The following is a 476,930-nucleotide window of genomic DNA, read 5'->3' on the forward strand; positions in this document are numbered from 1 at the left end:
CTCGTGTCTTATTCCTCCTGCAATTGTCAGTGGGTGGCAGGGACTGTGAGGGGAAGTGTTGGTGGGATATTATTTTCATATGTCCCTTTGTTCATTTCACCTCTCAGTGGCCTAGAAAACGGATTTATAGCCTGTCCACAGAGTCCTTCCAATTCCTCCTGTATAGGAACATGGGAACAGGAGGAGGCCATTTAGCCCCTCGAGCCTGTTCTACCATTCAATGCGATCCCAGCTGATCTGTACCTCAACTTCATTTAGCCGCCTTTGCTCCGTATCTCTCAACACCTTTACCCAACAAAATCTATCCATTTCAGTCTTCCACTTGCAATAATATTTTATGATTTAGTGTCATCCAGTCATCTGTTTAACACATCGCAGGACTCAGTAACACCCAAGCCTGACAGATTGTATTGATGTTAGCAGTTTTATAACTTTTGAGTTCTTTCAAAAAAGTATGAAAACATTTATTTTCTCTTTTGTTAATTTCCAATACTAGAAAACAGAACTTATTCTCTCTGCTGGCTCAAAATGTCAGTTATGGCTCAGTGGGTAGCACACTCGCCTCGGAGTCAGAAGGTTGTGGGTTCAAGTCCCACTCCAGGGCCTTGAGCACATAAATCTAGGCTGTCGGAGAGGCAGTGCTGAGGGAGTGCTGCACTGTTGGAGGGGCAGTATTGAGGGAGTGCTGCACTGTCGGAGGGGCAGTATTGAGGGAGCGCTGCACTGTCGGAGGGGCAGTACTGAAGGAGTGCTGCACTGTCAGAGGGGCAGTATTGAGGGAGTGCTGCATTGTCGGAAGGGCAGTACTGAGGGAGTGCCGCACTGTCAGAGGGGCAGTACTGAGGGAGAGCTGCACTGTCGGAGGTGCTGTCTTTCGGATGAGATATTAAACCAAGGCCCCATCTGCTCTCTCAGGTGGATGTAAAAGATCCTATGGCACTATTTCAAAGAAGAGCAGGAAAGTTATCCCTAGTGTCCTGGGGCCAATATCTATCCCTCAATCAACATAACAAAAACAGATTACCTGGTTATTATCACATTGCTGTTTGTGGGAGCTTGCTGTGCGCAAATTGGCTGCTGAGTTTCCTACATTACAACAGTGACTACACTCCAAAAGTACTTCATTGGCTATAAAGCACTTTGGGACGTCCTCAGGTCATGACAGGCGCTATATAAATACAAGTCTTTCTTTTTTTCTCAATGGGTGAATGCACAGCCTGTAGTGACACTAAGCCATACAGAGCTGGAAGATCCAGGTTTGATCCCATGTCTGTGTCTGATCTGGTGATAGCTGATCTCAGTCCAGATGGTGCTGGGATCATCGGAGCCCCTGAGTGAAGCAAAAAAAACCTAACTCGGGCTCCTGTTCCTGATCACATCAACTGAAAGTGCGTGCGTGTGTGTGCGCACGTGTGTGCATGCGTGCGCCTGTGTGTGTGAGGGTGTGTGTGTGCGTGTGCATGGATATTGCATGGGGATCAGATAATGCTCAGTTCTGATGCCCCTTTGCAGGAGAATAGCCTGCCGGTATTCTTCTGAAAAAGTAAAGGCTGAGGGGTGACGTGATGGGGTCTGTAAGATGATGAAAGGCTTCAATAGGGTCGACGTAGAGACGATGTTGCCACTCGTGGGCGAAATCAGAAATAGGGGCCATCAATATAAGACAGTCACTAATAAACCCAATGGGGAATTCAGAAGAAACTGAGAATGTGGAACTCGCTGCCACAGGGAGGCGTTGAGGCGAATATTATCGATGCATTTAAGGGGAAGCTGGATAAACACATGAAGGAGAAAGGAATAGAAGGATATGGTGATGGGGTGAGATGAAGAGGGGTGGAAGGGGACTGGTATGGAGCATAAACACCGGCACGGAGCGTGGGGCCGAATGGCCTGTTTCTGTGTTGTACATTCGATGTAGTAGTTTCTTGTAATAATCGCTGTCTAGGCTCAGATGCATAGAACGGGCATGTGAGAGAACATCAGAACATCAGAAATAGGAGCAGGAGTCAGCCATTCGGCCCCTCGAGCCTGCTCTGCCATTCAATAAGATCATGGCTGATCTGATCATGGACTCAGCTCTACTTCCCTGCTCCCCATAACCCTTTACTCCCTTATCGTTCAAAAATCTGTCTATCTCCGCCTTAAATATAATACCATTGAAATCTATAAAATTCTTACAGGGCTTGACAGGGTAGATGCAGGGAGGATGTTTCCCCCGGGCTGGGGAGTCTAGAACCAGGGGTCACAGTCTCAGAATAAGAGGTCGGCCATTTAGGACTGCGATGAGGAGAAATTTCTTCACTCAGAGGGTGGTGAATCTTTGGAATTCTCTTCCCCAGAGGGCTGTGGAGGCTCAGTCGTTGAGTATATTCAAGACAGAGATCGATAGATTTTTGGATACTAAGGGAATCAACAACAACACCAACAACTTGCATTTATATAGCGCCTTTAACGTAGTGAAATGTCCCAAGGCGCTTCACAGGAGTATTATGAGAGAAAGAATTTGACACCGAGCCGCATAAGTAGAAATTAGCGCAGGCTACCAAAAGCTTGAAAAAGAGGTATGTTTTAAGGAGCATCTTAAAGGAGGAAAGAGAGGTAGAGAGGTGGAGAGGTTTAGGGAGGGAGTTCCAGAGCTTGGGGCCCAGGCAACAGGAGGCACGGCCAGCAGTGGTGGAGCGATTATAATCAGGGATGCTCAAAAGGGCAGAATTAGAGGAGTTGCGATTAAAGATCAGCCATGATCTTATTGAATGGCGGAGCAGGCTCGAAGGACTGAATGGCCTACTCCTGCTCCTATTTCTTATGTTCATAAACCAAAGGGCGATAGTGTCCCAAGACTCGCCCCCAAGAGGAGCTCATTTTGTTTCCTGTGCTGTGGAGTTCGGAGGCGAGCCGTTTGTTCCTAGCATTCTGCTCTGGTTCCAAAGATGAAAGAACGACAATGCCACCTGGTGCGATGGCGTGTTGTGTGGAGGTATGGGATGCCCATTATAGGGCGGCATCGCTGTAAAGACATCACCGCACAGGAAATTCACTCGCTGGGAATCTCTGGAGTAATGTCTGTTCCAGAAGATAGGAAGTCAGATTATTTAATAGGCTCGGCGGGATCATCAAACTAACAGAAAGCCACCGAACAGACCACCAGATGTCTCAAAGCGCTTTACAGCCAATGAAGTACTTTTGGAGTGTAGTCACTGTTGTAATGTGGTAAATTTGCGCACAGCAAGCTCCCAAAAATAGCAATGTGATAATGACCAGATCATCTGTTTTTGCTATATTGATTGAGGGATAAATATTGGCCCCCGGACGCCGGGGATAACTTCCCTGCTCTTCTTCAAAACAGTGCCATGGGATCTTTTACATCCACCTGATAAACTGAGGTTCCGTCTGCTCTAACATCTCATCCGAAAGACGACACCTCCGACAGTGCGGCGCTCCCTCAGCACTGCACTGGGAGTGTCAGCCCAGATTTTTGTGCTCAGGTCCCTGGAGTGGGACTTGAACCCACAACCTTCTGACTCAGAGGCGGGCGAGGGTGCTAACCACTGAGCCACTGGCCAAGGGAAGAAAAGGTAAGTACAGATCCCAGCAACCTATCAGTTCAGCCAGTGGATCACTGCTTGATGTAGGCACGGAGGCTGTAACATAGAGAACAGGAAGATCCCAGGTTTGACGCCCATTCTGTGGTGAGTGAGCCAATCACGACGAAAGGGGCGTAGAACATGGCTCAGGGCTGGTTCCCCGGTGCAACCCTCACTCTGCACCAAGTTAGCTGCTCTCACCTGCGACAACGATAGGGTCACTGGATCACGGCGCAGGGCTATGAGTGATGGCCCGATGCTTCTCCACTCTATAGGAAGTCTCAGGTGGATGTAAAAATTCCCGCGGCACTATTTCAAAGAAGAACTGGGGAGTTCTTCCCCAATGTCCTGGCTAGTATTTAACCCTCTACCAACATCACTAATAAAACAGTTTATCTGATTGCTGTTTGTGGGAGCTTGCTGTGTGCAAATTGGCTGCCGTGTTTCCTACATTGCAACAGTGTGTTGAGATTAACTCATCTCGGGTCTTTCAAATAATCAAGATCGAGCAAACCAATATGGAGGGTATATTGTGTTTAATCGGAGCTTAGGACAGAATATAACGCACTAGTTATACAGCAAAACATACAACCATGACAAATAGCTGCTACCGGTCCCAATCGGACAGACGACTGGCGGCGTGAACATCTCTTCTTAGTCGTTCTCCTTCTTGTCTCACGTGTCGCTCTCTCTCTTCTTGAACTACACAAGAGTGTTAGACTAGGGTCAGCATGGGCCCACCCTCGGAAGAGTGTTAGACCAGCTGATCCACTCTTGGGAGCTCTCCACTCCATTGTCCGTTGAAGGGCTCTTTCGGTCTTCCATTTATTCTCTTTTTAGGGGTGGACCTGAGGTAGATTATGGACAGGACAATTTAACCTATAGAGGTTCCCCTTAAAACAAGGTGTCCAATGGTATGTCGAGTTCTTTGTCTAAACTTACCCTCCCTCAAGGAGTAGTCTTCACAACCATTGCACATGCTTTCTTGTTTATATGTTTTGAAGGCCAATCCACCTGGATCCCTCTTAGCTCGTCCATCCAGTCCTCCAAAGGTTAGAGTCTCTCATACTCATTATCCAGGGAAATTAAACTTATGCAGTTCCAGTAAAACATAACTTATACATAAACCCCTTACTTGTCTCGAGCTCAAATACAATCATTTAAACACAGTATTATTCGCGTCACAGTTTCATTCACATAACCATATTATTTTTAGATATCCCTCATTTCTAACAGCGACTACACTTCAAAAAGTACTTCATTGTCTGTACAGTGCTTTGGGACGTCCCGAGGTCATGTATAAAAGTGCAAAATAAATTCAGGTCTATTCCTTGCCTTTATTCCATGTCCTTTATTTCTGCAATGCAGAAAGTGGAAATTACGATGCAATTTCAAAACCTACCAGCATTTCCAGGGCTTGTGACCACAGCGGTCAGACAGACACGCGCGCTCACCCATCCCCACGCATCGGCACCAGCAACTCAGAGCAGCTGTGCGGACAGGGCATGCCCTGTACTGGTTGCCAATTCTGTGCCTTCTGCCGTGGTCTGTGCTGCACATGAACAGACAGATGCTTGATGCACCTTCCACGTCTTCCCAGTCCCGAATATTTTACAGTAATTCACAATCCAAATACAAAATTCAAAAAACAAAAAACAAAATTCTCATCCTTGTTTACAAACCCCTCCATGGCCCTCGCCCCTCCCTATCTCTGTAATCTCCTCCAGCCCCACAACACCCCGAGATGTCTGCACTCCTCTAATTCTGCCCTCTTGAGCATCCCCGATTTTAATCGCTCCACCATTGGTGGCCGTGCCTTCTGTTGCCTGGGCCCCAAGCTCTGGAACTCCCTTCCTAAACCTCTCTGCCTCTCTACCTCTCTTTCCTCCTTTAAGACACTCTTTAAAACCTACCTCTTTGACCAAGCCTGCCCTAATTTCTCCTTATATGGCTCGGTTTCAAATATATTTGTTTTGTCTTATAACACTCCTATGAAGGGCCTTGGGACATTTTACTACGTTAAAGGCGCTAGATAAATACAAGTTGTTGTTGTTGTTGGTAAAACTTACTTCTTTCTAAACTCGGAGAGGAGTGCTGTGAGCTGGCCTCCATCAGTCGTAGCATTTGCCTAAAGAATAACTGTTGCTAATGGGAAATGATTACTGAGCACTTTACATTGCAAGTGTAAAAGTAGATCCACTTCTTTCTGACTCGCTACTGCCGCCGTCTGTCAGGTTCTGATATCCGCCAACAGTCGTTCATCGTAGAATCATACGGCACAGAAGGAGGCCATTCGGCTCTTTGAAAGAGCAATCCAATTAGTCCCACTCCCCTTCCCTGCTCTTTCCCCATAGCTCTGCAATTTTTTCCTTTTCAAGTATATATCTATTTAGTTACTATTGAATCTGATTCCCCCATACTTTCAAGCAATGTATTCCAAAAATTCTCCTCATCTGCCCCCGGCTTTCTTTTTAACAAATATCTTCAATCTGTGTCCTCTGGTTACCCTCCCACCAGAGCAAACAGCTTCTCTCTATCTATTCTATCAAAAGCCCTCATAACTTTGAATGCCTCCATTAAACCTCCTCTTAACCTTCCCTGCTCTAAGGAGAACAACCCCAGCTTCTCCAGTCTCTCCACGTAACTGAGTTCCCTCATCCCTGGTACCATTCTAGTAACCCCCCTCCGCACCCTCTCCAAGGCCTTGACATCCTTCCGAAAGTGTGGTGCCCAGAATTGGACACAATATTCCAGCTGGCCTCTTGCTCATCCCCAATTGTCATCGCTCCACCATTAGTGGCCATGCCTTCAGCTGCCTGTGCCAAAATCTCTGGAATTCCCTGCCTAAACCTCTCCGCCTCTCTCTCCTCCTTTAAGACGCTCCTTAAAACCTACCTCTTTGACCAAGCTTTTGGTCACCAGCCCTAATATCTCCTTATGTGGCTTGGTGTCAAATTTTGTTAACACTCCTGTGAAGCGCCGTGGGATGTTTTACTACGTTAAAGGCGCTATATTAATGCAAGTTTCTTATTGCAATATATAATATAAATTTTTTTTTAAGTGATCATAAAGATGATGCAGGTTATAAAGCATAATGGATAGAATCATCTTGTGCTGCAGACTGCTCCTACCAAGCTCAAAGCTCGCTATCACCCGGTGTACCCAATTGAAAAGATGAATGAACAGAACTGACAATGACATTTGTAGATGTAGAGAAGATGATTCCACTTGTGGGGGATACCAGAACTAGAGGCTGTCATTACAGGTACAACGTCTCAAATCCAGCAACCTCGGGACCGAGCCCGTGCCGGTTTTCGGAATTTTCCGGATTTCGGAATGATGGCGTGAGTCGGGCCGAGTCGGGTCAAGGGTCAAGGGTCATTCAGCAAGGCTCGGACCAATCACACGCCAGTTAAAACATCGCGGCGAAGCCGATAACTAGTCCGGCCCGCCGGCGTTTGGACAATAAGTCCAGAATTTATTTTACTGATTATCAAATGGGATTTTCTCAAAAATGTCCGGTTTTTGGACAATTCCGATTTTCGGACAGCTGGATTTGAGTCGTTGTATAAGATGGTCACTAATAAATCCGATCGGGAATTCAGGATAAATTTCTTTGCCCAGAGAGTGGTGAGAATGTGGAACTCGCTGCCACAGGGAGGGGTTGAGGCGAATAGTATCGATGCATTTAAGGGGAAGCTGGATAAACACATGAGGGAGAAGGGAATAGAAGGATATGGGGATGGGAGGAGATGAGGTAGGGTGGGAGGGGGCTCATGGGGAGTGGAATAGAACAGCAACCATCCATTCGGTGGCATTTTGATGCACCAACTGGATAAATGAGAAATGAATGTGACTGTGAATGTCCGAATCTCAATGGTGTTTTGTGTACAATTTGACCTGTTTTAGTTGCCCTGAGCGAGAAGAGTGGATAAGACAGGGGGACTGAACAGCTGCTTCCTGGGGATGTGCAACTTGGTATGTAAATAAACCATATTCACCAGCAGTGTGCTCATCTTGCACAGGGCGCTGGGCTGCAGTGATCACGTTGCAGAAAACCACACAAAATAAATCAGTTCCATTTCCCCAACTGCTAAACACAAATGTTGAGAGTTAATTTGTATTTTAACTAAACTGAGGTGGGGAGGAATTTAATAAATTCCGCACTGTCGGAGGGGCAGTACTGAGGGAACGCTGCACTGTCGGAGAGGCAGTACTGAGAGAGTGCTGCATTGGCGGAGTTGCTGTCTTTCGGATGAGCCGTTAAACCAAGGCCCGATCTGCTCTCTCAGGTAGATGGAAAAGATCCCATGGCACTATTTCAAAGAAGAGCAGGGGAGTTATTCCCGGTGTCCCGGGGCCAATATTTATCCCTTAATCAACATCACTAAAACAGATTATCTGGTCATTATAGCATTGCTGTTTGTGGGAGCTTGCTGTGCACAATGTGACGTGAATACACTTTAAAGAGTACCTCATCACCTGTGAAACACTTTGAGACATCCTGAGGTCATGAAAGGCGCTTTAAAAATGCAAGTTCTTTTTTTGGTCTTTGAAGATACAATTTTTTGACAGAAAATTTAAAAAATGGAAATGTAGGTATTAAAGGAGAAAACGAATTCATGAAACAACAGACAATAACAACCAGTTGCATTTATATAGCGCCTTTATGTAGTAAAACATCCTAAGGCGCTTCACAGAAGCGTTATCAAACAAAATTTATCAGCGAGCCACATAAGGAGGTATTAGGACAGATGACCAGAAGCTTGGTCTAAGAGGTAGATTTTAAGGAGCGGCTTAAAGTAGGAGAGAGGTAGAGAGGCGGAGAGGTTTTGGGAGGGAGTTCCAGAGCTTGGGGCCCAGGCAGCAGAAGGCACGGCCACCAATGGTGGAGCGATGGAAATCCGGGATGCTCAAGAGGGCAGAATTGGAGGAACTCAGAGATATCGGGGTCAGGGTGAAGAGGGAGTGGGGGGTGCTATGAGGCTGGAGGAGGTTAGAGAGATGGGGGGGATCTAAACACAAGGATGAGAATTTTAATATCGAGGTGTTGCTGGACCAGGAGCTAAGGTAGATCAGCGAGCACAGGGGGGTGATGGGTGAGCGGGACTCGTTCAGTGTAAGGACACGGGTTCTGAAATGTGCTGAAATAAAGATGAACCTTGTTGCTTCCTGAGACATCCCTCTGAAGCAGGGAACCTGGACGGAGAGCCCAAGGAACAGACCACCAGCTGTATGGAAAAGCAGCGCAACCTCAGGCCAGAGAGCAGTGAGTCTATTCTCGGGAAACAAAGGCACAAAAGACAGTCCTGCCAGACACCAGGGGTCATCTGGGGTCACCCAAAGAAAATGTTTTTTTAATTGCCTTTGGCCTGGTGTGGCTGGGTTCCTGACCCAGTTCCCTGCTGCTCCAGAAACAACTGAGGGAGCTTGTTGATTGTATTGCCACCGGATCGCCTTTAGTTTCATCTGAGGGTTTAATTTTTATGGGTATGAATTCGCCCAGTTCTCTACTTTGAAGCCTTCCGATACTTATTGATTGAGATATGTGACCCGTCACTTGTGTGTTGGGTCGGGGCAAATATAGTTTTGTTCTGGCTCCCCACCCGCTCCATCATCATCTTATACTACACTCTCTGGAGTTTAGAAGAATGAGAGGTGATCTCATTGAAACAAATAAATGATTAGAGAGCTTGACAGTGTGTAGATACTGAGAGGCTGTTTCCCCCGGGCTGGAAGGTCCACAACTAGGGGGTCACAGTCTCAGGATAAGGGGTCAGCCATTTAGGACTGAGATGAGGAGGAATTTCTTCACTCGGAGGGTGGTGAATCTTTGGAATTCTCTGCCCCAGAGGGCTGTGGATGCTGAGTGTATTTGAGGCTGTGGTCGATAGATTTTTGGATTCTAGGGGAATCAAGGGATGCAGGGATTGTACAAAGATCGGAACTCACCAAGAGAGCAACCTCAAATCCTTGAAAGGGTTAAAATTTGGCAGGTTTTGTGGAAAGAGCGGGGGCCTGAGACTGTTGGATAATTCTATGGCCTCCTTCCGTGCTGTAAGATTCTATAAAATGCTCATAAAATACTCTACGAAAGCTGAAATGAAGGAGTTATTGGCTCAGAAAGCACTCCCGAGTCTTTCCTTCTCTTTCTTCTCTCTCCCCAAATGTAACTCTGAACCTATTGCAACAAGCCTTCGTACTTTAGTAATGGATTACAAGAACATTTTATTCTCTCTCCATTCGAACAGTTTCAAGCATTTCACCCAATTCTTGAGAAAACAGTTGCACCTCATCTCTGTTCATTATGGACGTTAATTTAGGCTTAAATTGGCTGGATATTCATTCTTAATGGTCTCAAAAATCCATTAGGAAAGAGGGTTCTTCATCCAGTGGCAGTGATAAGAGTGCAATTATATTGCAAGTATTGTGAAACTTGCATTATACATGTATCCTGTACCAAGCTAAAATAGAGAGAAAGTAATGAAAATTACACGTAATGGTTCAAATGATGATGAAATGTCTGACACTCAGCCTCTGATTATACATTGTTTAAAATGTAGGGATGGTAGCTTCGTGTTGTTATGTTCCACAGTTATGTTATGGGACCAGTAATCCAGAGCCCTGGACTAATGATCCGGAAACCCGGAGTTCAAATCCCACCACGGCAGTTGAGGAATTTGAATACAGTTAATTAAATAACTCTGGAATAAAAAGCCAGTGTCAGTAATGGTGACCATGAAACTACCGGATTGTCGTAAAAACCCATCTGGTTCACGAATGTCCTTTAGGGAAGGAAATCTGCCATCCTTACCCGGTCTGGCCGATATGTGACTCCAGACCCACAGCTCTTGACTCTTAACTACTCTCTGAAATGGCCCAGTAAAACACTCACCATCTCCTTCTTGAGGGCAATTAGGGATGGGCAATAAATGCTGGCATTACCCGCGATGCCCACATCCCATGAACGAATAATACAGCAACCTCAGTTTTTCCCAGCAGTCAGAATGGCAGCTGATAAACCAGAGTAGGACATTCCCCCAGTCTATCCCTGAATTGCGATGGAGCCTCTTTAAAAAACAGCTGGGCTAGAAATTCGTTATAGCCCACTTTGAAGCGGTGACACCGCCTGGTCACTAACTTTAGCGCCGGGCGATGTTTACCGCCTCCAACCGGGATATTGTTTTTTAGCGCCCCAGGAGGGAATTGGAACACTAAGGGAAGAGTTCCACACCCCTCTCCGGGTGCTAACCCTGATTCCTGGGGCGCTATCGCGGGAATGATGATGAAGTTCTGGCGCTTGGAAACCGGCATCCCAGCGCCTAAAGGGGAGGTCGGCTGGACCACCGGAAAAGTTACAGAAAATGCAAGGGAGATTAGCAACAGTGCTGAACACCTAAGAGAAACACGTTAGTGCAAATAAATTCCATTTGAACCGCACACCTGGTCACCCGCGGAAAATAGCGTCCCAGCAGCTTCTTCAGGACGTCTGCTCCCCCGTCAGGATTAACGCCCCCGTAGCGCCGCACTTGTGAAATCGAATGCTTTCGCCTGCTGTAGCAAGCGCTACGGGGGCGTTGCACATTCCCTGACGTCACCCAGTGGGTGGCGCTAGAGTGCACGGTGTTAACTCTTAGCGCCCACGGTAAACCTCCACCAAAGGTCACGGGAGGCGCTGAGCAAAGAAATCATTAGCTCTGGGGACCTTGTTCTTTTTTCTGATGTTCTCTTCTCCTGTCTCATGCTGGAGTACAGTCCCACGATGTCCTGCACAAGCGACCATTTCTAATACCGAAGAAGCGCATCTTTCAGAGGGAAGAATGCTGTGTGGAGAACGCAAAGAATCTGCAAAGGGATACAGACAGGCTAAGTCGTGGGCAAAAATTTGGCAGATGGAGTATAATGTGGGACAATGCAAGGTTATCCACTTTATTATTTAAATGGGGAGAGATTGCAAAATGCTGCGATACAGAGGGATCTGGGGGTCCTTCTACAGATGGAGTATAATGTTGGAAAGTGTGAGATTATGCACTTTGGCTGAAAAAAATCAAAGAGCAAGTTAGTATTTAAATGGAGAAAGATTGCATAGTGCTGCAGTACAGAGGGACCTGGGGGTACTTGTGCATGAAACGCAAAAGGTTAGTATGCAGGTACAGCAAGTGATCAGGAAGGCCAATGGAATCTTGACCTTTATTGCAAAGGGGATGGAGTATAAAAGCAGGATCGTCTTGCTGCAGTTATACAGGGTATTGGTGAGGCCACACCTGGAATACTGCGTGCAATTTTGGTTTCCATATTTACGAAAGGATATACTTGCTTTGGAGGCAGTTCAGAGAAGGTTCACAAGGTTGATTCTGGAGATGAGGGGATTGACATGAGGAAAGGTTGAGTAGGTTGGGCGTCTACTCATTTGAATTCAGAAGAATGAGAGGTGATCTTATCGAAATGTATAAGATTATGAGGGGGCTTGACAAGTTGGATGCTGAGAGATGTTTCCACTGATGGGGGAGACTAGAACTAGGGGGCATGATCTTAGAATAAGGGGCCGCCCATTTAAAACTGAGATGAGGAGAAATTTTTTCTCTCAGAGGGTGGAATTCGTTGCCTCAGAGAGCTGGGACATTTAATAAATTTAAGACATAAATAGACAGTTTCTTAAACGATAAAGGGATAAGGGATTATGGAGAGCGGGCAGGGAAATGGACCTGAGTCCATGATCGGATCAGCCATGATCGTATTAAATGGCGGAGCAGGCTCGAGGGGCCATATGGCCTACTCCTGTTCTTATTTCTTATGTTCTTATAGGAGTAGTGTAACTTAATTGTGTCCTTTATAGCAACTCCCAAAATGGCGTCCCAAAACCAGCAGGGTGCTAATGCCTGTCTAGTGATGGTTCATGTAACAAACAAATAAGGTATGAACACAACAGGAGGCAGTTCAGAGAAGGTTCACTAGGTTGATTCCTGAGATGAAGGGGTTGTCTTATGAAGAAAGGTTGAGCAGGTTGGGATTATACTCATTGCAGTTTAGAAGAATGAGAGGTGATCTTATTGAAATGTATAAGATTTTGACGGGGCTCGACACTGGAAAGTCCTGTCCTCTCAGTACAGATTCACACAAGGCATGTAGTGAAGTCAAGGTCACTCTGGACCTGCACCTTTATTTCACAGTGACCTGGAGGCATAAGCTATGGGTTGTAATTTGCCCGCACTATTGACATGTTGCAAAACGCACCCGACCCCATACGCTGACGCATCGCATGTGAGCTCTAGCTTTTTACCTGGGTCAAAGAAAGTCAAAACACTGTTGGAACACAAAAGGTTGCGTGCCTTATTGAAGGCGCGTTCCTGGGCGTCCCCCCAAAACCAATCGCACCCCTTCCTGAGTAGCACGTGGAGAGGCTCCAAAAGCTGCTTAAGTTCTGCATTAAGTTCCCAAAGTAATTGAGTAGCCCGAGAAAGGCGCGCAGTTCTGAGACATTCCGGGGCCTGGGTGCCAGGCGAATTGCTTCTGTTTTGGACTCTGTTGGGCGGATTCCATCAGCGGCAATCCTTCTGCCCAAAAATTCAACATCGGGTGCGAGAAACAGGCACTTGGATTTCTTGACTCGTAGGCCTACCCGATCCAACCGCTTTAGTACTTCCTCCAAATTACGGAGATGGGAGTCAGTGTCCCTGCCCGTGATAAGTATGTCGTCTTGAAATACAACCGTCCCCGGGATGGACTTGAGCAGACTCTCCATGTTGCGCTGGAATATGGCAGCTGCCGACCTGATGCTGAATGGGCATCGATTGTACATGAAAAGGCCTCGATGTGTGTTGATGGTGGTGAGTAGCTTGGATTCCTCAATCAATTCTTGCATCATATACGCAGATGTGAGGTCTAATTTTGAGAAAAGTTTACCTCCAGCCAATGTGGCAAATAAGTCCTCCGCTCTGGGCAGCGGGTACTGGTCCTGTAGGGAGACTCTGTTTATGGTAGATTTGTAGTCCCCACAGATTCGTACGGATCCATCAGGCTTCATGACTGGGACGATGGGACTTGCCCAGTCGCTAAATTCCACAGGTGATATAATGCCTTCCCGCAGAAGCCTGTCTAGTTGGTGTTCAATCTTTTCCCTCATCACATAGGGTACAGCTCTGGCCTTGTGATGGACTGGTCTAGCATCCTGTGTGATGTAGATTTTGACTTTGGCCCCTTTGAAAGTGCCCACACCTGGCTGAAAGAGATATTCAAATCGCTTTATAACTGTTGAGCAGGAGGTCCGTTCCTCTGATGACATGGCATGGACATCATCCCATTTCCAGTTTAGTTTTGCCAGCCAGCTTCTCCCCAGCAGTGCTGTGGGTCTCCGGGGACAATCCACAGGGGAAGTCGGTTCACTGTCCCTTTGTGTGTGACAGATAGCATGGCGCTGCCGAGGACTGGTACGATTTCTTTGGTATAGGTCCTTAGTGTGGTGTCGACCCTTGTGAGTTTTGGTCTGTCTCTTTTATGCGGCCACAGTTGTTCAAATTGTTGAGCGCCCATGAGAGATTGACTCGCTCCCGTATCCAGCTCCATGTTGACAGATATCCCGTTGAGTAGGACCCTCATCATTATAGGAGGCGTCCTGTTGTAGGAGCAGCGGCCATTGATCGTGTTGACCCGCTGTACATTGGTGTCCCGGGTACTGTCCCCACCATCTTCTGGTCCGCTTTCCGAACCATCCGATTCGTATACCAGCCGAGCTGCCGTTTTTTGCACATGCGGGCCAAATGCCCTGTATATTCACAATTTCTGCAAACAGCCTGCTGAAATCGACATCCCCTTGACGAGTGTCCACCCCCACACCTCCAGCACAGACCTGTTCCATTGTTCAAAGAGTTCCCAAAGAATGAGCTGCGTCTGGCTGATCTCTCTTGAGCTTCTCTCAGTTTGTAGTTGATTGCTCGCATTGTGGATTGATGAGGTGTGAACGGCCGTTCCTGTGGCCCTTGATGGCTTCTGCCTGCAGTCGAGAGCCTGTTCTCCCGGTTTTGTCTGTGTATGGGGGTAGCAGCTTGTTTAGTGCTGTGAACTTCTTCTTCCAATATTTCGTTAGTTGTCGTAACTGCATTGTAAATCAATCTCGTTTCTTCTTCCCCTACCAAGAATGTCTGTGCAACCAGTGCTGCTGCCTCGAAGGTCAGGTTCTTGGTCTCTATGAGCTTTCGGAATATGCCTGCGTGGCCTATTCCTTCAATGAAAAAGTCTCTCAGCATTTCTCTCCTCAGTTCATCGGAGAACTCACATAAACTAGCCAACCTCCGCAGTTCCGCCACGAAGTTGGGTATGCTCTGGCCCACACAGCGTCTGTAGTTGTAGAACCTGTGTCTGGCCATGTGTAGGCTGCTCGCTGGCTTCAGGTGGTCTCTTACCAGTGTGCTCAATTCTTCAAACGACTTGCTTGCTGGTTTCTCGGGTGCCAACAGATCCTTCATTAAAGCGTATGTTTTCGAGCCACAGCTGGTCAATAGATGGGCTCTTCTCTTGTCTGCCTTATCGTCGCCTAACCAGTCTTTGGTTACAAAGCTTTGCTGGAGCCTTTCTATAAAGTCCTCCCAATTGTCTCCCGCATTGTACTTTTCATCTGATCCATTGTTTGCCATTCTGTGGAGTCTGTAATCCCGTAAGCCGTCACCAATGTAAAGTCCTGAGTCTTCAGTACAGATTCACACGAGGCATGTCGTGAAGTCAAGGTCACTCTGGACCTGCACCTTTATTTCACAGCTCTGGGATGCTGCACTTGCCTGAGACCTGTCCTTATATACCTGTCTCTTGCAAGTGCACCCCTGGTGGTAAGGTATGCTGGTGGTTACAGGTCATATCTTAATACAGTCATGTATAGCATGTTAGGATACAGTTATATATAATAATGTAAGATACATGACAGACAGGGTAGATGCAGAGAGGATTTTTCCCCTCGTGGGGGAATTGAGAACTAGAGGGCATAGTCTCAGAATGAGGAGGAATTTCTTCTCTCAGCAGGTTGTGAATCTTTGGAATTCTCTGCCCCAGAGAGCTGTGCAGGCTGGGACATTGAATATATTTAAGGTGGAGAAAGGCAGATTTTTAAATGATAAGGGAGTCAAGAGTTATGGGGAGCGGGCGGGGAAGTGAAGCTGAGGCCAAGATCAGATCAGATCAGCCATGATCGTATTGAATGGCGGAGCAGGCTCGAGGGGCCAAATGGCCGAATCCTGCTCCTATTTCTTATGTTCTGATGTTCTTATTGTAAGAATGCTCAGAAGTTCCTTGAAATGGTTTCAAAATGAACTCTTGTACTAAAAGCAAAATACTGCAGGTGCTGGAAATAAGTCACGTATTGTGTGGTCAGCTCTCCATTTGAAAACTTTGTCTCTTGAAGACAAATGTAGGTCCCTTGCAGTCGGACTCAGGTGAATTTATAATGGGGAACAAAGAAATGGCAGACCAGTTGAACAAATACTTTGGTTCTGTCTTCACGATGGAAGACACAAATAACCTTCCAGATGTACTAGGGGGCCGAGGGTCTAGTGAGAAGGAGGAACTGAAGGATATCCTTATTAGGCGGGAAATTGTGTTGGGAAAATTGATGGGATTGAAGGCCGATAAATCCCCGGGGACTGATTGTCCGCACCCCAGAGTACTTAAGGAAGTGGCCCTAGAAATAGTAGATGCATTGGTGATCATTTTCCAACAGTCTATCGACTCTGGATCAGTTCCTATGGATTGGAGGGTAGCTAATGTAACACCACTTTTTAAAAAAGGAGGGAGAGAGAAAACGGGTAATTATAGACCGGTTAACCTGACATCAGTAGTGGGGAAAATGTTGGAATCAATTATTAAGGATAAAATAGCAGCACATTTGGAAAGCAGTGACAGGATCGGTCCAAGTCAGCATGGATTTATGAAAGGAAAATCATGCTTGACAAATCTTCTGGAATTTTTTGAGGATGTAACTAGTAGAGTGGACAAGGGAGAACCAGTGGATGTGGTATATTTGGACTTTCAAAAGGCCTTTGACAAGGCCCCACATAAGAGATTGGTGTGCAAAATCAAAGCACATGATATTGGGGTTAATGTACTGGCGTGGTTAAAGAATTGGTTGGCAGACAGGAAGCAGAGAATCGGGATAAACGGGTCCTTTTCGGAATGGGAGGCAGTGACTAGTGGAGTGCTGCAGGGCTCAGTGCTGGGACCCCAGCTCTTTACTGTCATGTATTCAACCAGCATTGTAACCCATGTATAAACTGACCTAAGTTGTACACCGTGAGAACACTGACCACTAGGTGGGAGACACTCCTAACCTGGACCTTCAGGTATAAAAGGGGAAGCTCCACCCACCTTCATCACTTGAGTGCTAAGGAATAAAGGACAGGTCACAGACTGACCTTCTCTCAAGCATGGGCCTCGTGTGCATTTATACTGTGTAGTAAGGACGTATCAATGGCGACAAGAAACTGGAATTTAAACCACGCGAGCATGGCCACTAGCAGAACAGACGAGAGGTACTGTGTTAAGGAATGGTTGGGACAGAGATTCAACATTGTTACAGCAGCACACAGTTCTCCAGGCAGACAAGGGCAGTCAGGCATGCCCCAACATGTAGTCGAACCCAGAGGGGGAGTTCGACAGAGACAATGGCAAGCTGAACAGCGATTCATGCCATTGCAAGGGACAATGCGGCCAGTAATGGGGCCATCAACACCTGTTAATGGTGCACTCAAGGACAATAACAGGGGCAGTCAGGGACGATCGACTGATAAGGGACCTTTTGTTTCAAACCGCAACTCATGCTGGAGGCGTGGAGGCATACATTCAGCCGGAGTTTGCAGAGATGAGCAAAATACCTGCAGAAATTGCAGAAATGGACACTGGGGGAAATCGCTGGAAGCTGAAGTTCAGCGAGTTCATGTGGAGCACGTATACAGTTCATACATCAGGACGCCACCGATAATGATGAAAGTGCTCCTCAATGGCATCCCAGTATCAATGGAGTTAGACACGGATGCCAGCCAGTCCCTGATGGGTATCAAACAGTTCGAAAAGTTGTGGGCATCCAAGGCCAGGAGGCCAAAATTATCGCCGATTGACGCACAGCTACGGACTTACACAAAGCAGATCATTCCGGTGCTAGGCAGCGCCACGGTAGTCGTGACCCAAAAAGGTTGCCACTCTGGATTGTCCCAGGGGACGGTCCCGCACTACTGGGGAGGAGTTGGCTTGCTGTCATGAACTGGAAATGGGGCGATGTCAATGCAATTTCCTCCTTAGAGCGAGTATCATGCTCACAGGTCCTGGACAAATTTGACTCATTATTTCAACCCGGCATTGGCACTTTCATGGGGGCCAAGGTAGTGATTCACATAAACCTGGACGCCAGACCAGTACACCATAAGGCCAGAGCGGTGCCGTACGTGATGCGGGAAAAGATAGAAGGCGAATTGGACCGCCTGTTGAGGGAAGGCATCATCTCGCCAGTCGAATTCAGTGACTGGGCGAGCCCGATTGTGCCGGTGCTCAAGGCGAATGGGTCGGTCAGGATATGTGGCGATTACAAGGCCACCATCAATCGGGTGTCACTCCAAGATCAGTACCCACTACCTAGAGCGGAGGACCTCTTTGCGACGCTATCCGGTGGCAAACTTTTTTCAAAATTGGACCTGACCTCAGCTTACATGACCCAAGAGCTGCGAGTGAGTCGAAGAAGCTGACCACCATCACGACACACAAGGGGTTGTTTGAGTACAACAGATGTCCGTTCGGGATTCGCTCAGCCGCCGCGATCTTCCAACGAAATATGGAGAGCCTCCTCAAGTCGATTCCAGGGACGGTGGTTTTTCAGGATGACATCCTCATTACGGGTTATGATACTGAAGAACACCTCCACAACCTGGAGGAGGTGCTACGCAGACTGGACCGGGTAGGTCTGCGACTGAAAAAGGCGAAGTGCGTCTTCCTAGCTCCAGAGGTAGAATTCCTGGGGATGAGGGTAGCAGCAGACGGGATCAGCCCTACTGCATCCAAGACGGAAGCGATCCAGAGAGCACCCAGACCCCGTAACACGACGGAGCTGCGTTCGTTCCTGGGGCTCCTGAACTATTTTGGTAACTTTCTTCCCAAATTGAGCACGCTGCTAGAGCCGCTACACGTGCTCCTATGCAAAGGTCGCGAATGGGTCTGGGGGACAGCCAGAAAAGGGCTTTTAATAAAGCACGCAATTTGTTATGTTCCAACAATCTGTTAACGCTATATGACCCATGTAAGAAACTTGTGTTAACGTGCGATGCGTCGTCCTATGGTGTCGGGTGTGTGTTGCAGCATGTCAATGCCAAGGGTCAGTTACAGCCGGTAGCTTATGCCTCCAGGAGTCTGTCCCAGGCAGAAAGGGGCTACGGGATGGTAGAAAAGGAGGCGCTCGCATGTGTATATGCGGTAAAGAAAATGCACCAGTACCTGTTTGGCAGGAAATTGAGCTGGAGACAAATCACAAACCCCTAACGTCCCTTTTGGCCGACAACAAGGCCATAAATGCAAACGCATCGGCCCGCATACAAAGGTGGGCACTCACGTTAGCTGCCTATAACTACACAATTCGGCACAGACCAGGCACCGAAAACTGCGCTGATGCACTCAGCAGGCTCCCACTAGCCACCACTGAGGGGGCTACCGAGCATGGTGCTGAGATGCTGTTGAAGCTTTCGGAAGCGAAGGCTCACCCGTGACAGCCCGTCAGATTAAAGTCTGGACAAATAGAGACCCGCTATTGTCTCTAGTCAAGAAATGTGTCCTGAATGGGAACTGGGCAACCATGTACAGGGCATGCCCTGAGAAATTTAAACCATTTCACAGGCGCAAGGATGAACTCTTGATTCAGGCCGATTGCCTACTGTGGGGAAACCGCGTAGTCATGCCCCAGATGGGCAGAGAGGTGTTCATCAGAGAACTCCACAATGGGCACCCGGGCATTGTCACGATGAAGGCAATTGCCAGGTCACACGTTTGGTGGCCAGGGATAGATGCAGATCTGGAACTTTGTGTTCGCAGGTGCAACACATGTGCCCAGCTGGGCCATGCGCCCAGGGAAGCCCCCCTTAGCCCCTGGCCATGGCCCGCCAAGCCTTGGTCACGCATCCATGTGGACTACGCAGGTCCTTTCATGGGGAAAATGTTTTTGGTTATAGTAGACGCCTACTCCAAATGGATCGTGTGTGACATTTTAAATTCAAGCACATCCTCTGCCACGGTAGAAAGTCTACGGGCAATGTTCGCCGCGCACGGTCTACCGGACATCTTGGTCAGCGACAATGGCCTGTGCTTCACAAGCACTGCATTCCAGGACTTCATGGCAGGCAATGGAATTAACCATGTTAGAACGGCACCGTTCAAGCCGGCCTCAAACAGCCAGGCAGAACGAGCAGTGCAGATAATCAAACAGGGGATGCTCAGATTCCAAGGGGGTTCCCTACAAACCCGCTTATCACGCCTCCTGTTGGCCTATAGATCCCGACCACACTCGCTCACAGGGGTTCCACCCGCAGAGCTACTAATGAAAAGGACGCTCAAAACCCGATTATCCCTTATACACCCCACCATGAAAGAAATTGTCGAGAGCAGGCGCCAGTCACAATATCACTACCATGACAGGAATGCGAGGGCGCGATGTATTGATGTAAATGATCCTGTTTTTGTCCTCAACTACGCTGCAGGGCCCAAATGGCTCACAGGCACTGTGTTTGCCAAAGAGGGAAATAGGATTCTGGTAGTTAAACTTACCAATGGACAAATCTGCCGCAAACATGTGGATCAAACAAAAAGGAGGTTCAGCAGCCCCATAGAAGAAGCAGAGGAAGAACACGATATAGAGTTCACTCCACCACAGGTGACCGAACACCGGAACCAAAGGGAGGAGAGCCCAGTCACTGTGGGCAGTCCGGACAGGCCTGAGGCACTGCAAATAGCAGACACTCAGGCCAGCGCCCAACAACCGGAGCCCCAACTCAGGCGCTCTACAAGAGAGCGTAAACCACCAGAGAGACTCAACCTGTGATCCCAATAAGACTTTGGGGGGGGAGGTGATGTCATGTATTCAACCAGCATTGTAACCCATGTATAAACTGACTTAAGTTGTGCACCGTGAGAACACTGACCACTAGGTGGGAGACACTCCTAACCTGGACCTTCAGGTATAAAAGGGGAAGCTCCACCCACCTTCATCACTTGAGTGCTAAGGAATAAAGGACAGGTCACAGACTAACCTTCTCTCAAGCATCGGCCTCGTGTGCATTTATACTGTGTAGTAAGGACGTATCATTTACAATATACATTAATGACTTGGATGAAGGAATTGAGTGTAATATCTCCAAGGTTGCAGATGACACTAAACTGGGTGGCTGTGTGAGCTGTGAGGAGGATGCTAAGCGGCTGCAGGGTGATTTGGACAGGTTAAGTGACTGGGCAAATGCATGGCAGATGCAGTATAATATGGATAAATGTGAGGTTATCCACTTTGGGGGCAAAAACACGAAGGCAGAATATTATCTGAATGGCGGCAGATTAGGAAAAGGGGAGGTGCAACGAGACCTGGGTGTCATGGTTCATCAGTCATTGAAAGTTGGCATGCAGGTACAGCAGGCAGTGAAGAAGGCAAATGACATGTTGGCCTTCATAGCTATGGGATTTGAGTATAGGAGCAGTGAGGTCCTACTGCAATTGTACAGGGCCTTGGTGAGGCCTCACCTGGAATATTGTGTTCAGTTTTGGTCTCCTAATCTGAGGAAGGACGTTCTTGCTATTGAGGGAGTGCAGCAAAGGTTCACCAGACTGATTCCAGGGATGGCTGGACTGACATATGAGGAGAGACTGGATCAACTGGGCCTTTATACACTGGTGTTTAGAAGGATGAGCGGGGATCTCATAGAAACGTATAAAATTCTGGCGGGACGGGACAGGTTAGATGCGGGAAGAATGTTCCCGATGTTAGGTAAGTCCAGAACCAGGGGACACAGTCTTAGGATAAGGGGCAGGCTATTTAGGACTGAGATAAGGAGAAACTTCTTCACTCAGAGAGTTGTTAACCTGTGGAATTCCCTGCTGCAGAGAGTTGTTGATGCCAGTTCATTGAATATATTCAAGAGGGAGTTAGATATGGCCCTTATGGCTAAAGGGATCAAGGGGTATGGAGAGAAAGCAGGAAAGGGGTACTGAGGTGAATGATCAGCCATGATCTTATTGAATGGTGGTGCAGGCTCGAAGGGCCGAATGGCCTACTCCCGCACCTATTTTCTATATTTCTATGTTTAATTCTTGAGAGGAGCACATGTCAGTTTTGTAATGAGTACTAAGTTAGGTTTAAATTAGCTGGATATTCATAATGGTCTCAACCATCCATGATGAAAGATGGCTCTTCATCATGAGGAAATGATAAGAGTATAATTATATTCATTGTAAGCATTGTGGAACCTGCATTATATTAAGTACTCTGTACCACAGAGGAGGATGGGCGGGGGGAGTGGGACTAATTGGGTAGCTCTACCAAGGAGCCGGCACAGAAATGAATGGCCTAGAATGAACGGTGACAATATGGAAGGAGGCCATTCGGCCCATCGAGCCCGTGCCGGCTCTCTGCAAGAGCACCTCAGCCAGTTCCACTCCACCGCCCTTTCCCCGTAGCCCTGCAATTTTGTTTCCTTCAGGTACTTATCCAGCTCCCTTATGAAAGCTACGATTGAGTCTGCCTCCACCAGCCTTTCCGGCAGCGCATTCCAGGTCCTAACCACTCGCTGCATAAAAAGGTTTTTTTCTTATGTCGCCCCGGAAGATCCCAAGTTTGATCCTCAGCCTGTGTCATCTGCTGAGCCCAACAGGGACAAGGATGGGGGTGCTACAATGAACCTCAGCATCACTGGGTTGGTGTGGGGTGGGGGGGGCAGGGGAAGTGAGGGTTCAATCAGTCCTGGTCACACCACTGTCGCTATCCAGTGACTTCTGCAGGAAAATGTACAAAAGTGGATGATGAGCAAAGACCACGTGTTATGAACCTCCTTCCATGCTCAAAGAAAGCAAGGCTTGCATTTATATAGCGCCTTTCACGACCATCGGACGGCTCAAAAGCGGTTTACAGCCAATGAAGTACTTTTGGAGTGTAGTCACTGTTGTAATGTGGGAAACGCGGTAGCCAATCTGCGCACAGCAAGCTCCCACAAACAGCAATGTGATAATGACCAGAATAATCTGTTTTTGTTATCTTGATTGAGGGATAAATATTGGCCCCAGGACACCAAGGATAACTCCTCTGCGAAATAGTGTCATGGGATCTTTTACATCCACTTGGGACAGCAAACAGGACCTTGGTTTAATGTCTCATCTGAAAGACGGCACCTCTGACAGTGCAGCACTCCCTCAGCACTGCATTGGGAGTGTCAGTTAGATTTATGTGCTTCAAGTCCCTGGAGTGGGACTTGAACCTACGACCGTCTGACTTCAAGGAAAGCGTGCTACTCACTGAGCCACGGCTGACACTATGATTCTAAAGAAACCCTAAATCAATTTCAAAATAAGAATGTTTCCTGTGCCTGTTTTACTCTGTCTCTCTCCCTCGACCAGCACCCTTCCCCGGACTGGACAGGAGATCTGTCCATAAGTGATCTTTGCTGCTGATGCAGGTTCTGAGCTAGGCTTGCATGTAGGTAAATGATATTGCAATACTTACTCTAATTTTCTAAACACCTTCCACTTGGTCCATTCCACATTAAAGGTCAAGAACAGAGCTTAGAGGGAAGAGAAAGAAAAAGAAAGAACTTGCATTTCTATCGCGCCTTTCACAACCTCAGGACATCTCAAAGCGCTTTACAGCCAATGAAGTACTTTTTGAAGTGCAGTCACTGGTGCAATATAGGAAATGCAGCAGCCAATTTGCGCACAGCAAGCTCCCGCAAATGGCAATGACCAGATATTCTGTTTTAGTGGTTAAGGGATAAATATTGGCCAAGACACTCTGCTGTTCTTCTTTGAAATAGAGCCGTGGAATATTTTACGTCCATCTGAGAGAGCAGATGGGGCCTCGGTTTAACGTCCTATTCAAAAGATGGCACCTCCGACAGTGCAGCGCTCCCTCAGTACTGCCCCACAGACAGTGCAGCACTCCCTCAGTACTGCCCCACCGACAGTGCAGCACTCCCTCAGTACTGCCCCTCCGACAGTGCAGCGTTCCCTCAGTACTGCCCCTCCGACAGTGCAGCACTCCCTCAGTACTGCCCCTCCGACAGTGCAGCACTCCCTCAGTACTGCCCCTCCGACAGTGCAGTACTCCCTCAGTACTGCCCCTCCGACAGTGCAGCGCTCCCTCAGTACTGCCCCCCCCCCCAACAGTGCGGCGCTCCCACAGCACTGCCCCTCCGACAGTGCAGCGAACCCTCAACACTGCACTGGGACTGTCAGCCTAGATTTATGTGCTGAAGTGCGTGGAGTGGGACTTGAACCCACAACCTATTACTGTTTTGTATAGACTGCACACTGCCATCGTGTGCCTGGCTGACTATAGGAAATACATTTTGCACAATATTTCATCTTTTGTTACTGTGAGAAATCATTATTTTCCACAGCATCAGCTTACCGTGCACCTCCGCTGCTAACTGCGCTCCGTGTTAACATATATTGTATGTTATCCTTATTCGAGCTTAATGGCTTTATGTTTTTCCCTGAGGGATGTTCAGTTGATCATTTGTCTGTCCCACAGAGACCCAAGACTGTGACAATCTAACCCCGTCTGTCACTGAAATTCATCAATCGCGGTTCAACCAAAGCCAATGAATTATCCAACTCACTAAAGTGTGTCACTAAACAGAGACGATTGTAGCCTCGAGGCACTGTCTGTCACAAGGGAGACACCTGATCCGTCACCGGATAATTGACAGTTTCATTGGTCAGATGATTGACACGAGGTACGTGTGTAACGTTGTTCGAGCAGGTCAGTGCAAATTATAGAGTCAGTCGCACTCATGTTTAATGTAGGTGGCCTCTGGTATTTGTCACCTCCCAACCTTTGCTGCTGTCAGCTCTCCCAATGACCTTGTGGTTGAAGGCACTGCCTTGTGCAATGCTGAGCCACCCTAGAAGCTCGACACCACCCAGAACACAGCAGCCCGCGTAATCGGCACCCCATCCACCACCTTCAACATTCACTCCCTCCACCACCGGCGCACCGTGGCTGCAGTGTGTACCATCTACAAGATGCACTGCAGCAACTCGCCAAGGCTTCTTCGGCAGCACCTCCCAAACCCGCGACCTCTACCACCTAGAAGGACAAGGGTAGCAGGCGCATGGGAACACCATCACCTCCACGTTCCCCTCCAAGTCACACAGCATCCTGACTTGGAAATATATCGGCCGTTCCTTCATCGTCGCTGGGTCAAAATCCTGGAACACCCTCCCTAACAGCACTGTGGGAGCACCTTCACCACACGGACTGCAGCGGTTCAAGAAGGCAGCTCACCACCACCTTCTCAAGGGGCAATTAGGGATGGGCAATAAGTGCCGGCCTTGCCAATGACGCCCATATCCCAGGAACCAATAAAAAAAAGCAGTTGGTACTCGACAGTTGACCTTAGTGCCCACTGGGCTCAGGAAGGTCAACATCCGCCCTCTCTTGCTCACTATGTGAGCACCATCCACTGTAACGTGGGTGCAACAAATACACAAATCACTAACAGTTGCAACGCAGGTTAGCAAGGCCATAAAAAAAGAAAACCAAGCACTAGGGTTTATGTCTAGAGGGATAGAATTGAAAAGTAGGGAAGTTACGCTAAACTTGTATTGAACCTTGGTTAGACCACACTTGGAGTATAGTTCTGGTCGCCATATTATAAAAAGGATATAGAGGCACTGGAGAGGGTGCAGAGAAGATTTACAAGGATGATACCAGAAATGCGAGGGTATACATATCGGGAAAGGATGAACAGGCTGGGTCTCTTTTCTCTTGAAAAGAGAAGGCTGAGGGGTGACCTAATAGAGGTTTGTAAAATAATGAAAGGTTTTGATCGAGTGGATACAGAGAGAGTGTTTCCATTTGTGGGGAAGAGCATAACTAGAGGCTATCAATATAAGATCGTCACCAAGAAATCCAATCGGGAATTCAGAAGAAACTTCTTTACCCAGAGAGTGGTGAGAATGTGGAACTCGCTGCCACAGGGAGTGGTTGAAGCGAATAGTATTGATGCATTTGAGGGGAGGCTGGACAAGCATATGGGGAAGAAGGGAATAGAGGGTTATGCTGATAGAGTTAGATGAGGAAAAACGGGAATAGGCTCGAGTGGAGCATAAACGCCGGCATGGACTGGTTGGGCCGAATGGCCTGTTTCTGTGCCGTATATCCGATGTAATCCGATGTAATTGTATGTAATTTGCTCTGATGTCTTCTTATGTGGCTCGGTGTCAAATTTTGTTTGATTACGCTCCTGTGTTAAAGGCGCTATACAAATGCAAGTTGTTATTGAATAAACTGGGCGAAAAAGTACCCAAAAAGCTGGATTAAAGTCATTCATACCCTGTCAGAGGCTATGGCGTAGTGGTGGCGAAGAGAAGGTGTTATGAATATTTTAGGCAATAAGCTCCAAACTGCACATCAAAGCTGGTGGACCATTGCAGTGATACAGCTCCAGATACTTACTGTAGCACATCATCATGTAGAGAATGCTCTGTGATCTGGCTCTACATACATAAAGCCTTTGTAAGCAAAGCTCCAAACGCCTCCAAACATGTCGTTGCTTCAGTAATCTCCTAAACAGCTGCTTCTGCCACATCATCCATTGACAAATTCCCCGGTCTTAAAGGGTTTCTCCCCGCCCTCTCTTTCCCTCCTAGGGTTTGCAGTGACCGATGAGACTCCAATGCAGAGCAGATGTGGAGATACCCACTCAGGGAAACAGCTGGAAAAATAGCTGGAGCGTAAGTAATGGGAAGTGAATAGTTGCATGAAAAATAATCGTTCCTTCACACGGCCCAACAGTAATAGAGCTTGGAGCCTCCTGTAGTCTCACAGTGTGAACAGTAACTTCTGCTTAGGAGCGACCTTCACTATGTACAAACTTTTTTTATTATTCGTTCATGAGATTTGAGTATTGCTGGCAAGGCCAGCATTTATTGCCCGTCCCTAATTGCCCTTGAGAAGGTGGTGATGAGCCGCCTTCTTGAACCGCTGCAGTCCATGTGGTGAAGGTGCTCCCACAGTGCTGTTAGGGAGGGAGTTCCAAGATTTTGACCCAGCAACGATGAAGGAATGGCCAATATATTTCCAAGTCAGGATGGTGTGTGATTTGGAGAGGAACGTGGAGGTGGTGGTGTTCCCGTGCGCCTGCTGCCCTTGTCCTTCTAGGTGGTAGAGGTCGCGGGTTTGGGAGGTGCTGCCGAAGAAGCCTTGGCGAGTTGCTGCAGTGCATCTTGTAGATGGTGCACACTGCAGCCACGGTGCGCCAGTGGTGGAGGGAGTGAGTGTTGAAGGTGGTGGATGGGGTGCCAATCAAGTGGGCTGCTTTGATTCTGGATGGTGTCGAGCTTCTTGAGTGTTGTTGGAGCTGCACTCATCCAGGCAAGTGGAGAGTATTCCATCACACTCCTGAATAATGAATATGAAGAGTCATTATAAGGCTGTAATTAAATTGAAGCGTTTGTGCGCACTTTACATAAAAATAATAGAACAGATGATCTTAATTCATCTAGCCTGCAAAGAGCCGGAAGGGCGGGCCTGGGACATCGTGGCCCCCCAACCTGCGAGAGAACGTTTTGGAGCGTGGGCAGGAACATCGGCAGGACTCAGGTACAGAGGAGTGGGAAGGTCAGGGCGGAGGAGCGGCGAGTGTTCGTAGCGAGATGCAGTGAATGCTTGCGGCGGAGGAGCAGTGAGGGATCGTGGCGGAGGTGCGGTGAATGAGGGTACAGGGCCCAGAAGAGGCGAGGGCCCAGGGGCAGCACGGGCCAGCCCACACTGCGATATGTGTGTGCGCCAGGTCCGTGCAGCAGAGCAGGTCTCCAGTCGAACTGGTTAACCCTTGCCACTGGATAAAGGCCTAGCTCTGTCAAACCCGTGTAGTAGCTGGTGTGCAATGGTCACCACACGTTAAAAAAATCCATGCACAGGCATCTTCCACCCCCTCAATTGGAGTTCAGGACTGGAACATTGGGTCCTTCATCAAAACATCTGTGAACTCGTAGAAGCTAGACATCCTCGTTGAAGGGACCGCCTATGATGATGATGAGACTGCAAATCCACTTTTGTATCTCACTCTCCAATGTTTCTCACACTGGGGGCAATTTTAACCCAACTGACTCAGCAAAAACTTGGTGGGTGGTCAGTTATCTGTCTGAAAGACGCCATAATCGCAACATCTGCAATTTGAACCTGCTCTCCTGAGCGGGCAGCAAGGGCACGTGCCCGGAGACAAAGGGTCCTTCATTGCATCGGCAAGTCACGGCCCGACGACATCATTGAGACCCGACTGTAATTTTAAGTCAGGCCTGAGTGGGGAATCCACCTGGAGTTAAAGTCAGGGCCCTAACTGTCTCTCTTAAAACACACTCTCCATCTCTCTTACTGATATACTCTTCAATACATCAATTACTTTGACATAGAATGAATGTTCTTATGTAGCTAAAAGCAAGATCCAATTTGCACACAGCAAAATCCCACATGCAGCAATCAGATAAATGATCAGTCAATACTAAAGCAAGATACTGCGGATGCTGAAAATCTGAAATAAAAACAGAAAATGCTGGAAGTACTCAGCGGGTCAGGCAGCATCTGTGGAGCGGGAAACAGAGTTAACGTTTCAGGTCAATGACCCTTCGTCAGAACTGTTCTATCGAAAGGTCATTGACCTGAAATATTAACTCGGTTGTTCTCTCCACAGATGATCAGTTAATGTGTCTTTACTGGTGAAGGAGAATGCTTCTCCTTGGAGCAGAGAAGGTTGAGAGGAGATTTGATCGAGGTGTTCAAAATCATGAGGGGTCTGGACAGAGAAGATAGAGAGAAACTGTTCCCATTGGCGGAAGGGTCGAGAACCAGAGGACACAGATTTAAGGTGATTGGCAGAAGAACCAAAGGCGACATATGACAGTTTTGGTCTCCTAATCTGAGGGAGTGCAGCGAAGGTTCACCAGACTGATTCCCAGGATAGCAGGACTGACATATGAAGAAAGACTGGATCGACTAGGCTTATATTCACTGGAATTTAGAAGAATAAGAGGGACCTCATAGAAACATATAAAATTCTGACGGGATTGGACAGGTTAGATGCAGGAAGAATGTTCCTGATGTTGGGGAAGTCCAGAACCAGGGGTCACAATCTAAGGATAAGGGGTAAGCCATTTAGGACCGAATGAGGAGAAACTTCTGCACTCAGATAATTGTGAACCTGTGGAATTCTCTACCACAGAGAGTTGTTGAGGCCAGTTCATTAGATGTATTCAAAAGGGAGTTAGATGTGGCCCTTATGGCTAAAGGGATCAAGGGGTATGGAGAGAAAGCAGGAATGAGGTACTGAAGTTGCATGATCAGCCATGATCATATTGAATGGTGGTGCAGGCTCGAAGGGCTGAATGGCCTGCTCCTGCACCTACTTTCTATGTTTCTATGTAAGATAAAAACTTTTTACGCAGCGAGTGGTTAGGATCTGGAATGCGTTGCCTGAGAGGGGATGCAGGTAGATTCAATTTTATCTTTCAAAAGGGAGTCGGATATGTATCTGGATGGTTCTCCGCCATGCTTTCTTACATTGAGCAAGTAGTTCCCATTTATGGATGACTATTTAGCACTGTTTCAAGTAGCTTTTAAGCAATCTTTATATCTCTTTAGCTGACCACTGTGAAAACCATTAAATTGAAGGGGGTATTAATCTGCGGCCTGGGTTACTTACTATGAGTAAATATTACTTGGTAGTTTGACCCCTTCCTGTTCTAAACACGAGCCTTCATCAACGTTAGAAGATCTTGCTTAAAAAGTCATGTCCTTCCTGTTTGTCATTCCTTTGTTTCGAGGGAGGAATTGCATGGGCGATTTTTGATGAAGCATTTTGAAGACACTGATGGCATTGTACTTTAAAACAAATGAAAAAGGACAAACATGCCTTCGAGAAGATGCAACAAAGGTTCACTCGATTCATCCCTGGGACGAGAGGGTTGTCCTATGAGGAGAAATTAAGTAGATTGGTACTTGTGCATGAAACGCAAAAGAATAGTATGCAGGTACAGCAAGTGATCAGGAAGGCCAATGGAATCTTGGCCTTTATTGCAAAGGGGATGGAGTATAAAAGCAGGGAAGTCTTACTATAGCTATATAAGGTATTGGCGAGGCCACACCTGGAATACTGCATACAGTTTTGGTTTCCATATTTATGAAAGGATATACTTGCTTTGGAGGCAGTTCAGAGAAGGTTCACGAGGTTGATTCCGGAGATGAAGGGGTTGACTTATGAGGAAAGGTTGAGTAGGTTGGGCCTCTACTCATTGGAATTCAGGTGATCTTATCGAAATGTATAAGATTATGAGGGGGCTTGACAAGTGGATGCAGAGAGAATGTTTCCACTGATGGGGGAGACTAGAACTAGGGGGCATAATCTTAGAATAAGGGGCCATCCATTTAAAACTGAGATGAGGAGAAATTTCTTCTCTTAGATGGTTGTAAATCTGTGGAATTCGCTGCCTCAGAGAGTTGTGGAAGCTGGTACATTGAATAAATTTAAGACAGAGATAGACAGTTTCTTAACCGATAAGGGAATAGGGGGCTACGGGGAGTGGGTAGGGGAAGTGGAGCTGAGTCCATGATCGGATCAACCAAGATCGTATTAAATGCGGAGCAGGCTCGAGGGACCGTATGGCCGACTCCTGCTCCTAATTCTTATGTTCTTATGTTCTTACTCTCTGGAGTTTAGAAGCAAAAAAAAGACTTGGATTTCGATAGCGCCTTTAACGATCACCTGACATCTCAAAGTGCTTTACAGCCAATGAAGTACTTTTGAAGTGTAGTCACTGTTGTAATGTGGGAAACGCGGCAGCCAATTTGCACACAGCAAGCTCCCACACACAGCAATGTGATAATGACCAGATAATCTGTTTTTGTTGTGTTGGTTGAGGGATAAATATTGGCCCCAGGACACCAGGGATAACTCCCCTGCTCTTCTTCGAAATAGTGCTGTGGGATCTTTTACATCCACCTGAGAGAGCAGACGGGACCTCAGTTTAACATCTCATCCGAAAAACCGCACCTCCAACCATGCAGGGCTCCCTCAGTACTGCACTGGAGTGTCAGCCTACATTCATGTGCTTAAGTCCCTGGAGTGGAACTTGAACCCACAACCTTCTGACTCAGAGAAGAGTGTGCTACCCACTGAGCACAGACTGACACTAGAGTGAGAGGTGATTTCATTGAGATGTATAATATTCTAAGGGGGATGCTGAGGGGTTATTTTCCATGGCTGGAGTGTCTAGAACCAGGGGTCACAGTCTCAGGATAAGAGGACTGAGATGAGGAGAAACGTCTTCACTCAGAGGGTGGTGAATTTTTGGAATTCTTTACCCCAGAGGGCTGTGGAGGCTCAGTCGTTGAGTATATTCAAGGCTGAGATCGATAGATTTTTGAACTCAAGGGGAATCAAGGGATATGGGGATCGGGCGGGAAAGTGGAGTTGAGGTCGATGATCAGCCATGATCTTATTTAATGGCGGAGCAGGTTCAACGGCCGAATGGTCTAATCTTGCTCCTAATTCTTGCGTAATTACAGTCTAAAAAAGGTTCGTCAAGCACTTGTTCCCTCTTTACGCAGCAGAGCTTTTGCGATGAGGATGGTGGATCATGTAGGGCATGCTCATCATTACATTAAATCCTCATCTTCTTAGTTATGTTTCAAACAGATACTGAAACTTGCTGTTTTGCTGAACACTTTATGCTTCCATGTTCCAAGGAGTAAATCGATCTGGTGTGCCGGAAACTATTGCAGCACAACTGCAGCTCTATCTGCAGTCTGCACTTCTCGTCTCCAACACTATTGCTCCATCCATCATTACACTGGGTAAACGGATGTACTGTCACGCGAAACTTCAGTCTGGCTGATGCTTTGTTGAAACGTCTGCTGAAGCCATGTGCTTTTCATTGAATAATGGAGTGGAGCAGGAGGTAGACACGTTGAGGTTAATAAGAAAACAGACAAAGGTTAGGGGAGAGGTTACAGAGAGACACTCGTACAGTGCTACACACAAACATTAAGGTCTCTCCCTGCTGGTCACAGCAATCTCCCAACTCCAGCAAGTCCCCCGACGCTTGGTTTGATTAACGAGCTGAGATTATGCATCGTTGACCTAAAGTAATCCGTAGGGACAAGACAAACAACCAGAGTGTTTATACTGTATAAATATCAGGTTTAAAGTTGCGCTATCAGGTCCCACTGACTTCCTTGCTATTTTAAGGTCAGTCAGTTTCAAAATAGCTTCAGTAATTCATCACCACAGCAACCTCGTGCATCGGTGATAGTAAAAACCTCGAGAACACAAAGAGCAAGATGCAGAGAAACATTACATTAGCAAATAAAGAATCAAGGCACCTCACTCCAGGACTACAAGGTTGCCGGACATTGTGATTCCCAACAGCCAGGGAATAAGCTCCCGGTTTTGCAAGGGGTATGAAGCCTCCCTGAAAATTGAGTCCCCCTTCCCCATTCCTTGATGTTGAATTTTGCAGGGCGCGATTTTGAGGTGAGCAATGCGACTGTGTTGCAGGAATGCACAAGCCTCCTTTAAATCTAAAGTTTATGGATAGACAAGTTCCCTGCTGAATTTCAGGGTCTTTGAATGAGGCTACATTCGTCGCCAAGGCTCAGTGATCAATAATGGTCTGTCACCTGTGGAACTGTAACCTAGCAAGTAATCATCAGCCTCAGACTAAGAGGGCAGAACATTGGTGAGATAACAGGAAGGAAAATAGAATATAGAACTGTACAGCAAATTTGTATCTGACAGTCAAGCTCCTGTGGCAATGCACACAGGTAGTCAAGACCTAATGTAGTCTTCAGGTGAAGTGAAGTTAGAGGAGGGGGATAATTGGATGCTCAGACATAATTCAGTCCCCTTTTAAAGTCATAAATGTTGTCCTTATTGTTATATATTTAATTTTAAATTATTATTTATAGTGGAATACAATGTTATTTAAGGAAGGATATACTTGCATTGGAGGCTGTTCAGAGAAGGTTCACTAGAATGATTCCGGAGATGAAGGGGTTGAATTATGAAGGTAGGTTGGGCCTATACACATTGGAGTTCAGAACAATGAGAGGTGATCTTATCGAAACATATAAGATAATGAGGGGATTCGACAAGGTAGATGCAGAGAGGATATTTCCACTCATAGGAGAAACTAAAACTAGGGGACATAGTCTTAGAATAAGGGGCCGCCCATTTAAAACTGAGATGAGGGAAATTTCTTCTCTCAGTAGGTTGTAAATCTATGGAATTCGCTGCCTCAGAGAGCTGTGGAGGCTGGGTCATTGAATATATTTAAGGCGGAGATAGACAGATTTTTGAGTGATAATGGAATAAAGGGTTATGGGGAGCGGGCAGGGAAGTGGAGTTAAGTCCATGATCAGATCAGCCGCAATCTTATTGAATGGCGGAGCAGGCTCGAAGGGCCAAATGGCCTACTCCTGCTCCTATTTCTTATGTTCTTATATTATAGTACAAAGGAAGTCAAGTTTAACAGCACAGTATCCCTGAGCATGTATCTTTGGCAGTGGGATATGTTTTACATTGCTGAAGCATAGAGGTGGCAGACACATGATGGGCCAAATGGTCTCAGTCTTGTGCGTTTCCCACATTACAACAGGGACTACACTCCAAAAGTAAAAACAGAAAATGCTGGAAATCTCAGCAGGTCAAGCAGCATCTGTGGAGAGAAACAGAGTTAACATTTCAGGTCTGTGACCCAAAAGTACTTATTTGGCTGTAAAGCACTTTGAGACGTCCGGTGGTCGTGAAAGGCGCTATAGAATTGCAAGTCTTTTTTTAAACTTCCATGATTCTATTGTAACTTCTTGATTGCAAATTGGAATTGGATGAGTCCTGAGAAAGATTGTCTGGCATTCAGCCCCTCGAGCCTGCTCCGCCATTCAATGAGATCACAGCTGATCTGTACCTTAACTCCATCCACACGCCTTGGTTTCATATCCTTTTATACCCTTGGCTAGTAAAAATCTATCGTTCTCAGATTTAAAATGATGAACTGAGCGAGCATCTATTCTTTGCTCATTGTGGGAGAGAGTTCCACATTTCTACCACCCTTTACACAAATAAATGTTTCGTAACTTCTCTACTGAATGGCCTGGCTCTGATTTTAAGGTCATCTCCCCTTGTCTTAGACTTCCCCCCCACCCTCTTGTCCTATACTTCCCCCCCCCCGAGCAGAATAAGTTTCTCCCGATCTACTCCATCAATTCCTTTCAAAATCCTAAAACAAACCTCAATCAAATCACCCCTTAACCTTCTATATTCCTGGGACTACAAGCCCAGTTTATGTAATTGCCCCTTGCCTGGGAGGAGGAAAGGCTGATTCAAATAAATAATACTGGTTGGATTGGTGCAATTAAAGAAGTTCAAAGTGAGTCTAATGCACTTCTCTGGGACTATATAGCTATAAAACGTTCAGGAAAGACAATCCCGCAAGTTTCAGCGAGACAATATTCATCATGGGTTGGGAACGTTCAATGGCCTTGACATCCATTACAACCAAAGGGAGGTCACCACACATTAAACAATTTATTAGTCCAGTGGCAGTTCAGTAAATCAATGACCAGCACCTGAGTCAACAGATGTCTGTCTAACTGATTCACTGTCCACCTATTCTGTACATAGCCTGTAGCTCCACAGGAGAAAGACTTGGATTTATATAGCACCTTTCGCATTTCAAAGAGCTTTACAGCCAATGAAGTTCTTTTGAAGTGCAGTCACTGTTGTAATGTGGGAAACGCAGCAGCCAATTTGTGCACAGCAAGCTCCCACAAACAGCAATGTGATAATGACCAGATAATCTGTTTTTGTTATGTTGATTGAGTGATAAATATCGGCCAAAACACCAGGGATAACTCCCCTACTCCTCTTCGAAATAGTGCCATGGGATCTTTTACGTCCACCTGAGAGAGCAGACAGGACCATGGTTTAACCTCAGCACTGCAGTGCACTGGAGTGACAGCCTAGATTATTTTGTGCTCAAGTCCCTGGGGTGGGACTTGAACTCACGACCTTCTGACTCAGAGGCGAGAGAACTACCCCCTGAGCCACAGCTGACACCACAGATAGACCTCACACTTTTAGTACTGTGTCCAGTAGCACAATATATGGTGCATTTATCTATTTACTCAAGCATTCGGTGAAATCCAAGTAAAAATGTCTTTTACAGGCAACTCTCGATTATCCGAGTCCCTCGGGGATTGGGCTCTGCCGGGTAAACGATTTTTCCGTTAGAGCGATTGACATTATAAAGTTAAAACCCGATGCCTTCCCGTGCCAAAATTTTAAATCCTGTTACAATGGTTTCCCGTTGGATCCATGTGCGGATAATCGAGAGTTGCCTGTAATACTTTAATACAAGACTTTAGAAGAATGAGAGGTGATCTCATTGAAACATACAAAATTCTTACAGGGTTTGACGGGGTAGATGCAGGGAGGATGTTTCCCCCCGGGCTGGGGAGTCTAGAATCAGGGGTCACAGTCTCAGGATAAGGGGTCGGCCATTTAAGACTGAGATGAGGAGAAATTTCTTCACTCGGAGGGTGGTGAATCTTTGGAATTCTCTACCCCAGAGGGTTGTGGAGGCTCAGGCAGTGAGTATATTCAAGACAGAGATTTTTGGATATAAAGGGAATCATAGGATAGCACAGGAAAGTGGAGTTGAGGTCGAAGATCAGCCATGATCTTATTGAATGGCGGAGCAGGCTCGAGCGGCCGAATGTCCTACTCCTGCTCTTATTTCTTATGTTCATGTTTACTTCGCGCAGTGACGCTGTCCCTTTAATTAAAGTTATATTCAATCCAATCTTTCTAGGGGGAAAAATAATGTCCTCTGTGGAATTCTATGACCAAGGAGTATATACCAATAAGACTGATTCAATGAGAGATCACATCCAATCTCCAGTCTTTGTTTTCTCAAAGTTGCTCTTGATGGCACCCTTATTAAAATGCAGCTGCAGTATGACAATACTGAATGTCTGGGTGCAGTTAGCAGAATCCATTGGCTTGTGTGTTGATAACTGTCACGGTACACCTCCCCCCCCCCCTCACCTGTGTAAACCCCTAGATGACAGCCACAGGTGGTGGTGGGGCGGGGGGGAGGGGGACACTAGGAGCCCGCATCTCTCGGCAGACAGCGACCACATTAGTGGTCTAGGAAAATGGAGCTGAATAAATAAGCTTGAAGGGTGAAAGTAGCCTCCGAAATATTGTCCAGCTGTCTGCAGGATAAACAGAGAGGTTATCCAGCATGGCACGCTGATCGTTGTAGAGCAGGATACATCCCGGATAATTATGCAGTGTCTTGGGGCATCTGGAATAAATAATGCCCATCTTACTCTATGTTATTTAAAATAATGCAGTGCAGTGTTGGAAAGATGAGGCTCAGTTTCAGGGTCTAGAAACCCAGAGATATGATTTACAGCAGCAACTTGTATTTATATAGCGCCTTTAACATAGTAAAACATCCCAAGGCGCTTCACAGGAGTGTAATCAGACAAAAGATTGACACCGGGGCCAAGGGTTATATTAGAAGAGGTGACCAAGAGGTAGGTTTTGAGGAGCGCCTTAAGGAGAGAGAAGCGGAGAGGTTTAGGGGAAGAATTCCAGAGTTTAAGGCCGAGACAGTTGAAGGCCCGGCCGCCAATGGTGGAGTGAAGGAAGTCGGGAATGCTCAGGAGGCCAGAATTAGAGGACGCCGAGATCTCGGAGGGTTGTAGTGCTGGAGGAGGTCACTCTGCAGTTTATTTGTGCAAATTACTGACCCAAAATGTGTATTCTCTATCAATTCTAATACGCAATAGCTAATCGTGAGATTTTGAAACGTTTTGTAAAGATGCAAAGATACGCTTTGAATTCAATGTTTTGATATATATGTTTTTTTTAATCAAATTTAGCAAGATCATGTATACAACTGTTCTGATGAAAGGTCATTAACCTGAAACTCCTTAACTCCATTTTTCTCTCTCCACAGATGCTGCCTGACCTGCTGAGTATTTCCAGCACCCGCAGAATTTTGCATTTATTTCACTGTCTACAACAGCACTGACACAACCCTGCACTCACTCAGCGCAGGGGCCAAAGGGTTTGGTTATGTGTCTGAAAAATGTTACAAAAAGCAGACGAATTGGACAGGGGATTTTTGTTATCAGTCAGATTTGCTCAGAAATGCTCATTGCCTTCAGGACTGTTCAGGTTACATTGCAGCCCTTGACCAGCCAATCGCACTGCCTGCGATAAGTGTAGAAATGTTCAGGATCTGTTGTTGAGTTGTCATGCGGTGCCAGCTTAAACTATTCACCCAAAGACAATCCTTGGAAAGGTTGTGACCCTGGGGACTTTGTACAATGGCATTGAAATCATGGTAACCCCTCCACCCCCAGTATAAAGCACCTTTAATCTCAAAACAATGGTACCATCTGAGAACATAACCAAGATTCTGCACCAGATTACATTATATTTCCCATATTACTTCATTGGCTGTAAAGCACTTTGAGACATCCGGTGGTCGTGAAAGGCGCGATATAAATGCAAGTTATTCATTCTTTCAGACGTGGCTTCAATCCCCAAAGAATCTACTGAACAGTAACGAAAGATAGAGCAAGAGTTTTCTGAGGAGGAATTTTCAAGGTGGGATGGGAGGAAGCTCCGTTATGCCAAAGGAGCTGCTTGAGGTGATCAAGGTGCCATTACTGCATATACACAAACTACCACAGGTTGGCCTAATAGGGGAGGACCTTTGTGAGTTTGAGTTCAAAACGTCCAGGCGTAACAGCGCCTCATGACTCACTCACTAGGCGACAGTCTTAAAAACTGGGAGGTCCCAGGGCTATGCTGTTTTGAGTGGTCTCACTGCCAGGGTACCGATCGGGGAGAGCCATTGGTATCAGAATCCCTGGACTGGGTCAGTCAGGGTACAATCCACCTCGGTTCCTGCTCTTGATTGCCGCCCTGCTGGAAAGCACAGGTGTGTGCGAGTTGGGCGAGGACAGAATCTGGCTTGGCGGCGATGCCACTCATGGTCGAATAGCCTGCTAACACTCATTGCTTAGGCTTACCCCAAAGGACAACAACCAGCGCTGGGGAGTGAAGGGTCTGCCAGTACCTGGTATCAGTGTCCAGCAACAGCCAACACCTGCAGGAGAGCTCGAAGGACGTCGGGGAAGAGAATCTGGACAGTTGACACTTTGATTTTATCTGGATAATTTATATTTCAAATCAGATTTTTAAACAACTATGGTGTGTTGCTCTGCTACAGCAGCCAGGGCACCATAAAACTTATTTAAGTTAGTCCAAAGCAGTTTGTTGAAAGTCTTTACCGGTGAGAATGTGGAACTCGCTGCCACAGAGAGTGTTTGAGGTGAATAGTATCGATGCATTTAAGGGGAAGCTGGATAAACACATGAGGGAGAAAGCAATAAAAGGTTATGCAGATAACGTGAGATGAAGAGGGGTGGGAGGGGGCTCGTGTGGAGCATAAACCCCGGCACGGACCTGTTGGGCGGAATGGCCTGTTTCTGGGCTGTGGGACTTAAAATGATGCTTGTCCTCCAACAGGTGCTGATAGCATCACTTGGCATTGACCTATACACTTTGCTCACAGTTACTCTATATTAACGTCGCTGTCTACATTAATGATCCAGTTTGCGGACTGTGAAATTAAACATTCCTTTTCATTGTTGTGGCATTTTCCCCAGCACCTCGGAGCCCCTGTCGAGTTCAGAGGCTGCTTTCTCCAGGAATGCCTAAAGCTGGAACAAGGGAGACTGGCTGAAAAGGCAGGTGGGTGGGTGACAAGCAACAATTGCCCCAACCCCCCAAAAAATACCCTGGGAACTTTTCAAACTAAGTTGCCTGAAAAATGCTTTAAAATAACACCCTCTCTCAAATTCCCTTCCATTATTCATATATAATAGGACAGAAAAATACACAGTTTCTTTCAACAACTATGTAGACACGTAGCCGCCTCTTGGGTTGATGCTTATGGATTAAGCTCTAGAGTGGACCGACAGGTCTACAAAGGTAAACAAAAAGTAACAGAGATCACATCACGGGACCACAGTAACTAAGTGTCAGCCGTGGCTCTGGGTAGCACTCTCGCCTCTGCGTCAGAAGGTCGTGGGTTCAGGTCCCACTCCAGGGACTTGAGCTCATAAATCTAGACTGATACTCCCAGTGTAGTGCTGAGGATGTGCCGCACTGTCGGAGGGGCAGTGCTGAGGGAGTGCCGCACTGTCGGAGGGGCAGCGCTGAGGGAGCGACGCACTGTGCCGTCTTTCGGATGAGACATTAAACCGAGGCCCTGTCTGCGCTCTCAGGTGCACGTAAAAGATCCCATGGCACTATTTTGAAGAAGAGCAGGGGAGTTCTCCCCGGTGTCCTGGGGCCAATATTTATCCCTCATTCAACATCACAAAGAAAACCTGAGTGTTTGCTCATTATCACATTGCTGTTTGTGGGAGCTTGCTGTGCGCAAATTGGCTGCCGTGTTTGACGACAAGTCCCTTGAACCCACAACCTTCTGACTCAGAGGAGAGTGTGCTGCTCACTCACCCACCCACAGCTGACACTATCAGGATCAGTGGCTGCAACCCTTCTTAATATTGTTCTTTAAAATTCTGCTTAATACTTGAACAGTAATGGAGCATTAAAGTCTCTTTATCTGGAGTAATATTCTGAAGAGCCCACTTCCAGTTATTTTGCTTGCTTTCAAGCTTCGTCAAGCTATTTCTGAGAAGCCTCTTGTTCCGAGCGATGTTCTCAATGTAAAACTGGATAATTACCACGGAAATCTCTTGCACAATTAATATGAATGTAAAAAAAGGTGTTTTTAAAAAAATGATTGCCAGCACATTAAAGTTCAAAGCATATAGAGAGAGAGGCCGATTGCTGGCCATCCTTGTATTGCCAGGCCTTGCAAACAGCAAGGTGTGAGCAAGAGTCCTTTTTCCTGCATGGCAGGCCAGTGTTCAGTCATCGGGCTCGAGAACACACTGCTCCACGATCTCCCGTAAATTGGGATTCTCCATCGCTGCCGCCACTCGCTCCTTATCATTGATCTGCTTGTTAACTAAAAAAAAAATCAAAGGGATTAAAAGGGAGAGTTATCAATGCATAATGCAACATCGGGCGAGAACGCTATGTAGCAAAATTATTTGTTTGCTTGGGGAAATATTTTGGCCCGTCGGATGAGAGATGACAGTGCTGGGGAATCGAATCCCCCCCCCCGCCCCCCTCAGACATTGGTTGTACTCATTATCAACATTTCCCACATTACAACAGTGACTACACTTCAAAAGTACTTCATTGGCTGTAAAGTGCTTTGAGACGTCCGGTGGTCATGAAAGGCGCTATATGAATGCAACTCTTTCTTTCTTTGTTCTCATTATCAACATTGAAGCACTGCCCGATCAGATGGAGAACAAAATGTGCTTAAAGCTTCCCTTTAATCTGCAATACCAATCTGCCTGGTAGGCCTAGTGCTGCTTTGCCTCACGAGTACACCTCCAGAGATTGTCTGGTTTCTCAAACCACTTACTCTTGTAGCCTAAATAGATAAGAAGTTTAGACACAGGCAAAAAAGTCAAAACTGAGCTGGAATACAACAACAACTTGTATTTATATAGCGCCTTTAATGTAGTAAAACGTCCCAAGGCGCATCCCAGGAGTGTTATGAGACAAAACAAATACATTTGACACCGAGCCACATAAGGAGAAATTAGGGCAGATGACCAAAGGCTTGGTCAAAGAGGAAGGTTTTAAAAAGCGTCTTAAAAGGAGGATAGAGAGGTGGAGAGGAGGGAGTTCCAGAGCTTGGGGCCCAGGCAGCTGAAGGCACGGCCATCAATGGTTGAGCGATTATAATCAGGGATGCTCAGGAGGGAGAATTTGAGAACAAAAGTGAGGAAGTGATGCTTCAGTTGTACTGAGCCTTGGTCAGACCCCATCTGGACTAACTGTGTTCAGTTATGGGCACCTCACCTCAGGAAAGATATATCGGCTTTGGAGAGGGAGCAACGCAGATTCACCCAGAATGGTACCGGGGCTTAAAATGGTTAAATTGCAAGGACAGGTTGCATAAAGGTAGCTTGTTTTCCCTCGAGTATAGAAGATTGAGGGGATGATCTGATCAAGATATTTAACATGTTAAAAAGATTTGATAGGATAGCTAGAGAGAAACTATTTTCTCTGGTGGGGGGAGTCTGGATTAAGGGGACATAATCTTAAAATTAGAGCTAGGCCATTTAGGAGGGAATTCAGGAAGCACTTTTTCCACAAAAAAAGGCATGAGAAATCTGGGACTCCCTCCCCCAAAAGTTGCTGGTTGCTGGGGGTACAACTGAAGACTGAGATCGTCGATTTTTGGTGGACAAGGCTATTAAAGGGATACGGAACCAAGGCGGGTAAATAGAGTTGAGGTACAGATCAGCCATGATCGAATTGGATGGCTGAACAGGCTCGGGGGCGGGGGGAGGGGGGGGGCTAAGCAGACCACTCCTGTTCCCAACGTTCTTAAAATGCAAAATCTAATTATGGTGCATATTCGTTTAAAAATATAGAGGAGGATAGCAGAGCTGTGCCGTGACTGTCGGATGTGTAGCACGATCACACCTTCCCCAGATACAATATTCTGAGCTGAATTTTGATACCGCAAGCTAGTTTGTTGTCTCGATGAATCCACCAACGGTTACATATAGTTCAGTGTGTCTTTAGGCTAAACACTTGGGTGAAAAGGGGGTGGAAATATGAGTGAGGAAGGCACACATATAGCAAGAGAAAAATAATTTTATACTGGTATTGGGGACACAGAATTTAATTAAATCATACTTACTATCTTCTTCAGTAGAATGGGACCCTTCGGAGATGTAGATCTCCAACTGTAAAGTCACATAAATGTCAAATTTTAATTATTTATCAGTTTCTTTATATGGTGCATTTTTTTTTTAAAGACAGGGGCAATGTCTTACAGGGATAAGTATTTGAGAAACTAAAGTCACATGGTCTAACAATGTCAATGAAGGTCAGAGACCATCATCATCATCATTATGGCCAGTCGCTCGAAATCGAGGAAGACTTGCTTCCATTCTAAACGCGAGTTCTCCGGTGGCTGAACAGTCCAATACGGGAATTACAGTCTCGGTCACAGGTGGGACAGACAGTGGTTGAGGGAAAGGGTGGGTGGGACTGGTTTGCCTCATGCTCCTTCCGCTGCCTGCGCTTGATTTCTGCGTGCTCTCGGCGATGAGACTCGAGGCGCTCAGCACCCTTCCGGACGCTCTTCCTCCACTTAGAGCGGTCTTTGGCCAGGGACTCCCAGGTGTCGGTGTCATAGAGACTATCACTATGCTACCGTACAACGATTATGTTACTGGGCTAGTAATCCAAAGGCCTGGACTAACAATCCAGAGACCTAAGTTCAAATCCTACCACGGCAGCCGGGGAATTTAAATCCAAATAATTAAATAAATCTGGAATAAAAAGCTAGTATCAGTAACGGTGACCATGAAACTACCGGATTGTCAAAAAACCCAACTGGTTCACTCATGTCCTTTAGAGAAGGAAATCTGCCGCCCTTACCCGATCTTGCCTACATGTGACTCCAGACCCACAGCAATGTGGTTGACTCTTAACTGCCCTCTGAAATGGCCCAACGAGGCACTCAGCTGCCCACAACAAAAAACTGCAGCGGGTGAAGGGGGTGGCTCACCACCACCTTCTCAAGGCCAATTAGGGACGGGCAATAAATGCCGGCTTTGCCAGCGACGCCCACATCCTGTGAATGAATAATAGAAAAACATTGCAGCTCTGGCCAGAGACTATCACAATGCAGCCTTTGGCACTTTGCCGGTAGCAATGAAGGATCCACCTGCCAAAGATTTCACTGCACAAAGATCTGCCCAGGAAGGCAAAAAAAAAATCAAAATGGGAAGTTTATTTTTCAGTTTCTTTTGCAGCAACTGAAAGTACCGCATTGGAGTGTAGGAAAAAAAACTACAAAGCAAAATTAGCTGCTGTGTTTCCCCATTTTACAACAGTAACTATACTTCGAAACTTTTTCATTGGCTTTGGAATGTCCTGAGGTCATGAAAGGTGTTATATAAATGCATGCCCTCTTATATGGTGTCAGCTGTGGCTCAGTGGCAGCACCCTCGCCTCGGAGTCAGAAGGTTATGGGTTCAAGTCCCACTCCAGGGACTTGAGCACATAAATCTAGGCTGACACTGGAGCACTGCACTGTTGCAGGTGCCGTCTTTCAGATGAGATGTTAAACTGAGGCCCTGTCTGCTCTCTCAACTGAACGTAAAAGATTCCATGGTAGTATTTAGAAGAGGAGCAGGGGCGTTATCCCCAGTGTCCTGGTCAATATTAATCCCCTCAATCAACATAACAAAAAAAACAGATTATCTGGTCATTATCACATTACTATTTGTGGGAGCTTGCTGTGCACAAATTGGCTGTTGTTACAACAGTGACTACACTTCAAAAAAGTACTTCATTGTTTGCAAAGTGCTTTGAGACGCCCGGTGGTCGTGAAAGGCGTTACAGAAATCCAAGTCTTTATTTTCACTGGAGCAGAGAAGGCCAAGAGAAGACTTAAAATGATGAATGGTTTTGCAGGAGCTATCCTGTTGAGAGGGTGAATAGTTTTTCCTCTGGTTGAGAAGTCAGTGGCAAAGTCAGTGGCAATATAGTGATTGTCACTAAACGAGAGCGAGAAACTGATGGCTGAACTAAAGCAACAGAAAGGTGGCATGAAGGTCAAGCCACTGTTCAGATGTTCACCATTTTTCCCTCACAAGAGATGTCCTCCAGGTTAGAATGGGGTGAATGCAGGTTGATCAGTTTGAAAATATACAATTCCCAATTAGCTCAGTCATTTACCAAGGCGGGTGGATGGAGGTAGGATCAAGATCAGCCCTGATTTCATTGAATGGCGGAACAGGCTAGAGGGGCTGAACAGCCTCCTCCTGTTCCTGTGTAAATCCAAAACAGGACAGAGGAGAATACCCTCAAGCATCCTGTTGAACTCATCATGCTCTATAACTCAATGGGCCTGAAATTCCAGCCTCTCCAGGGTCCGTACGGAGTGTGTACGGACCCGGAAGGCATCACAAAAGCCAGTTTTCGGCACGCAATACGCATGCGCCAAAAATGGGCTTTTCCGATTTGGCAAGTTCTGGCTTGACAGATCCAATGCATCTCGGCAGTCAGGACATTCGCATGGGCGAGATTGCAGTATTTGTCCAGCAAATGTCCTTAAAACTCTTGAACCTGGTAAAAGCAAGCGCATAGCCTACTTTTATCAGCGGAAGAGTTTTAAAACATATAAAAAACATAAAAATAAAATTAAAAAACACATTTTTATGTTAAAAACCCTGCCCACGAAGGTAAGTTTATTTTAAACCATAATTACAAAACTTTTTTAAAAATCAGAAAAATAAATATTTTTGTAACACATTTATTAACTTTAATTTAAATATGTGGGTTTTGAAATGTTTTTATTTGTCTTTGGGGGGGGAGGGGGTTCTCATTCATAATAATGAGAATGCCTACTTATGGTGTTCCCATTATTACGAGTGAGAATACTTTACCTTGATTGGGTGTCCAGGACCATGTGACACCAGCTCTATGTCCGTTCAGATGTGCACGCGCTCCGACGCGGGCATGCCTTTTAAGCCTGAAACCACAATCGCTGGTGGGTGTCCGAGCTAATCTTTTCAGGCGACCGCCCGCGGGAAGCCCAGAACCGGGATTTCAGGGCCATTCATTACTGGGACTTCAAAACTTACCTCGGCTCTTTCCTTATTCTTACAATCTTTGGGTTTTTAATACAACATTTGGCATCACCTGGTCTTCTCAATTACTCTGATTGTGGACCTTGGTCTATCACTTGGGTTAATCAATAACAAGAAGTTGTAACAGTGCTCCCCCAATCACACTTGTACTGTTAAAGCCAGTGCCGGTATTATTTTCCAAAGCTACAGGAGAATGCACTAAGCAGCACCCTATTACCAAACTAAATTGTCCATCTCCATAAAAAGTAGAAGGATGAAGACCACTTTCCCTTACCTTATGTTTGAATGGTAAGCATCTTTGCAACTTGATTCGTAGACAGAGGCCTAAAAAAAAAAGAAAGGACTTGTAAGCATATTTTGTGCAAAAGTTATCAAGCAATACCTTTCACAGACATTTACTTTTCTGTTTCCTACCAACTGTAATGTATTTGCTTCATGGGTTCTTTGCTTAAGAATTCACAGCAACACATTGCTATTAAGAACTAGTTGGTTTATTAACAAAGGTTTAACAATCACACTACACATTACCAGTTCAACTATTTTAGTTGCGATCAGTAATCAAGTGCCCCCTGATTAAAGGGGGCACACTCCAAAATCTTTTCAAGTGCCCCCTTGTTTTTTGGGGTTTTTTTTTGAGGGTACTGAAACATAAATTATACAAGTGCCCCCTGGCCAAAAGAGGGGGGGGGGGCGGGGGGGAGGCACGAAAACCGGCAAATTAAACAAATTAACATTTAGACATAAAATCAAATTAAAATTTGGTTGCCGGGGGTGATGGTGCACTCCAACACATTACCAGTTCATCCACCAGGCTCACAGCCACCTGCCTTGTTGTGGATCCCCCGAACCCAACTGGTTGGGGTTTTATTGAGTCTTGTGAACATCATGTGACTGGCTAAGCCACTCACAGTGCAACAGCTCAACCAACCTAAGCGCATACTCACAGGTGCATACATTACACCAACTTACTCCCATCCTCTTTTGACTGACTCCTTGCTGCGGTACCGTTCCAAGGGCACTGGTTGTCCTCTGCCCTCTGTGGGCAGGCTCTGTGATCGCAGAGGACGTCAGGCAAAGCCTGATCCTACTCTCACCTGAAGATCACACATGCACTTCCAGCAGAGGCTACTGGTGGCGACCAACAGTGGGAACCCGGACTGGTTTCCGCCCTCCCTAGCTCAGCCTGACTGTGATGCCCAGCTCAGCACAGAGCAAGGATGGAACCTGCAATCTTCCCGCTGTGTTTGGCTCAGCTACCCCCTGGATAAGTTCACTGAGCCCGGAGGGAGTTGCCATCATTGACTTCGGTAATTTTTCAACTTACAATCCCATGCAATGAGGATTCCCTCATCCAGAGACTTGAGCACAAAATCCAGGCTGACACTCCCAGTGCAGTGCTGAGGGAGTGTCATATTGTGGGAGGCGCCATCTTTCAGATGAGACGTTAAACCGAGGCCCCGTCTGCCCTCTCAAGTGGACGTAAAAGATCCCACAGCATTGTTCGAAGAAGAGCAGGGGACTTCTCTCCAATGCCCTGGCCAATATTTATCCCTCAATCAACATAACAAAACAGATTATCTGATTATCTAAGCATATGAGGGTGAAGGGAATAGAGGGTTATGCTGATAGGTTTAGATGAGGAAAGATGTGAGGAGGCTCGAGTGGAATATAAACGCCGGCTTGGACTGGTTGGACCGAATGGCCTGTTTCTGTGCCGTATATCCGATGTAATCCTATGTCATCATCATCATCATAGGCAGTCCCTCGGAATCGAGGAAGACTTGCTTCCATTCTTAGAATGAGTCCTTAGGTGGCTGAACAGTCCAATACGAGAGCCACAGTCCCTGTCACAGGTGGGACAGATAGTCATTGAGGGAAAGGGTGGGTGGGGAGTCTGGTTTGCCGCATGCTCCTTCTGCTGCCTGCGCTTGGTTTTTGCATGCTCTCGGCGATAAGACTCGAGGCGCTCAGCGCCCTCCCGGATGCACTTCCTCCACTTAGGGCGATCTTTGGCCAGGGACTCCCAGGTGTCAGTGGGGATCCTATGTAAAACAGTACTGTTTGTGGGAGCTTGTTGTGTGCAAAATTGGCTGTCGCATTGCTTACATTACAACAGTGACTACACATCAAAAGTACTTCATTGACTGTAAAGCGCTTTGGGATGTCCCGAGGTTGTAAAAGGCGCTATATAAATGCAAGTTCTTCCCTCATTACTGCAAACGGGGAATAGGGATCATTGTACTGGGCCCTGCATGTGAAGCATAAACTGGAGATACATCATTCTGTGTGCAAACAGTTTTATATAAGGTAACCCTTCTCATTTTGGTTTTGGCAATCCTGTAAATCGAACCGATGGAAAAGTACCACAAAACACCTTTGCTGCTAACTTCACGATCTGTATTCAGTTGAGCGATGTGATGTTTTCCCTCCTGACAGGCCGGAGCTCAGTAACTCTACATGACTGCGTCAGTGTGCAGAGGCTGAAGTTGCCCTGTCATCTGTTCTCACATCCCTCGTCATACAAGGCCAGCAGAACCGTGCAGCGGATCACAAGCACCTCACCAGACCTTTGCCGTCAGATTTTAAACCATGAAAATTCATCAGCAGCCAGACCTAGTTTGGAAGCAGGTGAATGGGGTACCCAACCTGGAATCGTCTCCCATATCCTGAAGCTGCATTCACTGGGCGCTATACACGTGAAATCATTTGTGTCGTAACAATATTCTAATTAAACGTCTTTCGGATGAGACGTTAAACCGAGGTCCCGTCTGCTCTCTCAGGTGGATGTTAAAGATCCCATGGCACTATTGCGAAGAAGAGCAGGGGATTATCCCCGGTGTCCTGGGGCCAATATTTATCCCTCAATCAACATCACAAACAGATTTTCTGGTTATTATCTCATTGCTGTGTGTGGGAGCTTGCTGTGCGCAAATTGGCTGCTGCGTTTCCTACATTACAACAGTGACTACACTCCAAAAGTACTTCATTGGCTGTGAAGCGCTTTGGGATGAGCCGAGGTTGTGAAAGGCGCTATATAAATGCAAGTTCTTCCCTCATTATTTCAAACAGGGAATAGGGATCGCTGTACTGGGCCCTGCATGTGAAGCATAAACTGGAGACACATCATTCCGTGTGCAAACAGTTTTATATACAAGAAAACAAAACCTTTCATAAAAATAAACATCTCTCTTCAAGGCGAGGGGTATCAGTGCTTGGAAATGAAGTGCTTTTTAAATTTTCGGCACCAATTTTACTTTCAAGCACTTCCAAGGCAGGTAAAAGACAGACTCAATATAGGAGATAGTTCTGAACTCCCACACTCCCAATGGGGAAGTTGTACTTAAAGGGAGCATGTGATGGAGTTAGGGTTTAAAAAAAAAACTGTAGCCCCAATCCTCCATCCTGTGCTCCAAGCGGAGAGTACAGTTCCTCCTACTGTGTCACAGAAACATGCCCTAACCCCACGCCATGGAAGAGCACCTGTGAATACAAAGCTATAACATCCCATTTCCCACACTTTGGTGAAACTGACGTTTTGGGAACAGTATCATGCTGCTGACTAGAGTGTCAGCTGTGGCTCAGTGGGCAGCACACTTGCCTCTGAGTCAGAAGGTTGTGGGTTCAAGTCCCTCTCCAGGGACTTCAGCACGTAAAATCTAGGCTGACACTGCAGTGCTGAGGGAATGCCGCACTGTCGGAGGTGCTGTCTTTTAGATGAGACGTTAAACCGAGGCCCCGTCTGCTCTCTCAGGTGGATGTAAAAGATCCCACGGCACTATTTCGAAGAAGAGCAGGGGAGTTATCCCTGATGTCCTGGGGGCAATATTTATCCCTCAATCAAAATCACTAAAACAGATTATCTGGTCATTATCACATTGCTGTTTGTGGGAGCTTGCTGTGTGCAAATTGACTGCCGCATTTCCTACATTACAACAGTGACTACAATCCAAAAGTACTTCATTGGCTGTAAAGCGCTTTGAGACTTCCGGTGGTTGTGAAAGGTGCTATATAAATGCAAGTCTTTCTTTCTAATAGAAAGTAAGCTAAGTCTCTGCAAACTCATTTCACCTCAGGACCCTTGCATACTGGCAACGTGGAGATTGTCATCCTTTCAATCTGCACTGGATCCAAGCCAAGCTCTAGAGGTCAAAGGGCAGCTTAGTACCCCACTGTGTCAAACAATCTCCCTTCACCCACATCCCTTTGTAAAAAGAAAAGTTTCACTAAATAAGATTAGACGAGGACAGTGCCCACTTGGTTCCCATGCCTAGTGCAACAATAATTAGTTTTGTCAATAGATTATTTAGAGACAAAAGGGCTCCAATGGTCAACTGTGTGAAAATGCTCCCGACAAGAAACTTGATTCAATGCCCTTCGACCTTCAACCTCTTAACCCAATACAATTACTTTAAAAAGTTTAGCATAGGTCATAACCTGCTGCAAGGACGAAACAGGAAGCACAATGCCCGGGAACCAGACTCCCATTTTGTTTATGGAAGAGTGACAGCTCTGAGCACCGAGTCATAGCGAGGTTAATTCTATTTGAAGGAGGAGGTCAGAACCTTGTTTAAAAAAAAACAACAGCTGTGGCCGGCTACCTTCTCCCGCTCGAAACTCAGCAACAATGACATGGTGTTAATGCCGCAAAGCGTTCAAATAACGTGCGTGTTGTCCTCATTGTGGGCCGAGGAGAACATCCGCTGTGAAGGCAAGCTTTGTAGGGATTGCAGTATGGGTTAGCACGTCACCCTGGCAACTGCAGGGTTTGGGGGCGGTAGTAGAAAAAAAATAGAAGCCACTTGCATGAGGAAGCCTCAAAACACTGTTATCGTGAGCAGACAAGTCACATTTGTGTACAGTTCTGCTCGCCATATTATACAAAGGATATAGAGGCACTGGAGAGGGTGCAGAGAAGATTTACAAGGATGATACCAGAAATGCGAGGGTATACCCATCAGGAAAGGATGGACTGGCTGGGTCACTTTTCTCTTGAAAAGAGAAGGCTGAGGGGGTGTTTGAGATTAATCCACCAACTTTTCTGTAATATCCTTTCCACAACTGTTCTCTCCCCAACTCTTCCCTCCCTTTTATTTCCTGCCAATTTGCTCCCCTGAAGGCGCTGACTCTTGGGTGAGGTACAGATTCATTGGCACCAGTCACCCTCTGGTCACCTTGCTCAAACAGAATTCTTCACGTGTTGAGTGTTGACCTATTCGGGACGTCGGCACTGAGCCATTTCCTTCCTTCCCCCAGTCACTCTCATCATCATAGACGTCCCTTGTATTGAGGATGACTTTCTTCCACACCAAAAAGGGATGAGTTCACAGGTGTTTCAATGAAGGACCTAATAATCCAGATCCAGAACTAAATCCTGAAGAGTGGAAGATGCCTGTGCGTGGATTTTTTTAACGTGGGGTGACCGCTGCACACCAGCCACCACACGGGCTTGACAGAGCTAGGCCTTGGTCCAGTGGCAAGGATTAAACAAGACGACTGGAGACCAGCTCTGCTGCACAGACCTAGTGCGCACACGTATCGCAGTGTGGGCTGGCCTGGGTTTCCCCTGGGCCCTCGCCTCTTCTAGGCCCCGAACTTGCGCCTCTCCTGGGTCCCCGATCACGTCGCTCCACGATCACTCGCCGCTCCTGCTCCCCAACCTCACAGCTCCTACTGTACCTGCCCACGCTCCAATCAGGGACCTGGACCAAGGTGACGTCCAATCCAATCGGCCACTCCACAGCCATCGCTCTCCAGCACGCACTATACCTTGAAGTGGTATGCTTCTTTATAGGTTGGGGCCCAGAAGGGTCCCTTAACAGAGGCTTCTGGACAGCGGTCAGAAGCAGATCGCTTGGCTGATTTCCCCCCCTCTCTGGCCAATATTCCCCTCTCTTACACAGCGAGAACCTAAAGCTGTTCATGTGAGATGCCAGTAGGGGTCTGGGAGTGTAGTGGTTATGTTACTGGACTAGTCACACCACGCATGGACTAATAATCCAGAGAGAGAGTTCAAAACTCACGGTAGTTTGAGAATTTGAATTTAAGAACACAGGAAATAGGAGCAGGAGTCGGCCATTCGGCCCCTCGAGCCTGCTCCGCCATTCAATAAGATCATGGCTGATCTGATCTTAGCCTGAACTCCACTTCCCCACCAGCTCCCCATAAACCTCGACTCCCCTGCAGTTCAAAAATCTGTCTATCTCCACCTTAAATATATTCAATGGCCGAGCCTCCATGGGTCTCTGGGTAGAGAATTCCAAAGATTCACGACCCTCAGAGAAGAAATTCCTCCTCATTTCCGTTTTAAATGGGCGACCCCTTATTCTGAAACTATGCCCCCTAGTGCTAGATACCCCAACGAGGGGAAACATTTTCTCAGCAGCTACCCTGTCAAGCCCCCTCAGAATCTTACTGTTGTATATGCATACTATAGATATACTCTCTGTGTAGTCACTGTATAGTTTCATAGGATGGAGACTTATTTACCGGAGGTACCATCAACAAGGTTCACACTGTATACACTATGCTGGCACCACCAGAGGGCGCAACTGGTGGAGGCCCAGGGGTCACTTGTACACCGCAGGTACCCAGGTATAAAAGGGAATCCACCATTTGGTATGCTCACTCTGGAGTTACATTAAACGGACTAAGGTCACGACAGTTCAAGTGCAATACTTTGCCTCGTGGAGTCATTATCAGAGCATCTAAAGTCATGACACTTGTACGTTTCAATAAGATCACCTCTCATTCTTCTAAACTCCAATGAGTATAGGCCCAACCTGCTCAACCTTTCTTCATAAGACAACCTCTTACTCAGGACTCAACCTAGTGAACCTTCTCTGAACAGCCTCCAATACAAGTATATCCCTCCTTAAATACGGAGATCAAAACTGTACGCAGTACTCCAGGTGTGGTCTCACCAATACCCTGTACAGTTGTAGCAGGACTTCTCTACTTTTATACTCCATCCTCCTTGCAATTTAGTTTACAAAAAAAAATATGGTTTCAGTAAAAGTGACCATGAAGCTGTTTGATTGTTACAACAACCCAAAACGTTCACTAATGTCCCACATCTAGGTCTGGGCTATGTGACTCCAGACCCACAGCAATGTGGTTGACTCTTAACTGCCCTCTGAAATGGCCCAGCGAACCACCCAGTTAGTTATATCTAACCGCTACAAGATTGTCAGACTGCAGTGGTTCTAGAAGGCGGTTCGCCATCACCATCTCAGGACAACTAGGGACGGGCAATAAATGCAAGCTGGCGAGTGGTGCCCACATCCAGAAAATAATTTTTTTTTTTAAATCAGAATATATAATGACTGCAAATATATATTTTTTTAACTGAACTTTGCCTAGCAAGATTAGATTTAAGCATTATCATTAAATGTGATGTTTTTGACCAACCCCATATATTCATTAGAATTTTAGCAGTACAGACCAAAACACAGTGTTTATCTGCAATTGGACAAGATTCTCCATTCTTTCAGGTTTTCACTGGACAACTCTGTCTTATGCAGCCCGGTCATCTGCATAATTGGTAGAATGTCTTCCTGTACACGTGGAATCAGAGAATGCCGTTCAGCCCATCACGCCTGCACCGATACTTTGAGAAAGCGATCCAATCAATCCCACTCCTCCAGCCTTTCCCACAGCCCTGCAAATGTTGTTTTCCTTAACAAGTATTTATCCAATTCCCTTTCGAAAATTACTATTGAACCTGCTCTCACCATCATTTCAGGCAGCGCATTTATGGGTATAATGTTGTTAGATTTAAATAGGGATTCATAACATTATAGTGACTTAGTCATCCCACGATACCTGTGATTCTGAAGTTACCTTTTCATGGACTGGGTGCAGTGTAAGGAGCAGGGGGAGGGGGGGGGGGAGGCGGAGAGGACTGTGAGGGGGGGGAAACTGTGAGGGGGGGGAAACTGTGAGGGGGAGGAGGGACCTGTGAGGGGGGGGGAGGGACCTGTGAGGGGGGGAGGGACCTGTGAGGGGGGGAGGGACCTGTGAGGGGGAGGGGAGGGACCTGTGAGGGGGAGGGGAGGGACCTGTGAGGGGGAGGGGAGGGACCTGTGAGGGGGAGGGGAGGGACCTGTGAGGGGGAGGGGAGGGACCTGTGAGGGGGAGGGGAGGGACCTGTGAGGGGGAGGGGAGGGACCTGTGAGGGGGAGGGGAGGGACCTGTGAGGGGGAGGGGAGGGACCTGTGAGGGGGGGGAAGGGACCTGTGAGGGGGGGAGGGACCTGTGAGGGGGGGGGAGGGACCTGTGAGGGGGAGGGGAGGGACCTGTGAGGGGGAGGGGAGGGACCTGTGAGGGGGAGGGGAGGGACCTGTGAGGGGGAGGGGAGGGACCTGTGAGGGGGAGGGGAGGGACCTGTGAGGGGGAGGGGAGGGACCTGTGAGGGGGAGGGGAGGGACCTGTGAGGGGGAGGGGAGGGACCTGTGAGGGGGAGGGGAGGGACCTGTGAGGGGGGGGAAGGGACCTGTGAGGGGGGGAGGGACCTGTGAGGGGGGGGGAGGGACCTGTGAGGGGGAGGGGAGGGACCTGTGAGGGGGGGAGGGACCTGTGAGGGGGGGGAGGGACCTGTGAGGGGGGGGAGGGACCTGTGAGGGGGGAGAGGGACCTGTGAGAGGGGGGAGGGACCTGTTAGGGGGGGGAGGGACCTGTGAGGGGGGGGGAGGGACCTGTGAGGGGGGGGGGAGGGACCTGTGAGGGGGGGGAGGGACCTGTGAGGGGGGGGGAGGGACCTGTGAGGGGGGGGGAGGGACCTGTGAGGGGGGGGGAGGGACCTGTGAGGGGGGGGGAGGGACCTGTGAGGGGGGGGGAGGGACCTGTGAGGGGGGGGGAGGGACCTGTGAGGGGGGTGGAGGGACCTGTGAGGGGGGGGGGAGGGACCTGTGGGGGGGGGGAGGGACCTGTGGGGGGGGGGAGGGACCTGTGAGGGGGGGGGAGGGACCTGTGAGGGGGGGGGAGGGACCTGTGAGGGGGGGGGGAGGGACCTGTGAGGGGGGGGGAGGGACCTGTGAGGGGGGGGGAGGGACCTGTGAGGGGGGGGGAGGGACCTGTGAGGGCGGGCACAGAGTGTCGGAGGGGCGGGCACAGAGTTTGCTGTATTAGGGAGTGTGCCGGACTGGTAACATTGCACGCCAGGACAGATAAATGACAAATGCAACCTTGCTATCAGGAAACATACAAAAAGCAGACATGTGGAAACTGTGTTGAGATCTGATAAGAGTGGGGTGGCAGAATAAAGGGTGCTTTTAACCTTTATTGTGTAGCCTCTCCTGTCAGAGCCTTAATCTGCACTGTTCCAGGAATGGACAGGCACAGCAGATAGATGCATTTGTAAAACAACAGCCTGTGATGAGCATGGTATTGTTATTGAGAGACTCTGTATTCCCTTGCCCTTTTCTTGTCTCCTCGTGTCAGTCATCTATCCTGGATGAGAGAGGGGCGGGATGGACAGCCTGTTGACAGGACAAGGTTAATGTTGCTCTAATGTTAGGACGACTGGAAAAAGCGGACAGCAGCATATTGGAGCCCCTCTCCCTCCCACCTCCCACCTCCACCATTACCGAGGTCAGGAACTCATTTTAATGCCCACTGCCTCATTATACACGTTTGGTGCCTAAACACATCAGCCGTGGCTCAGTGGGTAGCACTCTCGCCTCTGAGTCAAAAGGTTCAGGGTTCAAGTTCCTTCTCCAGAGATGTGAGCACACAATTTAGGCTGACACTCCCAGTGCAGTGCTGAGGGAGCGCTGCACTGTCGGAGGTGCCGTCTTTCAGTTGAGATGTTAAGCTGAGGCCCTGTCTGCCCTCTCGGGGGATGTAAAAGATCCCATGGCACTATTTCAAAGAAAAGCAGGGGAGTTATCCCTGGTGTCCTGGGTCAATATTTATACATCAGCAAAACAGATTATCTGGGTCATTATCACGTTGCTGTTTGTGGGAGCGTGCTGTGCGCAAATGGATTGCCCGTTTCCCATATTACAACAGTGACTACACTTCAAAAAGTACGTCATTGGCTGTAACGCGCTTTGGGACGTCCAGAGGCCGTGAAAGGCGCTATAGAAATACAAGATCTTTAATTCTTTACTCACCAATCAGCGTGGCTAGAGAGCAGTGAGGTACAGTTGGTGTGAAACGAATAATGATGAGATATTCATCGTCATCCAGTGATTTCACCTCTACACATTCTTCAGCCACCACCTCCAACTCCTCCAGAGTGTTGGGCTTCTCTGGGTCACGAATTGTACGAATAATATCTAACAAAGGAAGTTAACAGTTTCGAAGCATAGTTATCTCTGATGTCTGCTACAAAACCCATTACGAGCTCAACAGAATCCCAATTCACATCTTTCCAATCCTCCACTACTCTGTTCCGCATCATGTGCTTCTAATTCCTGTCTCATCCCTCCAGTGGTTTCCGAATGAGATCCATTTAACGGTACACCGGTTTGATTTACAGGCAATACTCCTGCCAACTAAAGCTGCCCAAACACATACCTTGGCAAGAGAGGAAAATTTCATCCATTTCATCTACACTCTATTTCAGCCTACGTCGCGAAAGTGAAAGAATAGCAGGCATCTCGAAGAAGCTCCTGGGGCGATATTTCAATGGATGAGCATACCTACTACCCCATGGTTTATGCGTTTATTCCTTGTGAAGCATTTTGTTATGTTACAGATGCTATATCGATGCAAGCTGCTGATGTTACTGGAACACTATAAAATTCAGTTGTGGGGGGAGGTGGGGTTCAGAACAGGGACACCATTGCGGGTCTCTCAGCACTTGAACCCCGTCATTTTCTTTTATTCATTCCTCGGATGTGGGCGTCGCTGGCAAGGCCGGCATTTATTGCCCATCCCTAATTGCCCCTTGAGAAGGTGGTGGTGAGCCGCCTTCTTGAACCGCTGCAGTCCGTGTGGTGAAGGTGCTCCCACAGTGCTGTTAGGGAGGGAGTTCCAGGATTGTGACCCAGCGACGATGAAGGAACGGCCGATATATTTCCAAGTCAGGATGGTGTGAGACTCGGAGGGGAAACGTGGAGGTGGTGGTGCTCCCGTGCGCCTGCTGCCCTTGTCCTTCTAGCTGGTCGAGGTCGCGGGTTTGGGAGGTGCTGCCGAAGAAGACTTGGCGAGTTGCTGCAGTGCATCTTGTAGACAGTACACACTGCAGCCACGGCGCGCCGGTGGTGGAGGGAGTGAATGTAATTACAGTTTAAGCTCAAAAGGATAGTAATACTCAGTAATGTGGTGATGGCAACTCACCACCGATGATGCATTCCCTTGTTCTCTCCCAGTACTTAAAAAAATAGCTTTCAAAATATTTTATTTTCTTCTTTTTTAAAAAATCTGCTTAAGCCAACACCACACCCAATCTGACAGATCAGAGAGATAATCCACGAAAGTTCCTCAGCAATGATGTTCTAAGAAAAACCACAAAGTACCAGAGCAGCTTCATAGTGGTCATGGCTCTGGGTTTACAATGCAAAGAATGTGAATTCAAATCCCACCGTAGCAAATTGCAAATTTAAATTCAAATAAATGTGGTGAATTATAAAATTAAATTAACTATGGTTCGCTAATGCCTTCAGGGAAGGGAATGTTTCACCCCTAGCTGCTTTATCTGGCTGATGACTCTTGTCCCAGTAAGTAATCAGGAAGGCAAATGGAATGTTGGCCTTTATTGCAAGGGGGATGGAGTATAAAAGCAAAGAAGTCCTGCTACAACTGTATTGGTATTGGTAAGGCCATAGCTGGAGTACTGCGTACAGTTTTGGGCTCCGTATTTAAGGAAGGATATACATGTTGAACCTCTCTTATCCAGAACCTTCAGGATCTGGCCTGTTTTGGATAAGGGATTTTTCCGGATGAGATGTGGTCACGTTAAACTGGATGGTACAGATACTGAGCAAGGGGATATCGGGGCTGGCTGGCCTGGGACTGGGAGTGCAGCCTACTACAGCACTTCTGTACCACCATGGAAGTGCTATTTTAAATTTAATAGATATCACATTTGTCAGGCATCTTCAATATTTGATATATTGAGTGTGCACGGAATGGATTACAACCCAAGGAGCGACCAGCAGAACGTTGTTTCCAACATATTTGCCCCATATATAGAAACATAGAAAATAGGTGCAGGAGTAGGCCATTCGGCCCTTCGAGCCTGCACCACCATTCAATGAGTTTGTGGCTGAACATGCAACTTCAGTACCCCATTCCTGCTTTCTCGCCATACCCCTTGATCCCCCTAGTAGTAAGGACTACATCTAACTCCTTTTTGAATATAATTTAGTGAATTGGCCTCAACAACTTTCTGTGGTAGAGAATTCCACAGGTTCACCACTCTCTGGGTGAAGAAGTTTCTCCTCATCTCGGTCCTAAATGGCTTACTCCTTATCCATAGACTGTGACCCCTGGTTCTGGACTTCCCCAACATTGGGAACATTCTTCCTGCATCTAACCTGTCTAAACCTGTCAGAATTTTAAACGTTTCTATGAGATCCCCTCTCATTCTTCTGAACTCCAGTGAATACAAGCCCAGTTGATCCAGTCTTTCTTGCTATGTCAGTCCCGCCATCCCGGGAATCGCTATGTCAGTCCCGCCATCCCGGGAATCAGTCTGGTGAACCTTCGCTGCACTCCCTCAATAGCAAGAATGTCCTTCCTCAAGTTAGGAGACCAAAACTGTACACAATACTCCAGGTGTGGCCTCACCAAGGCCCTGTACAACTGTAGTAACACCTCCCTGCCCATGTACTCAAATCCCCTCGCTATGAATGCCAACATGCCATTTGCTTTCTTAACCGCCTGCTGTACCTGCATGCCAACCTTCAATGACTGATGTACCATGACACCCAGGTCTCGTTGCACCTCCCCTTGTCCTAATCTGTCACCATTTAGATAATAGTCTGTCTCTCTGGTTTTACCACCAAAGTGGATAACCTCACATTTATCCACATTATACTTCATCTGCCATGCATTTGCCCACTCACCTAACCTATCCAAGTCACTCTGCAGCCTCATAGCATCCTCCTCGCAGCTCAGGCTGCCACCCAACTTAGTGTCATCCGCAAATTTGGAGATACTACATGTAATCCCCTCATCTAAATCATTAATGTACAATGTAAACAGCTGGGGCCCCAGCACAGAACCTTGCGGTACCCCACTAGTCACTGCCTGTCATTCTGAAAAGTACCCATTTACTCCTACTCTTTGCTTCCTGTCTGCCAACCAGTTCTCAATCCACGTCAGCACACTACCCCCAATCCCATGTGCTTTAATTTTGCACATTAATCTCTTGTGTGGGACCTTGTCGAAAGCCTTCTGAAAGTCCAAATACACCACATCAACTGGTTCTCCCTTGTCCACTCTACTGGAAACATCCTCAAAAAATTCCAGAAGATTTGTCAGAAGAAATTGAACCACTCATTTTAGGACTGACTTAAGTCACTCATAAGTCTGACTGTACTCTTTCACCTCTCCTGTCCCCGAATGCACTTTTCACTGACTCCGAAGCTCTACAAAGTTGGGGATTGATGATTTACATAGCTTTTTGGAATGTTCTATGGTTGTTTACTCCCGCTCCCCTACTTTGCAGAGTTTCAGGGACTCTGCAGAAAAAAACCACATCGCGTGAAAATGTGCAGCCCAACGCAGCCAAGGGTACTCAATGATTTATTTTCTGTAGCAGTCCCTGGTGTGGATGGTGTCTGCAGTGGTGGCAGTGAGGGCTTGAGACCATCCGTCATTTGTACAGCCACTGTTCATCAATCTGGAGAGGACAATTGTCAATAAATCCTACAGGGCAATTAAAGCACAAAGTCTGCATCAACACAAATTAGCTTTGTGTCACTGCAAACTATTGTGCACTTCAGGTGGGATAGCACTCAAGTTCCATTCATGTAATCAGCATGAGCCATCTCCAACAGGGAGACACACAGCCCTTCATACCTTCCAACCTGTGTCAAGCAAAATCATCGAATCATAGAAATTTACAGCACAGAGGGAGGCTATTTGGCCCATCGTGTCTGTGCCGGCCGACAAAGAGCCATCCAGCCTAATCCCACTTTCCAGCTCTCGGCCCATAGCCCTGTAGGTTATGGCACTTCAGGTGCACATCCAAGTACTTTTTAAATGTGGTTGAGGATTTCTGCCTCTACCACCCTTTCAGGCAACGAGTTCCAGACTCCCACCACCCTCTGGGTGAAAACATTTTTCCTCAACTCGCCTCTAATCCTTAATTTCTTCTCAACTCCCCATTGAATCCAAAAATGTGGAAGGCCTGGGAATGTTGCAACTCGCTTTTTAAATCGTTTTAATATTAGAAACGTTGACAGGACAGTGTGCTCTCTGATGTTAGAATCTGGCCAGCATTCGGTGGCAGAGAGAGCTGCTCCACACATGTGTCCTTGCATGCACGAAAGGAACTCTGGTTTTCCCTGCCTGTGGGACAGTGCGGAGCCAGCAGGATGACTCAGGTCGGTCAGGCTCAAAACCAGTACAACGCCACTCGTAGCATTTTATAAACCATACCGAGTTTGAGGCAGTTTTTCAAATCCTGAAAAGACCGAATTCAAGACAGATGGGTTTGTTCATTTGTAACTTTTGGAGCTGATAGCAGGTTGTCAGTAACATCATATGATTGTGGGGAACTGTTACTGCACAATTAAGACCTGGTATGGCCATAAATACAACATTCTGATTGGAAAGTACATATTTTACTATATGTGCAGTAACTATAAAGTTTAAAATCAGTATCTTCCTCTTGGACCAACTTTTGCATTGGGGTGACAGACATAAACACTAAGTCTGGCTACTGAAGCTGGATGTAAACGTTGCAACACTTTTATAAGGGTGAGCTAAAGTTTCCTTCACCAGTTTGATCGCCTTACTGAACTACAACAATCTCTTTATTTCTTTTTGGCTGGGAGCATGTAGCCTTACCATAGACTTCTAATGCTTTCTCTTCCATTTTTTTGATTTTCCCTGCATCTTCTTTAATCGATAGCCGAGAGAGGAAGAGGAACTTTTCCAGGGCGTAGGACACAAGCCCGGAGACTATTTCCATCCTTCAGCCATTGTGCTACAGCTGCTCCAAAACTGACACAATCTGGACTTCCGGGTCTGTCGGCCCAGAGACATCGAGCACAGAGAGAATGAGAGCGAGAGAAAGTTACAATTTTTATTACAGTGCTAACCTACTTTTAATAAATAAAAATAACGCTGCATGTATATAGATATATAGTTCATTTCTAATGTTTGTCTGCTGTAGGTAAGGGTTTAAACAGTAATTAAATGATCACAGATAAAATGAATTAAAAAATAAAACATTTTTATATATGAATATTTTAATTACTGTCATGTCTGTATTATATTAAACATTAAAAGTCTGCACACACGTCCTGTCAACTTGTTCTATTGTAAACCCTCACACCTGTCATAAAATCATAGAAATTTACAGCACGGAAGGAGGTCATTTCGGTCCATCGTGTCCGTGCTGGCCGACAAAGAACTATCCAGCCTAATCCCACTTTCCAGCTCTTGGTCCGTAGCCCTGCAGGTTATGGCACTTCAAGTGCACATCCCAAGTACTTTCTAAATGTAGTGAGGGTTTCTGCCTCTACCACCCTTTCAGGCACTGAGTTCCAGACCCCCACCACCCTCTGGGTAAATAAATTCTCCTCAAATCCCCTCTAAACCTACCACATACTTTAAATCTATGCCCCTTAGTTATTAATCCCTCTGCTAAGGGAAATAGGTCCGTCCTATCCACTCTATCAAGGCCCCTCATAATTTTATACACCCCAGTTAAATCTCCCCTCAACCTCCTCTGTTCCAAAGAAAACAACATTAAAATGGGGACTGAATTACATCTGTACGCTCTCTAACTCTGCTTCATCTGAAGTCAGCACTTGATCTCAACTCCCTATGTTCAATGCCATGAGAGAGCGACTATATACTTTATTAAAAACATCTACAATGCAAGCTATTAAAGTGCAACATGCGACGAAGTATTAAAAATAAATCACTAACATTTATTCAGAGATTTGAAAACTATATTAGAAGAGTCAGAAGATGCTCGTCACCCTCAAGATATCATGCAAAAATTTTGAAATTACATTTTTACACCACAATCCAGTCAATGTAAATTACATGATTTTGTCAAGTCCTTGGCAAACAAGCAAAAAGATATTTGCCAAATACTTTTTTATGGTCTACAATGGCCCCTTGAATTACATTTTTAATTTAAGTATTAATCGGGAATTGCATAAATACTTGAAGGGGCAACATTTGCAGGGCTGTGGGGAAAGAGCAAGGGGAGTGGGACTGATTGAATTGCTCTGTTACAGAGCGGGCACAGACTCGATGGGCCAAACGGCCTCCTTCTGTGCTGTATCATTCTATGATTCTCATTGAAAACTGAAAGCTGTACAGTTTTTTATTACATGAATTAATTGAAGGGCGGCGAATTCCTCGGCAAATAGTTCATCATCCAAAGAAACCAATATTTTGGGAAGATAAAAGGAGGAACTGTTTCATAGAAACATAGAAAATAGGTGCAGGAGTAGGCCATTCGGCCCTTCGAGCCTGCACCACCATTCAATAAGATCATGGCTGATCATTCCCTCAGTACCCCTTTCCTGCTTTCTCTATATACCCCTTGATCCCTTTAGCTGTAAGGGCCACATCTAACTCCCCCTTGAATATATCCAACGAACTGGCATCAACAACTCTCTGCGGTAGAGAATTCCACAGGTTAACAACTCTCTGAGTGAAGAAGTTTCCTAATGTTTCCGTACATAAATTAATATGAAAATTAGCAACAAACAAACATGGGCAAAGAAAGAGCCACATAGCTGAATTGGTTTGCATTGAACAAAAGAAAATTGAGGGGCAACATAATCCCAATGATTAAAATGCTAAAGGTACTGTTCATGGATATGTAAGCAGATTACAAGCAATTTGAACTGTGACCATGGAACACAGGTTTCAGATTATTAAGCCCCGAGCACGACGGAAGATTAGAAGAATCCCCAGCCAGAATCATGGTTTTGTGAAACAAATTCCCAGCAAACGCAGTTTGATGTTGAGAGAATTAATACCTTTTAAAATGAGTGGTATAAGTACATTGTTTGGTTGGGAAGTGGGTTGCTAGCTGGAGGGATGGTTTTAGAGTAAAATTATCAAATAGTTCACAGCACAAAGCAGTGCAGGGTCTGTGAAACGACAGAGAAGTGTTGCCTAGAAGGTATTCGATCTATGTGTTGGAATTGTGAGTGAGGTGGATGGATATTCAACGATAACCTTTGGGGATCAGGGAGAAACTACACAGAATATTCCTCGAAAGGAATAAAAAAAACTTGTATTTATGGAGCACTTTTCACAACCAATTAAGTACTTTTTGAAGCTTAATTACTGTTGTAATGTAGGAAACATGTCAGCCAATTTCTGCACAGCAAGGTCCCACAAACAACCCTGGGATAATGACCAGATCATCTATTATTTATGTGAAGTTGGTCAACTTTTCTCCGATGACACTCCTGTGAAGCACCTTGGGACATTCTACTATGTTAAACGTCCTATATAAATGCTGTTGTTGGATAAATAATGGTTGAACAAGATTAAATATACATGTTCTGTGGAAGGAGTGAACTTAATAATTGGCTAAATGGCTAGTTACATGCAAAGACGAAAGACTTTAGTTATGTGGAGAGACTAACGAAACTGGGGTTGTTCTCCTTAAAGCAGAAAATGTTCAGAGGAGATTTGATAAGAGATGTGCAAAATCACGAAGGGTTTTGAGTAAATTAAAAGGAAAAAAAAACGAGCATTTCTATAGCGCCTTTCACATCCTCGGGAAGTCCCAAAGTGCCTCACAGCCAATGAAGTACTTTTGAAGTGTAGTCACAGTTGTAATATGGGAAATGCAGCAGCCAATTTGCGCACAGCAAGCTTCTACGAACAACACTGTGATAATGACCAAATAAACAGTTTTAGTGATGTTGGGTGAGGGATAAATATTGGCCCCAGGACACCTGGGGAGAACTCCTCTGCTCTTCTTCAAAGTAAGGAGAAAAGGTTCCAGGCGGCAGAAGGGTCGGTAACCAGAGGACACAGATTTAAGGTGATTGGCAGAGGGGAGAATTGGATAAATAGAACATAAGAAATAGGAGCCCTCGAGCCTGCTCCGCCATTTAATAAGATCATGGCTGATCTGATCATGGACTTAGCTCCACTTCCCTGCCCGCTCCCCATAACCCTTTATTCCCTTATCACTCAAAAATCTGTCTATCTCTGCCTTAAATATATTCAATGACCCAGCCTCCAGTTCTCTGGAGCAGAGAATTCCACAGATTTACAACCCTCTGAAAGAAGAAATTCCTCCTCATCTCAGTTTTAAATGGGCGGCCCCTTATTCTGAGACGATGCCCCCTAGTTTTAGTTTTCCCTATGTGGAAATATCCTCTCTGCATTCACCTTGTTGAGCCCCTTCATTATCACATCATAGAATGGTTCCAGCAAAGAAGGAGGCCATTTGGCTAGTCGAGCCCATGCCAGCTCTCTGCAAGAGCACCTCAGCCAGTCCCTCTACCCCGTCCTATCCCTGTTGCCCTACTTGAAGGCGAAAAATTTGCAGGGCTAAACACCAGGGGAGTGGGACTAATTGGATAGCTCTTTCAAAGAGCCGGCACAGACACTATAGGCCGAATGGCCTCCTTGAGTTCTCCCTGGTGTCCTGGAGCCAATATTTCTCCCTCAACCAACATAACAAAAACAGATGATCTGGTCATTATCACATTGCTGTTTGTAAGAGTTAGCTGTGCACATATTGGCTGCCGCGTTTCCCACATTACAACAGTGGCTACACGCCAAAAAAAAGTACTTCATTGGCTGTAAAGTGCTTTGAGACGTCCAATGGTTATGAAAGGCGCGATATAAATGCAAGTCTTGCTTGAGTGCGGTATCAATCGATGATTCCCACCGTGCCGGGATCGGTTTCTTTTGTCTGGGACTCAGACTAGCCCCGCCCCTGCCCGATGATTGGTCAGCGGTTGTACCGCCCCTCTGGAGTCCTTGCGCTTGATAGGCTGAGGCGGCTGTCAGCCACGCTGACCCCGCCCAGGGCCTGCAGCTTCGGGCTATCAGGGCGGCTCCGGCTGGTGGTGCATTCAGAGCCGGCCGGTGACCATGGAGACGGGGCCCAAGGTTCTGCAGGTGTTGCTAGACGCGGCGGCCGAGTGGCGGGGCCCGGCCGGTTTGAGGCAGCCCCGGGCCGTGCGCGGTCACCGGGCGCTGTGCGGGCTGTGGGCGGCCGGCGATGGAGCTGATGCTGCTGATGATGATAATGGAGGAGGAGGAGACGGCGAAGGCCTGCGCTTCACCGCCCGCTGCCACGACTCGGGCCGCTGCTGCCGGCGGACCGTGAGCGCTCAAGCCGGTGGCTTCACCGAGTGAGTGTGTGTGAGTGGAGGCGGGCGGACGGCCGGGGCTCGCGCTCACCACCCCGCGGGGCATTCTGGGAGTTGTATTCCGGAACTAGGAGGGACAACAACAACTTTATAGCATTGGCTCAGTGGGTAACACACTCGCCAGGACCCTCATTAGAAACATAGAAAATAGGAGTAGGCCAGTCGGCCCTTCGCGCCTGCACCACCATTCAATATGATTATGGCTGATCATGCAACCTCAGTACCCCACTCCTGCCTTCTCTCCATACCCCTTTAGACATAAGGGCCACATCTAACTTCCTTTTGAATATATCTAACGAACTGGACTCAACAACTTTCTTTGGTAGAGAATGCCACAAGTTCACAATTTTGAGTGAGAACGTTTCTCCTCATCTCAGTCCTAGATGCCTTACCCTTTATCCTTGGACTGTGACCTCTGGTTCTGAACTTACCTGACATCGGGGACATTCTTCCTGCATCTAACCTGTCCAATCCCATCAGAATTTTATATGCTTCTATGAGATCCCCTCTCATTCTTCTAAATTCCAGTTAATAATATAAGCCTAGTCGTTAACCTGTGGAATTCCCTGCCGCAGAGAGTTGTTGATGCCACTTCATTGGATATATTCAAGAGGGTGTTAGATATGGCCCTTATGGCTAAGGTGATCAAGGGGTTTGGAGAGAAAGTAGGAAAGAGGTACTGAGGGAATGATATTGAATGGCCTACTCCAGCACCTATTTTCTATGTTTAGTCGATCCAGTCTTTCTTCATTAGGGGACATAGTCTCAGACTAAGGAGCTGCCCATTTAAAATTGAGATGAGGAGGAATTTCTTTGAGGGTTGTAAATCTATGGAATTCTCTGTCCCAGAGTGCTGTGGAGGTTGGGTCATTGAATATATTTAACGTGGAGATTGACAGATTTTTGAGCCATAAGGGAATAAAAGGTTATGGGAAACTGGAGGGAAAGTGGCGTTGAGTCCATGATCAGATCAGCCATGATATTGAATGGTGGAGCAGGCTCGAGGAGCCAAATGGCCGACTCCTGCTCCCATTTCTTATGTTAATATGGACAACAGCGGAAGGAACGCATGACAACCCAAGCACCCCACCCACCCGACCCTTCAACCACTGTCTGCCCCACCTGTGACAGAGACTATAGATCTGGTATTGGTCTCATCAGTCACCTGAGAACTCATTAGTGTGGAAGCAAGTCATCCTCCACTCCAAGGGACTGCCTGAGAGAGTGAGAGAAATTTTCTGGTCAGAAGGTTGTGGTTCTGGCTGAACCAGACTGTTAGTAACCTTGGTGTCATTTTTGACCCCGAAATGAGCTTCCGACCACATATCTGTAGCTTAACTAAGACCGCCTATTTCCACCTCCCTAACATTGCCTGTCTCCGCCCTGCCCTCAGCTCACCCGCTGCTGAAGCCATCATCGATGCCTTTATTTCCTCTAGACTTGAATATTCCAACGCGCACCTGGTCGGCCTCCCACATTCTACCCTTCGTAAACGACTGAGAAAACGTAGAAATTTACAGCGCAGAAGGAGGCCATTGCGCTCCATCGTGTCTGGGCCGGCCGACAAAGAGCCGCATGGCCCTTCGTCAGCAGCCCTAAAGGTTACATACAAACCCATGAACAATGACGGAAAGGCAAAGAGCACCCAGCCCAACCAGTCCACCCCATCCACTGCAACAGTCCTTATACTAAAAACATCTACACTTCACCCCAACTGGAGCCATGTGATCTCCTGGTAGAGGCAAAAAACAGATTAAAACCCAGGCCAATTTAGGGAGAAGAAATCTGGGAAAATTCCTCTCCAACCTGTCCAGTTGATCGAAACTAGTCCAGGAGATCACCCTGGCCGTATTCTATTCCCTGCAGTACTTGCCATTATATCTGTGCCGTCCAACAAAAGATCATCTAGTCTAATCCCAATTACCAGCTCTATGTCCGTAACCTTGCAGGTTACGGCACTTTAAGTGCTCATCCAACCATCTCTTAAAAGTGGTGAGGGTTTCTGCATCCACCACTCTTCCAGGCAGTGAGTTCCAGATCCCCACAACCCTCTGCGTAAAGAAGCCCCCCCTCAAATCCCCTCTAAACCTTCCACCAACCACCTTAAAACTATGCTCCCTTGTAATAGCCCCCTCCACCAATGGAAGTAGACCTTTACTATCCACTATGTCCAGGCCCCTCAATATTTTGTACACCTCAATGAGGTCTCCTCTCAACCTCCTCGGTTCCAATGAGAACAAACCCAGCATATCCAATCTGTCCTCATAACTAAGATTCTCCATTCCAGGCAGCATCCTAGTAAATCTCTTCTGCATCTTCTCTAGTGCAATCATGTCCTTCCTATAATACTGCACTGTCGGAGGTGCAGTTTTTCGGATGAGATGTTAAACCGAGGCCCCGTCTGCTCTCTCAGGTGGACGTAAAAGATCCCACGGCACTATTTCGAAGAAGAGCAGGGGAGTTCCCCCTAGGTATCCTGGCCAATATTTATCCCTCAATCAACATAACAAAAAAGCAGATTATCTGGTCATTATCACATAGCTGTTTGTGGGAGCTTGCTGTGTGCAAATTGGCTGCCGCATTTCCTACATTACAACAGTGACTACACTTGAAAAGTACTTCATTGGCTGTAAAGTGCTTTGAGACATCTGGTGGTCGTGAAAGGCGCTGTATAAGTCCAAGTCTTTCTTTAAACCTCTCTGCCTCTTAACTTTCTTTCCTCCTTTTGATTCCTGAGATGACGGTGTTGTCATATGAAGAAAGGTTGGGCCTATACTCATTGGAGTTTAGAATACTGAGAGGTGATCTTATTTAAACATATAAGATTCTGAGGGGGCTTGACAGGGTAGATGCAGAGAGGATGCCAAGTTTGCTGATACAAAGATGGGTGAGAAAGCACATTGTGAGGAGGACACAAAAAATCTGCAAAGTGATATAGACAGGCTAAGTGGGCAAAAGTTTGGCAGATGGAGTATAATGTGGGAAAATGTGAGGTTATCCACTTTGGCAGAAATAATAGAAAAGCAAATTATAATTTAAATGGAAAAAAAATTGCAAAGTGCTGCAGTACAGAGGAACCTGGGGGTCCTTGTGCATAAAACAAAAAGTTAGTATGCAGGTACAGCAAGTGATGAGGAAGGCAAATGGAATGTTGGCTTTTATTGCAGGGGGAGAGGGGAGAGGGGAGAGGGGAGAGGGGAGAGGGGAGAGGGGAGAGGGGAGAGGGGAGATAGGAGATAGAGTATAAAAGCAGAGAACTCCTGCTACAACTGTACAGGGTATTGGTGAGGCCACACCTGGAGTAATGCTTACTGATTTCTTTCATCTTCATCTTGCACCTTCATCTTGGTTTCACAATTTATTTTTAAAACAGCGAATATTCCATTACTCACTAATTTCCATGCATTTATTTTATTCTGTATTCCATTTCAATCAGATCTCCCTCGTATGAAATTTTGGTTTCATCACATTCCAAGAATTGTATGTGATTTTTTTTTTGTTCTGAGAATCAAAGCCAGACTTAATCCTGCAGAGGAGAGAATTATTTGACAACATTACAGAGCACCCTTTAACCGTACATGATTTTTCTGTGTGTATAATGCGATGGAGAACCACCTTTTTCCTCTCCAGCATTCTCTTGAAAGCACTTGTATAAATTGAGGGTTACAGTCGATTAGCGGGGCAGCGTAGAGCAACTAGAGGCCCATGCTATTTAAACTTGGCAAACCTGTGTGTGTGAGACCCAGATTGCCAGATGCTTCACTCTCGAGCACTCTTTCCCCAACTGATGATGAGCAATAATTTGAATCCTTGAATTCCGAGGCTGTAAATTACCATCCTTTAAATTTGTTAATTTGACCTTGTGGACAAATCATTACTACTCAATAAAAGGACATTGTATTTCACTCAATTATTTCAGCCCACACTGTAATATGTGTGCGCACTAGGTCCGTGCAGCAGAGCAGGTCTCCAGTCGTCTTGGTTAATCCTTGCCACTGGACCAACACCTCGCTCTGTCAAGCCAGTGTGGTGGTTGGTGTGCAACGGCCACCACACTTAAAAAAAAAAAAAAAAATCCACGCCCAGGCATCTTCCACCCTTCAACATGTAGTTCGTCACCTGGAATATCAGGTCCTTCATCGAAACACCTGCTAACTCATCCTTTTTGGTGTGGAAGCAAGTCATCCTCGATACGAGGGACACCCTAAGAAACTGCGTACAGTTTTGGTCTCTGTATTTAAGGAAGGATATACTTGCATTGGAGGCTGTTCAGAGAAGGTTCACTAGGTTGATTCTGGAGATGAGGGGGTTGACCAACAGGTTGAGTAGGTTGGGCCTGTACTCATTGGAGTTCCGAAGAATGAGAGGTTATCTTATCGAAACATATACGATAATGAGGGGGGCTCGACGAGGTGGACAGAGAGAGGATATTTCCACTTGGGAAACTAAAACTAGGGGACATAGTATCAGAATAAGAGGCCGCCCATTTAAAACTGAGATGAGGAGGAATTTTTCTGAGGGTTGTAAATCTATGGAATTCTCTGCCCCAGAGAGCTGTGGAGGCTGGGTCATTGAATATATTTAAGGTGGAGATAGACAGATTTTTGAGCCATAAGAGAATAAAGGGTTAATGGGAGCGGGCAGAGAAATGGAACTGAGTCCATGATCAGATCAGCCACGATATTAAATGGCGGAGCAGGCCCAAGGGGTCAAATGGCCTACTCCTGCTTCTATTTCTTATGTTCCTATGTGTTGTGTATGGAGAAAGAGTCAGACTGAATGCTGTGAGCTCAAAGTAATGTATGACCGTAGTCTTTTATTGCAGGTCTCCAGAGTGCCTCTCCAACCTGTGAAGCCTCCTTAAATACCTGTGCTCCCAAGGGATTATGGGATCCCTTGGGATTCCAGGGGCTGAGCCCTCTGGTAGCTGTACAGAGTAAATATAAGTCCACATATATAACACCTATGAATCTTTGGAATTCTCTACCACAGATAACTATGATAGCTGGGTCATTGAATATATATATTTCAGGTGGAGATAGACAGATTTTTAAAGAATAAATGAGTCAAGGGTTATGGGGAGAGGGCAGCGAAGTGGAGTTGAGGCCAAGATCAGATTTTATTGAATGGCGGAGCAGTCTCGAGGGGCCAGATGGCCTCCTCCTGTTCCTATTTCTTATGTTTTTTAAGACGCTCCATAAAACCGACCTCTGACCAAGCTTTTGGTCACCTGCCCTAATTTCCTCTTGTGTGGCTCGGTGTCAAATTTCTGTCTTTATAATACTCCTGTGAAGCGCCTTGGGACATTTTACTACGTTAAAGGCACTATATAAATACAAATTGTTTTCTTCTTGCCGTTTTACCAGCAAAAGTCCGACAGGCATACAATGTGCAAGTGTTAACGAGCTCACATGCTCAGCTACTGCCTCTGTTCATTGTAATTTACTAATCAGAAATGCAATTAGACAAAGCTGGATTCCCAGTTAAAACCACTTCCTCTTGTTGCCTCTCTGCCTTCAAAATCTTCATCATTGATACTTACCACTTTGCTCATGCATTCGGTCACAATCCCTAATCCTTTCTCCCATTACTGCTCTGCACCTGGTTGTTTTTGCTCCTCTTTTGAAGTGCTTTGGGAGGTTTAATTACCTATTATTTAAGGGCCAGTTGTTGTGATCAGGCAATGCGAAGCTTGGGTTTTACAAGTATTCACACCGTGGGAACGCCGAGGGAGGTGAAGAGCTCCACGGTTTGAGGTTTGGGTAAAATCGAGTCAGAGTAGGAGTTTGTATGGCAAATTCTTTCAAGATTTGACAGGGTAGATGTTTCCCCCTGGCTGGGGAGTCTAGAACCAGTGGTTACAGTCTCGGAATAAGGGGTCGGCCATTTAGGACTGAGATGAGGAGAAGTTTTTACACTCACCAAGGGTGGTGAATCTTTGGAATTGTCTACCCCAGATGGCTGTGGAGGCTCAGTCGTTGAGTGTATTCAAGACCGAGATCGATAGACTTTTGGATATTAAGGGAATTGAGGGATATAGGGATAGTGCAGGAAAGTGGAGTTGAGGCTGAAGATCAGCCATGATCTTGTCGAATGGCAGAGCAGGCTCGAGGGGCTGAACGGCCTACTGCTCCTAATTCTTATGTTATGTTCTTATAAATCTTGATTTCAATCCAGTAACGACTTGGGGAAGAGGAAAGGTAGGATATTCTATTAAGAGCTTGGCAGAAACAGGATAGGAAAACTGAGTGGATTAACTCTTGTAGCATCAGAGACACAGGGTGAGAAGTGAGAGAGGTAGCTTATTGTGACAAACTTTTATTCTCATTTTTTTAAAAAAAGTACCCCAAACAGTGATGAAATAATACTTCTAAATATTTACCATAATACAGTTATCATCGAAGCAGTAAATTGCACCAATATTTTGGCATGCGCTCGTTTAGATGTGTCTTTTTTTTTGTGAAATTCGTAGCCAATCGTTCCAATTCTTTGTCAAATCACAAACGCCAGAGGTCACCTTGGGCCCATTCAAGGATTACTCTGCGCCAATGCTCTTAGCCAAAAGGCCTAAAGCCACTGCACCGTTCCTGGAAGTACTGCAATACCAGGTTCGTGCCATGGAGGTGGATGGGTCAGGTCCCCCACACACCTCCGTGGCTTGAGTTTTCCCTTTGCAGGTGTTTTTTCATCTCTCCAGACCTGGTTTGGAGGAATGGCAACCACGAAAGTAGCAAGAATTACAAGTGACTCTTAATCCAGGTCTCCAGATTTATACCATGAATGCGAAAGAAAGAAAAACTTGCATTTATGTAGCGCCTTTCATGGACGTCCCAAAGCGTTTTGCAGCCAATGAAGCACTGTTTTGGAGTGTAGTCACTGTTGTAATGTAGGAAATGCAGCAGCCAAGTTGCGCACAGCAAGCTCCCACTGGCAGCAATGAGATAATGACCAGATAATGCATCTGTTGCACTCCCAACAGTCTGTACCGATTCAAAATTGCTGTACGGACCAATCTCAAGAAAGCTTCATTTACTTCCATGCAACTTTGTTCCAGATAGGGTTATTGGTTGGAAGTCTGTCCTTTGTATACAACGGTTTAGATGAAGGATTATCCAAAGGCCTCTTGTGCATCCCCAACCTCCTTCGCCCACCATTGGCGGCTTTGCCTTAAGCCACCTGGGCCCTTAGTTCTGGGCTTCCCATCCCAAAGCTCTTCACCTCTCCACTTCTCTCTCCTTTAAGGTGCTGCTTCAAACCTACCACCTGTCCTCATGTCTCCTTCTTTGGCTCAGTGTCAATTTTCTGGGTCTGCTTATGCTCCTGTGACATTTTACAACGTTAAAAGGGGTTATCTAAATGCAAGTTGTTGATTGAGTAACTAACCACCATTCCCTGAAGAGTTAGTCGGCTTGAAATGTTGGTGTATCCTCGTCCTAGTTCCAGGATTACTGTGCATGCAGCAACTGTTGGGTCAGAATCGGGAGGCCATGTCCTTGTTACAGTTGATTTCGGCTGCTGAGATTATTTAAAACTGCTTACGGGCCGGTCGCTAAGCAATTCGACTTGCGCATCATGCTGCAATGAAAGGAAATGCCATGGGGGTATTCAGTGTTCAAACTGCAGCCTGAGGGCTACGTGCCCCTCCACCCCCCCCCTCCCCTCCTCCGGGTAATCTGGCCCTCGAAGCCCAGACAACTGCGTCCTATCTGTGTTTATTTTTTGATTTGCCCGGTTTGAATCTTGTGGACCTGAAGGCTCGGGGAAGGGCTGTGCTTTGTGCTGCTGCCTCATTTGGTGCATAATTCTAAATCAGAACACCAAAGATCTGTTAATATTAGCAATTTGAGGTATATGCAAATGAATGGATTCAAGCTTTGAGTGTGGCCTCATGTGGTACACACCTATGCCGCTCACCTAGACAAAATGCTAACTGCCCCACATGATGACCTTGGAGAGGGTGCGGAGGAGATTGACCAGAATGGTACCAGTGGAAGAGGGATTTCAGTTATGTGGAGAGACTGCTGGGGTGGTTCTCCACAGAGCAGAGAAGGCTAAAAGGAGATTTAATAGAGGAACTCAAAATTCTGAGGGGTTTTGATTAGGTAGATCAGGAAAAATGGTTTCCACTGGCAGGATGGTCAGTAACCAAAGGACACAGATTTAAGATAATTGGCAAAAGAACCATCATCATAGTCCCTCGGAGTCGAGGAAGACTTGCTTCCACTCCTGAAGTGAGTTCTTTGGTGACTGAACAGTCCAATACGAGAGCCACAGGCTCTGTCACAAGTGGGACAGACAGTTGTTGAGGGTAAGGGAAGGTGGGACTGGTTTGCCGCACGCTCCTTCCGCTGCCTGCGCCTGACCTCTCCACGCTCTTGGCATTGAGACTCGAAGAGCTCAACGCCCTCCCGGATGCACTTTCTTCACTTAGGGCGGTCTTTGGCTAGTGACTCCCAGGTGTCAGTGGTGATGTCGCTTTATCAGGGAGGCTTTGAGGGTGTCCTTGTAACGTTTCCTCTGCCCACCTTTGGCTCGTTTGCCGTGAAGGAGCTCCGCATAGAGCACTTGTTTTGGAAGTCTTGTGTCTGGCATGTGAACTATGTGGCCTGCCCAGTGAAGCTGATCGTGTGTGGTCAGTGCTTCAATGCTGGGGAAGTTAGCCTGGACGAGGACACTGATGTTGGTACGCCTGTCCTCCCAGGGGATTTGCAGGATCTTGCGGAGACATCGTTGGTGGTGTATCTCCAGCGACTTGAGGTGCCTTCTATACATGGTCCATGCCTCTGATCCCTACAGGAGGGCAGGTATTACTACAGCCCTGTCGACCATGAGCTTGGTGGTAGATTAGAGTGCTTGGTCTTCGAACACTCTTTTCCTCATGCGGCCGAAGGCTCCACTGGTGCACTGGAGGCGGTGTTGAATCTCCGCATCAATGTCTGCTCTTGTTCAGAGGCTCCCGTGGTATGGGAAATGGTCCACGTTGTCTGGCAAAAGAACCAGAGGGGAGATGAGAGTGTTTTATATGCCGCGAGTTGTGGAATGCCCTGCTGAAAGGAAATTGGATATATACTTGAAATGGAAACATTTACAGGGCTATGGGGAAAGAGCAGGCGAGTGGGACTTCTCTTTAAAAGAGCTGGCGCGGGCACGACGGGCTGAGTTACTGTAAACGCGAGCTGAAGTTGGGTGACAGAAGACACAACCTACGTTAACCATGCTCTGGTAAAGCAGGACGGAGTGACAACTGTGTTGGATAATTTTTTTTATCGGCAATGTGCACTGAACATCTGCAATAATCGTTGAGAAAAGCTGGTACATGTCTATCACCCGCACTTCTAAAAATGTGAGCTGCATATGTATTACAAGCACACACACCAGCAGTAAATTAGGCTGGCTTTAATCTTCTGTGAAGTCGATTAGCGAGAGGTCACTCTGCAGAGCCTCCTGGGGAAAGAGATGAGGCAGATTGCAGCATATATTTTTCAATCTAAGACGATAAGGTGTTTCCAGTCTCAGCATCCAGATTTAATCTCTAACTACGTTTATCTAATAGCCCCCGTGGCATCATGTGAGATAAGTAAATGCAGGCCTATTGTTCTCTCTTTTTATATACTTTATTTTTATAATCCCATCCCAGTGACTCTTGGAAAGACTTACTACACTTGCTATTTGTGAAGTAACTTGACAATGTGAATATAAAAGCATTTGCAAACTAAGGAAACTTTCCTTCTTGATCTGTTTTCGAAGCACATTTAATTTTCGGATTGCAGGCATCCTTGGCAAGACTGGCATTTATTGCCCGACCCTAATTGCCGCTTGAGAAGGTGGTGGTGAGCTGCCGCCTTGAACCGCTGCAGTCCGTGTGGTGAAGGTGCTCCCACAGTGCTGTTGGGGAGGGAGTTCCGGGATTGTGACCCAGCGACGATAAAGCAACTGCGACAGATGTCCAAGTCAGGCTGTTGTGTGAGACTTGGGAGAGGAACGTGGAGGTGATGGTGTTCCCATGCATCTGCTGCCCTTGTCCTTCCAGGTGGTGGAGGTCGCGGGTTTAGGAGGTGCTGCCGAAGAAGCGAGTTGCTGCAGTACATCCTGTAGACCGTGCACACTGCAGCCACGGTGCGCCGGTGGTGGAGGGAGTGGCTGTTTATCCTGATTATTAATACATCACATTCTTGAAGGGACTTGGTGCTAAAAGAATTAATCAAATATAACCAAAATCTAGATCTACAGAACCTGATCATGCCGAGCTTTAGCGTTCCTTCCTTCCACTTTAGTTCTCTTCACACAGTGCTTCAAATCGTATTGTATTTGGAGAGGTTGACTATGCATGGCTGTAGTTGTAAGGTAATCGTGCGCAAATTGGCTGCCGCGCTTCCCATATTATAACAGTGACTACACTCCAAAAAGTACTTCATTGACTGTAAAACACTTTGAGACATCCGGTGGACGTGAAAGGCGCTATATAAATAGCAAGTCTTTCTTTCATTCTAGTTACATAGAACGTACAGCACAGATTCTGTCCATTCAACCCAACTGGTCCATGCCGGTGTTTACACGCCACATGAGCCTCCTCCCACCCCTACTTCATCTCTCACCCTGTCATCAGTTGCCCGGTATAAACGGCTGGCTCCAGTAACCACAGGCGGGATAAGTGTTGGGAACTCTTATACCTTTCTTTATCTTTCCTACCCCACTCAAGCTAAATGTATTTTCTGTCTTTGACCTTTTTTTTTTTGGCAGCTTTGTTTGGGAAACAACGGAGACTTTGCAGACTTCGCCTGCGAGGGAGAGGCTTCTCGCTCTCAATAGCCGCAATGATCTGGGAATCTACGAGCTCCGTGTCCAGGATGGTATCTGTGACATCACCAACACTCACAGTTGTAATGAAGAGGCACTGAAGAAGCTGGCTGAACACAAAAACCTGAGTGAGTGTTGGCACTGCACTTGTTAAAGAACTCCATGCTGATCAAAATGGCATGTTGGTCCACAGCAGCATAATGTAATACCGAGGGAAAACTGTTAAATGAATAATGTTTCCCGAGGCAGAAGGGTCGGGAACCAGAGGACACAGATGTAAGATTGTTGGCAAAAGAATCGGAGGGAAATGAGGGAAAACATTTCTTACGCAGCGAGTTGTGATCTGGAATAGACTGCTTGAAAGGTTCATAGAATAGAATCATAGAAAGATTATGACACAGAAGGAATCCATTCGGCCCATTGTGTCTGCCGGTCGAGAAAGAGCTACCCAGTCTAATCCCACCTTTCAGCTCTCGGTCCGTAGCCCTGCAGGTTACGGCACTTCAAGTACACATCCAAGTACTTTTAAAATGTGGTGAGAGTTTCTGTCTCTGCCACCCTTTCAGACAGTGAGTTCCAGACCCCCACCACTCTCTGGGTGAAATTTTGTTTCCTCATCTCCCCTCTAACCCTTCTACCAACTACTTTAAATCTATGCCCCCTGGTTAATGACCCCTCTGCTAAGGGCAATAGGTCCTTCCTATCCACTCTATCTAGGCCCCTCATTATTCTATACACCTCAGTTAAATCTCCCCTCGGCCTCCTCTGGTTCAAAGAAAACAACCCCAGCCTATCCAATCTTTCCTCATAGCTAAAATTCTCCAGTCCTGGCAACATCCTCGTAAATCTCCTCTGTACCCTCTCTAGTGAAATCACATCTTTTCTGTAATGTGGTGACCAGAACTACACGCAGTACTCTAGCTGTGGCCTAACTAGTGTTGTATACAGTTCTAGCATAACTTCCCTACTATTATATTCTATACCTCGGCTAATAAAGGAAAGCATTCAGTATGCCTTTTTAACTACCTTATCGACTTGTCCTACTACCTTTTAAGGATCTGTGGACATACACTCCAAGGTCGCTCTGTTCCTCCACACCTCTCCGTATCCTCCCTTGCCTTGTTGCACCTCCCCAAATGCATTACCTTGCACATCTCTGGATTGAGTTCCATTTGCCACTTTTCTGCCCAACTGACCAGTCCATTGATATCTTCCTGCAGTCTGGAGCGTTCCTCCTCGCTGTCACCCACACAGCCAATTGGTGGAAGCAGGTTCAATAGTTACTTTCAAAACGAAATTGGATAAATACTTTGAAGGGGGAAAAAATTTGCAGGGTTATGAGGAAACGAGCAGGGGGTAGTGGGACTAATTGGATAGCTGTTTCAAAAAGCCGACACAGGCACGATGGGTCGAATGGTCTCTTTTTGTTCTGTATCATTCCATGATTGTACTTTACCAATTAATGTTATTCACTTAACAGATCATTAACAGTTCTACTCTTTTATCCATTTTAACTGTTGTATCAGATGCAAGTAGCAGGAAGCCAACAGTGCAATGCAAACTGCAATGCTGTGACAGTATTGTAAAAATGGTCTCAGATGTAATAGATAAGTGTATTTATGGTATTTGCTTCATTACAATATACAGATTGCAGTGCAGCACAGCAAATCATTTAAACGTTTTATTGATTTAACAGGACCACTCATCATTGGAGAAAATAGCAAAGGGTTTTGTGCATTGAGATTTTATTCTCTTAAATGTTTTATTGTCATCGGTTATTCATTTCATTGGGCTTGATTGCAGGAAATCAAAATCACAGACATGTCTTCTCTTATAAATCTGTGGGAACAGTTTTACAAATATACCTGGCTAACAAAAGGAGTGTAAAAATAATGTAGCCTTTTCTGGGTTAATGGTCCATTTTATAATCAGTTTTGTTCCTGTGTACAGTCACAGTGACTGTGTCAAAACACACACGCATGTAGATTCAGCACTGAAATGTGTAGGAAAACTCTTGATTCTTTTGCATTTAGATAGCTCAAAAGCAAATTGTTTTTGGTTTCCAGGTCTGCCGTCGCATTTTACCGTGAAGATTCTGTCATTTGGAAGCAGCAGATCTTGCATACTGCTGGATAATTGCATGCTGCTTCACCTGTCTTGGTTGGAGGGCACTTCAGAGGCAGATGTTTTAGGTGGCTTTAAACTTTGCCTGCCTCCCGACGCTCCGGAGAGAATAACAGATGGCCAGATTTGCCAAGAAATGCTTTTCTTATTGGACAGAGCAGGCTGGATATGTATCCTTTTATTTAAAAAAAAAATCAAATGTTGGTATTGAACAATTTAACACAAAGCACTGCATCGTTACCATGACCATACTTTGCTTTCACCTTCATTATATGAGACACAAGTACTCATTCATAGCAGAGAAGGAGCAACCTTGCAGCAATAAACGGATTGCTGGCCAGGGAGCTATCATTGTTTACCATGCCATATGGTATAATACACTGATTGTCGTCGCAAGCACAGTTAGGGTTCGATGGTGAAGCTTGTCAAAATATAATAGGGCAATCTTTAAAGAAACAGAGAAACATAGAAAATAGGTGCAGGAGTAGGCCATTCAGCCCTTCGAGCCTGCACCACCATTCAATAAGATCATGGCTGATCATTCCCTCAGTACCCCTTTCCTGCTTTCTCTCCATACCCCTTGATCCCCTTAGCTGTGAGGGCCATATCTAACTCCCTCTTGAATATATCCAATGAACTGGCATCAACAACTCTGCGGCAGGGAATTCTATAGGTTAACAACTCTCCAAGTGAAGAAGTTTCTCCTCATCTCCGTCCTAAATGGCCTACCCCTTATCCTAAGACTATGTCCCCTGGTTCTGGATTTCCACAACATTGGGAACATTCTTACTGCATCTAACCTGTCCAGTCCTGTCAAAATCTTATATGTTTCTATGAGATCTCCCCCTCATCCTTCTAAACTCCAGTGAGTAAAGGCCCAGTTGATCCAGTCTCTCCTCATATGACAGTCCAGCCATCCCTGGAATCAGTCTGGTGAACCTTTGCTGCACTCCCTCAATAGCAAGAACGTCCTTCAGATAAGGAGACCAAAACTAAGGCTTTGTACAACTGCAGTAAGACCTCCCTGCTCCTACACTCAAATCCCCTAGCTATGAAGGCCAACATACCATTTGCCGCCTTCATTGCCTGTTGTACCTGCATGCCCACTTTCAGTGACTGATGCACCATGACACCCAGGTCTTGTTGCACCTCCCCTTTTCCAAATCTGCCGCCATCCAGATAATATTCTGCCTTTGTGTTTTTGCCCCCAAAATGGATAACCTCACATTTATCCACATTATACTGCATCTGCCATGCATTTGCTCACTCACCTAACCTGTCCAAGTCACCCTGCAGCCTCTTAGCGTCCTCCTCACAGCTCACACCGCCACCCAGTTTAGTGTCATCCGCAAACTTACACTCAATTCCTTCATCTAAATCGTTAATGTATATTGTAAAGAGCTGAGGTCCCAGCACTGAGCCCTGCGGCACTCCACTAGTCACTGCCTGCCATTCTGAAAAGGACCCGTTTATCCCGACTCTCTGCATCCCTGTCTGCCAACCAGTTCTCTATCCACATCAAAGGTACAAAGCACTATAATTAACATCCTTTTTTTTCCAATTATTTTTTCGCTCCCACTGTAACATTTTGTTTGATCTCATTAACACTCATTCATTAAGGAAAATAGTTTCAACGGGTTACCGATCCTGACAGTACTCGGGAGCTGAATTAAAATGCACGCAGCTATAATTATACTTTTTTTCATTCATTCACGGGATGTGGACATTGCTGGCAAGGCCAGCATTTACTGGCCATCAGAAGATGATGGGTCTGAACCTTCTTGAACTGCTGCAGTCTGTGTGGTGTGTTGTCGCGGTTTGAAGGATGTGATCTGACCAGCAACCCCCCCCCCCCCTCCCCTTCTCTAATTAATCGCCGGGCCCTCGAACATCGTGGGCTGCCCTGACTTGTGTGAGAACACCACTGCAGGTCAGGGCTATAAATAGAGCTGGAATGCCGGGCCCTAGAACATCGTGGGCGAAGGTGCGGCGAATGAGGGTATGGTGGCCCAGAAGAGGCGAGGGCTCAGGCAACACGAGGCCAGCCCTTACTGCGATATGTGTCCGTGCAACAGAGCTGGTCTCCAGTCGTCGTGGTTAACCCTTGCCACTGGATAAAGGCCTAGCTCTGTCAGGCCCGTGTGGTGGCTGATGTGCAACGGTCACCACACGTTTTTTTTTTTTAAATCCACGCACAGGCATCTTCCACCCCTTCAATTGGAGTTCAGGACTAGAACATCGGATCCTTCATCGAAACATCTGCGGACTATTGTGGAAGCAAGTCATCCTCGTTCGAGGGACTGCTTGTGATGGTGAGCGGTTTGATACAACTGAGTGGCTTGTAGGCTATTTCAGAGGACAGTTAAGAGTCAACCACATTGCTGTGGGTCTGGAGTCACATATAGGTCAGACTGGTGGGTACAGATGGCAGAAGATGGGCTTTTACACAAAAAAACCCAGTAGTTTGATGGTCACCATTACTAGCCAGATTTATTAAATTAACTGAATTTAAATTCTCCAGCTGTCCATGTTTCTGGATCATTAGTCCAGGCTTCTGGATTATGGATTACTAGCCCAGTAACATAACCACTATACTACCGTTCCCGATGATGTGATTAGTGAAACATTCCTGACTTTCCGCTGATGATTCAGATTCCTCATACAGTGGGTCTCGGCAATTCTTTTGTCCGCCCCACAGATGAATACGTTTTCAAATAAAATCTATATTTTAAAATTAAAGCTGTAATTGGTCTTACTAAAATGAATCTGGATGGCAGTGCAGTAGGATCGGCACGGGTTATCTGACACTTTCCTCCACCACATTATGGTCTGTAATGCTCCATATATTTTTACATGTGCTAATCTTTGCAAACACGTGCCTTGATTGCTGTTGAAAATCAATAGCCATTTTCCAAAGTTAATTTCTGACTCTCTTGTAGGTTTTATTTTTCTTAACTGCTGTAGGGCAGTACTCAAACATATTTTTGAAGTTACTCACCTTTGGCCAGCAGAGTCTTGCTTCATCTCCTCCCTCCACCCACCCCCTCCACTCCATTTCGGCAACTTTTTACTTGCCAAAACACCTCATTGAATTTTTGTTAGTTAAGAACACAAACAATAGGAGTAGGCCATACGGTCACTCAAGCCTGCTCCGCCATTCAATAAGATCATGGCTGATCTTCGACCTCAACTCCACTTCCCCGGTCGATCTCCAGATCCCTTGATTCCCCTAGACTCAAAAAAAAAAAATCAATCGATCTCAGCCTTGAATATATTCAGAGACTTGGCATAATTGAGGAAATGCACTAGAAAAGTACATTTTAAAATGCACCTTTGTGGTACAGATGTGCTAATTAGATTCTGATGAAGGGTCATCGATCTGAAACATTAACTCTGTTTCTCTCTCCACAGACGTTGCCTGACCTGCTGAGTATTTCCACTATTTTCTGTTTTTATTTCAGATTCCAGCATCCGCAGTATTTTGCTTTTGCGCTAGTTAGGTAGTCGGGTGAAATGCAAGGCATCACCAAGAGTAGATATAGTGGTAAAGTAGAGAGAGAAACAGTAAAGGGATAAATACAAAGCTACTTTGTTTTGCTTTAATTCCTTTTGCTAATCAGAAACCATAATAATGTGATCAACTAACAGAAAAAGTAATCCTCTGGTGGACGTAAAAGGTCCCATGGCACTATTTCGAAGAAGAGCAGGGGAGTTATCCCAGTATCCTGGGCCAATATTTATCCCTCAGTCAACATAACAAAAACAGATTAACTGGTCATTATCACATTGCTGTTTGTGGGAGCTTGCTGTGTGCAAATTGGCTGCCACGTTTCCCACATTACAACAGTGACTGCACTACACATTGTTTGTAAAGCGCTTTGAGACGTCAGGTGGTCGTGAAAGGTGCTTATATAAATGCAAGTCTTTCTAATGCAGCAAGGCAGCGCCTGTGTTTTTAATCTGTTCTTGGGATGTGGGTGACACTGGGTGGAACATTGTTCCGATAACCGAGTGGCTTGCTCAGCCCATTGAGCTGTGAAGTTGTTCACTTAGTGTGCGAGCAGAGCTGTGACTCGGCCAAACTAGGAGCGGGTTCCTTTTGTGAACCAGCTGGATTTTGTGGTAATCTTTCTGGTGCTAGCCTACAAGCTACCAGATTTATTGTAATCAGCTTCACAACTTGCTGTGGTGTGATTTGAACTCGCAACCTCTAGTACCGTAACCACGACTGGACCGTACGTCAATAAATCTTTGTAATGACATTCCTTAATATAATACTCTTTAAGATGTCCTTAATACTGTGGATGGCAAGCAGTTTGGTAGTGTTGATCTTGCCCTTTGCCAGGCTGCGATTATTGAAGAGGCCAAAGATGTCTATAACCTGTCCTGTCTGAACAGACTCTGGGTATCACACGACTTGGATCTTGCTGTGGTTGTCAACTGCTTTAACTGCGCTGTTTGTGTCAACTTGAATAATTTTTTCAGGTAACCCTTTTTATGTTTTTACAAAAATGGTAGCACTGTATCAGATTTTCCAATTACTGTTAAATTATGAGGGGCTTAGATAGAGTGGATAGGAAGGACCTGTTTCCCTTAGCAAGACGGGTCAATAACCAGGGGGCATAGATTTAAAGTAACTGGTAGAAATATTAGAGGGGAGTTGAGGATAATTTTTTTCACTGAGGGTGATGAGGGTCTGGAACTAATTGCCTGAATGGGTGGTAGAGGCAGACACCCTCACTGCATTTAAAAAGTACTTGGATATGCACCTGAAGTGCCGTAACCTACAGGGCTACAGACCAAGAGCTGGAAACATAAGAACATAAGAATTAGGAACAGGAGTAGGCCATCTAGCCCCTCGAGCCTGCTCCGCCATTCAATAAGATCATGGCTGATCTGGCCGTGGACTCAGCTCCACTTACCCACCCGCTCCCCGTAACCCTTAATTCCCTTATTGGTTAAAAATCTATCTATCTGTGACTTGAATACATTCAATGAGCTAGCCTCAACTGCTTCCTTGGGCAGAGAATTCCACAGATTCACAACCCTCTGGGAGAAGAAATTCCTTCTCAACTCGGTTTTAAATTGGCTCCCCCGTATTTTGAGGCTGTGCACCCTAGTTCTAGTCTCCCCGACCAGTGGAAACAACCTCTCCGCCTCTATCTTGTCTATCCCTTTCATTATTTTAAATGTTTCTATAAGGTCACCCCTCATCCTTCTGAACTCCAACGAGTAAAGACCCAGTCTACTCAATCTATCATCATAAGGTAACCCCCTCATCTCCGGAATCAGCCTAGTTTATCGTCTCTGTACCCCCTCCAAAGCCAGTATATCCTTCCTTAAGTAAGGTGACCAAAACTGCACGCAGTACTCCAGGTGCGGCCTTACCAATACCCTATACAGTTGCAGCAGGACCTCCCTGCTTTTGTGCTCCATCCCTCTCGCAATGAAGGCCAACATTCCATTCGCCTACCTGATTACCTGCTGCACCTGCAAACTAACTTTTTGGGATTCATGCACATTTCATGCACAAGGACCCCCAGGTCCCTCTGCACCTCAGCATGTTGTAATTTCTCCCCATTCAAATAATATTCCCTTTTACTGTTTTTTTTTTTTCCCCCCAAGGTGGATGACCTCACACTTTCCGACATTGTATTCCATCTGCCAAACCTTAGCCCATTCACTTAACCTATCCAAATCTCTTTGCAGCCTCTCTGTGTGCTCTACACAACCCGCTTTCCCATTAATCTGTGTCATCTGCAAATTTTGTTGCACTACACTCTGTCCCCTCTTCCAGGTCATCTATGTATATTGTAAACAGTTGTGGTCCCAGCACCGATCCCTGTGGCACACCACTAACCACCGATTTCCAACCCGAAAAGGACCCATTTATCCCGACTCTCTGCTTTCTGTTCACCAGCCAATTCTCTATCCATGCTAATACATTTCCTCTGACTCCACGTACCTCTATCTTCTGCAGTAACCTTTTGTGTGGCACTTTATCGAATGCCTTTTGGAAATCTAAATACACCACATCCATCGGTACACCTCTATCCACCATGCTCGTATATCCTCAAAGAATTCTAGTAAATTAGTTAAACATGATTTCCCCTTCATGAATCCATGCTGCGTCTGCTTGATTGCACTATTCCTATCTAGATGTCCTGCTATTTCTTCCTTAATGATAGTTTCAAGCATTTTCCCCACTACAGATGTTAAACTAACCAGCCTATAGTTACCTGCCTTTTGTCTGCCCCCTTTTTTAAACAGAGGCGTTACATTAGCTGCTTTCCAATCCGCTGGTACCTCCCCAGAGTCCAGAGAATTTTGGTAGATTATAACGAATGCATCTGCTATAACTTCCGCCATCTCTTTTAATACCCTGGGATGCATTTCATCAGGACCAGACGACTTGTCTACCTTGAGTCCCATTAGCCTGTCCAGCACTACCCCCCTTAGTGATAGTGATTGTCTCAAGGTCCTCCCTTCCCACATTCCTGTGACCAGCAATTTTTGGCATGGTTTTTGTGTCTTCCACTGTGAAGATCAAAGCAAAATAATTGTTTAAAGTCTCAAGTGGGATTTGGCTGGATTAAAAACAGAAAATGCTGGAAATCAGGCAGCATCTGTGGAGAGAAAGCAGAATTAACGTTTCGGGTCGATGACCCTGCGTCAGAACTGGAGTGTTTGGAAACAACACAGTCTTAAGAAGCACTGGAAGGGGGAGGGGAGGAAAGAACAAAAGGGAAGGTCTGTGATCGGGTGGAAGACAGGAGAGATTAGAGACAAAAGGGATAACTGGCCAAATTGAAATGGTAATGGCAGGCTGGATTGTTTTTCAGTTGCTGCAGACACTGGCCAAATGGCGGCCTTCTGTGTCATAAATTTCTATGATTCGATGATTAAATTGGTTGCTTTACTAAAGTGCGGGACTTGGGAAGTATACCACAAGAGGAGGCACTTAATTCCCCCACCACCCTCGCAAATGCTGGTCGTGATGGATTTAACGCAAGTCTCTCTTGACTCTTGTCTGATAGTGCCCCATAGCCACCACTATCTGCTGCTTTCTTCTCCTGAAATAATATTTTTAGAAGTATTAAGTGTTGGCTTTGCTGGAGTTCTGCAGATGACACTTTTGATAACTGCAATAGACTTGGAAAGAAGTGTCACAGCCAATGATATATATACTAAATCGGTATGCAAAGTGTCTCATCCACCGATTATGGCTATTCCTGAGATGGTGGCACGTGGGAATGGGTTATCCCAAACTTTTGATTTCTTATCTTTCATGGACGAGTATGGCATCTACTTGGAACTTTCCAGCCAACCTGCCTGAGATCCAAAACTAGACATGTGCATAGTTGTGTGCACGAGCCTTTTTTCTACGATTTAGTGCTGCAATTTAATTTTTTTTAAATATACTAAAAATTGTGTGCCAAACAGTCGTCACATTTTGTCACAGATACAAAACGAGCTTCTGAGCTGCAGCCGAAACTGACGAACACATTCCAATCTCCACAACTTCCTCACCAAACAGTAATTATAATCGAGTTTGTTTTACTTAACAATAATTAGTCTGGTGGCCTTTGTAGGGACAGAGTTTCACCGTAGCAGAATAATACACGATAAAACTCGGTGTCATCTGACTATGGGCAGCATCAAAGAGGATCTTCTAGTCAGTGATTAAAAGGACAGTTTCAGTAGAAATTCAGGATTGATCTATACTGTTGTTCTTGCAGAAAGCACCCTGAGCACTTGCAGCGTGCGAGTAGAGTTTCTGATGTTGCACCTTTGAAAGCGCCTGTAGGCATTGACGAGGATGACCTTGCCAGTTCTGTGTACAATGATAAAGTGCTCAACCTACCGTTTCAAACAGACAGGTAAGACTAGACGCCTGAAAAGTTGGTTTTCAAATATGATGGCATTTGATTTTGGCTTGCATGAATGCTTTAAATTTTTATAAATGCATATTTTAAGATAATTGGCAAAAAAATCCGAGAGAAATGAGGCGGGGCAGGGAAATCTCCTTGTCCCCGAGAGGGCAGTGGAAGCAGATTCAATAGTAACTTTCAAAATGGAATTGAATAAATATTTGAAGAGGCAACATTTGTAGGGCTATGAGGAAAGAGCTGGAGAGTGTCATTGATTGGAACGCTCTTTCAGAGAGCCGGCACAGACACGATGGGCCGAATGACGGCCTCCTGTGTTCTGATTCTATACTGTATAATTGCTAATATTCTATCCAAATGTTTAGTTGCTGCATTTTGTACAGTACTGTTTTTTTTTTAATGATCCTTGCACTACATTATTTTCCAATCTTGACACCAATGTAAGCATTGAGCATTGTTAGATAAGCGTGTGCAAGAGGTAAAGTTCTCTCTGCTCTGCCTCAGCAGCATTCTCGCAGCAACCTCAGAAATGTATCCTAATTAACACCATCTTTCAGTTTCCCATATTTGACCCTCCTGCGTGAGATTGCCAAATATTGTCAACGTTATTGAGTGTGTTATGCAATGCATCCATGTTCATTGGAAATTATAGAAGTTTACGGCACAGAAGGATGAGATGAGGAGGAATTTCTTCTGAGCGTTGTCAATCTGTGGAATTCGCTGCCTCAGAGCTGTGGAAGCTGGGTCATTGAATAACTTTAAGACAGCGATAGACAGTTTCTTAACGATAAGGGGTTATGGGGAGCGGGCAGGGATGTGGTCCTGAGTCCATGATCGGATCAGCCATGATCGTATTAAATGGCGGAGCAGGCTCGAGGGACTGTATGGCCTACTCCTGCTCCTATTTCTTATGTTCTTGTGTTTTAAGGAGGCCATTCGGCCCATTGCATCTGTGCCAGCTGAAAAAGAGCTATCCAGCCTAATCCCACTTTCCAGCTCTTGGTTCTGTAGCCTTGTAGGTTACGGCACTTTAAGTGCACATCCAAGTACTTTTTAAATGCGGTGAGGGTTTCTGCCTCTGCCACCCTTTCAGGCAGTGAGTTCCAGACCCCTACTACTCTCTGGGTGAGAGGATCGTTCCTCAACTCCCTTCTAATCCTTTTACCAATTACTCTTAGATTGAGGCTGACTGGAAATTGGATTGAGGCTGACTGTACTTTTTGACACTGAACCTATTGGAGGATGGGGGAAAACTGAGGTTCTGCATTGATTGGAGCCCTACATCCTGAGGCTAGGGTGCGACACAAAGTTGTACATGTGTGCTTTTACCAAATCGTGAAAAGATCACGGGGCCAAAATTCAGATGCACCACAAAGCTGGCGCACCTATGAGTTTTGGAGTGGTTCTTACCGCTGGAACTCCTGATACGGTAAGTAGATCCATTTTCAGGACTTTGAAAGTCCTACAGGAAATGGATCATAATGGGGGCGGGCCTTAGATTAAAAGCCAGGCTGACTGCCTGAAAATGGATCGGTCGAGGCCTCCGCAGCTGTCAATCAGCGTTGGAGTCGTGGTGACGTCACATCGCATGTGCGTCACCACGCTCTCTCCCCTCAGAATCTCTCCCCGTGAACGATCATTTTTTAACTTTGGTCACTGGGCCACCAGGGAGGGTTTTGGTCGGGTCAGTGGCCTGGCACCCGAGAGTGCTGCCTGTTGGCGGCCCGGCCAAACCTGGGGGCAGTATTTTGCTGGGCGATCGGCAAATCGGCCGGCAAAATTTTTTGCATTGCGGCAGTGGGCCCTCCCCTTTAAGGGCCACCGCACTCAGTGCGGAGATGGTGCACCAACAGAAAAGCCTGTTGGGCACCGCGCGGCGGGGGATCGACAGATTCAGGTGAAAATCGACGGGTAAGTATTTTTATTGTTTTCATTGGTGGTGCAACCACTCGGGTGGGATGGGGTCCAGGCCGAAAAATCCCCGACCTGAATTTAGGTCGGGTCGGCCTGTTGACCCCAAAGCAGAGGCCATTCGATTTTTAGGAATGGCCGCCATAAAATGGGCATTAACGGGTCTCTTTGAGACCCTGAATTTCGGCCTTCAAAAAGCTGTCTCCATCTACACATCACTTGATCTGTCATAAATAGTGTTAAATATATAACTTTCATACAAAGTAAAGAATTTGCTTGAAAGCTCGTTAAAATGGACAAAGAACAGAATAGCTCTGCCACTGTTTTGGGGTGGGTTTTAGCAGTTTCTAATGGGTTTAAATTCTGTGAAAGATAGCGATACAGCAGCAGCCGAAACAGCAGGGACTGTTTGATTAGCAGCTGTAACTTGAGTCACTTTACATGGGTTGGGGATACTGTGTCACTCGATAATATTGAATGGCTGCCGTGATAATGGCTACAGAAATATTCATTGCCTCCGAGATATTGTTGAAATTTGAGTGCGGACTTTGCTCCGCATATGTGCATTGATCCTGATTCAATGTTTCACGACTAGTTAATAGTGATCGTTGTACCAGCAGAATGCTGGTTGATGCAATCATGCAAGGAACACAATTAAAATTCTAACTTCAAAATTGCAGTTTGGAGGAGTATTAGAATGTTGAGATTGCAGTTAATGTAATCTTTTAGCTCCTCCTTTGACGGGAGCATATATTGGGACGAGAATCTTCTGGGCTGAGGGAAAGTGAATGTTTGAGCTATGGATCGATAGGGTGAAACTAATTGGAGGCAAGAGCACATGGACCTGGTGCTAAGGGACATGAGTTTACAAGTGCCAGCCGTGGCTCAGTGGGCAGCACTCTCACCTCTGATTCAGAAGGTTGTGGGTTCAAGTCTCATTCCAGGGACTTGAGCACATAAATCTAGGCTGACACTCCCAGTGCAGTGCTGAGGAGCGCCGCACTTTTGAGGTGCCGTATTTCGGATAAGGCATTAAACAGAGGCCCCGTCTGCCCCCTCAGGTGGATGTAAAAGATCCCATGGCAGGGGAGTTTTCCCCCAGTGTCCTGGCTAATATTTATCCCTCAACCAACATCCCTTAAAAAAAAAAAAAAAATTAATGCAAAGGCAAAATACTGCAGATGCTGGAAATTTGAAATAAAAACAGAAAATGCTGAAAATTCTCTCCTGAATGACCTGGTTCTGACTTTAGGTCAAAGACTTGTATTTATATAATGTCTTTCACAGACTTAGGATGTCCCAATGTCAAAGGGGCAACATCTGAGTGAGGGGCTGTACGGTTTTACTATTTTTCTAATTTAAGGTTCAAGCCAGATTCTGGGTGAATACAAAAGGCTAATATGACTAATTCATAGAGGGACAAGTAATCTTGGGCTGGAAATTCCCCAGCCTTGTGCCGGGTTTTTCGGCGATATTTCGCTGTTTTGGCAGAAAACGGTGCGGTGGGAAATTCCCTGAAGTTTAGCGCTGGCGGTTTTTAAATACCACTGGGGAGCAGACCGCCGATGTGCAAGACTGGAAAAAGCGCTTTCGCCCGATATTTGGCTCGCAGCACACATAGAAACATAGAAAATAGGTGCAGGAATAGGCCATTCGGCCCTTTGAGCCTGCACCGCCATTCAATGACTTCATGACTGAACATCCAACTTCAGTACCCCTTTCCTGCTTTCTTGCCATACCCCTTGATCCCCCTAGTAGTAAGGACTACATCTAACTCCTTTTTGAATATATTTAGTGAATTGGCCTCAACAACTTTCTGTGGTAGAGAATTCCACAGGTTCACCACTCTCTGGGTGAAGAAGTTTCTCCTTATCTCGGTCCTAAATGGCTTACCCCTTATCCTTAGACTGTGACCCCTGGTTCTGGACTTCCCCAACATTGGGAACATTCTTCCTGCATCGAACCTGTCTAAACCCGTCAGAATTTTAAACATTTCTTTGCGATCCCCTCTCATTCTTCTGAACTCCAGTGAATACAAGCCCAGTTGATCCAGTCTTTCTTGATATGTCAGTCCCGCCATCCCAGGAATCAGTCTGGTGAACCTTTGCTGCACTCTCTCAATAGCAAGAATGTCCTTCCTCAAGTTAGGAGACCAAAACTGTACCCAATACTCCGGGTGTGGCCTCACCAAGGCCCTGTACAACTGTAGTAACACCTCCCTGCCCATGTACTCAAATCCCCTCGCTATGAAGGCCAACATGCCTTTCTTAACCGCCTGCTATACCTGCATGCCAACCTTCAATGACAGATGTACCATGACGCCCAGGTCTCGTTGCACCTCCCCTTTTCCTAATCTGTTACCATTCAGATAATAGTCTGTCTCTCTGTTTTTACCACCAAAGTGGATAACCTCACATTTATCCACATTATACTTCATCTGCCATGCATTTGCCCACTCACCTAACCTATCCAAGTCACTCTGCAGCCTCATAGCATCCTCCTCACAGCTCACACTGCCACCCAACCTAGTGTCAGCCGCAAATTTGGAGATACTAGATGTAATCGCCTCGTCTAAATCATTAATGTACAATGTAAACAGCTGGGGCCCCAGCACAGAACCTTGCGGTACCCCACTAGTCACTGCCTGCCATTCTGAAAAGTACCCATTTACTCCTACTCTTTGCTTCCTGTCTGCCAACCAGTTCTCAATCCATGTCAGCACACTACCCCCAATCCCATGTGCTTTAACTTTGCACATTAATCTCTTGTGTGGGACCTTGTGGAAAGCCTTCTGAAAGGCCAAATACACCACATCAACTGGTTCTCCCTTGTCCACTCTACTGGAAACATCCTCAAAAAATTCCAGAAGATTTGTCAAGCATGATTTCCCTTTCACAAATCCATGCTGACATGGACCTATCATGTCACCTCTTTCCAAATGCGCTTCTATGACATCCTTAATAATTGATTCCATCATTTTACCCACTACTGAGGTCAGGCTGACCGGTCTATAATTCCCTGTTTTCTCTCTCCCTCCTTTTTTAAAAAGTGAGGTTACATTGGCTACTCTCCACTCCATAGGAACTGATCCAGCGTCTATGGAATGTTGGAAAATGACTGTCAATGCATCCGCTATTTCCAAGGCCACCTCCTTAAGTACTCTGGGATGCAGACCATCAGGCCCTGGGGATTTATCGGCCTTCAATCCCATCAATTTCCCAAACACAATTTCCCGACTAATAAGGATTTCCCTCAGTTCCTCCTTCTTACTAGACCCTCTGACCCCTTTTATATCCGGAAGGTTGTTTGTGTCCTCCTTAGTGAATACCGAACTAAAGTACTTGTTCAATTGGTCTGTCATTTCTTTGTTCCCAGTTATGACCTCCCCGATACTGACTGCAGGGGACCTACGTTTGTCTTTACTAACCTTTTTCTCTTTGCATATCTATAGCAGCTTTTGCAGTCTGTCTCAATGTTCCCTGCAAACTTCCTCTCGTACTCTATTTTCCCTGCCCTAATCAAACCCTTTGTCCTCCTCTGCTGAGTTCTAAATTTCTCCCAATCCCTGGGTTCGCTGCTATTTCTGACCAATTTGTATGCCACTTCCTTGGCTTTAATACTATCCCTGATTTCCCTAGATAGTCACGGTTGAGCCACCTTCCCTTTTTTATTTTTACGGCAGACAGGGATGTACAATTGTTGTAGTTCATCCATGCGGTCTCTAAGTGTCTGCCATTGCCCATCCACTGTCAACCCCTTAAGTATCATTCGCCAATCTATCCTAGCCAAGTCACGCCTCATACCTTCAAAGTACTCTGGACCATGGTCTCTGAATTAACTGTTTCATTCTCCATCCTACAGTAGAATTCCGCCATATTATGGTCACTCTTCCCCAAGGGGCCTCGCACAATGAGATTGCTAATTAATCCCCTCTCATTACACAACACCCAGTCTAAGATGGCCTCCCCCAGGTTGGTTCCTCGACATATTGGTCTAGAAAACCATCCCTTATGCACTCCAGGAAATCCTCCTCCACCGTATTGCTTCCAGTTTGGTTAGCCCAATCGATATGCATATTAAAGTCACCCATGATAACTGCTGCACCTTTATTGCATGCACCCCTAATTTCCTGTTTGATGCCCTCCCCAACATCACTACTACTGTTTGGAGGTCTGTACACAACTCCCACTAACGGCTTTTGCCCTTTGGTGTTCTGCAGCTCTACCCATATAGATTCCACATCATCCAAGCTAATGTCCTTCCTAACTATTGCATTAATCTCCTCTTTAACCAGCAATGCTACCCCACCTCCTTTTCCTTTTTATTCTATCCTTCCTGAATGTTGAATACCCTTGGATGTTGAGTTCCCAGCCCTGATCATCCTGGAGCCACGTCTCTGTAATCCCAATCACATCATATCTGTTAACATCTATTTGCACAGTTAATTCATCCACCTTATTACGGATACTCCTTGCATTAAGACACAGAGCCTTCAGGCTTGTCTTTTTAACACACCTTGTCCCTTTAGAATTTTGCTGTAATGTAGCCCTTTTTGTTTTTTGCCTTGGGATTCTGTGCCCTCCACTTTTACTATTCTCATTTTTATCTTTTGCCTCTGTCTCCCTTTTATTTCCCTCTGCCTCCCTGCATAGGTTCCCATCCCCCTGCCATATTAGCTTAACTCTTCCCCTACAGCACTAGCAAACACTCCCCCGAGGACATTGGTTCCTGTCCTGCCCAGGTGTAGACCGTCCGGTTTGTACTGGTCCCACCTCCCCCAGAACCGGTTCCAATGCCCCAGGAATTTGAATCGCTCCCTTCTGCACCACTCCTCAAGCCACATATTCATCTGAGCTATCCTGCGATTCCTATTCTGACTAGCATGTGACACTGGTAGCAATCCTGAGATTACTACTTTTGAGGTCCTACTTTTTAATTTAGCTCCTAGCTCCCTAAATTCGTCTCGTAGGACCTCATCCTGTTTTTTTACCTATATCATTGGTACCTATGTGTACAACGACAACTGGCTGTTCACCCTCCCTTTTCAGAATGTCCTGCAGCCTCTCCGAGACATCCTTGACCCTTGCACCAGGGAAACAACATACCATCCTGGAGTCTCGGTTGCGGTCGCAGAAACGCCTATCTATTCCCCTTACAATCTAATCCCCTATCACTATAGCTCTCCCACTCTTTTCCTGCCCTCCTGTGCAGCAGAGCTCCCCATGGTGCCATGAGCTTGGCTGCTGCTGCCCTCCCCTGATGAGTCATCCCCCTCAACAGTACCCAAAGCGGTGTATCTGTTTTGCAGGGGTATGACCGCAGGGGACTCCTGCCCTACCTTCCTTACACTGCTCTTCCTGCTGGTCACCCATTTACTATCTGGCTGAGTACCCTTTACCTGCGGTGTGACCAACTTGCTAAACATGCTATTCACGTCATTCTCAGCATCATGGATGCTCCAGAGTGAATCCATCCGCAGCTCCAGTGCCGCAATGCGGTCCGTCAGGAGCTGCAGGTGGATGCACTTCCCGCATATGTAGTCGTCAGGGACACCGGAAGCGTCCCTGACTTCCCACATAGTACAGGAGGAGCATAACATGTGTCCGAGCTCTCCTGCCATGACTTAACCCTTAGATTAACCTAATTGGGCAACAACAATGATAAAGGTTACTTAATAATAAAGAAAGAAAAGAAAAGCTACTTACCAATCACTTACCCCCTTGGCTGTGACGTCACTTTTCGATTTCGTTCTACTACTTTGTGTTGTAGCCCTTGGGACGGTGGTAGGTATGAAGACCTGTTTTTAAAAAAAAGTTAAGTTATATTTTTTTATTCTTTTGCAGTGATTCGCTAGAAAAGTGTCTTGTGAATGTTTTGTAATTTTTTGTTTTTTGGAAATGAAAATTTGGTGTTTTTCCTCCCTGCCTAGGCCCAACTCGCAGTGGTATTGGCCTTGGAGAAAAATTGCAGAAAATTTGCGGTTTGCACCGCGAATCCTCATGCAACGCTGATTTTTACCGCTGGATGCATTTTTTCCCAAATGTTGGGCCTCGAAGTCATAGCGGAGTCATAGCGATATTTTCGATATTTTTGGTTGAAAAATATCGCTATGACCAAAAAACGAATTTCTTGCCCTTTGTGTTTATTGTCTTAAATGTGCATTTATTTTATTGCTTTATTATATAATATAAAAATGTTATGTTTGTTAAAGGTCCTGGAATGCCCGCTTGGGAACTTTCTACAAGAAGACTAAAGTATCGTCGGCAGAAGGATTCCTGAAAAGCTCTTCCATTCCCTGGTATCACCCTCTGTCCTGTCGGAATTCTAATGATGCACCCAGCCATGTTAATTTTCATAAATCTCCCGTAGTGTCCCGCGATAATGTTGCCAAAAGCTTTGGACAGAAGGAGGATCTGAACAGCGGAGCAAGTATATTGCAAGGGGTGGTGCAGCTTCAGGGGCTCAAAGAATCCATGAGTATTGAGACAGTGTCTGTCTCTGGATTCAGTGTTTTATTTACTCTCGTTGCACCTGACTCTGGAGCATTGACTGTCGCCTTCTGGGACTTGGAAACACAAGCAGTGAAATATCATCACATCGATGGCCGTGCCTTACCGGTGGAAGGAGATGGGAAGGATGAATTATGTCTATTTCTCACAGGTATGCTTTCAATGAATAAATATTTGTATAGTGTCTTTATCTCATCTGTAAGAAATGTCTCCAAGCACTTCACACACTGAATTACTGTTTCAGGTTTCTTCTTTGTTCGCAAAGCACAGCAGCCGTTCTGTGCCAGCGATGTTCCATGGACAGCTACTTGATGAATGAGGTTTAAGCTGGGTTTTTTTTCCCAGTGTTGCCTGAGAGGGAGAGGACTATTGGTTGAGACACCGAGATAACGCCCTGCTCCTCTCCGGATAGTTTTATGGGATGTTCTGCTACGATGTGGGCAGGCAGCCGGAATCTGTGTTAACCTCTTAACTGAAGGATATTCAATCTTAACCCCTTCACTGCCACAAAAAGTTAGTATGCAGGTACAGCAAGTAATCAGGAAGGCAAATGGAATGTTTGCCTTTATTGCAAGGGGGATGAAGTATAAAAGCAGAGAAGTCCTGCTGCAACTGTACAGGGTATTGATGAGGCCACACCTGGGGTATTGCGTACAGTTTTGGTTTCCGTATTTAAGGAAGGATATACTTGCATTGGAGGCTGTTCAGAGAAGGTTCACTCGGTTGATTCCGGAGATGAAGGAGTTGACTTATGAAGATAGGTTGGACCTATACACATTGGTGTTCAGAAGAATGAGGGGTGACCTTATTGAAACTTATAAAATAATGAGGGGGCTCGACAAGGTGAATGCAGAGAGGATATTTCCACTCGGGGAAATTAAAACTAGGGGACATAGTCTCAGAATAAGGGGCCGCCCATTTAAAACTGAGATGTGGAGAAATTTCTTCTGAGGCTTGTAAATCTATGGAATTGTCTGTCCAAGAGAGCTGTGGAGGCTGGGTTACTGAATATATTTAAGGCAGAGGTAGACAGATTTTTGAGTGATAGGTGGATAAAGGGTTATGGGAAGCGGGCAGGAAAGTGGAGCTGAGTCCATGATCAGATCAGCCATGATCTTATTGAATGGCGGAGCAGGCTCGAGGGGTCAAATGTCCTACTCCTGCTCCTATTTCTTATGTTCTTATGTAAACCTCTGCATAAAGGATCACCGTTGACTCGAATGGAATAATTGGCATTTCAGCATTCACCGCAGGTCCTAATCTTTGGATGCGTATGCAGTGAATGGTGTAATTCATAACAAGAACCAGCTTAATTATTTGTACACGAATGCAGTAAGTTTGTTGTGAAGTGCGTACAGCACCAGACAGGACCCGAACTGTGCTCTGTGGATTGAGCTTAAATTGTGCAGGGAAAGATATTTGGGACCAGTACATGTCCATTTATCATAGAATCATAGAATGGTACAGCATAGAAAGAGGCCATTAGACCCTTCGTGTCTGTGCCGGCTGTTTGAAAGAGCTATCCTGTTGTCTAGATTGTGCACTCAAAGTACCAGCTCTCTTTTATTCTCGCAGCATGAGTGTGTAGAGTGCATCACAAATGTCACTTTCTCTAGGTTCATCGAAGAATCAGACTCGATTTTGTACTCTAGTCTCTGGAGTGGGACTTGAACCCACAACTTCCTGGTTCATAAGCGAGAGTGTTACCGACTGAGCCATGGCTGACATTAAATTGGACGGCTGCTGTTTTCTATAACTTATGAAAGGTTTCTGTTCATAGAGTTTTTCAGTGTGCCAGAAATATATTCTGCCAGGAATATTTTCTAAACCGAGGGATCTGCTTTCTCCACGTGTTTAGTGTCGACCTTGTGAAGCACTTTGAGATGTCTTTCGGCAGATGAAGTGTGCTGCATAAATGCAAAGTGGTGTTGCTGTTGTCTATCATGATGCTGCCATTGACGTGCTGACATCTCCTTGTTAGGCCAAGACTGGGTGTTTTTTTTTCAGCCTCTGTTTGGGAAGTAAGTTTCAACTGGACAAAGTCGATCAAGATATGGGTCTCCATTTCCAGCAACTTACCTTTACAATTGAAGCGGAAGATCTTTCCTGAAGCTCACATTTTTGAAGATTTGGTTTACTTTAATTAAAATGAATGATAGAATGAGCACTGTGATGCACTACAGCTTGTCCTTTGACTAAACACAAAGTTCCAATTGTTTATAAGGCTAATGTAGTGCTGCTATAATCCTATAATGAATAGGAACTGCATGTTGTGGCTAATCAAATGTATCGTTTCAAAAAAGAAAAGTTCCATTCATAATTGGAATTAAGGGGGGTGGGAGTATTCAGGAAAGAATACATTTAAAAGCAGTAAGAGAAATGTCAAGGTTCTAGAGTACAGTTTTAGATAAAAAATATGCGGAGTGTGTCAGGAAGGGAGAGGGAGGGTAACAAAGGTAATGCATCAGTGACTGAGGGGAAAATAGAAACAAGTCTAAGCTAAAAGCACTATATCTGAGTGCACGAAGCATTCGCAACAAACTAGAGGAATTAATAGCACAGAGAGAAATTGATAGGTTTGATCTAATAGTCATTACGGAGACATGGTTGCAAAGTTGTGTCAAGGTTAGGAACTAAATATTCCAGGATACTTAACTTTTAGAAGAGATAGGCAAATTGGAAAAGGCGGAGGGGTAGCCCTGATAATAAAAGATGGGATAAAGACAGTAGAGAAAGAATCTTGGCTCGGAAAATCAAGAGGTAGAATCAGTTTGGGTGGAGCTACGAAACAGCCAGGGGCAGAAAACATTGGTGGGACTTGTTTCTAGGCCCCAAAACAGTAGTTGTAATGTAGGACCAAGTATAAATCAGGAAATTAGAGACGCATGTAACAACGGTACCAGTAGTCAAGGAGGTCTTTACATATAGACTGGGCAAACCAAATTTGCAGTAATAGTGTGGAGGATGACTCGTGGAATGTATACAAGATAGTTTTCTAGATCAGTATGTTGAGGAACCAACTAGGGAACAGGCTATTTTAGATCTAGTATTGTGCAATGAGAAAAGGGCCTTTAGGGAAGAGTGACCATAACATGATAGCATTTTATATTGAGTTTGAAAGTGATTTAGTTAAATCTGAAACTAGGATCTTGAATCTAAACAAAGCAAACTATGTAGGTATGAGGGGGCGAGTTGGCTAAGGTAGATTGGGAAACTACATTAAAAGGGAAACTAAATAAAAATGGCTAGCATTTAAAGAATTAATACATAATTTGCAACAAATATACATTCCTTTAGGGCACAAAAACCCCACAGGAAAAGTGGTCCAACTGGCTAACAAGAGAAGTTAAAGATAGTACTAGATCAAAGGAAGAGGCTTTATAATGTTGCCTAAATGAGTAGTAAGCCTGAAGATTGGGAGGATTTTATAATTCAGCAAAGGAGAACCAAAAAATTAATAAAGGGAAAATAGAATATGAGAGTAAATTAGCAAGAGACCTAAAAACAGACTGTAACAGCTTCTATAGGTATATAAAAAGGAAAAGATTAGCGAAAGTAAATCCTTTGCTGAGACAGGAGAAATTATAATGGCGAACAAGGAAATAGCAGAGAAATTAAACAAATACTTGTCTGTTTTCACGGAAGAAGCAGCAAAAAAAACTCCCTGGAAATAGTGGAGAACCAAGGAATGAGGAACTGAAAGAAATTAGTATTAGTAAAAAAAAAATATAGCACTGGAGAAATTAATGGGACTGAAAGCTGATAAATCCCCTGGACCTGATGACCTACATTCTAGGATTTAAAAAGAGGTGGCTGCTTCTTAGGCAGTCCCCCGGAGTCGAGGATGACTTACTTCCACATTAACACGAGTTCTCAGGAGAATGATGAGTCCAATGTGGGACCTACCGTCTCGGTCACAGGTGGGGCAGACGGTGGTTGGAGGGACGGGTGGGTGGGGTGCTTGGGTTGTCGTGCTCTCCTTCCGCTGTTTACGCTTGGCTTCAGCTTGCTCTTGGCGAAGAGACTCGAGGTGTCCGGCGCCTTCCCGGATGCTCCTCCTTCACATTGAGTGGTCTTGGGCCAGGGATTCCCAGGTGGGGAATGTTGCATTTTTTCAAGGAGACTTTGAGGGTGTCCTTGAAGCATTTCCTCTGCCCACCTGGGGTCCGCTTGCCGTGTCTGAGCTCGGAGTAGAGCGCCTGTTTTAGGAGTCTTGTATTGGGCATGCGGGCGATGTGGCCTGCCCAGTGGAGCTGATCGAGCGGGGTCAATGCTTCGAAGCTGGGGATGTTGGCCTGAGAGAGAGCACTGATGTTTGTGCGCCTATTCTGCCAATGGATTTGCAGAATCTTGTGGAGGCAGCGTTGGTGGTGCTTCTCCAGTGCTTTGAGTTGCATGCTGGACATAGTCCATGTCTCTGAAAATCACCCCTGGGACTTTCCTGATCTCTCTGGTTCAGTACTATGCATTTGCCAACTGAATCTTTTGGGATGTTTTCCATTTGACAAATTAATCTTAATTAGCACATATGACTGAAAAGATCTTTGAAGCCCTTTTGTAATAAATATCCCAAAATGCTCCGTAAACACAATTTGGTACAGACATTCACTTGCTGTTGTGTTTCCAATTTATTTTGTTCAGATGCTGGCCTTTCCATGGTGGTCTTTGGTTTCTCACAGGAAGACCTGTTGAATCGTCTAATGATTTATGGGAAAGCAGGCATTGTCGACTCATTGTGCCATCTCAATAATTGGAATCGATGTTCAATTCCAATCCACGCATTAGAGGTAAGGGGCCTGGGGAGATTGCGACAAAATTAAGAAAAATGAAAAACTTGCATTATTAATACACTTTTTGCTAAATTCCAACATATAAAGCTGTTTGTTGGGCACTGTTCAGAAAGGCGTGCATGCTGATCAAACAACAACTTGCATTTATATAGTGCCTTTAACCCATTAAATGTCCCAAGGTGTTTCACAAGAGTGTTGCCAAACAAAATTTGACACCGTGCCACGAGATATTTGTACAAAAGGCAGGTTTTAAGGAATGTCTTAAAGGAGGTCAGAGAAAGGTTGAGTGGTTTAGGGAGGGAATTCCAGAGTTCAGGGCCCAAACAGCTGAAGGCACAGCCACCGATGGTGGAGCAAAGGAAATTGGGGATGTGCAAGAGGCCAGAATTGGAGGAATGCAGAGATCTCTCCAGGTTGTGGGGCTGGAGGAGGTTGCAGTGATTGGGAGGAGTGAGGCCATTGAGGGATTTGAAAACCGGGATGAGAATTATAAAATCGAGGTGTTGCCAGACCGGAGTCAATGTAAGTCAGTGAGCACAGGGGGTGATGGGATTTGGTGCGCGTCAGCAGGGTTCTGGGATGAGCACAAGCTTACGGGAGGGTGTTGTGTTCGTAGCGAGTTGTGAACCTGTGGAATTCTCTGCCACAGAAAGTTGTTGAGTCCAGTTCGTTGGACATATTCAAGAGAGAGTTAGATGTGGCCCTTACAGCTAAAGGGATCGGGGTTATGGCAGGGGTGGGGTACTGAGGCTACATGATCAGTCATGATATTGAATGGCGGTGCAGGCTCGAAGGGCAGAATGGCCTGCTCCTGCACCTATTTTCTATGTTTCTATCTATAGCAGTTGATGCATGAAGGAAAACTTGCATTTCCTTTAGCCGATCTCACTGGAACTCCCTACTCTGCTTCCCTGCCTTCGGAAGCCTTTCTGATTATGGTTTTGTGTACCCCCACCCCCCTCACTGAGTAAAGAAAAACACAACGCCTCTGACTGCAAGGTGAAGGAGCCACCAACAGCCAAGTGACGATTCCTCTGGCTGCCAATTACAGCAGAATCCTCATTGTTTTTCTTTTTGACTGCACTCACGATGTTGCTACACAGAGCAGGGCCTCCCCCATGATGTTGCTTGAAGTCTCTCCTGTTGAAATGATTCATCAAATTCTCATCAGATTATGAATGAAAATTGAGCATTTTGTTAACCAGTCACATCTGCAAACACTGCTTAATAACTTTTTAATTAAAAAAAGTTTTTTTTAAACTGGATTTTCATGAAACCTGTTGAGTGACGTGATGACATCGCACTGGATTTCCGCATTACATAGCTTCCTCTCGTGCCGTTTTCCCTTTTGATCAAAACTGGGGATTGACCAGTGTGGCACCTTGATTATTACTTGTTTTTTTTCTCTTGGGTCTATATACTGAGATCAAGTTGTTTGGGAACAGTAGACTACATTGTAACTGAGCCAAGAAAGTGAAGTCATGAACCCTGTGAGAAACATTTATCAAACATGCCTGGTGACATTAATGTGTTTGGTTTGGTAAAGTTCTCTGATATTTAGAGGAACCCATTTGATTTACAGTGGTGGCGTTTGACATTTTAGAAAGCTGGTTTTTGTGACCTTTAGCCTGTTTATGCTCTCTTTAGAGGAATCAAAACTGCTTGAAAGGGTTGTGACATCTCCTTACTCGTGACTTCCTGCAACCATGGTTTTTGGTTCCTGTCTGTACTGTTGTGTTTCTGCACTGTCCCAAAAAATAAAATCAGAATATTGTATGAGTATTTCATATCCCCATGTCAGCCGTGGCTCAGTGGGCAGCACTCTGGCCTCTGAGTCGGAAGGTTGTGCATTCAAGTCCCACTCCAGGGACTTGAGCACATAAATCCAGGCTGACACTCCGGTGCAGTGCTGAGAGAGTGCTGCACTGTTGGAGGTGCCGTCTTTCGGCTGAGATGTTAAACCAAGGACCTGTCTGCTCCCTCAGGTTGGCATAAAAGATCCCATGGCACTATTTTGAAGAGCAGGGGATTTATCCCCGGTGTCCTGGCCAATATTTATCCCTCGATCAACATACAGATTAACTAGTCATTATCATGTTGCTATTTATGTGAGCTTGCTGTGCGCAAATTGGCTGCTCGTTTCCCACATTACAACTGTGACTGCACTTCAAAAATGCTTCATTGGCTGTAAAGCGCTTTGTGACGCCTGGTAGTCGTGAAAGGCACTATATAAATGCAAGTCTTTCTTTCTAACATTGTAAATGCTTAAAAAAAAAAATCTCCTTTTTCCTGGTTACAGCCAAGTCCTTAAAGGAAGATAGAGATCTTCTGACATTTCCAGGCTCCTGGCTTTGCTATTGCTAGTATGTCCCCATACTGCGCCTACCAGGCTGAAAAGGTAGTGTGTTTGGGTGGGAGGAAGACTTGTATAGGTGGGGAGACGGTGAGAAATATATTGTAAACCTTTTTATATAAACAGACTGGAGTACAAATATGTGCTGCAAACTCTCAGCCCTGCTGAATTTCCAATTTATTTTTTTGAATGTACACAGTGCAAATAACACGACGCTGAAGTATCTGAAACTCATGATTGTATCTGGACTGACGAGCTAAGCTTGCAATCCCCTGCCTATGAATTGTATGCTTTGAAAAGCCAATGTCGAGTATGGGGACACCAGTTCTCGCTACTCTGCCAGTAATGCCATATCTGCCCTCTTGAGCATCCCTGATTATAATCGTTCAACCATTGGCAGCCGTGCCTTCTGCTGCCTGGGCCCCAAGCTCTGGAACTCCCTCCCTAAACTTCTCCACCTCTCAACCTCTCTTTTACTCCTCAAGACACTCCTTAAAACCTACCTCTTTAACCAAACTGTTGGTCATCTGCCCTAATTTCTCCTTATGTGGCTTGTGTGAAATTGTTTATCTCCTAATACTCCTGTGAAGCGCTTTGGGACGTTTTACTACATTAAAGGCGCTATATAAATGTGTTATTGTTGCTGTTGGGTTGATTGAATTCTGCCCATCTATTGTCTTGCCTTTTATATTCCCTGCGACTAGAAGGTGTAAGTCGACTGCTGTGTTTGTCATTGTATTGGAGTTGGGAGGGAGGGGAGAAAAAGGGGTGAAGAATTGGTCAGGGATTTCCACTCATTGGCCTTTTCATCCCTGCTGGAAAGTGTGGATGTGTGGTGATGTCTGGCTTGGGCATGATGGTGCTGCCCTTCATGGTAGAATGATGCTTTGCTGTCAGGGTTTGCAAGTGAAGAGGTTTTTTTTGTTCGTTCCTGGGATGTGGGCATCACTGGCATGGCCAGCATTTATTGCCTATCCCCAATTGCCCTTGAGAAGGTGGTCGTGAGCCGCTTTTGTGAATTGCTGCAGTCTGCTGAAGGTATGCCCATCGTGCTGTTCGGGAGGGAGCGCCAGGATTTTGAGCCAACGGCGATGAAGGAACGAAAGAAAGACTTGCATTTATATAGTGCCTTTCATGACCACCGGACATCTTAAAGCGCTTTACAGCCAATGAAATACTTTTGAAGTGCAGGAAACAGAGCAGCCAATTTTCACACAGCAAGCTCTCACAAACAGCACTGTGATGATAACTAGATAATCTGTGTTTTTAAAAAAAAATGTTGATTGAGGAATAAGTATTGACCAAGACACCGGGCATAACTTATTGCTCTTGTTCAAAATAATGCCATGGGATCTTTTACGTCAACCTGAGCGAGCAGGCGGGGCCTCGGTTTAACGTCTCCTCCGAAAGACGACGCCTCCGACTGTGCGGAACTCCCTCAGTACTGCACTGGGAGTGTCGGCATGGATTTTTGTGCACCCAAGACCCTGGAGTGGGACTGGAACCCACAACCTTCTGGCTCAGAGGTGGGAGTGCTGCCCACTGAGCCACAGGCGATTTATATTTCCAAGTTACTTGGAGGCGATGGCGTTCCCATGCCCCCTTCTTCTGGGTGGTAGAGACAATATAGAAGGTATACCTACAGTCAGACCGTGGAGCGTTTGTTGATGTGTCTGCTAAATGTTCCTTTTTCCTCAGCACTGATGCACCTCATTTCATCAATGAAAAAACCCAAATGAACAACCTTTCAATTGACTATATTTGTGGTTCAGGTCGTAGAGAATACATTTGGCAATAAAAAAACTTAGCATGTTGACTGTTCTATACTGCAGAGATTGCAGAGAGGCGTGAGTTCGCGGCCCAGAAGAGGCGAGGGCCCAGGGGCAGCATGGACCAGCCCACACTGCGATATGTGTGCGCACTAGGTCCGTGCAGCAGAGCAGGTCTCCAGTTGTCTTGGTTAACCCTTGTCACTAAAGGATAAAGGCTGAGCTCTGTCCAGCCTGTGTGGTGGCTGGTATGCAACGGTCACCACATGTTTTTTTTTTTTTAAATCCACGCACAGGCATCTTCCACCCCCTCAACTTGCAGCTCGTGACCTGGAATATCAGGTCCTTCATTGAAACACCTGTGAACTCATCCCTTTTTGGCATGGAAGTGGGTCATCCTCGATACGAAGGGCCGCCTAAGAGCGAAGGGTAGAGTTCAGGGGTTTGGGAGTGGCTGGTCAGGTTCCGATATTGGAAAGCTGCCAAAGATGTTCACCGGAACCAAACCCTGGCACAGGAGCGGAAAGAACAAGGAATGCACTGGCCAACTTTGTAGGTGGGTTTAGTGATTCCCTCCCTGCTGGTCCATGATGTAATTCTGTTGCTACAAAAACATCTGCAAAGCCTCCGTGCTGGCCTGATGCCATTGTGTTAGTCAAACGCTGAAAACTTCACTCCTTGTTTTATCGGGAAGAACTTGCACACATCATTAAATCGCATGCAACACTAGGTTTTTCATTTTGCTATAAAGAAACAGCCTCTCGGAATCTGATCTCCTCGCTCTATTTACGAGCGAATAGCCCCACAATGTGTGAAGGGTACATTACTTGCAGAATGGAAAGAGTAATGAGGTCATGTGGATCAAGGGTGCAACTGCCGTTACTAGTCATTAAAGGAGCTATCTGTGTTTAAGCTCCATTACCTTGATGTATCCTGCCCCTTCCATGACCCCTGTGGAACACTGCAATGGAAAACATCTCGTGTTCAAGTTCTTAACTGATCGAGTAGTTTTAAAACGTTTGAATGTATTTGGGTCTCTTTGCTTTCTTGCAAGTGTAATAAAATTTGCGGTACATCTTGTAACTGTGGCTCCGTTAGTATGGTCCCCACGGCAAAGCCTGGCTGGCTGGGCTCAGAAAGCATAGCGACTGTTGCAATCTATTGTATTTACAGTACAGAAACATTCGGACCAACGCTCGTGCTCCCCACAAGTCTCCTCGCACCTTTCCTTCTCTAACCCCATTTGGCGCTGGTGCCAGCTGCCTTGGGGCAACCCAGTCTGGCAGTGGGGGCCCCAAACAGGTGTTATGTCCCTTATTTGCATATTCAAAGTACCTGTTTCAAGTATGGGCACTGGACAGTGTGTGTTTTTTTTTAATCCTTTCCTAATATTACATAGAATTTATAACACAACAATAACTTGTATTTATATAGCGTCTTTAATGTAGTAAAACATCCCAAGGTGCTTCACAGGAGTGTTAGAAGACAAAATCAATAAATCAGACAAGCCAAATGCTGCAGGGGAGACTCTTCCCTGTCTCTTTTAATCATGATTTTGCAGCACTATGCAAGTTAACCCCGATTTATTTGGTTGCTGTTTAACAAAATGGTTTTACGGTACACTTCTGATACTGTAATACACTGTTATTTGGAAATATAAAAGCACTCTTCACGGAGTTAAGAATGTATGAAGCCGTAACAGTTTATATAATCCGTATCTCCCTAATTTTAATTAGCCCTTTAAGTCCAGAATGATACCTGGACTTCGAGGGTTAAGTTATGAGGAGAGATTACACAAATTAGGGTTGTATCCCTAGAATTTAGGTTAAGAGGTTACCCGATCGAAATTCTCAGGATATTAAGCGGAACTGATCGGGTTGATAGAGAAACTATTTCCGCTGGTTGGGGAGTCTAGGACTTGGCTAAAACTTAGAACCAGACCTTTCAGGAGTGAAATTAGGAAACACTTCTACACTCAAAGGGTGATTGAAGTTTAGAATTCTCTTCTGCAAACGTCAATTGATGCTAGATCAATTGTTCATTTTTAAATCTGAGATTAATAGATTTTTGTTAACCAAATGTATTTAGGGATAAGTTCATATGTTCCTAACTTTATGAAAAAGTCGGTAATAAAATTAAATATTATTCTTCTGTTTCACTTGGATGTGCAGCTATGGGTATGTTCGAACATAGGAACAGAAGACGACCATTCAGCTCCTCGAACCTGTTCTGCCATTCTTTTAGATCATGGCTGATCTGTACCTAAACACCATTTACCTGCCTTTGCTCCATATCCCTTGATAGCCTTGCCCAACAAAAATCTATCTATCACCGTATTGGAAATTTTAATTGGCTCCCAGCAGCCATGTGCTTTGGAGGAGAGTGTTTCTGATTTTCATTACCATCTGTGTGAAAAGATGCTTTCTGATTTCACCCCTAAAATGGTTTGGCTCTAATTTTGCATATGTCCCCTTGTTCTGGTTTCCCCCATCATCTGCGCTGCACACCCTCCAAGGCCAATATATCTTTCCTGGGGTGGTTAATGAACAGATATGCATTTTACATTCTGCCTTCGACATACAAAAATATTTCGAGGGACTTCACAGAAGAAAAAATAAAGGGATACAGATGCTGAAACATCGAGCAAGTGTTAGGAGAGGCTGTCGGAAGCATTGTTGAAAAGATTTGTTTTAAGATGGCTTATCGAAGTGCAAAATGGAGAGGTTTAGGGAAGGAGTTCCAGACTGCAGCTGAAGATTCTGCCACAGACCACAGGACCTAAAAGGCCACAGTCCGAGCACCAAAGTGTTTAGGAGGAGATGTTCGGCTAAAGGAAGTTGGGAAGATGGACAATCAATCCCAGTCTTCACTCTAGCCATGGAGGGGGCCAGGGATGTGCTCATGGGGACAGGCATTACATTTTGGGGAGAGAAGTGAACAAGATTAAAAGCTGTAACCTTGCATGAATTTTCTCTCCCTCCTCCCCCAGAGGTTTTAACTAGAGTGCCATCTCTGTGCTGAGTCGATATCTGTGCTATTGTTGCTTAAAGCACTTAGTTCCTTTTTATACTGTCATCACAGACCAATTGTCAGCAATTGCAGTATAGGTGCTCAATAACTAAAACCCTGGGAAAGCTTTCTATAGAAACCTGCCCTGAGGAAGGTCCTATAGCTAGCTGCATTCTCAGCCATGACCAGGGAGAGGACTTTAAATTAACTCTGCGCTTTTATTATCTCAGTAAAAAATGACACGGTGTCCAGATCACAGTAGGGAACATGCCTCTATAGCTTTTCACAAGGAAATGGGGGGTTGGCGAGAGAGCGAGGGAAAGTCTTGGTTCTATAGGATGGGCTGAGGAATAGGGAGAGGTGGCAGGAGGGAATATCAAATTAGCTGCACAGGGGGTGCTGTCGAGAACAGCATATGGCAGGAAGTATATACTAGACTGAAATATACTGTATGGAGAACCAGGTTGAGGAACAGAGGGCAATTGATGGAGGTGAGGACCCCCTTAGCTTAGAAGTCCTGGGAAAGAGAGAATTGTAGTAGGAAACAGTGCCATAAGTCTTGATTTCAACACTAGGAGGGAGAAAGAGTGTAGGATGGCAAATCTGGAGCTCTGAAGGAACCCGAGTGGAAATTTAAGAACAACAATATCAATAAAATGGAACGCCATAATTAATGGGAAGGGAAAGAGGTGTGAGGGCTTGGAGGTGGGAGAGGAGGTCATCAATCAGATGACGACAAGCTCGATGACCCTGTTTCATGCTGGCCTATGATTGATGGGTGGCGATTACCTGACCGCTTTTAAAAATAATAATTTGTTGCACTTTAATACCCTAGGCAGGAATTGAGAACAGACAGCTGGACATGGTCGACTTTTTCCTAAAAAGCAAAGAAAACCTGTTTTGCGCCCCAGCAGGATTTTTGGCACAAGAACTTTCTGGAGCTCTGCTGACCTCTTCGGTGCAGCTAACAAGTAAGCAAATTGGATATTAGCGGCAAAATACAACCTGTTCAGTGAGTGCACAAACACCGTACAGTACATAAAATATGTCGCAGGTTATTGTTTTAATTCCGTTTGTTACCTAACATACCTTGCTTTCTGTTGGCTGGCACACAAAATACTTCGGGGCTGAATTTGTGGTCGGAGGCTACCTCCGGGCGGGTGCCCCCGACCAGCAAAAAATCTCCGAACTTAACCTTCTGCCTCGGGATCCACGGAGACGCGAGCTCCGGGGCCTCTACGTGTAGGCCAGCGAGGAGGCTTGCCTATCCCAGGGGCGCGGGTGGTTCGCAAGCGCCCCTGGGATCACATGGGCAGCCCAACCAATCAAAGAAGGGGATCCCCATTCACGCTTATGGGGATTCTGTATGTATAGAAACCCCATGGTCATGAATGGCGATCACACAAAAAATACATTTAACGATACAAATAAATTTAAAAAAAAATTACATTTAAAATTAATTAAAATACAATATAAACATTTAAAAGAAAAATATTAATTTTTTGAAAAATAAATTAAAATGTTTTAAAGTGACTAAAAATAACCTTGCCTTATTGCACATGTGTTTTAAGGTTTCAATGAAATTTTTGTTTTTTTAAAACTCTTACACTGGTAAAAGCAGGCCGTTTGCTTTTACCAGGTGTAAGAATTTCACGGGTATTTGCTGGGCAAATAGTCCAACTCACTGCCCGCGGATGCTATTTTCCTGGTGATTATTGACGGATCACAAGTTGAGTTTTCGCGCGTGCACAGCGCATGTCTAAATCCGGAACTTGTGTGGCCCCAGCGGGCGCGTGCATACCTCGTAGGTACCCATAGGGGCTGCAAGTTACAGCCCTTTGTTTCTCAGCAGTCAGATAGTTATTACTTGGTAAATTTGTCAAATCATTACTTCTTCAGTAAGGCTAATGTGTGATATTTACCTGCAGTCATTTTTTTTTCTTCATTCACGAGATGTGGGCGTTGCTGGCAAGGCCGGCATTTATTGTCCATCCCTAATTACCCTTCAGAAGGTGGTGGTGAGCTGCCTTCTTGAACCGCTGCAGTCCGTGTGGTGAAGGTGCTCCCACAGTGCTGTTGGGGAAGAAGTTCCAGGATTTTGATCCAGCGACGATGAAGGAACGGCCGATATATTTCCAAATCAGGATGGTGTTTGACTCTGAGGGGAACGTGGAGGTGGTGGTGTTCCCATGCGCCTGCTGCCTTTGTCCTTCTAGGTGGCAGAGGTCGCGGGTTTGGGAGGTGCTGTCGAAGAAGCCTTGGCGAGTTGCTGCAGTGCATCTTGTAGATGATACACACTGCAGTCACGGTGCGCCGGTGGTGGAGGAAGTGAATGTTGAAGGTGGTGGATGGGGAGCCGATCAAGCGGGGCTGCTTTGTCCTGGATGGTGTCGAGCTTCTTGAGTGTTGTTGGAGCTGCACTCGTCCAGGCAAGTGGAGAGTATTCCATCACACTCCCGACTTGGTGCCATGAATGTTTTGTCTAGCAGCAAAAAAAAGAGACCAAAAACAATGCAGTAAAAATAATATATTTTGTGATTCTGCAGGAAGGGGTTTACTCATCTCTTTATAACCTGTGCAATCTCCAGCCTCTTAGTGTGATGATGATGGGACTCCCCCAATTATACTAATGCCTTGTCATTCACTCACTCCTGCATATCTGCCGCTCTTTGGAAATCTGGAGAAAAAACCTGAACGGGTAATCAGTTGTGAAAGTTGCCACGTATCACTTTTTTTTTACTCCGATGCTGAGGAATTGTTGAATTCCTCACCACATCCCCATTATTTATAACGATTATTATTGTTCTAAGATTGATGCACATCCTTGGCCTCAAGACCATATGAATAACTGCTTCTGTCTGGGAATTAATAAAAAAATAAATGCAAAATACAAAAAATAAGATTCTAAATTTGTAAACAACAATGTGTATTTATATAAGAACGTAAGAAATAGGAGCAGGAGTCGGCCATTTGGCCCCTCGAGCCTGCTCCGCCATTCAATAAGATCATGGCTGGTCTGATCATGGACTCAGCTCCACTTACCTGCCAGCTCCCCATAACCCTTTACTTTCTTATCGCTCAAAAATCTGTCTATCTCCGCCTTAAAGATATTCAATGACCCAGCCTCCACAGCTCTTTGGGGCAGAGAATTCCATAGATTTGCAACCCTGTGAGAAGAAATTTCTCCATTTCAGTTTTAAATGGGCGGACCCTTATTCTAAGACTATGTCCCCTAGTTTTAGTTTCCCCTATGAGTGGAAATATCCTCTCTGCATCCACCTTGTCGAGCCCCCCCATTATCTTGTGTGTTTCGATAAGATCACCTCTCATTCTTCTGACCTCCAATGAGTAGAGGCCCAACCTACTCAACCTGTCTTCATAAGTCAACCCCCTCATTTCCGGAATCAACCTCCTGAACCTTCTCTGAACAGTCTCCAATGCAAGTATATCCTTCTTTAAATACGGAGACCAAAACTGCATGCAGTATTCCAGGTGTGGCCTCACCAATACCCTGTACAGTTGTAGCAGGACTTTTCTGCTTTTATACTTTATCCCCCTTGCAATAAAGGCCAACATTCCATTTGCCTTCCTGATTACTTGCTGTACCTGCATGCTAACTTTTTGTGTTTCATGCACAAGAACCCCCAGATCCGTCTGTACTGCAGCACTTTGCAATTTTTCTCTATTTAAATTATAATTTGCTTTTTCTATTATTTCTGCCTAAGTGGATAACCTCACATTTTCCCACATTATACGCCATCTGTCAAATTTTGTCCACTCCCTTAGCCTGTCTACATCCCTTTTTTTGAGATTTTTTATGTCCTCCTCACAATTTGCTTTCCCATAGCCTCTTTAACGTAGTGAAATGTCCCAAGGTGCTTCATAGGAGTATTATGAGATAAGAATTTGACATCAAGTTCCATAAGTAGAAATTAGCACAGGTTGCCAAAAGCTTGGTCAAAGAGGTATGTTTTAAGAATATAAGAAATAGGAACAGGAGTAGGCCATACGGCCCCTCGAGCCTGCTCCGCCATTCAGTAAGATCATGGCTGATTTGATCATGGACTCGGCTCCACTTCCCTGCCTGTGCCCCGTAACCCCTTATTCCCTTATCGTTTAAGCGTCTTGAAGGAGGAAAGAGGTAGAGAGGCGGAGAGGTTTAGGCAGGGAGTTCCAGAGCTTGGGGCCTAGGTAACAGAAGGCACGGCCGCCAATGGTTGAGCGGTTATAATCAGGGATGCTCAGGAGGGCAGAATTGGAGGAGCGCAGAGTTTATGAAATTTAAGTAGGTGTTACGATACAGATCAGCCATGATCTGATTGAATTGCAGAACAGGCTCGAGGGGCTGAATGGCCTCCTGCTCCTAGGTTCCTAATTTGGCCTCTGGAGTCTTCATTTGTAAACAATGATTTAGTTTGTTTGCATTCTACTGTTTCACAGCACAGAATATGCAGCATTGGGTTTCATATCCTTGTACAAAAGTAGTAAAATACACTGTGTCATAAGCTACAGTTCTAGACAATTTTTTCTTCTCGCCTCTCTCTCTCTCTCTCTCTCTCTCTCTCGTATCTTTGGCTTTATCACTCAACTGTGGTATCCCTGCTCGTCCAATAGCCAAGTGTAAAACATGAAGCCCTAGAGATCAGGAAATAGGAGCAGGAGTAGGCCATTCGGCCCCTCGAGCCTGCTCCGCCATTCAATGAGGTCATGGCTGATCTTCTACCTCAACTCCACTTTCCTGCACTCTCCCCATATCCCTTAATTCCCTTAATATCCAAAAATCTCTCTCGAATATACTCTAAAGACTGCACATCCACGGCCCTCTGGGGTAGAGAAGCCCCTTCCCCAGTTTTATTTAGGGGGATTGTGCTGTGCTAGCCAATCCCCGCTGGGGCATTGGGTGATACAATTGGCCTCAATGTTCCTCTGATATGTGGGAGGAGAAATCAGCCAGAGTTTCTGCTCCTGATTGCTGTCTAGCAACCTCTCTGCACTTGTGTAGCCATCAGATGCGAACAGGCTGAACCTCAACTGTGTTGCGTCTATGGTCAAAAGACTATGACACTCACTGTCTAGACTTGCACGCGAAGAATGCTAACTTAGATATGGTATTAGGGAGGGCTTGTGAAACTGCACCCCAGCAAGTCCCATCCCGTCCCTCAGGGCAGCATGGAGTGAGAACAAAATTCTGCAGCCTTCAATTTTCTTAAAGATTTATGGGCTAGAAATTCGATTGGTTAGTACCACCTGCTAGTGCCCCAGAGTGGCGCTAACAGGGCGCTAAGCACGTCCCGCCCGAGCGCCACGCTGTCAGCGCCTGCCTCGAACTTCAGTGAAGATTTAGCAGCGGCGCTGACTGTTTGCGCTGTGCTCGCTAGCCCCGCCCACTGGGTGATGCCGCCGAGTGTGCAACGCCCCCGTAGCCCCGCGATTGCAAAATTCAGTTTGTTGCCTGCGGTAGCGCCCGCGCCGAGGCCCCGTAGGGGAAAGTAGTCAGTCTCGCAACAATCCCGTCATGATATCATCCGGAGTGCAAGGCAAGTGCTGAAATATCACACTTCCAAGTTTAATTTATTTGTTGCAGTAGTGGGGAAGGGTGGGTGAGGCCTATTGAATGTTTCAACAGGATTTATTTTTCTTCATCTTTAGGTGCTGGGATGCCAGCATCCTAGCCCCAAAATTGAGTCGGCCTCCTGCGCTATCGCTCCGTTAGCACCCGAAGAGGATTGTGTAACGCTTCCCATAGTACTCCACTCTTCCCCTTGGGGCGATACAACTGAATATCCCCACTTTGAGGCGGTAAACATTGCCCGGCGCTAAAGGTAGCGTCACCGCCTCACAGCGGGCCGTACCGAATTCTAGCCCTATGTGATTTCCTACAAAGAGAATATATAATTGAACCGATTCAGGATTGTATTCAAGCTGATAAAAGATCTTGGGACTCCAATTTTGACGGTGCATCAGCACAGCTTGAGCAGTTATTGATTCATCTAATTTTCCCCTCTCCCTTTCATTAGAAAATGCTGCTAGTTATTTTTGCAATTAATCACAATGTGGAAATACACAGGTAGCAATGTTTATTACGTGTTTCTCAGTAACGGTTAAGGTGCAGATCCAGTGACAATTTGCTTTCTTTGTCGATTTCCCTCTTCATGCAGATGTTGAAGAAATTAAGCCAGCTTTAGATTTGCTGTGTTTGGCCATCAGGGAAAATGATTCTGAAACTCAGAGCAGGCAGTTCTCCGAGCAGCTTCTGAACCTGACGTTGACCTTTCTCAACAAACAACTGCAAGAGCTCCTCGTGCAGTCAGACGGTGAGACATGCTTTAATGAGGCTATGGATTATACTGAATATATTGCCGTTTGAAGTCATTCATGCCTATTACTCATTCAAATGGGGAAATAAAAACTGTGTGCATTTTGTGATGAGGTTTTATTTTTCTGCTAATAGTGGCGTTAAAAGTTGTTTGCCACTGTTCTTTAGGATGAGACGTTAAACCGAGGCCCCATCTGTGTTCTCAAGTGGACGTAAAAGATCCCATGGCACTATTTTGAAAAAGAGCAGGGGAGTTCTCCCCGGTGTCCTGGGGCCAATATTTATCCCTCAATCAACATCACTAAAACAGATTATCTGGTCATTATCAGATTGCTGAAGGCCGAGGTCCAACAAAAAACTCGCAACCTAAAGAACAGATGGTGGGAGGAGAAAACACACGAGATCCAGCAACTAGCCAACCACCACGACGTGCGAGGATTCTTGAGCACAGTCAAGACCACCTACAGCCCAAGCACCCAAAGTCCTACCCCACTGCAGTCCAAAGACTGAAGTTCTCATCAAGAACAGAGAGGCAGTCAGTGCCCGCTGGAAGGAGCACGTCAAGGATCTCCTTAACCGAGACCCTGTCTTCGATGTGAATGTCCTCGATTCCATCCCATAGCATGCTATCCGCCACCACCTTAATACAACACCAGCCCGGCATGAGGCTGAAGAGGCCATCTGACCACTGAAGAATAACAAGGCCTCGGGAGCAGATGGAATCCCTGCCGAAGCACTAAAACATGGCGGAGAAGCACTAGTGGCATGAATACATGAACTCATTTCTCTTATTTGGAAGGAGGAGAGCGTGCCAGGGGATCTCAGACGCTGCCTTCAAAAAAGGGGATAAGTCCAATTGTGTTTACTACAGAGGAGTCTTCCCTGCTGTCTACCACAGGGAAAATTATCGCAAGAATCCTCCTCAACCGCCTTCTCCCTGTGGCAGACGAGCTCCTCGCAGAGTCGCAACGCGATGATCTTCACTGTGCGACAAATTCAAGAGAAACGCAGGGAGCAGCACTAACCTCTGTAGATGGCCGCCTTTGACCTGACAAAGGCCTTTGACACTGTCAACCGTAAGGGATTATGGAGCATTCTTTTCCAATTTGGCTGTCCTCAAAAGTTTATCACCATCCTCCACTTCATGATGACATCACAAGCCGTGATCCTGACCAACAGATCCACCACGGATTCCAATTCATGTAAGAACCGGGGTGAAGCAAGGCTGTGTCATTGCACCAACTCTCTTCTCGATCTTCCTTGCCGCAATGCTACATCTCACCGTCAGTAAGCTTCCCGCTGGAGTGGAGATAATCTATAGAACAAACTGGAAACTGTTCAACCTCCTTTGCCTTCAGACCAGATCCAAGTTTGTGCCATGCCCTGTCATCAAATTACACTATACAGATGACTCTTGCGTCCGCGCTCACTCTGAGGACGAACTCCAAACCATCGTCAACACGTTCACCGTAACGTACGAGAGCATAGGCCTTGCACTAAACATCCATAAAACAAAGGTCCTCTATCAACCTGCCCCCGTCACACAGCACTGCACCCCACCCCCCGCCCGATTATCAAAACCCACAATGAGGCATTGGATAACGTGGACCATTTTCCATACCTCGGAGCCAACTGTCAACAAGAGCAGACGTTGATGACGAAGTCCAATACTGCCTTCAATGTGCCAGCGCAGCCTTTGGTCGCCTGAGGAAGAGTGTGTTTAAAGACCAGAACCTTAAAACCGGCACCAAGCTTATGGTCTTCGGAGCAGTAGTGATACCCGCCCTCATATATGCTTCTGAGACGTGGACTATATACAGCAGGCACATCGAAGCACTGGAGAAGCACCACCAACGCTGCCTCCTCAAGATCCTGCAAATTCATTGGCAGGATAGGCGCACCAACGTCAGTATTCTCACTCATGCCAACATCCTCAGCATCGAAGCACTGACCACGCTCGATCAGCTCCAGTGCACGGGGCCACATTGTCCGCATGCCCAACACGAGACTCCTAAAACACGCGCTCTACTCTAGCTCCGACACGGCAAGAGAGCCCCAAATGGGCAGAGGAAATGCCTCAAGGCCACCCTCAAAGCCTCCTTGAGAAAATGCAACATCCCCACCGACACCTGGGAATCCCTGGCGCAAGATTGCTCAAAGTGGAAGAGAATAATCTGGGAAGGTGCCGAACATCTCGAGTCTCTTCGCCGGGAGCAAGCGGAGACCAAACCCAAACGGCGGAAGGAGCGCATGGCAACCCTAGCACTTCAACAAACCGGCACTTCAACCAACGTCCTTTCAACCACCATCTGTCCAACCTGTAACAGAGTCTGTAGTGCCTGCATCGGCTCATCAGTCACCTGAGAACTCATATTTTTAGTGTGGAAGCAAGTCATCTTTGACTCCGAGGGACTGCCTAAGAAGAGAAGCTGTTTGTGGGAGCTTGCTGTGCATTACAACAATGATTACACTCAAAAGTACTTAAAACATTTTACAGCCAATTAAGATATCTGGTGCTCATGAAAGGCGCTTTCTTGTTCTCCCAGCTCATGTTCCACCGCATATCATACCATCCCACATCAGAGAGTTGATGCAGTCTCGAGCCACAGCCCTGAGCTGTTAGAGAGTGGCCATGGGTTTAGAAACTCATTGTATATGGGATTGTGGATTTTAACCTGCTCACAATCAATCTGTTTTACAGCGTGTCAGATACTAACTGAGCCAAACACTGATTCATCAGCGAGCCTAGTTTTTAACAACTGATCTGGCACCATAGCTTTCTTGGTTGATTCTTTACTGAATTAGGATATAAATTTGCATTTTCCAACAAATAATTTCTTTGCCACACTGTTCACAACCTTGGTGTCATATTTGACCCTGAAGCTTTTGACCACATATCCACAGCATAACTAAGACCGCCTATTTCCACCTCTGTAACATCGCCCATCTTCACCCCTGCCTCAGCTCATCCTCTGCTGAAGCCCTCATCCATGCCTTTGTTACCTCTAGATTTGACTATTCCAACACACTTCTGGCTGGCCTCCCACATTCTACCCTACGTAAACTAGAGGTGATCCTAAACTCGGCTGCTCATGTCCTAACTCACGCCAAGTCCCGCTCACCCATCACCCCCTGTGCTCGCTGACCTACATTGGCTTACAGTTGAGCAACGCCTCGATTTCAAAATTCTCATCCTTGTTTTCAACTCCCTCCATGGCCCTCGCCCCCTCCCTATCTCTGTAATCTTCTCCAGCCCCACAACCCCTCCGAGATGTCTGCGCTCCTCTAATTCTGCCCTCTTGAGCATCCCTGATTATAATCACTCCACCATTGGTGGCCGTGCCTTCTGTTGCCTGGGCCCCAAGCTCTGGAACTCTTTCCAGAAACCTTTCCACCTCTCGAACTCTCTTTCCTCCTTCAAGACGCTCCTTAAAACCTACCTCTCTGACCAAGCTTTTGGTCACCCGTGCTAATTTCTACTTGTGTGGCTTGGTGTCAATTTTTTAATCTCATAATGCTCCTGTGAAGCGCCTTGGGACGTTTTATTACATTAAAGGCGCTATATAAATACAGGTTGTTTCAAACACAACTCCTGTTCGAGCTTTAAAATAGTTCTGAAATTTGATAACTTGCTTTTAAATAATTCCCTTTGATGGCCCAAGGCATTTCACAGTAGCAATATCAACCAACATTTGACTAATAACGATCGACCACTTATTAAATTCCATTTGTGGAAAATATTGCATTATTACAGTGAATAGCGTGACTCATTTTGGTGTTTTGTGCCTCAATATTTGGCAAATGTAGGGAAGTTTGTCAAATGTTTTATATTAATACAGATTGTGTTTTAATTATTCGCTTTTTTATATCAACTCTTCTGCTGGATGATCAACTGAATTGAACATGTAATGCAAGCAGCATAGCTGAGGTCTAGCTCATTCTGATTAGGTGTTAGAAAGAACAGCATAAATATCAGCACAAGGCTGTAGGGCTCCTCTCGTCATAAAGATAAGTTTGAGATTTATTGCACGTTCAAATGTAGCTTTATAGTATGTTTGGAGGTAGCCTTTTTTCATATTTTAGTTGCTTATTAAAACTGTAAATCGTCGAAGTACAGACGGAGGCTTTTATGTCAAGTTATGTCTTCTCTTCTCTCATCTCATTTTTCTGTATTTTTAAATACCTAATTTCCTTTTAAGTGACTTTTGTTTCTGCTTCAATATTCACTTGTGCTAAAGAATTTCAAGTTGTAATAACCCTCTGTGGGGGGGGGGAAAAAATGTTGTAACTTCTTCCCCCTCCTTTTTGTTATCCTGGAGACGATCCTAAATATATACCTGCTTATTACTGATTGCCAGCCAATGGAAACCATCTTTCACCATGTACCCTCTTATTTAAAAAAAAATGTCATCGTTTTAAAAACCTCTAATAGATTCTCTCCTTAACCTTCTATTTTCTAGTGGGAAAAGTCCCAATTTTTTTAGCCCTTTTTTTTAACTAGTCTTTCTTTCCCGCTGCAGTGTATTTGCTTCATGGGTTCTTGCTTAAGAATTCATTGCAATACATTGCTATTAAGAACTAGTTGGTTTATTAACAAAGGTTTAACAATCACACTTTGTATTACCAGTTCATCCACTAGGCTCATAACTGCATACCTCATCGTGGATGACCTAGACCCAACTGACTGGGGTTTTATTGAGTCTTGCGAACATCATGTGACTGGCTAAGCCACTCACAATGCAACAGCTCTACAAACCTGTGAGCATACTCACTGGGGCATACATTGCACCCAGATCATTTTGGTGAATTTTCACTGATTCCCATGGCTCTGATATCCTTCCTGTAAGGTGTACAGTTCTGGACACCCAAATACTCCAAACAATGGCCTAGCCAATATCCTGGACAAAATTAACATAATTTTCTTGTCGAGCCTGCTCCGCCATTCAATAAGATTATGGCTGATCTGATCATGGACTCAGCTCCACTTCCCTGCCCGCTCCCCTTATCCCCTTATCTTTTAAGAAATTGTCTATTTCTGTCTTAAATTTATTCAATGTCCCAGCTTCCACAGCTCTCTGAGCCAGCGAATTCCACAGATTTACAACCCTCTGAGAGAAGAAATTCCTCCTCATCTCTGTTTTAAGTGGTCGGTCCCCTTATTCTAAGATCATGTCCTCTAGTTCTAGTCTCTCCCATCAGTGGAAACATCCTCTCTGCATCCACCTTATCAAGCCCCCTCATAATCTTATACGTTTCGATAAGATCGCCCCTCATTCTTCTGAATTCCAGTGAGTAGAAGCCCAACCTGCCTCATCAGTCAACCCGCTCATCCCCAGAATCAACCTAGTGAACCTTCTCTGAACTGCCTCCAAAGCAAGTATATCCTTTCATAAATATGGAAACCAAAACTGCACGCAGTATTCCAGGTGTGGCCTCACCAATACCTTATATAGCTGTAGCAAGACTTCCCTGCTTTTATACTCCATCCCCTTTGCAATAAAGGCCAAGATACCATTGGCCTTCCTGATCACTTGCTGTACCTGCATATTATCCTATTGTGTTTCATGCACAAGTACTCCCAGGCCCTGCTGTACTGCAGCACTTTGCAATCTTTCTCCATTTAAATAATAACTTGCTCTTTGATTTTTTTTTTCTGCCAAAGTGCATGACCTCACACTTTCCGACATTATACTCCATCTGCCAAATTTTTGCCCACTCACTTAGCCTGTCTGTCCTTTTGCAGATTGTGTGTGCCCTCCTCACACATTCCTTTTCTTCCCATCTTTGTATTGTCAGCAAACTTGGCTACATTACACTCAGTCTCTTCTTCCAAGTTGTTAACATAGATTGTAAATAGTTGGTTGTGAACCAGAGAATGAACTATTTATCCTGACTCTCTGTTTTCTGTTAGCATGGATAGAGGATTGGCTAACTAATATATTATCCCCAACCCCGTGAACTTTTTTCTTGTGCAGTTACCTTTTACGTGGCACCTTGTCAAATGCCTTCTGGAAGTCCAAATACACCACATCCACTGGTTCCCCTTTATCCACCCTGTTCGTTACATCCTCAAAGAACTCCAGCAAATTTGTCAAACATGACTTCCCCTTCATAAATCCAAGCTGACTCTGCCTGACCGAATTTTGCTTTTCCAAATGTCCTGCTAATGCTTCTTTAATAATGGACTCCAACATTTTCCCAACCACAGATGTTGGGCTAACTGGTCTATAGTTTCCTGCTTTTTGTCTGCCTCCTTTTTTAAATAGGGGCGTTACATTTGCAGTTTTCCAATCTGCTGGGACCTCCTCAGAATCCAGGGAATTTTGGTAAATTGCAACCAATGCATCCACAATCCCTGCTGCTACTTCTTTTAAGACCCTAGGATGCAAGCCATCAGATCCAGGGGATTTATCTGCCTTTAGTCCCATTATCTTGCAGAGTACCACCTCCTTATTGAGGCAGTCCCTCGTAACAAGGATGGCTCTCTTCACAGCAAAAAAAGATGGGCTCACAGGTGTTACAATGAGTTACATCTTAAAAGGTGGAAGATGCCTGTGCGAAGATTTTTTTTTAACGTGTGGTGACCATTGTACATCAGCCATCACACGGGCTTGATGGAGTTAGGTCTTGGTCCAGTGATGAGGATGACCAAGACGATTGGAGACCAAAGCTCTGTTGTGCCTCCCTGGGCCCCGACCCTGCTGCTGTTCAATGCTGCACTGCTTCTGGGTCACGACCCCTCCCTTCTTTATCCCATCATTGGCAGCCATGTTTTCAGTCTCGGGGGCCCCATGCCCTGGTATTCACACCCTCAGCCTCTCCACCACCTTTAAGACCCTCCTTTAAACCCAAGCTTTTGGTCACTCCCGCTAATGTCTCCTTTGGTTCGGCATCCAGTTTTTCCTTACAGCTGTCTGGTGCCTTGGGGTGTTTGTCTGCATTAAAGATGTTTTCTAAATGCATGTTTTGCTGCTCCTCCTCCTTCATCATTCTGTTAAGAATCTAATTTTTCACTGTAAACTTTGTTTCACTGTTCTTCCAAACATTTCACATTTCTCTGCAGTGAACTTCCATTTAACTGACCTTTCTATAGCCTCCTGCAGTTTCCAATAGTGTCTCTGATAATTTGTCATGCCCTCTAATTCAATATCGGCAAACGTCGATATCATTCCTTTTTTGTCTACATGCAAATAATTTATATAAACGGAAAGCAAGAGGCCTGAATCAACGACCTCTGGGGAACACCACAACCCACATAATGTGAATCAAAAATCATCTGTCTGCCTTGCTCTTTGTTTTCTGTCCCCTAGTCATTGCTCTCTCGCTGCAGCTACAATATCTTGAATATCCTGCCTTAATCTTTTCCACAAGTCTCCAGTATGGCACCTTATCAAACTAATTATGAAAATCCATATATAATCAGCATCTATTGCATTCCTTTCTCTGTACTCAGTGATTTCTTGCAAAGTTCACTGAAATGAGTTAAGTAGAACCTACTATTTATAAATACAGGCCCCTGTAATGTTCACTAATTTAATCACATATTATGGATTTAAAGACTAGCACAAACAAGCCAAGATTAATGAGGTATAAGTTTTCCAGCTCATCTCTTGAACAGCCCAGTGTTGGTCCACAACTCCTTCACTACACTGAGCAGTTTAGGTGTTCAACCCTTCCCTCGCCACTGAGTAACGTCTTGGTTCCACTCGACACCAACCCTCACGGTGAGCTCAGTTTAACCCCCCACTGGCAGTATTTCTGATCCAACTCACCCACTGGGTCCCAATCCCTTGCATTTCTGCCCCCACAGCCCATTTGCTTCATTTCCTCTGTTACTGAACCCCACTGACTGCATTTTTCATCTACCTTCTCCTTCTGGCTGGATTTCCCTTGTCTTTGATGGCTGGTTAATGTGTGCCCCGATTTCCCTACGTCAGAATCCCCCTTCGTTAGCATACCTTCCTCTACCACCTGCAATCTTCTTCCTTCTCTCCCCACAGCCCCATATTGGTTCCATTAACCCATAAAAGGTTCAACTATGTCTTGACAACCTATTTCTCATAGTTTTCTTTTAATATCCCACTATAATTATCAATTGCCTTTTTAAACCTATTATTTGTTCTAGCGTCTCCATTTATCCAAGGAACCCCAGCCTTTGATGCACCTCCTTTATTCCTAGTTGGAATGCATTTAATTGTCACCATATCCATCTAGTATGTAAATAATTCCCACATCTAGTCTGGTGTTTGCTCTACCGTTTTCCCCCATAAGTTAATCTTGAGCTAGACCCCCTTTCATCCCACTGAAATTAGCTAATATCCAGTCCATCTTTATCTTTAACTCTCTTTTTCAATGTAAATTTAATTAGGTTTGCACAACTATTTCCAAACGTGCTACATAGTATGTAGAAAAACAATCTTCAAAACACTTCACTATATACATTGGTGGTTAATATTCAGGTCACATTTATTATCTGACACTGAATATTAATCACCGATGTATATAGTGAAGCGTTTTGAAGATATTTTTTCTACATACTATGTCGTACATGGGTCTTTTTTAATTTAAAATATATATCGTACCATTTCTATTAAATATATATATTTTGCAATCAATCTTTCCTTCTACTGGAAAGTGTCTTTTTTAAAAAAGAATTGTTCTCTGGTTGTGGATGTTGCCGGCAAGTTGGCCATTTATTGCCCTTGAGAAGTTGGCAGTGTGCGGTGTGCTTGAACCGCTGCAGTTCTTGTGGTGATCGTTCCCCCTCGATGATGTTAGGTAGGGAATTCAAGGATTTGGACCCAGCAACATTGAAGAAACAGCATTATGTGTCCCAAGTTATAATGGTGTGAGATTTAGTTGTTCCTTCCCCTGATATTTTATAATTATTAAATAATATCCTCTCTTTTTGTTGTTGCCACAACCATCTTTAGAGTTGGACGAGGACAAGCAAAAATGTGTGGATTATCTCACGGGTTATATTATCAAGCTCCGTAAATTTATGAAGAAATATCCTCGAACACCACCAAACGAGGTTGTAACCAGTGACTGTCTGGATGAAGAAAACGCATTACCTGATGGTTATCAGACTTATGGGAAGTGGAAGAATCTAAATACTAATGTGAGTACTTGGATCTGTAACCAGTTAACTTGTGATGTATTTTGAAACTAATTGCATCGAGTATACAACACAGAAACAGGCCATTTGGCCCAGCTGGTCTATACAAGCCTCCTCCCACCCCTCTTCATCTCGCCCCATCACCATATCCTTCTATTCCTTCCTCCTTCATGTGTTTATCCAGCTTCCCCTTAAATGCATGTAAACTATTTGTCTCAACCACTCCGTGGTAGTGAGTTCCACATTCTCACCACTCTGGGTAAGGACATTTCTTCTGAATTCCCTATTGGATTTATTAGTGACTACCTTATATTAATGACCCCTAGTTCTGGTCTCCCCCACAAGTGGAAACATCTTCTCTATGTCCCCCTATCGAACTCTTTCATAGTCTTAAAGACCTCTACCAGGTCACCCCTCAACCTTCTCTTTTCTTTCTAGGAAAAAGAGCCCCATCCTGTTGAGCCTTTCCTGATGAGCATATCCTCTCGGTTTTGGTATCTTTTTGCACCTTCTCCAGTGCCTCTATCCTTTTTTATAATATGGAGACCAGAACTGTTCACAGTACTTAAGTGTGATCTGACCACAGTTGGATAGAAGTTTAACATAACTTCTGCTTTTCAATTCTGTCCCTGTAGAAATGAACCCTAATACGTGATTTGCTTTTTTTTAATGGCCTTATTGGCCTGAGTTGCTACTTTTAGTGATTTGAGTATCTGTACCCCTAGATCCCTTTGCTCCTCTGCCCCATTTACACACTTATTTTCCAAGCAGTATGTGGAATCCTTATTCTCCCTACCAAAATGCACTATCTCACACTTGTCTCTACTGAAATTAATTTGCTAATTGCATATCTAATGCTGCTTTGTTTGAGAAATAATTAGTGTCATACTGTAATAAATGGGTATGGCAATGTTATTTTGCTGAACTATTAATTCAGAGAGCGAGAGTTCAAATCCCACCATGACAATTTTAAGAATATGAGTTCAGTTCAAAAAAAGTAATCTGGAAATAAAAAGCTGGTATCAGTACGTGGCCCATTGAAGGGTTTACGTAAAAACTCAACTGGTTCACTAATGTCCTTTTAGGGAAGGAAAGCTGACGTCTTCACCCGCTCTGGTCTATCTCTGACTCCCATGGTTGATTCTTTACTCTCCTTCTAAAGTGGCCTAGCAAGCCACTCCGTTCCATCAAACAGTTATGGGTAACTCGAGATGGGCAATAAATGCCAGTCTTGCCATTTTTTTTTTATTTAAAAAGTGATCTTTTGTAACGCAACCAAACTACTCCGGGCGCTGATTTCTTGGCTGGGGGATTGTCCTATGAGGAGAGATTGAGTAGACTAGGCCGATATTCTCTAGAGTTTAGAAGAATGAGCGATAATCTCATTGAAACATACAAAATTTTTACAGGGATTGACAGGGTAGCTGCAGGGAGGATATTTTCTCTGGCTGGGGAGTCTCGAACTAGGGGGTCACAACCTCAGAATAAGGGGTTGGCCATTTAGGACTGGGATGAGGAGAAACTTCTTCACTCAGAGGGTGGTGAATCTTTGAAATTCTCTACCCCAGAGGGCTGTGGCGGCTCAGTCGTTGAGTATATTCAAGACGGAGATTGATGGGTATTAAGGGAATCAAGGGATTATGGAGACAGTGCAGGAAAATGCAGTTGAGTTAGAAGATCAACCATGATCTTATTGAATGACAGAGTAGGCTCGAGGGGCCGAATGGCCTACTCCTGCTTCTAATTCTTCTGTTCTTATGACACCCTCTGGAGAAGTGGCTTGAATGTTGAGGAATTATCCTGGCATGGATGGGCTAGTACAATATTCCTATTAACATTTATTGAGTAATTACCGCAGGAGTAAATATGCATCGGATCTAGATGACATTAAAGATAGGTTTATAAGAACAGAATTCTACCCCCCCTGCCCCCCTTTGTTTCTGTTTGTGGAAAATGGGATGTAAAGCCTGGGAGTATTTGGAAATAATGTCAGGTGAAAGCCATAAAAATGAAGTATATTTTATATAAACTATAAAGTCATCATATTGGCGGCAGGCAGAGCTGGGTAATGACTTTTGCTGATGGTAACTTACTTTCCAGCTGAGCAGAGAAATAAATCGGTCGTTGGTCTGTGTGATATATTCACAGAGCACAAGCACACACAGCTTCCTACATGGCAGGCAGCTCTCTCTGAAGCCTCTGGAATCTGCCTGGTTCTGTTTATTACTAACTCTGCAGTTGCAGTACACAATACAACCACATCCACAGTGTGGAGTTACAAACATTACAAGCTTACATACATTACAGTCTGCAGGTATCAGCACTTTGCTGCGGTCTTTATCACCTGGCCTTTATTGATTCCTTCTGCACTGCCCTGTTATAACCCTGCCACCCGCACCTTACTAACTCCCATTCCTTAACCTATATCCCAAAGATGGAATTTATACTTTTGTTGCAAAAGAGTGAGGATTAAATCAAGTACTTTGTGAAATTAAGTCCTCTGTGAATGACTGCAGTGCAAATTGAATCTGGATAACGATTCTTAAGCTTATAACTTTCTTCTCGCACTAACCCATTTATTTTAAGCGGGTTAACACGTGTGTTAAAGTAACAATGGGAAAATCTAGCATTGAGTGTTCAAATTTTATATTGTCGAAATACATTTTTGTTTACATTTGTGATTCTCTTGCTTTGACCTTTTGCAGGAAGTCATTCGCGATGCAATACTGAATAATCAGCTTCCTCGAGCTCAGGGCTACTTCAGAGCCCAACAGAAACCTACCAAGAACCTGAACAAACTCGTGCAAGCTGGTTTAAACCTGACCCACGATTGTCTTTTAAGAAAAGACCTGCAGGAGGCTAGGGAACTTCTAAAGAACATGGTAAGTTCTGAAGTCTTGCAAAAAAAAAAAAAGAAAATATGATGGGACTGTTCACCCAGTTCTGCTGTAAAATTAACAGTGAGAGCTGCTGCAAATATTTACAGCACACATTGACAGAAAATGGAGGTGAATAAAAATTTCAGAACTCATCGTACGATTTAATGATCCTGATCTGACTTTTGAAATCAAGGAACTTGTCGTGTCAGTTAATTTTCATTTTATCGATTACAATAACCTTGATTACACAGGATATACAACACAGAAACAGGCCATTCAGCCCAACCAGTCCATGCCAGCATTTCTGCTCCACTCGAGCCTCCTCCCGTCTTTCCTCATCTAACTCTATCAGCATAACCCTCTATTCCCTTCTCCCCCATATGCTTGTCCAGCCTCCCTTTAAATGCATCGATACTATTCGCTTCAACCACTCTCTGTTTAAAGAAGTTTCTTTCTGAATTCCCTTTTGGATTTGTCTGTCTCTCTCTGTCTCTCTCTCTCTGTCTCAACTTTTCATGAAAGAAAGACCTCTATTATGTAACCCTCAGCCCTCTATTTTCAAGAGAAGAGAGACCCAGCCTGTTCATCCTTTCCTGATATGTATACCCTCGCATTTTTGGTATCGTCGTCCTTGTAAATCTTCTCTGCACCCTTTCCAGTCAGTTAAAAATTACAATTTAAAAAAAAACATTATTTTTTTTTTACATATGTTTGTTCATGATAAGGTAATACCTTATCCCCAATTGAGAACCCCAATCTTTATTTTGCTCTCTAACATTTTTAAACAGTCCGAATAAAAGCAGCTTCTCATTTGTGAGAATTCTGCAATGTGATTGGCTGCTTAGACAGCTTGTTGATGTTACAGCAGCCCGTGTTGGGGAATTCCCACTACACTGCGCTGTAATCAATTGCGCATCGAAAAAGGCAAACTTCTCGCCTCGGAGATCTCTCTGGGCAACTTTCTTCGGGGCCAGCGGTGAACGCCTTTGCCTCGCCGCTGGCCGCAAATTCTGGCCCAATATTGATGTTGAGAAGAGAAGCAAAGCAGCCACTTCATTCTGTTTAGTTGTGCTTGTATGTTTGTCTCTAAAGGCTAAAAAAAGAAAGAGAGTGCATTTGTATAGTGCCTCTCATGTCCTCGCAATGACCCGGAGTGCTTCAGAGACAATAAAATGGAGTCACCATTGTTGTGCAGATAAACATGCCAGCCAATTTGCATACTGCAAGGCTCCGTAAATAGCAGCTGAGATAAGTGCTGTCATGAAGAGGGAGAAATCTAGCTGCTGCGCATAGGAGTGCACAGATTTATACCGAGTTCCCATTCTCCATGTGTTGCTGCAGAGAGTTGCTGAGGGAGCACTAGGCATCCCCTCACAGGCATAGGGGACATCCGAGGGTCAGTTGTCACAAGGCTGCTTGTGATCATTCCCCAGCAGGTACGATTTGAGAGCAGCAGAGATAGGAGCCTCGGAGAAGGTTAGTTGTAGGAAGGGTGAAAGGGGTAAAAATAATGCTTTAAATGGGGTCGAATTGGAGGGGGATCTGCTTCCAGAAACAGTACTAATGTTCCTCTTTGATTTTAGGGGTTTGATGTGAAGAAACAGCTGCGCCGTATCTGCTGCTACACAGCTGATCGAGATCTTCGTGATTTCCTGGTAAGAAATCTATTATTATGAATGAGCTGTGTCAGAACATCTCATTTGACCAAACAGCCTGAAGAAATTTGTTTCAATAAGGTGTGTTTTCGGCAGTGAAGTGGAAATACGTATCGGGGCATCACTGTGCAACTTCAGTGGTAGAACACGGGGTACTGTCGTAACTTCTCTTTCCCCTCCCTTCCTTTCCTGAAGGTTGCTGATTCGTGCAAAGATGCAGTTTGACAGACGGCAGCAATGTTCCCTGTAATTGTTTTTTGGGCCGTGCGGCCCATTCAAAAGTCTGCACATGCACGTTTTTTCCCCCAATGTAAAAGCCGGCTCACCGGCTGCACGGGACCCCTGGAGTGCTGCATGGCTGCACAGGTTAAAGGGAACATTGGTTGGTCGCCCTCCAATATTTCACCCTGTTTATTTATTCCTGTTTGAGCCTAAACCAGAGTGTGAGTCGTCCTCACCTCACCTCACCTCACCTCACCTCACCTCACCTCACCTAACCTAACCTAACCTGATCCTGTACACACGCACGCATCTTCATTGAACATTTCCCACATTACAACAATGACTACACTCCAAAAGTACTTCATTGGCTGTAAAGCGCTTTGAGACGTCTGGTGGTCGTGAAAGGCGCTATATAAATGCAAGTCTTTAATATAAAAAGATGGGAATAAGGAAGGACAAATGATTTGTCTCATTGTTTAAGCAAACATACAGGACAGGCTCAGACTTCTTTCATCTCTCCCTGCATGAATTAACTGGATGATAATTAGATACACAGCAACATTTTATAATGTATACTAAAATGTCTGGAATTTAGTATAATAAATAGTATTTTTCTTTCCTGTCTCTTCCCCACACCCTCTCGTTCCCCACCCCCCAAAAAAAATTACATTAAACACTTCAAGCTAGATATTTTTCTTGTAAATCCCTGATCAAGGCAAATGTTAGCATGTGGAAAGTGAACGCTGTTTCAGACTGAAAAGGAAAGTTGTAGCAAATCTTATCTGATTACCGTATTTGGCATTTTTTCAATGTAAACTGCTTACTTAATGCTGAGATGATTGACCCCAGATTCCAGTTAGCAAAAGGACAAATGAAATATATGGGTTGTATGCCCAGACAAATTAGCGTATTGGGACTGTTTTTTTTTTGCCTGTTGCTATGTACGTTACTCACCTCATTTGCTAATTGGAGCCGTGGTGTTTTAGTTTAACTTGTTCGGAATTTCATGCAAAATGTTTCTCCCTGTTGGAGAGGAAAGGGTAGGGAAATGGTATTAGGGTAGCTCCTGTTTAAGAGCTATAACTCGATGAGCAACCTCTGTGTTACAGTTTCTGATAAGGTCCCTGGTTGCTCTGGGTGCACCCCAGTTAGCAGTCAGAAACATGACCATGTCATGGTAATTGCATGTTGTTCCTGAACTGTCGGTGCAGCCAGGTTTTTCTGAGTCAGTCTCCATTCTTGTGTCTTTTTATTTTGTTTTTATTCCTTTCCATTTTTCCTTCCCTCACTATTTTTGTGGTGGTTCTTGGCTAATGACTGACTAAATTGGCAACGGCCTGTTGGTTTCCAGCTGTTGGAAACTCTGAGATTCCTAATATATTGCAGTTGATTTCTCTGTCTTTTTAAAAAAGACAAAACTGAACCACTCAGAGTATCAAGTTTGGTGATTGTGGGTGTGGGCATAAAGTAGGGGCTTTACCTTCATTGCTCTCGGGTTACATGTTTAGTTTCATCAGCTTATCCACATACATTTTGTAGGAAAATCAGGCAAGGTACCTAGAAAGAAGAAAGAATGAAAGAAAGATCAGCGCTTTTTACAAAACCAGGACGCCCCAAAGCGCTTTACAGCCAATAAAGAACTTTTGGAGTGTAGTCACTGTTGTAATGCAGGAAACACGGCAGCAAATTTGCAAGCTCCCACAAACAGCAATGAGACAGTGAAGAGATGAGTTGTTTTAGTGATGTTGGTTGAGGGCTAAGTATCGACCAGGACACCGGGGATAACTCCCCTGCTCTTCTTCAAAATAGTATCATGGATCTTTTACGTTCACCTGAGAGGGTAGATGGGACCTCTGTTTAACGTCTCATCTGAAAGACGGCACCTCCGACAGTATAGCACTCCCTCAGTACTGCACTAGGATGTCTCTGCAAGATCCTATAAATCCCCTGGGAGGACAGACGCACCAACATTAGCATCCTCGACCAGGCCAACATCCCCAGTATCGAAGCACTGACCACACTTGATCAGCTCCGCTGGGCGGGCCACATTGTCCGCATGCCAGACACGAGGCTTCCAAAGCAAGCGCTCTACTCGGAACTCCTTCACGGCAAACGAGCCAAAGGTGGGCAGAGGAAACGTTACAAGGACACCCACCAAAGCCTCCCTGATAAATGCAACATCCCCACTGACACCTGGGAATCCCTGGCCAAAGACCGCCCTAAGTGGAGGAAGTGCATCTGGAAAGACGCTGAGTACCTCGAGTCTCATCGCCAAGAGCATGCAGAAATCAAGTGCAGGCAGCAGAAGGAGCGTGCGGCAAACTTGTCCCACCCACCCCTTCCCTCAACTACTGTCTGTCCCACCTGTGACAGGGACTGTGGCTCTCGTATTGGACTGTTCAGCCACCTAAGGACTCATTTTTTAGAGTGGAGGCAAGTCTTCCTCGATTCTGAGGGAATGCCTATGATGTTGATGACTGCACTGGACTGTCAGCTTAGATTATGTGCTCAAGTTTAAACATGCTGCATGAAAGCAGACTAATGTTTGTTCGATTTAGAATTGATTTGTCCTCCAGAATGGTTGAGAGACTTGTGCTTTTTTTATTGAGTTTTGCCACCTTTCTTTAAAAAAAAATTACGAAGATTGAAAAAAAATTGATTTCTCTTTTTCCTTTGATTTTCTGAAATGCTAGAGCTGTTGGCCGTCATAAGAGACGGGAGAAGCCTGAAAATGACTGCGTACCTTGTATTGTACGAATGCTGAAGAAGTTTGCATAAAACTTCCCTCCTCTTTAATGGAGCATTAACTCTTCAATTTAAGAGGATTAACACCTATGTTAAATTAGCGAGTGGGAAACTTGATACAAGTGCATTAAGCGTTCGTACAATAACATTGCTCTCACTAATCTGCAGGCTCTAGTCGTCAAAGATGTGGTTCATTGGTGTTGTTAACACTGTTCCCTTGTGTTGTCAGGAATGCATTCCCTGAAACCTGTGTCTTCAAAAATGTATTATTGAAAACTCCGAGCAAAGAATGTAATCATAATTCCTTGCAATATTGCTATCTATTTTTGTGAGGCTGTGATTGTTTTTTAGACCCTGCCCCCATCCCCAGTCTCCTGGGACCGCACAGTTCCCGCACTTCCATTGATGTTGCCCAAAACTGGCTTCTGAGATGCAAGTAACAGCGGCCTGCGTCTGACTTTTGCTCTAGTTGTTCCCTTCCCAAGTGCAGCACAGCTTCTTGGAATGAGGTAGTCTCCCCATCAGCACCATATGTTTTAAAACAAAAAGCCTAACATTGTGTGCGTGGTGTAATGTCCTGATGAGGAATTGGCCTCTTTCAAGTCCCTGTCAAGAATCTTCCCAGTTCAACAATATTCTGCATGTTTACTGAAATCTGCTTTATAATGCTTGCCAATTTATAGAATTAGTTTGCAGCTGCATTCGGAAAGACTCGACTAGATATTTTGGAAGTACTGCAAAAGGACATAGAAACATAGAACATAGAAAAATAGGTGCAGGAGTAGGCCATTTGGCCCTTCGAGCCTGCACCGCCATTCAATAAGATCATGGCTGATCATTCCTTCAGTACCCCATTCCTGCTTTCCCTCCATACCCCTTGATCCCCTTAATCATAAGAGCCATATCTAACTCCCTCTTGAATATATCCAGTGAACTGGTATCAACAACTCTCTGCGGTAGGGAATTCCACAGGTTAACAACTCTGAGTGAAGATGTTTCTCCTCATCTCAGTCCTAAATGGTTTACCCCTTATCCTAACACTATGTCCCCTGGTTCTGGACTTTCCCAACATCGGGAACATTCTTCCCGCATCTAACCTGTCCAGTTCCGTCAGAATCTTATGTTTCTATGAGATCCCCTCTCATCCTTCTAAACTCCAGTGAATAAAGGCCCAGTTGATCCAGTCACTCCTCATATGACAGCCCAGCCATCCCTGGAATCAGTCTGGTGAACCTTCGCTGCACTCCCTCAATAGCAAGAACGCCCTTCCTCAGACTAGGAGACCAAAACTGAACACAATATTCCAAGTGAGGCCTCACTAAGGCCCTGTACAACTGCAGTAAGACCTCCCTGCTTCTATATTCAAATCCCCTAGCTATGAAGGCCAACATATCATTTGCCTTCTTTACCGCCTGCTGTACCTGCATGCTCGCGTTCAGTGACAACAGGATAAGCCACAGTCTATACTGATCCGTGTGGTTTATTTTAGAAAATGGTAGATAATCAAAAATGGCCGCATGTTTTTTAATAAAAATTACCATTTTTAATTATCTACACATTTTCTAAACTTTCCCCACCCTTGTTGTTGTTGTCCCAATTGAATTGGGGAGGAGGCTGAAAGTAATTGTTTCTTCAGCTTGCATTTTGTACTGCAAGTTTAGCTTCAGAAACTGCCGCGCACTGATAAGCTTGTAGTACAAGTCTGGGGATGGAACCCGAGCTGACTCCACACACAAGTGAGGTGAGGTTCTCTAGAAAGGGGCGACTTGCACTGCTTCTGTCCTACGCAGCACAGAGTGTAATTGCGGTGCCGTATCAAACCAGGTTTACAAAGTGCTCGGGGGATCTGTTGAAACCACAAGGCACTTTTTAAACACGTTTGACATGATTTAAATGTCGGGAGTGACGACTCTCTCCCCTACACAGTCTCTAAACATTTAAGGATAGAACTTTCCAATCGGTAAGATCGTTCACACTAGGGTGGGATCCGTTAATGTAGGAACCAGGAAATTGGGCATTCAGCAATCTCGTCTGGTCCTGAGAGAAGTGTGTAAGATATTAAGTTGAGTAGAATAGGTTAGTCAGGAGTGCTGTTGAGTTAAACCAAGCCCAGGATAAATATCAGGAAGCACTTCCTTATGGAAAAAGTGGTCACTACCAGGAATGGCCTTCTGGATAGGGTGGGAATATAGGGTATGATTGGATAGCATAGGGCAAAAATTCTGGAATTATTCAAGAAGCACTTAAGTAACGTAATGGAGAGAACTGTCGGGTTCAGTGGACGGAATGAACAAGATGGAGTGAATGGTCTCCCTCCATCTGTTCTCGTCTTGTGTTTTTTCCTGATGAATTTCTCTCCTTTTCAGGTGGAAAGCCTCCAGGACTATTTATCTGGCGAAGAGAAGGAGATGGTGAAATTTGTTCACTTTGTAGAGAATCTGTATTCGTCCTCCGCACACCCCATGGAATGTCCTTTACATACCGGGTAAAGTTCAAAAATTTATGATGCACAATGGCTCACAGTGAATTACGAGGTGAAATGTTCCCTGCGTTGTCTTGAATGGAACAGCAGTTTCTGAGTGATGGCAGAAACCAGAGACTGGATTACTGCCTTAAGCTCCCTTTTAGATAATGTGTTTTACATATATATATATATATACATATCTCCTCACTATGTGGGTGGCAGTAAAGCAAAGGTGAAGGGCTAATAAAGGTGTTGATAGTTGACACCTTGCCAAAGCTGCTCTGCTAGGGCTGGTGGTGCACACTAAACTGATTCTCTACATTGCAGATTCAGCGTGCTGCTCCACAACGCCTGAGCAGTTTTGTAGTATAGGATGGAATCCTGCGATTTGCTTGCCCCTCTTAAACCTCGTGGTTTGAAATGTAGGAGAACTTTTCAATCTATTTCAATGAATGAGAAATTAATTGTACTCTCTAATGTGTTTTACCTTTGTGCGCTAAATGTTTTGATTGGTTGCATTTTCAGTGTTCTTCCTGGATGCTGAACAGCCAAATACTTTAGCATCGGTGCAATAATTTTCTTTGCAGCGACATATCCATCATCAACAATGAGCATATGTGTCATGAAAAATATTAATTCTGTGGGTCTTTCCAGCTTATTACAGGTTGAAAATATTGATCCCAGGTATGCTGCTATTCTGGAGCAAGTCGTGAGCTGTGAAGTTGGAACTGCTGAGCATTCACAAAGAGATCCAAACTCGTGTGTGGTCATATTGGATTGGGCCAGATGGTGGGATAAGGTTGCAAAGGAGCGAATTCAGTTATCTAAAGAATCGAATATAGGTAAGTTTAGTTTATACTGCATTTAGGCTGAACATAATTAACAGTGGCTTTGTGACAGCGTTTTGAATGCTTGTGTCAATCAGAGAAGTCGTTTTTTGGAACAGTTTTGTAACTCTGGTGTTTCCTACCATTCTAAAGGGCTAGAAGGGGTTTACATGGGATATACGGCACAGAAGCAGGCCATTCAGCCCAACCAGTCCATGCGGTGTTTATGCTGCACTCGAGCCTCCTCCCGTCTTTCCTCATCTAAATCTATCAGCATAACCCTCTATTCCCTTCTCCTCCATATACTTGTCCAGCCTCCCCTTAAATGCATCGATACTATTCGCTTCAACCACTCCCTGTGGCAGCGAGTTCCACATTCTCACCACTCTTTGGGTAAAGAAGTTTCTTCTGAATTCCCGATTGGATTTCTTGGTGACTAACGTATATTGATGGCCTCTAGTTATGCTCTTTCCACAAGTGGAAACATTCTCTCTCTATCCACTCTATCAAAGCCTTTCATCATTTTGAAGATCTCTATTAGGTCAACCCTCAGCCTTTTTTCAAGAGAAAAGGGACCCCAGCCTGTTCATCCTTTCCTGATAAGTATATACTTGTAAATCTTCTCTGCACCCTCTCCAGTGCCTCTATATCCTTTTTATGCTATGGCGACCAGAACTGTACGCTGTACTCTTAATTGTGGTCAAACCAAGGTTCGATACAGGTTTAGCATAACTTCCCTACTTTTCAATGTTGTTGGAGTCCTGAGCATAAATATTAAGGTGAGGGAATTTAACACCCACACTCAAGTTATTTTAAAACCTTATTGAAGACTGGGTTTAATTTAACTAAAGAGCTCTCTGAAGCAATTACAAAGTCCCAGCAAGTTATTCCAGCCATTTAGATTGTAATTCTTTGGCGGAGAGCTGTGAAAAGAAAACAGCATGCTTTTATACAGTGCCTTTCGTGACCTCAGGATGTCCCGAAGTACTTTTCAAACATAGTCACTGCTGTTATGTAATTAAACACAGCAGCCAATTTGCACACAGCAAGCTCCCACAAACAGTATTGAGATCAATGATCAATTAAACTGTTCTGGTGATGGTTGAGGGATAAATATTGGCCAGAATACTGAGAGAACTCCCCAGCTCTTCTAGTGTCATGGGATGCTTTATGCCTACCTGAGAGGCCTCGGTTTAACATATATCTGAAAGATGGCACCTCCGACAGTGCAGCACTCCCTCAGTACTGCACTGGGAGTGTCAGGTTGGATTTTGTGCTCAAATCTCTGGAGTGGGGCTCGAACCTTTGACCTTCTAACGCGGAGGCGAGAGTGTTACCCACGGAGCCAGGCCAACGCATATCGCGTGGTTTGCCACTAAAATTAACATTGGTAGCAAAGTCCAAACTAGGTAGCCAGAGGACTCTGCAAGCTTGTTGGTAAATCAAGTTCACCATCTGCTTCCCATTTGGAATATTCCTTTAAGGTTTTGCAGTCTTGCATCAAATCTGTTTTGAGGATCCCATCTCTCCCAAAGTCTTTGCTCACCCTCAAGTTAAAAATCCCTGATATAAAGTTGCTTTTGGTTTTAGAGCTGTCACAGCAACAAATGAACTAACCAGTGCTGTCCAGCTTCATACTTTGATTAATTTTGAGACTGAATCGAAATACAAGTGGTGATTTGAAGCTGTATCCTTCAGAAATGCATTTGTGCCTTATCTAAAGTGGTAGCATTTGTTTTATATAAGAACCATATGCGACACAGTTCCGATTCAGTGCTGGTATTTTTACTGAATGTTCCTACTATACCTTTGGTTACGGTAAAATAATGTAAATGCAGCACTGCCATAATTTTCTTTGAACATTATAGCCATTCTTAACCTTTTGATAATGTGAGACGTAATATACCCTTCTTAAACTTGAGTATCCAAAACAGATACTAATGTTGCTTTAACCAACATTTAACCTGTTGATACCAGAAATGCGAGGGTATACATATCAGGAAAGGATGAACAGGCTGGGTGTCTTTTCATTTGGAAAAAAGAAGGCTGAGGGGTGACCTAATAGAGATCTTTAAAATGATGAAAGGTTTTGATACAGTGGATACAGAGAGAGTGTTTCCACTTGTGGAGAAGAGCATAACTAGAGGCCATCAATATAAGATAGTCACCAAGAAATCCAATCAGGAATTCAGAAGAAACTTCTTTACCCAGAGAATGGTGAGAATGTGGAACTCGCTGCCACAAGGAGGGGTTGAGGCGAATAGTGTCGATGCATTTAAGGGGAGGCTAGACAAGCATATGGGGGAGAAGGGAATAGAGGGTTATGCTGATAGATTTAGATGAGGAAAGACCAGGGAAAGCTCGATTGGAGCATAAACGCCGGGTTGGGCTGAATGGCCTGTTTCTGTGCTGTATATCCTAATGTAATTTCAAAATGACACAAGATAAAAGCAGATATTAATGCCACTCGGCCCATCCTAACTTCTCCGTCCTGAAGAAAACCTACAGGCTACTCGCTAACCCTCTGCCCCGTGCAGCACAACCACAGCATCAAACTGTGTGTGTTTGGCTCCTACTCGGGAAATCCAATCCAGTGTTTTAATTGATCTTTGCGTGGAGAGCTTTGACAAGTGATAAGTTCGCTGTTCATCATTTCCACCCCATTGTTCCCTTCTCCTGTCGTCTTGTAATGTTTCAGATTTGTATCTCAATGGGGTCCCCTGTTGAGCAAGTGGAGCCTTATTTGTACAAGGTTTCCAAAACACTTCAATTCTCTGACACCAAACATCAGCCATATGGCTCTTCTCTGCTCTCTCTGGTGCTTCGGTCTCTCCTTTGTGCCTTGTCGGCCAAAATAAGGCACTGTAAATTTTTCATTCTGTTGCTTCGAGGTTAACTTTTTGATGTGATTGTGCTGTTCCAGGAACCATTCTCCTGTGTTGTTTTTAGGATGACCTTTTCTCACATGCGTTGCTGATTGGTGATACTGTTGCACACATCTCTTCACAGCAGTTCAGTCTTGTAGTCCCGAGGTACTGTGGACCTACCTCACTTCCAGGCATTGTTGGGACAGAATTTCTGACTGGATTGAAACCTTCCAGAGCGGTGAGAATTCTGCAACTTGGGTACCACTGACACCCGATACCGTGAATCAGAACACATGTTGCAGTAGCTACATGAGAAATGAGATACTGGACAAACTAGCACGGTAAATATATCTGTTTTCACTAATACTTGAGCCAACTTTAGCAACAAAGACATAGCAGGATGTTATTATTCAAACTGTCTGGAAGCTGCTCAAAAAACCCAGCTGATAATGGAGCGATTGAGTGAGCTGCAGCGTACCTTTATCAGTGACGCAGAGAATAGGTCCTTCTGCGTACTATAACTGTTCACATTGCCCATGTGATGAGTTCCTGATCTCAGCGTAGATTAATTAGAGAATTAATTATCCATGATTGTTGCAATCCTGTCCGTGAAAAATAGACATTGGCAGGTCGTTTAAACCATGCACTCGAGTACAGGTAGCGCGTTGGAGTTTAAAAAAAAAACAATTGTTAATGTATTTCCTCTTCTCTTTTTTAAAAAAAAAACAATTACGATTGTCAAATTTCGAGGATTGAGCTTCAGACAGTAATTCAATAGCTAAGTCAAAAGTTCTGCTGGTACAAAAGCAAAATCCTGCGGCTGCTAGAAATCTGAAATAAAAACAGAACATGCGGGAAACACTCAGCGGGTCAGGCAGCGTCTGTGGAGAGAGAAACAGAGTTAATGTTTCAGGTCGATGACCCTTCATCAGAACTACCAGTTCGGCTGGTGTTTAATTTATGTTACTTTGTCAGCCTTCTATTATGCTATATTCACTTTACAAGACTAATTATTTCAATATCAAATTGAAAAATGTGTGTGCTATGCCAGTATGAATTGCATGCCACTTCAGTTATGATTCCAAAACACTGACGGCCAACTTTCCTGCTGCCTGGGTCCTAAGCTCTGGAACTCTCCCCATAAACCTCTCCACCTCTCCACCTCTCCAGCTCTCTCTCCTTTAAGACGCTCCTTAAAGCCTACATCTTTCCTGTCCTAATATCTCCTTATGTGAATCGGTCTCAAATTTTGTCTGATAATCGCTCCTGTGAAGCAGTTTGGGATGTTTTGCTATGTTAAAGGTGCTACATAAATGTAAGTTGTTGCTCTGACTTTAATCAACTCCTCTTCCTTACAGTTGTTGCTCATCAGTAAATTGTTACTTGATTGGATACGTTCTAACGGAAGAATTAGGAGCATGAGTCGGCCTTGTGGTTTCTTGTGTCTGCTCTGTCATTCAGCTAGATCACGGCTGATCTTTGACCTCAACTCCTGCTTTCCCGCCTGATCCCTGTATCCCTTAATTCCCTTAGCTGTATATGTGTGTAATGTAATTAAGAAATTCAGGTAGTGTTTGTGAACCAGTGAGCCATCTCCAGAACCCAGTTTGGAGACGAAGAGCAAAAACCAGCACACTCACTTTCAACTATTCGCTCAAGAGAGTTTTTTTTAATATACCTGTATAATTTGGAAAGTAAAACTTTTATATACACAACTGCTGACTACTATTTTCTGGTAATTGGTTGCAAATGATTGGCCGGTTAAAATGACGAGAATTATTTACCAGTTTTAATCCTTTAAAGAGGGGCATCAAATACGCAAGCACTCTGGCAGTCATCAATTGCCGTGACATTTGCCACCAAGTAAAAGTGGCAAACTGTACAACACTGAGCCATTAACTCCTGACTATAATTATAAACAGGATATGTGAGTTGTCTCTCTGCCATTATCTTGGGGTTTCAATTACTGTTTGTTTATAAATGGCTTGTGTTTCAGTATCCTGCTGTAAGTTATCCCTGAACCCCTCGACGAGATTACTTTGTCATAATCACTTCCATTTGTTAACCATTACTCTCTATATTTTAAACCAAAATAGCTGTAAGATGTTGCAGTGTGTTTATTCACTTCTTTTTCACTCTTGGGACCCGAGTTTCAATTCACTTCGGATTGATTGGAATGTAATTCCTCACTGTTGGTTAGGTCTACAGATTCCATGCGAGTTTGGGCAGGCTCATTCCAGTTACTGGTGGACATGGGCTCACAATGATAAACACCCCTAATTAGGCAAGGAATATCTTCAATTCATTGACACAGCAGCACTTCACTCTTGTATATCTCATAGAATAAAAGGCTAATCTGACTGCCAATGCCACTAATTTCACATTGGTGGGAAGCAATTTTGGGTGGGCATTGGTTTGATGATGGCAGCATGAATGCGGGCATAGACCAGTTGGGTTGAATGGCCTGTTTCTGTGCTGTCGGCTCGATGTAATGTAAAGGCAGGCATTGTGAGAGCCCCTCTGGGAGGCTATCTTGGATCTGCCATGTGTGCCATACTAGTTTAATGCTGTGTGAAGCATGCTCTGTTGAACCTTCTGGGCACTTTACAAACTTATTGCAGTTTTTTTTTAAGTTATAAGAAAGCAGACTCTTCCACCTGTGCTTTCTCAATAATAAACATCCTCAAAGGAGCTGAGGCTCTACCCTGGTGGGCAGAATGGGATTCACTGCCATGGAACTCGCTAGCTGCTGTTAGCACCCGACAGCAAGCGGTCTCTGGACAGTACAGCCATGGTGTCTCATTTTATTTTTTTGCAGTTGTGGACTAGAAATCGGATAAGTTCTGGATTTGTTATAGCAAGCTGTTTGCAATGTTTTATTTTTACGTTTGTCTTCATAGAAAAGGAGTATTCATCCCCTCAGAGCTAGCGGACTTCAGGCAGCTCCTCGTAAGGCTTAGTTGCACAGGGGGAGTGATGCAAGAACCTCACCCAGTTCCAGTGTACCAGTCCGCTGAAGGGCTTGACTTCCACAGCTGTTTCATCCTGTATTGCCTGGAGCATGAGCTGCGCTACCTCTTGTATGCGTATCTGGATTATTATGGGTAAGTGCAGTTTTATTGAGATCAGGATTGGCATGATGATCTAACAATTGATTTCCAATTTTAGTCTGCATTTTTTTTTTAAAAAGCATAGTACAATGAAATGGATTGATTGTTGCATTTCTGTATTCCATCTCTCAAACCTTGTCTCACAATGAATTACATTGGCGTGCAAAAACTGCTGTTTAGGAAGACCTTGAAGTATTCTGAAAGTACTTTCTTAAGAATAAAATAAAAACAGAAACACTCCCAGCAGATCAGGCAGCGTCTGCGGAGAGAGGGACAGGGTTAAAGTTTCAGTTTGATGATCTCTCTCCATTCACTTCTCCTCTTCTTGGGCAGTCCCGCATAGTGAGGATGACTTGCTTCTACACCAAAAAAGGGGATGAGTTCACAGGTGTTACAATGAGGGACCTAACATTCCGGATCCTGAACTACATGTTGAAGGGTGGAAGATGCCTGTGCGTGGATTTTTTGAACGTGTAGCGGCTGTTGCACACCAGCCACCACATGAGCTTGACATCCACTTCTGATGAAACATTAACTCCGTTTCTCTCTCAAATATGCATGAAGGCCAATAGGTCCATGTTCGATTCCTGGGCTGTGCTGATCTCTGCCGGGACAGCATTTTGGGGCCTATCTGGGTTATAGAGGGATAAAAGTGGCTATTATTTCCAATTGTGATCGCTATCCAGGAGTTGTAGAGAGGATTATAGAGTTTCCCATTCATCCTCTCAGTGCCTCAGTGGGTAGCACTCTCGCCTCTGAGTCAGAAGGTTGTGGGTTCAAGGCCTCATCCAGGCTGAACATAAAAGATCCCATGGAACCATTGTGAAGATCCCATGGAACCATTGTGAAGAAGAGCAGGGGAATTCAGTGACCTCAAGATAAGTACTTCCCATTTCCCAAGGTCATGAAAGGCGTGTTATAAATGCAAGTCTTTCTTTATTGGCTCATTCTTTCCCAGTGACCTCCAAGTCGTGAACGTCTTTACCTCCTTACCCTTCCAAAATCTGCACTTTTGTAAACCATGAGCTTGGCAGTCCCCAGCTTCACCAGTCACCTGATCTTTTCTCCTATACTGTACTTTCATTCTTGATGGTGTCCTGCGCTATGGACTCGGGCTGTGGCCTCATCCTGTAACTAGAAGCAGCTACACCTGGATGGATGTCCCATAGAACCGACCCTGGAGGTTGCTGGGATCATAGATCATCGCTGAGTCCCCCACCATTAACATCCTGGAGGGTCACCATTGACCAGAAACTTAACTGGACCAGCCACATAAATACTGTGGTTACAAGAGCAGGTCAGAGGCTGGGTATTCTGTGGAGAGTGTCTCATCTCCTAACTCCCCAAAACCTTTCCACCAGCTACAAGCCACAAGTCAGGAGTGTGATGGAATACTCTCCACTTGCCTGGATAAGTGCAGCTCCAACAACACTCAAGAAGCTCGACACCATCCAGGACAAAGCAGCCCGCTTGATCGGCACCCCATGTACCATCTACATGATGCACTGCAGCAACTCGCCAAGGCTTCTTTGGCAGCACCTCCCAAACCCACGACCTCTAGCACCTAGAAGGACAAGGGCAGTAGGTGCATGGGAACACCACCACCTCCACGTTCCTCTCCAAGTCACACACCATCCTGACTTGGAAATATATCGGCCATTCCTTCATCGTCGCTGGGTCAAAATCCTGGAACTACCTCCTTTAACAGCACTGTGGGAGCACCTTCACCACATGGACTGCAGCGGTTCAAGAAGGCGGCTCACCACCACCTTATCGAGGGCAATTGGGGATTGGCAATAAAAGCTGGCCTTGCCAGCGACGCCCACATCCCATGAACTAATTTTTTTTAAAGTCCAAAGAATTTGTGCTGGAGTTACCACAGGGTTAAGAATGAGTGCGATAGGCACACACCAGGACAAAGAATCAACTACAAATATAGAGCATGGGATAAATTGAGAGAGGATGTTTTTGATGATCTAGAAAAGATGGACATGTCCCAAATGTGAGCTGCATGTAAAGGCAGGCTTACAAAATGCTAAAGTGTCACTTCAAATTGATGGTCACTATTCTTCTTCACTTCTCAACGCCTGATTAAAACGCTGAGTACAAAACATTCTTTATGTAATTGATAACCAATGCTAGGGGGCATAGTCTCAGAATAAGAGGCCACCCATTTTAAAACTGAGATGAGGGGAAATTTTTCCTGAGGGTTGTAAATCTGTGGAACCCTTGGCCATAGAGCACAGTGGAGGCTGGGTCATTGAATATATTTAAGGCGGAGATGGACAGATTTTTGAGCAATAAGGGTTATGGGGAGAGGGCGGGGAAGTGGAGCTGAGTCCCTGATCAGATCAGCCATGATCTTATTAAATGGCGGAGCAGGCTCGAGGGGCCAAATGGTCAACTCCTGCTCCTATTATGCTGCTTGTATAAAAGACATGTCCACAGATGGCTTCCAAGTCCCAGAACTGCATAAACAGGTGCCAAGACAATTAATATTAGATTTGAAAAAGCTTTTTTTTTTAATGTTCTTCCAATTGGCTGAGAGCAGAAGTTCATTATACAGCACATATTAACAGATTATTCACTGTGAATGCTTCATCTGCCTGGAAACAGTTCGGTAAATTGATTTAGCCCGATTATTATCTGCTTAATAAATTGTGATAGTTATTCGTTTCCATATGGAAACTCGTGATTAAAGCTGCCTCAATATTGTGCAAGATCTGATTAGTGGCTCTAGCTCCCAGTGCATGGATCCTGCACAGCTAGCTGCAACCCAGAAGTAAACTTGCCAGGATTCACTAAGATTGGTAGTCGTGAAGACCTGGGTAAAACCTGCTGAATATCGGACAGAACAGTGAAGTCCTCGGGGTGGAAATTCAGTCGCTCCTCAGGTGGGGCGGTGTCCCGGGCGGGGCGGTAAATTTTGCGCCGGCAAAGGGTTTGAGTCTGCTGCTGCAAAATTCATCAGCTGGGCCCGGAGTTTGGAGCAGGGGGCTAAGGGAGGCGTTGCACACCTCTCTCGGGGCGTTAGGCCGGCTGAGCAAGGGAAAGTCCCGAGCAAAAGAGCCGGTCTTGGAGCGGCATAACACAGGCCCGGGGGGGGAAAAAAACCTGTGAAAAACGTCCACCAAAAACATTCCCAAAACATAGCTCGCGCCACCACATTATTTAGAAAAAACGATCGCACTTGCCTCAGGTCGGCATTACTTACCTGACTGTGGCCGCTATAGCTCGGACCACACGCTTTCACCGGCGTTCCCACCAGGGCGTGCTGCAAAGCACTATGGGTCAGGCGCGATCCAAAAAGTGAGCCGGTGTTGCAATCAGGGACATCGCACACCGGCTCGTGTCTCCCGGGCGGTAATGCTCTCTCTTTTCTCTTTCCCCCCCCCCCCCCCGGTCAATACCGGCAACAGATGTCCCGGTGGGGCTTGGAAGCTGCCAGCAACTGCTTTCCGCAGCGGTTGCTGCCTCTCCAGGGCGCTCAGGGACAGCAGAAGACCGAATTTCCACCCCCTCCTCTTTATGTCCCATGGTGGCAGGATGCGTGTAAACCTGCTTGTTAACAAAATCTGCTGAAGTTGGCTGTCGCCCCAGGGAGGCCCAATTGTTTATAAGCCTGCTAGAATTCCTAACATTTGCCGAGTTGGTCCAGTTTGCAAGCATCTGCACACTTGGAACAAGGAGCGGTTTGGGTTTTTTTGTTCTTCAATGCAGATCCACAGCTGCCAGGCATTCTCTGACCCATCTCGGTTTCTTTGGGAATCTCGCAAATGGTTCCAATTCGACCTGCTTTCCACAGGTGCCGCAAACTAGCTATACGCAAATTAGCTGCCACAGTTTCCTGTGTTACAACAGTGACAACAAATCAAACTACTTTATTGGCTGCACAGTGCTGCGGTAAATCCGGGGGGGCGTGAAAGCTGTTATATAAATGTAACTTTCTTCTTTTACTTCAGATTCCGGGAAATCTCTGTCCATGAGCTGGCTATCAGCATTTACACTGCAAAACCTGGCTGCTTATCCCTAGACTCATAGACCCACGAATAATTGTGTCTGCTGCAAGAATCGGGAGCTGAATTTGCTAATGTAAATGCTGACAGCTGGCTCATAGATGCTGGTCTTGCCGGATCCAAATTAAAACAGCACCAGTTTAAAGGCAGCCCCTGAAGGTTCCTCATTGGATAGACCTTTTTAAGGTAGCACTGAAAGTGAAAGAAAGATTCTCGTACTCTCCCTTATTCTCTCACTAGGGCTGCATTTGAGCTGAACGTTTCTCAAATCCTCAAGCCAGCTTAGGATTTGATTAAATGAATCCTTGTTAAGTACCAGACGTACAAGAGTTGTATGCTGTTACAATTGACGGGTGTTTCAGTGTGGCTTTTGACTGGGAGAGAGAGAGTTAAGCCACATCATGAATGGGGGTGGGGTGGGTGGGAGGGGGGGGCGCGGGGGCGGGGCTTTACTCATGAGTTGAATTAATAACACAACGATTCTCTTGCAGTTGTTGCTTTTGCGTTCTCTTCCCCGCACCCCCTCCCCTTCCGAGGGTGGGGTGGGAGAAGAAGTTGAAATATTGTGCACGGACTGTTGAGGTGCAGACTCCCAGTCTCGGTCTTTTGCTTTCTTGCAAGGAGATGGGGGTAAAGAGATGGGTGAATAAATAGTGGAGGGAGGGTTATTGGGTTGAGCTTGTTTTTTTTTAAAAAACGGCAGTTTGTTTTCAACTTAAGTTGCTTAACTCATCTTGTGATCTGTACCCATCAGTGGGTCTGGTGGTGTTTTCCTTCACAATACCGTGACTAGCCTCTGTGTTACACAAGTTACCTTGGGCCTGAAATTCACCAAAAAAATACAAGTTTCGTCAAAAACCAGGTATGTACTGCCCGGTGGAAAATTCAGGAGTGACAGAATGCCGGGCGCTCTGCACACCCACCCGCCCATGTAGAACCGCCCACATACCGCCCAAAAGTGCAAGTTTCATGACATACAGCCGGAACTGCATACCGTCCTGGAGAAGGTGCTTTTTAGTGGATAGAACCATAGAATAGTACAGCACAGAAGGAGGACATTCAGCCCATCGAGTCTGCGCCGGATTTTTTGAAGAGCGATCCAGTTAGTCCCACTCCCCCACTTTTTCCTCCGGTTCCTGCAATTTTTTTCTCCAAGTATTTATCCAATTCCCTTTTGAAGGCTACTATTGAATCCGTATCCACCACCCTATCAGGCAGTGCATTGCAAATCCTAACCACTCTTTGCATAAAGATGTTGTTCTTCCTGCCGCCTGTGGTTATTTTGCCATCTTAAGTGGGCGGTATGTACACAGAGCTGACAGGTTTGTTTGACATTGTACAGATCTTTATAGTGTTAGCCAATAATGCAGCTTGAATAGCAATATAACCAGAGTCTGGAAATTGTGTGTGTGTGTTCACTAGAGTGATCTTATTTTATAAATGGTCTAATAAAGCCCTATTTACTCCTTTATTAATGAACTATAATAAAAATGTTATTAGCCCCTCTCAGCCCCCAGTCTCTTGCCCTGCCCTGCCTCCCCCCCCCCCCCCCCCCACCCCCCAACCGGTCTTGGGTCACTAGTCTCTGGCCTCTCGGTGCTGCTCGGGGGGGCGGAGCTTGACGGCCGCGCGTTCGCAAAACTCTAGAGCTGATGATTCCTGAGTTGGAAGGCCTCCTCTGCCCACTACCACCCGTTGCTCTCCGCTCCCGCTACCACGGAGAAAAGCGGGATGAATCTCCCGCCCACTCAGCCCCAGCGAAACCGGGCGGTAAAAAAAATCGCGCACTGCCCGGGGACCACCGAAAAACGGGTGGAACTTGGGTTTGACCAAATTTGGGCCACTAAAGTTCTGGATGCAGTTGAGATTTTACTAACTTTTCTGACCAGTGTCGACCCAATTTTTTGGATAACTGCCTCTGTCATCTGCACTGCATTGTGCGCACAGACCTGTCGAGTCTGGAGTTTGGAAATGTGATCTCTGATGGCCCTTAAAATAATAAACGCATCAAGCTGTGATTTTAAAATGGGTCTCTAACTTCTGATGGTTAGTTAAGACATGCACACATACTGTATTAAGCTCCTCTTTCGTTTCCTCCATGTAAGCAGAATGAGAGTTATAAAACGCTGTTAGCTGGCAGCAGCGTAAATGTAACTCCCAAGCACTTATTAAAAAGAACAATTTGCTTCAGTGGAGCTATGTGCAGTTAAGTACCGGCAACAATTATCCCCAAATATAGGATCTGGACAATCCAAAAGAAGCTGTTTACCTTAACATGATGTATCCAATTCACATGTTGAGGGTTTACATAGAAACATAGAAAATAGGTGCAGGAGTAGGCCATTCGGCCCATCGAGCCTGCACCACCATTCAATATGATCATGGCTGTTCATTCACCTCGGTGCCCCTTTCCTGCTTTCTCTCCATGCCCCTTGATCCCTTTAGCCGTAAGGGCCACATCTAACTCCCTTTTGAATATATCTAACGAACTGGCCTCAACAACTTTCTGTGGAAGAGAATTCCACAGGTTAACAACTCAGTGAAGAAATTTCTCCTCATCTCGGCTAAATGGCTTACCCCTTATCCTTAGACTGTGACCCCTGGCTCTGGACTTCCCCAACATCGGGAATATTCTTCCTGCATCTAACCTGTCTAATCCTGTCAGAATTTTATGTTTCTTTTAGATCCCCCCTCATTCATCTAAATTCCAGTGAATATAAGCCTAGTCGATCCAGTCTTCATATGTCAGTCCTGCCATCCCGGGAATCAGTCTGGTGAACCTTTGCTGCACACCCTCAATCGCAAGAATGTCCTTCCTCAGATTAGAAGACCAAAACTGTACACAATATTTAAGGTGTGGCCTCACCAAGACCTGGTACAACTGCAATTAGACCTCCCTGCTCCTATACTCAAATCCTCTCTCTCAAGGCCAACATGCCATTTGCCGTCTTCACCGCCTGCTATACCTGCATTCCAACTTTCAATGACTGATGTACCATGACACCCAGGTCTCGTTGCATCTCCCCTTTTCCTAACCTGTCACCGTTCAGATAATCTGCCTTCCTGCTTTGGCCACCAAAGTGGATAACCTCACATTTATCTACATTATACTGCATCTGCCATGCATTTGCCCACTCACCTAACCTATCCAAGTCACCCTGCAGCCTTTTAGCATCCTCCTCTCAGCTCATACTGCCACCCAGCTTAGTGTCATCTGCAAACTTGGAGATATTATATTCAACTCCTTTGTCTAAATCATTAATGTATATTTTAAATAGCTGGGGTCCCAGCACTGAACCTTGCGGTACCCCACTAGTCACTGCCTGCCATTCTGAAAAGGACCCGTTTATTTCTACTCTTTGCTTCCTGTCTGCCAACCAGTTCTCTATCCACGTCAATACATTACCCCCAATACTATGTGCTTTAATTTTTCACATTAATCTCTTGTGTGGGATCTTGTCAAAAGCCTTTTGAAAGTCCAAATACACCACATCCACTGGTTCTCCCTTGTCCCACTGTACTAGTTACATCCTCAAAAAAAAATTCCAGAAGATTTGTCAAGCATGATTTCCCTTTCATAAATCCATGCTGACTTGGACTGATCTTGTCACTGCTTTCCAAATGCGCTGCTATTACATCTTTAATAATTGATTCCAACATTTTCCCCACTACCAATGTCCGGCTAACTGGTCTAATGCCCTGTTTTCTCTCTCCCTCTTTTTTAAAAAGTGGGGTTACATTAGCTATCCTCCAATCCATAGGAACTGATCCAGAGTCCATGGAATGTTGGAAAGTGACCACCAATGCATCCACTATTTCTAGGGCCACTTCCTTAAGTACTCTGGGATGCAGACCATCAGGCCCTGGGGATTTATTGGCCTTCAATCCCATCAATTTCCCTAACAATTTCCGGACTAATAAGGATTTCCTTCAGTTCCTCCTTCTCGCTAGACCCTCGGTCCCCGAGTATTTCCGGAAGGTTATTTGTGCCGCCTTTAGTGAAGACAGAACCAAAATATTCGTTGAATTGGTCTGCCATTTCTTTGTTCCCCATTATAAATTCACCTGATTCTGACTGCAAGGGACCTACATTTGTCTTCACTAATTTTTTTCTCCACATATTTATAGAAGCTTTTGCAGTCAGTTTTTATGTTCACTGCAAGCTTTCTCTCATACTCTATTTTCCCCCTCCTAATTAAACCCTTTGTCCTCCTCTGCTGAATTCTAAATTTCTCACAGTCCTCAGGTTTGCTGCTTTTTCTGGGTAATTTATGTGCCTCTTCCTTGGATTTAATACTATCCCTAATTTCCCTTGTTAGCCACGGTTGAGCCACCTTCCCCGTTTTATTTTTACGCCAAACAGGGATGTACAATTGTTGAAGTTCATCCATGTGATCTTTAGCTGTCTGCCATTGTCTATCCACTGTCAACCCTTTAAGTATCATTTGCCGGCCTATCCTAGCCAATTCACATTTCATACCATCGAAATTGCCTTTCTAAGTTCAGGATCCTAGTCTCTGAATTAACTGTGCCACTCTCTGTCTTAATGAAGAATTCTACCATATTATGGTCACTCTTCCCCAAGGGGCCTCGCACAACAAGGTTGCTAATTAATCCTCTCTCATTACACAACACCCAGTCTAGGATGGCCAGCTCTCTAGTTGGTTTCTCGACATATTGGTTTGAAAACCATCCGTTATACACTCCAGGAAATCCTCCTCCGTCATATTGTTACCAGTTTGATTAACCCCATCTATATGTAGCTTAAAGTCGCCCATGATAATTGCTGTACCTTTATTGCACGCATCCCTAATTTCCTGTTTGATGCCATCCCCAACCTCACTACCACTGTCTGTACATAACACCCACTCGCGTTTTCTGCCCTTTGGTGTTCCGCAGCTCTACCCATACAGATTCCACATCATCCAGGCTGATGTCCTTCCTTACTATTGCGTTAATCTCCTCTTTAACCAGCAACACTACCCCACCTCCTTTTCCTTTCTGTCTATCCTTCCTGAATGTTGAATACCCCTGGATGTTGAGTTCCCAGCCTTGGTCACCCTGGAGTCATGTCTCCGTAATCCCAATGACATCTTATCCGTTAACAGCTATTTGCGCAGTTAATTCATCCACCTTATTACGAATGCTCCTCTCATTGAGACACAGAGCCTTCAGGCTTGTTTTTTTTTAAACACTTTGTCCTTTTAGAATTATGATGTAATGTGGCCCTTTTTGATTTTTGCCTTTGATTTCTCTGCCCTCTACTTTTGCTTATCTCCTTTTTACCTTTTGCTTCTGCCCCCATTTTACTTCCCTCTGTCTCTACATAGATTCCCATCCCCCTGCCATATTAGTTTAAACGCTCCCCAACAGCACTAGCAAGCACTCCCCTAGGACATCGGTTCCGGTCCTGCCCAGGTGCAGACTGTCCAGTTTGCACTGGTCCCACCTCCCGCAGTTTGCCATTCTCGATTTCCCTTCCCATCCATCTTGCCCCATGAGCCACTATAGTGAGTGTGGTAGTGTTGTGGTTATGGTGCTGGACCAGGAATCCAGATGGCGGGGGTTCAAATCCCAATATGGCACATTGTGAAATTAATTCAGTAAATCTGGTAAAATGACCACGCAAACTACTGGATTGTCGTAAAAGCCCAACTGGTCCACTAACGTCCTTCAAGGAAGGCTAATTGCCTCCCCCCCCACTTACGAATTGTTAGACAGGAAAAGACCAGATGGTCCATCAAGGCTGCCCCTACCTGGTTTAACCCACATGTTACTCCAGCCCCATACTATGTGGTTGACTTTTTAATGCCCTCTGAGGTGACCTAGCAAGACATTCACTTGTCAGAGCAGCTAAGGATTGGGATCAAAATGTGGCTTTTCCAGCTAAGTCCACATCCCAAGAATAAAACGTGAGCCATTCCAGGCAAAGAATAAAGGCAGATTGCTGGGACCTCACTAATAACGCTCTCTCCTGGTCTGGCCAGTTGGCGTTGAACAAGACTAGCCTGAGTTGTCTACCTCTGGCTCTCCACTTCGATGCTCCTCCTAAACACCTTGATGCAGTTGGAGACTTCCAGTGGAGGATCATGCCTCTCTGGCACAGCCTGTTAATGTATACCAGTAGGGTACCTCACAGTGGTAGTGCTGATAATGGACTGACTCCTGTTCTATTTCACTTCAGAACCATAATAGATAATGACAATGTTGAAAAGCTAGCTAGTTTGGAAGATTTAATTTCTTTTTTAATGTATTGTATCTGTAATCTATTATGTGGCAGCTTGGCTACCATTTACATGAGCCCAGAGAGGCTTATTTTTAGCATTTTAATCAATTCTCAAAACCCTCAAACCGCAAACCTTGGCTGCTTTAGAGGTTAGATGAGAGATGTATTTTCTGAATAGGAGTTTGCTTTCAGTAAGTTAATGGGCTTTGAGAGAATGTTCCTTTCTCTGTAGCTGATAATGAGGATGCCCATTATTCTACACATTATTCCAGAAACCTGGTTTCCAAGACCATAATTAATTATATTTAATTAATAGGAGGAAGGAATTGTTTGGGGTTTTCAGTTTGGTCACAACAGCAGAGCCATGACATTTTAGTGATCCTCATCTGAATAGTGCAGACTATTTTTTACAAGCAGTAAATTTTTATTCTAGCAGATTTAGAGGACACGGGCAATGTATTTTTAATTATTAATTGAATTTGATAATTGAAGGAATAAATATTACAGGGCGATGGGGAAAGAGCGGGGGAGTGGAACTAAAACAAAGAAAGGCTTGGATTTATATAGCACCTTTCTCCATCACCGGACGTCTCAAAGCGCTTTATAGCCAATGAAGTAGTTTGAAGTGTAGTCTGTTGTAATGTGGAAACGCGGCAGCTAATTTGCACACAAGCAAACTCGCTCAAACAGAAATGTGATAATGACCAGATCATCTGTTGAATAGCTCTACCAAAGAGCCATGATGGGCCGAAAGGCTCCCCTTCTGTGCTGTGTCATTCTATGATTTTAATCTTCCTGGGCAAAATAATAAAAGTGTGAAATTCCCCACTCGCCCACTCCCTTCAAAATAATCCCGGAATACCATGCTGGAAATGCACAGTAGGTTTGTCGGCATCTGAAAGAAGAAAAAATGGGTTAAAACTTTGGGTGTAAAGTCTTTGTAAGAACCTGACACAGATAGTTCTGACAAAGGGTCTGGAGACTGCCATGTTCAGATATTGATTGATCTGCTGTGTGTTTAACTTTTTTTTGACTTTTGTATTTAAAGCATTTACAGTTTTACCTTTTTTAACTATATGTTTGGTTGAATCAGTAGTTGAGACCTTTTTTTAAGGGCATTACTGCTTAAATCACCCCCCCCTCCCCACACTTTCCATGGCACTGTGAACTATTGCTTTGAAGATATGATTTATTGTAACATATCTCCCCCATGTGGGTGATTTTGTGCAATGCATTTCAAATTGTACCATGTTAATTAGATGAAGGACCTGGCAACTTACACTTTCTTCCTCTTCTTTCCTGGCCTCCCTCCCCACCCCAAAGCTGTTTTCAGATTGAGACTCTAGACGTGTGGGACTGAGTAGGAATTTCTTACTGCTCTTTACATCTTTTGTTGCTTTGCATGTGGGACATAACCATGTGGTGAAAAAGGCGGAATTAAGTGGTCACTTATCTCATGACATAATGTTGCACACAGTCTGCCGGAGAATCTGATCTCGTTCATCATAAATTGCTGACAGGATTACTGCACTGCCAGCTATTTGGGAGAGATTATTAGACCACAGACCACAGAAAAGGAATATCTTTACAGTTGACAACAAAGATTTGCTTAAGTTCTTTGTGTTTCAATCAATTAAACAAACTAACAAATAATGCAAGGACGTTATGGTAAACCTTTTATAAATCACTGGTTAAACCTCAGCTGGAATATTGTCCGATTATGGGCAACACATCAGGACTTCTAGGCTTTGGAGAGGGTGCAGAGGAGATTTACCAGGGATGAGGGACTTCAGTTATGTAGAGAAGCTGGGAATGTTCTCAAAGCAGAGAAGGTTAAGGGGAGATTTAAGAGGCGTTCAAAATCATGGAAGTGCCGAGTAGATGGGGAGAAACTGTTCCCACTGGCAGGAGGTACGGTGACCAGAGGACTCAAATTTCAGAGGGCACACGAGGATTTTTTTGTGTAGTGAGTTGTTGTGATCTGGAAGGCGCTGCCTGAAAGGCTGGAGCAAGTAGATTCAGTAGTAACATTCAAAAGGGAATTGGATAAATACTTGGAAAGGAGAAGTTTGCAGTGCTGTGGGGAAAGAGCAGGGCAATGGGACTCATCGGATAGCTCTTTTAAAGTGGTGCAGATACGATGGGCTGAATGGCCTATATATAATTAAACCCACTGCTGCTAACCACAACCTGTATTTTTAAATCTCTGAAAGTCGGAGCTTAATCAGTTGATGCTTTTGCCTTTTCCATTGAAAAGGTTCCAGGTGCTAGTTTGTGAGCGCTTGCACCAGGAGCAGATTCCAGCTCTGAAACGGTAATCCCAAATCCTGCAGAAAGTTCTACCTCGTGTTGATATCGGAGATCTTTGAAAACTTTGCTTATGGTACTGGCCCTTCTCATCTGCAAGGAACCTGCCTCCCTTTTGTTGGCTTTTCTAGATGGCAAATTGAAAATCCTCATATTCAATATCTTCTGTTTCAATTGCCGTGCAAAAACGGTGGGATTCTGAATGCCGAGATGTGAAATAGATGGCGTGGGACACATGCACGACGGGCCGAATGGCCGGCTTCTGTGCTGTAAGATTGTATGAAACTCCTTATACGGCCTCTTGTATGTTGGAAAGCAGGGTAGATGTTTAGAGTACAAATGAATAGCTTAGAATCAGAATCATAACAGCGCAGAAGGAGACCATTCGACCCATCGTGCCTGTGCCGGCTCTGTGAAAGAGCGATCCGATTAGTCCCACTCTCCAGCTTTTCCCCTTAACCCTGCAAATTAATTCTCTCCCAGTTCATATCCAATTGCCTTTTGTATGTTACTATGCACCAAACTTTCAGGTAGTGTGTTCCAGATCTTAACAACCCTCTGTGAAGACACTTCTCCTCATTTCCCCTCTAATTAAATCTTTGACCTCTGGTTACCTTTTTTGGTTATTATGTGGGGATTCTGTGAGTTACTTTTCAAGATAACTACAGCTGAATGCTTGTGTCTGAAGTGCAGTGCTGGTAATGTTTCGGTCTTTAAGTGGTGACAAACTAACATAGAAAGTTCCTCTCATCTGAACAGTGGGACAACAGACATAACCTTGTTCAGCTATAGTTAGCTTGATAATTGAATCACAAAATTCCCACATCCTGACCAGAAAAATTGATTTGAACCGCTACACAAAGATATGGAGGATAGTTATTAAAATAGACCCATTAAGTGGAAAAGGAATTGAATCTAATTTATTCGGACTTTCAAAAAGAAAGACAGACTTGCATTTATATAGCGCCTTTCACGACCACCGGATGTCCCAAAGTACTTTACAGTCAATGAAGTACTTTTGAAGTGTAGTCACTGTTGTAATGTAGGAAACGCGGCAGCCAATTTGCGCACAGCAAGCTCCCACAATGTAGTAATGACCAGATAATCTGTTTTTTGTAAAAAGAAATCCTTACTACATACCATAAATCTAGGGGCGAAATCAATTGGTATTCTTAAAGCGGAGTGTTTCACCTCTTATCCCATTCTTTAATGAAGCGATCATTAAGAATTGTAATTTAATTTAATGTTTAGCTGTGCAATACTGGTATTTTATTTTAAAAAAACACACACACATCCCAACAGGCGGAAGCTGACTTTGAGTCGATGACCAATTGCGTGTCAGGGAGTAAAGTTGGTATCAGTGCAGATAATCTGTCACTTGCCAAGATATCTAATCGGCCGTGTCATTTCAAGTGTGTGCGTGCATGTTCATCTCCTGCATTCTCGGGCTTTCCTAAACTGCCCCTCGCCCCCCCCCCCGGCTTTCCTGTGCCTACCACTAGAAAATAGAAAGCAACAAAAAAGTTAACTGTACTGCTGGTAAAAAGACATTGCAAGCTGTGCTGGGTGAATTGATATAAAAGTTGCCTCCCCATATTTAAAGGGGCTTAAAATTAGGATTCAACTCGATAATTTTTCTGAACTAGGTGAATGTCTCTTGTTGTGAAGCAATAATGGCTGTTTAAGATACTAAATTGCCTTTTTTTTATCCAATTATAGAGAAAATTGTCATACACATGAAATGTTAGAAGTTGACCTGCTTGCAGATGTATCTCTTATATTTCAAGTTCCCTGAAAATGTTGTTCTTGGCTTATTGACAGGTTGAGGCCCTCCGACTGCCCCCTCCTGGATGCTGGAGCGCTTCATGTGGCCCATCCCTGGTTTGAATTTCTGATGAGGATAAGAGAGGTTGCAGACAATCTAGGAGGTATTTTTTGCAACTGCAATTTAATGCTTATTAATTAAGCAATGCTTGCATAATTTGGCAGCGATGGAGCTGCTGTTGGAGGCACCAATACCCAACTTAAAGCTGTGAATTCCACTGGCAGCAGTTTAGTTTTTGGTATTCCTCATTGACCAAACTTGAATAGTGAGCCCGCACCTGGAGTATCGTGCACAGTTTTGGTCTCCTTACCTAAGAAAGGATATACTTGCCATAGAGGGAGTGCAACGAAGGTTCCCCAGACTGATTCCTGGGATGGGGGGATTATCCTATGAGGAGAGATTGAACAGACTAGGCCTATATTCCTGAGAGTTTAGAAGAATGAGAGGTGATTTCATTGAAACATACAAAATTCTAACAGGGCTTGACCGGGTAGATGCAGGGAGGATGTTTCCCCGGGCTGGGGAATCTAGAACCAGGGGTCACAGTCTCAGAATAAGGGGTTGGCCATTTAGGACTGCGATGAGGAGAAATTTCTTCACTCGGAGGGTGGTGAATCTTTGGAATTGTCTACATCAGAGGGCTGTGGAGACTTGGACGTTGAGATAATCAAGACAGAGATCGATAGATTTTTGGAATCCAGGGATATGGGGATAGTGCAAGAAAGTGGAGTTGAGGTAGAAGATCAGCCAATGATCTCTTGAATGGCGGAGCAGGCTCGAAGGGCCGAATATCCTACTCCTGCTCCTAATTCTTATGTTCTTATGAAGTTAATTATTGAGCATTTGTTAGCAGTGGTACAGGTGGATCAGAATGCTGGTGAATTATAACATCACTAACTGACCCGTAGTGCTTGCTTTGTAACTGAACCTTTTGTGTTGTGATGTTGGGTCTCCTTTCCGAAGCTGGTTGGTTTGATTTTACATGTCGCGTGATATTTCGTGCTTCAGCCGCTCTCGTGGGGATGGTTCATTTTTCACTTGCGGCTACACTGATTGTCATTCTGCCCTTCTAGATCCATCTGTGACATTTCAGGCCAGCCTGGCCAATGCCCAAATGCTGATACCCAGTAACCAAGCCAGTGTCAGCAGCATGCTGCTGGAGGGGCACACGCTGATGGCATTAGCCACCATTATGTTTGCTCCTGGAGGAATTGATCAGGTGAGTTGAAACTCTGGAGGACTCTGAGGATATGGGGCTCAGGCGGGAAAGTGGAGATGAGGTTGAAGATCAGCCATGATCTTATTGAATGGCGGAGCAGGCTCGAGGGGCCGCATGGCCGACCCCTGCTCCTAATTCTTGTCTTCTTAGAAGCTGTACCTTTTTTAAATCCAGAGTCCTGTTTTCTTTTTGATCCCCGTGATTGAGATTGGAATGGAAATTCCCGAGTTTCTTGGTTATGGATCTTTCAGTTCTTTTATTATTGAAATTACAGTTTAATTCGGAACTTCTGCTTTCCTGGGACATTGCGAATCACAGAGGATCTGAAATTCTATTCATAAATATTTGGAATACTCTGCCTTGTACCACTTAGCAGTACTTTTCAATCAAACAACATGGGGAAACCTCTCGTATCATAGAATTTTATGGCACGGCACAGACTGAGGCCATTCAGCTGTGCTCTCTGAGAGCTACCCACTTGCTCCCATCCCTCCGCCCTATCCCCAATTCCTTTGTAAATGTTCTTTTTGAAATACGTACCTACGTTCCTTTTAAAGTCTAGCATGGATTCTTTGAACTCTGTTTCTGATGGGGCTTTCAATCTGACAACCGTCTGCAAAAAATATTTTTTTTTTTTGAATTCTCCTAACTTTTCCCTTCGCTCTTTGGTTATTTTAAATTTTTGCTCAAGTTACTGACTCACTGGAAATCGTTTTTCCTGATCTACCTTATCAAAACCCTCTCATTTTGAATACCTCTACCACAACTTCTCTATTCTCCTTCTTCGTTTTAATGAAATTAAGCCGAGTTTCTCTAGTCTCTGCTCATAACTCGATCAAAGTAATGAACCGTCACAATTGCATTTTTCTTTCTTCTCCCTTTTGGTCATTCTACCGTTGCTAGGTGGGCAACCTGCCTCGGCTTCTGAATGCCACCTTAGATCAGTTGTGCTTTGAATAACGGAGCTACAATTGTGCACCCAGCCCTTGGGGCACCATTTGTGCACTCATGATTTTTTTTCCTCCTCCTCAGCACAGCCAAAAAATATAACTGCAAGGGACACTCACTATCTCAATCTGTTATAAATAAGATAACCAAATTCAATCAGAATTGTGAGGCTTTTGATTTCATTAAAAACTGACAATAGTGCGAAGGGCAAGTGAAGATCCATCAAGCTTGCCCCATCCAGTCAACAGTGCAAACGGTTCTGTGGAAACCACCTGAAAGGAGAACCAGCGTGTTGATCCAAGTCTTCCGATTTAAATGATAAGACCGTCTTGGCCATTCACCGATTCCCACTTTCACAGTGTGTGTGTGTTTAATGTGTTGTACTGATGCTGGCTGTCTTGAAACTCGTCCTGCGAGTGCCAAGTATAGAAACATAGAAATCTACAGAGCAGAAGGAGGCCATTTCGGCCCATCGTGTCCGTGCCGGCCGTCAAAGAGCCACACGGCCCTCGGTCAGCAGCCCTGAAGGTTACATATAAACCTATGAACGATGGAAAGGTAAAGAGCACCCAGCCCAACCAGTCCGCCTCACACGACTGCGACACCCCTTACACTGGAACATTCTACACTCCACCCCAACCGGAGCCATGTGATCACCTGGGAGAGGCAAAAACCCAGGCCAACTGGGGGGAGGGGGGAAAAAATCTGGGAAAATTCCTCTCCGACCCATCCAGGCGATCAAAACTAGTCCAGGAGATCACCCTGGCCATATTCGATTCCCTACAGCACTTGCCATCGTATCGTATCTGTAAACTATTCACCCATTTCTAACTGGTCCAACCTCTCTCTTTTTTTCATTCATGGGATGTGGGTGTCACTGGCAAGGCCGGCATTTATTGCCCATCCCTAGTTGCCCCTTGAGAAGATGGTGGTGAGCTGCTGCCTTGAACCGCTGCAGTCCATGTGTTGAAGGTGCTCCCACAGTGCTGTTAGGAAGGGAGTTCTAGGATTTTGACCCAGCGGCGATGAAGGAACGGCTGATATATTTCCATTAGGATGGTGTGACTTAGATGGGAACGTGGAGGTGGTGGTGTTCCCATGAGCCTGCTGCCCTTGTCCTTCAAGATGATGGAGGCCGTGGGTTTGGGAGGTGCTGTTGACGCCTTGGTGAGTTGCTGCAGTGCATCTTATAGATGGTACACACTGCAGCCACGGTGCGCCGGTGGTGGAGGGAGTGAATGTTGAAGGTGTTTAATTCACTTTTATCTGTAGTGCGAGTATATTTTAAAAGCTTAATGATGTGCATTACTTAATGGCTTCACCTCACGTTGTAAAAGACGCTGTATAAATATAAATCTTTCTATCTGCGATTTCTTTAGGTGATGCAGAAAAGGGAAGAGGCCGGCGACTCTCTCTGGAAAGTAGATCCGCAGCTGTTGAAAATGGCACTGGCTCCTTATCCCAAGCTACGGGCTGCTCTGTTTCCACAGCTCACTCCTCACGGCATTCCACCACCAGACATCTCTCTCTATCATCTTTTGCAGGTATTTATGGTGCATCTTATTGATGGATTGGATTTCCTTTGCTTTCCATAAACATTTTGAAACCGTTTTCTATGTGTGTTTGTGTTGGGGGTGGGGTGGTGGGACTTGTGTTTTTTAATTCGTTCACGGGATGTGGGTGTTGCTGGCAAGGCTGGCATTTATTGCCCATCCCCAATTGCCCTTGAGAAGGTGGTGGTGAGCTGCTGCCTTGAACCGCTGCAGTCCGTGTGGTGAAGGTGCTCCCACAGTCATCAATCATAGGCAGTCTCTCGAGGTTGAGGATGACTTGCTTCCACAATCAAAATGAGTACTCGGGTGACTGATGAACTAATTTTAAACGAGGATGCCTGTGCGTGAATTCTTTTAACGTGGGGTGGTCGTTGCACACCAGCTACCACACGGGCTTGACAGAGCTAGGTCTTGGTCCAGTGGCAAGGGGATCCAAGATGACTGGAGACCAGGCTCCGCCGCATGAGAGGAGCTCCGACAGTGCTGACATTATTGTAGCGGTTTAGTACAACTGAGTGTCTCGCTGGGCCATTTCAGAGGGCAGTTAAGAATCAACCACATTGCTGTGGGTCTGAAGTCACATATCGGCCAGACCGGGTAAGGACGGCAGATTTCCTTCCCTAAAAGGACATTAGTGAACCAGATGGGTTTTTATGACAATCCGGTAGTTTCATGGTCACCGTTACTGATACTAGTTTTTTAATTCCAGATTTATTTAATTAACGGAATTTAAATTCCCCAGCTGTGTAACCACAATGAAGGTCTTGTGTGTTCCTTGTCTCTTGTCTTGAACTATTTTTCTCCTCTTTCTCATGCATGCATGCATGCATGCCTCTTCAGTATGCCATTATATTCTTACAATGAATGAACCTGTACCAGGTAGTGTACTCCCCAGGGATGACATGACATGACAGACTGATTCGAACCATGTCTGCGTTTACCCTAACCTGAAATTAAAAATACCGTGAAATTTAATCTATGAACTGCATTTAACATGAGCGATTGATCTATGTGTGCTTGCAGTTTGATTGAACGAGTTCGCAATTTATATTTTTTGGAACAAATTTGCACAGTTTAATTAGTGGATTCTGTTGAAATTCAAATGAAAGAACATTGTAATCTATTGTATTTTGTGTAATGAGCAGATATATATGGAGTCTCTGTGGCTGTAATTCATTCATTTCCCTTATTCAAATTCAAGACAACTGATCTCATTTTGTAATTCTAAATAATTGTCTAGCCTCTAACACAAGTGCTCTGCAAATTTAATAAATCTAATTAGTTAATACTTAAAATGTAATTAAGTTAGAAATCAATAGTCTCAAACAAATGTTCTGTAAATTTAATACATCTAATTTGTTAATACTTTTTAAAAAGAAGTAAATTAGAAATCAGGACTCCTAGAAACATAGAAAATAGGTGCAGGAGTAGGCCATTCGGCCCTTCGAGCCTCCACCACCATTCAATATGATCATGGCTGATCATTTACCTCAGTACCCCTTTCCCTCTTTCTCTCCATACCCCATAGAAGAAAAATAAATGTGTAAATACAGTCTCAGTAGTTCAGTTGCAAGCATTTGCTGAGGGAGCAGCAGTAAGACAGCATGCTGCAATGGAAGACAATTTCTGGGCTTGCCTCTTTCCGAGGAAGAAATCGTGTAGCTGGGCTGCATTTGGGCACTGCAGTTAGCTTCAGTACTCCTCACATAGAGAGGGGAAAACTCCAGGGTCCTTGCTCTTAATATCTGTCCAGTGACACTGGCTGGAAAGTACACCTGGGTGGAGGGTAACTGGTGCATGGGAGCACCGTCTCCTCCAAGTTCCGCTCCAAGTCACACATCATCCTGACTTGGAAATATATCAGCCGTTCCTTCATCGTCGCTGGGTCAAAATCCTGGAACTCCCTCCCTAACAGCACTGTAGGAGCACCTTCACCACACGGACTGCAGCGATTCAAGAAGGCGGCTCACCAGAACCTTCTCGAGGGCAATTAGGGATGGGCAATAAATGCCGGCCTTGCCAGCAACACTCGCTTCCCATGACTGAATACATTTTAAAAATGTTTAGTAAGGGCAAGATTGATACCAGCTGTGTTGCCCTCCTCTTGCCACCCCCCCCCACAATAATCTGGCAACACCCATTGTTCATTTGCCCACGTGAAGAATGGGCACTTGAGTGACATAATGGAAGACTTCTAGTTCTTGTGAAACCATGTGCATCTTTTCTATAAAACAACAATAGCAACAACAATGTTGCTGCACTTCTCTTCTCCTAAACATTGATCTGAGGTTCGTTACATTTCATTTTTTATTCAAATCCAATGTGGTGTCCTGTATAACATTAAAAGATGTCGGGAGGAAGCAGCTGAAGGTAGTTGGGCCTAGGACGCTGCTCTGAGGAACTCCTGCAGCAATGTCTTGGGGCTGAGATGATTGGCTTCGCAACAACCACAACCATTACTTCAAAATACCAAACAAAAACCTATCTTTGAACTGTGGAAAAATTCTGTTTAGCTTTTCATATTGCTATGTAATTCATTTGCACTTAATGTGTGTATTAGATATAATTTAGAATATCGTTTTGCAGGCAGTTAGGTGTCCGTCATGGCACAGTGGGCAGCACTCTTACCTCTGAGACCGAAGGTTGTGGGTTCAAGCCCCACTCCAGAGACTTGAGCTCACAATCCAGGTTGACTTCCAGTGCAGTGCTGAGGGAGTGCGACCGTGTCAAGGCACCGTCTTTTGGCTGAGATGTTAAACTGAGGCCCTGTTTACTTCGCAGGTGGGCATAAAGGATTCCACGGCACTATATAGAGAAAAGGAGTGGGAGTTCTCCCACTGTCCTGGCCAATATTTATCCCTCAGTCAACGCCACCAAAAACAGATGATCTGGTTATTTGTTATTTATCTCATTCGCTTGTTATGGGACCTTGTCATGAGCAAATTGGCTGCCACATTTCCCTAAATTACAACAGTGACTACGCTTCAAAGGCAGTGAAGCACTTTGGGATGTCCTGAGGTCATGTAAGGTGTTTTATAAATGCACGTTTATTCTTTTATCCTCAATAGAAATGCATAGTTACTGTATGACTAGATGAGAGCTAGAAAATATTTTAAAATATTCAGTTAATTTTAATGGGCATTTTCAACGTTTTTCTTTTCAGACACGAAATTGTACAGTAATTGTGCATCCAGTGTTTCTTAGCAAGCAGATTTTTTTTTTAAAAGATTGAATCAGCGAAGGTATAAAACTGTTGAGAGTTTAAATTGACAGGCTCGAGGTTAACTGGATGATTGATGTTGCCTTTATCATATTCCACAATGTGTGCAGGGCATGATAATGGGCAGGATGATTTTCCATGGTTCCTGATATAGTCTGGAGGTGGAAGTGTATTTGAAATGTTGTTCCCAAACAGCGGATACAACTGTGGGGAAAAAAAAAGTACAGACTTAAAATAAACTAATATTAACAATGTGCAATAAAGAAACATTTATGCATACAATATAGAATGCAGAACCATGAAATAGCTAATTGTCATTCTACATCCCACACATGGTCCATTTACTGATGGGTGTATGAACATAATGGCCCAGATTTCACCGTAAAAATATTTAAAAAGCTGAGTCATTTTCAAAGTTTTACTTTTCAGAAATGAAATTGTACGGTAATCGTCACATCCAGTGCATCTTAGCCAGCAGTTATTTAGGGCCCAAGTATCGGGCCGCGCCTAGAACGGTGCAGCCCCGACCTGGACGCCTGTTTTTCGCGCCACAAAGTGCGCCTAAAAAAAACTTACCTATTCTCCGGCTCCCTGCAGGTCCTCTTGAGCTGGGTGTGGCGCAGCACTAGCTGTGGGGGGAGCGGAGCCAGGTCCCTGCGCTGAAAGCAGTGCCGGGACCTCTGCACCTGTGTGCTACAGTGGGCATGCATGTGCAGTAGCTCCAGGTGCCCAAAACTGTGTGAGAGGGGCCCGAAGCACGCAGCCCCTAGCCCTGGCCAAATGGCCTCACTGGGGCTGTGTGGATAAGGCTGCCTCCCACACCCAGCTCCTGCTTCCTCCCGACCTGACTCGAATCCCCCCCCCCCCCCCCCCACCAGCCTCCGACCTCCTCTCTGACTCAATCTCCGCTCCCCCCTCCCCTCCGACCTCTGCTCCCCACACCCCGAACTCCGCTCCCTCCCCCCGCGCCCCCTGACCTGTCCCCCCACCCCCCCAGACCCGACGCCACATACCTGTAAATCCGGTGCTAAAAACGGGCCCAGCCCGAAGTCTTGGGCCCATGCGGGCCCGGCCCGTTCAGTCTCCCTCCCTCTCCCCTTCTCTCCCTCTTCTCCCCCCCACCTTCTTCCCCTCCTCTCCTCCTCCCCCACCCCCCCCGCCCCACCTTCTTCCTCTCCTCTCCTCCTCCCCCCCCCCCCGCCCCACCTTCTTCCTCTCCTCTCCTCCCCCCCCCGCCCCACCTTCTTCCTCTCCCCCCTTCTTTCTCTGCCCCCCCTTCTCTTTCTCTCCCCCCTTCTCTTTCTCTCCCCCCTTCTCTTTCTCTCCCCCCTTCTCTTTCTCTCCCCCCCCTTCTCTTTCTCTCCCCCCCCCTTCTTCTCTTTCTCTCCCCCCCTGCTTCTCTTTCTCTCCCCCCTTCTCTTTCTCTCCCCCCCTTCTTCTCTTTCTCTCCCCCCCTTCTCTTTCTCTCCCCCCCTTCTTCTCTTTCTCTCCCCCCCTTCTTCTCTTTCTCTCCCCCCCTTCTTCTCTTTCTCTCCCCCTTCTTCTCTTTCTCTCCCCCCCCCTCTTCTCTTCCTCCCCCCCCTCTTCTCTTTCTCTCCCCCCTTCTTCTTCTTTCTCTCCCCCCTTCTTCTCTTTCTCTCCCCCCCTTCTCTTTCTCTCCCCCCCCCTTCTCTTTCTCTCCCCCTTCTCTCCCCCCTTCTTCTCATTCTCTCCCCCCTTCTTCTCTCTCTCCCCCCCCCGTCCTCTCATTTTCCCCCTTCTCTTTCTCTCCCCCCTTCTCGTTCTCTCCCCCCCCCTTCTCTTTCTCTCCCCCCCCCTTCTCTTTCTCTCCCCCCTTCTCTTTCTCTCCCCCCTCTCTTTCTCTCCCCCTTCTCTTTCTCTCCCCCCTTCTCTTTCTCTCCCTCCCTTCTCTTCTCTCCCCCCCTCTCTTTCTCTCCACCCCTTCACTTTCTCTCCCCCCTTCTCTTTCTCTCCCCCCCCTTCTCTTTCTCTCCCCCCTTCTCTTTCTCTCCCCCCCTTCTCTTTTCTCCCACCCTTCCTTCTCTTTCCCCCCCTTCTCTTTCTCTTCCCCCTTCTCTTTCTCTTCCCCCCCTTCTCTTTCTCTTCCCCCCCTTCTCTTTCTCTTCCCCCCTTCTCTTTCTCTTCCCCCTTCTCTTTCTCTTCCCCCTTCTCTTTCTCTTCCCCCTTCTCTTTCTTTCCCCCCCTTCTCTTTCTCTTCCCCCCTTCTCTTTCTCTTCCCCCCTTCTCTTTCTCTCCCCCTCTCTCTCTCTTCCCCCCTTCTTCTCTCCCCCCTTCTCTTTCTCTTCCCCCCTTCTCTTCTCTCCCCCCTTCTCTTTCTTCCCCCCTTCTCTTTCTCTTCCCCCCTTCTCTTTCTCTTCCCCCTTCTCTTTCTCTTCCCCCCTTCTCTTTCTCTTCCCCCCCCTTCTCTTTCTTCTCCCCCCCCTTCTCTTTCTCTTCCCCCCCTTCTCTTTCTCTCCCCCCTTCTCTTTCTCTCCCCCCTTCTCTTTCTCTCCCCTCCCCCCTTCTCTTTCTCTCCCCCTTCTCTTTCTCTCCCCCTTCTCTTTCTCTCCCCCCTTCTCTTTCTCTCCCCCCTTCTCTTTCTCTCCCCCCTTTCTCTTTCTCTCCCCCTTCTCTTTCTCTCCCCCCTTCTCTTTCTCTCCCCCCTTCTCTTTCTATCCCCCTTCTCTTTCTCTCCCCCTTCTCTTTCTCTCCCCCCTTCTCTTTCTCTCCCCCCTTCTCTTTCTCTCCCCCTCTTCTTCTCTCCCCCCTCTCTTTCTCTCCCTCCCTTCTCTTTCTCTCCCCCCCTTCTCTTTCTCTCCCCCCCCTCTCTTTCTCTCTCCCCCCACTTCTCTTTCTTTCCCCCCCCTTCTCTTCTTTCCCCCCCCCTTCTCTTTCTTTCCCCCCCCCTTCTCTTTCTCTTCCCCCCCCCTTCTCTTTCTCTCCCCCCCTTCTCTTTCTCTCCCCCCCTTCTCTTTCTCTTTCCCCCCTTCTCTTTCTCTTCCCCCCTTCTCTTTCTCTCCCTCCCCTTCTCTTTCTCTCCCTCCCCTTCTCTTTCTCTCCCCCCTTCTCTTTCTCCCCCCCCTTCTCTTTCTCTCCCCCACTTCTCTTTCTCTCCCCCCCCTTCTCTTTCTCTTCCCCCCACTTCTCTTTCTCTTCCCCCCACTTCTCTTTCTCTTCCCCCCACTTCTCTTTCTCTTCCCCCCACTTCTCTTTCTCTTCCCCCCCCTTCTCTTTCTCTCCCCCCCCTTCTCTTTCTCTCCCCCCTCTTCTCTTTCTCTCTTCCCCCCCCCCCCACCTCCCTTCTCTTTCTCTTCCCCCCCCCCCCACCTCCCTTCTCTTTCTCTTCCCCCACCCCCCCCAACCTCCCTTCTCTTTCTCCTCCTCCTCCCCCCAACCTCCCTTCTCTTTCTCCTCCTCCTCCCCCCCACCTCCCTTCTCTTTCTTCCCCCCCCCCGCCAACCTCCCTTCTCTTTCTTCCCCCCCGCCCCCCCCAACCTCCCTTCTCTTTCTTCCCCCCCGCCCCCCCCAACCTCCCTTCTCTTTATCTCCCCCCCCCACCTCCCTTCTCTTCCCCCTCCCTTCTCCCCCCACCCCCCCCCCCTCCTCTCCTCTCCCCTCCCCTCGCTGTCAGAAACACAGACACTGACAGACAGAGAGTGTGAGACACACACAGACAGACCGAGAGATAGTGACACTGACAGAGACACGGTGGGGGTGGGGGGGCTGTCCCAACACGCTGTTGGAGGATTCCCGGTGCTGCAGTCGGTAAGTAGAAAATGTTTTATTTATTGATTTTTTAAAATTTTATTTATTTTTTATTCTTTTTTGATTGATTTATTGATGTATATATCATTTATTTTTGATGATGGCTCTTTATTTGTAAAACTGAAGTGTTTAATGTTCGTAAACTTCCCTTTAAACCTCCCCCATTCCCTAAGCCTGATTTGTAACCTACGCCTGATTTTCTAAGTGTAGATGAGGTTTTTCTGAGCGTACAAAAATCTACACTTACTCCATTCTAAGATAGTTTGGAGTATGTTTTCACTGCCTAAACTTTCAAAACGGGCGTAACATCTGTTCCAAACTGAAACTGTTCTAACTGACTAGAACTGGAGCAAACTAAATGCCGAGAATTGCAATTTCTAAGATGCTCCTTTCTAAACCAGTTGCTCCAAAAAAACAGGAGCAACTCAGGCCGAAACTTGGCCCCTTAATATGTAAATCGGACAGCAACTTCTGACGACCACACGTGCGCAGTTAAACTATGGTGTCCGAGTTGCCTTGCTCCTCCAGAAACTTTTCTGTGCCGGTATCTTGCCGAGAGACTCGGCATTGAAGTGCATGGAAAGCTGTTGTTGCGGTACTTGCCTGATAGATACGTACTAAACTCACCAGAAAAAGTTGGGGCTTGTCCATTCCAGTGTAAATACATTTTTAATGGCATAATGAACCTTAATTACTGCCAAACAACACCTCTGGCACTGAAAATCAATTTTTACAAGTGTAGAGTTTAATTCCTTCAGATTTTAATTATTGTTGGAGATTTTTTTAAATAAATTATTTTCTCTCTCTCTCTCTCTCTCTCTCTCTCTCTCTCTCTCTCAATCCCATCTTTTCTTATTTTGCTTTCTGTGCATGTTTTGCCATTGAATTAAATATTGTGACTTACACTTCCTGTTTCAGACTCTGAGTGCCTCAGTAAGGATTCTTCATTCCGATTGGTTAAAGTGATGCACATTTGTTTGCCCTGTTCACATGGGCACCCGATCCCCTGTGGAGAGCGCTGAGCCAAAATGGCTTTCCAATCACCACAAGTTCCAGGGCAAAAGCCCAGAGAGCCTATGGGCAAGTGCAAGTGTAATCAACTGCTGAAGCTGTTGGTTCATCGCTGACCACAAAATCCGGGCCAATAAGACTTGTGTAAAAGTGCAGCCTGCGCATATCGCTGGTCTGAAATGAACAATTTTCAATGCCAGCACTGAGCAAAGATTGCCACCTGTGTTGTCTTTTGTAAAAAAACAAAATCAAACTATTTGTTTGATTAATGCTTAGATTTTATGTTACAAGGCTTTCAGTATTTTTGTTTGGACAAGTGCTGTTAACACCATTCAGGAGTGTGGGGAGCATTGATAGTCGGGCCCAGTTTCAGATCTCGACCTTGTAGAGATATAGCTGACATACTCACCTCCAGCACCTTGACATCATTATTTCAGCTCTTCCTCCTCTCACGGTGTTTCCCAACGCTACATAACCTTCACAATTTAAGTAATTGAACAAAAATGCAATTTAAATCTGTTTCATTTTTGAATCCTTAAAATAAAAGGTTCAGATTGGACAATTTCTTGGAAACCTTATTAACATTCCAATTATTCATAGCCGAGTAGAAAGATAATCCAATCAAAAATCATAAGTTTAAAATTGGCTAACTTATGACATATTCCCTAGCCAGTGCTGCATTTTAAAAGTACTGTCAGTAGATACTGAGAGATTGTTTCCCCGGGCTGGGGAGTCTAGAGTCTCAGGTTAAGAGGCTGGCCAATTGAGACTGAGATGAGGAGGAATTTCTTCACTCAAAAGGGTTGTGAATGTTTGGAATTCTCTACCTCAAAAGGGCTGTGGATGCTGAGATCGAAAGATTTTTGGACTTTAGGAGAATCAAGGGATATGGGGATTGGGTGGGAAAGTGGAGTTAAGGTTGAAGATCAGCCGTGGTCTTATTGAATGGTGGAGCAGGCTTGAGAGGCTGTATGGCCCATTCCTGCTCCTACTTCTTATGTTCTTGTGTTCAAATCACCATCCTGGACCAAGAGAAGTGCCGATCCTGCTGCTTCAATGGGGCCACGGGTGGTTTCAGTATGAGGACCCACTGGCGTGATGTGAAATGCTGAGCCCACAAAAGCCTAAGAGGGAGTTATAATGAAGAAGTAAAAATCTTGTCCAGGGAGACGTGAAGAAGCAATGCATCAAAAAAAAAGGTTGTTTTGTCAATGCATAGAAGGGATTTAATTGTAAAAATCCAGTAATGGGCAGAGGTCTGTGATATACAAAATGTTTTGGTTGATGAAAAGTGATTTAGCTTTTTCTATTTTTGTGATTCTGCATCTCCGGGGGGATTGCTCCTTGTTATCCATTCTCTCACCCTTTCACTCCTTTCCCAACTCCACCTTTCTGAACCACTGCCATTATGACTGATTAATTTAAGGTGTGACATAATGTTGACTGCAGCATCTTACTTAATCATTTGAAGAAATACAGGTTTAACTGATGGAGAGTGTTTGTGTTGGCTTGAGGACCCAGTTGACTGCTTAATAACAATTGAGTCCAGGATGAGAAGTATTGGATAATGTAAACAGTTCAGTTCAGTTTTTCATTTTCAGTGGAACAGAATGAATAACTTCTAAATTGTTTATATACAGTGTGTGTGTGTGTGTGTGTACAATATATCCCACATGCTTTTCCATTGGAATTACCGTGCACGTCCAGAAATTTAAAGAAACCGAACATTGAAATAAATTGGTCGCACAACAACAACTTGCATTCATATAGCATCTTTAACATAGTAAAACGTCCCAAGGCGCATCACAGAAGTGTTGTAAGACAAAACAAATAAATTTGACACCGAGCCACATAAGGAGAAATTAGGACAGGTGACAAAAAGCTTGGTCAAAGAGGTAGGTTTTAAGGAGCGTATTAAAGGAAGAAAGAGAGGTATCGGGGGTGGGGGGGAACTCCAGAGCTTGGGGCCCAAGCAGCTGAAGGTACAGCTGCCATTGGTTGAGCGATTTATAATCAGGGGTGCTCAAGAGGGCAGAATTAGAGGAGCGTAGACATCTTGGTGGGGGGGTGGGGGGGAGGGGAGAGAAAGTTGTGGGGCTGGAGGAGATTGGAGATTGGGAGGAGCGAGGCCATGAAGAGATTTGAAATCGAGACGTTGCACATAAGAAGTCATATGTATGTGTGTGTTAACTGAGAGTAATAAAGCTTATCCTTGTACCAGTACATTAGCAGTCGTCTTCTCGCATCAAGATATCTGCACTCGTGCGCTGACTTTGCTCATGTTTTTTTATTATCTCTGCAGTCATTGCACCCCTTTGATCCATCACGTCTCTTTGGCTGGCAGTCTGCCAACTTGCTCTCCACTTGTGGTAAGTGCCTTTCAGATTAAATGAATATAACCAGAGCAATGGACAGAACTAGGAGGGAAGGAGGTGTGGGAGCTTGGCAAAGAGTGCCTTTATATTAATTTCTCCTACTTGGTGAGAACTCCTGAGATCATTAATTTCCACTGTTATCAATTTGGCTCTGTCCTCTCCAACTAATGTTCTTTGACATACCCAGATAGCAAGCTCTGCCGGTCTGACCCTAAACCAGGAGTTGCACCATTACTATAGATGTAGTTTCAACAAAAAGTGCATAAGTTTATTACAGTGCAAATCACAAATATAATGTATGAAGACAAATAGCAAGGGCTCCCAGGCAAAGGCAACATTTGGCTGAGCTGTACAGAACCAGAAAGCCCAAAGCTCGAATCCGAGTTTGTGCAGAGTTCACTACTGACGGCCTCATTTGCGACGCTGAAATTGGACTCGCCTACCTGAACTGGGGAAAGCAAAATCGGCCAGGGTTCCCACTCCTAATCGCTCCCCAGCGGCAGCTCCTGGGAAGCATGCATGTGTGTCACCATTAGTCAAGGACAGAATCAGGCTTGGCCGTGATCTCTTACAAATGAATACTCTGGCTACACTCACTGCCTAAGTACATATGAAGATTGGCAACTCGGGCAAAGTAACAGAGGGTGGCCAGTACCCATGGAGAAAAATTGCAAAGTGCTGCAGTTTAGCGGGACCTGGGGGTCCTTGTGCATGAAACACAAAAAGTTAGTATGCAGGTACAGCAAGTAATCAGGAAGGCAAATGGAATGTTGGCCTTTATTGCAAGGGGGATAGAGTATAAAAGCAGAGAAGTCCTGCTATAACTATACAGGGTAGTGGTGAGGTCACACCTAGAGTATTGCGTACAGTTTTGGTCTCCGTATTTAAGGAAGGATATACTTGCATTGGAGGCTGTTCAGAGAAGGTTAACTAGGCTGATTCCAGAGATGAGGGGGTTGACTTATGCAGGTAGGTTGGGCCTATACTCATTGGTGTTCAGAAGAATGGGAGGTGATCTTATCGAAACATATAAGATAATGAGGGGGCTCGACAAGGTGGATGCTGAGAGGATATTTCCATTCATAGGTGAAACTAAAACTATGGGACATAGTCTCAGAATAAGGGGCTGCCCATTTAAAACTGAAATGAGGAGAAATTTCTTCAGAGGGTTGTAAATCTATGGAATTCTGTGCCCTAGAGAGCTATGGAGGCTGGGTCATTGAATATATTTAAGGTGACGATAGACAGGTTTTTGAGCGATTAAGGGAGTAAAGGGTTATGGGGAGCGGGCAGGAAAGTGGAGCTGAGTCCATGATCAGATCAGCCATGATCTTATTGAATGGCGGAGCAGACTCGAGGGGCCTAATGGCCGACTCCTGCTCCTATTTCTTATGTTCTTATGAATATCCCAGGATAAATCAATGACTTCAGGAAAGGAGAACAGGGAGATAACTAATTTTTAAAAAAATGCATTCGGAATGAATCTAATCTAAAACATTTCTTCTGTTCTAGTGTTTTAAAAAAAAAACACTGCAACATAGCTTATCTTTTTTTAAGAATATATAACATACATATTTTTATTTAATTATTGAATTCTGGCTTTGTAATCTGACAATCTGGAGTTGCAGAATCAAGTTATCACAATCTTGTTGGCACACACACAACTTCTATCAGTGACTTCCTTGTCTCAGTTGGTAAATTCACTTGGTTGTGTGGTAATGAGTTGTACAGACCAGAAAGTACCCAAGTTAACCACAGATCTGCACCGAGTTAGTTGATTTCAGCTAGTAGAAGGGGCTGGGTGGACCAGAGTCAGAGAAATCAGCCAAGTTCCTGTCCCTGATCGCTATTCAGTGACACCTATTAGAAATACACATTCGGATGATGACATCCTCATTCTGATGACCTCTTGAACAGCCAGCAAACCGTTTGCACGTGAGGGATAAGCATTTTCATTAAGTGCCAGGGGCCACTGGTGCTGTATAACCGCACCTCTCACAGAACACTGTATTCTGAAAAGGAAGGGTAGGGAGTGTACTAGAGGGGGAGCGCGGTGTGAACTGTCAATAAATAACAGTTGAAACCAAGTATACTTCCAACATTGCATTTCGCGACTGTGTAATAATTCAAGTTCCTTTAGTAACTTCTCTCTGCCAATTTCCCTCCGTTGTATCCGGGGCCAAAATACAGGCAAAGTAGTGAAATTAGTTTATTTTTAAAAAGGTTGTAGTGATCGTGAGATCTGAGGTGGATGCTTTATAGCTTTTGATAAGAACGGGAGCCGCCTCAGATGATTTGATGTAGAGAAATGTGGCAAAAGCTGTGGACTGGAGTATTCATCTTCCACCAACTCCCAGAAGATTACAGAAGTACTTGGGAAATGTAAAAAGAGAGGTGACAAAAAGGAAGCCGAATTGTTTTTTTTAAGGCTATAATGCTCTTAAGAAAAGTGGTTGGCCGTGAGAGAGCATTTCTGGCCTATTATGTGCTCTTGGATGCTGTACACAAGCCAAACCTGCTCATGCATTTAGAAAACTGAACAAAATTACTGGTTTCCGGCCCCAGCAGTCCCTGCCCCCTCACTCAGTACAACTTTCATAAATCTTAGCTCTGTTATTTAACGGAGAACATATTTGAACTATAGCTCCTTCCTTCCACAGTCATCCCGCTTGCTTCGGGACTGAGCTGAATAGAGATTAGCTGCACAAATGTAGGTGGAATAATTTTTATTCTGTATTAAAGCAAAGGAAAATTTATGCAGCCATAGATTAATCAGAAAATTAAATCACAAGCGTCATCTTATTAATTTCTTCTTCTGACTTGGGTGTTTTTTTTCCTTTTAATTTAAAATAAAAGGATTAATGCAAAATGATCTTGCTGTTGCGAAAATCAGTACGAAAATCACAGAATTTAGTAAGGGATTTGGGGATAGTGCAGGAAAGTGGAGTTAGAAACATATAAATCAACAGCACAGGAGGCCCCCATTTCGGCCCATCGTGTCTGCGCCGGCCGACAAAGAGCCACACGGCCCTCGGTCAGCATCCCTGAAGGTTGCATATAAACCAATGAACAATGGCAGAAAGGTAAAGAGCACCCAGCCCAACCAGTCCGCCCCACACAACTGCGACACCCCTTACAATGAAACATTCTACACTCCACCCCAACCGGAGCCATGTGATCTCCTGGGAGAGGCAAAAACCAGATTAAAAAAACTCGGGCCAATTGGGGGGGGAAAAAATCTGGGAAAATCCCTCTGCGACCCGTCCAGGAGATCACACTGGCCGTATTTGATTCCATGATGTACTTACCGTCATATCTGCGCCAGCCAACAAGAGGTTATCCAGTCTAATCCCACTTATCAGCTCTAGGTCCGTAACCCTGCAGGTTACGGCACTTCAGGTGTCCATCCAAGCACCTTTTAAATGTGGTGAGGGTTTCTGCCTCTACCACCGTTCCAGGCAGTGAGTTCCAGATCCCCACCACCCTCTGCGTGAAGAAGCCTCCCTTCAAATCCCCTCTGAACCTTCCACCAACCACCTTAAAACTATGCCCCCTTGTAATTGACCATTCCACCAAAGGAAATAGGCCCTTGCTATCCACTATAACCAGGCCTCAAAATTTTGTACACCTCAATGTGGTCTCATCTCAGCCTCCTCTGTTCCAAAGAGAACAAACCCAGCCTATCCAATCTGTTCTCATAACTAAGATTCTCCATTCCAGGCAGCATTCTCGTAAATCTCCTCTGCACCCTCTCCAGTGCAATCACGTCCCTCCTATAATGCGGCCACCAGAACTGCACACAGTATTCCAGCTGTGGCCTAACCAGAGTATTACACAATTTAAGCATAACCTCCCTGCTCTTGTATTCTATGACTCAGCCAATAAAGGCAAGCATTCCGTATGCCTTGTTAACCACCTTATCCACCTGGCCTGCTACTTTCAGGGATAGTGTAAATGAACTGGTACTCTCCACTCTCCTGTCCTGCGACAGTTGGAACTGGTGCTCTCCATTCTCCCGTCCTTATATATATCAGTAATTAACGTTTAGCATTGTTGCCAATTTAAGTGTATCTAAGGGTTAAGTCATGGCAGGAGAGCTCCCCCTGTACTATGTGGGAAGTCAGGAACACTTCCGGTGTCCCTGACGAGTACGTGTGCGGGAAGTGTGTCCGCCTCCAGCTCCTGACGGACCGCATTGCGGAGCTGGAGCTGCGGGTGGATTCACTCTGGAGCATACACGATGCTGAGAATGACGTGAATAGCACATTTAGTGAGTTGGTCTTACCACAAGTAAAGGGTCCACAGCCAGATAGGGAATGGATAACCAACAGGAAGAGCAGTGCGGAGAAGGTAGTGCAGGGGTCCCCTGCGGTCATCCCCCTGCAAAACAGATACACCGCCTTGGGTACTGTTGAGGGGGATGACTCATCAGGGGAGAACAACAGCAGCCAAGTTCATGGCACCATGGCTGGCTCTGCTGCACAGGAGGGCAGGAAAAAGAGTAGTGATAGGGGATTCAATTGTAAGGGGAATAGATAGGCGTTTCTGCGACTGCAACTGAGACTGCAGGATGGTATGTTGCTTCCCTGGTGCAAGGGTCAAGGATGTCTTGGAGCGGGTGCAAGACATTCTGAAAAGGGAGGGTGAACAGCCAGTTGTCGTGATGCATATAGGTACCAACGATATAGGTAAAAAACGGGATGAGTTCTTACGAGACGAATTTAGGGAGCTAAGAGTTAAATTTAAAAAGTAGGACCTCAAAAATAGTAGTCTCAGGATTGCTACCAGTGCCATGTGCTAGTCAGAGTAGGAATAGCAGGATAGCTCAGATGAATACGTGGCTTGAGAAATGGTGCAGAAGGGAGGGATTCAAATTCCTGGGACATTGGAACCAGTTCTGGGGGAGGTAGGACCAGTACAAACTGGACAGTCTGCACCTGGGCAGGACCGGAACCAATGTAGGGGGAGTGTTTGCTGGTGCTGTTGGGGAGGAGTTAAACTAATATGGCAGGGGGATGGGAACCTATGCAGGGAAACAGAGGGAAATAGAAGGGGGGCAGAAGCAAAAGATAGAAAGGAGAATAGTAAAAGTGGAGGGCAGAGAAACCCAAAGCAAAAAGGGCCACATACAGCAAGATTCAAAAGGGGCAAAAAAAAAACAAGCCTGAAGGCTCTGCTTCAATGCGAGGAGTATTCGGAATAAGGTGGATGAATTAACTGCGCAGATAGCAGTTAATGGATACGATGTGATTGGCATCACGGAGACATGGCTCCAGGGTGACCAAGGCTGGGAACTCGACATCCAAGGGTATTCAGCATTTAGGAAGGATAGACAGAAAGGAAAAGGAGGCGGGGTGACATTGCTGGTTAAAGAGGAAATCAATGCAATTGTAAGGGAGGACATTAGCTTGGATGATGTGCAATCGGTATGGTTGGAGCTGCGGAATTCCAAAGGGCAGAAAACGCTAGTGGGAGTTGTGTATAGACCACCAAACAGTAGTACTGAAGTTGGGGACAGCATCAAACAAGAAATAAGGGATGTGTGCAATAAAGGTACAGCAGTAATCATGGGCGACTTTAATCTACATATTGATTGGGCTAACCTAACTAGTAGCAATCCGGTGGAGGAGGATTTCCTGGAGTGTATTAGGGATGGTTTTCTAGACCAATATGTCGAGGAACCAACCAGGGAGCTGGCCATCCTAGACTGGGTGATGTGAAATGAGAAGGGACTAATTAGCAATCTTGTTGTGCGAGGCCCTTTGGGGGAAAGTGACCCCATAATATGGTAGAATTCCTTATTAAGATGGAGAGTGACAAAGTTAATTTGGAAACTAGGGTCCTGAACTTAAAGAAAGGTAACTTTGACGGTATGATGTGTGAATTGGCTAGAATAGACTGGCAGAGGATACTTAAAGGGTTGACTGTGGATAAGCAATGGCAAACATTTAAAGATCACATGGATAAACTTCAGCAATTGTACATCCCTGTCTGGAGTAAAAATAAAACTGGGAAGGTGGCTCAACCATGGCTAACCAGGGGAATTAAGGATAGTGTTAAAACCAAGGAAGAGGCATATAAATTGGCTAGAAAAAGCAACAAACCTGAGGACTGGGAGAAATTTAGAATTAAACAGAGGAGGACTAAGGGTTTAATTAAGAAGGGGAAAATAGAGTACGAGAGGAAGCTTGCAGGGAACATAAAAACTGACTGCAAAAGCTTCTATAAATATGTGAAGAGAAAAAGATTAGTAAAGATAAACGTAGGTCCCTTGCAGTCGGATTCAGGTGAATTTATAATGGGGAATGAAGAAATGGCAGACCAATTGAACCAATACTTTGGTTCTGTCTTCACAAAGGAAGATAAAAATAACCTTCCGAATGTACTAGGGGACAGTGGATCTAGTGAGAATGAGGAACTGAAAGATATCCTTATTAGGCGGGAAATTGTGTTAGGAAAATTGATGGGATTAAAGGCCGATAAATCCCCGGGTCCTGATAGTCTGCATCCCAGAGTACTTAAGGAAGTGGCCCTAGAAATAGCGGATGCATTGGTGATCATTTTCCAACAATCTATCGACTCTGGATCAGTTCCTATGGACTGGAGGGTAGCTAATGTAACACCACTTTTTAAAAAAGGAAGGCGAGAGAAAATTGGTAATTATAGACCAGTTAGCCTGACCTCCATAGTGGGGAAAATGTTGTTGGAATCAATCATTAAGGATGAAATAGCAGCCCATTTGGAAAGCAGTGACAGGATCGGATCGAGTCAGCATGGATTTATGAAGGGGAAATCATGCTTGACAAATCTTCTCGAATTTTTTGAGGATGTAACTAGTAGAGTGGACAAGGGAGAACCAGTGGATGTGGTGTATTTGGACTTTCAAAAGGCTTTTGACAAGGTCCCGCACAACAGATTGGTGTACAAAATCAAAGCGCATGGTATTAGGAGTAATGTACTGACATGGATAGAGAACTGGTTGGCAGACAGGAAGCAGAGAGTCGGGATAAACGGGTCCTTTTTCAGAATGGCAGGCAGTTACTAGTGGGGTGCTGCAGGGCTCAGTGCTGGGACCCCAGCTCTTTACAATATACATTAACAATTTGGATGAAGGAATAGAGTGTAATATCTCCAAGTTTGCGGATGACACTAAACTGGGTGGCGGTGTGAGCTGTGAAGAGGCTGCAGGGTGACTTGGACAGATTAGGTGAGTGGGCAAATACATGGCAGATGCAGTATAATTTGGATAAATGTGAGGTTATCCATTTTGGGGACAAAAACACGAAGGCAGAATATTATCTGAATGGCAGCAGACTAGAAAAAGGGGAGGTGCAGCGAGACCTGGGTGTCATGGTTCATCAGTCACTGAAAGTGGGCACGCAGGTACAGCAGGCGGTAAAGAAGGCAAATAGTATGTTGGCCTTCATAGCAAGGGGATTTGACTATAGGAGCAGGAAGGTCTTACTGCAGTTGTACAGGGCCTTAGTGAGGCCTCACCTGGAATATTGTGTTCAGTTTTGGTCTCCTAGTCTGAGGAAGGACGTTTTTGCTATTGAGGGAGTGTAGCGAAGGTTCACCAGACTGATTCCAGGGATATGAGGAGAGACTAGATCAACTGGGCCTTTATTCACTGGTGTTTAGAAGGATGAGAGGGGATATCATAGAAACATATAAGATTCTGACGGCACTGGACAGGTTAGATGCGGGAAGAATGTTCTCGATGAAGTCCAGAACCAGGGGACATAGTCTTAGGATAAGGGGTAGGCCATTTAGGACTGAGATGAGGAGAAACTTCTTCACTCAGAGAATTGTTGATCTGTGGAATTCCCTGCCGCAGAGAGTTGTTGATGCCAGTTCATTGGACATATTCAAGAGGGAGTTAAATATGGCCCTTACGGTTAAGGGGATCAAGGGGTATGGAGAGAAAGCAGGAAAGAGGTACTGAAGGAATGATCAGCCATAATCTGATTGAATGGCGGTGCAGGCTCGAAGGGCTGAATGGCCTACTCTTGCACCTATTTTCTATGTATACCCTTTCCTTATTAGCCCTCCCAAAGTGCAATACCTCACTCTTCTCCGGATTTAATTCCATTTGTCACAGTTCTGCCCACCTGACCAGTAGATTGATATCCTCCTGAGTCTATGATTTTCCTCTTCATTATCAACCACATCTGCAAACTTCTTAATCATACCCCCTATATTCAAATCTAGGTCATTGACATATACCACAAAAAGCAAGGGTTCCAGTACTGAGCCCTGCGGAACCCCACTAGAAACATCCTTCCCGTCACAAAAACATCCATCAATCATTACCCTTTGCTTCCTACCTCTAAGCCAATTTTGGATCCAACTTGCCACTTTGTCCTGGATCCCATGGGCTTTTACCTTCATGACCAGTCTGCCATGTGGGACCTTATCAAAAGCTTTGCTAAAGTCCATATACACTACATCATACGCACTACCCTCATCGACCCTCCTGGTTACCTCCTCAAAAAATTCAATCAGGTTAGTCAAACACGAGCTTCCCTTAACAAATCTGTGCTGACTGTCCCTAATTAATCCCTACCTTTCTAAATGAAGATTTATCCTGTCCTTTAGGATTTTTTCCAATAATTATCTTACCACTGAGGTTAGGCTGACAGGCCTGTAATTACTCAGCCTATCCCTTTTTCCCTTCTTAAACAATTTCACATTAGCAGTCCTCCAATCCTCCGGCACCATGCCCAAATCCAAAGAGGACTGAAAAATGATGGTCAAAGCCTCTGCTGTTTCCTCTTTTACTTTGCTCAACAGCCTGGGATGCATTTTATCTGGGCCTGGGGACTTATCCACTTTCAAAGCTGCTAAACCCCTTTCTCTCACTATATTTATTTCATCCAGAATATCACACTCTTCCTTGATAGCAGTATCTGCATTGCCCCTTTCCTTTGTGAAAACAGACGCAAAGTATTCATTAAGAACCCTACCAACATCTTCCGCCTCCACACAAAGATTATTCTCATGGTTTCTCATAGGCTCTACCCTTTCTTTAGTTATCCTCTTTCTCTTAATATATTTATAGAACATCTTTTGGGTTTTCCTTAATTTTACTTGCCAAGAATTTTTCATGCTTAGCATTCCTAATATCCTTTTTAATTTTACCTCTAAAACTTTCTATATTCCTCCAGAGGTTCTACAGTATTTAGCCGTCAGTTTATGACGTATGCTTCCCTATTCTTTATCTTCCCATGTAAGTTCAGGGAATTCTAGAATTGTTAGTCCACCCTTTTTCTTTAAGGGCACATGTTTGGCCTGAGCCCCCGGATCTCCTCCTTGAATGCCTCCCACTGTTCCGACACTGATTTACCTACAAGTAACTGTTTCCAGGCCACTGTGGCCAAATCACTCCTCAACTTAGCAAACTTAGCTTTTCCCCAATTCAGGACTTTTATTCCTGGTCTATCCTTGTCCTTCTTCATAAGTACCTTGAATTTGACTGAATTATGGTCACTGGCACCCAAGTGCTCTCCCACTGGTACCCCCACCACCTGCCCAGCTTCATTCCCCAAAACTAAATCCAAAACCGTCTCCTCCTGTGTTGGGCTTGTTACATACTGACTAAAAAGCTTATGTTCTTAAGCTTTGGAATTGACCAATCATAGCTTGTGAAAATTTTTGGGAACATAAGAAATAGGAGCATCCAGCTCCTCGATCCTGCTCCGCCATTCAATAAGATCACGGCTGATCTTCTACCTCGACTCCACTTTTCTGCCCGATCCCCATATTGCACTAGTGCCCACAAATCTTGAATATACTCAATGACTCAGTATCCAACGCCTTCTGGGGTAGAGAATGCCAAAGATTTGCAACCCTCTGAATGAAGACATTTCTCCTCATCCTAGGCCTAAATGGCCAACCCCTTATCCTGAGACTGTGACCCCTGGTTCCAGACTTCACATTTACACATCCAGCCAGGGGAAACAGCCTCACAGCCTCTACCTTGCCGAGCCCTCTAAGAATTTCAATTAAAACCGCTTCTCATTCTTCTAAACTCCAGAAAATATGGGACCATTCTACTCGATCTCCCCATAAGGCAGCCCTCTAATCTCATGAATCAATCTACTGAATCTTCGTTGCTCCCCACTCTGAGGCAACATCCTATTCTTGGCTCCGAGAAAGAAATGCTGGCACTTGTTGCGAATTATTTCTTATTGGAGCATTTTACACAGTTTTTATTTAAAGTGGTGAAATGTGTATTCAAACATCTTTGGGTCTTTTTGTGGTGAGTGGCTTCTGCAGTGAATTCCACGAATTCCTGGAAGAAAGGAGAGGAGAGGGGTACCGGGGTGGGGAAATAAGAACATAACATAAGAAATAGGAGCAGGAGTCGGCCACCTGGCCCCTGGAGCCTGCTCCGCCATTTAATATGATCATGGCTGATCTGATCATGGACTCAGCTCCACTTCCCCGCCTGCTCCCCATTACCCTTTATCCCCTTATTGCTCAAAAACCTGTCTATCGCCACCTTAAATATATTCAATGACCCAGCCTCCATAGCTCTCTAGGGCAGAGAATTCCATAGATTTACAACCCTCAGAGAAGAAATTTCTCCTCATCTCAGTTTTAAATTGGCAGCCCCTTATTCTGAGACTATGACCCCTAGTTTTAGTCTTCCCCCATCAGTGGATCCACCTTGTCGAGCCCCCTCATTATCTTATATGTTTTGATAAGATCACCTCTCATTCTTCTGAACTCCAATGTGTATAGACCTAACCTATTCATCCTATCTTCCTAAGTCAACCCCCTCATCTCTGGAATCAGCCTAGTGCACTGACCCTTTTACCTCCAGTAATATGAAATGGACAATTTTCTGTTCTGCGAGTGGTCAGATGCAAGAGATTGGAAAAATGCAGGTCTTTCTAACAATAGTTTGTGCATTCTGCCCACAGACTTATCCAATGATTTGCCTCATTTTTCTTGCCCTGATTTGGTGAACAAATATGCCATAACTGAACGGCTAGATTTTTCCTACTACCTACGTCACGGGCGACCATCGTATGCATTCGCAACTTTTCTGGTCCAGCAGCTGGCAAAGAGCAGTTCGCCCAAGCAGTTGTAAGTACGACGGGGGGAAAAAAGAAAGACTTACATTTATATAGCGCCTTTCACGACCAACGGACATCTCAAAGCGCTTTGCAGCGAATGAAGTACTTTTGGAGTGTGGTCACTGTTGTAATGTGGGAAACGCGGCAGCCAACTTGCGCACAGCAAGCTCCCACACACAGCAATGTGCTAATGACCAGAAACTTTTGTTATGTTGATTGAGGGATAAATATTGGCCAGGACACTGACCCTGCTGCTCTTCGAAATAGCGCCATGGGGTACTTTATGTCCACTTGTGAGGACAGACGGGGCCTCAGTTTAATGTCTCATCCGAAAGATGGCACCTCCGACAGTGCAGCGCTCCCTCAGTACTGCACTGGGAGTGTCAGCCTAGATTTATGTGCTCAAGCCCCTGGAGTGGGACTTGAACCCACAACCTTCTGACTCAGAGGCGAGTGTGCTGCCCACTGAGCCACAGCTGACGCATTTAATACAATTATGGAAATATTTCTATAGCTGAAAAGGGTCTACAGAATTGGGGGTTTTTTGTACTTCAAGCTAGGTGGATGTGTTTGATATTCTGTGTAAGTGCCATTTCTCTGATGGTTGGAAATCTCACTTGTTCCTCTTTCCTGTTTTTAGGATTCAGCAAGCAAGCGTTGAGGCATACACCCTTGGGGTAGCCCACTTCACTGTCCCCCCTGTTGTAGCAGCATGTGTTGCCTTTCTTGAGTTACTTGGTGTTTCCAGCTTTAAACTCAGAATTGATCTTAAAGTTGCTGATGCCATTTTGAAACATTGGTGCAAGAACGCGGAAGAGTCTCAACACAGTTCGTTACAAGACACCTTGGGTAATTATGGTGTTTTCCTATTGATGTACAATCTTCCACCTTGAACCGTACATTACCAGTTAATGCACGTATTGTGTTGAAGGACGTGTAAGAATGTAGTACATCCCTTTTCTTTGTGAGGCTTGCATAAATGAAATTTTAAGAGTTAAAAACCAAATGAATTAACATCTGGGTCTTGGGAGCAGAGTAACCGTCTACCTGGCATTGAATTTAATCCTTTCAGCCTTTCATTTTTTGATGTAATGTCCTTGAGGCAATGGTCTTCCAGCTGGAAGTGATGCATTGTTCTTTCATGGACTGTTGGGATTAAGATTTATGGTATATTACTTGTGCTTCTGATGCTGACGTGCAAGGTTTAAACTACAATTCTTTAAGGTGCCGCAGAATCTAGAAAAGGTGCATGGTGTATGATCTGGACACCGTTTGTACACTACCTTTTTTAGATTTGGGGTTTGAATAAAAAAGGAAAAAAAGTCATGGGTAGCATCACCTAGTTATTGCTCATAGTTTGTGTTTATTTTAACAAACTATCTGTCTTAATCGGTGGAACACATCTTGATTTCAAGCAACAACAACAACCTGCATTTATAACAGCAAGCAGACTGGCACATGATGCAGTGGTGGCTTGTTGCTCTGTGTTTGTCATATGGGAGATGTCTGCTGTTGCACTGTCCAATGGCACGTGGGCCAGACACTTGTACCTGGGGAAGGTGTTCAGCGTTAAAGGGTAAATGTATCCAGCTACTCTTGTGCGCTTCTTAACCATTGCTACCCACGTGACACTGGAAGGTGTATGAAAGCAGATTTTTTAAAAAAAGACTTTCATTTCTACAGCGTCTTTCATGACCACCCAGACGTCCTAAAGCGTTTTACAGTCAATGAAGTACAGGGTTGAACCTCCCTTATCCAGAACTCCCTTATCCGGAACCACCCCTCGTCTAGAACCATTCCTGGCCACCGGGTGGCGCATGCGCAGAACTCCGACATGAACAAATTGAAGTTCTTCCTCACTGCCGAATCCCGCAGTTGCTGGCCTGACTCCGCGATCCACTGCCCCCCCACCCACCCCCATGATCTCTGCCGCACTCCCAGCCCCAAGCCAGCCAGCCCCGATATCCCCTTGCTCAGTACCTGTGCAATCCAATTTAACATGACCACCCCTTGACTGGAAAAATCCCTTATCCAGGGTTCCGGATAAGGGAGGTTCAACTGTAATTTTGAAGTGTAGTCACAATTGTAATGTGGGAAAAACGGCAGCCAATTTGCGCACAGCAAGCTCCCACAAACAGTTTTACGCCCACCTGAGAGCGCAAACGGGGCCTCGGTTTAAGAAGGTAGCAGAGACATGCACAGGTTGTTTAAAAAAAGAATAAAAATGGGGTGTTGGGATTGATTTCGGGCGGGCCGTGCAATTGCAACCCCCACCTGGTGTCCTCGGCAACAGGCTCAAATCGTTCTGATGGCCGGACCCCTCCTGCCTAACGTCAGCGAGCAGTGAACACTGAAATCACACTCCAGGGCATCCTGCCAATTTTGGGGGGGGGGGGGGAGAAATTGGGAAATCTAGTGACTGCCACAGAGCGAGGCCGAAAGTTCAGACTTGGGGCGCGGGGGAAGAAATGAGATTTCTGTGGAGCCAGGAGGAGCATTTAGTGCCACACGTGTTTTGTTGTGATTTTTGAGCAGCCTGCAGCACTCCCATTAGGAGTTAGGCTGCTCGACACCGAGTAACAATGGGCACAGCATCCTACATATGGCGTAGAACTCTTGAGTAGGCTCCCTCCTGAAACAGTAGAGCGCTCTGGCTGCCCTCTTCCATGGCGTTGGGAGGACCAGGGGCAGTAAGTTAAACGCTGTAATAATTGGAGAGCAACTGTCCTACAGAGGCCATGGAAATTGGCCCCAAAGTCAAGAACTGCAACAGTAAAATATTGGCAGTGATTAGAATACCAACAATGGAAAGTCTCCGAACGTGTAACTAGTTCACTGGCATTATTCTCTGGGCTTTTATTTTTACATTTAATTGAAGATTTTTTTTTAGCAGTGTGATCTAACATCTGTGCTCATTAACATAGCACTTACGGAATAACCTGCCCGTTAGAAATTTTTCTTTTTCACTTTGGGATATATTTGTTTTACAAATTCACCGTCAGTCACTGAAGCAATTTCCATGTTCATTAGTCACTACAATGATTGCACAGTTAAAGATGTTTAAAATATGATCTCTGATGCCCCATTGTGTCTTTTGTCAGCTGAACAACTTCAGAGTTTGGTTGAATTGAACGGATCCCCAGCAGAGGAATTGCTAACACATTTAGAAACTGCCACGTGGGAGAACTTGCAAACCAGAAGTATAAATAGGTAACCAAGAAGTCCAATATTTACCAGGCTTTTTTCTCTTTTTTTTGTTTCAAAATGGTGTAGTGTCACCAGATTAGTAATAATGTTGAACTTCTTTAACCGCAGGACATCTTTTGAAGCTGGTCAGGAGTGGGCACTGATGGCCCAGTTCTGTAGGCTTCATGGCATCACCCTTAGCATGGCCTACCTTCAGGAATGTGCCCGAGAGGATGACTGGCTGCAGTTTGTGGTTTTCGCGCAGATTCACAACTACCAACCAGATGAGGTAATAAGTTCTTAGCGATTGATCACTACTTGCTATATACTTGACCATTTCCTCCTTCATCTCTTCTCCCCCGCCCCCCCGCTATCGCAAGTCACTCTACATCATAACTGGATAGTGTTATATATGTAAACCTGTCAATACCTTGTTTAACCACCAGAGGGCTCATCCCCTGGAATCCCAAGGGATCCCACAATCCCTTGGGAGCACCTGTACATAAGGAGGCCTCACAGGCTGGAGAGACACTCTGGAGACCTGTAATAAAGGACTACGGTCACATGTTTGAGCTTACAGTATCTGGTCAGATTCTTTATTCAAGACATAATAGATAGCATGCTACTATGTCTTTGCTAAAGCCATTTTAGAGCCAGATGCTGAAATATGGAAGGAAGTTGATTTGAATGTCTTTGCCTCTTTTTTTTTTTGTACCTCCCCTTCCCCCTCTTCCTTGCTGGAAAAATTGGCCACCAGTCTGCTTTCTCTTAACAATCAGCCAGCCTGACTCACTAATGGAACCTGGAGAGGTAGGACGGACAGTGGGACCAAGGATTCCTTGCCCCCCCCCCCCCCCCTCCCCACCTCCATCGCTCCAGATAACCTTGGAAGCCAGAACCATACCAGGTTGGACTGTGCTAGATGGATAAGCAGTGTTAGAAAATTTAACAGTGCTCTGCACTGGTAAGGCCATACAGTTGCAGCTGATTAAAGTTCATCAGTACAGGGTGCCTCTGTTGACACTTGGAGGTTTATTAGCAACAAAAAGTCTCATCCAAAAGACGGCACCTCCGACTGTGCAGCACTCCCTCAGCACTGCACTGGAGTGCCAGCCTAGATTTATGTGCTCAAGTTCCTGGAGTGGACTTGAACCCACAACCTTCTGACTCAGAGACACGAGTGCTGCCCACTGAGCCACAACTGACACATTGCCACCCAATTCCTTGCTAATGAGATTTTCCGGAACCTTGGAGAGTAACTATAAGAACATAAGAAATAGGAACAGGAGTAGGCCATATGGCCCCTCGAGCCTGCTCAGTCATTCAATAAGATTATGGCTGATCGGATCATGGACTCGACTCCACTTCCCCGCCCGCTCCCCATAACCCCTTATCCCCTTATCGTTTAAGAAACTGTCTCTTTCTGTCTTAAATGTATTCAATGTCCCAGCTTCCACAGCTCTCTGAGGCAGCGAATTCCATAGATTTACAAGCCTCAGAAGAAATTTCTCCTCATCTCTGTTTTAAATGGGTAGTCCCTTATTTATAAGATCATGCCCTCTAGTTCTAGTCTCCCCATCGGTGGAAACATCCTCTCTGCATCCACCTTGTCAAGCCCCCTCATAATCTTATACGTTTCAATATCACCTCTCATTCTTCTGAATTCCAATGAGTAGAGGCCCAACTTACTCAATCTTTCCTCATAAGTCAACCCCCTCATCCCCGAATCAACCTAGTGAACCTTCTCTGAACTGCCTCCAAAGCAAGTATATCCTTTTGTAAATATGGAAACCAAAACTGCATGCAGTATTCCAGGTGTGGCCTCACCAATACCTTAGATAGCTGTGGTAAGACTTCCCTGCTTTTATACTCCATGTCATTTGCAATAAAGGCCAAGATACCATTGACCTTCTTGATCACTTGCTGTACCTGCATACTATCCTTTCATGCACAAGTACCCCAGGTCCCGCTGTACTGCGGCACTTTGCAATCTTTCTCCATTTAAATAATAACTTGCTCTTTGATTTTTTTCTGTCAAAGTGCATGACCTCACACTTTGCAACATTATACTCCATCTGCCAAATTTTTGCCCACACTTAGCCTGTCTATGCCCTTTTGCAGATTTTTTTGTGTCCTCACACATTGCTTTTCCTCCCATCTTTGTATCGTCAGAGAACTTGGCTACGTTACACTCAGCCCTTCTTTCAAGTCGTTAATATAGATTGTAAATAGTTGGGGTCCCATCACTGATCCCTGTGGCACCCCACTAGTTACTGATTGCCAACCAGAGAATGAACCATTTATCCCGACTCTCTTTTCTGTTAATTAGCCAATCCTCTATCCATGCTAATATATTACCCCCAACCCCGTGAACTTTTATCTTGTGCAGTAATCTTTTGTGGCACCTTGTCAAATGCCTTCTGGTAGTCCAAATACACCACATCCACTGGTTCCTCTTTATCCAACCTGTTCGTTACATCCTCAAAGAACTCCAGCAAATTTGTCAAACATGACTTCCACTTCATAAGTCCATGCTGACTCTGCCTGACCGAATTTTGCTTTTTCAAATGTCCTGCTACTGCTTCTTTAATAATGGACTCCAACATTTTCCCAACCACAGATGTTAGGCTAACTGGTCTATAGTTTCCTGCTTTTTGTCTGCCTCCTTTTTTAAATAGGGGCGTTACATTTGCAGTTTTCCAATCTGCTGGAACCTCCCCAGAATCCAGGAAATTTTGGTAAATTACAACCAATGCATCCACAATCCCTGCCGCTACTTCTCTTAAGACCCTAGGATGCAAGCCATCAGGTCCAGGGGATTTATCTGCCTTTAGTCCCATTATCGTACTGAGTACCACCTCCTTAGCGATTGTGATTGTGTTAAGTTCCTCCCCCCTATAGCCCCTGGACTATCCAATGTCGGAATATTGTTAGTGTCCTCTAACGTAAAGACTGATACAAAATATTTGTTCAGTGTTTCTGCCATCTCCATGTTCCCCATTACTAATTTCCTGGTCTCGTCCTCTAAGGGACCAACATTTACTTTAGCCACTCTTTTCCTTTTTATATACCTATAAAAACTCTTGGTATCTGTTTTTATATTTTGTGCTAGTTTACTTTCATAGTCTATCTTCCCTTTCTTAATCATTTTTTTAGTCGTTCTTTGCTGGCTTAAATGCTTCCCAGTCTTCTGTCCTCCCACTAGTTTTGACCCCTTTGTATGCTCTTGTTTTTAATTGGATACCGTCCTTAATTTCCTTAGTTAGCCACAGCTATCTTATCTCTTACACCCTTTCCTCTTCACTGGAATATATTTTTCTTGAGAGTTGTGAAATATCTCCTTAAATGTACACCACTGTTCATCAACCGTCCTACACTTTAATCTATTTTCCCAGTCCACTTTACCCAACTTTGCCCTCATACCTTCATAGTTTCCTTTATTTAAGCTTCGTGCACTGGTTTTAGATCCAACTTTCTCACCCTCCATCTGAATCTGAAATTCAATCATGCTATGATCACTCATTCCGAGAGGATCCTTTACTAGGAGATTGTTTATTAATCCTGTCTCATTACACAGGACCAGATCTAAGATAGCCTGTCCCCTGGTTGGTTCCGTTACATACTGCTCAAGGAATCCGTCCCTTACGCACTCTATGAACTCTTCCTCAAGGCTACCCTGACCAATTTAATTTGTCCAATCAATATGGAGGAGTTGCTAATAAGTAGCGAAATGAACACACACACAGTTGAAATGACAATTTCTGACGCACGCCCTGATAATTCACCCCCCGTGCACTACCTGCCTCAGATATCTCCACACACAAGTTCCCTGCTGATATCAGCACTAAGATTAAAAGTTTAAAAAAAAACTATTCCATCATAGGGTTGCCAATCCTCTTGGATTAGCTTGGAGTCTCCAGGAATTAAAGATTAATATCCAGGACACTGTTGAGAACAACCTAGGAGAAAAATTATAGGGGTGTTTATCAACACAAAATGTGGTGTTTTTTTCATTCTCTTTGAACACTTTATTTATAAAAATATTGGAGATGGCGAAAGAGGATGGTAGACTGACTGACAGCTAAGAATCATCCAATCATGTAATAAAGAGCGTTGGCCTTCCAATCGGCTTGCGGAAGCAGTGTGTCGTGTGGATGGACGTATTGGGCGACCGATGGCGAGAGCGTGAGGACGGGTTGGTTGGCGGCAGGAGGTCATGTGACTAAACCTCCCACAATACATCCAATCAGAATTGGCAAGCCTAATCCGGATTTAAAATAAGCTGATAACTATTAAGACTCCTTTGTAAAGTGCTGGTCAGAGCATTTGTTGTCCCAATTAAAGGACTCAATTTTCTCCAAAGCATTTTTTTGGGTGTATTTGAAGAGTTGCACCCGTTTTTTTGGGGGCCCGAGTATGCCAAAAAAAAATGTCTACGTTTCCCCGTTTGATTTCTTCATTTTGGCGCAGCCTAACCTGTCCTTTAGTTTTGGGGGTGGAGCCTTGATCTGCACACACAAGATCGGGTTGCCACGGTAACCAGGGACACAACTCGAGCTGAGGCTGCAAAGTGAAACATACAGCCAACTCCCAACACATTAAAATACATTGCAGCAACTTAAAAACACATTAACATACATTGCAGCAATTTATCTTCAATTATTAAAGTGTTTAAGTGTTCCCACCCCCCCCGATGCTGGTGCCAATCCCCACCCCTATCTCAGGCCAAAGGGCCTCCCGGTTCACTCCCCCACCCACCCCTAACCCCGAGTGGCTTGCCGGTCCGCTCCCCTAGCCCTGGCCGTGTGGCCTCCCAGTCTGCTCCCCTAGCCCTGGCCGTGTGGCCTCCCAGTCTGCTCCCCTAGCCCTGGCCGTGTGGCCTCCCAGTCCGCTCGCCCTGAGTGCCTTGCCGGTCTGCTTCCCTAGCCCTGGCCGAGTGGTCTCATAGTCTACTCCCCCATCCGCCCCTAGCCCCGAGTGGCCTCCCGGTCTGTTCCCCTACACCTGTCCCAGGCCGAATGGCCTCCCGGTCCCCGCATCTAACTATACCCGAAAGGCTTCCCCCATCCCCCTCTCCACCTCTTTCTTACCTCTCCTGCTGCTGCTGTCCGGGCATCTGCTGCACCTACCTGCGCCGATTTCCTTACCTCTACAGAAGGTTCCTCTACATACGCTGGCCAAAGAAGAACTGGAGTAATACTCAGCTGGCCAAACTTTCCTAAATGACCAGAATTGGCGTGGAAGCAGGTTACGCCCCTTTTTGGGTGAAATAAAAACTTATCTAAAAAAAAATTGTAACGAATGGAGTTATGCCGCCGGTGCAAATTGATTGGGGAAACTGTTTTTTTTAACTTAGGCCAAAAAACGCAGACTGCTCAAAAAAACGGCGCAAATCACTGGGGAAAATTGAGCCCAAAGTATTGTATCATTAATTATTTTTGTGCTCGAGGTGACAAATATTAACTTGATGAGCCATAATCTCTGCCCATATATTTTTTCCCTTTTTTTTTTTACACCCCTTGTTTTTTCTCTTTCCCGTAGCAGCTGGTGGTGATTCCGCCATTCACACCCTGTCTAGACTCCTTTTCTTAACTTGTCCCATTACCTTCTCATTTTTTGCCCATCATCCCTTTTGTTTCTCAATCTCTTCTGCCTTCCACCCTATCACAGACCTTCCCTTTTGTTCTTTCCTCCCCCTCCCCCACCCCTTTCCCTGCCCCCCTGCACTTCCTTAAGAACCTGTTACGTCTCTGACTTTTCCAGTTCTGATGCAGGGTCGCAGAGCTGAAACGTTAACTCTGTTTCTCTCTCTCCACAGATGCTGCCTGACCCGCTGAGATTTCCAGCATTTTTTGTTTTTATGAGCAATGTTAATGGTAGGGAATGGACCTCCTTTCCCTATCACACACTCGTTGCCAGTATCAAGCCCCAGGTCAGGCGCAGCTCAGCTAGCTGCAAATGAAAGCTCCTTCAACTCTGCCCCAACAAGGCGCTTAAGCCCCAAACACGCAAGTTCATCCTGTGCTTCCCCAGTGTGGTATTTTTCTTCCATTTCCCACACCAACAATCCCTAACCCTGTTTGAATGTTGTTGCCATTGTGCCAGAGAACCATGTCCACCAGGAATTGGACTTTTGATGGGACAGACCCACACGCAGCCAACAGACCGGGAAGCTTTTTATCAGTCTTGGCAGAGAATTTGAACCCATGTCACAAAAGTGAAAGGCCAGTGTCTAATCCACTGCGCCACTCTGTTTCCCCACAAGTTTTTTGGCCTATTTTTATTAATTTTTATTTTATTTTGCAATATTGAAGACTAACCAGCGGTCTGTCAATGGACCTTGTTACCTGAAATCCTTTAGTATTTTCTTGACACACAACTTGACATCCTGACGGCAAGCTGTGGTGGTTTAGTTTTGAAGATGATTCCGCTGGGAATTGTCTGTCCATCAATCTTGGCACTTATATGCGCCAGTTTCTCACCTCAGTGAGAAGTTGATTACATTCACTGCAGGATTTCATTTCACCTTCAGAAAATATTGCCTTATGTTCCCAATGTTCCTGTGAATTGTTGCATGATTCTAGATGTACAAAAGGAAATGCACTTGCCCTTCCTGTTACATCTCACCTCTCTGTTGTGCTTGATATTAAAACTGCTAAAAGAGCTCCTCCAGTGCGTCAGTCAGTGAAGGCAGAGTGTGTAATTTGGCCACACAGACCAGAAGGCCTGTGTTGAATGAACTGATCTTGCCGAGGCTGCAGTGAGATACTTCAGCTGGCCTTGGCGCCTTTCACTGAGGGAGGGGAGAATTGGCTAAAGTTCGAAGAACACAAGAAATAGGAGCAGGAGTGGGCCATTTGGCCCCTTGAGCCTGCTCCGCCATTCAATGAGGTCCTGGCTGATCTGATCTTGGCCTCCACTTTCCTGCCTGCTCCCCATAATCTCATTCACAATCACTATTCGATGCTCCATGCTGGAAAGTGGAATGTGTGACTGTCAGGCGATGATCAGATGAGGTGTAATGCATCCCAGTCACTATCTAGGCTCGAGTGTGAAGATTGGGCACCTGGGTGAGATCTTGGAGGTCACCTGGTGCCTGTGGAGCGGTACTGCAATAAACGTTGATGTTTGCAACGGGAATTTATTTTCCAAACGCCCAAACGGCTGGGTAGAAATAGTAGTGGACCCATGTGTTTTGTGCAGAATTCCTTAGTACAGTGACATTTCCTGCAGCTCACTTTGTTTAAAAAAAAATGGATCAATTTTGGCCTGGAATTGCTCAGAGTACCTATTCTGCTGCATTATTATCCTCGATAGCTTTTTGTCACAATTACCTTATTTTTTTTTTAAATTGGGGTCTGTTTGGGACCAGTTATCCATTGGCCCTGCCTGACCAGTTTTGCAGCAGACGGTAAATTGCTTTAAGTGCCTTGAATTATTGGAAAGAAACAAAGTAAGCACGCCAGCTATCCCTGCTTTATTGTGTGTTTTAATAGCAACCACGTCTTTATGTTTGCCATCTGGTTCTTTTCAATAGGTGAAGGCACTGCTGAAAGACTTCAGTCCCATTCTCCAGGACCACCTGACACTAGCCTTTCAGAACTTGCAGTTTGTCTCGCAAGAGAAGCCAGCGAGTGGTACTGTGACCATGAAGGAACCCAGCAGGAAGAGCGAGTCTCCAGTGGATCTTTTTCAAGTTCTCTATTGGTGCCAGGAGAAGCCAAAGCCTTGGCGTTACCTTTTGAGTGAAGCAGTACGACAGAATGCGCCTGTGCTGAGCATCCTGGCTGCATGTTTTCAGGTGGGGCCCTCTGTAGGCTGAATGTCAGTAATACGATTGGTGCAAGAAACCAAATTCTGAACACGTGAATCGAGGTCCTAATTATGCAACCGTCACTATTAAATCCAATAGGCAATTCAGTCGAATCTTCCTTACCCAGAGAGTGGTTAGAACATTGAACCTGCTACCACATGGAGATTTACTGGAACGATACCAGAACTGAGAGGTTATATCTATCAGGAAAGATTGAACAGGCCGGGGCTCTTTTCTCTAGAAAGGAGAAGACTGAGGGGTGACCTGATAGAGGCCTTCAGTATTATGAACGGGTTTGATAGAGCAGATGTTTGCACATGCGGGCAAGACCAGAAATAGGGACCATAAATATAAGCTGGTCAATAATAAATCCAATATGGAATTCAGGAGAAACTTCTTTACCCAGAGAGTGGTTAAAATGTTGAGCTCACCACCACATGGAATGTTTGAGGCGAATAGCATCGATGCATTTAAAGGGAAGATAGGTAAGTACATGAGGGGAAAAAGGAATAGAAAGATATGAAATGAAGAGGGGTGGGAGGAGGCTCGTGTGGAGCATAAACACCGGCACGGAGCAGTTGGGCTGAATGGCCTGTTTCTGTGCTGTACATTCTATGTAACATTGATAATAGCAAAGCATTTGAATATAATGTTTTCAGTAGGTCCAATGCAGGTAATGTATAGCCTTAATGCCGGTGTAGACTTCGTGGCAAACTGTTACAGGTATAACCGGATTTGATTGTACTCTAAACCTGTTTCTAATTGCTAAGGGGTTTAGTCAAACACCTTGAACAGGGATGACATGAACATAATTGAAACGCTTTAACTAGAATCATAAAAAATACAGCGCAGAAGGGAGACCATTCATCCAGTTGTGTTAGTGCTATCCCTGCAATTGGAGCTATCTGATCAATTCAATAATCCGATTTTTAGGAGAATGATACTCTGGTAAATTCAATAATCTTGATTTTTAGGTGAACGATACTTGCATTCTATCAGATGTGGAATTGATTGGTAGTGCTGCTGGGCTTTGTTTGGCTAAGTGTTTGTATATCTGAATACCTGTACTTGCTTACTGGTTGCAATTATTTTGCTGCTTCTAAAAACACTGGCTTTTCATTTAAAAGATAGTATTGGTGTGGGTAGATCTAACAAATTTACAACAGGATCAACAAAGCACATCTTGCTCACTGACCTGAGCTTTGTAATTGGAGGGATGAGCTAACTTGGTGGACTTCTCTCATCTTCCCGTGGACCATGGGCCTCGCACCTTCATCTCGGTTTCGCTAATTTATTTTTAAAACAGCGAATATTCCATTGCTCAATAATTTCCATGCATTTATTTTATTCTGTATTCCATTTCAATCAGATCTCCCTCGTATGAAATTTTGGTTTCATCACATCCCAAGGATTGTATGTGATCATAATTTTGTTATTCTGAGAATCAAAGCCAGACTTAATACTGCAGAGGAGAGAATTATTTGGCAACATTGCACCATGCGTGGTTTTTCTGTGTGTATAATGTGATGGAGAACCACTTTTTTCCTCTCCAGCGTTCTCTTGAAAGCGCTTGTATAAATTGAGGGTTACAGTCGATTAGTGGGACAGCGAGAAGCCCATGCTATTTAAACTTGGTAAACCTGTGTGTGTGAGACCCAGATTGCCAGACGCTTCACTCTCTAGCGCTCTTTCCCCAGCTGACGATGAGCAATAATTTGAATCCTTGAACTCCAAGGCTGTAAATTACCATCCTTTAAATTTGTTAATTTGACCTTGTGGACAAATCATTAGTACCCTGTACTCACAATAAAAGGATGTTGTATTTCACTCATTGTTATTTCTGAAACTTTTTAAAAGAAAAAAAATCTATTACCCTGTATTAACAAAATACTCAGTTAATGTATCAACAAAAATTTTGCATTGTATACTGAAGTAATTTCTAAATGTGCTTTCTATAATTCCTCCTACATGGTGTGACTAAAAGGGTTCTTTCAGTCTCCTAGATGCAGATTGCAATAAACGACCCATTTTACTAGTTACAGGCATTTCTGCTGTATGTTACAACCAGTTACATGTCCTCGGGTTGGAGATTCGATTCTAATCTATTTAATGACATGATTGACAAAAGCTCAGTTGTTTTGTTTTATTTTTTTTAATACACTATTAGAAAGACAGACTTGCATTTATATAGCGCCTTTCACGACGTCCCAGAGTGCTTCATAGCCAATGAAGTACTTTTTGAAATGTTGTAATGTAGAAATGACTGTGAACAAAATGCAAAATCCCTTTTGTTTTATATATTTAATGTCAGAAACTTTACCGTTACTCATCTGCAGCTTGATAATTCACTCATGGGGTGGAGGTAGAAGAGAAAGGCACAGCTTCATTTTGCCAAGAACTCTGGGGGAGGAAGCACCCTCCCAGACGAAGCCCAGAAATATATATTTTTTACTTTTTCTTTTTTGCCTGTTTTATTTTTGTTTTCCAAATGGTCGGTTAGGGGAGAGACAGAAATGAATGAATGTTATAGTTTCTGTATAGACCACTTATCCCTTATGATCAGAAGTTAGCCCTGTTTCCCAATATATAGTCATACAATAGCATGAGCCAGGTGTTGTAACAACGAAACCCCTTATTGTGTGAGTGGGATACTGTAATCTCGCACCTGTCTGTCTCCTCTTCCCCCCACCCCCACCTCCCCCGAACCCTCTTCAAGAAGGTAGACTGATGAACTATTGATATGAGGCCAATTATAAACCCATAAACTAAGCTATTATTTACACCCAATATAAGAATGAACAGAATCAAGTTTGCAGTGAATTTCTTGCTCCTCGTAACATAGAAAGTAACAAAGTACACCACACTATCCCTGTTAGCAGGTCATTCTCTCTTGGCAAATCTTTGATCCTCGCTGGTGCTAAACTTTGACTTCCGTTCCAAATTACTGTTGACTCTGCCTTCCAACCAAAAGCTTGACCCCAGCTCTCTGTGTCCAGGAAATGGCCAGTTGCACTGTAAATAAATCGAGCGGTGCAGAGGGACCTGGGGGTCCTTGTGCGTGAATCCCAAAAAGTTAGATTGCAGGTGCAGCAGGTAATCAGGAAGGGGAATGGAATGTTGGCCTTCATTGCGAGAGGGATGGAGTACAAAAGCAGGGAGGTCCTGCTGCAACTGTACAGGGTATAGGTGAGGCCGCACCTGGAGTACTGTGTGCAGTTTTGGTCACCTTACTTAAGGAAGGATATACTAGCTTTGGAGGGGGTACAGAGACGATTCACTAGGCTGATACCAGAGATGAGGGGGTTACCTTATGATGATAGATTGAGTAGACTGGGGTCTTTACTCGTTTGAGTTCAGAAGGATGTGGGGTGATCTTATAGAAACATTTAAAATAATGAAAGGGATAGACAAGATAGACGCAGAGAGGTTGTTTCCACTGGTCGGGGAGACTAGGACTAGGGGGCACAGCCTCAAAATATGGGGGAGCCAATTTAAAACCGAGTTGAGAAGGAATTTCTTCTCCCAGAGGATTGTGAATCTGTGGAATTCTCTGCCCAAGGAAGCAGTTGAGGCTAGCTCATTGAATGTATTCAAATCACAAATAGATAGATTTTTAACCAATAAGGGAATTAAGGGTTATGGGGAGCGGGCGGGTAAGTGGAGCTGAGTCCACGGCCAGATCAGCCATGATCTTGTTGAATGGCGGAGCAGGCTCGAGGGGCTAGATGGCCGACTCCTGTTCCTAATTCTTATGTACCGCTCTCTTGCTGTGATCTTCCCTGGTAGCTTTGTCTTGCCGGGCTCATACAAATGAAGTTATTCCAACATCACACCCATTTTCCCCTCTCTAATGTGTTAACGAATGTCATTGACTCAAAACTGAACTGGTATGAGAGAAAACCATCCTGGCAGAAGCTTCGACTTTGCATTCCCAGAATGTGTATTCTTGGATTTAAGCACTTGAGAGCTAAATTTAACTTAATAGCAACATCTTAATATCAATAACCTGAAATTCCTCCTGGGTGACAGGATATCTTATTCGAACATTTTAATATAAACTTAGAATGCTTCTTAAGAACATAGGTACAGGAGGAGGCCATTTGGCCACTCGAGCCTGTTCTGCCATTCAATGAGATCACCTAACTCCATATACCTGTCTTGCTCCATATCCTTTAGATTTTTTTTATCAACCAAAGGTATTATTCATCTCAGATTTAAAATTGACAATTGATTTAGTCTCAATTGCCGTTTGTGGAAGAGCATTCCAAACTTCTACCACCCTTTTAACTGTAGATTTATTTATTGTCGCTATGGGGAAGGAACTGAACTACATATAGTATGCAGGTAATTCAGTGACCTTGCTCTCAAGTCAAATCTATGCACTAAACTATTTAAAATGGTAACAATTGCTCTGATCTAATCTTAACCAGAACATTCATCATTCAAAGGAAGAAGTGCTTGTGTCTATAAATCCTAATTGTATGAAGCCAACTTTTCATTGGGACGGTCATGATCAATCAGTTAATGGATAAAATGCAGATGTGGTTTTATTATTGACTATATTTTCTAATCTTTGAGTTTTTTTTCATCTAAAGAATATATTGAATATTCTTGAAATCAAAAAAAGTAATAAGCTTTAAATCTCCCTCTATCAGCATGTTAACATATATTTTCTGAGGATTGTTTAAAAAACTTTAAGTTGAGAAATTAAGGTGAAAGGCCAAGTTGCAGACCAGCACCAAGGTGAGAAGAGGTGAGTCAGGAAGTGGAGATTAGGTGACATCCCATGGATTTGTCAAGCAGGGGGAAGAAAAGACTGATGGAGGCAAGGACTTCAGATATGATGGCTTTAATCTTCACCCCCGTCTGTGAGATTACTCCAGTGTTGCTGTGGGTAATTGCTTCCCTTTTCATTCACAGGAAGCTGATGTTCTTCAGTGTCTTTGTGTTTGGGTTATTATGTCATCGGATGATGCGACCATCTCTGAAGCAACAAAGCATATTAATGATTCGGTAGAGTACCACGAATGGAATCTGCACGATCTGTCGCTCATGTGCAAGGTGCTGTTGGGAAGAAGAAAAAGTAAACATCTGGTCAGAGGATTTCAGCTTTTTCAGAAGGTAGTGTGTGATGTATTTTATTTCCTTTTGGAATTTTTAGCCAGTGTTATAGAACAAGTTGGTACAGACGAAAAAACCATTACAACGAGCAGATACTAGGCTCCCGGGTGGGTCAAGGCATTACTTGATCCAGCACAAAGACACAAGGTCCAAAGTTTAAGTTCTGGGAAACTCACTGAAGCTGGCTAATTTCAGCCCGGGCCACAGGCCTCACTGTCCCAGAGGTAGAGGGGGTAAAACGCAACCAGGGTTTCCAATGCTGACTGTTATATAGTGATCCCAGCAGGAAAGTGAATTACGAGCGAGAGCAGGATTTTGGACTCTGCTGTAATGCCCCTCCATGTTCCAATAACCTGATGATGCCCCGCTGACTACAACTGTTTGCACTTGGAAAGATGTCTCGGAGCACTTTATAGGAAAGAAAATGAAATTATGATGCCATGTTTCCTGCCGGGCGACTCGGGTTAAAATTACCCCCGAGGTCTTGTGCTGGCTTGGCTCAGTTGGTAGCGCTCTCGCGTCTGGGTCAGAAAGTTGTGGGTTCGGACCCCACTAGAAAACCTGGGCTTAGAATTAAGGCTCGCATTTGCAGTGTGATACCAAGTTGTTGGAGGTGGTGGTCTCACTAAACTAAAATTCTGTCTGCCCGTTCGAGTGAATGTTAAAGGTCCCAGGGCAGTTGTTGACGAGCAGAAAGTACTTTGGCCAACGTTCCTCCCTCAGTTAATACAACCAAAAAAATAAAGGATTAACTGGTCATTTCATCATCATAAGCAGTCCCTTGAAACGAGGATGACTTGCCTCCATGCCAAAAAAGGATGCGTTCACAGGTGTTTCGAATGAAGGACCCGAACTACATCCTGAAGGGTGGAAGATACCTGTGCGTGGATTTTTTTTTTTGCGTGTGGGTGGCAGTTGCACACCAGCCACCACACGGGCTTGACCGAGCTAGGTCTTGGTCCAGTGGCAAGGATTACCCAAGACGACTGGAGACCAGTTCTGCTGCACGGACCTAGTGTGCACATGTATCGCAGTGTGGGCTGGCCCGTGCTGCCCCTGGGCCCCTGGTCCCGAACTTGCCGCTCCCCTGGGCCCCAATCACGTCCCTCCACAGTCTCTCGCCACTCCTTCGCCCCGACCTCACCGCTCCTGCTGTATCTGCCCACGCTCCAATCACCGACCTGGACCTTGATGACGTCACTCTTTGCTGCCGTCGCCTGCTCGTGCTGCTTCCTGATGTGGCCTCCACACTGCTCCCAGGCCACTCACCTCCGCTCCTTTTATGGCCCCGAACTGGTCATTTACCTCTGTGCTGACTGCGGCTCTGCAGACTGTCTCCTACATTATCTGCAGAACAGTCACTCCAGAAAAATTACAGTGCTGATCTTAAAGGAGTGCATCACTTCTGTGGAAGAATAAGATTCTGTAATTGTAGCTGAACCCAACACCCACTGCTATGAATCACTAATGGTAATAAATGAGCTGCTCTTCCCCCTCATCACTTTATCTTGATTTTGTTTTTGGAAGGATTGTCCCTGGGTCTACATGTTGGAGATGTACGAACTGTGCACAGAACACAAAAATTATCAAGAATCAAAGTTGAAACTTCAGGAATTCCAGAAATGCCTACTGCCCGTGAGTCTCTGCAATTTATCATCTTTCTGAGTGAGTCAATTTGCATCGGGCTGGAACAGTGCAGCGCACGTGATCTAAAATCAGACAAATCATGCAGCAATGCTATCTTGTGCAGAGAGTAAAGAATCAGAACGCAGGCAGAAGTGAATAGAATCACGAAAAAGTGCAGCGCTATATTTATCACTTGTGACTAAATCTCCTGCCTCTGCAAAAGTGGAAATGCTGGGAGCAAAACCGTTTTTACTGTCTCTGGGTATGATCCCTTCAGTTTATAAAGAGTAACTAGTACCCATCAATTTATAAACACTCGGGGGGGGGGGGGGGGGGAAACTTGGGAATTTTGTGCTCTTGTAAACTTCAGCATGCACAACCCAACTTTAAATAAACTATTAGGGGTCTGAACTCCCTCAGCTGTTCTGCCAGAATCCTACCATTAATCTGGTGGAATGACTCGGAAAAAGGCCAGAACTGAGAAACGTTGGATCCTGACCTCAATTGGGAATTCCCACCTGTCTTGTAGAAGGCAAAGCCTCTTACCACTCCTTACTAGGCCACTTGCACACAAGGGTACTCGAATTCCTGCCCAAGCCCCTAACGGGCTCGGCACAATACTAGAGGTCGGTACGTCTCCTATCAAGCCTCGCTCACCCATCACCCCCTGTGCTTGCTGGGGCTTCCGGTTAAGCAACACCTCGATTTCAAAACATTCTTATTTTCAAATCCTTCCATAGCATCGCCCCTCCCTATCTCTGTAATCTCCTCCAGTCCCCACTTCCCCAGTCCCCCCCGAGGAGTCTGCGCTCCCCTAATTCTGCCCTCTTGAGCATCCCTGCCTATAATCGTCCCACCATTGGTGGCCGTGCCTTCTGTTGCCTGGGCCCTAAGCTCTGGAACTCCCTCCCTAAACCTCTCTGCCTCTCTTACTTTTCTTTCCTCCTTCAAGACGCTCCTTAAAACCTAGCTCTTTGACCAAGCTTTTGGTCGCCTGCGCTAACTTCTACTTGTGCAGTTTGGTGTCAAATTTTTTAAATCTCACAATACTCCTGTGAAGCGCCTTGGGACGTTTCACTACGTTAAAGGCGCTATATAAATACCAGTTGTTGTCTTGAAGCGAGACCTACCAACCTCGGGATGGTCTGAAGTGGACCACACCAAGGGCTTTAGGCCCGGCCAGAGTTTCCAGCATCATGGATTCGGTGAGGCGGGGGTTGGGGCAAGATGCACCCATCATGGCGCACGTGCCTTCCCACTGAGCCTGCAACCAGCAGCCTCAAGGCTGGAGGGCACTAGTGAGCAGTATGCTGGGGTAACTGCTGGGATCATGGTCCCCTGCTTTTTGGGGAGCAACGATGCACACAACTTGAGTGTGTGGGGGTATGTATATGTAGATAAAGCATAGCTGACTGACATCTGATATGTTAGCGTGCAGGTACAGCAAGTAATCAGGAAGACAAAATGGAATGTTGGCCTTTATTGCATGGGGGATAGAGTATAAGAACATAAGAAATAGAACAGGAGTATGCCATACAGCCCCTCGAGCCTGCTCCGCTATTCAATAAGATCATGGCTGATCCGATCATGGACTCTGGTTCACTTCCCCGTCCGCTCCCCTTATCGTTTAAGAAACTGTCTATTTCTGTCTTAAATTTATTCACTGACCCAGCTGCCACAGCTCTGAGGCAGCAAATTCCACAGATTTACAACCCTCAGAAGAAATTTCTCCTCCCCTCTGTTTTAAAAGAGCGGCCCCTTATTCTAAGATTGTGCCCTCTAGTTCTAGTCTTCCCCCACCAGCGGAAACATCCTCTCTGCATCCACTTTGTCAAGACCCCTCATAATCTTTTATGTTTCGATAAAATCACCCCTCATTCTTCTGAATTCCAATGAGTAGAGGCCCAACCTACTCAACCTTTCCTCATAAGTCAACTCCCTCATCCCTGGAATCAACCTCGTGAACCTTCTCTGAACTGTCTCCAAAGCAAGTATATCCTTTCGTAAATATGGAAACTAAAAGCAGGGAAGTCCTGCTACAACTGTACAGAGCATTGGTGAGACCACACCTGGAGTACTGCATGCAGTTTTGGTCTCTATTTAAGGAGGGATATACTTGCTTTGGAGGATGTTAGAAGGTTCACTAGGTTGATTCCGGAGATGAAGGGGTTGACTTATGAAGATAGATTGGGCCTATACACATTTGAGTTCAGAAGAATGAGAGGTGATCTTATCGAAACATACAAGATAATGAGGGGGCTCGACAAGGTAGATGCAGAGAGGATATTTCCACTGATGGGGGAAACTAAAACTAGAGGACATAGTCTTAGAATAAGGGGCCGCCCATTTAAAACTGAGATGAGGAGGAATTTCTTCTGAGGGTTGTAAATCTGTGGAATTCTCTGCTCCAGAGAGCTGTGGAGGCTGGGTCATTGAATATATTTAAGGCGGAGATAGACAGATTTTTGAGTGATAAGGGAGTCCAGGATTATGGGGAGCGAGCGGGGAAGTGGAGCTGATTCCGCAATCTGATCAGCCATGATCTTATTGAATGTCAGAGCAGGCTCCTATTCCTGCTCCTATTTATTTTGTTCTTATGATCAAATCTGGTGCTTTGGAGGAGTGGCTTATGCATCACTAACTAGTTGATACTGTACACATATAACATTGTTTGAGTGAGGAATATTTTATTAAGGTGGATCAGTGTACGTGCCATTGTACCACCTTAATTTTCAAGATTCAGATTGTGAAGGGTTATGTTTTTCTCCCAAATGTAAGCTCACAGATGCAGTACTTGTCTTGTGGATTATCTTAAATATGCTTTGTCTAAATATGTAAGGTCACCTGGAAAGCTGAACATGTGATGGAAAAGCTCCACGGAATAGAATGAGCAGCAAGATCACAGAGGATCGACTTAAGCACAAAGCTATTATAAATCAGTACATTTTCATGGCCAAATAATTTTTTGTTTAGTCATGACTCATGGGGAGAGAATTTGCCGGGCTGCGGGGAAAGAGCAGGGGAGTGGGACTAATTGGATAGCTCTAGCAAAGAGCCGGCACAGGCTCGATGGGCAGAATGGCCTCCTTCTGTGCTGTAAGATTCTATGATTTTAAACTTAATGGGCCCGAAATTCATCATCATATTACCGCCACTTAACGCCCAGAAATACAAGTTTCGTCAAAAAAATTAAATCACTGCCCCAAAAACGCAAATTTGATCACCAAGATCCATTTACTGCCCGCCCTAAATGCCGTCCTGAAAAGTAAGGTTTTACCCGATCTTAGCCAATCTTAAGCGGAAGGTAGTAGTGTTCCATGGCAACCCCCCCTTCCCCCCAGCTCCAGCTTTGCCTGCCCACTGTATGGAACCCTCATGACTGTTGCCCTTCATTTTTTTTTAAGTTAGACACCGTACAAGAGTGGTTAAATTCAATAATAAGATTTATACAAAATTTTAGAACATCAAAATTTGGAAAACTTTGATAACTCAAAAATGTGAAAAATTTAAAACTTAAAGTATTTTGAACCATTTATAATTTACAATCAACAGTAATAAAAGTTTTAATCAAACAACATATAAAACAACATCAACAACATTAACAAAACAACCAACACCCATCCCTCGAGCCCTGACCACTCCCACCGCCTCTCTTTTCCCCCCCACCTTGCCCTCGCACCCCCCCCCCCGCCCCCCGCCTCTCTTCTTCCCATTTCCCCTACCCCTAGGCCTGGCCCTCCCCACATTAATATTACATAAGAACATAAGAATTAGGAACAGGAGTAGGCCATCTAGCCGTGGACTCAGCTCCACTTACCCGCCCGCTCCCCGTAACCCTTAATTCCCTTATTGGTTAAAAATCTATCTATCTGTGATTTGAATACATTCAATGAGCTAGCCTCAACTGCTTCCTTGGGCAGAGAATTCCACAGATTCACAGCCCTCTGGGAGAAGAAATTCCTTCTCAACTCGGTTTTAAATTGGCTCCCCCGTATTTTGAGGCTGTGCCCCCTAGTTCTAGTCTCCCCGACCAGTGGAAACAACCTCTCTGCCTCTATCTTGTCTATCCTTTTCATTATTTTAAATGTTTCTATAAGATCACCCCTCATCCTTCTGAACTCCAGCGAGTAAAGACCCAGTCTACTCAATCTATCATCATAAGGTAACCCCCTCATCTCCAGAATCAGCCTGGTGAATCGTCTCTGTACCCCCTCCAAAGCTAGTATATCCTTCCTTAAGTAAGGTGACCAAAACTGGCACCAAGACATTGTGCATCGACAGACTGGGTGGTTCACTCCACCGCGGCAATCAGCCGCGACATGTTCTTATCATGTCGCGTTGAAAGTGCCACAATGTTCCCAACTATCGCAGCCGTGGCCTGGAGGAGCTCGCGACTGATATCCATGCTCGTCCTCGATAGTCTGACCATGTCCTGGTGTGCGCCTGCCTGTCTTGCAGCATTCCCTCTTTGCTGCAGCAACCTCCATGGATGCGGCCCTGCGGCTTGAGAAGGTGCATTGCTGGACATAGTTTGGTCCCGATAGTTCGCAAGAGTCGGGGAACACCACAAATACCGATGCCGACGAGGGAGTGCCCACAATGCAGACCCAGAGGTTACTTGAATGACCTATTGCTCCCCCCCCCCCCCCCCCTCACCTCAACTGGCTCAACCAGTTCCCCTTCACCGCTCTCTCTTCCTCTTCGTCTTGCTCATTCACCCAGATCTCAATGAAGGGGGCGGAGGTTCTGGCGGTGGTCAAGGTGGAGGCTCGATGGATGCCAGGGGTCAAGGCAGTGGGGTTTTGGATGCTGGGGGTCGAGGCAGTGGCTACCTCTGTCATCTGAATCAGCATCTGCAAGTACAAAACATTTCAGTGGTTAGCAGCAGAAGAGAGGTCAGGATGACATGAGTACCATCACGTAGCACCACTGCTGCATTACTACATTATATATGGCTGACAGACAATATATTAAAATGCATGACATTACACTACATGACCCCAACATCACAGTACATTATATTAATTTGAGATGACATTACATGCCCGCAACTTATCATGCTGTGGCAAGGGTTCAGCACCACTGTGGGTGGTTGCACAGTTGTGCCCACCCACCAAGGCTAAGGCACGCTGCTCCAAATCACTTATGTCCAGCACCTTTGGTGGGCCTCCTCCCATGCTCCACTGCTCGGAGGCGTTGGTTGACAATTTCTTCTGCAGAAATTAAAGTAGCAATCTTTAACCGATTTGTACATGTGACACATACAAATAGCCATCAAGACATCCTATTTAGATTTACATTGTGAGTAGTAAGGGAGTGCATCAATAAAATCATTACTCACTCTGGCTGCGGCTACAATGTCATTCCACCTTTTGCGACATTGCCTCACGATTGTCCCACTGCGGACATGGCCTCCCCAATTTCCCTCCAGATGCGCAGGTACTGGACCGAGGCTGGCTTCCCACGACCATCCCTGGTGAGGTCCCGAGACCTTGCCCCTGCCGCAGAGACTGGTGCCTCCAGCTCCTCGTCCGTAAACCATGGTGCCCTCTGCCTCTGCCCATCTTTGACTTTTGTCGGGGTCTTATTTCCGATTAGCCATGATCTTACTGAATGGCGGAGCAGACTTGAGGGGCCAAATGGCCTATTCCTGCTCCTATTTCTTATGTTTTTCTTCTCACTCATGATTTTCTTTAAGATCGTTAATAAATCTTGCACAATTATTAATTTTTTTTTTTTCCCTGCTTTGTCCGTTGTCTTCAGTTACTTTGTTTTCTCTGTCCCTGTCTCTATCTTTCTCACTGTCTTCTCTGTTTTTCGAAGTCGCTGTTCCGTGCGGGCGACTCCCAATTGCGGCCAAAACGACGGATGTCAAAAAAAAGTCAGCGTGCATGCACATTTTTTTTTTTTAAAAACAATCGCACATGTGGCCATCCCCCACCCTCGCTTTCCACCTCCCTCCCACCCGGCCCAGCCTCTCGCTCCGGGTCCCTTCGGCCAGCCAGCCTGGCCCAGTGGCGACCACGTGCAGCATCAGCCAGACTAGCAAACGACGGCAACAGAAAAAAAAATAATCACGCATGCACAGACTTCGGCCTCCGATCTTTGCCGAATTTAAATTTAACTCGGTTGCTGCCAACATGTCTCCGCAGGACTCGAGTGCTGGCAGCCTGGGGTTGTATAAATTATCCTTTGTGCTGCTATTTCCTGAGTTGCTATATCCTGCCCTCGTGCTGACACACCCTGGTCCTAATACACGAGAGTCAGTATTGTGAGCGTGGGACCTTGCCCACTGGGAGTGCGGATTGGAGAATTCTGCACCAGGTCAGCACGACCATTTCAGGGCATTCTCTGGTGTTCCCTGCTTGATTTTAGTGGCTGGAAGATTGGGAGAGGTGCAAATTGGGCAGAGTGACCTTGGAGCTCCTTCAGTCGAGGTTCTACACTGGGGCAGAGCCTCACAAATGGAACCAATTATACGTCTCTACATACAAGGCCAGCCATGAGTTAAGTTTTTTTTTTAGGTAAGTAGAATAATGCAATGCATCTGGACAAGTAAAAATATTTCAGGATAAGGCCATTTACCATTGAGTATCTATTTAAGTTGATCTCTATTCCCTTAAGTAATGCTGTTTTCCATCTCCATATTCAGCACAAAAAGCTTCTTCACGTCCACTTTACTCATTTTCTCCCTGATTTCAAAATCTTCAATAATGGGCCAAAAATTGTGGCGGACACTTCCAACCGAATTTTTTCTCTTACGACAGTACCTGGTGGTCCCAGAGGAACGCACCCCTCTTGTCTGAGGCCGAGATGCGCAGCCCAGTGCAGAGGCCCACATATCCCAGGAGCGTACGGCATCCTGGGATCACGTGGGCCTGGCCCACCAATGAACATGGAGCATTCTCATTGATATGGGAGTTCCATTTATACAAGCTCCCATTACTATCAATTAGAATACCCCCAAAAACACAGAAACACAACAAATATATTTTAAAAACCGCACATATTTAAAATTAATTGAAATGTTTTTTAAAAATTTGAATTTAAATAAAACATTTTTTTAAATAGTTAAAAATAAACTTAACTTAATGGACATGATTTTAAATATTAAAATTAGTGATAAAATTAAATTTTTATATCTTTTAACACTCTTGCACTGGTAAAAGCAGGCCTTGCGTCTGCTTTTACTAGGCGTAAGAGTTTTAAGGACATTAGCTGGGTAAGAGCTGGGCATATAGCCCAAATCTCTGCCCGCAAAGGCCCTTCTCCCGGGCATGCGTGCGATCTGTCAAAATAAATGTTGACCGTTCGCAAGTGCCGAGTTTAGGCGCATGCGCACATCGAACGCAGCCGGAGAGGCCATAATTTACCGCTATCCTTTTTCTCTCTTCTTCCCTCCCCACCCCCAGCTCTCTCCCACCGCCATTCTGCACCAACAGTTTGTACTTGCGTGACGATATACATGCAACATAGCCTTGAAACTTGAGACGGGTCTTCAATAGGAAACAGATGCACGCTGTAGTTAAGATCAAGTTGCAAGTAGCCATGTATAGGGAAACTGGAACCTGGATTTATTGGACATATGTGGTTTATTTGTGGAGTCTTATGACCCATGTGTTGACATTGGTTGCCTTTGACATAAAATTGTACTGCAATTGAGTAAACTATATTACCAAAATGTGTGACTTCCAGGTGGGGCACAATTAAAGTCTCCAAAAAAAAATGCAACAAATTTTCAATAATGGAAAATTGTGAAATTATTGTCGCAAGTTAAAAATCTCTGCAGCAGAGTTGGCAGTGTTGCAATTCAGCCCGTCTCCCAGCAATTAGCTCATGTCCACAGCAAAAAGATAGTTTCCATAATTGGCTTGGAGGTAGGCAGCAAAGGGTAATGGTTGATGGATGTTTTTGTGACTGGAAGGATGTTTCCAGTGGGGTTCCGCAGGGCTCAGTACTGGGTCCTTTGCTTTTTGTGGTATATATCAATGATTTAGATTTGAATATAGGGAGTATCATTAAGAAGTTTGCAGACGACACTAAAATTGGCTGTGTGGTTGATAATGAAGAGGAAAGTCATCGACTGCAGAAGGATATCAATCTACTGGTCAGGTGGGCAGAGCAGTGGCAAATGAAATTTAATTCCGAGAAGTGTGAGGTGATGCACTTTGGGATGGCTAATAAGGAAAGGGTATACACATTAAGCGGTAGGCCACTTAATAATAGTGTAGATGAACAAAAAGACCTTGGAAGTGCTTGTCCACAGATCCCTGAAAGTAGCAGGCCAGGTGGATAAGGTGGTTAAGAAGGCATACGGAATGCTTGCCTTTATTGGCCGATGCATAGCAAATAAGAGCAAGGAGGTTATGCTTAAATTGCATAATACTTGGTTAGCCCACAGCATGCAGTTCTGGTCACCGTATTATAGGAAGGATGTGATTGCACTAGAGAAGGTGCAGAGGAGATTTACTAGGATGCTGCCTGGAATGGAGAATCTTAGTTATGAGGACAGATTGGTTAGGCTGGGTTTGTTCTCATTGGAACAGAGGAGGTTGAGAGGAGACCTCATTGAGGTGTACAATATATTGAGGGGCCTGGACATATTGGATAGTAAGGACCTATTTCCATTGGTGGAGGGGGCATAGTTTTAAGGTGGTTGGTGGAAGGTTTAGAGGGGTTTGAGGGGGTGGTCTTTACGCAGAGGGTTGTGGGGATCTGGAACTCACTGCCTGGAAGAGTAGTGGATGCAGAAATCCTTATCACTTTTAAGAGATGGTTGGATTGGCACTTAAAGTGTCGTAACCTGCAGGGCTATGGACCTAGAGCTGGTAATTGGGATTAGACTGAATGACCTTGTGTTGGCCAGCGCGGATATAATGGTTAGTTCTGCAGGGAATCGAGTACGGCCAGGGCGATGATCTGGATTAGTTTTGATCGCCTGAATGAGTCGGAGAGGAATTTTCCCAGATTTTTTTTCCCCCCAATTGGCCTGGGTTTTTATCTGGTTTTTGCCTCTCCCAGGAGATCACATGGCTCCGGTTGGAGTGGTGTGTAGAATGCTTCAGTATAAGGGGTGTCGCAGTTGTGGGAGGTGGACTGGTTGGGCTGGGTGCTTTTTGCCCTTCTGTCATTGTTCATGTAACCTTCAGGGCTGTTGACCGAGGGCCGTGCGGCTCTTTGTCGGCCGGTGTGGACACGATGGGCCGAAATGGCCTCCTTCTGCACTGTAAATTTCTATGTTTCTATAAGCAAGCTTGTAAACTGAAGCTTGCTATATGTGTTGTGAATGAGACCACATACCACAGAACAAACAGTTATCCTTTGGCCGTGATGATTTGCACCAGGGATTAAATGGGTTACCCAACACATACTCATGTCCCGAGTTGAAGTGCTGGCATCTGCCAAGATTAGACTGACCATGATTGGCGGTGCAGGTCGTCTTCCTTATGCAAAGCAAATTTTAGCGTTGCTACCTCCTTGGAATCCGACATTCGAGTCATCTTTACAATTGCTCAACTTAGTTTTGCAGTTCCAATCTTCAGTCACACAAGGTAATTGCAAGGCTGAGGGAATAGTAGGAGACTGGCACTGCAGCATTTCAGGTTAGTGCATAGGTTGAGTCGCAGGGGCCGAAATTGCCCCTGAAAGCAGCGGCCACGGGTTGGTGCGGAAAGGCAGCTGTGTCTCCGCGGAGGGGCCGCCATTTTAAAAATTGCCCTTCCTTGGGTTTGGAGCGGTGTAGGGGACTGATGACTTTGAGCGTCGGCTACTCTGCCCCTCACCTACTTCAGCCCCGATGATGAGGCCACTTCCGCCCCGCTCCAAAAAATGCACAAAGTGCTGAATTTCTCCGGTTTGGTCGCCTGATGCCTTGGGGCGACCAGAACACTTCAAAAACAGTAGGTGTGACTCGTTTCAGGCGGTGGACAATTTCGGCCCCTCAACGCCCCCCCGAAATGCAAGATCTGGGCCACACCATGTTACTTTCCACTTCAGAAAACTTGCTGCTTACAGATTAGGCCCCCTCGGCATGTGAGCATCCTTGTATCTGCAACCTTCCCTGCGTGCATTTATTTAATTCTGTCACGATATTTGACGATTGTATTTAGTTGGAGCCGAAAAATCACTTTTCCTGGGGATTGTAATTACTGAAATAATGGAGCCTGTCTGGTAATTTATAACTTTTTTCCAATGACTTATATTGTACTAAATTCAGTGGTGCTGCAATTGTCATGGAATGAGCCTAAATCTCGCTCCCTGGTTGTTTTGCCCTTGGATTTGCTGTCCCCTTAACATAGAAAGGAGAGTTCTTGTCATTTATAGAGCCTGGGGTGGAGAAAGTTCTGGAGCATGTGCACTTGGTGCCCTATTTCAGTTATAATTCTGACATGCAGCTAAAAAAAAGGCACAGTTAATACCACAAAGGGCAACTTACCGATCCATTTTAATGCAAAAAATGCAATGGGAATTGTGGGCACATTGCTGTATCCTACCATTGAGTTTTACATTGTATTCATACACCAATGCAGTGTCATTTAATGTATTCATTTAAACAGATGAACATAAGGGCCAAATGCCACCAACTCCTTCTAGTACACAGTTTATATAAGTAGTGCATTGCGTGACAAAAAGCAATTGTTCATTATGAACACTTTGCCTCTAAATCCGTGTCCGAGAGCTTCCTCGGAGATCCATAAGCGAATGATCTTTCCTATTTCTTCACTTTGAAGCCCACTTCAATAAAACTGATGGGCCTGAACTGATGGATACAACACAGTAACCGTTCGAGCTGGGAAAGGTCTTAAAAATAACTCCGCCCCTCTCGGGGGAGGAGGACCATCAACTTTTAAAAATTTGCTTTTCAGCAAAAATTCTATTAACACATTCGCTGCTTTTGTAATTTTTCTTTCTTTAGAACATTTAACGTTTTGTTTAAGGAGGGATCATATCATCATCATCATCATCATAGGCAGTCCCTCAGATTCGAGGAAGACTTGCTTCGAGTCTAAAAATGAGTCCTTAGGTGGCTGAACAGTCCAATACGGGAACCACAGTCTCTCACATGTGGGACAGATAGTCGTTGAGGGAAGGGGTGGGTGGGACTGGTTTGCCGCACGCTCCTTCCGCTGCCTGTGCTTGGTATCTGCATGCTCTCGGCGACAAGACGCAAGGTGCTCAGCGCCCTCCCGGATGCACTTCCTCCACTTAGGGCGGTCTTTGGCCAGGGACTGCCAGGTGTCGTTGGGGATGTTGCACTTTATCAGGGAGGCTTTGAGGGTGTCCTTGTAACGTTTCCTCTGCCCACCTTTGTCTCGTTTGCTGTGATGGAGTTCCGAGTAGAGCGCTTGCTTTGGGAGTCTCGTGACTGGCATGCGAACAATATGACCTGCCCAGCGGAGCTGATCAAGTGTGGTCAGTGCTTCAATGCTGGGGATGTTGGCCTGGTCGAGGATGCAAACCTGTGGAATTCTCTGCTCCCGAGAGCTGTGGAGGCCGAGTCATTGAATATATTTAAGGTGGAGATAGACAGATTTTTAAACAATGAGGGAGTGAAGGATTATGGGGAGCAGGCAGGGAAGTGGAGCTGAGTCCATCATCAGGTCAGCCATGATATTGAATGGTGGAGCAGGCTCACAGGGCCAAATAGCCTACTCCTGCTCCTATTTCTTACGTTATATTTACGTTGCCTGACGGGAAACATTAATTACGGAAGCTATGAAAGAATCTAGGGTGATGGTTGTTGCCGGCATATATATTTTTCAAAGATGGGAAGGCGAACAAATCGGTGCAGTGAGCTGAAACTCTGCCTGACGCCCCTGTGGGGTTACAATACAGCCCAGACAGGCAAAATTATTCCCAGATTTCAATGTCATAGGTGGCATTGTGTCCGTTTCCCAGGGAACACAAGCCCATGCAAAGAATTCCCATGGTATAATTGCATGTAATCCACTGGTTGACAATTGGTTTGAAGTAGATTCTTGTGTTGCACCCACACAACTATGAAGTTTTTACTGTGTCCTACAAGCTGTGTGAAGGATTATTGAAAGTGTTTTTGCCAAGAAAAAAAAAAGTCTCGGTCGTGCAAGAGAAAGGCACTTGTACGGTTAAATTCGGCATGCTTTATTTAGCCCATGAAAACTTATTTGCCAGCCAAGAATTCTCTGGCAAGTTTTATATTGAGCAAATCATTTATACAGTGACCTCACTTGGAATATGTTGCAAGTAGGCGGTCAATGATGCAGTGGACTCCGCGTGACTGTGAACCATGCACCCTGCTACAAGTTGGATACTTCCGCTTCCCAGTGACATAGGTCAGAATACTTGCTGATGGATTCTGAAGCTGGGTAATGAAATAAGATGGAGTTACCTTTTAAGATCAGCGTGGTATTTTTTTCTTTAAACTGGGGGACTCCAGAAAAGGATTCTGAAACTTTTTTAAAAACCTGACCAGATGCTTTGTCTGGCTGAGCTCCAGATCTGCCTTATGCCGATTTATAATAACCCCAGCTGAATGCCATCTGTGATGGCATGGTCCTCCATTCTGGCTGGATTCCAGAATAAACTTTTGTAAACGGTGTATGCGTAGAGATGGCTGGAGGAGCTAGCTTTAATTTCTATATCCAGTGAAGCCCCATTACAAGAGCAATATCCCTGTCAGCACTGCATTTTCATTTCCCAGCTTCAGCCTATTCAATGGGTGGTTGCCGTTTTAAATGCACATCGGCAGTATACTGCCCTGCAGCTCAGTGAAATGTCTGCCCGTGAACTCTCCCCACCGCAAATTTCAGATACTGCTCTCAAACCTTACAAGGGCTACCTCACTAGTGGTCTTGGGAGCAAAGTAAAGACTACCACCAACTCGTAATGACCCAAACACCTCTCTCAACTTCCATCTGCAAAACCATCACCGAGTCCCCCACCATGAGCAACCTGGGGGTCGCCATCGACCAAGAACTTGAGCATAGCTAAATCAACGCCATAGCTACAAGAGCAAAGCAGAGACTGGGTAATCGTAGAAGTTTACAGCACATAAGGAGGTCATTTCGGCCCATCGTGTCTGTGCCAGCCAACAAGCGGCTATCCAGCATAATCCCACTTTCCAGCTCTAGGGGCTCAGTTTTTCTCAATCCCGTTCTCTGGCGAATAGCCAGAGTTGCGGCGCTTACTAGGTCCAGAAATGCGCCAGAAAAACATGTCCGAACTTTCCCCGATGTTTGTGCTGTTATCTGGAGCCGAGCAGTGTGGCCAGTCGCCATGGGGGGTGGAGCCTGAGGTCTGCGCCGGAAAAAGCAGTCTGGCCTACTGCGCATGCGCGGGGGAAAAAAACTGACGTTCTTGACGTCGCTGAAATGGCAGCGCGTGCACAGTAGAGCTCCGAGTTGGCAATCGACCATTTTTAAAGAGCAAGTTGTGTGTGTGTATGTGCCAGAAGGAGTGCCAGTCCCGGTCTGCTGTGGCCGCGGGTGAGTGCCGGTCAATTTGCTGCCTCTCCGGTCCCCAGTGAGTGCCGGTCCAGGTCCACTCTGCTTCCCGCCCCTAGCCCAGGCCAAATGGCCTCCGATTTACTTACCTGCGCCGATTTCTTTAACTCTCCGCAAGGGTTTTCTCGAGAGGCCACGTACGCTGGCCTAAACAGAAATGGAGTAACTATCAGCTGGCCAAAGTTCACTACAGGGCCAGAATTGGTGTAGCCAGCTGGTTATGCCTCCTTTTTGAGGAAAAAAAAATAACTAAATGAGTTACCCTGGTGCAAATTGATTGGAGAAACTGGGGATTTTGAAGATAGGCCAGAAAAAGCAGCCTGCTCCAAAAAGAATGGCGCAAATCACTGGGGAAAATTGAACCCTGCAAGTTACGACACTTCAAGCGTACATCCAAGTACTTTTTAAATGTGGTGAGGGTTTCTGCCTCTACCACCCTTTCAGGCAGTGAGTTCCAGACCTCCACCACCCTCTGGGTAAATAAATTGCCCCTCAAATCTCTTCTAAACCTTCTACCAATTACTTTAAATTTATGCGCCCTGGTTGTTGACCCCTCTGCTAAGGGAAATAGGCCCTTTCTTTCCACTATATCTCGGCCCCTCATAATTTTATACCATCATCATCATAGGCAGTCCCTCAGAATCGAGGAAGACTTGCTTCCAGTCTAAAAATGAGTTCTTAGGTGACTGAACAGTCCAATACGAGAACCACAGTCCCGGTCACAGGTGGCACAGACAGTCGTTGAGGGAAAGGGAGGGTGGGGCAGGTTTGCCGCTCGCTCTTTCCGCTGCCTGCGCTTGTTCTTTACATGCTCTCGGCAGTGAGACTTGAGGTGCTCATCGCCCTCCCGGATGCACTTCCTCCACTTGGGGCGGTCTTTGACCAGGGACTCCCAGGTGTCATTAGGGATGTTGCACTTTATCAGGGAGGCTTTGAGGGTGTCCCTGTAACGTTTCCTCTTTCCACCTTTGGCTCGTTTGCCGTTAAGGAGTTCCGAGTAGAACGCTTGCTTTGGGAGTCTTGTGTCAGGCATGCGAACAATGTGGCCTGCCCAGTGGAGCTGATCGAATGTGGTCAGTGCTTCAATGCTGGGGATGTTGGCCTGGTTGAGGATGCTTTTTATACACCTCAATGAGGTCTCCCTTCAGCCTCCTCTGTTCCAATGAAAACAAATCCAGCCTATCTAATCTGTCCTCCTAGCTTAGATTCTCCACTCCCGGCAACATCCTCGTAAATCTCCTCTGTACCCTCTCCAGTGCAATCATGTCCTTCCTGTAATGCGGTGACCAGAACTGCACGCAGTACTCCAGCTGTGGCCTAACCAGTGTTTTATACATTTCAAGCATAACCCCACTGCTCTTGTATTCTACGCCTCGGCTAATAAAGGCAAGCATTCCGTATGCCGCCTTAACCACCTTATCTACCTGGCCTACAGATCTGTGGACCTGCACTCCAAGGTCCCTTTGATCCTCTACACTTCTCAGTATCCTACCATTTAATGTGTGTTCCCTTGCCTTGTTAGCCCTCCCAAAATGCATTACCATACACTTCTCTGAATTAAATTCCATTTGCCACTGTTCTGTCCACCTGACCAGTTGATATTTTCCTGCAGTCCATGACTGACTTCTTCATTATCAACCACACACCTGATTTTAGTATCACATGCAAACTTCTTAATCATACCCCCCACATTCAAGTCTAGATCATTGATGTATATCACAAAAAGTAAGGGACCCAGTACTGAGCTCTGCGGAACCCCACTGGAAACATCCTTCCAGTCACAAAACATACCCATCAACCATTACTCTTTGCTTCCTGCCTCCGAGCCAATTTTGGATCCAACTTGCCACTTTGCCCTGGATCTCATGGGCTTTTACTTTTGTGACCAGTCTGCCATGTGGGACCTTATCACAAGCTTTGCTAAAAATCCATATACACTACATCATATGCTTTGCCTTCATCGACCCTCCTCTCAAAATTCAATCAAGTTAGTCGGACACAGCCTTCCCTTAACAAATCTGTGCTGGCTGCCCTTGATTAATCCGTGTCTTTCTAAGTGAAGATTTATCCTGTCCTTCAGGATTTTTTCCAATAATTTTCCCACCACTGAGGTACTCTGACTCGTTGCTCAACTTCTGATTCCTCAAAGCCACTTCATCATTTATAAGGCTTAAGTCAGGAATATGCTGGAATACTCGGCTCACCCGATGGATGCTGCAACAACCCCTCCAGGCACTCGACAACATCAAGGGTGCATTAGTCCGCTTGCTCGGCGCCCTTGCCATCGGTATCCAATTCTTGAGGCCAATAAAGTAGACTTTACTGAAGGGCTTGCCATGTATCTGGGTTTGAGTTCTTCTGGCTATATAATGGTGCGTCCGCTGGGACTAACCAAAGTGAAGAATAGCAAAGTTGCACTGATTTCATTGCCCGTCTTCTGTTTGCATAATCAGTACCTCCCGTGGGGTACTACTTTCACTTTGTACCTAAGATCCCTTGTGATGTAGGCTAATCGACACAGAGCACGTGAATAGGCAGGAGGTTGACTTCCTTTCAAAATGGGTTGCTCAGCAAGATATTTTCCGAAGTGATTTTATTTATTTTCAAATACCAAAAGCCCTCACTTGCTTGGCTACCAGAATCAAAATGGGAATAAGATGTACACAATCGCTGTCTCCTATTGTTGCCTAATAGCCCTTCTTAAAACCTCCCCCGTGTTAATATCATGACTCTGTTTCAATCTGAGGTAACATTAAAGAGCATCATGTTGCCAATTATTAGTCTGCATTAGATAAAAATATATCTCCTTCTTGGCAATTACGCAATTCTATTTTTTTTTCCCTCCCCTTAACGGCTGGTCTTTCCGAGGTTTAAAGGGAGTTAAATCTCGGAAAGACAATCAGCAGATGTTTCTCTGTGACAACATGTGTTCCTTTGTTTATAGTTCTGGCTCTTGCTAAAAGAAACCTGATGGGTGAGCACACACTGCCCTTTTAATGAAAGGGTCACAAAATTAGTTGTGCCGTTAATACACATTTGCAGAGAAATGCTGATTGTCTTTCCGAGGTTTAACTCCCTCATTTTACCTGTTGCATAGACATCACAAAAATGGTTCACTTTAAAAAGAAAAATAGTCCGCGAGTAGCCGATGTTTATGCTCTCTGTGTACGAGCAATAAATTAAGTGGCAGAAGTAATGAGAGTTTGGAAAAATAGTGTAATTAACCCGAGGACCAGCCGTTAAGGGACATAAAATGCAGTCTGCTGTAATAACAGTTATATCATTTGCCTGCACAAGCTTAATGGCGCTGAATGCTTAATATTCCTAGCCTCTGACCCTGTTTTTATGTTCATTGTTTTTACTCAAGTGAGTGGGCAAAAATTTGGTAGATGGACTATAATGTTGGAAAGTGTGAGGTTATGCACTTTGGCAGCAAAAATCAAAGAGCAAGTTATTATTTAAATGGAGAAAAATTGCATAGTGCTGCAGTACAGTGGGACCTGGGGGTCCTGGTGCATGCAACACAAGTTTAGTATGCAGGTACAGCAAGTGATCAGGAGGGCCAATGGAATCTTGGCCTTTATTGCAAAGGGGATGGAGTATAAAAGCAGGGAAGCCTTCAGTTATACAGGGTATTGGTGAGGCCACACCTGGAATACTGCGTACAGTTTTGGTTTCCATATTTAAGAAAGGATATACTTGCTTTGGAGGCAGTTCAGAGAAGGTGTTCACTAGGTTGATTCCGGAGATGAAAGGGTTGACTTATGAGGAAAGGTTGAGTAGGTTGGGCCTCTATTCATTGGAATTCAGAAGAATGAGAGGTGATCTTATCGAAATGTATAAGATTATAAGGGAGCTTGACAAGGTGGATGGAGAGAGGATGTTTCCACTGATGGGGGAGACTGAAACTAAGGGGCATAATCTTAGAATAAGAGGCCGCCCATTTAAAACTGAGATGAGGAGAAATTTCTTCTGAGGGTTGTAAATCCTTGGATTTCACTGCCTCAGAGAGCTGTGGAAGCTGGGACATTGAATAAATTTAAGACGGAGATAGACAGTTTCTTAACCGATAAGAGAATAGGGGTTATGGGGAGCGGAGCAGGCAGGGAAGTGGACCTGAGTCCATGATTGGATCAGCCGTGATCGTATTGAATGGCGGAGCAGGCTCGAGGGGCCGCATGGCCTACTCCTCCTATTTCTTATGTTCTTATGTACAAACCATAGGTTGTTGAGATATATTCACTGATTTTAGGGTTTTGGCGGAGTTTTGCAGCAGATGTTCCAATCTTCCCCACCCCCATAACCAACATACACATGCGATTGTTCTGTGCTTTATAATTTTAACACTTGTTTGAACCATTTTAAAATGCTGCTCTGTGTCTCGTTTATAAATCTAACCCGTGAAAACTCTGAGCTCCGCGAACGCTTGCAATGTGGTGATGTCTCGCGCCATAATGACCATTCTTTGTGCGTGAGCCGAGTCAGTGGGCATTGGGTTGCACCACAACTGGACCCACTCCTGTCTTCACCTGATGCCATCACAGAAGCTCTTTCATTGGGTCATTGGACAGCAATCTGAGGGGAACACCCTGATTATTTCTTTCCTGTTCTCTAGACAAGAGGCCAGTTGTAACCATCCTTGCTCGGGCAGAGATCTGCCAACACGGAGACTCTATATTGCACAATAACGAACAATGAATTGCATTTACCCACCACGCCGGGAAGTGAATCTTTTGTAAACATGCTTTTGCTACAAAATAATCCCCCCTTTTATCAGAAATGTCCCATAAAGCGACATCTTGGCTGTGTATATTTCCAGGGTTCTAATTTTAACCTTCATGCCCCTGGGTTGGGAAGGGAGGACAGAGGGCGGCTTTAACCAGACTGTTAAAGTTCCAATTGTAGGAATTGCCATCAAGAGGAAAAATTAACATTCTGCAGAAGGCAAGTGGACCATTTTGTGATTGCTGAGGGAGACTTGGCTGCCTGAGCCCTAATCAAAGAGACGTAAAGTTGGAGTTTCTGCGATTACTAAAACAAAACTGAAAAGTTCAGTTTATAAAAAAAAAAGAAAATGAGGCTGAAAAATGGCCGTAACATCGCCCGTCTCCATCCCGCCGCTGCTCAAGCCCCCATCCATGCCTTTGTTACCTCTAGACTTGACTTCCAACGCACTCCTGGCCACCCTCCACATTTTACCTTGCGTAAACTAGAACTCATCCAAAACTCGGCTGCCCCGTGTCCTAACTCGCACCAAGTCCCGCTCACCCATGACCCCCTGTGCTCACTGACCTACATTGGCTCCCGGTTAAGCAACGCCTTGATTTTTCAAAATTCTCATCCTTGTTTTCAAATCCCTCCATGCCCTCACCCCTCCCTATCTCTCTAATCTCCTCCAGCCCCACAACCCCCCCAAGATGTCTGCGCTCCTCTAATTCTGCCCTCCTGAGCATCCCTGATTATAATTGCTCAACCATCGGTGGCTGTGCCTTCTGTTGCCTGGGCCCCAAGCTCTGGAACTCCCTACCTAACCTTCTCCGCCTCTCCCTCTCTTTCCTCCTTCAAGACGCTCCTTAAAACCTACCTCTTTGACCAAGCTTTTGGTCACCAGCACTAATTTCTCCTTATGCGGCTCGGTGTCAATTTTTTTATCTCATAATGCTCCTGTGAAGCGCCTTGGGACGTTTTACTACGTTAAAGGTGCTATATAAATACAAGTTGTTGTTGCACCCTCAAGTCCGGAATGGCCAAAGTTGTTCCCTAATCAGAAATTGTAAGAAAATAAGTTGAGTGTCGAGATTGCTGTCTCTGATAATTTACAAATGCATTTGTATGATCTTCTATCTGCTGGTATAATGGAAATGTTAACCTGTTCAGTTTAAGTGGGTTAATACCTGTTAAAGTAGCTAAGGAATGCCTTTTGCGTTCCTGAACTTAAATGTCGCAAACTCCCAATTTCTAGGATTAAATCATTTTAGCACCAATAGGGCAACCAGGGAGTGAAATGGTCAGGTTAAATTGCAAGGGGAAACTAGATGTGGCAGCATAAAGTAATCTTGCCTTAATTACCATTGCAGATACTGTGCTTGATATTAACTGGCCCATTTAATTGCAACCGGTTAAATATTTTTTTTTACTAGTGTATATACAGTTTGATGATTCACTGGAAACCATTTGCTTTAGTTACAGCGAGATGGCTTCAGGGACCCGGTAGTCTGCAGTTAAAAGCAGTTTTTGTCTAAAGAAAAATAAATAGCAGACTGAAAGCAGATGTCCCTATTGTTATAGCACACACCAGATAAAAGTGCTGCAGCAAGCTTTCTGCAATAAGAAACCGAGCTCGCTGATTGCAAGCACAAGTGCTGGGGGAATCTCTAGCTTCAACTTTGTGGCAGTCTTTCATATATGGTATCAAATTTGAAAAGTTTTAACTTGGGGGGGAAAATTGTTCAAGTGCATTTAAAACTGGTACACCCACATGCTCAAGCTGTAGTGTAACTATCAATATCTATCGATCAATATAAGATAGTCATCAAGAAATCCAATGGGGATTTCAGAAGAAACCTCTACTCGGGGAGTGGTGAGAATGTGTAACTCGCTGCCACAGGGAGTGGTTGAGACGAATAGTATGGATGCATTTAAGGGGAGGCTAGACAAGCATATGAGGGAGAAGGGAATAGAAGCTTACGCTGATCGAGTAAGATAAGGATAGACAGGAGGAGGCTCGAGTGGAGCATGAATACTAGCATGGACTGGTTGGGCCGAATGACCTGTTTCTGTGTTGTATATTCTATGTAATCCTATGTAGTGCAAGCCAGGGCCCTTTAAAGGGCCACAGTCTTGCCCCTTCCTATCTCTGTAATCTCCTCCAGCCCCACAAACCCCCCGCCCCCCCCCCCCACCCCCACCCCAAGATGTCTGCGCTTCTCAAATTCTGCCCTCCTGAGCATCCCTGATTATAATCGCTCAACCACTGGTGGCTGTGCCTTCTGTTGCCTGGGCCCCAAGGTCTGGAACTCCCTCCCTAAACCTCTCCGCCTCTCTACCTCTCTTTCCTCCTTCAAGATGCTCCTTAAAACATATCTCTTGCGCTAATTTCTCCTTATGTGGCTTGGTGTCAATTTTTTATCGCATAACGCTCCTGTGAAGCACCTTGGGATGTTTTACTACATTAAAGGCGCTATATAAATACAAGTTGTTAATATGGGTAGCTAGTGCTGCATGACCCATTCTGCTAGGCTCCCTTGGTTTGCAGAAGACAGTTCTGCATTTGGTGCGTGTTCAGTTCTGATTGCACCAGTGTTTACATTTCCAAAACCGTCTTTCTTCTCCCAGCAACAAAGAACTTTGGTTTTGCATCTTCGTAACATGGAGGTTGCAATCTTGGACTCCAAACTAAATGTGAAAGTAGCGAAAGTCTCAATCCGCACTGGCCTAATTATCATGATGGTGCTCTTTTTAAAAAAAAAACATGAAATGAAGAGAGATGGGTCCAAGTTCAATCAATCAAGTCCACTCCTTCCACAGACAGTACACCTCATCAGCAGGGAGGTATGTTTTTCACAGAATTCATTTTTATTTATAGAGTCCCTGAAGCACTACAAATTTTGAGAGGGATTTGAAGCCGGTGTATTCCATAACTTTGTTCTATTGTCAAGAGATTTCTGTGAAATATAGTTGGGTTCCCCTGACTGTACTGAGATTCATGGTCTCCTCAGGAAAGAAACACGCTCTATTACAAACCGTAAAACCTGTGGTGGATTTCGTCCCATCCCATTACCTCTCCTGAGGGAAAGATCCATATTAAAAACTCCCTGATAGCCATAAATAATGGAGCAAAGCTGCAAAACATTAATCCATTCTCCTAGTCCCCGAGTTGCTGCCCCACCTGTGCAACATTCTTCTTTCATTTCCTGCCCGTTAGCAGACCGTGGCTTAATGGGGAAATTAGTGCGGTCCAACAGTCTCCTTTAGGCGGTCTTGGCGAAGTCAAAATGATTCTGCATGTCTTAAACATGCTTAGTCTGTGAAACTGTACGATTCTTACTACATCTTTTATTTTCCTTGCCACAGTTGAAGGCTGCAGATTCAGCAGACCCCCAAATCCCAGTGCAGTGGATGGAGGCACAAGCTGGCATGCTTCTGAAGCTGATGATGCAACAGTGTCCGACTCAGTATGAACTTGGAAAGCTGCTGCAGTTACTGGCTGATGTGGACTGTCCGGTCAAATCAAATGGTAAAGATTTTGGTAAAGTTAATAAAGAAAGATCTTGCATTTATATAGCGTTTTTCACAACCTCAGGACGCCCTTAAGCACTTCACAACCAATGAAGTACTTTTTTGAAGTGTAGTCACTATTGTAATGTAGGAAACGCAGCAGTCAATTTGCACACAGCAAGCTCCCACAAACAGCAATGTGATAATGACCAGATAATCTGTTTTTGTGTTGGTTGAATGATAAATATTGGCCAGGACACTGGGGAGAACTTCCCCGCTCTTTGAAATAGTGCCGTGGGATGTTTTCCATCCACCTGAAAGGGCAGGTGGGGTTTCAGTTTAATGCCTCATCTGCAAGGCGGCACCTCTGACAATGCAGCGCTCCTTTAGTACTGCACGGCAGTTTCAGCCAAGGTTATATGCTCCAGTCTCTGGCATCTGAGACGGCCATGGTCAATACACAACTTTTAGACTTAATCCTGAAAAACAACACCAGCTGAAATAAGCAAGGGGATAGAAAGAGGTTATAATCTGAAGGAATGCTGATTACTTAAGCATGCACCTGAGAACTCACTTTTAACGTGGAAGCAAGTCTTCCTCGATTTTGAGGGACTGCCAATGATGATGATGATGTTGCAGTGCTCGAGAACAAGGCAGTGAACAGGATATCCTTTGAAACTAAGCAGGACAACCATGCAGTTCTAACGACTCCTCCCCAAGACTGATCTTCTCAGTAAATGTAATAAGATTATCCAGTCCTGGGCGGTGGGGGTGTGTGTTTGTGGGGGGAGAGAGTTAGACAAATTATGCAGCAGTACTTCAAGAAAGAGAACCATTTTTGTTATCCTTTATTGGTTTATAAATGAAAAGCTAATTTGTTTTTTTATTTTATGTTAAGAAATAAAGTTTATGTAGAATTAGGGCACAAAGGTTCTGTGATATGAACAAAATAGACTGACTAGCAGTATATTATGAAATTGAACCACTTATTGTTCAGGCTAACACAATTCACTTGTGCCAGACATTTAGGAACAATGTGACCCATGGCACTGAATTTCTCTGTAATGCTCAACTTCCTGACATGTGTCCTCCATTATATACAGCTCATATACTAGTTGCCTGTAAAAGGAGGTGTGTTTTCTCCATAAAATCCCTTTATTCTACCTTAGATTCCTTCAAAAGAACAAAGATCAGATGCTTCCTCTTGTGAAGTGGGGGAAGAGCAGAGCAAATCGAGAACCGTGCATGGTCCCTAACTGTGCGCAGGCGGCAAACGGTTTTGGCGTGGTTTTGACAGGTTGGGAGCAAGTCATGACCATGTGTGGGGAAGACTTTGGGGGAACGACAAGTGAGAAGTTGTATTTAGTCAGCTGTGGCTCGGTGGGTAGCACACTCGCCTCTGAGTTGGAAGGTTGTGAGTTCAAGTCCCTGGACTTGAGCACTAGAAAATCTAGGCTGACACTCCCAGCGCAGTGCTGAGGGAGTGCAGCACTGTCGGATGTGTCGTGTTTCGGATGAGACGTTAAACCAAGGCCCCGTCTGCTCTCAAGTGGATGTAAAAGATCCCATGGCACTATTTTGAAGAAGAGCAGGAGATTTATCCCCAATGTCCTGGGACCAATATTTATCCCTCAATCAACATAACAAAAAAATCCAGATGATCTGGTCATTATCACATTGCTATTTGTGGGCGCTTGCTGTGCACAAATTGGTTGTTGCATTTCCTACATTACAACAGTGACTACACTCAAAGTACTTCATTGGCTGTAAACCGCTTTGTGGTGTCCAGTGGTCATGAAAGGCGCTATATAAATGCATGGCTTTTTTTTCTTATTATAAAGTCGCCACCTTTCCTTTCACATGAGACTCTTCAACTGAGTGGGAATTGGCTGATTCAATGCACTCGGGTACATTACACATTGCGAATAACAACACGACATATCTGTTCTATAAAGCAAAGGCCTCAAGTATTTTCCATCCGTGCTTTAACCAACTCTTAGGATGTCACAGAGCTTCTACACTGCTTGAGTTTCGCTCTCTCGACTTGCGATGCCAATCAACGCCCTGCAAGTGAGGTAGAGCCTTTTACTGTGTCATCTTTTGTTTTTGTTTTATTCCTACTAATGGACAGGATCAATTTTTATTTATTTCCCTGGGATCTGCAGCTCATCTGCTGGCTGCCACTTTCCGAGACCCTTTCTCTTGACCCTTATGCCACGCTACTAAGCAAATGCCAAAGCGGTTAATTTGTAGATGACTTCATTGTTGCTGGTGAGTAGAAGAGGGTGTCAGTTGAAAAATGCAGGCTCATGAAATCAGCCCAGTGCTCCGAGATCAATTTATTTCCAAGAGGGAGGGATGGCATATGGCTTGCATTAATTGTAAAAGCTTTTATATTTGAGTAGGGAAATTAATTTCACACAGGATAAGCCTGAAACCTAATCGTATGGAAACAATTTTCTATTTGTCATGAATCATACAGGAAGGTGATAGCTTACTGTAACCCCTCTCTCTTTGGAAATTAGGATGACATTAAATTGGTTTGGGAAATATATAATAAATTGCCTATTTATAGAGGATCATAACCTGCAAACTAAGTTTATGTTGAATGGTAAACATGTCAGCTAGACCAGTCTTTCAAATAGTGGGTTTATGGGGGAAACCAGTTATAATTTGGAACTCTCTGCAGATCTCAAGTGCTCTACTCTTTGAATAGCTGACTAGTAGTAGAAAACAACATTTTACAGAATGTTTTCCTAAGATCCCGGCAGTGAGTGTATGTAACTCGAGTGTTCTGCTTAAACACCTCCTGCATGTTCGAATCTGGCAATCCTGGTAAGGGGCTAATTAGATTCTGCTTGTTGGAAACCCAGTATTAATTGGGCATTTTCACCATTGGGAGATCCTTATTAAATTACCTGTAATATGTTTCTGCTTAAACAGGAGAGACTGTTCATCTTGTCACTGGCCTCGAAATTCGTTTGCGCCCGTTTTCGGGCACGAGCTGAGCATTGGCTGCGACCTTCTTGGGCGGTCCCTCGTATCGAGGATGACTTGCTTCTACACCAAAAAGGGATGAGTTCACGGGTGTTTCAGTGGGCTGGCCCGTGATGCCCAGGACCCTCTCCTCAGCTGGGCCCCTGAACTCACGCGGGGCGGCAACGCCCAGCACGTTTAAAGACTGATGTACGCGAGGACTGTGCGAAATTGGTCTCTTTGCATCATCGGAAGCCAATCGGCATACCGCGGGCATTAGTCGTGCCCCAAGCGACAATTCACCGGTCGCGGGGAAGACCAATATCAGCCAGCTGGGACGCAGGCTGAGGCAGGTCCGGGGAGTTGGGGGAGAGGAGGGAGAGGGGGAGGAGGATGGGGATCGGAAGGGGATGGCGAGTGGTGGCGACAGCAGCCCGCAGTTTTAATGTGGAGCCAGGAAATGCACTCTCAGCTGGACATTGTTAGGTTTTTAAAAATGTACGGTTCGTGTTTCTTTCGTGGCCACCAGTGGTCCTTTTTTTTTTTAAGCACCACTGGTTAGGCCACTGCGGAAACAAAAACCACAGTCTGAGCTTGCGTAGTGGAAGCTCCGACGGCTTTTTGCTCAACGTGGCAGAAGGGATCTGCAGCAGTGGCAGGAGTTCACTTTGCATATTTAAATTGGGAGGCTGCTCGGTCCAATATGGCGGAGGCTATGCTACTGCGTGTGTCGGGCACAGGACCTCGTGCCCTGAAATTGGTATACGCTGTGCCTGACAAAGGGGCGGAACACAAGCCAATTTCTACCCCACTGACTGTCTGTGGCTGTACAAATGTCAGATTAGCCTTCCCACAACTAATTAGTATGAAAGGGTAATAAAACAATCTTCCTTGACGTTTTGATCTCCATGGGTTGTCTCTCTTGCTCTCCTAGCCCAGACCTCAGCTGAGATTTCAGGAAAGTGACCTGTAGTCCTGTTGCTCTTTAACTGTCTGCTAGCAAGTGCCCAGTAGCAAACACACATGACTTTTTCTCCTGTTCCGTTCTCTTTTTTTTTTTTCTTCTGGCTTTCACTTCCTATCGAGAAACCTTCCCACAGCTGTTGTGTGGTCACTTTCTTGGTTAGTACAAGTGTTGGTCCCAGGCACTGTGTGTTGGAGCTCCAGCCAGCATTACATTGCACTTGAGTCACATCGTCAATCCCAGCAACAGCTTTCCCAGTAACGCCACCTTGCAGTGCCACAACAAGACATTTTATTGTTAGACAAATGAATGTAAAGTTAATTGTAATTGTTTGTGTCTAAAATATTAAGGAAGATGAGTGATTTTGAAATTATTATTAAAGTCCTGGATAATATATTTTGTTGGAAACCACTTAATCCCTGGTTCTGGGAGCTATTTGGTTGCCCACTGGGTAATAGCAAATGGTGCAGAGTGCTTGGTTAGGGTAGGTTGTATCGGTAAAACTCCTAGATTCTCCAAAATGAAGACTTTTATTCCACATTATTTTCTTTCATTTTTTTTTTTGTTTCCAGGATAACTGAAGCATTGCCACATGCGAGTATATATTCTAATGTAGTTTTAAAATATTCTTTCTTGGATTGTATTCCAGTACATAAATAAAAATTTGTGTCCCATAACTAGGACCAGATTTCCAGAAGCTGAGCAGGCTCGCTCGACTCCTGCAGGACACCTCCGTCTCCATTGAGCGCTCCCTCCTCGCTGACTACAGCATAGGCACCTTGCAGAAAGTGTGTGGGCAAATTCTGAACCAACTACAAAAAAAGGGACTATTTGCTCTAGCAAGACAGGTGGCTGACCTAGCCGAGCTTCCGGTGGACAACTTGGTGGTCCATGAGGTAATATTTTTGTTTGTTTGTAAATATTTGACCGTGGGTCAAAACTATAGATTAAATAAAATTTGAAAGAATGAAAGACTTCCATTTATATAGCGCCTTTCACGACCACTGGACATCCCAAAGTGCTTTACAATCAGTGAAGTACTTTGAGTAATGTGGGAAACTGACAGCCAATTTGTACTCAGCAAGCTCCCACAAATAGCAATGTGGTAATGACCAGATAATCAGTTTTTTTTGAGGGATAAATACTGGCCAGGACACTGGAGATAACTCATCTGCTCTTCGAAATAGTGCCATGGGATCTTTTACATCCATTTGAGACAGCAGAAGGGGTCTTAGTTTAATGTCTCATCTGAAGACGGCACCTCCGACAGTGCAGCACTCCCTCAGCACTGCACTGGAGTGTCGGCCTGGATTTATGTGTTCAAGTCGCTGGAGTGGGACTTGAACCCCACAACCTCCTGACTCAGAGGCGAGGGTGCTGCCCACTGAGCCACAGCTGACTAAATACAAGTGGGAGGACGAAACTGAAAAGCAGGATTTATACCCTAACACACAGCAGTAATTTCAATATATTACGCACGTTTCCAATATTCCATTTCTTTTTCTCTTGCAGGTAACCGAGGAATTACAAAATTTGAAGCAACGTGGTCAATGGCAAAGGAAAGAGACGAGGATAAATTTTTGGAAGAAGTGCCACGCTTGTTTCAAAAATAATTTGATCTCCAATTTAGTCGCCTCTGGATTCTTTCTGGCCCAGGCCAATGATAAGCCATCCATTAAGTCAAAACCGGCTTCAGCTTTCAAAGAGCAGTTCCTGAACATCCAGGAAAGATGTTTGCTGCTGACCATGGCGGCCCACTGGTTGTCACTGAATAATCCTCCATTCCTGGATCAGTTGGAAGAGATGGAGAAAAGGATTTGGTTGTGCCGCATCAGTCAGCAGACTTTACTGATGTCCACAGCTTCGCGATTCGCGTGGCAGGTTTCCGTCTGCGGCGAAGTAACCTTTGACGCTGCCACCAAAGAGTTCTTATTCTCAAAACTGCCTGCTCTGAACTCCCCAAGGTACCTGAAGCTTGAAGGGTTTCCAAACAAGGACATGGCTTCCAACTGTAGACTGGACGCAGCAGGGAAGGAGGCCCTTAATATTTTGGTCGGCGAGTTGTTGGATGGAGGCTGCATTCACGAAGCCAGCCGAGTGTCTCGGTATTTCGAATTTTACAACCAAGACACCTCTCTGGTTCTCCACTGCAGAGCCTTGGCGTCGGGAGAAGTACAAACAACAGATTTTCACCCCTGTATGAAGATCGTCTTGACTACAGGAGCTGCTTTTAATGGAGAGATAGGACTCCATGGAAAAAGGGTTCCCAGTCGTGAGTTGGTTTATTTGTACATGTCCCAAATAGAACCCTAGAAACTTGCAGCGCTGAAGGAGGTCGTTCGTGCCCATCGTGCCTCGCTCTTTGAAAGAGCGATCCAATTAGTCCCACATCCCTGTTTCTGTCAGTTCCTCATCCTCCAGTACCTGCCCTTTTACAATTATTTATGGAATCTGCTTCCACCACCTTTTCACTGAGTGTTCCAGATCGCGACAACTCTGAGTGAAAATAATTCTCCTCCTCTCAACAGTGCAGAATGAAAGGGAAAGAAAGCGTGTGTAGAGGGAGCCCGATGCCACAACAAGTTCCCGTGCTTGGAGACTGCCACAAAGTGATGGCACTCTGGTTTGTTTACTCTGTATGGCATTCAGTCTGGGTGGGCAGTGAGGTAAAAGACATGGAAAAGGAAATGAAGTTGATCCCATTCACATGGGTGTGAGATATTGTGTGTGTTAGAAAGACAGACAGACCGACCTATATCATGTAACCTCCACTGGCCAAGAGCTTAAGTCTTTGACTTAATTACATTTGTTTATTTTCTTCAGTGCATGTAGATAGAGCGTGTGTTTATTTGTCACCCTAAGAGGCCTCTTAAAATGTAAAGTTTTACGGAGATTGCAAAGTAAAGAAAGACTTGCATCTCTAAGCACCTTTCACAACCACCGGATGTCCCAAAGCACTCTACAGTCAATGACAATGAAGTACTTTTGGAGTGTAGTCACTGTTGTAATGTGGGAAATGCGGCAGCCAATTTGCGCACAGCAAGCTCCCACAAACAGTAATGTGATAATGGCCAGATAATCTGTTTGTGATGTTTATTGAGGGATAAATATTGATCAGGACACCGGAGAGAACTCCCCTGCTCTTCAAAATAGTGCCATGGGATATTTTACTTCCATCTGATAGCCGGGACCTCTGACAGTGCAGCACTCCCTCAGTACTGCACTGGGAGTGTCAGCCTAGATTTTTGTGCTCAAGTTTCTGGAGTGGGGTGAGGGTGCTACTAGCTGAGCCATGGCTGATGCAGTAAAAGGAATAACGACTTGGGTTCGGAGATGCAATAAATCCAAATACCGAGGGCATATTAATCTTCAACAACCTCCTCAATGGCACCATGGCCATTATTGTTTATCATTGTGACAAGTAACACTCTGCTCACAGCATAATGTTCCTGCAGTGTGCCAGCTAGCCACTAATGATGATCACCGAGTGCATGATTTCACAGATAGTCAAAAGCAGAGTTTGGAACCATAGCCTTGAAGAGTTTCGGTTGTATTCTGGAAGAAAGCTGCAAAGTCCAAGGGCAGAGCTCCATTTTGAGGGGTCGGAGATGCAGAGAACGATGGAGTAGTTTTGGTTGCAAACTCTCTTTATATTGGTTTTCAGCAAATCCTGCCAGAGAAGCAAGTTTTGCCACCTAGGTACATGGCTGGTTTGGGGCACCGTCATAAAGGGTATGAGAGACGCCCGTTCAAGGCTTGGGTTCAAACATATTGTAGGCACAATAGTAGGAGCTTTCCTTCCAACAATATCCCTCTTGAGAAGATTATGGTTTGTTAATCTGTTGGGGCGGTTTTGTATGTGCGCATATTGCTTTCTGTACCTCCTGAATTTTCTGCTTTTAGTTTGATTGCCAAATGAGTATGTCTGATGATGAACAGTTAAGAGACCGAGTGAGACTGTGAGCTAGCTTTGGGCTGTACAAATTCATGCTGCTTGTTGTACACTGGATAAGCAATCCTTTCTTTTCCCTTATTTTTTCCGTCCCCCAGTGAGCAGCATAGCTTCGTCGTTTGCTCAGTATCCAGAAGAAGACATTGTTAAAGACCAGGTTGTTCAGGATCTGCAAATCCTCACGAATGAATGCCGCCACGGAAAGAGTTACTGCCGTCAGGTTCTTAGCTTATACGAGCTCTCAAAGGTACCAGCATTAAACTCTTCTCAAAACAGGAATCTGTTCGCTATTATTCGCATTGCACTTTGCACTCAATCTCCATTGGAATAAGTCCACAGCAAAGAAATTGACTGCTACAATATTGAGAAAAATATTTCTCGATTGCCTATTATTGTAAATAAGATGGCTGGAAACGGGGAAAGTGATTTGGGGTAGAATTACACTCCGTAACTAATCTCTCAAATTTCAACCCTTACCAGCTTCACAGTTTTGCAGAGTGTGCTGATGTTCGAGTGCTAACAAATCACTTGCTGCAGCAAATCACTTGCTCCACCGATAAGTGAGCTACAAGATAATTTAGTATCTGGGTTCAAATGAACCATGAGCTTCACTCTGGCTGCAATGCTGGTGCTGTGTATAATTTTACCCTATTTTTTAGTGTGTACAGTTCCAATCTTAAGATTTTTTTTCAGGTACAGCAGGAGTGCATTTTGCAATAAAGTGGTTATTTATAATAAATGGACGTCACATTGGCTGCATTATGTCCAATAAGAACATAAATAGGAGCAGGAGTAGGCCACCTGGCCCCTCGAGCCTGCTCCGCTATTTAATAAGATCATGGCTGATCTGATCATGGATTCAGCTCCACTTCCCTGCCCGCTCCCCATAACCCTTTATTCCCTTATTGTTCAAAAATCTGTCCATCTCGGCCTTAAATATATTCAATGACCCAGCCTGCACAGCTCTCTGGGGCAGAGAATTCCATAGATTTACAACCCTCAGAAGAAATTTCTCCTCATCTCGGTTTTAAATGGACGCCCCCTTATTCTGAGAATATGTCCCCTAGTTTTAGTTTCCCCTATGGGTGGAAATATCCTTTCTGCATCCACCTTGTTGAGCCCCCTCATTATCTTATGTTTCAATAAGATCACCTCTCATTCTTCTGCACTCCAATGAGTATAAGACCAACCTACTCAACCTATCTTCATAAGTCAACCCCCTCATCGCCGGAATCAGCCTAGTGAACCTTCTCTGAACAGCCTCCAATGCAAATATATCCTTCCTTAAATACAAAGACCAAAACTGTATGCATAACTCTAGGTGTGGCCTCACCAATACCCTGCACAGTTGTAGCAGGACTTCTCTGCTTTTATACTCTATCCCCCTTGCAATAAAGGCCAACATTCCATATATATTCCAGATATAAACGTCAAGTGGTCTATTTTCTGCATTCCACTGCTATCCTGATATGTATTCTGTTTGTAAAGGCCTTTCATTTCTGGTGGTCATTTTTTTTTTTTTTAAACTACTGATGTTTGTACTGGGCTGAGTGCAGTAGGTCAGGGCTTAGGTGACGCATTCGTACCATGGCTGCTCTAGTCTGACTCTCTGAGCAATTACTTGATGCATCATTCACGTTTGAGCCCATTGACATGGGAATAGTGAACAGCGGGGAGGAAAGACAGCCAAGAGCGATACATTTTAATTTTTTTTTAAAGTGAGAATGTGATGGGAGTGGAGAGGGACAAACCAGGAAGCAAGTTAGTAATCATCGCACAGCAAGAGAGTTTTGGATCATGATGAATGATGTTTGGTGGGAGAAGAGAAGGGAACGTGCAAGACTTGTTAAACTCCACGGGGTCGAAATTCGTCTCTGGCGGTGGTGCAATGGAATTAAATATCAAACAGTGTGTATAACGGGCATCCGATCCAATCCCGCCCGTTCTCTGCTACCGCCTGAGACAATTAAGAAACACAGAATCTTGGTCCTAGAAATTCGGCTCATTTGCGCCTCCTGTTAGTGCCCCCAAGGGGCTCTAACGGGGCACAAACGACTTTGCTTCCAGGCGAGGCACCGCGAATGATTCCTAAATTCGGTGGGAGTTTAGCGGTGATGGTGGTAACCCATAGTGCCCCGCTCCAGTGCGCTGGCGATGCTGATGTCATCACTGTGCGCAGAGCCCCATTAGTGCCTCCGGACCCTAACTTGGCTGTCGGCCCCTCAAGCTGCGCCAGGTGATGACAGCAATAGCTTCAGGGGGCGCGTACCAAGCGGCTGGCCGCTCACGGTGCGAAACTTAAAGGGGAGGTGGGCTGCTGTTTTTTTTAAAATCCCTGATTTGTTTTTGTGCGCCCCTTTGGCGCTTTGAACGTGGGGTCCATGCCACGATTGGTCAGCCCGGCACCCCCGCTCCCCCCGTGGTCCGTGCCACGATCGGTCAGCCCGGCTCCCCCCGTGGTCCGTGCCATGATTGGTCAGCCCGGCACCCCCGCTCCCCCTGTGGTCCGTGCCACGATCGGTCAGCCCGGCTACCCCCGTGGTCCGTGCCACGATCGGTCAGCCCGGCTCCCACCGGTGGTCCGTGCCACGCTTGGTCAGCCCGGCACCCCCGCTCCCCCCGGTGGTCCGTGCCACGATGGGTCAGCCCGGCACCCCCGGTGGTCCGTGCCACGATGGGTCAGCCCGGCTCCCCCGGTGGTCCGTGCCACGATGGGTCAGCCCGGCTCCCCCCGTGGTCCGTGCCACGATGGGTCAGCCCGGCTCCCCCCGTGGTCCGTGCCACGATGGGTCAGCCCGGCTCCCCCCCGTGGTCCGTGCCACGATTGGTCAGCCCGGCACTCTGCTTGGTGCATAGATTTGACTTGAGAGCAAGGTCACTGAATTACCTGCACCATTTGTAGTTCAGTTTCTTTACCATAGCGACAATCAGTAAATCTACAGTTGAGAAGGGTGGTAGAAGTTTGGAACTCTCTTCTGCAAACGGAAATTGATGCTAGATCAATTGTTAAGTTTAAATCTGAGATTGGTAGATTTTTGTCAACCAAATGTGTTAAAGGATATTGGCCAAAAGGCGGGTATATAGAGTTAGGTCGCAGATCAGCCATGATTTCATTGAATGGTTGGCGCAGGCTCGAGGGGCTGAATGGCCTCCTCCTGTTCCTATGTTCCTAATAAAAAGCATGAGTCACACACACATTTAATCTTGTTATCCAATAGGAGCTTGGCTGTTCTTTCAATGATATATCAACCCAAGATTCTGATACTGTTCTGCGGGAAGTCTTATCATCTCAACAACCTGACCGTTATAAAAAGGCCCAGGCGTTTATCACAACCCAAGGGCTGAAGCCAGAGGCAGTGGCTGCGCTTGTAGCTGACGAAGTGGTTCAGGCGCTGCTCTCGTCAACAGAAGCCAAAGGTAAACATCATGTCTCGGTTTTGGGAACCCGATGGGAGATCTGGTGAAGACCCTAAATGGCACCAGGAATGTTTTATAGTTTTATTGAACTCTTGCTCAGTAAACACATTCTACTATTGGGTGGTGGTCGGGAGGCGGGGGGGCGGCGGAGCGGATTTTAACCCCAACCCCTTCCCCGTATATGGGGAGAAGGGGGCGGGCGGCGAGAGTCGGGATGGTGGTAAATTGGTAAAAATGTGAAACCTGGCTGACCCCAATCCGCTGCAAACGCACCCAATTCTGGTTTAACCGCGGGCGTGTTTGTGGACGGTCATCTGCGATTGGGCCGGCTGTCGGGAGGGAAACTGACATCTTAAAATAATGTTTAGAAATTCTACCGAGATCCTGCCGTTAAATTCAGCAGGACTTTCACCTTGCCCGGTATTTCCGCCCTTGAGGCCTCAGTCCGGCCAGCTGCCCTGGGATACCCGTTTGGCGCCCTGCAGCTTGCCTGTCCGATTTAAATGGGGCCCGGGCCTCAACATGGCGGGGGAGGGGCCTCTTCACCAGCAGCCGGCACGCGCAGTCAGCCGATCGGTCACCCAGAGGTCAATATACTCGCGTGGAGTATAAACACCAGCGCAAACTAGTTGGGCCGAATGGCCTGTTTCTGTGCTGTATATTCGATATAAAATAGTACCTTAGCCAGAGGAGATAGAAACATAGAAATCTACAGGGCAGAAGGAGGCCATTTCGGTCCATTGTGTCCATGTCGGCCGACAAAGCGCTGCACGGCCCTCGGTCAGCAGCCCTGAAGGTTACATATAAACCTATGAACAATGGCGGAAAGGCAAAGAGCACCCGGCCCAACCAGTTGGCCCCACACGATTGCGACACCCCTTGCACTGAAACATTCTACACTCCACCCCAACCGGAGCCGTGTGAAATGGTGAGGAACTTATTAGTGCATTAGTTGAGCTGCCTCAAAACAATATACACACTGAGGATATATTCTACCTTCAACCCCCCCTCTGATCCCATCACCATCCCCACCATGTGGAGCCCACAAAGCAGGCCTTGTTCTGCTCCTTTGGCTAACCCCCAAAGGGTGCTTGGCACTTCAACAGAAAATACATTTTGATCATTTGTTTGACTGATTCTTGTCTTCAAAGATAAGGTTTTATCCGAAATGCTCGTGGTGCAATTACATCAATTCAAAGGTCAGCTGGATTTCAAAACCCTTTCCAAATAAATGGATGTACGAAGTTTGATGAATGGAAATCTGCCAGAAGTTGTTTTTTTTTTATTTAAAAAATCTGACTCATGACTTCAAAAGCAGTTGATTTAAGTGCTTGCCTTTAATGCTGAAGGAACTCCAGAGGTAACATGAGCCTAGCTAGGAACAATAAGATACTTATACATTAGGGTATGAGGTCCCTGAAATATTGAGACCTGCCTGTTCCACACGCAGTTGCATCTGCTTATTATTATATTCTAAAATGTCCAGCTATTTCCTATTTATATATCATTAATCATATAATAATGCTGAAGATAAAAAGAAAAATTGCATATGTCAGAAACTGAAATCAAAACCGAAAGTGCTGGCAGTACTCTGGAGGAATGATCGCATCTGAAAGAAAGAAGTAAACTTAGGATTTCATAAGAATTAGGAGCAGGAGTAGGTCATACGGCCCCTCGAGTCTGCTCTGCCATTCAATTTCATGGCTGATCTTCTACCTCAACTCCACTTTCCCGCCTGATCCCCATATGCCTTCATTCCTCGAGTCCAAAAATCTAGCGATCTCAACCTTGCGTATATTCAACGACTCAGTATTCATAGCCCTCTGGGGTTGCGAATTCCAAAGATTCACCACCCTCTGGTAAAGGCCCTTCATCAATTCTGAATGCCCCCTCCTTCTGAAACAGCTCTACTGATAAAGGATGGAATCACTGCAATAGTAAGAAACAATATTGGCTCAAATTATAAGGGTGTTGAAACAGTTTGGGTGGAGATGAGGAACACTTGTGGGCATAGTCTATAGGCCCCCTAACAGTAGCAACTCTGGTCGGACCATAATCCAGGAAATAGTGGGGGCTTGTAAAAAGGGAACAGCAATAATCATGGATGATTTTAACCTCCATATTGATTGGACAAATCAAATTGGCCAGGGTAGCCTTGAGGAGGAGTTCATAGAGTAAGGGACGGATTCCTTGAGCAGTATGTAACGGAACCAATTAGGGGGCAGGCTATTTTAGATCTGGTCCTTGTGTAATGAGACAGGATTAATAAATAAACCTCCTAATAAAGGATCCCCTCGGAATGAATGATCATAGCATGGTTGAATTTCAAATCCAAATGGAGGGTGAGAAAGTTGGATTTCTAACCAGCGTTCTAAGCTTAAATAAAGGAGACTATGAAGGTATGAGGGCAGAGTTGGGTAAAGTGGACTGGGAAAATAGATTAAAGTGTAGGACGGTTGATGAACAGTGGTGTACATTTAAGGAGATCATTCACAACTCAAAAATATATTCCAGTGAGGAGGAAAGGGTGTAAGAGTAAAGAAAATACACGATTGTGGACATACGGCTGTAATAGAGCTCACCCTAGTGGACTACTGATGCACTGCAACTACTGCTGTAAATAATAAAGGATCATGTGGCAAAGTCACATGACCGTTTCTGTGTAAGAGCCATCTCGTGTGTAGTATGTTTTTTAGTGATGTCGTAAAAAAATATCACAACGGCGAGGTCAGAATCAGGCTCGGATGTGTTCTAGCCTGCCAATGGTCAAGTCACCGAGTAGGGCCACATGAAGAACGCACGAATGAGGCACTGGAGGGCTGCCAGCAAGAGTGGGGGGGGGGGGGTGGGGGGGAAATCGAGCAAGCCAAAGTTAAACTGAGGAAGAACTGGAGGCCCCAGACATCAGAACACCTGATATTAAGGGAATCAAGGAATATGGGGAGTCAGTGCAACAGAGTGTTGAGATAGAAGATCAGTCATGATCTCATTGAATGGCGGAGCAGGCTCGAGGGGCCAAGTGGCCGACTCCTGTTCCTAATTCTTATGTTCTTGTATTCATGGGGCCCATGAACATAAGCTTTCAGAAATGCGATGCATTTTTGGCTGATGTTCTTGCTGCCTGACTGCGATCCATCCCCACTGCCAGTGTTTATAACTCTTCATTGTATGTCCGAGGGACCTCCCTTTTGCAACCACGTTCTGTAGCGTCGCTGCACAGACACATCTGTGCCTGAGCCAACTGACCTAGTGAGGTCTCATTGTTGTATCAAGTTTCAAGTACAGTGTTTTTTTTGTTTTAAACCAGTAAAAATATTGATGGATATACTCTCATAAAGACTCTTGGGCTTTTTATACAAGCAGCACAAAAATCTCTCCTAACTGCAGGTGTCCCAAACACGTGTGTGATTTCTGAACTTCCACTTTCCCCACCAGACGTCGCTTGAGTCACATTAAGTTTTGTATCAAATTGTGGACAGTTTTGTGGTGGCGACTTGCGCCACTTGGGAACTGCATCGAGACTGTCCAAACTCTCTCTACTTTGGCCTTTGCAGCCAGCGAAGGCGGTATGGATTCAGGTCTGAGCAATGAAGGGGCAGTGGTCTAACACGCCCTGTTCCTGAAGAGGGATACTGTTTAAAAGTGTAACCACAGTTAAGGCGAGCTGGAGAGCAAGCCTTTGTCAGAGAGATGCCATTCACGTTAGTAACGGTTGTGGTTCTATTCCTTGTCTTTGCACACAGGGCTGGGAGTGAGGCAGATCTATAACCTTCTCGATGGGAAAGAGGCTTTCCTACAGCTGGCTAAACTGTGCCAAGAACCAATCCTCGTTGGCACCAAACTGCTGGATAAAATTTCATCCATTCCAAGTGGGGAATTGGAGTGCAGTAAGTATTCTACATGATGACCGTTATCTTGGAACTTTGCTATAAAATGACTTGACGTGTGCGGTGACCATGTTGTGTTCAAAGAGAAATGCCAGCCTTTTCTGTAACTCCAAACTTTTATTATCCAAAGATAATCAATTCTCAGCTCTCACGATTGCTCAAAAACAGACTCATTTTGGAAGGTGGTTTCCGAAACCTTTCTGTCTAAGGGAAAATGTGTGCTGTTCTGAATCAAGACACAAGCCCTAAATTAGCTGCTGTTTTGGTTGCCCATACCCTTTAAGTCGGGAATGGGCCTTTGGTCGAGTGGTAGCATTCCTGCCTCTGAGTCGGACACTCTGAACCCGCTTCAGACAGCCCCGATGAGTGGAAGCTAGAATACTGTGCTGACCTCGAACAGGGAGACTCTTGTCTGGACAGAGTGACCACTGGCTCACGCGTAGCATTCCTGCCTGAGTCGGGCCTCACTCCAAACAGCCCCGGCCAGCGAAAACCAGAGTGTGGCTCTGAATATTGTAGAATGATATTCTACGGTGTATATATACAGAAGGGGGCCATTCGACCCATCGTACCTGTTTTTTAAAATTCGTTCATGAGATGTGGGCGAGGCCGGCATTTATTGACCATCCCTAATTGCCCCGTGAGAAGGTGGTGTTGAGCCGTGGTGAAGGTGCTCCTAGAGCTGTTAGGGAGGGAGTTCCAGAATTGTGACCCAGAGATGATGAAGGAATGGCCGATATATTTCCAAGTCAGGATGGTGTGTGACTTGGAGGGGAACGTGGAGGTGATGGTGTTCCCACGCGCCTGCTGCCCTTGTCCTTCTAGGCGGTAGAGGTTGTGGGTTTGGGAGGTGCTGCCGAAGAAGCCTTGGCGAGTTGCTGCAGTGCATCTTGTAGATGGTGCACACTGCAGCCACGGTGGTGGAGGGAGTGAGTGTTGAAAGTGGTGAATGGGGTGCCGATCAAGCGGGCTGCTTTGTTCTGCTTGGTGTCGAGCTTCTTGAATGTTGTGGGAGCTGCACTCATTCAGGCAAGTGGAGAGTATTCCGTCACACTCCTAACTTGGTGGAAAGGCTTTGGGGAGTCAGGAGGTGAGACACTCGCCGCAGAATAACCAGCCTCTGACCTGCTCTTGTTGCCACAGTATTTATGTGGCTGGTCCGGTTAAGTTTCTGGTCAATGGTGACCCCCAGGATGTTGATGCCAGCTCGTGGAACGAGCTGTCAATTAGTCCCACTCTCCCTGCTCTTTCCCCATAGTCCTGCAAATTTTTCACCATTTATTTTCCAATTCCCTTTTGAAAGCCATTATTGGATATGGTGTTAACATCCGGGGGGTGGGGTGGTACCTTTGTCTGGCTGCAGTTGCCCCTCCCGTCCCCATTGTAAATAATAGTCTTTCGCCTTGGTTGCAGCCTGCCTCGGAGAATGTACTCAGCCCTGGCTCAGTGGGCAGCACTCTCACCTCGGAGTTAGAAGGTCGTGGGTTCAAGTCCCAATCCAGAGATTTGAGCTCATGATCTAGGCTGACACCTAGTGCGGAGTGCTGCACTGTCAGAGGTGCCGTCTTTCGGCTGAAATGCTAAATCAAGGCCCATCTCCGGTGGATGTTAAAGGGCTAGCTGTACACTAATTGGCTGCCGCCTTTGCTACATTACAACAGTGACTACACTTCAAAAGTACCTTATCGGCTGTAAAGCGCTTTGCGACATCCTGAGGTCGTGAAAGGCGCTATATAAATGTAAGTTCTTTGATTCTTTCTAATCGTGTAAATAATTGATCGTTTCTGTTTGTCTTCCCCTCTCTCCTCCCGTGGATCCTAAAGCTGTAGAGCTGCTGATTCTGGCACATGACTGCTTCAGCCTGACCTGCCACATGGAGGGGATTAGTAGAGTGTTGCAAGCTGCACGCCATCTCAGTCACAAACATCTGGCTCCCAATGAAGAGTACAGTCTCCTGGTACGGACACAGTAAAACACTGCTGTATATCGGGCAACTCTCATTCCCTGGCAAATGTTTCCTTTTTTAAGTAGAAATATATGATTAGGAATTGTTAACTATGAACTGAGGATTGTTCCCTGGTGCTGGGCGGGAACTGACGACTGGAGTACGGAGCTGTAGCAGTGGTAGAGCAATCGAAGGGTGTCTCATTTTATCGGAAACACTGACGTGTGCTTCTGAATTCTTGCAGCCCGTACACATTCTCTATCCCTGGGTTATCTGTGTCCCAAGTTTTATTTTAAAGTTCGAAAAGTAGGGAAACTTTATATTTTAGTCATTATTGTAGAATAATTCAAAATACTGGAATCTGAAATTTTTTTTTAAAACTGCTGGAAATCTCAGCGTGTCAGGCAGCATCTGTGGAGAGAAACAGAGTTAACTGGTCACAGACCCGAAACGTTAACACTCTCTCTCTCTCTCTCTCTCTCTCTCTCTCTCTCTCTCTCTCTCTCTCTCTCTCTCTCCACAGATGCTGCCCGACCTGCTGAGATTTCCAGTATTTTCTGTTTTTATTGTAGAATAATTGCTGCTTTGTGGTCGAGGAAAATGTATTTCATTAACTGACCCGGGCCATTCCGTCACTTGGACTTTGTACATTCAGTTTGCTGGTGCCTGGATACTTTACTGGGTACAATGTCATCTCTCGTCTTGTTCCTGCATCCTGTTTATCCAAAATCTAACATCACTACAGCCCGTTGCTGAGACAACAGGAAACACTTGTTTTCCCTTGAAAGCAGTGATCAGCTTTCTTTACTTCCTCCCGGTCAAGCAACGCCTCGATTTCAAAATTCTCATCCTTGTTTTCAAATCTCTCCATGGCCTCGCCCCTCCCTATCTCTAATCGCCTCCAGCCCCACAACCCCCCGAGATCGCTGCGCTCCTCTAATTCTGCCCTCCTGAACATCCCTGATTATAATCGCTCAACCATTGGTGGCCATGCCTGCTGCTGCCTGGGCCCCAAGCTCTGGAACTCCCTGCCTAAACCTCTCCGCCTCTCTAGCTCTCTCTCCTCCTTCAAGATGCTCCTTAAAACCTACCTCTTTGACCAAGCTTTTTGGTCACCTGCGCTAATTTGTACTTCTGCAGCTCGGTGTCAAATTGTTTCTCATAATACTCCTGTGAAGAGCCTTGGGATGTTTCACTGCGCTAAAGACGATCTATAAATACACGTTGTTGTTCCTATATCTCTCTTCACCTTGGCTCAGTTGGCAGCTGTCCTGCCTCTGAAGGTTTTTGTTTATCCATCCACTGGATGTGGGTGTCGCTGGCAAAGTGGACATTTATTGTCCATCCCCAATTGCCCTTGAGAAGGTGGTGGTGATCTAACCGAGTGTCTCGCTAGGACACTTCAGAGGGCAGTTAAGAGTTGGCCACATTTCTAGGGATCTGGAGTCACACTCAGGCCAGACCAGGTAAGCACATGACTGAGGCTAGCTTTTCATTACAGATTTATTTAATGAATTGAATCCCTGTGGGATTTGAACTTGTGCCCAGTAACATAACCACTTTGCTACCATACCCTTACTTGTGAGTTGGAGTCCCACCCCAGGGCGTGAGCACCTACTCCATACTGTGAGAGCCCAGTGCAGCACTGAGGGAAATGTTCAAACTAAATCTCAAATTGTTACGAGGACTTTCTCCCGATACTTTTAATTTGTGCTCGCAGAGGAAGGTGGGTCCCGTAAGTAGACAAAGTCTCCTCTAAACTGAAATATGGGCATTGTTGTATGCTGCAGTGCGAATATTTACCCTCTAGTATGGTACATTGTGCCTTGCATTATGTGTGATGCCCACCACGTCCTCCTGGGTTCCTTTGATAGGTCGTAAAGAACGCACAGCTTGATTTATTTCCAAGTAAGGTAACGCATTGAAGCAGCAACATTTAGAAAACAACAACAACTTGTATTTATATAGCACCTTTTAACGTAGTAAAACGTCCCAAGGCGCTTCACAGGAGTATTATAAGACCAAACAAATAATCTTGACACTGAGCCACATAAGAAGTTGGCGCAAGTGATCAAAAGCTTGGTCAAAGAGGTAGGTTTTAAGGAGCGTCTTAAAGGAGGAAAGAGAAGTGGAGAGGTATAGGGAGGGAGTTCCAGAGCTTGGGGCCCAGGCAACTGAAGGCACGGCCACCAATGGTGGAGCGATTATAATCAGGGATGCACACTAAGGATAGAATCGATTCACAAATAAAGAATAAACTTCCCTCATAAACTTATATTTTTTTACGCCTTCGGTAACCTCTAATGCTTGTGTGTGAATGAAGAGAGAATCCTGCCCATCGCATGGGAACCCGGTACTAAAATTGATCAATTAGAGCAGTGTCTTTATGCTTAGAGGAGCCTTTTATGTGACGGGCGTTAATATTGAGCTATTACTCATCTTCCTGCTGAGCGTATCCCAATAAAGCAACCATTCTAGATAATGAATATGTCTCATTAACCAGTCTGGGCATTTGAGCACACATTAGCTTTTCAAAGAGTATCTGCTCAACCACCAAGTGATCTTTGATTGAATTAGTTTTCGAGTGCAGGCCACTAACAAAGCTGACCAACTTTTATTGGAAAATGTACATGTGGATCTGTTCATCGTCTATTCCCCTGACACAGTTTTTTTTTTTAATTTGCAGCTCACCAATTTAGTAAATCCCATTATCCTTGTCAATCTAAATTTATAATTTAAAACGTATTCCTGGTTGGGTATGAGATTGTCACACTTCCATCAGCCTCTTCAGGTAAACGTGCCTTCGACCTATTCAAAAGTCAGCAGCTTATCTAACATCCCTCCCTCAATCAGTAGCAGCGAAAACACATTAACCGGTTAAGTTAGTGAGGCCTTGCTGGCTTCAAATGATCGTCGCAGCACCCAGTTCACTGTGTGCTGCACTTTGAAATGTTCTGATGTGGTTAGATGCTACATGAATTCCCACAGATAAGGAAGTATCCCATTGATGAGGGAATATTGTCCTTCCCATGAACTTGCATGTTATCATACCATGCTGGGTCTATTGTTTTCCCAAGCCTTACTTGGTAACATTGTGTGTTAATTAAGAGTGAGTATCAAAGATATGTCATAGAGAGGATGAACCGGAGTGTGAATATCCTTTTTCTCCCTAAAGGTCCGTCTGGTTACTGGCATTGGCCGATACAATGACATGACGTACATATTTGACCTGCTGCACGAGAATCATAGGTTTGAGATGCTGCTGAGGAAAAACGTTGAATCGGTAAGTGAGGGTTGTCTGGGGAAATAGATTGGGAAAGTAGTTAGACCCGTTTCATCTGTGACTTCTCCCACAGAGAAAGAAATAAAGAAAGACTTGCATTTATATAGCGCCTTTCACGACCATCAGATGTCTAAAAGCACTTTACAGCCAATGAAGTACTTTTGGAGTGTAGTCACTGTTGTAATGTGGGAAACACTGCAGCCAATTTGCGCACAGCAAGCTCCCACGAACAATGTGATAATGACCGGATAATCTGGTTTTTTTTGTTACGTTGATTGAGGGATAAATATTGGCCAGGACACCGGGGAGAACTCCCCTGCTCTTCTTCGAAATAGTGCCATGGGATCTTTTGCATCCACCTGAGAGAGCAGACGGGGCCTCGGTTTAATGTCTCACCCAAAAGACGGAGAGGAATGGAAGAATGAAATTATTGCAGCAATGATTCAAGAATCTTCCTTTTCCTCTTCTCTAAATTGCGATCTGCTTGTGAGATAATTTCATCCGAATCTCCCTCGTTTACTACACGGCAAAAAGGTTCTGGGTTTAAACGCCACACCAGCAGTGGAACACATTTCTTAGGTTGATAATGTAACACAGGGCTGAGGGAGTACTGTAACGTCAGAGGTGTCAACCTTCAGATGAGATATTAAGCCCGAATTCTGTTTGCCTGTTTAGTTGCAATAGGAAGATGAATAGGAAGGTTGGTATTCAGGAATAAATCCAAACATTCTCCTTAAAATAAAATTTGTTCTGGGGCTGTGGGCAACAGCAGGGCTACATTTATTGCCCCTCCCTAGTTGCCCTCAGGGCATTGAGTCACCCGTATAGTGCGGGACTGGAGTCACATGTCGGCCACACTGGGCAGCGTGGAGGCCCCGACCTGCGTGAGAACACCAGCGGCGTGGAGGTCTTGGGGAGCAGCGTGGAGGTATACCACCGCAGGGAGCAGCGCGAGCTGGTGCAGAAGGGCGACGGCAGCGAAGAGTGATGTCATCAAGGTCCAGGTCGGTGATTGGAGTGTGGGCAGATGCAGCAGGAGCGGCGAGAGACTGGAGGGATGTGATCGGGGCCCAGGGGAGGCGTGAGTTCGGGGCCAGGGGCCCAGAAGCCGCACCGGCCAGCCCATACTGCGATATGTGTGCGCACTAGGCCCGTGCAGCAAAGCAGGTCTCCAGTCGTCTTGGGTAATCCCCTTGCCACTGGACGAAGACCTAGCTCTGTCAAGCCCGTGTGGTGGCTGATGTGCAACATCCATGCACAGGAATCTTCCACTCTTCAGGATGTAGTTTGGGTCCTTCGTTGAAACACCTGTGAACTCATCCTTTTTTGGCGTGGAAGCCAGTCATCCCATCCTGGTTTCGAGAGACTGCCTATGACTGACTGACTGACACTGGGGAGGAGTGGCAGGCTCCTCTGAAGGACATTAGAGAAGTTGTCGGGTTTGTAAGACAATCCAGCAGCTTTCATGATCATTTTATCTGGTGCCGCCCCCAAATGACTCTGTTTACTGAATTCAATTCCCCAGTTTGCTGTGGTGGGATTTCAACTCCTCCTCTGGACAGTGAGTCCAGTGCCCTAACCACGGGACAACTGTACTGTATAATGGTGACAGTGTAGGCCAGGAGCTCAGTGTGTAGGGGGGGGGGGGTTCCCTGTTGTTAATCCCAGTCCTGTCACCTGGGACATTCTGCCTTCATTTCTCAACCTTGCTCATGTTGCAAATAATTTCCTCCGAGTAATGTTTGGGAGATTCTTTTGCTGAAATATAGAATGGCAACCTGAAGACAGCTCTGCTGGACTACATCAAGCGGTGTCTCCCCGGGGATAGCGAGAAGCACAATATGGTAGCCTTTTGCTTCAGTATGTGCCGGGAGATTGGGGAAAACCACGAAGGTGCAGCCCGCGTGCAGCTTAAAATCATCGAGTCGCAGCCCTGGGGTGAGTGTCCAACGGAGGAAGTGCTTGGCTTCGTGTTCTGTTTCTAAAATTACAATAATCCATAAAACATCAATTTTCTGCTCTGGACGCAATCGGGAAATTGCGCTCACAAACACTGCCCTAGGAATTGTGCTGGCTGGTTTACAGTTCACGTATCCGCTCAAATTCGTTTGCATCATCACAAACGTAAAATCTTTCATGAAGCAACGCAGCCAGGCAGTGTAATACAGGCAGGAGCTCCCTTATCGGGGACTCCCTTATCCGGCACCACCCCTCATGCGGCATGATTCTGGTGGCCAGGGGCGCATGTCCAGAATGCGGCCAACCTCCACCCCGACTTTGGGGCCACGCCGACACTCGTCCTACTGGGGGCACCGACCACCTCCTTCCCCCCCCCCCCCCATCTCCACTCCCCGACCTCGGGCCACCACCCCCTCGGTGTGACCTCCCTTTATCTGGCAAAAACCCTTATTCAGCACAGGACAGGACAGGTCCTGAGGGTGTCAGATAAGGGAGGTTCAAAACCTGTAGAACATAATCGTTCCTTTTTTTTTCTTTCCATTTAAAGAGTATTACTTGATGTATTAAAGAGCGGTGACCCAGTGCGGTTTTATTAGGACAGCTGAAAATGGGCTTATCACCAAAAACACCAATTTTCAATCAGGGTGTCCAGTTCTCCGCCTTTTTTATTCGTTCATGAGATGAGATGTGGCCGTCACTGGCAAGGCCGGCATTTATTGCCCGTCCCTAATTGCCCTCGAGAAGGAGGTGGTGAGCCGCCATTTCAGAGGGCAGTTAAGAATCAACCACATTGCTGCGGGTCTGGCGTCACATATCGGCCAGACCGGGTAAGGGCGGCAGATTTCCTTCCCTAAAGGACATTAGTGAACCAGATGGGTTTTTAACGACGATCCGGTAGTTCCATGGCCACCATTACTGATGCTGGCTTTTTAAAATTCCAGATTTATTTAATTAATTGTATTTAAATTCCCCAGCTGCCGGGGTGGGATTTGAACCCGTGTCTCCGGATCATTAGTCCAGGCCTCTGGATTACTGGTCCAGTAACATGACCACTGTGCTACTGTACCCCCTAAACCGTAACCTGATTTAAAATCACTGAAAATGACTTTTGAAAAAATCTGTTCTGAACCATATAATAGGTTCATTGGTGTACACTACTCACATTCTTAGTAAATTAAATATTTTTTGAAAAGTTTAACCTGTGCCTGTGCGCCTCAGTACATGAGGGCGATTTGAAGATCCTTCCTGACCCAGTGCAATGGGTGGAATCTCGCAATGACGAGCTGTGGGCAGGGCTGATCGGGCGAATTGAATCTCAAACCAGCTGAAAGATCGCGGGGAACACACGAACATAGGTGGCTCTGAGCGTGACTCGGGTTTAACACTCTGCGATATTTGCACTGGGTCAAACGATTCTGCCCAGACTGTGCTGATCTAACTTGCGGCAACTCCACCCACAAGTGTTGAGGCTTTGGTGCTCTTCCTCCATCCAGTCGTCAGTTTTATTCCAAAATACATAAATCTCCTTTTTTGGGGGAATTGGCTGTTAAATTTGAAGTGGTTTCTTTGTTGCTGTTGAGAGCGGAAGGAAATGAATGTCCTAAAACTAGAAAACTGCATGAATAAATCCTGCTTCCCATTGCAATTTAAAATATATTATCAGTGGAGCAATTGAAGGGCCTATTGAGGTGTATTTTCTGTAGCAATTTGATTTAATTAGCCAATCTTAGCTCTACTATTGCGAATAAACTTTCTAATTAAGTTTCAGAATCCATCCACCATTATATAATGCAAAGCAAATTTTAAAAAGAAATTAGCCCGGTATCCAAATTTTGATGCAGCTTTTTTGAGATTATCCAAGGTGTGTGACCCTTTCTGTGTTTCAGAAGTGACTCCCGAGTTGAAGAAATCTCTGATGAAGGTCTTGACTTTTCTCAAAGATGCGGCTGAGAGCTACTCAAAGGTACCGTGATACTTGGAGCTGAAATTGTGAATTGTACTAAATGCCTATCCAATGCTTCCATAAAGTAAGATCAATATTTTCACTTGTATAACGCCTGACCATGTTGATAAAATCACAGTGGGTCACACTATGAATGACTTTTGGAGTGCAGAAACTCTAAGCCATTTAGGACTGAGATGAGGAGAAACTTCTTCACTCAGAGTTGTGAACCTATGGAATTCTCTATCACAGAACGTTATTGATGCCAGTACGTTACATGTATTCAAGAGGGAGTTAGATATGGCCCTTACGGCTAAAGGGTATGGAGAGAAAGCAGGAAAGGGGTACTGAGGTGAATAATCAGCCATGATCTTATTGAATGGTGGTGCAGGCTCGAAGGGCCGAATGGCCTACTCCTGCACCTATTTTCTAAGTTTCTATGTTTCGACAATCGTTCCAGCAATCAGCAGTGAGATGAATGACCGGTGGTATTGGTTGAGGGAGGGATGTTGGCCTGAAGACCAGGAGAATACCCTCCTCTTCAGATATTGCCGCAGGTTCCTTGATGTCCATCCGAGCAGGTGGCCGGGGTCTCGGTTTAATGTCTCATCCAAATAACAAGATATTAAGCACGGGAAACTACATCCACACTCAATTGTGTAGTTAGCCACATCGCGGGATGGATTCCATGTGTAAGGATGTAAGGAGACGGCAAGAGATTGTGCACAGTGCTTGCCACATAGAGTCACGGGGCGAAATAGCATGACAGCCGTGAGCCGGACGCAGAAGTCCCGCCCCGGCAGCTAAACTGAGCTTACCGCCCCGAGGAATTGGAGCGTAAAGTCGCGCGCTCCACTTCCTCTCGGGGGGGCGGTACAGGGACACTAACCTTCGGGAGTTTTCCAGCGCTACGTGGAGGGGCGGATAGCGCGAGAACACAGGGCCCTCCATTAAAGGGAGGGCACACTACCGACTCTACAATAGGGGGAAGGGGCCCATCGCTGGGGAGCGGGGGACCGTGGAGTGCCTGGCTGCAACATCGCGACACTGACCTCGCCATGTGGAGAAGGCAAGGCCGCGACCGGTAAATCGGCCTTTTTAAAAAAAAAAACATTTCAGTGCCGCACCTCCCCGTTACATTTAAACCTGCGTGCGGCCGAAAGCCTCACAGATGCTACTGAATTTTCACACCAGGGCGAAAACTGGTCACCCCACACGTTGATGAAGTCGTCGCCACTGGCACAGCTGCTCGGGGCGATACCGCTTAGTGTCGCCACTAAACTCCCGTGGAGTTTCGCGCTGCGTCCTGGCCCGGCCAAGAAGTCGTTTGCGCCCCGGAGACACAAACGGGAAGCGCAATCGACCCGAATTTCTCCCCCACAGTATCTGTCATCGGGTAATCTTGGCTGTTCAGAACTGGAAACGGTGAGTAACAGCACAGTCCAAATTGGGCCCATGGAGATCAGGGCTATTTGGGAAACTTTTAAATCACTTTAAAGTTCCTGTTGGTACTGGGGAGAATTATTGTTTTTCTGTAAATGAAGGCATCCAATGCAACCTGGTTCTAAAATGTGTTGGGAATATTTCAGCCTGGTTTCCTGGTTGGTCACTGTATCTCAAGAGTTGATTTATATACAAAGTGTATTGCATTTCCCAGCAAGAGTGCTTGGATTTTGCTGCAAATCCTGCCTCATCCCCAGGCCATTTTCGTTTCCGTAGAATTCATTATAATGGGGTTTTGTTGCAAATCCATAAGGTTCACCTTTTGTCACACCAATAACTTGCATTTCATCCCAAGGCACTTCACAGGAGCGATTATCACACAAAATCAACACTGAGCCACATAAGGAGCTATTAGGACAAGTGACCAAACGTTTGGTCAAAGAGGTCGGTTTTAAGGAGCGGGGAATTTTATGCCCCTTCCATTGGTACTCGGCTCAGCCATGGGGGCTCCCGGTCTCATTCGCTGCAGAGGGATGGACCTGACCAAGGCCTTCCCCAATGCCGCTTGGGCCCAAACCCCAAGAAGCCGCCCACAAGTGAGTGAATGGATGGAAGGGTACATTAACGTGATCCTGAGCAATAGACCCAATCCACATCTGGACCGGGGTCAAGCAGGGCTGTGTCATCGTGCCCAACCCTCTTCTCGATTTCCCTCGCTGCAATGCTCCATCTCACGCTCAACAAGCTCCCCACTGGTTCGGTATTCACTAAGGAGGGCACAAACAACCTTCCGGATATAAAAGGGGTCAGCGGGCCTAGTAAGAAGGAGGAACTGAGGGAAATCCTTATTAGTCGGGAAATTGTACTGGGGGAAATTGATGGGATTGAAGACTGATTAAATCCCCAGGGCCTGATGGACTGCACCCCAGAGTACTTAAGGAGGTGGCCTTGGAAATGTTGGATGCATTGACAGTCATTTTCCAACATTTCATAGACCCTGGCTACCCTCCACTCCATAGGAAACTGATCCAAATGTAACCCCATTTTTTAAAAGAGGAGGGAGAGAAAACAGGGAATTTATAGACCGGTCAGCCTGACATCGGTAGTGGGTAAAATGATGGAATGAATTATTAAGGATGTCATAGCAGCACATTTGGAAAGAGGTGACATGATAGGTCCAAGTCAGCATGGATTTGTGAAAGGGAAATCATGCTTGACAAATCTTCTGGAATTTTTTGAGGAGTTTCCAGTAGAGTGGACAAGGGCGAACAAATTGTTGTGGTGTATTTGGACTTTCAGAAGGCTTTCGACAAGGTCCCACACAGGAGATTAATGTGCAAAGTTAAAGCACATGGGATTGGGGGTAGTGTGCTGACGTGGATTGAGAACTGGTTGGCAGACAGGAAGCAAAGAGTAGGAGTAAATGGGGACTTTTCAGAATGGCAGGCAGTGACTAGTGGGGTACCACAAGGTTCTGTGCTGGGGCCCCAGCTGTTTACATTGTACATTAATGATTTAGATGAGGGGATTACATGTAGTATCTCCAAATTTGCGGATGACACTAAGTTGGGTGGCAGTGTGAGCTGCGAAGAGGATGCTATGAGGCTGCAGAGTGACTTGGATAGGTTAGGTGAGTGGGCAAATGCATGGCAGATGAAGTATAATGTGGATAAATGTGAGGTTATTCACTTTGGTGGTAAAAACAGACACAGATTATTATCTGAATAGTGACAGATTAGGAAAAGGGGAGGTGCAACGAGACTTGGGTGTCATGGTACATCAGTCATTGAAGGTTGGCATGCAGGTACAGCAGGCGGTTAAGAAAGCAAATGGCATGTTGGCCTTCATAGCGAGGGGATTTGAGTACACGGGCAGGGAGGTGTTACTACAGTTGTACAGGGCCTTGGTGAAGCCACACCTGGAGTATTGTGTACAGTTTTGGTCTCCTAACTTGAGGAAGGACATTCTTGCTATTGAAAGAGTGCAGCAAAGGTTAACCAGACTGATTCCTGGGATGGCGGGACTGACATATCAAGAAAGACTGGATCAACTGGGCTTGTATTCACTGGAGCTCAGAAGAATGAGGGGGCATCTCGCAGAAACGTTTAAAATTCTGACGGGTTTAGACAGGTTAGATGCAGGAAGAATGATCCCAATGTTGGGGAAGTCCAGAACCAGGGGTCACCGTCTAAGGATAAGGGGTAAGCCATTTAGGACCGAGATGAGAAACTTCTTCACCCAGAGAGTGGTGAACCTGTGGAATCCTCTACCACAGAAAGTTGTTGAGGCCAATTCACTAACTCCTTTTTGAATATATTTAGATGTAGTCCTTACTACTAGGGGGATCAAGGGGTATGGCGAGAAAGCAGGAATGGGGTACTGAAGTTGCATGTTCAGCCATGAACTCATTGAATGGCGGTGCAGGCTCGAAGGGCCGAATGACCTACTCCTGCGCCTATTATCTATGTTTCTATGTTTCTATGGAACTAAACTATAGAACCAATGGGAACCTGTCCAACCTTCGTTGTCTCCAGGCTAGATCCCAGGTCGTCCCATTCTCTGTCATCGAACTACAGTACGCAGATGATGCTTGTGTCTGCGCGCACATTCAGAGGCTGAACTCCAAGCCATCGTCGACATCTTCACCGAGGCGTATGAAAGCATGGGCCTTACATTAAACTTCCGTAAGACAAAGGTCCTCCACCAACCTGACCCCACCACACAGCACTCCCCCCCCCCCCCCCCCCACCCCCGGTCATCATGGCGCAGCCTTGGACAACGTGGACCATTTTCCATACCTCGGGAGCCTACTATCAGCGAGGGCAGACATCGACAACGAGGTTCAACACCTCCTCCAGTGCGCCAGCGCAGCCTTCGGCCACCTGAGGAAGAGAGTAATCGAAGATCAGGCCCTCAAATCTGGCACCAAGCTTATGGTCTACAGGGCTGTCGTGATACCCGCCCTCCTGTATGGCTCAGAGACGTGGACCATGTACAGTAGACACCTTAAATCGCTGGAGAAATACCACCAACGCTGACTCCGCAAGATCCTGCAAATCCACTGGGAGGATAGATGCACCAACGTCTGTGTTCCCGAACTGGCCAGCATCGAAGCACTGACCACACTCGACCAGCTCCGTTGGGCAGGCCACATCATCCGCATGCCCGACACAATACTCCCAAAGCAAGTGCTCTACTTGGAACTCCTACACGGCAAGCGAGCCCCAGGTGGGCAGAGGAAATGTTTTAAAGACATCCTCAAAGCCTCCTTGATAAAATGCAACATCCCCACTGACTCCTGGGAATCCCTGGCCCAGGACCGTCCTAAGTGGAGGAAGAGCATCCGGGAGGGCGCTGAGCACCTCGAGTCTCATCGTCGAGAGCATGCAGAAAACGAGCGCAGGCAGCGGAAGGAGCATGCGGCAAACCAGACTCCCCACCCACCCTTTCCTTCAACCACTGTCTGTCCCACCTGTGACAGAGACTGTAATTCCCGTATTGGACTGTTCAGTCACCTGAGAACTCACTTTTAGAGTGGAAGCAAGTCTTCCTCGATTTCGAGGGACTGCCTGCGATGATATTAACTTGCCAAACACTGAAGGCAGTCAGAACAACGAGCAGGGTGGATGGAACTTGAGTCACGTAACACGCCACTTGCACACAGCATTTTCATGTGCGTGTAGATTTATTTAGAAAAATTCTTAAATGGCCAGAAAAGGGGAGCATTTTAGGCTGCGATTAGACCATTGAGGAGATCCAGCTGATGGAAGTCATGGATTTCTGCCTCCCTTCAGCCCATTCCAGTTGGTGACGGTACCCCACAGTAGATGGGGTTGAGCACTGGGGCACCAACCCACAGCAGACAAATGCAGATGTTACAGCACCAACAACACCTTTTGGCTGTGAAGCTCTGAGACATTCTGTAGTCATGAAAGACGATGTAGAAATGCAAGTTCTTTTTCTTTATATGGATACACAAACCCAAAAAGAAGTGCAGAGATCCATGTGTCAAAGAAAAGTATTGATTCTTAACGATTTGTTAGTTTCAAACTTGCTAATTCCACCTCCATATCCGAACGTCTCGACCCTGCATCTCCGGAAATTGTCACTTAACATAAGTGCAAGTCTGCAGCTGTCGTGGGAAGTTATATATGACATTTAATTTAGAGATTTCCAAGGCGAGTGATTCGTGTAATTGTATTTTCTTGATAATCTGCAAACCTGTTTGTGCCTGAGCTCTGATGCGAGCGACATTAAGCCTGACATTTGGAGCGGTTGTGTAGAATGAGTTTCCAGTCTTGCATCGGATATACTCCTCGATTCATTTATCACTGGAATACAGACTTATCTTTCTGATCAGTGTGTCTGAATTTATAAACAAACCTCTTTGCTCCATTACAGCCAACAGCTCTCTGTGAGTCTGGGATACTGGAAAGGAATAAAAGAAAGACATGCATTTATATCTAATTTTTTATTTGTTCCTGGGATGTGGGTGTCACTGGCAAGGCCGGCATTTATTGCCCGTCCCTAATTGCCCTTAAGTAGGTGGTGGTGAGCTGCCTTCTTGAACCGCTGCAGTCCGTGTGGTGAAGGCGCTCCCACAGTGCTGTTAGGGAGGGAGTTCCAGGATTGTGACCCAGCAATGATGAAGGAACGGCCGATATATTTCCAAGTCAGGATGGTGTGTGACTTGGAAGGGAACGTGGAGGTGTGGTGTTCCCATGCGCCTGCTGCCCTTATCCTTCTAGGTGGTAGAGGTCGCGGGTTTTGGGAGGTGCTGTTGAAGAAGCCTCGGCGAGTTGCTGCAGTGCATCTTGTAGACGGTACACACTGCAGCCACGGTGCGCCGGTGGTGGAGGGAGTGAATGTTGAAGGTGGTGGATGGGGTGCTGATCAAGCGGGCTGCTTTGTCCTGGATGGTGTCGAGCTTCTTGAGTGTTGTTGGAGCTGCACTCATCCAGGCAAGTGGAGAGTATTCCATCACACTCCTGACTTGTGCCTAGTAGATGGGGGAAAGGCTTTAGGGAGTCAGGAGGTGAGACACTGGCTGCAGAATACCCAGCCTCTGACCCGCTCTTGTATTTATGTGGCTGGTCCAGTTTAGTTTCTGGTCAATGGTGACCCCCAGGATGTTGATGGTGGGGGATTTGGCGATGGTAATGCCGTTGCATATCAAGGGGCGGTGGTTAGACTCTCGCTTGTTGGAGCTGGTCATTACCTGGCACTTGAGTGGCGCGAATGTTACTTGCCACTTATCAGCCCAAGCTGGTACCGTTCACAACCTCAGAACGTTCCAAAGTGCTTTACAGCCAACTAAGTATTTAAGTACTGTTGTAATGTAGGTGTTGATTGAGGAATACATATTGGCCCCAGGACACCAGGGAGAACTCCCCTGCTCTTCTTCGAAATAGTGACACGGGATCTTTTACATCCACCTGAGAGGGCAGACGGGGCCTCAATTTAACATCTCATCTGAAAGATATCACCTCCGACAGTGCAGCACTCTCTCAGCACTGCACTGGGAGTGTCAGGCTGGATTTCTGTGCTCAATGTCCCTGGAGTGGGACTTGAACCCACAACCTTCTGACTCAGAGGCGAGAGTGCTGCCCACTGAGCCACAGTAAACAGCGACCATCAAATTTACTCGTGTACGTTAAGTCTCCCGTTATAAAGCTGCGACACATCCGAGGTCTCTTTCATTGCTGACAATAATGGCACGAGATTGGGAGATCCCTGTGGAAATTCTACCCCATAGTTTTAAATGTTCTCCATGGAAGCTTGTCACTGTGGCCACTTTAATTTTATTGCTGGCTGGTAACAGCTTGCCTGTGTGCATAAAAAACACATCTTGTACATTGTCATTTGAGAAGCAGATAGCTCACTGCTGATTAGAAGACAAATTAATCAGTGTTGGACTCAAAGTTCACCCAGTTAGAAATAATTTATACTGATCATTGGCTCCGATCTTCCAGTTTCCCAGTTTATCTTGTGTACTGTTGCACCAAGCCTTAAAGGGACGACCAGCTGTGGATGCTGTCTCAACAGTTTTGACCTATTTAACCAGATAGCTCTGCCTTGCCTGGCAGCCCTGACCTGAGAGGACCATCGGCAGCAGGTCGGGGCCTTAAAAGGCGAGCAGCGTGGAGCATACCACTCCAGGGAACAGCACGTGCTAGTGCAGGAGAGCGACGGCTGTGAAGAGGGCGACTGGATTGGATATCGCCAAAATCCAGGTCGGTGATTGGAGTGTGGGCAGCTACATCAGGAGCGGCAAGAGATCGTGGAGCGACGTGATTGGTACCTGGAAGAGGCGTAGGCCCAGGGGCAGCACAGGCCTACCCACACTGCTATTTGTGTGCGCACTAGGACCGTGCAACAGAGCTGGTTTCCAATTGTCTTGGTTAATCCTTGCCACTGGACCAAGGCCTAGCTATGTGGAGCCCGTGTGGTGGCTGGTGTGCAATGGTCACCACACATTAAAAAAATCCACGCACAGGTGTCTTCCACCCTTCAATCTGTAGTTCAGGATCTGGAATATTAGGTTCTTCATTGAAACACCTGTGAACTCATCTCTTTTTGGTGTGGAAGCAAGTCATCCTCGATACGAGGGACCGCCTATGATGATGATGATGTCCTGAAGGGGACGAATAGCCTGAAACTATTGCCTGATTTGTTTCCTTGGTCCCTACGACACTTGAGTTGTGAGTCTTGTCATCGCAAAGAGTTTTACAGTGGGCTTTCCCCGTTCTCAACCCCTCCTCCTTTCAGTCGCTCTGTAAAAACCTACCTCCTCTGACCAAGCTATTTAGTCGCCTGTCCTAACGTCTCTTTCTTTGGCTTGGTATCAATTTTAGTCTCATTTACACTCCTGTGAAGCGCCTTGGGACATTTCACTACTTTAAAGCTGCTATATAAATGCAAGTTGTTGCTGTGTCTTGCTTTGATTAGTTACGAGTGACATTTGTCAGGTTTTGACTAATTGTGAATTGTATGTGTCTGATATTCCCATGGGCTTCAAAGCCCAGGAGTGGGTACAAGTGTCGCCCAATAACCAATGTCCTGTTCACCTCTACTCGCCAGGCAATTGCAGCATCAGAGACTGGTGGAAAATCCTACCCCAGCGTCTGGGTTCAGACTAGCTTTTCTTCATTTTGTTTAAAGTTAGGAGAATTTTTGAAATGTGGGGATGTTTTATTATTTTTTAAATGAATCTTAAAATGCTGCTGAGAAATCAAGTATGTGAATATTGTGAAACCTGTAGTGTATCTTACTGGTGGTGGTTAATTGTACTTTTTAAATAAACCTAATTAAGTTTAGGGGCGATGAGAATGTTTTTACGCAGCGAGTTGTGATTGGGAACACGCTGCCTGAGAGGGCGGTGGGCGCAGATTCAATAATAATTTTCAAAGGGGAATTGGATAAATACTTTAAGGGGAAACATTTTCAGGGCTTTGGGGAAAGGGCAGGGGAGTGGGACTAATGGCCAGCAGAGGCAGGATGGGCTGAATGGCCTCCTTCCCTGCTGTAATTCTTAGGCCGGAAATCATCATTCTACTAAAGTTGGGAGTAAGCCAGCTGGTGCTCTCGATATTAAGTGAACTTATCAGCAGTGGAATGGGTTTATTCAGCATCCTGCCACCCACAGCCCACAGGTTACCTTGTCCATGAGGTCGGTCGCCTTGCGGTTTGTGGGAAGTGTGGGCCTAGCTACTGAAGTGATCGTTTGCACTGGGCACATGAAAACTCACCGCATAATCCGTGATAGCTGTTGCCTGCTGTTGTAAACGGTGATGCTTAAAATCCAGTAACTTCGCCTCGAACAAGTTATGGTGATGGTGTCGAACCAGAGAGAGGTTTTCCCAAGTAACGTGACTTAGTTTATGGGTTTAAAGTTTACCGAGGAGGGACTGGGTTTGTTGAGGTTTGAAATATTTGCCAACCCTCCTCTTTCCAGGACTCGTGTATCCGACGTGCCTCTCAGTGTGTGAAGCTGGCCAAACTGGTGACTCTCCAGCTCCACTTCCTGAACATCAATCAGGATGTGCAGCTAATCAACCTGCAAAGAAACAAACTGATGCCCTGTATCCTCTTGTTGCCGAGGTTCTATCAGGTATGGAGAGAGAATTGTTCGGTTACCTGCAGTCGTCTCATTCACTCGAGCTGCCTCACTTCATTTACAAACCCGAGTATGGCTGGACTCCATTGTTGTTCACTAATGGGTTTGAACAATTGATTTTTCAACCCCTTCCCTTCAAATTATCACTCCAATTTCATTAAAATGCCCAGTAGATCTCTGGTGATTGAATCTTCAGAAGTTTTGAAGTTTGCGTCCAAGGTTCCAGTTGGCATTCTGAGTTTGGCTGGGATCCTAGTGAAGCAATGGGTTAACTTAGTCTACTGACTTCACCTTCAAACCCACTGCAGGCTCATAAACTCGAGTCCCATTTCTCTGGTTGGCCCACAGCGCAAAACTGTGCACCAAATTGTGTCTTGCTCCGAGCCACAAGCATGCGAGTGATGTGGGAAGTCGAAATGCTGCACAGATACAATGGGATTTTCTCCTCAGGTTGGAGCTAAAGCCCTAGTGGGTCCATCCCGACTGGCTCACTGAGTATCGGATACACTGAGAGAAAATATCTCACTTAGCCAGTGCTGACATTTCTCCACATAAGTACAAAATTCCCAAACTTTTAAAAGCAAAAATATTGGAAACATTGGGCCAGATTTGGCAGAGCTGTCAGACCCTACTTTAGTGGTCCTGGGTGAGAACAAGCAGAGCCTCTCCGATTTCCTGCGCACTAACAGAAGCACAGCTAGTGTTCTGCAACCAAACTGTGACACTGACAGCAGCTATGGGGCAGGGCAGGTACTGATGGAAGGCAGAAGTGAGAGTCTAAAGGAAAATAAACAGAATTGGAGGAACCTAACTGGTTATCTGTGAATTGTTGCTTGGTACCAGTGTGTACCTGTATCGGGCTTATGGTTTCAATCACTGTTGTAGCTCACCAGCCATGCAGTAAGAATGAAATAGTTGTAGTTTTAAAGGCCCTGTTGCCAGTTTTATTTTTATGTATCGATCAGTAGAGAGAATAACCATTCCACTTACTACCTTTTTTTCTGTTAAAAATTTATGTATTATTTCCCTGGGGAACAGTACCATCGTTATGTTACTGGACCAGTAATTCAGAGGCCTGGACTAATAATCCGGAGACACAAGTTCAAATCCCACGGCAGCTGGGGAATGTAAATTCAGTTAATTAAATAAATCTGGAATTAAAAAGGTGGCATCAGTAACAGTGACTATCAAACTACCAGATTGTTGTAAAAACCCATCTGGTTCACTGATGTCCTTTTTAGGGAAGGAAATCTGCCGTCCTTACCTGGTCTGGCTAATATGTGACTCCAGACCACAGTAATGTGGTTGACTGTTAACTGAAATGGCCCAGCGATAGTCTATGGCAATTTGTGGGCCAGCGACCACACAGCCCTTGAATTAACTTTAGCATTTTGATTATAATTAAGGTTTATGTAAGTTCTTGTCCCCAATGCAAAAATCTACATCCATAGTCCAGCACATAATGAACCAAAATGCAGCCTAATGTGTGAAGTAGTCTAGGATAGCATGTCCAGAGCAAACAATTACCCCATTTCCTGGTTTCCAGGAAGCCTGCAGGAATCCCATATCATTTGAAAAGACAGAGCTACTTTTCATAACTGGCTAAACCATTAAACCAGTTTATTCACAAATATATATTTACAGTAGGAGCATTAAAGACAAGATAGTCAATGGTCCAGTCCAGAAGTCTGAAGCCAGTTCTAGTGTGTTGATTGGATAAACCAGTCAGATTTATTATTGAATTCTGCCAGTGGAATTGATTTCAGTCTCTCTCCCCTCCTCTCCTTCCAGGCTGCCATAGTTGCAGAGGCATATGACTTTGCACCCGATTGGGCAGAGGTGCTGTACCAACACGTGATTGTCTGCGGTGAATTTGCTTACTTAGAGGAGTTTAAACAACAGCACCAGCTGCAGCAGAGTCTGTTTGAAGAGATTTCTAATAAGTGAGTACACAGCTCCTGGTCAGACTTCACCCTGCAGCATGCCTCCACAGCCTGGGCATTTAGGCATTGCGTACTGTCGCTGATATTCAAGGCTGAGATTTCACAACTGTAACTGTCAAAGTAAAATTGATGGATGAATCTCCCACAGCTGATTTTTATGCAGCTTGAGAGAAGAAACTTGCTCACCTCAGCTAGAATTGGAGAAATAATACAGAAATGGGTTTGGCATGGGGTAAGAAAACTCGAAGATCCTTAGAATTAGATGGCAGTGAAACAAAAGGTGGGCAGTATGTTAAAGATGGAACTAGTACTGAACCAGGACACTTTAAATATTGTCATTAACAGAGTACACTGGAAATGAAGACATTGAAACAAATTAGTATTTTATTTGTTGGACGTAATACAGAGATGCTGCCGAAACCCTCCGAACAAGTTAACTTGCTTCATGTCTAACTTTGGTGCTTGTGAAGCTGTCTGGTGTCACTCTGTCCAGTCATGTCACAGGCTGCAAGATACAATACAGATTCCCCTGACTGATGAGCAAGTGGCCTTTGGGGCCAGGGTTGTGTTCTTGGAGATTTGAAACACTCCCCAATGGTTGTTCAATGTCAAGAACCCTCATGTGGATCATAACCAAGGTAATTTGTGTCAGGCAAAGCTGAAAAAACCATGTAGACTGCAGTGAGTTCCTGTCTGGAGGTCATGGGAATGAATGAGTTAAAAGCAGGAGTCAGTGGCAATCCTTTTGTGGGCAGGATTGAAATTGTGATGCTTAATGTTTTTTTTAAACATTTCTAGGTTTAAACAACACAAGGGTGACGCTGCTGCGAGTCAGAACCTGAAGAAGTTGCTCCAGTGCTGTGAGGACATCTACCTGTTTTACAAACTGGCTTACGAGCACAACTTCACCGACATAGCAAACAAGCTCCTGAAAGAGCCACAGACCAGCTGCTATCTGAATGACAGGATTGCCAGCTAGCTCTTCGTGCTCCCAGCAGTTACACTTTAATGCAAATCAGAACAAATGTTATATATTGTAAAAAAAATGAAGTGTAAATAGTTTGGCCTGTGTTTAATCTACTAATGTCTCAAAACAATTAATACTTTCTTCTGTAGACTAAAACTAACCCAATGTCTCCTGATTAGGTGCAGTACCCAGTGTATTAAAGGTACACAGCAGTTGAGCTGATCTTTTGATAGGACAGTGTACAAGTGTTTTTTATAATGGGTCTATTTTGTCAACTAGGCCCATGCAGTATCTGACCAAACAATCTTGGACACTACAGGTTAAATCCATGGTGCAGTTTGAGTGCTATAAATGCCCATCTGTAAAAATGCATGGTTTTAGACTGTATAGGCTGGAGAACTGTGCACTGAATGGCATGGGATGAATAAGATTTGGTTACATTCTGTACACTGTAGCCACTGAATAAGCTTAATTACCAGGCTCCAGTACTTGTTGCCAGCATTCTGCATTAGATTTTTTTTTTAAAAACACATTTCAGATAATAAATAAAACCATCCTTGAAGCTATTTGTATTGTACATAATTTCCAAGGCTGATTAGCACATGGCTGCTTATTGATAAGTCCTTTTAGCCAGCAGGAAATTCTCATCTATTCTCCAGCACAGCTAGTGGTCTGGGTTCACAAAAAGGCACAGGTATGATGGGAGATTGAACAGAAGATGAAGAATGCTTGCAACATAGGAGTATGTCAAGACTTGAATTAACAATTGTCAGCTACTAAGCCCATTGTCTACGTGATGCAAGGCTTGTAAAATGCAGAGATGACAATCCACTGGGTCCTATGAGAGTTGAGCCATTGTACAATTAACCCCTCTACCATTCACACATCTGCTGGGGAATTAAATGGTTCTGTCATCAAATTACTTGCAAAGAGTGAAATGGAAATGTCAGGCAGGGCCTGGGGTAGCACTAGCTGCCTGTGTTCATTCTGCTCCACTGAACAGAGCCAAAAGTCAGTCATAACAGCTGGGGGAAAAAGCCAATATATCTGCACCCTGTACAACAACCACATATTACATACAGGAGGAAACACTGCAGAAAATGATTACATTATATATTCATTTATTGTCTTAAAACATGGCAAGTGTCCAATTATGTTTACATGGAATGAGCTGTCCTGACCAATAATCAGCAATAGATGAGATTAATGTAAAAATAAGTTACTCATCCATTGCATAAATTGTGTCCTTTTTGCAGACAAGTCTTTTGTATAATAAATATGAATTTATGTGGAATGGGGAGATATATTCAATAGAAGAGCTACTCCCATTACCTGTCTGCCTTCAGAATTCACCACGCTGTATAATTAACACAAGGCAAGAGGTACTTCAAAAATGATGCGTAAGTGCCCTTACCAAGAAATGACACTGGGTTGCAACAGTGCCTCATGATCAATGTCAAATCCACAAAGTGCAGTTGGATGAACGACCTGCAGCATTTACTGTACCAATGTCAATTTATATGCACCTGTAAACCATTCACACAGAACTGCCCTGAAGTTACATGGAGTAAAAAGCAGGAGTGCCTGTAACAGTGAGCAAGAGATTTTACACTCCACCATCCTCAGCGAGCAAGAGATTTTTTTTTTATCTATAGCAGCTTCTGGTCATGGACCCCTGAAGCCCAAACTGCAATCCAAACAATCACAGGATAACTACTATAGGTCATCTCTCCTTCCCCCACCAGGTTCAAACCACAGCCCTTTCAATGTACTTGTGATTAAACTGGTCATCTGCACCAGAGAGAGAGAATATACAGGAAAAGGAGCTTATTTTGTTTTAAAACCTTCAGGCACCCACAGACATGGCCATAAAAACGAGCACTGTCACAGCGAAGTCCCGTGGCTCTTGTCCCAAGTCCGAGACCATATAATATTGAGGGCGTGTTCTCTTAAGGCAGACTGACCCAGCAACCAAAGCATAACTTCAGCAGAAAATCAGGATCTCTAATTAGTTCATTTGAGTTTCCAAAAGGAAAAAAAAAGCAGGCAAAATTCAAAACATTTTAAAAATAGTAATCTTACTTTGCAATTCTACTGTATCACAATAAATGTGATATTACATCAGCTCGGGTCACAATATAGATGCTGAGGCATGGACACTGCAAGGCTCCATATTTTGTCAAATATATATCGCTCTCTTCCCCAACCCATTCCCTCCGCCCCTCCCCCCCCCTCCCCCAAATCCATGCAGGTACTTTGTCCACACGGGGCTACGCGAGCATCGTCACTGACAGGAACAGTGCACAATTACAGGACCAGTAACAAGACTTGCTGATATTCTTCGGCACCAGGAGTCCTGTTTCCATAACAACGCAAGGGTTCTGTGCAGCTTTCGAGAAGAAACCAGCAGCAGGAGGTTGTCTACAAAGAACATGCTGGATGAAGCCTGGGACACGATCACATGAAGTCGTCGTACTCCTGCGTGTAATCATAGTCATCAAGATCATCCTTCAGATTTGCCTTGAATCCACCCGCCAGCACTGGGGTCTTTTTCTTCTTCTTGCCCTTGCTTTGCTAAACAGGTCACAAAACAAAATTAAAAAGTAAACTTTCTGTCTTACGTTATTCGGGAAGAGTCCACGAGCAGAACTTCTAAAACAACTTTATTTATAAAACACCTTTAACATAGTAAAATGTCCCAAGGCGTTTCACAGGGGCATAATCCAACAAAAACTGACACCGAGCTAAAGCGGACAAAAGCTTGGTCAAAGAGGCAGGTTTTAAGGAGCACCTTAAAAAAAAAGGAGGGGGGCACGGAGAGGTTTATGGAGGGAATTCCAGAGCTTAAGGCCCAGGCGGCTGAAGGCACGGCCGCCAGTGGTGAGGCTATGAAAAGTGGGGATACACAAGAGGCTAGAATTGTAGGAAGAGAGTTCTGAGAGGGTTGTAGGGATGGAGGAGGTTACGGAGACAGGGAGAGGCGAGGCCATGAAGGAATTTGAACACAAGGATGAGAATTTTAAATTTGAGGTGTTGCTGGACCGGAAGCCAATGTAGGTCAGCGAGCACATCGATGCTGGGTGAGCGGGTCTTGGTGTTAAAGATCCAACAGAATAATTTGCATTAGCATCTTTGCTGCTGTCTCGAGTGACAATTTCAACAACAACCTGTATTTATATAGTGCCTTTAACATCGTGAAACGTCCCAGGGCACTGCACAGGAGTACAAGGAGATAAAAAATTTGACACTCAGTGGCATCTGAAGAGTGCGTGCAACACGGTTGAAGGAACTGACCTGGAAAAGTAATGCTCAAACGCATTACCTGCAGAGCCTTAACCATTGGAGCGTTGAGACCACTTCTCTCATGGACACAGGTTTACAGGCCAGCTATATTTGAGAAACACAGCTGCAGCACACAGAAGCAACAGACTTGCGCACTCCGAGCTAAAAACAGATTTCAAGTCAAAACATATAAACATAGAAAATAGGTGCAGGAGTAGGCCATTCGGCCCTTCGAGCCTGCATCACTATTCAATAAGATCACCTCAGTACCCCTTTTCTGCTTTCTCTCCAATATATTTATCACCACATGCCCTTCGAAAACCGTTTGAGATTGGAATGGGACAAAGCAAAGCACTGTAGCTTCCCGTATGCGAACTCGCACCAAGTCTCGCTCAACTCGAGCTGCCTGCAGAACCAAGGACAGAATGACAACGGCCTCATGTGGGTTACAGAAGCGGAGGAGCCCATGCACAAGGGACAAGGTGGTAGCACTCAGTCTCAGCACAGCACAGACTTAAAGCTGTGGAATACAAGTATCTCAATTAAAATGAGCTTTTTCAGAAACCCAAAATATTATTCAGATATTTGATCAGTTTAATTCAACAGCTGGTCCAAAGAACAGTAACATCGCCTAGACGCCTCTCAAACAGCAGTCTTGGGTTTAACAGTCAGCAAATGTTCATAAAGTACAACGTATTAAAACTGCACACAGTCACCCATACAAGTGCTAGATCTGCAAGCAGCATTTGCATTTACTGGTGGAACTGGAGATAAGCACCAACTAAAATGAACAAGAATGCTAATCCTATACGGGACCACCAAATCTCTAACTTGTGCCCAATGGCCGTTCAAAGTTTAGACTGACTAGCAACCGCTAACTAACGCAAGTTCCGGGCTTACACTGCCCCTCCAATTTGTTAACGGTGGGGGGGGGGGGGGGGGAGGAGGGGGAGGTTGGATATTTAATCAGTGCCTTGCACTAATTCCGTGGGCTTACTGTAGTAACTCATTCACTCTTAGATATAGAATAAACATCTCGAGAATATCAACACTCCATTTCTGAACAAGCTTTTAGTTTACATACTATGCTGCATGAAGTGTAAGTATTTGATTCAGTGCAGCATGCTCACTGGCATTTCATCCCCTTTAACTCCATACATATCACTTCCATCCTCTTTAGCCCCAAGTACAAGCTCAGATTCTCGTGGCCCTGCGAGTGTCACTGCGATCTGTTTCCGCTTTAGCCCCCAAATGCTAAACCCGTGAACTTTTATCTTGTGCAGTAACTTTTTATGTGGCACCTTATCAAATGCCTTCTGGAAATCCAAATACACCACATCCACTGGTTCCCCCTTATCCACCCTGCTCATCCAGCAAATTTGTCAAACGAGATTTCCCTTTCTTAAAACCATGTTGGCTCTGCTTGATTGAGAGGGGAGAGCCCAGACTCCTTCCCACAGACCGACTCAGCAGGTTTGGCCTCCAACAGCCTCACATATCACAAACAAGAGACAATGCACTGTTTGACTGGTGAAGGTAGTGTATGAAATACAGAACAGGCCTCAGCATAACTAATGTGTGGGGGGTGTGGGGGGGGGGGAAGGAGATACTGAATGAATTTTGGCAGGAGTGCAGCTAAGTCATTGCTGAGAGTTGGCCTCCTCGGGTACTGTGAACTGCTACACGATGTTATCTGAATACATATCGTGCAAGCCTGACTATACAGAAGAAATAAAAAATAAAACATCTATTTCACCGCCAAGAATTCAGAATTGTATCAATTCTACGTATTTCCACCCTTTTTGTTTCCTTGTCAGCCGTGGCTCAGTAGGTAGCACTCTCGTCCGAGTCAGAAGATTGCAGGATCAAGTCGCACTCCAGAGACTTGGGCACAAAAATCCAGGCCGACACTCCCAAAGGAATGCTGAGGGAGTGCCACACTGTCGGATGAGACGTTAAACCGTTAAAACTTTAAAAGAATGTAGAAGCCGAAGATTTACAAGGATGATTGCAGAAGTGCGAGGGTATACATATCAGGGAAAGGATGAACAGGCTGGGTCCCTTTTCTCTTGAAAAAAGGCTGAGGGGTGACCTAATAGAGGTCTTTAAAATTATGAAAAATTAAGTGAAGAGAATGTTTCCACTTGTGGGGAAGAGCATAACTAGAGGCCATCGATATAAGATCGTCACCAAGAAATCCAATTGGGAATTTAGGAGAAACTTCTTTACCCAGAGAGTGGTGAGAATGTGGAACTCACTGCCACAGGGAGTGGTTGAGGCGAATAGTATCGATGCATTTAAGGGGAGGCTAGACAAGAATATGATGGAGAAGGGAAGAGGGTTATGCTGATAGATTTAGATGAGGAAAGACGGGAGGAGGCTAGAGTGGAGCATAAACGCCAGCATGGACTGGTTGGGCCGAATGGCCTGTTTGTGTCGTATATCCGATGTAAACCAAGGTCCTGTCTGCTCTCAGGTGGATGTAAAAGATCCCATTACACTATTTGTAAGAAGAGCAGGGGAGTTATCCCCAGTGTCCTGTCCTCAATCAATGCCACTAAAAAACAATTACCTGGTCATTATCACATTGCAGTCTGTGGGAGCTTGCTGTGCGCAAAATTGGCTAGCGCTTTGCCAATAACAAAATGTGCTTCATTGGCTGTAAAGCGCTTTGGGACGTCCGGTGGTCACAGAAGGTGCTATTTAAATGCAAGCCTTTCTTTAGGCGTGCCCATGGTTGTACGATATTCTCTGTCCTGGAGGAAGGGCAGGCTACCTATACCCAAGGGTCGGTAACACCAGTGTGACGGCAGTTATGACTGGAGATCCTTCGATTTACCCTCTCTGGGGGAGGAAGAAGAGCATCAAGTCACATTCCAGCAATAGTGCCACTGAAAGTGCAAAATGGGTGTTGGGAGAAATCACCAAACCAGTCAGACCCCCTGTACCCACAGGCCACCAGGCAGTCCGCTCCCCCAACATCTCTCTCAACCAGTTGGTGGCCGGCATTTATCCTGAAGTTTATTCAGTAAGGTCGGGAGAACAGGCTTAGGGTTCATGGCGATGTTACAGACTGAATCTTTTCCAGGCCTTTCCGTATAAAGTGCACATTTAACAAGACTGCACAGACTTCAACAAGAAAATAAAAAGGGATGAGACAAAGAAAAGGAATTCCGCCAGATGTAGCTGAATACCTCAGGCTAGAACAGAATACAGCAGGCTCTGTGAGACACACAATGCTCCTTGTAATGGGAGTTCATCATGGGGCCTTTCATGATGGCTAGTAAACACCCTTCAGATATCCGACCGATTTGTACACGAGATAATAAAGTGCCTCAGGAATATCTCTGACTGCGTTGAAGGGGAGTGTTGCCGTCTGGCTATGTATCATCACAGATAATTCGTTACACATTAAAAACCGTCCCGGATCACAATGATAAAGGAATTTCATCTTTCTACAGAAGCCTACAGCCACTTCCCCCATAACTGCCGCTTAAACCATTCCAGAGTTTTACCTGCATTTGCCCCACTGCTAGAAGGGCCTCCCAGAAGTGCTTCCTGACATCAGTCTTGAACCCTCCTGCAATGTCCTCGCTAAGCTGCTGTCTGGCAGTCCTGTGCAGGCCACTCACCGGCTTTTCCACGCAAGAAATTGCACGTGCTCAAAAAATTTGAATCGGCCACGCAGCCCATTAAAGGGACCGCGTGCCAAATTATATATATAGATTTTTTTTTTACAGGGAACTTTGGCTCCTGGTGCTACACCTCCTTCTCTTGCAGTCATGATTTAACTCAAAATAATGCTCTGGGATTTACTTTTGCTATTAATATTTTGTATAACTCTCCCCAGGCTGGTATCCCTATTGCTCTAGTCGTTCTGACACTTCACAGCCCCACTTCCAAGGGAATATTTTCACCGAGCCTCACTGACTCTTCAGATTTATACTTCCAAGGATTCCTCAACCCCCACGTTTCATGGTTTCCTGAAAAGCTAAGTGGAGCAGAAATGCTGGAGGGACCCAACCCTAGTCCGACAAATTCCAAGGGGATGCAAATGGTTAATGATTTCTTTCCCCAGAGATTGATCAGGAGTTGGATGCTTTTATTTCAGTCTCACAAGTCTTCATTAGTTTCTTATTTCAGGTCCCTGTCTGGGATTTCCTTCGGATATTAGGTGGACGATTAGGTGAAAAAGTTCAATGCAGATCAGGGACCTTCAACACATTTTACCCGCCATCAAAACGATTATTCAGAGAGAAAGAAGAGCGATTTCCAACCGTAGCACGAGGCCAGTGTGTCTACGGCAGTTCGTTGCTAGACCAATCCAAAACTGTGCTGCTTTCCATAGCCCTATTTCATCACCTATCTATCTACACTTTCATTAAAGGATGTAATGGTGAACCCACAACCTTCTGATTCAATCACTCCTCGTGGCAAGCCATTCATTGCTCCAACAACTCTCGGTATAAAGATATTTCTCCAAACCTTTCTCGTCATTCAGTGGTAAAGTTGACACCCCCTCGTGACCAACTCCCCAACCAGAGGAAATGAGTCTTTCCCTATTCATCAATACCCACAGACTTTAAAAACTCCCATCGTCTCCTCTTGGCCTTCTCTGCTGCAATGGAAATAGTCCCAGTATTGCATCTCTCCTCATAATTCGTTTCCCATCCCTGGCATCATCCCGGAGAATCTACACTGTACTTGGGTCTTAATATCCTACAATAGGAAGCCCAGAAATGCACACAGAAAAAAAGGAACCTGCATTTATATAGCGATTTTCAGACCTCAGTACGTCTCAAAGCACTTCACAGCCAATGAAGTACTTTTTGGAGTGTAGTCACTGCTGTAATGTGACTACAGCAGCCAATTTGCACACAGCAAGCTCCCACAAACAGCAATATGATAATGACCAGATAATCTATTTAGTGATGTTGATTGAGGAATAAAATATTGGTCAGGACACCGTGGAGAACTCCCCTGCTCTTCTTTGAAAGTGTCATGGGATCTTTTATGTCAGCATGAGCAAAGACAGGGGAGAGAGAGAGGTGGGGAGGGACCTGGGACAGACGGACAGACCCCCAGGGGGAGGGAAAGGGAGAGGGAGAGGGAGGAGGGAGGAGGGAGGAGGGAGGAGGGAGAGACCCAGAGGATCGCCTTACCTTTTCTTGTTTCAGCTTCTCACTACACAGAGACGTCAGGGAGTTGTTCAGCTTTTTCAAGTCGTCAACCTCCACTGAAAGAGATGATCAGAGGTGAACTCCTGCAGCTGCCCCAGACATACACAGACAAATGGCTACACAACTTTAGTGATAAAAAGCAGGTCAACATCCAAATATAACACAGGATAATGGAACCCATGTGGCCCAGACTGAAAACCAACCCCTCAACGATGAACGTGCACACGCTCCCTGATGGGAGGGGGGGGGGGGGAAATCATGATTGGGCTTGGGCATCGAATCGAGCTCCAGGCAGGATGAAATTCTCCAGTTTGAGCCTGTTGGGGTTCTGCATGGAGTTAGAGTAGCATCAAGCTCCACGTGAGAAATACTCCAACTGAGCACCAATAACCTCAACTCAAAATCTCAGCAGGTAATTTTTCCTAAGTCCTGCCTGGTTAGGTTTCTCGAGCCCATTGGTGCCCTGGATACACAGTTCTACCTTTTGATACCCAGAGCGCTCATTATTAGGGTTTAAATACTCTCGCATGCAATCACAAAACCAAAGAAAGTTATGAGACTTCAACAAATCGAAAACAGTTGTTAAATACACTGGTTCACTAATGGGACGTGGAAGGATGGGACAGGTGTGTCACTGAGGGTGGGAAGCCGGGATTCCCACTAGGCTCCAGATAATCCTGCAAACCAATCCCTTAACACACGGAACAAGCAGCAGAAAGCTTACCAGCACAGTGTTGGTAAATTGGTGCCGTTTTAGCTGCTTAACCTCCCGCCGTTCCACTGTGCACCCACAGAAGAGATGACCAAGGGGTGACCTGATGGAGATCTTCAAAATTATCAAGAGGCTTGATAGGGTGGACGTAGAAAAGATGTTGGGGAAGGGGGAGAGGAAGGGAGAGAGAGACTAAAACGAGGGGTCATAAACATAAGATCGTCACCATTAAATCCAATGGGCAATTCAAGGGCTACTTCTTTACCCAGAGAGCGGTGAGAATATGGAACACGCTGCCACAGAGAGTAGTTGAGGCGAACAGATGTATTTTAAGGGGAAGCTGGATAAATTTCTGTGCTGTAAATACTTTGTTTCTAAGCTGCAGCTCTTGCTCAGTTACACCCAAGCTTTGTGGACTTGGGTCACCATTGGGAGACTGGGCAAAGCAAACTCCATCCCTGTGGGTTATCAGCAGCTTGGTGAGGAGGCTCGTCAAGCACAGTGACTTGTCGAATGCAGAAACCAGACACACAAGCCAAGCAAAATAAATCTCATTTGTAAAGGGCCGACTTACATGAAATGCTGACATCTTGGAGCAAGGTTTCTAGGAAGTCCACATAATGTTCTGACTTTTCATACTGCGTAATCTTTTCCTTCAGGAGCTTTCCAAATTCTATGAAGTCTTCTTTAGTGGATGGGCACATGGAGTCAATCCCAAACTGCTTTACACTGTTCATGCCTGGACGAGGAAAAGAGCGTGCAACAAAAGTTCTATTACTTCAGACAAGCCTCAAAATTCTAGCACCTCCTCCCCCGCACGCCGAGCATGTGTCTCGTATCGGCTGCTCGCAATTCTGCACATCATCCCACACCCCCAAATCAGGAAAGATAAAGAGTCAGGATGCTCCCACTGTCCCCAGTGCAAAGGTTGACAGCAGAGAGCAAGACCTCAGCTGTTAGTCAAAAAGCCCCCTTGCCTCTCTCCCCCCCCCCCCCCCCCCCAACTCAATCTCTGGCTCCTACCCTTACCACCTGCCTGGGCAAAGCCGCCCCAAAATCACTGAGTGACACCCAGCAACGTCTGAAATCTCAAGTCCCAGAGATTCTGGCTCTAGAAGATCTCAAATCCGTGCTTGCAACCAACACTGGGGCAATGCGCTGGGCCCCTGAAGGCAAGTTATCTCAATGTTCACAGCTCGAGCATCCTGTACTCCCAAAGGTGAGTGAGAGACAAGGAGAACGATAGCGCGAAGGGAGAGAGAATCTTATTTACAGCCAGTTACCTTTGAAGTGGAGTCAATTTTTATATAGGCAACACAGTAACCAACAGGCAAGGTCCCACAAACGTCAATGAGATACTGATCAGTTAATTTTGGTGTTGGCTGAAGGATACAGGAACTCCTTCCTCTGCACTTACTCAAATGAGAGGATGCAACGTTCAGCTCCCTCCAATGGGCGAGATTTACTCTGCGCTCTGTGTAAACAGGGTTATGGTTTGGTGATAGCACAGAGGAATCATGGCACAAGTATGAAAATCTCACCACTACACTGTTTCAACGGAGTTTACATTATTTCCACCAATAATTAACCAGAGAGGCAAACAGTTATAGGTAAAAAGAGGGATGAGGTCCTACAAAACGAATTTAAGGAGCTAGGAGCTAAATTAAAAAGTAGGACCTCAAAAGTAGTAATCTCGGGATTGCTACCAGTGCCACGTGATAGAGTAGGAATCGCAGGATAGCGCAGATGAATACGTGGCTTGAGCAGTGGTGCAACAGGGAGGGATTCAAATTCCTGGGGCATTGGAACCGGTTCTGGGGGAGGTGGGACCAGTACAAACCGGACGGTCTGCACCTGGGCAGGACCGGAACCAATGTCCTAGGGGGAGTGTTTGCTAGTGCTGTTGGGGAGGATTTAAACTGATATGGCAGGGGGATGGGAACCAATGCAGGGAGACAGAGGGAAACAAAAAGGAGGCAAAAGCAAAAGACAGAAAGGAGATGAGGAAAAGTGGAGGGCAGAGAAACCCAAGGCAAAGAACAAAAAGGGCCACTGTACAGCAAAATTCTAAAAGGACAAAGGGTGTTAAAAGAACAAGCCTGAAGGCTTTGTGTCTTAATGCAAGGAGTATCCACAATAAAGTGGATGAATTAACTGTGCAAATAGATGTTAACAAATATGATGTGATTGGGATTACGGAGACGTGGCTCCAGGATGATCAGGGCTGGGAACTCAACATCCAGGGGTATTCAACATTCAGGAAAGATAGAATAAAAGGAAAAGGAGGTGGGGTAGCATTGCTGGTTAAGGAGCAAATTAAGGCAATAGTTCGGAAGGACATTAGCTTGGATGATGTGGAATCTATATGGGTAGAGCTGCAGAATACCAAAGGACAAAAAACGTTAGTGGGAGTTGTGTACAGACCTCCAAACAGTAGTAGTGATGTTGGGGAGGGCATCAAACATGAAATTAGGGGTGCGTGCAATAAAGGTGCAGCAGTTATAATGGGTGACTTTAATATGCACATAGATTGGGTTAACCAAACTGGAAGCAATACGGTAGAGGAGGATTTCCTGGAGTGCATAAGGGATGGTTTTTTAGACCAATATGTCGAGGAACCAACTAGGGGGGAGGCCATCTTAGACTGGGTGTTGTGTAATGAGAGAGGATTAATTAGCAATCTCGTTGTGCGAGGCCCCTTGGGGAAGAGTGACCATAATATGGTGGAATTCTGCATTAGGATGGAGAATGAAACAGTTAATTCAGAGACCATGGTCCAGAACTTAAAGAAGGGTAACTTTGAAGGTATGAGGAGTGAATTGGCTAGGATAGATTGGCGAATGATACTGAAGGGGTTGACTGTGGATGGGCAATGGCAGACATTTAGAGACCGCATGGATGAACTACAACAATTGTACATTCCTGTCTGGCGTAAAAATAAAAAAGGGAAGGTGGCTCAACCGTGGCTATCAAGGGAAATCAGGGATAGCATTAAAGCCAAGGAAGTGGCATACAAATTGGCCAGAAATAGCAGAGAACCCAGGGACTGGGAGAAATTTAGAACTCAGCAGAGGAGGACAAAGGGTTTGATTAGGGCAGGGAAAATGGAGTTCGAGAAGAAGCTTGCAGGGAACATTAAGACGGATTGCAAAAGTTTCTATAGATATGTAAAGAGAAAAAGGTTAGTAAAGACAAACGTAGGTCCCCTGCAGTCAGAATCAGGGGAAGTCATAACGGGGAACAAAGAAATGGCGGACCAATTGAACAAGTACTTTGGTTCGGTCTTCACTGAGGAGGACACAAACAACCGTCCGGATATAAAAGGGGTCGGAGGGTCTAGTAAGGAGGAGGAACTGAGGGAAATCCTTATTAGTCGGGAAATTGTGTTGGGGAAATTGATGGGATTGAAGGCCGATAAATCCCCAGGGCCTGATGGACTGCATCCCAGAGTACTTAAGGAGGTGGCCTTGGAAATAGTGGATGCATCGACAGTCATTTTCCAACATTCCATTGCCTCTGGATCAGTTCCTATCGAGTGGAGGGTAGCCAATGTAACCCCACTTTTTAAAAAAGGAGGGAGAGAGAAAACAGGGAATTACAGACCGGTCAGCCTGACATCGGTAGTGGGTAAAATGATGGAATCAATTATTAAGGATGTCATCGCAGTGCATTTGGAAAGAGGTAATATGATAGGTCCAAGTCAGCATGGATTTGTGAAAGGGAAATCATGCTTGACAAATCTTCTGGAATTTTTTGAGGATGTTTCCAGTAGAGTGGACAAGGGAGAACCAGTTGATGTGGTATATTTGGACTTTCAGAAGGCTTTCGACAAGGTCCCACACAAGAGATTAATGTGCAAAGTTAAAGCACATGGGATTGGGGGTAGTGTGCTGACATGGATTGAGAACTGGTTGTCAGACAGGAAGCAAAGAGTAGGAGTAAATGGGGACTTTTCAGAATGGCAGCCAGTGACTAGTGGGGTACCACAAGGTTCTGTGCTGGGGCCCCAGCTGTTTACACTGTACATTAATGATTTAGACGAGGGGATTAAATGTAGTATCTCCAAATTTGCAGATGACACTAAGTTGGGTGGCAGTGTGAGCTGCAAGGAGGATTCTATGAGGCTGCAGAGCGACTTGGATAGGTTAGGTGAGTGGGCAAATGCATGGCAGATGAAGTATAATGTGGATAAATGTGAGGTTAGCCACTTTGGTGGTAAAAACAGAGAGACAGACTATTATCTGAATGGTGACAGATTAGGAAAAGGGCAGGTGCAAAGAGACCTGGGTGTCATGGTACATCAGTCATTGAAGGTTGGCATGCAGGTACAGCAGGCGGTTAAGAAAGCAAATGGCATGTTGGCCTTCATAGCGAGGGGATTTGAGTACAAGGGCAGGGAGGTGTTGCTACAATTGTACAGGGCCTTGGTGAGGCCACACCTGGAGTATTGTGTACAGTTTTGGTCTCCTAGCCTGAGGAAGGACATTCTTGCTATTGAGGGAGTGCAGCGAAGGTTCACCAGACTGATTCCCGGGATGGCGGGACTGACCTATCAAGAAAGACTGGATCAACTGGGCTTGTATTCACTGGAGTTCAGAAGAATGAGAGGGGACCTCATAGAAACGTTTAAAATTCTGACAGGGTTAGACAGGTTAGATGCAGGAAGAATGTTCCCAATGTTGGGGAAGTCCAGAACCAGGGGACACAGTCTAAGGATAAGGGGGAAGCCATTTAGGACCGAGATGAGGAGGAATTTCTTCACCCAGAGAGTGGTGAACCTGTGGAATTCTCTACCACAGAAAGTTGTTGAGGCCAATTCACTAAATATATTCAAAAAGGAGTTAGATGAAGTCCTTACTACTAGGGGAATCAAGGGGTATGGTGAGAAAGCAGGAATGGGGTACTGAAGTTGCATGTTCAGCCATGAACTCATTGAATGGCGGTGCAGGCTAGAAGGGCCGAATGGCCTACTCCTGCACCTATTTTCTATGTTTCTATGTTTCTATGTTATCCTTTCCTTCAAACACGCTCCAACTGCTCGCCATTTCCTCAATTCCTTTCCTCCCCTCCCTCCATCTAGCGTCATTCCAACATCCGGATTCAAAGCCGTGAATGCCAATATGCAATTCCGTTGGATTTATACCATATTGCCTTAAATGGCCAGTGTAAATGTTGTAAAACAACCCATCATTGCACTAGTAAAGCTTTTTTTGTTGATCCATTGCAATCCAGCATCATGGTCACACTTACGAGTACAGAGTACAGTTCTGGTCGCCATATTATAAAAAGGATATGGAGGCACTGGAGAGGGTGCAGAGAAGATTTACAAGCATGATACCAGCAAATGCAAGGTATAAATATCAGGAAAGGATGAACAGGCTTGAAAAAAGACTGAGGAGTGACCTAATCGAGATCTTTAAAATGATGAAAGGTTTTGATCGAGTGGATACAGAGAGAGTGTTTCCACTTGTGGGGAAGAGCATAACTAGAGGCCATCAATATAAGATAGTCACCAAAAAATCTAATCAGGAATTCAGAAGAAACCTCTTTACCCAGAGAGTGGTGAGAATGTGGAACTCGCTGCCACAGGGAGTGGTTGAGGCGAATAGTATCGATGCATTTAAGGGGAAACTGGACACGCATATGGGGGAGAAGGGAATAGAGGGTTATGCTGATAGATTTAGATGAGGAAAGACGGGAGGAGGCTCGAGTGGAGCATAAATGCCGGCATGGACTGGTTGGACCGAATGGCCTGTTTCTGTGCTGTATATCCTGTGTAAACACAAGTCCACCTGGTTAGGGTCAGGGCAGTCAACTGAGTTCACATAGTAGGCAGACTATTACCACCACAAACATGCTGGGTCATTTTTTTTTTGTTCTGCAAAATGCTCACACATTGGCATTCTTCCCCATGTCCACCTTTGATCCTAATCTACCGCAATTACCTTCAATTCAAAACTTAATGTTTTCTGCCACTTAAAAGGAATACATAATTTTAAAATGGCTTCACTTTGGACATTCACAATCCACCCACTCTCCAATTAATTACAAATTGCATTTTTTTTTTTTTTTTAAATGTGATTATGTAGTAAGTAAAACTCCTTATAATTAGCATACTGCTGTGTTCAAGACCAAAGTATTATACTGGGGAATGGGAGCGACACTCTCCTAGAGTGTCTACAAGGATGTTTGAATGGCTGAGGAGTCTGTCAGACCCCTATATACTCATTCTTCTCCACCCTTCACATCATTCTCTCTACACTCTAAATTTGTCCTCTATCATCTTCCTCCATCACTTCTCAAACCAGCACCCCCCTCCCTCTCCCCACCAACCCCCCCCCCGCGGGAGAGCCGAGCGCGACAGACGTTTCAAGAATGGAACCGGAGTGACCCTTGCTTTCACCGACACGACACTGGTGTTAATAACTCTGGACAGGCTGGGAATCTGGTCTGGCACAACCACCCCCCCCAGCGAGTTGCAGCAAGGTGTTGGATAACTGCATGCCCTTTGTTTCACACCAGCTGCAGTGCAAGCGCCGCGAAGCTACGTTTAGCACGTTCCCAAGCCAATATTAATCCCTCAACCGACTGCCCAGGTGGTCTACGCCTGGCAACCTCAAGATTTGAATCGGATTACCATTTGGAGCCACGCCAGTATCGCGAGTACAAACCGGCCCTACGTTAATTGGTGCAACAATCAAAAGCTCAATATACTTTAAGCTGTTTGCACACCGGCAATCTAATCCAATTCAGTTCACGCTCCTTCTGAATTAACCAATTTTCAAAACATTGCAATGCAAGTATTTGTGAAAATAATATTTTCAGAAGGGCTCGGTTGAATTACAAAGCAGAGAATATATTTCAAGAACTAATCTGTTTTCCATTATTCCTTTCACTGTTTTTAACAGGCGTCCCTTGTTATTGCAATCAGGAGACTGTATTAGGGATCAGGGCCTGTGAACCGTTTCTTGGCTTCATGCAACGCACTTTTTTTCCTTCTACAATTCCTCCAAAATATTGCCAAATTACTAAATGGCCGTGGGCCATAATATTCCTACTTCTGCACTGACCTGCCCTCAACTCCAGATCTGTAAACCACAAAGCTTAGTTTTTCTATTTGTCAGGAGACTGGGGCTTCTGATCTTGAAGCACAAACATTAGATAAGCTCTCAATTGTTTTCAAAGGAGTAAACCAGACTGAGCTTTTCTATTGTTGCATGGTATTATTTAGGAGCACAAAGTTAACACAAGAACGTAAGAATTAGGAGGAGTAGGCCACACACAGCGCATCGCGTTTGCTCCACCACTGAATATCATGGCTGATCTTTGACCTCAACACCTTCCTGCCCGATCCCCATATCCCTCGATTCCAAAAATCCAGCGATCTCAGCCTTGAATATACTGAGAATCAGCATCCACAGCCCTCTGGGACAAAGAATTCCAAAGAGTTACCACCCTCGGAGTGAAGAAATTCCTCATCTCAGTTTGAGCCCCTGCTGATTTTCAGCCGCCCGGAAGGCTCCAGATCAGGAGCACAGTCCTACAGGCCCCTGCGACCCTCCAACACCTCACCCAAACCACCATTGTCCAGGTGCGAGTCACGACCATGCACCTTAGCACCACTGTTAGTTGGCAACAGTAGTCCCTAATCCCCCACCCAGAGACAAAATGCTGTACGCTCGCTTCTCCCCCCCACCCCACCTCACCTCACGTCAGCGCAAAGCAGCAAAGGTCTGAACCCGACTGGTCGATGTGGCTATGCTGTCTACTGGACTAACTCAACTGGTCAAAAGGCAAAAAGCCAGACAATTTTTTTTTTTTAATTAAAAAAAACTATATAGTTGAAAGGAACTTTGAAAAGGCAGTTGGACATGTAGAGCACGGAGTGCAGCAGCAAAGAGTGGCATTCGTGAGTTTGGTAAGTAACTGAGATTTAAGGGTTATTCTCTTTAAACCATTTGGAGGCTGGAGTAAATTGTTAGTGGCAATTGCCAGTAACTTCTAAGTAGCAGTTTAATTTAAAGGGGAAAGTTAAATAGTTGGGAATCTTTCAGGTTTAGGCAAAGAAAAACAAGGTAACTCTCCAGTAGGAAGCAATTAGCAGCTAGTTAAAACCAGTTCTGTAAACAACTGACCAGTAGTGAGTCATCTGACCTAGATACAGTTTAAAAAGAGGCAGCTCGTGCAGAGCACGGAGTGCAGCAGCAATGAGTGGCATTAGTGAGTTTGGGCAAGTGGGGGTGGCAGGTGCTGTTTTGTCTTGTTTTTCCTACTAGTGCTGACACTAGAGCAGCTGATAAGGAGTGCGAGAGTAGAAGACGGAGGCCCAGAGACCAGCCCAACCAGCTGCAGACAAAGATAGAGGGGTGCGAAATCGAGAGGTGACGTCACAGCCAAGCTGGTAAGTGGTTGGCTGTTCAACTGGTAAATATAACTCTCTTTTCGACTGACTTTTAGATTGGTTTAATTGGCAGCGAACTACTAAGTAGCTGTTTGGCGTTGAAGTAAATTTTAGTAAGTAAATTAATTTAAGGGTTAAGTCATGGCAGGAGAGCTCGGACCCATGTCATGCTCCTCCTGTGCTATGTGGGAAGTCAGGAGGGACTCACTCTGGAGCATGCGCGATGCTGAGAATGTTGTGGATAGCACATTTAGTGAGTTGGTCACACCGCAGGTAAGGGTTAGGACAGATAGTGAATGGGTGACCAAGAGACAAGGCAAGAGCAGGAAGGTAGTGTAGGAGTCCCCTGCGGTCACCTTCATCCAAAACAGATATACCGTTTTGGATACTGTTGGGGGAGATAACTTACCAGGGGAAGGCACCAGCAGCCAGGTTCATGGCACCATGGGTGGCTCTGCTGCTCAGAAGGGCAGGAAAGAGAGTGGGAGAGCTATGGTGATAGGGGACTCAATTGTAAGGGGAATAGATAGGAGTTTCTGCGGCCGCAACCGAGACGCCAGGATGGTATGTTGCCTCCCTGGTGCAAGAGTCAAGGATGTCTCGGAGTGGCTGCAGAGCAATCTGGAGAGGGAGGGTGAACAGCCAGTTGTTGTGGTACATGTAGGTACCAACGATATAGGTAAGAAGTGGGAAGAGGTCCTACAAGCTGAATTTAGGGAGCTAGGAGTTAAATTAAAAAGTAGGACCTCAAAAAGGTAGAAATCTCTGGATTGCTACCAGTGCCACGTGCTAATCAGAGTAGAGGGAGCAGGATAGTTAGAATAAATACATGGCTTGAGCAGTGGTGCAAGAGGGAGGGAATCAAATTCCTGGGACATTGGAACCAGTTCTGGGGGAGTGGGACCTGTACAAAAGGGACGTTTTGCACTTGGGCAGGACTGGAACTGATGTCCTGGGGGTTACATTTGCTAATGCAGTTCGGGAGTGTTTAAACTAATATGGCAGGGGGATGGGAACCTATGCAGCGAGACAGGGCGAAGTAATATGGAGTCAGAAACAGATGGTAGAAAGGTAAAAAGCAATAGTGGAAGGCCGAGTAAACAAAGGCAAGAAACAAAAAGGGCCACACTAAATCACAATTCTAAAAGGACAAAGGGTGTTAAAAAAACAAGCCTGAAGACTGTGTGTCTTAATGCAAAGAGTATCCATAATAAGGTGGATGAATTCACTGTGCAAATAGATGTTAACAGATATGATGTGATTGGGATTACAGAGACGTGGCGCCAGGATGATCAGGGCTGGGAACTCAACATCCAAGGGTATTCAACGTTCAGGAAGGATAGAATAAAAAAGGAAAAGGAGATGGGGTAGCATTGCTGGTTAAAGAGGAGATTAATGCAATAGTTAGGAAGGACATTATAGCTTGGATGATGTGGAATCTATAACGGCGCAGTCCCGACTTGGACGCCCGTTTTTCGCGCCACAAAGTGCGCTTAAAAAAACTTCCAGATTCTCCGGCTCCCTGCAGGTCCTCTGGCCCTCGGCGCAGCGCAGCACGAGCTGTAGGGGGCGGAGCTAGGTCCCTACGCTGAAAACAGTGCCGGGACCTCTGCACATGTGCGCTACAATGGGCGCGCATGCGCCCAAAACTGTGTGTGAGGGGCCCGAAGCACGCAGCCCCTGGCTGAATAGCCTCACTGGAGCAGCGTGCATAAGGCTGCCTCCCACGCCCAGCTCCCGCTTCCGACCCCCCCCCCCCACGACCTCCCTCTACACACACACACACACACACACGAGACAGAGACACACTGGGCGGGGGGGGGGCATCCCAGCACGCTGTTGGAGGGCTCCCAGTGCTGCAGTCGGTAAGTAGAAAATGTTTTATTTATTGATTTAAAAAAAAAATTATTTCTTATTAATTTTTTTTGATTGATTTATTGGTTGATTTATTGATGTTTTATCATTTATTATTGATGATGGCTCTTTATTTGTAAAACTGAAGTGTTTAATGTTTGTAAACTTCCCTTTAAACACCCCCCCCAGCCCCCTACGCCTGATTTTCTAAAGTGTAGACAAGGTTTTTTCGAGCGTACAAAAATCTTCACTTACTCCATTCTAAGTTAGTTTGGAGTAAGTTTTCACTGGCGAAACTTTGAAAACAGGCGTAAGTGGTCGGACACACCCCCTTTTGAAAAATAAATTCTGTTCCAAAGTGAAACTGTTCTAACTGACTAGAACTGGAGCAAACTAAATGCCGAGAATTTGAATTTCTAAGATACTCTGTTCTACACCAGTTGCTCCAAAAAATCAGGAGCAACTGAGGCCGAAACTTGGGCCCTATATGGGTAGAGCTGCAGAACACCAAAAGGAAAAAAACATTAGTGGGAGTTGTGTACAGACCTCCAAACAATAGTAGTGATGTTGGGGAGGGCATCAAACAGGAAATTAGGGGTGCATGCAATAAAGCTGCAGTTATCATGGGTGACTTTAATATACATATAGATTGGGCTAAACCAAACTGGAAGCAATATGGTGGAGGAGGATTTCCTGGAGTGCATAAGGTTTTCTAGACCAATATGTCAAAGAACCAACTAGGGGGTAGGCCATCTTAGACTGGGTGTTGTGTAATGAGAGGATTAATTAGCAATCTCGTTGTGTGAGGCCCCTTAGGGAAGAGTGACCATAATATGGTGGAATTCTACATTAGGATGGAGAATGAAACAGTTAATTCAGAGACCATGGTCCAGAACTTTGAAGGTATGAGGCGTGAATTGGCTAGGATAGATTGGCGAATGATATTTAAGGGGTTGACAGTGAATGGGCAATGGCAGACATTTAGAGACCGCATGGATGAACTACAATAATTGTGGCGTAAAAATAAAAAAGGGAAGGTGGCTCAACCGTGGCTATCAAGGGAAATCAGGGATAGTATTAAAGCCAAGGAAGTGGCATACAAATTGGCCAGAAATAGCAACGAACCCAGGGACTGGGAGAAATTTAGAACTCAGCAGAGGAGGACAAAGGGTTTGATTAGGGCAGGGAAAATAGAGTACGAGAGGAAGTTTGCAGGGAACATTAAAATGGACTGCAAAAGCTTCTATAGATATGTAAAGAGAAAAAGGTTAGTAAAGACAAACATAGGTCCCCTGCAGTCAGAATCAGGGGAAGTCATAACTGGGAACAAAGAAATGGCAGACCAACTGAACACGTACTTTGGTTCGGTATTCACTAAGGAGGACACAAACAACCTTCTGGATATAAAAGGGGTCAGAGGGTCTAGTAAGAAGGAGGAACTGAGGGAAATCCTTATTAGTCGGGAAATTGTGTTGAGGAAATTGATGGGATTGAAGGCCGATAAACCTCCAGGGCCTGATGGACTGCATCAGAGAGTACTTAAGTTGGTGGCCTTGGAAATAGCGGATGCATTGACAGTCATTTTCCAACATTCCATAGACTCTGGATCAGTTGCTATGGAGTAGAGGGTAGCCAATGTAACTTCACTTTTTAAAAAAGGAGAGAGAAAACAGGGAATTATAGACCGGTCAGCCAGACATCAGTAGTGGGTAAAATGATGGAATCAATTATTAAGGATGTCATAGCAGCGAATTTGGAAAGAGGTGACATGATAGGTCCAAGTCAGAATGGATTTGTGAAGAGGAAATCATGCTCAACAAATCTTCTGGAATTTTTTGAGGATGTTTCCAGTAGAGTGGACAAGGGAGAACCAGTTGATGTAATGTATTTGGACTTTCAGAAGGCTTTCGACAAGGTCCCACACAAGAGATTAATGTGCAAAGTTAAAGCACATGGGATTGAGGGTAGTGTGCTGACGTGGATTGAGAACTGGTTGACAGACAGGAAGCAAAGAGTAGGAGTAAATGGGGACTTTTCAGAATGGCAGGCAATGACTAGTGGGGTACTGCAAGGTTCTGTGCTGGGGCCCCAGCTGTTTACATTGTACATTAATGATTTAGACGAGGGGATTACATATAGTATCTCCAAATTTGCGGAAGACACTAAGTTGGGTGGCAGTGAGCTGCGAGGAGGATGCTATGAGGCTGCAGAGTGACTTGGTTAGGTGAGTGGGCAAATGCATGGCAGATGAAGTATAATGTGGATAAATGAGAGGTTATCCACTTTGGTGGTAAAAACCAGAGAGACAGACTATTATCTGAATGATGACAGATTAGGAAAAGGGGAGGTGCAACGAGACCTGGGTGTCATGGTACATCAGTCATTGAAGGCTGGCATGCAGGTACAGCAGGCGGTTAAGAAAGCAAATGGCATGTTGGCCTTCATAGCGAGGAGATTAGAGTACAGGGGCAGGGAGGTGTTACTACAGTTGTACAGGGCCTTGGTGAGGCCACACCTGGAGTATTGTGTACAGTTTTGGTCTCCTAACTTGAGGAAGGACATTCTTGCTATTGAGGGAGTGCAGCGAAGATTCACCAGACCAATTCCCGGGATGGCGGGACTGACATATCAAGGAAGACTGGATCAACTGGGCTTGTATTCATTAGAGTTCAGAAGAATGAGGGGATCTCATCGAAACGTTTAAAATTCTGACGGTTTAGACAGGTTAGATGCAGGAAGAATGTTCCCAATGTTAGGGAAGTCCAGAACCAGGGGTCACAGTCTAAGGATAAGGGGTAAGCCATTTAGGACCAAGATGAGGAGAAACTTCTTCACCCAGAGAGTGGTGAACCTGTGGAATTCTCTACCACAGAAAATTATTGAGGCCAATTCACTAAATATATTCGAAAGTGAGTTAGATGTAGTCCTTACTACTAGGGGGATTAAGGGATATGGCGAGAAAGCAGGAATGGGGTACTGAAGTTGCATGTTCAGCCATGAACTCACTGAATGGCAGTGCAGGCTCGAAGGGCCGAATGGCCTACTCCTGCACCTATTTTCTATGTTTGTATGTACTCGAAGAGAACTAATTTACACGGCTGTGGGGAAAAGAATCGAGGTGAGACTAAATCGGGCAGCACTTTCAAAGATTCACAATGGGCTGAATAGTCTCCTCCTGTGCTGCAAGACTCGGATTCTATTTTGGACATCAGAATTTTTATCTTTGGCTCTTTTAATTGTCTGACAAAGGTTCTGTCAGGCTCCTGAGGAACGGACCACACCCATCAGGAACGGAGAGCTGTACGTGTTACGCTGAGAAGGTCAAAGCCAACAATGACTCTGTTTGGCAGTCACACTGTGCACTGGAACGTGTGCAGAATTTTCACTGCGAGTCCTGGCAAAAAGGATGGAAATATCACGCCCAAGCCCTGCTCAACACAGGCCGGGACAGTTCCAAAACCTCTCCAGCGCCCCAGTATTAACTCACTGGGAGATTTCATCCATTCTAAAGTCCGACAACACTGATTCTGAAACTCAGCTGACCACTCTGGGCACAGGGAATGCAGTTAGCGTTTAAGCGGATGCTGCACGCTCAGTAACATGAAGCAGCACTGTAGCCCTAGGGCTTTCTTTAATAAAGAGGAGCATTTAAATCTTCAAATGTATGGTAGCTGCACAGCTCTGCACCAGGACAATCTAAGTGAGTTGCCAGATGCTGTACAGTTCATTAAACAGGATCATTTATATACATAGACCAAAAGCAATGGGGGGGGGGGGGGGGAAAGAAATAAAGTTTTCTGCATTCTGAACTTTTCTTAAAATTCTACGGTGCAGTTACATGTACTAGATGTAGATCACGCTTCCAGTGTGCCAGCGCAGCCTTCGGTCGCCTGAGGAAGGGAGTGTTTGAAGACCAGGACCTCAAATCTGGCACCAAGCTTATGGTCTACAGGGCAGTAGTGACACCTGCCCTCCCTATACGGCTCAGAGACTGTAGACACCTCAAAGCGCTGGAGAAGTACCATCAGCGCTGCCTCCGCAAGAACCTGCAAATCCCCCGGAAGAACAGGCGCACCATCAGGGTCCTCGATCAGGCCAACATCCCCAGCATCGAAGCATTGACCACGCTCAACCAGCTCCGTTGGGAGGACCACATCGTCCGCAAGCCCGACACGAGACTCCCAAAGCAAGTGCTCTACTCGGAACTCCTACACGGCAAGCATGCCCCAGGTGGGCAGAGGAAACGTTACAGGGACACCCTCAAAGCCTCCCTGATAAAGTGCAACATCCCACCACCAAAGGCCACCTTAAGTGAAGAGCATCTGGGAGGGCGCTGAGCACCTCGAGTCTTGTCGCCGAGAGCATGCAGAAATCAAGCGCAGGCAGTGGAAGGAGCGTGCAGCAAACCAGACTCCCCACCCACCTACCCCTTCCCTCAATCACTGTCTGCCCCACCTGCGACAGAGACTGTAATTCCCGTATTGGACTGTACAGTCACCTGAGAACTCACTTTTAGAGTGGAAGCCAGTCTTCCTCGATTTCGAGGGACTGCCTATGATGATGAGATGCAGATGCAGTGGGACAATACAATTTGGGGCATCAAGGGGTACAGCGATCAGGTGGGAAAGGAGTTGAGGGCGAAGATCAGCCATGATCTTATTGAATGGCGGAGCAGGATCGAGGGGCCGTATGGCTGACTCCTGCTCCTAATTCTCATGTTCAAACAGCATTCTGACTTCAAGTATCAATACTGCAGTGTCCATGGTGTTTTAGCCCCATCTACAGCAAGGAAGCAGAACTGCAACACTTTTTATTGTAATTATTACTCCAAATAGATTATGCAGCACAGGAGGCGGCCATTTGTTCCATCGTGCCTGTGCCGGCTCTTTGAAAGATCTATCCAATTAGACCCAGACCCCATAGCCCCGCAAATTTCTCTCATTACAGTTCAATTATTTTAAGTACCATCCTCTAAAATAATCAGCATTACAGCCTTACGCTGGGGAGAGCTGAGGGAGTTCAGCCATTCAGTGTATGGTGTTTTCCCCACAGTGACCGTTGTCTGCTCTGGGATCAGCCGAGACAGTCTGTTGCCAGCCAGGATATGTAGCGCAATCAGGTACTCTTCCCAACCCCAATCAAGAGATGGAGGGTTTATTACTGAACCTTTCCCACCAACCCCCAGAAAGTGTGATGCACAAGTCAGCTTCAAACTAGTTTTCAGAAATTGTAAAGCAACGCTGAATAACTTGCGATTAACCTTGGTTGCTCCTTTACCCACTGACCTCTCCCTATCCCCTCCAGCTGCTTGCTGGGGTTTGGCGCCAAGAGGCAGTGTTCAATATATGAACCCTGACACCAAGTGAGGGCAGGTTATTCAACTACAGTGTCAGCTGTGGCTCAGGGGGCAGCACCCTCACCTGAGCCAGGAGGTTGTGGGTTCAAGTCCCACTCCAGAAATCTAGGCCGACACTCCCAGTGCAATGCTGAGGGAGTGCTGCACTGTCGGAGATACCGTCTTTTGGATGAGACATTAAACCGAGGCCCGTCTGCTCTCAGGTGGACGTTAAAGATCCCACGGCACTATTTCAAAGATCAGGGGAGAGTTATCCCCGGTGTCCAGGCCGATATTTATCCCTCAATCAACATTAAAAAAAAAAATTATCTGGTCATCACATTGGTGTTTGTGGGAGCTTACTGTGCATAAATTGGCTGCCACGTTTCCTACATTACAACAGTGACTACACTCCAAAAGTACTTCGTTGGCTGTAAAGCGCTTTGAGACATCCGGGTGGTCATGAAAGGCGCTATATAAATGCAAGTCCTTCTTTACAAGAGTCATCAGAGCCCAGTCATATCATGAATTCAATGGACATCCACATGAACACAGCTCTAGCAGTGGTCACTTTTCCCCTCTCTAACTCCGGCATGGACTATTTTAATGCCCCTCCACTGCCTGGTTATGATCAACCAATTCAACACAGCCCTGGGACTGAAGTTGGGACTCTGGGTCAGTGTAGCTCAGTGACGTCAATCACAGGGCCACCAGCTGAGCGCTATCGCAGTCTGTTCATACTCTGCCACGTGGCAGGAAAGTCAAGGTGATTTCTGCCCAGGTTCCTGCAGCAGCTTTTTGACTGAAGGTCAGTTTAAAACATTGCCTGATAAAGTCAGATAACATTAGAATGCCAGATAGTGCACGAACTACTCGGTCACCAAGAAGCTATCCAAATAACATCATATCGATGTCTTATTTAAAATCCTTTTAAACTTGGCATTATAGCTTCTGCCAACACGGCATTTCACAAGTATCACTCGCACTTGATGTTTCTGCAACTTAGTCAGTACAGCACAGGAGGCCATTCGGCCCATCGAATCCATGCCGGCTCTCTATAGAGCAATCCAGTCAGTCCCACTCCCGCGCTCTATTCCCGCAGCCCTGCAAGTTTATTACCCCCCACCCAAGTGCCTCTCCAATTTCCTTTTGAAATCATTGATCGTCTCAGCTTCCGCCAGCGTGTTCCAGCTCATTACCACTTTCTGCGTAAAGTAAGTTCTTCCTCACAGCCCCCCCCCCCCCCCTATATTTCTTGCCCAAAACCTTAAATCTGTGCCCTGTAGTCCTTGTACTATCAGCTAATGGGAACAGCCTTTCTCTGTCTACCTTATCCAAACACGACTCGAGCAACTTAAACAAAATATTGATTCCCAACTTACCAAATGTGTCCTTCGCAACTTCCAGGTCTGCCTGCTCCTGCAGCTTCGCTAGTCGGAGTTTTTCCGCGAGCTGTTCCTCTGTCGAAAGCTCCACAGGTTCCTCTGCCTGAAAGCAATATACATGTTAGACAGGCAGATTACAAAGTGACAGCAGTACTTCCCCAGTAACACCATCAACACAGCAACCCGGGCATCTTTACTTTTCCAATTCTTCAGTGTCTGCGTACCCTTCCCACACAAATGTTTTGGGTTTAATTCATTCTCGGGATGTGGCCATCGCTGGCAAGGCCGACATTTATTGCCCATCCCTGGTTGTTCCGAGATGGTGGGCCTTCTTGAACCACTGCTTCAAAGCCAAAACAATGTCTCGCTAGGCCACTTCAAAGGGCAGTTAAGAGCCAACCACATCGCTTAGAGTCTGGAGTCACATATAGGCCAGATCGGGTAAGGGCGGCAGATTTCCTTCCCTAAAAGGAAAATTAGTGAACCAGTTTGGTTTTTACGACAATCCGACAGCTTTGTGGTCACTTCTATTGATAGCACCTTTATATTTACAGATATTTTTACTTAAAACTATTTTAAATTCTCAAATTGCCACGGTGGGATTTGAACTCGGGTTTACCAGTCCAGTAATATAACCGCAACAATACCATAACCCGGTAGTTGAATACAGCAGGAAGGCAGCCTGTGTCCAATGCCCCAAGAGTTGTGCGGCTGTGTCCCTGGGGTAAATCACCTGCTGATTTCCCCTCCCTACTGCTGGGGAGGGACCTGGGATGCACCCTCCCCTAGGAGCACACAAAACTTCCAGAACCCGCAGGTCAAACCGAGCCGGCCCCTGAACTATTTCACTGGCATCCCTGCTTCTACAGGCCTGAGGAAAACAGGGAAGAGAAGATTGTAATCGCCTAGAGATACACTCAAGGATGGGGAATATAGTATTTTTATTTTATGCAAATGTTATGCATTCAACGTTTGAATTTAACCAATTTGTTGTGCAGACAATGCTTTTGGCACGCCCAGCTCATCTGCTGCGCGGAGAACCTTTCTCTGTAGGTTACTCAGCTCCACATCATAATCAACATGTATTTATATAGAGTCTTTAACATAGGGAAACGTCCCAAGTCATTTCACAGGAGTATTATAAGATAAAAAATTTGACACCAAGCCGCACAAATAGAAATTAGCGCAGGTGACCAAAGCTTGGTCAAAGAAGTAGGTTTTAAGGAGCGTCTTGAAAGAGGAGAGAGAGGTAGAGAGGCAGAGAGGTTTAGGGAGGGAGTTCCAGAGCTTGGGGCCTAGGCAACAGAAGGCACGGCCACCAATGGTTGAGCGATTATAATCAGGGATGCACAAGAGGCCAGAATTAGAGGAGCGCAGACATCTCGGGGGGAGGGGGGGGTTGTGAGGCTGGAGGAGATTAGAGATAGGGAGGGGCGAGGGCCATGGAGGGATTTGTAAACAAGGATGAGAATTTTGAAATCAAGGTGTGGTTTAACCGTGAGCCAATGTAGGTCAGCAAGCTCAGGGGGTGATGGGTGAGCGGGACTCGGTGCGAGTTAGGACACGGGGCAGCCGAGTTTTGGTTCACCTCTAGTTTACATAGGGTAGAATGTGGGAGGCCAGCCAGGAGTGCGTTGGAATAGTAAAGTCTAGAAGTAACAAAGGCGCGGGTGAGGGTTTTAGCAGCGGTTGAGATGAGACAGGGGCGGAGACGGGCGATGTTACGGAGGTGGAAGTAGGCGGTCTTAGTTATGCTGCGGATAATCAAGTAGTTCCAATCAATCAATGCCTGTGGCAGCCAAATGCTGTGATGCAGGGCAGCCTGGCCCTCCCATGATGGGAAATTCATCATAATGAACCATGCCTAAACCACCATGTGTTACCATGCAATGGGAGAACTACCCAATCGCCCTCTCGGCTGTTAAGTTGCGCGGTTATGCAGCGGTCTGGAGGTCCCAATGGAAGAAACTGCGCACGAGCGGAAATTTTAATGGGCCGCGCAGCCAGTTAAAGGGACTGCTCGAAGAAAAAAAAATAAAAGGAAACATTGCCTCTCGGCTGTGCAAACAGCGATCAGATCAATCAAAAAGCAAAGCAATTCTTCGAAGAAACTTAAAAAAAAATGAACAAATGCAGCACACACAAAAACTCAAGATACGCCCATCTATCTAGACAGCATGTTAAAACCGCATACATCTCTTGCTAGCTTGGCCCATTACAAATTCCCAGCTTCATTTCTGCTAGAGAGATTAGCGCGACAAATTTAGAGACACTTGCTCTTCAAAATGTCAACATTAGATTTTTTTTAAAACAAGTATAAAATTTAAGGACAATGCATGACTTAAAACGGGGACTGAACTACGACTGTGCATCCTGGTTCAAACACCCTCGAGTTTCTGGGAATAATGTCACAAGTAATCGGCTAGTTTCTATAATCCACATAAAACGCAGACACAAACAGAGAGAACAGAAGGACAAACACAAACGTGAAACAATCTGTTCTCCACAAAATGCCGCATATTTTATTTCTGGATCAGAATTCTGCTGAACTAAACTACAGGTTCACTAAAGATCGACTGTACATTTCTGAACTTGCAGGTGAAGGAATTAAAAGTTTCCAGTGGTACGGTGCACCCGCAAACAGCTTGCTGTTCGCTCCTCAACTTCAGGCGCTGGTGCTGAATGCATTCTTCAGCATTGCATTTTAGGACATATACTCTTTATAGGCTTGATTGTCCCAGACACTGCCCTCTACAGACAGAAGAGAGATGCTGCAATGTTTCTACCTGAACCATTGTAAACGTTCAGACTCCTCGGACCTGTGGAGTGTTTCAGCCTGAAAGACAGAGCTTTGGAGGGGGTACAGAGACGATTCACTAGGCTGATTCCGGAGATGAGGGGGTTACCTTATGATGATAGAGTTCAGAAGGATATGGGGTGATCTTATAGAAACATTTAAAATAATGAAAGGGATAGACAAGATAGAGGCAGAGAGATTGTTTCCACTGGTCGGGGAGACTAGAACTAGGGGGGCACAGCCTCAAAATACAGGGGAGCCAATTTAAAACCGAGTGGAGAAGGATTTTTTTTCTCCCAGAGGGTTGTGAATCTGTGGAATTCTCTGCAAAAGGAAGCAGATGAGGCTAGCGCATTGAATGTATTCAAATCACAGATAGATAGATTTTTAACCAATAAGGGAATTAAGGGTTATGGGGAGCGGGCAGGTAAGTGGAGCTGAGTCCACGGCCAGATCAGCCATAATCTTGTTGAATGGCGGAGCTGGCTCGAGGGGCTAGATGGCCTACTCCTGTTCCTAATTCTTATGTTCTTATGTAACTCAAGTTCTTTAGTGCCTCTTGTACCTTCTTCAGCTGCTTTTCTTTCTCCTCCCGTTTTTCTTTCTCCTCCCTCTCTTTAATCCGGTCACTTAATTTCTTCTTTGTTGAAACCTTGGATTCTGCAATAACAAGTTGAGAAAAGGTCAAACCCCTCCCAGTCGGTGACGTGACGAGACTGTGCACCGTTTTATCAGTGAGAAGCAAACACATTAGAATTATCTTTGCACGTTGCCATTCCACCCTCCCCCATAACATCCAACAGGATGCCTGCCTGTCTTTTATTATAAATGAGAGATTTATGCCCAACAATCTCCCAAAGGTTACAGCAATGAGTGCATCAGCACTACACAGGAGATACGACAAGGATCACACACATCGCAAATTCCTCCACTTCCACGGACCCATTGCAAATTCTGGAAGGTTACTACACAATAGCCTGAAAGCAGGTTGCCGCCTCCCCTGTATTACAGCAGAGAACAGAATGTTCTTTGGAGGAGCAATAATTATCTTCTACTAACAGAGTGCTACATAATTCTAACCCACTGCTCCCCAATCCAATTCTCTCCTGAAGGGGCTAGCTGACATGGAAATACATTGATCCTACAGCACTCTAACACTGCACACAGGTGACTATTTTTCATGCGTGACCCTGAATAGTGAGGCTCACCAGACTATTAAACCATGAGAAAGTATAAACCTCATAAGCACACACCTTTACACTCAATCGGGGAAAGCTGGGGGATGTGGAAAAGCAGAGGGATTTAGGGGTTCAAGTTCATAAACCAGCATCTGAAGAGGATAAGGCTATTAAAAAAAAACTTAATTCTGGGTTTCAGAGGAATAGAATATAAAAGTAGAGATATAATGGTGAATCTATCGAACACCTGTCCAGGACACCAGATAATTCCTCTACTCTTCTAATAGTGCCGCAGGATCTTATACGTCCATCTGAGAGCGCAGACGGAGCCTCCGACAGCGCGGCGCTCCCTCAGCACCGCCCCTCCGACAGCGCGGCGCTCCCTCAGCACCGCCCCTCCGACAGCGCGGCGCTCCCTCAGCACCGCCCCTCCGACAGCGCGGCGCTCCCTCAGCACCGCCCCTCCGACAGCGCGGCGCTCCCTCAGCACTGCACTGGGAGTGTCAGCCTCGATTTTGTGCTCAATGCTCTGAAGGGGGGCTTGAATCCACAACCTTCTGACTCAGGTGGGACAGCTACCCACTGAGCCAAGGAAAAGACCAGGATCCATCTACCATCCCAGCAGTCCCATGATCCAACAATAATGGGGATGTTGACCAATCACAGTGATCAGTGTCCAGTGAGTCTACAACAGACCCAGACACAAGGTGAGGAAAACCCCCAGTGGGGGAGAGCTTTGGGAACCAGCGGTCCAAAGTCCCCTGTTTCCCCACCCGCCCCCCCCCCCCCCCTGCAGACAGTGGAGAGCTGCGCTTGGTGGAGACTTTGTTCCAGACCCTGACGAGTTCCTGGTAAAAGACAGGCAGCTGCGAGTCGTAATTGAGGCTGTACTGCTAACATCTCCCCAGAGAGTCTGTTCCATAGATTCACCACTCGCTCACTGAAATATTGTTTCGGCAGATTAGTCTAGAATATCCCCCCTCAACCACAGGCTGTGACCTCTGGTTCTATTGTTCTGGAAATGGTCGACATTATCTCGCCCCATCAGAATCGGTAAAGCAGCAATCACACCCCTTGCAACCCGAGCACAACGATCTCCGCAGGTTTACCTGATTTCTCCGGAGGTTTCTTTTCCTCCTCATCATCATCCCAGTTGTCCTAGGCAAAGACAAAATCATTTCAATTACTGATCTTCATTCCTTACATTTAACCAGATTGCTTTCCTACCGAAAGTGCACACGAAGGCTGCCATTAAACAGCCCCCAAAGCCACAAATTTAATTTTGCTTTCTGTGCCACAGAGAGCGCAAAGTCAGCAGGAAACACGTGCTGTGCATGGTAAACTGCCAGAGGGAGCAGTATCATTTAAACCCGAGTGAAACTGGTTTATGGAGTATAACATAGTGCGCCATGAAGCAATTCAGATCGAAAGATCCCAGCTCAACCCCCAGTCGGCACGGTGCTGATCTCGGGGCAGCCACCGAGGGCGATTAGCTTCCGCGTTCCTAGGATAGGGAGGAGACAAATTGCCCCGGACTTCTGCTGATGGCTGCTGTGACCTCTGTTGCATGTGTGAACAGCGACGACAGGATCTAAAGACGCCACTGTGGTGCCCTCCTGACACTCTGTGCCGAGGCTCACGCAAGGATTCCTACAGTGGTACCGTACTAAAGGGCTTTCCCCCCCAGTCAGTGAAACTGCACCATGGGGAGAGTGTGCACCATCAGGAGAGGTGAGAATTGGAGAGAGGTGAACATTAAATGCATATGGAACAAAAATAACTGGTTGATGAAGACTGAGGTGACCTGATCGAGGTTTTAAAGATTAGGAAAGGGTTTGATGGATAGACGTAGAGATGTTTCCACTTGAGAGAAAATAGAACCAGGGGCCATAAACAATGTTCCCTGTAATTCCCTTTAACTGGCTACGCAGCCCATTCAAATTCCACGCATGCATGGCCCCCACCCCCCCTCCCCCAGTTAAAAGCCAGCTCACTGGCTGCACTCGAGCTCAGGAGCGACCCTGCCACGTATAGATAAATATGAGGGGGGAATAGAAGAGTATGTTGCTCGGGTGAGATGAAGAGGGGTGGGAGGAGGCTGGTGTGGAGCATAAACCCCGGCACGGAGCGTGGGGCCGAATGGTCTGTCTGAGCTGTAAATATTATAGGTCGCTCACTGGGATGTTCAAAATGCTGGTCTCCCAAACAAGGTGCACAAGAAAGACAAGAGTCTATCTGGGGAGTAATTCTGAGATAGGACTGATGCTTCTTTCCCTCACCTAATTTTATGAAGTCATTTTTACCCCTTGTTAAATCTCCTCGTGACTGCTTCCGGATCCCTGCTGCGGTCACTGAACAGCCACGAGAAAGGAGGCCAGTTTCACACTTCCATCTGCGTTTGCACAATCTCCTCCTCTAAACAAGCTGATAAACTTTCATAAGAACATAAGTAGGAGCAGGAGCCTGCCATTTGGTCCCTCCAGCCTGCGCTGCCATTTAATATCATGGCAGATCTGATCTTGGCCTCAATTCCACTTCCCCACCCGCTCCCCATAACCCTCAACTCCCTTTCATCCTAACAATTCTGTAAAAACAGGAAATTCGATGACACAAATTTTTACCCTTCGAATGACAATGCGGGGTTGAAATGCCAGCTGGTGTCAACATCGCCAAATTACAAAGTGGGCAGATCACTGGATGCGCAGGCACGATTCACCTTCCAGTTCAAAAAGTCATACATTCTGCCCTTATTTTAATAAATGGTTAATGTTATATTATTTACAGTTAAATAGCAAAACACACGGCAATTTGAAAGCAGAGTTCTTTGGAGTTTCTCTCCAGCGCAGACTGAGGGGTTGGGAGATGGGTGTAATTGCAGCGTGACGTTTACATTAGAATCTGACGGCCACATTTACAATGGGGAACAGTCAATACAATATGGAAACAGGAAGTAAGCTTTTGCAGGCAGAAATTATGTGAAGTAAGATTTTTAAATATATTCTACAGATTGAATGCTGCATTTCTAGTTTGTTACAGCAGGAGCGTCCAAACTTTCGCCTTTGTGGGCCACATAAGTTCACTACATAGAACCTTGAACGATAAGGGGATAAGGGTTATGGGGAGCGGGCGGGGAAGTGGAGCCGAGTCCATGATCAGATCAGTCATGATTTTATTGAATGGCGGAGCAGGCTCGAGGAGCCGTATGGCCGACTCCTGCTCCTATTTCTTATGTTATGTTCTCAAGGCATAATCGACAAATTTAAATTCGATTAAATTGCACATATAAATGATTACAAACACTCATTATTCTACTGCAACACATAATGAGCTGACAAACTGATAAGATGTGGAAAAAAAAAATTCATAGGAAACAGGGGTAGAGTGGTTATGTTACTGGACCAGTAATCCAGAGGCCTGGACTGACCGGAGACACAAGTTCAAATCCCACCTCAGCAGCTGGGGAATTTAAATTCAGTTAATTAAATAAAATAAAGTTGGAATTAAAAAAAGCTAGTAATTGTGACCATATAACTACTGGATTGCCGGAAAAACCTATCTGGTTCACTAATGTCCTTTAGGGAAGGAAATCTGCCATCCTTACTCACTCTGGCCTATACGTGACTCCAGACCCACTGCAATATGTTTGACTTAACTGCCCTCTGAAATGGCCCAGCGGGACACTCAGCTCTACCAAACCACTACGACAGCACTGTGGGAGCATCCCGACCACACGGACTGCAGCGGCTCACCACCACCTTGAGGGTAATTCGGGATGGGCAATAAATTCCGGTGATGCCAGCGATGCCCACATCCCATAAACGAATAATTTTTTTTTAATCCTATAGATTAAAAGTGGCTTACGTGGAAGGAAACACTGACTCAATGGCACTATCAGGTTGCCGACATAAACAGATCTTGAGTGCTGCGATTTGAGATTTTGCCAACAATGAGGCAATAATGCTTAATCGAGCGCTGTCCAAACTCCAGGCGCACAAAACTCAGGACAAACCAGTGAAGGAGAAATACAAGTGCAAACAACACTGGGGTTTTGAGACACGATGCCCGAGGAAAGCAGACTGAACACATCGGTGCTACACAACATTTTAAATGGATTTCAGAAATACACTGGCTGGCTCAAAGGTAGTCGCACTTTTAAATCACACACTGGCATCGACCCAGATCGCGCATTTAGCGAACAGTGCCTGGGACTGCAGTCAAGGTGCCCTGAATATTCAGAGCACCCATCAGCCATGGATCAACCAAATCAAACTATAGATTGCCCGAGATCCACGAGCAAAGAGAAAAATCAATATTTGGAGCCAGTTTGCAGCCTACGAAAGACCAATTAGAGGTACGGATCCTGGCTCTAGACTCAACAATTAATATATTAAAAAGTTAATACAAGTTCGAGATAGTGCAAGACTAAAATTTAAAAAACAGAAAAAGGAGACACAAAAAGCCGAGCAAAAATAAAAAGGCATTTGTACGAACATGTGATAATAACGAACAGAAAAAAGATCAGCTGGTCCATTGGGTCTGTCCCCCCCCCACCCCACCAGCAGCCAAATTAACCGATACACAAAAATACAGCAAGAACCTCACCCGATACCCCACCTATCTTTTATACACTGCGGTGTCAGCCTCCGGTAGGAACTTGCCCAGCTCCCTTGGAAAGCCCGCAGCAAATCTGTACTCACTGCATGAGCCGGCAACTGGTTCTAAAGGTCCAGGGCCCTCCTGGCAACTAACCAAGTTCTGTGCTTACACAACTTATGTACACGTCCCCTCGCCCTCCCGAACCCCTCACACCCAAGCAGCCTATCCACATGGGCCAAATCTAATCCTTTCATTATTTTAAAGAAATCCCCACGATGTCTGCATGTTTCTAAAGTAAAAAGACCCAGCTCTCAGCCTACTGTGGTAATTAATGACCCTTAAACTAGTTCTCAACCTAGTGGCCTTTTGCTAGCACCTCGATCATCCACCTTGTGAGGGGAGCAAAACGGACAATATTCTATACGAGGCCTAACCAGTTTCATATAAAGGACGGGGTAGTTTTTATTGTTTTGTATTAGACTGGCCTAGCAATACACCTTAATCTTATTTGGGTTTTGCCTCATGGTACTCTCCACAAACCTGCGATTAATTTACTGTAATACATGGGACTTTCGCTCAATAGTCTTAGTTTAATAACCCTCCATGACAAACACAAGTCTTTGTTTCATCCACAAACTCGAGGACGGGTCCTCCAACGCCTTTATCCAGGTCATTAAAGACTGAAGAGCAACTGGCCCAGTACTGATCTCGGTGGGACTCCACTAGTAACCAGTCCCCAGAACCACCATTAACAACCTTCTGCTTAAGAAAATGCAACCAGTTCCTTACCAACCCAAGATCTGCCCATCTTATTAAATAGCCTATTGTGTAACTATTGTAACCAGTGTTTTATAAATACAGGTATATGATGTCAAGAGATACCTTCATCTACCAACCCAGAAACCTGCTCAAAACATTCAACCAGGTTGGTATTGAGGCCTTTTTCAGATGCTACGTGGAGTCTCCAATAACCCGGGAGTGTATTAGGGATGGTTTTCTAGACCAATATGTTGAGGAAGCAACTAGAGGGCTGGCCATCCTAGACTGGGTGATGTGTAATGAGAAAGGGCTAATTAGCAATCTTGTTGTGCAAGGCCCCTTGGGGAAGTGACCATAATATGGTAGAATTCTTTATTAAGATGGAGAGTGACAGTTAATTCAGAGACTAGGGTCCTGAACTTAAGGAAAGGTAACTTCGATGGTATGAGACGTGAATTGGCTAGAATAGACTGGCGAGTGACACTTAAAGGTTTGACGGTGGACAGGAAATGGCAAACATTTAAAGATCACATGGATGAACTTCAACAATTGTACATCCCTGTCTGGAGTAAAAATAAAAACAAGGAAGGTAACTCAACTGAGGCTAACAAGGGAAATTAAGGATAGTGTTAAATCCAAGAGGCATATAAATTGGCCAGAAAAAGCAGCAAACCTGAGGACTGGGAGAAATTTAGAATTCAGCAGAGGAGGACAAAGGATTTAATTAGGAGGGGGAAAATAGAGTATGAGTGTAAGCTTGCCGGGAACATAAAAACTGACTGCAAAAGCTTCTATAGATATGTGAAGAGAAAAAGATTAGTGAAGACAAACGCAGGTCCCTTGCAGTCAGATTCAGGTGAATTTATAACAGGGAACAAAGAAATGGCAGACCAGTTGAACAAATACTTTGGTTCTGTCTTCACGAAGGAAGACACAAATAACCTTCCGGAAATTCTAGGGAACCGAGGGTCTAGTGAGAAGGAGGAACTGAAGGAAATCCTTATTAGTCAGGAAATTGTGTTCGGGAAATTGATGGGATTGAAGGCCGATAAATCCCCAGGGCCTGATTGTCTGCATCCCAGAGTACTTGAGGAAGTGGCCCTAGAAGTAGTGGATGCATTGGTGATCATTTTCCAACAGTCTATCAATTCTGGATCAGTTCCTATGGACTGGAGGGTAGCTAATGTAACACCACTTTTTTTTTTAAAAAGAGGGCAAAAAACAAAAAGGGCCACTGAATGTAAAGGGGCTGCAGGAGGGGTCAAAACTAAAAATCATGGATTAAAAACTATTAAAACACTCTACCTAAACGCACGCAGCATTCGAAATAAAGTAAATGACGGCACAAATCATTACAAATGGGTATGATTTGGTGGCCATTACAGAAACGTGGTTGCACGGTGGCCAAGACTGGGAATTAAACATACAGGGGTATCTGACGATTCGGAAAGATAGACAAGAAGGGAAAGGAGGTGGGGTAGCTCTGTTAATAAAGGATGATATCAGGGCAGTTGTAAGAGACTATATTGGCTCTAATGAACAAAATGTTGAATCATTGTGGGTGGAGATTAGAGTTAGTAAGGGGAAAAAGTCACTGTTGGGCATAGTTTATAGGCCCCAAAATAATAACTTCACGGTGGGGCGGGCAATAATCAAGGAAATAATGGAGGCATGTGAAAAAGGAACGGCAGTAATCATGGGGGATTTTAACCTACATATCGATTGGTCAAATCAAATTGCACAGAGTAGCCTGGAGGAGGAATTCATAGAATGCATACGGGATTGTTTCTTAGAACAGTATGTTACAGAACCTACAAGAGAGCAAGCTATCTTAGATCTGGTCCTGTGTAATGAGACAGGAATAATAAATGATTTCCGAATAAAAGATCCTCTCGGAATGTGTGATTACAGTATGGTTGAATTTGTAATACAGATTGAGGGTGAGGAAGTAGTGTCTCAAACGAGCGTATTATGCTTAAACAAAGGGACTACAGTGGGATGAGGGCAGAGTTGGCTAAAGTAGACTGGAAACACAGACTAAACGGTGGCACAATTGAGGAACAGTGGAGGACTTTTAAGGAGCTCTTTCATAGTGCTCAACAAAAATATATTCCAATGAAAAAGAAGAGCGGTAAGAGAAGGGATAACCAGCCGTGGATAACCAGGGAAATAAAGGAGAATATCAAATTAAAAACCAATGCGTATAAGGTGGCCAAGGTTAGTGGGAAAATAGAAGATTGGGAAAATTTTAAACAACAGCAAAGAATGACTAAGAAAGCAATAAAGAAAGGAAAAATAGATTACGAAGGTAAACTTGCGCAAAACAAAAACGGATAGTAAAAGCTTTTACAGATATATAAAACGGAAAAGAGTGACTAAAGTAAATGTTGATCCCTTAGAAGATGAGAAGGGGGATTTAATAATGGGAAATGTGGAAATGGCTGAGACCTTAAACAATTCTTTTGCTTCAGTCTTCACAGTGGAAGACATAGAAACCATGCCAGAAATTGCTGGTCACAGGAATGTGGGAAGGGAGGACCTGGAGACAATCACTATCACTAGGGGGGTAGTGCTGGACAGGCTAATGGGACTCAAGGTAGACAAGTCACCTGGTCCTGATGAAATGCATCCCACGGTATTAAGAGATGGCGGAAGTTATAGCAGATGCATTCATTATAATCTACCAAAATTCTCTAGACTCTGGGGGAGGTACCAGCTGATTGGAAAGCAGCTAATGCAACGCCTCTGTTTAAAAAAGGGGGCAGACAAAAGGCAGGTAACTATAGGCCGGTTAGTTTAACATCTGTAGTGGGGAAAATGCTTGAAACTATTGAGGAAGAAATAGCGGGACATCTAGATAGGAATAGTGCAATCAAGCAGACGCAACATGGATTCATGAAGGGGAAATCATGTTTAACTAATTTACTGGAATTCTTTGAGGATATAACGAGCATGGTGGATAGAGGTATACCGATGGATGTGGTGTATTTAGATTTTCAAAAGGCATTCGATAAGGTGCCACACAAAAGGTTACTGCAGAAGATAAAGGTACGCGGGGTCAGTGGAAATGCATTAGCATGGATAGAGAATTGGCTGGCTAACAGAAAGCAGAGCGTCGGGATAAATGGCTCCTTTTCAGGTTGGAAATCGGTGGTTAGTGGTGTGCCACAGGGACCGGTGCTGGGACCACAACTGTTTACAATATACATAGATGACCTGGAAGAGGGGACAGAGTGTAGTGTAACAAAATTTGCAGATGACACAAAGATTAATGGGAAAGCGGGTTGTGCAGAGGACACAGAGAGGCTGCAAAGAGATTTAGATAGGTTAAGCGAATGGGCTAAGGTTTGGCAGATGGAATACAATGTCGGAAAGTGTGAGGTCATCCACCTTAGGAAAAAAAAACAAAAAAAGGGAATACTATTTGAATGGGGAGAAATTACAACATGCTGCAGTGCAGAGGGACCTGGGGGTCTTTGTGCATGAATCCCAAAAAGTTAGTTTGCAGGTAATCAGGAAGGCGAATGGAATGTTGGCCTTCATTGCGAGAGGGATGGAGTACAAAAGCAGGGAGGTCCTTCTGCAACTGTATAGGGTATTGGTGAGGCCGCACCTGGAGTACTGCGTGCAGTTTTGGTCGCCTTACTTAAGGAAGGATATACTGGCTTTGGAGGGGGTAGAGACGATTCACTAGGTTGATTCCGGAGATGAGGGGGTTACCTTATGATGATAGATTGAGTAGACTGGGTCTTTACTCGTTGGAGTTCAGAAGGATGAGGGGTGATCTTATAAAAACATTTAAAATCATGAAAGGGATAGACAAGATAGAGGCAGAGAGGTTGTTTCCACTGGTCGGGGAGACTAGAACTAGGGGGCACAGCCTCAAAATACGGGGGAGCCAATTTAAAACCAAGTTGAGAAGGAATTTCTTCTCCCAGAGGGTTGTGAATCTGTGGAATTCTCTGCCCAAGGAAGCAGTTGAGGCTAGCTCATTGAATGTATTCAAGTCACAGATAGACAGATTTTTAACTAATAAGGGAATTAAGGGTTATGGGGAGCGGGCGGGTAAGTGGAGTTGAGTCCACGGCCAGATCAGCCATGATCTTGTTGAATGGCGGAGCAGGCTCGAGGGGCTAGATGGCCTACTCCTGTTCCTAATTCTTATGTTCTTATGAGAGAAAACAGGGAATTATAGACCGGTTAGTCAGGCATCAGTATTGGGGAAAATATTGGAATCAATTATTAAAGATGAAATAGCAGCACATTTAGAAAGCAGTGACAGGATCGGTCCGAGTCAGCATGGATTTATGGAAGGGAAATCATGCTTGACAAATCTAGAATTTTTTGAGGATGTAACTAGTAGAGTGGACAAGGGAGAATCAGTGGATGTGGTGTATTTGGACTTTCAAAAGGCTTTTGACAAGGTCTCACACAAGAGATTGGTGTGCAAAATTAAAGCACATGGTATTGGGGGTAATGTATTGACATGGATAGAGAACTCGAAGCAGAGAGTCGGGATAAACGGGTCCTTTGCAGAATAGCAGACAGTGACTAGTGGGGGGTGCAGCAGGGCTCAATGCTGGGACCTCAGCTATTTACAATATACATCAAAGATTTACAAGGAATTGAGTGTAATATCTCCAAGTTTGCAGATGACACTAAGCTGGGTGGCGGTGTGAGCTGTGAGGGGGATGCTAAGAGGCTGCAGGGTGACTGGGACAGGTTAGGCGAGTGGGCAAAGGCATGGCAGATGCAGTATAATGTAGATAAATGTGAGGTTATCCACTTTGGTGGCAAAAACATGAAGGCAAAATATTATCTGAATGGCGTCAGATCAGGAAAGGGGGAGGTGCAACGAGGCCTGGATGTCATGGTACATCAGTCATTGAAAGTTAGCATGCAGGTACAGCAGGCGGTGAAGGCAGCAAATGGCATGCTGGCCTTCATAGCGAGGGGATTTGAGTATAGGAGCAGGAAGGTCTTACTGCAGTTCTACAGGGCGTTGGAGAGACCTCACCTGGAATAGTGTATTCAGTTTTGGTCTCCTAATCTGAGGAAGGACATTCTTGCTATTGAGGGAGTGCAGCGAAGGTTCACCAGACTGATTCCCGGGATGGCAGGACTGACATGAGGAGAGACTGCATCGACAGCCTGTATTCACTGGAGTTTAGAAGGATGAGAGGGGATCTCAGAAACATAAAATTCTAACGGGACTGGACAGGTTAGATGCAGGAAGAATGTTCCCGATGTTGGGGAACCAGGTGACACAGTCTAAGGATAAGGGGTAAGCCATTTAGGACTGAGATGAGAAAATTCTTCACTCAGAGTTATTAACCTGTGGAATTTTCTGCCGCAGAGAGTTGTTGATGCCAGTTCGTTAGATATATTCAAGAGAGAGTTAGATATGGCCCTTAGGCCAAAGGGATCAAGGGGTATGGAGAGAAAGCAGGAAACGGGTAGTGAGGTGAATGATCAGCCATGAACTTTTTGAATGGTGGTGCAGGCTCGAACGGCCGAATGACCTACTCCTGCATCTATTTTCTATGTTTCTATGTAACCCTTTCTCTATCAAGGTGGTCATACAGTTTCCATACTAATGATTTTTTCTAACAACTTGCCTATAACCGAAGTTAAACTAATGGACCTGTAATTTCACAATTCTGACTTGATGCCCCTTTTGAACACTGGCACCACATGGCTCTCCACCCAGCTCCTGAGAACAATGTCAGACCTTAGAGAGCAGAGCACAGCTCCAACTTTGAGCACCCGTAGGTGAATGTCCTCTGTACAGCAGCCCCATCTGTTTTGGACCACTTATTCTATCCAGGACTACACAGTCATCTGCAGTGACAACTCTAGTCAACTCGACACTGCATTATGGGTGACTGAACATCGAGGCTGATGCAAAATAGCCATTTAAAAGCACTTGCCATATCCTGAGTCCACTTCATTCTGCCCTGAGGAATTCTTTAATTGACCCATATAGTCCTTAATGGCCTTCTGACACCTCACGTAGCTGAACAGGGATTTGCTATTGCAGTGATTCACTATCTTCTGCTCCAATGACTTTCTGGCTGCTCTAACAGCATCTTCCGGTGCCTTTCGCGGAGCTAGACAACTTCCCATTCTCCGGAACTATTGCCGCTCCAGTCCGATTTGTCCACACACTTGCTCCGGTAACCAATGGCTTTCACCACGCACCCATCTGTTGTCGATAGTGACACGTGCAGCTGCCTCTGGCAACTGGATGGTTTTGAAGGATTTCCATTCTTCGATGCTGACAACATCCCTGCCTAGTCGAGTTGCCCAATCCAAGTCCATCTTTACCAGTTTGACTCGCTTGAATTCTGGAACCAGCAAAAAGTGTTCAGTAACTTCGGGCTGGCTGATCAAATTGAATCCAATAATATTGTGCTCACTGTTGCCCAGGTCTTCCCAGGATGGCCTGATACCACATCAGGGTCATTACTCGAAACTAGCCCAAGTACCCAATTACCCCTAGTCACCGCACTAGTGTGTTAGGAAACAATCATTTATCCCATCAACAAATCATTCAGATGTCCTGCCCTGACAGGTCATCCCCTCTGGGTCCCACCTGAGGAAATGCAATCTTGTGCAGGACATTTGCTCACCTAGAGGGGAGAGGTGACAAGTCACAGAGGGCTAGAACCCTTCACACTCTGCTCCAGATACCCTGCAAACTACTGGCCAAACTCCTCACCAGAGGAACAGAACAGTTACCAATGCTCGATGTTAGTAGTTACACATTTTGAAGTTGCACAAACATTGAGGCCTCCAATAACCCCTGGTCCTTCCTAATCTGAGTGTAAATTCTCCGGGGTTAGTTAGATGGGGAGTCTCTGTGCAGCGACTCCAGATCAGGCCAACAGAAACTCTCTCTCTGTGGCTTTCTCAACACTTCAGTTTGGAGACTCAAGGACACAGATGGGTTTCGGTGCACGACATCCGGCTGGCCAACGAAGTTAAACTTCAACCAATAATGACAGATCAGTTAATTCAGAAAGTTTTAACAGTTAAGTAAAGCCACGCTATCAACGATACAATTCTAAAATGTTTGCCAGCACTGATCTGCAACCATCTAACTCGAAGTCTATCCAGGGCAGTAACTTCAGAGCCCATTTATTACAAAGATATCTCATATCTGAATAAAACCAACAATTTGGCATGACGAAGCAATGGATAGCTACACTTCTGCAGAGAGGGAATTTGAAGTGATTTTGTATCAAACTCCTATCTTTCAGCTCAATCACCTTAAACCACCTACATCGGTGTTGCCATAATACTGAGCATAGCACCACCACTATCCTAAAACAATGACCTTCAAACTCTTAACGTGGACAATATTTACAAACACCGACACACTCCCATCCCAACTTCCAAGAGTGCTTCAGCTATCCAAAGAAAAGGTGTTATTGTAGAAAATGACATGGAATTTACTGCACAGAAACAGGACAATCGGCCCAACTGGACTATGCCGAGGTTTAAGCTCCGCACGAGCCTCATCCCACCCTATCTGCATTTCCCTCTGTTCCTTTCTCTCTCTCGTGTTTATCTGGCTTCCCCTTAAATGCATCTGTGCTGTTCGTCTCAACCACTCCCTGTGGCAGCGAGTTCCACATTCTCACCACTCTGAGTAAAGATTCCCCTGAACTCCTTATTGGATTTATTCAAAAATTAATTCATTTAAAATGTGTCTCATTGGCACACAACAGAAATAGCATGGCAGCAAATCAACAAGGAGTACAATTCAGAAATCTGACGACTTCAGGGATTCTTTAAAACGTTGTAGGGCATACTCCTGTGATGCTCCTCTTCATCTTGAACTGCTCAAGCCACCAGCGACAGAATTAACTCACCAATCCAAATTTAACCGCACTACTGCATGTTCTTCACAGTGGCCTGCTGAGCGTTTCCAGCATCTTGTTTTTATTTGAGATTTTCAGGATCTGCAGTAATTTGCTTTTTGTTTTCTGGTCAAGGTTCATGCACCAATCACTGCATTTACTAAAATCCAAGGCGGATTTCATGCTAACTTTTGTTACATGGGTCCACGTTCAAAAGATTTAATCTATATGATTGAATAAATATTCAGTCTTGAGCCCTGTTTCAATCTGATGATGACACAAAGCGAGTCGTTTACAATAGTCAGCAAAACCACAAGACCAAGGGTGTCATTCAACCTCCTGATTTTGCTGACATTTTTAAAACTTTTCAACCTTGTTCTTGCATTACAGGTCACCAGGACAGCTTTACTGACTGCCTGCCAACATATTGTCCGATACATCCAGTGCTGTCACTGAGATTACGGTAAAGTGAGTTTGCATTTCGAGGGCCGTTGAATTGCAGGAGTCTTTTGTCAGCATGGTTTTAATAATGACGAGCACGTGACATTTCCATGCCATACCTCCAGTTTGAACAGCAATACAAGTATAGCTGTCAGAGTGCTTAGAGCAGGGGCGTCAAACATCCAACCAGAGGAGCCGTTCCTGGGCACTGCTCTTTACAGTGCGGGAGACCTGCACGGGTAAATATTGCCACTGTAGTGCTCACCCTCCCGTGGCGTCAGTGCCCCCTCCCGCAGGCAGAGAGAACTGACCCTGCTTAGGAACTCATCATCATCATCATCATAGGCAGTCCCTCGGACTCTCGGAAGACTTGCTTCCACTCCTGGAGTGAGTTCTTTGGTGGCTGAACAGTCCAATAAGAGAGCCACAGGCTCTGTCACAGGTGGGGCAGATAGTCGTTGAGAGTAAGGGGTGGGTGGGACTGGTTTGCCGCACGCTCTTTCCGCTGTCTGCGCTTGTTTCCTGCATGCTCTTGGCGATGAGACTCGAGGTGCTCAGCGGCCTCTCAGATGCACTTCCTCCACTTAGAGCAGTCTTGGGCCAGGGACTCCCAGGTGTCAGTGGGGATGTTGCACTTTATCAGGGAGGCTTTGAGGGTGTCCTTGTAGCGTTTCCGCTGCCCACCTTTGGCTTGTGAAGGAGTTCGGAGTAGAGCACTTGCTTTGGGAGTCTTGTGTCTGGCGTGCGGACTATGTGGCCTGACCAGCGATGATGAGTGAGAAATATCACCAACGATGTCGCCGCAAGATCCTACAAATCCCCTGGGAGGATAGGCACACCAACATCAGCGCCCTCATTCAGGCCAACATTCCCAGCATTGAAGCTTAGGAAATAGGGAGATCAGGTCAGGCAGGAGAATACTTGGGAGAGGTGGGTCAGTCGGCGAGATCGGTATTCCGGGGCTTAGGAATAGGGGACTGGGACAGAGGCTCAGGAAGACTAGCGAATGATAGTCGGTAGATTGGGTCTCTGGCAGAGGGCGATGGAAACTGGTGACTGGGTGTCAGGGCAATTGGGGCTTGGGAATGAGGTGGGTTGGGCGTGGGGCCCAGCATTTCCTGCAGAGCTGGGAGCAGCACCTCAACACCTTCCATATAAATAGTGACAGTTGTTTCCACTGGTGGGCAAATGGGGAACAAGAGGCAGGAGACTGAGGATTCTCCCTGCACGTCCTGATTTTACATCACAAGCTCCAACAGATGAAGGAGTGAGGCAGAGCAGGGGTGAGTACAGGCTAGCAGCAGCCCGCAGTAGTGCTATGGAGCCGCACTGGGCACTCCTACTCCTCCATGCTCCACAGAAGGGGAAGTAAAAAACCTTACCTGGCCATTTCTACAGCCCCACCTTTAAGGACCACTGTTGAGGTTGCCATAGAAATGGAATCACTAGTTGCCGCTTGCACAGCACATGCGCACCTAGCTTTTCGCGCATGTTACAGAAGGTTCCTGGAACAGGCACAGAGGGTCCTCCTTTGCATATGTAAATCGACCCACTGCTGATTTCAGGCAGTTGTCAAGTACACCTAAAAACAGCGAGGACCAGTATCGTTTTGTACCAATGGGATTTGAGCTGTCACCACGCTGTTTAGGTGCAGGACCTCATGCTCAGAAATTGGTATAAAATGCACCCATAACACCCAAAAAACAGACAAAATGCAGTGACTTCCACCCCAATGTGTCCAAATAACTTCTGCTAAATGTGGGCCACACTAAGTGCCAGGATGCCTGATCAGGACCAACCTGTAAACTGAGTTTGATGCCGCTGACTTAAGAGCTTTGCAACAGCCCCAGGGTGAAATGCAGTCGTGACAGCAGCAATCTGAAGCCAGTGATTTTTTTCCTTCTCTATAGCATACACTAAGTAAACGTCGTACAACACAAACAGCCATCTCAACAAACCTAAATATTCAATCTTTCAAATAAAGGTTTAAAGGAAATACAAGAAATTCCTTTAATTGCATCGCTGCATTCAATTACTTGGGCATTTTCTCAGCTGTAATTTTTCTGGTATGTGGCCCCTTAGACGAGCTAGGTCACCACACAATCTATTCCCCTAGGGGCCGAGCAAAGTTCCGGGTTAAGGTATGCACTGCACATGCGCCTAAACCCAGAACTTGCGATCCGTCAAGAAATCTATCTGAAGGAGGTGGGCTATTTGCCCAGCTAATGTCCTTGAAATTCTTACGCTGGTAAAAGCAGGCGTACGGTCTGCTTTTACCAATTTAAGAGTTTTTAAAAAAAATAAAAAAATAAATTATCCCTCATTTGCATATATTAAACACCCTGTCCATTAAGGCAAGTTTATTTTTAGCCCCGTTAAAACATATTTTTTAAAATTATAAAGCCCTTCCGATCCTAGGATACACAGGCCCCTACAGTGGCCTATCCGTAGGGCCCAGGACCGCATGGCGCCGAACCTCTGACAATTTCTGGACCAATCAGTAAAGTGATGTAATTAAGGTCCGCAGGTTCCTAGGTAGAGTCTCTCCGCTGCTCCATTAATTGGAGGGTGGGGACCAGTTTAATTATTAGTATCTGTGCTGATGAAATACCTACACAGAACCACAAATATCCAACAGAACACAAGGTCCAAAAGCAAAATACTGCAGGCGCTGGAAATCTGAACAGAAAATGCTGAAAATACATCAGATGAAGGGTCATTGACCTGAACCGTTAACTGTTTCTCTCTTCACAGATACTGCCTGTGCTGATTATTTGCAGCATTTTCTGTCTTCAGAACACAAGATTCACCAGGATTAAAACTTGTCACGGGGAGGGGAGGGTTGGGGGGGGGGGAGGGGAGGGTTGGGGGGGGGGGGGGGGGAGGGGAGGGTTGGGGGGGGGGGGGGAGGAGGAGGGAAGAGCTAATGAAGTGTAGCAAACTAACCCCAAAAACATTTTCCAAAAGAGGGTCAATATACAATTGTGCATTTATATAGCATCTTTAATGTAGTAAACCAGCCCCAGACACAAAACAGACAAAATTTGACACCGAGCCACATAAGGAGAAACTAGGACGGGTGACCAAAAGCTTGGTTTTAAGGAGCCTTGTGCGACTGTGGAGCGCCTAATCAGATCCTGGAGAACTGTCCTCAGAGGAGACTCGCAGGCAGCCTACAAAATATCCACATTGTGACACCAGAACCTTTGATATTGACATTTGATTCGCTTTTGCAACGGCCATAGGAAAGATGAAGGAGCATCTTAAAGGAGGATGGAGCAGTTTAGGGAGGGAGTTCCAGAGCTTGGGGCCCAGGCAGAAGGTACTGCCACCGATGGTGGAGCGATTATAATCAGGGATGCTCAAGAAGGCAGAATTGGTTGAGCGCCGAGATCTCGGGGAGTTGTGGGGCTGGAGATTACAGAGATCAGAATTAGGAGCATGAGTCGGCCACTTGGCCCCTCGAGCCTGCTCTGCCATTCAATGAGATCATGGCTGATCTACCTCCACTCCACTTTCCTGCTCCATCCCCATATCCCTCGATTCTCTTAATATCCAAAAATCTATTGCTCTCTGTCTTGAATATACTCAACGACTGAGCCTCCACAGCCCTCTGGAGTAGAGAATTCCAAAGATTCACCACCCTCAGAAGAAATTTCTCCTCATCGCAGTGCTAAATGACCGACCCCTTATCCTGACTGAGTCCCGGGTTCCAAACTCCCCAGCCCGGGAGAAACAGCCTCCCCGAGAGCCCGGAAGGGGCGAGGCCCCGGGGGATTTGAAAGCAGGGATGAGAGCTGTGTATATTGGCGGGTTGTTGGGCGAAGCCCGGCCGCCACACCCCTGGGCCGGCACCATGTGGCGGCGATGCCGAGGTCCAGACTCTCCCGTAGCCCCGGGGCACAGCCCGAGACCAGGCGCAATGTGTGGGGGCGGTGGGGGCAGCAGCCCCGGGCCTTTTACCTTCACATCATCATCCTCGTCCTCGCCTTCCCATTTCTCCACGGTCAGCGGCTTGGCCGCCGTCTCCGGGGGCTCGAACACCTCGGCGTCTGTAAAAGGGAAAGCAAGCCGGGGGTTAGCGGGACCGGGGACCGGGCACCGGGGGAAGCCGCTCACACTCACCGCGCCGTCAAAAACCCAGATCCCGCCCACCGGGCCCCGCTTACCCCAGCCGTCCGATTCCGCCATCGCCGCCCGCCCAGTCACACCACGGATTGTGGGATACTGGGAGGACCAGAGGGGATTGTGGGATACTGGAGGAGCGGCCTGGGAAGACTTGGGGATTGTGGGATATTGGAGGACCGTGGGGAATTGTGGGATCTTGGAGGATTGAGCTGGGAGGACCAGGGCGATTGTGGGATCTTGGAGAACCGCGCTGGGAGTACCGGGGATTGTGGGATACTGGAGGACTAGCTGGTAGGGCAAAACTCCCAATGGCACCAAATCACAACAAATCCTCCTCTTTGAAATAACTTTTTAGTTTTAAATATTTTTTTAAAAACACTCTCATTTCCTCCTAAGTTTTTTTTAATAAATTGCACTCAGCAGTGTTCGTGTATATAAACCCATTAATTAAAATAAATAACTTGCATTTATATAGCGCCTTTCACAACCTTTACAGCCAATGAGGTACCTTTTATTTAAACTGTAGTCACTGTTGTAATGTGGGAAACGCAGCAGCCAATTTCCACACAGTAAGATCCCACACACAGCAATGTGATAATGACCAGCGAGGGCCCAGGGGCAGCACGGGCCAGCCCACACTGCGATACGTGCGCGCACTCGGTCCGTGCAGCAGAGCTGGTCTCCAGTCGTCCTGGTTAATCCTTGCCACTGAACCAAGACCTAGCTCTGTTGAGCCCGTGTGGTGGCTGGTGTGCAACGGCCACCCCACGTTAAAAAAATCCACCCACAGGCATCTTCCACCCTTCAACATGTAGTTCGGGATCTGGAATTTCAGGTCCTTCATTGAAACACCTGTGAACTCATCCCTTTTTGGTGTAGAAGCAAGTCATCCTCAATTCAAGGGACTGCTGAAGAAGAGTGACCAGATAATCTGTTTTTGTTACGGTGATTGAGGGATAAATATTGACCCCAGGATAACGCCCCTGCTCTTCAAAATAGTGCCATGGGATCTTTTACATCCACCTGAGAGAGCAGACGGGGCCTCAGTTTAATGTCTCGTCCGAAAGACGGCATCTCCGACAGTGCAACACTCCCTCAGCACTGCACTGGGAGTGTTAGTCTAAATTTTTGCGCTCAAGTCTCTGGAGTGGGACTTGAACCCACAATCTTCTGATTGAGAGGCAAGGATGCTGCCCACTGAACCACGGTTTATTTTTGTCATTATAAATTTCACATTTCCAATCAGAATTTCTAATGGAACTATGAAAATAACTAATTATCTGCATGTAGTGTGCAATTATTAGCCACCTTCCAAGCCTGCTTCACCTGAAGGGTATTCTTGGCCTTGAATCCCCTTGTGCAGCAAAACAAATTACATTTAATAGAACTGGAGCTCGACTAATAGGTTATTAAAAATCTTGCTCAGGATGACACAGGAGATACAAAACCTTACTTCTAGTTGTCATGATTCTTGGTTTATCACTGCAAGTCAAGTTTTTAAAATTCATTCATGGGATGTGGGCGTCACTTGCAAGGCCAGTATTTATTGTGGATCTGGAGTCACATATAGGCCAGACCAGGTGAGGACATTAGTGAACCAACTGGGTTTTTGTGACAATTTGCTAGTTTCATGGTCACCATTACTGATACTAGCTTTTTATTTAATTGAATTTAACTTCCCCAGCTGCCATGGTGGGATTTGAATTTGTGTCTCTGGATCATTAGTCTAGGTCCTTGGATTACTGGTCAGTAACATAACCACTATGCTACCGTACCCTGTAGTATAGCTACAAGTTCTAGTCACTCGGTGGAGTGAGTTTATGAAGTGCCTATCCCAACTCCATTCGAGGAACACAGGAATTGCTAGACGATAATAGACTAAGCTAGAGGCGAGGAAACCCCAATGAGGAAAACCATGGGTCCAAAGTTGCTCCCGACCAAGCCATACTTACCACGGCATTCTATTACTCATATATTGGATCCCAAAATGTTATTTTGTGGGAGACCTATCTAATTTGCTTTTGAATGAATTAATGCTAACTGCTTTCACTGTCTCCCCAGAGAGCCTGTTCCATAGTTTTGACTCGCTCACAGAAATAATGTTTCTGCAGATTCGCTTTGAATTGAACCGCCCTCAAGCGCAGGCTGTGGTCCTCTGGTTCCGCTGTTCTGGACACGGTGAAACAGCTTTTCATGGTCGACATTATCTAGTGCCTTTAAAATCCTAAAAACAGCAATCATATCCCCTCTCAATCTTTTCTTTTCTGGTGAGAACCTGCCCAAGTTACATCATCATCATACAATAAAAAATAACTATGTTCATCAACTGCCTGTGAGCAACGCCGTGGGTAATTTACTAGTTAACAGATAGATGCTTAATGTGTCCACATTGTCCGCATGCCAGACACGAGACTCCCAAAGCAAGCACTCTATTCGGAACTCCTTCACGGCAAACAAGCCAAAGTTGGGCAGAGGAAACATTACCAGGACACCCTCAAAGCCTCCCTGATAAAGTGCAACATCCCCACCTACACCTGGGAGTCCCTGGCCAAAGACCGCTCTAAGTGGAGGAAGTGCATCCGGGAGGGCGCTAAGCTCCTCGAGTCTCGTCGCCGAAAGCATGCAGAAATCAAGTGGAGGCAGCGGAAAGTGTGTGCGGCAAATCAGTCCAACCCTCCCCTTCCCTCAACGACTATCTGTCCCACATGTGACAGGGGCTGTGGCTCTCGTATTGGACTGTTCAGCCACCTAAGGACTCATGCTAAGAGTGGAAGCAAGTCTTTGTCAATTCCGAGAGACTGCCTATGATGATGAATGTGTTTGTATCAAGTCCCTTTGTCCACTATTTGATTGATTGTTTTAAATGGGTGAACGTTAAAATAACGAACAGAGAAATTTGGTATGAACACATTTGACAATAAACTTTGCGAGGTCCTTTGTTCCCAAATGGTGCCTCACATGCTGCCATTTTCCAATCTGCACTGCCTGTCACGTGGGACCTCACAAACTTTGCCTTAAGTGTTGGTCTGTTGATGCTGCACAGCACTTACTTCCAGGTTTATACATCATTAAATGTTTCTGTGGACAATAAGTCATCCATTGTTTAATATAATTTTCATACACTCAAGAAGCTGAAAGCCATCCCAGGGCAAAGCAGTCTGCTTTGATCGGTGCCGTGCCATTTAGCGAATAGCCATCCCTTCACTTCTGGCATACTGTGGCTGCGTTATGTACAATCACCTGTGACAGAGTCTGTTGGTTCTCGTATTGGACTGTTCAGCCACCTAAGGACTCATTCTAAGAGTGGAAGCAAGTCTTCCTCGATTCCGAGCGACTGCCTATGATATGTACTATCTACAGGATACATTGCAGCAATTCCACCATTCTTGCTTTGATGGGACCTTGCAGTCCCTTAACCCAGGGGTGCTCAAATCAGGGGTTGCCCATTCCTAATTGCCCCTTGAGAAGTTGGTGGTGAGCCGCCTTCTTGAACCGCTGCAGTCCGTGTGGTGAAGGTGCTCCCACAGTGCTGTTCGGGAGGGAGTTCCAGGATTTGGACCCATTGAGGATTCAAAGTACTCAATATATCAAACTCTGCCCATATTTTATTCCCTTCCCTCCTGTTTTTTTTAAAACAAATCCCCCTTTTTTTTTCTTTCCTGTGACAACCGATGATGATTCCACCATTCACACCCCGTCTAGACTCATCTTTTGTTTCCTAACTTGTCCCATTACCGTCTCATTTTTGCCCAGCATCCCTTTTGTTTCTCAAATCTCTCCCGCCTTCCACCCTATCACAGACCTTCCCTTTTGTTCTTTCCTCCCCTCCCCCTTTCACTGCCCCTCCCACTTCCTTGAGAATTGGTTCCATCTCAAACTTTCCCAGTTTCGACAAAGGGTCACAGACCTGAAACTTTAACTCTGTTTCTCTCCACAGATGCTGCCTGACCCGCTGAGATTTCCAGCATTTTCTGTCTTTATTTCAGATTCCAGAATCCGCAGTATTTTGCTAAGCACTCAGTTGTTTCAGATGGAGAAATTAATCCAAAACAGAAAACAATTCTTTATTAAGCCACACAATTTAAGTTAAACAAAGGTTGAACAGGACCAGCAAACAAGAATGGGAAAGTTTGCATCACACGAGTACAAATACTTGAGCAATATGGAATGTGTGAAGTCAGTTCAACACTGAAACCATAACTCATGTATGCAATGTTAGGCAAATACACATAAGAGCAACACACGCATAAAGGGTATTGTAATAGCTACAGAGCTTCTTCTCTTGAATGTAATAGATTACAAACGACACACAGCAATACGCCAATAAAGCCCCCAGAAATAACGCCTCCAGCCGATCTTCCTACAAACAAGAGAACATTTCATTAACCAGCCACATTTGATCTGTGCCACAGCTCGAATTAATTCATTTATTGATCAATTTATACCACCACGCAAAAAACAAAAATGGACACCGAGCCAAAGGAATAACTTGGGAGGGATAACTAGAAGCTAACTAGTTAACTGGAAGCGAACTAGGTTAACTAGAAGCTAACTAATTAACTGGAAGCAAACTAAATGCTAACTAGTTAATTAGAAGCTAACTAGATGGCAACTAGTTAACTAGAACTAACTAGATGGCAACTAGAAGTTAACTAGTTAACTGGAGGCTAGCTAGATGGTAACTAATTAGATAACTAGAAACTAACTCGATGGTAACTAGTTTAAGCTAACTAGATAGTAACTAGTTAATTAGAAGCTAACTAGATAACTAGAAACTAACTAGATGGTAACGAGTTAACTAGAAGCTCAGTCAAAGGGGTGGGCTTCAAGGAGGAGATTGAGGGAGGGAATTCCGCTAGTGTGGCCGCTCAGTGCTCCAAGAACCCGGTGCAGCCGGCTGTTCAATGTAAGGGGCTGCACAACGCCAAACAAAACTACAGGGAGCGTTGGTGTGGAGCCTAAACTGCACTTTGGAACAAATTGTCAGCTTTACCTAGCAAAGCCACAGGATAGTTGGGTGTTGAAATGAAACATCGTGCAGGCGCATTCGGGAAGGACAGACGGACAGACTTGCATTACAGGCTGCGCGGGGTCCGTGGAGCGAGCGCTGCGCGGCCCCCGCAGATTACCGGGATCATTTGATGCAACCTGCCGGCAATGGGTCCAGTGCTTTACCTCTTACGTCAATCGCCGTTTTGTGCCATGATGTAAGGACCATGTCCAGAGCTTTCTTCTGCAGGTCACCGAGTTCTTTCAACTGAGCCGGAGTCACAGCCACCGCCTGCTGATAATTAAACAGGCGAATCTGCGTGGGACTGAATACAACCTGCCACACAAAGGAAAGAGGGAATTAGTAACATTTTTAAAAACCCACAAATTTAATAAGGAAGTAATGATCCCAGAACATTTTTTGACGAAGTTGGCTGGAAGCAACTTTAATGACGTCTTATAAAATTGATCGTGGAGGTTAATGACCAGGATGATCCAGGTTCGATCCTAGACTGATGCTCAGTAATTTGACCTTAGATGGATCAGCAGTAGGGGGCACAGCCATTGACCTCCATGCCATTGGGTTAAGGAGGGCTTGGCTCAGGGTTCCCGTTCCTTAATTGTTATCCCTGTTGGAACTTGTGTACTTGGCTGCAACCAACACTCCGGGCCATTCAATAGTCTGCTAACACTCGCCTTCCAGGCTCACCAATGACCAAGATACCACAGGGTGACTGGCATCCATGGAATGTACATCATATCATCATAGGCAGTCCCTCGGAATCGAGGAAGACTTGCTTCCACTCTTAGAATGAGTCCTTAGGTGGCTGAACAGTCCAATATGAGAGTCACAGTCCCTGCCACAGGTGGGACAGACAGTGGTTGAAGGAAAGGGAGGGTGGGACAGGTTTGCCGCACGCTCCTTCCGCTGCCTGCGCTTGTTTTCTGCATGCTCTCGGTGATGAAACTCGAGGTGCTCAGAGCCTTCCCAGATGCACTTCCTCCACTTAGGGTCGTCTTTCGCCAGGGACTTCCAGGTGTCGGTGGGGATGCCGCACTTTATCAGAGAGGCTTTGAGAGTGTCCTTGTAACGTTTCCTCTGTCCAACCTTGGCTCGTTTGCCATGAAGGAGTTCCGAGTAGAGCGCTTGCTTTGGGAATCTAGTGTCTGGCATGCGGACAACGTGGCCTGCCCAGCGGAGCTGATCAAGTGTGGTCAGTGCTTCAATGCTGGGGATGTTGGCCTGGTCGATGACGCTAATGTTGGTGTGTCTGTCCTCCCAGGGGATTTGTAGGATCTTACGGGGGCATTGTTGATTGTATTCCTCCAGCGACTTGAAGTTCTACTGTACATGGTCCATGCCTCTGAGCCATACAGGAGGGCGGGTATTACTACCGCCCTGTAGACCATGAGCTTGGTGGTAGCTTTGAGGGCCTGGTCTTCAAACACTCTTTTCCTCAGGCAGCCAAAGGCTGCACTGGCGCACTGGAGGCGGTGTTGAATCTCTTCATCAATGTCTGCTTTTGTTGATAAGAGGCTCCCGAGGTATGGGAAATGGTCCACGTTGTCCAGGGCCACGCCGTGGATCTTGATGACTGGCGGGCAGAGCTGTGCAGCGAGGACAGACTGGTGGAGGACATTTGTCTTACGGATGTTTAGCATAAGGCCCATGCTTTCGTATGCCTCAGTAAATACGTCGACTATGTCCTGGAGTTCAGCCTCTGAATGTGCGCAGATGCAGGTGTCGTTCGCGTACTGTAACTCGACGACAGAGGTTGGGGTGGTTGGAGTTGGCCTGGAGGCGGCAAAGGTTAAACAGCTTCCCATTCTGTAGTTTAGTTCCACTCCAGCGGGGAGCTTGTCAACTGTGAGGTGGAGAATGACAGCAAGGAAGATTGAGAAGAGGGTTGGAGCGATGACGCAGCCCTGTTTGACCCCGGTCCGGACGTGGATTAGGTCTGTAATGGATCCATTGGTAAGGATCACGGCCTGCACGTGGAGCAGGCGGAGGATGGTGATGAACTTTTGGGGGCATCCAAAACAGATCTCTGGTCAGTGCTCTGGTCAGACCCACCTTGAGCACTGGGCCCAGTTCTGGTCAGACCCACCTTGAGCGCTGGGCCCAGTTCTGGTCAGACCCACCTTGAGCGCTGGGCCCAGTTCTGGTCAGACCCACCTTGAGCGCTGGGCCCAGTTCTGGTCAGACCCACCTTGAGCGCTGGGCCCAGTTCTGGTCAGACCCACCTTGAGCGCTGGGCCCAGTTCTGGTCAACGAGACACAAGGAAAACGTTCAAGTGTTGGAGACAGTGCAGAGAAGATCCTGTGTGTCAAAGGGTCTTTATGAGGGAAGACTGGAGAAACTTGGGCTTTCTAGCCTTGAAGAAAAGGAGGCATCTGAGAGTTAATCTTACAAAGGGATAGAAGAAAGGTACGGGAAATGGAAAAGCTAAATGGGGAACATTACTTCAAATTAAGTTGCGAGAGCAAGACTATGGGGTTCACGGGTCTAAATCAGTAAAAAGTCAATAGTACGGATATGAGAAAGGAGCGAGCGATGGTTAGTGAAGGGGAAAGTGCTGGACTTGTTTAAGGAACAGTTAGATGCTACAGTGGAGGACTATAGGGTCTTTTGAATGGACAAATTAAGAGGGGCTGAATGGCCTTCATCTATAATAATTTTGTGATCTTGTGAAATATCTTCGCAGCAAGCAGCCAACACCTTCAGCAGAGAAGGGAGGGGAAGAAACGGCAAGAAAAGAAAGATTCTGTGTTTGATCGGCAGCGTGGAGACGACAGAGTGCCAGGTGGTGAAGACACACAGGAGGAGTAGGTGTGACCTTGCCCACTAGATAAGCTTTGATGGATTGAAGGAGAATGTTGAACACTTACTGAAAATTTCTGTGGTGGGATCGTAGCCACAGCAATAGCGGTGAGCCCTTCGATCTGTTCTTTAACCAGAGCTGACAGCACAATGTCCGACAGACCAGCTATTGAGGCGAGCAAGAGGGGGTGAGAATAAAATATTAAAACAATACAGTAAGCAACGTTCCCTCTCTTTTTTGGGGTGCGCGGCCCATTCAAACTTCGACGCACACGCGATTTTTCCATCGAGAAACCGGCAAGACTATGGGAGTGCTTTAGACACCTGCCCGACCGCACAGCTAAACAGGAACATTGACAGTAAGCATATTCATTTTAAGCAGCAACATATTGCACCCTATCGCAGACCTGCCCCTTGCGTGCATTCCTCTCCCACCCCTCCCTTGCCTCTGTACTTGCTTATAAACTCTAACTTCTGCCGACGAAAGGCCATTGATCTGAAACGTTAGAACCATAAAAAAGTTATAGCACAGGAGACCATTCGGCCCGTCGAGCCCGTGCTGCAGCTCAGCCAGTCCCACTCCCCCGCCCTTTCCCCGTAGCCCTGCAAATCACCGTAAATCTGTGTCCTCTGGTTCTCGACCCTTCTGCCAATAGGGAACAGTTTCTCTCTATCTACTCTGTCCAGACCCCTCATGATTTTGAGCACCTCGATCAAATCTCCTCTCAACATTCTCTGTTCCAAGGAGAACAACCCCAGCTTCTCCAGTCTACCCACGTAACTGAAATTCCTCATCCTTGGAACCATTCTTGTAATCTTTTCTGCACCCTCTCTAAGGCCTTCACATCCTTCCTAAAGTGCGGTGCCCAGAATTGGACACAATACTCCAGTTGAGGCCGAGCCAGTGCTTTATACAGGTTGACTGTTGCTCTCTCCACAGACGCTGCCTGACCTGCTGAGTGCAGCGTTTTATGTTTCTAGTTCAGATTTCCAGCACCCGCAGTATTTTGCTTTTGTAAATTATGAGGATATTTGCATAGACTAGACTTGTATTCGCTCGAGTGTAGAGAATTCAGGAATGATTCAAGTGAGGTGTTTAAAATTATTAAAGAATTCAATAGGATAGATAGAGAAAAACTATTTCCTCTGGTGGGGGGCGGGGGTGCTAATATATCGTGCACGTTGCCTGTTCCCGTAATGACTGCACCCTAAAATACCCGAGACACGTCACGCATTACAGTTATCTCTGCCCCTCTGTGCAACCCCAAAGGCCCCACTTCATTTCTGAGCCTAGAGCAATAATCCAACTGATCCCAAGCTTCTGTCAGGTCCGATGGGCAGTACACCTTCACTCCCAGGGTAGTGGGAATCTGGAACTCTCTCCCCTTAAAGGCTGTAGATGCTGAGGGTCAAATGAAACTTTCAAGACTTGGGGTCGCTAGACTTTTGTTGGGTACGGGTATCAAGGGATGTGGGTCAAAGGGCGGGTGGATGGAGTTAAGGTGCAGATCAGCCAAGATCTAACTGAATGGCAGAACAGGCTCGAAGCACCGAAAGTTTAAAAGGCTTTCGAACTGTAGGACAGCTGTCTGTTCTAGCACTAATGCACGTCTGTGAAAGAAAATAAATGATACAGTGCCATTCCCAACCTTGGGACATCCCAAAGCGCTTTACAGCCAATGAAGCACTTTCCTGGAGTGCAGTCACCTGTTGTAATGCAAGAAACGTGGCAGCCAATTTGCGCACAGCAAGCTCCCACAAACATCAAAGAGATAAATGACCAGATAATCTGTTCTTTTAGACGTGGTACGATCCTTCTGGCACAATGCAAGTCTGTGTTAATGGAGGCCCATATTTATGATGAACTTAAAAATAAAGATAAAGCTGGTGGTTGCTTACCTGCAATGGAACCGATTTCGGTGAATTCTTCGGCTCGCCACTGGCTGACCTCTCCAAACGCCTGCGACTGAGTGAGGAGTTTGGCCAGGGCCATCAGCTGTGACTCCTCACAAGATAGACGCAGCCTTCCGATCCACAGAACCGCCACACTGCGATTTAGCAGCGCAGGGCATCAGTATGCCAGTGGGTAATTTAGCAATAACGTTTTTTTTTAAATTAAAAAGAAAGACAAAGATAGATTTTATATCGTTTGATAAAACAGAGAGGTTGAAAGAATTTGATACAAACACAGTGGCACGTTCGTTACCAATATCCAACAGTACTTGCATAGAATCACATCGAACGTATAGCACAGAAACAGGCCAATCGGCCCAACTGGTTTATGCTGCACACCAGCCTCATCCCACCCTACTTCATCCCACCCCTTCTATTCCTTTCTCCCTCATGTGTTCATCCATCTTCCCCTTAAATGCATCTATGCTGTTCACTCTAGCAAGTTCCAACCCCATTGAATTTTGAGCCTTGTAATTACACTGATTTGGGAATGTATAAATCAGAGTCTGGACTGGGGGTGGGGAGAGGGAGATCTGGGGCTGAATCCACTTCCACCATATCTCTGACGCTCTTTACTTCTCCTTTGTGAAACTGAGAGGGAGGGAGGGTACAAGCGCTCCACGAGTCTGTCCCCTCCCATCCCCCCCCTCAAAACCCCCACCTGGAAGGGGGCACCACCCACCAGACATCCCTCCAGTGCTGCCTCCTTTGGCCCCAAACTAAGGCCTGCAAGGCGTGTGATGCAGGCTAACGAGCGTGACATATTGGCTGTTTCTGAACGGCAATAGCTCGCTGTTAGGGGAGCAGTAAAGTTAAGCAGGCTCTGTTTAAAGACTAAGATCAAAACCTGCCCTCAATGACCAGCCTCTTTTCATTAATTCTCGGGATGTGGGCGTCGCTGGCAAGGCCGGCATTTATTGCCCCGAGAAGGTGGTGGTGAGCCGCCTTCTTGAACTGCTGTAGCAGCTTTGATACAAACGGAATGTCTCACTAGGCCACTTCAAAGGGCAGTTATCACGCTGAGCACCTTGAGTCTCATCGCCGAGAGCATGCAGAAACCAAGCGCAGACAGCGGAAGGAGCGTGCGGCAAACCAGTGCCACCCACCTTTCCCTCAACCATTGTCTGTCCCACCTGTGACAGAGACTGTAATTCCCGCATTGGACTGTTCAGTCATCTAAGAACTCATTTTTAGAGTGGAAGCCAGTCTTCCTCGATTTCGAGGGACCTCCTATGATAGTGATGACATTGATGTTGTTATATATGCAGACTATAGATATACTCTCTGTGTAGTCACTCTATAGTTGCATAAGATGGAGACTTGTTTACCTGATGTACTATCAATAAGGTTTACACTGTGTATATACTATGCTGGCACCACTAGAGGGTGTAACTGGTGGAGACCGGGGTTTCCTGCCCTGGTGGCAGGGACTGTATAAAAGGCTGCCCACCATGCTTGTGCCTCACTCTGGAGTTACGAATAAAGGACCAAGGTCACTACAGTTTGAGTACAACACATTGCCTCGTGGAGTCATTCATAAGTGTATTACAGACATAATAGATGTGGGACTGGAGAAAATCGAGGCCAGACCGGGTAAGGACGGCAGGTTCGTTCCCTAAAGGACATTGGTGAACCAGTTAGATTTTCACGATAATCAGGCAGCATCATGATCACTTTTACTGAAAACAGCTTTTTATTCCCAGATTTTTTTTACAATACTGCATTCGAACCTTCCAACTGTCACGGTGGAGTTTCAATTGGCGTTGTCTGGATTATAAACTCTTCGCCGGTGTTTATGCTCCACACCAGCCTCCTCCCACTCCTCTTCATCTCACCTCATCACCATATCCTTCTATTCCTTGGTTTAGCTTCCCTTAAATACTACGACACTACTGTAGCCTCTCGTGGGACAGTGTCCAGGAGTGTTGTAAACTGTATGTGCCCCATCCCCCTTTGCACTAATAACCTTGTCCCCACAATATAGGACACAGGGCCACATTGACCAAACTGCTGATCCCGAGTGCAGTAATCTGCCAGGAACCAGGAGACTGCGACGATTAACATACAAGCCAATGTCTTTTCCACTAACGACAGAGGCATTCATTTTTAGGTTGACCCAGCTTCTCGGTGCAGTTTGAATATTATCGAAGAAAACATCTTTGAAGGATATATTGGCCTTGGAGGGAGTGCAGCGTAGGTTTACCAGAATGGTACACGGACTCCAAGGGTTAAGTTACGAGGAGAGATTGCACAAACTAGGGTTGTATTCCCTGGAATTTAGAAAGTTATGGGAGGATTTGATAGAAGTTTTCAAGATATTAAGGGGAACAGATAAGGTAAAGCATAAAACATTTGGAAAAGAATGATCCAATCAAGCAGAGTCAGCATGGTTTTATGAAAGGGAAATCATGTTTGACAAATTTGCTGAAGTTCTTTGAGGATGTAGCAAGCAGGGTGGATAAGGGGGAACCAGTGGATGTGGTGTATTTGGATTTCCAGAAGGCATTTGATAAGGTGCCACATAACAGTTCACAGGGTTGGGGGCAATATATTTACATGGATAGAGGATTGGCTAACGAACAGACAACAGTCGAGATAAAGGGGTCATTTTCCGGTTGGCAAAGTGACTAGTGGGGTGCCACAGGGATTGGTGCTGGGGCCTCAACTATTTACAATCTATATTAATGACTTGAATGAAGGGACCGAGTGTAATGTAGCCAAGTTTGCTGATGATACAAAGATGGGTGGGAAAGCAAATTGTGAAGAGGACACAAAAAATCTGCAAAGGGATATAGACAGGCTAAGTGAGTGGGCAAAAATTTGGCAGATGGAGTATAATATGGGAAAATGTGAGGATATCCACTTTGGCAGCAAAAATAGAAAAGCAAATTATAATTTAAATGGGGGTCCTTGTGCATGAAACACAAAACGTTAGTATGCAGGTACAGCAAGTGATCAGGAAGGAAAATGGAATGTTGGCCTTTATTGCAAGGGGGATAGAGTATAAAAGCAGAGAAGTCCTGCTACAACTGTACAGGGTATTGGTGAAGCCACACCTGGAGTACTGCGTACAGTTTTGGTCTCCATATTTAAGGAGGGATATACTTGCATTGGAGGCTGTTCAGAGAAGGTTCATTAGGTTGATTCCGGACATGAGGGGGTTGGCTTATGAAGATAGGTTGAGTATATTGGGCCTGTACACATTGGAGTTCAGAAGAATGAGAGGTGGTCTTATCGAAACATATAAGATAATGGTCGACAAGGTGGATGCAGAGAAGAATATTTCCACTCATAGGGAAAATTAAAATTTGGGGACATAGTCTCAGAATAAGGGACCGCCCATTTAAAACTGAGATGAGGAGGAATTTCTTCTCTCAGAGGGTTGTAAATCTATGGAATTCTCTGCCCTAGAGAGCTGTGGAGGCTGGGTCATTGAATATATTTAAGGCGGAGATAGACAGAAATTTGAGCGATAAGGGAATAAAGGGTTATGGGGAGCGGGCAGGGAAGTGGAGCTGAGTTCATGATCAGATCAGCCATGATCTTATTGAATGGCGGAGCAGGCTTGAGGGGCCAAATGGCCGACTCCTGCTCCTATTTCTTATGTTCTTATGGCAGATAGAGAGAAACTATTCCCGCTGGTTGGGGAGTCTGGGACTAGGGCATAGTCAAAAAATTAGAGCCAGACGTTTCAGGAGTGAAGTTAGGAAACACTTCTACACGCAAAGGGTGGCAGAAGTTTGGAAAACTCTTCCTCAAACGGCAGTTTATGCTAGATCAATTGTTAATTTTAAATCTGAGATTGATAAATTTTTGTTAACCAAAAGGTCTTGAGGGATATGGGCCAAAAGCAGATAAATGGAGTTAAGATACAGATCAGCCATGATCTCCTTGAATGGCGGAACAGGCTCGAGGGGCTGAATGGCCTCCTCCTGTTCCTATTAGAAATGGAGCCACAATCCCAGCCCTGCCCAGTTTCTACCCTGATGCTTGCCTTGTGTTTGGAATTGGTAACGGATGAAAACGCAGGGAATGCCGCAATTCTGGCTCTGTGCCAGATACCAACTCCGCAAGGTGACTTTGATGGTGCCTACCTGAATTGCACTGGGTCTATCGCTGATGCGTCCGCTGGTTTGATGCCACAGATGAGGTGGCCCAGAGCCACCAGGCTGACGGAATCCAGATCCCCTGCCCTGCGCCTGTTCACCCGTAGGAAGGTTGTAAACAACACGGTGAGCTGCAACAAAGATTCCATTATCCTTTCATTCAAAATCGGGATACAATACTGTGTTCAAAGGGCGGAATTTTATTCAACTGCTATTGTGGCAAAATAGCCACAGTTTGTGTAGTCGATTTTCTATTGACCCATTCTGTGGCCTGAACACCATTTCAGAGAATCACACGGCACAGAAGGCCGCCATTCGGCCCATCTTGCCTGTGTCGGCTCTTTGACCCTCTCCCCCTGCTCCTTCCCCATAGCCCTGCAAATGTATCCATTTCACGTATTATTCAATTCCTTTTTGAAAGTTACTATTGAATCTGCTTCCACCGCTCTCTCAGGCAGCGCATTCCAGATCATAAGGAGCGTCTTAAATGAGAGGGAGCTTCTTAAATGAGAGAGGCGGAGAGGTGTGAGCAAGGCACGGCCAATGTTAGCCATACAGCTCAGTTCCATCTTCCTCTGATGGACATTGGAAAGCTAACAGCACCAGGATCCCTGGAGATCACCATCTCTGCACTCAGTGAGACTAATTCCAATTTAAGCATCCACATTCCGTCTGAGCTGAAACCAGCTCACTCAGGGCCATCTGCTGACCAGTTCAGCTCAGCTACCCACTGATATAGCCAGCTAAGCCATAAAAAAAGGCATCTATATAGCACCTTTCATGAACACTGGACATCCCAAAGCGCTTTACAGCCAAGTAAGTTTGGAGTGTGGTCACTGTTGTAATGTAGGAAACGAGGCAGCCAATTTGCACACAAAGGTCCCACAAACAGCAATGTGATAATGATCAGATAATCTGTTTTTTTGTTATGTTGATTGAGGGATAAATATTGGCCAGGACACCAGGGATAACTCCCCTGCTCTTCTTCGAAATAGTGTCATTTACATCTACCTGAGAGCACAGACGGTTTAATGTCTCATGCGAAAGACGGTACACCTCCAACAGTGCGGCACTCCCTCAGCACTGCACTGGGAGTGTCAGCCTAGATTTATGCGCTCAAGTCCCTGGAGTGGGACTTGAACCCACAACCTTCTGACTCAGGCGAATGGGGAGGAAATGAGGAGGAATTTTCTTCTCCCAGAGGGTCATGAATCTTTTGGAATTCTCTGCCCCAGAGAGCTGTGGAGGCTGGGTCATTGAATATATTTAAGGTGGAGATTGACAGATTTTTGAACAATAAGGGAGTCAAGGGTTATGGGGAGCGGGCGGGGTAGTGGAGTTGAAGCCAAGATTAGATCAGCCATGAATCTTAGAATAAGGGGCCGCCCATATAAAACTGAGATGAGGAGGAATTTCTTCTCTCGGAGGGTTGTAAATCTGTGGAATTCTCAGCCTCAGAGAGCTGTGGAAGCTGGGACACTGAATAAATTTAAGACAGAGATAGACAGTTTCTTAACCAATAAGGGAATAAGGGGTTATGGGGAGTGGAGCTGAGTCCATGATCAGATCAGCCATGATCTTATTGAATGGCGGAGCAGGCTCGAGGGGCCGTATGGCCTACTCCTGCTCCTATTTCTTTTGTTCTTATGAGTGTGCTACCCACTGAATCACAGCTGAAACTTAAGGGAAGCCACAATAGTTTAAATAGAGCATCGGATTCAAGTATCCGAGTTCAACAGTCGGCCAGGGTAGAACTGGCACAGCAGCTTTGTTGTTTTAAAGGCGTGCATTTGTCCGCCACAAAGCAGCATTGGGCCTCACTCACTCCTGGTTGGCACACATATGGACAACAGTTGGTTTTCTCCCTGGTGCACGCTCAGCCTCTCAGCACACACACTCATTCTGGCATCGACCAGCTGGCGACGAGTACCTTTTTGCTGCTCCACTCTGCAATTTTGCCCAGGGCCGCCACTGCGCCCAGGTCCGATAGGTCCAGTCTCGTCAGCTCCCTCTCCGTGAACTGGGTCGCTACTCGTCCCAGCTGTTCAATCACGTTGGGCGGCATTGCCGACACTGGTCTGTAAATCTGGCAGAGTGCAGTTATTCTGTAATGGTTGCTCATTTTTTAAATGGATAAAATGAATTTACAAGGATGATACCAGAACCGAGAGGCGATACCCGTCAGGGAAGACTGAACAAGCCGGGGCCCTTCTCTCTGGAAAAGAGAAGGCGGAGGGGTGCTCTGATAGAGGTCTTTATAAGATTATGAAGGGGTTCGATAGGGTAGACGCAGAGAAGATGTTTCCACTTGTGGGGGCGACCAGAACTAAGGACCATCAATATCAGACAGTCACTAATAAATCCAATGGGGAATTCGGGAGAAACTTCTTTACCCAGAGAGTGGTGAGAATGTGGAACTCAACGGGTCCGTGCCGGTGTTTATGCTCCACAGGAGACTCCTCCCACCCTTCTTCATCTTCCCCCATCAACATATCCTTCTATCCCTTTCTCCCTCACACACACATCTAACTTCCCCTTAAATATATTTGCGCTATTGGCCTCAACTGCTCCCTGTGGTAGGTAGTGAGTTCTGGTTTATACGGCTGAAGGGCTCGCCGTGCAACATCTGTACCTGTTTCACCCTGTCCAGCAGCTGAAACAGTTCGAACGGCTGAAAGTGGGGATCTTGTCCAATCATCTCCAAGCAGCTGATGAAATCGTCGTCGGACATGGCAGTCAGCAAACTGATGGTCCATGCAGAGGGTAGGGTGGTCCGGACAGAGCTGCAGGTTAGGACGGGGCCTAGCACGAAACAAGCAGTATTAGTAGCTTTTTCCTGCCTGGTACCTTTATCTTATTTTCTCCGTTTCTCCCTGTCCCTTACGCACTTGTTCTCCAGGCTAAGCTGACAGCAAGTCACTTGCTCACAGGCTCCATCCACTTCCACACCCTCCCCTTACTCTCATCATCATCATCATAGGCGGTCATGTGGAAGCAAGTCATCCTGCAACCCAATGGTCAACGGTACCAGATATTTCTCGTGCTCAGTGTCATGGCCCACTCCCGTAAGCGACCACTCGTTCCCTACAGAATTGAAGTGTGACCCTTACAGGCACAGTATCTGACAGTGTAGAGATACTCAGCAATCAAACAGAAACCCCTGTCCTGTATTTACCAGTCGTGAGACAACACCATGCATTTATATAGCGCCTTTAAAGTAGCAAAACGTCCCAAGGCGCTTCACAGGAGCGTAAGCACAACAAATGGACACCGAGTCACATAGGGGGGATATTAGGGCAGGTGAGCAAAAGCTTGGTCAAAGAGGTAGGTGTGAAGGAGCGTCTTAAAGGAGGAGAGAGAGTTAGAGAGGTGGAGAGCTTAAAGAAAGAAAGACTTGAATTTATATAGCGCCTTTCATGACCACCGAACGTCTCAAAGTGCTTTACAGCCAATGAAGTACTTTTGAAGTGTAGTCACTGTTGTAATGAGGGAAACACACAGCAAGCTCCCACAAACAACAATGTGATAATGACCAGATCATCTGTTCTTTCTTTTGTGATGCTGATTGATGAATAAATATTGGCCAGGACACTGGGGATAACTCCCCTGCTCTTTGAAATAGTGTTATGGGAACTTTTACGTCCACCTGAGAGAGCAGACAGGGCCTCGGTTTAATGTCTCATCCAAAAGACAACATCTCTGACAGTGCAGCGCTCCCTCAGTACTGCCCCTCTGATGGTGCGGCGCTCCCTCAGTACTGCCCCTCCGACAGTGCGACGCTCCCTCAGTACTGCCCCTCCGAAGGTGCGGTGCTCCCTCAGTACTGCCCCTCATACAGTGCAGCGCTCCCTCAGTACTGCCCCTCCGACAGTGCGGCGCTCCCTCAGTACTGCCCCTCCGACAGTGCGGCGCTCCCTCAGTACTGCCCCTCCGACAGTGCGGCGCTCCCTCAGTACGGCCCCTCCGACAGTGCGGCGCTCCCTCAGTACTGCCCCTCCGACAGTGCGGCGCTCCCTCAGTACTGCCCCTCCGACAGTGCGGCGCTCCCTCAGTACTGCCCCTCCGACAGTGCGGCGCTCCCTCAGTACTGCCCCTCTGACAGTGCGGCGCTCCCTCAGTACTGCACTGGGAGTGTCAGCCTAGATTTATGTGCTCAAGTCCCTGGAGTGGGACTTGAACCCACAACCTTCTGACTCAGAGGCGAAGGTGCTGCCCACTGAGCCACGGCTGACACTTGGGGCCTCGCCAGTTGACGGCACGGCCACCAATGGTGGAGTCACCTGTTCTCACCGTTCTTGGTCTGCAGCTGCCTGGTGTTGAGAAGTCCAACTGAGGTTTGCAATAATATTTGCTGTTTTCTAAAGAGGTCGTCGAGATCAGAACTTTCCACTTGTTGCTGACAGGCAGAACCAAAGTCACTTTCTTCCCACTGCCGTTGGCTGTGAAACAACGTCTCAATCCTCTCCAGGGTCAAAACATCCTGAAACCACAAGAGTAGAGAAAGGGTTTGCGTTTGCCCCTCACTATCTCTGATACTTGAATCTTCTCGCGATTGCGATCGGAAGTTTAACTGTGATCAGTCAACACGTACCTTTGCAACACCACTTCGCTTATAATGATGGCTCCTCGTTAAACAAACACTTAACAATAGTCAAAGCCAATTATAGTTTTTGGCATCACCCCTGAGCGGCCTGGCTCTAATTTTGAGGTTATGCCCCTTGTTCTAGACTCTCTCCACTAGTGAAAATAGTTTCTCTCTATCTACCCTTTCGAATCCCTTAATCATCTGAAGCACCTTAATTAGTTCACCCTTTAATCTTCTAAACCCAAGGGAATACAAGTCACATCTATGCAGCCAGTCCTCACAATGTAACCCTTTTAGCCTCGGTATCATTACAGTGAATCTGCCCTGCTCCCCCTTCAAGGCCGATATATCCTTCCCGAGTCACGGTGCCCGGAACTGAACACAGATATCCTAGATTGGGTCTAACCAGAGCTTTATACAATCTTTTAATGTATAATTAGGGACTGTTACCATTGGAAGCTTCTGTATATTATCAATGGAAAGAAAGAAAACCAGGCGGTCGACCTTGTCCAAGATCAGTGAGGTCCAGTTTGTGGGATCACTAGAAAAAAGAAAATAAATGTTTAAATTGCTATAACTGCAGAGCTACCTATAACTCTGGTTAATAATTTTAGACAATTTTTTTTTACAACGCATTAGCAAACCTTTCTCATATTTTCTGTGAAGCTGCTTTTAGAGAAGTCTTGCCCTAAACTGAAGTCTGAACATCACTGGGCTGAAATCGCACCGTGCAATATTACGGATAAAGTTCAATGAAGTAAATTCTTTTGTCTGCTATTTTGATGCTGAGATTAACCCACTCGCTATTAATATCACACAGCAAGAATTCAACCCAAATGCACATTGAAATGTTTGGGTAAATTTCTACTATTGTTAGTAGCACAATTTCGATAACTTGATATACCCGAGTAGCACAGAGTATTATATAATGCATATAGTCGTGCTATAGTATATTATGTAAAATATATTAAAATATTACGTCCATGTGCTCTTCCTGTCAACTTCCCATTACAGTCTATGTAAACGTCACGCTGCAATTACAACCTCCTGCCAGTAGTGGTGCTGTACTCCTCGGTTTTGCGTCTCCCTGTTCCTCAGCCTGTTCTGCAGGGAAGTGCCTTAAGCTCCAAACAACCCCACTTCCCAACTGCAGTATGTTTTGCTAATTAACTATAAATATCAAATTAAAATATTATATGAAACCCAGGACAGATTGTATGACTTTAAAATGAGGACAGATTTATGCCTGTGTGCACTGGTGTCATTAGTCCCTTGCCCTTTAATGCCACTTTATCTGAAGACTACACTGGGTCTTTACTCCCTATATGCAATGCCATGGAAGATCAGCTAGTTATATATTACAGATACACAGTACTTTACACCTGTATATGGGGACTTTCCAAATGGCTCAGTGAGTTTATTCAGTGAGTAGCCAAGCCATATAAGGCCCTGGAGATTCAATCCTAAATCAGAGCAAAAATAGCTCACCACCACCTTCCCCCGGGCAACTAGGGATGGACAATAAATGCTGGCCTTGCCAGCCACACCCACATCCCATAAATGAATACATTTTTAAAAAGCTGATCTCTTGTCAATTCGAGGCAGAAGCGTTACATTAGCCCCAGTGCCCCTCGATTAGAAAAGAGAAAATCAGCCAGGACTCCTGTTCCTCATCAGAATACAGCGACTCCTGTCTGTGGGCATCGGGTGAGGACTAGATTGGGCTCAGCCGCCGTTGGACAGCCAGTCAACACTCAACGTCAAAACTCACACATCAGTAGAGGTCATCTGTGGCTCAGTGAGTAGCACACTCATGTCTAAGTCAGAAGGTTGTGGGTTCAAGTCCCACTCCAGAGACTTGAGCACAAAAATCTAGGCTGACACTCCCAGTGCAGTGCTGAGGGAGTGCTGCACTGTTGGAGGTGCCGTCTTTCGAATGATATGTTAAACCAAGATCCCTGCTCTCTCAGGTGGATGTAAAAGATTCTGCAGCACTATTTTGAAGCAGGGGAGGTATCCCTGGTGTCCTGACCAATATTTATCCCTCAATTAACATCACAAAAAAAAAACAGATTATCTGGTCATTATCACATTGCTGTTTGTGGGAGCTTGCTGTGTGCAAATTGGCTACTGTGTTTCCTACATTACAACAGTGACTCTACTTCATTGGCTGTAAAGCGCTTTGAGACATCTGGTGGTCGTGAAAGGCGCTATATAAATACAAGTCTTTTATCTGGACAAGGTACTGAAAGCACCCAATACAGAGTCAACACTTTCAGGAGAAACGAGACACAGGAACAGGAGTAGCCTGTTCAGTTAGATCACGGCTGATTTGTACCTCAACTCCATTTACCAGCCATGGCTCCATATCTCTCGATACCCTTACCCGACAAAAATCTATCGATCTCAGTCTTGAAAGCTCCAATTGACCTCCGGCCTCCACAGCCTTTTGGGGAAGAGAGTTTTAGATTCCCAGTGCCCTTTGTGTGGAAAAAGTGCTTCTTGCTTTCACTCCTGAATGGCCTGGCTCTAATTTTATGGCCCCTTATTCTTGATTCCCCCACCAGAGGAAATAATTTCTCTGTGTCTACCCCCTATCAAATCCTAAACACCCCGATCAGATCACCCCTCAATCTCCTGTACTCAAGGGAATACAAGCCAAGATTATGCCTTGTTGGCTGATTCTCTATATTGGCTGGAAATGTTGTTCTGAAACAACTTGGGATACCTTCTAAAATAAAGATGATTACTTTCTTCAGATTTTTTATCCGAAGTGAGTATTGACACCACTGTGTCAGCCAATGAGTTGGAGACCGAGCAGCACTAATGGCAGGACTCACAGCAAACAGTCTATTTAAACACAGCCAATACGAACTACATCAAACAGTCTACAGAGTCTATTTAAAAAGAGTCTCTACGAGTTACAGCAAACAGAACATTGTAATGTACGTAGCACTCAAATCACTGACTCCACACGGTCTGGTGTTGTAGTAACTGCTGTGACCTTAGTCCTTTATTGTACAACTCCAGAGTGTCTCTCAGGTGTGGTGGGCAGCCTTTCATACTCTGTCTTGCAGGTACTTTCAGGTCTCCCAACACAGCGCCCTCTGTGGCGCACCACTGTACTTATACATTTAATGTATCTGGACAATACATAACAAACATGACCAAAACTACAGCAAAGTCTCCCAATAAAAGCAGGTTATTTCCCCAGCACAATGCGGTGAGTGAAGGATGGTTGCACAATACAAATGATGTGCGTAAAATCGATTCCAGTCACTCAGAGCAGTGTGATCTCCAGGCGAGATTGACGAGGGAATTACCCAATCATCTCCATTCTGGCCCGGGATTTGTAGCGTCACTATATGCAGCCTTTTTTCTAAAATTCAGTATGTAGTGTATTTGTTTCATGGGTTCTTTGCTTAAGAATTCCCTGCTACACATTTGCTGTAAGGAATGAGCTGGTTTATTAGCAAAGGTTTATCAAACTGAACCCGATCGGTTCATCCACCGGGTTCACAACTGCATGCCTCGTCGTGCAGATCCTGAACTAAACTGGCTGGGGTTTTATTGAGCCTTGTGAACATCACATGACTGGCTAAGTCACTCACAGTGCAACAGCCCCACAGACCTGTGAGCACGTTCACAGGTGCATACATTACATTTAACATGACCAGTCCCACCTCAGTGAAACAGGAAACTCTGCAAACTGCGGCGTTACCTACCCAAACATGTTGTCTTTAGTTAATATGTCGCCCAGCAGAAATTTCTTCTGTCTGTCAAAACAGTAATCTTTAATCTCCAACAGTTTTGCCTTCAACTCTGCTCGTGGGATCGCCATGAATATTTCATCAGCAACAAAAGGCAGTGCAGATCCCAGTAAATCAAACCCTGCTTTGGAAAACACTGGATCGTATAAATTCTGAATATTAAAAGAAAGGTATATATATTTGAAAGTGATCAGCACCAGATCAGACTGACTGAAAACTTACGCAAGCGTTATTTTTATATAAACGTTAGCAGTATGTTAATTCATCTCAAAATACTATGGGCCAATAAGACAGTCAGAAATATTTGAGAGCATTTGTGGTTTTGATTGGTTTATAATTAAATTTCACATTTGGTGAAAGCAGAATTGACTGGTCTCACCAAAACTCTTCAATCAAAAGGATGACTCCTGCCTCGAGTGATACTACCTCGAGTCTCCTGTTTAGATCCACATCAAGACTTCCCTTGGGAATTCGGAGCTTGGTCGAGAGATGCTTCTGTAGGAAAACAGACCCTACGGAGGAGGGGCGGTCATTCAGAAAGGGGAAGCGAGTATGGCCATTGTTACCACCCAGTTTTTGAGTGGGTTGTCCAACAATGTAATCTAATTACCAAAAGTCTACTTCCTAAGTAGAGCTGGTCTCCAGTCGTCCTGGCTAACCCTTGCTACTGGACCAAGGCCTAGCTCTGTCAAGCCCGTGTGGTGGCTGGTGTGCAACGGTCACTGCACGTTATAAAAAATCCAAGCACAGGCATCTTCCATCCTTCAGGATGTAGTTCGGACCTGGAATTTTAGGTCCATCATTGAAACACCTGTGAACTTTTTGACGTGGAAGCAAGTCATCCTTGATTCGAGGGATTGCCTATGATGATGATGATGATGTCTTCCTAAAACAGAAATCAATTTTCCCCCTATTATTTCTGATTAGGGAATGATAGCACAGTGGTTATGTTACTGGACCAGTAATCCAGAGTCCCGGACGAATGATCTGGAGACCTGCGTTCAAATCCAACCACGGCAGCTGGGGAATTTAAATTCAGTTAATTAAATAACTCTGGAATAAAAAACTGGTCTCATGGTGACCATGAAACTACCGTTTTGTCATAAAAAACCCAGCTGGTTCACTAATATGCTTTTTAGGGAAGGAAATCTGCCGTCCTTACCCGGTCTGGCCGATATGTGACTCCAGACCCCAGCAATGTGGTTGACTCTTAACTGCCCCCTGAAATGGCCCAGCGAGACACTCAGTTGTACCAAACCGCTACAAAAACCAATAAGCACCACAAGGACTACAACAATTAGGGATGGAGCAATAAATGCTGCCCTTGCCAGCGATGCCCACATCCCGTAAACGAATAAAAATATTATTTGACCAAGCTTTTGGTCACCTATCCTAATATCTCCTTGTGCAGCTCGGTGTCACATTTTGTGTGATTACATCCCTGTGAAACGCCCTGGGATGTTTTACGACATTAAAGGCGCTATATAAATGCAAGCTGTTCCATCCAGATATTGTTCAATCACTGCAAGTTTGAAATGGACAAATAGGGAAACCATTTCTGCCTATTACACCGAAACCGGTGACCAATGATGAAAGAGCTCACATCTTACCAGTACTTGTACAATCCAGTCCACCATCAGACTCTGCTTCGAACTTGGGATCTTTAAGAAAGGAATTGGATTATCTACCAGGATTTGGAGCAACCTCTGTGTCATGTTGATGGAAAATCTTTTAATTTTCAATAGCCTACAAAAAAAAAATAACCTTAATAATCTGAACAGGCCGGGGCTCGTTTCTCTAGTTGAGAGAAGGCTGAGGGGGTGACCTAATAGAGGTCTGTAAGATTATGAAAGGGTTCGATAGGGTTGACGTAGAGAAGATGTTTCCACTTGCACGCGAGACCAGAGCTCGGGGCCTTAAATATAAGATAGTCACTGATAAATCTGAGAGGGAATTCAGGAGAAACTTCTTTCCCCAGAGAGGGGTGAGAACATGGAACTCGCTGCCACAGGGAGGGGTTGAGGTGAATAGTATCGATGCATTTAAGGGGAAACTGGATAAACACATGAGGGAGAAGGGAATAGAAGGATACGGTGATGGGGTGTGATTGAGAGGGGCAGGAGGGGGCTGGTGTGGAGCATAAACACCGGCACGGAGCGGTGGGGCCGCATGGTCTGTTTCTGTGCTGTAAGTACTTTGCAATAACTGTTTTTGAAACAGATGCAGTACTTGGCTTCCGACCGTTCCGACTGCAAGTGGTTACTTACTGGAGGTCGAAGAGCAGCTGAGGCCGCATACTCTGCACGGTCTCTGTGGAAAGGACAAATCTGTTCACTGCCTCCAGAATGCAGTTTCTCTGTGAAAATAAGGGCACAGTGTTGCTTTAAATGTTTAGCCATTTCTTTTAATAATAGTGATTTTTTTTTAAAGTAAGAATGTTTTCATGTTTGCTTAAAGACTCTCACTTCTGGTTTAACGCAGAATCGTAAGCACAGGAGGTGGCCATTCGGCCCATCGTGCCTGTGCCGGCTCTGTGACAGAACGATCCGATTAGTCCCACTCCTCCTGCTCTTTCCCCACAGCCCTGTATGTTTAGCTCTTAATGTCTGTACCCTGACACTGAGCAATGTCACTGTGAACTGGGGTTTGCTGGGGGCAGTGGGGTAGAAGGAGCAATGAGGTTCACATCTGACTGTTCCCTTCAGCCTGACTGGAGATCAATTTGGTTCAGCATTCCCAGGGCTACATGCTGAACTCTGACCTCCCAGGACTCGGTCCAGGCTGCTGTCCATTGGTCTACCTGCATCGAGTCAGCTTCCTGGTATTTCTCCTTCTCCCCTCCTCTGCGGTGCCTCGGCTACACGTTGGGAGCTCGGTGCGCAAGGAGTAATCGTCCTGAGCCCATGGTCTACCGCCCCTCTGGTTGAGCAGCCACACTGGCTGCATCCCTAAAGCTCATCTCCTGCTGAAGCCCTCATCCCTGCCTGTTACCATCAGACTCGAATATTCCAAGGCTCTCCTGGCCAGTCTCCCACCTGCGCTCATCCAAAACTCGGCTGCCCCGTGTCCTAACTCGCACCAAGTCCCGCTCACCCATCACCCCCTGTGCTCGCTGCCCCGTGTCCTAACTCGCACCAAGTCCCGCTCACCCATCACCCCCTGTGCTCGCTGCCCCGTATCCTAACTCGCACCAAGTCCCGCTCACCCATCACCCCCTGTGCTCGATGCCCCGTGTCCTAACTCGCACCAAGTCCCGCTCACCCATCACCCCCTGTGCTCGCTGCCCCATGTCCTAACTCGCACCAAGTCCCGCTCACCCATCACCCCCTATGCTCGCTGCCCCGTATCCTAACTCGCACCAAATCCCGCTCACCCATCACCCCCTGTGCTCACTGCCCCGTATCCTAACTCGCACCAAGTCCCACTCACCCATCACCCCCTGTGCTCGCTGCCCCGTATCCTAACTCGCACCCAGTCCCGCTCACCCATCACCCCCTGTGCTCGATGCCCCGTGTCCTAACTCGCACCAAGTCCCGCTCACCCATCACCCCCTGTGCTCGCTGCCCCATGTCCTAACTCGCACCAAGTCCCGCTCACCCATCACCCCCTATGCTCGCTGCCCCGTATCCTAACTCGCACCAAATCCCGCTCACCCATCACCCCCTGTGCTCACTGCCCCGTATCCTAACTCGCACCAAGACCCACTCACCCATCACCCCCTGTGCTCGCTGCCCCGTATCCTAACTCGCACCAAGTCCCGCTCACCCATCACCCCCTGTGCTCGCTGCCCCGTATCCTAACTCGCACCAAGTCCCACTCACCCATCACCCCCTGTGCTCACTGCCCCATGTCCTAACTCGCACCAAGTCCCGCTCACCCATCACCCACTGTGCTCGATGCCCCGTGTCCTAACTCGCACCAAGTCCCGCTCACGCATCACTCCCTGTGCTCGCTGCCCCGTGTCCTAACTCACACCAAGTCCCGCTCACCCATCACCCCCTGTGCTCGATGCCCCGTGTCCTAACTCGCACCAAGTCCTGTTCACCCCATATGCTCACTAACCTACATTGGCTCCCGGTCCGGCAACAACTCAAATGTAAAATTTTCTTCCCCCTGTTCAAATCCCTTCATGGCCTTGCCCCTCCCTACCTCTGTAACCTCCTCCAGCACCCCCACCCCCCCACCACACCATCTAAGATCTCTGCGCTCCTCCAATTCTGACCTCTTGCACATCCCCCCGATTTCCATCGCTCCAATATTGGCGGCCTGGGCCCAAGCTCTGGCATTACTTCCCTTAACCTCTCCCTCTTTCCTTAAGACATTCCTTAAAACCTAACCAAGCTTTTGGCCACCCGTTTCAATATCTCCCATGATGTGCACTGAGACGCTTTCATTACATTTATGATGTAATATAAACAATAATTGCTGTTGCGAGTTCTAGGAGTATTTGTAAGCATACTTCACATCTGGCCAACACCTCTGGCCAGAGAGCAACATGAGCCGGCAGTATAACTCCGCACTGAAAGCTTTAATTAAGGAAATCAAGAGATATGGAGCAAAGGCGGGCAAATGGAGTGGAGGGCCAGATCAGTCATGATCCCACTGAATGGCAGAACAGACTAGAGGGGCTGAATGGCCTCCTCCTGTTCCTACGTTCCTACCTTCAGGTGCAAGTGAAGCGATGGCTGTTCGGGTAATATGTATCATGGCCTGATGAAGAGAGTTTTTGAAGATGAGACCCTCAAATCTGGCACCAAGCTCATGGTCTACAGGGCTGTAGTAATACCCGCCCTCCTGTATGGCTCAGAGACGTGGACCATGTACAGTAGACACCTCAAGTCGCTGGAGAAATACCACCAACAATGTCTCCGCAAGATCCTGCAAATCCCCATGGAGGACAGATGCACCAACATTAGTGTCCTCGACCAGGCCAACATCCCCAGCATCGAAGCACTGACCACACTTGACCAGCTCCGTTGGGTGGTCCACACTGTCCGCATGCCCGACACAAGACTCCCAAAGCAAGCGCTCTACTCGGAACTCCTACATGACAAGCGAGCCCCAGGTGGGCAGAGGAAGCGTTTCAAGGACACCCTCAAAGCCTCCTTGATAAAATGCAACATCCCCACCGACACCTGGGAATCCCTGGCCAAAGACCGCCCTAAGTGGAGGAAGAGCATCCAGGAGGCTGCTGAGCACCTCGAGTCTCGTCGCCGAGAGCATGCAGAAATCAAGCGCAGGCAGCGGAAGGAGCGTGCGGCAAACCAGTCCCACCCACACGTTCCCTCAACCACTGTCTGCCCCATTTGTGACAGAGACTGTCATTCCCGTATTGGACTGTTCAGTCACCCGAGAATTCACTTTTAGAGTGGAAGCAAGTCTTGCTCAATTTCGAGGGACTGCCTGTGATGTATCATGGCGCCACTAAATAAACTTTATCACAAAGGTGCTTTTTCTTCAAACTTTGAGTTAGTTCTATCAGTGGGGAAACTTGTTTGGAGGAATTACTGAGCCAGTAAGTGTATAAGGGGGTTAGATGAGTGTGCAAACCCCCGCCCCAGGGATACCCCTGTCAGTGAGCTTACTCAGTGACAGGCCTGAGACGCAAGCAGAAGGCACCCAAACTTACCAGGGTCATCGGCAATTCAATCGGCAGATCCCGGAAAAATCGTAGGAGTTTCAGGAACGTATTGGGTGTCACTAGATGTTTCAGAGTCGCACAATCCACTCCACGTGCCACAAGTCCAAGAGAACTGAAGAACGTAGGTGTGGAAACAAATCAAAGTTATCACTTTCTACATGTGATTAAAAAGTATATGCATGATTAACCTGGAGTATTTACACCCTGACATTTGCTGCATGTGTAATCCCTAGTTTCAGCATTCGGAGTTTAGTGAAGTGCAATCCGACTATAGATGGTGCCTTGTGAGGGTAGTTTGAGCTGCGTAACACGAGTGTGAAGTACTGGTGGTTGCAAACTGGTTACAGATGGTGGCAGCACCAGGAACGCCTTTTGGCAATGAATGAAGACCATCACACAAGCCGTGTCAACCGTGGCTCAGTGGGCAGCACTCTCGCCTCTGAGTCAGAAGGTTGTGGGTTCAAACCTCACTCTGGAAACCTGAGCCCCTAAATCTAGGCTCACATCCCCAGTGCAGTACTGAGCATGTACCACACTGTCGGAGATGCTGTCTTTTGGACGAGACTTTAAACCGAGGCCCTGTCTCAGGAAAAGTCCATGCTCCAAAATCCCTCTGTGCAAAGATGTTTCTCTCTCTTCACTCTTTCAATGACTGAAATTAAATTGATGACTCTTTGTCACTGACTCTGTAGAGCGGGCTGCATATAGTCACACCACAATTCCTGGTGAGGGTAATTCCCTGGTCAGTCTTGCCTGGAGACTGCGCTGTTGAGAGTGACTGGGATCGGTTTTACCACACCATTCGTATTGTGTAACCATTCTGCACTGTGCTGGGGAAATAATCCCGCTTTTATCGGGAGACGTTGCTGCAGTTCGTATAGACTCTGTGGTGCACTGTTTAAACAGACGCTGCTCGTTGAGTAAAGAGAGTGTTTACTGTGAATCCTGCCATAGGTCCCGCCCCGCCTCCAACTCATTGGCTGACACTCTGAAGAATATGACAGTGCAATGAGGCCCGATTCTAACACAGCGAGGATGCAGGGAAGATCTAACTATGTGAAGAGCTTCCTCAATAGCTTAATGTATAAATAGTGCTCCTGAACAGATAGATTTTAGATTCAAGGTCTGGTCAGCAGTGGGAGCTCAGCAACTACAGCCTATGGAGGACAACAAGCCACTCCTGACTGCCACGCTTGTTGAAGAGTGTGGACATCAGGATCAGATTTGGCCGTGGTGCATTCAGCAGAACAGCCCGATGACTGTCACTATCTCTGGACACCGACATGGTCCTATGGCACCCTGTCACATCTTCAACACGCTCCGCCGCTCAGTGTGTTGCACCATTCCATTGCTGGAAAGAGAAACTAGAGCAACTTACCTGAAGAGATCTTCAGTCAGATTGTGGTCATTTGCTTCTGAAACTTTTCCAAAGAGCAGCTGTGCCTGTAACATGGGAAGAAATGTCAAATGACATGGCCAGAACTTCTCTTAGTTTCCTTGCACACCCCGCTAAACACAACCTAAGTTTTTATTTTGAACAAAACTCAAACTTTATTCCCTCCTGAAGCATAACTCTTGTCGGTTATGGTTCAGACGACATTTTCCACAAGCTAGGACCTCCTTCAAATGGCCACTCCTCACAAGCAAGCCCAGATAGTGAAGGTCAGTGTTAGTATTCAACCTCCTTCTCTCTATGACTAACAATAACACACTTCAAGTAAGCACGAGACACTTAATGGAGGAGTATACAGAACAAACTTTATTGATATACAGCCCAGGTGATCGGCCTAACTGTAGAGAGAGCAGCTTCTAGGTTTCTATTGAAAACCATGTTCCTTTATACACCATATTCTGCCGACATCAAAGGTCCATGTCACAGATAAGATCTCATGGCATATCTGTTCCCAAATCCTTTGCAGTCCCTCTATTCATGTAAACAGCTGCAGTTGCTTATTCCAAAGCGACTTCCTTTAAACAAGACTTCCTGATGTAACGGTTATGAGCATAGGAACAGGAGGAGGCCATTCAATGAGATCATGGCTGATCTGCGACCTAACTCCATATACCCTCCTTTGGCCCTTATCTCTTAATATCTTTGGTTAACAAAAAGCTATCAATCTCAGATTTAAAATTAACAACTGATCTAGCAAATGTTATTAACCTCTTTGAAGAATAGGGTTTATTAACCGTTATCTTTCTATACTATAGTTAGTGGATCCCTCTGCCTATGTTTATTACACTAGCTACCAGTGTTACACTTTAATCACTCATGACAGACATCATTACTGTCCCTTATTTCCTTATACAAGCACTTTTTGTATATAACACTCGGGCACGAAAAGCATAAGGCAAGCCAGGCTTTCCTCTCGTGCCACTTCAAAGCCATCCTGTTTATCTTGGAAAGCCTGTTGCTCTAAGATACAAAGAAATTTGATTAAGTGAGGGTACGATAGCATAGTGGTTGTGTTACTGGACGAGTGATCCAGAGGCCTGGACTAATAATCCGGAGACATGAGTTCAAATCCCACCATGGCAGCTGGGGAATTTAAATTCACTTAATTAAATAAATGTGGAATTGTTAAAAAAGCCAGTGTCAGTAATGGTGACCATGAAACTACCGGATTGTCGTAAAAACCCAACTGGTTCACTAATGTCCTTTAGGGAAGGGAATCTGCCGGTCTGGCCGATATGTGACTCCAGACCCACAGCAATGTGGTTGACTCTTAACTGCCCTCTGAAATGGCCCAGCGAGACACTCAGTTGTACCAAACCTCTAGAAAGAAGTAGTGCAACGGTTCAATGCGGTGGCTCATGGACAATTAGGGATGGGCAATAAGTGCAGGCTTTACCAGCGACACCCACATTCCATGAACAAATGTTTAAAAACTCCCCAAGATGTCCAACATTCAGCAAGCTGTTTGACAGCAGGTGGAATCACAGCCAAATCCAATCTTGTCCACACCCAGAATGCACACGCGCGCAATTCCTGCACGGGTTTCCGGACAGGATTCAGGAGCAGGGGAACGCTCCCCAGTTTCCCCCTCATTAACCCAGATACTTCCTGCCTTAACCAGCTGAGTTACCCGGGGAAGAGTCATTTATTTAGGACTTAAGAGTTAGTCAAAAAAGTTTGTCAAATTGAAAATATTACCTGTTGCACAGACCATTTCATTTGCATCGTGTCATTGGCGTTGGACAATAGCATGTTCACCTTTGGCTTCAAAGATATTAGAGGAATTTCCTTTACAAGAGAATCCAAATCTTTGAGCCACTTCATATTGTCAGATTCCTAACAAAAAAAATTAACATGACAATTAGAAATGCGTTGCTTTAAGAATCAACAAATTGTATTTATATTGCGCCTTTAATGTGGTAAAGACACATTCCGTCTATTTTGCACCTTTCTAAAATATGCGCCTCTGGACTTAATGCAACATTAGCACACAGATCAGATACACGCCGGTTATACAGGGCAACACTCCACAAAATGGCTTTGGCATCACAGCCATGCAAAACATGCAGTATAACTGCAGTCTAACTCGGCATCAGTTCGACCAAGTGCATCAGGTGTGGCATCACCTGGGGGGGGAGGAGTCTCACTCCGCCTCGGTACAGCTGATCTCAGTTGGGACAGAGGTAGAGTTTCATAGATTCATTGAAACTTACAGCACAGGAAGCCCTTTGGCCCGTCGTGCCTGTGACGGCTCTTTGAAAGAGCACACGAGCTTAGTCCCACATCCCTGCTTTTTGCCCGTATCCTTGCAAGCTCCTCATCCTCAACTACCTGTCCAACTCTGTTTGAAAATTATTTATGGGATCAGCTAACACCACCTCCTTGGGTCGCATGTTTCAGATCCCCAGTTGTTTCATTTGGCCTCGGTATTACTGGGCTTGGAAGGGGAAAAATCCAGGGTTTCAGCTCCCGATTGTGATCCAGTGGCCTGCACATGTGGACGGCAGATGAGGCTAATAATGGCATCGGCTGTGATAACACCATGGTCAAATAGCCTATGTAGGTTTGTACATGTAGAACTGATACTTAGGGGAGGTGAAGTGTGAGGGGGTTGGCACCTGTGGAACTACAAGGCAAAGAAGAAAGGACTCGCCTTTCACAACCTCAGGACGTCCCAAAGCGCTTTACAGCCAATGAAGTACTTCTGAAATGTGGTCACTGTTGCACACAGCAAGCTCAAACCACAAAAGGTAAACTGTTTTAAAAAACATGTTTTATATATTTTTTTTAAAGTGATGTTGATTGAGGGATAAATATTGGCCCCAGGACACCAGGGATAACTCCCCTGCTTCAAAATAGTGCCGTGGGATCTTTTACATCCACCTGAGAGAGCAGATGGGGCCTCGGTTTAACGTCTCATCTGAAAGATGGCACCTCCGACAGTGCGGCACTCCCTTAGTACTGCCCCTTCGACAGTGCAGCACTCCCTCGGGAGTGGCCACCAAGATTTTAGTGCTCAAGTTCCTGGAGTGGGACTTGAACCCACAACCTTCTGACTCTCAGGCGAGTGCTGCCCACTGAGCCACAGTTGACACAGCTCCTACAGTCCCAGTGGGGAACTGTATTTGAAGGGAGGATGGGTTGAAATTTTGGCTGGACAGTACTCTCCGACCTTCACTCCCGTCAAGTGTGACCGCTTTGGGAGTGCAGCATTGGTGAGTGCACTGTCCTATCCCGAGAGTCAGCACCTTCAGGACAGGAATGGTGAAAATCGGAGGGCAGAACGGGAGACCAGAATAACATTCTGAACCCAACAATTATTTAAGAGCAAATATAAGCGAATGAGCACCCAAATCTAGAATAATTAAGATATTATATTAAGCATAATTAACAAAGTGACTGACCAGCCGATTTAGGAGACTGATTTCTGTGGTCAGGTTACCAAACAGTCCACTGTTTCCCAACTCTGACAACCGAATGGCTCGGGTTATTGCGTTACTGTAAACTCAAACTTGCTCTTGGGGCTGGTCCAGGTAAGGTGTCAGAATACGTTAACCAATCACTCACCTCGACCAGGTTCAAATATCATTCCTTAATGAAATTTCACACTGCCAAAACCCCTTTACAAACCACAGACTAATCCATTATTGAGGATCCATCCAGCCGCAAAGTCCTTTGCTCTGGTGCACATTTATCAAGCAACGCTGGCTGATAACGTCATCAAATATTTAAATTACTTTTAAATGTCAATTCCCTGATGTGATTAATGCGTGGTCAAAATCATTGTCTTCTAACACACAAAAGGTTGAAATCGAGAAGGTGCAGGCCTGACCTCCCTCAGACAAAGATGAACACTCACGGTTCCATGGGGACAGACCGGAGAAGCTGGGGTTGTTCTCCTTAAAGCAGAGAAGGTTAAGAGGAGATATGATCGAGGTGTTCAAAAGCAGGAGTGGTTTTGATATAAGGAGAAACTTTTTCCAGTGGCAGGAGAGTGGGTAACCAGGGGATGCAGGTTTAAGGTGATTGGCAAAAGAACCAGACGTGACATGAGGAAACATCATTTTACGCAGCGAGTTGTTATGAAGCAGATTCTGTTATATATGTGGATTTGTATTTACTCTGTACAGCCACCAGAGGGCTCATTCCCCAGCGTCCCAAGGGATCCCATAATCCCTTGGGAGCACAGGTATTTAAGAAGGCTTCACAGGTTGGAGAGGCACTCTGGAGACATAAGAACATAAGAATTAGGAACAGGAGTAGGCCATCTAGCCCCTCGAGCCTGCTCCGCCATTCAACAAGATCACGGCTGATCTGGCCGTGGACTCAGCTCCACTTACCCGCCCGCTCCCCGTAACCCTTAATTCCCTCATTGGTTAAAAATCTATCTATCTGTGACTTGAATACTTTCAATGAGCTAGCCTCTACTGCTTCCTTGGGCAGAGAATTCCACAGATTCACAACCCTCTGGGAGAAGAAATTCCTTCTCAACTCGGTTTTAAATTGGCTCCCCCGTATTTTGAGGCTGTGCCCCCTAGTTCTAGTCTCCCCGACCAGTGGAAACAACCTCTCTGCCTCTATCTTGTCTATTCCTTTCATTATTTTAAATGTTTCTATAAGATCACCCCTCATCCTTCTGAACTCCAACGAGTAAAGACCCCAGTCTACTCAATCTATCATCATAAGGTAACCCCCTCATCTCCGGAATCAGCCTAGTGAATCGTCTCTGTACCCCCTCCAAAGCTAGTATATCCTTTCTTAAGTAAGGTGACCAAAACTGCTCGCAGTACTCCAGGTGCGGCCTCACCAATACCCTATACAGTTGCAGCAGGATCTCCCTGCTTTTGTACTCCATCCCTCTCACAATGAAGGCCAACATTCCATTCGCCTTCCTGATTACCTGCTGTACCTGCAAACTAACTTTTTGGGATTCACCCCCAGGTCCCTCTGCACCGCAGCATGTTGTAATTTCTCCCCATTCAAATAATATTCCCTTTTACTGTTTTTTTTCCCAAGGTGGATGACCTCACACTTTCCGACATTGTAGTCCATCTGCCAAACCTTAGCCCATTCGCTTAATCTATCTAAATCTCTTTGCAGCCTCTCTGTGTCCTCTACACAACCCGCTTTCCCACTAATCTTTGTGCCATCTGCAAATTTTGTTACACTACACTCCGTCCCCTCTTCCAGGTCATCTATGTATATTGTAAACAGTTGTGGTCCCAGCACCAATCACTGTGGCACACCACTAACCACCGATTTCCAACCCGAAAAGGACCCATTTATCCCGACTCTCTGCTTTCTGTTAGCCAGCCAATTCTCTAGCCATGCTAATACATTTCCTCTGACTCTGCGTACCTTTATCTTCTGCAGTAACCTTTTGTGTGGCACCTTATCGAATGCCTTTTGAAAATCTAAATACACCACATCCATCGGTACACCTCTATCCACCATGCTCATTATATCCTCAAAGAATTCTAGTAAATTAGTTAAACATGATTTCCCCTTCATGAATCCATGCTGCGTCTGCTTGATTGCACTATTCCTATCTAGATGTCCCGCTATTTCTTCCTTAATGATAGTTTCAAGCATTTTCCCCACTACAGATGTTAAACTAACCGGCCTATAGTCACCTACCTTTTGTCTGCCCCCTTTTTTAAACAGAGGCGTTACATTAGCTGCTTTCCAATCCGTTGGTACCTCCCCAGAGTCCAGAGAATTTTGGTAGATTATAACGAATGCATCTGCTATAACTTCCCCCATCTCTTTTAATACCCTGGGATGCATTTCATCAGGACCAGGGGACTTGTCTACCTTGAGTCCCATTAGCCTGTCCAGCACTACCTCCCTAGTGATAGTGATTGTCTCAAGGTCCTCCCTTCCCACATTCCTGTGACCAGCAATTTTTGGCATGGTTTTTGTGCCTTCCACTGTGAAGACCGAAGCAAAATAATTGTTTAAGACCTCAGCCATTTCCACATTTCCCATTATTAAATCCCCCTTTTCATCTTCTAAGGGACCAACATTTAGTTTAGTCACTCTTTTCCGTTTTATATATCTGTAAAAGCTTTTACTATCCGTTTTTATGTTTTGCACAAGTTTACCTTCGTAATCTATCTTTCCTTTCTTTATTGCTTTCTTAGTCATTCTTTGCTGTTGTTTAAAATTTTCCCAATCTTCTAGTTTCCCACTAACCTTGGCCACCTTATACGCAATGGTTTTTAATTTGATACTCTCCTTTATTTCCTTGGTTATCCACGGCTGGTTATCCCTTCTCTTACCGCCCTTCTTTTTCACTGGAATATAATTTTGTTGAGCACTATGAAAGAGCTCCTTAAAAGTCCTCCACTGTTCCTCAATTGTGCCACCGTTTAGTCTGTGTTTCCAGTCTACTTTAGCCAACTCTGCCCTCATCCCACTGTAGTCCCCTTTGTTTAAGCATAGTACGCTCGTTTGAGACACTACTTCCTCACCCTCAATCTGTATTACAAATTCAACCATACTGTGATCACTCATTCCGAGAGGATCTTTTACTCGGAGATCATTTATTATTCCTGTCTCATTACACAGGACCAGATCTAAGATAGCTTGCTCCCTTGTAGGTTCTGTAACATACTGTTTTAAGAAACAATCACGTATGCATTCTATGAATTCCTCCTCCAGGTTACCCTGTGCGATTTGATTTGACCAATCGATATGTAGGTTAAAATCCTCCATGATTACTGCCGTTCCTTTTTCACATGCCTCCATTATTCCCTTGATTATTGCCCGCCCCACCGTGAAGTTATTATTTGGGGGCCTATAAACTACGCCCACCAGTGACTTTTTTCCCCTTACTATCTCTAATCTCCACCCACAATGATTCAACATTGTGACCTGCAATAAAAGACCAAGGTCACACTTTACTTTGAGCTCACAGTGTTCAGTCTGACTCCTTCTCCATACACAACAGATTCAATAGCAATTTTCAAAAGAAAATTGGATATATACTTGAAGAAAAAAAGATTACAAGGATATGGGGAAAGAGCAGGAGGAGTGGGACTAATCGGATCGCTCTTTCCAAGAGCCGGCACAGGCACAATGGGCCGAATGGCCTCCTTCTGCGCTGTATCATTCTATATCTTATCTCACTTCATTAACCCCTGCACCTACCTGTTCAAGCTCCCATGGAGTCCCTACTTGACTGAGCCGAGTCCCTCCAGCTTTCTCCCGTCCCCTCGCCTCCAAGTCAGAAGGTCGTGGGTTCAAGCTCCGTTTCACGATTGGAGTGTGTAATCTAGGCTGACACTGCAGTGCAGTACTGCGGGACCTTTGAACTGCGGAGGGTGGTGGGGGTGAACAGAGGGGAGTACAAAATAAAACCCATGGCACTGTTTGAAGAGGGGAGCTGTACCTGCCAACATTCCTCCCTTAACCAGCACCATCAAAAGAGATGAACTGGCCATTTATTTCAATGCACTGAGCCCCGATAAATGAACAAACCTGCACCCCAATATCTAGGCAGACATTAGCTAACTCGGGACAAGCAATGGCCAAATGGGGGCCTGTTGGTTTGGTTGCTTTTTGTGAAGAGCGGTGCTGGAATTTGCTTGGGATTAGAATGGAATCTCTTCTATCACAGATTGAAATTTGATAAATGATTTAATACTGCGATTGGGACAATCCAAGTCAAAGGGGAATTAAAAAACATTCTTTCATGGGATGTGAGCGTCGCTGGCAAGGCTGGCATTTATCGCCGCTCCCTAACCGCCCTGGAGAAGGTGGTGGTGAGCTGCCTTCTTGAATACACGAATGTGTCGCTGGGCCATTTCAGAGGGCAGCTAAGACTCAACCACATTGCTGTGGGTCTGGAGTCACATATAGGCCAGACTGGGTAAGGGCAGCAGATTTCCTTCCCTGAAGGACATTAGTGAACCAGATGGGTTTTTAACGACAAAACAATAGTTTCATGTTATCATTACTAGCTTTTTATTTCACATTTATTTAATTAACAGAATTTAAATTTCCCAGTTGCCATGGAGGGTTTGAACTCATGTCTCAGGATCATTAGTCCAGGCCTCTGGATTAGTAGTGTAGCACATAACCACTATGCTACCATTCCCCTCAAAGCACAGAAAGAAAAAGAAAGAACAAGAAAGAACTTGCATTTATATAGCGCCTTTCATAACCTCAGGATGTCCCAAACCGCTTTATAGCCAATGAAGTACTTTTGAAATGTAGTCACTGTTGTAATGTGGTAGTCAATTTGCGCACAGCAAGCTCCCACAAACAGCAATGTGATGATGACCAGATCATCTGTTTTTAGTGATGTTGGCTGAGGGATAAATATTGGCCAGGATCTTTTACGTCCACCTGAGAGAGCAGACGAGGCCTCAGTTTAACGTCTCACCCAAAAGACGGCACCTCCGACAGTGCAGCGCTCCCTCAGCACTGCGTGGAAGTATCACACGAGATATTGGGCTCAAATCTCTGGAGTGGGACTCGAACCTGCAATCTCCTGGTATAGAGCTGAGAGTGCTACCCACTGAGCCACAGCTGAAACCCCACACAGAGATAGAAAACGCTACGATAAGAGCGAAGAAGAGAGATAAAATGGCGAGATCTCGTGATACCAACCCATAGCTTATTTACAATGATCAGCTTCTGGACAGGACTCAGTTTACGTTCATGCTCTGCCATGCTGGGCAGGGCGTGCACCAGTAGAGCTGTTGGAATGACTCGCAGAATCGATGGGCTGAGACCTATCACTGCCGACCCCAGGCTCTCCAGCAGCTCCTCTGTAATCTGCAGAGTGACAAAGAGAAACGGATTGTGGGCAAAGCTTCAAATCAAATCCTGAAACTGGTACGTGACACCTGTCAAAAGAATTCAAATCTGGGCAATACTTACAGACACGTTTTGAAGTAGCTTGTCAATTATTTCCCTGGCCTGAAATAAATGTTATAAATATTAATACATAAACTTCGAAGACATCATTTGATTGGAGAAGTGTTGGAAGTGCTGAATCCAACAACAACCACAACTTGTATTTATATAGCACCTGTAACGTAGCAGGACTTGGCGCGAGTTAGGACAAAGGCTGCTGAGTTTTGGATGACCTCAAGACAATGACTTCGGTCTTCCCAATATTTATTTGCAGGAAATTTCTACATATCCAGTACTGGATGTCGGACAAGCAGTCTGACAATTTAGAGACCGTGGAGGGGTTGAGAGAAGTGGTGGTGAGGTAGAGCTGGGTGTCATCAGCGTACATGTGGAAACTGACGGCGTGTTTTCGGATGATGTCACCAAGGGGTAGGCAATGTTCCCCCGAAATTTTTTTTGGGTGCGCAGCCCATTCAAATTTCCACGCATGCGCTGTTTTTCCATTCAAAAACCGGCGACCGGCCAGTGTAGGACCTCCAGACCGCTACAGTGCCGCGCAGCTCAATGAGAACGTTGCCCATAGGGCCTGGCAGCCAATAGAGACAGGAGACTTGCATCAAATCAGTCTGCACTAACCACTCACGTACCTTTGTAACTCTACTGACGTTTATTTCTAAATAGTTTTGGTCACTTGAGGGTAGTTTTTCCATTCCCATGGGCCAGGGACCTGGGCACCTGGGCAGTGGTCTATCTCACCAGATCTCCACCACTCTTGTGCCCCGTTCAGCTTCTGACCAGCCTATAGGGCTCTTGCCCAACACGTCCAGAATCACAAGGCAGATGCTCCCTCCACCATCATAGAATGGTTACAGCACAGAAGGAGGCTATTCGGCCCGTCGAGCCCGTGCCGGCTCTCTGCAAGAGCACCTCAGCCAGTCCCACTACCCTGCCCTTTCCCTGTAGCCCTGCAATTGTTTTCCTTCAGATACTTATCCAACTCCCTTTTGAAAGCCACGATTGAATCTGCTTCCACCGCCCTCTCAGGCAGCGCATTCCAGATCCTAACCACTTGCTGCATGAACATTTTTTTCATCATAGCTCGCCTTTGGTTCCTCTGCCAATCACCTTAAATCTGTGTCCTCTGGTTCTCGACCCTTCCCCAATGGGAACAGTTTCTCTCTATTTACTCTGTCCAGACCCCTCCTAATTTTGAACACTTCGATCAAATCTCCTCTCAATGTTCTCCCAACCACGGTCACTAATTATAGAAACATAGAAACTAGGTGCAGGAGTAGGCCATTCGGCCCTTCAAGCCTACACCACCATTCAATAAGGTCATGGCTGATCATTCACCTCAGTACCCCTTTCCTGCTTTCTCTCCATACCCCTTGATCCCTTGAGCCATAAGGGCCATATCTAACTCCCTCTTGAATATATCTAACGAACTGGCATCAACAACTCTCTGTGGTAGAGAATTCCACAGGTTAACAACTCTCTGAGTGAAGAAGTTTCTCCTCATCTCGATCCTAAATGGCCTACCCCTTATTCTTAGACTGTGACCCCTGGTTCTGGACTCTCCCAACATCGGGAACATTCTTCCTGCATCTAACCTGTCCATTCCCGTCAGAATCTTATATGTTTCTCTGAGATCCCCTCACATTCTTCTAAACTCCAGTGAATACAGGCCCAATCGATCCAGTCTCTCCTCTGATGTCAGTCCTGCCATCCCGGGAATTAGTCTGGTGAACCTTCGCTGCACTTCCTCAATAGCAAGAATGTCCTTCCTCAGATTAGGAGACCAAAACTGAACACAATATTCCAGGTGAGGCCTCAGCAAGGCCCTGTACAGCTGCAGTAAGACCTCGTTGCTCCTGTACACAAATCCCCTCGCTATGAAGGCCAACATACCATTTGCCTTCTTCACCGCCTGCTGCACCAGCATGCCAACCTTCAATGACTGATGCACAATGACACCCAGGTCTCATTGCACCTCCCCTTTTCCTAATCTGCCGCCATTCAGATAATAGTCTGCCTTCATGTTTTTGCCACCAAAATTGATAACCTCACATTTATCCACACTATACTGCATCTGCCATGCATTTGCCCACTCACCTAACCTATCCAAGTCACTCTGCAGCCTCTTAGCGTCCTCCTCACAGCTCACACCGCCACCCAGCTTAGTCTCATCTGCAAACTTGGAGATATTACTCTCAATTCCTTCATCTAAATCATTGATGTATATTGTAAATAGCTGGGGTCCCAGCACTGAGCCCTGCGGCACCCCACTAGTCACTGCCTGCCATTCTGAAAAGGGCTCGTTTATCTCGACTCTCTGCTTCCTGTCTGCTAACCATTTCTCTATCCATATCAGTACATTACCCCCAATACCATGTGCTTTAATTTTGCACACCAATCTCTTGTGTGGGACCTTGTCAAAAACCTTTTGAAAGTCCAAATACACCACATCCACTTGTTCTCCCTTGTCCACTCTGCTAGTTACATGCTCAAAAAATTCTAGAAGATTTTTCAAGCATGACTTCCCTTTCATAAATCCATGCTGACTTGGACCGATCCTGTCACTGCTTTCCAAATGCGCTGCTATTTCATCTTTAATAATTGAAACACGCCGGGATGTTCAACTAAAGTAAACCTACACTATTGTTAACGAACCAAATGAGTTTCCCAATAATTTGATTTGCTCTTTAAAAAATTTCAGCTGCACAATCGGCAAGTCTAGCCTGCCCAAACTATCGTGGTCAAAGTGGCCATCAGGTGATGTACCACCATTTCGAAGCTGCTGCCTAACCTCTCTCTCCCAACTCATTTGATACTGCAATATCTTATTGCCAATCATTTATTCTCTTCTGTCTTAGCCCTACTGAAAGTTAACATGCAGGTACAACAAGCAATTAAGAAAGCAAATGGTATGTTGGCCTTTAATACAAGAGGAATTGAGTACAAGAGTAAAGACATCTTACTGCAATTATATAGGGTCCTGGTGAGACCACACCTGGAGTACTGTGTACAGTTTTGGTCTCCTTACCTAAGGAAGGATATACTTGTCATAGAGGGAGTGCAACAAAGGTTCACCAGACTGATTCCTGGGATGGGGGGATTGTCCTACGAGGAGATATGAAGTAGACTAGGCCGATATTCTCTCGATTTTAGAAGAATGAGAGGTGATCTTATTAAAACATACAAAATTCTTACAAGGCTTGACAGGGTAGATGTAGGGAGGATGCTTCCCCTGGGCTGGGGAGTGTAGAATCAGGGGTCACAGTCTCAGAATAAGGGGTCGGCCATTTAGGACTGAGATGAGGAGAAATTCCTTCACTCAGAGAGTGGTGAATCTTTGGAATTCTCTACCCCAGAGGGCTGTGGAGGCTCAGTCGTTGAGTATATTCAAGCCAGAGATCGATAGATTTTTGAATACAGGGTATTAAGAGAATCAAGAGATGTGGGGATAGTGCAGGAAAGTGGAGTTGAGGTAGAATATCAGCCATGATCTCATTGAATGGTGGAGCAGGCTCAAGGGGCCGAATGGCCGACTCCTGCTCCTAATTCTTATGTTCTTCCCCATAGTCCCTGTCTCTATCTCTCCTTCGCCTACCTCATTTTTCCAAGTCAGGAAGTCCCCCTTATCTCATCCCTGCTCCCAGATATAGATTTGGGAGCATCAGTGAAAAACGCAATTGTAAAAATACACGGCAGTACTGAGGTGCACCGAAGAAAAGATTACCTGGACAGGAGAGAAGTTCATTGTACTGAGCTCGGGGAGCATGGCCTGTATTTGTCCAGGATGAAGCTGTTTTATAAAGGATAACCCAAGGATTGGAAGGAGCCCTGCCATACTCATTAGTTCATCGGTTACCAAGAACCCTTGGTTGGTTACGCTGGTTGTTCTGCTCAAGAACTCGGTGAGCTGTATGTGAAGTAGAAGAGGCAATAGTGACATTAGCGGAGGTACCAACCCAAGCTGCTTTAAGTTTTTCAAGAATATTTTTATAAGCTGCCAAATTTCCCGCGGCTTGACCCACCGTGCGTCGCATGTGCGCTGTATAATAACTAAGCGTGACAAGGGAAGTGTGACAGGAAGCAAGTGTGGCACTCACAGGGAGCGCTCACTTATCACAAGACCTTTATAGTGCATCACCAGCAGTGCGTCTCACGGTAAATCAGACGATACGCTGTTTTGCTAACCTTGCGATCGCGTGGATAGACCCTCTGCGGCAGATCGCGGTGTGGCACCCACACTGACGTGAAAGCTAACAAAACCTAAAGCTTCTTCAATATACGAGCGAGATAAAAATTAACGGCTTTTGTTTAGCCAACGATGCTAATGCGCAAATCAGCCAGCAGGTTCAGAGGATGGGAGATTTGCCATGTGTCGCAAATCGCCAGAAATCGCGGGTGGATTTCCGCCTCTCTGCTGCTTGCCTCGCACAAACGCACTCTCGCCCTCAGCCTTCCCATTATTCTCAAGAACTTGCTGGATTTGCACATGAATCGCCCAGTAAACTTGCCGCAGAAAGTTAGTACTCATGATTAACAGCAGAAGCACCCTTTTGGTAATGTGATAATTGTTAATGCAATGGCAATCAATCTCTCCGGCTCAGAAACGGAACAAGTTAAACTGTTGAGTCTGATTGCTGCAGATCGTAAATTCTTCTCAAAGATTTTTTAAAATGTCAAATTATAAAAAAAATTCTCTTAGTTTTCCTTTGTCTCTTTTTTTCTCTCTCTCTTAATCCCTCTCTTTCTATCTAATTTGACCTGAATTCACCCTATTTACTTCTCTGTCGTTCGTCTGTTCCTTTCTCAAACTTTATTGGCTGAAAATTCGGTAGGCCCCCGTTTGGAGTTCCTGCGCAAGACGCCAAAGTCCTACCCCGCCCCGCCCCGTGAGCTATATTGGGCTAACCGCCCCCCGCCCCCGAGAGGAAGCGATGCTCCAAATCTCGCACTCCACGTCCTCTCGGGGGCGAGACCGGGCCGCAAAGCAACGCGTGGTTTCCAGCGTTACGTGTCCCTCCGCGTAGCGCTGGCGGGAAGACAGAGCCCTCCTCTTCCAGTAAAGGAGAGGGCCAAGCTGCCGAGTCTGGCCCACCAGTGAGCGGGGTGCTGTGGCAGCACCCCGGCACACAAGCGCAGTGCCGGGCTGCAAGTTCGCGGCACGGACCCCGCGATACGCAGTGAAGGCGGCCGCGACCGGTAAGTCGACCAATTTAAACCTTTTTGCCGCCGCACCTCCCCGTTAATTTTCGCCCCGCGAGCGGCCTACAGAACGGTAACGGCATCGACCATGGCAGCTTCAAGGGGTGCCACCGAGTTTTTGCTCCGGGGCGAAAACGGGTCGCTGCACACGGTGATGACGCCATCTCTGGTGCAGCGGTCCGGGGCGCTACCGGTTAGCGCTGCCGCTAAACTCCCGCGTGAGTCGGTAGCAGTGCCGTGCCCAGGCGAAAAGTCGTTTGCGCCCAGTTAGCGCACGACACAGATTTCCCCCCCCTAAATCTCATTGGTTGAGAGAGACTGCTGGACCCGTTGTTCACCCAGATTGCCCGCTCACACTCTCAGCAAGAACGCTAGTTGCATAAAGCTGACTCACCAGTTCATTAGGGACAAAGATTTGATTACCAATGCAGTTCAGCAATTGTCTCTTGATAATATCAAACACTTGCAGATTCTGCTTGTAGGGTATCAGGTCCTGGGTGGTTGCAGAACATATCAGTCTGCCCAGTCTAGAAATAAGAGAAACTCCAATAAGAGAGATCTGCTTACATTCTGCACAATCAGGGAAGGGAAAAAATGCATCTATTTTTCAATTGCATACAACACCCACTCCCTCTACACAAAAAAACTGAGAGAATTGCGTTGGAAGGAATTTTTTTTTAAATCAAAGGCTATGAAAAATCACGCAGTCTATTGAAGCTCGTCCATCTGGTACCCTAACGCTCCCAGTCCAGCATATCATAGAATCATACAGCACAGTAGGAAGCCATTCGGCCCATCGCTGGCTCTTTGAAAGAGCTATCCAATTAGTCCCACTCCTCCTGCTCCATCACCATTGTCCTGCAAACGTTCCCTTTTCAAATATATATCCAATTAAACTTTTGAAAGGGCATCCAATATTGTTTTGAATATCCCAAAGTTCTGCATCTGTACCATCCTGCCTACCAGTTTTACCCAGGCCAGTCACTCTTTGGTTGAAGGAGTTCCTTCTAGTGCCTGATTTCAATTTATTTTTCACTCACCTCTAATCGCATTATCCTGCTTTATTTTAAAGCAATACTCAGGATTTATCTTACCTAAGCCATTGAATATTTAATTTACTTCAACAAGGTTTCCTTAACTGTCTTCTCCTTCGTCTGGAGAGACTGAGGTGTCGAATCTCTCAGAGCTCATTCTCCGCACACTTGGAACCTTTCTTGTCGCTCTGCTCTGTAACTTTTCCAATCCTTGTGCGTCCTACTTGTAGATAATCTCCAGTCAAAGACCGATAGTCTCCTGACTGACTGCAATACTCACCTCTCAAAGTCAGCAGCTGACATTGCTTTCCCCTCTTTTAAGATGTTGTGAATGATGAACCTTTCCTGGATTGTGGTTAAATTATTGGTCAGAAGCACGTCCAGTGTGGCCAGCATCTGGTGAGAGAGAGAAAAGGGAAAGCGTTCAGCTCATTCAGTACTTGCATTTCAGAGATTTGTACCCAGCGCAACACCCAGTCTACAACAAATAAACTTCAGCAGGTAGCTGGCTCATAGTCTGCAACTGGAAGTGTAAATTACTGATAGGAAGTTTGCAACAAATCATTTCTTTATGTGGAGACAAGGGGGTGTATTTGCACAGGGAGATATTTGCACGGGGGTTCATACCTGAACCTGTTCATAAGAACATAAGAATTAGGAGCAGGAGTCGGCCATTTGGCCCCTCGAGCCTGTTCCGCCATTCAGTGAGATCATGGCTGATCTTCTACCTCAACACCACTTTCCTGCACTGTCCCCATATCCCTCGATTTCCTCAATATCCCCAATATTTCTTTTATTGTTACCATATTTTTATAATATACCGTCAAGAGTGAAAATCCACTGAACGAATGGAAGGGCTCCCCTTTTCCTGCTCATGGAAGAAATATACCTGGGTGAGACTGATCTCTAACCCACAGGGGTCATCGTGCCCTACACACATATTCTGCCTCTTCTGCAATGTCCCAGTGTTAAACTCACTTCAAATCATTAATGGATTTCTTTCAAAACTTTCTTTGTGCTTTTTTTTCTGCTCAACCATCTGTAGATTCAAATTTGCATTAAAGCACAACTCTTTTCGTGAACTCTGTGACCTGTTCAGATCAGAATTACTAGACGAAAAAAGACCAGGTTCCGTCTGGTTCGCCTTCTACCATCCCGGTAGTCGCATGATACAACAACAATGGAGTTGTTGACTAATCACAGCAATCAATCTCTATCAAAAACAGATTATCTGGTCATTATCACATTGCTGTGTGTGGGAGCTTGCTGTGCGCAAATTGGCTGCTGCGTTTCCCACATTACAACAGTGACTACACTCCAAAAGCACTCCATTGACTGTAAAGCGCTTGGAGACGTCTGGTGGTCGTGAAAGGCGCTATATAAATGCAAATCTTTATTTCTTTCTTTCTTTCTATCAATGAATCTACAACAGACCCAGACACGAGGCGAGAAAAAACCCCCAGTGAGGGAGAGCTTTGGGAACCCCAGGCCCAAAGTCTCCTGTTCCCCCCGAGCTCGCTACACTCCACACGGCACGTCCCACATTACTCGTAGACTGCGCCCCAGAATATTATTTTATAAAAGAAATCTATCTCATTGGAATGAATCAATACAAACTGCTCCCACCATCTCCCGAGGGAGCCTGTTGCATAGATTGAGCACTCACTGACTGAAATATTGGCCCCGATCTTGACTGGGGTAGGTTTCCCAGCAGGGGGAATGGGCGGGGGGGGGGGGGGGGAAGAGGAGGCACTATGGCTGGGAAACCCACTCCCCATCCCGCCTCCATTAAAACCGGGACTGGGCAGGTTCGAGGCGGGTTGGGTTTGGCTTTGAGATTTTTTTAAAAGGATGTGCTTAATTGTACTAATAAAATGGCTGCCGTGTCTTTGATTGGCTCTCCATTATCACATGACCTATTGCTGATTGGTCCCCTTGGAGGATAAGCCACACCCTGAAGTTTCTCCAGAATGTGTAACTGGAACCGCCCAGCCCAAGTTCTCACTGACTTTGCAAATTGTAATTTGATCCATTCTGACTTCAGAAGCCACAGAGGACAGATCTCCACCAACCCAGCAAAAGCCACAAAGTTCCAGCCGAAGTCCCTCACCCCAGCGCAAGTGCATTACCCTACCCCCCCACAGATGGGGCAGTGTGTGCGGGTCACGGATTGTTAACAGGTTTATTGGGGATGAAGTGAATAGTAGCAGCATCGTGACTTCTGGATTTCACCCACTCCCTTGTTACACACGCACCGAGCTTGCCTAGAAATCGGGTGTGGGTGCAAAGGAGGTTGGAAGAACGTGATCCGTCTTCCCTGAGTTCCCTCTCTCCCCTCCGATCCCCCGCTCTCCGTGTCACTCTCTCTCTCTCCCCCCGCTGCCTCTCTTCTCTCCCGCCACCCGCCGGAGGAACAACGAGGACAATCAGGGGGCCCCACTTCTGGTTCCGATTCCGGGCGGGGGGAGCAATCCAGAGGACGTAGACGCAGAAGGAACAGAGAAGGATTAGTACAAATAGTCACTGTGTTTTTAAAACTTTCCCATCTCACCTGACCCACATCCATCCATTTTTTGCGATGTTAAAAGTCCTCTCATTATTTCCGCAGATTAGTTTTGAATTTGTGTAGAAGTGGCAGCTGTGGCTCAGTGGGTAGCAATCCCACATCTGAATCAGAAGGTCGTGGGTTCAAACCAGAGACTTGAGCACATAACCTAGGTCGACACTCCAGTGCAGTACTGAGGGAGCGCTGCACTGGAGTGTCGGAGGGGCCGTCTTTTGGATGAGACCTTAAACCGAGGCCCCTCCTGCCCTCCCGGGTAAAAGATCCCATGGCACTATTTCGAAGAAGAGCACGGTAATTTTTCATGACCAATATTTATCCCTCAATCGACGTCACTAACACAGATGACTGGTCATTTATCTCATTGCCATTTGTGGAAGCTTGCTGTGCGCAACTATTTACAGCCACGTTTCCTACATTACTACAGTTCCAAAAAGTACTTCATTGGCTGTAAAGAGCTTAAGGGCGTCCTGAGGTAGTGAAAGGCGCTACATAAATGCAAGTTCTTTCTTTACATGGTGCCATACCTGTAGACGGGACAGAAACTGAAACTTTTCAAACGGTAGGTATACCAGCAGGTTACCGAATCGGTGCAGGAATGTTAAAGGCCAAGCGGTGACATCACTATATCTCTCAGAATCCACTGTCCATTGAGCTAAGGCCCTTCTTTGGTCATCAGACAGTTTCGCAAAGATACGATTAACCATGGACAAGCTGGAATTTAAAAAAAACATGCATTTGTGAGCGTTGAAGGTATTGCAATGTAGGGTGCCCTTGATAGCAATCAGCAATTGGGCAACAATTTACAAAGCATGCACATTATCGAAACACTGATTTGGCATAAATCCAGAGTGTAATTCTTTCTTAATTGACACTGAACTGGCCATCTAACACAAGAGATCACAAACATTGCTAGTGCTGGACATGGGGTTGAGGCACCATCATGGGGTAGTATAAAGCACCTTCGCCTCATGTGTTGGCATGAAGATAAGCAATCCCAACCCCGTGAACCTGACGACAGGATCGGCTCACGGTTTTCATGGGTCCCTGTGTTCTCCTCCCTAAATTGCAGCTCATCTAAAACTCTGCAGCCAGTATCCTAACTCGTGCCAAGTCCCACTCACCCATCACCCCTGTGCTCGCTGACCGACCTTGGCACCCGGTCAGGCGACGTCTCAATTTTGAAATTCTCATCCGTTACACCAACACAGACAAGCCGATCCAGGCCAACTGGAACAACCTACCACCAACCCATCCCAAATCTAGAAGGCCATTTTGGACCGTTGCCGAAGCCCTTCAGCGATCTCCCCTCAGCCTCGATGACCGACGGCGAAATGCTTGGAAGAACTGCGACCTACGGAATGGATTCCTTATCGAGGAGCCCACAGTACAACCTGAAGGATCAAACCTTCCTCGCAAACAGTGGGCAACCATTAACCGCCTCAGGACCGGTCTCGGTCAATGCTGCCACCTTCTCCATTGGTGGAAGATTAAAGCCTCCCCATCATGTGACTGTGGAGCTCCTAATCAGACCCTGGAGCACATCATCGAGCACTGCCCTCAGAGGGAATTCACAGGCAGCCTACAAGATATCCACGCTGTTACACCAGAAGCTTTGGCCTGGATATCTGACTTATACATTGATATTTGACTTGCTTTGCTACTACTGTGCGAAAGAAAGAATTAAATACATAGCAAAGTAGGAATTCAATGCTTAAAAAAAAAGTGGACTCATCAGGTCATTTGAATTTGGAATAGACAGTACTCTATGTTGTAATGGAGGAGTCATAAGAACATAAGAACATAAGAATTAGGAACAGGAGTAGGCCATCTAGCCCCTCGAGCCTGCTCCGCCATTCAACAAGATCATGGCTGATCTGGCCGTGGACTCAGCTCCACTTATCCGCCCGCTCCCCATAACCCTTAATTCCCTTATTGGTTAAAAATCTATCTATCTGTGACTTGAATACATTCAATGAGCTAGCCTCAACTGTTTCCTTGGGCAGAGAATTCCACAGATTCACAACCCTCTGGGAGAAGAAATTCCTTCTCAACTCGGTATTAAATTGGCTCCCCCGTATTATGAGGCTGTGCCTCCTAGTTCTAGTCTCCCCGACCAGTGGAAACAACCTCGCATTCTATCTTGTCTATCCCTTTCATTATTTTAAATGTTTCTATAAGATCACCCGTCATCCTTCTGAACTCCAACGAGTAAAGACCCAGTCTACTCAATCCATCATCATAAGGTAACCCCCTCATCTCCGGAATCAGCCTCGTGAATCGTCTCTGTACCCCCTCCAAAGCTAGTATATCCTTCCTTAAGTAAGGTTATCCTTCCTTAAGTAAGGTCCAACACGTAAACTGTGAGTGATGGTCACTACAAATGGAAATTAATGTTGTGTGACGGAGAGGGAAAAGGAGGAAAATAATCAAACAAAGGCGTTAAGTAAAGATCTTTAACGGCTGAAGGTATGTCTGACGCACACTTGCTCCTTGTCCAAGATCGCTGGAAGAGCCCGGACCTCAGATTTTGACAGGTGAGGCAGGAAGTGAACAAACTCCAAGATCAGATTTGGGTCGACAACCAGGATTCTGCTGAAGAAAACCGATGCCATGACTGTCTTCAAATCATCCCGAATCTGAAATTAAAACCAGAATTCGTAAACCAGAAATCGCTGGTTCAGAATCAAACGCATCTCCAAATGAAAACCAGTATTTATTTAATGTATAAAATGTTTAATGTTTAGATGCGAGGGTTAAAGATACCCTTGTGTGATTTTAACAGGCCTCCTTCACCCACCGGGGAGAACTCTGCCTTCAAATATAATTCCTTTGTCTTCCTTGAAAGGCACGTTTGCAAGAGGTAATATAAAAATAGTTGATGCAAATGGATCAGCGATCAGCTGTTTCCTTTTGGATCTCCTGGGGATGGGGGTGGGGAGGGGTGCAGTCTTGTGCAATTGAACTGAAGGAATGCTGCACTGTCGGAGGTGCCATCTTTCGGATGAGACGCCAAACCGAGGCCCCGTCTGTTCCGAGGTGGACGTAAAAGATCCCATGGCCATGATTCTGAAGAAGAGCAGGGGAGTTCTCCCCGGTGTCCTGGGGCCAATATTTATCCCTCAATCAACATCACCAAAACAGATTATCTGGTCATTATCACACCGCTGTTTGTGGGAGCTTGCTGTGCAAAAATTGGCTGCCGCGTTTCCCACATTACAACAGTGACTGCACTCCAAAATGTATTTCATTGGCTGTAAAGTGCTTTGGGACATCCGGTGGTCGTGAAAGGCGCTATATAAATGCAAGTCTTTCTTTTTATATGATCATGTTGCCTTTTATGGCAAGAAGCAGTGTGACACCACGGGAAAAAACACTAAATGAGTACATAAAGTTGATAAAAGTATTCACTCATTCTCAGAGTTTAATGCTAAATGGCATCAGATGATTTACCTGCAAACCATTCCAGTTTGTGTTTAAGAGCTGTAGCAGTTGTTTTGCAGTTTGAATGTCGATTGCGAACAGCACCATTCGAAGGTCGACAGCAGAAAGTTCCAGATACTCCTGTTTTTCGAAAGAGGGGAAGACAGACGTGAGAAAAATACTTACTGAAAGAAATTTCTGCAGAGTTACTAGCTGGATAAAAGCATGCAACTGTCTCCCCTCAGATATTCTATGACAGTGCAATCCCAGGTTTCAGTGTCGCCCGGGCTGTATTAGTGTGTACCATGGAGCCTTGCGGGCTACACGCAAAGGTTACATCACGCCTCCACAAAAGGCAAGTTAGCGATACAAACAGATTTTGACTTTTGATTTAAAATTCTCATCCTTGTTTCAAATCCCTCCATGGCCCTCGCCCCTCCCTATCTCTGTAACCTCCTCCAGCCCCACAACCCCCCGAGATCTCTGCGCTCCTCCAATTCTGGCCTCTTGTGCACCCCTGATTTTCATCGCTCCACCATTGGTGACCGTGCCTTCAGCTGCCGCAAGCTCTGTAACCCTCTCTGTAAGCCTCTCTACTTCTCTCTCCTCCTTTTAGAGGCTCCTTAAAAACTACCTCTTAGACCAAGCTTTTGGTCACCTGGCCTGATAGCTCCTTCTGTGGCTCCGTGCCAAAAGTGTTTTTATTGATATTTTATTTCTCCTGTGAAGCACCTTGGGACGTTTAGTTACGTTAAATGCACTATATAAATGCAAGTTGTTTTGATCTGATTTAGAATTCACGCCCTTTCCAAACCTCCAGACACAGAAAATTCAAAGAGGACACACCAGAGGATAAGAAATAGAACTGAGGTGCGTAGACTCCAAGGGCTGGATTGGAAAGGCGCAGGGGCCACAGTTTGGACTCTCCACGGTATCCCTTGTGTAGGGAGTGATTGATCCAAGTACAGGCTGATGAATAGGAACACTATTGATCGGCAAAGCACATCAGAAGCTCAGAGGCACGCTGCCTGCCATATTCCACTGGTAAGTGAAGCTCCCTGGCCTCAGGATGTAACCTCTGACCTCGGGATTTACTCAGACAATTCATCATCATCAGAGTCAGACCCTCGGAATCGAGGAAGTCTGGCTTCCACTCTAAAAGTGAGTTCTCAGGTGGCTGTACAGTCCAATACGGGAATTACAGTCTCTGTCACAGGTGGGACAGACAGTGGTTGAAGGAAAGGGTGGGTGGGACTGGTTTTCCGCACGCTCCTTCCGCTGCCTGCGCTTGGTTTCTCTATGCTCTCGGCGACGAGACTCGAGGTGCTCAGCGCCCTCCTGGATGCACTTCCTCCACTTAGGGCAGTCCTGGGCCAGGGATTCCCAGGCGCCGGTGGGAATGTTGCACTTTATCAAGGAGGTCTTGAGGGTGTTCTGGAAAAGTTTCCTCTGCCCACCTGGGGCTCGCTTGCCGTGTAGGAGTTCTGAGTAGAGCATTTGCTTTGGGAGTCTCGTGTCGGGCATGTGGACGATGTGGCCTGCCCAGCGGAGCTGATCAAGTGTGGTCAGTGCTTCGATGATGGGGATGTTGGCCTGATTGAGAACACAGACGTTGGTGTGTCTATCCACCCAGTGGATTTTCAGGATCTTGGAGGCAGCGCTGGTGGTACTTCTCCTGCACTTTGGGGTGTCTACTGTATATGGTCCACTTTTCTCAGTGTATACAGTACAATTACCCGTGTACTGTATACAGTGAGAAAACTCAACAGTTCACAAATATTTGGGTCTAAGTGGCTCACTTATGTCTCTTCTGCACCTTCCCAGGAGTCCTAGCTGACCCGATGCCTTAGTGAGGAATTGCATTGCTTGGCGTGGGATTCACAGCATAGAGTGCACCAGACTGATCCCTAGGGTGAGAGGGCTGCCCTATGAGGAGAGATTGAGTAAAATTGGGCCTATACTCTCAGGTGTTTATAGAATCATAGAAGTTTACAGCATGGAAGGAGGCCATTTCGGCCCATCGTGTCTGCGCCGGCCAGTTTAGAAGAATGAGAGGTGATCTCATTGAAACATATTAGCTTCTGAGGGAGATTGACAGGGTAGATGCAGGGAGGATGTTTCCCCTGGGCTGGGGAGTCTAGAACCAGGGGGCAGAGTCTCAGGATAAGGGGTCGGCCATTTAAGACTGAGATGAGGAGGAATTTCTTCACTCAAAGTGGTGAATCTTTGGAATTCTCTGCCCCAGAGGCCTGTGACTGCTCAGTCGTTGAGTATATTCAAGACAGTGATCGATAGATTTTTGGACTCTAAGGAAATCAAGGGATGTGGGGATCGGGTGGGAAAGTGGAGTTGAGGTCGAAGATCAGCCATGATCATATTGAATGGTGGAGCAGACTCGAGGGGCCATATGGTCGACTCCTGCTCCTAATCCTTATGTTCTTATGTTCTTAGAAACAGGTCATTCAGCCCAACGGGTCCATACCGGTGTCCACACCAGCCTCCTCCCACCCCTCTCCATCTCACCCCTATCACCATATCCTTCTATTCCTTTTTCCCTCATGTGTTTATCGAGCATCCCCTTCATCTATGTCTCTAAATGCGAGACTCCCTCTTTAATGTGCACAAAAGTGTTTCCCGCATCAAAAGAGTTGTGTATATTTGTTTAAAACTGATACGATACCTTTACCAGGTCCACACCCAACGATCCTCCTCCCTTCTGCACCAAATCCAACAGGACCGACTAAGGAAAAACACAAAGATGCGGTATAAGATGGTTGAGGGTTAAATATCAGTGTCTCTTGACACCACTGTGACAGCCAATGAGGCGGGGCAGGACTTACGGCAGTCTATATTTCAGCAAAGTCTATTTACTTAGCAAACAGTTCAAGCAGCGCCCTACAGCAAACAGTCCGCAGAGTCTATTTAAAGAGTGTCTCTACGAGCTGCAGCATGACTGAAGCTGCAGCAATGTCTCCTGATAAAAGGATTATTTCCCCAGCACAGTGCAGAGGGGAGAATAGTTACACAATACAAATGGTGTGTGTAAAATCGATCCCAGTCACTCACAGCAGCACTACCCTTATGAAAAGGGCGGTCTCTAGGCAAAAATTGACAGGGGAATTACCCAATCATCTCCATTCAAGCTGGGACTAGCGATGTCACTGTATGCAGCCAATAAATATTTAGGGGGGGGAGGGGGAGGCGACCCTCCTGCTGTTCTTCGAATAGTACCACAGGATCTTTTACGTCCACCTGAAAGGGCAGATGGGGCTTTGGTTTATCATCTCATCTGAAAGACGGCCCTCCAGCAGTGCTGCACTGGAATGTCAGCCTAGATTTATGTGCTCAAGTCCCTGGAGTGGGACTTGAACCCACAACCTTCTGACTCACAGACGAGAGTGCTGCCCACTGAGCCACTGCTTAAATTCCTGAGTCGACTGTTTTAAAAGAGGCTCTAACCTAACAAACCTACAAAGGAATTAAACATGACTGCATTAACACATTTACCTCACCGGGGTTAATGGCTCTTGCACTAATATTAGATAAGCTTCGTTTGAAAGTACATGACCACAATGTGCCACAAAGGGCTTCTGACAAGGTCCCACACAAGAGATTGGTGTGCGAAATCAAAGCGCATGGTATTAGGGGTAATGTACTGATATGGATAGAGAACTGGTTGGCAGACAGGAAGCAGAGAGTCGGGATAAACGGGTCCGTTTCAGAATGGCAGGCAGTGACTAGTGGAATGCCGCAGGGTTCAGTGCTGGGACCCCAGCTATTTACAATATACATTAACAATTTAGATGAAGGAATTGAGTGTAATATCTCCAAGTTTGCAGATGACACTAAACTGGGTGGCGGTATGAGCTGTGGGGAGGATGCTAAGAAGCTGCAGGGTGACTTGGACAGGTTAGGTGAGTGGGCAAATTCATGGCAGATGCAGTATAATGTGGATAAATGTGAGGTTGTCCATTTTGGGGGCAAAAACACAAAGGCAGAATATTATCTGAATGGCGGCAGATTAGGAAAAGGGGAAATGCAACGAGACCTGGGTGTCATGGTTCATCAGTCATTGAAAGTTGGCATGCAGGTTCAGCAGGCGGTGAAGAAGGCAAATGGTATGTTGGCCTTCATAGCTAGGGTATTTGAGTATAGGAGCAGGGAGGTCTTACTGCAGTTGTACAGGGCCTTAGTGAGGCCTCACCTGGAATATTGTGTTAGTTTTGGTCTCCTAATCTGAGGAAGGACATTCTTGCTATTGAGGGAGTGCAGCGAAGGCTCACCAGATTGATTCTCGGGATGGCTGGACTGTCATATGAGGAGAGACTGGATCAACTGGGCCTTTATTCACTGGAGTTTAGAAGGATGAGAGGGGATCTCATAGAAATGTATAAGATTCTGACGGGACTGGACAGGTTAGATGCGGGAAGAATGTTCCCGATGTGGGGGAAGTCCAGAACTAGGGGACATAATCTTAGGATAAGAGGTAGGCCATTTAGGACTGAAATGAGGAGAAACTTCTTCATTTAGAGTTGTTAACCTGTGGAATTCCCTGTCGCAGAGAGTTGTTGATGCCAGTTCATTGGATATATTCAAGAGGGAGTTAGCTGTGGCCCTTACGGCTAAGGGGATCAAGGGGTATGGAGAGAAAGCAGGAAAGGGGTACTGAGGGATTGATCAGCCATGAATGGCCTACTCCTGCACCTATTTTCCATGTTTCTATGTTTCCATAAAAAGGGACATGGCCCAGAATCCGTGAATACAATATGTGAAGGAAGAGTGTGTAGTGGAGTGTAACTTAGTTCTGATAAAGTGTGCACCATCTACAAGATGCACTGCAGGAACTCGCCAAGGATTCTTTGGCAGCACCTTCCAAACCCGCGACCCCTACCGCCTAGAAGGACAAGGGCAGCAGGCGCATGGGAACACCATCACCTCCACGTTACCCTCCAAGTCACACACCATCCTGACTTGGAAATATATCGGCCGTTCCTTCATCGTCACTGGGTCAAAATCCTGGAACTCCCTCCCTAATGCACACGGACTGCAGCGGTTCAAGAAGGCGGCTCACCACCACCTTCTCAAGGCCCACATCCCATGAATGAAATTATTTTTAAAGTAAAATTAATAACAGTCATTATACCTTACCCCAAAACACTGGAGCAACTCTTTCTTGATTGTATAGCTGCCCTCGTACTGCAGGTAGTTTAGAACAGTTTGCAGGACACTACTTCTGGCATTCTGAATGACTTGAAGGATTGAGATTTGGTTATCTTCCAAGGCCATTAAGACCATGATGATCTTATGTATTGCTTCTGTAAGGCCTGTTGTTAGGTCCTCAGTAGCTGTGCTATGTAACGTCAGGCCAATGTTTTCCAAACCACATATAATCAGAGGAGGAATATCTCCTAAGCGGAACTGTTTGTGCGGACAGCTTTCTGAGGCCCCCAGGCTGCAGGTCCACTGGAGTCGGGAGATGAGATCCTGCACTGGGCAGACCTTACTGGTGGTAGAGTTACTGGTAGAGTTACTGATCGACATGCAGTCTGCTTCAACCCAAGTGTTCTCTGGGTCGCTGGTCAATGCATGGAGCACTTCAGGATCTTGGCAGACGAATTTATTGAAGTTGCTCTGGTCGTAGTCAAAGCAGAGTGCCACGGTAGTGGAATCCAGTCGCTGGGCGGTCCAGGAACTGTAAATGCATGTGGTGGCCGCGTTTATTCCATCAGCTTCAGTGTGGGAGCAATAGGCAGAGAGCCAGCTACTGCTCCTGCCGCCCAGTAACCTCCACAACAGGGTTGAATTGTCGCACGCAGCTTGTACAAAATTGTCCAGATCATATTGACTGCAAAATTCAACAAGGGCGGTGTCTATAGAGGAGGGATCTGACCATTCTTCATACCGGCAGGTTCTGTTCTTACCATCTGCCCGAGGGTTGTCCTGGAAGTTACAGTGAGATTTTAACCATGTGTTTTCAGGATAGAGCAACAGCTCGCTGATCAGTGCCTCGACCTGACAAACGAATTGAGTGAAATTTGCCTGGTCCTGCCTCCAACACAGGTCTACTAGGTAAGGATCGACTGGGCCTTCTATCCACTGGCTGTACCGACAGTCTGTGGCCACATCAGTGCGGTTATTCTCCAGGATGGAAGGACTATCGCAAAAGTCAATCAGCCAAAAGTTGTACTCGTTCTTCAGTAACTCCTGAAGAATTGCTGGCTTCTTGCAGACCTCGATGTTGAACTGGTCGCTGTCACTGTTGAAACACAGCGCGACCACCGAACTATCCACCATCGCAGGGTGTGTCCATGTTTCATAACGGCAAAGATACCCCAAAGCAGTCAGGGGATCTGCAGTGGTTGGGCTGGCAGTGGGACCCATGTTGTCACTGCCCTGCTCTGGGATTACATTGGGGACCACCGTGACATTCAACGTGTCGGCGCAAAAGTTATTCAGCCAGGAGTTGTCTGGATCATTCAGCAGGCTGCCCAAGAGTGGTGCAGTGGTGCAGACAATCTGGTTAAACGTGGCTTGGTCAGCCTCCTTGCAAAACACAACCACATCGGAGGCTACAGGAAGCGCACCCAGCCATTCGCCATAGTTGCACCAGGTCTCCGTATTGCAGGCAGATATTAGCCAAAGATTGCTAGCATCTTGCGTCAGTTTATTGAGCAGCATCCCATCGTCGCAAACAGATTGGTTGAAGTTTGTCTGATCACTATTCCAACACAATGCGACTATAGAAGGATCTACTGGCTCCGCTTCCCACTTGCTGTACATGCAGAACTCACTGTTGGCGTTCAGCGCGGTGTAATTACTGCAAAAGTCTGCCAGCCAGAAATTGCTCTTTATGAACTGCTCAAGTGCGGAGACGTCTTTACAGATGACGCTGGTGAAATGGTCACCGTCATGACTGGCACAGAATGTGATCACCGCGTCATCTACCGCGGAGAAGTCAGTCCACTCTCCATAGCGGCACTGCCTGTCCACTCCGTTCCCCGGAGGCTGGGTGGTGGCGGGACTGGGAGCAGACACACGCGGTGTGCTGTCGGTCATGAGAGTAGGGGGCATGGTGTTTGAATAGCTGGTGCAGAAGAACTCCAGCCATGTGTGAGCTGGATTCTTCATTATGGTCTCCAGCAGTAAAGGGTTGGTGCAGAACGTATTTCTAAATCCAACTTCGTCCAAAACAGCACAGATACCAAAATCCGTAGAGTTGAAAAGATCTCCCACAACCCAAGTATCATAGTTACACGTCTGAGCTTCAACTTGTCGGGTGTCACTTGAACGAGCATCAAGCGTTGCTTTTCGGCCTGTGCTCTCACAATAATCGACATACGAGTTTAATCCTCTAGCCAGGTATGTGTACATGAAGTTCATTTTAGTGCAAACTTTATCGAGCACGGGACCTGTCCCGTTTCTCGCCAGGCTTCCGACGATACCGCAAAACACCGGCATCCAGGCTAGGTTCAGTTGCTGCTGAAAGCCTTTGTTGCAAAAGGTTGTGTTAAGCAAAAGCAGAAGGTGCCAGTTGCAGCTGACGGGGAGATCGGGAAACTCGGAAATAACCCGGAAAACTTTAGCAGTCCTGGACAGTTCAGTGGGAGGTTGGTCACTGTACATTTGCTCAGCGTCCAGTGGAACAGCTTCAAAACTCCAGGTCAGGTTGTGAAGGAGGCCCCTGTGGCAGCACAAAATAAATATCTTTTAATAAACGATACATTCGAGGGGCGTCATCTAATCCTTTGCAGAAGCCAAACTGTGAACTCCAGAGATCGTGTTATCACTTGTGATTGTAACCTAATAATGAAATAACGTGCATTTATATAGCGCCTTTCATGACCTCAGACCGACCCAAAGCACTTTACAGCCAATGAAGTACTTTTGGAGTGTCGTCACTGTTATAATGTAGGAAGCACGGCAGCCAATTTGCAAGCTCGCACAGACAGCAATGTGATAATGACCAGATAATCCGTTTTAATGATATTGGTTGAGAGATTAATATTGACATGGGATCTTTTACATCCACCCGAGAGCAGGGCCTCGGTTTAACGTCTCATCCGAAAGACAGCACCTCTGGGAGTGTCAGCCTAGATTTTTGCACTCAAGTTCCTGGAGTGGGACTCGAACCCACAACCTTCTGACTCAGAGGTGAGCATGCTACCCACTGAGCCACAACTAAGTTACAATCTAAGGATAAGGGGTAAGCCATTTAGGAGCAAGATGAGGAGAAACTTCTTCATTCAGTTGTTAACATGTGGAATTCCCTACCGTAGAGAGTTGTTGAGGCCAGTGCGTTAGATATATTCAAGAGGGATTTAGATGTGGCCCTTACAGCTAAAGAGATCAAGGGGTATAGAGAGAAAGCAGGAATGGGGTACTGAAGTTGCATGATCAGCCATGATCATATTGAATGGCGGTGTAGGCTCAAAGGGCCGAATGGCCTACTCCTGCACCTATTTTCTATGTTTCTATGTTTCTAACATCACAAGGATACAACAAGACTGGACAGGCTGTATAAATACTTGAAGGGGGAGAATATACAGGGCTATGGGGGAAGAGCAGGGGAAGTGGGACTAATGGGATCACTCTGTCACAGAGCCCACAGGCACGATGGACTGAATGGCCCTCTCCTGTGCTGTGAGATTCCATGTGGTAGAACCTGAAGAGAGCCAAGAGTTGTCCTGTGTCGTGTTGTGTTGCTGGCCAATATTCCTCCCTCAAACAACACCACCAAAAGACAAACAAATAAACAGTTCATTCATCACCGTGCTAATTGTGGGGTCTCTCTGTGCACAAAATGTCCGTTGCTTTTACTAGTAACAGTAACTGCACGAAGCCAAGTGCTTTGGGCTGTTCCTGAAATATGACCAAGGGCATTATCAGTACAAGATTGTTTGTTCTTTATTTAACCATAACCAAGCAGAATCTCGCCTGCCACTCAACACCCCGAGCCTTGTTCAACAGACAATGGCATTAAGGAAAACCCATTCGGATTACAACCATGCACATCCTTCTCATTCATTTTTCTGTTTGGTGCAATCATGCACCACTATCTTCAGTAACTCAACCATCTCATGCACACACATCACACAATGCGAGGAGAATAATGACCCTGAGCTACAAAGCTGTAATCCGACCGACAGGTTTGATCAGTGTCACAACCTGTAAGAGTGAAACTCAAGCTGTTGTAGCTTCAATCTCACACCCTGGTATTTTTTAAATAATATATAAACGGTTTATATTTTCAGGGATTTATTCACACGGACATAAAAAAGTGCCATAACACCCCTCCCTCCCCAACCCCCAATCCTCTCTTACCCATTTATCGGTGAACACAGAATGGCATTAACATAGGCTTTTGAAAGACTGGCCCATGACCTGCAGCATAATGACACTGCCGAGTGTAGCACTAATCTATGGGGTCCAGAAGGTCCAAGGCTCAATCCTACATGATCAAATTCAGGCATTAATTGACTGTAAACAATTGGCTTTCACTAGCCTAGGCTCTGGGGCAGAGGAGATGGGTGACAAGAGTGGCCAAAACTGTATCCCAGTATGGACAGTGTATACTCTGACCCTGTCATCATCATAGGCAGTCCCTCAGAGTCGAGGAAGACTTGCTTCCACTCCTGAAGTGAGTTCTTTGGTGGCTGAACAGTCCAATACAAGAGCCACAGACTCAGGGAAGGGGCAGGGAGCCTGGTTTGCCGCACGCTCCTTCCGCTGCCTGCGCTTGTTTTCTGCATGCTCTTGGTGACGAGGCTCGAGGTACTCAGTGCCCTCCCGGATGCTCTTCCTCCACTTAGGGCAGTCTTTGGCCAGGGATTCCCAGGTGCCGGTGGGGATGTTGCATTTTATCAGGGAGGCTTTGAGGCTGTCCTTGTAGCATTTCCGCTGCCCACCTTTAGCTCGTTTGCCGTGAAGGAGTTCCGAGTAGAGCGCTTGCCCTGTACCCCAGTATGGAAAGAAGGGAGCAAAATTGAAAAAGAAGGCTGCTTTCAGATAAAGGGCAATATTGTACATGAGGGGAAAGATGGGAGGAGGTGATACTTAAATATATATATATTTAAAAACACAAGCTGTGCGAGGAATCGGACACCTCTTGCACTCCAAGGTTCAAACAAATAATGTATACTGCTCTGTAACTTACCAAATGAGGAGCTGGTTCAGGTTCCCTGCAAAAACAGTGAATTAAGAGTTAAACAAAACCCAAAAAGCAGGCACAAGGAATCAAACTATAACCGGCATTCACTTATATGCAGTAACATATTAACAAAGGTGCAGATCGGACCCAGAGAAGGCTCGGGCAGAGGACAGAAGGAGTTGGCTGACAAGTAGCCGAAGGCATGTGAGGGAGGAGGTTTAACAGAAGCATCATTACAATGGAAGGGTGGGAACAGAGGTAATGATATAATGAATGAAGGAATAACAGAAATAGTACTAAAAACAGATGATCCTGTTCCTGCTGCTGGGCAAAGCAGGTTGCATTTACACAGCACCTTTCACGGCCTCAAGGACGTCCCAAAATGCTTTACAGCCAATGAAGTACGTTTGGAGTGTTGTCACTGTTGTAATGTAGGAAACGCGGCGGCAGCCAATTTGCACACAGCAAGCTCCCACACACAGCAATGTAATAAATTACCAGATAATCTGTTTTTTTAGTGATGTTGTTTGAGGGATAAATATCTGTCAAAACACCGGGGAGAATGTCCCTTCAAAATAGTGCCAGGGGATCTTTTACGTCCATCTGAGAGGGGAGACAGGTCTCAGTTTAATGTCTCATCCGATAGACGGCACCTCCGACAGTGCGGCACTCCCTCAGTACTAGCATTGGGAATGTCGGGCTAGATTATGTGTTCAAGTCTGTGGAGTAGGACCTGAACCTATGACCTTCTGACCCAGAGGTGAGGGTGCTGCCCACTGAGCCATGGATAACAACCGTTGGGATCGTGCACCCGATTTTTCGCCCTTTGATATATCGGGCAAAAAAATCGTTAGGAACTACTAACAGCATGTGATCCTTCCCGGTTGACTTCCCTCTATCTGCTGCACCCAGCTTATTCAAAACTGCCCTGTGTTATGACGAGTGAAGGGATTAAATAATGTACAGGGATACGGTAGCATAGTGGCTATGTTACTGGACCAGTAATCCAGAGGCTGGACTGATGATCCAGAGACAGGAGTTCAAATCCCACCACGGCAGCTGGGGAACCCATCTAGTTCACTAATGCCCTTTAGAGAAGGAAATCTGCTGTCCTTACCTGGTCTGGCCAATATGTGACACCAGACCCACAGCAATTTGGCTGACGCATAATGGCCCAGTGAGACACTCAGTTGTACCAAACCACTACGACAAGGTCAGCACTGTAAGCACCTTCACCACATGGACTGCGGCGGCTCACCACCCCCTTCTCAAGGGGCAATTAGGAATGGGCAATAAATGCTGGCCTTGCCAGCGACACCCACATCCTGTGAATGAATAAATAAATAAAAAAATGAAGGAGGAAATGTACAATAGAGATGGCATGGGGTAACCCCTCCCCTACAGTGCACCTTAATCCCATCATCAAAGCAGCACGCCCTACTGGGCCTCGGTCACAGTTCCATTCTGTGCAATAGCCACCCCAGGGCTTAGTGCAACGCTGCCAATCAGTGGTGAATCATGTCACATCCTGGGTACTCGAGTGCTGCAGACTCAGATCCTCCACAGACCACTCAACCTCAACTCAACTCGCGTAGGATCCCTGCAGCCAACAGAGGGGAAACATCGTGTCTCAGCTGGACTCTGAACCCAGGTCCGAGAGATGCAAGACTCAATCCCGGTTTGGGAGCTGAGTCTGCTTGTCTCGTCTGGGTGGCAGTCGAAGAGTGACAATCAGACTCGGTGTCCCCAGGACTAGTGAGGGAATGGATATTCAACTGTGGTGGCCACCACTAGTCACTGTTCACTGATCCTCCCTGGAAAGTGTGTGCGCACAGATGCTGGGTGAGGGCACCACATTGGGCTCAGTTGGGTTGGCCCATGTTGCGACAACCCAACATTCACTGTCTGGCCTCACGCCTGAAGAAGTCCCGGGAGGAGTCAACACCTTCAGGAGGAGAGAACATTGGCGGGAAAACATTAAAGGTGAAGTAATATAAGGTGTCTCCTTACCTTGGGGACACTGGCCTCTTCCATCCAATTTAATTACATTGCTCGACAATAACATTTCCTCCAGGACAAAGCCCGTTATCTTCAAAATGATGTGTTTGGTGACGCGGCAAAGGTAGGAATCAAACAGTGGGAACACATTCTGACCAAAGAAAGACCAAACGGTCTTTAACCCATGGGAAAAGACCTGATGCACCTTCCCAATGACACGCAACACCAGATTTTGGATATTAAAGCCATCATTGCCCGAGGCTGACCTCACGCTGGGTGCAAGAAACACTCGGACATAGTCCCGGAGGGATCCTCTGTTCATAGTGGAGGCAACAATACAGGCTTCATCCTGAGCGGACTTCATCAGAGCTTTCCAGTTTGGGCTCAACAACTCTTCGACTATTGCAAAGAGAAGTCCAGAGTCCTTGGTTTCCTGCAAAAGGTACCAAAGTAGCTGGGGCAGTTGTTGGTGCAGCTCTGAACTGGTCTCTCCAAACGGACTGCTGAACAGAGCTTGCAAGATCCGGTAATAAAATTCCCATTTGTTGGCGGGAGTGACGCTAGACATGGCCACCCGCATGGCCTCCAGCACAGCGGAACCTCCCTGGGATGTCTTCGCATTAAGATCAGGATCCAAAAGCCTCCGCAGAGATCTGCTGAAACTATGGGAACGGGAGCGATTTATTTCCGGAGATAATTGGGGGCCGTTGCGCCTCTGTGTTTCTCTCTGTGCCTCCTTGGCTGGAGTCTGAGTGCCGCTGGGTTTCCTGGATATAGATCGCCACTTGGTTTGAAGTATTTGTGCTTTCTCAGCAAAAGACACTGAAGGAAAAATAGTAAAACACGCTGTAAAAGTCCGTTTCTGAAAACCTCCATTTCAGTTTTCGTTACACTTTCAGTATCTCTCTACACGGAGATGATTTGAAACCATATTCAATAGATACTAGGTGTGGATTAATTAAGGAAAGGCAGCACGGATTTGTTAAAGGTAAATCGTGTTTAACCAACTCGATCGATTTTTTTGATGAGGTAACAGAGAGGGTTGATGGGGTGCACATGGATTTCCAAAAAGCTTTCGACAAAGTGCCACATAACAGGCTTGCAGCAAAGGTGAAGCCCATGGAATAAAAGGGACAGTGGCAGCATGGATACTGGATTGTCTCAGTGACAGGAAACAGAGAGTAGTGGTGAACGGCTGTTTCTCGGACTGGAGGCAGGTATACAGTGGTGTTCCCCAGGGGTCGGTACTGGGACCACTGCTTTTATTGATCTATATTAATGACTTGGATGTGGGTGTACAGGGCACAATTTCAAAATCTGCAGATAACACAAAACTTGGAAATATAGTGAACAGTGAGGAGGACAAGGATAGACTTCAGGAAGACAGACAGGCTGGTGAAATGGATGGAGACGTGGCAGATGAAAGTTAACGCATTTTGGTAGAAAAAGTGAGGAGAGGACATATAAACTGCAGGGTACAATCCTAAAGGGGGTGCAGGAACAGAGAGACCTGGGGGTATATGTACATAAATCGTTGCAGGGCAGGCTGAGAAAGCAGTTAAAAAAGCTTACGGGATCCTGGGCTTCATAAATAGAGGCATAGAGTACAAAAAGTGTGGGAATTATGATGAACTTGTATAAAACGCTGGCTCTGCTCCAACTGGAGTATTGTGTCCAATTCTGGGCATCGCACTTTAGGAAGGATGTGAAGGCCTTAGAGAGGGTGCAGAAAAGATTGCCGAGAATGGTTTCAGGGATGAGGGACTTCAGTTACGTGGATAGACTGGAGAAGCTGGGGTTGTTCTCCTTGGAGCAGAGAAGGTCGAGAGGAGATTTGATCGAGGTGTTCAAAGTCATGAGGGGTCTGGACAGAGCAGATAGAGAGACACTGTTCCCATTGGTGGAAGGGGCGAGAACCAGAGGACACAGATTTAAGGTGATTGGCAAAAGAACCAAAGGCGACATGAGGAAAAACCGTTTATGCAGCGAGTGGTTAGGATCTGGAATGTGCTGCCTGAGAGGGTGGTGGAGGCAGACTCAATCGCGTCTTTCAAAAGGGAGTTGGATAAGTACTTGAGGGAAAAAAATTGGCAGGGCTCCGGGGAAAGGCGGGGGTGTGGGACTGGCTGAGGTGCTCTTGCAGAGAGCCGGCACGGGCTCGATGGACCGAACAGTCGCAGCACGGGAGAACTCCATTCTATGATTCTGTGTTACTTCCCCTTGAGTATAAAGGGGTGATCTGATCGAGATATTTGGATGATTAAAGGATTCGATGGGGTAGCTAGAGAGAGGAACCATTTCCTCAGGTGGGGGAGTCCAGAACAAGGGGGCATAACCCTAAAATTAGAGCCAGGCCATTCAGGGGTGATGTCAGAAAACACTTCGTCACACAAAGGGCAGTGGGAATCTGGAATTCTCTCCCCCCAAAGAGCTGTTGAGGCCGGGGGGTTGATTGAAAATTTCAAAACTGAGATTGATAGATTTTTGTTGGGTAAAAGTATGAGCCTCAACAGCGAGTGTCCACAAGATGCTCAACCATGCAGGAGATTAACCCGGTCCTGTTCCCATTGGATGAGTAGCCAGTGACCCCTGCAATTAATGATCAGGAGGAGGAGCCCCAGCTAATGTCCACCTCTCCCCACCCACCCACACCTGGATGAGGACACTGAGGCTCACTTGTAGAACCCTTACTGTGCCTCAGCTGAGATTGGGTAACGCAGCATGGACCAGGGGTCAAACCCAGTCCATATGGCTCAGTCCCCGTGTGCAAAAACTTGAAAGCCGGCATTGATGAATACTGAAAACGCAGGGATTCTGAGACTTGAGCACAAAATCTAGGCTGACACTGCCAGTGCAGTACTGAGGGAGCGCTGCACTGTCAGAGGTGACGTTTTTCGGATGAGACATTAAAACCAAGGACCCATCTACCCTCTCGGGTGGACATAAAACGCACTATTGCGAAGAACAGAAGGGTAGGCCAGTATTTATCCCTCAACTATCATCACTAAAAAATAGATTATCTAATTATCATCACATTGCTGTGTGTGGGAGCTTGCTGTGCACAAATTGGCTGCCGGCTTTCCTACATTACAACAGTGACTACACTTTAAAAGTACTTCATCGGCTGTAAAGTGCTTTGGGATGTCCCGAGGTTGTGAAAGGTGCTATAGAAATGCAAGTCTTTCTTTACCTGTTAATATACACAACAGAAGGAGTGCAAGACCGGCAGTCTTCATCATTATAGTGAATGCTCCCACTAGTCTCTGACTTGTAACCTGTGCCTCCTGCTGTTGCTATCGTAGAGAGGTGGATGAGGCAGTAGTTCACGAGCTTGAGAAAAGACAGGAAACAATCATAAAACATTCTTTCAAACTATAACCTCTGGCTGCACCTTATTACAATGTGTTTTCAAACCTGCACACAGTCCTGGAGATAGAACCATAGAACGGTTACAGCACAGAAGGCCATTCGGCCCGTCGAGCCCGTGCCGACTCTCAGCCAGTCCCACTCCCCACCCTTTCTCCGGAGCCCTGCAAATCTTTTTCCTTCAAGTACTTATCCAACTCTCTTTTGAAAGCCACGATTGAGTCTGCCTCCACCACCCTCTCAGGCAGCGCATTCCAGATCCTAACCACTCGCTGCGTAAAAAGGTTTTTCCTCATGTCGCCTTTGCTTCTTTTGCCAATCACCATAAATCTGCGTCCTTTGGTTCTTGACCCTTCCCCAATGGGAACAATTCCTCTCTATCTACTCTGTCCAGACCCCTCATGATCTTGAACACCTCGATCAAACCTCCTCTCGACCTTCTCTGCTCCAAGGAGAATAACCCCAGCTTCTCCAGTCTCTCCATGGAACTGAAGTCCCTCATCCCTGGAACCATTCTCGTAAATTCTTTCTGCACCCTCTCTAAGGCCTTCACATCCTTCCTAAAGTGCGATGCCCAGAATTGGACACAATACTCCAGTTGGGGCTGAACCAGTGTTTCATCATAATTTCCACACTTTTGTACTCTATACCTCCTGATCCTGGCCTAATCTCCGAACAAGAGTACTCAGTACCCAAAGGAAATCAGCACTATCGCTGCAGAAAATGATTTTAATTAGTAGAACAACAATGAAAATAACATGCTAGTAAGTCAACAAAGATAGAAATAAAATGTAGAAAAAAAGAGTGTACTTAAATCTAGAGACATTCTATGTATGTACGTGAGCCCTGTCTCAGATGGCCAGGAATCTGATGACTTTTAATCATAAGAAGCAGGAGCAGGGATCATTGGAGACCCTCAATTTAAATTCTTTACGGCTTAACACCATCTGCATGACTCTTAAAGAGAATACATGATCCACATCCCATATCTTGCAACCTTTCCGAACTCCCTTTTGGCTGTTTGGGTGGTAGATCAGATAACCAAGTTTTCACAAGGCTGTGTTGTTATGGGATACACAGTATAAAGTACAATGGAACACAATCAGATTCGTTTCCAGGAAATGTCCCGATTGTCAGTTCAGTTCCCATCCACAACCAGCAGAATAACCTGAAAAGGCCCTTCGTATTCAGATTAAAGTTGCCCAAGTCTATCTTAGCCTACACACCTGGCACAGGTAAATTTGTTACCGTGATGTTTAGATATGCAAACGGATTATTTTCCAGATAAATGTTCTTTCAGTAGAATATGCATTCTTCAAAGAAACTACTTGTAATCAGCTACTAAAATTACTGACATGGTATCTTGACAAGACAATAAATTAAGCATAGCGTATGTATACTTGCATGTGTATGTGTGCATACGTGTTTGTGTGTCCACTGAGGCTGAACCAGATCGTTCACCACCTTGGCGTCTATCCTAACTCGCATCAAGTCCCGTTCACCCATCACCTCTGTGATCACTGGGCTAAACTAGCTCCCGGTCTGGCCATGCCTAAATTTTTAAATTCTCATTCTTGTTTTCAAATCCCTCCAATGTATAGCCCCCTTCTGTAATCTCCTCCAGCCCTCTAACCTTTGGCAACCTCTGCGCTCCTCCAATTATGGTCACTTGCAAATCCCTGATTTTAATCACTCCACCATTGGTGGCCGTACCTTCAGCGGCCTAGGATCCTAAGTTCTGGAACTCCCTCCCTAAACCTCTACCTCACTCTCCTCCTTTAAGATCCTCCTCAAAACATACCTCTTTGATCAAGCTTTTTCGTCACCTGTCCTATTTCTCCTTATACCCCTGTGAAGCATCTTGGGACGTTTCATTATGTTAAAGGCGTTATATAAATACAAGTTGTTGTTGTTATGTGGTTCGGTATCAAATTTTGTCCGATTCCGCTCCTGTGAAGCGCCTTTGGAAGCCTTAAAGGTGCTATATAAATCCAAGTTGTTGTTGTTAGCACCTCATCCAAATATCCATTTTTCATTTGCAAATGTCAGCAGGCTGTTTGTCCACACAGGGCATGGCACATTGCAGTCTGATCCTCTCTTCATCCAAGGTACACACACACACACACACACACACACACGTTGCTCCAGGAAGTCACTCGATAGCAATCAGGAATACAAACCCTGAGGCATTAAATAGGGTAGAAACAGAGAAACTATTTCCTCTGATGGAGGAGTCCAGAACAGCAGCAGCAACTTGTATTTATATAGCGCCTTTAATGTAGTAAAACATCCCAAGCCGCTTCACAGGAGTGATATAAGACAAAACAAATATATTTGACACAAACCACATAAGAAAAGCTTGGTCAAAGAGGTAGGTTTTAAGGAGCGCAGATATCTCGGGGTTTGAGGGGCTAAAGGAAATTACAGAGATAGGGAGGAGCGAGGCCATGGTGGGATTTGTAAACAAGGATGAGAATTTTGAAATCGAGCATTGCTTAACTGGGAGCCAATGTAGGTCAGCGAGCACAGGGCTGATGGGTGAACGGGACTTGGTGCGAGTTAGGACACGGGGCTGCCGAGTTTTGGATGACCTCAAGTTTACGTAGGATAGAATGTGGGAGGCCAGCCAGGAATGCATCGGAATAATCAAGTCTAGAGGTAACAAAGGCATGGATGAGGGTTTCAGCAGATGAGCTGAGGCAGGGACGGAGACAGACACTGTTACGGAGGTGGAAATAGACGGTTTTAGTTATGCCACGGATGTGGCCGGAAGCGCCTTTCAGGGTCAAATATGACACCAAGGTTGCAAATCGTCTGGTTCAGCCTCAGACTGATGCTAGGAAGAGGGATGGAGTCGGTGGCTAGGGAACATAAGAACATAAGAAATAGGAACAGGCGTAGGCCATACGGCTCCTCGAGCCTGTTCCGCCATTCAATAAGATCATGGCTGATCTGATCATGGACTCAGCTCCACTTCCCCAACCGCTCCCCATAACCCAATAGACAGAAACTGTCTATTTCTGTCTTAAATTTATTCAATGTTCCAGCTTCCACAGCTCTCTGAGGCAGCGAATTCCACAGATTTAAAACCCTCAGAGAAGAAATTTCTTCTCATCTCAGTTTTAAATGAGCGACCCCTTTTCCTAAGATCATGCCCTCTGGTTCTAGTCTCCCCCATCAGTGGAAACATCCTCTCTGCATCCACCTTGTCAAACCCCCTCATAATCTTATACATTTCGATAAGATCACCTCTCATTCTTCTGAATTCCAATGAGTACAGGCCCAACCTACTCAACCTTTCCTCATATGTTAACCCCCTCATCCCCGGAATCAACCTCGTGATTTAAATAATAACTTGCTCTTTGATTTTTTTTCTGCCAAAGTGCATGACCTCATACTTTCCAACATTATACTCCATATGCCAAATTTTTGCCTACTCACTTAACCTGTCTATGTCCTTTTGCAGATTTTTTGTGTCCTCCTCACACATTGTTTTTCGTTCCATCTTTGTGTAGTCAGCAAACTTGGCTACGTTACACTCAGTCCCTTCTTCCAAGTCATTAATATAGATTGTAAATAGTTGGGGTCCCAGCACTGATCCCTGCGGCACCCCACTAGTTACTGGTTACCAACCAGAGAATGAACCATTTATCCCGACTCTGTTTTCTGTTAGTTAGCCAATCCTCTATCCATGCTAATATATTACCCTCAACCCCATGAACTTTTATCTTGCGCAATAACCTTTTATGTGGCACCTTGTCAAATGCCTTCTGGAAGTCCAAATACACCACATCCACTGGTTCCCCTTTATCCACCCTGTTCGTTACATCCTCAAAGAACTCCAGCAAATTTGTCAAACATGACTTCCCCTTCACAAAGGGGGCAAATCTTAAAATAAGTGCTAGATCATTAAGAGTGAATTCAGGAAGCGATTTTTCCACACAACAGGCAGTGGGAAACTGGCACTCTCTCCCCAAAGGCCTGTAGATGCTGGGGAACAAATGACATTTTCAAGACTGAGATCGATAGATTTTTGTCAGTTAAAGGTATCAAGAACAAAAATCTGTGAGCCTTACACAGATAAAAGGCATGGTAAGATTAGCCCAAACGATTTAAAGTGTATTTTATAAAATAAAATGATCCTCCCACTGTGTTGGTCATGGCTCAGTGGGCAGCACACTCGCCCGAGTCTGAAGGTCTATATGAATCCCACTCCAGGGACTTGAGCACATAAATCTCGGCTGACATTCCCAGTGCAGTGCTGAGGGACTGCTGCACTGTCGGAGGTGCCGTCTTTTGGATGAGACGTTAAACCGAGGCCCTGTCTGCTCTCTCAGGTGGACGTAAAAGATCCCTTGGCACTATTTCGAAGAAGACCAGGGGAGTTATCCCCGGTACCCTGACCAATATTTATCCCTCAATCAGTATAACAAAAACAGATTATCTGGTCATTATCACATTGCTGTTTGTGGGAGCTTGCTGTGTGCAAATTGGTTGCTGCATTTCCCACATTACAACAGTGACTACACTCCAAAAGTACTTCATTGGCTGTAAAGCGCTTTGAGACTTCCAGTGGTTATGATGCTCCCACTGTGTTGGTCATGGCTCAGCGGGCAGCACACTCGCCCGAGTCTGAAGGTTGTGGGTTCAAATCCCACTCCAGGGACTTGAGCACATAAATCTCGGCTGACACTCCCAGCGCTATATAAATGCAAGTCTTTTTCTTTCTTTTCCCACTGCCCAAGAATAACATTACAAAGATTGTTACTTTTCATTTATTTCTCAAACCAATTTAAACGGTTAGCCCAAAAACAAACTCACCCAAGATTTATAGTGTTTCAGACATTCGGGTGGAAGTGGAGATTGTCCCTGGATGGAAGCCGATTCTGTTATGAAGTCAGTCCAGACTGGATCTGGATCAACACTGTGCCAGTATAGACACCCACCCGGCCCGGCCCGCTGCTCCCACCGTCCGGCTTCATTCACATTCTCAAACCCTCTCACCGAGTACCATTGCCTGAAGATTATTTCTGTGAACATGTGATCCAACATCAAGGAGCGAGTCATGCAGCAGCGAGTGGAAAAACACACTCACCCCATTTAACATGGATGTAAAGTGGAAATTGTAAAAAAAGGAAACAATGAATGACTTTACATGAAGTAATTTTATACAAGGCGTAATTCTAACCTCGGCTAATTAAACCCAGAGGTGAGCTGTAAAGATGCTTTGAATGTGCAAGGCAGCTACAAAACGCGATATGTGAATAATGCATTGACTTGCTTCTGACTTCATTCTCAATAGCCTCTCCCCCAGGGCTAATGGGAAGGATATCACGTTAAACTGTAACCCAGACGGTTTGCAGGATGATTAAAACACAAAAGGAGCCAAACGTCAAGTTCAAGCCAAAGAGTCGCACCCTTGTGTTAAAAGGTGTAGTGCAGTTTAAATGGGAAGCACGGCGGAGCGTGCAATAATTAGCCTGTGGCATTTTGAGGGATGATTAAGAAACAATATCCCAACACACACACTCTTCAGATGTTCAGAACATATTATCGTCTCCTCCAGGGCTCAGCTTCAACCTCATTTAAATGCCATTCCTTGTTTGTGTGTGGATATATATATATATATATACATACATACATACATACACATACACACAGGTATACACAATAGTCATCATCATCATAGGCAATCCCTCGAAACGAGGATGACTTGCTTCCACGCCGAAAACGGATGAGTTCACTGGTGTTTCATTGATATTCCAGGTCCCGAACTACATGTTGAAGGGTGGAAGATACCTGTACGTGGATCTTTTTTTAACCAGCCACCACACGGGCCTGACAGAGCGAGGTCTTGGTCCAGTGGCAAGGGTTAACCAAGACGACCGGAGACCTGCTCTGCTGCAATAGGTGGCTATGTTTTATGTCACCAGTGTATCTTACTGTCTTTGCTGAGGGTAAATTGCGGGATGAGGGGGGAAGTGTGGAAATGGAGGAAGGATTGGGGGGTGGGGCGAGAGGGGGAGAGAAGAACCATTCAAGGTGAGGCAATACCATTTTTAGAAATGTCACTAGGCATAATAGATTGTTTTTTTGTATAGAACCTTGGTTAAATCACACTTGATTCAGCTCTGCTCTCCATATTATAAAAAGAATACAGAGGCACTGGAGAAGGTGCAACAAAGATTTACAAGAACAATACCAGAACTGAGAGAGTATACGGCTAAAGGGATCAAGGGTTATGGAGAGAAAGCAGGAATGGGGTACTGATCAGCCATGATCATATTGAATGGTGGTGCAGGCTCGAAGGGCCGAATGGCCTACTCCTGCACCTATTTTCTATGTTACCCATCAGGAATGATTGAACAGGCTGGTGCTCTTTTCTCCAGAAAAGAGAAGGCTGAGATGTGACATGATAGAAATCTCTTTAAATTTATGAAAGGATTTGACAGGGTAGACATAGAAAAGATGCTTACACTTGTGGGCAAACCAGAACTAGGGGCCACAGACAATATTCACTGTAATTTGTTTTGGGTGTGCGGCCTTTTGACTGTGAGACCCATTTAATTTTTCGCGCTTGCGCAGTTATTACCATCGTAAAGCCAGTGAATGGCCTGCACAGGACTTCCAGACTGCCAGTGAGCGGCCACACACCTTAACGGGAATATTGGCTGTAAATAAGATCATCACTAATAAATCCAGTAAGGAATCCAGGAGAAACTGCTTTAGAGTGGTGAGAATGTGAAACTCGCTGCCACAAGGAGTGGTTGAGGCGAATAGTATCGATGCATTTAAGGGGAAGCTGGATAAACACATGAGGGAGAAAGGAATAGGATATGGTGGTGGATGGGGTTAGAAGAGGGGATGGGAGGGGGCTCATGTGGAGCATACCCTCCAGGGTTTACCCTCCACTGCCCAATCTGGATTTCACTCCACTCTGGATGAAGAGCTTTCTGATATCAGGCCTTTTATGACTATGAATTGGTGTTCCCCAGTGTTATGGTTTAATTCAAAGTAATGGTCCTGATCAACCTTCTCCAAAGCATTTACCATCTTATATATCTCTAGAAGGTCACCTTCTGGTCACTTCTTTCAAGGTTGAATAAGCCCAAGTTTCTGTAATATTTCCTTACACTTAAATCCCTTGATGTTAGAGATCACTCTTGTGATTCTTCTCTGAACTAAGTCCAGGGTTTGAATGACTTTCTTGTGTCTCAGTGACCAGATCTGGTAACAGTACACAAAGTGCAGGCTGACTGTAGCAGTGCATAGTTTGAGCAATACTTGAAGATGTACTCTTCTGGCTTGTATTAATTGTACATGTTAATATTAACTTATAATATGTTTACAAAGCTATGAGTGAGCACAATTGTTGCCATACTACATTACAACAGAGATTACTATAAGAGAGTATAGAGGAGATTTACGGGGATGTTGCATTGGAGAATTTTAGCTATGAGGAAAGATTGGATAGGATGGGGTTGTTTTCTCTGGAACAGAGGAGGCTGAGGGGAGACCTAATTGAAATACATAAAATGATGAGGAGCCTAGATAGAGTGGATAGGAAAGATCTATTTCCCTTAGCTGAGGGGGTCAACAACCAGGGGGCATATACTTAGGGTAATTGATAGGAGGTTTAGAGGGGATTTGAGAGGAATCTTTTTCACCCAGAGTGTGGTGGGGGTCTGGAACTCACTGCCTGAAAGGGTGGTAGAGGCAGAAACCTTCACCACATTTAAAGGGTACTTGGATGTGCACTTGAGGGGCCGTAACCTACAGGGCTGCGGACCGAGAGCTGGAAGGTGGAATTAGGCTGGATAGCTCTTTGTTGGCTGGCGTGGACATGATGGGCTGAATGGACTCCTTCCGTGCTGTAAATTTCTATGATTCTATAAACATCGACACGGACCTGTTGGGCCAAATGGCCTGTTTCTGTGCTGTAAATACAGTGTAATATATATTTATAGTTGACTTCTTGGTAGCAAAATGAAAGCCCGTGGGATTAAAGGGACAGTGGCAGCATGGATACCAAATTGCCTAAGGAACAGAAGAGAGAGAGCAGTGGTGAAGTTGTTTATCAGACTGGAGGGAAGTATACAGTGGTGTTCCCCAGGGGTCAGTATTAAGACCACTGATCTTTGTAATATATATTAATGACCCAGACTTGGATACACAGGACATCATTTCAAAGTTTACAAATGATACGAAACTCGGAAATGTAGTAAGCAGTGAGGAGGATAGACTTCAGGAGGACAGACTGGCGAAATGGACAAACACATGGCCGATGAAATTTATCGCAGAAAGTGCGAAGTGATATATTTTAGTAGGAAAAACGAGGAGACAATATGAACTAAATTGTAGAATTTTAAAGGGGGTGCAGGAACAGAAAGACCTGGGGCTGTATGTACACAAATCTTTGAAAATGGCAAGACAAGTCGAGAAGGCTGTTAAAAAAAAAAAAGCATATGGGATCCTTGGCTTAAGTAAAAGAGGAAGAGAGTACAATAGTAAGGAAGTTATGCCAAAACTTTTATAAAACACTGGTTCGGCCCCAGATGGGGCAGTGTGTTCAATTTTGGGCACCACACTTTATGAAGGATGTCAAGGCTTTGGAGAGGGTGCAGAAGAGATTTACTAGAATGGTTGCAGGGATGAGGGACACCAGTTATCTGGAGAGACTGGAGAAACTGGAATTGTTCTCCTTAGAGCCGAGAAAGTTAAGAGATTTGATTGAGGTGTTCCAAATCATAAATGGTTTTGGTTTTGGTAGAGTAAATAAGAGAAACTGTTTTCAGTGGCAGAAAGGTTGATAACCAGAGGACAGAGATTTAAGGTAATTGGCAAAAGAAATAAAGGAACCTTTTTGTTTTAAAACAATGAGTTGTTGCGATCTGGAATACAGTGCCGGTGCACTGAAAGGGTGATGGGAATTCCAACATGGAGTGACAATAATGACCTGCAATGATCACCAGCTGGTGCTATTGCCTAAAAACTCAAAGCACTTACTGAAAAATAAATCATGTCAATTTTTTTCCCTCAGCAGTTGAAATTTTCATGTCCAAAATAAAGTTTTAAACAGTAAAAGTTCAACAGAATAAAAGATTTCACAATAACATTAAGTTTATCCACCGATTTATCTTTTGCATCTTTTAATGTCCTCATTAAAATTCTGTAATATATAAAATTACAAACTTGAGTGTTTCTGGTCTTCATTTGTCTTAGTTGCATGGAGCTTTATATAAAAAAAAGAATATCGGGTAACAGGACAGAAGAGGAACTGCTTAAAATATTAAACAGTGATTTCTCATATCCGACATGTAATTCAATGAACTGGAAGGAGGGTTGAGTCACTGAGTAATTAAAGAGATGGTGTCTACTTTGTGTTACTGGAGAAAAAGAGAATTTATTTTATAACTTCATGTCTTTCACCTGTCAGCTGCTCCTGTCCCATAGGTGATCACTACCTGAAACATATAGAAAGAAAGCCTCTCAAATAGGACAAAGACCAAATGGTCCCAGGGTTGCTCCCTGATCTAGCTGAGGCATGACACAGAAATTACTGCTCTTCAAAATAGTGCCATGGGATCTTTTTACATCCACCCGAGGGGGCAGTCGTGGCCTCGGTTTAACGTCTCATCCGGACGACGGCACCTCCGACAGTGCAGCACTTCCTCAGCATTGCACTGGGAGTGTCAGCCTAGATATTGTGCGCAAGTCTCTGGAGTGGAGCTTGAATCCACAATATTCTGACGAGTGCTACCCACTGAGCCGCGGCTGACACTTGAGCCTCTCTATGTGTGGAAGTGCACATGTAAGTTTTATCATGTCACAGCAGTATGCCAGATTATTAATACTGGCCCTCACAGACCCAATCTGAATTATTTGATTGTATCACGGTCTTGTAACTCTCGGAGTCACTCAACATCCTCATGTATTGGTAAAGGGTGGAATCTGTATTGAAACAACACAGGTGACAACTCATATGAACACTGGTAAACTAATGGCGTGAAACTAAGTCAATGCATGGAGTTTTGTGATGCGTACATTAGGGAATGGGAGGCCAGGCAGGACTTCTTTCCATTCATATTACACATTCTTGTCTGGTTTTCCCTTTGCAGATTTTGAATGACGAAATGACAGCATATCAAAATTAACCCCCATGATGTGATTTAAAAAATTAATTCTACAGGCATTGAGGATTGGGCTTGAACAATCTCAGCGGGTGAAGGCAGTAATCAGCGGAGATGAACAAAATCCCAGGTTTGTTGAAGTTTTCTGTGCAGTGAGCTACCCTCAGATGGGACAGCAGTTGGGGTGCTATAAATAACCTCAGTACCCTAGGGCTAGGGAGGACAAGCATCCAGTGCAAACACTAACCAAGTGACTCCTTACCAGCCATAGGTACCAGATGAGAATAGTATCATACTCAGCCAGGATGCCCCCATTACCGAGATTTGTTGCCTTGACTAGCTAAATGGCTCAACATTACACTGCCTTTAGCCGCCAGGTCATTGAGGAAACTTAAAATTTAACAAATGATCACACCTTCACACAATAGCATACATGGACTGGTAACTATTCTTCATCGTGACAACTTTCATTATGTGCCGATAGCATTTATAAGCTGCTTTTGCAGATCTGTCCATCACTATATCCGTAAGTGTCAGATAACAGAGAAATTACGTGTCACCACCAACATCCTTTTCAAACAGAGTCAATGGACCGCAAAGGCTTTTTTCTGTCTATTTTCCAATGAGTTTCCTTGTGGCAGTGGACCAACCAATACTTGAGAGCTGGACAGTCACTATTGGTATTCAATTTCTACCACTAGATGGTGCAGCATATCCAATGAAAGAATACGAGTTAACAGAAAATCACGTGGAATTAATTCATTATCCCAAGCTTTTAACTTCAATTACCCTATTTAACCAATCCCCCTAAGTACCATCCTCCTTGGGACTGAAGTAAAAGAACTATAGCGCATTTTACCACCTCAGGTAGTCACAAAGCATTTCACAGCCAATGTCAGAAACTAGGCAGCCAATATGTGCACAGCAAGGTCCCACAAACAGCAATGTAATTATGACCAGATAATTTTTTTTGTACTGATGTTGGTTGGGGGATAAATATTGACCAGGTCACCGGGGATAACTCCCCTGCTTTACTTCGAAATAGTGCCGTGGGATCTTTCATGTCTACCTGAGAGAGCAGACGGGGCCTCGGTTTAACGTCTCACCCGAAAGGCAGCACCTCCGACAGTGCGGCGTTCCCTCAGCACTGCACTGGGAGTTTCAGCCTGGATTTTGTCTCTGGAGTGGGATCTGAACCCACAACCTTCTGACTCAGAGGCGAGAGCCACAGCTCTTTATATCTGAGGACAACGAAGCGGCAAAAAAGGTGACAATCAGAATAAAACAAAAGGCACAGTATGAGAGGAAGCAGACACAGTTTTCATTAAAAAATTTATTGATTGTATATACTTTTCAATAGTAACAAAAGCAAACATTGTTTATCATGGACTTTGTTCGATGACTCCATGGAGAGAGAGAGCATTGTTCGGAGAGCTCGGACATTTGCCTGTGGTTATTCACCCATTGTTGGTTAAAGTTGCAGAGTCCCGTTGACACAAAGCACAATTTCTTGGAAGGATGGAACTGATTGATCTTTTCTTAGTCCAGGTTTTATATTCACGTTTGCTAGCGTTACAGTCTCAAGTTACTGCCAAATGCACTGCCAAGAACAACCCGCAAAAAGTATGAGTGGCACCAAAGCAGTTTGAAGTTCATTGTCAAGTTTAAAGGGCATGGAAAGTGAACGGGCTTTAAAATTAATTAGATGCTAGTTTGAAGAGTCGGGCTGGAGAAATGTAGAGAACGAAATAATTCTTAAAACGAGAAAGTAGCTAAAGTAAAGCATCAGAATTAGTAAAAACAGAGGGCAAAACATTGTCACAATTAGTCCTAGAGTGGAAAGGAAGATACTACAGCCTGAATGAAGAGCTTCTCTCACTTTTAAAGTGTTTTTTAACCTCACCAATGTACTCTCCATCCCTCAAGATGTTGACTCCTTGATGGGGTAGACCCACACGACCTTGCCGAAAGTGACTATTACATGAACCTGCAGGCTATTCAGCTACGGCCAGCACCACCAACCAAGGCCAATCCTGCTTTCATCCACATACACATCAATAGTTCTCAGAGCAGAAACCCTAGTCAATTTTCCTCTTTCTAATTAAAGGGTACCTCACACCATGCTGTTTCCCCCCCCCCCCCCCAGCTAACTCAACACAAACACTGCCTAGTCTGTATGGGGCTAACGCTCACTGGCTAACTAAGCCATTAGGGAGCTAGGATTCCCCTGGCTAACGTTCAGCCCAGTACATCCGCTCCACGCAGGTTTCTTGACTGCTCAGAAGAAATCTGTAACCACCATTAAAGGCTTTTGAAGAGCAGAAGTTACAGTAGCTATCAATTGCAATGCCTTCAGTTCAAGAATCATGAATTTGTTCCATTTTGACTTTGCCAGTTTGGCGTATTGCACTTTTGTAGATTTACAAGGATCACGCCAGAACGGCCTGTTTCTGTGCTGTACATTCTATGTACAAAGCTCTGGTTAGACCACACCTAGGGCACTGTGAGCAGCTCTGGGCACCGCATCTTAGGAAGGATATATTGGCCTTGGAGGGAGTGCAGTGTAAGTTACCAGGAAAGATTGGACAGGCTGGGGCTCTTTAATCCAGAAAAGACAAGACAGATGAGTGATCTGATAGAGGTCTTTCAAATTTTACAGGGCTTGATTGGGTAGACGTAGAGAAGATGTTTCCACTTGTATGGGAAGACCAGAACTAGGAGCCATAAATATAAGATAGACACTAATAAATCCAATGGGGAATTCAGGAGAAACTTCTTTGCCCAGAGAGTGGTGAGAACATGGAACTTCGCTTCATGAAGTGGTTGAGGTAAATAGCATAGATGTGTTTAAGGGATACTAAACACGAGGGAGAAAGAAATATAAGGATATATTGATCGGGTCAGATGAAGTAGGTGGGGGATAATCACCAGTATGGCCTGTTTCTGTGCTGTACAGTCAATGTACAAAGCTCTGGTTAGCCCACACCTGGACTACTGTGAGCAGCTCTGGGACTGCATCTTACGAAGGATATATTGGAGGGAGTGCAGCGTAGATTTACCAGAATGATACCCGGACTCTAGGGGCTAACTTACGAGAGATTACGCAAACGAGGCTTGCAGTCCCTAGAATTGAGAAGGTTACATGGTGATCTGATCGGAGATTTCAAGATATTAAAGGGAACAGATAGGGTAAAGAGAGAGAAATAATTTCCGCTGGTTGGGGAATCTAGGACTGCGGGGGGGGCGGGGAGGGAGGGTGCAGTCTAAAAAGTAGAACCAGACCTTCCAGGTGTTAGGAAACACTTCTACACACAAAGGGTGATAGAAAGTTTGAAACTCTCTTTCACAAACAGCAATTGATGCTAGATCAATTGTGAATTTTAAATTAGATTGATAAATTTTTGTTAACCAAAGGTATGAAGGGATATGGGGCAAAGGCAGGTGTATGGAGTTAGGTCGCAGATCAGCCATGATTTCACTAAATGGCAGAACAGGCTTCAGGGGCTAAATGGCCTACTCCTGCTCACATGTTTCCTATGTAAAACTATAATTCAATCAGAACCAGTGTCCAACTTCAAGGAACTAAGTCCGACTTGTATGATGATAAACATTTACCCTAGGTATACACCAGCCCATGATCAGTATTCAGAATCCGGCAAAGTTTCAATTACATTTCATGCAACTTGGCCAAAGTATGAAATCAATGCCCAGGGTGCTTTCACATGTAGCCTGCACTAATTCATCACATGACTCAAATGTAAAACAACAACTCGATTCAAATACCGACATGGACAGACACCCTGGCACCTCTGCCAGGCGGCCAGTAGTCATGGTGGAGCTGAGAGTGTTGGCAACATTGGAACAAATCCGATCCCTCAAACATCCACATACATCTAACTCCAGCACACGCTGCTGGGTAATGGGCAACCTCGGGTGATCTTAACCCATTTCCCACCAACTGGAGGGATGGGACAAAACGGGAGGCCAATTGCAGCATGCCCACCACCGTAGCCAAGATCAGCTAAATTGACAACAGGGAGATCAAACCATTGGATGTCCATGTTCTAACTAGACAAAGCGTGCTCTGTCGCTGAGAGAGCACTCTTGACATTCGAGTCCAATTTAATACCTTATAACATTAAGAATTCCATCCACTCAGCTGAATATTAGAATTTCTTATAAGGCAAAGTGAGGGGAGTGCAGAGGAGAATACAGATTACAGAATTCCTTGTCCCCCCTGCCCACTCCCCACACCCAACAGAAGGAATGGGCAACTTACTAACTTGTGTTGACTCTTTACCTTAACCCCCAAATGAGAGAATCCTGGTTAAGCTTCCTGCTTTTGCTGAATTAAGGCATGAAATGCAAAACACAAAGCTGGAGCATGAAATGTGTTGTCACAGGGAGCAGTTGAAGCAGACACCATTGCATCTTTTGAAGAGAAATCGGATTATTTAAAGCAGAAGATAATATAGGGTTATGGGGAGAGAGCAGAGGCAGTGGGATTAGGTTTGGATCACTCAGGCGCAGAGTTGGTACAACTTCAAAACGTTTGTAACATTTGTAAAAGTAATGTTCTGTACATTTTTATTTCAATAAAGACAAAATGACAAACAGCATAAAGAAAGATGCCCAGATGCCCTAAAGGTATTTAAATACATCTCAAAGGTTATCATTAAAGTGAATCTGTAGTAAATAGATTCCTGCAAGCAAAATACCTTTCTTTAAATACAAAATCAGTATTTCTCTGAAATGCAAACGCTTTTTCAAATTATTTTCTGCAGAAAAACCTGCCATGATTAAAATATTTTAATGAAGGATAAAAGTTTTTTTCTTCCTCCCCACAAAAAACAGGCTTATTTCTACATGCTAGATTTTAACGTTTCAGTGTCACAATGTGCTAACTACATACACAATAGATAATAGTAAGAAAAACGCTCAACCTGATGAAAAGTTAAAATCTTCATTAATACACTGAAAAAGTAGACATAACTCATGCCTTTTGTAAAATCAAAAATACAAAAATTAAACCGCTTTCTTTAAAAAGATTTTTCCTTATTTTAAGGATTTTTTTTTTTTAAATGAAGCTGCATGTAGTTTTGTACAAGAAAGTTTTGTACAGGTAAACTGGTAATATACATAAAAAAATTTAACTGGCATCCTCACTCACGTGCTGCTCACCTTTTCTTTGCGACCACATACCTCATCCTGAAAAATCTTCTAGAGTTTTAAACCAAAGAAAATACATATAGCTCCTCTCCACAAACAAAAGTGCCGCTTTCTCCAACGTCCTTTAGAAAATGATTCCATGACGATGCCTGTGGCTATCGATGCAGTCTAGAGGCAATTCATGCTGTGTTCCTTCGAGAAAACGAGACTGTGGAAAAAGTAAGCCAGCAAATGTACTGGGGTGGGGACATTTGTTTTACAGGGGACCAGATGTCTGGGACCTACAACATGGTTTTCTTTTTCTTTTTTTCGGGGGGGGGGGGGAAGGGAGGGAGAGAGAGAACAGCCAGAACACAGGACCCCCAATTTTAGTTAGCACACTGCCATTCTCCTGCTGCACCTGCCACTGTTCTTGTTTCGATCGTATTAGAATGTTCCTAGAATGTTAGAAACAGTGGTACGGATGTTGCATTCCCCGACAGTACAGATATTGAAAAGCACAGGATCCGGTGCCTGTTCAATTTTGTAATAATTTCTCTTCATTTCTTCCCAGCCCCACCTCCTCCTCCCTGCCCAACCCCCCCCCCCCCAAAAAAAAAATTCTAGTACAAGTGATAGCCAGGCAGAGACTATGTAGTTTATGAATTTCAAATCAAGACTAAAATGTCATTGCTATACTTGGAATTTCTGTGTCAGTCTCTCCTCTTTCTTGTGCCCTCACCCCTTCCCTTAAAAGGTTATAGCTACTGTGGGTAAATGTTTCTGTTCTTTAATATAAATAAACTCGTATGTTACTTTTCCGATTTAATTTCGACTAACCTATAGATTCTTTATTTTATTTTAACAAATATACATTACTTCACAGGCAGACAAAGCAGGAAGGTGGCGTTTCAAATTAGGAAAGATTCTCTCTTTTGTTGTGGGGGATGAAAGGGGGGTCTACAATGCATTATAGTTAAAAGGAATGCTTTTATAATTGGATATTGTTTTATATACTAGGAAAAACATAAAAGCCTAAAACCTGAACTGTAAAATTTTTGTATTTTTTTTTAATATACTGGCCATTCCTGTTGAAATGAGACCTACATTTTAAAACGTGGGTACAGACCCACTTTAAAAAGCACCACACAGAGGGAGAACAGAAGCAATTCTCTCCTCTTATGTAAACCTGTGACAATACAGGTTAAACAAAATGCTGGTGGCAGAAACAGAAGTACTTTTAGAAAGTGTTGATTTTTTTTGTATGTCACAAAGAAAAGTGCCAACCATTTATAGCTGATACAGTCAGAAAGTCTCATCAACATGTATTGCAACAGACCACAGCATTTCACACTTGTTATCCAGCAGACAGTCTTCAGAAGCACACCAACTGTGACAACAGAACATCTATTGCGTGCTATATATGTGCTATCGGGATCTGCAAGTTCGGATTTTTTGACTGCATATACCGTTTCTTTTAAAAACCCTGCAACATCCTTTCCTGTTCCGACCCACCTAAAACTTCCAGTTCACTCTCTGCAGCCCCTGGGTTAACTGTGGGTGCCCAAGACAAGAAAAGCAAGACGAGGTACAAAAATGCAAATTTCAACAGTAATGGCAATGTCTTGTAGTCCAAAGGGTCCTGCTATTATCTTCTCCTCCGCCCCCTTCAGAGATGGTGTTGGCAACGAGTTCTTAATCCGGTGGGAGCAAATCGTGTAAACGAAATTTCTCTCTGATATGAGGTCGAACATCTTCATTCTGAGAGAGAATAGTACATTAAAGTCAGTGAGCTCAATTTAAAGTTTGGCTCTGATGGCAACACCTTTGCTTCATTATCAGCTAGTAGAAAAAAATGTTTTATTCATTCACGGGATGTGGATGTCACTGGAAAGGCCAGCATTTATTGCCCATCCCTAATTGCCCTCGACTGGTGAGCTGTCTTATACAACTGAGTGTCTCGCTGGGCCATTTCAGAGGCAATTAAGAATTAATCTTATTGCTGTGGGTCTGGAGTCACAAAGGCCAGACTGGGTAAGGGCGGCAGATTTCCTTCCCTAAAGGACATCAGTGAACGAGATGGGTTTTTACGACAATCCGGTAGTTTCATGGTCACCATTACAGATACTGGCTTTTCATTCCAGATTTAATTAAGTGAATTTAAATTCCTCAGCTGCCATGGTGGGATTTGAACTCATCTCCAGATTAGTCCAGGTCTCTGGATTACTAGACCAGTAACATAACCACTATGCTACCATGGCAATGCCCCTACAGGGGTGGGGGTTAGGTCAAAGCAACCTCCCTCAGAGTGCATCAGTGCTGCTTCTGGTGTAGCTTTGGGGATCTGTGGCTTCTGGAGTTTATGAAGCGCCATCTCGTGACAGAGGTGTGTCGCTCCAGATGTGACCGTGTGCGCATCACAGAATGAGCGATGCCCTAATAAGTACTGTGTAGCATAAATAGCAAATTTAACATCTTATATAGATACACGTGACCTTCGCAAATGCCAGATGGCTAACAAATACAACTTGAGAGTCTTCCTTAAGATTCCTTTTTGGCTGCTCGTATTTCTTCTCTTCCTGCCTGAAAGCACCAATTTATGCGGCGGCCTGATTTCACAAGTCCCAGCAGAACTATTCGACTACTGGAGGGGACCAGAGTTAAATCCAAACCTACCCTCAACGACATGGAAAATACATTTTCCAGCAGAGGTCATTGGGTAGAAATCGCGAGCGGAGATTTTGTTTGAGTTTCTTCTGTCTTCCGGGGCTCTGAGGCCAGTTACAGATCTCAATTAGCCCCCCCCAGCTCGGATCAGTGAACTCGGCAAAGACCAGCCATCAAATGTGGGATCTTCCTACAAAAGCATTCTTCTTCTTGGGGAATCTTTTTGTATGAAAACAGCCATTTAAAAAAAAAATAATTAAAATCAAACTGACCTTACAGGCATCATAACTTACCAGTTCTACAAGTTTCTCTAAAAAGGGAATCAGTTTCAAAAGCTCCATGTCATTCTTATCCATGAACCAGCTCTCAATTGGAATTCCATTGGACAGCTGATAGAAAAGGATTGAAAGAACATTTTACCATGGCTGAAATATGAACAGCTCATTACACTGACTGCAGCAAAAGCTGCAACACAACAATTTCCCCAACTGGACAAGGCACGCTGCCCACTCAAATGGGGCAGCATCTGTGCAAATGAGAGTACTCTCATACTCTTAAAACCAGTGAATACTCCCAGGATAGCACAATTTAAAGCTTTTCTCTTCAATTTTTCCCTACATATCTTTCCCAACCAGGAAGGAAGCAAGAGATTACTGCAAGGCCAGCACTAACTTCCCCCAGATGGTGTGCGCACATGGCCAGATATCTGGCCCAGGTTTCCCTCCCCTCGAGATACAATGAGATTACACAGTATTTATAACACAAACAGGCCATTCGGCCCAACAGGTCCGTGCCGATGTTTATGGTCCACATGAGCCTCCTCCTACCCCTCTTCATCCAACTCCAACATATCCTTCTGTTCCTTTCTCCCTCATGTGCTTATCTAGCATCCCCTTGAATACATCCAAGCTATTCATCTCAACCACTCCATGTAATAGCAAGTTCCACATTCTTACCACTTTCTGGGTGAAGAAGTTCCTCCTGAATTCCCTATTCAGGAGGAACTACCTTATATTTGTGGCCCCTAGTTCTGGTCTCACCCGCAAGTGGAAACATCCTGTGTCTACTCTATCAAATCCTTTCAGAGCCTCGAAGACCTTCATCAGGTCACCCCCAGACTTCTTAGTATTGTACTTAGGTTTGAGCTGGAACAGGCTTCTGTAGTTCTTGTGACACTGGTAGCCTGTGGGCAATCTTATGATCCTGGTTTGCTAATGCAACAAATGCTGCTTTGCAGTCAATACTCAACACCCTCCCCAATCGGTGGAATTAGTGCTACATAAACTAATGGAAGGGAAATGATGCCCCAAAATATTTTTGAAAAATTTAAATAATGAAACGAATCTGTAAATTAGCATTTAAAATAGTATGTTTTGAGCTCGGAGTCTAATGTTCCATTTTCAGGGTGAAAAATAAAAGCTTTAATTTTGCGTAATAGGACATTCCCTTTTTTTCCTCCCCGCTCAAGAGCAGAAATATTAGTGCATATTCTCCAAAGTCTCTCTTCACCTCGCCCCTCCATCTTCCCTCTCCTCAGTTACGTGCCGCTTGCATCCAAGAGGTTAACGAAGGTGGTTACTTCCAGGAGATCAGAGCCAATTGTAGCTAGCGGTCAGCTGTGTGATAGCGGTCTAGCAGAAATTCAGTGTCTCACGTGGGAAGCTTGCCCCCACCCCCCTCTCCCCTCCCCCCCACACCCCCCTCCACAGCAGCCCGGCTGGCATCAGGAATCTGTGCCACTAAAAAAACCTTCAATTGTTGGATAGAAATTTAAAACTAAGCGTTCCAGATGAGAATTAGGACCGTGCTTAAAAGGGCCGTACCACTTTCCATTCCCAACTTCATGAAGGAGCTCAGTAATATATTCTGAAACCAAATTAATTTGATATTATTCCTACGAAGCAAGCACCCAAATAGTCAGAACACAACACTGAGTTTCTCCAGGCATTCTCTCACTCTCTCTCGCCCCTGTTCAATGATTCTTGCACTGACCTGGTATGCAAAGGCTTGCGGAGAGTTGTCAATTATGATTGTTTTTGAAAGATCCCTTCCGAGGATATTCAAATCCTTTATGTAGTTTCCCTGCACACACACGCAATGCTCACGGAATAGCCTGTGCCTAGGTGACAAAATACGTCGCAAGTTAAGTGTGACAATGGACTTAAGACTAGAGTGAAGATTAAGAGATTACTTTAAAAGAAAAAAAAACATGCCTGAATATACATGTATTTTAAAGACAGACACAAAAATCACCCAAAGCAAGAAGTGTGGCCTCTGATGCAGGTATCATCATCATCATAGGCAGTCCATCGGAATAGAGGAAGACTTGCTTCCACTCTTAGCATGAGTTCCTAGGTGGCTGAACAGTCCAATATGAGAACACAGTCTCTGTCACAGTGGTTGAAGGGAAGGGTAGTCGAGGAGCCTGGTTTGCCGCACGTTCCTTCTGCTGCCTGCGCTTGATTGCTGCATGCTCTCGGCGACGATACTCAAGGAGCTCAGCACCCTCCCGGATGCAATTCCTCCACTTAGGAAGTGCATCTGGGAGGGCGCTGAGCGCCTCGATCTCGATGCAGATATTGTGCCAGTGAGACTGTCACACATGTATAATTGCACCATATTCTGGCCAAATTGCAGAGTTTGTGCACAAATAGTAGAGCCAGCACCTAAAATATAGCTTACATGCCTAAGTATGCAGACAAACATTTTTACACATTCACAGAATCCTGTGCCACACTGTGCAATTCTAGTTTGCAATGCTCCTATGCTAATATAGGACAATAAAATGGGTGGTGACATAGGGCAGAGGACCAATGGGCTACCATGTACTGTGGTCATAGAATGTTATAGCACAGAAACAGGTCATTCAACCCAGCAAAACTGCATCAGAACTTTTCCACCATGAACCTATGCTAATTTCATTCTCATGCTCGATTCCTATAACACTTAACATTTAGTGTCATTTGGCTCAGTGTTAACACACTCGCCTCCCAGTCAGAAGGTCATAGGTTCATGCCCCGCTTGAGGATTTGACCACATTATCGAGTACAGTATTGAGGGAGTGCTGCATTGTCGGCGGTGCAGTCTTTTGGACGAGACACCGTCTACCTGTGCGGGTGGACATCATCATCATCATCATCATCATAGGCAGTCCCTTGGAATCGAGGAAGACTTGCTTCCAAAAAAAGTGAGTTCTCAGGTGACTGAACAGTCCAATAGGGGAATTAGAGTCACTGTCACAGGTGGGACAGACAGTGGTTGAAGGAAAGGGTGGGTGGGGAGTCTGGTTTGCCACACGCTCCTTCCGCTACCTGCGCTTGTTTTCTGCATGCTCTCGGTGACGAGACTCGAGGTGCTCAGCACCCTCCCGGATGCTCTTCCTCCACTTTGGGTGGTCTTGGGCCAGGGACTCCCAGGTGTCGGTGGGGATGTTGCACTTTATCAGGGAGGCTTTGAGGGTGTCCTTAAAATGTTTCCTCTGCCCACCTAGGGCTCGCTTGCTGTGTAGGAACTCCCAGTAGAGTGCTTGCTTTGGGAGTCTCGTGTCGGGCATCACACATCCCACGGCATCATTCAAAGAGCAGGGAATTCTCTCAGTGTCCGAGCCAACATTTATCTCCAAAGAGAGAGATTATCGGGTCATCTATTTCACTGTTTCTGGGATCTTGCTGCTATGTTTCCAACGTTACAACACTGAATACACTTCAAGGATAATTCATTGGCTGTAAAGTGCTTCAGGACATTGAGGGCATGAAAAGCATTCTATAAATGCAAAATCATTCTTTTTTCACATTCCAACATGACGCAAGTGTAACGGCAATCCTCGACAAGGGAGCCAATGAATTGCAATTGTGTCATCATTGGACCAACTGCTTCTCCATAAGGGAGATGGGGAACACAGGCAGCAAGCCAATCCACAGGCAGCCAGTTAGAGTGACCCTGGGAGAGGCCTGGGTGCAGGAGCTCAGCGGTCTCTCAGCCAATGAATCACAATTGGAGATCAGAGAAAAACACACAGTCATGTCCGATTATCAGCGGGCAACAAGACTTACAGGGGTTTACATCAGATGGAAAGCAGCCAAGTTTCTACACCACATTACCCCCTGGAATGTACACACAAGGACAGGATTGAGTGCATGCTGCAGGGTGTTCTATGGCCAAACAGCCAATCAAACTTTGTGGAGGCTCACGCAAAGAATGGTCACTTTGCCAAGGTGGAACACCACTACCCAAATCTCAGTAACATTCATTACTTCGGGGGGAGAAATGAGGGGGTGAGGAGAAGATAGAGAAGAAAAAATACCTCAAGCTTTGTAAGCCAAGTACAAACTTCCCAATAGCTAATCTATTTGCCAGTTTTCCTAACTCCTCCATTCTATTTAAAAATAACAAAAAGGTAAGAGAAAAGGCTGTATTATTGAGTCTTATATTTACAGAGTGGAGTTAGACAGGGTACTGCCAAAACAGCTGTAAAACACAAGATTCAGAACAGCAAGTCAAGATCGGTATTTCGGGTTCTAGTTAACTGAAATGCAGCCCCGATAAAAAATCTTGGCACCTCACTCCAAACCCTGCTGTTTAATTGAATACAAATGTCAAAACACAAAGCACTGGCCTTCAGATGGAACCCCACCTACTTATCTGCAGATTTCAACTCGCTGCCCTCAGAAAACCAGCAACAATTGAAACCTCAACTGTTTAGATGCACAACAACAATTTGCATTTATGTAGCGCCTTTAACGTAGTAAAACATCCCAAAAGCACTTCACAGGAACGATATGAAAAAGCATTTGACACCGAGCCACATAGGGAGATATTAGGGCAGGTGACCAAAATGCTTGGTCAAAGAGGTAGGTTTTAAGAACCATCTTAAAGCAGGAGAGGTAGAGAAACGGAGAGGTTTAGAGAGGGAATTTCAGAGCTTAGGGCCTAGGCAGCTGAAGGCACAGCCGCCAGTTGTGGAGCGATTAAAATCTGGGATGCTCAAGAGGCCAGAATTGGAGGAACGCAGATATCTCGGAGGGTTGTAGCGTTGGAGGAGGTTTCAAAGATAGGGAAGTTGCAAGACAGAAGAATGCATAGTTCCGAGAGATTTAAAAAAAAAAACTCCAATCCTGAAGTTAGCATTTATTGGAGGGGGGACAGGGGGTGAACTACAATGACGAGGATATTAACTGCTCCTTTTTTCTTCAATGTTCTTGTTCATTTATACCACAAGTGCTTACCTGACCAGCTGTTTTTTAGGGTCCAGAATATTCAACAATTTGTCTGCATAGACTTTCTTAGAGGCAGTGAACAGAATAATCTGCAAGAACATCAGGGACACATTACAATGTCGCAGTATGACTTTCTATTTCTCTGCATTTAATAATTACGACAGACTTCAAATGCAGCATATATAGTACAAGTAAACACACTTTTAAATGTTACATGCAAGAAACTTTTACCCGAGTATTTATCCAAACCATTAAAAATCAACTTAGGCCAACAAAGCACAGCTCAAAGTATAGCCAAATCTAGAGATATTTACTAGAATTCTACTAAAATGAGATTGAAGGGCCACCTAGCAATCAAGAAACCCTCCTGTCATCACATTGGATCTTTAAACTGGATTTCTCGAGTCTGAACGCAGCTGAGCGAGGTGGCCGTCTAATTTTCTACGTAGCCTACAGAACACACTTTCATTTCACAATCTGCACAAACGCAACCTCCATTTTACACGGCTGCTACAGAGTTGTTGTGAACCGGCAACGTACAGAGCAACACCTTGGGGGGGTGGTGGGGAAGAGAGAATAGAAACACGAAAAGGTGTAACCGTTTTGCACAATTCAAAACTTGCATTCCGCTGAAAATATATTGCTTCGTTTCCTAGTCCGTCATTTTAAGCCAAGCTGTACAAATTTATTAAAGTTTAAAACAAAACAAGGGAGGTGCAGCTCTGCTATCGGAACATATTGAAGTGATGTTAAATGATCAAAGGGAAAGTTACAGCTGTAAATGAACATACAGCACTTTTTTTTTTACAAAACTGATTTCAAACTTACCTCATAAATCTGAGACATTCGTTCCAGGAATTCCCGAAAGAAGGGTCTCAACCTTACATAAACCTACAGCGGAAAATGTGGAAAAAGTTACTGCAATTTGGTGCAATTTATATAAAACTACTTAAAGGATTAAGATATACCATGGACTAAAGCAGCACGCGGATTGTAATCAATGAATGAGTCGTTTCTTTAAAGGGTACAAGAATACATCAATACAAAAGCAAATTACTGTGGATGCTGGAATCTGAAATAAAAACAGAAAATGCTGGAAATCTCAGCAGGTCAGGCAGCATCTCCTGCCTTCCACCCTATCACAAACCTTCCCTTTTGTTCTTTCCTCTCCTCCCCTGCCCCTTTCAGTGCTCCTTAGAATCTATTCATTTCGAACATTCGTCAGTTCTGACGACGGGTCATCGACCTGAAACGTTAACGCTCTCCACAAATGACCCACTGAGATTTACAAGAATATATCTGCTGCTGGATGTGAGACGGGGAGAACGAGCGGGAGAATGAAGAAGAAAATTAGGTCTTTAGAAGTGAACTATTTTCCTTTGCCCCAGAATGATAGGTGTCAAACGAGACCTACTGTACAGAAACAATCAGGAGTTCAAGGGCTCCTCCACACAACCAAGAAATGATTTGGGTGAAGTATGATTGCACCAGGACAAATCAAGCAACAACATCCTCACCGTCACATTGTTCAATTAAAACATTCCCTTCCCTCCCCTCCCTGAAGGCACTGACCTCCTGCTAGGCTATTGTCCAAGGAAGCCCTTGCCCACGTGGCCATTATTTATGTGGAAGCCTGCATACCGTTCAGCAATGCCATGCACGGGACACCCCAATGAAACGCGCCAGGCCTGCCTGTCACTGAACCTTGGCTTCAGAGATACTAGCCAAGAGTGCACGGACAGACGGAGTTTGGAATTTAAAGGAGGACCACAAAGGATCAAATGCAGCTCAACCTTTCCCGAATTTGCTCTTTACAACCCAGACAGCTTTCTTTTACCTGGTAAATCACATCTTGGAAAAGGACAGGAAAGGTAAGTGCCGCGTCATCCAGTTCATTGAGACTGCAGTGTACCAGCGTCTCATCCTGCCACGGAAAAACATTTGCAAGATCACAAAACAGCAGCGAGACTTCAGGGAATGTGGAAATTAAATGCATAATGTCAAAATTCTATTCAAATCAACATCTGTCACGAGAAGGCCAATTAAAAGGATGGTAAAATGTGTTTTTTTTTTACAATTAGAGATTATGCAACCAACTGCCAATACTTCCAGCTCAAATTAACTACTGAAGAGACAACAACTCGAAAACATGTTTGGTTCCTGTTCTGCCCGTTGCGGTCATAGATGCCCATATTGGCAGACACTAACCCATCCCATTTTTTTTCCACAGGTTTTTTAAAACTTATCTCAATCTTATATATACACAGAGAAAAACAATAGGAAGGCTAATTAGAATACTGATACCACATTCTGTGATGTTGATGTTTTACATATAGAATGGGGCATCAGCTTCTTTTACAAATCAAACATAGCATGATTTTATTCATAAAACAGTTGTGTATATAATGTACATATACGTACCGTACACTTTAAAGCACATTATTATATACATCCACTTTAAACCACAATTTCACTCACCAGGTCTAGGACCAAAGAGAATTCAGGTGTACTTCTGGTTTTAAGTGGCAGAGCTGGCTTCCGACTTAGCTGTTCCTCCGTTAGTGGTGGTACATGTTTGATGAAGAAATAACTATCAAGCAAACAGAAATGAATGGTTGAAATGCATTGGAAAAAAGTTCATTTTATGAAAATTAAGCCCGCTACGTAGCACAACATTCAATTCCTAGATGGCGACTTTAAAAATAACATTTACACTGTACATAATGTTTTCACTTGCTGTCTGGGTTTGAAATCTGTGGGTAAATTCCCAGTGAGATTGGTGATCTGACCATGTTTACACACCAACTTCAGCGTCATGTCACCAGTGAAGTGGAAACCGCTTGCTGCAATGCTAAACATATGGTTAGGGAATCCTTCACATGCTACTAGCTCCGTGTAGGATACGGGATGTAGTCAGCACGTCAATAGTACTACCTTTCATGCTCAAGTTTTAAAAGCCAGGAGGGAAAACAAAGGAACATTGTTTTAAAAAAACACTTAGTGACATGGCAATGTCTACAAAAGGCTCGGACTGTCACCAAACACTAATTTCAAAGGTTTGTGAAGAAGTTCGAAGTTTGATGAAAGTATTTAAAAAAAAAAGATAGGGTGAATGGTACCCTAATGAGCATGGAAGAATATCCACAACTCCCTCGACACTAAATAATTTCAACCATCAGGAGCTGTTGAGCAGCAGTGATTGTCCACACAGAGGAAACATGTCAAGCACTGCAGGCAGCTGAACCAAAAGCAGCATTAGTAGCAATCTAGGAAGAGACAACACTCGGCCCGGGATGGGATCGATGCATGGTTCAGGGGCCGTTAAAGAAAAGGGAAGAAAGTAAATTGAGGTGAGTTGCTAAGATGATTCTCAGTTTATTACACAGCCAAAAATACACGACTGACCTAATGAAAACAAGCTAGTGGGAAGTTTAGTTCAAAGCTGAAAGCAAAATACTGCAGATGCTGGAACTAACAGGGTATGCTAGAAACACTCAGCAGGTCAGGCAGCTGACAGTGTGATGGAGGTAGGTACTTTGGTAAATGGATATACTAAAAAGGCAGAACCACAACAATTTATCTCATTTGATCTACTGTAGGAAATGATTAAACACCAAACTGATGAAAAACAGTAGGTCAGATAGAAAAACAGCAGCACTCAATACAACTAATACAAAAGCAAAATACTGTAATCTGAAATAAAAACAGGAAATGCTGGAAATCTCAGCGGGTCAGACAGCATCTGTGGAGGGAGAAAGAGAGTTAACGTTTCGGGTTGTTTCAGGGTCATCGACCTGAAACGTTGACTCTGTTTCTCTCCACAGATGCTGCCTGACCCGCTGAGCATTTCCAGCATTTTCTGTTTTTATTATAGCACTCAATACAACTACACCACACAGCAGCCACTAGAGCTGGTGCCATGCAAAAAGGGATTAGTGCTTTATCATTTGGAACGCTTGGCGAGATTGCGCACTTATTCTCTGTCTTCTGCTGGCTAAATAACAATTTGAGGAAGTAGCTGCCTGCAGGATAGGTTCTTAAAAATCTTAAATTGGCCATTAGCTGGTTCAATCTAGTGTTTAGGTCAGTGACTCCATTATTTGCTAAAATAAGTATGGCTAACCGCTAACACAATTAGAATTAGTCACAGGAATTTGTCAGCTTGTTCAATCACTTTGGTTTATGTCCTACACTGCAGCACCAGCAGGTGTGCTTCTGAGCTTTAGCTGCTAGGACTGACACAGGCACAGTTCCTATACTCTTGTGTCAGCGGTGTGTGCTGTACGTTAATTACTTCATGGCTCCTGCACTCGGATCAAAGCTAGAATTCAGAGAACAGCCTTTGTGGGGATCGGAGGTCAACACCTTCCTAGAATAGCAGCAGCAATCCCAGTCCTAACTTTGAACTGGCACGAGTTTTTACACACAGAGACGCACACACACTGAAAAATATACCCTAAATGCTGTAAACACAACCAACAGCATCCAAAGGAGGATTGTTTTCGCTCCTGGATTTTAACAACCGTTGGGCATTTCAAGCATTTTGTGTTCTTATTTTGATATCCAATATCCTTAATTTTTTTAAAATCTCAATTTCTCGGACAGAATTAGAAAATCCACACTGCCTTCACTTTTGCCGCAGAACTGCAGTCCCCCCCCCCCCCCCCCCACTACAACTACAATCAAAATGAAGGACTGCACAAAATAAATACTGGAGCAGAGACACTCAGCATCACATGCTGCATTTTCATAAAAACCATAAACCTTTGCTTTCTTTCTTCCCTCGCCCTCTTCAAAAAAATCATGTAGGTCAGATGCGATTATTTAAAGTGTTTTACACAGTTGAATTCACGGTTTTAATCCATCTCGTGAAATATGTACACACACTGGCCACTAGATAGCAGCACTTCAGTCTTCAATTCTTACATTAACACAAAGCTTTACTATATAGTTGGACTGGTAGGCCTGTGTAACCATTTGGCCACGAAATCTACAGCAGGCAAAGGTTGTAAGAAATAGAAGCAGCAGTAGACCATTCGGCCCTCTTGCCTGCTCCGCCACTCAATAAGAACATGGCTTATTTTCTACCTCAACTCCACATTCTCGTCATATCCCTCGATTCCCGCAATGTCCAAAATCTATTGATCTCAGTCTTGAATATACTCAATGAATGGCCGACCCCTTATCCTGAGACTATGACCCAGTTATGCATCAGTTTTCTGTCGTCACAAAAAAGGTTTTTGGCTCCTCAGGATGAAGAAACATAGGAACAGGAGTAGGTCATTCAGCCCCTTGAGTCTGCTCTGCAATTCTATTAGATCATGGCTGATCCGATCAGAGGCTTCACAATAACCCAAAAGTATATTCAATGTTTATAAATGGAACACATATTTGAAAGAGAAAATGTAAAACGGTATGTGATCCAAATGAATGGCTTTTTCAGAAAACTGGCAGTGGTGTGATGGGCTGAATGGCCCCCTGCTGTGCTGTAAAATGTTATAATTAAAGGCAGCGTGTTGTAGGTTATACTTTTATACTCCAGCCTTCTTTCAAATCAACAAAATAAATAATTGAAATAAAAGCATCACAACATTTAGAATATTTGTGTCAAAGTTACAGAATTTATACATGTTGTGCAACTTTTAACAGGCGACTGTTTGCAGACACTTACGGATCAAAGACTTCCCAGTCCTCTTCATAGCTTGCCTCCGGGTGAGCGGGTGGCTCTGGGTAAGAGTCAGGAGAAGATATCGTCTTGCACAGTTCTACACTCGTCACATTCAATTCTGGTGCTAAAAATTAAGTGAACGTCATAAATTTTTTCAATGGCGGTAACATTTTTTGAAGACAACATATTCCCTGAAATTACCCAGTGTAAGAAAATGAATACTCGTAACACATTCCTTCGACATTTGCTTTACCTCACAAGTGCTGCATAAAACATGCCTCCTTACTCCTCGCTCAATGTTTTCGCTCTTCAAGAAGGTACAATTATACTAGGCTAATATAATTAAACTGGTCTGATCAGACCTCTCCATAACTGAACAATAGAGTACAAGTGATGTAGGACACGATTGTTCTACAGTTAAGACAGATGACTAAAATGGACAGTTTTCTTCACAGCCTAGCATATGACAGGAGTTATACGGCATTTGCTGCCTGTAGACTCTGAGGAAATTTATCCATCCATATAATTCCCCAACTGCATGATGTTGATCGGGCACATCCATCTACCACCAAGAGGTACAGTGCATTTCAAAGCCAACGTACTGCGCTTGGATTCCAACCGTTTGATGCATAACACCATCACACGAGAGGCTGATTACAACTTAAAAGAATCTAGGTGAAGCGGTAACTCACTGAAAAGCTTTACTAAAAGTCAACTCAGAAGTTTGTTATGCTACAGGGACCCGGTCTCGGGTAGGTTGCTGCACAGAGCACTGTTAGGCTGGTAAAACACACAGACAAAGCGTTCACTTTATGGAAATGATGCCTGCTGCCATGCGAAGAGGTGCGATCCACAAGCTGCTGAAAGCTGTTTAGTTTTACAGGGCTGTCTCTGCTCAATTCAAATATGTTCTCAGGCGCACTGCAGGCTTTGAACTGGACAGCAGTTATACCGCCCCTGCTGTGCATTTACTGCCTGGAGTTGTTCTCTCACCATATTTAGAGTGGAAACCACCTTGCAGCAATGTAAATCTGGTGGTGTAACTGGCCTAGCAATGCACACAAATAAGTATATTTGTGAAGGTATGTCTCAGTTTGTCTGATGAACTTCTGGTCATCAGTCAAGCTCCCAACCGTCTCGACAACAAGTGTGAGGAGCTCATGGACTCCTGTCTCTCCAAGATTGAGACCATCTGTTCAGCTGCCTCTGCCTCTTCCCTTCCCTCCCCTAGCCCATTGGACCAAACTTCCTCGAAGGTTCCCCCTGCCCTAGCCCTGAACTTACACCTTTCTCAAATTTCTCTCCTAGCTCCACTCATGACCTCTCCGTACTCCTCTTGTCCACGAGACCCACTTCCTGTTCCTATTCCCACCATATTGCTGATCACCCAACTTCCTGTTAGCGGTTCTCTCTCCTCAGGTACTGTCGCCTTCTACCTCAAATCTGCCGTCATCAACCCTTGACTCCTCTGTCCTTGCAAACTACCGCCCCATCTCCACCCTCTCTTTCCTCGCCAAAGTCCTTGAACGTGTTGTCGTCTCTCAAATCGGTGCCCATCTTTCCTGCAATTCCATGTTTGAATCCCTCCAATCAGGTTTCCAACCCTGCCGCAGTACCAAAACGACTCTCAAAGTCACAAATAACATCCTTTGCGACTGTGACAAAGGTAAATTATCCCTCATCCTTCTTGACTTGTCTGCAGCCTTTGACATAGTTGACCACTCCATCCTTCTCCGCTTCTCCACCGTCATCCAGCTGGATGGGACTGCACACGCCTGGTTCCAGTCTTATCTATTTAATCGTAGCCAGAGAATCACCTGTAATGGCTTCTCTTTCTGCTCCCGCATCGTTACCTCTGGTGTCTCCCAAGGATCTATCCTTGGTCCCCTCCTATTTCTCATCTACATGCTGCCACTTGGCGACATTATCCGAAAACACAGCGTCAGTTTCCACATGTACGCTGATGACACCCAGCTCTCCCTCACTATCACTTCTCTCGACCCCTCAACGGTCTCTAAATTGTCAGGCTGCTTGTCCGACATCTAGTTCTGGATGAGCAGAAATTTTCTCCAATTAAATATTGGGAAAACCGAAGCCATTGTTTTCGGTCCCCGCCACAAACTCCGTTCCCTAGCACTGACTCCATCCTTCTCCCTAACATCTGTCTGAGGCTGAACTACATTGTTCGCAACCTAGGTGTCATATTTGACCCTGAAATGAGCTTCTGACCACATATCCGCAGCATAACTAAGACCTCCTATTTCCACCTCAGTATCATCGCCCATCTCTGCCCTGCCCTCGGCTCACGGCTGCTGAAACCCTCAACCTTGCCTTTGTTACCTCCAGACTTGACTATTCCAACGCACTCCTGGCTGGCCTCCCACATTCTACCCTATGTAAACTTGAGGTGATCCAAGTTTCGGCTGCTCATGTCCTAACTTGCACCAAGTCCCGCTCACCCATCACCCCCTGTGCTCACTGACCTACATTGGCTCTCGGTTATGCAACGCCTCGATCTCAAAATTCTCATCCTGGTTTCCATGGCTTCACCCCTCCGTATTGCTATCTCCTCCAGCCCCACAACCCTGCGAGATGTCTGCGCTCCTCTAATTCTCTTGAGCATCCCTGATTATAATTGCTCAACCATTGGCGGCTGTGCTTTCTGTTGCCTGGGCCCCAAGCTCCGGAACTCCCTCCCTAAACCTCTCCACCTCTCTCTTCTCCTTTAAGACGTTCCTTAAAACCTACCTCTTTGACCATGCTTTTGATAACCTGCCCTAATTTCTCATGTGCTTCGTGTCAAATTTTTTGTTTAAGAGCTTTGGGACGTTTTACTACATGAAAAGGCGCTATATAAATGCAAGCTCCTGCTGTGTGGTCTTTGTTAACCAACAAACAATTTGATATACTTATACAGTCACATTCTATCAGCCAGCCAGCCAGGTGCACTCCAGTCACCAACCAGTCTGCATGCAGAGCATCTTGAGTAGAAAAATACAGTCCACTCCTGAAATAATTAGAATTATCCAATAATTTGAATTTAGATTTAAAAAATACCAAAGTGAGAATATAGTACAGGTTGAGCATCCGAAATCCGGAGTTCCGAAATCTGGGCCGATCCGTGGCGGGGCCGTCTGGAAACCAGAAAATGGTCCGAAATCTGGACTCGCCCACCCGACCTCCCCCACCTACACACTAAATGTATCCTCCACGTTGTTTCTTAAATATGGATAAATTTTTTTGAAAATTTGTGACTGAATCATGATTTAATTAAGTGAACGTGAAACTTTTTTTAAATAAAAAAAAACTACACGAAGTACCAGCAGGAACCTCGGTCAGTATGAATTCACACACAGAATAGTACAGCACAAGCGGAAGCCATTTGGCCCATCGAGTCTGCATCAGCTCTTAAGAGCAATCCTGTTAGTCCCACTCCCTCTGCTCTGCTCTCTCCCCAGAGCCCTGCCTTTTTTTCTCCAAATATTTATTCAATTCGCTTTTGAAGGCTAATATTGAAAACACTTTCACACTGCTGGATTGCACACCACATCATGTCAGCTCACCAGTCTCCCTCGCTGCGATTCTGTGCCAGTGGTGCTTGCTACGCCCGTTCTTCACACGGGCTTGGACACCAAGGATTACTCCAATCGCACCCGAGCTCTACCACAATGCCAGACCTGGCTCAGTGGGTCTTGCACTCACCTGAGTCAGAAGGGCATGGGTTCGAGACCCCTCAGCAGGAGTACATGGTACCCAATGACCAGCAGGGAGCGCTCAAATCTACTCTCGTCTGCTGCCCAATGACCACTACAAACTGTTTAATAGAAATATTCAAAATGATAAGGGGTTTCGATAGAATATATAAGGAGAAATTAGGACACGGATTTAAAATAATTGGTAAAAAAACCAAGGGGAGATTTTTTTTTTAAAAACGCAACGTGTAATGATCTAGAACGCACTGCCTGAAAGGGCGGTGGAAGCAGATTCAATGGTAACTTTCCGGAGGGAATTGGATAAATATTTAAAAAATAAATATCTGCAGTGTTATGGGAAAAGAGTAGGGGGAGTGGGACTAATTGGCTCGCTCTTTCAAAGAGCCAGCACAGGCACAATGGGCTTAACGGCCTCCTTCTGTGCCGTGTGATTCTATTCTCTTTTCTTTTTTGGCGGGAGTGAAAGTAAACAAAGTCTCTGTGGTTGAGCTGAATGACTTGCCTCGGAAGTTGGGAGTGTCCATTCTGTGCGGCATACTTGGCAATCCGATATGCGAGCCAGAAAGGTTCACAGCACTCCAACTCACTGTGGACAACTGACCAGCCAGCCTAGCTCACTGGCGAGACCGGGAAGGTAGATCTATCACCGATGACTGCAGTTCCTTCCCCCACCCATAGCTCGGGTAACCCTGCAAACCAACTCGTGACTAGGAAGTGTGGTGCTAACTCTAAAGCAGCAATGCTAGTAACCTGCAATTTTAACAGGTTAAACTCCAGTAGTACCTTGCTCAGTACACTTGTGGGGGGTTCTCGAATCTTGGCTCTCGCCAACCTGTGGCAAAGGAAACAGGCTCTGGATCTATGGTGAGAAGGGTGTGCATGGCAGATCAGGCAAACAGAAACACTTCTTGTGCATTTCTCAGCAGCTTGGGATTCTGAAGCATAGCGATGGGTTTCCATATGTCTCTGCTGCCCACAGGACCAAAACAAAATCAAAAGGCATTGGGCAATCTGCCAAATATAATAAAAGTTTATTATTGATGCTCTGCCAGTAATTCTTCGGTAACACACAACACTCCCCATGCTTACAGCACACGAACAAACATCTAGGGTGATGAGATCACTGCTTCACTAATTTCATCCACTCAGTGATAGGAATCAACTAACTACTGGTTTTAACGGCTAGTTCTAAAGTGCTGCTTAGATGACTTTTTGTGGCAACACACAGTATGCATCAATGCAAAATTTGCCATCACTCAGGAACCTAGCCAAGCTGACTGCAGACAGCACAACAGATAGGAGGTTTGTGACCACATCCATGAGGTAGTCTTGTACCACTTGGGTTTCTGAGGTGGGTACCCGCAGTATGATTTCTCCCCATGCCTCACCACCCTCTTGCCCGCCCCCACCCCACCAAGCAGCCCACAGGGCTCATTGTATTTTTAACAATTCTGGTAGAACAAAGAGTTGCTCATTTAAAAAGTTTACTGTACCTGGCATAGGATGAAGTTCATTGGCGACCTCATCCTCTGCATCATCTGAACTGCTGTCAGGAGACGGTGATTGCGCTGTCACTGCCTGGCCGGAATAGAGTCCGCCAGTGGCCGATGTTGCTGTGCTGGTGGTAATCTCGTCCACTTGTTCCAGTTCCAGCTGTTTGACGATTTCTTCAGCCTCCACAGCTTGACCTGGAGAGTCAGAACCCGATGTTCCTGCAAACACAAGCGTTAAATCGCAACACTATCTTCAAAATGAAAGGAGAAATTACTCAGCACAGTACATTGGTCCTCGTTCTTTGAATGAAGTTAAAACTCCAAACACTACAGGCATTCACCAAAGCAGTGCAGCCACAGGAGACAAGAAAAGAAGAAACAATACTGGAAAAGCTTTGGTCTGTTTGCACTTCTGCCTCCAGGTCAGAAAGTCCCACTTCAGGACTTGAGAACATAATCAAGGCTGACACTCCAGCGTGGGAGTGCTGTCAGAGGCACTGATCTTCAGATCAGCTGATCCCGACACTGCTCAAAAATGATCAGTTTGTCCAGATATTTTGGACAAATTCCTCCCTCAACAAACACCCAAAAAGTCATGCTGTGCACTAATCTCTAAGTGGAATCTTGCTGTGTGCAAAACAGCTGGCACATTTGGTAACTTAAGTCATAGCACTTCGAAGCACTTGTCAGATGATGTTAGACAAGATATGGCATGATCTAAATTGAAGTTTTTCTGTTGCACACTATATTAGGTGCAGTAAGAAAGTCCCGCAACAACAAAAGAGAATCACAATTCAATGACTGCACATGTAATTGGGGAAAGAATGAAGGACAAATTTCAATTTTAATTCATGGTTATACAAATTAAAAAACACCAAATTACATTTGGCCAAATGTTTTCTGGATGCCCCAAATCCCAGAAATGGCGTGATAGTTACAAGTATAAAATGATGCCATGCACATTTTGGGGACCCTGTAGAAGGGGTTTTCTCTATAAGTATGCTTGCACTACAGCTGCCTTCTTCTATAACAATTACTGTGAAGCACAATTCCTGTTACACAATTCAGATGCAGGTGAGGCACCAACATTCTAAAAGGACAAGGTCAGATATACATTATCTCAATCTACAGTTTGATCACGTACATTTTTAGGTAAACAGTACCATAAAAACATTGACGCATTCTGATTTTGCACCATAAAATGATCAAAATCATTCAAAACACAAAGAAAAAGCCTTGAGAAAAGGGTACAGAATTATTTTGCCATTCCTACTTCTGTTAAAAATTGCTTTTTTCTTTTGTTACATTGTCCGCAATTACAGCATAGTCTGCAAGACCTTAAAGCTTTTCATGCCTCATGAACACAATTCTCCCTTCTCTCTCTCTCTCTCTTCCCCCCCCACACCCACCCAAATACTATGGCCAGCCAAATGAGCTGCCAGTTGACCTGCTCGCAGACTTTGGCCACTGCTGTTGCAGCAATTAACCGCCGGGAGCTGTGCTCCAGCAGTCTGCTGCCTGCACGTTCCAAACTCCTTCCCCGCTTCTCTACCTCCAGGAAACACATGGCACTATACTGGAACAATAAGGCCCGGAAATGGAACTTCCCACACAGGGAAAGTATCCTACCACTTCAGCATACAATAACTTGGTATTCAAAGCTCGGAGGGGTTTTGATGGAGCAAATAGGGAGAAACTGTTTCCTCTGACAAGTGGGTCGGTAACCAGAGGTCATTGATTTAAAATAAGTGGCAAAGAAACCAGAGGGTAAATGAGGAAAAATGTCTTCACACAGAAACATAGAAAGTAGGTGCAGGAGTAGGCAATTCGGTCCTTCGAGCCTGCACCACCATTCAATATGATCATGGCTGATGACACAACTTCAGTACCCCTTTCCTGCTTTCTCTTCATACCCCGCTATCCCTTTAGCCGTAAGGGCCACATCTAACTCCCTTTTGTAAATATCTAACGAACTGGCCTCAACAACTTTCTGTGGGAGAGAATTCCACAAGTTCACAATTCTGAGTGAGGACGTTTCTCCTCACTTCAGTCCTAAATGGCTTACCCCTTATCCTTAGACTGTGACCCCTGGTTCTGGACTTCCCCAACATCGGGAACATTTTTCCTGCATCTAACCTGTCCAATCCCGTCAGAATTTTATATGTTTCTATGAGATCCCCTCTCATTCTTTTAAATTCCAGTGAATTATAAGACTAGTCGATCTCCTGGAATTTTTTGAGGATGTAACTAGTAGAGTGGACAAGGGAGAACCAGTGGATGTTGGTGTATTTGGACTTTCAAAAGGCTTTTGACAAGGTCCCACACAAGAGATTGGTGTGCAAAATTAAAGCACATGGTATTGGGGGTAATGTACTGAAGTGGATAGAGAACTGGTTGGCAGACAGGAAGCAGAGAGTCAGGATAAATGGGTCCTTTTCAGAATGGCAGGCAGTGAACTAGTGGGGGTGCCGCAGGGCTCAGTGCTGGGACCCCAGCTATTTACAATATACATCAATGATTTAGATGAAGGAATTGAGTGTAATATCTCCAAGTCTGCAGATGACACCAAACTGGGTGGTGGTGTGAGCTGTGAGGAGGACGCTAAGCGGCTGCAGAGTGACTTGGACAGGTTAGAGAGTGGGCAAATGCATGGCAGATGCAGTATGATGTGGATAAATGGGAGGTTATCCACTTTGGTGTCAAAAACACGAAAGGAGATCATCTGAATGGCGGCGGATTAGGAAAAGGGGAGGTGCAACGAGACCTGGGTGTCATGGTACATCAATCATTGAAAGTTGGCATGCAGGTACAGCAGGCGGTGAAGGCAAATGGTATGTTGGCCTTCATAGCTAGGGGATTTGAGTATAGGAGCAGGGAGATCTTACTGCAGTTCTACAGGGCCTTGGTGAGGCCTCACCTGGAATATTGTGTTCAGCTTTGGTCTCCTAATCTGAGGAAGGACATTCTTGCTATTGAGGGAGTGCAGCGAAGGTTCACCAGACTGATTCCTGGGATGGCAGGATTGACATATGAGGAGAGACTGGATCGACTGGGCCTGTATTCACTGGAGTTTAGAAGGATGAGAGGGAATCTCATAGAAACATATAAAATTCTGACGGGACTGGACAGGTTAGATGCAGGAAGAATGTTCCCGATGTTGGGGAAGTCCAGAATCAGGGGACACAGTCTAAGGATAAGGGGTAAGCCATTTAGGACTGTGATGAGGAGAAACTATTTCACTCAGAGTTGTTAACCTGTGGAATTCCCTACCGCAGAGAGTTGTTGATGCCAGTTCATTGGATATATTCAAGAGGGAGTTAGATATGGCCCTTATGGCTAAAGGGATCAAGTTGTATGGAGAGAAAGCAGGAAAGGGGTACTGAGGTGAATGATCAGCCATGATCTTATTGAATGGTGGTGCAGGCTCGAAGGACCGAATGGCCTACTCCTGCATCTATTTTCTATGTTTCTGTGATCCAGTCTTTCTTCATATATCAGTCCTGCCATCCCGGGAATCAGTCTGGTGAACCTTCGCTGCACTCCCCTGAATAGCAAGAATGTCCTTCCTCAGATCAGGAGACCAAAACTGCACACAATACTCAAGGTGTGGTCTCAGCAAGGCCCTGTACAATTGCAGTAAGACCTCCTTGCTCCTATACTGAAATCCCCTCGCTATGTAGGCCAACATTCCATTTGCCTTCTTCACCGCCTGCTGTACACCTGCATGCCAACTTTCAATGACTGATGTACCATGACACCCAGGTCTCGTTGCACCTCCCCTTTTACTAATCTGTCACCATTCATATAATAATCTGCCTTCCTGTTTTTGTCACCAAAGTGGATAACCTCACATTTATCTACATTATACCACATCTGCCATACATTTGCCCACTCACCTAACCTGTCCAGAGGATTGTTAAGATCTGGAACGCATGATCTGAAAGTTTGGTGGTTTCAGGTTCCACAGTAACTTTCAACAGGCAATTGGACATGAACTTGAAGAGGACTAATTTGCAGACCTATGGGGAAAAGCCGGGGAGTGAGACTAATCGGATTGCTCTTTCAAAGAGTCAGCACAGGCATGATGGGCCGAATGGCCTCCTTCTGTGCTGTAGAATTCTAATGCCCTTAAAGCCCACTGTACCAAATTCTCTCCAGGAAATGTTTCATGTACTGCTTCCTTACAGTGAAAATGCACTTTAAAACACACCTGTACAAATTCACTTCATTTAATATTAGCACATTATTGCTGGACGAAGATCGTGCAAGTGCACAATGACACAGGCAGTTAATACCTTACCATTTTTGTTTGCTGGTGAGAAGAAACTGAAGACAGGAGAAAAGATGGTCCCCAGTAAGGCAGTTCGCGGAGGGCTGACCACATCGTTAACAATCGGAAGTTTCCCATTCTGTTTACTGCTGTAGCCTCCAGTCTCTAAATGAGAATCACATTCAATAATAAGCTTTAAAATTTGTTATAATCATTGCACAGAGTGGCAAATGAATGTTAAAGGTTGCTTCAATCTTCCATGAGACACAAAGTAAATAATGTGGAGCTGGGGTGGGGGGGGGGGGGGGGCGGGGGCGGGGGCGGGATAGAGAAGAAGAAAAGGAAGACGGCACATTTTAAATTTGTAGAAACTTGTACGTCCAGTGGTCACTATTGCTTGAGAACGTAACATCTGTTGCTCCATGTACATCTTTAATAAAACATTCATCTGTTGCTCATTGGTCCATAACATCAACGTAGATTTATATAACGCCTTTAACGTAGTAAAACATCAGATACTACCCACATGTTCAGTGGCCTAGCCAATCCCAGTAACATTCAGCACCATTTCTAATCAGTCATTGCTGTTTGTGGCACCCAACCCAATGACAGTACCCTGCATCCTGACCACTATTAAATGGACAGATAACACTATTTCATGGTTACATTTAAAATATTTATAAATTAGTTAACTGCACAATATAATTAATGAATCTTAATTTGACATCTCCACTTCAAATGGTATCTGTTGCCAAGCTACTGTTCTGTTTCTGCTCCACACCTGCGAGCACGCACTGACTGTCCACCTGTTGACCACCTGTCCATGTTGGTCTTCAATGTTCCCCCAGCCTATCTCCCACTCCAGCCTCCGAAACAGCCACCCGACAGCAATGCTGCATACTGTTCACCCAGCCCACTGTTCCTCATACACCAAAGAGAGCAGCACAAAGCACAGAAATGTCAGCGGGACCCAATGCCACTGCTCACCCACCCCCAGACCTTCGGCAGAGTTCATTATCTATAAATCTACAATTCAGTATCTGACTGTGACAGGCCATATGCGTGGAATAGTGATCTGACTGAATGCACATTTGGATAATTCATTATCTGACAAACTGTACATATGGAATAACCACAACGAAAGCTGATTCAACATATGGAATCATTCACTGACAGACTGCACGTGCAAGGCATATAGAGTGGGAGACAGACAGCAAAGAAAAACGTGTAAGGCATAAGCGAGGTGGGGGAGGGGGGGGGGGGAAGACAGCCAGCAAGGGAAAACGTGCATTCAAAAAGAGTGGGAGACTGACAGCAAGGGAAAACGTGTAAGGCATAGCGAGGGGGAGACATAAAGCAGAGAGGAGACAGCAGGAAAGGCTTATGGAAAGAGGTAGGGAGAAAGAGTGAGATCAGACAACTAGAGCGAGAAAGAGGGAGACAGAAGGAATGAGTGGGAGACTTAGTATTATCTTCGTTCATGGACGTCAACCAGCTTTATATGGAAAGAATTCTTATTTTACAGTACAATCTAGAGGGTAAGCAGTGATCAGAGGTCAATTATGGTTGGTCTATTAAAAAGTTTACGTGGGAATTTTAAAATCCTGAATTAACCCACACATTTTATTGGCCAAATTGCAAACTTCCCATCTAAAATACTTCCAACTCTCCTTACTAAGGTTTAGTGCCATAAGATTTCTCCGATCCACATTCTTTAAATGAGAAAAAACACAGCAACTTCTAAAAATGATGGCAAATCTATTGGAGTTAGGTAGATATTCCTCATCCTATGCATTCAAACTTGTTTACATCATATGTAGCTCACTTTTAAAAGCACCTCAAGTATCACTAAATGAATGAGGAAATATGTACATGGAACAAATTTGCTCGCGTAAAACAGTCAGTAAATGCAAGCTCCAAGGCTGATGGATTTATTCAATCGGAACCATTTACCATGAGCTACACTTTTCATTCAGCAAGTAGAGGAGGGAAACTTCTTTACAGCTCAGACACATTTAGATTTGGGGCAGTTATTCAGAGCTGTCAGCTGACATGTACAGATAATCTGAATGCTTAGTGCTTCCTTTCTCAGAGGTCAGCTTTGGTCTCAGATAGTGGGAGACAGAAATCCTATTGAGAACATGTTGGCTCGTTAGAAAACATGACCTACATTTGCGACTTAATTAAACACAGGATTTGTAGCAGAAAATTCTGGGGAGTGTTTAATTCCATTGGAAAAAAGTGGGTATGTTTGCTCAGTAAAGAAGTATGGAGCGATTTCTGAACAAAATCGTCAAAATGGGGCAGGTACCTGGTTGGGATTGCGGGGGAGGGGGGGGGCTGAAAAAGAACACGAGGGCAAAATCTTGTTGCATCTAAGCCAGCCTATTGCCCGACCAACACTGTGGTTTCACTCACGTGGGTGTCCCCACAAAATTTTTCTGACTGCAATCCCAACTAATTATCCCATCTACTGCTGAATAAGGTCTATTGCACAACCTACAGAACATGTAACATGCACAACACAGCAACTGTATAGTCCCAAGCTTCAGACTTAAAGGGCGTCACAAATTTTTTTTTTAGTAAATTCCCCTTGAAGTGGTTGTGACGACATGCCATCATGAACACCTTTAAGCTACTCTAACCTTCTGCCAAGAGTGCACAATACAAATATTACTCTTGTTCCCTCAATCTCAGAAGCTCTTAAAAGGTGGGTCACTCGCTCGAAGTGCAGCGAGACGTTTACACATCTTGCTGAATGCAAGAAGATAGATTTTGCCTCCTTTGCACTTCCATATTTCCTCAGACTGTATGACCTAGATATATTTAGAAACTTTAAAAAATAACTTATTTGTTATTAACTCATGTTGTTATGTAAGGTGTTAACTTATAAATTGGATTGAAATCAATGGTCTTGACTCGAGTTGTGCAAATTTGTTAGTGGGGTGCCACCATCAGATACCATCTGTTCAAGGGGTTGGTGCAATTATTTTAGATGTTCTACACCAGTATTTTCCAAATTACAATACTGAAGCTCCTTCCAAAAACATGCAACAGAATATGGAGCAAAATTGTGTCACATTCAAACATGACGTGATAAATTTAAGAGAGAACATCGGATGACTAGAGTAGGAAATAGATGTGACTCAGTGAGTGATGCTCTTCTGAAGATAGAATTTAGGCATATTTTTGGGACAGTGCAAACTTTACACTAAGGCGAGCTTTACGCTACAAATGGCCTGTGTTCTAACTACCCTTGAAGGCCTCATTATTGAGGTTGAGTGCTTAAAAGATAGGTCACTAGCCTCGAAGTGTCCCAAAATTTTTACACATCTTGCCTGGGTTACAGGTAGATTTTGCCTCTGAGGGAAAAAATTCCATGCTTCATTCTAATGAGAATAAAAAGATGTAAAGAATGAGAAAAATATAAATAAAATGGAAATATAAACACTGGAGACAGAATATTCTAAGCTAAAATATTTGAAAGAGCAGATGGTTTACATCAATAGAAATTCTCCTACTGGACTTCTACTTTTGTTGAACACATTTCACAGGGTAGACGTAGAGATGCTGTTTCCACTTGTGGGCGAGACCAGAACTAGGGGCCATAAATATAAGACAGGCAATAATAAATCCAACAGGAATTCAGGAGAAACTTCTTTACCAGAGAGTGGTGAGAATGTGGAACTTGCTGCCATAGGGAGTGGTTGAGGCAAATAGTTTAGATGCATTTAAGGGGAAACTAGAGAAGCATATGAGGGAGAAGGGAATAGAAGGATATGGTGATAGGGTGGGAGGAGGTGTGTGTGGAGCATAAACACCGGCACGGAGCAGTTAGGCTGAATGGTCTGTTTCTGTGCTGTAAACCCTTTGTAACACTTTGGGCTCAATTTTCCCCGGTGATTTGCACCATTTTGTTGGAGCAAGCTGCTTTTTTTGGCCCAAGTTAAAAATCCAGAGTTTCCCCAATCAATTTGCACCAGCGTAACTCAGTTAGTTACGATTTTTTTTAGGTAAGTTCTTTTTCAGCCAAGGGGGCGTAAATTAGGCAAGTTTGGCCAGCTGAGAGTTACTCCAGTTCTGCTTAGGCCAGCGTATGTGGCCTCTGCAGAAAAACCTTCCGGAGAGTTAAAGAAATCGATGTAGGTAAGGAAATCAGAGGAGGCCATTCGGCCTGGGCTAGGGGACGGACCAGGAGGACCCTCGAGGCCAGGGTCAGGTGGGGAAGTGGATCGGTAAGCCCTTCAGTCTAGGCTAGGGGAGCAGACCGGGACTGGCTTTTAAAAATGGCTGATTGCCAAATCCGAGCTGTACTGAGCATGCGCGTCTATTGGAGTGATGTCAAAAACATACGTTTTTTTTCCCGTGCATGCGCAAAGCGTGGCTTCGTTTTTCGGCGCAGATAGCAGCTCCCCCCCACCTCCCCCTGGCCGAGGCGACTGGACACGCTACGTGGCTCCAAATTCAATTTTTAGATCAGGGAAATTTTGGAAAAATATTTATGGTGCATTTCTGGCCTAGAAAACCTGCCGTAACTCTGGCAATACGCCAGAAAACGGGCTTGGGGAAAATGGAGCCCTTTGTAACCCATTCTTCTGCAAGATTGCGTAGAATGACATAACGCTAAGTAATAGCAGTTAACAGAATGTTAAAACAGTGGTAAAATAGCAGAATAATGGTTCTGGAGTGGCACTATGAAATAGGTATGAGCATTTGCAACGAATGAGAGAAACTCACTAACCTCCATTCACCTGGCTTTTCCGCCTTACTCTGGAGATTGGTTTGTTGGGTCTTGAGCCGGTATGGGGTGTTGACGTGATCATGTTGTCATCTAGGTCACAATCAAGTCTACATTTTTTCTTCGGAGGATTCTCTGCTTCCGCCTGTGGATTGGACGGCCAAATGATCTTTGATTAACTCCCACTCTGACATCACTTGCGTCTCATTCAGAAACACGCCAACACAAGCACGTGCTGCACAGTTAAACCCAGAGCAACTGCAAAAACATGGCCACATACAGTATCCAAATCGTCTCAATTTTCCCAAATTCCAGACGCATCATGATGTAACTCATTGTATTTGATGTAAATTATAGATGACAATTATAACTCTGGTAATTTGAAAGTTATAGAATTTTAAACTATTTCTCCCCTACATCCACTCCTTTGAACGAGATATACGTCAAGGTATTTTGTCGATTTCCAAGCCATCTCCAACAGAATGGTTGCATGTGAGCCCATTAAAACTAGCCTGGTATGTGAGCATGCCTTGGAGTGACTATCCTCAGACTTTCCCTTACCTATTTGAGAAGGAAAAGGTCATTGATGGAAGGGTTGAGAACCAGAGGACACAGATTTAAGGTGACTGGCAAAAGAAGCAAAGGTGGCAAAAGAAAAAACTTTTTTTACGCAGTGATTGGTTAGGATCTGGAATGCACTGCCTATAAGGGTGGTGGAGGCAGACTCAATTGTGACTATCAAAAGGGAATTGGATAAATACCTGAAGGAAAAAAATTTGCAGGGCTACAGGGAAAGGGCAGAGGAGTGGGACTAGCTCCAGTGCTCTTGCTGAGAGCCAGCACGGGCTCGACGGGCCAAATGGCCTCCTGTGCTGCAATCATTCTATGATTCTAGGATGATGAGGGAGAAGACTAGGTTTTCTGCAACAATGCAGTTGAAAAGAACAAGGATCACAGTCACTAACCAATGTCCTTCCATTTGGTGTTGCATTATATATAAGCTTCTGCTGCATTTTGATTTAAAAACTGAGCACCAATTGTCGTCTTCTTTTGTACGGCAAGTACCAATAGTGACACTGCACCGATCTCTTACTCCCAAGTTATATGCTCATGGAAAGAAACAGCAGCATGATTAAAAGAGCATTTTACAGTATTAACCATCAAGTGATTAAATCCTCCATTTAAATAATGCAATAAAGCATTTGTGTATGAGATAATAAAAAAGCTGCTGCACTGATTAAATCCCAAGGCTTTTAATCAGAGTATATGAACAGGTCAATACCAAAGGCACTCACGACAAAGATTTTCACTGCTTTGTGCTACATTTTTCCTTTAAGTTTAATCTTTGGGCAGTGGCGATTTATGGCACAGCTCTCCAAACAGATCTTCTCCAGTTGCTTGTTTTTAAAAATGAAGAACTCCGTTCCGGTTCATTTTTGCAACGGCCACTTTCGATCAAAAGAAACCTCCCAGAGAAACGGGTAAAGTAAAACTGGCCAAATAGGAAATGCATGACATTCACCAAACTCAATCATAGGCTTTTTGCTTTAGAACTGCAAAAATATTAGGCAACCAAAAACTAGTTTCTGGAATTATCTGACTTCTCATTCTAATCAATAAACCAAATTCTCTCTACTGCATGCAATATGTTTACTTGTCAATGCACTTTGCATCATGACATTATTCCTGCAACATTCCATTCCAATCACACGTGCAGTTTATGTTTTCTTCTGAAATTAAAATTCTCCCCTTTTCTTGCTGGAAGACTCCCTTCTAATATGCTCCATTCCCCAACCAAGGACAGGCAAACAACCTGCTTCCAGCATCCAATGTGACTCTGACAGGCTGCTTGGAGCAGTAAGAGTGCAGGCGAAGCGGGACTGCATTCTCACTTTTCTTCCTTCTCTGGAAAAGCTGCTCGGCTTCCTCAGCTGAGTCTTAGGACTTGCACGTGGGGAACCATAACATGAACCATATTATTAATTACAGACAGAGCAATGCCGATGGATGATGAGGTGGGCGTGGCAGTGGGAAGGAAAGGCCCAAGATTTTAATTCTGTAAAGTTATCAGTATCACTTGAAAAGCGACCCTTCAGATGCGAGAAAATAATTCTTCCCCTCTCTTGTTTGAGCTTGGATGACATTGCATACATAATGATTCTACTCCGACCTGTCTGTTCTTTTCTATTCTATTCATGCTCTGAACGAGATGGAAGAGTACAGCATACACTGGGCAAGCATCTATGACTGTACCTTAATTAAGACTCCTGATGGGAGCTTTCTTCCTTTGAGACTCGGGTTGAAGTCCAATTCAAAGTGATGGGATGAAAGTTTACTCTGTCATAAGGCCATAAGGGTCCTACATGAATTGAACAATTCCAACCCTGTTCATTGCGGGTACAGAACCACAGTATTGTTTGGCAATATCACTTGTCATTTTATAAAATCAGTTAATGTTTGGTATAGAAACTGGAAAAATTCACTTTCCTCAGATGGTGGTAAAAGCATTTTTTACTGGGGCAGAAAAGACTGGATTTCACTTGAACCTGGGACTTGACCAGAGATGCCAAAAAGGCTTCCATTCCACAGCCCTGAATTCCTTCACATCGCAGTAAACACAAAAATACATGTTTAATTGAGCAATTGTCTACGTGTCTAGATGGATGATAAGACATCTGGATGCTATAATGCAGTGGTAAAAGGTAACATAAGCAAGGAACAAAAAAGGCAAGCTTATTAAGCTAACTTCTTCCAACATACTGCATAAAATCTGCACTAATGTAGAATGTTTCCAATTTATTTAATCTCCAAACAGTGGTGAATAATCAGGGAGTAAAACGCTCAAGAGCAGAAGAGCAAGAATCATCTTGCAGCAAAGGCAACTGAACACAGCACTAGGATATTACAAGCTACATTTATCTTTGTGTTCTTGCCAATCCTTTCTGCCTCACAGCTCTTCCCTATCCTCTGGCTGCCTACAAAGCTCCAGTGTAAAGGAGATAATTTTAGTTATCAGCCAGTCTACTTGTAAAACATTCAGATTCAACACTCAACCGATCTATCCGATCATCATACCTTTGCTGCAGTTCCTCGAATAAGTCTTTTAATTGATGAGAGCAAACCAGTTTCCTTCTTCTGTGGTTTTGCCCCCATAACAGGTATCGAATCATCTACATCAGAGCGCTTCCGCTTGGTCTTTTCTGCTCGTGATGCATGGACAGGGGTTGTCTGCGGAGAAGCTTTTCGCATTCTCAGCCTCATTCTGGAAAGGTGTCACATGTACAACTGTAGGAAAAGAGAAATATAGAAAATAAATTAGTGATCAATGATCAAAATCACCGGTAGTCCAGCTGACCAACCTACGTAAAACTCGGTGACAGTGAGAGGGACCTGGTGAACTGGACCAGTACAATCATTCCAGCTCCCCACACTAAACTCTTACATGCAGGAAGCTCACTGATCACCTCCAGACGTTTTGGAATATAAGTGCAAACATTTTTTTTAAATTTGTTTTGCCACATTGATGGACTTGATGTAAAACAAAACCACTTGCTCTCAGCTGCTGGTTTTATGGTGGTCCGATTCTGCAGCCCTTTTTTGAGCCTCCGAAGGCAGTACATGAATAATAAACATTTTTCAGGTTGTGTTTTTCGATCACAGATAAATACCATGGTGCATTCAAATTCCAAGATACCTGGATTAGATTTTCTGTATAATGAGACGGGCTCCACTATGGTATTTATTCCAACCTTTCACCAGGTTAACATTACAGCCCTAATGCCAGGTGCCTAACAAAATGGTAACAATTTTCACCAGTTTGTTGGTTAGTGACCTTAGCCATCGAAGAAAATGGAAGTATTAATGGTCTAGATAGAGATTCATCTATACATGAATATGGCCACCCTCAAAATCAACACAAAGCATTCTACTAATAACTGGAGCCACACAACTCCAACTAAACTGTGCGGAGGAGGCAAAATTGCCGATTTTAGATTTACAAAATAGACGCACTAAAATAAAGTTCAAATCAACGACAAAATATTCAAAAACAATTTTACAAGGATAGATTAAAGTATAAAAGTAATAGGTTTTAAATACAAGAAACTGTTGAAGATTAAGTGCCTGAAAATATGAAATATATTGGCCGGGGGCGGGGTGGAATTCAGAGATAGCTAAGATACATCAGGAAACAATAGTTTGGCAAGTATTAGTCAGAATGAATATTGATCAAGACTATCTGCCAACCAAAGTTTGCACTTTTACAGCTTTGTTGGTTTCTGTGCTGTAATTCCTATGTAATTCTGTGTAAGCCACTACAAGATTTGAACTCAGCTGCCAAAGGGGTGAAGGGCAATGCTCAAATCTACATGTGGACCAGTCCAATGATAAACTGTATTAAACTTAATCAGGAGAACATATAGGCCAATGAACATGTTTTAATTCATACCAAGTTTTCTTAATTTTGCCACTGAAATTATACAATACACTACAGAAAAGTCAGGCAACATTACTTTTGTAAACATCAGCATCTCCCTGACAACGGAGGCAGCTCGAGTCTGGAGCTATTACAGGTCCTATCAAGAGGACAAAATGAGAAATTAAAAAGTAATAAAATTATGACATCACAAGGATGAAGGACAGTGATTGGTTCTTCCAGATTAATTGAATCACTGGACAGGGAATGAATCTTAAAGAAAGCTAATAACTGATTTAATTTGATTCAATTGCTGATTTTCTAATTTTAAACTTAATTTAGAATTATGGTATATATTATTTAATTTTGATTATAATTAATGTTTATTATACTGATTTTACTATTGCATACTCCTTATTGTGTTATTTACAATATCATTTGAATTTCTTTTTTTCCCCAAGTTTTTTCGCCTGCTTCTATCTGCGTGCGCATTTTGGCTGCCGCTTTGGACCCGAGCCTTTAATAAGAACATAAGAAATAGGAACCGGAGTAGGCCAAACAGCCACTCAAGCCTGCTCCGCCATTCAATAAGATCATAGCTGATCTGATCATAGCTGATCTGATCATAGACTTGGCTCCACTTCCCCGCCCGCTCCCCATAACCCCTTGTCGCTCAAGAAACTGTCTATTTCTGTCTTAAATTTATTCAATGTCCCAGCTTCCACAGCTCTCCGAAGCAGCAAATGCCACAGATTTACAACCCTCAGAGAAGAAATTCCTCTTCATCTCAGTTCCAAATGGGCGGCCCCTTCTTCTAAGATCATGCCCCCTAGATCTAGTCTCCCCCATCAGTGGAAACATCCTCTCTGCATCCACCTTGTCAAGCCCCCTCATAATCTTATACATTTCGATAAGATCACCTCTCATTCTTCTGAACTCCAATCAGAGGCCCATCCTACTCAACCCTTTCCTCATAAGTCAACCCCCTCATCCCCCGAATCAACCTAGCGAACCTTCTCTGAACTGCCTCCAAAGCAAGTATATTCTTTCATAAATATGGAAACCAAAACTGCACACAGTATTCCAGGTGTGGCCTCACCAATATCATGTATAGCTGTAGCAAGACTTCCCTGCTTTTATACTCCATCCCCTTTGTAATAAAGGCCAAGATTCCATTGGCCTTCCTGATCACTTGCTGTACCTGCATACTATCTTTTTGTGTTTCATGCACAAGTACCCCCAGGTCTCGCTGTACTGCGGCACATTGTAATCTTTCTCCATTTAAATAATAACTAGCTCTTTGATTTTTTTTCTGCCAAAGTGCATGACCTCACACTTTCCAACATTATACTCCATCTGCCAAATTTTTGCCCACTCACTTAGTCTGCCTATGTCCTTTTGCAGATTCTGTGTGTCCTCCTCACACATTGCTTTCCATCTTTGTATCATAGAAACATAGAAAATAGGTGCAGGAGTAAGCCATTCAGCCCTTCGAGCCTGCACCGCCATTCAATGAGTTCATGGCTGAACATGCAACTTCAGTACCCTATTCCTGCTTTCTCGCCATACTCCTTGATCCCCCTAGTAGTAAGGACTACATCTAACTCCTTTTTGAATATATTTAGTGAATTGGCCTCAACAACTTTGTGGTAAAGAATTGCACAGGTTCACCACTCTCTGGGTGAAGAAGTTTCTCTTCATCTCGGTCCTAAATGGCTTACCTCTTATCCTTAAGACTGTGACCCCTGGTTCTGGACTTCCCCAACATTGGGAACATTCTTCCTGCATCTAACCTGTCTAAACCCATCAGAATTTTAAATGTTTCTATGAGATCCCCTCTCATTCTTCTGAACTCCAGTGAATACAAGCCCAGTTGATCCAGTCTTTCTTGATATGTCAGTCCCGCCATCCTGGGAATCAGGTTGGTGAACCTTCGCTGCACTCCCTCAATAGCAAAAATGTCCTTCCTCAAGTTAGGAGACTAAAACTGTACACAATACTCCAGGTGTGGCCTCACCAAAGCCCTGTACAACTGTAGTAACACCTCCCTGCCCGTGTACTCAAATCCCCTCGCTATGAAGGCCAACATGCCATTTGCTTTCTTAACCGCCTGCTGTACCTGCATGCCAACCTTCAATGACTGATGTACCATGACACCCAGGTCTCGTTGCACCTCCCCTTTTCCGAATCTGTCACCATTCAGATAATAGTCTGTCTCTCTGTTTTTAACAACCAAAGTGGATAATCTCTCATTTATCCACATTATACTTCATCTGCCATGCATTTGCCCACTCACCTAACCTATCCAAGTCACTCTGCAGCCTCATAGCATCCTCCTCGCAGCTCACACTGCCACCCAACTTAGTGTCATCCGCAAATTTGGAGATACTACATTTAATCCCCTCGTCTAAATCATTAATGTACAATGTAAACAGCTGGGGCCCCAGCACAGAACCTTGCGGTACCCCACTAGTCACTGCCTGCCATTCTGAAAAGTACCCATTTACTCCTACTCTTTGCTTCCTGATTGCCAACCAGTTCTCAATCCACGTCAGCACACTACCTCCAATCCCATGTGCTTTAACTTTGCACATTAATCTCGTGTGGGACCTTGTCGAAAGCATTCTGAAAGTCCAAATACACCACATCAACTGGTTCTCCCTCGTCCACTCTACTGGAAACATCCTCAAAAAATTCCAGAAGATTTGTCAAACATGATTTCCCTTTCACAAATCCATGCTGACTTGGACCTATCATGTCACCTCTTTCCAAATGCGCTGCTATGACATCCTTAATAATTGATTCCATCATTTTACCCACTACCGATGTCAGGCTGACCGGTCTATAATCCCGTTTTCTCTCTCTCCCTCCTTTTTTTTTTTAAAAAGTGGGGTTACATTGGCTACCCTCCACTCCATAGGAACTGATCCAGAGTCCATGAAATGTTGGAAAATGACTGTCAATGCATCCGCTATTTCCAAGGCCACCTCCTTAAGTACTCTGGGATGCAGTCCATCAGGCCCTGGGGATTTATCGGCCTTCAATCCCATCAATTTCCCCAACACAATTTCACGACGAATAAGGATTTCCCTCAGTTCCTCCTTCTTACTAGACCCTCTGACCCCTTTTATATCCGGAAGGTTGTTGTGTCCTCCTTAGTGAATACCGAACCAAAGTACTTGTTCAATTGGTCTGCCATTTCTTTGTTCCCCATTATGACTTACCCTGATTCTGACTGCAGGGGACCTACATTTGTCTTTACTAACCTTTTTCTCTTTACATATCTACAGAAGCTTTTGCAGTCCGTCTTAATGTTCCCTGCAAGCTTCCTCTCGTACTCTATTTTCCCTGCCCTAATCAAACCCTTTGTCCTCCTCTGCTGAGTTCTAAATTTCTCCCAGTCCCTGGGTTCGTTGCTATTTCTGGCCAATTTGTATGCTACTTCCTTGGCTTTAATACTAACCCTGATTTCCCTTGATAGCTACGGTTGAGCCACTTTCCCTTTTTTATTTTTACGCCAGACAGGGATCATCAGCAAACTTGGCTACGTTACACTCAGTCCCTTCTTCCAAGCCGTTAATATAGATTGTAAATAGTTGGGGTCCCAGCACTGATTCCTGCGGCACACCACTAGTTACTAGTTGCCAACCAGAGAATGAACCATTTATCCCGACACTCTGTTTTCTGTTAGTTAGCCAATCCACTATTCATGCTAATATATTACCCCCAACCCCGTGAACTTTTATCTTGTGCAGTAACCTTTTATGTGGCACCTTGTCAAATGCCTTCTGGAAGTCCGAATACACCACGTCCACTGGTTCCCCTTTATCCACCCTGTTTGTTACATCCTCAAAGAACTCCAGCAAATCTGTCAAATATGACTTCCCCTTCATAAATCCATGCCAACTCTGCCTGACCGAATTTTGCGAATTCTGACCAAATGTCATGCTACTGCTTCTTTAATAATGAACTCCAACATTTTCCCAACCACAGATGTTGGGCTAACTGGTCTATAGTTTTCTGCTTTTTGTCTGCCTCCTTTTTTAAATAGGGGCGTTATATTTGCAGTTTTCCAATCTGCTGGGACCTCCCCAGAATCCATGGAATTTTGGTAAATTACAACCAATGCATCCATAATCCCTGCCGCTACTTCTCTTAAGACCCTAGGATGCAAGCCATCAGGTGCAGGGGATTTATCTGCCTTTAGTTCCATTATCTTACTGAGTACGACCTCCTTAGTGATTGTGATTGTGTTAAGTTTCTCCCCCCTTATAGCCCTTTGACTATCCACTGTTGGAATATTGTCAGTGTCCTCTACCATAAAGACTGATACAAAATATTTGTTCAGAGTTTCTGCCATCTCCATGTTCCCCATTACTAATTCCCCGGTCTCGTCCTCTAAGGGACCAACATTTACTTTAGCCACTCTTTTCCTTTTTATATACCTATAAAAACTCTTGGTATCTGTTTTTATATTTTGTGCCAGTTTACTTTCATAGTCTATCTTCCCTTTCTTAATCATTTTTTTTAGTCGTTCTTTGCTGGCTTTTAAAAGCTTCCCAGTCTTCTGTCCTCCCAGTAGTGTTGGCCACTTTGTACGCTCTTGTTTTTAATTAGATACCGTCCTTTTATTTTTTTAAGTTAGCCACGGTTGCCGATCTTTTCTCTTACACCCTTTCCTCCTCACTGGAATATATTTTTCTTGAGAGTTGTGAAATATCTCCTTAAATTTACACCACTGTTCATCAACCGTCGTACACTTTAATCTATTTTCCCAGTCCACTTTACCCAACTCTGCCCTCATACCTTCATAGTCTCCTTTGTTTAAACTTAGTACGATTGTTCCAGTCCTCAAGGAAGACGGCACCGTCAGAATCTGTGGTGATTACAAAGTAACTATCAATCGTTTCTCCCTGCAGGATCAATACCCGCTACCAAAGGCAGACAACCTATTTGCGACGCTGGCGGGAGGAAAAACATTCACGAAGCTGAACTTGACCTCGGCCTACATGATGCAGGAGCTGGAGGAATCATCGAAGGGCCTCACCTGCATCAACATGCACAAAGGTCTCTTCATTTACAATAGATGCCTATTTGGGATTCGATCAGCCGCGGCGATATTCCAGAGGAACATGGAAAGCTTGTCCCATGCACAATGGTCTTCCAGGACGACATCTTGGTTACAGGTCGGGACACCGTCGAACAGCTGCAGAACCTGGTGGAGGTTCTTCGTCGGCTTAATCATATGGGGCTCAGGTTAAAACGCTCGAAGTGCGTTTTCCTGGCGCCTGAAGTGGAGTTCCTGGGGAGAAGAATCGCGGCGGATGGCATCAGGCCCACCGATTCAAAGACGGAGGCAATCAAGAACGCACCGAGACCATAGAATGTGACGGAGCTGCGGTCGTTTCTAGGACTCCTGAACTACTTTGGTAACTTCTTACCGGGTCGTAGCACACTGTTAGAACCACTGCACTCTTTACTGCGTAAAGGAGATGAATGGGCATGGGGTAAAAGCCAAAAAAATGCCTTTGAGAAAGCTAGGAAACTGTTATGCTCATACAAATTGCTTGTGTTGTATGATCCATGTAAGCATTTGGTACCACCATATGATGCGTCGTCATACGGTGTCGGGTGTGTATTGCAACAAGCTAATGAATCTGGGAAATTGCAACCGGTTGCTTATGCATCCTGAAGTCTGTCTAAGGCTGAGAGGGCCGACAGCATGATCAAAAAAGAAGCGTTAGCGTGTGTTTATGGGATAAAGAAAATGCATCAATATCTGTTTGGGCTCAAATTTGAATTGGAAACCAACCATAAGCCACTTATATCCCTCTTTTCTGAAAGTAAGGGGATAAATACGAATGTATCAGCCCGCATCCAGAGATGGGCGCTCACGTCCGCATACAACTATGCCATCCGCCACAGGCCAGGCACAGAAAACTGTGCCGATGCTCTCAGTAAGCTGCCATTGCCCACCACAGGGGTGGAGATGGCACAGCCCGCAGATTTAGTTATGGTAATGGAAGTATTCGAGAGTGAGCAATCACCTGTTACCGCCCAACAGATTAGAACCTGGATGAGCCAGGATCCCTTACTGTCCTTAGTTGAAAAAAAACTGTGCTCTCCACAGGAGTTGGTCTAGTGTCCCGTTCAAGATGCAGAAAGAAATAAAGCCGTACCAGCGGCGCAGAGATGAAATGTCCATACAGGCAGACTGCCTCTTATGGGGTAATCGGGTAGTCGTGCCAAAAAAGGGCAGGGACACTTTCATTAGTGACCTCCACAGTACCCACCCAGGCATTGTAATGATGAAAGCGATAGCCAGATCCCACGTATGGTGGCCCGGTATCGATGCAGACTTAGAATCCTGCTTGCACAAATGTAACACATGTTCACAGTTAAGCAATGCACCCAGGGAGGCGCCACTAAATTTATAGTCCTGGCCCTCCAAACCGTGGTCCAGGGTCCATGTCGACTATGCAGACCCATTCTTGGGAAAAATGCTCCTTGTGGTTGTAGATGCGTACTCCAAATGGATTGAATGTGAGATAATGTCGGCAAGCACGTCCGCTGCCACCATTGAAAGCCTGCGGGCCATGTTTGCCACGCACGGCCTACCTGATGTCCTTGTGAGTGACAATGGGCCATGCTTCACCAGTGCCAAGTTCAAAGAGCTCATGACCCGCAATGGGATCAAACAGGTCACATCTGCCCCGTTTAAACCAGCGTCCAATGGTCAGGCAGAGCGAGCAGTGCAAACAATCAAGCAGAGCTTGAAGAGGGTAACTGAAGGCTCACTGCAGACTCGCCTATCCCGAGTCCTACTCAGTTACCGCACAAACACCCCACTCGTTCACTGGGGCTCCCCCCGCTGAACTGCTCATGAAAAGGGCACTTAAGACAAGGCTCTCGTTAGTCCACCCTGATCTACACAAACAGGTAAAGAGCAGGCGGCTTCAACAGAATACATATCATGACCGCGCAAATGTGTCACGCGAAAGCGAGATTAATGATCCTGTATTTGTGTTGAACTATGGACAAGGTCCCATATGGCTTCCCAGCACTGTCGTGGCCAAAGAGGGGAGTAGGGTGTTTCTGGTCAAGCTTTCAAATGGACTCACCTGCAGAAAACACTTGGACCAAACCAAACTCAGATTCACGGACTATCCAGAACAACCCACATTAGACTCTACCTTTTTCGACCCCCCAACACACAAACAAGTGGCAACTGACCCAGCGGTTGACCACGAAGCAGAACCCATCACTTCCAGCAGGACTCACCACACCCAGCAGCCCTGCAAGGCCAGCTGCGCAGCAGCCCAGCGAGGGCCCAACAAACGACTCACCAAAACCAGCATTTGCACCGAGACGATCAACCAGTGAAAGGAAGGCCCCAGATCGTCTCACATTGTAAATAGTTACACTATTGATTTTGGGGGGGGGGGGGGGGGGAGGCGAGGTGCTCACAATCCCTTGGGAGCACCTGTACATAAGGAGGCCTCACAGGCTGGAGGCGCACTCTGGAACCTGTAATAAAGGACTACGGTCACACATTACTTTAAGCTTACAGTATCTAGTCAGATTCTTTATTCAAGACATAACAATCTCCACCCAAACTGTTTCAACCCCCTTATCAATTGAGCCAATATTGTTTCTTACTATTTCAGTGATTCCATCCTTTATCAATAGAGCTACCCCACCTCCTTTTCCTTTCTGTGTCTCCTTCCGATTGTCAAGTACCCATGAATATTTAATTCCCAGTCCTGGTCAAATTGCAACCACATCTCTGTAATGGCTATCAGATCATACCTTTGTCTCAATTTGTGCCGTCAACTCATCTATTTTGTTACAAATGCTACGTGCATTTAGACAAAGTGCCTTTAAGTTTGTTTTTTTACCTTTTTTTCCTGCTTGTTTCCTCTCTCTTTCAAACTTACTTTCTTTATTTTTGCTTGCTAATTCTAGCTTTACTCCCCTCCCTACTGAATCTATTTTCAGGTTCCCATCCCCCTGCCAAGCTAGTTTAAACCCTCCCCAACAGTACTAGCAAACCCCCCTGCGAGGATATTGATCCCGGCTCTGTTGAGGTGCAACCCGTCCGGCTTGTACAGGTCCCACCTCCCCCAGAAGCGGTCCCAATGCCTCAGGAAACTAAAGCCCTCCGCCTGCACCATTCTCTCCAGCCACATATTCATCTACTCTATCCTCCTATTTCTGTGCTCACTAGCACTGGGGAGTAATCCGGAGATTACTACCTTTGAGGTCCTGCTTTTTAATCTCTCTCCTAGCTCCCTAAACTCTGCCTGCAGGGCCTCATCCCTCTTCCTACCTATGTCATTGGTACCGATGTGCACCACGACCTCTGGCTGTTCACCCTCTCCCCCCAGAATGCCCTCTTTTTACACTGCCATCCCACGCTTTTTCTCTCTTTCTCTCAATGGTCAATATCTAACGTGTTGTAAAATTGCTGTGAAGTGCCCTGGGACATTTGACTAAGTTAAAGGCGCTATATAAATAAAAGTTATTATTAATACATTACTTCCTGCTATCGTCACTTTGCTCCTTACGAGCCATTCAGAGATTCATGTCGGATAAACACCACACTGACAGACAAGGATCAGCGAATTAAATATTACTTACAGTCTAAGAAAATAGTGCAGGACAGGAGTGCTGCTTATTTTGGCATTGGGAATGAACGGGTGAACAGCACGGTGCAGAAACAAGTCAAGTCACGTGTTGCGAAACCTAGAAACAAAAAAAATTAGAACTAGGATGCAGAATTCAGGGTACAAAGTCATACATGTTAGATAATCTGCACCAATCTTTGATGAGATGTTTTAGTACAGATACCAGATCAAATTTTTACCAATGACTCTCATTATCTCAAAATTCTAAGATACAAGTTTTGTTATGTCTTATTAGCTGCATTAACAAGAGCAATTAGCAGAAAATATGATTTCTGTGATTCATGCAACACACCGTGATGTTGTTCTAGACCAAAAACACGCATTTTAAAGTTACATATGGGGTTTACACCTCATATGGGGACACACACACTCCAAAACACTTCACTCACTCCCTCCCTCCCTCGCCCACCCCGCGCCCCCCCATCCCCCTGCCACCCTTGCCCACCACCCCCACAACCTCTAACTACCAAAGTCTGCTCCGACTCCGAAGGGTAAACAATATTATTAAAGGAACACTTTTCCAATAGTATACGACAAACATTTTATGAAATCAACAAATACAGAAACAAATATAAAATTGACACACCACAGACAATTAGAATGGAGTTACAAAGGAAAATGAAACAGAAAAATAATTATGGCAAACAAAAGCAAGCACAACCTCCAATCTGTACCTCTCATTGTTTATGTATAATTAGTCCATCATGACAATGACAGCAACAAGCAGAAAACAAACGTTCATGAAACAGCCGTCATATCATGGTAGCCAAAATTTCCATGGTAATTCTCAAAAAGAGAAGACTAAGCGGTGGGTGACCTGCTGGAAGTCTTTACGATTATGAAAGAGTTCAATAAGCTAAACATAGAGATGTTTCCAGAACTAGGGGCCATAAATAAAAAAATAGTCACTAATAAATCCAATAGGGAATTCAGGAGAAACTTCTATACCCAGAGAGTGGTGAGAATGTGGAACCCGGAGTAGTTGAGGTGAATAGCAGATATGCATTTAAGGGGAAGCTAAATAAACACATGAGGGAGAAATATGTTGATGGGGTTAGATGGAAGTAGGATGGGCCATAGACACCGGTGCGGACCTGTTGGGCTGAATGGCCTGTTTCTGTTCTATAAATACTATGTAATGTACTATGTAATGAGTATGGCTATTACAAGATATCCAATAAATGCATGATTTACATTCCTCCATTTAAAAGAAAAAAAAATCTCTCCCCCCAATTTCCCACTCCTGCTCGGGTGCAGCTCCATGGGCACACTCACGTATCCCCCGCAAGTAGCCATTGAATATTCACGTGAGTCTAGTTCGTCTCTTTTTGACCATGGGAGACAATCATAGCCAAATCCAACCCTGTCATCACATGCATCTTACCAGCTAGAACCACTGGAGCAGGAACACTCTCCTTAACCTAGGGGCAATGAAACAACTGCTAACTCAAGAAAGGCCAGGGATCAAACCAGGAACCTTCCTGCTCTTTATGGCTCAACCACTCACTGGATAAACATGTTCAGCCACCTTCATTTATATCCCTTCATCATCACAGTTAATCATCTACACACAATCTGCTTACAGCTAAATTGAAAAGGTCATTATTAGGAGCACTACATGGGATTCCTTCCAAACAATGTCCCAGGACAGCTAATTGATCCAACTGTCACTTGTGAGCTCCTGTGATCTATCCTCTGAAGCTCCTGACTGCGTCTTTGCGCTTGCATGTAAACCACATTTTAACAGCTTTGGACTTCAACTTTTTTAAGTTCTCGGGACTGGAGAACTATTCAAATTACAACAATCTGAAGCATGGGGAAGATGAGGAGCAAAAGAATGATGGGGTGTATTACTGCAGTATGGTATGCAACCCACTGATTGTGTCCTGTGTATCGAGTCCCAGCTCCAAGATTTGGGCATGCCCAGCCTCTCAAAATATGGATCTTTGCCCCAAGTCCCTACAGGTTAGGCTCAGATTCTGCATACTGAGTGAACCTCAACTCTGGACACGGAACTGTAGACATTCACTTCATGGAGGTCCAGTGCATGCGCCAGTCCGTGCAGATTTAAGAACACAAGAAGCAGGATTAGGCCATACACCCCCTCGAGCATGCTCTGCCATTCAATAAGATCATGGCTGATCTTCTACCTCAACTCCACCTTCCCCGCACTATCCCCATTAACCTCGATTCGCTTAGTATCCAAAAATCTATCGATATTTCTCAAAGTCTTAGCAACATTTCAAATTCTTGTACATCTGAGAGTTGGTGGTCTCTTGTCATCATCATATGCAGTCCCTCGAAACGAGGATGACTTGCTTCCACGCCAAAAAAGGATAAGTTCACATGTGTTCCAATGAAGGACCTAAAATTCCAGGTCCTGAACTACATCCTGAAAGGTGGAAGATGCCTGTGCGTGGATTTTTTTTAACGTGTGGGTGGCTGTTGCACACCAGCCACCACACGGGCTTGACGGAGCTAGATCTTGGTCCAGTGGCAAGGGTTAATCACAACAACTGGAGACCAGCTCTACTGCACGGACTGAGTGCGCACACATAGCGCAGTAAGGGCTGGCCCGTGCTGCCCTGGAGCCCGAACTCACGCCTCCGCTGGGCCCCGATTATGTCCCTCCAGTCTCTCGCCGCTCCTTCGTCCCGACCTCGCCGCTCCATATGTAATTATATACGGCCCTGGTGAGACAGCACCTGGAGTATTGTGGAGAATTCTCTACACCTCAGTCATCTCTCCTCATCTCAGTCCTAAATGGCCGATCCCTGATTCTAGACTCCCCAGCTTGAGGAGACATCCTCCCTGCATCTACCTTGCCAAGCCCTGTAAGAATTTTGTATGTTTCAATGAGATAATCTCTCATTCTTCTAAACTCTAGAGAATATCGGCCTAGTCTACTCAATCTTTCCTCATAGGGTAATCCCCCCCATCCCAGGAATCAGTCTGATGAACCTTCGTTGCACTCCCTCAATGGCAAGTATATCCTTCCTTTGGAAAGGAGACCAAAACTGGTCTCTTGTATTCAAGTGGTGTACAGCAATTGGGTGTTAATTGCATTCAGGTGGTGGGTTTTAATTGTGTCATATATATTAGATATCGTAGGCTGGGGAAGGGTTGCAAGCTTATCTTCGGAGTGCACCATAGGTAATGTGTTTCTAAATAAAGGCTTGTAAACAACTAAAGACTAGGCTTGGGCTTCTATCCTTCACCCCCTGGCTATCCAACTTTTACACATTGGACGAATGTGCACGTTCACAGAAAAATTTACATCATTGTGAAATACAATCCTCAAAACACCAGAAATCCTGTGTAATGGAAACAGAGTTTAACTGATTCAGTTACTGCAAAACAGTAACTATTTTAAATACAGGGCATTACAAAAATGAAGCATCTTTGCCCATTAGATCATTTAACGGATTCTTTGTTTGTGGCCACAGAACAAACAAGGCTAACGCAGTTATTGGTCGTATTTTCTGCAAGCTGCGAGGATTATAGGTCACAGCCTGGCTCATATCGACATCTCAGGGCAAGGTTGAGATGTATAGACCATGGATATAGATCTGGAATGCAGAGTTTGATCACTACATGAATGGATCACTCAACGTATTTGACACAAATCACGGAATCAAGCCAAAAGTCCTGAGACATCCTGGGGTCTTTGTTTTGATTGCTGTGTGTGAGATGAAACTGGGCCTGTTCTGTGACAGTGCAGAGCTCGTGATTCTTTGCACATCCGCTGATGCACAGCTCTGTGCCCTGAAGCTTCTTATTGTGCAGGTATATTTTGACAGATTGCGCTGAAATCACCATTCAATCTGAAGTCAGCAACAATAGTGAACTAGGCAGAGCTAGGGGAGTGTTTCACCATGCAACAAGTGTGTGAGCATGTTTCAAGGATAATTTTACATCAAAAGATAGTTCAAAATAGTAAAAATTGTAATTAATGTAAACATACAGGTTGCATCGAGTAATGTTTTTCTGTTGACTGAGCCTCAAGTCAGATGGAGTGCATATTCAACCACCTACCAAATCAGCAGGAGTACACTGACAAAGGCTCTGTACAACCCAAAGTCTTGCTACATTTACTTAGATGTTGGACAGATAAAGGCACACTCTGGTGCATATTACAAGGAGATGATCTGGCATACAAATGCAAAATTGTAATGTAGGGGAGCAACTCAGCCCACATATTATAACTGGTAAAAAGCAATTACTTTGCAGTGAGGATGCACAGATAATGGTTCCAGACTTCGTTCCTCGTGGTTAGGTGGGCGTGTGGAGATAGTATCTCAGCCCTCAGTAGAAAATTTTGTACCACCAATATTCTTCAAACCCACAGGTGCTGAGATCCTAAGACTCTACAGAAATCATATGCATCCTTGAAAAATCATTGGTTAGGCCTCAACTGGAGTATTGTGGCCAAGGATGTCAAAGCCTTGGAGAGGGTGCACAGGAGGACTTCAATTATGTGGAGAGACTAGAGAAGCTGGGATTGTTCTCTTTAGAGCAGAGAAGGTTAAGGAGGGAGAAACAGTTTCCACTGGCAGGAGGATTGGTAACTAGAGGACTGAGATTTAAAGGTAATTGGCGAAGAAACCATAGGCGACAGAAGGAGAATTTGTTTAAGCACCGATTTATGATCTGAAATGCACTGGCTGAAAGGGCGGTGGGAGTAGATTCAATAGTAACTTTCAAAAGGGAATTGGATAAATACTTCAAAAGGAGAAATTTGCAGAGCAGGGACTAATTGGATAAGCTCTTTCAAAGAGCCGGCAGAAGCACCACAGGCTAAACCGGCCTCCTGCTGTGCGGTATGATTCTATGGGCCCAAGTTTCCACACGATAAAAAATGGGCGCCCCTCCGAGCTGGGCGCCCGTTTTTCGCGTCTAAAATGGCACCGGAAAAAAAACTCGCGATTCTGGAGCGCTTTGCAGCTCCTTGTCTGTTTGGCGTGGCGGCCAGGGGGGCGGAGCCTACACTCACGCCGATTTTGTAAGTGGGAGGGGGCGGGTACTATTGAAATTAGTTTTTTTCCCTGCCGGCAACGCTGTGCGTGCGCGTTGGAGTGTTCGCGCACGCGCAGTGTGAAAAAAACATTGGCACTCGGCCATTTTAGAAAGTGCTGCAGAAAACGTGAAGATTTGTTCTTGGACCCCTGCAAAGGCTTGTATTTTAATTTTATTGATATTTCTGTGTGTGAGGGAGTGCTTTTAGCAGCACTGCTGAAGAAATCACCTACTGAAATCAGTGAGTTCAGCTTTTCACTGCTAAACTTGCAGTACCTGTGCCTGCAAATTAAGGACTGTGTTTGGAGAAAAAAAAAGTGCCAATTCAACTTTGCAATGGATCAATGTCTACCAAGAAAAAAGAATTTCTCACATGAGGAAGTTGAGATATTAGTGAATGTAATTGAGCAGAGATGGCAGGAGCTAGATACCAGCAACAGAGGTCGCATAAAAGTGCCACCAAAAGAAATGAAGAAACGCTGGAACCAAGTTGCAGAAGATTACTGCGCAGTGGTGCATACCAGGAGATCTGGAAGTCAGTGTAAAAAGAAATGGCACGACCTTGGTCAAGTAGTTAGTGTAAGTAGTATTTCCCATTTTTAATTTAATCGTAATTGTAACCTGGCTATCTGTATGTCCCACCTTGCAGACTGACACACTCTGTAAAAAATTATATTCTACTCTTTGCAGAAGAAATTGGCCCACAACAAAAGGGAAGCAACGCGAACAGGAGGAGGCATGCCCAATCTGCATCCACTGACACCCTTGGAACAAAGGGTAGCTGCTATGATGAGTCGGACATGGAGTAAAGCAATTGGTACAGCACAAGCTGGGCCCGCACGCGAGGAAGAGGGCAAGTCCTGAAAATGCATCGTGGCCCTTTAAATCAACCTGCTGCCTGGCCTATGTGTGAGAGTACTCATGCCACCCACCCGGCCCCCTCCCTTGCTGTTAAGCATTTGACTGTTCTGATGTATTTTGCAGAACATGATGATGATGACGATGACAATGCTGCTGCTGCCAACCCTGAGGATCCTGAGGGTACACAACAAGGACCAGTACAACCAGCTGCAGACGATCCAGACTGGATGATGGCAGCGATGACTGAACTGTCTGCAGGGGGGAAGCTTCCAATTTAATGTTTATGAGCCCCCATCAAGGGGCATCAGAGTTTCAACCCCTAGCATAGGTCTTGGTCCCACCATCCATGGTTTCGCTTCCGATGTTGCGGGTCCCAGTGGTGCTGCTGGTATAATGCAGCTTTCTACAGTCACTGCACTACCGTCCCAGCCTACGCCTCCCTCTTGCATAGGTTCTGGTTCCACCTACTATGGTTTTGATTCCGACGCTTCGGGTCCCAGTGTTGCTGCTGATATCATCGAGCAGTTTACACCCATTCGTCCAACATCCCAGCCCATGGCTCACACTCGAGTGCTGCTGTCTGCAACACAGAGCATCCCACCATTCCAGCCCGAGCCTCTCCCTCCAGTTCAGCTGTCTGGAACACAGAGCGTCCCACAGTCGCAGCCTGCGCCTCCCTGTGCAGTGGTGCCGCTTGCAACACCGAGCATCCCACCGTCCGTGCCCGCGCCTCCCAGTGTAGTGGTGCCACGAGGCAGACCCAGGCAGAGGAGATTGGAGACACGCTCTCCTGAGATGCAGCGTGCAACAGATGCGGCTCAGGTTGTGGCATTGGCTATGGAAACCAATGAGCTTACCCGATCACTCATCGGTGGCGTCAATGCAGTAGGTGAAGAGTTGACGGGCCTGACGGGAGAAATAGCAGTAATGACACGGGAACTTAGGGAGGTAATGACACTGGAACTTAGGGAGGGAATGTCCGAGGGAGTGCAATCGACGGCACAGGCCATCAGGGAGGGTATGCAAATTACGGCACCAGCCATCAGGGAGGGCATGCAAGTGTCGGCACAGGCCGTCAGGGAGGGCCTGGTTGAGGTAGCTGCTGCAATAAGGGCACACAGCCCAGCCAATCAAATGACACCCCCATGAGGAAGTGAACGTTCACTGAGATGTGGATGAGACATGGTTGCAGCCTTTCTTTGCTGCTTTTGTTCTTGTTCTTGATGTAGCTGTAGTAGCGTTTTTCAAATTGAAATTGTTTTGTAAGTTTTGTTACGTTACAACTTATAAGGGATCTTATGGTTTTTAAGTCATCTTATAGTGTAAATGCTCTCACATTTTTTTGTATCTTATTTAATTTTGCACCTAAAAAGTGATCTTGAAGTTTAAAAGTGTTCTTCAGAGTGTAAGATTTTTCAAATTGAAATTGTTTTGTAAGTTTTGTAACTTTACAACTTATAAGTGATCTCAGGGTTTTCAAGTGATCTTATAGTGTAAATGCTTGCACATTCTGTAAATTATTTAATTTTGCATCTAAAAAGTGATCTTGAAGTTTAAGTGATCTGAGAGTGTAAAATTTTTCACATAGAAAGTGATTTGTAACTTTTGTAACTTTACAAGTTTATAAGTGATCTTCAAGAGTCATATTAAAAAGTATAGTTTGATACAACAAATATTTTATTAGAGTGACGTTAACTTTTCAATAAAATATTTTTTCATTAAAACTCTTTCATGTTTCATTAACACAACACAACGTAGGAACAACTGCAAAGAATAAACATGTCCATATGCAAAAGTGTTCGCAGAGCCCTCAGGCATCAGTAGTTGAAGCGTTCACGGATGAGCTGCTGGCGCAAGGCTCGAGCAATCATTAAAGGGGCACGATGGACGGCCCTCCTCCAACCTCGTGCTCCGGCATCAGGCACTTGCATGCTTTCCTGATTGTCGTTATCATCCACATCCTGGTCTTCCGTAATACTATCATCATGCACTGGACCCTCACGTGGGTCTTCGGGTTCCACTACCAGCTCCTGCTGCCTCATGATGGCTAAGTTATGAAGCATGCAGCACACAACAGTGAAGTGATCGACCATCTCAGGAGAGTATTGCAACTGTCCTCCGGAATGGTCCAGGCATCGGAATCACTGTTTCAATATGCCAATGGCCCTCTCAATGATGCTGCGCGTCGCAATGTGCGCCATGTTGTATTGACGGTCAGTTTCTGTCCGTGTCACGCATAGGGGTGTCATGAGCGAGGTGGTCAGGCCGTACCCTTTGTCTCCCAGTAGCCAGCTCTGCCCTTCTGGCTGCTGCTCAAACATGTCAGATAGAACGCTGTCGCGTAGGATGAACGCATCGTGGGTGCTGCCAGGGTATCTCGCATCGACTGACATGATGCGCTGCTTGTCGTCACACACGAGCTGCACATTGATAGAGTGGAAACCTTTCCTATTTCGGTACTGCTCAGAATCCTCCACGGGTGCTCGCAAGGCTATGTGGGTACAATCAATGCAGCCCTGTACCTTTGGGAAGTCGGCAATCCTGAAGAAGCCCACAGCCATCTCATGGATCGCTTGTGCGGTCATTGGGAAATTGATGAAGTCATTCCTTCGCGCATAAAGTGCAGCCGTGACCTGGTAAATGCAGGCATGTATTGCACATTGAGAGATGGCACACACATCTCCAGTTGTAGCCTGAAACGATCCCGAGGCATAGAAAGAAAGTGCAGCTGTTACCTTCACTTCAACAGACAAGGCAGTTGTCCTTCTGCTTCTGAGCTACAAATCTGCTCTCACCATATCACAGATCTCAGTGACAACTTCTCTGCGAAAACGCAGCCTTTTCACACAATCAGCCTCGCTCATGTCCAGGTACGAGCGCCTGGTTCGATATTGTCGACGTGGGTAAGGTCTCCTGCCCATCAACCTACGGGCTACGACTATCCTGTTGCGGTGAGCTCTAATCAATTCTCTCCTATGCAGTGAATTGATGGCGAACCATTGCATAATATGTGGTGTTGACAATGCAGCACCCATTCTGCAAATGTAAATATAAAACTGTCGATGTGGCTGCCTCTCCCTGTCCAAATGGCCTCAGTCCCCCTCACAGCTCGAAGCCTGCTGCTGTATCTTTGGCTGCCTGCCTGCCCCTCCCTCCCTCCCGTTCGTGGGAACATCGCTGAGCTGACTAAGGCTTCCACCTCACGTGGAAGGCTGCTTGCTGTCTCGTTACTGCCTGCCTGCCCCTCCCTCCCTCCCGTTCGCGGGGACATCGCTGAGCTGACTGAAGCACTTTCACACAGGTAGGAAGATGGTTTATTTAATCTTTTCTTTGCTTATGTTTATTCAGGTTGGATTTATTTGTATAATAGTTGTAGAAGTATAAATAAGGATTTATTGTCGAATTTAATGACTTCCCTTCCCCCCCCCTCCCACCTCGTTCTGGACGCCTAATTTGTAACCTGCGCCTGATTTTTTAATGTGTAGAACAGGTTTTTTCAGTTCTACAAAAATCTTCACTTGCTCCATTCTAAGTTAGTTTGGAGTACGTTTTCACTGTGGAAACTTTCAAATCAGGCGTCAGTGGCCGGACACGCCCCCTTTTGAAGAAAAAATTCTGTTCCAAAGTAGAACTGTTCTACCTGACTAGAACTGCAGAAAAAAAAAATGTGGAGAATTGCGATTTCTAAGATAGTCTGTTCTCCACCAGTTGCTCCTAAAAATCAGGCGCAAATCATGTGGAAACTTGGGCCCTATAATTCTATCCGTTTGTACAGTATGAGTTTGATGACGCCTAGCCACCCCCCCTCCCCCCAACCAGGTCTTTTTCTATGAGCACGCTTAGATTGTTGAAATTCAATACCCACACAAAGGTCAGAAGGCTCAACAATACATCACAGTCCTCTGAAAGTGGGACGTCATGATCATAGGCAGTCCCTCGAAGTGAGGATGACTTGCTTCCACGCCAAAAAGAGATGAGTTCACAGGTGTTTCAATGAAGGACCTAATATTCCAGATCCCGAACTACATCTTGGAGGGTGAAAGATGCTTGTGCTTGGATTTTTTTTTTTTAAAACGTGTGGTGGCCGTTGCATACCAGCCACCAAATGGGCTTGACAGAGCTAGGTCTTGGTCCAGTGCCAAGGATTAACCACGACGACTGGAGACCAGCTCTGCTGCACGGACCTAGTGCAAACACATATCGCAGTGTGGGCTGGCCCGTGCTGCCCCTGGGCCCTTGCCCCTTCTGGGCCCCAGATTCACGCCTCTCCTGGGCCCTGGTCACTTCCCTCTATGGACTCTTGCTGCTCCTGCTGTGTCTGCCCGCACTGCAATCAGCGACCTGACTTCGCAGCCGTCACCTTCCTGCAGTGGTATACCGCCGCTGCATGCTGCTCCCTCTGATTGCCCCAGCCTGCTGATGGTTTTGCAGGCTGGGATCGCGCTGCCGCATGCTGCTCCCTCTAATGCAGCCTTTCAATCACAGTAAATCCTCTTCAAAACTGAGACATACAGCTAAAGAAAGTGACATGTTTAAGTGATGCACCATACTCGGGCCTCTCCCTGTTTTTTGCTGCATGAATTGTACAAGATGTAAGCTTTAGTTAAACTAGAAGGTCTCCCGTGGTGTTGCTCGGAGGCTGAACGAGGTGTCATGGTGTGCCTGGAGGGGGTCAGACACAGGGAGAATCAACAGTTCAGGTGGAGAAGCCATGAGGCTTAAAGCGCCATGGTGGATGGATATAAATAATGTAGTTTTAGGCTTGTTAAAAAATAAAAATAGACACGTTTTTAAATGGATTGATCAGCAGTAGTATGTTTGATGTTAGGAGTGAAATTCATCACAGAGTGAGACACTAGACAAATCAATTCAGGCAAAAGGAGCTGGGATTGTTACTATTAGAAGTGATACATCAAAATAGATCCCATTTTAAAGCAGACTGAGTGAGGGTTGACAAGTCCAAGACTCAGATTTAGTTTTGCTACAGTTAATTTGTCGTTAAGTCCCTCACTTATTTATATACATGCATTTATGGATGTACCTTTGTGTACACGTGTACATACATATAATCTCCTACTGGAATTTTTAAAAAAGATTTCTCTTGGTGAGCAATGTTCACATTGAGCTGTGCTGCCATGTAGCGCTCTGGACTTCCCGCGCAGCCAGTTCACCGGCTTTTTCAATGGAAAAAAACGCGCTGCACGGTATTTTGAATGGGCCACGCAGTACCTTAAAAGAGCCGCGCATCCCCCATAGAATTAAAGGGAACATTGTTGGCAAGTAGGCAATATCGGCAAGGCTACATTTATTGCCCATCACTGGTTGCTCTGACAACTCGAGTTCACCATTTTGAGTGGACTAGAATCATATTTCAGCCAGGCCAGGTAGGGGGAGGATACATTCTGAGCACCCAGATTAGATGTCAGCCAAGTCATCCACATTTGCCTAAGTGGGTACAAAAGATGTAATGTTTAATAACTGATATTTATAGCTCCACTCATTCAAGCATGGACTTTTCATAGACTATATAGAACTAATAAGGCAATATTTTATTAGTTTATGTTGACTGATTCAGTAGTGTAGAGACTACAGAGAACAGAGAATTACATCATGGAAACTACTTGAACGTTTGATGCCAGTGTATTCCCAGAGAGGTCTAGTGTCAACATCCTTTTGTTACTCCTACAAAACTTGGATTACAAATTTAGCCTGCATGCCAGTCAAAAGAGAGAAATGCTGCTATAAACAAGTTTACAATTAAATTTATAAATGCAAGTGTTTCTGCAGTTCTTTAAGAAATAAAGATGAACTGCAGCCACATGAACATGTGTCACTTTCCAAACATGTCATACCCACTAAAACAACTCTGGAGAAGTTGCAGACAGATCTGTACTCAACTGCTGCACCAAGGATAACGTTGGAAGATACTGGATTAAGATCAGCTGTTCTTAAGGTTCATGTCTGACAGCTGAAGTAAAATGGATACTGCGAGAGAGAAAAAAAACAATTTGGTTTTTTTTTCCACTAATCAATCATGTTTTGGTAACTGTAGAACCGCAATGTTGTGCCAACACATCTGGTCTGTCTCTCCCGGTGTCTTGGCTTCAGGGCCAATTATGGATGGCTTAGGTCGGAAGAGTGGTGCCAAAATTGGGTAGCCCATTCACGCGTGTTTTTGCTTTCACTGATGGGACTAACTACAACATGCGCAGAAAGGAAACTAGGTAGTCTGAAACTGGGGCTTTTGAGCACTTTTGGTGCAATGATGAATTAGCGTTTGCAGGCTTCAGAATAGAGTGAAGCTCATTCATAAAAAAGTGTGCGTCATAGAAATAAATCATACTCCAGGGTAGAATTTGAGTCACTTGACTCAGCTTTACGAGACTAGTTCAGGCAAGTTGAAAGGAGCTGGCACTTTCGTTTTCAGAAGTAACCATGGTATAAATCTGTCACAGACATAGCACCCCCTCCCCTGCTATCATTAAAGATTGAGCTTTGATGACGAGTTGTACATTTTAACAGCCACTGTTCAATTTAAACAGCTGTGTTTAAACAAGGATTTTGCAAAAATGGGGATGACGACTTGCTCCATGAATACACAAACTCAATCAATTAGTAGTTTTAAACACTGAGCAGCTTTTCTGTCTCTCTTTTTTTTTCTTTTAACCTCTTCCCAACTCGCATTCTTCTTTCAAGCACCAAAAGCCTAATTTGAGAGCCTGATGATATGGTATGCCTCATATAAACTAACAGCACCATGCAGTTTTCCAGGATGTTAGAATTCCTAAAAGTTTGAAGTCATAAACATTTGATACAAAGTAGTTTTACAAACTCAGTAATTTAGAAAGCTTCTCAGAAACCCAAGGGCTCTTCCTCTCTCCGCTCACCCCCACCAACTCCACTCTGTAATGTGTGGGCTTCCCCCTCCCCCGCCCCACCCCATCAACTCCATTCTGTAACGCGTGGGCTTGTGTCATTCAGGTATGACAACAGCATACCATCCGCCACAAACTTTAATGGAATTAAGACAGGGTAGTGAGATGAAACTTCAAGTAACATCCAAAGATGCTTCTCAACAGCCAAAAGGTCTACTGCATATGATACTTATACCCATAATTTTGAGAAAAAACTCGAAGAAAGAATTTGGGCAGGGGACGGGTTAAGGGGTAATAAGACTCGAACTACTGTTTCACATTGGATCAGTGATTGAAAGGAATAGATGAGAAATTACAGTATAGCACCCAGTGACTACATGATAACTTGTTTTAGGTGTTGCTATTCTTAATGGCCACAATTTTACTTCCCAGCCTGTACTATTTTAAATGGCAGCTCATATGTAGTTCTGCTGTGAAGAGATTCAAAATGGATTCTGAGCATTGCCCCATCCTGGCAAAGGGGGGGGGGGGGGGGGGAGTGAAGATAGAAGGTGAGGTAAAAGTCATGAAAATTGACAGCATTTGCTGCCATTTGGCCCTTGCCAGCCGACAAAGAGCTATCCAGCCTAATCCCACTTTCTACCTCTTAGTCCGTTGCCTTGTAGTCAAGGGTTATGGAGAGCGGGCAGGGAAGTGGAGTTGAGGCCAGGATCAGATCAGCCATGATCTTATTAAATGGCGTAGCAGGCTCGAGGGGCCAAATGGCCGACTCCTGTTCCTATTTCTTATGTTCTTATGTTACGGCACTTCACGCATATCCAAGTATTTTTTAAATGTTATGAGGGGTTCTGCCTCTACCACCCTTTCAGGCAGTGAGTTCCAGACCCGCACCACCCTCTGGGCGAAATTTTTTTTCGTCAAATTCCCTCTAACCCTCCTACCAATTACTTTAAATCTATGTCCCCCGGTTATTGACCCCGCTTCTAAGGGAAATAGGTCCTTCCTATCCATTCTATCTAGGCCCCTCAATTTTATACACTTCAATAAGGTCTCTCCTCAGCCTCCTCTGTTCCAAAGAAAACAACCCCAGCCTATCCAGTATTTCCTCATAGCTAAAATTCTCCAGTCCGGGAAACATCCTCATAAATCTCCTCTGTACCCTCTCTAGTGCAATCACATCTTTCCTGTAATGTGGTGACCAGAACTGCATGCAGTACTCCAGCTGTTGTCTAACTAGTGTTTTATACAGTTCAAACATAACCTCCCTGCTCTTATATTCTATGCCTCGGCTAATCAAGGCAAGTATCCCGTATGCCTTCTTAACCACCTTATCTACCTGTCCTGCTACTTTCAGGGATCTGTGGACATGCACTCCCAAGGTCCCCCTGTTCCTCTATACTTCTCAGAGTCCTACCATTTATTGTATATTCCCTTGCCTTGTTAGCCCTCCCAAAATGCATTATCTCACACTTCTCCAGATTGAATTCAATTTGCCACTGTTCTGTCCACCTGACCAGTCCATTGATAATCTCCTGCAGTCTGCAGCTTTCTTCTTCATTATCAACCACATGGCCAATTTTTGTATCATCTGCAAACATCTTAATCATACCCTGTACATTCAAGTCTAAACCATTGATATATACTACAAAAAGCAAGGGACCTAATACGGAGCCCTGCAGAACCCCACTGGAAACTGCCTTCCAGTCACAAAAACACCCAGCAACCATTATCTTTGCTTCTTGCCTCTGAGCCAATTTTGGATCCAACTTGCCACTTTGTCTTAGATCCCATGGGCTTTAACTTTCATCTGCCATGTGGGTCCTTATCAAAAGCCTTACTAAATCCATATACACTACATCAAACGCACTACCATCATCGACCCTCCTTGTTACCTCCTCAAAAAATTCAATCAAGTTAGTCAGACACGACCTTCCCTTAACAAATCCCTGTTGACTGTCTGTCTAAATGAAGATTTATCCGGTCCCTCAAATTTTTTCCAATAATTTTCTCACCACCGAGGTTAGGCTATCTGGCCTGTAATTACACGATGTATCCCTTTCTCCCCTTTTAAACAAGGGTACAACATTAGCAGTCCTCCAGCATCACACCTGTAGCCAGAGAGGATTGGAAAATGATTGTCAGAGCCTCTGCTATTTCTTCTCTTAACAGCCTGGGATACATTTCATCTGGGGCTGGGAATTTATCCACTTTCACAGATGCTAAATCCCTTAATACTTCTTCTCTCACTATGTTTATTTCATCTAATATTTCACACTCCTCCTCCCTGATTACAATGTCTGCATTGTCCCGCTCTTGTGAAAACCGATGCAAAGTATTCATTAAGAGCCATACTCACATCTTCCCCTCCACACACAGGTTACGTATAAAGAAAGAGTAGGGCCTATTAGAGACCATAGTTATCCTCTTGCTCTTAATGTAGTTATAAAATATTTTTTCGGTTTTCCTTGATTTTACTTGCCATTATCTTTTCATGCCCTCTCTTTGCTTTCCTCATTTCCTTTTTAATTTCACCGCTGCACTTTCTATACTTCTCTCGGGTTTCTGCAGTATTGAGCCCTCGGTATCTGTCATAAGCTTCCCTTTTTTTCTTTATCCTACCCTGTATGCCCCTTGACATCCAGGCAGCTCTAGATTTGTTAGTCCCACCCTTTTTTTAAATAAAGGAGCCAGACTTGCTCTGAACCCTCACTATTGCCTCCTTGAATGCCTCCCACTGCTCTGACACTGACTTACCTTCAAGTAGCTGTTTCCAGTTCACTTTGACTAAATCACATCTCAGCTAAGTAAAATTGACTTTTCCCCCAATTGAGAACTTTTATTCCTGGTCTGTCTTTGTCCTTTTCCATAACTACCCTAAATCTTACTAAATTATTATCATGGCCACCAAAATGCTCTCCCACTGATGCCCAGCTTCATTCCCTGAAATTAAGTCCAGAACCGCCTCTGCTCTTCTTGGGATTGCTACTTACTGACTAAAAAAAGTTCTCCTGGATGCATTTTAAGAATTCTGCATCCTAATACCTTTCACACTAATTCTATCCCAGTTAATATTAGGGTAGTTGAAATCACCTACTATTACTGCCTTTTGTTTATGCACTTCAGAAATTTGCCTACATATTTGCTCTTCTATCTACCTGACTGTTTGGGGGTCTATAGTAACTCCCAGGAGTGTGACTGCCCCTTCTTTGTTCTTCAGTTCAACCCATATGGGCGACAAGGGGTGTCGCAGTTGTGTGATGTGGATGGGTTGGGCTGGGTGCTCTTTGCCTTTCCGGCATTGTTCATAGGTTTATATGTAACCTTCAGGGCTGCTGACCAAGGGCCGTGTGGCTCTTTGTCGACCGGTGTGGACACGATGGGCCGAAATGGCCTCCTTCTGCTGTAAATTTCTATGTTTCTATATGGCCTCATTTGATGATCCTTCTAACATATCATCCCTCCTCACAACTGTAATTGTTTAATCAATACTGCAATCCCGCCTTTTTTATCCCCCTCTCTATCTCGTCTGAAAACCCTGCAGCCAAGAATGTTGAGCTGCCATTTGTGTCCTTCTTTCAGCCATATCTCTGTATCTGTAATAGCTATATTATACTCTGCGTCTATCTGTGCCCTCAGCTCTTCTGCCTTATTCCCTAGACTCCTTGCATTGAAGTATATACAATTTAGCACTGCCAAACTGCCTTGTGTATTTTCTAGAAAGAAAAACAAATCAGGATACAACACCAAGTTTTTTCTACAGTACTACACCAGGGATAGGATTGTCACTGGCTTCTCCAGGAAAAGCACACTGCCAGTAAGTATTACCCACACAGATTACTAGAACTCGGGGGCAAACACTCCTGAAAAAGAATAGGGCCTCTTTCACCCTGCATAAATCTGTGGAGATGTAACTAGCTAGTTTATTCAACACTTGCGTAGGGGTTATTCTTTAAACAGAGCAGGGGAGGAAAATAATATAGAAACATACAAATTTACAACGCAGGAGGCGGCCATTTCGGCCCATCGTGTCTGCGCCAGCCGACAAAGAGTCGCACGGCCCTTCGTCAGCAGCCCTAAAGGTTACATATAAACCTGTGAACAATGAAGGCAAAGAGCACCCATCCCAACCAGTCCGCCCCACACCACTGCAACACCCCTCATACTGAAAACATCTACACTCCACCCCATCCGGAGCCATGTGATCTCCTGGGAGAGGCAAAAACCAGATAAAAACCCAGGCCAATTAAGGGAGAAAAAAATCTGGGAAAATTCCTCTCCGACCCCATGCAGGCGATCGAAACTAGTCCAGGAGATCACCCTGGCCATATTCAATTCCCTGCAGTATTTACCATCGTATCTGTGCCGACCAACGAAAGGTCATCCAGTCTAATCTCAATTACCAGCTCTAGGTCCGTAACCCTGCAGGTTACGGCACTTTGAGTGCCCATCCAACCATCTCTTAAAAGTGGTGAGGGTTTCTGCATCCACCACTCTTCCAGGTAGTGAGTTCCAGATCCCTACAACCCTCTGTGTAAAGAAACCCCCCCTCCCCACCCCTAAATCCCCTCTAAACCTTTCACCAACCACCTTAAAACTATGCCCCCTCGACCAATGGAAATAGACCCTTACTATCCACTATGTCCAGGTCCCTCAATATTTTGTATACCTCGATGAGGTCTCCTCTCAACCTCCTCTGTTCCAATGAGAATAAACCCAGCCTATCTAATCTGTATTCATAACTAAGATTCTCCATTCCAGGCAGTATCCTAGTAAATCTCTTCTGCACCCTCTCTCGTACAATCATGTCCTTCCTATAATACGGTGACCAGAACTGCATGCAGTACTCCAGCTGTGGCCTAACCAAAGTATTATACAATTTAAGCATAACCTCCCTGCTCTTATATTCTATGCCTTAGCCAATAAAGGCAAGCATTCGGTATGCCTTCTTAACCACCTGGCCTGCTATTTTCAGTGATCTGTGGACAAGCACTCCAAGGTCCCTTTGTTCATCTACACTATTAAGTGGCCTACCGCTTAATGTGTATACCCTTTCCTTATTAGCCCTACCAAAGTGCATCACCTCACACTTCTCTGAATTAAATTCCATTTGCCACTGCTCTGCCCACCTGACCAGTAAATTGATATCCTCCAGCAGCCCATGACTTTCCTCTTCATTATCAACCACACAGCCAATTTTAGTGTCGTCTGCAAACTTCTTAATGATACTTCCTATATTCAAATCTAAATCGTTGATATGTACCACAAAAAGCAAGGGACCCAGTACTGAGCCCTGCGAAACCCCACTGGAAACATCCTTCCAGTCACAAAAACATCCAATCATTACTCCAAGCCAATTTTGGATCCAACTTGTCATTTTGCCCTGGATCCCATGGGCTTTAACTTCATGACCAGTCTACCATGCGGGACCTTATCAAAAGCCTTGCTAAAGTCCATTACTCCATCGTACGCACTACCCTCATCGACCCTCTTGGTTACCTCCTCAAAAAATTCAATCAGGTTAGTCAAACACGATCTTCCTTTAACAAATCCGTGCTGACTGTCCCCAATTAATTCTTGCCTATCCAAATGCAGATTTATCCTGTCTTTCAGGATTTTTTCCAATAATTTTCCCATCACTGACGTTAGGCTGACAGGCCATTAATTACTTGGTCTATCCTTTTTTCTCTTCTTAAACAAGGGTACTGCATTAGCAGTCCTCCAATACCATGCCCAAATCCAAAGAGGACTGGAAAATGATGATCAAGGCCTCTGCTATTTCCTCTTTTACTTGGCTCAACAACCTGGGATGCATTTCATCCGGGCCTGGGGACATATCTACTTTCAAAGCTGCTAAACCCCTTAATACTTCCTCTCTCATTATATTTATTTCATCCAGAATATCACACTCCTCCTATATTAAAAGGAAATTAGATAACCACCAGTATGCTTAGACTAACAGCCACCGAGCCATATAATATACAGAAGATACAACACTTGCATGTCAAGATAAAATTCAATACTATTTCTGGTCTAATCATGGGGCTCCCATCCATTTAACATTTGTGTATTTGAATTTTGAAAAGGCAGTGAAGCTCAATTCCTTTCCAACTCTCCACACTTTAATGTCAATTTTCTAGACATGATCTCATACTGGATTCCTTTATTCATATCAATAAAATAAAAATATTGGGAACGCTGTACAGTGATGACATTGTCCTGTTAATGGGTTACAACACCAACACAGTTGAAACCACAAGTGCACTAAAGCACTCAGGTTGTCCATGAACTTAACACTGTCATACTTGTTGGACTCAGTGACTCCTTCAAATGACTTCCCTCGATGAGGTCACTATCAGTCATCTAAACACAAAATAAGGTCAACCACAATCCTCTGATTTTCAAAACTCTAAAGAGAAAATGATCCTCATTCTGACCTTTTAAAAATATCAATCACTAATTGGGATGGGTTAACACTGATTAAAACATAGCCAGGATGCAAATGAAAAACTTTCCCAAGACATTTTTACATTAAAATGCAAGGAAAATAGCACTCAACACTTGTGGTCTATGAGGAGTTTTTCCTCTTCAGTGCCAGCGAGCTACAGCTGGTGCCAATGAAAAAATAGAAAGGAAGATCACATTTTACAGGACCTCCTACAGCAACTCTTGGAGTCCATGATAAGTTGGGTTTGGCTGCCACTGGAGCCAGGAAGCCATATCCCTTTATATCGATCCTTGTGGAACAGTTCCTCAACAGGAATCACATGAGGAAGAGCAAGAGAAGAATACGAGGAAACGAACATATCAACTTTTCACACTAAGCTCTTCCTGTACTTTTTGAATTTCTAATATACCTGTACTATAACATTTGCTGCTAAGAAGCGACAAGGCTAATTGACCAGTGCCATATAGTTTAGCATTATTCAAAGGGAACTGGACAAAAAAGTGAAAAGATAAAAAACTGAATTTAATCTGGATAAATATCTTAAGTATGATGTGGATAAGAACTGCTGACAATGGATGTGCCGGCATTAATAGACTGGATATAATCCACCACTCACTCAGTGCAAGTGCTGTACATGCACTGGGTTTTATGAAGGGCATTTAATTGCCATGTGAACAAATAGATTGAAGTAACACTCTTCTATATTTCCATGGAGCTACTGGAGAGTGATGCTCAAGAGCAGACCTGCGAATCCAGAGTGTCATTCTCTCCTTTTCACCGATCCAACAGACAAGGGCGAGAAAAGTCAAGTCAGCTCCATCAAGCTCAGCCCATCCAATGGGGCAGTGTAACATTGTACATCGACCACACTGGGAGAGGAAAAAATAGGCAAAGACTGCAGCCAGTTAAGAAAAATTCTAGAAATTTCCTTTGCAACTTCTTATGACAATCAAGCAAGCTGCCCACGACACACCTCAATCTAAATTAATTAACTGGCAATATTCATATTCTGCAGGTGATCATGTGGCACTTTGGAGACAATGAGGGAAAAGCACGTTTGTTTTCCACACCTCCATCCTCAGCACCCAAGAAAAGTTGGATGCAGGGCGTCATTAGAAGAGCGATGCCTAATTTATATTGCAGTCATCATCATCATAGGCAGTCCCTTGGAATCGAGGAAGACTTGCTTCCACTCTTAGAATGAGTCCTTAGGTGGCTGAACAGTCGAATACGAGAGCCACAGTCCCTGCCACAGGTGGGACAGACAGTTGTTGAGGTATGGGAGGGTGGGACAGGTTTGCCGCGCATTTCTTCCACCGCCTGCGCTTGTTTTCTGCATGCACTCGGCGATGAGACTCGAGGCGCTCAGCGCCCTCCCAGATGCACTTTCCCCACTTAGGGCGGTCTTTGGCCTGGGACTCCCAGGTGTCGGTAGGGATGTCGCACTTTATCAGGGAGGCTTTGAGGGTGTCCTTGTAACGTTTCCTCTGTCCACCCTTGGCTCGTTTGCCATGAAGGAGTTCCGAGTAGAGTGCTTGCTTTAGGAGTCTCGTGTCCGGCATGCGGACAATGTGGCCGGCCCAGCAGAGCTGATCAAGTGTGGTCAGTGCTTCAATGCTGGGGATGTTGGCCTAGTCGAGGACGCTAATGTTGGTGCATCTGTCCTCCCAGGGGGTTTGTAGGATCCTGCGAAGGCATCGTTGATGGCATTTCTCCAGCAACTTGAGGTTTGGCACAAGGCTCATATATTGCAGTATGCTGGCGGTAGCAGGAATACCATATCCCTGCCACCAAAAGCACACTATCGGCTCTTAGCACAGCTTACTGCTGGCGCTCCATTTGAACAATCTGCAATTTATGCCACTTCACCTTCAAGAGCACCTTGAGAGTGGAATATTAACAAACTTCAAACAAGATAGCTAGGCACCGATCAAAAACAATTAACTCTTTAAAAGGATCTGGATGAATATCTGCTTAAGTATAGGTCTTTAAGCTCTTAGACAGAATGATTATGCAATACCACGGTTGCAGATCTGTTGGGTGCATTATTAGTGGAATACACCATGCAGAGCAGTCATTTTGGATTATAGTAGTGACAACAAGGGGTCGGTGAAAAATCAGCTCATCACTGTGGAAGTTTTACTTGCGATTATTTACCTCCCTCAGGAGATTACATTGGAAAATCGATGACAGTGCAAGCTGTTTGTAGTCTACTGCAGGCAACAGCTCGATAAACCACAATGGTAGGATGCAAGATTCTAGCAGCTACTATTCCATTCCTTCTGTCTTCCGGATGAGAAATTGAGGTCCCGTCTGCCCTCTCATGTGGACGTAAAAGATCCCATGGAACTATTTCGAAGAAGAGCAGGGGAGTTCTCCCCGGTGTCCTCGCCAATATTTATCCCTCAATCAACATAATAAAAGCAGACTTTCTGGTCATTACCACTTTGCTGTTTGTGGGCGCTTGCTGTGCGCAAATTGGCTGCTGCGTTTCCCACATTACAACAGCGACTACACTCCAAAATGTATTTCATTGGCTGTGAAGTGCTTTGAGCCATCCGGTGGCTGTGAAAGGCGCTATATAAATGCAAGTCTTTCTTCTCACTCTTTACCCACACAAAGGCACTCAGCAGATAGCCAGGAACCTTCGGACACAGATGGAAAACCAGAGAAAAGACACTCCCAGCAACTATAACACACTTTACAAAGCAGAACCAACAGAAGCCTTGGGACACTTGCCCCGTCAGAGAACCATGAGTGATGCAGGGAGGCGAGCGAAAATAGTGTGAGAGACCGGATGGGGGACAAGGCAGGGGAAGAAATAAAGAGGGAGGAGAAAGTGAGGAACTTCAATTCTTTTTAAAAAGCTGTCCGATTCTTGTCTATAGGATTGCCAGGCAGAAGTAGGAATTTTGCATGTGCAACACATACATATCCAATGTGATTTTTACTTAATTGTCATATATGTAGTAAAAGGCTGCTGTCATAAACAAGCTTTGGTCCAAATCTTGAAAAAAACATTTTAAATCAAATTATTAAGAAAACTTGCCATTTTACCCCTCCCACAGGACAGGACAGACAAAGATCATTGTAGTGCTTCATGTCTACTGTTCAATTTAATTCAAACTGGCATAACAGCTGTTCATAATTAAATAACTCCGGCAAGAACTGACTTGAACGCAGTTTTACTCCTTGTGTACTACGCGCGCACACACACACACACACACACACAGTTAATCCTGTGCAGACTCTGCCAACCTTATTACATAAGAACCCATAAAGCACACTGATCGTCTGTTTTAGCAGAACGTACGACGACAAAAAGGTAAATATTAAAAAGGAAGTCGCCACACCATTCTGGTTGGATCTGGTTAGGAATGTAGCACACAGACAGCCATTTCCAACAAAGCACACGGTCTCATTGGCCTATGCCTGGAGCGGTTTCTGTTCTCTCTTCCACCCCTCCCCCGCCCCCCCCATCCCCATCCCTTTTGTGGAAGAATTTACTAGTGTGTTTTTGCGCCAGTAAAACGCTCTTTCTGCCATTCTGACATCGACTATTGCAGCTGATTCAACTGAAAATGTTGGCTATGACAACTCAGTTATAAAGGTCAGCACAGGCTGCAGAGTAACAAATGAACTTTAAGTCAAGAGACAAAAAAAAATCAAAATAGAAACGAATCGCAAAGCTCGCTGTATTTAGACATATTTGGAGCAATCTGGTCACCGATATAATTACTGGGATTTAAATGAAGTGCCAGATTAAGGGCCCAAACTTGTCCAGGAGTTGCTCTGTTTTTTTTGAGCAACTTGATTTTTCTGGAGTATCTTAAAACTCCCAATTCTGCACATTTAATTTGCGCTAGTGTAAGTGAGTTCGTTAGGATTTTTTTTTAAGTTTAGTTTTTTTTTCAAAAGGAGGCGTTACCGGCCACCTACGCCTGTTTTGGCCATTTAAGCCAGTTTGGACAGCTAATAGTTGCTCATAACTAACTTAGGCCAATGTATGTGGCCAATTGTGGCCGCACAGAAAACCCTTGCGGAGAGTTAAGAAATCAGCACAGGTACTTAATGACTTGACTAAAGAATGTGAATAGGATCTATTGTGTTCCTAACACAGATGAGGCTGCACACAGGGAGGTTAAAGTAACAGTGACCTCAGTCTTTAATAAGACACTCCAGAGAGAGGAACAGGCCTTAGGGGCTGGCTTACATACAGTGCTCCTAAGGGAGGCTGGGAACCCTTGGGACTTCAGGGGATGAGCTCCCTGGTGGCGGAACATGGGAGTGCATGCTTTACAGATACACAACATCACACCCCCCCCCCCAAAGTCAAAGTGAAAACTATTTACAAGGTGAGGCGGTCGGGAGCCTTTCTTTCCCTGATGGACCGCCTCGGTACAAATGTCTGTTCTGGTGTGTTGGCTGTGCCCTCGTTGGGCTGGCGTGTTGTTGGCCCTGCAGGGCTGCTGGGTGAGCCTGGCCTTGCTGGGCTGTTGGGTGTGATAGGTTCGATTTCCTGGTCTGGCGTGGTGTCGTTGATCCTTTGGGTGTGTGTTGTGGGCTGGAAAAAGGTGGTGTCTGCTGTGGGTTGTTCAGGGCAATCTGTGAACCGCAGCCTCGTTTGGTCCAGGTGCTTTCTGCAAATTTGTCCATTGTCTAGTTTGACTACAAACACCCTATTCCCTTCTTTAGCTATCACTGTGCCCGCGATCCACTTGGGACCATGCCCATAGTTTTGCACATACACAGGGTCATTCAGATCAATTTCCCGTGACACAGTGGCGCGACCAGCTTACATTTTGTTGCTGCCGCCTGCTCTCTACCTGTTCATGCAGGTTGGGGTGAACCAGCGAGAGTCTGGTTTTAAGTATCCTTTTCATGAGTAGCTCAGCCGGGGGCACCCCTGTGAGCGAGTGGGGTCTCGTGTGGTAGCTGAGCAGTACTCGGGACAGGCGGGTTTGGAGTGAGCCTTCTGTGACCCGTTTAAGGCTCTGTTTGATGGTTTGTACTGCCCGCTCTGCTGCCCATTGGAGGCTGGTTTAAATGGGGCCGAGGTAACATGTTTGATCTCATTGCGGGTCATGAATTCTTTAAATTCGGCACTGGTGAAACATGGCCCGTTGTCACTGACCAGTATCTCAGGCAGGCCGTGGGTGGCAAACATGGCCCTCAGGTGGCGGTGCTTCCCGACAGCATTTCATATTCAATCCATTTTGAAAAAGCATCCACCACCACCAGGAACATTTTACCGAGAAACGGGCCCGCATAGTCGACATGGATCCTCGACCACAGTCTGGAGGGGCCAGGACCACAAACTTCTCTGGGCGCGTTGCTCAACTGAGCACATACGCTGCATTGCCGTACACAGGACTCTGACTTAGAGTCGATACCGGGCCACCACACGTGGGATCTGGCTATCGCTTTCATCATTACTATACCCGGGTGTGTGCTGTGGAGATCCGAGATGAACCTCTCTCTGCCCTTTTTGGGTAGCACTACGCGGTTACCCCACAACAGGCAGTTTGCCTGAATGGACAGCTCGTCCTTTCACCGCTGGAATGGCTTGATTGGCTCTTGCATTTCAATGGGGTTGCTGGCCCAGCTCCCATGCAGTACACAGTTTTTTTTACTAGGGACAGCAGAGGATCTTGGCTGGTCCAAGTCCTAATCTGGTGGGCCGTGACAGGTGATTTATCATTTTCAAACGCTTCCATGACCATCAACAAGACTGCGGGTTGCGCCACCGTCAACAAGTTTGCAGGCTGCGCCATTTCCACCCCCGTGGTGGGCAATGGTAGCCGACTGAGAGCATCCACACAGTTCTTGGTGCCTGGCCTGTGGCGGATGGTAAAGTTATACGCTGATAGCGCGAGTGCCCACCTTTGTATGCGGGCTGAGGTATTAGTATTTATCCCCTTGTTTTCAGCGAACAGGGATGTGAGGGGCTTGTGATCGGTTTCCAGCTCAAATATGAGGACAAACAGGTACTGATGCATTTTCTTTACCCCGAACACACACGCTAATGCCTCTTTTTCAATCATGCTGTAGGCCCTCTCGGCCTTAGACAAGCTCCTGGAAGCATAGGCGACAGGTTACAACTTCCCTGCAACGTTAGCTTGTTGTAATACACACCCGACTCCGTACGACGACGCGTCACATGCTAGCACAAGTCTTTTACACGGGTTATACAATACAAGCAGCTTTTTGGAGCATAAAATGTTTCTGGCTTTCTAAAAAAGCAATTACTTGTTTTTTTCCCCATACCCAGTTCTCACCTTTGCGCAGTAACACATGTAGGGGCTCTAAAAGGTCGCTTAACCCCGGTAGGAAGTTACCAAAATAGTTGAGGAGTCCCAGGGACCACCGCAGCTCCGTGACATTGTGTGGCCTGGGCGCGTTCCTGGTAGCCTCTGTCTTGGCGTCTGTGGGCCAAATGCCGTCCGTCGTGATCTTTCTCCCCAAAAACTCCACTTCTGTTGCCATGAAGACGCATTTTGACCTGTTCAGCCGCAGCCCTACGCGATCCAGTCGCTAGAGGACCTCCTCCAGGTTTTGTAGGTGCCCGGCGGTGTCCCGATCCGTGACCAATATGTCGTCCTGAAAGACCACCGTGTGTGGTACCGACTTGAGTAGGCTCTCCATGTTTCTCTGGAAGATCGCTGCAGCCGACCGAATTCCAAACGGGCATCTGTCGTAGATGAACAGTCCCTTGTGTGTGTTGATGCAGGTGAGGCCCTTCGAAGACTCCTCCAGCTCCCGTGTCATGTAGGCCGAAGTCAGGTCGAGCTTGGTGAACGTCTTGCCTCCTGCCAGCGTCGCAAATAGGTCGGCTGCATTAGGTAGCGGGTATTGGTCTTGTAGCGAGAAACGATTAATAGTTACTTTATAATCGCCGCAAATCCTGACCGTGCCATCACTTTTGAGTACTGGAACAAACGGGCTGGCCCACTCGCTGAATTCCATTGGGGAGATGATGCCCTCGCATTGCAGCCTGTCCAGCTTGATTTCCACTCTCTCCCTCATCATGTGAGGTACTGCTCGCACCTTGTGGTGAATGGGTTGTGCCTCTGGGACCAAGTGGATCCGCACCTTCGCCTCGGAAACGTTTCCAATGCCTGGCTCAAAAAAGGAAGGAAATTTGTTAAGAACCTGGGTACATGAGGCCTCATCGACATGTGATTGCGCTCGGATGTCATCCCGGTTCCAGCAGATTTTGCCCAGGCAGCTCCTTCCAAGCAGTGTGGGGCCATCGCCCGAGACAATCCAGAGTGGCAGTTCGTGCACTGTGCCCTCGTAGGTGACCTTGACCATGGCGTTGCCCAGGACAGTGATGAGCTCTTTGGTGTACGTGCTCAGTTTTGTGTGGATGGGGCTCAGAGCTGGTCTGAATGCCTTGTTGCACCACAGTCTCTCAAACATCTTTTTACTCATGATGGATTGGCTAGCGCCAGTGTCCAGTTCCATGGCTACGAGTAAGCCATTCAATTTTACATTTAGCATTATAGGTGGACATTTCGTCGAAAATGTGTGCACCCTGTATACTTCAGTATCTGCCTCCTCTCTCTCCGAGGCTCGAAATTGCTTTGATCCACCATGGATCGATCTTCCTCTGCCACGTGGTGGTTAGCAGGTTTTGCAGAGCTTGCAGTTCGTTGGAGGTGCCCCATTGTTCCACAGCTCTTGCAAACATACCCTTTGAAGTGGCATGAATAGGCTGAATGGAAGCCTCCACAACACTAACAAGGTGTGAATTGCCTTGCATTCATCCTTTGTTGGGGATTCAGTCATCTGGGTCACCAGAGGCTTGCTGGCAGTTGCAGACTCGGGTTCTGCCCTGTACATTTCTGCTCGCAAACACAGTTCCAGTTAATTTATGAACATTGCTAGCACTTGTGTGCTGAGAGATTTGTTTGGTGTTATCACTGGTGGACATAAATGCCTGTGCTAACATAATGGCCTTACTGAGGGTCGGTGTCTCTACAGTCAAAAGTTTTCGTAGGCTGGTCTCGTGGCCAATGTCCAGTACAAAAATGTCTCTGAGCATTTGCTCCAGGTAGCCATCAAATTCATATTGTCCTGCAAGTCGCCTTAGCTCGGCGACGTAGCGCGCCACTTCCTGACCTTCAGATCGCTGGCACGTGTAGAACCGATACCTCGCCATCAGCACGCTCTCCCTTGGGTTAAGATGCTCCCGAACCAGTGTACACAGCTCCTCATACGACTTATCTGTGGGTTTCACTGGAGCCAGAAGATTCTTCATGAGGCTGTAGGTCAGTGCCCCGCAGACTGTGAGGAGGACCGCTCTCCTTTTTGCAGCGCTTCCTTCTCCATCCAGCTCGTTGGCTACAAAGTACTGGTCTAGCCGGTCGACATAGGCTTCCCAGTCCTTACCCTCCGAGAACTTCTCCAAGATGCCCACAGTTTGCTGCATCTTTGCGTTGGATTCGTATTCTCGTTGCCAGTTATTGTGTTCCTAACACAGATGAGGCTGCACACAGGGAGGTTAAAGTAACAGTGACCTCAGTCTTTAATAAGATACTCCAGAGTGAGGAACAGGCCTTAGGGGTCGGCTGAAATACAGTGCTCCCAAGGGATGCTGGGATCCCTTGGGACTTCAGGGGATGAGCTCCCTGGTGCGGAACATGGGAGTGCATGCTTTACAGATACACAACAGGATCAATCATCATCATAGGCGGTTCCTCGAACAAGGATGACTTGCTTCCACGAGTTCACAGGTGTTTCGATGAAGGACCCGATGTTCCAGTCCTGAACTCCAATTGAGGGGGTGGAAGATGCCTATGCGTGAATTTTTTTTAACGTGCGGTGACCGTTACACACCAGCCACCATACAGGCTTGACAGAGCTAGGTCTTGGTCCAGTGGCAAGGATTAACCAAGACGACTGGAGACCTGCTCTGCTGCACGGACCTCGCAGACATACCGCAGTGTGGGCTGGCCCATGCTGCCCCTGGGCCCTTGACTCTTCTGGGCCCCGTACCCTCATCTGTCGCACTTCCGCCACGATCTCTCGCCGCTCCTCTGCCATAAACATTCACCGCATCTTGCCACAAACACTCACCGCTCATCCGCCCCGACCTTCCCACTCCTCTGTACATGGGTCCACCCGATGTTCCTGCCCATGCTCCAAAACGGCAACCAGGGTTTTGATGACATCACCCAGTCGCCCATCTCAAAATTGGCGAATACTTGGAGCAGCTCGTGCTGAAGGTTGAAATGGTACGCCGCTCCAGCTCTTTTATAGCCCGACCTGCGGAGCTGTTCTCTCGCAGGTCGGGGAGCTACGATGAGATCAAACAGCTATACAGGACTGACAAACTTCGCAAAGTTAATTTACTATACAACCGAAGCACTCATGGAAGTTTAAACTACAAAAATAAAAGTAGTAAAGAGACAAAACATATTTACATAATTTTTTCAAAATATCCAAATAAAAAATAGAAGTACCTCCTACTCGTAGGAAAGTTTTTTCATCAACAGTTAAGGAAAGTCTTGAGTAAGCTCATTAAAATTACTGGCTACACAGTTATCACCCCCCCCCCCCCCGCCACCCCCCAAATCAAAACTCTCCTCTCTCTCTTCTTCTCCCTCCTTCCTTCCTTCCACCCCCGATCAAAAGTCTCCCCGCACCAACCTGTTTCTTGTAGCCCTCAGCGTGGGAAGGCAGCCTGCCGGCCTGTGTCGCAGACCACTCGGCCGGGGATAAGGGCGGGACGCGTTGGTACCCACGCTGCAGGCACGCATCATTATCATGGGAGGAGCTACTGCGCATGTGTGAACGCTCTACTGGACATACGGACAGCTGCCGGCACTCTTTTAGGCGCAGGGCCCTAGCCCCCCCCCCCAATGGACTCGCCACGCCAAGCCCCGGGTGAGTCGGCAGAGGGGCCAGAACCCCGGGACATCTTTTTGTTGCCGTTTGGATTGTAGGAAGTCGGCGCATCCCACGTGAGTGAACCGAAAAAAAGAGGGCCAAATTTGGGCCCATAATATCTACATCGAGATTAAAAAAAAAACTGAATCCCTGAAATATGAATTACAACAGAAAATGCTGGAAATATGCAGCAATTGAAAAAGAAAAGACCGGTTAATGTTTTGGGTGGAGACCTTTCTTTCATCAGTTCTCATAAACGAGTTCCGCCCAAAGCTGTCTTGTTTCCAGGTTTGCAGTTGTACATTGTCTTTATGAAAAGGAGAATTGTACAGTAGTCACTATGGACGGGAAGTACCTGAGACACAGGTCAGAAAGTTATAATTGCATATAATTAAACAGATTATCTGTAATTTTTTAAAAATCATCGGTACTTTGCTTACACAAGTCTCTTTTGTCAAGTTAATTTGCTGCCATCTTGGGTTAGAATAATGCCCCCAATAATGCAGTGTGCACCATCTACAAGATGCACTGCAGCAACTCGCCAAGGCTTCTTCGGCAGCACCTCCCAAACCCGTGACCTCTACCACCTAGAAGGACAAGGACAGCAGGCGCATGGGAACGCCATCATCTCTCCAAGTTACACACCATCCTGACTTGGAAATAGATATTCGCTCCTTCATTGCCGCTGGGTCAAATTTCTGGAACTCCCTCTCTAACAGCACTGTGTGAGTATCTTCACCACACGGACAGCAGCAGATCAAGGCGGCGGCTCACCACCACCTCAAGGGTAATTAGAGATGGGCAATAAATATCAGCATTGCCAACGATGCCCACATCACAAATAAAAAAACTGTACATTTTTCAACCTCAAAAGACCAAATTTGACAGGAAGTGGATCGCTGGAGCTTTCTTCCATCTTCCACTGGCTTCTTCAGTAGCAAATTCATTGCAAGAACTTAATTAGGAGTGGGAGTAGGCCATTCGGCCCCTCAAGCCTGCTCCGCCATTCAATAAGATCACGGCTGATCTTCTACCTCATCACCTCCTTCCTGCACTATCCCCAGATCCCTTGATTCCCTTAATATCCAATTAGTCAAAATAGAAATGTCACACGCTTGTAACTTTACCAAAGTATATCCAATACCAATGATAAAAAAACTGAAAATAGGGCCTCCTTCCAATCAGGTATGAACATGGATTCTGAAGAATCGGATAAAGGTTAACTACAATAAGTGACCGCACCGGTTAATGCCTTGGAACAGGAAATGCAGTAATACCCAAGTGCAAATTGCACAGGGCCCACTTCCATTTGCCCACAGAAATTGCATCTCGTGTCATGCTTCAAATCTAAAACAGGATGTTAAACATTCATGGTTATATTACCGTAAGTATACACCTGTATTTGCATCATGTGGAACTCCATCCACAATTCTTGTATAGCGTAGTTGAGGACCCATGACTCTTGCAAATGTTCAAAGACAGTCCAAAAAATTGGAATTACACTTGGTCTCGACTCTCTCAAGGGCAACTGTCAAGCCCGAGCCTCATTAAATGATGCCAATGAGCTGCAAGTGCCAAGCAAGCAGCCTGCTGCGGATTGCCAGTTCTGGGAGGGTTGTAAATCGGCCGGCCATCCAGCAGGATGGGCTGGGGTATGGGGCCTTAAACTAGCCAACAGTGGGCCAGTTTCATTGGGGACCCAGAAGATGTTAATGTCGGTGTTATAAAATGACTCCTACATTGGTTAATTTGGCAGTTATGTTGATCCCTCCAGTACTGGATGAACAAGATCACAAGATAATTACAGATAATAAAGAGTTTTTGACTCATTCTAATTCATCCCCCCAGAAAGACCCTACAATTCCACCCACCACTTTAGTATTTAATGATTTCTTAAATGACACCAGGATTTTCATCTCCACTATTGATTTGGAAGTCCACTCCAAATCTTGATGATTCTGAAGTTTCCCGATATCAGCTTTCAATTTACCTTGTATGAGTTTCAGCTGGTGGCCACTTGTCCTACTCTAACTATACAATTCCCTCAGAATTGAGCCACGTTAAAGGTTTAACCAGGTTCATTATGTGTTTTGGGACAAGTTCGATGGGCAAACTTTTTTTTTAATATATAGGTTATAGGAAAGTAGGAACAGGAGCAGGCCATTCAGCCCCTCGAGCCTGTTGTGCCATTCAATTAGATCACGGCTCTTCTGTATTTTGGTTCCATATCCCTTATTACCTTTGCCGAACAAAAATCTATCAATCTCAGTTTTGACATTTTCAACAGCTTTTTGGGGAAAGGGACTCGAGTCTAACCAGAGCTTTATACAACTGTAACGCAAGTTTCACCCCTTAGTATTGCAGCCCCCTTGAGATAAAGGCCAACATTCCATTAGCCGCTTTAATCATTTTTTTGTGCCTGTCCACGAGCATTTTGATCGTATATAAACAAAAACAGAATTTGTTAATCAAAATTTGAAACTTTAAAAAGGTATAAAGATTGTCAGAGCTTCTGTAAAGCTGAACATCTAAATGGTATAAAGTTGTATATAAATACTTTCAGCCAATATTGATAAAGTGTCAGCCAAGTTCTACATAGATATTAATATTAAATTCACGGTGGGCATTAAGGGTTTATAATTCAGCAACATACTGGCAAAGTTCAAATAAAATTAATTAAAAATATTACAATTCACTTGAGTTGCAGTTTTTCACTGGATTCATGCCAGTACTCAGATGAAACAATGGTAACAAGAAAAATAACATCCCTCGTGCATTGATTTGGTTAAAGACTTGATCCACAGGCTTCCAAGATTTATTGGAGTTCCTAAATCCAATCATTCCACCACTGCTCTTTCAGCTTTTCATTCAAATTCTGTTCACCACAGTTTAGAATGAATAAGGTGTACACAACATGTGGAAAGTTGCAATTTTACTGACAAGCATAGCACGTTGGCATTTTAAAGCTCTGTGGAGCAGCAGTATTTTTTAAAAGACACAAACAAATCAGTTCTGGGGAGACACTCTCACAGTCAATTACAAAGTAGCTGACAATAACCTGGAATAAAATCACATGCCACCCAGGGAGAAGACTGACTGCTTTGTTAAAACTTGCATTTTAACACCAAGAGTCCTGATAATCTCATCAGCAAAACCACCTTGAACCAATAAATATCAAACAGCCTCACAACCTGAAGGAGCTTGAAGACACAGCAAAAACAAGACGACAGCACAAAGCTAACACTCCACTGATAGTAAATCTGCCTTAAAGGGAATTCTTCCTATTTAATAACACAAAATAGTTTAGCAAACAATGCTGTAACAGCACAATCCTTTAATCACGTGAACTCATCACATTGTTTACATCTGATGTCATGGGGGAAACGCGCAGCTGTCATTTCTCCCAGCTCCAAATTAGATTTGTTGATGGATGGCCACTAATATCACAATTCAACCAGCATCTTGTACTTTTAAAAATATACATGGAGGCTGCCCAATAAGTTAGTGGGTAAATACACTGCCCAATCTGGTACTGAGCCAAAGAGACCACGATAGTTCTAGATTCAATCCCAGCCTGTCCTGAGCAATAACAGTAGCCTCACAGAGTGCCCCACTGAGACTGTGTGAGGCTACTGTTATTGCTCAGGACAGACTGGGATTGAATCTAGAACTATCGTGGTCAGCCAGGACTTTCCTTCCTCAAGGCAATCGAGTGACATCCTCCCACCCCGGAAAGTGCTAGGGTGACATTAGCTTAGCCAGAGTGTCAACTCACTGTTAAATAGCACACAAAGAATAATACCATGGAACCAAATCCAACAAGTGCCACACCTTTAGGAATGAAATAAAATGATCAGAATCCTCACAAGTGTCAGCCGTGGCTCAGTGGGTAGCACTCTTGTCTGAGTCAGAAAGTTGCGGGTTCAAGTCCCACTCCAGGGACTTAAGCACAAAAATCTAGGCTGATAATCCAGTGCAGTACTAAGGAAGGTTGGAGGTGCCGACTTTTGGATGAGACGTTAAACTGAGGCGCCGTCTGCCCTCTCAGGTGGACGTAAAAGATCCCATGGCACTATTTAAAAGAAGAGAAGGGGAGTTTATCCCCGGTGACCTGGTCAATATTTACTCCTCAATCAACATAAACAGATTATCTGGTCATTATCACATTGCTATTTGTGGGAGCTTGTTGTGTGCACGTTAGCTTCCACGTTTCCTACATTGCAACAGTGACTACACTTCAAAAACTACTTCATTGGCTGTAAGTGCTTTGGTCCAATGTAGAAAACAAGACACTTGGGAACAAATATCATAAATCAACATAAACCAATACTCAATAATCTGTAGTCACAGCCTATGGAAAAAAGCAATGGCCAGAAGGGTTCAAACGCAAAATGCTTTAATTCACTCTGCACCCCTGGATCAGATGGAGGATTTAAGGTTCGCACTCCTGACTGCGTTCCAGTGAAAGTGTTGGTGTGATGTCGGGTGAGAATGGAATTGTGCTTAGCCGTGATGCCCTCCGCTTCTGAATAGCCAGCTGTCATTCAAGATTCTCGGCTGAAGAATGGCATGGTATGGGAGGACTGCAAATGTCCATGGAACGATGCTCCAACAATGGCCAATGTTTGGGGGGGGGGAAAGAATCAGAAAATTGAAGCATTAAGAACTTCAATTTTTTTTTAAAAGGGCCTGGCTGGTTCAAGTCAGCAATGCTAATTCTGAGAGTCTGGCTAATTTACAGAAGCTGAAAATGTACTTTACCTTTCTTCTTTTTTTTTTTACATACAGTTTCTCAGCAACATTTTGCAAAGACCCTACACAAGGTTATTGTATGCGTGAGCACAATGCAGTAAACACTGGTTGACATCAGCCAAATGGTCGATCAAATCAGTCACTCCTCCAGGTGTTAAATTTATTCATCTAGGCGCAACAAACTATTGCTCATTCATATAAATTTTTATGCCTATGACTTCATTGAGTACTTTTCAGAAAGCATTTTAGTAGCAACAAGTATTACAGGAATTAAGTCAGCGTGCATCATACCAGTCCAAAATTGATCGAGGCCTCCACATTTACCAAGAGAAGTTCATCAAGACATATTACTTCATTAATTTAATAGCACCAAACCCTGCTGTCCTCCAAATACTAGTAAACTAAAAAGAAATAAGTTCCATTTCGTTCTCCCGCTTTCTCAGTCGCATCTGTCCTGACGATAACACTTTCCACACCAGTGCTTCTGATGTGCCTTCCTTTTTCCTCAAACAAGGATTCCCCTCCACCGTGGTTGACGGGCCCTTGACCATGTACATCCCATTTCCCATACTACTTTTCTCACCCCTTCCCCTTCCTCCCAGAACCACAATAGGGTTCCCCCTGTCCACACTTTCCACCCCACCAGCCTCCATATTCAATGGATCATCCTCCACCATCTCCATTGCGATACCACCACCAAACACACCTTCCCCTCCACTCCCCTCTCAGTATTCTGAAGGGAACATTCCCTCCACAATACCCTGGTCCACTCTTCAATCACCCGCTGCCCTTCCCATGGAACCTACCCTTTCACCTCCTCTCTTCCCACTGTCTAGGGCCCCAAACACTCCTTCCGGGTGAAACAGCAACTTACTTGTACTTTCAATTTAGTATACTGTATTTGTTGCTCACAGTACATTGGGGAAACCAAACACAGATTGGGCGATCGGTTTGCTGAATACCTCCGTTCAGTCCATAAACGTGACCCTGAGCTTCCAGTCGCTTGTCATTTTAATTCTCCATCCCACTCTGACCTCGGCCTCGTACATTGTTCCAATGAAGCTCAATGGAAGTTTGAGGAACAGCAACTCATCTTTCGATTAGGCACTTTACAGCCTTCTGGACTTAACATTGAGTTCAACAATTTCAGATCATAACCACTGCTACCATTTTTTTTCAGCCAGCAGGTGCTGGTAATGATTCTGCTGTTGCTTTTACAGTTCCTCGAGACCCCTTTTGCCTTTCACCATCATCCCTTTTGTAATTTAATCTCTCCTGCCTTCTACCCTATTTGTTCTTTCTTCCTCCCCCTGTGGCTTGGGGGAGCCATACAAGGTGGAATGACTGCAATGGGAAAAAGTGGGTACAAGGGCATAAAAGGCAGAGGTTCAGAAGTATCATGGCGAATGGTGGGCCAATGGTTAGGCAATACAATTGGTTTAGATCAAGAATATGCATTACATATTATAAAGCAGAAATTGGACATCACTGAAGATGACAGCAGGATTCTACAAAAGTGAACTCAGCTATAATGGTCTAACATGCTGTTGCTGCACCTGCCAACACAACATGGAACTACTAACCTGGAGTATACTTAACCTAATATGCAGACTTCCCCTTTTACGCTGTAATATTGCTATTAAAAAAAACTCAAAAATGTTAAGCCTTTTAAAGAGGTGTAACTGGTTTTCGATGGTGTACTGGGTCATAACGACTGAACAACCTCTCTGGCCCTGTAAAACTAATTTTATAGTTGTGGAATGTCAATTTTTTTCCATTAGAGTAAGAACTCCATAGATTTTTATATATATTTAAGTTTACGATATTTCAGCTTCCACCTTAATCCCATGTGTATGTCTCAATCTTTATTTCGCTCTCTGTAAAATGTATAAAAAGTGAAGGATAATCAGTGCTTTTTACTTCCTGGTTTGCTGTCTCTGGGATTTCTTCAATGTGATTGGCTGCTTAGCCTACTTGATGACATCACTGTTGTTAGACGCTGGAGATCCCCGAGAATTAGTGCCAGAATCAAACTAACGCTGGGAAAGGTGAAATGCACGACACAGAGATAGTTAGATCTTTGTGGGCAGTTTTTTTTTTAAAACGAGGTCAACGACGAGCACTGTCCCTTCGCCACTGACTGCAAAATCTAGGCCATAACATCTGCCGGAAGATGCTGTGCCACAATTGGTCTCAGAGCCCAAGCTATCAGGAAAGTAAGAGAAAAATAATGTTTCCAGGATCACAGGTGTCAGATGGAAGAAAAAAAAGCTCGGCTGCAATGCTATCCGTGGTTCGATACCCTGCAACACTCCCAGTTACGGCTCATATGTAAAGAATGGGCACTTGGCCACTGCTGAACTGCACCCCAACGAACGTCAGTGACTTCAAGAGCGATTCATTCCACCAGGCTTCGCTGCTCAGATTTTCCAAACAACAACAACTTGTATTTATATAGCATCTTTAAAGTGGTGAAACGTCCCAAGGTGCTTTACAGGAGTATTAGAAGATAAAAAAATTGACACCGAGCTGCATAAGTGGGAATTAGCGCAGGTGACCAAAGCTAGGTTTTAAAGAGCGTCTTGAAGAAGGAAAGAGAGGTAGAGAGGTTTAGCCAGGGAGTTCCAGAGCTTAGGGCCTAGGCAACAAACAGAAGGCACGGCCACCGATGGTTGAGCGATTATAATCAGGGATGCTCAAGGGGGCAGAATTAGAGGACCACAGATTGGGGGGAGGGGGGTGGAGAACTGGAGGAGTTTAGAGATAGGGAGGGACGAGGGCATGGAGGAATTTGAAAATAAGGATGAGAATTTTGAAATTGAGGCGTTGCTTAACCGGGAGCCAATGTAGGTCAGCGAGCACAGGGGTGATGGGCGAGTGGGACTTGGTGCGAGTTAGGACACGGAAACCCAAGTTTTGGATCACTTCTAGTTTATGTATGGTAGAATGTGGGAGGCTGGCCAGGAATGCGTTAGAATAGTCAAGTCTAGAGGTAACAAAGGCATGGTTGAGGGCTTCAGCAGCGGATGAGTTGAGACAAGGGCGGAGACGAACGATGTTAGAGGTGGAAATAGGCGGTCTTAGTTATGCTGCAGATATGTGGTCGAAAGCTCATTTCAGGGTCAAATATGACACCACGGTTGCGAACAGTCTGGCTCAGCCTCAGACAGAAGTTAGGGAGAGGGATGGAGTCAGTGGTGGGGACTGAAAACAATGGCGGGGACTGAAGACAATGGCTTCGATCTTCCAATATTCAATTGGATAAAATTTCTGCACATCCAAAACTGGATGACTGACAAGCAGTCTGACAATTTAGAGACCATAGGGTCGAGAGAAGTAGTAGTGAGGTAGAGCTGGGTGTCATCAGCGTACATGTGGAAACTGATGCTGTGTTTTCGGATGACGTCGCCAAGGGGCAACATGTAGATGAGAAATTGGATGGGGGCCGAGGATAGATCATTGGGGGACACCAGAGGTAACGATGCGGGACGGGAAGAGAAGCCATTGTAGGTGATTCTCTGGCTACGATTAGATAAGAATGGAACCAGGCGAGTGCAGTCCCACCCAGCTGGACGGCGGTGGAGAGGTTTTGGAGAATTATAGAGTGGTCAACTGTGTCACAGGCTGCAAACACGTCAAGGAGAACAAGGAGGAATAGTTTGCCTTTGTCACAGTCACAAAGGATGTCATTTGTGACTTTGTTGAGAGCCATTTCGGTACTGTGGCAGGGAACCTTGCAAATCCACAAATATATAGGGAGAGTGCACCACAAAAAGGTTGAAGGTGCGCCTTATATGAAATATAATTCTCGGAGGGGGTGAGGAAAGAGAAATTCCTGAGATACGATCTATATTTGCATCGATTCGGCACCACAAAGAAAAGACAGTTACACTGAATATTGTAGGAAGCTTTACCATTAAAATGAGTGGGAAGAAGGGAGACTGTAGTGACATTATTGCAGCTTAGCTGACTGAAAACATTTGGCTGCCATTAAGCGCGATACAATATGAAGTCAGGAGCATCAACACCAGATGTAACGTGAGGGGGCAGTCTAGTTTCAACACTAGCTGCTCTCCAACAAAAGGACTTCTACCCCAAATAGCAATGTTGAAGTTTTGCCAGCTTTAATATTTATTACTATTTCTAAGCAATGTGACAGCTAGATAGTATAATTTTGATGTGAAAATTCATACAACTTGTCTGCAAATCCTGAAGTAAAATGAGCTACTTTTACAACTGAAAACGTGTTCTAGATTAGGGTTTCTCCCAACTTTATAAAATGGGGCCCAATCCCAGTGGATCTTGTTTTTTTCCCCACTCTGGGTCAGTATTTCCAGTTCTAACTCCCTCAACATTCTTTTCCAGGTCCTACAGCTTCAGCAGGAAGTGAGGGCAGCAGAAATGCCCACACTTTCATCAATTCTGACACACATACAAACACTCCAACAGAAGCAATGCAATTTCTGCATTTTGCAATATGCCTAACCTTTGCAAAAAATTTTCATTTCAAATCAGAACCAAAAATTGAAAAGATATTTACTTTCAACTTAGCATTTACATTACTTAAAAGGGTTCATATATCCTAAGTCAACACTAAATTATACAATATAGTCACATCAAATATGTAAACAGATTTCTCATGGATTTGCAACATGACTGCGGCAGTCTCTGAACTTCTGTCTAAAAGTGCAGTTGCCTGCATGAAACCATGGGAGAGGGGAAATGGTCAAAAAAGTGGGTCGCTTGAAATCTGGCAAATTTTACTCATTGGGGTTTAGTAATTTCAGCGCTCTTTTATACTATGGATTAGGACTCCAGGTGTTCTGCACAGGCGCCAGCAGCAAATTATCAATCAGAAAACCGGCATTAGAAATGTTTCTAACAATTTGTAAAACATAGTGCATTGTTTTGATCAGGAACACCACTGCAGGGGGGCAGCATTATTAGCGGCAATAAAACAGCTTACATTTATATAACAACTTCATACAGGCAGAAAAACATCACGAGGTGCGTCGTGGAGGCTTGAGGAAAAGGGACGCTGAGCTAGGAAACTGGAGGGATTTCCAAAGGATTAGTCAATTAGGTTTTAAGGATGTTCTTAAGGAGGGAGGTGGTGAGGAAGAGGAACTGGGAGGGAGAAATTCCAGAAAATGGTTGGGTCAGACAAGGAGTGGGGCCCCAAGCAGGGCAAAAAAGGCAGATTGCAAAATTGGGCTTGGATCTGGGATGGCAGCTAAAATGCGCACATAAACAGAAAACTGTTGAAAACAGGGTCTGCAGGTTGATTATTCTGTACTTATTACATATCAAATTAAAAACAGGTAAAGAGCATTAATTTTCAGATTGCTGTTAGTGCTACTGAAGATATTCTAATTATGAATCAACAAGCTCAATTCTGTTTTTCCTAAATATGTTCCTTACAAGTGAAAAAAGTGCTCAATAACTTTGCCAACAGCACCAGATTTCCTAATTAAAACTGACGCATGCAATGGAGAAAAATCTCTGCTGATCCATGCACGCCATCAAACCTCCTGTTGATCAATATTTCTTGTAAACCTACAGTAATGTCACCATTAATACTAGACAATCGCACAAAGATATGGCCTCACCAACAGCCAGTGCGGGGGCTCATGCTAACAACTCAAGACTTTGTTAGTCCCCTCTTTCCCCCCCCCGCGTTTTCCCCATGTCACAACTTTATCTGTTGCCAAAGGCAAACAGCTCATTCCCAGGTTTTGGCCAAGTTCTGAATCCATGCTCCACCATTCCCACTGTGCTCTAAATCTCTCACCATATAAAATCTAAGAAAAAGCAGGATACCATAACGTGAATCCAGAGTTAATCTAAATAGGGGTTCAGCTGTAAACCGTGGAAAATGCAGTCAACTGCCACCTTCAATTCAACTACTTGATCACTCCCAGGTTTCCCTCTCTAATCATTTTTACGTAAACTACATTCAGATAAACTTCTAGTACAAAATGACACAGGTGAAGATACTTTATACTATCTACCGTCACCATTTTCACACACACCCCTTCTATCACATTGACCATGCAATGGTAAATAAAACCAAAAATCACTAGAAATTATTGTGCTGTTAAGGCATTACTTTGATCCTAGTGTTTGCAAATGCTTATAAACCCCTAGTTTCGGTTTAGCAGTTTAATTGAGTTACGGCCTTGTAACCTAGAACTATCTGGTTTACATTTATGACAAATTATGAAAATATCCCTCGCTACTTCTACAAGGAACACAATATATTCTCTATACAATTTACCAAGGCTCAATGCAGAAGGACCAAGGACAAAATACAGTTCATGGGACCGAGGGGGGAGGAGTGTGATTTGACACTGATCCACATAAGCTTGATCACAGAGGGAGGTGGTAATGAGCATCTTAAAGGAGGAGGAGAGAGGTAGAGAGGTATAGGGGAGGGAATTCCAGAGCTTAAAAGAGAATACTGGTCTAGCTGCATAAAACAAAGATAGTATCAGTCATTATTGTACCTTTAGATACTGGTCCATTGCTAAATTTACAAATCTCAGTTTAGCAAAACCATCTTAGATTTTGAACTCAGGGATGCTTGCTACGCAACATTTTAAAGCTATTCTGCTTTCATATAGTTCTCTCTGAAAACAGTAGATTTCAGTTAGAAAACTTTTTGAATTTTGCTTTAAACTTTGAATATTGAACTACAATTTCACATACAGCCCTGCTTTTAACAGCAGTAAGCATAGAATACTGTGCGCAAAATGTCAAGTATGACACCTCAATAGACCGCAACCAAAGTTAAGCAACTTGTAATAGTTCCGTTATCAAAGGGCTGGAAAATGAGACCTGAAAGGTTACAAACTCACAACAAAAAAGGGGAGGTGCATTTTGAAGACAACCCTTGTGACATTTAAGTTCTTAAAAATTTCCCCAACAAAAATGTTGTGAACGAAACGATGATCAATACAACAACAAGTAGTGGTAAAATCATATTTTTTTGTATCAATTGCTCTCGGCAGACATTTCATTTCAAAATTAAATATCCACTGCACTGTTTCCTGGTTTATGAAAATAAAAGATATTCTGATATGCATCGCTAACTGTTTAAATCCGGTCAAAAAACTTGAGACGTTTGTAACACCTGGTAAGTGTTCTGAAATAAAGCCACTTTTTTAAAAAAGTATGAACTTTGAGAATAAGAACATAAGAAATAGGAGCTGGCATAGGTCATTCGGCTCCTCGTGGCTGCTCCGCCATTCAGTAAGATCATGGCTGATCTGATCTTGGCCTCAACTCCACTTCCCTGCCTGCTTCCCATTTCAAAATGGTCCCAAAACAGAATAGATTATCAACAGAAAATGCTGGAAATACTCAACAGGTCAGGCAGCATCCATGAAAAGAGAAACAGAGTTAATATTTCAGGGCAGTGATGAATGGTCAGCTGCCAAGGAGACCATGGCTGCATTTTATTGCCCAGCCCTAGTTGCTCTGAGATCAGAGAAGGAAACGTTAACTATGTTTCTCTCCCTTCAGATTTCCAGTATCCGCAGTATTTTGCCTTTCTGACAGAATAAAATACAATTGGCACAGTAGATCAGAACAGGTAACAATACTCAATATACCAAGGCATGCATTTTTTTTCTACATGACCGACCACAAAACTCAACGGGGCCATCAGGGATGGGAGAAAGAATCAGAGGGCAAATTGATCAGAGTACCCCCAACAGCAGATAACAGAGCAGCACTGGGAGAAATCACCAGACCACGCTCTTTCCTGGGGTATGGCATGCAGCATGGAAAGTAAACACTGCAATTTATATTAAGAAAACACAATTAAAATGCTCTGCAAATTTTTTCCAAGTTTCAAGAGGAAAAAGTGGAGGAAAGAAACTGGACGATACTGTCTGCAACTGAGATCCAGATGCAAATATAGTCCACGATAGGATGAATGCTTCATCTGACAGCTGTAAATCATTTGGACAGACTCAATTTAGTTTCTTGTGGCACAAATCCCAAGCACAACTCATTCGCACAGGCTACAAGGATGGCAAAGTGGTACGATAGTTGTAAGGCTGGAGCGCAGGTGCATTATCGAGTGTGAAAGGATCTTGTCCTTGCATCTATTACTCACATTTATATTGTGAAATGGAGCTCAAATCAGATCTGGAATCTCAATTCTATTCTATTTTGCAATGAAACTCAAGTGAGTACAACTGTCAGATCAGTCAAATCAGGTTTACTATTCAATACTAATTCGATAGCTCTAGCAAAGAACTGGCACAGGCACGATGGGCCGAAAGGCCTCCTACTGTGCTATATTATTCTATGATTCTATATCTTATCTCAGTTCATTAACTCCTGCACCTACCTGTTCAAGCTCCTTGTTCTGTATAAACTGGTTACGGATTAAACAGAACCTCCCGATACACACTTATCTACCCCATAAGAACATAAGAATTAGGAACAGGAGTAGGCCGTCTAGCCCCTCGAGCCTGCTCCGCCATTCAACAAGATCATGGCTGATCTGGCCGTGGACTCAGCTCCACTTACCCGCCCACTCCCCATAACCCTTAATTCCCTTATTGGTTAAAAATCTATCTATCTGTGACTTGAATACATTCAATGAGCTAGCCTCATCTGCTTCCTTGGGCAGAGAATTCCACAGATTCACAACCCTCTGGGAGAAGAAATTCCTTCTCAACTCGGTTTTAAATTGGCTCCCCCGTATTTTGAGGCTGTGCCCCCTAGTTCTAGTCTCCCCGACCAGTGGAAACAACCTCTCTGCCTCTATCTTGTCTATTCCTTTCATTATTTTAAATGTTTCTATAAGATCACCCCTCATCCTTCTGAACTCCAACGAGTAAAGACCCAGTCTACTCAATCTATCATCATAAGGTAACCACCTCATCTCCGGAATCAGCCTAGTGAATCGTCTCTGTACCCCCTCAAAAGCTAGTATATCCTTCCTTAAGTAAGGTGACCAAAACTGCATGCAGTACTCCAGGTGCGGCCTCACCAATACCCTATACAGTTGCAGAAGGACCTCCCTGCTTTTGCACTCCATCCCTCTCGCAATGAAGGCCAACATTCCATTCGCCTTCCTGATTACCTGCTGCACCTGCAAACTAACTTAGTGCAGTAGGCAGCACGTCAGTCTCATAATCTGAAGGTCCTGAGTTCAATCCTTAGAAAAGGCATTGATACTTGTAAAGATGTTTTTTCCAAAGAGTTTCATGCTTTCATGCACAAGGAGTCTTTCCCAGAGCAGGTGGCTCCATAGCTCAGGGGTTAGAGCACTGATCTAGTAAACCAGTGGGTCATGAGTTCAAATCTCACTGGGGCCTAATTTATTATTTATGGTGTGTCATCCAGGTCGGGTGGCACGATTTAATGTTTTATGTTTTATAGATAGACTCTAAAAGAGTTTCATGCACAAGGACCCCCAGGTCCCTCTGCACCGCAGCATGTTGTAATTTCTCCCCATCAAATAATATTCCCTTTTACAGTTTTTTCCCCCCCCCCCCCCCCCAAGGTGGATGACCTCACACTTTCCGACATTGTATTCCATCTGCCAAACCTTAGCCCATTCGCTTAACCTATCTAAATCTCTTTGCAGCCTCTCTGTGTCCTCTACACAACCCGCTTTCCCACTAATCTTTGTGTCATCTGCAAATTTTGTTACACTACACTCTGTCCCCTCTTCCAGGTCATCTATGTATATTGTAAACAGTTGTGGTCCCAGCACCGATCCTTGTGGCACACCACTAACCACCAATTTCCAACCCGAAAAGGACCCATTTATCCCGACTCTCTGCTTTCTGTTAGCCAGCCAATTCTCTATCCATGCTAATACATTTCCACTGACTCCGCGTACCTTTATCTTCTGCAGTAACCTTTTGTGTGGCACCTTATCGAATGCCTTTTGAAATTATAAATACACCACATCCATCGGTACACCTCGATCCACCATGCTCGTTATATCCTCAAAGAATTCCAGTAAATTAGTTAAACATGATTTCCCCTTCATGAATCCATGCTGCGTTTGCTTGATTGCACTATTCCTATCTAGATGTCCCACTATTTCTTCCTTAATGATAGTTTCAAGCATTTTCCCCACTACAGATGTTAAACTAATCGGCCTATAGTTACCTGCCTTTTGTCTGCCCCTTTTTTAAACAGAGGCGTTACATTAGCTGCTTTCCAATCCGCTGGTACCTCCCCAGAGTCCAGAGAATTTTGGTAGATTATAACGAATGCATCTGCTATAACTTCCGCCATCTCTTTTAATACCCTGGGATGCATTTCATCAGGACCGGGGACTTGTCTACCTCGAGTCCCATTAGCCTGTCCAGCACTACCCCCCTAGTGATAGTGATTGTCTCAAGGTCCTCCTTCCCACATTCCTGTGACCACAATATGCCTGCTCCTACTTCTTGCATTTGAAACTTAAACAAATTGTTTAAGGTGTACATAATCTTATCAAATAGAGATCAAATCTTGGATGTTTCTTGTTGAGAGCAAGCAGTATAAGTGGTACAGATCCGCTCATTTTATCCAAATGAACTGGATAGAGACCAGAATATATCCAACATAACATGTGCTGTATGGTGCAAGCCATATATGGCACGCTGCTTTGTCCATTATAACTTGGGTTTATATTAAGTTACTGCCTTTGCATACTTCAAGTCCAGGTCCTGTGCACCTGGATGCATGCCAACAGTAAAATTGCTGGGCTTCACTGGTATGGTGCTGGATACGAGTCGCACCATGGCACTTTGTGAAATTAAATTCAATAAATCAGGCAACTTGTGGGCTGAAAGAAATGTCCACGAAAGCTTCTGGATCGTCATAAAAAACGAGAAGGGAACTCTTCACTTGTAACTTCAGTCTCACACGATATGGTTGCCTCCCAAGATCCTCTTCAGTGGCCCAGCGAGCCACTCAGCTGTATAAAGCCAACCGCCATCTCTTTCTCAGAGCAACTAGGGATGGGGCAATGAAATGCAGCCAGTCTCCTCTGCACTGGCCCAGGTTGCTGCAATGTTTCCAATGTCGAGTGTTTACCCGGGGGGGGGGGGGGGGGTGGCGTAAGCCTAAAGAACGGGCCAGGTGATTTTAAAATTGTCCGTTGCATAGAGACAAGCACAATGGAGCTGTCAGCATTACAGCCTGCCTCTTCAAACATGCTTCTGTGCCAGTCAGTGAGTACAGCGCATGTAGAATGTCAAAGCAGCTGAGTTCTGAACGGCAGAGTGGGTACCTTGGGGACACGGCAGGCAGGAGACTGGCGGGCATCTTAATTTAAGAAGCTGCTTGAAACAATCATTTTAATATTGAAACAATTTTCCAAAATGAGTTTCTCTGTTATGGTCAAATACATTAAAGGTGGAGCCGACTGCAACGCGGTATGTGATGTTCCCCAATACATGTCCACACAGACCACCAATATATTTCATTAAAAAAAAATTAAATATGTTGCTAAAATCTAGTGAAAATCAGAATCGAAAACAATACAATTGCAGATAATATGATTAGACACTTTTGCCAGGGATCAATATACATGGTTAAGATGTCAAATGCTCTGCCGAGGACTTCTGACAAAAGGACTGGAAGGATTAAACTGCTCTGTTTGTTTACAGATGCCGACCAGTTTGCTGTGTATTGCGGCATTCCCTCACTAATTATTTAACTATTATAAACTGTTGCTAAATTTCACTATTCCAACAGGACATCAAATAGAAACAGTTGGAATAGTGAAGGGAAGGGAGCAGTGGGAGTGGGGGGAAGGGAGCGGGGGAGGCCAGCTGGGGGGTAGGGAGTGGGGGAGGAGGGGCCGGGGAGACCAGCCGGGGAGGGGGGGGGGCAGCGAGGGGGAGAGGCCGGCGAGGGAAATGGGCCAGGGGGGGTCGGCGAGGGAAATGGGCCGGGGGGGGGGATGGGCCGGGAGGGGGCAACTAGGGGGAAGGGGCTGGGGCCGCTAGGGGGAGGGGCCAGGGGCAGCAGCGAGGGGGAGTGGCCGGCAGCGAGGGGGCCCAGCAAGGGGGAGGGGCCAGCGAGGGGTCAGGGTCAGCAAGGGGGAAGGGCCGGGGGGGGGGCCACCAGCGAGGGGAGGGTCTGGGAGGGGGGAGGCGAGGGGGAGGGGCTGGGCCGGCGAGGGGGAGGGGCTGGCGAGGGGGAGGGGGAGGGGCTGGGCCAGCGAGGGGGAGGGGCTGGGCCGGCGAGGGTCACCAGCGAGGGGAGGGTCCGGGAGGGGGCCCAGCGAGGGGCCGTGGGGGGGGGCAGCGAGGGTGAGGGGCCAACAGCAAGGGTGAGGGGCCGGGGAGCGAGGGGCCAGCGCGGGGGAGGGGCAGGGCACCAGCGTGGGGGAGGGGTCCAGGGGGTGGCACCAGCGCGGGGGAGGAGTCGGCACCAGCGCGGGGGAGGGGCCCGGGGGGGGCACCAGCGCGGGGGAGGGGTCGGGGGGGTGGCACCAGCGCGGGGGAGGGGCCCGGGGGGTGGCACCAGCGCGAGGGAGGGGTCGGGGGGGTGGCACCAGCGCGGGGGAGGGGTCGGGGGGGTGGCACCAGCGCGGGGGAGGGGCCCGGGGGGGGGGGCACCAGTGTGGGGGAGGGGCCGTGAGGGGGAGTGGCCGGTGTACTTTACCCTCACTAACCCGGTCACCGGGGGTTTGGGGCCGGTCTGCGGCTGAAATCCATCCCCGCGGCCTCGCACAGCAACAGCCCGAGCCTGGCCGCTGCTCCGCCCCCCTCAGCAAACAAACCCTAGGCCCGCCGCGCATCCCCGGTCTGGAGTAGCGGGCCGGGCAGGGGGAGTATGGGTTAGTGAGTGCGGCGGGCCGGCGAGCGGCCCCGGTCCCTTTGTCAGATTCTGACGGCGGGGAATTTTCCCCCGTCACCGCGGGGGGAGGAGAAAATTAAAACCTGAAGAAAAAAACATGTCCGCGCCGAGCCTCCCGCCGCGGCCCCCGGGGCTCACTGACCGTGTGTGCGGGGCGGGGGCCCGCCGGCCGCTCGGTGTCGCTGGGCCGCCGCTCGCGCGCTCTTCACACCCGCCAGCATTCGGGCGCCATTTCCCGCCGCCACCGCGCTCACCCAGCGAGAGACGGCTCCCGCCGAACCCGGATGCACCGCGGGCCCGCGCACGTACCTGTGTGCACGTGCGCGCCAGGGCACGTTCCTGCTCCGCCGCGCGTGCCCTCGGAGCAGCACGTACGCGCCTGGTCAGCCCCGCCCACTCCCGTGCGTCAGACAGCCGTAGACCCGCCCATCAACTCTCCTTGGCCCCGCCCCTCCCCGTGCGTCAACTCTCTTTGGCCCCGCCCCTCCCCGTGCGTCAACTCTCTTTGGCCCCGCCCCTGCATTTGCCCGCCAATTTCAAACTGCAACATGGAGCTGATGCAGAAACACAGACTCTGCATTTATATAGCGCCTGTCACCACTCCAGCACGTCCCTCAGCGCTTCACAGCCAGTGAAGTATTTCTTAATGACGTGTAGTCACTGTTGTAATGTAGGAATCGCAACAGCCAATTTGTGCACAGCAAGCTCCCACGGACAGCTGTGTGAAAATGAACCAGATCATCTGTTTTTTTAATGATGCTGATTGAGGGATAAATATTGGGCCAGGACACCGGGGATAACTCCCCTGCTCTTCTTCAAAATAGTGCCATGGGATCTTTTACGTCCACCTGAGGGGGCAGATGGGATCTTGGTTTTAATGTGTCATCCAAAAGACGGCACCTCTGACAGTGCGGCACTCCCTCAGTGTCAACCACGTCTCTTGACTTGAATCCACAACCTGCTGACTCACAGGCGAGAGTGCAGTACAGCACAGAAGCAGGCCATTCGGCCCATCATACTCGTGAGTGTTCTTTGAAAGAGCAATCCAATTAGTGCCACTTCTCCTGCTCTTTCCTCATAGCCCTGCAAATTTCTCCTTTTCAACTAGTTATCCAATTCCCTTTTGAAAGTTATTAAATCTGCTTCCAACACCCCATCGGGCAGTGCAGTCCAGATCACAACTCACTGTAAAAACATGGTTCCTCATGTTGCTTCTGGTTCTTTTGCCATTTACCTTAAATGTGTGTCTTCGGGATGCTGACCCTTTTGCCACTGGAAACAGTTTCTCATTATTTACTAGCCAGGGTTCCCATATGCTTTTTTAACAGCCTTTTTAACTTGCACTGCCACCTTCAAAAAGACCCCAGGTCTCTCTGTTCCTGCACCCCCTTTAAAATTGCACCATTTAGTTCATATTGCCTCCCTTCAGTCTTCTTACCAAAATGTATAATTTCACATTTCTCTATTAAATTTCATCTGCTGAGTGTCTGCCCATTTTACCAGTCTGTCTATGTCCTCAAGTCTAATACTATCCTTAATCAGCATAACAAAAAACAGATCACATTGCTGTTTGTGGGAGCTTGCTTGTGCGCAAATTGGCTGCCCTGTTTCCCACATCATCATCATCATAGGCAGTCCCTCGAATCAAGGATGACTTGCTTCCATGTCAAAAAGTTCACAAGTGTTTCAATGAAGGACTTATAATTCTGAACTACATGTTCCACAAGGGTGGAAGATGCCGGTGCGTGGATTTTTTTAACGTGTGGTGACCGTTACACACCAGCCACCACACGGGCTTGACAGAGCTAGGTCTTAGTCCAGTGGCAAGGATTACCCAAGATGACTGGACACCAGCTCTGCTGCACGGACCTAGTGCGCACATATCGCAGTGTGGGCTGGCCCATGCTGCCCCTGGGCCCTCGCCTCTTCTGGTCCCCAAACTCACGCCTCTCCTGGGCCCCAATCACGTCGTTCTACAATCACTCGCCGCTCCTGCTGTACCTGTCCACGCTCCAATCACCGACCTGGATCTTGGTGACGTCCCTCCTCACTGCCGTTGCTCTCCTGCTCCAGCACGTGCTGCTCCCTGGAGTGGTACGCTGCCACGCTGCTCCTTCCGCTCCCCGGCCTGCGCGTTTCCCACATTACAACAATGACTACACTTCAAAGGTAAAGCTGTAAAGTGCTTTGAGACGTCTGGTGCTCGTGAAAGGCGCTATATAAATCCCAAGTCTTTCTTTCTCATTGTTTACTACATTTCTGAGTTTCATATCATCTGCAAACTTTGAAATTATGTCCTATATATCCAAGTCTACGTCATTAATATATATCAAGAGCAGCAGTGGTCCGAATACTGATCCCTGGGGAACACCACTGTATATTTCCCTCCAGTCTGAAAAATAACCATTCACCACGACTGTCTGCTTTCTGTCCCTTAGCCAAATTTGTAACCACGCTGTCCCTTTAAACCCATGTGCTGTAATCTTGCAGCAAGTCTATAATGTGGTACTTTGTCAAGCGCCTTTTGAAAGTCCATATACACATCAACCTGCACTATCCTCATACACCCTCTCTGTTACTTCAGCAAAGAACTCGATCAAGTTAGTTAAACATGATTTGCCTTTAACAAATCCGTGCTGACTTTCAATATGGCCGAGATCACAGCAAGACAGAACACCAACCAAGCTTAAGGGAGGGAAAATATTGCAATGTTAGAAACAACAGCATATCACAAGAAAATCTACATATCACACAGGTGGTGACACTTACCATTATATTTCATTATTTTCCCTACAGCGGCTGAGGAAAATTGAGATCAAATCAGGAGAATAAATTGTTACAAAAAAGTTGCTGTTGTGGGGAAAATTCCCAAGTGTCAATGCATAAACAGCCACCTGTCATCATCCTACATGTGCTTTAAATATACAGACTGTAACTTCTCCCATTTTTAATCCAATCAGTAAGAACATAACTCAAAGTTGAGTTGTCCCCCTCTTACTGCAAGCAGCCATTAGTTGCTTTGAGGAGATTGTGAGCAGGTATCGGTCACTGGATGATGTCACACTACTTGCTGCTGCTAACTAAACCACTCGGGAAAATTGGAAATATCAGTGCAGAAGGATTTTTTTTCATGAGATTTTACAAAATAAACAGGTTTATTTTTGCTCAATAATTAGGTTTATTTTTGCTCAATAATTAAAGGGGAAGGAAAACCTACACAGTATTATTTTTTTGACTGAAAAATATCACTAAAGATATTACCTAGTCAGAAACGTATCTAATTAGCACGGATAGAGAGGATTGGCTAACAACAGAAAACAGAGTGTTGGGCAAAAGGGGTCATTTTCAGCTTGGCAAACTGTAACTAGTGGGGTGCCACAGGGATCAGTGCTGGGGCCTCAACTATTTACAATCTATATTAATGACCTGGATGAAGGGACCGAGTGTATTGTAGCCAAATTTGCTGATGATACAAAGATGGGTGGAAGAGCAAATTGTGAGGAGGACACAAAGAGTCTGCAAAGGCTTATAGACAGGCTAAGTGAGTGGGCCAAAATTTGGCAAATGGAGTATAATGTGCAAAAATGTGAGGTTATCCACTTTGGTAGGAACAATAGAAAAGCAAAATATTATTTAAATGGAATCTACGGAATGCTGCAGTACAGAGGGACCAGGGAGTCCTCACACATGAAACACAAAAAGTTAGCATGCAGGTACTTAGGAAGGCAAATGGAATGTTGGCCTTTATTGCAAGGGGGATGGCATATAAAAGTAGGGAAGTCTTGCTACAGCTGTACAGGGTATTAGTGAGACCACACCTGGAGTACTGCGTACAGTTTTGGTCTCCGTATTTGAGGAGGGATATACTTGCATTGGATGCAGTTCCCACACGCCAGTCATTGGTCGGCCCACACCTCCATCCTTGCAGCACACGTGCCGATTGGAAAATAAAATTGTGTACAATTTTGGTCTCCTTACCTAAGGAAGGATATACTTGCCATAGAGGGAGTGCAAGGAAGGTTCACTAGACTGATTCCTGGGATAGGGGGGATTGTCCTATAAGGAGAGATTGAGTAGACTAGGCCTACATTCTCTAGAGTTTAGAAGAATGAGGTGATCTCATTGAAACATACAAATTGCTTGCAGGGCTTGACAGGGTAGATGCAGGAAGGATGTTTCCTCTGGCTGGGGAGTCTAGAACCAGGGGTCACAGTCTCAGAATAAGGGGTCGGCCATTTAGGACTGAGATGAGGAGAAACTTCTTAACTCAAAGGGTGGCGAATCGTTAGAATTATCGACCCCAGAGGGCTGTGGAGGTTCAGTCATTGAGTATATTTAAGACAGAGATCGATAGATTTTTGAATATTAATGGAATCAAGGTATATGGGGATAGTGCAGGAAAGTGGAGTTGAGGTAGATGAGCCATGACCTTACTGAATGGCGGAGCAGGCTCAAGGGGCCGAATGGCCAACTCCTGCTCCTATTTCTTATGTTCTTAAAGGCAATAGCCGATTGGATAATTTTTAACCAGTTACACAGACTTTTTCTCCCCACCCACATCTCCAATATTTTTATAACTAATAAATGGAAGTGTTCAAAGAAAATAAAAAATCTATTTCTTTCAATGCTATGATTTTTCTCCCTGCAGCAGTGACCTGGTGATTAATATTTAATTCCTGGAGATTCCGGGGCAATGCTGGCAGGTTGGCGACCCTTCTTCTCACTGATCCACCATTTTAAACCTGCTTTCAGATGCTAAACCGAAGCGCCGTCTTCTCTCTCGGGTGAACATAAAAGATCCCACAGCACTATTTCGAAGAAGAGCAGGGGAGTTATCCCTGGTGTCCTGGGGCCAATATTTATCCCTCAATCAACGTCACAAAAACCAGATCATCTGGTCATTATCACACTGCTGTTTGTGGGAGCTTGCTGTGCACAATTTGGCTGCCGTGTTTTCTACATTACAACAGTAACTATACTCTAAAGTACTTCATTGGCTGTAAAGCACTTTGGGATGTCCCAAGCTTGTGAAAAACACTATTTAAATGAAAGTCTGTCTTTCTTTCCAAGGTGAATCCACCCATTTGGCCTGGGAGCCAAGCAGGAGCCATCCCAGAAAAAAGTATTACTGCAGGGGAAGGTACTTCAATGTAGGAGGAACCTCCTGTCAACGGGCATCTTACATAATGGTGCTTCACAAAACCATTCTTTTCCCTCCCCTCCGCAGCATAATGGAGCAAGGTCATTCACAACCTCAATCTGCAATGTGATAAACGTGTCTTGTTCAAGTGTGCCTCCACAATAATATATATATATATTTTTTACCTATGCCACTACAGTAGGTAAAGATAACTGGTCAGATTGGCAATCCCATCTCAATTAAGGTTGTAATCCTGCATGCCTTCAGGGAAAGGGAATCACCTCATAGTTTGTGACTGGCCCCGAATCTGAGCCTTGCACTGCAGCAACACTAGGCATGTGGTTAATCATTTCAGTATATGCAGACGCCATCTGGATTAGAGTCTGGATGTCTTGGGTTTAAACATTTGGCTGGGTTAAGTGATACCTCAATCCTCTGGGCAAGAAAGAAAAAAAGACTTGCATTTATATAGCACCTTTCATGATGTCTCAAAGTGCTTTACATCCAATTAAGTTCTTTTGAAGTGCAGTCACTGCTGTAATGTCAGAAAATAAACATGTAACTTGAATGCACAAGTCTGGCTTTGGATTACTCGTCCCAAACCATTGTCAACATTTGATTGATCCAAACCTCCCAGCGTAAGATGCAACATCGGAGGGGCCTTTTAAGGAAGGAGGTGCATGGACAGAAGATTCATGAATGAAGTTTAGCATGGTACCATAATCTAAACAAAGAACATCTTGTGCCCCATTGTTAGTGCATACAATATTGAACTAATTATTCTTTAATAATCCTTTTTGGCAAATTTTGTTCTTACTACCACAGGGAGTGGTTGAGGCGAAGAGCACAGATGCATTTAAGGGGAAGTGGGATAAATACATGAGGGAGAAAGAAATAGAAGGTTATGGTGATCAGATGAGATGAAGCGGGAAGAGAAGGTTGAGGGGTGACCTTGGCCGCAGAAAACACAAAACTGGTCTACTAAAAGCCATCCCTCTTCATCGCTCAAATGAAATCTTCCAACTAGCCAGGTGCCATTACTTACCTTCCAACTTACTTTAGGCTTTTTTTTTGGGAGGTTGTAGCACCAACCAACATACAAATTGTGATCACTATAAACTGGCAGAGTGCTGTTTCACCTGAATAAAATCAGTACTAAAACCATTTAAAATATATATATATATTTTTTTTTTTAAATCAAGCAAGACCGACACCCTATAGGAAAAAAAAACATGCTTTTCCCAGCAACAATTCTAACTCAAAAGTCCCAAGTGGGAATGTGCTTTGTGAAATCTCTATCAATTACAACTGCTGGGAGAACATTAACTCGAACAGGAGTTGCTCTGGTGGCAGAGGATTGGTAAAACAACAGTGCCAAATACCAGCACACCCAGGTATTGTGGAATGGTTAGACATAGAATAAAACTCCCTGTAACTATGCCCCAATGTGTCCAAGTCCAAACCTCAGGAAAGCACCCTCTACTGCACTAGTTTGGCATTTTTTTCTGCTTTTCCCATACTTTCCTGTGGAGTCTCTAACCAGTACAGGTTGAACCTCTCTTACCCGGCACTCTCGGGACCTGGCCTGTGCTGGATAAGGGATTTTTCCAGATATGGGGAGGTCATGTTAAATTAGATGGTACAGGTGCTGACCAAGGGAATATCAGGGCTGGCTGGCTTGGGGCTGGGAATGCAGCAGAGAGATTGTTGGCTAGGGGGGGGGGGGGGGGGGGGGGGGGAAATCGCAGGGTCAGGCCAGCGATTGCGGGGAAGGACTTCAAATTGTTCAAGTTGGAGCGGCCAGGAATGGTGCCAGATGAGGGGTGGTGCCAGAGAAGGGAGTCCCAGATAAGGGAGGT

At 45.4% G+C, this 476,930-nt stretch overlaps 6 protein-coding genes and 1 non-coding gene across 12 annotated transcripts; 2 read left to right on the forward strand and 5 right to left on the reverse strand.

The window, feature by feature from the left end:
• Positions 1–36,662: 36,662 nt before the first annotated feature.
• On the reverse strand, positions 36,663–64,116 carry ciao2a (cytosolic iron-sulfur assembly component 2A). The gene is made up of 6 exons (XM_070858564.1): positions 63,647–64,116; positions 59,608–59,787; positions 54,756–54,920; positions 44,918–44,967; positions 41,679–41,724; positions 36,663–39,917 (listed from the first exon to the last, which is right to left on the reverse strand). The coding sequence occupies exons 2-6, from the start codon at positions 59,729–59,731 to the stop codon at positions 39,817–39,819; spliced, it is 486 nt and encodes a 161-aa protein (XP_070714665.1). The 5' UTR covers positions 59,732–59,787; positions 63,647–64,116; the 3' UTR covers positions 36,663–39,816.
• Positions 63,813–253,836, forward strand: spg11 (SPG11 vesicle trafficking associated, spatacsin). Of its 2 annotated transcripts, none has more exons than XM_070858561.1 (40): positions 63,813–64,115; positions 74,874–75,058; positions 76,997–77,224; positions 81,341–81,539; positions 84,794–84,934; positions 93,066–93,514; positions 98,005–98,150; positions 106,120–106,255; positions 111,443–111,598; positions 120,534–120,721; positions 123,424–123,600; positions 125,181–125,252; positions 130,586–130,704; positions 131,338–131,525; positions 134,520–134,718; positions 137,278–137,481; positions 151,858–151,964; positions 152,935–153,080; positions 155,408–155,572; positions 165,880–165,946; positions 176,881–177,046; positions 177,677–177,885; positions 180,138–180,246; positions 180,352–180,511; positions 187,760–188,023; positions 192,956–193,156; positions 194,684–194,791; positions 216,337–216,499; positions 221,102–221,316; positions 221,933–222,692; positions 224,471–224,619; positions 227,591–227,789; positions 231,533–231,676; positions 233,500–233,633; positions 236,797–236,904; positions 238,674–238,842; positions 240,750–240,826; positions 250,203–250,358; positions 252,156–252,307; positions 253,106–253,836. In XM_070858561.1, exons 1-40 carry the CDS (start codon positions 63,853–63,855, stop codon positions 253,284–253,286), a joined length of 7,359 nt encoding a protein of 2,452 aa, XP_070714662.1. In that variant the 5' UTR covers positions 63,813–63,852; the 3' UTR covers positions 253,287–253,836. The 2 variants fall into 2 exon arrangements, with proteins under 2 accessions (XP_070714662.1, XP_070714663.1); XM_070858562.1 differs by having other exon boundaries at positions 134,523–134,718.
• LOC139227646 (eukaryotic translation initiation factor 3 subunit J-like) lies at positions 252,674–301,332 on the reverse strand. The gene is made up of 8 exons (XM_070858563.1): positions 301,229–301,332; positions 301,023–301,111; positions 284,508–284,556; positions 282,786–282,880; positions 279,421–279,526; positions 263,023–263,187; positions 261,719–261,792; positions 252,674–255,848 (listed from the first exon to the last, which is right to left on the reverse strand). Exons 1-8 carry the CDS (start codon positions 301,248–301,250, stop codon positions 255,732–255,734), a joined length of 717 nt encoding a protein of 238 aa, XP_070714664.1. The 5' UTR covers positions 301,251–301,332; the 3' UTR covers positions 252,674–255,731.
• Positions 301,333–305,230: 3,898 nt separating this feature from the next.
• LOC139227648 (stereocilin-like) lies at positions 305,231–344,261 on the reverse strand. 4 transcript variants are annotated; one of them, XM_070858566.1, is made up of 19 exons: positions 344,164–344,261; positions 343,111–343,293; positions 339,396–339,434; positions 339,123–339,290; positions 332,205–332,342; positions 330,432–330,496; positions 329,042–329,165; positions 325,680–325,768; positions 325,023–325,158; positions 323,368–323,564; positions 320,093–320,183; positions 319,348–319,537; positions 317,690–317,859; positions 316,988–317,143; positions 315,046–315,188; positions 310,898–311,046; positions 309,067–309,164; positions 306,363–306,513; positions 305,231–305,547 (listed from the first exon to the last, which is right to left on the reverse strand). In XM_070858566.1, exons 2-19 carry the CDS (start codon positions 343,225–343,227, stop codon positions 305,453–305,455), a joined length of 2,316 nt encoding a protein of 771 aa, XP_070714667.1. In that variant the 5' UTR covers positions 343,228–343,293; positions 344,164–344,261; the 3' UTR covers positions 305,231–305,452. The 4 variants fall into 4 exon arrangements, with proteins under 4 accessions (XP_070714667.1, XP_070714669.1, XP_070714668.1 ...); XM_070858568.1 differs by having other exon boundaries at positions 344,155–344,261; XM_070858567.1 differs by lacking the exon at positions 344,164–344,261 and adding an exon at positions 343,572–344,131.
• A 658-nt stretch (positions 344,262–344,919) lies between these two features.
• On the reverse strand, positions 344,920–350,787 carry LOC139228283 (putative stereocilin-like protein). Its single transcript, XM_070859465.1, has 4 exons — positions 350,667–350,787; positions 348,710–348,896; positions 345,900–346,015; positions 344,920–345,112 (listed from the first exon to the last, which is right to left on the reverse strand). The coding sequence occupies exons 2-4, from the start codon at positions 348,887–348,889 to the stop codon at positions 344,920–344,922; spliced, it is 489 nt and encodes a 162-aa protein (XP_070715566.1). The 5' UTR covers positions 348,890–348,896; positions 350,667–350,787.
• Positions 350,788–378,564: 27,777 nt separating this feature from the next.
• Positions 378,565–470,219, reverse strand: LOC139227650 (CTD small phosphatase-like protein 2). Of its 2 annotated transcripts, XM_070858570.1 has the most exons (15): positions 470,074–470,219; positions 423,214–423,318; positions 419,380–419,449; positions 413,235–413,444; positions 410,163–410,304; positions 405,452–405,586; positions 401,152–401,370; positions 395,949–396,069; positions 392,756–392,867; positions 392,115–392,201; positions 391,106–391,168; positions 390,287–390,366; positions 387,054–387,180; positions 385,355–385,450; positions 378,565–384,155 (listed from the first exon to the last, which is right to left on the reverse strand). In XM_070858570.1, exons 4-15 carry the CDS (start codon positions 413,418–413,420, stop codon positions 384,090–384,092), a joined length of 1,434 nt encoding a protein of 477 aa, XP_070714671.1. In that variant the 5' UTR covers positions 413,421–413,444; positions 419,380–419,449; positions 423,214–423,318; positions 470,074–470,219; the 3' UTR covers positions 378,565–384,089. The 2 variants fall into 2 exon arrangements, with proteins under 2 accessions (XP_070714671.1, XP_070714670.1); XM_070858569.1 differs by lacking the exon at positions 419,380–419,449.
• On the forward strand, positions 466,365–466,438 carry trnat-agu (transfer RNA threonine (anticodon AGU)). Its single transcript has one exon. It is a non-coding gene; the product is annotated as a tRNA-Thr (tRNA).
• Positions 470,220–476,930: the final 6,711 nt, after the last annotated feature.

The sequence above is a fragment of the Pristiophorus japonicus genome, chromosome 17 (assembly GCF_044704955.1).
Source record: "Pristiophorus japonicus isolate sPriJap1 chromosome 17, sPriJap1.hap1, whole genome shotgun sequence".
Lineage (NCBI taxonomy): Eukaryota > Metazoa > Chordata > Chondrichthyes > Pristiophoridae > Pristiophorus > Pristiophorus japonicus.

Excerpts from the sequence above, each read along its gene's own strand:
- spg11 (XM_070858561.1), top strand. The coding sequence starts at position 63,853 with ATGGAGACGGGGCCCAAGGTTCTGCAGGTGTTGCTAGACGCGGCGGCC. Across the intron at positions 123,601-125,180 it reads GGGAACTTCTAAAGAACATG|GGGTTTGATGTGAAGAAACA; the intron begins GTAAGTTCTGAA and ends CTTTGATTTTAG. Across the intron at positions 236,905-238,673 it reads TGAGGAAAAACGTTGAATCG|AATGGCAACCTGAAGACAGC; the intron begins GTAAGTGAGGGT and ends GCTGAAATATAG.
- LOC139227646 (XM_070858563.1), bottom strand. The coding sequence starts at position 301,250 with ATGGCGGAATCGGACGGCTGGG. Across the intron at positions 263,188-279,420 it reads AGTTGCGAAGGACACATTTG|GCATGAACAGTGTAAAGCAG; the intron begins GTAAGTTGGGAA and ends TTCCTCGTCCAG. Across the intron at positions 261,793-263,022 it reads CCAAGATGTCAGCATTTCAT|TGGAGGTTGACGACTTGAAA; the intron begins GTAAGTCGGCCC and ends CATCTCTTTCAG.
- LOC139228283 (XM_070859465.1), bottom strand. The coding sequence starts at position 348,889 with ATGGTTAATCGTATCTTTGCGAAACTGTCTGATGACCAAAGAAGGGCC. Across the intron at positions 346,016-348,709 it reads AGTTTCTGTCCCGTCTACAG|ATGCTGGCCACACTGGACGT; the intron begins GTATGGCACCAT and ends CTCTCTCACCAG. Across the intron at positions 345,113-345,899 it reads TCAGCTGCTGACTTTGAGAG|ACTGGGCAGACTGATATGTT; the intron begins GTGAGTATTGCA and ends TCTTATTTCTAG.
- LOC139227650 (XM_070858569.1), bottom strand. The coding sequence starts at position 413,420 with ATGAGGCTGAGAATGCGAAAAGCTTCTCCGCAGACAACCCCTGTCCAT. Across the intron at positions 401,371-405,451 it reads CTCACCAGCAAACAAAAATG|GAACATCGGGTTCTGACTCT; the intron begins GTAAGGTATTAA and ends TTGTGTTTGCAG. Across the intron at positions 384,156-385,354 it reads TAGAGAAACTTGTAGAACTG|AATGAAGATGTTCGACCTCA; the intron begins GTAAGTTATGAT and ends ATTCTCTCTCAG.
- ciao2a (XM_070858564.1), bottom strand. The coding sequence starts at position 59,731 with ATGGAAATAGTCTCCGGGCTTGTGTCCTACGCCCTGGAAAAGTTCCTC. Across the intron at positions 54,921-59,607 it reads GAAAGCATTAGAAGTCTATG|ATATTATTCGTACAATTCGT; the intron begins GTAAGGCTACAT and ends TTCCTTTGTTAG. Across the intron at positions 39,918-41,678 it reads CCATTCTACTGAAGAAGATA|TTAACAAGCAGATCAATGAT; the intron begins GTAAGTATGATT and ends TTTTTTTTTTAG.
- LOC139227648 (XM_070858565.1), bottom strand. Across the intron at positions 311,047-315,045 it reads ATAGACCCAGTGCAATTCAG|TGTGGCGGTTCTGTGGATCG; the intron begins GTAGGCACCATC and ends GCTAAATCGCAG. Across the intron at positions 306,514-309,066 it reads TCCCACCACAGAAATTTTCA|GTTGTATTCAGTCCCACGCA; the intron begins GTAAGTGTTCAA and ends TTTGTGTGGCAG.